This window comes from Muntiacus reevesi, chromosome 1, assembly GCF_963930625.1.
Source record: "Muntiacus reevesi chromosome 1, mMunRee1.1, whole genome shotgun sequence".
Classification (NCBI taxonomy): Eukaryota; Metazoa; Chordata; class Mammalia; order Artiodactyla; family Cervidae; genus Muntiacus; species Muntiacus reevesi.
In genome coordinates this window covers 47,933,652-48,448,712 of record NC_089249.1, presented here as the reverse complement: position 1 = coordinate 48,448,712, position 515,061 = coordinate 47,933,652, and the positions used below count along the sequence as shown (strand labels likewise).

Here is a 515,061-nt window from a genome sequence, read left to right as displayed (position 1 = left end):
CTCATTGGAAAAGACCCTGATGCTGGGAAAGATTGAAGGTGGGAGGAGAAGCGGATGACAGAGGAGGAGATGGTTGGATGGCATCACTGACTCAATGGACATGAGTTTGAGCAAGCTCCGAGAGTTGGTGATGGACAGGGAAGCCTGGCGTGCTGCAGTCCTTGGGGTTGCAAAGAGTCGGACAGAGCTGAGCAACTAAACTGAGCTGAAGGGAGAATGGATCAGGATGGAAGGCTCTGTTGCTGTTTAGTTATATAGATGGCCATGACGAGGTGGTGAATATTTCTGGGAGATAAGAAACTGAACAACATAGAATCATGATGTCATTTTCAGTGAAAGTTTCAGAGGCTCAGACGGTAAAAAATCTGCTTGCAATGTAGCAAACCCGGGTTGGATCCCTGGGTCAGGAAGATTCCCCTGGAGAAGGGAAGGGTAACCCACTCCAGTATTCTTGCCTGGAGAATTCATCGACTCAATGGACAGAGTTTGAGCAAATTCCAGGAGATAGTGAAGGACAGGGAAGCCTGACATGCTGCAGTCCATGGGGTCGCCAAGAGTTGGACACGACTGAACAACTGAACAACAACATTGTTCTTTTCAGTGCAAAGCTTTGCAATGTCATTATTGCATTGATTAAATGTTGGTGGGAGAGTTTGAGTTGGAAAAAAACAACATTTACATATAAATAAATAGAAACAAAACACAAGGCCAGGAACCAGGCTGTGTTTACGCTTCTTACATAAAGAACACCTTCTACTGTTGAGCATCTGTCCATCCATTCAAGTTCATGTTCATTCAACCAATGTTGATAGAGACCTATGATGTACCTGCTCTCCTTCTAGACATGGACCAGTGTAAAGGGGAAGGGAGGTTTGCACTTTAATGGAGCTTCTTGTCTAGAGGGTGTAACAGAAAGAAATAAGATAGAGATAAGCAAGTCTGCATGTAGAACTAACCATGCACAAGAAATCAATAGAAAACAGTGAAAAGATAGAGAAGGAATACATAGGGTAAACAGGAGGTTGAGAACAGGGTGGTGGGGATGAGATACTATATATTTTCATGATTAAAATGCTTGCTGCTTATGAAATTCAAGACGTGAAATGTCAGCATTCCTAAGGAAAGTCAGACACATGTTCGTATACTATGAGAGATGAATGGCCTAATTACCGCAGAGGATCTTAAAGCAACAATCTGATGTCAAGTTTTGGCAGTAGAAGCGCAAACAGGGCCCAGTCCGTGGACCATCCCTATGCTTTGTGAAGCTTTCTCTCGGGACCTCAGGCCCCTAGCTCCCTTAAGAGGTCAGCATTTTGCAATGTTGCTTCAGCAGCCTCCCCTTTCTAAGAAGGACCTTTCTCCTTGTCAAACCTGTTTCATTCCTGAGAAACCAGACTCCTCGCTCCTTCTGCCCCAGTCCCCCTCCAGATGCTAGAAGGCCTTGAGGGGGCAGCGGTGGGCAGGGCCACTGCCCGGAATTCCTGTGCCTCTGGCTTCTGCCTGACAGTTTCCCAGCCAGATCAGGTGGGGAGCTTTGTCTAACCCAAGGCTAGGTTTCTGGTTCTGGGACCTTAAGAGAGCCTTCTTTTCATCTAAGACACCCTTCAAGAAAACCACCCGAGTACCGTCACAGTGCTTTTCCTGGGACTCTAGTTGAGCCATTTGTACTCTAAAACTCTCAGTTTTCCATCTTGAAAAATGAGTCTAAAAGCATTCCTAGGGACTTCCTTGGTGGTCCAGTGGTTGGTACTTCAACTTTCAATTCAGAGGGTGTGAGTTAGATCCCTGGTTGGGGAACTAAGATCCCACATGCCTCACGGCCCAAAAAACCTCAAAACATAAAAGAGGCAATATTCTAATAAATTCAAAAAAGACTTTAAAAATGGTCCACATAGAAAAAATCTTAAAAAAAAAATCCCTAAACAGTTTCATAGTATCTGGGAGCAGACCCAGCCTACCTTGCAGATATGACAGAGGGTGCAGCCTTGAGACAGTATGGAAGGAGAGGCAAGCAGGGTGGTCTCTGAGAAGCTCCAGGAGGCCATTAGAACTGCTTCCCACTCTGAGGTACTAAAGTCAGCTAGACTCAGAGAGGTTAGGCAAACTAGCCTAGCCAACATCACACAGCAAAGATGTAGGACAGAAAGGGAGTGAGGACCAGATCTTCTGTCATTCAGACCAGAGCATCTTCCCTGACCCCACCCCACCTTCATAATCACGTGACCTGGTATCACTTGGGCAAGTTCCCTAATTACATTCTGTCTGGAGTTTCCTAAGAGCTTCCCTGGTGACTCAGACAGTTAAGAATCTATCTAAAACGCTGGAGACCTGGGTTCAGTCTCTGGGTCTGGAAGATTCCCCTGAAGAAGGGAATGGCAGCCCACTCCAGCACTTTTGCCTGGAGAATTCTATGGACAGAGGAGCTTGGCGGGCTACTGTCCATGGAGTCACAGAGACAGACGTGACTGAGCGACTAACACTTGAGTTTCCTATAAAATGAAGCTGATATTAGGACCTACTTCTCAGGGTGATAGTGAAAAATGTATGTAGCTGAAACAGGGAGCGTAGACCAGGGGAGAATGGTCAGCTGGTGCAGGGTTGTGGGTGCTTCTCTGGGCCTTCTTGAGAGTCTGAGCATATGGAGTTCCTGTGGACCCCCAGGAAAGGGGATGGTAGTGGGGCATCCCTGCAGGGCCTCGGACCACCACAGTCATTAGTAACTGGCACAGCCATCACCTGATATTTTAGCAAGAGCTCTGAGCCTGACACCCACTCTGCCCACCTCACTGGGTGTCATCAGGATGGAAGGCAGTCATGAAAGGCCCCGGGCAGTGCGGCTGACATCCCAAAAGCAGTCCTGAAACTGGTTCAGTCTCCCCTGAGAGGCGGGACCCAGCGAGCCGACCCCACCACACAGACGCACACGCCTGGCCGCTCATCGTGACTCTCATTCGAGCAAAGAGCCTCTTTTTCTTGCCCAAATCCCTCACGCTGCAGCCCAAGTCAGTCTCCTAGCGCTTTTGATTTTTAAGCACAGACCACATCTGGAAGCTTTCTAAAGTCCTAGGCTCTAAAAGCACAGTCCGGTGGGATGGGAAAGGAGGTCATGAAGTGGAGTCCTGAGGCCTCGCCCTTCCTCGGTAGATGCTCCAACAGACAGCGCCTCCGCAAGGCTCACTCCTGCCCCGGCTGCTGGCGAGCCACTGCCCCGCCCCGGTCCTTTCACTTCAGTAAGAGGCGAGAGAGATGGAGAGCAGAGTAATAGAGCCCAGGTGCCTGCCAGGACCTGCAAGCAGGAACCCCGGAGTCCTGGTCTCTGCTCTGCAGCTCAGAAGGGCCATGTCCACTTCCCTCCTGTCCTCTGCACCGGCTCCGCATTAGACCCCCACCTGGAGATGCAGCCTTAGCACAGTGTCCTGGAGAGATGAACCCAGACAGCTATGATGAATGTGACCAGGGTCCATGGCAGCTTATCATCGAACACAGATAGAGGGCTCTTTGGGCTTCCCTGGTAGGTCAGCTGGTAAAGAATCTGCCTGCAATGCAAGAGACTCTGGTTTGACTGCTGGGTCTGGAAGTTCCCCTGGAGAAGGGATAGGCTACCCACTCCAGTATTCTTGGGCTTCCCTGGTAGCTCAGATGGTACAGAATCCGCCTGCAATTCAGAAGACCTGGGTTCTATCCCTGGGTTGGGAAGATCCCCTGGAGGAGGGCATGGCAACCCACTCCAGTATTTTTGCCTGGAGAATCCCCGTGGACTGGAGCCCGCCAGGCTCCTCTGTCCGTGGGGTCTCAAAGAGTTGGACACAACTGGGCGACTAAGCATAGCACAGCACAGCAGAGGGGGCCCTTTGCCTCAAGCCAACTAATAGGTTTGTGCTGTTGGGATATAAAGATTGAAGACAGCAAGGGCAAATCATGGCAGCTCACCCCAGCATACTCAGGAGCTGGACTTAGCCTTATAGAAGAGGGGAGCCTGTATCCTGCGGGAGGTAGTCAGGAGAACGACCTCCACACTTGGGTCACCGTGGGCCCCAAGGCTTCATCTGTCAAGAAGGACTCTGAGCATCGCCTCTGTCCATCCACCCTCTGGTGCCCTGCTCCCCTGGACCACTTGCACTAGCTGCCCGCTGCATCTGGGAAGACCCAGGTTTGCCTGAAGTGGGAGGAACGATGTGGCCATCCCTGCGGTGGCCTCAGTGTAGACCCCAGGATGTTCTGTTACATCCTCTCTGGAGGATGGATTTAACTGTGAGTCACGCTGACAGGAGGACTTGAGGTTCAGGACATCCAGGCAGGTTGGGAGAAAGCAGATTCGAGACTCAGAACTTGGTGGGGCCCCTTAATCACTCATCTGGGCTTGACCCGTCCTTTGGCAGCACCCTGCCCACTCCCTGGTCCCCTTGGCCTGGTGAGAGGGAGGACCAGCTCTGGTCACTGCCCCTCTGGTTTCCTGCAGCTGGAAGTCCAGATGCCAGGTCTCGGGCCCAGGATCACGGCGCTATCCACCTGGCTTCCTCTCCTCTTCATCCTGTCATCCTTCTTCCTGAACTTTTGACACAACCCTGCTTCATGTCAGTGTGATTGTCAGCCCGGAGGTGTCAGCCTGCTTGGGATGGGCTCTGCAACCTCATTCCTTCTCTGGAACCCACATATAGGCCCTGTTGCGGGCTGGAGACCCCAGCTTCCCTTCTTACCCCAGGGTAGCTGGGCTGCAGAGGAGGCGGAGGAAGACAGAGAGCTGCTCCAGTGGCCTTGGGAACACGAGGCTCCTGGCAGCCCCGTGGCATGCCCTGTGCTGCGGGACAGTTGAGGCAGGGTCTCACCCCAGCCTGAGGAGCAGAACTGACTCTCCTCTGGGATCCAGCCTTGAAAGGAGCTGCCTGGGAGTATTCCCAGACAGGAATTGTCATCAAATGCCACTTTCCTCTGGTCTCACCCAGATGATTCCAGGATTCCCCATCATCCAGAATCCAAGCTTTTCTGTGTTTGGAAATAGGATCTTTAATCCAATCTGACCGGTGTCCTTATAAGAAGAGGAAGTTAAGAGAAGGGGGTGGGGGAGAGAGAACGGACCATATGAAGACACAGGAGAAGACAGCTGTCTACAAGCCAAGGAGAAAGGCCTGCAACAGATCATTCCCTCATGGCCCTTTGAAGAAATCAACCTAGCCAACACCTTGATCTTGGCCGTCTAGACTTCAGGATTGTAAAACAATATATTCCTTAAGTTGAACCCTCCAGGCTAGCCCTTCCTTATGGCAGCTCTAGCAAATGAATACAGATACTTTAAAAAGGAAAATGTGTGCTGTGGGCTAAGTCACTAAGTCATGTCCGACTCTTTGCGACCTCATGAACTGTAGTCTGCCAGGCTCCTCTGTCCATGGGATTCTCCAGGCAAGAATACTGGAGTGGGTTGCCATGTCCTTCTCCAGGGGATCTTTCCAACCCAGGGATCGAACCCAGGTCTCTTATGTCTCCTGCATTGGCAAGTAGGTTCTTTACCACTAGTGCCACCTGGAAATCACAGCAAATTATAAATGTTAAAAGCTTATAGTTACCATTTTGAAAAATCAGAAAATACAGAAAACCGAATACTAAGTTTCATTAACTGCCTGGCATGCCTCTATAATACTTTCCCATAGTTTTTGTCTACATATTCTTCATATCGAACAATGGTTTTATCAAATCATCTTCTATAGAGAGAATAGAAATAGAATTCAGTTTCTCCTGAAACATGACTGATCACATTTTGGTTTTTAACACTAATATTTCAGAAAAGTTCTTTGCAGGTTGCATCCTTGGTAATGACATGTACACTGTCAGAATCGTTACCAAATTTAGGAAAACCTCTAGTAGTTTCTTTTACGTATCAGCTGAAAAATATCAGAACGTGTCCATTTTTTTTAATGTAATGATTCATCTTAAATGCCTTGTTAACCAGCCTGCCATCATTGTTCTCACTGTAAGATTATGTTATCTTTATCAATGATAGCAGTTTCTGTTGATTCAGCAAAAGAAGGAAAATCCTTTTTCCAATATGAACCTGTAATTCATCCTTTTCCTTTAATTGGATTATATAACAATCTAAGAGCCTACACATCACTTCTATTGGGAATGTATCATTTCTATTGGAAATTTCTCTCTTCCTCTTAACGAATTAACACTTTAGTGTGATCTAAAATTTTTTCTTACAATTTGTTTCTAAAGATCAGAATAATTTTCATCTTACTTTTACAAGATTTTTGAAACCATGTAACACAGGAATATGTTGCTAAGGTTCCTCCCAGCCTTTGAAAGGGGTTGGAACAAATGAGAGAATTTGAAGCTTTTTAGCTTCCTGATGCTGGGAGGGATTGGGGGCAGGAGGAGAAGGGGACGACAGAGGATGAGATGGCTGGATGGCATCACTGACTCGATGGACATGAGTTTGAGTAAACTCTGGGAGTTGGTGATAGACAGGGAGGCCTGGCGTGCTGCGATTCATGGGGTCGCAAAGAGTCGGACACGACTGAGCGACTGAACTGAACTGAGCTTCCTGGTGGCTCAGAGTTAAAAAAGTCTGCCTGCTAATTCAGGAGACACAGGAGTCACGGGTTTGATCCCTGGGTCAGGAGGATCCCCTGGAGAAGGAAATGGCAACCACTCCAGTATTCTTACCTGGGAAATCCCATTGTCAGAGAAGCCTGGCGGGCTCCAGTCCATGAGGCGCAGAGTCAGACCCGACTTAGTGACAGCAACAGCAGCTTCCGGTCAGTCAGCCATGATCAAGGTTGAAGATGTGTCTCAGAACAACTGAACCATATACCCGTACTTCCAACCCCATTGCCCCATCTCACCTGCCCCAGCCAGCAACAATGGTCTTGAGACCATTGTTGTGGTCTCAGGCTGGAGCAAATTTCTGTGATCTTAGGATGGATTTATGTCCATTTTCAGTGTCTGTAGGTAAAGAAAGAAACAGTTTGCTGAACCCCAAATGAAGGTGGCTCCATGGACTTTGTCTACTCTGGTCGTCTGATCTACACAAACAAGATATTCTCTGGTTTCGCGTGTGAGGTTTTTCCCTCTCTGTCATTTTCAGCAGCCTTAAAGGGTTTGCTCTTTGTTATCCCTTCCAGGCAGAACCTCAGCATTTCCTGGGGGTGAGAGTTGTTGGAGGTGGGTGAGAGGAGTCCCATCGGTCCCCCTGTGTGGCCCAGGGCCCTTGTGACTGTCACAGTGGTTAAGCGTGGGCTCTGAAGCCAGGCATCTGGTGCTCTGACGTGAACTCCATCCTACAGTTGCCGTGTAACTCGGGGCAAACTGGTCCCTCCAATCGTGCCCTTGTCATCTATAAAATGGAGGGAACAGTATCCAATAACACGGGGATCGGTGTTACAGTGAGAGGTGAGAGTTGTTGCAGGTCAAGCACTTAACTTCGGGGACTGAGCACTTCCTAGGTGCCCACTGTGGGGTAGTCAGTGTTCTGATTAGGGGTGTGACCTGGAGAATCAGGGGGAAATGGCAGTGGGAATGGGACAGTCTCTGCTCCAGACAGGTTCAGGCTGCCGTGCCCAGGCCGTTTCTGTTCAGCAAAGCCCTGCAGCAAATCCTGACCCCTGGACATCAACCACCAGCAGGACAGGTCACACTGCTTCTTTCGAGAGGTCTTCCCAGATTGCATGCTCCTGCCTTAAACTCTGCCCATAACCTGTACCTGCTCTGAGTCTGGCTCAGCTTGTTCCAGTGTTATCTTTACTGTCATATCTAGTGTGGCTCTGAAATTGTGCACTAGAATCAAATATTCAAAAGCATAATCACAGACTTATGTGGCGTAGAGGTATACACTTATGTATGCTATTTATGTTTACTGCTTATGTATATGCTTAGGCTTACTACTAAGATGTGGTAAATCACTACGTCTTACCTTTCAGGCAATGGGCGTCCTGCAATGTAGGGTCTGCTGTGGCTGCCTCACCCTTCCGGGGGCACACCTGCGGACCCCTGTCTTCACCCCATTTATAGTGTTTCATGCTTTTTATCTCTGCTTCCCACTGCTTTGTTTTTATAAAGCAGTATGGACAAAATTACTTGGAGAAGGGCATGGCAATCCACTCCAGTATTCTTGCCTGGAGAATCCCATGGACAGAGGAACTTCGTGGGCTACAGTCCGTGGGGTCGCAAAGAGTTGGACACAACTGAAGTGACTTAACACGCATGCATTCATGGACAGTTACAGCAAATGGGTGAAATAACCAAACAAGCTCTGTGCCCATGCCCGGGGCAGCGGAGTCAGCTGTCACTGCATTGCTGCCTGTAGCCCCCATGTGGAAGCTTGTAATGTGTGGCCCCCAGCAAAGATGTTTCAGTCGGCACTTGAAAGGGAGTCCGGGGATATCAGCACACCTCGTCCAACGTGCATCTTTTTAAAATATCAATCTAATTCTTTTACTTGCTCTGTTGTATTTTTTTAAGATTGTTTTCTTAAGTGAACCATTGTTTTCAAGTCCATTTTGAATTTATCCCAATATGGCTTCTGTTTTATGAGGGGTTTATTTTTTTTTTGGCCTCGAGGCATGTGGGATCCCCAACCAGCAATCAAACCCTCACCGCCTGCATTGGAAGGCGAAGTCTTAGCCACTGGACAGCCAGGGACGTCCCCCATATGCATGTCAATTTCAAGGGAAATTGATGAAAGCCCAGGACTCGCCCAGGGTAGGGACCAGGAGGGCGGGAGGAATGTGGGTCCCTCCCCTTCTGGGAGCCAGTGAGGGCTTTCCTGTCCTCGACCCAGAGAGCAGACAGACTCCCTGGGGCAGCTGTGAGCCTGGGTGGGTGATGGGGACTCTGGGTGAGGTGTGGGGCCAAAGCGGGTGCCCTGCTGGAAGCCTTCTTGTCTTCCTGGCAAAGGTCCTCCTCCCGGTCCCTGGATCTGCGTGTGTTTTCACTCCGCCAGCATGCTCTGGGCTCGGACCATCTGAGGCACCCATGCTGCAGTTCCCAGAGGCTTAAGAGCAGGCTGGGGGACATGTGGGCGTCTGGGCTGGCGAGCCTGGGAATTGGGGAGGGGGTGTCTGCGCAGGGAAGCTGGCCCACCCCAGTCATAAATGCCATCCTCTTAGGGACCCGCAGGGGTATTTTATGGTTTCATTGAAAGCTGAGCCCCCCGCGCAGCTGTTCTGCCCAAGAATTCCAGGGGGCAGGGACGATGGGGCTGGAAGTGGGGAGAGGACCCCTTGTCAAGGAGCTGAGATCTTGTTACTGGGGTTGAGGGGAAATTGGATGCGGTCCCAGGGCCCAACCCTTTCTTGCCCCACACCCCAGGGCGCTGGCTCCCCTCACAGCCGTCAGGACACGGGGCCCAGTGTTTAATCCCCATCAGCCAGGGAAATGGTGTCAGGACCAACTCTGACAGTCTCTTTTCAAATGGGACAAAGTTTTAAAAAATCTTTTTAAAGCTCTTTGGAAAGCAAAACCTGTTCCGTGTTAGAGTTAACAGATTAGGCTCTGCTGTGGAAGGGAACATCCCCTCCTGTGTGTTAGGCAGGCTCTTGCTGCCTGGTCTACCCACCTGGAACCTCTCTCCTCGTGTTATCACGGGGCCATCTCCCTCCTGTCATTCAGATTGCAGCTTTCAAGGTCACCTCCCCAGGGGGCTTCCCTGACCACCCAGGTTCACCACCACCTCCCTGCTAGCCCCCCAATACCTTCTGCTGGTGACAAGGCAGGCACTTTGTGAGTAAGGATGATGTTTCTTCTCTTGGCTGCATTGTTAACCAGCATCTTAAAGACGGCCCGGCACATCACAGGTGTTGACTTAAAAAAATACCCCCAAGCTAAAAGTTGAGAGGTTTGTTCTAGGGCTTTTTAGGATTTCAAGTCCAGGAGACAGCATCTCAGTTGACCCTGAGAAAACTGCTCTGAGGAGGCAAGAGGAGGAGCCAGGTTATACAGAAGTTTTGCAACAAAGGGGAGGTAGTCTGAATGTCAAAAGATTATTGTTAATTAAAGAAAGCCAAATATCCCAAGTTAAGGAATGTCGTGCTTTTCTATATATGGGAAGATGCAAGAGTCTGGGCTCACTAAAATCATTCCTTTCATATGCATCTCAGCTGTCTTGGGCACAATATATTTTTTCACATCCTGAGGTCTCTTAGGGTTCAGTGTAGGGAGTGCCTGCAGTCTGATGGCTGCTAGCCAGCAGGTATTCCTCTCTTCCCTGTGTATCCTTAGGGCTCATCAGCTCACGATGGAGGGTTGCAATCACTGATAACGGTGCCATCCTCGTCTACCGATATGGCAGGAAATGTTCAATTTCTCACAGGCATTCCATAAATATATTTTATTATGTTGAACAAATGAGTGGTGCCTAACACCTAGGCTGTTCTTTTTCTTTAATGAAGAGATGGGGAAAATATAACAAGGGCAGCAGAGTAGGGATTAAGGAGATGGATCTGAATCAGGAAAGAAAAATAATGCCATTTTTTTCTTCCAGAATAACCTGCTCATAAACAAGCACTTTTTAAAAGTTAATTTCTACTGGAGAATACTTGCTTTGCAATGTTGTTGGTTTCTGCTGTGTGTATGCATGTATCCCTGCTTTCTTGGATTTCCTTCCCATCTAGGTCACTGTAGCTCCCCGTGCTCCACAGTACGGTTTTCATTAGTTATCTATTTTATACACAGTATCAATAGTGCATATAAGACAGCTCCAATCCCCCGGTTCCTCCCACCCACCCCTTCCCCCTTGGTGTCCATACATTTGTTCTCTAGGTCTGTGTCTCTGTTTGGCAAATCAGATCATCTACACCATTTTTCGAGATCCCACACATATGCATTCATATACAAGATTTGTTTTTCTCTTTCTGACTTACTTCACTTTGTATGTTAGGCTCTATGTAGGCTCTAGGTCCATCCACAGCTCTGCAAATGGCACAATTTTGTTTCTTTTTACGGCAAAGTAATATTCCATTGTATATATGTAGCACATCTAAAGAATCATTTTTTGAATTGCAATACATATTATACACACCATGCAGATGAACAGACATCCCCTCACAGTCTCAGGGGCAAGAGCTAATAGATGAAGGGGAAATCGGATACTCTTATGCTTGGGAAATGACCTCTCCAGGGGTGCAGATTTTCCAGGGCCCCCCCCAGCCCCCCCCCCCCGCCCCGTTTGTCTCTGCAGGGTGTCTGGAATTAAGCAGACCAAGGAAGGAAGAGCCCTAAGGCAAGTCCTCACCCACAGTTTTGCTGAGGACAGACTCTGTTTTTTGTGCAATTATTCCATTCCACTGGTCTTTTCAATCCAAATTGGTCAGAAGCCTATTACAAATGAAGCAGAGTCCTCAAGGAACTTACAATCTCATGGTCCCAAAGGTGCAGAAAACCCGTAGGAGTGTATCTCACTCATCATTAGGTTCAGATTTAGTTATTCCTTCTCGAAGTTTGCAGTTAAAGCTAAAATCAATGATCATCAGTTAAAGATCTCAATCAGAAAGATATTTACATTACGGAGGTGTTAACAATTCTCCAAATCTTACTCAAATTGTGTTTCTCTTTGCAAATACCACTACTATTCAAAGGCAAGTTTTTGATTCACAGCCATGTCCTAAAACCATCTCCCACCTCTGTAAATAATTCCTTTGTTCATGTAATGGCTCAGGTCAAAAGTACAGGCACATTGTGTAAAAGTAAACTAGAGAGGAACATACTTGGTGGTCCAGTGGCTAAGACTTCATGTTCCAAATGAAAGGGGGGCCCAGGTTCCATCCCTCATTGGAGAACTAGATCCTATGTGTTGCAACTGAAACTTCACATGCTACAACTAAAGATTCCTTACCCGATAAGGAACATCAAAGATCCTGTGTGCCATGACTAAAGCCTGTTACAGCCAAATTAATAGATAAACTAAAATTATATTTAAAAAGAAGGCCTTTAATTGCTTACAAAATGAACTATATATTTATATATAAAATGTATTATTATTCTTATGGTGTGATCACTCACCTAGAGCCAGACATTCTGGAATTAAAAGTCAAGTGGGCCTTAGAAAGCATCACTATGAGCAAAGTTAGTGGAGGTGATGGAATTCCAGTTGAGCTGTTTCAAATCCTGAAAGATGATGCTGTAAAAGTGCTGCACTCAATATGCCAGCAAATTTGGAAAACTCAGCAGTGGCCACAAGACTGGAAAATGTCAGTTTTCATTCCAATCCCAAAGAAAGGCAATGCCAAAGAATGCTCAAACTACCACACAATTGCACTCATCTCACACACTAGTAAAGTAATGCTCAAAATTCTCCAAGCCAGGATTCAGCAATATGTGAACTGTGAACTTCCAGATGTACAAGCTGGTTTTAGAAAAGGCAGAGGAACCAGAGATCAAATTGCCAACATCCATTGCATCATCAAAAAAGCAAGAGAGTTCCAGAAAAACATCTATTTCTGCTTTATTGACTACGCCAAAGCCTTTGACTATGTGGATCACAATAAACTGTGGAAAATTCTTAAAGAGATGGGAATACCAGACCACCTGACCTGTCTCTTGAGAAACCTGTATGCAGGTCAGGAAGCAACAGTTAGAATTGGACATGGAACAATAGACTGGTTCCAAATAGGAAAAGGAGTATGTCAAGGCTGTATATTGTCACCCTGCTTTTTTAACTTATATGCGGAGTACATCATGAGAAACGCTGGGCTGGAAGAAGCACAAGCTGGAATCAAGATTGCCGGGAGAAATATCAATAACCTCAGATATGCAGATGACACCACCCTTATGACAGAAAGTGAAGAGGAACTAAAAAGCCTCTTGATGAAAGTGAAGGAGGAGAGTGAAAAAGTTGGCTTAAAGCTCAATATTCAGAAAACTAAGATCATGGCATCTGCTCCCATCACTTCATTGGAAATAGATGGGGAAACAGTAGAAACAGTGTCAGACTTTATTTTGGGGGGCTCCAAAATCACTGCAGATGGTGATTGCAGCCATGAAATTAAAAGATGCTTACTCCCTGGAAGGAAAGTTATGACCAACCTGGATAGCATATTTAAAAGCAGAGACATTACTTTGCCAACAAAAGTCCATCTAGTCAAGGCTATGGTTTTTCCAGTAGTCATGTATGGATGTGAGAGTTGGATGGTGAAGAAAGCTGAGCACCAAAGAATTGATGCTTTTGAACTGTGGTGTTGGAGAAGACTCTTGAGAGTCCCTTGGACTACAAGAAGATCCAACCAGTCCATCCTAAAGGAGATCAGTCCTGGGTGCTCATTGGAAGGACTGATGCTGAAGCTGAAACTCCAATCCTTTGGCCACCTTACGCGAAGAGTTGACTCATTGGAAAAGACCCTAAGGCTAGGAAGGATTGGGGGCAGGAAGAGAAGGGGACAACAGAGGATGAGATGGCTGGATGGCATCACCGACTCGATGGACATGGGTTTGGGTAGACTCTGGGAGTTGGTGATGGACAGGGAGGCCTGGCATGCTGCGATTCATGGGGTTGCAAAGAGTTGGACATGACTGAGCGACTGAACTGAACTGATACTGTATCTATTATCTATGGAACTCTTATCTCTCCAATATATACAGAATCCAACCACTCTCCCCACCTCCATTACTGCCATCCTCACACAAACCACCCATACCTCTCACCTGGATTTTTCACAAAAAAATCTCATAACTGGTCATCCTACTCACATCCTTCTCCCCTATATGCTTTTCTAACCAGTGAGCAGAGAGATCCTGATGAAGCATAAGTCTGATTATGTTCATCCTCAGCTCAAAACCCTCCAATGACTTCCCGACCCACCTACAATCAACCTCAAACTTCTTATCAGAGCCTGCTGGACCCCAGATGACCTGGCCCTGACCACCTCTCTAACTGCATCTCCATCCCTTGCCCTTGCTCCCTTGGTAATCTGCTCTGGTCATAGACACTATTGCTTTTCCTTAATCTGTCAAACCTCCCTACCTCAGGGCCTTTGCACTTGCCACTTGCCTGGGACCCTCCTGACCCAGACTTTCTCATGGACCATTTTTTCATGACTTTTCAATCTCTACTCAATTCTACCTATTCGGAAATAAATTTCCTGGTCATCAGAGCTAAAAGGAGCACTATCACCACCATCCTTTCTCCTCCACAGCATCCTCTGCTCTCTCTGTTGTTGAACCTTGCTCATCACCACCTTCTATTTTATTAAGCATTTGTTTCTTTGCTGATCTGTTGCTGAATCTGAGATGCCTGAGAGCAGAGGTCTCAGATGCCCTGGGTGCCCACAGATTCTTAGAACCTAGGTCAGTAACCTTGCTCTTCCCAATCGTGAAATCAACTTTTATGGAATGAATGCTTGTGTGTTCACAATAATTCTCCTAATTGTTCTAAATGTTTCATTTTTAGGTAATTAATAAGGACCTACTGTATAGCACTGGGTGCTCTACTCAATACTCTGTAATAACCTATGTGGAAATAGAATCTAAAAAAGAGTGAATACCTGTATATATATATAGCTGATTCACTTTGCTATATGGCAGAACCGAATTCCAGTATTCTTGCCTAGAGAATCCCGTGGACAGGGGAGCCTGGTGGGCTGCTGTCCCTGGGGTCGCACAGAGTCGGACACGACTGAAGCGACTTAGCAAGCATGCATGCATGCAACACAACTTTGCAAATAGAGAATGAACTTATGGTTGCTGGTGAGGGAAGGATGGGAGGAAGGGATATTTAGGGAGTTTGGGGTGGACATGTAGACACTGCTATATTTAACATGGATAAACAACAAGGACCTGCTATATAGCAGATGGAACTCTGCTCAGTGTTATGTGGCATCCTGGATGGGACGGGAGTTTGGATGAGAACAGATACAAATATGTGTGTGGCTGAGTCCCTTTTCTGTCCACCTGAAACTATCACAACATTGTTAATCAGCTCTATCCCAATACCAAATAAAAAGTTTTTTAAAAAAAAGAAAGTACTGCAAAAGACCCTGATGCTGAGAAAGATTGAAGGTAGGAGGAGAAGGGGACGACAGAGAAGAAGATGTTTGGATTTTATCACTAACTCAATGGACATGAGTTTGTGCAAACTCTGGGAGGTGGTGAAGGCCAGGAAAGTCTGGAGTGCTGCAGTCCATGGGGTCACAAAGAGTCAGACACGACTTAGCAACTGAATGACAATAACCACTGCTAGAAGCAGAGCAGGGGGCTTACAGGTCAGAAGGGGGTGGATGGGGTCCTGAGGCCACATGGGACCAACATGGCAGGACTGACTCCAGGAGGAAGGCTCTAACTTCAGAGACACAGCAGGGGGACTAAAAGACCTCTATCCCTTTAAACCCAGCCTCAGTTTCCCTGTCCACACAGTCTGATGGCAATACAATGGTGCCCATCTTGCAGGATTTTGAGGGCAGAGAGAGATAGTGCATGTGAAAGTATTTTGTGAACTATGAAACGAGTTAATTTTCTACTTGGGGTGGGAGGGCTGGTAGGCATTTCATCCTCAAAACAGAAAACCACATGAAAGCTATGGGGACATATTGTCTTCTTTACTCTGAAATCGGATGCAGAAAGTATTTTCCCTTATTTTAGGATGCCATGGAAATCGTTCTTGTTGGACAGAATATTACCATCCAGAAGTAAGGAATTAAGAACTGTAGTAACCAACTTTCTCCTATTTTGCAGAGATATTTGAGATCCATGTCCCCCTTTATCTCTTTAACCTCCTTGGAATGTAATATTCAATAAAGTGCTTTACATTTTGGAGAAAAGAGACAGTTTACCTAGACAGTTCAAAATTTTGTCAGCCTGAATGACCTGTCCCAAGAAGAATATGCCCTCTACGGAAAAGTTTCCATGTAGAGAAGAATGTAGACACATTGAAGGGCTTCCCAGGTGGCTCAGTGGTAAAGAATCCGCCTGCCAATGCAGGAGACACAGGTTTGATCCCTGATCATGGAAGATCTCCTGGAGAAGGTAATGGCAACCCACTCCAGTACTCTTGCCTGGGAAATCCCATGGAAAGAGAAGCCTGATAGGCTACAGTCCATGGGGTTGCAAGGAGTCGGATATGACTGAATGAGCAAATGCGCGCACACACATACACACACACACACACACACACAGATACATCTAAAATGTTCAAAACATTGGAATGACACAGAGGACTATTTCCAACGGCCTATTCTCCTGGAGGCAATATTAGTTGGAAAGATCCTATCGTTGGATTCTCTGGGCAGAGCCCAGTCTCAGGCCATTTGGGCAGAATTAGTGGAAAGCAGAAACTGTAAATGCATCTGCATTTACAGATGAAAGACACTTGGAGCTGCAACATGACCTCAGGGCCCTAGCACTGGAGGCCACAGACACCCCTGTAAGAAAGCATAGGGCAACCTGGATCCACCTTGGGGGTCTACCCCGTCCTGCTCTGCTGGGCTCTGAACTTGAGTCAGCCACCCCACCCCTTGGCCTCCCCCTTCCCCTCACCTGGTGGTAAGGGGGCCGGGCCAGGCAACAATTTCACAGTATGGGTGTTTAGGAGAACAACCCAGAAGTTCTGGGTTTTTTTAAATCTAGTATCTTGGACTTTTGCCCTTAGAGGTTCCAAGTCAGTGGGCTTGGAGCACAACCCTGGAATCTGTATGTTTCACAAGCCCCTGCTGTGATTTTGAGGGGATGCCATGCTTGGGAGCCAGGAGTCTAAGTGTCTCCTGGGTTCTCTCAGCCCTGGCTCCAGCTCCCTCCTGCTCTGTGGGGACAAGCTCTAGAGACTATAGGTTTGGAGCAGGATTTCATAGATGGGCAGAGAGGGAGGGAGCCTTTCCAGCACAGGCATAGATGGTGTAGGAATAGCTGTGGTTGCTGCAAAGTACTGAATTTTCTGTTTTTAGCCTTTTCAGAGTCCTGGCTGGTTTTTATTTCTACCACCATCAGAATTCTGCACCGTCTTGACTGTTGCCATGCCTGAGATTCCATCATTTCTCATCTAACACTGTAAAAACCCAATCATAATTGATCACAAAGTTGTCATAATAACAACAACCAAAACATCGCGTGCACCCTCTCCATCTGCTGAGAGTCCCACGGGGGCCTGGAAGCAGCTTATGAGCCACTTGTGTGCAGCTGTGGCTTCTTGCTCAGATCGCTGTTTTGTAGAAACAAAGCAGGTGTCCCCAAGGGCTTCCCTGGTGGCTCAGATGGCAAAGAATCCACCTGCCAATGCAGGAGACACGGGTTTGATCCCTGGGTCGGGAAGATCTCCCGGAGGAGGAAATGACAACCCACTCCAGTATTCTCGCCTGGAGATTCCCATAGACAAAGGAGCCTTTTAGGCTACAGTCCATGGGGTCAGTGAGAATCAGACACGCCTGAGTGAATACACTACAGCAACAGCAAAGCTGCCTCCAAGGGTTGCATCTTTTCCTGAGGGGTGGTCCCTGGCCGAGGGGAGGCTGTCAGAGCTGGGATAGGAGGTGCCAACAGGGTCCATGGCAAAGGGACAAGCAACGGCCAAGGGAGTAGACATGGATGCTGGGGGCATGGCCTGCCCCTACCGGCAGGGCAGGTCAAGGACCAAAGTCAGGATGGGACAGGATCCTGCAAAGGGACCAGGATGAGAAGCAGCAGGCCTGAGGCACATATGGTAGTTGGGGTCCCTCCTAGAGAGAGGCAGGTGGACAGGGTCCGGCCACAGGCGGTGCCAGGGGGTCAGCACTCCCGAGAGTTCTACTCAGAGACTTGGGCAGAAGCTGGACACCAGGGTCCAGCCCCAGGGACGAGGCCTGACGTACCCCAGGCTCTAGGTTTGGGCAGGAGGATGGGGGAGGCAGTAAGAGAGGCACCCTTACCCGGTCCTTTCTTATGAGCTGCGATGCTGGGCCCCTTCACTCCTTATGGTGCCCTGAAGCCAGGCGATTCCCACTTAGAGGGGAAGAAGTCGGGGCATAGAGAGGCACCGGCCCACGGCTGCTGGGCGGCAGAGCTGGTGTTCAAACCCCCAGTCTGTGTGAGCACGCCTGGGCTCTGTCAAGGGCGGGAGGCTGGGCAGAAATCATTCTACACGATGTGCCCCAAGACTGGAGTTGATGGGGGAGGTGAGGACCACACGGGTGCCCCACAGATCCCCCAGCCTTCCAGACCCCCAGACCCGGGTCGTGCTGGTAACAGCGAGGCCCACGAGGCTGGGGGGAGGGGCAGAGGCAGCCCCCAGCTCTCCCCTCCTCTCTCCAGCAGGCTTGGTGGGTGGGCCTGGGAGTCGGAGCTGGAGGTGGTCAGGGCAGTGGTGAGGACAGCAGGATGACAGATTTGTCCAACTCCCACAGGTCAGAAAGCCCAGGTCAAGACCCGGCCGGGACCCCACCGGCATCAGTCACCATTCACAGTGTCCACGGGGACTTTACACCGAGGACAGGTGAAGCTGGAAAGAAGCTGGAAAAGAACCAGGGGGCTTATTGAAAAGAGTGGTCGAGATGATGCTGATGAGAGATGATTCAGGCTTGAAAGGTGGAAAAGGAAGCATCTGGCAAAGAGGGTGGGGTAGGACCACTCGGGGACCGGTTCAGAGGTGGTGGTGGGGAGAAAGGCCCAGCCTGGAGTCAGGCCAAGCGATGTTCAGGTCTCAGGCTGGTGACCGCAGGCCTATCCACAACTCACCCAAGCCTCTCTTGAAAAGTGAAAGTGTTAGTGGCCCAGTCGTGTCCAACTCTTTGCGACCCCATGGACTGTAGCCCGCCAGGCTCCTCTATCCATGGGATTTCCCAGGCAAGAATACTGGAATGGTTAGCCATTCCCTTCTTTAAGCATCTTCGTGACACAGGGATCGAATTCAGGTCTCCTGCATTGCAGGTGGATTCTTTACCACTGACTCACCGGGAAAGTCCAAGCCTCTCTTCATGTGTATAAAAGGCAAGAGTAATGCAAACCTATTGGGTTTTGTTTGAGGAATGATTGGAAAGCATGTGTACTCCAGACACAGAGCTGTGATTGAATAACGGCTGATGGCGCTGAGGGTCCCAGCGGCCAAGGTAGCAGGGAGAGAAGAGACCCAAAGACGCGGGTGGGAGTTGATACAATGTCACAGTGCAGGAGACCCTACACAACATCACAGGGGCAGGGAGGGAGCAGAGCCCAGGGCCTGCAGCCAGCTTTAAAATCCCGGAGCGAGGGGCTGACAGTATTGCCTGGGCTGGTGGCTGTTCCACGCCGAGGCTTTGGGGTACCCACCAGCCTGGGCTCCTTGGACAGTCTCCAGGATGCCAGCCAGCCAGACGTGAGGTCATGCATTTATGAGAGGAAGCCGTGCAGCTGGGATGTCGGGGAGGGGGCAGCTGAGGAGGGGCTGGGCCACATCTCGGTGCTCCGAGGGGCTCCCAGGAGGCCCCGAGGGACTTGACCAAGGCCCCCAGGCTGCCTTGGGTTTGGGTGAGAGGAAAGGTCCTGTCTCTGCCCTCGTCTCCTCCTCACTCTCCTGGACTGGGCACCCCCACCCCACCCCACTGCCAACAACCTTCCCGGAGCAAAGCTCCTGAGCTGGGGTGCGGGTGTCGGGGCAGGGGGCTGACAGGTCTGACGGCACCAACTTCAGTCCCCACGGGACACCTCGACACCTCGGGCCATTGAGACGCGGTCCCCGGCGGGGGAGGTGCCCCCGCCTGCAGACTCGGCCTCCGGGACCCAAGGGAGAGGCAGCAGACAGGGGAAAGGGGAAAGGCCACCCCGGGGGACGCGGTTACGGGGGAGGCGAACAAATGGCTCCAGAGGCGACACTTCACAAACGAGGGAACTGAGGCCAGAGACCGGAAGTACGCTTCTCCGCCGACAGGCGACGAGTTAGTGGATGTAGAGGCTGGAAATGCCCCTCCCCCGCCATGGGTAGCATTTCCATCATTATTTCTAACGCTTATTTTTCTTGTCTATCCTACTGTCAGCATGTCAGTGCTGTGTTGAAGACAAGTAGCCATCAGGAGCGTTTTCTTGTACTGAATCCCAGGTTAAATAGAATGAGTCTAAAATTTGTTTCTTGGGAATAATGCTCACTGTAGGAATCTGGTATCTATTCTTAATCAAATAGAAAGACTTCTATTCTTGGTTTTGTGAGAATTATTACTATTTTACTATTCTTCTAAAAAGGTGTTGAGATTTATTTAATGCCCTTTCATATCTATCAAGATAATCAGGTCATTTTATTCTCCTTTAGCCCTTTATTTTAGTGAATTATTTTGAAAGAATTTTTATACTGTGGCTCCCTGAAAATATTCACTTTGATCAGGATGTATTATTTTAAGTACACAGTTGGATCCAATTAGCAAATACTCCTTTTTCTTTGTTTGAAGAGTCATATATATGTCTAGAAATAAAATGAGTCTTTTGAATTGACATTTGCTGGCTTTGTAATCAAGGTTATAGGAGCCTCATAAAAAGTTGGACAGTTTTTTTTTCCTCTCTCTGCCTTTCTGAAATAGTATGCATCAGACAGATTTTATATATGTGTGTATATATGTGTATATATGTGTGCTTAATAGCACTCTCCTGTAAAACTATTTGAGTTTAGGGCTTTGTTGGCACACATGTGAATGGGGGGCAGGGGAGAGCATTTGATATTTAAACATTTAAAACAGCAATCAATTTATTCACATTTTTCCTTCTGTTGGTGTTGCCTTTTTCAGAATTTCTTTCATTATACTACTTCATGGTAGTTCTGTTATGTTTTAGAATCTCAGTTGTGTCAAGAGTTATTTCTTCACTCACTCTGTATTTTAAAATTTGTATCTTATCTCTGCTCTTTCTTTTTTTAATTTTTAATTTTTGGCTGCAGCACATGGCTTGCAGGATCTTAGTTCCCTGACCAGAGATTGAACCTGGACCAGGCCTTGGACAGCCAGGGAATTTCCTTGTCTCCTTTCTTAGAATTTTGATGTCTTTTCAGAAACATAAGAAGTATAAACTTTTTCACAACACCAGCCTTTAGTTTGGTTAATTTTTCTACCTTTTCTTTTGTTTCACCATTTTGTTGATTTCTGCCTTCATTTTAATTTTCTGTTTCCTACTTAGTTCTTTGGGCTTACACAATTGCTCTTTTTCTAACTTCTTGAGTTGAAAGCTTAGCTCATTTGTTTTTGTTCTTTCTGGCTTTGTGATAAATGTATTTAAAGCTATAAATTTCCCTCAAAGAAGTTGTACCCCACATATTTTGACATATGGTGCTTTCGTTTTGTTCAGTCTAAGTACTTCATAATTTTCCTCATGATTTCCTCTCTAACCAGAGTGTTATTGGTAGTATGCTTTTCAATTTCCAGGCATATGGGGTTTTTAAAAACCATTCTTTTGTTATTGAGTCCCAAATTTACCGCATGATGGTCAGGCTGTAGTTTGTGCGATGTGGGTTTCTTGGAATTTATTGAGGCTTCCTTTGTCACTCAAGTTTAATATTGGCTTTTGTGAATGTTCCAAGTGTTCTTGAAAAGATATGCATTCTATATTTATTAGGTGTGAAATGCATATGTATTAGCTCAGGCTTATTAATTGCATAGTTGTATAATTCAGATCTACCATATCTTTCCCTTTTTCTAGAAAAATGTTGGTCAGCTTGATTGGTTAGTTTCATGGAAGAATGTGTTAAAATTACCAACTACAATAAGTGATTTATCTGTTCAACAGTTATGTCTCAATTTTTTAACTTATATTCTTCATAGCTTTATATATTTTATATAAGAAATATATTTATTTATATATTTGAAACCAGTCAATCCTAAAGGAAATCAATCCTGAATATCCATTGGAAGGACTGAGGCTGAAGCTGAAGCTCCAATACTTTGGCCACCTGATGTGAAGAGCTGACTCATTGGGAAAGACCCTGATGCTGGGGAAGAGTGAGAGCAAAAGAAGAAGAGGGCAGGAGGGAATAGGGTTGGATGGCATCACTGACTCAATGGACGTGAATTTGAGCAGACTCCGGGGGATGGTGGAGGACAGGGAAGCCTGGTGTGCTGCAGTCCATGGGGTCAGAAGGAGTTAAACATGACTGAGGGACTGAAAAACACTAAAGGCGTTTCACATGACTGAGTCTTTCTTTTCATTTGGATCTGGAATTAAATATCACCTTTTTTGAAAGCTCAAGCCAAAGTTGCCCACCAAGGCTTGTATCTCATCAAACTGCTTCATTTTCTTCGTGATTCTTAACATGATCTGATTCTTTTGCTTATTGTTTTTAATATTTATTTTATTTGGCTGTGCTGGGTCTTAGTTGCAGGACAGAGGATCCTCGATTTTCATTGCAGCATGCAGGATCTTTACTTGCCTGACCAGGGATAGTACCCAGGTCGCCTGCATTAGAAGCCCAGAGTCTCAGCCACTGGACTGCCAGGAGTCCCTGCTTGTTATTCATCTGCCTCTTTTACATCATCTCACAAAGCCTGCCATCATGAAGAATTCAGTCACTTTGTGAAAGCAGGGAACTTATTTGTATCTTTCACTGCTGTTTCCCCAGCGCCTAGAACCATGCCTGCCACAAAATAGATGCTTAATATCTGTTCATCATGATAGAAGATAGTATTCTCTAAAATGTGTGTTGCTCTTCAGGGTTGGACCCTTTCTGATTGGTCTCCATGAGGCTCTTTCTTGTAGGAAGAGGATAGGTCTCCCCACCACAGACACCAGCTTGGACTATCTGACTCTTCTGACCACTGAGGGTATTTGACCTATGCAAGCTGAAGCCATCCATGCTGTTATGGGTCAGAAGCTTGAAGAATGAATGTCTGATTTCACTGTTTCTTTGTTCCTCTTCCACAAGACCCAGAAAAAGCACTCTCTCAGTCTCATCCGGTAATAAAAGTCTGGGTCCTTCTCGCCCTATTGAAGGACATATAGCCTGGTTGAGCAATAAACCTTTGCAAATGGAAGAGGCTGAGATTTGGGGAGTGGTTGTCACTGCAGCAAAATCTACGGAAAGCTAACACATTCATTGAGTTCATTGATAAGCCAAGAAATCATTTTTTGAATTAGTTTGAATTAGGTTTGTCTTTTGCAACCTAAAAGGTTATCATTAATCTACCCCTTTATGTTGTTCTCTTCTCATTGGTTACACTTCATCTTCCCCTCCAGAGGATGAGGAGAGTCATTCTCTTATTTATCGTTGTATCCTAAGGGCCAAGGAGAGCATCTGCTCATTGTTCTTGTTCTTGTTTAGTCACTAAGTGCTGTCCAGTTCTTCTGTGACCCCCTGGACTGTAGCCCGCCAGGCTCCTCTGTCCATGGGATTCTCCAGGCAAGAATACTGGAGTGTTTTGCCATTTCCTTCTCTAGAGAATCTTCTTGACCCAGGGATTGAACTCATGTCTCCTGCATTGGCAGGCGGGTTCTTCACCCATGAGCCATCTGCTCATTATACCTCTGAATTTTTATTTCTCGGTCCCTCTCTCTAGAGCCAAGTCAAAGACAGAAAAGGAGGGGAGGGAAATTCTTGGCCTTCAGTAGCTCCAAATTTGGGGTATTCTCAGTCAATTCTGAACATCCCACTCTGCCATCTTTTTCTCATGTCTTCACTGACCTTTTACCTGTCTCATTAAAATGAACAAACAGCAGGAACGTCCTTGGTGGTCTAGTGCTTAAGACTCTGAAGTTCCAATTCAGAGGGCGTGGGTTCAATTCCTGATTGGGGAGCTAATATCCAGTACACCATAGGATGCAATAAAATATATATATATATCAACAAACAGCAGAGATGGCTTCTCAGGTGGTTTTGGACCAAAGAGACTTGCCAATGTCACTAGAGAAGTTTTGGTGGAGACAGAGGACCCGGACGCTGACGTCAGCAGTTTCCTGAGCCCTACTGAAGCCCCCGTCTCTTTATATGAGGACTTGACAACTCACTAGTTCTCAGCCAAGGGTACCATGTCCTGTTTTTCTTAGTAGAATGAAGTTTGGGGATCTAAAAAGAAGTTCAGACCTTCTGTGAATAACAGATGGGGAAAGAGGAAACAGCTTAGGATGATTGTCAGTGCCAGTGGGGTCCTGGATGGATGGATGATGGCAGGGAAATGAGGCTCAGGAGTAAGCTGTCCATTGACCCAGACAGTCACCTTCATGAGAAGATGACTCCATGGTGATGGTAGAGGATGAGGTAGCTATTCCCCAGGTGGGTTGACTCCTGGCAACCTGGTTTTGGAACAGAAGGAAAGGATCCAAGTTTGACCTGAAGGAGGGAGTTCCTGAAATTATATTGATGGTTTATTCTGAGTTAGGAATGTTAACACATCCTTGTGTGAATGTGTTCCATGGACACACACACACACACACACACACACACACACACACGACATGGCACAACGCTCATCTGTCTCTTCCAGATGGTTTAGAGAAGGGTTCTGAGCCATAGATCACTCTGGCAGTCTGTTGAAATCAATAGACACTTCTCAGAGTGATGCTTTTAAAAAGCGAAGAATATAATGAAACACATAGGATTACAAATGAAACCAAAGATATTGAAACACAGTTATCAAGACAGGATGAAAAATAAGATAAACAAGGTCTTTAGTAATGCATTCAATAGCAATTGTAAACACTACCATTGTTTCAAAGTCATGATGAGCATGTTGATATTTTGTGACATTTGCAACAACTAGAGTGTGACATGAAACTGTGAACTCTGTTGGAGACAAAGTCACCGGTACAGAGTCACCACCAACAGTAATGTGGATTGTTGCCTGGACCTAAAATAGAAGAATGTGCTCCAATTCAGTTAGCAGTTCAGAAAAGAAAGATGCATTTTCCTCCTCCAAGCTCTTGAGTGAATTCTATCCAAACATACCTTGGGGGTCATAGAATCTTGGATGAACCCTTTGTTCAGAGACAGTCCACCTGAATTCCAAGAAAAGATGTAGTGTTTGGGATCCCACCCTGCTCCCTCAGTTCAGACCTAAACGACCCAGTTACTCCGTGCTTGACTCAAGAAGGCAAGCTGTTACCTGCTGGGTTGTTCTGCCCATTGTGCCAGAGAACCAGCCTGGGCTTTGAATATGCATGATCTGGGCTCGTGCTTGTCACTTCTCCCGGATCATCACAGAAGGCCTGGTGGCACAGATGGGGCCTGCTCTGTGCCCTTCAACTCCGCAAGCCTGGTTCCCACCCCTGCTCCCACCCCCATCTCCAGCTCCGGCCTGATTCCACACCCTCCCCACCTACCCTTGCATCCTTGAAGCTGTGTATCCAATCAGGGACCACCACGGGACTTCCCCAATAGCCCAGCAGGTAAAGAATCTACCTGCAATGCAGGATACACAGGAGATGTGGCTTCAATCCCTAGGTCAGGAAGATCCCCGGGAGGAGGGCATGTCAACCCACTCCAGTATTCTTTGCCTGAAACATTCCATGGACAGGGCCTTCCCTGGCGGCTCAGTGATAAAGAATCCATCTGCCAATGCAGGAGACACGGGTTTGATCCCTGGTCCAGGAAGATTCCACAAGCTGCGGAGCACCTAAGCCTGTGCGTCACAGCTATTGAGCCTGAGCTCAAGAGCCCTGGAGCCACAACTATTGAGCACGTTGCTGCAACTACTGAGTCTGCACACCCTAGGGCCTGTGCTCCACAACAGGAGAAGCCACGGCAATGAGATATCTGTGCACTGCAACTAGAGATAAGGCCCCACAGCAGCAAAGACCCAACACAGCCAAAAATAAATAAAATCACTAAAAATATTCCATGGACAGAGGAGCCTGGTGGGCTACAGTCTGTGGGCTCACAAAGAATCAGACATGACTGAAAGACTAAGCATGCATGAGGACCACTGCACCCTTGGAAGAATGAGAAGGAAGACAAGGGAACCACCCCTGTACACCTAATATATGTGGGATGCTATAATATGGGCTTAGCACACTCTGTCACCACAACCCTTTGTCATGGGTTATCAGCCCATCTTGCAGAAAGGAACACAGAGGCCCTAAGAGGTTAAGCTGCATCACTTGAAGCCCAGATGGATGGAGCCCGGAATTCCCAGTGTAATGCGCAGATTCCCCAAATGGGAAGCACTCCATAGCTTTGAAACTGCTCACTCCTCCAGTGGGTAGCTCCGACCCTCAAAAAGCTCTTTCTTATCCCGAGTTTAGCCTAGCATGAGGGATGGTTGGTACTGATGATTAGGTTTATTTAGTGAAAGAGTGATCTTTTATTTGTTCATTCAACCATTTCACTGAGCACCTCCTCTGGAGCGGGCACTGGACCTGCAGCAGAGGGAAAGGCAAAGCTCCTTCCCCCCAGAAACCAGATTCCAGTATAGAAGAGAGAAAATTAAAAGTAAGCAAGCGGACAGAAGGCAGAGAAGGTTGTTGAGAGATCTCTGGAAAATGATACTGACCAGGGACATGGAGGGGATGGGAATGCTCTGGTGGTTGTGGCAGGCTTCTCTGAGAAGTTGATATTTTTTTTTAAATTTATTTATATTCATTTATTTATTTATGTGGCTATGCTGGGACTTCACCGTTGTATGGTCTTTTCTCTAGTTGCATTGAGTGGGGGCTCCTCTCTAGTTGCGGTGCACGGGTGTCTTACTGCCGTGGCTTCTCTTGCTGTGGAGCACAGGCTCTGGAGCTTTCAGGCTTCAGTAGCTGCAGCCCGTGCCCTCAGTAGTTGTGGTTCCCAGGCTCTAGAGCACAGCCTCAGTAGTTGTGGTCCACAGGCTTAATTTCCCGTCAGCAGGTGTGATCTTCCCGGACCAGGGATCGAACTCATGTCACTTGCATTGGCAGGCGGATTCTTTACCACTTAGCCACCAGAGAAGCCCAGTAGTTGACATCTGAGCAGAGGTCTGCAAGACTCAGGAGAGAGCCCGTTGGAGAGGAGCATCCTTCACATGAATGCTGGGCATGTGGCAGGAAGGAGGCCAGTGAAAGAAAAAATGGGAACAGTAATGCTGATATTCAGCCCAACACAGGCTATATATAGGAGTACTGATCATTAAAACACTGAAAGCCTTCCAAACTGGTTGGTAAAGGGCCACTTTTCCAAGCTCTCCAATGCCACCCACCACGACCCCATTACAAAGCCCTCCCCCACTTGGAACGTCCATATCCAGCTGCTACTGGGGAATTCCTGACAGAGTAGGACACCTTCGGGTCCGAAGCCTGGTAGGCTGTTGTCATGACCTTGCAGGGGTGACAGTGGTTTAAAAGTGGCAGAGCTGGCCAGCAGGTTCTGGAAAGTAGAGCTGACAGTATTTGCTGATGGTGCAAATGTGGGTCATGAGAGAAAAAGCGAAGGTAAGGACGAGGCCAGAGTTTTTGATCTGAGCGACTGGCAAGATGGAGTTTCCATCAACAGGGATGAAGAAGGCTGTGGGTGGCCATTGAGTCTTCTCCTGGCATTTGGATGAAAGACAGACTCTTTGGACTGAAAAAGGCACTAGAGGGTTGAGACGAGGAAAGGTTTTTTTACCCAAGTGATTGGAGAGCAAGGTCACTATATGCTGTGATCAGAAGCCAGCAAGAGGAATCTGCTTTGGAAGATATGAAACTTGAGATAAAATTAGATATTCATATCATGCCCAGTGGGCAGTAAGATATAAATGTTTGGAGTTTGTATTTAAAAACCCTGACACTGGATGAGAAATAATGCCGTAAGGGGAGGGAGAGAAAAGAAAAGATTCAGGACTCCTCTGGTGGTCCAGGGTTAAGAATCTGCCTTCCAATCCCGGGGAGGTGAGTTTTATTCCTGGTTGGGGAACTAAGATTGCATGTGCTACGGGGTAACTAAGCCTGTGCACTGTAGCTAGAGGGCCAAGCACTGCAACAAAGACTCAGCACAGCCAAGAAATAATGAGTAAGGAAAAGAAAAGATCCAAGGAATAACCTGGGGTGAATGTAAACAATACACCCCAAACAAAAATGGAGGAAAGGGGATGAAGCAAGAGTCATCAGTGAAGAAGTGGAAAATTAAGAGAGCAGAATGCTCTGCACCCAGATAAAGAACACATAATAAGGAGGAGGAAGGGACGACCCATTGATGGTTCTGTTCATGAACTAAGATGAGGACTGATAACTGTCATTGGATGCAGCGACCTTGTCACGTAGTGAGGATAAGGGCCAGATGCTGAGAGCTCAAGAGAGAATGGGAGGAATTCTTCCCTTGGAGACAAGTAATATTTACAAATCTTTGGAGGGCTTTTACTCTAAAGGTGTTATGTACTCAGTCCTGTTAGACTGTTTGTGACCCCATGGGCTGTAGCCTGCCAGGCTCCTCTGTCTATGGGACTTCCCAGGCAAGAATACTGGAGTGGGTTCCCATTCCCTTCTCCAGGAGATTGTCCTGACCCAGGGATGGAAACTAAATCAACAACAGTTGGAGGGAGGAGTTTTTATTTTAAGATGGGAGGTGTTACACCTTGCTTGTGTGCTGATAGGAATGACTCAAGAGAGGAACACTGGTGATACAGGAGGTGCCGGCTGCCCACTTGAGCAGAGGACAGGCTGGCGTCTGGTGTGAAGGGGTATGGCCACCTGGGAGCGTGCTGGAGGCTGGAGGATGTGGGGTGGGTGTGGGGTGGAGGCTGACTTCCTATGGCTCCTGCCTTCTCAGTGAAGGAGACTGAGGACAAGGCAGCAGCCATTGAAGGTTTGAGGGGAGAAAAGAGATAAGGAAACGTTTACTCAGCCAAGTGGGAGAGTGGATGGAGCAGGAGAGTATGCCAGGCAGATGGCACTGCTTCCCTGCCCAGAATGGGGTGGTCCAAGCTTTTACACATCTGGTTCCTTTGGAGATGCGGTCAATTCTCATACAGAAGGAATAGGAGGTGAAGGGCAGGGCTTCCCATGTGGTGTCCAAAGCTTTAAGTCTACCATGGTGGAGTCTCCAGCCCCTCCCCAGGGCTGAGTGCAAGCCAGTGTCTGCTGTTCCATTGGTGACTGCTAGCCTGAAAGTTCCTCAGTTGCCCCCTGCCATTGAGCCTGCAATCCTACTATCAAAGCTTCCTTTTATCTTAAAAAATATATATATTTGTTTATTTGACTGCACTGGGTCTTCATTTCAGCATTTGGGATCTGAATCCCTGATCAAGGATTGAACCTAGGCCCCCTGCATTGGGAGCAGGGAGTCTTGGCCACTGGACCACCAGGGAAGCCCCAAAGCTTCCTTTTATCTTATTGAAAAAGTATAGTACATTCAATGTTTATACGATAATCCACCAAGGAAGTCCTATGCATACAATAAGGTACATAAACCTAAAGCACATGAAACCATCCCCTAGTTAGGGGCACAGAACATTCTGGACCCAAGGAGACACCTTCATGCTCTCAGAAGCATTCCTCCTGCCCTCCCAGCCAGTGATTTCCAAAAGCAGCCAGTACTCTTTGTTTTTCATAAAAATACTTTTTTTTTTTTTTACCATCTTTGAGGTCTTTATAAATGGAGTTACACTGTAAATATCTTGTACATCTGGCTAGTTTTGTTCAGTGTCACACCCAAGAGATTCATCCTTGTTGTTGGATGCAGCAAAGTCTGTATTTTTCTTTGCCATATAATATTCCATCAACGAATTGACCACAGTTTATTTATACATGTACTGACAATGGACATGAACTTTGTTTCCAGCTTGGGGTTATTATGAATCATGCTGGTATGAGTATTTTTTTTCTCTGTTTTTTGTTGTAAAAATATGTGAATATCTGTTTAGTGTATTCTGAAGAGTGGACTCTTATGAGTGGCCCCCAGGGAGTGTGTATTTTAGCTTTTGGACAAACAGCACACAATTTTCTGTTATATTTATATGTAAATATTTATAAATAAATCATATTTATTATTATTTATGTCATATTACCTTACATTGTTGAATTATATAGTAATTCCTTCTTTGGAGCCTTAATTATTTTTTCAGAATTCAGAAGACCCTTTATACATAAAGTTTTTCATCTTGAGAAAAGAAATAATTTAAGCCTGGAACACTTAGTATCATCACCTGGGACCTGGAAGAGGATATTATGGGCTCCAGGCGGCAGTGGTGAGGAACTGAATCAGGGTGTGGAGACCCAGGAGAGGGATGTTTGGAATGCAGAAAGGAAGGGTTCCGAGGCCATGCTGCCCCACTCTGCCAAGGCTGTCTGCATAGGGAGGCTCACAGACCTTCTGCCTGTGAGGTCTGGAGGGTCCTTCAAACCCGAGCACATACACTCCCTACTCACTCACCCACTCGAACCCTTTATTTCCCCTCTCCTCATGGTCCACTTCTGGTTCATTAATTATGAATAATTAGTAATAATTAATAATCATCTTCCATTCATTATGCCTTTCTGGGGAAATGATGCAAACGGTTTTCGGAAAGCTGTGTGGTACAAGTAGCAGCTTAAATTATGAAACTGTATTCAGTGTATTGATGACCCTGCGGCAAATGTATATAGATAATCTAGGATCTTCTAATAGTCAACAGGCAGCAAATAAAAGATCAGAGACTGTTCTTTTGTAATCGATCAGATTCTCCCATGAGAGGGTCTATGGGAATGTGTCATCTGTCTGGGTTATTCTGAGCTTTGAGGGGAAAGAGGTGGTTGGTTGGGAATGGGACTGGTGCCCTCCTGGGCAGACAAGAGGGAGCAGGAAAGAGTCAGAAAGCCCGGAGCAACAGATACAAACATTTCAACCTAAGCTCTGACTCTTCACGAACTTCTGATGTAAGCCCACTTGTGTGTCCTCAGTCCTGGATCAGGGTCCCAGAAGATGCCGCTAAAAGATTACCTGATCTCCTTGCAGGGGATGCCTAATGCAAAGAGCTAAGAAAGTACTTGCTACTCTAACAAAACAACTCTTAACACTTTGGTAACCAGACACAATAGAAGTGTACCTCTGACTTCCATCCAGTGAAGGCGCTCCTGGTTAGCAAGACTCCAACTCAGGGTCCCGTCTCCTACTGGTCACTCTGCATCCAAGTGGCAGATGGGAACAGCAGTGGAGAAGTCACACCCTCCTTGTAACACCTTGACCTGGGAGCACTCACAATAACCCACTAAGGAGAATCAGTTATTGATCCACCCCTGACTGCAAGGGGGAGCATGGTCTACCAGAGACATCTCCAGGCCAAGAGTCATGGCTTCCCATTTGATTTATGCAGATTTACTTCATTATGCCAAATGTCTTCTCCCATGATTCTACTTTTCATATCAGTTCTCAGCCTGTGTCATATACATTTCTACTGTGCTGTCTCAGTCATGTCTGACTCTTTGTGACTCTATGCACTGTAGCCCTCCAGATTTTCTGTCCAAGGGATTCTCCAGGCAAGAATACTGGAGTGGGTTGCCATTTCCTCCTCCAAAGGATCTTCCCCACCCAGGGATTGAACCTGGGTCTCCTGCATTGGTAGGCAGGTTCTTTATCACTACGCTGCCTGGGAAGCCCATACATTCTGAACCACCAGTAACTAGATCATGGTGGGAACTCCATATATGCTGATTGATTTGTTGATTGATTCATAGCCCTTTCCGAGAGATTTCTAGAGTTTTACAAAGCACCATGCCTTAATCCATATTTTATTCATTGTCTATCTACACGGCCCTCTCTGCCTCTGCAGTCACCACACCATCTAGCCCAGCAAGCTACTGCCTGGTCAACTGGAAACTTCCCACCACTTTTCCATTGGTAGAAAACCCAGTCACCCTCCTTGTCTCAGTTCAAATGGCAACAGTTACCCCTTCTTTGCCCACCAAGATTTTATTTGTTCACAGAGTTAGCACTGGGTGCTGCTTCCTGAGAATGCTATTTTCTCAAATACATCAGTCTAATTTCCCATCTAATTTCCAGGACCTTCATGCTCTGTATCCCGCTAACACTTTGTTCCAAACCATGCAGAGGGCAGAGGCTCAGTGCAGACGTGTCAACTAATAGATTAGAGTCTAACGCGAACAAAAAATATCCCCTGGACCAACAATCTCTTACACGCCTGCATCAGTAAGTAATGCAACACAAGAGGAATTCTTCTGACACATTCAGGCAGCACAGACAATGAGATTAGAAGGTACTTTCACCTCCCTCTTACTCCCTTATCTCCCACTTGTCATCACATGTACAACTCAGGAAAGAACATCTGAGCAGAGAGAAAATTTGGAAGAAGGCATTTATGATCCCCACGGCATGAGCTCGTGTGTGTGTGTGTGTGTGTGTGAAAATGGGAGAGGTCTGAGGGAATAGCACTCATGCTACACCCAATCTTAAGGGTCACAGAAGGTCTGCTGGCACCAGGATGAGTGGTGTCTGAGGTTAGTGAGAGGGCAAAGAGCATACACCAGGACTGACCCCCTTCTCCAGGGATCTTCTTAGCCAGTCAACAAGAGCCCTTTGTTGAACGCTATAGTGAAAAATCAAAGTGTTAGTCACTCAGTCGTGTCTCTTTGAACCCCATGGACTGTAGCCCACCAGGCTCCTCTGTCCATGGAATTTTCTAAGCAAGAATGCTGGAGTGGGTTGCCATTCCCTTCTCCAGGGCATCTTCTTGATCCAGGGATCGAACCCAGGTCTCCTGCATGGCAGGCAGATTCTTTACCATCTGAGCCACAGGGAAGCCCTGATGCTGTCGCCACTTGGCTAAGAGCATGAGCTGATGTGTTGGAGCGAGAAAATACTGGACGTGGTGGTCTAGGGGGCCAATTTCCCACTTACTAGAACGAGGTAAGTCTCTGCACCTCATCTGTAAGATAGAGATGATAACTGTCTGCCACCATGGCATCTGGAGAAGCAGAGAGGACAGCTTCCTGGATGCAATGCTCAGACTTGCCAGCAAGGGGCTTTATAACAATCCTAAGCATATTCCAAACCAATACCTGGCATTATTGTAACCTACTCTCCCCAAGCATCTTCAGCATCTTGGATGCACAGATTGTGGATGTCAGAAGGCAAACGAAAAGTCCATCTGGAACCACCTTCTCATTTTCTAGACAAGACTTGTCTCATTTCTAGACAAAGCTAGACAAGAGCACACAGCAGGCAGAGGGCCATTCTGTGTCACTGCCTGGGGAACTTAGGGCTGTTAGGAAAGACTTCCAGGAACCAAGCTTATGTGAGGACCCTAGGGTCACCTGGAAGAGATGGCAAAGTTCGGGGCCCACAAGCTCCTTTCCTGCATCTGTCCTTCCAGCAGTAGGCCATGTCACCAGGGCGTGCTCCCCCCAACTTCAGAGTCACTCCAGGAAGATGGTGACGGAAGGCCACTCTGAGGAAGTAACATTTGAGGTGAGACTCAAATAGCATCAGGGAACTAGGGATAGGAGAGCCTCAGGCAAAGGAACCTCAAGCACAAAGCCCTCAGGGGAGAAAAGATTAAAGCTGTGGGGCTATCCCTCACCCCCCAGGAACCTGATCCTCACAATTCCCACCAAAGCCACCCCCTGCTACTGGGACATCCTTCCTAGTAACTGTGCAATTTCACTGCCTACAACCACTTTGAATCAGATAAACACTGCATTAATTTCTCTATAATTAGTCCATGTTCTCTCACCCATGGTTCCTATACCAATCAACCATGACCAAGGCTGCAAAGATACTGGGCTGCAGCTGGCCACCTCTGGTCACAGGATATGTGGTGTCAGGAGGCTGGTCTGCATGATCCATCCCAATGGCCATTCTCTTTTTCCTGGAACATGGTTTTCTCTCATCTCAGACTGATGAACCCCAGGCCCCTGGCCCCTTTGCCCGTTTGGTCATGGGCATTTAGTCTGGGATGAGCTTGATATGGTTCCTGGCCTGGAGGCGGTGGGATGAGTGAGGTGACCTCCAGAGGGACTTGCAAGCCAAGGGGACTATCAGTGTGTCTCTGAGTCACATCAGCACCACCTGGGCCAGAGTTTGGTGCCTTTTTGCATCTCAAAGTCCTTTTTGAGCAGGGGGAGAGAGGAGATGGACTTGAATACACATAGGTGGGGAAAACAGCACTGTCCTTTCTCTCCTGCAAAGAAGTGTCACATGGAAAAGGTAGCAGGTGTTCATAAACATATGCTGGGCTCCTTGGAGCTTAAGTCCATCATATGTTGTTGAGAAAACATAAGGTCTCCAAACATTCCAAACATCAGAGTGATGAACATAATCAAGCTGGTGCAAATGATTTCAGTGCTTGATTTGGATGTGTTGACTACATTGGCTATCTCCCGAGTGGTATAATGTTGATTGTTTTCAATTAATGTCTCGATTGGATCCCTCTCAACTTCAACTGGTCTACCCAACCATACTGACGGGTCTTTGCAAGTGGGTCTTAGCCCCCATACTCTGAGTCAATGGGAAAGCCCCCAACTGGCTCAGAGTATATTCACTAAAACATAACAAAGGCAGAGGGTCTCCAGGGCTCTGGGGGTGTGGAAAAGGGCCGGCTGTGATTAGTACATACCCCCGGGATTAGATTAGGGATGATAATCTCCTCTTCCTTCGGGAAGAGACTAGGATTGAGGGGGTGGGGGCGGGGGAGGGAGAGGGGAACAGCACACCAGGAACTGGAGACACGCCCATCTTTGCCTTTCTGCAGACTCGTCAGGAAATCTGGAAGGTCCAAAAGTTTTTGATAAGATTTCACAGAGAAGCCAACTTGACAGACGCCAAAGCTTTTCCCATCTTGGATCTGGCTTGTGTTCTGGAATCCAGGCGAAGGTAGGCAGCTACCCAGCTTGTTTCCTTTGGCGTGGAGTCAGCCAATTGCTCTCGGTGTGTTTACATTGGCCGCCTGCAGTGGCTTAAGAGCCTTGAGACAAGAGGGGGCAACCCCGCTCACAGGCCCCGAGCAAATCCAAGGATTCTAAGCTGCCCGAAGGGGCGTCTCCGGGTGGGTAGGGTGGTGGGCAAGCAGGAACTGATGGGACTTCCAGGCTTAGGCGTCTGGGAAATGGTGCTTTTATGCAGACTCGGTTAAACACTTTACACTTGGTACAGCCTAGATGCTTATTGATTCCAAGGTCCCCAGGTCCCCTGCTGTGACAAGCATCCTTCTTTTATTCACTTCCAGGAGCATGGTGAAGACCAGAGGGCCTGGAGGAAGTATTGGGGTGGCCTGAGAATACTTTTGGTTGGGTGACTTGGGGGGAGCAGTGGTTATTTGTTATTGAGGACAAAATTATTTTAATATTACAGCACTCTACTCAGTATACTATACTCAGAACTATACTCAGAGAACTATACTCAGTATTTTGTAATAACCTATAAGGGAAAAGAATATGAAAAGAATATATATATGTGTGTGTGTGTATATATATATAATTGAATTACTTTGCTGTACATCTGAAACTAACATGACATAGTAAATCAACTATAATTCCATTTTTTAAAAAGCATTCAAAAAATAAAGCTGATTATATCACAGAATAAAAAAAGGTTTATACAAGAGTTTTAGCCACATTTTAAAACACTTTGCCCCGTTCCCATGCCCCAAGTTTGTTACGATTACCAGCAAAGCTGAGTTTATCCCTTTCTATGAATTGCCTGTTTGTATCTTTGGCCGCGATAGTTCTCCTGAGGAGAGAAATGCTACCGTCACTTGAGTTTCTTTTTCATTAAATGAACAAACAATAAAAAGTAATTTTCACTATTTTCGTCCCCGGCCTGGCTTTTTTTTTTTTCTTTCTTTTTTCTCTTTTTTGCCGTACAGCACTGGGGATGATCTTAGTTCCCCAACCAAGGATGGAACCCGTGCTTCCTGCAATGGGAGCACAGAGTCTAACCACTGGACCAGAGAAGTCCCAGCTCTGGTTCTCTGTGCTAAAGCTGAGGCAACTGAGGCAATGGGGTCTGGAGAGGGGAGGGCCGTGGCTGGTCACTCTCACTTTCTGATGAACGCCTCCTTGCTGACCCATCTTCTCACTAACCAGCAGGTGCATCGGCCTTCCCTCCCCATCCTCTCACCCCTGGTAGTGATGAGTCTGAGGCAGGGACTGTGTCAGGCTTTGGGTCCTGAGGCCTGGGGACGCATGTCCATTTCCCCTGAAGTCAAGCCCACGAGTGAGTGTGTGTACATTTCCGCGGGGTGAGTACTGGAACATTGGGCCTGCCAGTCACAGGCAGAGCTGCAGTGGCTCGGCGATGGAAGAGTGAAGACCCTGGGCTGAGAGAGGACTGGATCCATGAAATACAGTAGGAAGGGAAGGCTGGCTAGTCAAGGTGTGCGGCTGTGGGTGGGAACCAGAGATCAGGTGTAAGACCAAGGGGTTCCAGGCAGCAAACCAGAAATGAGCAACCAGATGTAGCAAAAGCCCGGAAAAGGAACACAGAAATACAGAAGAGATGATGATGAATAAGTTCAGCAAAACAGAGAGTTTATATAATTAAATAATTGGCGAGAAGACTTGGGGAAACAATCGATGGCAGTCTGGCATAGAATAGTATGACCTTCCGGACAGACCAGATTTCACCTTTGGCTCATGAGTGCACTCTGTGTCCTTGAACGGCTTGGAGAATGACTTAGTTAGAACACCAAGCTTCCTGCTGGAACATATCCCCTCAGCATCACATGAAAGATTCCATCCCCACAGGGCTGGCCCCAAACAGACAGCTGGGGGCTGTACCTTCTCTTTATCCATTGAGAGGTGGGGTCCCAGGCTCGGGGGCCAGGAGGTGCAGCCTCCTCCTTACTGAGGGGAGACAGAGCTTTTCCTAGCCCCACGCTCCTCTGTGTGACAGTGTTAGCCCCACAGCCCCATCCTTCCCACCAGCACTGCCCTCTGAGGTTAGAGCTCTGAGTTCAGGGAAGGCTGCACAGAGCTTTCCTTCTGGGTACCCACCCCAGAGACTGCCCAGAACAGAGGGAGTGTGGGAGCTTCTGCAGCTTGAGAGGTGAATGCTTTGATTCAGCTTGGTTTGGAGGAAGGAAGTGAATTGATTCTCCTTGACACTCAGAGATCTGCCCCCCAACTCATAATCCCAAGTCGATATCATGGACTATAGCCTGCCAGGCTCCTCCATCCATGGGATTCTCCAGGCAAGAATACCGGAGTGGGTTGCCACACTCTCCTCCAGGGAATCTTCCCAACCCAGGGATCGAACCCTGGTCTCTTGTGTTTCCTGTATTGGCAGGCAGATCCTTTACCACTAGTGCCAGAGGGAACTGGCTTCATGCAAAGACCTGGGAGTTCTGAGAAGGGCCTGAGTTTGATACTTGTGCGGTGAGCAAGAGGGCCCTGGGGGATAACCGTGGCACCCAAGTGTGGGATACAACTTTGCTGTAGTCAGAAATAGGTCGGGGACTTCCCTGGTGGTCCAGTGGTTGAGAATCTGTCTGCCAATGCAGAGGACACAGGTTCAATCCCTGGTCCGGGAAGATGCTGTGGAGCAACTAAGCCCATATGCCACAACTACTGAGCCCTTGACCTACAAGTGCTGAGCCCTTGAACTGCAGCTACTGAAGCCCTCGAGCCCTATAGCCCTGTTCCCCAACAAGAGAAGCTACCACAACGAGAAGCCTCTGCAGTATAACTAGAACATAGTCCTCACTCACCACAACTAGAGTAGTCCTCACTCACCGCAAATAGAAAAGGCCCACTAGAAGACCCAGTGTGTCAAAAATAAATAAATAAGAAGCCACTTCAGCAAGGGCACTGATGTTCAGTGGCACAAAAGACTCTCATGGCACAGTGTGACGCCAGCCAAAGAAGATGGCATACCCCCGTGGTCTTCTCAGGTGGTCTCCAGAAGGCCCCTTGGGATGAGTCGGTCCTGGGGAACCTGGAGGAACCCAAGGCAGGAGGAGACACCGATGGCCTCTTGGTTCAGCTTTACTAACAGTCATGTGGGCACTCAAGTGACTCACAGGAAAAAGAGGGCTTGCAATCTGAGCTGGTGGTATGGCTCCCACGGCTTCTGCGTGAGGTGGGAATCAAGTCACTTCCCAGGAGGTTGTGAGGATTAAAGACGGTGAAGAGTGTGCACCTCTTAGTGGAGGAACTGGCCCCCACTAATCTCTCTGTGAGTGGCAACAGTCCTCATGTCATTACTAGTCCGGTACGTCCCCTACATTCGAACTTGCAAGATGTGAACGCTTAAAGATGCAAACGTGCATCCCGTCAACGTCTGAAGTGAGTGAAATGGCAGCTTACCCTCCGTCTCCTGTCGCTGATGATCTTTCAGCTCTACCGTCTCCTAACTCCTCTCCTTCCTCCGGTCAGTAACTCTTGTCGCCTGGTCACTCGATGCCAGCCCCTGTGTGCCAGATGTTGTACTGTACTATCATACTTTTCATGGTACAGTACTATAAGATTTAAAATGTTTTCTTTACTTTCTGTGTTTGTTTTTTAAGTGAAAAGTATTATAACCCTATTACAGTGCAGTGTTATATAGCCAACTGTGTTAGTTGAGTACCTAGGCTAAATTTGTTGGACTTATGAAAAAAACTGGACTTACGAACACACTCTTGTTCATAGGTACGGGACTTTGTGTATTATCCGCATCACTGGCCTGACTCCATGGGCCTCCAGGAGAGCACCCAGGGGCAGTGAACCTCTAAGGGAGGTGTCATATCCAAGAAACAGAAGCCTGCACCCCAGCACTGGAGTCCTAACAGCTTGTGTGAACTCCATGTTTCAGTTGCAATGAATCTCAAAACAGGGCTGATGATGAAAGGTTCATGATAGTGAAGTCAGCGAAATCTTAGCTCCAAGGACCCTCCCAAGGGAGCCCAGTACAATAAGGATAGACAGAGCATAGAGGTCAATCTGCTTTCAAAATGTCTGAGACATTTTTTTCCAAACTTAGAGCTTATCTATGAAAAAAATTTGATAAATGCTTTCCCAAATTTGACCATCACCTTAAAATTCACAAGAAATGACCAACAATGAGTTGTGGAACTAAAACAAAATGTTTTAAGTGTCTATCTAAAATAAAAGGTTCAATGTAGATCAGACTTGCTAGAGGAAAAGACTGGATTCCTTTCTCTTCTCCTTATTGGAAATATTGGTGGTTGTTCAGTTGCTCAGTCATATCTGACTCTTTGCAACGCTATGGACTGCAACACTCCAGGTCTCCCTGTTCCTCACTGTCTCCCAGAGTTTGCTCAAATTCATGTCTATTGAGCCGGTGATGCTATCCAACCATCTCAACATCTGCTGCCTTCTTCTTTTGCCTTCAATCTTTCCCAGCATCAGTGGGTCATCAGCCAACTCATTGGAAAAGACCCTGATGCTGGGAACTATTGGTATGAAAAGACAATTAAAGAACCTTAAACCAACAGTGTGGAGGGACCAGGATTGTAATATTATAAGGACGAGTGAGTCCATTAATTAAAAAATGAAATTATTTGCTATGGCTTTTGTTGTGTTTCTGGAGTTAGCCTTAAAAAATGTGTATTTTGCTGCAATGTGCCTTTTCATACTAGATAAATATTCACCTTGGTAACTAATTTTATTTCTTAATTTGGGGTATTTTTTTCTTAAAGAGAGTTCCTAAAATCATAGAAGCTTTTAGCCCCATGAAGCTAGGATTGGTCAATGTTAATAACACCATCTACTTTTAAAAAAATTTATTTACTATCATTTCTATTGTTTTACTTATATTTATTTTTGGCTGCACTGGGTCTTCTTCGCCACAAGCAGGCATTCTCTAGTTGTGACGAGTGGGGGCTATTCCTTTAGTCACGGTGAGCAGGCTTCTCATTGCAGTGACTTCTCTTGGTGCAAAACATGGACTCTAGGGTGTTCAGGCTCAGTAGATGTGGCGCACAGGCTGAGTTGCCCTGGGACATGTGGGATCCTCCCAGACTGGAAATCGAACCCGTGTTCCCTGCATTGGCAAGCGGATACTTAACCACTGGACCACCAGGGAAATCCATCACCATCTACTTTCGACATAATGATCTGAAAAAGTACTCTACCTATGTTGCCCAGCTATGTGGAGAGGAGCTTCCGGGGGATTTCTGGAAGGAGACAGGGGCCACTGAGAAGACAGATAAAGCAGGAAAAGTCTCATGAAAAGACAGTGGGCAAGAAACTGCAGCAAGAAGCAAAGATTGGAAGGACGTAAGTGGAGTCAAGTCTGGGGTTGACAGCTGAGACAACCCAGTTTAAAGCTGAGAGATACACTGAGAAAAATTTCCGAGCACGCTGTGGGAAGGTGGGCCAGGGAAGAGGGTCAATGAGGCCTATGTAGGGGCCTCATCCGTTTCCCCGCTCAGACCAGGCAGATGTGGTTCCTGATAGAAGCTGACACACACTTCCCTGAGGAATTCGAGGCAGGCCAACCAGAGCTGGGGGAAACTCAGAGCAGCTTATGATATGGGATCCGAGTCAAAAGCCTGCCTGTTCCCCTTATGGTCTGCGGCTTCACCCCCCTAATTGAAGAAGACATCCGGGCTGGGAAGCCCCTGGCCTCTGTTAGAAAGTGAGAGAAAGAAGCTTCATGAAACACGAAGGTCCCTGAACTCATATGTAGAGCTGTCTTTTGGCATCCCCATCTGGCTTTCACCTTGCACTTCCTTTCTGCAGGGAGAGCTGCAAGAACCGCTGAGGCGGGAAGGGTCGGCGGGATCCGCAGTGTCTGGGTGAGAGTCTGTCTTCCCGACTGGTCCTGAAGGGAGGTGGCTCCGGGGTACTGCCATCCACTGCTTTGCAGGAGACAGGGCAGAGGAGGAAGAGGAGTCGGGGGTGGGGGGGGCAGGGCTGGGGGGAGCCAGGTGTGCAGACAGGGCTGCCTGGTGAAGAAGCATCTGCTCCGTTTTGCAGAAGTTGTGGCTCAACCTTGGAGGGTGGGCTCTGCTCTCTGGCGCCCTCTGCTGTGGTTGAGCCCAGCAGATACCCCCGTGGGAGGGGGCAGGAGTGGAAATTTCCCTGGAGAAGGAAATGGCAACCCACTCCAGTACTCTTGCCTAGAAAATGGCAAAGACACCAGACAGAGAAGCCTGGTGTCCATGTGTTCACAAAGAGTCAGACATGACTGAGCGACTTACTATCTATCTATCTACCTAGGATGAGGGTTTCTCCAATGGCTCAGTGGTAAAGAATCTGCCTGCAATGCAGGAGTTGCAGGAGACACTGGTTCGATCCCAGGGTTGGGAAGATCCCCTGGAGGGGAGCTAGGCAATCCACTCCAATATTCGTGCCTGGGAAATCCCATGGACAGAGCATCCTGGTGGGCTATCGTCCACAGAGTCGCAACAAGTCGGACATAATGGAAGCAACTTAGCACACACACATGCAGGTAGCTGGGCTGAGGACTTCCCAGGTGGCTCAGTGGTGAAGAATCCACCTACAATGCAGACATGTGTTCGATCCCTGGGTTGGGAAGATGCCCAGCAGCAGAAATTGACAACCCACTCCAGTAATCTTGCGGAAGATATCCCATGGGAAGAGGAGCCTGGAGGGCTGCAATCCTTGGGGTTGCTCAGGAGGACACAGATGAGCACTCATGTACCGTACCTGGATTTGAGAGAGCTAGGAGACCTGAGATGCAGCTGGCCAGGGTCGGGATGTAAAGGGTGAGTAGACTGGTTTCAAGGAAGGTAAGCTGAGTTATCCACACTGGTCCATACTCTTTATGAGTGCCATGCTATGGGGAGTCCGCAGAACTATACTTGTTAGGGTGGGAATGGATGTCAGCGGTACCCAGTTCAACCTCATTAACCAGCAAGACGGTATCGCAGAAAACACACACTTCAGCTCATAGACTTAGAGAACAAACTTATGGTTGCCAGGTGGGGAGGATCGGGGGAAGGCATGGCTAGGGAGTTTGGATGGGACATGTACACACTGCTATATTAAAAATGGATCCCCAGCAAGGACCTACTATACAGAACATGGAACTCTGCTCAATGTCATGTGGCAGCCTGGATGGGAGCGGTGTTGGGGGAGAATGGATACATATATAGTCCCTTTGCTGTCCATCTAAAACTATCACAACATTGTTAATCAGCTATACTCCACTATAAAATTAAAAGTTGAAGAAAAAACACACTGCAGGAAAAGGTCCAGCCTTCAGCGGCATAGGAACTGCAAGAGAGGAAGGTGACAGAGCGCTGGGGGAGTCTCCACCGCCTTCCAGATTATCCATGATAGATTCAGATAAGAGTTTAGACGCTGCTGGACTCCTGTGCTGTAGACTATAATTGGTGGAGAAGGAAATGGCGACCCACTCCGGTATTCTTGCCTAGAGAATCCTGTGGACGGAGGAGCCTGGTGGGCTGTTGTCTATAGGGTCGCACAGAGTCGGACACGACTGAAGCGACTTAGCAGCAGCAGCAGACTATAAATGGATGGAGGGGTGTGTGTCCAGGACCAACATGTTCCTAACGTATAGAGGACTTGGACAAGGAGATAAAATGTTGAAAAAAGATGGTGGGCGTGAAAATAAAAAACTGGAAAACCAATCTAAACCTTCGGCGTGTCAGAGTAACCAAAGCCTGCCAGGAGGGTGTGACCTTCCTGACAGCTCCCATTGTGACTGAGTTGGACGCCGGCCACGCTGACCTGCACGGAACTGGGGCCAGGCCCCCTGAGAGGAAGAGCACAATCGACTGTGGGCAGCTGGTGGGCAGAGGTGTGTGAGAGGCGATGGTCGGTGATGCTGGCCTTTGCTTCCAACTGCACTTGAAAATCTCCCAATAGCGTTAGCTGTGCAAGATGTTATCTCTGGACCTTTGTGGGTTCCTCGTTAATTCATACATAAAATGGCAAACCCCTCCTTCCGTGCCCTCCCTCCCTATTTCCTGTCTCCCTTGTTCTATTTTATGTTTCTTATTAAGTCTGAAACGCTGCACATACGTCAGCTCACTGTCTGTCTCTCCCAGAACGCGGCTCCATGCATTCTGTCTCTTCTCCTCTTCTGGATCGCTAGTCTGAGAACCATGTTTGCACACAGCAGGGGCTCCGTAAATACCAGTGCAGAGTAAGCGAGACAGAACCGAAGACAAGGAGATGCATCTTTATAAAGAATGTCTCAGTTTATTACTTTAAACTTGAACCTGCATAAAAGGATGGTTAGTTGCACTGAGCTCAAAGCATCCCCGGGACATGGGCTGGAGACAAGCCCAGAGCTGGACCTTGGCTCCTCAGTTGGGTCCAGAGGCCACAGCCATCAGCCCAGGAGCTTCAGCTGCATCCACTGAGGCTGTGGCGGTGACGCAGAGGGTTTTCTCGGGGTGATGCTGGGAAGGGAGGTGAGATCACTTATGATGGGGTGGAAACAGGGCCTGGACTGTGCTGCTCATAGCCCACGGCCACCAAAATGCGGGGAGGGGACCTGGGTGAGGGGCAGAGCATGGGGCAGGCTCAGGGTGCCTGGGACCCTGGGCTGGAAAGACCCCGTTCTTTCACTGATGGATGCAAAAGGGGGTACCAACCCCCCAAGGGATACAGTTCAAAAGAGGACCTAAAAGAAACCCAAGCTGAAGCTTCTGAGAAGCAGCATCATTCCCTTTCCTCTTGTGCACATCCTCCGCCTCCTCTCTCAAATCTCTGTCTTCATGACCCTGCGGAAGGACGGACACCCCGCCGTGTGGGCACACAGCCCCGTGCTGATCTCTGCTGCCCCCGCGCCCCGGCTCACACGCTGGTGTGCTGGGACCCGGAGGACACGCTGCTGCCTGGCTGGCTCCGGCCCGAGGGCGCTGGGCTGGCTGCTGGGCTCCTCCTGCTGTGGCGGCCGGTGCTCTGGCTCCTCTGGGCCGGCTCCTCCGTCAGCCTGAGCTTCTCGTGCTCCTCTTTCAGGAAGAAGTCCACAAACAGGCTCTTCTCCCTCTTGATCTGGTCGCTGATGTCTGTGGGGATGTCAGGGATCATCCAGTCCACGAGGACACTCAGGAACATCACCAGGTTCTGGGAGAGTTGGGGGAGGGGGTGAGAGGAGAGGCCCCAGCTGGAGGGTTCCGACCTGGGGTGGGTGGGCGGTGGTGATGACACAGACCCAGACCCGGGGGCAGGGGGCTCTAGGTTCCTCTGGCTCCTTGGCTGATCTCAGCCATCGGACGAGCATCATGGTCCCTCGGGGCCCGCAGGAGACGGTAGAGCAGTGACAGGGCCCCCCCTCCCATGCACGCCTGACAGCATCATGTGTGCAAAAGTCGCTCAGTCGTGTCTGACTGTTTGCGACCCCATGGACTATACAGTCCATGGAATTCTCCAGGCCAGAACACTGGAGTGGATAGCCTTTCCCTTCTTAGCCATGCCTCTCTGCCTCCTCCACTCTTCCTCTCACTGTCTGCCTCTCACCCCCCATGTCTTGTTCTTGCCTCCAGGCCTCCAGATCCAAAGCTTTTTTATAAAAAATTATTTACTTATTTTAATTGGAGGATAATTACTTTACAATATTGTGAAGGCCTCTGCCACACATCAACATGAATCGGCCATAGGCATACATGTGACCCATCCCTCCTGAACTCCTCAGGAAGTGGCCATAAGGCCTGACGGCCCCTCCAGGTCTCTCCCTGGACCAGTGGCCCCTCTCTTCCTCCCAGCTGGCCCTCTACCCCCCATATCAGAGGTGGACCCTGTTTAACCATCGCAGCATCTCTGGTCACAGCACCTGCCTGAACCCTGCCTCCCGCCCGCCTTCATGGGTTCTGAGGTTGTGTGCACACTTCTAACTGGCTCCTTTCTCCACTCGGGAGGCCATGTCCCCTCCCCTAAGGTAGGATAAGGCCCTTTCTCTCTTCCCGGGTGCATTTTCTACTTAAGAGGGTTGAATATTTCCGGTCGGCAGCTGTGGCGCACAGCCCAATTCAGGGCCTCTCCCCGGGTACTTGGGTTCCCAGTCCTCCACTGGCGCCCCCAACCTCCAGCTGTGGTCTCCTTCTCCACCTGCCCATATTACGCTCACATGCCCCCTCTTCTTAAACCCAAGGATGGTGACAGCACAGGAGACACCAGAGCCCTGCCCTCTGTCTTCCAGGCTCTAAATGTGCCCTCAGTTTGACCTGGAACCCAGAAGGGCCCAGGGAAGACTTGGGAACCAAGGTTGTCCCCAGGGGCCCCTGGGCATCTCAGGGCATCTGGAGTTGCTGAATCAAGTCCCACATTCGCCTCTTCAACCAAGTCCTCCCAGTGGAGTGGAAGTGATGCCTGACATGCGGTGGTAAAGCGAGGCGGCTCCTGGGGGCGGGGAGCAGCGGGGCACAGGTGAGGATTCTTAGCACACGCCCCCCCACCACCCCGCCATCCCCCGGAGCAAGAATGCTGCTTCTCCAGGTGAGACTAGCTGGGGGTCTTCCCCACTTCCTGGGCTGGGGGCTGGGTCAGGATACCTTAGAGCCCTCCAGGGACCCGCCTTTGGGGAATACAAAAGCCTGGGGTGGGGGTTATGTGTAAGGGATCTGGGCTGGTACCCCAGCTCTGCTCTAAGGCCGGCAGTGGGAGTGGGGGCCTCATGCAGAGAGAATCTTGGTGACACAACTGTAGCTTCAGTTAGTCTGGGAGACAGGAATAGCCAACTTGGGTTTGCTATTCAGCAGGGGTGCCAGGTGGGGCTCCGGCGGTCGTTCGCACCAGGAGTCTCAAACAACACAACAAAGAGGGGGCCGGTGGGAGCTGGAAGGAAGGAGCAGAACTGGAGCCCTTTCGTGAGCTCAGAGACCTGCGGGGGTCAGTGGGGTGGCTGCCTGTCTGCCTTTGGGTTGAGACTCTGCTCTCTCTGCTGTTCCCCACTTTCCAGTCTGAGGTTTACGTGGGAATCCTTCTCCACCCTGCATGTTACTCCACGTCTGCCTTGCAACCTGACTCTGTGACCTTTTCTCCTTCTGTGCATCCATCCGTTCATGGAAGCCCTCACCCAGCAGAGGGTCACAGAGCACCCTGAAAACCCGGGGGCAGGGCTGTCTGGATCCCTGAGCCTGGATCCTAACCAGCTGTGCCTAACTTAGCTGAACAACTCACCTGGAAGATTATGACAAAAGCCAGACGTGCAGACAGAACGGCCCAGTACTGCTTGGAAAACTCATACGGGTTCGGGGCCCACGGCGGCTCCCGGTAATCCTTAAACCTGCCCAGAGAGGAAGGCGATGTGAAGACTGGGAGGAGATGGAGGGAAGGAGGTACCTCTCTGGCTATCACCTCAAAAGTGAGAGCAGCAGGCAGGGCCTTGGCTCTTAGACTTAGGGAGTGGGGGCAGAGGTAAGGAACCCAGGGCCCAACCAACAACGTCCAAAAAAGCCCAAACTCCAAAAGAGCCAATGTCAGCCTCGAAGTATCTTTCTCACTCTCTCCAACATCTCCAGAAGTTTCCTTTGCATTCTCCTTCTAATGTGTGTGTGTGTGTGTGTGTGTGTGTGTGTGTATGTGTGTGTATATATGTGTGTGTGTGTGTGTGTGCGCATGCACAGGCATGTGTCTCTGTGTGTGCTCAGTCATGTCTCTTTTGTGACCCCATGGACTGTAGCTCATTGGGCTCCTCTGTTCACGGAATTTTCCAGGCAAGAATACTGGAATGGGTTGCCATGAGGGGTCCAAGAATCATAAGAGGAACTCAGGACAGGGGATCCATCTGGGGTCCACTAGCCTGTGGGCTCTGAGAGGGGCGGGGAACCCACAGATACCCAGCAGAGTACTCCGAGGCCCAGGACTCAGTGAAGATGCAGAGGCCAGCAGAGTTAAGGGGTCCTACCCAGCCTGGTCTGCTCTAGGACCCTGGCCATAAGAGGGGCTGGCCTCGCTTGACAGCTGATTCAGACCAAAGCTGAAGGCTGAGTGGATTTGGGGGAGCAGTGGTAATGGTCACAGTTGGGCAGTAGCCCCCTCTTTTAACTGCGCATCTTGATCATCTGCCCATGTTGTTGAAGGCTTCCCCAGTGACTCAGTGGTAAAGAATCCTCCTGCAATGCTGGAGATGCAAGAGACACGGGTTCAATGGCTGGGTTGGGAAGCTCCCCTGGAGGAGGAAATGGCAACCTACTCCAGTATTCTTGCCTGGAAAATTCCATGGACAGAGGAGCCTGGTGGGGTACAGTCCATGGGGTTGCAAGAGTCAAACACAACTGAGCAACTGCACACACACACACACACACACACACACACACACACACAGAGTTTGAAAAACAAAATGTCAGTGCCTGCCTCGAGCTCAGACCATGGAGAGGTCTAGGGCTTATCTGAGCTGTTGCCTTCCCCCCTCCCCCCGCTTCCCATCCTGAGATGACTCATGTTAAAAATGGCTTATTTTCTCAGAATCACTTTTTTTCTAAGCCTGGAAAAATGGCAAGAGCTGGTACAGAAGATTTATGCCCCTTCATGGAACTGTTTTCTCCATGGAATTCAACAAATCTTCAATGCTCAGTGAAAGCAAAACAAGCCCTGGGCTGAAGCATGAGGTGGGGTAGCATCAGGCCACCAGGGGGGTGCAGGGATGCCGAGGAAGGCGGGGAGGGTTGGGGGCACCCAGAAGGAAAAACAAGCATATACTGAATGTGTCCCCCTGACAAGGAACTTTTCTAAAGCTTCTTCACTTGAGAACAAGATCCGCGGGCAGGTATGGGTATCCCCGTGTAACCCAGAAGTGAACTGAGGCTCAGAAAAGTTCAATGCTTGGCCAGACAGGGGTGGATTCAAGGTGAGAATCCCAGTCTGCCTGAATCCAGGCTTTCCTCCATTGTTGGGAAGCTCCTGGCCACCAGCTGCGGTTTGGGGTGGGGGATTCTGCTGTGGGTGCTCTCTGAACCCTTCCCTGTCCTGAATGAACCCAGGGTTCTAAAAGATTCACACAGAAGCATGCGGGCTTTCAATGGTCCAAGAAGATATGACCCAAGAAGATCCCCTCCCAAGAGGGGAGAAGAGGAAAAAGGGAAGATGAAAAGAGATGCAGGCAAAAGGGCCGAAAAAGTCATAGCGGGAGAGTCAGCCACAGCAAGAGGCAAATGGAGAGGTGGAGGCTGAACGTCTGACTGGGGCTGGGCAAGAGGCCAGGAGCCGCTCCCTCCCACCCGCTCCCCTCTTCCGACAGCTGATCACAGCTGTTGCGGGCTTGGTTTGACATCCGGATGAGAAGCAAAGCTAACTGCAGCTCAGCAAAGCACCATGGGGTTCATCCTCACCATCCGTGGCTGAGGACAGAATCAACACCAGCTCCAGACCATGCCTACTCGTGGGAGAGGGCGAGGGTGTGGCCAAGGGAATAAGGTCATCTTGGGTGGGGAAAAAAACTCAGTCTTGCCCACCCTCCTGCTCTACCCCTTAAATCCCAGGCAGACAGGAATCTGTCTTGCTTTTCTCAAGACCCCTGGAAGAGGGCTGCTGTACACCCCTGCCCCCACCCCCACTTTTGACCATGGGGAAGATCCCCCCAGGTCCAGTCTGATCCTGCCACCACAATCAAAGTCACTCCCACTTGTTTTCTAGCTCCATCGATGAAGGAACAGCTGCTCACTGACCTCAATAAGACAGCCATCGCTCACCCCTCTCTTTTTCCAGTCTGCAAAGAATCCATAAATAATCTAATTCTGGTCCCACTTCTGCTACTAACTCACCACAGCGTTTGGAAATGTCACTTTACCCTCCCTGAGTGTCCAAAACATGTTTTGAATCTGGCAGGCACATCCATCTCATCAAGGGTCTGGGGAAAGATTAACACAGAGATCCGTCCAGAAAGCTCGATTCGCAGTCCCGCTGTGCCAGTGGACTAAGGGCGCTTTGTCAGGAACTACAGGGCCAGCACTGCCCAGAAAAGAGCAGCGCGCAATTTAATGATTTGTGCATCTGTTCACATTTCTCTTTGCAAAGCTAACTTTAAATAAAAACTGTGACCTGGAGTAAGCAATGCATTTTACATTCATGCACACATGCATATGTATCACAGAAATAAAAATCACACAGAACACACTCATCCTTGCTGTATCCCATGCTCTGATACTCTTTTATTCTCTGCTGTCCTCTTCTCTCCTAGTCTTTAAAATGCTGCTCATGATACATAAGCCATTTCCCAACTGATGAACCATGATTCACAGTTTGAAGAACACTGATTCCAGTAAGCCTCTGCCACCAGGTAAATGATTGCTCATTTACATTCCAATATAAGTTCAGATTTCAAAATTTAAAAATAATTCACCCTAAGAAGTCAAGTGGGTGCTGGAGAAGACTCTTGAGAGTCCCTTGGACTGCAAGGAGATCAAACCAGTCAATCTTAAGGGAAATCAATCCTGAATATTCATTAGAAGGACTGATGCTGAAGCTGAAACCAATACTTTGGCCATATGATGCGAAGAGCAGACTCACTGGAAAAGACCCTGATGCTGGGAAAGATTGAAGGCAAAAGGAGAAGAGGGTAGTAGAGGATGAGATGGTTGGATGGCATCACCGACTCAATGGACATGAGTTTGAGCGAACTCTGGGAGATAGTGAAGGACAGGGAAGCCTGGAGTGCTGCAGTCCGTGGGGTTGCAAAGAGTTAGACACGACTTAGCGACTGAACAACAATGACAAAAGTTCAGATTTAAAAAAAAAATTCATCCTAAGAATTCAAGTGTATTAAATGTTTTCACTGAGTAATCAGAAGACACTAATTAAACAAAGAGATCATTAGTTTTAAGACTAGACATGTCCAGAAAAGATAGAGTGGCTATTGAACTTACTTGTGGCCAACCCAGTGACAGAGGTCTGTTTCACTTCCAAGCCCAGTGCAGAGAACGGCATTGGCAAAAAGCATGGGGAGTCAGCAGATGAAGGCTTGATCCCACCCCCACTGTTTCACTTCTCTGTCCTCTAGCAAGTTACCTAAGGACCTGATGGCTGGGGTCCTCATCCATGAAACATGGACGTTCCATCTCACAAAGTTGGAATGAAGACCACTCAGCGCACTGCCAGACATATCAGAGGACCCAGTACATCGGAGCTGTTCTTTCTCCTTTACTTGAAGGTGACTTAAGAAGTATACCTCTTCTGTTAAAAGAGGATGGAGCAGGTACACTGCTGCTCCCAGTTCCTCCTGGCTTTCCAGGAAGATTTCTGAGCATAGCTCAGATGCCCTGAGTTTCCCATGATACTGAGATGAACCAAATAGAGCTGATGCCCAACTGCAGGGAGCTTCTCTCAGGTTCTCAGTCCACATAAAGGCACAATGCAGGCCAGCGTCAGGCTGATGGGCAGGAAAGCTTCTGTTCCATTCCCATCAACTCTGATGCTTCCCAAAGTCATCTCCTTTTCCCTGGTTTTGAGAGCTCTGGGTCTCCCAAAGTCCCACAGGGTGGCCCAGTGCTGGGTGAACCCCACACGTGCTCACTTCCTGCATCTTCTGGCCGGGGCTGAAGCTCTGGGTTATAATTTTAGGAACAGTTCCCAGATCTCACCCTCATCCGTTCAGTCTTCCTTTATTTTCTTTGAGCCTTAGCATTGAGTTTGAGAGTTCCCTGGAGTCCTGTAGTAAGGAGAGTCTTCCAATAATGAAACAACTAGAGTGTCTAAAACTGGACTGGAGCGACTGGGCCCCTTACTAATTTTAAGAACCCGAGAAAGTTTTTGCACATTGCTGGACCTCATCATTCTAACTTCATGGAGCCAACAAAATGTGCATCACTGGTACCTAGAAGGTGGACACGGGACAGCTTTCTCAACCCACCATGAACAAAGGAATGTGAGTATGCGTGTGTGTGTGTGTATTTACAGTGAATGTCAAAGGAAAACAGTGAGCAGTAAATGAGACGGCTCGTGTGAGTGTGATTTCTGGAGGCAGAAATAGACACAACAGGTTCTTCTGGGAGAGAATGACTGGGGTGGGGGCTGAGAAAAGAGTCTTTTCCTTTACATATATCTATACATACATATACATATATATGTGCATACATCTATAAAGAATGGCTTTTATCACAAAACAGTTCTTAATTGCAAAAGAAGGATGCAGGACTTCCTAGGGGGTCCAGTGGTTAGGAATCTGCCTGCCAATGCAGGGGACACAGGTTCGATCCCTGGTCCAGGAAGATTCCACACACTGCGGGGCAACTAAGCCCGTGCTCCACAACTTCTGAGCCTGTGCTTTAGAGTCAGGAGCTGCGATTACTGAGCCCACGCACCACAACTACTAAAGCCCACATACCCTAGAACCTGTGCTCCACAACAAGAGAAGCCACGGCAACGAGAAGCCTACGCACCACAGCTAGAGAGTAGCCCACGCTCGCTGCAACTAGAGAGCCTGCACAAAGCAATGAAGACCCAGCACAGTCAAAAATAAATAAAATATTTTTTAAAAAAGATCCAATTAATGGCAATATTCAGTGACCCAAATATATTTTCACATTGAGCTTCCAGGAGCCAAATCACAGTGTTAAGAGAAGCAAACTCACAAACATTAAGTGAAAGAGGTACAAAAATCAACACTAACTCTTCACTTTAAAAATGCATTCATATTTCACCTAGATTGTTCTAATGCTGTGAAATAATCACATTGAGTTGAATGTATACATGACCTAAAGAAATAAGGTTCCTATTAACTCAAAATATAGTTCATTATTAGAAAAAGAACCTGTGAAGTATCTTAAAAAGTTCTACAAATTCATTTTTATGTTAATACATGGGAAAATGACTGAGAAAGGGTCGAGCAAATGTGTCACCAGGGTTACAGTTGGAAAGATGCCCAGGGCTGGGCAGGGCTGTGTGGATGTGGGACAGAGTTGGAGAGGTTGCCTGTAATGTTTAGAACTTTCACAGGAATAAATTCATATATTACACATGTCACTCACTATTGATTTTTTGCACAGAGTAGAAAAGAACGTTTAGAGGTGATTTATTCCAAGTTCCCACTTTTACAGAAGGGGAAACTGAGGTGCAGGCAGGGAGGAGAGGTTCCTGGCTCAGATGCCCCCCTCCCAACCTCACTTGCAGGGTGACCTTGACAGTGACACCTGCCACAGGTCATCACAACACAGAATCGCTGCAGCTGCTGACATAATAAACCAAGGGGTTGGTCCTCGACATTCAGAAATGGCTTCTTTTTTGGGGGGAGCACTCCCTGTAGCATGTGGGCTCTTAACTTCTTGACGAGGGGTGGAAACCACTCCCCCTGCAGTGCAAGTGATGAGTCTTAACCACTGGACCACCAGGGAAGTCCTGGAAATGGCTTTTTAAAAAAATTATTTATTTTTAATGGAAGAATAACTGCTTTACAGTATTGGTTTGACATCTGCCATACATCAACGTGAATCAGCCATAGGTATACCTACATCCCCTCCCTCTTGAGCCTTCCTCCCACCTCCCATCCTATCCCACCCCTCTAGGTTGTTACAGAGCCCTGGTTTGAGTTCCCTGAGTCACACAGAAAATTCCCACTGGCTATCAATTTACATATCGTACTGTGTATGTTTCCACGCTGCTCTCTCCATTTGTCCCACCCTCTCCTTCCTCCCCACTGCCCTTGTCCATAAGTCTCCTGCTGCCCTCATCCATAAGTCTGTCCTCTATGTCTGATCTCCATTGCTGCCCTTACAGAATAGCTTCATCAATACCATCTTTCTACATTCCATATATATGCGAAACAGCTTTCTAAAATGATCTTTTAGTCATTATACATCAGTTAGTTAATGCATTTCTCAACCTCAAACAGTGGTATATAAAAATAAAATTTAATAGTCCCATTGGAAAGTAATGTTTTAATGCTGAACAAGATGGCACACAACATTTTCATACCACCCGAGCTGCTTACAAATGTCTTTAGAAATGTTCCCTTCAACAAGGGGAAAGAGTCTGGCCCACTAGGAACTAACCAGGCCCAAGTTGATCTAGTGGCTGATAAAGATAAGCAGAGGTACCCAGAAAGCTGGCTTTCCTTCTGGTGTTGGCCAGCAGCAGAGGAGAGGCAGCCAGGCCCCAGAAGGAACTTGCAGGACCCTGGGACAGGAGAGAACTTGAGTCCTACAGACAAACCCGCAGGCATCACCCAAGGATGCTGTTTCTGGATACTCAGCATCTCCAAACAGACCCAATGGGTTGCCCAAGCTCAGGTGGGTTCCTTGAGCTCTGAGACCCCAGTTCCTGCCCTGCTGACCTCTCTGCTCTCCTCCCACTGAGCCAGAAGCCTGAGCCACCATCCAACCTGAAGGACACAGGGGCCCCTCGGCCCTGTTAAATGGGCCACTAAGCATGCCCACAGACTGACGTCATGGGGCTGTTTATTGAGCAGCCCTGTGCAGTCAGTTAAATGGCCAAGGCAGACATGGCTCCAAAAATGCTGGGAACGCATCTTGAATGGGCAGTCGGAGACTTGTCCTAACTTTTACTGCTATTTTTAAGATACCTCTATCCTTGGCAAGGCTGGGCTGGAGCTCGAGACCTCAGTTTTATTTGACCACATTTATCTCCGGAGGTCATGAAAAACTAAGAATAAGAAGGGTCATTGAGTTCCCAATGCTATTTGCCAGAAAATCAGGGCAAATTTCATTTCCCACCATGGAAGCAGTTCTAAACGCTGGCTTCGGGGCTAGCTCTGACGTTGTCTGTGTTTCTGTGTTTCCTACTATCTCCCTAACTCTCCATCCTCTTATTTTTTCATTTCTCTTTCTGACAGCCACTGACAAATCCTAGCTCACAAGGACATCAGTAATTTATGTCTCTACTTCCTAAATTTCCAGAAACTTTGGCAAGCCAGCACAGTCCCCACGGCATGCGGTGAGCAGGACCCACCTGGGGTGGGTAGAGATTTCCATCAGCACTCCTCATCCTTCTAGAAAAGGCAGCCCACACGGTATACCCATTTGGGATGGTGTGTGTCTAGATGACACACTGACCCCCTCTCCAGACATCTGTTTTATACTTCAGAGCAGGGCGGCCCCTTATTTCCAATGTAACCTGCTGCTCTTCACAGCGCAGTCAGAGATGACACCAGTGAAAAGTCCCTTCGATCCCCGCAGTGGCTCCCAGTGCTATAAGAGGAGTCCACATACCTCCCGTGCCTGCCTGGTCTCTCTCCTAGTTCTACCCCCTTATTCCATCTCCGACCACTGAGCACAATCCAGCCCCTCTACGTAGGACACCTCGTCCTCCCTGGACCCCCTGCACCACCTGATAACCCCTTCCTGCCCATCACTGCTCCTCCCACCCTGCTCACCACCCAGGCCGCCTTGGTCCCTCCTGGGAGGGAGAAGATTCAACAGGATTCTCCCTCTGGCCACTCCTGCACTGGACACGGAGGTCCAGGTTAGGTGCATGGCCTCTTCCTTCAGGGTTAGGAGAGTGTCCTGCAGTCTCCCAATTGCAATCACAGAAGCTCGATTCTCATTGCCTACTCATCTCATTCATCTAGACTTCTTGAGGGAGGCACCGTCTTGTTCCCTATTATATGACCGATGCCAAGCCTATCATAAAGCCTCAAAAACAGATGCACAATGAGGACTTCCCTAGTGGTGTGGTAGTTAAGAATCCACCTGCCAATGCAAGGGACATGGATTTGAGCCCTGGTCCTGGAAGACCCCACTTGCTACTCGGCAACTAAGCCCATGTGCCACCATCATTGAGCCCACGTGCCACAGTGACTGAAGTCCGTGCATCTACAACCTGCGCCCCATAATGAAAAGTAGCGCCCACTCCCCGCAACTAGAGAAAGCCCATGTGCAGCAGTGAAGACCCAGCACAGCCAAAAACAAATGAAGTATTAAAAAATAGGTGCACAATGATCCTATGATCCCGGTTGGTACGGAGTAAGATCAAACCAAACTCTTTGAGTTCGATCTATTTTCTGCAGATACATTTTCTTGACAGAAATATAGAATACACTTCCTACACACACACCTAGTTTTAATTCCACAACTCTATGGACCACACACGAGCCATGGTCCCCTCTACTTTCATTGGAGAGAAGAGTTATCAGGGCTTTATGGCTTCCTGGAAAGTCCAGTGACTCTGACAGTGGACACAGCAAAGCTCAATGCCATTCAGGTGTGTTAATAATGCCTGGTCTCCCGGGAACCTGTTGTTCTGGCTGAGTTGCATCTGTTCATCGTGATTTCAGATCTCAGAGGAGGAGGGAATGACCCCCTACTCTGAGACCATGTACTTTAGATGGAGATCATTTCACCTCCCACTTCCAACCCCCAACAGCACCAAAGACCATGGAAAGCATCACATTCTTCTGGCTGCAGTGATTGGTTCTGGGTAGGAAGCATGTGCTGATCCCAACCAACAAGCTACAGCAAGACTTCTGCTGATATGGTTGGGAAAGAGGTAGAAGGCTTGTTTCCCACTGGATTTGGACCCAGTATAATATAGGTCAATAGTTTACTTGAAACTACAGTCACCATTGACTATAGTAGAGTTGGAAGATGGAGCAAGATTTGGTTTGGGCAGATTGAATCAAGTCTACTCAACTAGAATAGTACCCTCAACTTTCAATACGGAGGCATTAAAGTCCCTTTGTATTTAAGCCAGTTCAATCCACTGGAAAATATATTCAGAGGGTCACTGGAAGATCTGATGATCAAGGACAAGGTCCCTCTGGATAGACCTTCCAGACCAACTTCTAGAAGGTCTATATGTGCTTCTAGACCAACCAAAGGAACAGTGTTAGCCTTGGCTTCCCCAGGCAACAAGTCATACTTGTGTGCTGTTCACGGCTGCGAATAGGGATTGAGGCTTGCGTTCTTGAACAAATGTCTGTCTTATTTCAGGATCTGTCACTGGAAACCTCTCAGAAAGCTGAAGACTTTTCTAGGATCACAGAGGCTTCTGCTGGCTCCTCTGGTTGCCGAGCATGGGCTCTAGGGAGTGTGGGCTCCGTAGCTGGGGTTGTGGCTCACATGTTCTAGAGCACAGGCTCAGTAGCTGTGGCTTAGATGCCCCGTGGCATGCGGGATCTCAGCTCCTGAACCAGAGATCCAACCTGTGTCCTCCACACTGGCAGGTAGATTCTTAATCGCTGGACTACCAGGGAAGTCCCCGTGTTCTATTTGTTTACATACAAGAGGTATGATCTTGGATTGAGTCCTCCATGGACCATCACTTAACCAAGGTACAAAAGAGTTAGAGAATTTATTCCCCCTCTGCTTTCTTTTTTTCTCTTTCTTTGCCCTTCTCAGGTAAGTAGTGGAGAGTTCTCTGTTTCTTGGCTTCAGTGATCCCTGTGCTGACAGACTACAATCATGACTTTAACCTGGTCCTCTTGGGAATTCCAGCTACTCTCTCCAGGAGTTAGATGGAAATTCCCCCCTTAGATTTCTTACCGTCATTCAACATGCAACATGACTGGGACCAAGTTCATCACATGGACAGTAAAATCAGATTCTCTTAGCATCTTCCCCATCCCTATCAACAGACCCACAATTTCCCAGTCTTCTGAAATCAACCCAAACTTCAGAATCATCCTGACTCAGGCTGTCTCAGTCCTCTGGTCCCCAGCTTTGTAAGGTATGACATTAAGTAGCTCATCTTCCCCCTCACTCCAAATTTCTTCCACATTTCTGTTCCAGGCCTTTCATGGCTCATGTCTGAATGGTGTAGCACCTCAGCCACTCTCCTTGAGTTTCCTCAATTCTAACTCATCTTCCACTCTGAGACCAGATTAATTTTCCTAAGCCTACACTTTATCCTCTAACTATTTGGCCCTATAAAAGTCCATAACTTCCTACTGCATCACCCTAAAACTCTTGTAAGACTTCAAGGTTTCTCAGTATCTACTTCATCCTACCTATTCAAGTCCAACAACACTTTGGATTACACTACCCGAGGAGTTGTTCTATATATTGTATTTCCTATATTATTCCCTATGTTTACCTCCCAAACACTACTCGCTACTTACCAGCTAGCCCCTAAGCATTTATCAAATACCCCAGGTTCATCCACACCCCCATGACCTGGCTCGTGCTGACTCTATATCTATGATATGTTTTTTGCCCTACAACTCCTCATGGCTCCTCCAAGAAGCCTACCCTTTCCATTCCAGCCTCTACTGTCCTCCCTCTCCTCCAAACACCCATGAGGCTCATGGTCCATACTAGATATAATCACTGAACAATGTGCAATGTCCTAGAGAGTTCTGTTTTCTTCCCAAACAGATCATAAACCAGACCTTCCCTTGATGGTAAGAATGAACCTATATACCTTTTTGTCTGCCCCACAGTGTCTAGCAAAAGGCACTCAATAAATGTTGGTTGATTCATTTAGAGAACAAGCTTGTGGTTAACAGGGGGACAGATAGAGGGAAGGAATAGTCAGGGAGTTTGGGATGGACATGGACACACTGTTATATTTAAAATGGATCGCCAGCAAGGACCTACTGTATAGCACAAGGAACTCTGCACAATGTTATGTGGCAGCCTGGATGGGAAAGGAGTTTGGGGAGAATGGATATGTGTGTATGTTTGGCTGAGTCTCTCTGCCGTCCATCCGAAACTATCACAGCATTGTTAACCATCTGTACCCCAAAACAAAATTAAAAGTTTAAAAAAAATTAAGTGTTGAAACCTTCCAGTTAAAAAAATATTGGTTGATTCACTGAAATTGATTTTTTGGGATCTGGGGCTTGGGGGTAGGGGACACAGAGGCTAAGAAGAAGGATAATTCTAGGTCATCTAGATAATTCTAGAAGAAGATGCAATTCTAGGTCATCCGGAGAGTTGTTTGGACTTGCCGCTTCCAGTCCTCCACCGCCCTCCTGCTCGCGATCACCTTACCTGCAGAACTGAACCTCCTGTTCAAACTGGGAGTTCTCGGGCTGTGTTCCCTCCTTCAGCTGGCTGACGTTGAAAAAGGAGAGGGTGTGGTTGACAAAGCCATGCAGAGTCCCATTGTGACTGTAGGAGTACTGATACACCAGGCGGGGGATGAAGTCGGAGGTGACGGCGATGACAAAAGCCTGGGGGTAGAAGCAGAAGCACCTGAGGAACGGTCAGGACGGACACCGTCCAGGTGGCACAGGTCCATCTGGCTAAGAGACCGCCCCCCTCCTGGGCTCCCCATCCAGAGGTGCTGCTCTGACTAACAGAATCCTTGTCCCTGAGCTCATGGGGCCGACCTACCTGGCTTTTCCATCTTTGACACATGGAAGGAAACCACTGAATGTCAAGAGAGTGAATTACGACCACCGAAGCAAAGGATGCTAAGCCAGTTTGGACCATCTGGTGACAGAGGGCATAAACATCTCTGAGATATTTGAACTGATGCTGGCATTGGCCACACCAAAGAGGAGTGGATGGGGTTTCCCTGGTGGCTCAGTGGTAAAGAATCTGCCTGCCAATGCAGGAGACATGGATTCAATTCCTGGTCCAGGAAAATCCGACATGTCGCAGAGCAACTAACCCCATGCACCCCAACTACTAAGCCTGGGCTCTAGAGCCCGGGAGCTGCAACTACTGAGCCCGCATGCAGCAGCTACTGAAGCCTGAGTGCCCTAGAGCCTGTGCTCCGTGACAAGAGAAGTCACTACAATGAGAAGCCCATACACCACAACTAGAGAGTAGCCACCACTCGTTGCAACTACAGAAAAGTTCCACCGAAACAAAGACCCAGCACATTTGAAAATAAATAAATAAATAAAACTATTTTTTAAAAAAAGGAGTGGAAGACTTTCTGAGAAAATTACTAATCGTAATGAGTGTGTGCATGCTAAGTCACTCAGTTGTGTCTGACTCTTTGCGACCCTATGGACTGTAGTCCACCAGGCTCCTCTGTCCATGGGGATTCTCCAGGCAAGAATACTGGAGTGGGTTGCCATGCCCTCCTCCAGGGGATCTTCCCAACTCAGGGATCAAAAGTGTGTCTCTTACATCTCCTGCATTGGCAGGCGGGTTCTTTACCACTAGCGCCACCTGGGAAGTCCAGTGGGCCACTTAAATGTGATGGGCAAGGACATCGAATGGTACACTTGCCCCTGAGTGACACCAGAAAACCAGGAACACTACGGCTATGGTTCCACAGGGAACCTCAGTTTCACCACTCTCAGTGCCTTTCATCCTGTCATATGATGGAAGTCACTCTCATCCATTTTGCTTAGAAAAAGTAAGACACCAAGGGAGAGGAATAGGTCTTGCTGAATGAAACGCACACACCCGACCTCGCCCCGGGTGTATCCAAGTCCTCTATAAATGTCTGCGGAACAAGCCAAATGACAAATGAATGATTGCCTGTTTAAATGCAGGAGGACTTTCTGCAAAGAAAATCTTAAATCTTTTTGGCAGGTGTTTATACTGTCCCCGACACCAACAATTAAAGTTCTTTCAAAAAATGCAGTTTAGGCATTGTTTTCTAAATATATATGTGAGTGTGCGGGGCCACAGCCATATGTGACAGTGAGAAACATACTTCTAATAATCACAGCTGCAATTAACAGAGCATGGACCAGACATACCTTCATCATCTCTTTTGATTTCTAGAATGATATGATTTGGTGAGAATCTGATTCGCTCCCATTTTTTAAACAAATAAGAAGTAAGGGCAGGGAAGGAAAACTTCTATCTTTCTGTTGTGGAGCTGAAAAGTGCTTGGTACTCAAGGGCTTTTTTCCAGAAGCATGTGTGCTCAGTCATGTCTGACTCTTTGCAACCCCATGGAATGCAGCCTGCCAGGCTCCTCTGTCCATGGAATTCTCCAGGCAGGAATACTAGAGTGGGTTGCCATTCCCTTGTCCAAGAGATCTTTCCAACCCAGGGGTCGAACCTGCATCTCCTGCCTTAGCCGGCAGATTCTTTACCACTGAGCCACCTGGGAAGCCACTAGCACTAGCAACTGCTTCTTTTCTAGAAGCCTCAACTCCAAAGCAGCTATTGATCTATTTTACAAAAGGCACCTGATTTCTCAGCCTTGAGACCTGCACTTCCTACATCAAACATCTCATGTGTGACGGGCTGATCCTCTCTGCACACTTCATGTCACTTTATGTGTTCTTAGTGGGGAGCCTGGGCAGAGTCAGGGCTTCTCTCCCAAGAGAACAGGGGCCGTGACTTTCTTGCTGTGGGCTGAGCTGACTGATCTGGACTCGGGAGATGGAAGCAGAGGCCCTGCCTGGCCACCGTCTGTAAGGAACGCAGACGCAAAGGAGCTCTTGGCTTGGGTCCAGCAGGATTTCCTCTGAAAGCTGGACACGTCTGGCAAGGCAGTTAAGGAGGTCAGAGCAGGCAGGACCTCTCTTCTTCTATGTCCTATCTTAAGCAAGCAGGGCCAGAGTCCACAGGGATAATTAAGACTTCACACTGACAACTTGGAGGAACAGTAATTAGGAACTGCAGCCTGGGCGATGCTCCAGGTATTGTTCAGCTCCGGAGTAGAAAAAGAAAGGGAAGCGATGGATAGATATGGGGAATTCTTTCCTCGTGATTCTTGGCTCCGAAGAAAGATCTGATCTGGATTCTTAAGGCCGAGGTACGCATTCTGGCGGGTAATTACCTTTCTTTCTCTTAGCGAAATGAATGACAAAGCTGCAGGGCTCTGGCGACAGCCTAATGCGTAAGAAGGCATGTGCTCACTCTTAACCGGAGGGGCTAAATGGCAACCCACTTAAGTATTCTTGCCTGGGAAATCCCATGAAGAGAGGAACCTGGCAGGCTACAGTCCATGGAGTCACAAAGAGTCAGGCACGACTGAGCAAGTAAACAATAAGAACAACAACAACTGTATTAATTAGAGCTCCAAATGGAAGAAGCTGGGAGGTAAAAGAACTGGTTTCCTGCCCTGAAGACCTCAGCTTCCCTGGAACGCCCTTCCCACAGAGAAACGGTGTCAGGAACGCAAGCACTTACGTTGATGATAACAGAGAATTTGCCGATGCCGGAGAGGATATCAAACCAGATCCCTGTTAAGACAGAAAGAGAAGGGCGTCTGGCTCCCTCCCGCCCCCAGCCCAGTGATGACAAGGCCGCAGCCAGAGTGACGCTTTGCAGGCAAGTTACCAGTGGAGCTCTGCCGGGGCCCCCAGGGACGGGCTTGTCTGGAAAGGCTTAGGGGCAGCCCCGTCTGCAAACCCGGGGGCGTGTGTGTGTGTGTGTGAGTCATGTGACCTCCCAGCACCTGGGAAGAAGAGGATGAGGGGCTCAGGGGGGCTGATTAAGCAAGAGACGCCCCAGTATCCTGGATGCCTGACATGGCGGGAGGGGGGCGGCCTGGGAGACAGGGGGAGGGGCGGGGGGAGGGGATGGGGAGGAGCCGCGTGGCCTCTGGGCAGGGGACCTACCGATGTCCTTGGTCCTCACAGCATCTGGCCGTCTCAGCTCCGTAACGAACTTCTTCGCATCCAGGCGCACTTCAATGACGTTGTTGAGCAGGGCGAACACAGGTGCCAGAGGAAAGGAGGCCACGAAGAGGGTGACGAAGCCAAACTGGATGACTACGAGAGAGCGCGCCCGAGAGGTGCCGGGGGTGAGATGTATTTTGCCCGGCAGCCCTGGGCCCTGTCTTTTCTGACCCGATCTCTTGTCCCCCCTTGGGCTCAGGCTCCCTCTCTGACCTGCCCCACAGCGGGGCGTCTCTCTCACACTTGCAGGCCTAGCGGTCAGGGCCACCACTTGGGTGCAAAGCTCTGCTGAGGTGAGAAGACCTGAGGAAAGGAAAAATCTCGACTCCTTCCTTTCCATCACCTTCTACCTCCAGTCACTAATTCTGCTCACTGAACTCAGAAGTTAACAAGCTTCTTCAGCAAAGGTCTAGATAGTAAATGTTTTTTTTAAATGGAACCTTAGTTGATTTACAATATTGTGTTAGGTATACAGCAAAGGGATTCAGATATACATATATGTTGGCGGTAGTTTAGTGGCTCAGTCGTGTCCAACTCTTGCAACCCGGTGGACTGTAGCCCACCAGGCTCCTCTGTCCATGGGATTCTCCAGGCAAGAATATCGGAGAAGATCCTTCTCCAGAGGATCTTCCTAACCCAGGAATCAAGCCCAGGTCTCCTGCATTGCAGGCAGATTCTTTACTGACTGAGCTACGAGGGAAGCCCACACATATATATGTATATGTACATGTATTTATATATATATATACACACATATAATTTTTAAGATTCTTTTCCATTATAGGGTATTACAAAATGTTGAATAGAGTTCCCCATGCTCTACAAGAAGATCTTGTTAGTTATCTATTTTATATATAGCAGTTTGTATTTGCTATATACAATGCCAAACTCCTAATTTACCCCTCCCCTGACACTCTCTCCTTTGATAAGTTCCTATGTCTGAGAGTCTGTTTCTGTTTTTTAAATAAGCTCATTTGCAGCATTTATTTAAGTGTTTTTGATGTGGACCATTAAAAAAAATCTTTACTGAATTTGTTACAATATTGCTTCTGTTTTATGTTTTGGTTTTTTGACTGCAAGGCATGTGGGATCTTAAGCTTCCCCACCAGGGATCAAACCTCCACCCCCTGCATTGGAAGGTGAAGTTTTAACCACACTGGACTGCCAGGGGAGTCCCTGTATTACTTTTTAGATTTGACATATGAGATATATAATATTTGCTTTCTCTGGCTGATTCACTTCACTTAGTATGATCATCTCGAGGTCCATCTATGGTGCTGCCAATGGCAATATTTCATGCTTTTTTATGGCTGAGCAGATAGTAACTATTTTTGCATGGTCTGGTCATATGACTTAACTCTGCCTTTGCAGAGTGAAAACAGCTGGAGCCAAACATGGACCAACGGGCTTGGTTATATTCCAATAAAACTTTATTTACAAAAGCGGTAAATAAAGTGGGCTGGATTCATTTGCTGACCCTTGATGTAACTTGAAAACTATGTCCTACTGTAGCACAGGAAACTATATTCAATTTACTGTCATAAGCTATGATGGGAAAATATGAATATATATTATATTTTATTTACATATAAAACTGAATCACTGTGCTGTACAGCAGAAATTAAAACAAAATTATAAATCAACTACACTTCAATAAAGTAAACTTTTAAAAAAAATCTCCCAAAGTTGGCCACTTCTTGCCCTAACTGTAGTCACTGCCTTATTTAGAAAGTAGATTCATTCATGACACGTGTACCGAGAGCTCACTGAATGTCAGGCATGGTGACAAGTATTTAAGGAGATAAAGGTCTGGACCTGCCTTCAAGGAGCTCGGTGTGAAGCAGAAGACAGAAATGTACGAAGATGTGCAAGGAAACTCGATGTGCGCCAAGAGAGAAAGAAGAATGTACTAGACAAAGTGGAGACCAGAAGAAGAGAGCTCAAGCCTGCTCAGGGTGGGGACCGTGGGGAGTCTCCATATGGACACAGAAGCTTAGATTTGAAGGATGTGCTGTCCCTGCAGACAGAATGCATTAAAGACAGCAGTCCCCCTCCACTCCCTTCCAGAATCAGTGCGGCCAGAGGAGTGGAGGCAGCCTGTGCAAGTCAGATGGCTGTAAGGAGTCCAGGCCCCCATCACGTCTCCCTGGACAATTGCAACCACCTCCTCCTATCTGCTTTCCTTGTCACGGGAGACCCCGGTTCAATTCCTGGGTTGGGAAGATCCCTTGGAGAAGGGAATAGGTTACCCACTCCAGTATTCCTGGGCTTCCCTGGTGGCTTAGACGGTAAAGGATCTGCCTGCAATGTGGGAGACATGTGTTCGATCCCCAGCAAGGGAAGATTCCCTGGAGGAGGACATGGCAACCACTCCAGTCTTCTTGCCTGGAGAATCCCCATGGACAGAGGAGCCTGGCGGGCTATAGTCCACCGAGTCTCAAAGAGTCGGACACAACAGAGCGACTAAGCACACACACTACATCCGTCCAACCCCAAGTCTCCAGGAATCCAAGAACATCACCTAACCTACTCACAAGCCTTCCTGTTGACTCCTCTCTGTTACTGGATAGAATTCAGATTCCCTGTCTCAGGACATAGGTACTGGATTATCTTACCTCTCCAGCCAGCCTCCCAGCACTCCCACAGCCATGATGCTTCTGCCTTCCAGGACCCCGAGCTCCTCACCCCTGGATTTCCCCCTGAACCCCTCAGCATCTCCCTTCACTGGCACACAAGCACTCATTCTCCAGCTGGCAAAAGTCTATGCATCCCCAAGAACAGTCAAATGCTATCTCCTTGGAGAAGTCCGTCCCTCCTCTAACAAAGTGGTTGCTCTGTTATAGCTGCCACGGTGCGCTGCTGTGATTGATCTATCTGTGTGCCTTTATCTCCTGAAGGCAGAGCTCCATCCCTTGGAGGGGCTCAGTACAGATTTGCTGATGCAAAGTTAGACCTGAGTCTCAAGAAAGTCAGTCTAATAAGACCTCCCTAGGGCTTCCCTGGTGGCTCAGTGGTATAGAATCTGCCGTCAATGCAGAAGACAAGGGTTCAGTCCCTGGTCTGGGAAGATCCCACATGCCATGGAGCAACTAAGCTCACGCATAACTACTGAGCCTGTGCTCTAGAGCCCGAGAGCTGCAACTACTGAAGCCTAGAGCCCGTGCTCCCCATCAAGAGAAGCCCCAGTGAGAAGCCCATATACCGCAACTAGAGAGTAGCCCTTGCTCGCCGCAACTAGAGAAAAGCCACACAGCAATAAAGACCCAGCACAGACAAAAATATATAAAATTATTAAAAAAACACCTCCCTATTTAAAAAATATTTTATTTATTAATTTATTCAGCTGCACCAGGTTTTCATCACAACATGCAGGATCTTTAATTGAGGCATAGGAGCTCTTAGTTGCAGCTTCTGGAATCTAGTTCTCTGACTAAGAGTTGAACCTGGGCACACTACATTGGGAATGTGGAGTCTAGTCTTAGCCATTGGGCCACCAAGAGTTCCCTAATTATTAAGGCAAGTTATTAACCAGTTACAAATTGAGAATAATAAAAATACCCACCCAGTAGGTTGACAAGACGGTAAATAATATTGCATATATAAGTGCTCACAACAATGTCTGTCACTTAATAACTGTTCAGTGATACCTGTCCTGTGTATTGTTCATTATTACTGGAGTACAGATGGCTGCAATATATCCTGCATACGTGTACCTTAAACAGACACACATTTAAGGTACAAACACTGAACGACAGTCGGAGGCCTCACCTCCAGCCCTGGATGTATTTTTCACTAGCCCCAGGTCCTTAGGCAATCCTCCCTGTTTCATTGGGCTTCTGCATCTTCATGTTCAAATTGAAAAAACCACTTTAAATCCCCTTCAGTTCTGATTTTCTGTGGTGCTGTGATTCCCATTGTCTTGGAGAACCTTCAAGATTCCAGGATATCCACGAAAAGAAAGAAAAACCAGGGGCTTCCCTGGTGACTTGGCGGTAAAGAATCCTCCTGCCAGTGCAGGACATGGGTTCAATCCCTGATCCCGGAAGATCTCACATGCCTCAGAGCAACCAAGCCCATGTGCCACAATTACTGAGTCCCTTCTTGAGAGCCCAGGAGCTGCAGCTACCGAGCCTACAGGCCCCAGAGCCCGAATTCTGCAACTAGAAGCCACCGCAATGAGCGGCCTGAGCACCTCAATGAAAATTTAGCCCTCAGTTGCTGCAACTAGAGAAAAGCCCACGTAGCAATGCAGACCTGGCACAGCCAAAAGTAAATTAATGAATTTTTAAAAAAAGAAGGAAAATCAGGATCCAAACTTAAATCAACAAAATGAAATAAAACTGAAGCAGAAGGTTCGAGACAGACAGAATGCACAGAACTTCACCAGCACGTCTGTTTCGGTCTGGCAGTTTGCTTGGGCCACGGTCAAGGGCTGTGGCTCTCCATGAGCTGCTGTGCTACCCTAGCCATGGTCCATGACGCCCAGGGGATTCCCCGCAGGCCCTAGGAGACCACCAGCTGCCAGATGGTGGCAAGACATGCCAGAAGGCACAGATTTGTCCAGGTCAGGTCCTTGAGATGAACAACTGCCTGACTGGTTAACTGGCTAAAAGTGAAAGTGAAAGTGAAGTCGCTCAGTTGTGTCTGACTCTTTGTGACCCCATGAACTGTAGCCTGGCAGATTCCTTCATCCATGGGATTTTCAAGGCAAGAGTACTGGAGTGGGTTGCCATTTCCTCCTCCAGGAGAAGAAATCTTCCAAAGCAAGCTTTGGGAGCCAGCTTCAAATGCAGGGTCTATCATATCCTTTAACTCAGGCTTTGCTGAGGAATTCACTTTAGAGTCAGGGGTGGGGTGAGGGCAAGTAGAGAGTGAAGTGGGGTGGAATTAACAAGAAAAGCAAAACAGATGTCAGACTAGTTTTCCGAAGCCTGTAAAATGCATGTTTGTATTTAAGTATATAGATGAATCTGTCCTTATTCCTGGGGCTCTAAGTTGGTCTCCTTGGTTCTAATGAGCTCAGGTCTATAAACGTGATGTTTGTATGAGTGACTTCCTCTAACAGAACTGCTTAAACTCTGATGGGGAAGAGATGGGGTGGGTTACGCCTAAGAGACTATAAACTGATACAGGCTGTCCTCTCCACACTCATGCAAATGGCACTCAGAAATCCACTGTCCTTCCTTCCAGGATCTTAGGAAAAATTAGGGCTCTCAACTTCCTCGGCTTCCTCCCTCATGAATTCCCAAGGCAGACTTGAGCCCTCTCCTCTGAGGGGGCTGCCCTGATCTTTGCATCTTCCCTTTCAGCAGCTCTCCATCACAGGTAGTCTCAGTCCTAGATCTTGGGTCTCCTCAGTGCTAATAGTGCCCAGAAATGATCCCAACCCCACATTGGGTCTCTGCTCTTGCCTTTTCCAGGCATATCTGTGTGTTTTACACCGAACAACCTTAAGAAGGTGAACTCAGCAAAGGCCAGTGACGCCACCACCCTGTCCCTCCTCTAACGCTTCTCCAGGGTGTCCTGGGGCCAAGAGAAACCACACTCAGAATACGTTCCACGGCCACAGGTGTTACCGGCTTGGACCGGGTACACGGCCCATTTCCAGGAATCCACTTAGAGAGGCAGGAACAAAGAGGAAGCTTTGTTTCATCTTGGGGAGAGGAAAAAATGTATCAAACCATAAACCTCTGGCATACAAATGTCAATTCCAAGACTTGCTTTTTGTTGTCGGAGGTCTACATGCCATATCAGATGGGCGGCCTTCGGGGGTCACTTCAGAGGACACAGCATACCAGCCTTCACCAACACCAAGACTGGCTTCTAAAAATAGCCAGCCTCCACAAGGCTCAGAGCAGGGCCGGAAATCCTCAGCACTCTGCATAATAGAAGCCAGGCTGGCTCCACCAATAACAGATTAGACCTGGGCCAAGCCAATTAGGGAGGAATTCATAAGTTGATTTTCAACAAAATCTTTACAAAGCCTGCTGGCAAGTGCTCCAGAGACACCTAGCTGAAAGCAAAGAGACTGGAAAGCCTCCTAAGCACAAACCCCATTGGTTTTCTCTTCTCAATCCCCAGCAACCAGTCTCCTTTGAAAATATGCAGCTGCAGCCCTGTGCTGCCTGATGCAATTAAAATCTTGGCCTTGATTACCTGGGCTTAGGTTAAAATAACAAGGAGGAGTGGATTACACTCAACATTGTCCAGGAAGGACATTTCAGGACGATCAGCTTAAGGAATAAATAGTGTATCAAGTGGGATAGAGTGCACCGACCAGGACTGGTGGAAAAGCTCTTGATGGAACAAAAATTGTTTTTTATTTACTCAAAATTCTTCAGTGAACATATCTACCCTTCCATCACACATGCACACACACCCTCACACAGGATACAGCCCAGATCTTTGGTATGGCATTCAAGAGCTTTGAGATATGACCCTGAGTTAGTTTTGCAGATGCACATGCTCCCCACCCACGCTCTAAGCTGACACTGAGCCACTTGGCACTTGGAAACCAAATCTGCCAGCTTGCCAAGCCTTTCAAAACCATTCGGACTTCCCTACATTCACCACATTGCCCATATTCCTGAGCCTTGGTACGTGCCACGGCAGTCTATCATTTTCCTCCTCTTCCTGTCTGTTGGATGGATTACCATTTCTATTTCAGGTTCCACTGAACCTCCTCTGTGAAGGGTCTCCTCCGCTCCACTCCCCATCCCTCCTCCAGGCAGAACTGGGAGCCGGGGCCCCTCTCCTCCCCGTTCCCATGATGCTCTGCACAGGTCCCTCTCCCTGTTTATCTGACTTGCGCCGGAAGCACAAGGCAGATAATCTCCTTTGAGATTATGGACGTTTTTGACTCTTCCGCGGCCCGCCATTTTGTGTGGCGTCCTTCCCGTAGTAGATGTTGAGAGGTTATCTTGTTTCGTGACTATGAACTTAATGTCACCAGCTGTAAATACAAAACAAACACGAAAAGAAGCAGACGCCTGAAATGTGTGAATGGAAATCATTGTGTTTAGTGACGGGGAGGGAGAGGGGGCCACGAGGTTCTAACATGGCTCTGACACGTCCACACGGACAGCCTCAGCGCTGTCACGCACACGGAAGACTTTGAAGAAAGTCGGTTGTAAAAACCATCAGTTAGGAGAGTCTAATTCTAAAGGAAATAACTATAGCTTTCTAAAATTCTTTCTGTAATTTAGTAATTGTATGATATAGTCAGTTTAAAGGGATTAAAAGATGGAGGTTTAAGACTCTTCCCTGTTGAGATTTCACTGGAGGTCCACTAGTTAAGACGCTGTGTTTCCAATGCAGTGTCTGGTTCCATCCCTGGCAGAGGAACTAAGATCCCACATATGGTGAGGCTGGGGAAAAAAAAAAAATTCTCCCCGTCATGAGGCTCTAGTAAGCAATGGAAGGGAAGGACTCAGGAATATGTTGGCATGAGTCTGTCTTCTCACTCAGGAGGTGGTCACAGAAAAGATTCAGCTAGAAACAGCCCATGAATATAACACTTAGGTAAAAAATAAAGCATGGGACGGTCATCACTGTTTATTTCATCAGCCTGCATTTCCAGACAGTGTCCAGTGATCCCCTTCTCCTAAGAACAAGGGAAGACAACTGTGCTCGGCACTGTGTCTGGTGTGAAAAAGATTTGTAAGTGTTGATGAACCACATAAACAGGAAGAGTTAGGAGAAGGCACATGATTGGCTTTCTTGGAATTAACCTCTATTGCTTAGGAAAATAGTAAAAGTCTTGACAGTAGAAGCATAAGAAGGCGCTCAATGTCCATCATCCATTACTTACTCATTCATTCACTCATTCATCGAACAAGCATCTACTGGGCACAGTCTAGATACTGAGCACCATGCTCACTGCTAAGGAAGCAAAGATGAACAGATTACTGTGTCATGTCTGATTCTCTGCAACCCCATGGACTGCAGCACACCAGGCTACTCTGTCCTTTCAAGAGTTCACAGGATATAGTGGAGAAGATGGACATGTAAGCAAATCCTGGCTATGTCTTAGAGTCAGACTTTCAAGGGCAGCATTAACAGAGCACAGTACCAGGGCAGGAGTACCTAACCCTCCCCAGCAGGAATATGGAGAAACTCACAACCATTGGGTTTGACTTGAAGAACAAGCCAGAGACCTCTGAAGGTTTTCTGCATGTTTGGTTGATTAGTTGGTGTTACTTGCTCAGACGTGTCTGATTCTAGGCGACCCCATGGACTGCAGCCTGCCAGGTTCCTCTGTCCATGGGATTTTCCAGGTAAGAATATTGGAGAGGATTGTCATTCCCTTCTCCAGGGGATCTTCCAAACTTGGAGGTCAAGCCTGGGTATCCTGACTTGCAGGCAGATTCTTTACCATCTGAGCTGCCAGGGAAGCCCCTGGTGTGTTTGGTAATTGAGGTCTCTCTTGCCAATCCATTCATCAAATTCACAGACTACTGAGGAAATAAAGACAATAGGTCGAATTTCCTTTCAATCTCCAAAGGATCACCTGGGGTTTATATAAGGCTGTTGCTAAGCAAGTTCAGTCTCTCAGTCATGTCTGACTCTTTGCAACCCCATGACTGTAGCACACCAGGGCTACCATGTCCTTCACAATCTCCTGGAGTTTGCTCAAACTCATGTCCACTGAGTCAGCGAGGCCATCCAACAATCTCATCCTCTACTGCCCCCTTCTACTTTTGCCTTCAATCTTTCCCAGCATCAGTCTATACCAATGAATCAGCTCTTCACATCCGGTGACCAAAGTATTGGAGCTTCAGTTTCAGCAACAGTCCTTCCAATGAATATTCAGGGTTGATTTCCTTTAGTACTGACTGGTTTGATCTCTTTGCAGTCCAAGGGACTCTCAAGAGTCTTCTTCACCACAATTCAAAAGCATCAATTCTTTGGCACTCAGCCTTCTTTATGGTTCAGCTCTCATTATATATTTTATATATATATATATATATATATATATATATATATATATATTTCCATATATAATGGACTGAACTCAATTCAGAAACCCTGGAAGTTGTAACAGGAAAGACCAGCCTTGAAGTCATGGGTTAAGTATTAAGAGTCTATTGCGTACAAAACAGCACAGCACCAGGACAGATCAGTAAGGGCACGTTTTTTTCATTTCCTTGTGGTTAAGAGAGACTCAGTCCCCACTGTTCCTCATCCCTTGTGAATTGTGAAATAGTAATTCCTCTGGATGAAGGTAGAAGGACCAATGCCTTTCTGAGAGCTCTGCTCCTCAGGAACTCAGAGTCTGGGATAACAGTCAATCTCAGGATGATGGATACAGACTAGTCCGCAATCATCCCTCTTGGCTACCCCAGAAATAGAGCTTAGGGTCATGGGAGTCTTCAGATGTGAACTCCACTGATGGCTACAGAAAAAGGCAGGAAATTTTGGTTCTCAGCCACAGGGGGCTTAAAGGCCTGGAGACTACAGTCTTCTGGAAAAATCTTCCCATTTCTCCTATCTTCTATTAGAAAAACTCCAGACCCTCAGAGGTCATGGAGCTTCATCCAACAATTCCTAGACACCCACCATGTGCAGGCAGCTTGCTCTCCTGTTCACAAAATAATCTCTGGTATTAAGTATTATTATCTCCACTGTACAAGTGAGAAAACAGACTCAGAGAGGTGAAATAATTTTCCCAAGGCCACACACCTAGAAACTGATGAAGCTGGGAAACAAAGATAGTTTCTGATGCCAATGGAGTTCAAGGTCCTTTCACTGCACAGAAATGTAAATATTCAACCGTAAAGTTACAGCATTCTTCCCTCTGCACCCCCGCCTCGGTTACTCTCAAGCATCTTAGGTTTCCTTTTGGGGAGGTTCTCCAACCTGATTTCTAATCTTTTTGTCAGAGAATGAACTTTTATGAACACCAGAGCCCCCATCAGTCTGTACAGGTGCTTTCCCTTCCCAGGGTGACTTTGCCACATATGGGTGTCTTCTGGGCCGGGAGAGGGGGGGCACGCTGCAGCTGAACTTGACATTTTCTGTGCCATTGCTCCATCTGCCATGCATTTGTGGCACTGAAAAAAATCTTACATCAGCTTCTTAAAACTAGAGAGCATTGAGTTTCTGAACTCTTTCAATTCACTTCTGATTTTCAGAGAACCACTTGGTGCATTTCCAGCCAAAGTTTATTGAGTAAACAAATGAAAGGCTTGGCCAACTCGATCTTGTTTACTTTTTCCATCTCCAAAGTGGGATGTGAAGGCCAGTTACCCATGCATCCTTCCTCCACTCCCCCATCCATTTATCCATCATCTGTCTTCCCATCTACCCATCCAGGCAGGGGTGATGCAGTCAGTGAGGTAGAAAAGCAGTGAAAATAGTCAAGATGAAGAGAAATTCCCAAGCAACCAATCCCCGAGGACCTTTATTTGCTTTATCCCTTTGTCCTTACATCTTCTTAGAGGGTGAGGGCAAAGTCAATGAAAAGAACACATATGTAATGTAAGTGTATGGAGTTTTAGGAAAAAGGAAATAAGGAACAGACTAAGGAGAGAGACACAAATACACAACCTTTAAGGACCCACAACTGGGCTGTGGCTGAGCAACAAAGTGCACTCTTAGCTTGGCTGATGGCAAGGAGAGAAATGGGAACACAAGCAAGTTCTCCGTATCTTAACCTAAAACACTGTTTCCATCACTCCCTCCCTCCCTCATTCATTTCTCAAGCATGACTAGGCATCTCCTGTACGTCAGGAGCCTTCCAGGCATGGTATCCAAATATACCCTTGCCTTTTCTCTTAAGTCGTTGTGGGGAAAGGGGCTCCGAGCACAGAGCAATGTGTGCTTCAAAAGAAAAGGAGAGACATGACCTGTGACTCACCCTCCTTCCCAGAAATACTGGAATGAGACCCTGGATGCTGCCCGAACTCTGTTTAAATGGCATTTGGAGAAGATGGCAGGTACCTGATTATCCAGTGGGATGACTCAGTTTGTATAAACAGGATGACTCTGGGAAAGGGATTTCCTGGTTCTTGGAGCCACTGCAGCGCACATGCTTGGGGTTGTGTGACAGAATATGCAGGCTTCAGTGCTGATGTTGGGCAGATATTGTGGAAATTTTCATCGCTTACAGCTAAGGCAGCCTTGGGAGTTGTTTTCCATATCAGTCTCTCTTGGAAACTCGGGAATTACCCTGTATGGTCCCTACTGTCCATGACCAAACAATATGACTGTTGGAAAGAATCTTGGGTGCCACCTAAGTCATTGCTCTCTCTGAAGCCTCACTCCCTACCACACTTTATAAGTGGCCACGTTTACTTGATCATTTCCATGGTGGACTACTCCGTGATGCTTGGAGCCAGCTCTCTCCACTGTTCTTTATTCTCTGGCTCATCTGCAAGTCACTGGGACTCTAGGATATTCGTTATGAAGCATAGTCATATCAGGAGTTGACTATCTTTTGCCTGGCCTATCCAGATAATTTTATAAGTCCATCACTTGTATTGCTGGACAAGACCTGCCCTTAAGGGGATAAGATTCCCCTAATTAAGGACTTCCCTGGTAGCTCAGCAGGTAAAGAATCTGCCTGCAATGTAGAAGACTAGGATTTGATCCCTGGATCAGAAAGATCCTCTGGAGGATGAAATGGCAACCTACTCTAGTATTCTTGCCTAGAAAATCCCATGGACAAAAGAGCCTAATAGGCTACAGTCTATGGGGGCACAAAGAGTCGGACATGACTGAAGTGACTTAGCAGGCACAATGATAAGAATGGGCTTCCCTGATGGCTCAGCCGGTAAAGAATCTGCCTGCAGTGCAGAAGATACAAGAGAGCTAGGTTTGATCCCTGGGTCAGGAATATCCCCTGGAGGAGGAAATGGCAACCCACTCCAGTATTCTTACCTGAAAAATCTCATGGACAGAGATGTCTAGGGGCCTACAGTTCAAAGGGTGGATACGACTGAGCAACTAAGAATGCATGCATGCATCTCCTAATTAAAAGCACCTCAAAATAAGTAATCTTGGCCCCTGGGGGAAGGGGAAGAGGCAGACTGTTCCAGCTAAATCAATATAGCCAGGGTGTCTGGACAGCTTTGAAAAATGGTGATGTCTGGGAACTTCCTTAGTGGTCCAGTGGTTAAGACTCCGCCTTCCAATGCAGGGGGTGCAGCTAAGATCCCACATGCCTCACAGGCCCAAAAAATAGGATATAAACAACAGGAACTATATTGTAACAAATTTAATAAAGATTTAAACAAATGAAAAATGGTGACATCTGTAGAATCCAATTGTCACCTTGTCTTCAATTTCCTCAATATAAGATCATCTCTTTCATTCTTTATTCTTCTTCATCTTCATTTATTGAGCACCTACTGTATATCAGGTCCTGGTGACTAAGACACAAGTCTCACCCTCACATCACAATTTAGTGAGTAACATGAAGCTAGGCCATTGCCCTTCAACTGTGTCACTTACAATTCCATGGACAGAGGAGCCCGGCTGGCTACAGCCCACAGGGTTGCAAAGAATCAGACGTGACTTATCGGCAAAACAACAACAATTTTTTTGATATAACGATGGTGAGACTTTATCAAGAGGTTCTTTTGGAACGTGTCCCCAAACTCCTCTTAGAGGATTAAATTGCAGTCTGTGTTTTAATGCCAAATTTCCATGCTGTCGAAGTCGAAGGCTGCGAGTGTGCAGAGACTTTAGCTCGCTGCTCTGAAAGCAACGAAAGGATTTCCTTGCTCTGAAAGCAACGAAAGGATTTCCTCTCTCATCAGGGCCCTGGGGAAAACCCCACAACTGGGCTGGGAGAAGTGTGCAGCCAAGGAGCTTCGAAGCCCACGCCGGGGTTGGGGACAGGTTGGGGACTCTGATGATTAATGTCATGGCTACTCCTGGCCCCAGCATTCTAACCTCAGCTCTGAGCCAGGGAAGGGGAATTTACCTTGAAGTCCTTTCTAGTAAGCTCTTCAGGAAAAGGGTTTGATATTGGAGATTCCCTGGAAAGCCCGCCGCTCCCCTCACAGGTTTCTGCAGCCTAATCCCTCACTCTCGGGTTTCTCTTTGTCTGGAGCCAGCCCATCCCCACCACCAATCCCATGCCTGCCGCCCCCAGACTCCCGGCTTCCCCTTCACCTCGAGGCCCCTCCCCCAGGCCTGCTGGGCCACAGCTCCAGCTCCATTTAGAAAAAATACAAATATAATACATCTCTCCCGGCAGCCTCCCTGGATGATGACCTGCCTCGCCATTACAACCGGCAGGCCCTGAGTGGGCTCAGCATGCTTCCTGTCGGCATGGGTGGTCCCGGGGATCACTGGGGGAGGAAGCTGACAGCTGAGAGCGGGGCCAGGGATCACTGCGTTGGGCCGCGCCAGAAGCAGTGGGCAGCTTTGGTTTCACAGCTCTTGTTTCTGTTCAAAGCCCAAGTCAAGGGTCTTTCTGGGATTGGGGAGGTCTAGCCCATCAGGAAGGAAAGGGGAAACCCACTCTGCCCCCTGCCCTCTGCCCCCACTGCACCAAATGCCACGGTTCCTAATGGGACTCTTCTGTGGGATGGTCTAGAGATAGGCTTTAGCCTCAGTTTCACTAATGGGTCTTCAAGGTGACCTGAAGCCACGTGGAGCACTCTCTGGGCCTCTTGCTTTTGAGATGTAGTGTCCAACTGGTATGAATGGACTAGGATGTCAGCACCGGAAGGGACCTTGGGATGACTAGTCCAGATAAGGGGCCCTGGGGTGACCTGGTCCAGATAAGGGACCCTGGGGATGATCTAGCCCATGTAAGGGACCCTGGAGGTGACCTGGCCCAGGTAAGGGACCCTGGTAGGGTTACCTGGTGCAGATAAAGGACCACTGGGTGACCTCACCCAGGTAAGGTACCCTGGGGGTGTCCTGGCTAGAAAGTTTTAATTCTCATCATGACATTCAATGAAAGACTATTCTGCACATCACCCACTCCACTGGGGTAGCGAGGTTTTGTGCAGAAACCGCCCTCCTCTCTCACTCAGAACTAATCTAGAAGCATGAGAAGCCGAGGGTGATACTGGTCCTGTTTACCTTATGTTTTAAAAAAACATATTAGTAGTGGGGCACTACTGATGACACATTACACAACTGATTAGGACCACAGGCCAGTGGGCTGCACCTCTGCAAGGGAAAACTCATCATTTGGTCTAATCTCTTTGATATTGAGGAAGAAATGGGCCCAGAAAGATGCTGTGACATGTCCAAGGTCATCCCGCTGGATGTAGGAAGCCAGATTTACCCTCAAAACCCCTGGAAAGGTGGGAAGGAGAGCTGCTGCTCCCTTACCCTCCAGCGACCATCTGAAGAGCAACGGGCTTTGAGACAGGGTGCAGAGAAAGCAGAGGTCGTGGTGTGAGTCCTGTGATAGAGTCGCTGTGAGTTGCTCAGTCGTGTCTGACTCTTAGCAACCCCATGGACTGTAGCCCGCCAGGCTTCTCCATCCATGGAATTCTCCAGGCAAGAGTACTAGAGCAAGTTGCCATTCCCTTCTCCAGGGGATCTTCCCGACCCAGGGACTAAATCCCTGTCTCCCACATTGAAGCCAGATTCTTTACCGCCTGAACCACCAGGGAAACCCAAGACAGAAACCAGTGCCTCCAGTAAGGTTCTGACGTGTAGACTTGCGTCTTCTCTCCCACCAAGCTCTTTCCCAGCGCTGCTACCTGTGAGCAGTGTGGATGGGCTCGCTTTACTCCTTCTCCTCTTTGCTGACTTGCTCTCTGGAAAGGAGCTCATTAGAGGCCTGTGATGGGGGAGGGGAGAAGGCAGCCACGCAGAGGAGAGGGAGGAGGGACTATAGGAGGAGGAGGCGGAGGAAGAGAAAGAAGGATAACCACCACTCTTGATAACCCACTCGCTGGATTACCATCCTGGTAATAAATGAGATTGGATGCCAGCACTACTAGAAGTGAGATTGTTACAGCCTGGATCAGGAAAAGTCAGATAAATGATACCCTCAATGTATTCAGCTCCCCCTCTGCAGATTTATCCAAAAGGTTCTCAGAGCCCATGCAAGGCCCTGAAATTAGTTACCAACAGCCACGACTGTCTTAGGAGGCAGCTTGTCTGAAACTATGGGGGAGGGAGACTAAAATATTGTGCTGGTGTGGAGGGGGAGAAGGGTGGGTGCGGGGGGAGAAGGGTGGGTGCGGGGGGAGAAGGGTGGGTGGGAGGGCAAGGACCTTTCTAGGAGGAGGCGACATGGACCTGGTGCTGGCTGGCCGTGGGAGCAAGAAGGCACAGGAATTCCTTGACAAGGACAGCACATGCAGTCAGGCAGAAAAAGAGTGATGTGTGGGCTGTGGGTGGGGAGAGGTCGGTGTTCACTGTGATCGCACCAAGAGTGTGAACAAGAATCTAAGGGTAAATACAGTGAAAAGATGCCTCCCTGAAGCCTTGCTCAGGATGTGGGAGACCTGGAGGTTTTTGAACAATGGATGATAAGACCCACATGACCTTAGAAAGAATCCAGAGGGTGGCAGGGAGATGCTGGCCTTTGTGAGAGGTGGTGCTGAGGGTGTAGCTTGGGGAAGCACCGTGTTTGGGGGCAAAGAGGCTGAACCGAATGGAGGGAGCAGCCTCCAGAGATGCTACAGACAAAGACCAGCCCCGCAAGAAGGGAGGTGCAGAGACGGAACATGTGTGGCTGCACAGAGATGTCTGGAGAGTGGTGAGAGAACCCAGAACAGTCTCAGGACCAAGTCTCCCATCAGAAGGGCTCAGAAGTGTTTCCCCTGGATGCGGTCTCTTCCTGGTCTCAAGTGCGTGCATGCTAAGTCGCTTTAGTCGTATCTGACTTTTTACAACCCCATGCACTGTAGCTGGTCAGGCTCCTCTGACCTTAGAATTACCCAGGCAGGAATACTGGAGTGGGTTGCCATGCCCTCTTCCAGGGGATCTTCCCAACCCAGGAATCAAACCTGTGTCTCCTGTGACTCCTGCATTGGAAGGTGAATTCTTTACTACTAAGTCACCAGGGAAACCCGTGTGTGTGTGTATGTGAGTGTGTGTGTGTGTACCTGTGTGAATCTCCACTATGAAAAGGGAGGCCAGCCCAGATACCACAGGATACAGAGCCGGGAGGCCTCTGCTTCTCTGCTGTGGAAGGAAAGGGAGTCAGGGGGCCATCCATTCCAGAAGTAGTTTATAGGGCCCTTCCTGTGTTCCAGGAGCTGGGCTGAGCGTTGCAATGAGGACGAGGACTCAGTATTCCGTCCCTTAGAGCACTCTCCTTTCCTTCTGTGCCAGAGCAGGTATAGGAGAAGAGAGGAACTGAGGATGGGAGAGCCAAGCAATGCCTCTTGGAGATGCATTTGAGCCTGAACAACTCAGCAAGAACCTGCTGTGGCAGAGAGGCTAGCACATGCCGGTTTAGACCCCCCCAGATGAGCACATGTGGATATCCTTGGATGCTGCACCAGGGCATCTGAACTTTATCTGAAAGGGAGTTAGTCACTAATGTTGAAGGATTCTAGGCAGAAAAGGTAATATACTCTGGATCCCGTTTTTTTTCATTTATATTTTATAATTAATTTAGTTTTAATTGAAGGATGATTGCTCTACAATATTATGTTGATTTCTGCCAAACATCAGCCGCAGGTTTACCTACGCCCCCTCCATCTTGGACCTCCCTCCCACCTCCCACCGTTTCCATCCCTCTAAGTTGTTACAGAGCCTGTAACAACTTTCTGAGTTTCCTGAATCAGGAAGCAAATTGCCACAGGCTATCTATGTTACATATGGTGGTGTATATGTTTCTATGTTATTCCCTCCATACACTGTGTTTTTAAAAAGCTATTTTAAAAGCTGAGAAGGGGGACACATGTAAGCCTTGACTGATTCATGTTGATGTATGGCAAAAAACCATCACAAATTATAAAGTAATTATCTTCCAAATAAAATCAACAAATTTTTAAAAAGCTGAGAAAGGAAAGGGGAAGAATTAGTAGAAAACAAAGCAATTAGGATGTACCTGCTATTGTTCAAAGAGGGAAGGTTGAGGACTTACAAGGCAATACAAAATTCTTAGTAGAGACTGCGGACCAAGAAATTCACCTGCCAGTCAGCCAACAAAAGATATTAGGGCCATCAAGTCACCTGCCACTGCAGCCACCCTGACTGTGCAGCCTGAGGGGATTCAGGATGGAGAAAACAGGATCCTGGCCCCAGGTAGCTAAGGTGTATATCAAAGAGATGATTTCAGTGACCCCAGACTCTTGCATCTTCCCAGACATTTTGTTTTTATTGTTCAGTCGCTGAGTTGTGTCTGACTCTTTGCCACCTCATGGACTGCAGCAAGCCAGGCTCCTTTGTCTTCCACTATCTCCCAGAGTTGGCTCAAATTCATGTCCATTGAGTTGGTGATGCTATCTAACCATCTCCTCTGCTGCCCTCTTCTCCTTCTGCCTTCAGTCTTTTCCAGTATCAGAGTCTTTTCCAATCAGTTGGCTCTTCGAATCAGACGGCCAAAGTATTGGAGTTTCAGCTTCAGTATCAGTCCTTCCAATGAATAGTCTGGGTTAATTTCCTTTAGGATTGACTGGCTTTATCTCCTTGCAGGCCAAGGAACTCTCAAGAGTCTTCCCCAGCACCACAGTTTGAAAGCATCAATTCTTCGGCACTCAGCCATCTTTATGGTCCAACTCTCACATCCATACATGACTACTGGAAAAACCATAGCATGGACTATACACACCTTTGTTGGCGAAGTGATGTCTCTACTTTTTAATACACTGCCTAGGTTTGTCATAGCTTTCCTTCCCAGACATAGAAAAGTGCTACATTCATTAATTTGAGATGTCTGGTTGTTCTTTAATTAAGTAATCTTTTGATGTTATAACTACCTTTTTTGTTTTTTTGCAAAAACTTATGTATCCTGGCTCCTCCCTTACCTCTTTGGAATAGTCTTTCTCAACTATCCGAAAGCCTGTCTCCTAGGCTTAAGTCCTTAGCATGTCCGCCAAATAAAACATAATTCTCAACTTCTGCAGGTGCATGCACAGTCACTTAGATCATGTCCAATTCTTTGCAACCCCACCGACTGTAGCCTGCCAGGCTCCTCTGTCCATGGGATTCTCCAGGCAAGAATACTGGAGTGGGTTGCCAGGCCCTCCTCCAGGGAATCTATCCAACCCAGGGATTGAACCCGTATCTCTTTTGTCTCCTGCATTGGCAGGCGGGTTCTTTACCACTAACACCACCTGGATTTTTTTTTTTTCAGTCAACAGGCAAAGTCAGTGAGGTAAGGAGCCATGGATAAAAAAATAAAGTTCTGGATCATCCTGAACAGTGCTCTCGCCAGCTAGAGATGAGGCAGAGTCAGAAAGGAGTCACAGAGTATTCAAGGTCTACACCAAACCACGTGCCTCCTGCACCCTCAAGTTTCAATCTGCCATTTCATGAGACAACTTGGATGCAGCTGCAAGGTATGGATGCCCGAGTCTCTTGGTGGTGGGGCGAGAGAATGTGTCCCATGTGTTTCCATCAGCTGGGTAATTCTTACATGTCTCTGTGGGTGTATCTAGAGAGCAGGGGAGACTGACAGCTCTTGGTCTTTCAAAATAAGAATCTGGCACTTACTCCAAAATATGCAATCACCCATGCAACTCCTTTTTGATTTGACAGGGTCGTAAGCTCACTACTAAGAAAAATGAGGTCTCCTGTAATGACAATGTCAATGACAAGAAGAATTGTGGCTCATCACCCACATGAATAGCCTGAGGGCCCCAAAGCCTGGGCTGCATTTAAGAAACTAGAGGAGGCTTCACCGAGGGATAATTGAATTCCTGAGTCAGGAAGACAATAGCGATTATTTTTTGGATGACTAGAGGAACAAAAGTTTGCGGGTTTGAGATCAACAGATGATGGAAAAAGAGTCCATGTGAGATGCCAGACTTGACAAGCAAAGCCCTAAGGCCTCCGTGTTCTCTGGAAGGACAAGTATCTAAGAATGCTCATATCTCAGGTTTCCAGCGTGATTCTTAGATTTGCCTTGGAATCTTGTACTCTCAGTCTTTAAATCAATACCCGATCCTACGCTGATGGGATGGGAAAAACCTCCAGGGCTTACTGCATTCAGGGCCTCCAGATGGTTTTTAGTCAATTTCTAGATTCAAGAGAAAGAAACTAGACTCTCGACACTGACAGTGGCGGCTGATATTCATTGAAAGCGTATCAAGATGGCGGGCTGTTTGGTTTTATATTTGCCTGGCCATGCCACACGGCATGCAGGATCTTAATTCCTCAACTAGGAGTTGAACCCACACCCCATGCATTGGCAGTGCAAATTCTTAGCCACTGGACCACCAGGGGAGTTTCCCAAGTACTGATTGTTAACTACTCCAGATTCATCTCCTAGTTTTCAGAAGCATCCTACAAACTAGGTGCTATTTTCATCAAAGTTACTTCTCAGATGAGGAAATAGGGCCTGGCTGACTTAAAAGCATTAAGCTATGTAACCAGCCACAGCACGCCTAGGACTGAACACCAGAACACCCTCCAACCACATGTAGCCTACACAGCTAGATGAAGTCATCGTTGGGTAAAGTTTATCCTGTACCTCATCTGTGATCATACTGGGGGCAAACGGTCACGTAAAGGGTGAAGAGGATAACCCAGAGGTACTAGGAATGAAGGACATCTAAGTCAGAAACACTGCTCTTTCACTTATAATAAAATAATCATGTCTCTAAAATGACTGATAGCTTAGCAAAATGGCCTCAAGAGTTCTGTGAGTGAGTTTCGGGGGAACCCAGTATGGAAAGCCGCTGTGTGGTCCAGGCTTCCTCCCCACTCAAGGCTGAATCGGTATCAGCCTGGATTGTTGGAGAGATTGTCCTGGTCTCCAGACTTGTCTCCCTCCCTCCGCTGTTGTTCAGTCGCTCAGTCGTGTCTGATTTTCTGCAACCCCATGGACTGCAGCAGGCCAGGCTTCTGTGTCCTTCATCGTCTCCCGGAGTTTGCTCAAACTCATGTCCATAGAGTTGACGATGCCATCCAACCATCTCATCCCCTGGTGCCCCCTTCTCCTTTTGCCTTCAACCTTTTCTAGTATCAGGGTCTTTTCCAGTGAGTCAGCTCTTCACATCAGATGGCCAAAGTATTGAAGCTTCAGCTTCAGTATCAGTCTTTCCAATGAATATTCAGGGTTGATTTCCTTTAGGATGGACTGGTTTGATCTCCTTGCTGTCCAAGGGACACTCAGGAGTCTGCCTCCAGCACCACAATTCCTCCCCCTGGGTGCCTTATAAATATTTCATGGCTACAACTATCCTGTGACATTAGGGTCAGGGTCAGAATTAGGGTGAGGGTCAGGGTCGGGGTCAGGCCCAGGGTTAGGGCTAGGGTTAGCCGTTTTCCCAAAGCTGTCCAGTTAACTGGTGACAGAGCCAGTATTTGAACCCAGGGAGTATGACTCAAGCCTCTCTGCTCTTAATCACTCAAGAGAGGGAGCTCTGAAATAGCCAGCTCTGGAAAGGTAGGCAGACAGTTATGTAAACACCTACACAAATAATTGGGTGGTAGGGGAGGGACTTGAGTTGGGAGATGGAGGTTGAAAGACAGAGCTATAGGGATTCTGGAGTGAGGAGCAAGCCCCTCCCCCAATGGAAGCCTCAATCTGGCAAAGAATGCAATGCAGGAGACCTAGGTTTAATCCTTGGGTGGGGAAGATCCCCTGGAGAAGGAAATGGCAACCCACTCCGGTATTCTAGCCTGGAGAATCCCATGGACAGAGAAGCCTGGTGGGCTGCAGTCCATGGGGTCACAAAGAGCTGGACACGACTGAGCAGTCAACACATCTTTTTAGAGACCCCAGGGCTAGAACAGAATGCTGTTAGCCATCTAATCTAGACCTTGTCCACTGCTGTACCCTTAAAACACATGCATGTGCATGTGTGCATGCACACACACACATACACACTATGAAGAGACAGGATAAATATCAATTAGAAATAACAAGTGAGGTACCTGATACACAGAGGCAGGAGTGGCCCCTGTGAGGAGGGATTAACCAAAGGAGGCTGGAACCATTATGCAAACACAATGAGGGTCTATTGATAGAAAGTAGTGAGTGATTCTGTTGTGAGATCTCACTGATGCTTCTCCACACACTCTAGATTGAGTCAATATTTAGATGGTACATCTGCCCTCTTGGTCCTCTGTTTTTAATTCATTCGTTCCAAATCTTGGAAACAGGCTTCTCAAATATCCACCCCAGTGAGAGATCAGGATTATTCACAAGTGGCCAAGCATTTGAAGGCAGCTGGTCCAAGCTGGGACACTGCTCAAGATGGAGAGCGCATGGCTCCCCAACCACATCTGAGATGACCGTGTCTACCAGCCTGTGCTACACGCACTCCCGCTCTCGAGGCTCATCCAAGGGCACTCAGAGATTCTAACTAGAAATCCTCCTCTCACCGCCTACCCAAAACATCCTCACCACTTTTAGAGAAAAGCTCACATGTTTTGAGCCCTGCCTGAACAGAGGGAGGGACTCTCCTCTATTCTCCTTGTCAAGATGGATATTCTTTGTCCCAGATGTCAGGGGACTACTTTACTCTTCCTTAATGGAAAGAGCATTCTTAAATTTCAGACGTCTCAATTGCCTCTCATGATAGAAACCATGGGAAGGAACCTAGAGACAAAGCTTCTCATTAGATAGATGAGGAGAGGAGATGCAAAGAGAAGAGGGCTCCATGTGAGTATCAAATGGGTGATGAGGTACTTCAACTCAAGGCTCCTTCTGCCCCTTCCTTCTTAGCTTCCACGTGGCCCTGAAGGTGACATCGGGTAGCCATGAAACCTTCGAAGGAGCAGATACTGCCCTGGGGATTTTCCTAATCCTCCCCCTCACCCCCGACCCCTTATCTGAACCCATCTCCAGCAGAAGGAAAGTCCATAGGATCTTACTCATTTCCATATACTCTGGTGTCAGTCCAGTGTACGGTTCCAGGCTATAGTCTAAGTCCCACTGCTCTGGGTGCTTTGAATGGGCAGAGCCAGCTTCTTCAGATTCTGTCTCATCTTTCAGCTTCCGAAACAGCTTCTTTAGCTTCCTGGAAAAGAAAGGGACCAGTCACCAGAAGCCTCTAGAGGAGAGGGCATGTTCTGCAGGCAGAAAAGAGAAAAATGACTAAGTCTTGATATTGAAGCCACTCTGACCTAAGGACAGAGAGAGGAAGAACAAGGAAGCAATCTGAGGCAGTCCTCTGTCAGGATAGTAAAAGGATCCCCCACAAAGGATCAAGTTTCTTCAAATCCAAAGAAAATGGATTCTTTCTGCTGTTGGATAAGCAACAGAGAGGTGGCCCTACCTGTCAGATGCTCAACAGTCCTATTGTCTAATGGGTGATCTATCCACCCTCTTCATGGGGAAAGGGGAGTGTTTAGAAAGTACTAGAAAAGATGCTGTCTTACCAACTCAAACATTTTCAGGTCTTAATATATAAATAGCATATGTCCATTCTGTCAGTTCAGTCACTCAGTCATATTCGATGTCTCGCGACCCCATGGACTGCAGCACGCCAGACTTCCCTGTCCATCACCAACTCCTGGATCTTGCTCAACTCATATCCATCGAGTTGGTGATACCATCCAATCATCTCATCCTCCATCGTCCCCTTCTCCTCCTGCCTTCAGTTATGTCCATTAAAGCCAAGCTAAACATTGTCTAACCACCACCATGGGGTAAGCCGCACCCATTCCCCGCCCCCTAATTCGTATCTGTGAAGCTCTAAGTCCCAGTGTGACTATATATCAAGACAGGGCTTTTAGGAAGTCATTAAAGTTCAGTGGGGTCATAAAGACGGGTCCTCACCTAGAGGGTTGTTTGCCTTGTGAGAAAAGGAAGAGAGGGACATCCCTAGTGGTCCAGTGGCTAAGACTCTGTGCTCCCAATGTAGGTTCAATCCCTGGTCAGGGAACTAGATCTCACAACCCCAACTAAGAGCTCGTACGCTGCATCTAAAGACCCCACATGCTGCAAATAAGAAAAGGTCCGACACAGCCAAATAAATAAATACAACTAAAAATTTAACCTCTCTATCTCCACCATATGAGGTTACAGTGAGGAGACAGTGATCTGAAAGTCAGGAAGAAGCCCTCACTAGAAACCAAACCTGGCCGAGTAGATGAGTCAACTGCATTCACGTTTTTGGTCTAAAATAATAAGATAATAATGGCACAGCCTCTTGGGGTTGGTATGAAGTTGAAGACGCCATAAACTTTCATTTTCTTATCTATAAGATGAGAAATAAATATTAACTAGCCCATTGGGTCAGTTAAAGTAGAAAATCTACTTTATTAGAAAATCTACTTAGTAATGTGCTTAATTTAGGACTTGTTACACTCCAAGAGCTCCATAAATATATCTATCAGTGTCCTTCTCCTCCTTTTCATCACAGGAGGATGTAAAGAATGGTCGAGATCCACAGATGCAAAGTTAGATAAAATATTTCATAATAAGATAGCAAGCAATAATTCCGTGATCACAAGAAATTATGAGAAGCCAAAAGGAAGCCTAAACATTCTGAAGTCAAACAGTATGAATTTAGGAACTGGCTGAGACCCTGCCTGTGATTCAGGACACAGGGAGAGGATGAAGGAAAAAAAACATAAAGAAGAGAGAGACAAAAAAGGAAAGAAAAGAAGAGAAGGAGAGAGGGAAGGAGGAAGGGAAGGTCCAGGACCAGAACTCAAACTGAGACTTTCCCTCCAAGTGCCAGTAACCAGAAACTTGACCCAATCTTCACTAAAGAATATTAAATGGTTATAATTAATCATGGGAAATTAAACACACGAATATATCCCTATTCACTTCTGAACTGCTACTGTACTACTACACACGGCTGAATCACTTTGCCGTATACCTGAAACTAACACAATATTGTAAATCACTTATATTTTGATTTAAAAATGATAGAACAAAACCAAAACTACATAAGAAGTGAAAGACATTTGATGGGGACTTCCCTGAGATGGTCCAGTGGTTAAGAATCCGCTTTGCAATGCAGGGGATGTGAGTTTGATCCCTGTTTGGGAAACTAAGACCCTACATACCGCAGAAGAGCTAAGTCCTCTTGCTGCAACTGCTGACCCCACACACCACAACTAGAAGAGTCCATGAGCTGCAATGAAAGAGGCCACGTGCTACAACTACAACCTGATCAGTCAAATAAATAAATATTTTCTTAAAGGCATTTGATGTGTTTAATGAGGTAATTCAGCTGGGAAAGTGGACACTTAAACAAACGTCACTCATCCTGTGTAATGAGTAATAGAAAGGGAGAGATTTAGGAGACGATGGTCAACCCAACCTGCAAGTTTTTCACGGGGAAGAAATATATAAACCAATCAAATGACAAAAGATGAGCAAAGCAGCAGGAGAGAGAGAGAGTGCTGTGATGAGGAAAGGTGTGTGTTCTAGACACAGAGAATTATCTGCGCAACAGCCACAGACAGTGTGAGCACATCTCATTGCAGGACTAAAAGGAGTTCAAAATGTTTGGAACGTGGAGTAAGAGACAGAAAGTGATGAAAGATGACTTGAGAGGTAGCCCAAGTTCATGAAGATGGCCTTTTAAGCCACCTGGATGCAGGGGTGCCAGTGAGAGATCAGGGTCGCAGAGGCTAGGACGGTTGCCATGGACACAAAGGGAAGCAGATAGAAGGCAACATGCTTCAGAGATGGGGTTAAGCAAGTGGGGAACTGCAGTTGGGAAGGAAAGAGGGACCAAGGGTGATCTCTAGAGTCTTCAACCAGGTGTGTGGCTGGTGCCAGAGCTGGCTAAGCTGGGTGACACAAGAGAAGAGGGGGAGGAAGTGTTGTTGAGGTGGAGGGTCTCATGAGACAATGAAATAGGGAGGTTTAATAAGCCTTGCTATATGTGGTCTTGTTCTTGTTGTTTAGTTGCTCAGTCGTGTCCAACTCTTTGCAGCCCCATGGGCAATAGCCCGCCAGGCTCCTCTGTCCATGGGATTTCCCAGGCAAAAATACTGGAGCGGGTTGCCATGTCCTCCTCCAATATGTGGCCTGGAGCCCTGCAAACAGATCGAAGTTAGAGCTAGAGACCCAAGAACCATCACAGAGAGAACAACAGAAACCCTCACAATAAACATGTCTGTGGGCCGAATGGAGGGGAAGGAACCTTCCAAGGAGGAAAAACAGAAGGAAAGAGGAGTCACGGGAACAGATGCTCAACCATGAGACCCCACAGCAACCAAGGCTGGGCTGGAGGGCAGATGGAAGAAAGACAGGGTGGTCAGCCCTGCGCTGCGCCGTGGGCCAGTCCCAAAGTCCACAAAGTTCTTACAAACCCCCTCTTTCCCAGAAGCCTCCCTCCTGGAGATCCCAGTCCCCATTAAAAACATTAATAGAGGAAGTCCCTCCAGTGCAGGATTTAACAGGAATCCTGCACGTTGTATAATACACAGATGGGCCGTGTGGAAAGCCTCAGATGGTGATTCCGACCGTACGACGCACTCCCTTGTTAAAATAACTCCTTTGATGTTACCCTCATCTCCTTTTCATCTGCTCTTTCTCTGTCCCTTGTTAATGACAAGTTTCAGAAACTCTGTCCAGAACTCCGAGCTTTCCCCCTGTGTGTGCCCTACAAGCTCACCAGAAGACCACGGTGACCTTTGGTCACACCTTGCCTCCTCCCCTCGCCCCCAACCAGAGGAATCAGGACCCCAGGCAGTCTTCCAATGCCCCTGGCTCCACAGACCTCAAGCCTCGTGAAAGAAGGCAGAACTCAGCCTGGGATGGGGCACAAGAAGAGAAAAACATCAACCTCTGAATTGTATATTCCTCTTCTTGACATAGGACAGGATTCAAATTTGTTCCTAAAGCCTCTGATTCACGGCCAGATTCCACTGTACTGAGGGGAACACACACCTCCCTCTCCTGTGATGGCTTTAAAGAGAGACTGTTTTATGTCCTGAAATACAAGATATCACATTTATCAAAAAAAGAAGAAAGTTTACAAAATCTTCCTGGCTGTGTCCAGGGGTATGTTGCAGCTGTTTGGGGATGTGATCTGGTGCTTCTAGCAAGAATAGGGACCAGGAGACATTTTGACAGTGGACATATTAATCCATCTGCTCTGTCCATCTCAGACGTTACTCAGGAAAGAATCTGACACCTGAGGAAGACAGCATTTAGCCTTCTCTCTCTCTCTCTCTCTCTCTCTCTTTCACACACATACACACACACACACACACACACACACACACACACACACACACACACACACACACACATTCATCTCCATGAATGATAAAAGGCCATTTCCTATTTGCTTCATGGGATACTGGAGATGAATTTGAGATAAAATTATAGTGAGGAACTGGGATGTACTATGGTGTGTTTTGGGATCTGAAGTCCATTTTGCGCAAACACAGATGGGAAACGTGGTGGTGGTGTGTGTGTGTGTGTGTGTGTGTGTGTGTGTGTGTGTGGTGAGGGAGATGAGGACAGTCCCCATCAAAGGACTCAGGTAATAACTAGCACAAGATTGGATCCTGCCCTGACACCAGCCACATCTGAAGTCACATCAGAAGGAGCTGCCAATGAGCGTTATTCTGAGTCCCATTGTGTTGAAAACCACCTGCCTCCCCTCTGGAAAGCACGTGTCACAACTGTCAGGCCCGAGCAGTCTGGGGCTGCATGAGGGGGTAGAGCTCAAGGCCAGACCACACAACTTCAATTTCATTTATCATCATGTCCTCATTGGTTACAGAGTTGCCCTTGAATCACCTACTGTCCCCAGTTTTGCTGCCTTCATTGAAAGCACTTCATTTTTACACCTCCAGGGACATGCTTCTGTTTGGATAGTGCCGGGACAGAGCTAGCCTTTCATGGGAGCCCTGACTGGGGCCCCTACAAGATTTAGGGGTAACAAGGGAGAAGTCTGGAAGCTGAAGATGTTTATCTGAGGTCCCAAAGGGCAGGCGTACAGTATTCATGGACACACCTGGTATCTGTGCCAGCCTTGTGGAGATCCATGGGGTTAAGAGGTGAGAACATTGCTCTAAGCCAATGTCTCCCAAGCAAAGGATGAATTCCACTCACAGTCCATGGGATGTTCTTGGAAGGTCTCTAGACTTGGTCTTGGGCTTCCCTGATGGCTTAGAGGGTAAAGCGTCTGCCTGCAATGTGGGAGACCCGGGTTTGATCCCTGGGTTGGGAAGATCCTCTGGAGAAGGAAATGGCAATCCACTCCAGTATTCTTGCCTAGAAACTTCCATGGACTGAGGAGCCTGGTAGGCTGTAGTCCATGGGGTCACAAAAAGTCGGACACGACTGAGCGACTTCACTTTCACTTTCACTAGAGTTGGTCTTATATCTCCTTAGCGGACCTGGGAGAATTATTTCCTTTACTGTTCTCAGCCCATCCCTCTGATTGCATGTCTGGAGAAAACCCCAGTCCACCCCTGGTATGCTGTTAATAGCTCCAAGGCACTTGTGTGGCTTCCTTTTCAATAAAGAGAATGCAGATCTTACACTAAGATCAATGATTAATAATGGATCATTTTTATTGTATTTCTTTCTACTGTTGTTTGCTATTCAGGGTGACCGATAGGGTTAGTTTTCCATTTTCAGAAATGAGATGGACTTAAAAAGTGAATTGGTTTAGAGGAAATTAATATGCAATGGCTGTTTAGGTAAATGTGAGTGAAAGTCACTCAGTCATGCTCCACTCTTTGTGTCTAGATAAATAATGGAAAACAATTTAGAAGCTGCTGACAGTGAGTAAAGATTGGGAAACAATCTAATAAAGAAGGCTGCTGGGCTGGTCGACGTGAGAAGCCACCAGAATTGTAGCGGTGGTGCTTTTTACAATACACAAGCATGCACATATGCACACACAGGGAATCTAAGACGAACACTGCATCCTCAGAGTGGTAAGTTAGAGCCAAGTACCTGGCTTACTAACAAAGATCAGTTTGATAGTCATTAACATGTTAAAACTTTCTTTGGACGACTCGAGAAAATTGCTTTCAGAAGTAGACAATGAATGTAAAAGATGATCAATCTTATATGTATAATCATATTTTTTACCAAACATTCTTATTCAGTATGATCACCTACTCAACTCCTCAGACTTGCTTTTGTTTTTTAAAAATCAAGTCTGGCCTCTAAGTTTAATATTTATCTCCCTGAAGGAAACAAAAAAATTGGAGGCAGATATCTGAAGGTACCTAAGAGCCACCATGAGCCACAAGTCTTTGGTCCCAGAATAGAAGAGAAAAAAGTCATCCTGAGTCCTGACAAGGCCTCTTCCCTGGACTTAAAACACTCAGACAGCATCACTTATAAACATAAAAGCCAGTGACACTCAGGAACACCTTGGCTGCCTGTGACGCCCAAGAACGGCTCTTCCTTTCTCAGTTGCCCATGTTTTCTCTTTTCTAGAAAGCTGAGTATATAAGCAAGTATATAACCATGTATCTTACATAACCATGTATCTTTCTAGAATAGCTTCCCCAAGGTTTTACAGTGAGTATTTTATAATGTCTAGATTTAAACTCAGGTTTGTTGAAAAAAAATCTCTATCCTACAGAGATGCACTGCCTCCATCAAAGAATTAAAGACCATTAGATCCAGTTTTTATAATTTATAATATTCCTTCCTCATCATCAGGCTCAACTGTCATTTCTCTTTTGCCTGTTAAAAAGTGACAAAGTGAAGTGGCTCAGTCATGTCCGACTCTTTGTGACCCCATGGACTGTAGCCTATCAGGTTCCTCTGTCCATGGGATTTTCCAGAGAAGAGTACTGGACTGGGCTGCTATTTCCTGCTCCAGGGATCTTCCTGACCCAGGGATCAAACCTGGGTCTCCCACATTGTAGGCAGACGCTTTTACCACCTGAGCCACCAGGGAAGCCTATTAAAGACCCCATTTTTTTCTTGCTTACCTTATGTTTCTCAACTCTGTCATATATAAGGATACTGCCAGGGGCATGAGCTTTGGCTTGATGAGTCTAATCCACTGAGAGTGGGCTGTGAGGGGAGCGTGGAAGACCTATTAACCAAAATCACGGTGACTGAGCGAACAAAGGCAAGTCACAATCTGTAGAATTACTGAGAACTTTGCTTCCCTGTGGCTCAGCTGGTAAAGAATCCGCCTGCAATGCAGGAGACCTGCATTCGATCCCTGGGTTGGGAAGATCCCCGGGAGAAGAGAAAGGCTACCCACTCCAGTATTCTGGCCTGGAGAATTCCAAGGACTACAGTCCATGGGGTCGCAGAGTCAGAAACAACTGATCGACTTTTCCTTTCACTTTGAAGATAACAGACTGCAAGGCTTGGTGGAAGAACTTCTGTTCTACATCCCTGAATTCAACTACCCGATTAGGCTATATGTGTCCATTAACATACTAGAGATGATTAGATAGCATCAGCGACTCAACGGACATGAATCTGAGCAACTCTGGGAGGTAGTGAAGGATGAGGACCCTGGCGTGCTGCAGTCCATGGGGTCACAAACAGACACAGTCTAGGGACTGAGCAACAGACTAAGAACTAAAATGAGGAAAAAATCTTCTGAAATAGAAGTGACTTGTCTTGGAATCAACAGTGACCAGTTTATTGACTAGAGGAGAGGTTCATGGAATGCTAGAGCTGAAATGACAATACTTTAGAGATTATTACATTATTACATACTAAATATATATTACATTATATTCTGCTGCTGCTGCTGCTGCTGCTAAGTCGCCTCAGTCGTGTCCAACTCTTCGCGACCCCATGGACTGCAGCCTACTGGGCTCCTCCGTCCATGGGATTTTCCAGGCAAGAGTACTGGAGTGGGTCGCCATTGCCTTCTCCGTATATCCTGCTATATATTATGAATTATTAAATCCTTTTCATCAAGAGATGAGGACAGTGAGACATAGGAAGTGACTTGCTCACAGTTCTATGAATTAGTATGCAAATGCCACCAATTAAAGGGTGGCATATTAAGCACACATCAAGCATAAGGAAGAAAATTTAGTCTGCAAGGAAAACAGCCCGGTGTAGGTTTCATCTGTCATGGAGTTGATGGGATTGATGGTTGGGGAACATCCAACACACTGTCCAAACACATGACTGATTTCTTTCCTTTCTTATACTCTAAAAAGACTTCTGGGTGCAGAGTGGATGGGCTAAGTGGTAGAACAGATGCCCAGGAAAGAAAAAATGGGCATCTGACACCCACAAGCTGCATCTAATTCCATCTAGTGTACTGGAAAGACAGGTGTTTTCCCCAGATGTTTGGAGGGTATGGGCGACTATTCTTTGTAGCAGTGGTGGATGGGCTGGTCTCACAGCTTCAAAGGGGCACATCTTTCTCCAGTATGTATATGTCCTGGATGTTGGTCCATAACAAATGTGTTCTCTCTGAGATGCTAAGCTCCTAGACCACAGGCACCATGTGTCCCCCCAGCGTTACTTGATGACTATCACGGAATGACTGTCAATCAGAAAGCTGAGACCCAGGCATTATTTCAGAGGGTTGAGCTTCTCAAGACTGATGATTTCCTGACTGAGGACCAGAGGCTGGCTTAAGCAGACAGAGATGCTGATCAATGTTCTCCTCCATCTCCTCCAAGAAAGATCACCTGCCCAAGTGCCCCCTGAGGCTGTCACAGTGTGGGGACAGAAAACCAGCCTGACTGATGGTGGGTGATGGTGAGACCCAGTCTGAGCACTGGGACAGCAAAGTGTTCTGAGCGAATATGCAGGATTCTCATTAAAAAGGGTTTTCTTTCCAGACAACTTTGGTTTTCTCCATTATAATTTTAGCTCTCTGTGTTTCTGAGAAAGACAAAAGAATAGCTTCCTCTGGGGACCTTTCAGGCAGTTGCTGTTCCTATAGCAGTGACCAGGGTTGCTTTTCCTGGAGAAAGGAGTTGGAACATATTTATTTGCTAATTGTCCCAATCAGCTCAAGGAAGCTAGGGCTCAGCGACCTTAAGCAGACTGAGAGAGGTTCTGGCCTCCTGCTATGACCCTGGCATGCTGCAGGTCCCATCAGGGGACCACCACAACTTCTTTAAGCCACAAGCGAGTTAGGAAGTGTTCTGATAAATCTGTATGTTGTTTGTTTAGAGAAGATATCCACACCCAGGGGAAACTGTTTCTTTAAATGTCAGACCAACTGGTTACATATGACAGTGACAGCCTTCTCTCAAGACCTAGAGACAGTTGCCTGCTTATGAAGTCTTCCTTGATGGCTCTGAAATGCCTGGCCTTCACTTGTCTGAATTCTGACAGAGTCAAACCACAGAGAGAATGCCCAGTCACACACAGTCTATTTTGTCTCCCAAACTAAAAAAACTCATCTTTGAGAAGATAAGGACCATTGCATATATATTTTTATTACATACAAATTTTTTTTTAAAGACCGTAGATCTTCTTTTTAAAACATTTATTTGGCTGTGCTGGGTTTAGTTCCAGCATGCAGGATCTAGTTCCCTGACCAGGGATCAAACCCAGGCCCCCTGCATTGGGAGCATGAGGTCCCAGCCACTGGACCACCAGGGAAGTCTCAAACATTTTGTGTATAGGTTAAACCAAGAGGCTTGTGTTACAGACTGACTGAGTCCCCTCCAGAATCCATCAGATGAAGTCCTAACTGGCAATCTGAAGTGCAGGAGACCTGGGTTCAATCCCTGGGTCGGGAAGATCCCCTGGAGAATGTAATGGTTACCCACTCCAGTATTCTTGTCTGGAGAATCCCATGGACAGAGGAGCCTGGTGAACTGCAGTCCACGGGCTCACACAGAGACAGACATGACTAGCTAACAGCAACTAACACTTTCACTTACTCGGTTTTGATTAGGCCATGAGGGTGGGGTCCTATGATGGGATTAGTGCCCTTATATTGTAAAAAGAAGGTGCCGGAGCTCTTTCTCTCCATATACATACAGAGAATGGGTCACATGAGCTTACATGGGATGGCAGTCCTCATCAGAACCAAACATGCAGGCACCTTAATCTTGAACTTCATGGCCTCCAGGACTCAGAAATTAATGTCTGCACTAAGCCACCCAGTCAATGTTATTTTGTTACAGCAACTCAAGCTGATGAAGACAGCTGGGAAGGCTCAGACTGCAGTTTTTGTGGGTTTAGCTCTGTGATATCCAATTCTCATTTTTCACTCTGAGCCATCTGAGCTGAGAGATGGAGGCAGTAGCATTCCCTGCAAGCCCTCCTGTAGTGTGGACAGTGTTGTTCCTGGTCCTGCAGCTCAGAGCCTGGCTCTCTATCCCTCACATCATATTCTGTTCATATTGCTCTCAAATTCCTTTGCTGCTTACACTAGTCAGAGTGGACTCCAAGGTCTGCCACTGAGACCCCAGCTCAATGACATGAACAAATGTAGCCGGAAAGAAAGGGATTAAACCAGTTTCTTTACTGCAGGACTTCTCAGAACCATTCAAATAATATGCAGAGTAAATCTCCAAGAGGGAGACAGAACAAGTGGCAGTATCTTCACTTAACCTTATGGGGACTGTCTGGCGAATGCATCCCAGAATGGATATAATCTTGCAAGTTTGCAAAGTACTCCAAGTCTGGTATAAACGATCCAGTCCTCCTAAACAGGGTTGGCTCAGCCTATAAGAGTTACCCCAATTTTCTCTGTCATTTCCTGGCTCTCTGAGGCCAGGCTAGCTGAAAATATCCCCTGAAATAGACTTCTTTACACCAAAAAAAATAAATAAACAAAAAGCCATAAAAATGAAAGGCAGAGAGAGCCATATTTTCTCTGCCTGAAGGTAGATTTTCACTGGTTGCATACACTTTTGGGTCCAGTGGATGTGTGTCTGTGTTTAGTTTCATGACTATCTCAATGCAAAACCTAACCAAAGAAGGACTTGTATGAAATCTGTATAAAACCATGTGGGAGGGGAGGGGGGAGAATCCACAGGAAAATCCAGCCTGTGTTTCACCAGCTATGCATCCTTCCCCTCTTAAGACCATGTGTGCCACAGTTCCTTAGAGATTTTTCTAAATGATTACACTGGGGTTCAGTCTTTCATATTCACCCATTTACTATAGTTCTTTTTAATTTGGGGGAACTTAGTTCCCCAGCCAGGGATTGAACCTGAGCCTCTGTCAGTGGAAGCATGGAGTCTTAATCACTGGACCACCTGGGAAGTACCATCAACCATACTGAAAGGCTCTTTTACTTGCTCACTGGGAGGACACAGCATTAAAAGCATGATGCACTTTGAAGTCAGAGATATCTGACTCTCAGCTCTGTCACTTACTGTTATGGGTACTAATTGCTGTTGTTGTTTAGTGGCTCAATCATGTTCAACTCTTTACGATCCCATGGACTGTAGCCAGTCAGGCTCCTCTGTCCATGGGATTCTCCAGGCAAGAATACTGGAATGGGTTTCCTTCTCCAGGGGATCTTCCCAACCCAGGGATCAAATCCATGTCTCCTGCATTGCAGGCAGATTCTTTACCACTGAGTCATCAGGGAAGTAAGTGCTTAATCCTGCTGAGTCTCCATAATCCCAAATCAAATTGGCAAACAAAACATGCAGGAGGGGCACTACGTCATGGGGAAGCTATTGGAGAATGGACAGAGGAATGCTTCCTCAGTGGTAAAGAATCCACCTGCCAGTGCAGGAGATGCAAGACATGGGTTCAAACCTTGGGTCATGAAGATCCCCTCAAGTAGGAAATGGCAACCCACTCCAGTATTCTTGCCTGGGAAATCCCAGGGACAGAGGAGACTGGCAGAGCTACAGTCCATGGGATTGCAAAGAAGTTGGACACAACAGAGCAACTGAGCATGCATGGACAGAGGAGAGAACAGCCCTATCTTAGAAGAGCAGAAGCCTTGAGATCTTGCTGAAAGTCTGACTCTGCCAGGCTCAGCCCTAGCAGCCACGAACGGGGTGAGCAGAGCTCATTACTCACGGGACTCCGATCTCAAAGATGTTGTTCTGGATCAGCTGCTTCCCCAACATGATGATGCTGAGTTGGATGCACAGCTCCATGAGGCAGCCCCCGGGGGCACACTGCGGGAAGAGAAGATGCAAGAAGGGGCATCAGACAGGCAAGGGCGTGAGCTAAGCCAGGCTGCAGTGGGGATATAAGGATGGGGCTGGGGCGGGAGGGGCACCTACGAGCCACTAGCCAGGCAGGAAACACCAGCGGCTATACTTGCCTCTTCCATGCGGTAACCATCAAACACATAAACATAGCTTCCGGGTCTACCGACAAACCTGGAAGGGAGAAGTGTGGGAAGAGTTAGGGAAAGAGAGAGGAAGGCAGGGCTGCCCCGAGGGTGTGTCTTCCCAGTGGACCAGTCACTGCCCAATGTCCTCCTAGGAAGAACTGGCCAGGGCGGTGCTACTCCTCTGGGAAGGAGTTCACACCTGTTATCAGCTAACAATCACCTATAACACCAGGGGTCACCTTTGACTAGGTCACATCCCAGGGCAGAGGGGTTGAGGCCGGGTGTGGTCGTATGTGTGTGTGTGTGTGTGTGTGTGTGTGTGTGTGTGTGTGTGTGTGTGTGTGTGTGTGTGATCATTTCAGAGCCTAAACACAACGAAGTTTGGATTTTCTTAGCAGGTGCATGCATGCTAAGTCGATTCAGTCGTATTCAACTCTTTGTGACCCTGTGAACCACAGTTCACCAGGTTCCTCTGTCCACGGGATTTCCCAGCCAAGTGGGCTGCCATGCCCTCTTTGCCTTTAAGTGTACTGTCCTACAACTTCCTCCCTCAACTTGTGTCAAGAACTGAGTTCTATAACTAACTATCCATTGGGATGCACACGTACACACTGCTATATTTTAAATGGATAATCAACAGGAACATATTGTATAGCACAGGGAACTCTGCTCAATGTTATGTGGCAGTCTGGAGGAGAGGGGAGTTTGGGGGAGAATGGATACATGCATATGTATGGCTGAGTCCCCTCGCTGTCCACCTGAAGCTATCGCAACATTGCTCATTAATCAGCTATACTCCAATACAAAATAAAATGGATTTTTAAAAAAAGAATTGAGTTCTGACTGCAATTCCTCCACAAGGGCTTCTGATTTCCCAGGTAATGAAGGCCAAGATGCACTAAAACTGCAAGTGGAGATTCTTGAGACCAGAAACGAAAAATTCAGACTTCTTACTGAAAATACTCAAAGGAATGGAAGAAGCCTGTCTCATTCCTCCTCTAAGATCTAAGAGTTTAATTTATTAGGGAATAAGAAGATTGAGCAGATGGGGGAGGTGGAAAGGTACCAGCCAACCATGGAACCAGACAGGCCAATAGAAGAATCCTACTTTCTTGAAATGTTATTTGCTCACCCATATCCTGAAATCTTGCTCATCTGTTGGAGGCTCAGTTTGACTTCCCCTCCTGGTGCAGTCTTCCCGTCTCTGTTCATAATTAAAAGTTCCCCTAACACCTTCTTTCCACCTTTTCTTACAGCACTTACTGCAGACGGCAGTGTGCTGCTGCCAAGACTCTCCTCTCAGTACACTACAAGTTTATCTAAGGGTCAGAGCCCTACGATTTTTTTCCCCTGGAATATCATATGTATGCAAGTTTCTATTTATATTAAATCTAGACATAAATCACCAAAGAAGTATATAATCATTAATATGGAGACCCATTCTGCTACTATAATTTCACGAGCCTCAAGTGCAGAGGTCTTGAGGAGTAGTGGTTTGGGTCACAAACACATTTATAAGAAATTATAAAGTGTGGACGATGACAGTCTTGCTATCGCTGCCTGCTTGATGAGCTCTCGGTTCTAAGGAAGCTTCCTGACTTAGCTGATGCCTAAGGGGAAATCTTGGCGGTACCTAGTTGATCTGACCACAAATGATACTTATCAGAAGCGATTTATACCCAGGACTATTATATAATAAAGAATATGACTGGTCATTGTCCTTGGTTCCTGGGAAGAACCTCTAAATCCTTGGAATTTCCTGATAGGAGTGTCTTTGTTACTCATGGTGGTCCCCTGGGACTAGACCTAAGTTTATGCTAGTAAGGTAATTCTTTTTTTTTTTTTTAAGATTTTTTAGATTGGAGTATAATTGCTTTACAATGTTGTGTTAGTTTCTGCTGAACAACAGCATGAACCAGCTATATGTATACATATATCCCGTCCCTTTTGAGCCTTCCTCCCATCCGCAACCCACCATCCCACCCTCTAGGTCATCACAGAGCACTGAGCTAAGCTCCCTGTATTACACAGTGTCTTCCCACTAACTATTAAAACATATTTTACACGTGATAGTGTATATATGTCAATGCTACTCTCTCAATCCCTGCCCCATCCTCTCCTTCCTCTATCATGTCCACAAATCCTTTCTCTATATGTGCATCTCTATTCCTGACCTGCAAATAAGATCTGTACCATTTTTCTAGATTCCATACGTATGCATTAATATATCATATTTGTTTTTCTCTTCCTGACTTAACTTTACTCTGTATGACAGACTCTAGGCTCATCCACATCACTACAACTGATCTAATTTTGTTATTTTTTACGACTATTATTCCACTGTATATATGTACCACAATTCTTTTTCCATTCATTCAGAATCATGGAGGCCAATGCCAGAAAGACCAACCACGTGATTAGAGTTGGGGCTTTGAGCCAAGTAAAGGCAGCCTGACCTCAGGTGGGGGAGAGGGACTGGAGGGACTCAATTACATGAGCCATGATTCATTCAATGATGTCTGGATAATGGGACCCCAATAAAAACTCTGGACACTGAAGCCTGGATGAGCGGTTGGTGGTGCATGTTGATGTGCCAGGAAGCTGATATCCTGAGGACATGTAAGCTTCTTTCCAGGAGGCTCCTAGACCTTGCCTTATGTGTCTTTCCCATTTGCCAGTTCAGACTTGTAACCCTTTGCCGTAATAACACTGTAACTTTAGAGACAGCACATCCCAAGCTCTATTAGCTGCTCCAGTGAATTATCAAACCCTAGGGGGTCAGTGGTTATAGCCAGTTAGGCAGAACCATCAGTGACCTGAGAGTCCCAGAGCTTGCAGTAGTGTCTGAAGTGAGGGCAGTCTTGTGGGAGACTGTATCCTAATCTATGAAGTCCACATTGACCTGGGTAGATAGCATCAGATCTGCATTGCAAGACCCAAGAATCACTGGCTGGACATGAAGTTTTCTCCTGCCATGTCCTCAACTTGGGAGACACACATTCCTCTAGGATTAACCCTTCAGGGCCAGAGCCAAATAAGTGAAGAGTTCCCCATGTTATCAGAATCTGAAGATGCTAATCCAACATGATTAGTGCAGTCAGGTGGCAATAGGAGTGGGACACAGAGCTGAAGATGTAAGCTGACAATGGGGACAGGCTGACTCTAGTGGAGGACTGTCTTTGTGACCAATTGCCCTTCTGCATATGGCACCAAGATACTCACCTTCCCTTGAAAAAGGCCACATAGAAGATGGGTGAGTAGGCATTGACAAACTTCAGTAAGAAAGCTTTGAGGATCAGGCGCTCTTCAAATGTCTGCTCTGTTTTTGGAACCTCTGAAAGGGAAAATCAAAGCTGATCAGACAGATTTCTCACCTCCTTAGAGTGGTGAACCTGTGACATGAGCCATTATCTGTCTGTTTACTCCTCCAGAGTAGAAACCCAGAGATCCATTGCTCTGGGACATTAGAACTGACTTCTTCTGTGAGGTCCCAAATGGTTTACCAGGTACAGAAGGTCAAGAGTATATAGAATCAATACATGTCTCTTTTCACTTCCCTCCTCTGATCCATGAAAGTGACAGTTTTGCACTGTGCTCCTCAAAGAGAGGTCTGAGCAAGAAGAACAACCTCCCACAACTCCTGCTTCATCAAGAGGAATTCAGCTTTTACTGGCACAACTGTCACTTCTAGAAGATTTTACTAGAACAAACATCCCTGACAAAATGGTTTGTTGACCAGTGAACAGAAGTCAAGAAGCACCAAAGGCTTGGCTTGGGCACCAGGGCATTCATTGCTCCTCTTTTTCTCCTCCTTTGTCTTTAGCAGGAAAGCCCTCCCTGTATGTCCTTGGCACAGGTTGAGACATCTTGAGTTGATTCACTCAAATGATGGAGGCTCATCAGATAAGCAAGTGAAACAAACACAATCTGAGTCTAAGGTCTCTGCCTCGGGAGTCACAGCATCCATGGGTTCTATCAGGTCAAGGCAGGGAGTCAACCAATGTTCCCAGGAGACTGAGGAACACTGAGCAGAAACCTCACTGGTGCCTTCAGAAGACTGGAGACCCATGGAGCTCCATGGACAGCTGAGCAGAGAGCTCAGAGGGGTCCACGCAGACTGTGACAAAGAGCTTGGCAAACAGAAGAGGTTACTGGGCCATGCTCTTCAGGGACAGAGGGAAGGCACTAACCCCACATCAGGTGCATCAGTGATGACTACAGCCACCCTGGACTGTGCACCCTGAGGGGACTCAGGATGGAGAACACAGGGTCCTGGCCCCAGGTAGCCAAGGTGCCTGTCAAAGGGATGATTTCAATGAGCTCAGACATACGTAAAAAAGCACTAGCTTCATTAACTCCAGGTATCTGCTTTTCTTCAACTAACAATCATCTTTTGCTATTCTGACTACCCGGCTTTTGTTGCAGAATCTCCTATCTATCCTGGCTCCTCCCTCACCTCTTCAGAGCAATCTCGAAGAGCCAACTGAGAGGCTGCCTTCTGGGCTTAAGTCCTCAGAAAGACCACTGAATAAAACATACTTCTCAAATTTTAGGCTGCACATTTTTTTTCAGTCAACAAAAGGAAGCAAGGAAGGAGGGAAGAAAGGAAGAAGGGAGGGAGGGGGCATTTTCAACAGGAATTTGAGTCTTTGCTTCATGAACCTGAAGCGGTCAATTCAGCAATAACTTAACCACATCTTGTCTCTCACTTTTAAGTAATTTGGGGGTAAGAAAATGAAAACTGATGTCACCTGAAAAGTAATCAGGTGATATTACTTAAACAGGTCTGAGGATCTGAAAATCTGGAAAAGTCACCTTGTAAATGTGGCTAGAAGGGGATTAGGGATGAGGTCCAGAGAGGCACATGTCTTTGATTTTCTTTTATAATCGCCTTTGAACTCTTGGTACTTAGATCTCCCAATTCATACAGGAATTTCCTCCAAGCTCTCTGGAAGGAGAATCTGGTCCCTTCAGAGCATTTTGCTCCAACTGAAAATGAGTGGCTCCCTTCTTCCATCCTAATAAATCATGGGCCTGGTTATTATTCATTAGGATTATTTCTATAAACAGCCCGTGCCTATGCTTTTAGGGCCGTGAGCCACCATAAATAATGGGCATATCCAATAAACAATCCAAATCTGCTTGATAGTCCACTAAATCAGCTGGGGGCCCACGGCAGAGAAGCTATGAGGCAGGCCATGCCGGGTGCTCTGCTGAGGCTTCTGGGGAAGGGGGGCCCCCCGAGGGAACACAGCCCCAGGGGAGGGAGTAAGTGGGGGCCCAGGAGCTCCATGTGACTTTGGGTCTCTCTCTCTCTCTCTTGTAAAATTGAAGTACAGTGAGTTGATTTATAACATCATGCCTATCTTAGAATGGGTCTCTTTCAACAGCAAACACGAGGAGCCTCACCTGCCTGGGACGGTGAGATGGAACAGGTTTTGCAGGGTCCCCTCAGGGTGGGATGATGTCTACAGGACAACTAGGGCACTTCAGAACACTGGGCAGCATCCCCTGAGAGGACACAGAAGCCGGAGTGGTCCCCATCTGAGCCCATGAGAAAACAGCCCAGCCTTGTGTTAAATAAAACTTCAAATAAAAAGCCTTTAGACATCAACTGCTTCCCAGGTGGCACCGTGGTAAAGAACCCATCTGCCAAGCAGGAGGTATGGGCTCCATTCCTGGGTCGGGCAGATCCCCTGGAGGAGGGAATGGCAACCCACTCCAGTGTTCTTGCCTGTAGAATCCCATGGGCAGAGGAGCCTGGCAGGCTTTAGGCCATGGGGTCACAAAGATTTGGACACGACTGAGAAATTAAACAACAATAAGACGGATGGAGAGGAGCAGTCAACATGGAGACAGCGTGAGAAGGCAGAACTCAACCTCTCTCCACCTTCACAGGCTCCTGAAACCTCACCTCCCCCAGGAAGCCACCCCAGGTTGACTGGAGGCTATCTGGATTTCACCAGCTGGAGTGGATTTGGGACAGAGGGCAGACTTTAGGACCAGGAGGGACCATGAGATAGAATTCCTGCGCCTCGCCCTTACCCTTCTCTCTTTCTTTTAAGTGTTAAACCTCAGGTGCATTGTGTCATGAAAAAATATGAGTATAAATGACCCAGCTGTAAACTGCCTTGGAAAATAATTAGTATGAAAGCCCAAGTGAGTCCCAGGGGGCCAGCTCAGAATTCAAAGTCCCTGGAGCGCCATCTTTGTCATATGGAAACAGCATGACGAGCAAGGGGGTGTCGGCTGCGGAATCGGAAGTTTGGAAGAGCAACTCGTCCGAACTGGGTGTCCCCAGCGATCCAGCAGATACAGATCCATGGCGGCAACCAGACAAACTGAGGCGACTTCCAGGTGTGAATTTCAGCCACTTCCAGCCCTAACACCACTCTGGGGTGGAATGGAGGCTGAGTCAGAAAGCAAAGGTGCCGCTGGCTTCCCACCTCTCCCCCAGGGCAGATCCAGCTTTTGCAAATAGTACTGTTTCCTGACAGCCCAACCATCTGGTCTTCCCTCCATTTGTGTGTGTGCATGGGTTTGTATTTGTGTGTAGGGGGGTGCGGGTGGGGAGGGAGGCGGCCCAGCCTCCTGTGTGATGTTGCTGCCTTGTTTATGCCACAGGGAGGGAATCACCCTGGCAGAAGCCAGCCAGCTGGGTAACCAGGCAGCCAGTGCACTGCTCGAGGGCGAGATTATGGATGGGTGTTCCCGAGACACTCCTGGAGCCCTGGAGAGATTCCAGCAAAGGGGCCCCGCCCTTAGAGTCAGGAAGGTGACTGCGGGCCCCCCAGACAAAGGGACTGGAGACCTACTGTGCGCTCCCAGTCCAGCCCCAAGTGTCAGCCCCCTGGGGCATGTCTTTTCTTTTTCTGTTGGAGAACCACTGCTTTACAATGCTGTGTTAGTTTCTTCTGCACAAGGAAGAAAATCAGATATATGTATACATATATCAGAGATGCAGGAGACATGGGTTCAAACCCTGAGTCAGGAAGATCCCTCGGAGGAGGAAATGGCAACCCACTCCAATATTCTTGCCTGGAGAATCCCATGGAGCCTGGTGGGCTACAGTCCATAGCGTCGCCGAGTCAGACATGACTGAGCAACTGAGCACACAGCATTTATATATATATATCCCCTCCCTCTGGAGCCTCCCTCCCGCTGTCCCCCATCCCACCCCTCTAGATCATCACAGAGCACCAGGCTGAGCTCCCTGAGCTACACAGGTGCAGTCTGAAGTCACAAACATCTGCTGTCAGGAAGACAGTGTAACAGGCACTCTGTTAGACCTTTCATTTGTACGCGTGTTTCTCTTCTTTGGTGAAAGAAGCTCTAGGAAGTTACCCCAACATCTCTGACCAGCCCCCTTTCTTAGAGGGCTGGGGTGGCATCACTTAGGGTGATGAGGACCCCTGTCTTATAGTCACTGAGGGTCACCTCCCTCAAAGAGAGCTGGGATGAGGTATCATTCAACCTACTGTGTTTTGAAAGTTTATGAAGACAGGCTGTATACAGCTAGGGTGGGTTTCCGGGGAGAAGGGAATCTGGGTCTGTGTGACAGATGACGGTGTGGGGGTGGGGATACAGGTATTATATGTCTGAAAGCAGGGCACCCTCATAGCCGTAAACCCTCGATGGAGAGGACCATGCTTCCTTGAAGAGTTCAGTGGCCGGTCTGGCACCTGCAGTGAGGAAGGACCAGCTCAGCAGTGGTCCAGCCTTCCCTGGACCACTTCCCTGGACAGGCCAGCATCCAGCAGCAACGTGCTGTAGCAAGGAGACATGGGAGTGAAGGGCTGGTCACGCTCCAGGGATGTCCCTGTTTAAACATGGATGTTGGCCTGACCCGGTCTAAATGGTCAGCATCCCAGCGAGAAACAGAATTCAGAATTCACCCCAGAAGGTTCAGAGGAAGGGATGTTAATGAAGGCACAGTTTCACTAGAGGCGAGGGTGAATCAGGGAGAAATGGCCCCAATTCCATCTCCTCTACCCGCTAAGCTCCTTCCACTGCTTCCCATCGGCTGAACCCAGCCCACAGTCAGGCTTGGGGGCGCCCATGATACAATCTGCTGGGCCTCGGGGCACAGACCTCGGCAGAGAGGTGGGGAGAAGGGGCCTGGAGGGAAAACATGGTCAATAGAGCATGATCACCCTGACTCCCTTCCTTCTCACGGATGAAGGTGCTGGGTTCTTAGAAAACTCAAAAAAAGGGAGAGGAACGAATGGGCTTCTTGCTAAAAGGATAGATAAGTGCTCAGGGATTAACTGGAAAAATGAAAGAGATAATGTTCGTAGCTACAGCTCAAGTTTGGAAGGAATTCTTGCCAGTTATAAAAAACTATTATAAGTAGCAGTGTTACTAATAATAGTTCCATGTAACTGGAATGAATTGTTCTACAAACTTGGGCTACAGGCATGCTCACGTCGTTTGCATTATGAGCAGCAGCCCCCCACCATCTTTCAGCTTCCCAGACAAAATGTACAGTTCCTGCTCGCCTCATGGAGGGGGCCTCAGACAATGGCAGAATCAACTCTGACCACACCCTTCCCCTGGCCCCCCACATGCAATGGGCAGGAGGCCACCCAGGGAGTCAGGAGCTGGTGGCAGAGCAGGAAGACAACCCAGCAGATCTGACTCTTGGGCCAGATTTCAATTACCAGCACTGTAGTCTCCCCACCAGGAAGGCCTAGGTCCCAGCCCAGCCCATATGTGGCCACACGCATCCACACACATCCACATGCCTCCACATGTGTCCACATGTACCTACACACATCTTCACATATCCATGTTATCCACGTGTCCACATGCACCCACATGCATACACACATCCACATACATCTACACATATCCATATGCATCCATACATATCCAGACACATCCACCATATCTACATGTAACCACATGTATCCACACACATCCACACCGACCCACATACATCCACAGGTATCCACAAGTATCTACATGTATCCACATGCATACACACACACCAACACACATCCACAAGTATCCACACACATTCATACACATCTACATGTATCCATACACATCTACATGTATCCGTATGTATCCACACACACCCACCTGCCACCCATGTGCATCCACACATGTCCACATGTATTCACATGTACCCACGTGCATAATACACATCCACATGCATCCACACATGTCCTTGCTCTGCAAGTCCACTCCTGTGCAGACTCTAGCTGTGGGGAAGCCAGTTCCCCTTGCACTGGTGCCCGGAATCCATACAGGAGCCCTCCACCCTGCGCTCTGAAAACACACGTCGTCCACATCTGATGGGAAATTAGATCCATTCCTGTAAACCCAAAACATTCCTCTTTAAAGAATCTGTGGGGTCGGGGCGGCCTCTGGTACTGAGGTTCCCCCCGCCTCTTCCTTTCCTCCCCGTCTCCTCTCCTTAGCGGTCAGATACAGCCTGTGCAGAGGATGGCTTAGAGCTGGATGCACAATTCTAGACTCAGGACTTCCTGGTGGTACTTCAATTCTTAAAAAAAAAATTTTTTTTTTTCATTTAAAAAGCAAGTGGGACCCCAAAGTTGGTGAACCTGCAGAGGTCTGCTCCTGCCTGTGGGCCTGCATGGAGCGAGGAGCTTGCTCCCACTGTCTCCCCGCTAATCCCCAGAGACTGCCACCTGCCCCCCCACCCACAACCATGCCTTGCAACCCGCCATCCTCGTGGGTGGGTGCGTTGATTTTAAAATCCTCTGGAACCTCTGGTGTGTTTTATTCTCCTTTCCCTGCACTTTTAGAATTCCCCGAGGCAAAAGGACAGCTATGTATTACTGGTGAGTGGACTGCTGTGGTCTCAGCCAGGACACAGAAGCCTCACTGCTCAGTCAGAGGCCCCTGGGCCTGTGGGAGGGTTGAGACCACCACACACTCAGGGTTGTTCTGAGGATTCAACAAACTAACGTACATAACATGCTTAAAGCAGAACTCAGCACGGGTGTGTGTTTGTGTGTGTGTGTGTGTGTGTGTCTACACACACATGCCACTACTAACCATGGGCACTGATGAAGTTTCTAAACCTCTTCAGACTCCTCATAAATAAAATGAAAGGAACGGCCAAGTGCTATTGTGAAAACTGGATGAAACACTGTATGTACAATGCCTTCCAGGAACACGACGGGTGTCAGAAAATGAAGTCCTTTCTTCCCCTCTCCTCCTTCCGTCACTTCCCTGCCCCCAGGGTAGCGATCTTCAGGAGCAGGGTACTAGTGCTATTTAAACAAAGTCACAAATGCAGCCTCTTCCTAAGAACTGGAGGCTTTAATCTGACACAATAATTGTGTGTCAGGTACACACAGTGAGCCCACCCTGTAACTAGGAGAGGCTTGGTGAAGTGTAAGGAGGAATCTGTAGCCCCACACACAATCCAGAACTAGGCAGAGTTTTGGAAGGGAGAAGTGGAGGAGGAGGAAGAGGAGGAGAAGGAGGAGAAGGATCTGGAGGAGCTGGACTTAAGGAACCATGTTGACAATGACAAGCAGATGGCAGCTGGATCATTCAACCATGAAGCCTGGTGTCAGCCCTGCTCTCCTCACTCAGCCTGGAGCTAGAGGTCATCCCTGCAGCTAGAGGATGAACAGGGGTCCCTTCCAGGCTAAGCCAGATCCAGGCCCATGTGGGTCACGACAAGACCCTGGACATCCTGCTCCACAACACACAAGCTCAGAAGCTCGCCATTAAGGGCACAGTGCGCCCCATGCCCTGACCCACGGAGGAAGTTGCCATGGTCTGAATGTCTGTGTTCCCCTAAATTCACAAGTTGAACCCTAATCCCCCAGAGGTGATGGTATGAGGGGGTGGGGACTCTGGGAGGTGCTTAGGTCATGACGGTGGAGCCCTCAGGAATGGGATTGTGAAACTGGAAGCATTAATTGCTCAGTCATGTTCAACTCTTTGCAACCCCAGAGACTGTAGCCCACCAGGCTGCTCTGTCCATGGGATTCTCCAGGCAAGGATACTGGGGTGGGTTGCCATACCCTCCTCCAGGGGATCTTCCTGACCCAGGGATCGAACCTGCATCCCCTGCATTGCAGGCAGATTCTTTACCACTGAGCCACCAAGCAATGGGGTGAGTGCCCTTATAAAAGACCCCACAGCACTCCCAGCCCCCTTCCACCCCTTGAGGACACAGCGAGGAGATAGCCATCAGCATCCCGGAAGAGGCCCTTCACCAGGAGCCGTCCACACTGGTGCCCTCATCCTGGGCTCCAGAACCCTGAGGCATGAATTTCTGTTGTTTGCCAACCACCTGGTCCACCGTATTTTGTTATAGCAGCCAGAACAAACTCAGACAGATGCTCGCCTTGAGCTGATCTTCCTGCTGACCCTAGGGTCTTGCCTCAGACCCTGGCCTCCCAAGACGCCAAGCCCCCTCCTCTTGGCCTGGGTGGTCCTGCCCTGTTCTTGCTTCCTCCCTCCTCCAGGAACTGGATCCTCTCCCCGTGACACCATGTGACCCCTCCAGGAAAGAACACATCACTGGGGACTAAGACAGTCCTTGTCTTACCTGTTCACTGAGACTCTCACAAACGTCAGGGATTGATGCTTGCTGAACCAGGCCACACACTTAGCACAGTGTGCCTTGGCCAACAAGGTCTCAAAGCATCTCTGTTTCCCTAGCAACCCCGCCCGCCCCCCCACCATAGGCTTCTGCTCAGTCCTTCAACCACCAAGACCTTGTTGCCTCCAGATGATGGTGTGTCTTGCACCCGAACTCACGACTGCTGTTGTTCTGGTCACCAGGTAGACAATCTCTGTCTTTATCTACCACTGCGGAGTCCATCCATCACACTCAAGGTAGTTAACAAATTCTGTCTTTTGTTATAAATATTTGTGGCAAGATGGACCTCAGCTAGGCCTAGACCGGGGCCTGTCCAGGGACCTCCCAGGGAATGGGTCTTCCATCGCCCAGCTTTGCAAGAAACACTCAGGAACTCTTGGGGTTGTTTACCCCAGCTGTTTACACCTGGTGAGCAAAGCACATGGTCACCACCTCCTCACGCACCAGGAGATCAGGGGCAGGATGCCAGATGGGCATTAAACCCGGCGTGAGAAGGCAAAGGGAGCCCTTGTGCTTGGCAGGACCCTCATTCCATAAGGCACCTTATCCTCAGTTTCATGTTCCTTGCAGGCCTGGGGGCTCTGAAACCACACCTCTGCCGGCAGGTCAGCTGCTCACACCCTGCGGTGTGTGACTGTCACATTAGTGTGTGAACTCTGCCAGTAAGAACAATTCTAGTCTTTGGATCTCTTTGACACATCTTCCAGTCACCCCTCCATCATGGTAACTCTGTAAGAGAGAGGTTCATCCCTCTCTCTCTGTTTTTAATTTGGTGGCACCAGTTCTTAGATGGGACACATGGCACCTTAAGGTGTGACATGCAGGATCTTAGATGCAGCATGTGGGATCTAGTTCCCTCACCAGGGGTCCAACCCAGGCCCCCTGCTTTGGGAGGGTGGAGTCTTAGCCACTGGACCACCAGGGAAGTCCTTCCCTGGTTCATTTTCACATTTCCTCAAATCCTTTGTTCAGCAGGCAGGGTTGAAACCACGAATGCATAAAAGTTCGCTTTAGCCTTCCTGTGGCCTACAGAATGCCTTGACTGATGGTATTTCTTGAAAAAAAAATCTGAGCGCGTGAGTGAAGAGAGAGATGTATTTCACCCGTAAATGCACCGACAAGCATGGGCCAAGATCTACCAGGGAGCCAGTTGGGGAGGAGAGAACTGAGATGTCAGGCGGATGGGCAGTTCTCCAGGGCTGTGTGGCCTGGCTGGAGTGAGTGGCAGAGACCTTTCTTGGTCATGGAACATCCACGAGCTTCCACACGTTTCCAGCCTCTTCCTGATCAGGCCGTTTCTAGCCAGCATGCTGTGGGCAGAGGTGATGAACTGTCCACCGCTGTGACAGCCTCCACATGACCCTCCTGCACTCTCCGTCCCTAGCACGTGCCCACATGGCCTCCGTCGGTTTGGGTCCCCGGTGACTCTGTAAAGCAGAGACCCTGCCCTGCCGTGCTGCGTGAGCGAGAACCAACACACACCCTTGTAGTGTGCAACTGAGATTCTACAGCACAGCCTCATCTGGTCTAATACAGGCTTCCCAGGTGGCACTAGTGGTGAAGAACCCGCCTGCCAGTGTGGGAGTCGTAAGAGACGTGGGTTCAATTCCTGGGTCGGGAAGATCCCCTGGAGAAGGAAATGGCAACCCACTGCAGTATTCTTGCCTGGAGAATCCCATGGACAGAGGAGCCTGGTGGGCCCCAGTCCATTGGGTCACAAACAGTCGACATGACTGAAGCCAGTTTGCATGCAGGCACTGGTCTTATACTGGGAAAGATGGGGATGATGGCAGAGGGGATGGGACAGAATTCCTATGAGTGGAGCATACAGGGGGACACTCCCAGCATTTCCCCACGTGAGGAGAGTGTGATTAGCTAAGTCCCTGCCTTGTCGCTCTGCTTCACTCCTTCCTTCTCCTCTCGGATGGTTGGAGTGGAGGGTGACATGACACCCCTCGCCTGCCCCTCTGCTCTGCCCTTTAAGGGGAAGCAAAGGGCCTGCAGGAGGCAGGAGCTGTCCTGTGTCCACCCCTGCCATGGCCTAACACCTGCAGGGCCTCCCCCGCCCACCGCTGCCTGCCAGGGGACGCCACTCTGTCTGGAACCTGGAGTAGGAAGTCGGTTTAGTTCTCCTGCGAAGCTGCTTTCTCCCGTGCAGCCTTTTTCAGCTTTAAAGTTGAAACTTGGCTTTTGTCTACATCTGCCTTCACCTTATTTCTCAGCAGGTTCAGTAATCAGGCCAGGAGGATGGTACTTTTTAGTGGATGCCCCTTGTGTGTATGCTAACTCTTTGCAACCCCATGAACTGTAGCCCAACAGGCTCCTCTGTCCATGTAACATCCCAGGCAAGAATACTGGAGTGAGTCGCCATTTCTTACTCCAGGGGATCTTCCACTCCAGGGATCTAATCCAAGGTCTCCCACATTGGCAGGCAGGTTCTTTACCACTGCACCTCCACCCCGCCTTGAACTTGAGCAAATACTTTTCCATCATCAGTAGAGTTCTCAATTTGACATCCAAAGTCCTCCACCAAAATATCTGGGCTCAGCCAACTCTCCAGGCCTGGTGTCCCACCATTCTGTGCCCTGGGCAAGCCAGGACCTGGAGCACCACCACGTGGGCTCCCCTTAGAGTCCTGGACACACCTCCTGTTCTCTCCCATCTGCTGAGCTTTGCCCCTTCAACTCTCTCACATTTAAGTCCCCCAATTCTACCCATTGTACAAGCCCAGCCCATGTGCTACTTCCTGTCGAATCTCCCCTTCCTTGCCAGATTTCTTATCCTGATTCCTCTGCCAAGGACCTTCCTTTCCTCCCTCTTCACATGCCTAAGGTCCACGTCCACTGATCTCCAAGCTCTCCAACTGGATGCTCCCACGTGGAGCCTCCCCTGAGCCCCCAGGGGCATGGAAGGCTCATCCTAAGTGCTTCTATGGAATCACTGACAAACACACTGAAGTGGAATTCTCTGCCCACTTTTCTTAAGAAACATATGAAGGAACCCAGATAACACTTCTATATAAACACACACATGCCCAAAGACAGCAGAACGGCCAGACGGTAAATTGCCTACATTCCACACAGAAACCAAATTCATTGCCCACCAGGAGAAGTGGCCACACCAGAGAAGGCGCTGAAAGAGTCACTGCCGTTAGTGAAACCTTTCTGGAATTCTCTGCACCCCAGGAAAGGCTCCCTTGAAGAGGGGGTTTATCCGGTCAAGTGTCCATTTCCAACTTGATAGCACATTAAAAACATCCCTTCATGAATTTCACTCTCCTGAGGTTACTGAGAGGCTGAGACCACTAGTCCCTGGACTCAGCGAGGGAAAGAGATGCCTCCAGGCCACCCAGGATAAAGACAGTGAGGAGAGGGTCTCAGCTCCCTGCAGCGCCCTCCCTGCCCCGTCCCATCTAAGAAGTATAAGTGCCTGAAAGTGGTGCTCAAGCAAGAGCAGCTTATGGCTCAAATGACACGTCTGAATGCTGAGGCCACTGCATTTTTCTCACTGGCTGGGAGCTTGGGAAGCCCGATACACCCCTTTGAAGTCTGCTCAGAGCCTGGGGAATGCATGGATTTGTGGGGGCCTCTGACAGTATGGGGGCAGATAAGACTCTTTTGGGCTCAAGTATCAAGAGACTTTCCCAACTTTGTAAATGTTGCTGGGAAAATAAGGAGAATGAGAACTCTTGTTTTTTTTTTTTTTTTTTTAAGCAGGAAGTATTGAAGCCCTTTTGCTTCTAACTTAGGCTAAAAAGAATAGCATGCTCAGTGGCTAAGTTGTGTCTATCTCTTTTTGACCCCATGGACTGTAACCTGCCAGGCTCCTCTGTCCATGGGATTATCCCAGGCAAGAATACTGGAGTAGGTTGTCATTTCCTTCTCCAGGGGCTCTTCCCGACACAGGGATGGAACCCACATCTCCGGCACTGGCAGGTGGGTTCTTTACCACGGAACCACCAGGGAAGCAGAAAGAACAGACCCCATGACTGCTCTTGGGCGATAAAGAGGCCATCAATTTGGGCCAGAGGACTACTGATCGAGAATGTTCCAGGAAAGATTCCTGCCTGGGCAGAGACCCTCCAAGGACACACCTTGCTCCTTCTCCTTTCTCCACTTCAAGTGCTCTGGACTGCCTTTGTTTTATGCTGGGTCACGGCCACCAGAAACCTTGCACACACTGAACTGACCACACCCTATGAGGCTCGAGGGGAGCGTGAGAGGTGGCGACTCCATACCGATTTTGGTGAGCCACTTGGCCACGGCGCCGTAGATCTCATCCAGAATGAGAATGACCACCAGGTTGATGATGACCGCCGTGGCCGTCACCGTCACCCGGACGTTGGAGCGTGTGGCCTTGTTGAGGGACAGAGCAGCTGCAGTAGTGATGCGATAGACAATGACCCCAAAGACGATGGAGAAAGTCAAGGCGATCTGTTAGGGAAGACAGGGAGAGTCATAGGTCAGTGGACAGCCACTGCCTAACTACAGCTAGATGCTGTGCCGTGTTGGGCAGTATTAACTTGGGGGACAACAAGGCACTGCCAACCCCAGAAACTCATGCAAATTCCTACACGGGGGCATTTTCCAGGAGACAGTGTCTCTCCCTTTTTTTAGATTCGAAATGGCCTATAATACACACACACACACACACACACACACACAAAGTAAGGTTACCAGTCAGTGGGGGGCAGGGCAATATGGGTGGGGAAAAGAATAATTATGGAATTCTATTAAATCATGTGTGTAAAACTTCTGGAAATTGTAAAGCATCACAGAATTTAAAATTTTTTCATTCAATTACAAGAAATTGTAAAACCTGTTTGTTGTTTAGTTGCTAAGTCACGTCCAATTCCTTGTGACCCCATGGACTGCAGCACGCCAGGCTCCTCTGTCCGAGGGATTTCCCAGGCATTAATACCAGAGTAGGGAGTCCCTGATAGCTCAGTTGGTAAAGAAACCGCCTGCAATGCAGGAGACCCCGGTTCAATTCCTGGGTCGGGAAGAGCCACTGGAGAAGGGATAGGCTACCCACTCCAGTATTTGTGGGCTTCCCTTGTGTCTCAGCTGGTAAATAATCCACCTGCAATGCCGGAGACCTGGGTTAGATCCCTGCGTTGGGAAGATCCCCTGGAGAAGGAAAAGGCTACCCACTCCAGTATTCTGGCCTGGAGAATTCCATGGACTGTATATCCATGGTGTTACAAAGAGTCAGATACGACTGAGAGACTTTCATTTCACTTCTTCAATACTAGAGTGGGTTGTTATTTCCTTCTCCAGGGGATCTCCCCAACCCAGGGATCAAACCCACATCTCCTGTTTGGCAGGCAGATTCTTTATCACTGAGAAGTCTTATAAATAAAAGCTAATCTATAAAAATGTAAAAAAAGAAAAGAAACGAAGACAAACAGTGAATGCATGGTGTAGGACACAGGTGTTGTGATTCCTTTCATTAGGGAGCTTGCACTCTACTATGGGGGTAAGTTCAACCACAGTAAATAGTAAATAATAATTAGTGATGGAGTTGTATCAAAGGAACAATGTAGTTGTGAACACGACTGACAGCAGAGGAGCTAGGGAAGAGTTTGTGGAAGAAGGAGATTTAAAATGCCTGAAGGGCCAGCCCCATTTCCTTTTTCCAGAACCTAAGAACAAAGAGACTCCCTTGCCCCTCCCATCACAGTCAAGGAAGGGCTTCCATGAAGCGCAAGGATGTGAGGGGCAGTAGGTGGAGGGGATTGGCTAGGTGTGCAACTTCCTCAGGTCAACTCTCTAATTCCTTTCCATCAAGTGGAGTCTTCTTTCTTGAATTCTTTCTGCAAAAGGAGGCGGTTCAAGTCACATCCCCTCTGAGTTGTGAAGGAGGGGTAGGTGCTGACTTGAGGAGGATGAAATGGAAAACATGGGGAGAGAACGAACGGGCCAGGTGAAAGGTTCCTGTGAGAAAACACACTGCCCCGGACTGCGGAATCCCCTCCCTGGAAACCAGGGAGGAAGGGGGCAGGGGATGGCAGGGGTGAGGGGAGAGGAGGGCGCGGAGCCTCTGGCCTCTGCTGCCCGTGAATGACACCTGGGTGGGCTGCGCTGGGGAATGGGTTGCAGATGTGGCCACGTGTGGAAGTCCTGGGCCGCCGGGGGTGCCGGTGGCAGCCTCAGCCGTGTACTGCGCATCCTCCTGTGCTTTACAAACATGTCTGTGGACGATGGTGAGAAAAAGGGGCCCCTCCATAAGGAAAGCAGGATGGCAGCGGCCCTGGGGAGAGGGAGGCTCTGTGTGTGTGTGTGTGTGTGTGTGTGTGTGTGTGTGTGTGTGTGTGTGTGTGTGTGTGTGTGTGTGTGTGATGGTGGAGGAGAGGTTAGATGAGAAAACCACTCGGTGGGAGGCCCCTCCTCTGACGGGGTGGGGGCGGGGAGCAGAACCTCAGCCCCCAGGACCGGGGACGTGGGGAAACCGGGCCACGACATCACCGCCCACCAACAACAGAGACACCCCACCTCCCTCTCCTCCGGGATCGTCACCGCCAGACAGCAAGGGCCTGGAAAACGTGGTGTGAGATTCTTTTCCCTCAGAATCGCTTTTGCAGTGAAGGCCAGTGATGGAAGCATTGATGCAGCAAAGTGGAGAGGCCAGGGCATCGAAGAGTGAGTGAGTGTGTGTGTGCATGTGTGTGCGTGTGTGTGTGTGTGTGTGTGTCTGTGTGTGTGTGTGCACACGTGCGCATGCGCACCTGGGGCTAGGTGTGTGGGGAGGATGGGGGGAAACAACCATGGCAAAAACAACCCCTGCTTTGTGGTCCCGCGGATGGGGAGGAGATCAGCTTCTCCCTCCTTCTTTAAGAGGCCCCCCTGCCACCAAGCTGAGGAAAGAGCATGCTTCCTGGTCACTCAAAGTGTGGTTTGCACCCCGCTGTCTCACCTGTGAGCTTGAGAAACTGGCGAGTCACAAGGATGAATCTAGACCTACCGGCTCAGAATCCTCACTTCTTAACGAGATTCCTCTTCTTCTAGAGGCCCTGCTCCACTCACTCAGGGCACCCCTTTTCCCTACCCTCTTTTCTTCCTGGCTCCACCTCCATGCCCCTCCCAAGTCCCCGGATGCTGTGCCTCTGCACCCCAACTTCCCTGGTCTCAATTTTCCATCCCACTCTTCTGAACCTCTCCTTTGGTGTCTCCCACAAACACCTCGAGATTCACAGTTTTCAAGTGGGAAGAGCTTGGAGAGCACCGACCCCATCCCAGGACCAATTTGCAGGTGAGGAAACAGGTGTAGGAAGTGACTTGCTCAAGCTCACAAGGCACATACTACAAACCCAGCTCATAGATCACGGTAGAAACTAAGGAATTTCAGCCTTTAGAGATCATCCACAGCCAGCCTTTGATCTCACAGACAAGGAAAATGAGGACCAAGAAGCAGCAATGGGGCTGGTCCGAGTCCGCAAGATACATGGCAAAGCCATCACCATCATCAACAACAGTTGATCCATAGAGGGAGAATGGATACATGTACACGTATGACTGAGTCCCTTTGCTGTCCAACTGAAACTAGCACGACATTGTTCATCAGCTATACTCATAGTCAACAAAAAGAGTACAAAATGCAGCACTTGGAAACAGCAGAAGGATCTCTGTTCATTTCCAAGGCAAACTATTTAACATCACAGTAACCCAAGTCTATGCCTCAACCACTTCAAAGAAGCTGAACAATTCTATGAAGACCTACAAGATCTTCTAGAACTAATAGTAAAAAAAAGATGTGATTTTCATCATAGAGGATTGGAATGCAAAAGTAGGAAGTCAAGAGATACCCAGAATAATAAGCAAGGTTGGCCTTGGAGTACAAAGTGAAGCAAGGCAAAGGCTAACAGAGTTTTGTCAAGAGAACACCCTGATCATAGCAAACACCCTTTTCCAACAAACCAAGAGACAATCCTACACATAGACATCACCAGATGATCAATACCGAAATCACACTGATTATGTTCTTTGCAACCAAAGGTGGAGAAGCTCTATACAGTCAGTAACCACAAGACCTGGAGCTGACCGTGGCTCAGATTATGAGCTCCTATTGCAAAATTAAATTGAAGAAAGTAGGGAAAACCACTAGATCATTCACATATGTGCTAAATCAAATCCCTTATTATCACAGGGGAGGTGACAAATAGATTCAAGAGATTAGATCTGATAGATAGAATGCCTGAAGAACTATGGATGGAGATTCATAACACTACACAGGACACAGTGACCAAAACCATCCCAAAGAAGAGGAAATACAAAAATACTCCAATATAAAATAAAAAGTTTAGAAAACTCCAGTGTAACATAAAACATGTTCTAATCACTACATCTAATTATCAAGAAAACAAAGTAGCTCACATTAATTGCTTTAAACACGTCATAATGGGAAGAATCAATATTGTCAAAATGGCTATACTACCCAAAGCAATCTATAGATTCAATGCAATCCCTATCAAGCTACCAACAGTATTTTTCACAGATCTAGAACAAATAATTTCACACTTTGTATGGAAATACAAAAAACCTTGAATAGCCAAAGCAATCTTGAGAAAGAAGAATGGAACTGGAGGAATCAACCTGCCTGACTTCAGACTATACTACAAAGCCACAGTCATCAAGACAGTATGGTACTGGCACAAAGACAGAAATATAGATCAATGGAACAAAATAGAAAGCCCAGAGATAAATACATGAACCTATGGACACCTTATCTTCGACAAAGGAGGCAAGAATATACAATGGAAAAAAGACAATCTCTTTAACAAGCGGTGCTGGGAAAACTGGTCAACCACTTGTAAAAGAATGAAACTAGAACACTTTCTAACACCATACACAAAAATAAACTCAAAATGGATTAAAGATCTAAATGTAAGACCAGAGACTATAAAACTCCTAGAGGAGAACATAGGCAAAACACTCTCCGACATAAATCACAGCAGGATCCTCTATTACCCACCTCCCAGAATATTGGAAATAAAAGCAAAAATAAACAAATGGGACCTAATGAAACTTAAAAGCTTTTGCACAAAAAAGGAAACTATAAGCAAGGTGAAAAGATAGCCCTCAGATTGGGAGAAAATAATAGGAAACGAAGCAACAGACAAAGGATTAATCTCAAAAATATACAAGCAACTCCTGCAGCTCAATTCCAGAAAAATAAATGACCCAATCAAAAAATGGGCCAAAGAACTAAACAGACATTTCTCCAAAGAAGACATACAGATGGCTAACAAACACATGAAAAGATGCTCAACATCACTCATTATCAGAGAAATGCAAATCAAAACCACAATGAGGTACCATTACACGCCAGTCAGGATGGCTGCTATCCAAAAGTCTACAAGCAATAAATGCTGGAGAGGGTGTGGAGAAAAGGGAACCCTCTTACACTGTTGGTGGGAATGCAAACTAGTACAGTCACTATGGAGAACAGTGTAGAGATTTCTTAAAAAACTGGAATTAGAACTGCCATATGACCCAGCAATCCCACTTCTGGGCATACACATCAAGGAAACCAGATCTGAAAGAGACACGTGCACCCCAATGTTCATCGCAGCACTGTTTATAATAGCCAGGACATGGAAGCAACCTAGATGCCCATCAGCAGACGAATGGATAAGGAAGCTGTGGTACATATACACCATGGAATATTACTCAGCCATTAAAAAGAATTCATTTGAATCAGTTCTAATGAGATGGATGAAACTGGAGCCCATCATACAGAGTGAAGTAAGCCAGAAAGATAAAGACCAATACAGTATACTAACACATATATATGGAATTTAGAAAGATGGTAACGATAACCCTATATGCAAAACAGAAAAAGAGACACAGATGTACAGAACAGAATTTTGGACTCTGTGGGAGAAGGTGAGGGTGGGATGTTTCAAGAGAACAGCATTGAAACATGTATATTATCTAGGGTGAAACAGATCACCAGCCCAGGCTGGATGCATGAGACAAGTGCTTGGGCCTGGTGCACTGGGAAGACCCAGAGGAATCGGGTGGAGAGGGAGGTGGGAGGGGGGATTGGGATGGGGAATACATGTAAATTCATGGCTGATGCATGTCAAGGTATGACAAAAACTACTACAATATTGTAAAGTAATTAGCCTCCAACTAATAAAAATAAATGGAAAAATAAATAAATAAACACGTCATAATGAATAATCAAAAATTATAGAATAATATTTCAGTAATATTCTATCAAATAAGACAAAGGCCAACAAATGGTGACTTTATCTACCCACTGATTCTACCCACATTTCCCATGGTCATTTTGAAGAAAATGCCTCTCACTAGGTATCACTTGATTGAGGTGAAATATTATTAAACTTTAAGCTAATGCTTATAATAACTAAATTAATTGGATGTATTACATATTCATAAAATATCAGTATTAAAAAAAACAGCTAATCCATGTGTACCCTCCTGATTTCATTATTTCAGCCACAGCTACTTTAGCATGATTCCTTATAATAACCACACAAGCTACACCTTTGGTAGATGCAATTTAGTTCCATCCAGGATCTAAATTCTGCTCTATGGTTCCAAGATCAACCCAGGACTTTTGGCACCAAATCCAACACTCTTCTCATCACTTTGGCTGCATTATTAATTTTGTCTATGAAATTAAACGAGTGTTTTCTGACTACTTACTGCACTGTGTGAGGTGTATTTCATGTTTGTGATCAGGTCCCCCAACTGGACCAAAAGTGGAGATTGATCATGTTCTTCTTTCTATGCTTTGTGCAGCTACAGAGAGGTGCCTCCTGCTGGAACCTGTTTGGTAAAGATTTGCTCACCCTCAACTCTGGCAGTTTCCCTCTCCTGCATGTGGCCACCTATCATGGCCTCTGGATCTCTTGGTGGGTTTTTTAATACATTTTTTTTGGACCAGATCTCACAACATGCAAGATCTTAGTTCCCTGACCAGGGATCAAACCTTTGCTCCCTGCAGTGGATACTCAGAGCCCTAACCACTGGACCACCAGGGAAGCCTCTTTAACACAATGTTTAAACGTTATTTTCCATTTACGGTTATTACAAAATATTGGCTGTGTTCCCCAAGTTGCACAGTACATTCTTGTGGCTCTTGTGTTTGAATTCCATAATCTTACATCTGGACACAGCCAAAACACAGTGGAAGCCATGCTGTGGAGCCCAGAGTCTTAACTTCACATGATGAGAGAGACAGTGGGGACAGCCAATCTAGTCCTGACCCTCCAGGACTTGCATTGTGAATGGAAGCTGAGAAGACCATGGCACCCATACAATAAGGATGCTCCCCTTGGAGAGGGGAATGGCTACCCACTCCAGTATTCTTGCCTGGGAAATCCCATGGACAGAGGATTCTGGTGGGCTACAGTCCTTGGGGTTGCAAAGACTCAGACATGACTGAGTGACTAACACTTTCTTTTCACTTTCAGGAAAGGCATAGATGAGCAGGTGACATTTCAGCAAGGACCTAACGGAGGACATCGCAGGGCCAGGGGTCAAGGGGTGCTGGCAGAGGGTGGCTTTAGCAATGAGTGAGGGAGAGTTGGGGCGGAAGATGGGTGTTGGGGAGAACGAAGGTCTGTCCTAGTGTAAGAACGTCAGCTTCGATGTCTCGTGAGGTTGATGCCGAGCAGGATCTGTGGGGCTCCTGGGCACAAAGCCTTTCTGTGAAATAGCCTTCATTCAACCTCTATGACTTTCCCTGAGTTCCAATGTGCAGATTTGAATAGTCACTAATCAATGGAGGAGCAGTCACAAAGCCACCTGGGACAAGGCTAAAGGGACCAGAGAAGCTTACCAAGACTAGGGGACACCTGAGACCCTGCTTCCCAGGTGGTGCTAGTGGTAAAGAACACACTTGCCAATGCAGGAGACAAAAAAGACATGTCTTCGATCCCTGAGTTGGGAAAATCCTCTAGAGGAGGCTGTGGCAACCCACTCCAGTATTCTTGCCTGGAGAATCCCATGGACACAGGAGGCTGGCAGGCTACAGTCCACGGGGTTGCAAAGAGTAGACATGACTGAAGTGACTGAGCAGGCACATTGAGACCCTGCACACTCCCTAAATTGTCAGCATCACCACCCTTGGATCCAACCAAACCCAGTGTTGTGGCTGTTTTGAAACTTTGCAGAAGAAAGAAGAATGCAAAACTGTCACGACCTTGATCCTTACCACATACCCCTGACCATAGTCCTGACTATGAGACCTCTCCCTACTCCCCAGGGAAGGGGGTACAGTTCTTGAGGTGCAAGATTACCGTGCTCCCTCTTCGCCTGACAAAGGAATAAAGCCACTTTCTTCCTTCTTGGAAGGACAGATGCTGAAGCTGAAGTTCTAATACTTTGGCCACCTGATGTGAAGAACTGACTCATTAGAAAAGACCCTGATGCTGGGAAAGATTGAAAGCAGGAGGAGAAGGGAATGACAGAGGATGAGATGGTTGGATGGCATCACCAACTCAAAGGATATGAGTTTGGGTAAACTCCGGGAGACAGTGAAGAACAGGGAAGCCTGGCATGCTGCAGTCCATGGGGTCGCAAGGAGTCGGACACAATTGAGTGACTGAACTCCATATTTCTGTTCAGCATCTGTGAACAGAGAACTAAGATTTTGGCCTCAAGATGTGATGCCTTTAGAGAGTTTTGAGCAGAGGAGTAATGTGATGTGACCTAGATTTGGAAAAGATCAGCAGGCTGATGATCTGTTGGGGCCAGAATAACAGCAGGGAGCTGAGTTAGGAGGCCACTGTGATAATCCAAGTGATGGAGGAGGGTTTCTGATGACTGGTCTCTGATATACAAACATGAGTCAATGGTTATCTTGGGCGTGGGAGGAAAGCTTAGGCACCCTGCTCTAAAGGGAGGGAATTGCCTCTGATAATCCTCCCATAGAAAAAGGACACAAAATAGGATTCATTCAAAAAGGAAAGGAACATTATTAGCTCAACACTCTGGGCTGGAGAAGAAAGAGAAAATTCATCTTTGTCTACCCAGGCCTCTTCCATGGGTGAGGAAGATGAACACCACCACACTGGGCTTTTCTTGGCTCTCATCACTCCATGAAAAATATCCTCAATGGATGATAGACTGGCATCCCTAAAAGCTTCCTCATGGCCGTGGTCCTGGCATCTTCTGCCAAGGTTTAGTCACTACGGGTGGAGGAGGAAATGACACCGGATACTCAAGTTCATTGCCATAGGTGCCCTGGACTAACTCTGTAACCCCAAAAAAGCCACTCTTTTACAAACATCATCCTGACCCCTTTATTTCAAATTCCACACCTTGTTCTAGGGTAATGCCAGGCCCCATCTGGAGACTGGATTTTTTTTAAAAATGAAAAAAAAATGCAGCAAATAAGGATTTTTTAAAAAAACCAAATTGGTAGGGGGCTATATAATTTATTATCCAACTTGGAATACTTTTGTAATAATTTTAGTCATCTATTTATTTTGGCCCGTGCTGGGTCTTCGTTGCTACGCAGGCTTTTCTCCGGTCGTGGCGAGCCGGGGCTACTCTTCATTGCAGCGTGTGGCCTTCCATTGCAGTGGCTTCTCCTGTTGCGGAGCAGGGACTCTAGGCACAAGGGCTTCAGTAGCTGCAGCATTAGGCTCAGGGTCACACTTCCAAGGCTCTGAGCACCACGGGCTCAATAGTTGTGGTACACAGGCTTCCCGGCAGGTGGGATCTTCCTGGACTAGCGACTGAACCCCCGTCTCCTGCCCCTCTAGGAGGACCATGGGTTCATCTTCACTAGCCCCTCATCATCCCCACAGCATCACAGACTAACACCCCCAGCATCCGCACAGCAGGACCCACACGCATATGGCAGAACCAGGTGTTCCCACCAGGAAATTACCATGAACAAGATGGAGGCGAAGTTCATCAGGTAACCTGGGAAACGATCTTTCCAGGTCAGCTTATCTTCATCGTCCTGGGGAGAAACAGGAGAACAGTGACCATCAGATGCTGTAAGTAACAGATATAAAATGTCCCTCAGTTTTCCATAAATGTGTACATCATTCACCACTCTACTTAGAGATGTTTTTGGTCTCTGATGCCTCACCCTCCACATCGACAACAGCCCTCCTAATTCTGTGATTTCTAGATTTTGGAAAATCTGTGGTGAAAAGAGGACAATATTTGATTTCAGCCTCACACTGGGCTAAAGTTTCAGTTCAGCCGTTCTATCAGTTGTGTGAACTTTGCTGTGTCTCTTAACGTTTCTATTTCTTCATCTGCTAAATGGGCACAGTCATGACCCCCATCCTGACTCATGCACGGGATGGTTTTATTTGTTTTATTTTAATGAGAAACACACAAATGTGGTAAAGTGAGAGACAAATGACAGATACAAATGACCATGGGGCAGCATCCTAGAATAGATCATCATTTACATCAGACATTAGCCACTGACCTTAGATCCCGAGTGTGCAAATTACCCACAATTTTTGTTCTTCAAAGAACCTATACATGTTGTCATCTGTTCCCTCCAAAACAACTGTTCTCCCCTGGTCACAAAGGCCGACAACTCAGGGTGTAGGCTCAGCTGATGCCTTGCTGTCAGTCTGGCTGAGAACCAGACTCCATCCAGTTCACCCCTTGCTCTCTTGGGTCCTCCGTATCCCTGGCCACATCTGCCTTCCCCCCCCGCCAAGGACCCTCACCTGGCAGGGTGAAGCCCACCAGGTACAAGGGGTTAAACACCTCTGCCAATTAACTGCCACATAATTTTAGCCTGGGCACTGAATTTGATGCTTTCGAACTGTGGTGTTGGAGAAGACCCTTCAGGGTCCCAAGGAGATCAGATCAGTCAATCCTAAAGGAAGTCAACCCTAAATATTCATTGAAAGGACTGATACTGACACTGAAGCTCCAATACTTTGGCCACCTGATGAGAAGAGCTGACTCATTGGAAAAGACCTGATGCTGGGGAAGACTGAAGGTGGGAGGAGAAGGGGATGACAGAGGATAAGATGGTTGGATGTCATCGTCGACTTGATGGACATGAGTTTGAGCAAACTCCAGGAGAAGATGAAGGACAGGGAAACATGGTGTGCTTCAGTCCACGGGGTCATGAAGAGTTGGACACGACTGAGCGACTGAATGACAACAACTGGATTTCTTCGAGCTGCCATTCTTTACAATTAGAATGGATACAGTGCCCAGCAAGGTTGCCTCGAAGGCCAGCTGAAGCCATACTGGGGAGGATGCGGTGGAAACGGCAAAGCCCTCCGTGCTGGCGAGGTAGGGCCCCTGCATTTCTGCAGCCTGTCTGACTCTTAACTCCACAAGCCAGCGTTCCAGGCCCTGCTCTGCTTCTCTCACCCCTCCTCGCCAGATTTCAGAACACACCTGATCTGAGTCTAGCAACAGTGCCATCTAGGCTTTGAAAGCTTGTACTGTAGGCTCCCCCAGTGGCTCAGTGGTAAAGAATCTGCCTGCAGTGCAGGAGACTTGGATTCGACCCCTGTGTCAGGAAGATCCCCTAGAGGAGGAAATGACAACCCACTCCAATATTCTTGCCTGGAGAATCCCACGGAGGAGCCTGGCGGGCTACAGTCCATAGGGTCGCAAAGAGTCAGACATGACTGAGCAACTAAACCTCCATCACCACTCTAAGCGAAGGGCCTTCTTGGCCTGAAAATCTTCTTTCTGAAAGCCTCTGTGAGCCCACTGTGTGCAGACTTTGCGACCATGCACAGTGGGGAGACGGAGGACAGTGGACACAGTCACTGTCCCCAGGGGGCTCCCTGTTTAATGGGATGGAAGTGACAACCAGACACAAAAAGAGCTTCAGGAATCCCGTGCCAGTTCAGGAAAGTGGGTCATCCTGCGAGTAAGCCTTGGCAGGATTTGAGGAAAGGAACGGTGTATCCTTCTCAAGGCATGTCTGGAGCTGAGCACAGGGCTGAGGTGACTACAACGTGATGGAAATAAGCATTAACAGCTCGGTGGTCTGTAATGACCTAGAGGGGTCGGAGGGAGGTCCAAGAGGGAGGGGATAAATGTATAAAGTGAAGAGTTAGTCACTCAGTTGTGTCCAACTCTTCGAGACCCCATGGACTATAACCTGCCAGGCTCCTCTGTCTATGGAATTCTCCAGGCAAGAAACACTGGAGTGGGTAGCCATGCCCTTCTCCAAGGGATCTTATACTTTTAGCTGATTCACTTCATTCTACAACAGAAACAACACAACACTGTAAAGCAATTATATCTCAATTAAAAAAAAAAAAAGAGCATTAAGGCTGGAGTCATTCAGTGACCCACACTCTCATGTACCAACGACGTCAACAAGGGATGCTCGGTTTCTCGTAGGCCCCAATAGGATCAAGTCTCCAGACTCTGAGCCCAGCAGACTTTCCATCACACAGTGAGAACAAGGTCACTGCAGATCTTGACCATCGTGCACAGGTGGGACTATAAAAACCTATTTCTATTAGGACTGAGGCAAGTCCTCTAAATGAGGCCAGACATCAAAAGGGACTAGTATTTTTTTCTCTCTGCCTTCAGTATTCATTCTTTTTTATTTGTTTTCTTTTCAAAATTTATTTATTTGGCTGCGTCGGGTCTTAGTCGCAGCCCACAGGATCTTTGCTGTCATGTAGGATTTGTCGTTGCAGCACATGGACTCTCTGGCTGTGGCACAGTCTCAGCAGTTGTGGGCACACACACTTAGCTGTTTTGCAGGTGGGATCTTAGTTCCCTGACCAGGGATAAAACCCGCATCCCTTGCATTGCAACGTGGATTCTTAACCACTGGACCCCCAGGGAAGTATCCAGTATTCATTATTAATTTCACTCACACTAGTGGTATCTTGGCTTCCCAGAATCTGCCTGCCAATGCAGGAGAAGCAAGAGACTCAGGTTCAGTTCCTGGTTCGGGAAGATACCCTGGAGAAAGAAATCATAATGCACTCCAGTGTTCTTCCCTGGAGAATCCCATGAACGGAGGAGCCTGGTGGGCTACAGTCCATGGGATCACAAAGAGTAAGACATAATTGAGCACGGTGGTATCTTACTTTAAGATTCTGATTAGAAAGCTGAAGACGGGTGAGTAGATGATAACTCTGTAGGGATTATGAAAAGAAGTCTAGGGTTATGTGGGGCTCATCTGCAGGCCTCTCTCATTGTGATTATGGTCTGGATTATTCTCTGACTCTTTTCCTGCCTTCTGGCCTGGGGATGAGAGGTTCTGCCTTGAGAACCAGCAAGCCAGGTGTGGTCAGAAATGCCAGCGATGAGCAGGGAAGGGAAAGCTCCAGTTACAGGTTCTGCGTCTCCAGTTCCTCCCCGGTGAGGCTCCCTGAGTGGGGAGCAGAGCAAGGAGAGATAGAAAGACCTGTGCGTGGTCCATGAAATCAGGGGAAGGGGCAAGGAAGCAGTCAGTGAGGATGAGACCAGGCTCAGAATGGTCCTCAAGGACAAGATGGACAGTCTTGGAAGAAATGGGAAAAAAGGAAGTGCAAGCAGAGAAGTAGGAAACACAGCCCCAGATGAAAAAGGCTCTGAAATAAGTATAATTGTAGAGGATGACTAGCAAACCCAAGGGCAGGGCCAGGGGTCAGAGAGGGTTTTGACCAAGGTTCTTGCCAAGTGTTCCACCTTCTTAAGGCCAGAAACTGAGTGGGATGAGGTGCGTTCAGACCAGCCTCTATACACGCTAAGTCACTAAAGTTGAGTCAGACTCTTTGCGACTCAAAGAGCCTGCCAGGCTCCTCTGTCCCTGGGATTCTCCAGGCACCAACACTGGAGTGGGTTTCCATGCCCTCTTCCAGGGGATCTTCCTGACCCAGGGATTGAACGCCTGTCTCTTGCATCTCCTTAGTAGACAGGTGGATTCTTCATCACTAGCACCACCTGGGTGGGTGCTAATTAGAATCTCTGCTCACTGACACAGAAAAGATGTGAAGATTCATGGCCAAACACCATCCAGTTAACTACACTCCACGTAAAAGTCACACAACCAGCTTGTGGGATCGTAGAAGAACTTGGAACTTGAACTTCTGAGTTCAACTCTTGGCTCTGACACGAGTCAAGTGGCCTTGGGAAATTCCCAGAACCTCTGTTTCCTCATTTGTAAAGTAATTATATTCCTTATCTGTAAAATCCATAAACGGTAACATCTATTGTGCCAAATTATTATACCATGTATTTTATATTAATTAGCCAACCCATGGAGGGGCCAAGCCAGAGCACCTGCACACACAGGTAAGCGAGAGCTCTTAGAGTCTCCCTCTTTTTAACTCGGAGATGACAACACATCCCACTGAAGTGGCAGAAGTCATGCACAGATCACACAGCTGAACGCCTGGGAAGGCGCTCTGTCAGCTCTAAGTGTTACTCCCTCAGTTGTGTCCGACTCTTTGTGACCCCATGGACTATAGCCTGCCAGGCTCCTCTGTCCCTGGATTTTCCAGGCAAGAATATTGGAGTGGGTAGCCATTCCCTTCTCCAGGGGATCTTCCCCTCCCAGGGATTGAACTTGAGTTTCCTGCATTGCAGGTGGAGTCTTTACCACCTGAGCCACCAGGGAAGCCCCAACAAAAAGCCACACCAGGCGTCACACCAAAAGTAAGGTCAAGTCAGTGTCATGACTGTATCAGAAGCGGGTGGACAGGAAGGGCTCAGCTCATTCACCACTGTTAAGCCAGGAGCCTAGCCATTGTCTATGCTTGTGTCCTTGTCCCTAAACTATGGCTTTCACTTCCAAGTCTCCAAACAGGAAGTAGCGTGGTGATATCCACAACAGACCACAGCAGTGTCTTTTTGGCAGACTGAACAGCAGGAAATGCAGTCACTGCAAATGCAGCAGATGAGACTCTTGAAGCAAATCCTGGGAGGGCAACCTTAGAAAGTGGTCAATCATCCCTGAGTTTGTATTTATTTAAATTAACACATGATTAACATATAATAAAATTCACCTTATTAGCGTGCAGTTCTGTGAATTTTTGATAAATATGTACGTATCATGTGTAACCATGACCATAATCAAGAAGTAGAACCATCGTGCCCTCAATACTGCCCCACGTCTCTGTGTGGTCCATCACCTCCCTCAGTCTCCAGCTCCTGGCAAGACCTATTCTCTGTCCCTTTAGTGCTGCCTTTTCCAAAATGTCATAAAAGTAAATTCCTATAGCATGGCTCCTTTCCAGTCTGACTTGTCTCACTTAATGCACTGCATTTGGGATTCCCTCCAGCTACATTTTCAGAACTCTGTTTTCTCGTATCGCTGAGTAATATTTCACCGTATAGACCTGCCACACCTCCCTGAACCATCGCTGGTTGAGAGATGTCTAGATTGCTTTCAGTTGTTGGTAATTACGAGTAAAGCTGTTGGAAGTATTTGCACACTGGCTTTGGTGTCAGCATAGTGAAGTCGTTCAGTCGTGTCGGACTCTTTGCGACCCCGTGGATTGTAGCCTACCAGGATCCTCTCCGTTCATGGGATTCTCCAGGCAAGAATACTGGAGTGGGTTGCCATTTCCTTCTCCAGGGGATCTTTCTGACCCAGGGATCGAACCCAGGTCTCCCACATTGGAGGCAGACGCTTTAACCTCTGAGCCACCAGGGAAGCCCTAGGTAAATACCAAGTAGTGGAATTGCTGAGTCATGGGTTGTGTGTATCTTTGGTTTATAAGCAACTGCCAGACTGTTTTACAAAATGGCTGTGCTATTTTTGCATTTTCACCAGGAACATATGAGAATTCTTTCCTCTACTTTCTTTTCTTTAAATAAACTTAAAAAAAATTTTAGAATAGCTTTAGATTTACGAAAGCTTCAAAGATGGTACAATGTGTGTGTGTGCATGTGTGTACAAATACATATATATACACACAACTCTGCACCCAGGTTCCTTATTATCTTAGTATGGGTACATTTTTTGCAAGCAATGAACCAATATTGTACCTTATTATGTTTTTTTTTTTTTTTGGCCACTTTCAGCAGCATGCAGGATCATAGTTTCCAGACCAGGGATCGAACCCATGACGCCTGCTGTGGAAGCTCAAAGCCTTAACCTCTGGACTACCAGGGAAGTGCCTGTACCTTACCATTAACTAAAGCTCACATTTTATATGGATTTTCTTAGTTTTCACCTAAAATTCCTTTTCTGCTCCTCTTCTGCATCAAAGATTCCAGTTATTTTTAGCCATCACCTCTTCTTAGGCCCCTCTAAACTATGACAATGTCTCAGACTTTTCTTGTTGCTGATGACCTTGTCAGTTTTGAGGAGTAAGTAGTCGAGGATTTTGTACAATGTTGCTCAGAACAGGCTTCTCTGAAGTTTTTCTCATAATTAGGTTGAAGCTATGGGTTTGGAGGAGGAAGACCCCAGAGGTACAGCCAAACTTGCACCAGAGAAAGGTCATGGTCACTGTGTGGTGGTCTGCTGCCAGTCTGATCCACTACAGCTTTCTGAGTCCCAGCGAAACCATTACATCTGAGAAATATGCTCAGCAAATCGATGAGATGCATGAAAACTACAATGCCTACAGCTGGCATTGGTCAACAGAAAGGGCCCAATTCTTCTCCACGACAACGCTCGAATGCACATTGCACAACAAATTCTTCACTTTACAAGTTAAATGAATTGAGCTTCGAAGTTTTGCCTCATCCGCCATATTCACCTGACCTCTCCCCAACCGATTACCACTTCTTCAAGCATCTTGACAACTCTTTGCAGGGAAAATGCTTCTACAACCAGCAGGAGGCAGAAAATGCTTTCCAAGAGGTCATCTAATCCCGAAGCATGAATTTTTACACTACAGGAATAAGCAAACTTATTTCTTGTTGGCAAAAATGTCTTGATTGAAATGGTTCCTACTTTGATTAATAAAGATGTGCTTGAGCCTAGTTAAAATGATTTAAAATTCACAGTCTGAAACTGCAATTACTTTTGCACCAGTCTGACATCATGTTCATTTCATCACAGCAAAGGGACAGGCCATAATATGACCTGTCACTCATGATGCTTGTCAGGTTTCCCAGCTCTCCTGTAACCCTTTCCCCTCCTTTCATACTTTACCCGTTGGAAGGAAGTCACTACGAGCAGCCCACATTTGACGGATAGACAGTTATAGTCTGCCTCCTTGAGGGGATAGTATCTGTAGATTCCTTGAAGTTTCTAATTCAGATGTTTATAATGTTTTAGATTTACTTCAAGTATGGATTAAGAAAAGACCTGCTCAGTTATGCCAATGTTAAACCAATACAGACTGCTCTGAATTCAGTAAAGGAGAATAAAGATGATATTTGCCTACTGCTCAGGAAGCATCATGCCTGGAACAGAACTGGATTTTGGCTTCAAAGCAAGCCATCTGTGGTCCTCTTTCTTTGAAGAATTCTAAAGGGGCAGGAAATCAACCCCAAATATTCACTGGAAGGACTGATGTTGAAGCTGAAATTCCAATACTTTGGCCTCCTGATGCAAAGAGCCAACTCACTGGGAAAGACGCTGATGCTGGGAAAAATTGGAGGCATGAAGAGAAGGGAGCAACAAATAATGAGATGGTTGGATTGTATCACCCACTCAATGGACATGAGTTTGAGCAAACTCTGGGAGATGGTGAAGGACAGGGGAGCCTGGCGTGCGGCAAGTCCATGGGATCGCAAAGTCAGACACAACTGAGCAACTGAACAACAACAAAAGGGCAGGAAGTCAAGCACCATCATCATCACCTACCTCTCCCACTCCAGCTAACCACTGGAGGTTTGTGAATAGATTGGCTTTGGTTTCCATTAGAATGTTCACATACTGAGCCTCTGTTACTGAAAATATTTGTGTCAAGGGGACAATGTCAAGGAGAGGGAATAGTGAGGCATTTGGAAATACAAGACCTGGGCTTCATCCCTGTCTCTACCTCTTTATTAGCTGAGCAACTTTGGGAATATTGTCTAACATCTCTCTGACCTCATAGCATCAGCTTCAATTGGACAACTGGTAGACCTAACCTACTGAACCTCAATGAGTACATCATGCATGTGACAATATTGGAAAAATTCTAAGTTGGTATAACTGTGAGTTGTTACTAATCCTATTTCTATGCAGGAAGCTTTCACTGAACATCAAATGTGTATCCAGCATTGTTCTGGCACTGGACACTGCAGATATGGAGAAGCCACATTCTTTGCTCTTAGGGTGAGATGGTTGGACAGCATCACCCACTCAATAGACATGAGTTTGAGCAAACTCTAGGAGATACTGAAGGGCAGGGGAGCCTGGCGTGTTGCAGTCCGTGGGGCCTTAGGGGACGCTCCAACCACTAAAAGAAACTGAGAAACACAACACCTATTATGAGATGATATGACACATGTCATGGGAACACAGGGGAGGGAGCAATTGCCTGCCTTGGGAGAGAAGGAAGACATCAAAGATGAAGAGACATTTTACTTGTGACTAAAGAATGACAAGGGTTTTCCAGGTTGAAAATAGAGATGATCATATGACTTCAGGCATAACTTCTCTGCACCTCAGTTTCCTCATCTCTAAAAAAGAGATTAAGATGAGTGCCCTTCATACAAGATTGCTGCCGTGAAGATGAAATGAGGTGACACACGGGAACATGCACATGGAACTCTGCCTGACACAGAGCTGGAACCCAACACTTGTAACCTAACATCACTATCATCATTATTGTTTCAACCACCAGGGACCCTGGCCCTTATCAGGACACATTAGATGACATTTCCTTATCAAGTGACAAGGAAATCCCAAGTTCAATGTGGGCTCTGCTTCCTACAGTAGAGATCTGGGGGCCATTCTTCCAGTTCTGAAGTCACACAGCTGTTCTACGTGACCTGGTCCCACTTTGCCCTGACACAGTTGTTCAATGCCCCCTCTGCTGGTGAGTCTTCAAGACCCCTCACAAACAGTGTCTATTCCAGAAACAGATCCCACCAACTTCACCACCATCTCTCTCTTTCTCTCTGGTTTTCTCTCCTAAGATAGCTCCTCCTCCAGGAAGTCTTCATGGCCTGACCACAAAAGTAAGGCCAGCATTTGACTGCACACCTTTCCCTTCACTGACATTGGGCATCCCGCAGTTCCTATCACTATGACATTGGTCCCGGGCATGGTATTAGTCCCCACAGCCCAAGCACACACAGCCTCCTGGAGTGAGCCTCCAGGCCCCAGCCCTCAGCCCTGTGGGCTTGCCTGTAACTGATCCCCAGGGCCTTCTAGAGACAGAGACAGACTTTTGGGAAGAGCGCCAATCTAGGAGGGCAATCCTGACAAAGAGGCTGGAGGCAGTGACGTGGCATAGCACCCAAGGCAACAGGCATGGACGAAGTCTAGGGCAGAACACAGTGTGATTTGCGGCTCAGATGGAAAATATTCTGTTCCTCCCACTGCTTGGTGATTTCAGCAGACTCAGAAATACAGACTCTGGCTCCCTTCCTCCCCAACCTGAGGTCCAGCCTGCTTACTCTGCTCCTCTGCCCCAGACGGCTGTTGTTTCACTACCTCTATTTCCCAGCGGGCGGCCTTGACCTTCCTGGGTTCCAGGACTGGGCTGAGCATCTCTCCCTCCCTAACCCCAATCCCAATGATCCTATCCTGTGTCCTATCTGGAGTCGGACCACAGACAGCCCCTCCCCACTCACTCTCTAAAGGGGCGCCCCTTCTAGACTGTGGTGGTGGAAAAGGGGGGCTCAGGTGGGTTGCCCCTAACAATGTATGAGAGCCCAGGGCAGCCATGTCATCGTCCCTGTCCAGACTTCCTTGTCTGTAAAAGGAGGAGGCTGGGCTGAAGCCACCAGGGCCCCCCATGAGTATGATACACATGAATTCTTAATCTATAACCTTATCTAGAATATCACACAACGACCTAAGCAGAATGACCATGCACTCGATGGTCAGAATATATCTAAATCCAATGTCGAGCGGGGCCTCCGAGGATTGACATGATCTGGACTCTGGCCCCTCTTGAGCTTCAGTTCAGTGCTAAGCATTCAATCCCTTTGCATTCCATTCCAGCCACACTGGCTCCCTGCTTGTTCACTGACCATCACCAGCTCAAGACCTGAATGAGATTTCTCCTCTTCCATCTCTTTACCCACTTGGGTCCTCTGCTCACCCTTCCACTCTCAGTTCTAGCATCGTCCCTCCAGTGAGGCCTTTCCTAAGGCCCCAGCCCATCCTCTGACCCTTATTATCCTCTATCAAAACTATGACTATCTGAAGTTACCTCATGTCTTTATTTATCTCCTCTCTGCCTCCTTTAGGAGAGCAGAAGCTTTGTGAGGGCGGGCATCCTCTGTGTCTGGCTCCCCGCTGAACTCCAGCGCTAAGATCGGCCTGGCTCCAGGAGTGCACTTGCAGGCGGGGTTCAGTGGGTAAGGATCAGTTTGGAAACAATAGCCTAGCTCATCTTTGAACTGCCCAGTGCACAGAAGATTGGGATTGAGCACTTAGCCTCTGGTGGGTCGAAACTAACTTCACACAGAAGGAGCCCACAGTACAATTTTTTGTCCCTGCCTCAGGCTACAATGCCAAAACCTAAGGGGAAAATGAACAGACTTCTGGGTAACTTTAAGAATAATAATCAAGTGCATGTCCTATTCACAATAGCCAAAACATGGAAACAATCTAAATGTCTGTCCACAGATGAATGGATTAAAAAAAAATGTGGTACATATGCATGATGGAGTATTACTCAGCCATTAAAAAAATGAAATAATGCCATTTGCAACAACATGAATGCAACTAGAGATTATCATACTAAGTTAAGTAAGTCAGGCAGAGAAAGACAAATATCATATGATATTGCTTATACGTGTAGTCTAAAATATGACACAAATGAACCTAGCTATGAAACATAAGCAGAATAAGGGACATAGAGAATAGACTGGGGGTTGCCAAGGAGGAGGAGGATGGGAGAGGGATGGAGTGGGAGTTTGGTGCTAGCAGATGCAAACTGGTACATATAGGATGGATAAACAACAAGGTCGTACTGTAAAGCACAGAGAAATGTATGCAATGTACTGTGATAAACCATAATGGAAAGAATAAGAAAAAGAATATGTATATATGTATAACTGAGTCCCTCTGCAGTATAGCAGAAATTAACACAACACTGTAACTTAACTATACTCCAATAAAAACACAGTCAAGGGCATATCCCACGAGCATGTGCTGATAAGGACAGTTTTTTTTTTTTTTTTTTTTTTTTTTTTTTTTCACGTCAGACAGGTAATGTGCCGATGTCGTAACAAGGTTTAGAGGGAGGCACATGTCACGCAGCAGCGTGAACACCCAATCATCATGCTCATGAGGAGAACAACCCAGGGAGAAGAGTCAGCCTAAGTGACACCCAGCTGTGTTCCCACCTACCCCCTGCCTCTAGGCAAGGCGGCAACCACCATCCTGGACTCACTGTGAAGACTTTGAGATGGAGATCCTGAAGTCACTTAGCTCCTTCTAGTGTGTCTTAATCTTTTAGATCACACAGTACCTCTCAATTTAACCAACAAGCCTCCAGCTTCAGTTTGGGGCCTTTTCCTTACATCCTAACCCACAGAGTGGAAAACATATCTGTAGAATATTTGTTTACAATCCTGAAGTTGTTTGTGACATCCCCCCTTATTCCTGCCCACTTCAGAAGCAATATGGTTTTGTAACCCCTATTTTTTCCCCCAATATTTTCGAATTGTGGTGCTGGAGAAGACTCTTGAGAGCCTCTTGGACTGCAAGCAGATCAAACCAGCCAATCCTAAAAGAAATATCCTGATATTCCAATCCTGAATATTCATTGGAAGGACTGATCCTGAAGCTGAAGCTCCAATACTATGGTCACCTGATGCAAAGAGTTGACTCATTGACAAAGACCCTGATGTTGGGAAAGACTGAAGGCAAAAGGAGAAGGGGGCGACAGAGGATGAGATGGTGAGATAGCATCAGTGACTCAATGGACATGAATCTTAGCGAACTCTGGGAGATAGTGAAGGACAGAGAAGCCTGGTATGCTGCAGTCCATGGGGTCGCAAAGAGTGGGGAACGACTTAGTGACTGAACAACAATAACAAATAGATGTGGAAAAATATCCTTGCCCTGCATCCCTGTCTGCATCTATTCCCTCTGGACCATGACGATGCTCTAAGGAGGCACTGTGTTGGACGAGGGGATGGATGGATGAGAGGATGGCTGGATGAATGAGGGTACCATCCTTACAGAGTACCTATTAAGAGAGGCTCACTGTCCTCCACTTAAAAGCAGAGATGTGCAAAAAACGACATCAGGAGATATGCTGGTAATTTCTATTTAAAGATTAGGCAGGGAACCTGAGGAAGAAGCAGGACCTGAGTCCTGGAGGATGGGAAGAAAAGAGCTGATGGCCCAGCCCCCAGCAGAGGCTCAGACCGCAGAGAAGACAGAGTGCCACAGTGCAAGGGGAGGTTTTGGAATGGGACGCCCTGGGCACTGTCACCAACTCCCACGTTGGCTAATCATCATTTAGGAGACTTCTCAAAATAAGTCTCTCAACATACCTTGGCCCAATTCCAGATTGACTAAGTCAGAATCTTGGGGGTGACAGAATCTGCTTTTCAAAATGCTTCACAGGCGATGCTGCAGCTAAGCCCAATTAGGGAAGTCCTGTTCCTGGAGACGGGCTCCCTGCCTTGCTGCATTTGCTCCAGGGCCCGTATTCCTGTGGTTTGTCCTTCTGTGAACAGAGCCTCTGAAAGGCACTCACAGAGTGGAAACAAGCTTGGAGACAATTCCCTCATGCACGGTGTCAACACGGAATTCACATTGTCAGCGGCATTGCTGGTTCCCATCCATGCCCACCCCCGCCCCTCAACAATCTGCAAGCTGGCTGTAGGGCCAGAGCCACACCGATCACACCTGAGACCAGGGAGAACCTTCAGGTCCACTGTGGGTCCCGGCAGATCAAGGAGTCAGGAGGCAAGAACTAAGGGTGGGAGGCCCGCCTGCTCACCGGCCATGCATGGGACCAGCAGCCAAGGCACTTCTATCATCAAACCAATTGTTTGACACGCCACAGAAGCCTAGACAGCATCTCAGTATCTTACTTAATTTATGCAGCTACATCTCCTATTGTGAATTTATTGGACTTTAAAAGTCCCCACATAAAGAATCCTAAAAAGGGCCTGTAACTTAGTAAGCACAGGGTAAAAGATGGCTGGATGGCTGGCCTGATGAATTGTGGATGGATAAGGGTGAAAAGCAGTGAAAGTGTTAGTTGCTCAATCATGTCGATTCTTTGCAACCCCATGAACTGTTTGCCTTAGTCGTGTTCGACTCAGTGTGACCCCATGAACTGTAGTCTGCAGGCACCTCTGCCCATGGCATTCTCCAGACAAGAATACTGGAGTGGGTTGCCATTTCCTCCTCCAGGCGATCTTCCCAACCCAAGGACTGAACCTGCGTCTCTTATTATGTCTCCTGCACTGGCAGACAGGTTCTTTACCACTAGAACCACCTGGGAAGCCCAAATTGTAGCCGGCCAGGCTCCTCTGCCCATGGAATTCTCCAGGCAAGAATACTGGAGCGCTATCCACTCCCTTCTCCAAGGGATCTTCCTGACCCAGGGACTGAACCTGGGTTCCTGCATTTCAGGCAGATTCTTTACCATCTGAGCCACCAGGGCAGCCCATGAATGAGGGTATCATCCTTTAAAGGGTATCTATTAAGAGATGCTCACTGCCCCCCACTCAAAAGCAGAGATGTGCAAAAATAGACTTGGGAAAAGTACTGGTAAGTTCCATTTGGAAATCAGTATGCCCTTTGCAAGATTTCACTTGCAAATGAATAAATAATGAATCTCAACAACATCCATGTGTTTTGGTCAGAAGAGTAAGGACGCTTTGTCCGTGGTTCTGTAGCAGCATCAATTAGTTCTGGTGTAGCCCATGGTCACTGTTATACTATGGGTAGGCGGTTAGATGATACACATCTGAAACTGTTTATTTCTCACTGCATGAGAAACATATTTGCAGGGACTTGTAACAACAGTAAACTGGCAAGAAGACACTGTCATTAACTCTCCTCGGGGTGTTTGGCGATGCTGCACGCAGCCAGCAGGCAATGTTTGTTTTTTGGTTTGGTTTCAGATTTTGTTAACTAATAGAGAAGAGCGGGTTGTGGTTCTTCCTCTTCATTAACTAGAAGGACCAGGACCAATGGACAGGGAGCCCAGCAAGGAAAACTGGGTCCGACATGCAGAAGCACTTCCTGGTTCTTGCTCAAGCCTCGGGTCCCCAGATCAAGAGAGGTGGCCTCTACTGTCCTTCAAGAGTCATCTTCAAAGCTGGCCCTGGCTCTTCCTAGAGACACAGCCAGGGCCATGATAACACATGAAGTGAAAGTGATAGTCGCTCAGTGATGTCTGACTCTTTGCAACCCCTATGGACTGTAACCCTCCAGGCTCCTCTGTCCATGGGATTCTCCAGGCAAGAATACTGGAATGAGTGACCATTCTGAGTCACCACAAAAGCCCATGATAACACACATGATTCACTAATGTGTTCTAAAATTATTAAGTGAAATAATCCATGAAATGTGTCGCACCACCCACACATGCGGTAGGTGAAGGGAGATCAGCTCCAGTCACGCAGGCCTTTTCTTTAGGTCCAGAGCTCTCTGTGACTGGGAGTTGGCTCTGTCCTTCCAGGCTAAGGACATCCTGAATGCAGACACAGGATGACGACAGCGGCCATCCTGGGCATGCCCACGCTCAGCTTCAACTGGGTTCACCAGGCCCCGACAGAGAAAGGGATGTGGGGCCAGAGAGAGGAAGAAAAATCCAAAAACGGGAGGACTTGGAGGAGGACGATTGCTCTGTGGTTGGACGTGCAGGTAGTCTCTGCTGGCTTCCTCCGTGGTCGCCATCACCCTCTTGGGACCTGGGAAGAGGCTGGGCCCAGGAAGCGCTACTGAGCATGCTCAGCGCGTGCGGGTACCAGCCTGGGAGGGCGGGTCTGGCCCTCATGAACCTAGCTCAGGCCCCCAACAGCTGCCGCCTGTAACCACCCCGCCATGCCACCCGGCGAGGAAGGGAGGGACCCAGGGCCCAAAGCCCACAGCAGAAGCCCTGCCCTGCCGCACCTCTCAGAACTCATCCTTCCCCCTCTCCACACACAGAGCTGCCCGCAGCCCCTCCAGCTCCCTGGTCAGTGCGGAGTTCCGAGGGTGGAGTTCTGACCCTCAAGAAGGGTTAGGGTATATGAATAGGTGGGCTGAGGCGTCTCAGATGCCACTGGTGCAGTGGTCCTGCCTACCAGAACACTGAGAAGGGGCCCTGTGCCAGTGACTTTATACACACCAAGTCTGTTCGGGGACTGTGCTGTGACATTCCTGCCCCAGGACTCTCAGAGCCCAGGCCGAGATGAAAGGGTAAGCGGTCATGGTGCAGTGCAGCCACTGCTGGGACGGGACCATGCGGAAGATTGTGGGAGCCTGGTGGAGAAGCTCCCAACTGTGGTGTCTTCAGAAAAGACCCAGGAAAATGCACACATGAGCGCTTGTGTATAAGTGTGTGCATGCATGTACACATACACACAGACACACACACACACAATCATGCTTGGTGGTCTGGGTGTGCCCCAGATCAATGACTCTACCTAGCTGAGGTAATGGTCCAAAACTGATTGTTCTATCTGCCTCCTCATGCATCCACAATCCATCCATCTATCCATCTACTCCCTTATCCATCCAGTCCCTCATCCATCCATCCATCCATCCATCCATCCCCTTATCCATCCACTCCTTCATCCATCCATCCATCCATTTTTCATCCATCCATCCATCTTTTACTGTGTGCTGACTAAGCTACAGGCACTTTTCAGGATTCTTTATGCATCTGATCTCATTTATTGCTTCCAATAACTTTATCAGATAGGAGTTATTAGTGATAATTTAAACCCAAGAAGTTCAAGACCCAAGAAGCTTAGTTTCTTGGCCAGAGTGCCCTAATAAATGGCTGAGCTGTATTTTGATCTAGATCCAAATAATCCCAATCTAAAGTTCTTCTTAGCTCTCCCACATCCCCTACACTGTGTTCTTCAGAAAATTGGATTTTCCAGGTACTCACAGATGTTCCACACAGACAATCTCTCTCTTTTAAGAAATGTATTAATAACTGCCAACATATAGATCTCCTGGAGAAAGGAATGGCAACCCACTCCAGTATTCTTGCCTGGAGAGCAAAATGACGGAGGAGCCTGGTGGGCTACAGTCTACAGGGAGTTGGACACAACTGAATGACTAACACCTTCACACACACACACACACACAAACACACACACACCAGAGGCTCTAGTACATAATGCAGGACCTCTATCTAATCCAGCTTTCACAGACTCAATGGTCACTGAGCTTCTTTGGTAGTTAACAACTCAGTTCCAGGGCAGTTTGAGAAAAGCTGCTTGACCCCTTTACCTGAGCTAGGATCCCAACTGAGGACTCCTGCCCCCAGCAAGGTACTTTTTCCTTCTGCCAGAGAGTGACGACCTGACTTTAAGCTAATCAACAATCTATCCCCTTGCATCTCAGTGATTCTCTTCTTCCTTTGCCTCTGTTCTCTCCCTGCACGTCTGCATATCACCACCAAACACAGAGGGTAAAGGGCCCAGGAGACATCCCAGAAGTGACAGGTGTGGTCTGCAAGCCACTGGATTTGCAGTGTACACTGGACTCCCATCCCAGCTCTGGGCTCGGAGCCTTAAATGCCTACTGGTTCAATATGAGAGCCCGTCTTCCTGGTTGTTCTTGCCTCATCCCCTCACCGCACTCTTCTGTAGGGCTGTCCACACAACAGCCTTCCTTGCTTTCTATACTCCATCCCCAGCTCTGGCTTTGAGAGGATTTACTTGTAAAGTTTCTCTTTCTATCCTTCTTATAGTTATCTCTCTGGGAAAAAAAGAGACAGACAGGCAGGACCAACCCAATTATGAGCATCCCCAGGCTCAGAAAAGATTCTACTTGCTGCCCCAGAAAGAGAGACTGGGCCCTGCTTCTCCCCACCTGGAGCCGGGAGCTAAAGGCCAAGGGTGACTCGGCAGGATGTCCATGCAGGGGAACCCCCTCCCACTCTGCGGCTGCCCCAAATCCCCGCCTGCCACCCCCCAGGGAGTCAACACACATCATGCCCCTGGACTCCAGGCCCTGACTCACCGCAGTGCCGGGAAGTCACTGCCTGAGAATCTGCAGCCTCAGCGGCTCCAACCAGGCCCTCTGTTCTGCACCCCGGGGCCTGACCACCTCCCACTGCCAGCTAGGGGATGGTTTTTTCCAATGAACTCAAGTCATCCCGAATGTGTGATTCCCTGGAGGGGCTGGAGTTGGCCTCCTGAATATGGATGGGGAACTCCTCTGCCTAGTGAACAAAACGTACAGCTGAGCACAAGAACCTGTGCTCCCCTGGGTCTCACTAGCATCCATGGGTCCCCAGACCCCCCAGAAGAGAGCAGCCTGGGCACCATGGGACCCCACACGAACCAGATCAGAATTTAAGGATGAGGATTTACATATTGATTGCTTCTGACACAGACAGAACAGTGAGAACTGAGGCTCCCAAGGGGAAGGGAAATCTACTCCCCTGAAAATAGGCAACCTGAAAGAAAGGTGCTAGGACAACAAATGCCCAGTGGACACCAAGAGACCATTCTCCCCTCCTCTCTCTTCATGGCCCCTTCCATCCTTATCTACTATGTAGTTAATAAATTCTGATGGGAGAAAAGTCATGTGTGTGCGCGTGTATACTAAGTCACTTCCGTTGTATCCAACTCTTGCGACCCCATGGACTGTAGCCCACCAGGCTCCTCTGTCCATGGGATTCTCCAGGCAAGAATGTTGGAGCGGGTTGCCATTTCCTTCTCCAGGGGATCTTCCCAACCCAGGGACTGAACCCACATCACTTATTTCTCCTACAGTGACAGTCTGGTTCTTTATTACTAGCATCACCTGAGAAGACCCGGGAGAAAAGGAGGAAAGACAGAAGAGAGCTTCAAATTCTTGGTCTGCTTTCAAACTGTGGTGTTGGAGAAGACTCTTGAGAGTCCTTCAGACCGCAAGGAAATCAAATGATCCATCCTAAAGGAAATCAGTCCTGAATATTCACTGGAAGGACTGATGCTGAAGCTGAAACTCCAATACTTTGGCCATCTGCTGTGAAGAACTGACTCATTTGAAAAGACCCTGATGGTGGGAGAGATTGAAGGCAGGAGGAGAAGGGGACGACAGAGGATAAGATGGTTGGATGGCATCACCGACTGGATGGAAGTGAATTTGAGCAAGCTCCGGGAGTTGGTGATGAACAGGGAAGCCTGGCGTGCTGCAGTCCATGAGGTCACAAAGAGTCGGATACGACTGAGTGATTGAACTGAACTGACCTTTTTTACCACAAAGTTTCCAGTCCCCCCTCCAAACATAAAACAGAAGCAATATGGTAACAAATACAATAAAGACAAAAAATGGTCCACATTAAAAAAAAATCTTTAAAAGAGAAAGAAAGTGGGTAAGGAAGGATAAAGGTTCATTCTACTATTTCCTCTATTTTGGGACATGTTGGATCTGTTCCTCTCTCTGCTGTGCCCTTTTCTTCCTCCTTCTTGAGTCTGGGGAGGACGACATCAGGCAGTTACAACAGGGTTTCCTTGGAGTCTCAGGCCCACTGTCATCACTGGCTTCTGTTAAGGATGCACTCTGGAAGTGAGGTTCCAGCCCCAGCTCTACTTTGTGAACATTCATGAGACAGAAGGAAAAAAACATTAAGTTCCTCACTATCAAATTTTACTTTGGAAAGCAAGACGATTTTAATTTGTACATCTATCTCCTTGTTACCCCATCCCCCTACAGAGTTTCCAGTTACCCAACAAAGCTGGCCACTGGTACATTTTCAAATGAAGACTCTTTGGTGGTTATGAATTGACCCTGGGACTTCCCTGGTGCTCCAGTGGTTAAGAGTCCATCTGCTAGTTCAGGGAGCATGGAATCAATCCCTGGTCCAGGAAGATCCCCTGGAGAAATGAGTGGCTACCCACTCCAGTATTCTTGCCTAGAGAACCCCATGAACAGAGGAACCTGGCATGCTATAGTCCATGAGTGCTCAAAGAGTTAGACATGACTGAGCAACTGGACAATAAGTGGTACCTCCTCTGGTGGAGCCTGTCTTAACCTAGTGTGGTCTATTAAACAGATGCAATCAGAACTCCTCATTCCTGAAGAGATTATACAGATATCCTTACATCTAGTAGTCAACTTTCAGAATTGTGTAAAGGCAAGCAGCAATTGTCATGATGCCAGGGTTGTGATTTTCGGAAGCACTGATTATGTTTTATTGAAGGCAGCAACTAGGAGTCAGACAGAGTTCCTTCACATAGCACTTGGTTTGTGCTGCGGGCAGGTACTCATTGCTTTATACTTTTGATTATCTACGTGTCTTGTTGTACATGAGAAAAAGGGGAGCTCTCTGAGGGCAGTCGTTGTATCTAACTCATCTTCTACTTCCTGGAGGTCAAGGCACAGAATAATGCACGAAGCGTCTTATGAACTGAACTGGACTTGCTGATCTTTCCAAGACAGTAAGCCCTTGTGTCTGTGGATATGTAGTTATCACAGCTCCATAAACAGGTTCTCTCTAAACTGTAAGGTCACACAAAATTTTACAAGTCGCCTGTTCCTTCCTAAGAAGAAATCCAAAAGGGAAAATCAATAGCGGCAGGGGAGCACGGAGGCAAAGATCACATGTGGGGCTTGGGAGGTCCGGGTTCCAGTGACAGCCTCGGAGTCCATGGTGGCCAGAGGACCTTAGACAAGTCCCTTGACCTAAGACTATGTCTTCTCACCTGTGGGACAGTGAGAAATACCGTGCCCTCTGGCCACCCACAGATGTCAGGAGGTGATAACAAGTATAAAGCTCACACTATGACAAGTTCAGGGGTTTCCCTGGTGGTTCAGCAGTAAAGAATCTGCCTGCCAATGCAGGAGAGGCTGGTTCAGTCTCTAGGTTGGGAAGATCCCCTGGAGAAGGAAATGGCAGCCTACTTCAGTATTCTTGCCTGGAGAATCCCATGGACAGAGGAGCTTGGTGGGTTACAGTCCATGGGGTCGCAGAGTCAGACATTACTGAGCAACTAACATTTTCTTTTCCCACACCCTCATTGAGCTTGCCATCTCTGGGGAGATGACTGGCCTGTATGGCTGACACCTGCTCTCTCAGAACCACACTTGCCCTCAGAAAGGGAATTTGGAAGGCCTGGGTTCACTTCCAGGGGAGGTGGATCACTGCAAAAAAGTCAAGAGATGAGAGAAAACAATTTTCCACCTTTCTTTCCTGCACAACGGACCACTTTTCACACTTCACTGGAGAAATTCAAGGAATGTGGGGACTTCTCGAAGTCATTGTCATCTGTGAGTATCTACCAGTCCCAGGCAGGCATCCCTGGAGACGCCAAAGGCGTGTGCCACACAGGCGTGCCTCTCAGAGATGTCCTCAAATCTGCTTGTGATATATTTTAATTTATTAGCTGACCTTACAGACAACACATCATCACAATAGTCTTCACCCTCAAAAGGGTTCGCTCAGAAAGGAGAGGTCTTGTGGATCACTTCTGCATAGGAAGTGTGTGTGTGTGCATGTATGTATGTATGTATGTGCATGCATGTGTGTCTGTGCGCGTGTGTATGTATGTGTGTCTGTGTGTGCATGTATGTGTGTGTGCGTGCATGTGTGTATGTGTTTGTGATTGTGTGTGTGCATGTGTGTGTTTATGTGTGCGTGTATATGGGTGTGTGTGCACGAATATATGTGTTATGTGTGTATGTGTGTATGCATGCATGTGTGTGTATATATGTACATGTTTGTGTGTGTGTGCATAGATGTGATATGTGTATATTGTGTGTATATGTGTGTGCGCACGTATGTGTATATATGTGTGTATGGGTGCATATATGTGTGTATTATGCATATGTGTGTGTGTGTGTGTGTGTGTGTGCGCGCGCACACGTGTGTGTGTGTGTGAAGGCAGAGGGGCAGATGGAGCTGAGCACAAGGGAACACATTTTTCAAAGGCCACCCTCGGGACGTGCCCATCGGCAGCTGTGGGGCGGCTGCAGCTTGCATTTGTTTGGAAATTCAAGCCCGGGATGTATACAATTTTCCCCAAATAACCCCTTGAAGGGAAAAATGACAGTGTAAGCGACACCAAGAATACTCGAAAGCAGGGAGACACAGACAGCCATCTCCTTTACTCTGGTCATGTTGTGCCAAAGCCCACGTCCTGGAAACCTCTGTGCTCAAGGAGAATCACCAGTTGGGTTGTGCCTGGACATCCCACGTTTTAACTTTTGCTCAAGCTCTTGCAGCCACATGTTGGACGGCCTGACCAGAACATACCAGAGATCCTAAAAAACATTACCCGTCACCCTCTCCAACCTCAGAAACACCCCCGTCTCTGGTGCCGCTGTGTGACCAGTTGCTTCTACACACATCACACCGGGTGTCTCTCCCAGCTGGGGGTGGGAGGGATGGTCCCCACAAGTTCTCTCCATCCTCTCACCCTAAGTTCTACCTCGCCCTCTAAGTCTGTGAACTCTGAGCCATGCCCAGATCCCTCCCATGTCAAGCTCTCCGTGGCCTTGCCAAGGTGGTCAAGAACTAAAGGCCATCCACAGAGCAAGAGCTTAGCCTGTGACCAGGCTCACCATCCTCCAGTCCGAGGGTGTGTACAAACACTTCAACTTTAAGATGCTGGCGCCAAAGTCAAAGCCGAGCCCTTTAACCATGCTCCCTGACAAGGCAGGAGATGCTGTTGGTGCCCTGAGTGGTGGGGGCTGTTCATGCCCCAAGTGGGCAGGGACCGTGGATGATAGCTGAGGCCTGGGGCATTCTGGGTTCTGCCCTCTAATCACTCCAGGTGTATGGCAGAAACCAACACAATATTTTACAGTGATTATCCTCCAATTTAATTAATTAATTAATTAAAAATAAAACACTTTGCTAAAAAAAAAAGAAAAGAAAAGCAGAGGCCTTGGGTTGAAGAATTAATTCTTCCGAATCCATATTTCCTTAACCTGAATGCTTTCTTCCAGGTCAGGTTTGTGCCTTCTGTGGAGAACCCCTGATGTCAGCTACCTGGAGTAAGGGTGTCTGCTTTTTAAATTACTTATTAAAGTATGGTTGATTTATAATATTGTGCTGATCTCTGTGGTATAGCAAAAGGACTCAGGTATACATATATATACATTCTTCTAAAATATTCTTCCATTATGATTTATTCCAAGAGATTGAATATATGTTTCCTGTGCTATACAGGAAGAACATTTATCCATTTATCCATGTAGTAGTTTACACCTGTTAGCCCCAAACTCCCAGTCCATCCCTCCCCCACTCCATTCACCTCGGCAATCACAAGTCTGCCCTCTATGTCTGTGAGTCTATTTCTGTTTCATAGGTAGGCTGATTTGTGCCATATGTTAGATTCCACATGTAAGTGGTATCAGACAGTATTTGTCTTTCTCTTTCTGACTTACTTCACTTAGTATGATAATCTAAGTTGCATCAATGTTGCTGCAAATGGCATTATTTTGTTCTTTTTTATGGCTGTGTAGTATTCCATATCTGTGTGTGTGTGTGTGTGTGTGTGTGTACACACACACATATATACATATACATCACATCTTCTTATCCATCCATCCTTATATACATACATCTTATCCATCATATGTCATCATCTGTTATGACCTTATACGTTGTTTCCATGTCTTGGCTAGTGTTAATAGTGTTGCTATAACAGAGGGGTGCATGTCTCTTTTTGTGTTTGAGTTTTGTCTGGATATATGCCCAGGAGTGGGATTGTTGGATCATATGGTAGTTTTATTTTTAGTTTTCAAAGGAACCTCCATGCTGTTCTCCATAGTGGCTGCACCAACTTACATTCCCACCAACAGTGTAGAAGGGTTCCTTTCTCAGGAACTCAAGAGTTTATATATATGTGTTGGGTGGGTAGGGAGGGAGTGGGGAAGCATGCATCTGTGTGTGTGTGTGTGTGTATGCACTTGCACACGTTTGCAGGAATAAGGAAGCAGAGAAAGCAGCAGAGACTCAGAACATGGAAAATCTCTATCAGGAGACCTGACAGTAAAGAAGAATGTCCACCTCGGGCAGGAGTCAAGAAATTAATGAGTTAAAAGAGAGTGTGGGGAGGGCAGTTAGAGAGATTATGATCAGAAAGAGCCAACATGGGTGTCTTAGAACAGGTCATGCCAAGATTACTTCCCTACAGTTTTGAAGTTCTACATAGTATCATATTTGGATTTCAGGAAAGTTGTTATGAATTTAATTTTTAAATAGGTAACGTATCAAAGGGCTTCTCTGGTGGCTCAGTGGCAAAGAACCTAACCGCCAATGCAGGAGACACAGGAGGTGCGGGTTCGATCCCTGTATCAGGAAGATCCCTGGAGGAGGAAATGGCAACCCACTCCAGTATTCTTGTCTGGAGAATCCCCATGGACAGAGGAGCCTGGCGGGCTACAGTCCACGGGGTCACAAAGAGTCAGACATAACTGAGCGACTAAACAACAACATATCAGAATCCCAGTGCACCCCTGGGAGGCAGAGTCCTCCTTTGTGTTTCCTTGCCTGCCTTTCTGCTCCTCAACCACAACCACTATTATTCATTTCTCGATTGAGCTTACAGGATGTCTTCTGAGCACAGAAGCAAGTACAAGGGTGTGTGTGCATTTATTCATGTTTTCTCCGTTTCCTGCACAACAGGAAGTGCACGGCACACCTTGTTCAGTCCCTCTGCTGAGGCTTTGAAAGGGCCGGTCTGTCTTCGTGGTCCAGCTGGAGACCCCGTGCTGCAGCAGGGACATGGCGCAGAACCAGAATCTGTTGACTCTCTGGCCCAGGTCCCTCCCACCGCATCACCCATCCCTGGATCTGCTGTCCACCCACGCCAGGAAGCACTTCTGAAGTCCTGGCAGGCTGCTCAGAAGCAGTTTGTCCTCTTAAGTTGTTTAAGGTCCCCCTTGGCAACCTTGCACTCACCACTCATTTATCCAGCAGAACATTTCCTCATCCATCATGCAAAGGTAAACCTTAAGACCTCTGCTCTTTAAATGACTAAAGGACCTAAGCATGTGAAAGCCCCAGCCCAGGACTTGGCAAATAGTAGCCACTTCAAAAAAATAAATATTAGTTAAATCTGAATGACCACTAAATTCCAGTGAAATGGAACCCAGATTAGAGAATGAATCTTAAAGAGGAAGGGACCTGGCTTCCTTCTGAGCCAGCCCAGGATGAAGTCTTTCCCAGGCCAGGGGTCCCTTCCTCCTCTCCTGCCAGAGAAACAGAAATCACACTCCGTATTCAGTATTCATTTGGGGAGCACATGACTCTCATGATGACCTGCTGGCAATGATCGGGCCCACTGATGGAGCTGACCGGAAGGAGTGAGTGGATCAAGTGTGGATCACGTGGCAGAGCAAGGGGTGGGGAAGGGGTGGGGACCCTCTCCCAGGGCCACCATCACTACCCTTTCCCATTCTCCAGGGACACCCATGGTCACTGACGTGCTCTCACCAACCAGAGCATCTCTGGTTTGTGATCAGACTGCTCTGGGAAATCGTGTTTCTTCAACACCAGCTTTAGTCAGACGTAAAAGAGAGAGGCCGACCCCCCACTGGAGAAAAATAAATGACAGACATTCTAAAAGTGAAAGACTCTCTGGGAATGAATTGGAGGGAGGCCCCTGCCACTGACCATTCACCAGCGGAGATCTCTGTAAATCTGGTAGAGCTAATGGGCAAAAGAAAGAAAGGAAGACTGCCCTGGGCTGGTAACTTTCTGAATTAGTCTGCAAGGTACACATATGCCTTTTCCAGGCCCCCAGAGAATCTCAGTTCATGTCCCCAAAGAGTGACCTGCCACTGCGTATACACAAACACTACTCGTCCTTGGAAGACCAGCTCCTTCCAGTTTTCTTCCAGTTACAGCTCATCATTACCCTTCTTTCTCTATTGTGCTTCCACACCAGGCAAAGTCTCCACCACACTGCAGAATGCCTGATTAGACTCCCTGAGTGCAAGGCCACTTCTTAGTGGCTGGAATTCTTAGTCTTGTCTCAGCTTAAATCGGGCCCACTTCCTGGTTGACCGGCTTCTTTCGGGGAACAGATGCCAGCATCATCTCCACTAGGCCCTCAGATCCTCAAACCCTGAAGAGTCTCATGCTCCCAATGCAGGGGCCTGGGTTCAGTTCCTGGTCAGAAAATTAGATCCCACATGCTGCAACAAAGATCAAAGATCCTGTGTGTTACAACTAAGACCTGGCACAGCCAAATAAATAAATACATATAAATATAAAAAAATAAATAAAAGTTCCATGACCTTCACATTCTCCTCAGCCATGGCCATCTGTACAGCTCAGCTGTGCCCTCCTTGCTCAGAGTCATGGAGAACAGCACACACCCACTGCCAGCTGAACGGCCTTCCTAAGGTGTGGGGGCGGTCTGTCTTTTCCCACCCCCTCCCCACTTTCCCGGAGTCTGCACAGTGATTTCTCCCCAGACCTCCCCCAGACAGAGGGGTCCTAGATCTGGAGCTACATCACTTCTTCCAGGAGGCTCTCCTGGGTACCATTCCACTCCCCTTCCTCATCAGGGCCCCTCTTCCTGCCAGGGGCCAGATACACTGCTCCTCCTTGTCGCTGGGGGAAGGGGACCACAGGACAGCAGGCTTCTTAGCAAGAGCCACCAACTACCCCTTCGGAAGGGGAGGAAGCTCCCTGAGCATTCAGACACAATGGTAAGGAAGGTTCAGAAGGGTGTCGGCCACAAAAAGAAGCTCTCACAGATGAACGGGGAGAAATGGAAAGAATTCTCCATCTTGGCTTGGCCAAGCAACAAATGTGCTGGGCCATTGTCTAGAGTAGCCAGTGGAGGGACAAAAAGATAGTACTCTGTTTGGATTGAAGAGCATCACATCTAACAGTAAGAGGAAGCCTGGCTTCCCGTTCACAGTAGTTACTGGGTGAGAAAGTCAGGTCACAAAATACAGCCCATCTGATTTATCCAGCAGACCCACAAACACACACAGAGATTGGAAGGCCATCTGCCAGAAAGTTAACAGTGATCACATGAGGCATGATTCATTTTCGCTTTTAAAAAAACAGAAATTATCAGTAGTTTCGCATTTTTCGGCAGTTAAATAAGGACTGTTTCACAAAGAGGAAAAGTAGATAGTAAGTTATTTTTAAGTGCCCCTTGACCTAAGATTTGAAAAATAAAAATAAGAGGTTGGTCCCTATTCAAATGCATCACAAAGCCAACACCACACTGAAAATAAAGACACATCTGAGCTGCAAGCGCCGAAGAAGAGACAGGGCTTTTCAGGACGGAGGGATGCAAGGTGCAGGAACAGGAAGAGGCCCCAGGAGACAGGCAGGGAAAGGGGGTGGTGCTCGAAGGCCCCTGGCACCCACCAGAGAGGAGAACAGGGCATGAGGTGGAGGAGGGCAAATTCCCGTCCATGCAGAAGTCCATGCAGACCTACAGGAGACACATGGGCAATGCAACCAAAAGGCCTCAGAAAACAATAGGGCTAAGCCACTCAATACTCAGAATACTAGCAAAGGGAACGTTATTCTACCCCTGGAAGTCTGGAAATTCAAGCCTTTTTTAATTTACTGGTTAACTCTGTTATCTGCGTGGACCTGGCATCCTGCTCTGAGGAAGAAGACAGCTCACAGCATCCATCATCCATCCCTTTCCATCCCCCTTGGAAACAGGTGGTTTTGCAGACAGAAGGATGGACCTTTTGGTTCTGCTGAGCCCCTGGTCATGTGTGCCGGGTGCACCGGGGAACTTCTCTATGCTCCCCCCTCCTCTGAAGTGCAGAGATCACGGAGGTCCCACCCTACTGCCTCCCTTGGCACAACATCGCGTCACCCACATGATCCTTCCCGGGGTCCTCTCCTACCACTGGGAGCAGTGGAAGGCTCAGGTATACCACCCAAAAGCAAAGGCCACCAGTGAGGATTCACGCCTTTCCAAAGACCCCTCGTTCCTAGGAAAGAGAGAAGGAATGCTCATCCACCTTCTCTCCCACGGGAAGTAATCAGGTCCTCATCCCTGGAGCTCCCCTTTCCAAGGTGGTAGCAGTACACCTGGACGGTCTCTCCTTCTCCTGCGGCTCACACCCTCTTGGACTGTGGTGGGAGGGTGTGGGCAGTGAAGAGCAGACAGACATTTCAGAAAGAATGAAAGGTTGTGAAAAGAAGTCAGCAGGGCTTGTATAAGATGAGCAGGAGAGCCAATCAGAGAGAGGAAGGGGAGAAAACCCACCCCAGGTAAGAGCAAGAAGACAGAGACACTGCCTTCTTCCCCAGAGCCAGCACACCCCAGGAGCCCTGATGGAACCTGGCTCCTTGCCAAGAAGCCCCACTTTCCAGTCTCAGTTCAGAGACAGTAGTAGAAGTTGTTGTTGTTGAGTCACTCAGTCATGTTCAACTCTTTGCGATCCCATGGGCTGTAGCCTGCCAAGCTCCTCTGTCCATGGAATCTTCCAGGCAACAATAATGGAGTGCATTGCCATTTCCTTCTCCAGGGAATCTTTCCAACCCAGGGACCAAACCCAGGTCTCCTGCAATAGCAGACAGATTCTTTACCGTCTGACCCACCAGGGAAGCCCTCAGAGGTAGTGGTCCCTGGATTATAGAAGCTGGAGCATTTGCCATGTGTTTCCAGCGGGGTGGCCTTGAGGATGCTCTGATGCTAAAGTAGAGAGACTCTCAGGCTGGAACCCTGGCTGCACTGTTTGGTCCCTACCCCGCCTCTCCACCAGATGTGACAGAATCATTGATGTGACAAGCTCTTAAGTGCTGGCCAATCAGAGCCCTGAACTGGTGCCTGCAAGTTGGCTCCAATCCTGCCTATTCTTGAGCCAAGATCCTCAGGGCACCAGCTGTGTGGGGAGGGTATCTCTGGCCTGTGAGTTCGGAAGCCAAATCATCAGTCCCCTCTCTGCCAAAGGAAAGGCCAACACGCCTGGGACTGCAGTCTCTGAGGAAGGAGACAAAGCCAGGTAAACACTGGAGGTGGGGAATTAACGGAACACATCACTGGGGTGCACTGAACACCATCATCTATGTCAGTATCTTCTGTACTACACGAAATTAGATGGGTTTTTAACTGGTTGAGTAAAAACACCCAAGGAGTATTGATCAATAAACTAGAGAAGGAAGGTTCTTGATAGCATGCTCTGGTCCTTTATCTTTTCCTGGTCAATATATTTTTTTTTAGTGATTTGGATAAAGACAGAGGCAGCAAGCTTAAAATGTGCAAATAATACTGAACTGAAAAGAGCAGATAACACAGTAGTTGGCCAGAGTAGTGTCCATGAAGGTCTCAGTCACCTGGCACGAGTGGTTGAAATTAAGCTCTGGGTTTGACTCCAACAAGTGTAAGGAGCTATGTGTAGGTTCTGAAAAGCTTGTGGGTGAGGACAGCTCATGCCAAGGACTGCTCACATCAACAAGAGTTGGCAGGGTCACTGGGGGGGGGTTGGTGATCTGCTGAATCTGAGCTAGTTCGAGCCAACAGTGTAACGTGAGCTCTCGGACTTAGATTATGTTGACAGATGCGTAATATTTGAAACACTTCAGAGTCCAACTGTACTCACTTTGGGAGTCTTTCTCAGGCACGCTCTTCTCAAAAGGGACACAGACAAATAGAAGAGGGTGACCAGAATAGGAAAATCTCTGTAAACACTGTCATTCCTTAATGAATAACGTAAATGGAAATGCTCTGCTCTGGAATGGAAAACACTCGATGAGGCAGGCCAGCTGCCTTCCCACTTCCGATGGAAAATCCTGTGAGGATGGCTCTGCCTCTGCATGGACTCAGACAGCAATGCCAGGACCCACTGGTGGAAATCGTGGGATTCCTGATCAAAAGGGAGGAGTAGCTATATTATAAAGTAGTAAATTCTTCGTCCCTCAATGCAGGAGATGCAAGAGATCCCTGGGTTGGGAAAATCCCCTGGAGAGGAAAATGGCAACCCACCCCAGTATTCTTGCCTGGAGAATCCCATGGACAGAGGAACCTGGTGGGCTACAGTCCACGGCGTCACACAGACTGAGGGGCTGAGCATGCGCCCACAAGCATTCAAGCAGAGGCTACAGAAGCACCTGTCAGAGATGTGGTAGAAACACTGCTGGAATCCCTAAGCGGTCCCTTCAATCCAGGCTCTGTCAGACTGGGACCCTGCAGTGATGATAGGGAGGACCCCAGGGAGCGGTAAGCAGATGAGGGATACTGGTCACTGGTCACCAACCGAAACTCTCCTCTGTGGACTGATGGGAGGGACTCACAGGTGGTCTCGGGGTAAAGGAGTGGAACAGATTTATCTCCTATAAGGACCCGACTCTGGATGCCAGACGTGCTCTGCAGGGAAAGTGGAAAAGCTTTTTAACCCAGGTTCAAACAGAGACACACTCAGAATGAAGGAGGCATGCATGACTTGTCCAAGACCCTGATGTCACTGGCAGCAGCCACAGAATCTGTGCAAAGGGCTTAACCCCAGGGCATAGCCTGTGTTCCACATGGAAAGGTGCTTCCCAAGCAGGGAAGAGACCTCAGATAAACCCAGCATGACAGGCAGCACCCCCATCAATAGACCTGAGAGGCCAGGTAACTTCTAGGAAGCCACTCTCCCCATCTGCCCTCTTCTGTCAAGGAGGGTGGAGGTGGGGGGCTGGCCCCTTCTACTTCTCACATCTGCTATGCATTTTATGGATTTGGTGACTTTCACTCCAGTGACACCAAGGTCACGGCACAGAAGCTTCAGGGCAGAGTGCCGAGGTGCCATCAATTTCCTGCAATGATGAGGCCAGAGCAGGGTGTCTCTGGAGAAAAGTCTCTTAAGGACAGCTTTTGGGGTTGGAACCAGGCACAGAAGAGAATCAGTAGCTGAGAAGTCCTGACCTCATCCTCTTTCCCACTTACAGCCCTGGGAATGATGCCGAAAGGGCAAGTCTCACTGCAGGTTAATAAACAGTTCCCGCTGCCCTTGGGGTCACTTCCACCCCAGAGGAAATTCACTCTCCCCCTCTAACCTTTCCCTTCCTTATTCAGCCTCAGATCCTCTTCTTACTCCCTGATGCCCATTACTACTCAGAGGTCCCTGTGGCTATTTTCTTGAGGCTACTTATTCAGCTCTTACATCTCTTCCTTGACAGCCCTTCTTTCTCATTTCTCTGTGCAACTTACAAACCTACACTGACTTTGTCAGACCCCCAGGAAAGCAGAGGGTCAGTCCTGGGAAGTTTCTTTCATCAATCCAGAGGGTAAGAATAAACTGTGTTGCACTCCTATATCTGAAATGGATGATCAACAAGGATCTACTGTATAGCACAGGGAACTCTGCTCAATGCTATGCGGCAGCCTGGATGGGAGGGGAGTTTGGGGGAGAACGGATGCATGTCCACGTATGGCTGAATCCCTCTGCTGTTCACTTGGAGCTATCACAACATTGTTAATGAGTTACACTCCAATATAAAACAAAAAAAACTTTGTAAAAAGAATAAACTGCTGGAAAACATACGGGTAGGAGGCATAATCAGAGAAAATTTTTAGAAGAGGCCAATTGCTTTATTTAGTAAATTAACTTTTTAAAGGATATCCGTTCCTTCTCTTAAAGGAGTTTTCTTTTTTTTCCAAGGAAGAAGAGTAGAAACGGATATAGAGAAATAAGTTTAGATCGTGTGTGTGCGTGCTTAGTTGTATCCGACTCTATTGGGATCCCATGGACTGTAGCCTGCCAGTCTCCTCTATCCACGGAATTTTCCAGGCAAGAATACTGGAATGGGTTGCCACTTTCTTCTCCAAGGGATCTTCCCAACCGAGGGACAGAACCCACATTTCTTTAGATCAATGGCCTTTGACTTCTTTCTCCTAAGACCTGTGTCTCTTTCTAGGCTTCCCATCACACGGTTCGGAATTCTTAAAATTTTTCTGACTTCTAAACCAAACAGTGGGCTGTGAAATTCTGATCTCTTGAGATTTTAAGTGATAAATGAATATGCATATCAATTTTGTGGTTGTTGTTCAGTTGCTAAGTCGTGTCTAACTCTGTCACCCCCATGGACTGCAGTACGTCATGCGTATCAATACTAGAGCAATATTAATGCTGTTGATTGAATTACGAGCTGTGTTTTCACTCTCTATCTGAAGACAGGCAATGCGGAGGAATGTTGGAAGGTCGGTGAAGAGGATGAGGTCCTGGTGGGTTTGGGGTGAAGAGAACCGAGCTTCCAGTAGCCACAGACACACGCAGTTAAGAGGGTAAGCACCCTTGCAGGGTCTGCTGTTGGTTCCAAAGTCCTGGGACCCTGCTGTCCCCAGCTCAGGTCACATCCTGCAAGCCAGGAAAGATGGTTAGGCGCCAGAGGGCCCTGCAGTTCTAAAGGTGGCAACGTCGTGCAGCAGGCAATGCAGAAGGAGTGGTGGTCTCGTCCCCTGTGTGTTGAGGGTTCACTGAATTCCGTGGTGTATCTGCTGTAGGAGTGCTGGGAGATGACATGATGAACCACGGTCCTCCACCTTTGAGAACCAGACTGTCTGCCTGCTGTCCTCTGTGAGCACCCAAGAAAGAGACTCATCAGAGTGGAATGAGTGAAGTTTGGTCTTATGTGGAGGCAGAATGAAGGACAAGAAAACACCTGGTTTTTCTTTTCCACACAGAGATGTCTAAACACAAAGCAGAGGGCAGGGGAATGGGACCCTCGGGGCTCTGTGAGCATGGGGTGCGGGTCCCCTTGCGGCATCTCCTCCCTGTCGCGTTCTTAGACCTGTCTATCCTGTGGATTCTAAAGCACATCCCACTCCCGGACTGTGGGAGATGCTCTCTCTGCTCTCTGCCCTAGTTTCACCCTATAAGCCTTCTCATGTGTTTCTCTCCACTGAGCCCCACAATTAAAGAAGGAAAATACCACTCAGGCAAGATCCTAAATTATCTTCAATTCAGTTCAGTTCAGTCACTCAGTCGTGCCCAACTCTTTGTGATCCCATGGACTGCAGCACGCGGCTTCCCTGTCAATCATCAATTGTCCATCAAATTGGTGATGCCATCCAATCATTTCATCCTCTGTCAGCCCCTTCTCTTCCTGCCTTCAATCTCTTCTAGGATCAGGGTCTTTTCAAATGAGTCAGTTCTTCGCATCAGGTGGCTAAGTATTGGAGTTTCAGCTTCAGCATCAGTCCTTCCAATGAATATTCAGGACTGATCTCCTTTAGGATGGACTGGCTGGATCTCCTTACAGTCCAAGGGAGTCTCAAGAGTCTTCAACACTACAGTTTGAAAGCATCAATTCTTCGGCACTCCGCTTTCTTTATAGTCCAACTCTCACATCCATACATGACTACAAGAAAAATCATAGCTTTGACTAGACAGACTTTTGTTGGCAAAGTAATGTCTCTGCTTTTTAATATGCTGTCTAGATTGGTCATAGCTTTTCTTCCAAGGAGCAAGAGTCTTTTAATTTAATGGCTGCAGTCACCATCTGCAGTGATTTTGGAGCCCCCTGAAAATAAAGTCTGTCACTATTTCTATTTTTTCCCCATATATTTGCCATGAAGTGATGGGACCGGATGCCATTACCTTAGTTTTTTAAATGTTGAGTTTTAAGCCAACTCTTTCACTCTCCTCCTGCACTTTCATCAAGGGGCTCTTTAGTTCTTCTTCGCTTTCTGCCACAAGGGTGGTGTCATCTGCCTATCTGAGGTTTTTGATGTTTCTCCTGGCAATCTTGATTCCAATCTTGATTCTAAATTATATTATTTGGGGAGGGGGCAGTAAAGAAACAAAGGAAAGATTCTGAGCAGAGGAACTGTCAGAGACCTACAGGAGATCCCGAAAGACCAAGGGGAGGCCCATACACTCTCTCCCCTCAAGGGGCTGGAAGCCAGTGGAGGAGACGAGGCCCAGACAAGTGAGGACTCTAAAACAAACCAATCACAACAGATGCAGACTGGCAAATCAGACTCCGGGGGTGGGGGAGCCACAGAGTCACCGCGGTGCTGGCCAGACAGAGCAGATTTCTCTGGACAACTTCAACAAGAACCATGTACTGATTTTCCATTCAGAAAACAGTCACAAAAACTGTACACCCCAGGGACTTCCTTGGTGGTCCAGTGGCTAAGACTCTGCACTCTCAGCTCAGGGGCCTCAGGTTCCGTCCCTGGGCAGGGAACTAGAGATTCCACATGCTGCAACTAAAGATTCGGTGTGCCACAGCAAAGATCAAAGACCCAAGTGCCGCAACTAAGACCTGGCTCAGCCAAATAAATTAACAGATATTTTTTATTTTTTATTTATTTATTTATTTTTTTAATTTTATTTTTTTTAATTTATTTTTTTATTTTTCAGTGACAGATATTTTTTAAAAATAGCATGCCCCAGAGTCAAACAGATGACCCAGGTAAGAGAATTTCAGCAAGAGGAGGGAGCAAGGAGAGCTCAATGCCGACAGGCAGGAGAAGGCAGGGAGGGCTTCGGGGAGGAGGCCACACCAGGGGTACCCATCCTCCAAGTGGGTATACCAACCCACCTGGCTGTTCCGAGGCTCAGCCTACCACTGTCTGACCTCCTTCCCTAGCTTCATCTCTTTTGAACTTGCTCCACTTGGGTCCTCCTTCTGCCCCCACGTGGCACAGTGTCCCAACATCTGTAATTCACCGTGGCAGGTGCAAGGAGGGAGAGAGGAGATTGTAAACCACCCTCCCCCTCCATCACCCTGTCACACTCAAGCCCAGCCTTTGCCCAGGGCCTCCATGCCAGGTGTCCCACCCATACCCCCGCCAGGTCTTGGCGCTCCTGGGCTCTTGGCACCAGAGGTGGCAGTAGGCAGCTCCACCAGAAATGGCAGATGCTCTCGGGTTTGGAGCATCAGGGTCACAGCCAGGAGTGGTGCCACCATCCCTCCGAGGGACAAGAACACCAACTCACAAATGTGCATCGAGCGACTGCCTGCCTTGGGCCAGACACACAGCACGATGAAGAATCGGGAGTTGACAACTCACCAGGAACATGACTGAGTCCCACGAACTGGTGCATGGAGCCTGGGTACCCGCAGAGAGCGGCCTAGTGGGCTGGAAGGGAGCCAGCCTCCCACCTGGGAACAGTGCCCCTCTACAGAGGACAGTGTCTTCCAACAGCCACCCTTCAGCCTGGCTCCAAAACCTCACTTCTAGGAAACCCACCTTCACTACTCACAGTCCCTTCTAAATCCCCCTGCCCCTCTGAGCACATGGGACACTGCATGTCACACCAACCAGCAGAGACTGTGGGCACCTCCTTCCCGTGGGATTAGAGGGGTCTCCATCCTAACTGCGCCTCACTTGAGAATAAGGCCCATGGAATTTGTTCATATTCACTTCCCTCCAGAGGCCCTGGAGCGGCTAACCAGGTTGGTCAAAGCACAGGCTTCGGTGTCCTGGGCCCTCGTGGGTAATTCTAGCTACACCCACTTACGAGCCTAGAAGACTCAGCACATCACCTGCTTGATGAGAAACTACCCCCACACACACACAGTGTAGCTGATGAATCCACTCCAGAGATGACGTGGGGGGATTAAATAAGATAATATAGGGGAAAGGTCTGTCGGGCACACAGTCGGTCCTCAAGCAGCCAGGGTTCTCTGGGTGGCAACCCTGCACAGAGTGGACGCTCAGGGTGACCCAGAGACCGTCTGTGCCCGCCTGGGTGTGGTCCTGAGCGATAAGCCCTCTCCCCTCGGGAGTCAGGCACGAGGCTCTGCCTCTGAACCTGGCCCCTTAGAGAGGACTGGGAAAGGGCCGTAGGAATGCTGGGGGCTTACAGGGCACCAAGGAGACCCTGGATGGCCCCAGGAGTCTCTGCAAATGTGGAAAAAGATGGGAGGAGTCAGATCTGGGAACAGCCATCCCTTTCCCCCCCCCCGATCAGGCTCTTTCTGTCACCACCGCTCCCTCCCTTGTCATCCTGCTTCCACCAGCCAGGTCGGAGGAGACAGGCCTTAGGGGAGAGTCAAGGGCCACCCAGGATGGCTGCTCGTCCTTCTCAGGCCAGCCTGGCCTTAGAAACAGCTGCTCTGCCCATGGGGGAGGGAGTGTTCCCCGAGCCTTCAGCTGGAGCAGCACCCCCTCAAGTGGCAGGAGAGATCATGGACCACACCACCGAGACTGGCTTCTCCCAGCCAGAAAAGGCACAGTTTGGGGACTGGCTAGAGAGACAGGCTGCCTCCCCCCGCCACAAAGTGAGCTGACCTCTACAGAGCGAGCAGTGGGCAGACGCCTGCAGGGTCAGGCTCGGGGGCAGCTCGCTTCCCACTCCCCCCACCTCCCACCCCCAGAAAAGGGACAGCACATGTGTGCTTTCACGGGCCCTCAGCCAATTCCTCTGACCCTACAGAGCTACTACCCACACTGTCTGCATAAAAAAGCACCTTTACTAAAACACTCATCTCCTTATACATCTAGCTAGGTACCATGGATAAGAAATTCCAAAGCTGTCTTACTGATGTCAATCTAGAAAATTTTCATCTTCCTTATTTCCTTTCCAAACATGTATTAAGCACTTACTGTGTGCTGGATTAATGGAGAGATGAAGACAGATTAGACATACTTGCCCCCCCACTCCACCCTGCCCAAGGAGCATATGGTCTGGAAAGGGAAATAGATTTCCACCATTAGCAATGGCATAAGTACAGTCGGCTGTTACTGGTAATGAAACAGCAGTGTATTTAAGTCCCCTGCAAACACAAAGGAGGACCAGTTTATTCGGCTGAATGTCCAGGGGCATTTAAGGGAAGGCTGGGGGCTTTTATGACAGAGGGCCACCCATCCCTCCCAGGGGCCCTCTGGGATGCTAAAGTCAGGCAGCAAGTAGCCCAATCAAGGACACCAACTGCTCTGACGCCCAGGAGACTGGGTCACTGTCACTGGTGGGGACTCGATCTTCCTGGGGTTTTATAACCCCTATTCAAGAAATGTCCTTGAGTTCCCTCCTGTGCAGACCACAGAAACCCAAAGATCCCACCCTGTTACCTCCACCTCCTGGGCATCAACCACATCTCACCTAGTGTTTCTGGAAATCTGGATGTTTTGCAAAGGTATCCTTGGCAGCAAGGATGAAGGATCCAGTTCAAGAAAAGGAGGCTCAAAGAGTGTGTGGGTGAGCATGCACTCACCCTGGGATGGACAGAGGGAACAGGTGATGGAGTCACCACTGCAGGGAGGAGAAAGTGAAGGAAGAGAGAGAAGCCCCTGAGAAAGAGCTTAAAAACACTGTAAACAAGTGAGTTCAGCGCTTGGCATGCCTTAGACTAAGAAAGTTGGGAAACACTGTTGTCACCACCTGAGTTAAGCTGGGTTATAATATCTCCACCTGTCAGAATTCTGTACCATTCACGTTACAAGCTAATTACATGCCTTTTGCACCAGACCTTCAGCTCAGAGCATCTGTCCTGCCGAATCTGTGCCTGGCAGAGAAGAGAGTCTATATAAGGAAGGACCTTCAGTAATCTCACCCCATCGAACGTAGAACAAAAGGGAATAAGAGTCTGTGCAGCTCCGTGCAGGGAAGACGGCCTCCAAGCGAGGACATGTTTCCACTGAAGCACGTGCAGTGTCCCTGCTGAAGACACTCCCTGGATGGAGCTGGTGGCCAGCAGTCAGGGCTGGGCCGGCAGGGACCCGCACGGAGGCTGGGGACACCCGCTTCCCCTCGCAGGTTACGGATGCCGTGGCTCGTCGCCGAGCGTGAACAGCATCAAGGTGTCCCCTACAAGGGGCTGTGTTCTCCAAGAACTCGGAGTTCTGCCCGGACACTCGACATCTGTGAGTTTCCGCAGTGTCTTTCTCCTAGGAATTCCACACACTACAGACATGACCTCATTCATCCTCTCATCCCCTCCGAGGCAGGGAGGGGACAGGCAGGATGACCTCTGCAAAACACATGGGGGACCAGGCACAGAGAAGGAGAGAAACTTTCCTGAGGCTACACAGCCAACGCAGGCCTGCGGAGGAGGATCCCAGGGTGGAGGAGAGGGGTCTGGCCCCATGCCCCACATTGGTTCCCGCTCCTGCCTTGGCTTTAAATTTCCACTGAGAGTTACAAGCTTTAAGAAAATTCATGCAGAGGCTTGCCTGGTGGCTCAGTGATAAAGAATCTGCCTGCCACTGCAGGAGACACGGGTTTGATCCCTGAGTCGGGAAGATCCCTCATGCCACAGAGCAACTAAGCCTGGGTGCCATAACTACTGAGCCTGTACTCTAGAGCTCGGGAGCTGCAACCACTGAACCCAGGGGCCCTAGAGACCGTGCTCCTCAACAAGAGTGGCCACTGCAATGAGAAGCCCAAGCACTGCAACTAGAGAGTAGCCCCTACTCTCTGCAACTAGAGAAAAGACCATGCAGCAATGAAGACCCAGCACAGCCAAAAACAATAAATAAAAAAAAGAAAGTGCACGTACTATGAGGGCTGTTGTAATATTATGACCATGGATGTCCAGGAAACTCCGACAAGACCACTACAAATAGCAGGCATCATCACTCCAGGCTCACTGCTTCCATGTTCCTACTTCAATGATTAGGACCTTGGAGGGGAATGGGAAATGAAGAATAAAACAGAGGAACAACTGTGGTGGGGAAGATGCCAAAACTCGACCCATATGCTGTGGGCTGAGTTGTCAGTCCCCTCGGGGGGTGAGGAAGGCTGTGGAATTTGCAATGCTTGGAAATCAGCGAAGGAAAGGCAGACTGGTCTGAAATGGAGACCAAGAGGCAAAGGCCAGCTGAGTGCTCCAAGGGACCAGCAAGAACCTTCCTTCAGGACAAGACTGGCTACTTTCTCTGCTTAATTGGGGGCTCACTTAACAAGTCCAAAGTCCCGGCTGCCACCACCACCAAGGATTTACTTCCAGGCAATCCTTAAAGCCCCATCTCCAAACAACAGCTTGACTCCCCTCCTCCTGGTTGAAGGAGGCATGAAGTCTTAACTGTTCTAATCCCATTGGCACCTACTCAAGTCCTTGGGAAACTGAACATAACGGGCTGAGACCCGAGAGGTGAAAACCTCAGCTGCTTCCTCTAAACCTGGGGACAGTGGGACCCCACTTACTCAGATTTTCCTGCTGCTCTGCAGAACGGGTTAGAGCATCACAGGGCCTGGGGGGTACCGAGTTCCTCCATGGCTAGGATTCGGCTCAGCCTTTCTGGTTCCACTTCTCGTCACAAAGCTGGGAGCTCCCCTCCTTCATCATGCTTTTCAAGTGCCCGGGAGATCCTGACCAACATGTTTTGGATGATCAGCCACCAGCCTCCTAAGCTCTCTCTGGGGATCCAACACAAAACATGTAAGTCTCAAGGGGCTGAGGCTCCTAACCGTGATGTGAAGTGAAGATGCGGGGGGAGGGTGGAAGGAGGCAGTGAAAGTCTCACATGTGCCGATGGGGAAAGTCAGGATGATCTCTTGAATGACCAGTTCCGGAAGATTTGGGGAGGGAAGCTGCTAGTGGTAAAGAATGGCCTGCCAATGCAGGAGGTGTAAGAATCATGGGTTTGATCCCTGGGTTGGGGAGATCCCCTGGAGAAAGGAATGGTGACCCACTCCAGTATTCTTGCCTAGAGAATCCCATGAACAGGAGACTGGCGGGCTATGGTCCATGGGGTCACAAAGAGTCAGACATGACTGAAGCGACTGAGCATGCACGCAAATGACAAGGTTATTCATTTATTTTTGGCCATGCTGTGCAGCATGTGGAATCTTAGTTCCCCAACCGGTAATTGAACCCATGCCCCCTTTATTGGAAGCATGAAGTCTTAACCACTGGACCATGAGGGATGCCTGCAAATGGCCAGGTTAATAAAGGGCAAATGGGCTGTCAGGAAATCAAGGCAAGAATCTCAAGCAGAGTGGTGAGCAAGAAAAGGGGTCCTGTTGGCTTCCAGGACAAGGTGGCTGGCGGTGCTCTGTATCTGAGGGGGAATGAGGAGGAGAAGAAAATCGTTGGCTTGGTTTTGGAGAGAGGATGGAAAATATTGAGGCATTAGCAATTATAAATGTGAAAGAGAAAGAGTCAATACTGAGTAAAAGGACAGGGAGGTGAGAATTGACTTCATTTCGGCACCTTCTGGGTGGGGCCTGGAATCTGCTCTAAATGACCACCTGGCCTTCCAGCTCCTCACTAGGTGTGTGGCCTCCAGGGCCAGGCTCCCCGGCTCATCCAGAGTGACTGAGGTCCTATTCCTGAGTTCACCAGCTCTGGCTCACTCCTACTCCTGGCCCCTACCTGTCCTCCAAGCCCCCCTGCTCACCCCACCCCCCCACCTCTGAGACCTGCTCCCCTCCAACACCAGTGTAATTGACATGCAGCAGGTGAAGTCCAGCCTGCGAATCCAGTGTCTGGCACATAGGAAATGCTTAAGAAATCGTTGCTGAATGTAAGCCCATTCTGCATTCTTCCTTTCTCCTTCAAGTCCTCCACTGGGAAGTGATTTTTCCCAAGCAGCTAAAAGCTGCTTGTGTGAGATGCTGACATAAGACAGACTCCCCACGTGGGCAGTGTGTGAGCTTAGCCATGACAGGTTCACATCTCAGACTTACAGAAGCCAGCTCTCTGTGGGCCCTGTAGAATGGGACACAGCGGGGCAAAGTCAAGCTGAAAATCACTCAAGTAGATTTTCGCTCTGTGAATCACTGGACTGGCTAGACTTAAGGATGAAGTTAAGGGTGCCTCTTTATCACAGCCACCCCCAAGAGAACTAACCAGTGGGGGTGATGGCGACACAGAGGGGAAGGTGACAGGGCCCTCAAAATTCTCTGGATGTAGACTGCCTGATCCAGGATCAGAAGCAATGGCTTTGGAACCTCCCATCTCTGAGCCTCACTATATTCCCACTAAGGAGTCCCCTGAAACAACAAACTCCTTTCTTTTTTATTTTTGGATCATTCGAACAGTTTGTAATTCAGCATCTTACACAAAGTTATTGATCAGAATTCTGAGGCCAATAACAATGATCAAAAAAGGAAAACAGAAACTATTCATTTTATCTTAGGTAGCTGAATTAATGGAAACGTTTCCTCTTACAATGTAAAATAAGAAGCAACTCCCCACAATCTGAGTAATTTCTCTCCCCATCAGAATTTAGACACAAATTACAATGCTATTAGATATTAATAGCATTAATATCTAATATCTAATTAACCTAATACCAAACTTCTCAATGAGAGTTCTAAAGTGTTTACGTTCCATAACCCTAGATTCATTTTGAAACTTAACTATTTCCTACTTTAGCGACAAAGAATTTTTTTATTGCAAGCTGTTTAGTGATTATAGCTCAGCCATGTGTGGAACACACATGTACTGGGAAGACTATGTGTGTTTAGTCGCTTAGTCGTGTCCAACTCTTTGCAACCCCATGGACCCTCCAGTCTCCTCTATCCATGGGCTTTCCCAGGCAAGAATACTGGAGTGGGTTGCCACACCCTCCTCCAGGGGATCTTCCCAACCCAGGGATCGAACCTGCAACTCCTACATTGCAGGTGGATTCTTTACCACTGAGCCACTGGGAAAGCCCTAGGAAGACCATGTAACTCACTTGTTACTCACACACACTTGTCTATAAGTACATACACATACATATACATATCAATGCAACTTGCTGAGACAACAAACTCTTAAAAAAGAAGCCCAATAAAAATGAGTGCTTGAAACTAGGAAAACCACAGTTACTACTGACTCTGGATCTCAGGAGGAGAATGAGGCAGCCAAAGCTCTTGGCCCGCTTCATATTAATGTAACTTGGCCAGCTCTGTGGATTCCTGAAAGTCTGCATTCTCCGGGGGGTGAACCCCCCCCCCCACCCCTTGCTCTGTGCCTGGACTCATCCAGCTCCAACTGGGGCATCAGCCAAGTCACTCGGGGATGAGCATTCCAAAGCATGGCTGCCAAGGTCACCTCCTGTCCCAGGGAGACTCAGAGCATCCCAAGGACCACCTGGTCTCATGGCCCTGGTTGAAAGGACACACGGGAAGGGAAGTGGCTGTACCATCCCATGGCTCCTACCTTGGCAAGGAGGGTCCCTCACCCTAGACCTCAACTGGCTTAGAGGTTCAGGCAGAATCGCCGATTTTATTGTACTTGGAACAAGTCACCTCATCCTGGGTATAAAAAGAAAGCTGGAAACCTAATGAAAATCAGAAACTCGACCCAAAATTAATTTTGGCAGTCGAGACCGCCAATCAGTCGGCTGGCATTTATTGAACACCTGTGATGCTGTGTGCTGCTCCAGACATGGGGCACATGGCTGGACCAGGTCTGACAGACACCCCGTCTTCAGGGAGCTGACATATGGAGGTGACAGGCCATCAGAAATGAAGTAAGAAATAAACAAGCCATTTCTGGTCCTAATGGTTGCTGTGGGGAAAGTCACACAGGCTAAGGCAGAGCTGGGAAAGATCTCTGGGAGAGCGAAGAGCTGAGAGGAGGATGGGGAGGGCGAGCAGCCAAAGGGGACACTGAAGAAGAACCTTCCAGAAAAAGGAACAGGAAGTCAAAGTCCTGGGATGGATATGAACGACTGTAATTGAGGGATGGAAGCAAAGAGTGAACACAGCTCAAGAGTGATGAATGAGGTGAGATGGCAAGGGGGAGAGGGAGCCGCAGGCCAGGTCTTGTGGGTCTTACAGGCCTTGATGGGGAAGCCTCTGGCGGCTCTTACATGGGCAATGGACACAATCCGACCCCTCCTTTACAGACAAGATGACAAGGAACTGAGACCCCAGACAAAGCAGGCAGGTGGTTCCTGCAGGTGGTTCAGAAAAGAAGCGACAAGGGGTTGGATCATGTTTGCAGTGATGGGGAAGGTGAAGGTGTTCACACAAGTCATGGAGAGGCTAGAAGAAGATCAGAATTCAGTGTCCATGCAGTCTCCTGGGAAGGGATGAGCTGTCAGACCCATGAACAGGGGTGAACCAGGCTTCCCAAGGCAACATAGGGACCGTCAACTCCCCAGAGACCTCATACAGAGCTCACAGAAGGACAAGTCTCAGAAATCAGCCTGAATCAGCATATGCCATGAACTAGTGAGCAAATCCCTCTCCCCTTCCAGGCTGTTTCCCCATCTGTAAAATGAAAGAAATGGCCTGACAGTGGCTGTAAAACCTGGCTACCTTGAGAGTCCCTTGGACAGCAAGGAGATCAAACCAGTCTACCCTAAAGGAAATCAGCCATGAATATTCATTGGAAGGACTGATGCTGAAGTTGAAGCTCCAATACTTTGGCCACCTCACGTGAAAAGCCGATTTGGTGGAAAAGACCCTGATGCGGGGAAAGATCAAAGGCAAAAGGAAAACAGGGCCACAGAGGCTGAGATGGTTGTACAGCATCACCAACTCAATGGACATGAATTTGCGCCAACTGCAGGAGACAATGAAGGACAGGGAAGCCTGGCATGCTGCTGTCCATGGCGTCACAAAGAGTAGGACACGACTTAGTGACTGAACAATAACAACCTATGGGAATCAGCCTGGAAAGACATGAGGGGTGTGGCTTTTACATTTCACCCATGGAAGGATTTGGATATGTCTGTGGTGGGGTCAGGGGACCAGTATATTGAAGATGAGTCTAGCATCAAGTCTATATGGGAGGCAGTGCCTTGGCTCCTAGAGCAGAGACTGCAGAATTCAATCTTGACTATGTCACTGACCATGAGACCTCAGGACTGAACTCTCTCTGTCACCCAGTTTCCTTGCCAGAGGAATGAGGAGAATACTGAACTCCATAAGGCCTGGTAGGAAGATTAAGTGTGTTGGTATTTGCATAGAACTGGGAATAGCTGGTTGCTACACACTTGAGAGCTACCTAAGTGTCTGCAGAACATTGCCCAGGAGCCAGGCTGCTGCCATGGACACTCTCTAAAAGGTTCCTCTGGTTTTTATACACCTGATTTTCTGCCCATCGCTCCCTAGAAGAGAAAGGCACTAGCCCTCAGCCCTCATTCCACTCGTGTCTTAGAGCAGAAAGAGCACGCCAAGCCCAGCTCTTGACTCACTATTGAGTCAGACTCAATGGAAATTAGGCTCTTGTAATGACAGCTCTGATCAGCACTTCAGATCGGGCCAGTTATTGACCCTAACATGGAACCACCAAATTGCCAAGTTGAAAAGATCCTCAAGATCATCAGTCAGCATGCTTTCCAAGCACACATAGAACTTACAAAAAAAACACACACACAAACTCTGAGGCTGTGTAAGAACCTAGAGGGGTGGAATGGGGTGAGGCAGAGGTTGAAGAGAGAGGGGATATATGTATACCCCTGGCTAATTCAGGTCCATATAGTCAAAGCTATGGTTTTTCCAGTAGTCATGTATGGATGTGAGAACTGGACAATAAATAAATGTATGGATGTAAGAACTGAGTGCTGAAGAATGGATGCTTTTGAACTGTGGTGTTGGAGAAGACTCTGGAGAGTCCTTGGACTGCAAGGAGATCCAACAAGTCAATCCTAAAGGAATCAGTCCTGAATATTCATTGGAAGGACTGATGCTGAAGCTGAAGCTCCAATACTTTGGCCACCTGATGTGAAGAACTGACTCCTTGGAAAAGACCCTGATGCTGGGAAAGACTGAAGGCAGGAGGAGAAAGGGACAACAGAGGATGAGATGGTTGGATGGCATCACCGACTCTATGGACATGAGCTTGAGCAAGCTGTGGGAGTTGGTGATGGACAGGGAAGCCTGGCATGCTGCAATCCATGGGGTTGCAAAGAGCCAAACACGGCTGAGTGACTGAACTGAACTGATGGCTAATTCATATTGATGTATGGCAGAAACCAAAGCAATGTTGTAAAGCAATTATCCTTCATTTCAAAATGAATAAATTTTAAAAGGAAAAAAAAACCACATTCCAGGTCACAAAGCAAATCTCAAAAGTACCCCATAAAATCATATCATCTATGTCACATTCTCTAAACAAAATGCAAGGAAATGAGAAATAGACAAGACACAACCTCCCCACCCTTACATCAATGGAAATGTAAAACGCACTCCTAACGTATAATAACTCCTATGAGTTATTACTCATAGAATAATGGATTCAAATTAGAGTTTTTAAAATATGAGGGCAGGACTTTGGGGTGGTTTTATCCCCACTGAAGAATCCACAGCACCTAGGACAGTGCCTGGCATTCTGGCACAAAATACTTGTTGAATGAAGGAAAGTATAAATAAGCGGAATGTTAAATGATATGAAGTATACACACTCTTGTTAGAAAAGAAGTAAAACTGTGAATTAGTGAGCTAAGTATCCAACAACAAAGAACAGCAGAGTAAACCCAAAGAAAGAAGTAAGTAATAAGTAATAAACAGGAAAAAAACATACAATAGAAAACAAACAGCAGAACCTCATTTCATTTAAAACAGAAAGGGTAAATAAAACCAAAATCCTTTTTTAAGGATAATAAAATAAACAACTAACACACTGATCAGAAGTTTTAAAAGAGAGATAACAAAAACAATATTTGAAATCACAAAGGCAATATAATTGCAGATGCCACAAAGGTTAGTAATTTCAAAAGACAATCCTATGAAGAATCTCATGCCAATAAATTTGAAAACACATACAAAATGGACAATTTCCTAGGAAAATATAATTTAACAACATGGACTCAAGAAGAAAACAAAACCTGTATACAACAAAACCAGTAAAAAAAAAAAATCCAAAATAAAAAATCTACCCACAAAAACCCAACAGCTGGCCCAGACATTTTTAAAGTGAGTTTTACCAGACTTTGGAGAAACAAATGATCTTGTCCTTCTAAAATATATTGCGGAGAATAAAAAGAAGGAATACTCCAAACTTATGACATCCAGCTTTTACAACATCGGCACCAAAAGCAGACACACAGTACAAAAAAGGAAAACTCTAATCCAACATCACTAATAGGTGCAAAAATCCAAAATGAAATACAAGCAAAACAAATATAGCAATACACTAAAATAAGTACATAATGAGTTGTTCATTTTTACCAGGAATGCGTGTATAGTTTGAGAGCTCTACTAATGAAGTTCAGTACATTTCAAAGATTAAAGAACAAAAGCCACATTGATATTTGAATTGATAAAGAAAAAGCATTTGGTAATTTAAATTATCTCAGCAAGATGGAAACAGACAGAAACTTCTTTTAATCTGCTAAATGGTTATCAAAAAAAAAACCACAGTGAATATCCCATTTCAGTTCAGTCCAGTTCAGTCGCTCAGTCGTGTCCGACTCTTTGCGACCTCATGAACCTCAGCACACCAGGCCTCCCTGTCCATCACCAACTCCCAGAGTCCACCCAAACCCTTGCCCATTGAGTCGGTGATGCCATCCAATCATCTTATCCTCTGTCGTCCCCTTCTCCTCCTGCCCTCAATCTTTCCCAGCATCAGGGTCTTTTCAAATGAGTCAGTCCTTCGCATTAGGTGGCCAAAGTGTTGGAGTTTCAGCTTCAACATCAGTCCTTCCAGTGAACACCCAGGACTGATTTTCTTTAGGATGGACTTGCTGGATCTCCTTGCAGTCCAAGGGACTCTCAAGAGTCTTCTCCAACACCACAGTTCAAAAGCATCAATTATTCTGTGCTCAGTTTTCTTTATAGTCCAACTCTCACATCCATACATGACTACTGGAAAAACCATAGCCTTAACTAGACGGGCCTTTGTTGGCAAAGTAACATCTCTGCTTTTTAATATGTTGTCTAGGTTGGTCATAACTTTCCTTCCGAGGAGTAAGCGTCTTTTAATTTCATGGCTGCAATCACCATCTGCAGTGATTTTGGAGCCCAGAAAAATAAAGTCAGCCACTGTTTCCACTGTTTCCCCATTTATTTGCCATGAAGTGATGGGACCAGATACCATGATCTTAGTTTTCTGAATGTTGAGCTTTAAGCCAACTTTTTCACTCTCCTCTTTCACTTTCATCAAGAGGCTCTTTAGTTCTTCTTCACTTTCTGCCATAAGGGTGGTGTCATCCACATATCTGAGGTTATTGATATTTCTCCCGGCAATCTTGATTCCAGCTTGTGCTTCCTCGAGCCCAGCATTTCTCATGATGTACTCTGCATATAAGTTAAATAAGCAGGGTGACAATATACAGCCTTGACGTACTCCTTTCCCTATTTGGAGCCAGTCTGTTGTTCCATGTCCAGTTCTAACTGTTGCTTCCTGACCTGCATACAGGTGTCTCAAGAGGCAGGTCAGGTGGTCTGGTATTCCCATCTCTTTTGGAATTTTCCACAGTTTATTGTGATCCATACAGTCAAAGGCTTTGGCATAGTCAATAAAGCAGATACAGATAAAATATTAAAAGCATGCCATTGAAAATCAAAAATAAAACAAGGACACCCACTACCTATACTTTTATTTAAAATTATATAAAAGGCACTGGCCACAAAGCAGGGTAAGAAAAAAAATATTAATGTAAGAATTGGAAAGAGGGAAGAAAACCCAAATTGTCATTATTTGCAGAAGATGTGACTGTTTACACAGGAAATGTAAGGGGCATTTCTGGCACGAGTAGCAGAGAAGACCTCTTTCAAGTACAGAAGAAAACATACTGTTGCTGTTCAGTCGCTAAGTCGTGTCCAGCTTTTTGCAACGCCATGGACTGTAGCCCACCAGGCTCCTCTGTCCACGGAATTCTTCAGGCAAGACTACTGGTATGGGTAGCCATTCCCTTCTCCAGGGGATCTTCCAGACCTAGCGATCAAACCCCAGTCTCTCCATCTCTTGCATTGCAGACAGATTCTTTACTGTCTGAGCCACCAGGGAAGCCAAAACATTATGGTAAATCAAGCCACAGACTGGGAGAAGATATTTGCAAAGTATATGACTAACAAGGCTAGTATCCATGACATATAAAGAATTCCTATAAGTCAACAGGGAAAATATTCAACAGGAAAATGAGCAAAGTAAAAGAACGAATAATTCACATGACCAATAAACCAAGGAAAAGGTGCCCATTCTCACTAGTAACTCAGAAAGTGTAAAATAAAAACATCATGTAGAAAACCATGAAAACTGGTCCCTACTGCATGCTACACACAAAAAAATAAATTCTACTTGGTCCAAAGATTTGAGTGGAAAGCAGTATCTTAAAATTTTTAGGGGAAAAAAATAAAATATCTCTATGACCTCGTGGAATAGAGAAGGATTTCTTAAACAAAATATAAAGTATGTTTTACACAAAAAATACAAACCTAAATTTAAATTTAAAACTATAAAGAAACACCATATTGTAACTATTAATTGGCAAAAATTAAAATCTGCTTTCAGCAAGATCTGGTAGGGATGTATAAATTAGTGGGAGTATAAATTAGTTGTCATTTTAGAGAACAATTTGATTTTATCCTGTGAAGATGTGTGCTCTCTCAGAGTAAGTAATTCCATTCCTAGATAATTCTTACATGAATGCTCCCAAATGCAAGTGTAAGAAGATTCATAATTGCAGAGTTGGTAGCAGAAAACAAAGAATCAACCTCAGTGTGTAAAACAGGAAAATGGATAAGTGATGATGGTGTGCTGATCTAAGATATATGGTAATTCAGGTAAAAATGAATGCACTAGAGCTACATATATCAAAGTGAATCAACCTAAAATTAATGCTGAGCAAAATAACATCAACCAAATAACATGCACAGTGTGATACCATTCAGATAGAGCTTTAAAACATGCAAATAAAGTTATATAGTATTGATGTGCATGTATATATACTTCTACTAGGGCTTCCCTAGTGGCTCAGATGGTATAGAATCCACCTGCAATGCAGGAGACCTGGGTTTGCTCCCTGAGTTGGGAAGATTTCCCTGGAGAAGGGAACGGTTACCCACTCCAGTATTCTGGCCTGGAGAATCCCATGGACTGTATAGTCCATGGGGTCGCAAAGAGTCAGACACGACTGAGTGCGACTTTTATTTTCAGGAAGAGAAGCAGTAGGAGTGTAGAAAGAAGGACCATACAAATGCTTCACTTGCATCTGTCATGACATTTAAAAAAATAAATAAAAAAGATCTAAGGCAAATATGACAAAATGTCCTTTATGGCAAAACTGTGCCATAATGATAGGGGTATTCATTATTTATTCTTTAGACTTTTCTGTGTGCTCAAAGTATTTCACAACTTTAAAAGCATATTATCAATTTCCTCTAACCCCTCAGAGCAGACAGCCCTCATTTAATGTTTCTGGAAATATCCATTCACTTTCTGTTTGATTATGTCCAGAAGTGGGGAGCTCACTACCATGGGAGATTATTTATTCAGTGAGCCCAGGATCTAACCCCACAAGGATGCATGCTATTTTTGCAGTTTTTCAGTCTTACAGCCAAAAGAGCCAAAAGGTTGAAAGAAAAAAAATAAATGAGGGATTCAATTAAGTGTTTCAAAGCATTATCTACTTGCCGGAATACATAAATGTCTGAGATCCCTAGTGACTCCTATATTAGCAAGATTGCCATCACAGCCATGACAATCGGCACCCATCACCGGCCATGTGACTTCTGTGACATCCCCGACCAGTCACTCCCAGCTTGGCAAGCCACACTCATCACGTACCTCTGCCTCCTCTTTATAATAGCAGGGCTTTTTAACGGGCAGGCATAAAATCATGTTCTTTTTATAACAATCCTGTCATTGGAAGCTTCTGATATCTACAAAGTCCTCAGGGGAAGGGGGGAACAGCCTTGTACTGAACAGTGAGATGCAGTCAATCCTACTGGTGGGCAGATTTGACTGCTTAAAAAGTACTTCCCCAAGGAATCTGAAATCTGTCTTCTCTGAAACTTTTACTGCTTGGACCTGATTCTGCCTTTGGAAATCCCCAAAGTGAGCTTCTTCAGCAAGAAGTGCAGGAATGTGTATGTTGTGTGTGTGTGTGTGCGCGCATGCTTTATATATCCATTCTATATGTATTTCCTATGTGCATGCATGCATGCTAAGTTGCTTCAGTCCTGTCTGATTCTTTGCAATCCTATGGACTGTAGCCCGCCAAACTCCTCTATCCATGGGATTCTCCAGCCAAGAATATTGGAGGGGGTTGCCATTCTCTTCTCCAGGGGATCTTCCTGACCCAGGGATCAAACCTGCATCTCTTGTGTCTCTTGCTTTGGCAGGTGGTTTCTTTACCGCTGAGCCACCTGGGAAGCCCATTTATTTCTTATACATATTTTTAATTGTACCCCCATGTTTTCTGTGCTTTTAGAGGAAACCTTTCCATTTCTGAGTCTGCCAAGATTCAGATACGAGGGAACCGCAGGCAAAGAAATCTGAGATTATAACAAGCGTTATTTGAAAAATGCTGAGACATGAAGGTGCTTATGTTTTCAAAACTCACCGACTTCAAGTGATTGAAACAGGAGTATCAATGGCCTGTCACTTCTGGGAACATCGTACCTTTGGTTAAGAAGTGTAGTTTCACGAACAGGTTGCTCATCATTCTGGCTTTTATACAGTTGGAATCCAACAAAGTCTCATTGAAAAAAAATCATGACACTTTATTTTCTTGAAAGCTGGTGATTTGTGAGGGCCACTCAGTAGGCACAGAGGGCATATTTTATTGGGAGTGGAGATGCTTAGGTGATATTCTTTTAGGGGGTGAACTCTGGGTATGTGATAAGTAAATAGCTATTAATACAAACAAGTATAACTTTAATAGAGGGGAGGTCAACCCTTGGTTAATGTCCTTTTCTCAAGGCAAGAGAGGAGAAGGGATAGGAAAAAAAGGATAGAAAAGGAAAAAAAAAGGAAGGCAGAGTGAAAAGAGAGTAAACTCAATCCATCAAACAGCAAAGATTCGAGGTCACCAAAACTCCAACCCTGGGCTCCTGGGCCAAGAACCACAGTGCAACCTTCCCTCTTCACCCTCCTGGATCACGAGTCTGCCCACATAAGGGAAGAGGGGCCAGACAGAGCCTTCAGCCAGATCGGAGCTGGCCCTCGGAGAGGCGTGTAACACAAGGTCACTACTAAAGATCCCAATTTACCCACTCATACACCCACTTAATCCACGCCTAAGACTGTGTAAACAATGGCGCATTCCTGCAAATTCAGACTCTATTGTTTTTGGCCACTCTGTGGCTTCCTAAATAGATACTAAAACAATTCTCTAAAACCTGTCGTAACTGTTGGTTTTTCCTCTTAAGGCCTGATGGTTTAGCTTCTCAAGTCCAGCCCTGAGCAGAGGTCTGTGTTTAATTTAAGATGGTCTCTGCTATCCAGGCCCCAACTGCTTTGGGCAGTTTCAGCTCTGTTCTTTGTACCCATTTAAGATGGCAAAAACCCCATGGAGTTCCTTCCAAAGTCAAGTGTTGCCAGGTCTACAAGGCTGGGGAGAAGAGTCTTTGACTTTGCCCAAGGGTTCAACCTGGTCCCCAAGCTTTCTGAGATACAGTCAGGATCACAGAAAGAGGGGGTGCCCAGGGGGTCAGGGATTCCATCCTATCCCAGCTCTCTGACTGCCCAGACAGTCACAGGACCCTGGAAATATTCTTGAACCTAACTTCCCAGTTCATAAAGCAATTTCATATGCATTACCTTGTTTGTACCTCAAAAAAACTCTACCAATGGGACAAACATTATCACTTAAGTCTATTGTTGTGGCTGCACCGTGCAACAAATAGGACCTTAGTTCCCCGACCAGGGATCAAACCCATGTCCCCTGCACTGGAAGCTCGGAATCTTAACCACAGGACCACCAGGGAAGTCCCAAGTCTCTGTTTTAAAGCCCTGCCCATCTCACTCAGAAAGAAATCTGAGTTCTTGCTGTGGCCAGAGAAGCCCCATGAGATCCTGTCTCCAGCTGCCTCCCAGACCACAGCCCCCACACTCCCTTTTGCCCTCTCTGCTCCTGTCATACTGGCCTCCTGAGCTCTCCTTAAACAAACCAAAAAGATTCCGGCCCCAGGACCTTTGCACTTACTGCTTCCTCTGCCTGTAGGCTCTTTCCCCAGGTATCTGTGTCATTTGCTCTCTTACTTCATGAGCATGTCTGCTCAGATGTTACATTACCTGTCTACCTTCCTAAGAAATAACACCTCTCCCTCCACCGTCTTGCTCTGTTCCCTCATTCCACTTCATAGCACTCCCCACCCCCAGATACATAATACAGGTATTTGTTCATCTCTGCCAATGTCTGCCCTTCTGCCTCCAGAATGGAGTCTCCTTAAGAACAGACACTTTATTTTGCTCACTAGTGTGATCCCATGATATAGAACAGTGCCCAGCACACAGTAAACAATCAAAAACTCTTTTATATTGATATTTGAGTTGTCAGTGTTATCACCTAAGTCACATGTGCAGAAAATGAGACTCAGAGAGCTTAGGCAAATCACTCAAGGATATGGAGCTGGGAGGGCTTCCCAGGTGGCACAGCGGTAAAGAATTTGCCTGCCAATGCAGGAGACGCAAGAGATGCAGGTTCGATCCTTAGTCGGGAAGATCCCCTGGAGTAGGAAATGGCAATCCTCCCCAGTATTCTTGCCTGGAAAATGCTATGGACAGAGGAGCCTGGTGGGCTGCAGTCCATGGGGTCACAAAGAGTCGGACACGACTGAGCACGCACACACACACACATATCCACACGGAGCTGGGAAGCACAGAACACCGGGTCCCCTCTGAAAGCTGAAAGACCAGAGCTCTACTCCAAATGCCTGCTCTAGCCAGCCAGGGGACATTGGGAAAATGACTAGCCCTCTCTGGGTCTTGAATTTTATTTAACAATCCAGCTTTCCAAATTTGCCTAGCTTTACGATTTACAAAATTTACAAAATTCATCTGGGTCCGTATCTTGTTTGTTCTTGACAATCACACCACTCTGTGAGTGAGAGAGGACGGGTGTCAGTCCTGGTAGTTCAGAGAAGCCAAGTGCCTTCCCAAGGCGACCCAGTTAGGACGTAGCAGAAGCAGGTCTCCTGAAGTCTTCTCCAGACCTTACAAGTTCCCAAAAGATGCTCGATCACCTCTGTAGCACATTGGCCTGATGACCCGAAATCTGTGAGTCATCAGGACTTATCTTTGAAACATCTTTCAACACTCCCAGCCTTTCCAGCTTTCCACTGGTCTCTCCTTCCTCCCAGTGATGGCATATATGGAATATATACTATTTGACGCTGATAAACTGGCTTGTGTTCATTATGTTCTAGATAATATTTATAGACAGACAAGACACCCCAATATCATCCTCCTCCATGTGTACAATGCCATGTGAATATCAAATTTATATCTCTGACCCGAACTTTGCTTCTGAGCTAACCATAGATCCAGCTACCTAAATAACTTCACCTGTATGTTATAGAAACACCTTGAATCAATACGTCCAAAATTGAACTAGGATCTCTTCACTAACTATTTCTCCTCCAGTTCTCCCCATCTTAGCAAATAAAATCCTCACTTCCCAGCTGTTCACACAAGACACTTATGAATGGTTCTAATCCTTCTCCCCAACCAAATCTGACATACTCAACCTGTTAAATATCTTGAGTTGTATCTACACCTTCTTCTTTGTCCTAGAAGATACTGTCATCACTGAATAAAATTATAATATAAAGTCATTTCCTTGTTGAAAGTCTGTCTTCCCCACAGACTTTAAGTTTCATGAAGGCAGTGATCATGTCTCTCGTCTACCTTTGCATCCCCAGCTATTAGCACAATATCTGGTACACAGCAGGTGCTCAATAAATACTGAATAAATGATTTCACAAAATGACTTCACATTTTGCAAATCCCCTCTAGTTTGGCTCTTCCAAGAGCCTCCACAATTAACTAACTGTATGGTCACCTGCGAAGGTGACAGGTTGCAGATTGTTCCCCAAATCCATTCTCCCATCTCATGGTATCAGAGGTCCTGGGCTTAGCTGGGCCCATGGATGTCCAGGAGAAAAGATATACTCCCCAGCCTCTCTCCCCATTTGGAGGGGCCCTTGTTTAAGTTCTAACTAATAAAAAACGAGCAGACCTTAAACATGCAGATTCTAGGTTGTGCCTTTATGAGGGAAGAGGGTGCCTTTCCCGTCAAATGGTACTCCTCTCCCTGAGTGTATCCTTTGTCACATTATTTTACATTTCGACTCCTTCCAAGTACTTATACCTCCTCACTATAACAACCAGAAAGAGATAAGAAATAGTAAGGCTCAGATTCCATACAACCCAGGGTTTGGCAACCAACTAGAAGCCTCCAGGGGGCCTGGAACACCCCCACCCCCACCCAGGATCCTTGCCCATGAGCTTACCCCAATTTCTTTATTCACTTACATGGTTCTGCATTCATATACAACCATATACAGTCCCTTTGAGCATCTCTTGATATGTTCTGAAGCAACACTTTAGAGCAAATAGACTGAGTCCATTGCCATCACCACTGTCCTCCTTCCCTGTCTGCTCCATGCTATCAGTGTGATCCAACTGTGAGGAATTCTAGGGGTGCCCAAACCTCGATCAAGAGCTGAGGCAGCTCCAGTGCCCTTGGTGGTACCCAGAGTGTGTGCCCCAGCCCGAGGTCAAGAAGCATCTTAGGCTGGAGGTTATATGGATCACAGATGAAACTGCAGAAAAGAAGGGGTAGGGTGGGCTGAGGGTCTAAGGGGATCCAAAACAGTGTTGGGAATCAGAAAAACTGCCAAATGACAGTGGGAATGGAGCTCAAGAGCAGGAACATCTCTCATGCTGAGTATGCCGAGCTGGGCATCTGGGCTGGCAGATCCCATGGGGGAGGGATAACCACCAGGAGGTTGGTGGTAAGGCAGGGAGAGAAAGGCGGTGTTAAGAAGCGGGGAGAAGTTGGAAGTGATACTTGTGAGATTAAAAGTTTTCCTAAAGATGGGAAAGGGGCTTCCCTGGTGGCTTAGTGGTAAAGAATTCGCCTGCCAGTAAAAGAGACTCGGGTTTGATCCCTGGGTCAGGAAGATCCCCTGGAGAAGGAACAGCAACCCACTCCAGTATTCTTGCCTGGGAAATCCCATAGACAGAGGAACCTGGCAGGCTACAGTCCATAGGGTCGCAAAAGAGTCGGACATGACTAAACAACAACGAAGATGGGAAGAGCTCCATGAAAGCCTGAGAAAACAGAGGCTTTGCTTCCAGGATGCCGGGCCAGTGGGTAACGGATGATTGCAGGAGAGGACACGCCCAGCTCCTGTTGGCTACAGGGGATCTTCCGAGATGCTAATGGTGTTGTCCCTTCTGCAAACAGAAGGCAGCCTGGCACTCAGGACTCTTCTCCGTCAGGGACCAAGAGCAGAGATGACCTGGAACGCTTAAGCCTTTTGTAAACAGTTTACCCAGCATTATGAATACATTGCATTCTCCCTTTTCCAAATGAACAGTTGGATTTTATACGTTCTCTCATATAAACAGTCTCGTTAATGTGGGTCAGGAAAGGAGGCCTCAGAGAGAGATGACAGTCGTGAAACAGGAGCTAGCAGTCTCTTGCCAGATTCTTTTCACATCCACCTCACATAACCAAAAATGAAACCCTCTAAACCACAGAAGCTTCATGTTTCCAAAGGATTTGAGATAGTCAAAGACGACTGTATCTCTCCAGGCCTACAGAGAATATATAGCACATAGATGTTGCTACTCACTAAGTCATGTCCAACTCTTTTGCAACCCCATGGGCTGTAGCCTACCAGGCTCCTCCATCCATAAGACTTCCCAGACAAGAATACTAGAGTGGGTTGCCATTCCCTTCTCCAGGGGATCTTCCCAAGCCAGGGATTGAGCCCGAGTCTCCTGCATTGGCAGGCAGATTCTTTACCACTGAGCCACCAGGGAAGCCCGCGGCACATAGTAGGACCACTTTAATCATTTGTAGACTGATTAGCGAGTGGGATTTTGGGACTCAGAGGGCAAATTCTAACCACAAGCAGATAGAGAAAATTGGGAAGTCAAGAATTATGTTCTTATTCATCCTTTTTAAAGAAAAAAAAATTAACTGAGGCTTAGAGTATAAAAGTTGCAGGTCTCATAAATGCAGGGCACTTCATTTACTGACCAAGTTCTGCAAACGAGCCCCTCCCATGAAAGCCAAGCTCTCATCTGAAATCTGGGGAATGCAGGCAGTGCCCAGACATGCTCAGAAACATTCAACTGCTCCCTCTCCGCCATTCGGTAACTTTTAAAAAATGTGCACGTAATCATCATACTCGAGACCATATACATTAGAAGGCAGGTGAACGAGTCTGGGCTTCTCCCCGTGATCTGTCATACTCCAAGGCCTTCCTCTGGGGATTGCTTGAACTCAATTAGCCTAAAATTGTACTTCTAACCTGAACCAAACTGCAGAAACAGGTTCCTTCAGCTGGATGGGCTTCCCAGAGGTTGTCCAAGTTTCTGCCTCTAAACCTGCCTGTATCAGCTCGAGCCAAAGAAAATGACCTACCGACAGCCTGTAGGTAGTTATTTCTTAATGCTTTTTAAAGATATTTTTGATGTGGACCATTTTTAAAGTCTTTATTGAATTCTTTTTTTTTTTTTTACAGTATTGCTTCTGCTTTATGTTTTGACTTTTTGGCCTCCAGGCATGTGAGATCTCAGCTCCCTGACCAAGGATCAAACCCACTCCCTCTGCCTTGGAAGGCAAAGTCTTAACCACTGAAGCACCAGGGAAATCCCAGTTATTTCTTTTCTATTATTATTTTTACAATCTCGTGTTGGTTTCTGTCATACAACACTCATCAACCATAGTTATCCATTTAGCCTCTCCCTCCTGAGCCTTCCTCCCCTCCCCCTATCCCATCCCTCCAGGTCATCACATGGCACCAGACTGGGCCCGTTGTGCCATATAACAACTTCTCACCAGCTATCCATCTTACACCTGACAGTGTATTTATGTTGATGCTACAGGGTCATGCTGAGATGCAGCCAGGCTAGGCGCCAAAGACACAAGGTCCAAGAGAAGAGAAATCTCTGAGATTTCATCTTGAGAGGCAGGAATATCAATTAATGCTTATCACTGTCTCTGGGAAACTCCCTTCTAGGAGGGCATGTAGCAGATGTGACAGGGCTGCAGTGGGTGGAACTGGGCTCCCAAACCATACATCCAGGCCTTAACCCAGAACTTGCAAATGGGACTTGGCTTGGAAAAGGGTCTTCGCAGATGAAACTAAGTTAAGGCTCTTGCAATGAGCTCATCCTTGGATTAGTGTGGGGACCTAAGTCCAATGACCTGTGTCCTTCTAAGAGACACACGCAGGGGAGAAGGGCAAGTGAAGACACAGGCAGGGACTGGAGTGATGTGGCCACAAGCCCAGGACTGCCTGGCGCCACCAAAAGCTAGAAGAGGCAGGAAGGATTCTCCCTGAGATCCTTTGGGGGGAGTGTGGCCCTGCCGATACCTTAGTTTGGACTTCCAGCCTCTTGAACCAGGAGAAAATACACTTTGGCTGTTTTAAGCACCCCCCCCCCAATCCCCCAGGTTGTCCTCGTTTGGTACAGCGACCCTAAGATATGAATGGGGCTTGCCCAGTGTCTCAGTGGTAAAGGACCCACCTGCTAATGTAGGAGACCCGGGTTCAATCCCTGAGTCAGGAAGATCCTCTGGAGGAGGAAATGGCAACCCACTCCAGTATTCTTGCCTGGAGAATCCCATGGACAGAGGAGCCTGGAGGGCTACAGTCCATGGGGTGCAAAGAGTCAGACATGACTGAGTGACTGCAACAACTACCAACCACCAAGCCTTCTGGTTGAGACAGCTGAGTCTTTCAAAACTGGTGTCAATGACCAAGAGGAAAACATATGCACTTATTTTGTTTTACTTTTTAGCTTATTTTTGTAACCCAAAGATATAGGTAATAAATAAACATTGGTGTTTAAAGGTCTCTTTGGGTCTCAAAGCACTGTAACATTCCTTGCAGAAAGCAAGGCACCATTCGCATTTGGGGCATCTCTGGCAGGCGGTTAAGGGGATGTTCGATCCCTGGACCCCGAGCGCCAACATTAAAACCAATGCGGTGACAACGCACGAAACAAACAGCCGAAGGGGCCAGTGCAAAAAGGGAGGGTTTACGGACTTTCCTGGAAGAAAGATGGAAGATGACCCCCAGGGGCTCTGGGGGGACGGGATCCTGGCTTGTTTACAGAACTGTTGTTCCCACCTTCCCTCTGGGTGACTCACGCTAAAGCAGTCCAACCAACTTCCAGATTTCAAACTGCCAAACTCCTCTGCTGGATCCGAAACAAGGGTGATCAGACTGAATCGTTCTTCCACCATCCACGATACAGGCTGAAAAAGCCTGGGGGCCAGGGCCCCCCCACCACAACCCTTCTTATCAGGGCTCAGCGGACTCAGAGACATGGGTCTCGTTTTCCCAGGGACCCATCTCAGGCCCTCTGTCTGTCTGCCAGCTCCCAGCTTCTGCCAGAGACAGGAGACCAGGGGAGAGATGCTAAAGCCAGAAGAAATGAGATCTCATATTGGGATGTGGCCCAGAGCCTGCTGACTTTGAGGGACCTCCCTGCTTCTCGCAGGCTCGCCAAAGTTCTGGTCCTTTCTCTTCCCTTCCCCACGCAGTGCCTTATCCAGCACTCTACTGGATCATGCCAGAGTGACCCTGGATGGGTGAAGGCTTAAAAAACACAGCATCATTTTAGCCAAGTTCACACCAACCCCCAACCTCTGCTCATGTGTCCAAAGCTCTGAGTCCAAAGGGAAGTCAGAAAGGAACCTCAGACAAGGGCTCGCTCCACATCTTGCTGCTCAAACCTGTCCTTAGGAAAGGACAGAAAAAGCGAGGGGACTGACTCCAGGCCCTCCAAGCAAAGCTGAGGCCATGGCAGCTGGGGGCCCCAGGCCCGAGAAACAAGTGCCAGCCCCCAGGGCTGACCAGCTTGGTGCTACTGCCAGCTTTGTTTCCACCTGGGCCTCCAGAGACCTAGAAATATCCCCCCAAATCCATTTATAGGATTAAAACTAAAATATATGGAGAATGGGGTTATTTTTTTTCTTTCTTTCTGTTTTCCATGTCTTTTTTTTTTTTTTTTTTTATGGTGGCCACACCTCTCAGCTTGTGGGATCTTAGCTCCTCACCCAGGGATTGAACCCAGGCCCTCTGCAGTGGAAGCGGAGAGTACTAATCACTGTGCTGCCAGGGAATTCCTAAGAATGGGGTTATCATACAGTGCTCCCTGGTATCCATGTATGTATGTATGTATGTATGTGCTCAGCCATGTCTGACTCTTTGCACCTCTATGGACTGCCATTCATCAGGCTCCTCTGTTCATGGAATTTTGCAGGCAAGAATAACTGGAGTGTGGTGCCATTTTCCACTCCAGTGTATCTTCCCAACCCAGGGATCAAACCCACGTCTCTTATGTCTCCTGCATTAGCAGGTAGAGTCTTTACCACTAGCACCACTTGGGGAGACCTCTGTTATCCTTGAGTGGCACCTATGGTCTTTCCTCCTTCTCCTCCTTTCCCTCCTTTCCCTTCTTCTAGTCTAATGAGATCGATTTATTTTAATTCTGAATAAGAATTTACGTTTTTCAAGTGTCAAAGGAGACCAGTTGAGGAAGATGACAGCGTGAAGTCCCAGGAAGCCACTCTCCTACACTACATGTGGTTGGAAACACAAAGATAGGGCGGTCCACACCCAAAGAGCCCTGTCAGATCAGTGTGGGGGCTAATACTGCATCTCTGTGAGTCACTGAAAGGGTGTGAAAGTCCACCCTCAATATCACAGGGAGACGCCGTGACAGTTGATGGAAATGAAAAATGGCACAAAAGTGAAGAACATCGTGCTAAAGTATTTATCAAGTGCTCTTCTGTGGATTAACAGTATTTTCCATAGGTCAATGCTGTTTGTATGTACATGTTAGAAAGTTGGAAGAAAAAAAAAATCGTCATCTCACAAGAAGAAAACCTTTCCCTTTCTCGGAAGTCAGAGTGACCCTACTTGCCCTCTAAATTGCTTCCAGAAGTTCAAGTTATCAAAAGGAGTTTCATGCTTTTTTTTTTTTTTTTTGGTGGATCATTTACCAACCGGGACACATTTCCTCTTGGAGTTAAAACCGTAGCTTACAATTTGTCTCACTGATTCTCCTGCCAAAACCTGGCCTTAGTTCAACTGATGAAATATCTTCATCGCATAAGCCACTCATGATCCATCCATTGCTCCAGAATCATTTCTCCACCTTAGCGTCAGGGTCAGAATACGTGACCAGCTCCAGTGTTTGATAGAATGAATGCCCATCCATTCCCAGCATGTGAGGAACGGCTCCCTGAACAGAACCAGACCCCAGAGCCTATGCTCCAGAACATTTGCTCTCCCCACCACACATGCAAGAAGAACAGAGGCTTCCTGCTCTCCCAGAGGGGTACCTGACTGATGGGTGAGTTCTAGGATGTGAATTAAGTGACCTTCTCCAGCCTCATGCACAGTGAATGACTGAGCAGTTTTATGATAAAACTGCTTCTATGGTCATGTGCCAAGGGCAGCATCTATATTGCTTCCTCAGCCAGCACTAAAGCATGTGCAATTAGGAACCCGGGAGCAAAGATCCTGAACTTCCAGTAACATCTCTTACTGATAGAGCCTGCCTGAAATAACCCCAACCCTCCTCCTCCTGAAATAATAAGCACAAGTATGCCCACAATATGCTCAACCACAGGGTAAAGACTTAGGAAATCTTTAATATATTTATATGATGCATTAATTCTAATAATTCAAATTTCAGGGGGAAATTATAAGTGTGTTTATCCTATGTTAATTACCGTGTAAGGAAGGGCTAGGGCTTCCCAGGTCTCGCAGCGGTAAAGAATCTACCTGCCAATGAAGAAAACTCTGGAAACATGGGTTTGATCCCTGGGTCAGGAAGATCCTCTAGAGTACAAAATGGCAACCTGCTCCAGTATCCTTGCCTGGAAATCCTATGGATAGAAGAGCTTGGCAGGCTACAGTCCATGGGGTCGTAAAGAGTTAGACACGACTGGGCATAGTACAGTGGCAAGGAAGGGCTAAGAAAACTATAATGCATTTGTATAATGAAATCTATGCTCAGAACAGTATTCAATAAGCTTGAGACTTGTTCTCAGACCAAGTGACAAAAATAACACAAAATTAAATATACAGCCTGTATTTTTTTCAACCATGTGACAATACAAATTAAAAGGAGGTTATAAAAGTTTTTCTGGGAGATGAAAAACTGGATGAATTGTTTTTATTCTTTATACCCTCCTTCTTCGACTGTCTACATTTAGCATACACTACTTGTATATATTGAGAAAATAAAAGTTACTTAATTTGACCAAGAGATGGTTTGAGGGGGCTGGTGATGAAAGCACTGGAGGAAGAGGTGCTGAGGTGGAAGGTGACCAGGTATCCCTAGAGTTGCCATGCTCACAGCTGACCCCCGGCCCCCAGTCACGACACTTCAGGCACTGGGGGTTGGAAGGGTCCAAAGTGGTCTGACTCCACCCAGGACCCCCCAGTCCAAACCCTCTGGTTCTGAGCAAGATCTTTCATGACTCACTACAGGCCGCTGGGCTGGTCACTTGCCTTAAAATAATCCAGCTGGCAAAGCACACAGCGTGGTCGGGAGGATTAATTCATTCATGTTTATAGACAAGCTCTCTGAGATTCCTTGATGGGAGTTGCCCCACGCTAAGTAGTGTGAATATTCGGCTGAGTAGATTTCCAGGGCAAGCTTCCCACCACAAATTCTCTAAACTTGATGCAGATGCCCAAATTCAGAGTGAAATTTATGGAAATTGGCCGATAGACCGCGCACCATAATAATAAAAATGAATCGGAGGTCAACTGTCTACAGTGAACTGAACACCACCATATCTGGCCTTCCTGGGGGACCAGGAGGCTGGATCGAATGGGTCAGTGTTGAGCAAGCTCTGGGCCACTCATGAGCAGGATGTCTTGGCCCTGGGTGGGTATTAACCCTTCCAGGGTTATGTACTATGACTATACCACAGGGATGCAAATGGTCAAAATGTGCTGTGGAAATCCTTAGTACACGCCTACTGGCCCCAGACCCAATAAAAGTAAAATCATGATGCAGAAAAACCTAGATGTGGCATTGCTGGGAAAGCATGCGTATTTTTGAAGAAAATTCACAGCAGCGGCTCCCAGATGAGGAACTGACTTTGGACAACCTGTGGGTGAGGAATGTCTTGTAGGATGACCTGGCCCTTCACAAAAGCCAGCACTTAGTCCAAGCTGCTGCTGTGGCCAGCTTCCAACACTGGGAAAGACGCTGATCACTGTGAGGACCAGGAGGTAGCTGCAAGGAGGCCTAGCGGCCTGGGATACTCTTCTTCCTTCTCCCACCTCCGCCCAGTTGGAGGACAGATACTGCTCATTTGTCAGAGAAAACGGAAAGCCCAAGTTAGCCCAAAAGATATGGAACTGCATTTCAGAGGCTCTCTTCTGACCACACCTTTGGGATTTCAGCTGAAAGCCCAGAAATGAAAAAGGCCCAAAGGGAGGTGGTTCAGGGCCCCTCCCTTCAAAGAAGTTTGTTTTGCAGAGATTACAGGGATGGAAGGATAGTGAAGTCGTGGGTCACCTCCCTCCCCACGTCACTCTGCACCAGGCCTCTCAAAGACAGCATAAGCCGTCCAGATAAAATTAGCACCGTTTGCTTATCACTCCCATGAAAGGACCTATTTCCTTTGGCCTCTGAGTTGGCACCTTCACTGACTCCATTCCAATGTACACTGCACCTTGAACTCCAGATCCGGCCTGCTAGGGATTTGTTTTTGTTAGGTTGCTAAGTCGTGCGCGACTCTTTCTGTGACCCACCACATGCGCAGGAACACACCAGGCTTCCCTGTCCTCCACTATCTCACGGAGTTTGCTCAAATTCATGAGTCAGTGATGCTATCTAAACAACTCATCCTCTGTCGCCCCCTTCTCCTTTTGCCTTCAATCTTTTCCAGCATCAGAGTCTTTTCCAATGAGTCGGTTCTTTGCATCAGGTGGCTAAAGTAGTGGGATGTCATTCTCATAGCAAGTAGTAGCCTATGAATACTAAGTACACCTATCGATCTGACCTTAGATGTTTTTTTAAAAAAACAGAAATACAGACTACTATGTTCTTGGGCACATTATGGATTAAGTCAGATAACAAGTGACCCCAACTCAAAACCGGTAACCAAGGGAAGTGAGAACTAGCATCGGCTTTGCTCTGAACTTTCTGCACAATCAGTTCTGAAAATCTCAGTTGGGCTGCCCCATCTGAAATCACGTGGACATGTTTCTTCCCAGGAAGTTAGGAGAATGAATGAGGTATTGAACTGAAAGCATGAGTTCTCAGGGTGGGGGGAGAAGGGGGCAAGGTTAGCATCTATTCAGATTGCTCTTTCTAATAATTGTTGACATTTTGTTTTGTCAAACAGATAAAAGCCAACATGTCCAAATGGCAATAACTTGGGAGAGAAAAAAAAAAATGCAGCATGCTCCAGGTTCTAAAACATGTCCTTCAACATGTGAGGAGATCTACCTCACTGACACAGTGAAAACCTAACCTTAGCCAGCCTAAGGGAGAAGGAAACAGACAAAAGGGTGCTTTCTAGACGTGAAGCTTCCTGAGCAGATCAAAAGCACAGTGAGATGCCATTCACACTGACCTCCGTGGGGCTTCGTTACCTGTTCAGCTTGTCAGCAACCCTGACACCTTTCGAATTAACTTTCCCTGAATGATACACCCTCTACTGAATTCCTGGGCTTCTGATTTTCTGACTAGATCTTATCTGAGGCACTTTAGGACCTAGAACCCTGATACTGCGGCATCTGCTTCAAGTTTCTCTGAGCCTTACTATGGACTAGAGAGGTCCAACTTCAACTGCCAGCCTCTCGAGTGCTTTGTCTGAAGGCTTTTTTTGGTGGCCCGAGTCTTTTCTGCTCATGTGCGTTTTCAAAGCAGGCCAGAAGGGCAGGGGAATTTACATGTGTGTGTGTGCACGCACACACACACGGAGCATCCCTCAGCGGTGACTGATGGAACAAGCAGATCCCCAGCTTCTCATCCCTCAGCCAGTAGAACTATAAAGCGCAGGTTCCAGACCAGCTCCCAGAATTTCCCAGCTGCCCAGAGTGGTAAGTAACTTGGCTGATGCTGTGCCCTTCGTTGGGGGCCTTTTCTTCTCTGTCACTGTCCCACTCTGCTACCTGGGTCTTCCCACTTCCAAATAAATTTTTCATGTGAATCACTGTCTCAGGATCTGTATCTGAAGAAACCTAAATAAAGGGCCATTTTTCTTCTAAGTTCCTTTATCTTTGTGAAAGTTAAGAAAGTAACATCTAGAAGACCACTGCATCCGCTGGGTGATGGGGCAGGTGCTGTGTGGAGGCCCCTGCTAGCCAGCTGGAGCCTGGCTGCCAGGCCTGGATGGTGGAGAGAGAGGCAGACCCCTTCGACCTCACCAGCTCATGAGATTGTTGCAGCAAGAGCACAATCTGGAAGCCACTCCACCCACCAAAGAGCCCTCCCACCCGTTTTCTCTGAAAGCTTCTTTCTGGAACGCCTTGTCAAAGATTCGCAAAGGAGTCAAGACACCCTTGACTCTGGAAGAATTTATTAAACCGACACTTTTGATTTTTCTGGCACACGAAGGGAGGGAGAGAAAGAGAAGGAACCTGACGGGCTTGTGTGCGCTTCCAGTGAATTCTAGGGACGTGAAATAATGACCTTGGCCCGGGCAGCAGAAGACAAATTTAATTTACGTGCTTCAGGCCGTATATGGAAAAATCATTTAGATGAAAAAAGAAAACTCCAAACTGCAAGTCACTCGTGGCAAACATCACACATCCCAGTGGTATGCGCTGGCCCCCGTGAGTGACTCTGCTGTTCCAGCGCTCCCCAGCCTTGCACATATTTGGGCCTTGTGTTTTCCATGAAGGTCTGGTCTGAAATACCATCATGACTGTGCCCAGCCTTAGCTCCGAGGCAGACCCACTGCTCCTCCCCACCCCATGACCCGGCCCCCACTGGGCCCTCATTTCCCAGACGGCCTGTCTCTCTGCTGCTTCTTCTCCATAACCCAGGCCTCGGCACTCTCCTTATTTGTAACATCTTAATATAGATGCAAGCCAGCAGAAATGTATACACAGAGCAGAGACAAAGTCTTACTGCAGTCAGGGACTTCTGCTGTCAGTTGAAGGGGGCCAGAGCCCCCTGCATCCGATGGCCCGGGCCACCCGAGGAGTGTCTTGCTGGGATGGATAATTCACAGGCTCCACGAAGTGAGATGTTTATGAGCATGTTCTATGCTCCTCTGGCACACCGATCCATGAAGCCCGAGCCACCCAGAGACTGCTAAGTACAGCAAAGTCTTCCGGATAAGGAGTTGTTGGGTTTACCTTTAAATCTCATGGATTTTAAAGGCTGTCCAGTCAGAAACCGTCAGGCCCCTCCAAACCCAACCCACCACCCATACAGAACTACACACACAGGCACCTACATACACACGTATACACAGAGACAGATAGGAACAGAGTGAGATAGAGAGAGAGAAATAAAGTCACAGAGGGAAGATGCTGGGGTGCAGCCCCTCCGTGGCCCAGGAGAGGAGTAGGTGGGGAGCCCAGAAACAAGCCTGGAAGAAGCCAGCCTGCCAAGCATGACCTTTGCATACACTTTGTCACCGACTGCTGCCCCCCAGATAAATCCTTGCTTCCTTGAAATTCACCATTTATCTTTTTATGGGCATCCATGGTGGCTCAGTGGTAAAGAATTTACCAGCCAATGCTGGAGAACGTGGGTTTGAGCCCTGATCCGGGAAGATCTCCTGGAGAAAGAGACAGCAACCCACTCCAGTATTCTTGCTTAAGAAATCCCATGCACAGAGGAGCCTGATGGGCTACAGCCCATGGGGTTGCAGAGAGCCGGACATGAATGCACGCACACACTTAGTTATCTGTTTAAAACCCTCCGCCCTTGGTCATGTCCTCTACTCTCAAGCCTCTGTGGACGGGAAGCGCTTACCCACAAGGGTCCCCAAAAGTTCTCAGTTCCCTGAATCTTTCACAGCTCCATCATGTTTATAGGATGCTCCGCGGCTGAAAAAAAAAGACTTAAAGGTTGCATTTAATGAGGATTTAAGTCCCTTTAACTTAATTAGTATTTCTGTCCTAACAGCCTAGTAGCCATTTAGGAAAAAATACACAATAATTGAAAGAAAAACATTTTTATTTCTTTCTTCACCCTAATTATTTGCTAAAAGGATGCATCCACCTATGGGACACCCAGGCTCCTCCCTGCCAGGAATCCTGTTGGACCTGACACTTGCAGCTTCTGTTTCACAATAAATCTGTGCTGGAACTCTGCTGCCCTCACAGCAGACCCAGCTTCTCAAAGACCTGGTGACAGTGACCTGCATGTCTTTTGATTTAGCACTGATCCTGCTAGGGTAGCGGCCCCACTAGTGTCTGACAGATCCCAGGTATTGCTGGGCCGCCCTCAAAGATGTTTAAAAACGCCATGACTTCTGTGTGTTCCCTGTGGCATCCTGGGGTGCCCTGGGGAGCACAGTTTGGAAAACATAGTCTTCCTGCCTTAAGAAACTTTCTTGACGTAATGAAAAAACTTGTTCATGGCTCTCTCCTGAGACAGAGACAGAGAGAGTATGTGCGTGAATGTGTGTGTGTGTGTGTGCGCGCGCGCGTGCGTGTGTGCAATTAAATTGGTATTTCCAGAAACAGCCTGGGTTCCAGCCTCACCTCAGCTCCTTGCTATGTGACACTTCAGCCAACTGAGCCCCTTTCTGTTCCCAGAGTTTCCCTTCGCCAACCAGGAACCTCCATTTTTTTCTTTTTTTGGGTGACAATACAAAATATTTATTTTCAGCAAAAAAAAAAAAAATATATATATATATATAATGGTAAATATTGTTGACAAGGAAATGTATCTCATGAAGATTAACAATACTTAGCATTTTAATATTAATACCGCATAAACTAGTTCAGTTTTAAAAGTTCTAATCCCATGTACCCAACAAGGAATCTTCTTAATCCCTAAGACAAATCTGGGAGAACTGTGGGAGAGGTATTATGATGATTTTTTTGACCCGCCAACAGTCATTCGATATCTAGTGCCTTCAAAAGAGAGCCCGAGGGAACTCCGTTCCACAGGACGTTCTGGTAGACGCCTCTGGCCCCGAGTGAGAGCCCAGACGGGACCCCAGCTCTGACTGCTCCCGGCTTCCTCCTGCTGTCATCCCAGCCTCCCAGCCCAGGCCTTCAACAATGCATAATTTATTCCACATGTTTGTTTGTTGCGCTTGCCAGAGGCATCTGCCGTAAATGTTTCAATACTTCAACTTTAGATGAGCTTTCTTTTGAAATAATTGTCCCCAGGGTGGTGCGCTGAGCAGTAAATTAACACCCGTCCATCCATAGGCCTCCTCTTGGCGACTATGCCCCATAAAACATTCATTAAATGTCAGCGTCGCAGGCAGTGCCAGGCCGCGGCGAGCCAGGTACCCACACCCACCTTGGATAAACAGTTGGGTGACGACAAGTCCTGCGAGGTAAACTCCTGGGATGAGTTCAGTGGGGCTTTAAGATTCTCCTAGGGCCAGGTTTGTAGCAGGCTTTCACCACCTACCGTGCCATTTCCCCAGCTTGCCACATGCTCCCTGCTCCTTGACACAGAAATATTACATGTTTTTCCTTCCTCATGGAAGCCTTCAGGTCTGACCCCACCTGAGTCACTCTCATGGCACGGCCTCACACACACACAGACACACACTCACAGGTGCTCACACCACAGCCCACCCTCCCTGCTCACATGAATGTTCTCAACGGCCCGGGAACTGTCAGAGTCCCCAATGACTTGTGGATTCTTGCCTTAATGTCAGAGGTCAGAATTCTCATGCTTTCTGCCAAATTTTTATTTCTAGTCCCAACAGCCTCTCAATTCCCCAATAAGAGGACTTGGCTTAAGTGAGTGACCTATCAGCGGTTAGTAGGTCCCAAAGTGATGCCGACTTATGACTGGACCTCTGGGCCTGTCCTGTGCCACCTGACCCTCAGACCTACCCTCCAATGTCCCCTTCCTCTGCTCGCTGTTGCCGGGTGCTGAGCCCTAATTATCTCCCGGAGTAATCGATCACCTGATCTGTGGTTGTATTTGGCCAATACAGGGCACTGGCAGTCAACTCAGAGGCAGGCGGGGGACATTGTCTTCCTCTATCTGCATCTCCAGGAAGGGCTGCACCTCCTGCAAGGTGTCAGCACCCGCAGGGTTTGGTGAGACCACCTCCTTCCTGGCCCTTCCAGCCCTAAGAGTGGGAGCAGTCCCCTCCTGTTGTTAACCTCTGCTCTGCCTCACCAGCCCCTGCTTGCCTCAATTTCCACTATTCTAAAAGATCCGTAGAATCAGAGCTACAGTTTTTCCAATAGTATTGTACAGATGTGAGAATTAGACTGTAAAGAAGGTTGAGCACCGAAGAACTGATGCTTTCTAACTGTGGTGCTGGAGAAGACTCTTGAGAGTCCCTTGGACAGTAGGAAATTAAACGAGTCAATCCTAAGGACTGGTGCTGAAGCTGAAGCTCCAATACTTTGGACCCCTGATGCAAAGAGCCAACTCATTGGAAAAGACTCTGATGCTGGGAAAGACTGAGGGCAGGAGGAGAAGAGGGCGACCGAGGATGAGATGGTTGGATGGCATTACTGACTCAACAGACATGAGTTTGAGCAGACTCAAGGAGATAGTGAGGATAGGGAACCCTGGCATGCTACAGTTCATGGGGTTGCAAAAAGTTGGACATGACTTAAGGACTGAACAACAACAGCTCCTCCTTTATAATTAGTTCCTGGGATTATTTTCCCTCTTGAACTATGCAGCAGGCCTTCTGCTTTCTGATGGCATTCTCACTAGTAGGAAGTTTACTACAGGGCAGAAGGCGGGGCTGGGATGAGAAGGGTCAGGGGTGGGAGGCAGAGACCAGGACCGCCCCCCAATCCCAGCAGCCACAGTATTTCGCCAGCTTTCTCAAGTTAGAGCTTTATCATCTCGTGTGAACAGAGAAAAATCTTGCCCTGGAGGGAAACTTGAGGAAAACTGCAAATCTGTCCAGGATAGACTATCCCAGAAAACAGTCCAATAGTCCAAGAGAAAAAAAAATGAAGCAAGCTTTTTATGAGAAGTTCCAGCTCCATATTCTTCCTGGGAAACACAATATCTCTCTGAGTTTATAGTCATGAATCCTCTCCACTGTCGGTTGAACTTCTTGCTGAAAACGGAGCTAATTCTACCCCCTGTTGTCCTCAGTGGAAATACGGCATCAGTCCAGCAAAGCTGGCACAAAACCACAAAGGAAAAGCAGGGTCTCTGGTTGTCTTGTACTCATATTTCCAACAAACACCTCATTCCTTCCTGCCTTTAGAATAAGAAAGAAGAACCTCAAGCATGATTCTTCAGGAGTGTCTGAGGATCTGTTGAGAGCAAACGTTCTAAAGGCAGAGGAGCACAAGAATCAAAAGCATTATTCTTTTATTCTCATTACTCCAGGAGCTAGGTCAAAAAAGATCCTATACAATGAGGTATCAGTTCACACCAGTCAGAATGGCCATCATCAAAAAAAAATCTACAACCAAACAATAAATGCTGAGAGCGTGTGGAGAGAAGGGAACACTCCTACACTGTTGGTGACAATGGTAACTGATACAGCCACTATGTAGAACAGTATTATGGTGGTTCCTTAAAAAAACTAAAAATAGAACTACTATAAGTGAAGTCACTCAGTCATGTCTGACCCTTTGTGAACCCATGGACTATAGCCTACCAGGCTCCTCTGTCCGGCCATGGGATTTTCCAGGCAACAGGACTGGAGTGGGTTGCCATTTCCTTCTCCAGGGGATCTTCCCGACCCAGGGATCGATCCCTGGTCTCTTGCATTGTAGGCAGACGCTTTTACTGTTGAGCCACCAGGAAACTACTATATGACTCAGCAATTCCACTCCTGGGCATATACTCTGAGAAAAAGCATAACTCAAAAAGACACATGCACCCCAATGTTCGTTTTAGCACTATTTGCAACAGCTAGGACATGGAAGCAACCTAAATGTCTATCAACAGATGAATGGATAACGAAGATGTAGTATGTATAGACATCGGAATATTACTCAACTATTAAAAGGAATGAAATTGCATCATTTGTAGCGATGTGGATGGACCTAGACATGGTCACACAGAGTGAAGTAAGTCGAGAAAAATAAATATCATATATTAATGCACATACGTGAAATCAAGAAAAATGGTATAAATGAATCTATTTGTAGGGCAGGAGTAGAGAACAGATGGGGGAGAAGGAGACAGGGTGGGGAGTGGGATGAATTAGGAGATTGGGATTGACATGTATACACTGCCATGTTTGAACAACTGTAAAATAGACAGCTAGTGGGAAGCCACTGTACTGCATAGGGAAGTCAGCTGGGTACTCTGCAGTGACCTGGGTGGATGGGATGGAGGGTGGGTGGGATGGAGAATGGGAGGGAGGTCCAAGAGGGAAGGGATATATGTACACATATAGTTGATTCACTTCACTATACAGCAGAAAGTAACACAACATTATAAAGCAACTATATTTCAGTTTTTAAAAATAAGCATTGTTAAGTTAAACCATCTGGCCATATACAAGCTTTGAGCAATTTCCTTCTTTCTAGATAAATAAGCCTCAGTTTCCTCACATACAAAATTGGAAATAATAATGGCTTTGAGACTGAAATGAAATAAAACCCGTAAAGACTCGCACAGGGCAAGCACTCCATAAATATTACTTCTAAGCTCATCACTTTACCATCTTCACTATGCCCACACTCTTGAACATCATAACAGCAGATATTAAAATAGCCAAATTACTACCACCTAAAATGAGACAGTCTGCCCCCCACAGTTATGGGCTAATGACTGATATGATCTGTCATCAGCAGAAAAAAGCAGAGGCTACAATCCAATCTCCCCACGTGACAGCTGAGGCAGAAGAGACTGCAGATGGGCTTGGCCACCTGGTGATATGTTGTGAATTCTCCACAGGGAAGCCTACAGACAGAGTTAAAGAGCAGTGGCCACAGTTAACAGCATACTTAATGGTGAAAGGCTAAGTTCCAGAACGAGACGTTGACTCTCATCACTACTACTCAACATTGTACAAGAGACTCTTGTCAGGGCAATTATGGAGAAAAGAGGGGAGGGACAGAGGATGGAGAGAGAGACAAAATGTACCCAGGTTGGGAAAGAAAGAAGTAAAACTCTCTTTAAGATGACACGATCTTATAAGTTGAAAATCCTAAGGAATCCACTAAAAGCTACCAGAATTAACAAATGAGTTCCACAAAATTGGGGGATATAAAATCAATATACAAAGATCAACTGCAGTCCTATATACTAGCAATGAACAATGCAAAATTGAAGTTATTAAAGCAATTACATTTGCAATTGCATAGAAAACAATAATACTATTGTAAACAAATTTAACTAAAGATGTATAAGAACTGTACCCTGAAAATATAAAACATTTTTGAAAGAAAGATCTAAATAAATGAAAAGATATACCATGTTCATAGATTAGAAGATTTAGCATTGTTAAGATGGTACTACAGCCTGAATTAATCTACATACTCAACTCAATCCCTATCAAAAATTCAATCTAGCTTTTTTAGAAGAAATTGACAAGCTGGTAATAACACTAATATGGAAATTCAAGACACCCAGAATTGTCAAAAATTTTGAAAAAGAAGCATAGAGTCACATTTCCAATTTCAAAACTTATTACACAGGTGCAATAATTAATCGAGATAATGTGGTATTTGGCCTAAGGACAGACAAATAGGTTAATGAAATGGAACTGGGTGTCCAGAAATAAATGAACTCTTAGATTTATGGTCAATTGATTTTTGACGAGGATATGAAGATAGTTCAATGGAGAAAATAGTCTTTTCAACAAATAGTGCCAGAAAAACTGAATATTCATGCAAAAAAACTGAATTTGAACTCCTTACTTACATCATATACAAAAATTAATTCAAAGTGGATCAAAAACCTAAGTTTAAGAGCTAACACTGTAAAATTCTTAGAAGAATTGACAGTATATCTCTATGACACTGCATTAAGCAATGGTTTCTTAGATACAACACAAAAGCACAAGTGACAAAGACAAAACCAGACAAATTGAACTACATCAAAAACTTTCATGCAGCAAACTGCATCACTAATTAAATTTTTAAAAATCCACAGAAAGGGAGAAAATATTTGTAAATCATAGTATTTGATAAGGGACTTGTACTCAGATTATGTAAATAACTCTTAATACAATAATAAAAAGAAAATTTACCCAACTTTAAAAATGAGCAATGAATTTGAATAGAAATTTTTCCAAAGAATATATAAAAATTGCAAATAAGCACATGAAAAGATGTTCAACATCATTAGTCATTAGAGAAATGCTAATTCAAACCACAAGGAAACACCACTTCACACAAGTAGGATGGATAAAATAAAAAAGATGATAACAAGTGTTGGCGAGGATGTGGAGAATTAAGAGTCTTCATGCATTGCTGGTTGGCATGTGAAATGGTGCAACCACTTTGAAAAATATCACAGCAGTCCTTCAAAATGTTAAACCAGAGTTACCATATGATCCAATAATCCTACCAAAAAATGTGAAAACATATCCACACAAAACCTGGTACACAAATGTTCATAGCAGCATTGTTCATAATAGCCAAAAAGTGAAAAGCCATCTATATGTCCATCAGCTAATGGCTGGTATAAATAAAATTGGATATACCCAAAATATTGAATACTATTTAGCAATAAAAAATAAAAGAAGTACTAATATAGCTACAACATGGGTGAATAATAAAAATATTCTGCTAAGTAAAAGAACAGAAATTTTACATTTTTCATGATTTCATTTACACGTAAGTCCAGAATAGGCAAATGTGTTGAAACAAGAAGTAGAAAACTTGCTTCCCAGGGTATAGGGCTTCTTATTAAAATGATAAAAAAATACTTTAAACTGACATTGTGGGAATGACTTCACAAAACTGTGAACACACTGAAAACCACCGAACTATTTAATTCAAATGGATGAAGGTTATGGTCTGAGAATTATATTGCTATAAAGATGTTTTTAAAAAGGAACCTGACATCTTCAAAGAAAAAACTGAAACAACAGGCCTTGGAGATAAGATGGAGCTGAGTTTGACTATTAGCTCCCCCACAACTAGCTATGCGGTCTTCCATAATTTCCTCTACCATCTGAGCCTTGACAAATGGAAGGGTTTTTTTCTTTTTAAAAAAGTTTTTATTTTATGTTAGAGTATAGCTGATTAACAATGTTGAGATATTTTCAGGTGGACAGTGAAAGGACTCAGCCATACATATCCTTATATCCATTCTCCCCCAGACCCCCTCCCATTGAGGCTGGCATATAACATTGAGCAGAATTCCCTGTGCTTATATAGTAAATCTTCGGTTATCCATTTTAAATATAGCAGTGTGTACATGTCCATCCCAAGCTCCCTAAATATCCCTTCCCTTTCTATCCTCCCCCAACCTCCAGTAATCATAAGTTCATTCTCAAAGTCTGTGAATCTGTTTCTGTTTTGTAAATAAGTTCAGACAAATGGTAGCTTTCAGCATTCAGGAGGAAGGACTATAAGGAGAGATGGAACACGCAACCTCAGGGTTACAAAGTAGGCAGAGCCAAGGTGAGCCTCTAGGATGAAAGAAGTACATCCAAAACCATCATCTAGACTTTGACTCTTGGTCCCTGTCCATTTCCCAGAAGCACGTGCCTTTCCTAAGTATTATCCCCCATGACATGCCCCGAGAGTCCTATTTTGCCGTGGGTATTGACCTCCACTCTTCCCGGAGGCTAGAGAAACATCGCTCCCATCAGACAGCAACATGTGCTTCTCTCTTCATCTCCCAACTCTGGCTAGACTTACAGCATGAACAGAAGCACACTTCCGATAGTAACAGAACAGAGGGAACACAAGTAGGATGCTGACAATCAAATTCCCGGCCATTTTTAGCTTATACTGCTCGTTTGGAAAGGTCATTTCCCTTCCAGGGCCTATAAGGCATTAGAGGCTTTGAGCTTTGCATTCTCAACAGTGTAATGAAAATAAATGTTGAATGCTGAAACATAAACGTATATATCATTCATAATGCATTCAGATGTTTTTCAATTATTCATGGTTCCTGAAAGTTATTTCACCTATCATGTATATATATCCAAGTAGTGCTTAAGTCAGAACCGCAGTCTCAACGTACACAAATTCAGCTCCTCGGCATTCCCGTCTACGGAATTAAAATTAAATGAGTCAGTGGTCAATAAAAGTTACATGTGATTTCCATAAAATTACCCATTGTGTATCACCCTGGGGTTGAGAAAGGGGGGTGCATGAGATTGCCAGAGTCGACAGGATACAATATGCTCGCTTTCTGATGAAGCTGGTGGTGACGATTACTCTTCCCTAAGAGTGAACTCACTTTTCTCCCCAAATAATTGGTGGTCTTTGACTTACTGTTTTCTATGGAAAAATAATTCAGACAGGCCACCCCCTTTCTCTTCTAAGTCCTGTTTCTTTTTTAAAAAAAGAAAGAAAGAAAGAAAGCTAACATTCTGGGCTCAAAAACACCACATTCTTCTGTATTGGTGCTTGAATAAATTTGCATGTTAACATGAATGGTTCCAACTTAAAGAATGTAAAATTAAATAAAACTTGAATTCGAATCCAAAATGGAGAAAAGACACATGTAAAAACAACAGATTGTCTATCTCGTTGATTTTTTTTCAGGAACCAGATTAGGAAAGACATAAACACACATACACACACACACACACACACTCTCACACACACACACACACTTGGTTTCAAAACAGCGTGGCGTGTAGAGGAGACCGGCACTGCCAAGAGGAGTCTCCCCCGAACCCCCATCTCACAGGCACTGAGAATATTTATGGATCACAGTGTAGATTATGTGGCCCTGCTGCGATGTCTGAATGCCACCCAAAAACTCAGAAAATGACTCACAAGCCATGTTCACCATCGCCTCCCTACTTTAGGGGCCCATCCAGAGAAAATGAAATGTGAGGAATGGCGTATGAGCAGCTCAGGCAAACACAGGCTCGAGTGTGCCTCTGCCAGCCCTATGAGCCATGTCTCAATTCATCCTTGAATTGCAGTTAGATGCCCAGACTGTCAGACACAGGCCTGGGTTGGAATCCCTGATCCACACCCACCATTCACTGGCTGGGTGACCTACGGTCAGTGTCTTAATCTGTGCACATAACTTTTTTCATTAGCTTTCATTTACAGAAAAATTGTGCCAGCTTCATAAATTTATTGCAAGAATAAAATGTGCTGAGAACAGTGTCTGGCCCGTACGAGGGACTTGGGAAGGGTTAGCTGTCACTGAGATGGTTGGTCTGGCAGTGATTGCTATTGTTATTCACTGTATAGGTGATGAAGTCCAGAAGAACCAGGCCTGAAATGGCTTCTTGCTTTTCCAACAGGGTTTCCCATTTCATCCAGACACTACCACCCAGGAAAGAGATAAATCAAGTTGTGGCAGAAGCCTGCTGCCCACGAGCTCTGCCCTCGGGACAGTGAGGGATATTATCAAGCTTTCTTTCCATCCTGTCCCACCACTGTCAGCCCTTCTTGTCCACGAAGGCATTCCCAATGAAATGACAACAGGATCTTAAGAAATACACAGGATGGTGAGCACCAGGCGCCAGCATCTTACCTCATCCTCAGCCTCAGTCCCACTGGTTCCCAGTTTCTGGACCACTGACTTGTTGCTCTCCTTCAGCATTTTCTCGCGAACTTTCGTTTCATATTCAGGCCGGGAATGCTCCTAAAACCCAGAGTCAAAGAGTGGTTAGTACACAGGCAAGGGCAGCCTTGGCCTGCAGGGTAGACCCAGACACCACACGGACAGTGAGTCAGGACACGGGCCCGGATGCTACGGGTGGGACGAGATCTGCCCCGCCGCTCACAACCACCACACGGCACACAACCGCCACACGACACACAACCGCCACACGACACACAACCGCCACATGACACACAACCGCCACACGACACACAACCGCCACATGACACACAACCGCCACACGACACACAACCGCCACACGACACACAACTGCCACACCACACACAACTGCCACACCACACATGACCGCCACACCACACGCGACCGCCACACCACACAACCACCACACGACACACAACCGCCACATGACACACAACCGCCACACGACACACAACCGCCACACGACACACAACCGCCACACGACACACAACTGCCACACCACACACAACTGCCACACTATACACAACTGCCACACCACAGGACCGCCATACCACACACAACCACCACACGACACACAACCACCACAACACATACAACCGCCACACCACACGACTGCCATACCACACACAATCACCACACCACACACAACCACCACAACACATACAACCGCCACACTACACATGACTGCCACACCACACGACTGCCATACCACACGACTGCCACACCACACATGACTGCCACACCACACACGACCACCGCACCACACGTGACCGCCACACCACACACAACCACCACAACACATACAACCACCACACTACACATGACCATCACACCACACGACTGCCACACCACACACAACCGCCATACCTACCACATGCAACCACCACACCACACGACCACCATACCACATGCAACCACCACACCACACACAACCACCACACGACACACAATGGCCACACCACAGGACCGCCATACCACACACAACCACCACAAAACATACAACCGCCACACTACACATGACCGCCACACCACACGACCACCACACCACACACAACCACCACACCACACATGACCACCATACCACACGCGACCGCCACATCACACGACCACCACATCACACCGCCATGCCACACACAACCACCACACCACACACAACCACTGCACCACACGTGACCACCACACCACACAACCGCCATACCACACACAACTGCCACACCACACACAACCACCACAACACATACAACCGCCACACTACACATGACTGCCATACCACACACGACTGCCACACCACACACAACCGCCATACCTACCACATGCAACCACCACACCACACGACCACCATACCACATGCAACCACCACACCACACACAACCACCACACTACACATGACCGCCACACCACACGAGTGCCATACCACACGACTGCCATACCACACACAACCGCCATACCTACCACATGCAACCACCACACCACACACAACCACCACACCAATCACAACCACCACATCACACACAACTGCCATACCACACACAACCATGAGGAGTCTAGACCAGGAAAACCAGGAACCCAATGTGGCAGGAAAGGAGGACACATGACACTTGTTATCACACTGAAAACCAAACCTGAGCACGTTCCTGGGGGCAGTGCCGGGGTTGAGAAAAGAGAGAGGAAGCGTTAACAAGCAGCTGATACAGACAGCAGCCCTGAGCTGCACACAGCAGTGACCGGAGGCTGCCTCCAGTCACCCTACCATCTATCCTCAGCCTCCACTGTAAGTTTCAATAAGCCCAGTCCCAGCTGGAGAAACAGATGTGCCCCACAGCTGGATGTCAGGGCAAGGACCGAGTGTCTTCCTTGAGTCACTCTTCCACAAGCTAAAAATGGCGGCCAATAAGCATCAAAGCTAAAGGCAGCCACAGGGAATCTTTTTTGTTATTGTTGTTATTTCTTTCTTTTTTTTTTTTTTTTTGCTTTTTTTTTTAAAAATATTATTTTATTAGTTGGAGGCCAATCACTTCACAACATTTCAGTGGGTTTTGTCATACATTGACATGAATCAGCCATATAGTTACACGTATTCCCCATCCCAATCCCCCCTCCCACCTCCCTCTCCACCCGACTCCTCAGGGTCCTCCCAGTGCACCAGGCTTGAGCAATTGACTCATGCATCCCACCTGGGCTGGTGGTCTGTTTCACCATAGATAATATACATGCTGTTCTTTCAAAACATCCCACCCTCACGTTCTCCCCCAGAGTTCAAAAGTCTGTTCTGTACTTCTGTGTCTCTTTTTCTGTTTTGCATATAGGGTTATCGCTACCATCTATCTAAATTCCGTATATATGTGTTAGTATACTGTAATGTTCTTTATCTTTCTGGCTTACTTCACTCTGTATAATGGGCTCCAGTTTCATCCATCTCATTAGAACTGATTCAAATGAATTCTTTTTAATGGCTGAATAATATTCCATGGTGTATATGTACCACAGCTTCCTTATCCATTCATCTGCTGATGGGCATCTAGGTTGCTTCCATGTCCTGGCTATTATAAACAGTGCTGCGATGAACATTGGGGTGCATGTGTCTCTTTCAGATCTGGATTCCTCAGTGTGTATGCCCAGAAGTGGTATTGCTGGGTCATATGGCAGTTCTTATTCCAGTTTTTTAAGAAATCTCCACACTGTTTTCCATAGTGGCTGTACTAGTTTGCATTCCCACCAACAGTGTAAGAGGGTTCCCTTTTCTCCACACCCTCTCCAGCATTTATTGCTTGTAGACTTTTGGATAGCAGCCATCCTGACTGGCGTGTAATGGTACCTCATTGTGGTTTTGATTTGCATTTCTCTGATGATGAGTGATGTTGAGCATCTTTTCATGTGTTTGTTAGCTATCTGTATGTCTTCTTTGGAGAAATGTCTGTTTAGTTCTTTGGCCCATTTTTTGATTGGGTCGTTTATTTTTCTGGAATTGAGCTTCAGGAGTTGCTTGTATATTTTTGAGATTAATCCTTTGTCTGTTTCCTCATTTGTTATTATTTTCTCCCAATCTGAGGGTTTCACCTTACTTATAGTTTCCTTTGTTGTGCAAAAGCTTTTAATTTTCATTAGGTCCCATTTGTTTATTTTTGCTTTTATTTCCAATATTCTGGGAGGTGGGTCATAGAAGATCTTGCTGTGATTTATGTTGGAGAGTGTTTTGCCTATGTTCTCCTCTAGGAGTTTTATAGTTTCTGGTCTTACAATTAGATCTTTAATCCATTTTGAGTTTATTTTTGTGTATGGTGTTAGGAAGTGTTCTAGTTTCATTCTTTTACAAGTGGTTGACCAGTTTTCCCAGCACCACTTGTTAAAGAGATTGTCTTTTTTCCATTGTATATCCTTGCCTCCTTTGTCAAAGATAAGCTGTCCATAGGTTTGTGGATTTATCTCTGGGCTTTCTATTCTGTTCCATTGATCTATATTTCTGTCTTTGTGCCAGTACCATACTGTCTTGATGACTGTGGCTTTGTAGTAGAGTCTGAAGTCAGGCAGGTTGATTCCTCCAGTTCCATTCTTCTTTCTCAAGATTACTTTGGCTATTCGAGGTTTTTTGTATTTCCATACAAATTGTGAAATTATTTGTTCTAGTTCAGCCACAGGGAATCTTAACACTTACTGCCTGGACCTGTTTCCTGTTCAGTCTAGGTGAGTAACTCCCGGCAAGTACACTGGGGTTCAGGAGACATCCCCGGGGCCACTCAGCAACACAAACCTGAACAGTGAGTCGCCAGGCATGAGAAAGAGCACCTGGCTCGTCGGAAAGACCACAGTCCCAACAACTCAGAGGCTGGGGCAGAAAGATGCATGACTGACTTCAAAGAGAACTTAACGGTGTAAGTTAAGTGTCCTCCCTGCAGCTTTCAAGGACCAATATCCAGGATGCGAGGACTCCACATTCCTGCAACATGTACTGAGACCTCCCAGACAGGGATCCCGGAGCTGGTTCTCAGCAGACTCAGAGAACACACACTCCCTTATCACTGCTCATGCCTCAGAGATTCCGAAAGCCAAAAAGCTAGGCTCCCGACCTGTCTCTTACTTTCCTGGGAAATGCCATGATGCTGGAGAGGAGAAACTACACGTGTGACTTATAAGAATAACCAATATAAGAGAGAAGGAGCCATTCCAGAATTCTGAGGGCTTCCCATCATCAACCAGTCTCCAGGATGCAGTCCACCCTGAGAGGTGGGACCTTCTCTGCCTGCTGAACCACAGGTGGCGGAGCCTCCTTCCTCTCAATCACCTAGAGTTTTATAGCTTGTACGACATGTAGCTCTTGATCACATATTTTTCTTTTATTATGTCCTAGTTGTTCTGCATGTGAGAGTCTTTACATCCTAATAGAAGAATCTGCTACCTGGTCTATACTCTTTTTTGCTTCTCACAGTAATTAGCACCATAGGGAGCACACAGAAATCTCTAATTGCTTGTGAAGTTCACTCCGTTTGGTCTCTCCTCTTCATCCATCCTCCAACATAGCACTTCCTAATGTGTGTGCCAGGAGGGTTTGGGGTTAAAAAAGGATTCCAGGCTCGAACCGATTGGAAAACTCCATACAATGTGTCACCTGAGAGTCACAAGGAGCCTAATAAAAGCTCTGAAAAGGTTCTCCTGTAAAGACACCTGCTGAATATTCTTCAGCCCAGCAGGTCCCACAAAACTCCTTTCACTTCCAGCAGATAACATCCTGCAGAAATACTCTGAGAAACACAGTGTGATCTTTTCCTTCATGGCCTCTGAAATCTGGTTGCTTTTTTTCTGTATGATTGCTATGGAAGATTTTAAAATTTATTTTAAAAATAAAATGCTAGCTGGGTGTTTCTGTTGAGTGCCAGAATCTGGATTCCAAAGCCCTTCAAGCAAGACTTGCTTTCACCCTGTCACCCACTGCAGGGGAGCTTCAGGGCCTTCCCTTCTGATGAGAGGAGGCTCCTGACCAGTCCCTGATTTTCCAAAGATGTGACATCACATAGAGGCATGTCCCAGTTGTGGCTGTGGCCCCCCGCACCACACTCTGGGCCCCAGTTCAGACCCCCTTCATCTGTTTAGAAAAAACCATGAGCTCTTGGCACATAGACAGGAATCCAAGGCTCTGAAAGCAGAGTCTCAGGCTTCTCTGCTTTCCAACTGAAGCAATGTCAGACAAGGATTCCCCTGCTTATAGTCAAGAAGGTCAGGTTACAAGATTCCTCAAAGGCAGAGAACTGGACCAATGAGCTCCCAGCCAGAGTAGAATCTAGACCCCCATGAAGGGGGCTCTGACATATCCAGCCATGGGCAGGTCATCATTAAACATAGCCTCCCTGGATGGGTGGTCTGATGCCAAGTGACCACAAATACATAACCCTCCCACAAAGCTCTGGGAAATACTTCACAAAGCTGCTTCCATCTGGTTGATCCCTCAGGAGCTGGCCTGAAGAAAAGGCCTAGGCCAGCTCAGAACCAGTCTTTGCTGATTTATAGAAGTAAATCTGCAGATGCAATCAACAAAGTTCTCCATCCAAGAGCCATCAAGCATGTCCTGTGCTCTGAGCCCTTGGGAGCTCTTTCCAGGTTCTGAGGCTACATACAAGGTCCTTCTTCTCCAGAAGCTTATCCCCAAGTGAAGGAAGGTGACAGCAGGCAAACAAATCCACCAATAAGAAGCTGGTAGGTGGGGAATCAGAGCAGCAGGAGAAATGTCAGGTTGGCCACTTCAGAAGGGGGATTGAGGGAAGGTATGGATGTGAGAGTTGGACCATAAAGAAGGTTGAGCACCAAAGAGTTGATGCCTTCAAACTGTGGTGCTAGAGAAGACTCTTGAGAGCACCTTGGACTGCAAGGAGATCAAACCAGTCAATCTTAAAGGAAATCAATTCTGAATATTCATTGGAAGAACTGACGCTGAAGTTGAACCTCTAATACTATGATCACCTGATGCAAAGAGCTGACTCACTGGAAAAGACCTTGATGCTGGGAAAGATTTAGGGCAGAGGAAAAGGGGATGACAGAGGATGAGATGGTTGGATGGCATCACCAACTTTATGGACATGAGTTTGAGCAAACTCTGGAAGATAATGGAGGACAGGGAAGCCTGGCCTGCTGTAGTTCATGGGGTTGCAAAGCGTTGGACATGACTTAGAGACTGGACAACAGCAACAGCCACAGGAGGGTAATGTTGGGATGGAAAAGCCAAGAAAGAATTAGGTCAGGTGGAGACTGGCACCTTCTAGGCAGCAGAAAGAGCCAGTGCAAAGCCTGGAAGGAGCCATGGAGAGAAGGCAAATGCAGTAGGCTGGAATTTCTGGAGGAGGAGAAGGCTGCCATGAGCTGGGCTCAGAGGGGGTTGCGTCTTATGTGATGGGAAGCCATTAGGGACAGCCTGACATAGTAGATGTGGATGGGAGAAATGGAGGGGAGGACTCTATGACCAGATAAGGCCACTCTCTGAGGGATCCCAAGGACAACTGGGGCCTGAGGGCAGAAGGTAATTGGGCAAGAGAGGCGGCCAAGATGAAGACCATCCCGCCTCAGAGCAAAGACTTGTGAGGTCTGGCAGGAGGCTCCTTCAACAGGCTCCAAAGGAGTATCTCGGTACGTCTCCGCTGGTTCCACAAGGAGGCCCCTCGGCCTGGGGCAGCTGACCCAGGAGGTGGGTTCTCCAGCTTCCTTCCCCTTTCCCCTGCTCACTTCCATGGTGTCCCACGTGGAGGGGGCACCCCAAGGGGGAGGGACAGAGGGTGGATGTCTCTGGTCTCTGTGTGAGTTAGCACCCTCCCCTCCCGCATATTTCCTAATGAAGACCACAGGAAGGAAGGCTGTCTGGAGGCTCTGTCTGTACAGCTGCCTACAGGAGGATTCCTGAGACTTGGAGATCAGAGAAACAGCTCTAACAACCTTCAAGGACTCCTGCATCCCTCTCCCCAAAGCCCATGTAGTATCTGCCATTCTCTTGCTCCTCATTTGAACATGGGTTAGGGCTTTACTGGTGGCTCAGACGGTAAAGAATCTGCTCACAATGACAGAGACCAGAGTTTGACCCTTGGGTGGGGAAAAATCCCCTGGAGAAGGAAATGGAAACCCATTTCAGTATTCTTGTCTGGGAAATACTATGGACAGAAGAGCCTGGGGGGCTAGAGCTCATGAGGTCGCAAAGAGTTGGACACAACTGAGTAACTAACACTAAATCTGCCCCCGACACATATAAGTCCCAGGGAAGGTCACAAACACCTGCCAATCCTGCCCTCCGTGCCTCCTCATGACCTAAGGAGACAGAGCAGCAATCAAGACTCTCCCTGACCTGGCCACCAGCATGCATTTGCTGCTCTGCCCCCCACTGCAGCCCGATCCCTTTTCCCTGCAGCCAACGACACTTCCCAGGCATCTCACTACCTCTGAGCCACATCTGAGCTTACCCAGATCAACGGTCCTGTCGGCTGTTTCCTCCTATGGGTACCCATTCTTCCCTGTGCTGCTCATTAAAATTCAGCCAGTCTCCAAAACCTTGGTTTTGTGTTGTTGTTGTTTAGTTGTGATCTGATAGACTGAAGCTTCACTGTCTCCCAGAGTTTGCTCAAATTCATGTTCGTTGAGTCTGTGACACCATCTAACCATCTCGTCATCTGCCGCCCCCTTCTCCTTCTGCCTTCAATCTATTTTTTTTTAAGTATTCTTTTAGGCCAGAAGTAATTTCTCTCAAACTCACTGTTGTATTCTAAATATTCAGAGACCAGAGAGCCCCTTAACTGAATTCAGTCCTTTGAAGATGCTCGGAGACCATGTCTGTGGGAGTTCCACATCCCAAACCAGAACCTGGTCCATAGTAGTTGTTTGATGTGCATGTTCAGATTTAACTCAATTTGAAGTGTGTTTAATATCTGAGTCCAAAAATCTAAATACCTGGAAGGAAAGACACAGCTGTCCTCCCTTCTCCCAATCATGCCTGCCCCCAGTCTGGTGCACAGGGGCATATAAACAATGCTGCAGAACTGAACCACCCCCAGTAACCTCACACAGAGAGCCTGTCAGGACCAGCTCCTTGTGCCAGGGTGAACCCAGGCTTGGTCAGGCCCCTCTCAGCCTGCACAGGAGTTCCTAAAGTCAGGCCCCTCCCAAGACTTGACCATGGCTCATTGGTTAAACAGCAAACAGGAAATCTGGCTACAAGAAACAAAAATGGATTAACATCTCACTCCTGCCAGGGGCCCAGGACTGAGATTTTCAGGGCACCGAGTCCTGATAGATGCCTTTCTCCATGTGAATGTGTTTACACATCCTCTCTACAGAGAGACTTGCTGGCTTCCTCAGTGCTACTCGGAAGACACACTTGGCCTGTTTCTGGCCTCACACAGGCTTAGGTGCCAAGATGCTTCTTCTTCTTTTTCTTGGATACCTCAGAGTCCTGGCCTTAGGAGAAGGGAGCTATGCCCCACCCTCTCCCCACATCCAGCTACAGCCCTCTCCTCTCTCTTCTCCCCTCTCTCCCTCTCTGTCTCTGGAATGAAATGGAACAGGACAAAATAACCCACACAGTCCAACTCTGACAGCTCTTTCCGTTGGAAGCACAACTTTGGCCACTTTCCCCCAAGAAATGCAATTGTCTTCATTATTCTGCATTGCTTATCTTCTTAACTAATTTGTATCCACTCTGAAGGCAGAATCCATATGTACATTCTCTCATTTGCCACAGAATCTGCAATGCTATGAGTCCCCAGGCATACACTTAACGCAGAGGACTGGGGATAGAGTGAGCATGTGAACTCAATCCATGGTCATCAAATGCCCACTTGCTCAAAGGCAAGCTGAATACCTGGAGCTTTAAGGAGAGGGGAGGATGCCATATCACAGACCAGGGAGCCACATAGACTTGGGAGCAAGACTAAATTGGGGATTTCACTACCTTGGACCAAAGCGTCAGGGTCACAGAGCCAGGGGTCCCTAGGCTCCAAGGCAATAAGACACCAATAAGTGATGGAGAATACAGAAAAGGTCAGCTCTACATGAGGCTGCCATATGCTCGCAGCCAGCCAGTCCATGGTACTCAAAATACTGGGGGTGCCTCCTGGACCTCTGGACACTGTCCCACCACCTCATTGACAATGCCCACGGCATCGCGAGTGCCTAGCTAATATTCACTTTTGCTGTTTAGGCAATGGCAGCAAGTGGAAATAGGTAACTATGAGCAACTGTGCCCTTGCTGGTCATCATCAACTTGCCAATATCATCAGGGGCCCTAGTTCTCAAACGAGCCCCAAGGGCAGGTCAGTTACTTTCATCCTTTAAACAACATCTGTCCATAAAATTCGACTCTGAAAGAACCTACGCTTTCTCTTAGCTCATGTTCCAACGTCACACTTGCTGACAGGGTACTGGGTAAGTGGTTCTTCCCTTCTCCATACACATCAAAGGCACCTGGCACCCATGCCTCCATCTCACCCCCAGCAGGCTCCCAGGGGCATCCAGACACGTCCATATAACACGTCTGGGTCACAGCCTCTTGCTTCATGCTCTCAAGTACCAATGAGACAGGAGGTGGAAGAATGTTGAGTTGAACCTCAAACTACAGCAAGGCTTGCTTCTCGTGTCATTTTTTCCCACCAAGGGTCACAAGGACATCTGGCTACCCCTCAAGTCTGAGTTCTTACAGGTCAAGAGAAAAGAGAGGATTTCAACTCTTGGCCTCAGTGCCTATCAACCCTGGCTTAGCCCATGGAGCCGAGCTAGGAAAGGGGTCAGAGCAAGACTTGGCAGGTGACCAGCTGCCGTGAGAGCAAAGTTAAGTAGTTATTTCAATCAAGATGATTTCTTTTCAGGGACAAAGCAAAGCAGAGACCCAAAGAGAACTCACTTCTTCCTCTTCGATGCCAGTCAGGTCCCAGAAGTAGCCCAGTCGCATCTGTAATCGCTTCCAGTTTTCAAGAAACATGGTAGCTTGAAAAGAAAGAAAAAATTCTATTAATTTTGAAGAGTGGATTGCAAACACCCTTAGGGTTCACCCAATGGAGGATGCACACTGAATATTAGTTGCTCAGTCATGTCCAACTCTTTGTGACCTCACGGACAATAGCCTGACAGGCACCTCTGTCCATGGGATTTTCCAAGCAAGAATACTGGAGTGGGTGCCATTCCCTTCTCCAGGGGATCTTCTGGACCCAAGGATTGAACTCAGGTTTTCTGCATTGCAGGCAGATTCTTTAACATCTGAGCCACCAGGGAAGCCCCATTTCTAGGTTATAAGAAAAGCTTAAACACTGATCTCGAGAATAAAGGAAGAATGGAAGCATTAAAAAAAGTAAGAAATTGAAATGATGGCTTCTAGCCTTTTTATACAAACTTTGTCTTCCCTACATGTTCTCTCTTCCTGCACCTTCCTCTCACTTTTTTCTCCATCTTTCTGTCCCCAGCACAACTTCCCTTTCCTGGGCCTGAATCATCTCATCCTGAGATTACATCACATCTCCTAATAATTCTATCTGAGTCCAGGGTTTCAGACTTCCACTTCATCCTGCAGGCAGCTGGGAGACGCAGCTCCTGGAAGTGACATTCATTCATTCTTCAAGCAAATATCTGTTGAATGCCTACCATCCAGACACACCGGTCAGCTTGCCTGCTCCAACCACAGTCCTTGAAGGGCAGCCCAACATGCTCCAGAAAGAACCAATTCCCTCAGCCCTGAAGCCATGGCTTCTTTAGATCAGGATTGGACACCTTATCCTGCTGATGGGCCAATCAGATTCTCTCTTTTGAAAACTGAAACTAAGAGACACAAACAGAAGCAGAAATGGAAAAAACCATGCAGCATGTGAAAAAAGGAGAAAGGTTCCTTATAGTTCCTACTGCTCCAGTTCCCTACAGCGCCTGGCTGTATTTTATCTCCTGCATCCATGAGCTTGCTTCTTACTTTCTTATAATCCCTTGTTATTTGAGCGTGTTTGAACGGATTTCCTAGCCTGAAAAACCTGACCTAAGGTACCTGTGATATACAAAACACTGCTCAAGACATCGTGAGGAGCTTGGTGAATCTGATGTGGATTTTGCTCTCTACTGGTTTAGTCTATCAGGAGAGATTTTAAGTAACTGCGGTACAAAGTATAAAGTGATCAGGGACTTACAAATAGCGCAGATAAAGGGCTGTGGGCATGCAGAAGAGGGGGTGCCAGCTGCCAGAGTATCTGAGCTGAGCCTTGAAGAGTAATGGCATTCGGGCAGCACAGAGGGGCAGGGAAAAGGAGGATGCCAACAACCCATCAAACTTGCAGTGGGCCTCTATTGTCAAGATTCTTCCCTCTGGATACAGAGAATGTGTGTATCTGGCCCATCCTGTCTGTCCTGATCTATTCCCACCATCTGTCAGCATACAACTCACGTGTGCACTGCTGCTCAGGCGTCACCTCATTGCCCTCTTCATCCCCAGTTTGTGCAAACTGGTCCTGTCCCATCCACCCCCCAGAGCTGCCTCATTGTTTCCTGACCAGCTCAAGCACCATAAGATCAGATTCCCAGGCGCCCACTCCTCTGCACTCCTACAGCCCTTAGGTCTGGTGCACTGGAAAGGGAAAGGACATGACAGTCCCTGAGGCCACCCCTACCCCGCTACATCATCCCCAGTATCAGCCTGGGCGCCCTGCACTGCCTGCCACGCCAGACCATTGATTGCAACTCAGGTCTGCAGCGTAGAAATAGGACTGCAAACTCTTCTTCAGCTGGTACGTGTCTCTGTTCACCTGGGGCACTGCACAGGGCTGAGCCCAGCAAACACTGAGAGCCTGACCAAGCCTGTGGTTCCTTAAAGCTACATATGTTTCACTAGGTGCTACACCACGATGCCCGGATCTGTATCTCCCTGGTGGTCCAGGGGTTAAGGCTCTGCACTTCCAGTGCAGGGGGCACAGGTTCCCTGGTCAGGGAATTAAGATCCCACATGCCTCACAGTGTGGGGGCTGGGGGAAATCTGTATCTTTGGTTCCTGGAATCTGAGACCTTTTCCTTTTGTGTGTGTGCACCCTGACCTCTGGACCCCAGCCACGGCTTGGGGATGCTCTCCAAACTGGTGGGACGCCTCTTCTTTCCCTGGGCTGTTCCCAGTGCCCAAGGAGGGCTCTGCACACCAATTGTGGTCTCCATGAGAGAGAGAAGTCAGAACGGGAGCAGACGATGGGGTAAAAGAGTCCCTGAGACTTAAGAGAACGACATGGTTGCCAGGGGGCAAGAATGAGGCAAACGGATATTTAGGGAGTTTGGGATGGACACATACACACTGCTGTATTTTAAATAGGTAACCAACAAAGACCTGCTGCACAACACAGGGAACTCTGCTTAAGGTTGTATGGCAGCCTGGAGGGGAGGGGAGTCTGGGGGAGAACGGATCCATGTATATGTGTGGCTGAGTCCCTCCACTGTTCACCTGAAACTACCACAAAATTGTTAATCAGTTACACCCCAGTACAAAATCTTTAAAAGTCACATGTAAATCCATGGCTGATTCATGTCAATGTATGGCAAAAATCACTACAATACTGTAAAGTAATTAGCCTCCAACTAATAAAAATAAATGAAAAAAATAAAAAAATGTTTAAAAAGTCACTAAGGAGGACTCAGGGGGACACAAAGGACCCTCATGACAATGGAGAGAAGCTCCCAGCTCCCAGTGGGTATCACATGTCAGGTACGATGCCAACTGCCCTGCACACACATCTGGTTCACAGTTGTGAGAACACGACAGGGTAGGTATGACTTCACCCACTTAAGAGATGAGGATGGGGTGCTCCAAGGTTGAGGACCAGCCTCCGTCCAGGTTACTCAGCACCTTGGCTGAGAGGAGTGACTTCAGTGACACCGGGCAAGGCTCACGGTGATGGATACAGAGCGGGACTGAGACCCATGTTTAGGACTGCCTGACCCTGAAGTTGCTGTCCTTAACCTCCTCCCTTCACCTCTCCCTTCCCTACTTTCAATATGGCTTCACTGTCTTTCCAAAGTTCCCTGGAGCTTGAAGCCAGAACCCCAGAGGAGCTGGGCCTGATGCCTCCATCAGCTCTGGCTCTGGCTGACTCCTGCCCTCTGCACACTCAACCTCCCGACCTCAGCTCAGAGATCCCCACTCCTGCCCTCTGTACACCCCACTCCATGACTCCAGCTCAGTAACCCCCACTCCTGCCCTCTGTACACCCCACTCCCAAACCAGCTCAGAGATCCCCACTCCTGCCCTCTGTACACTCCACTCCCAACCCCAGCTCAGAGACCCCCACTCCTGCCCTCTGTACACCTGACCCCACAACCCAGCTCAGAGACCCCCACTCCTGCCCTCTGTACACCTGACCCCACAACCCAGCTCAGAGACCCCCACTCCTGCCCTCTGTACACCCCACCCCCAACCTCAGCTCAGAGACCCCCACTCGTGCCCTCTGTACACCCCACTCCCAACTCCAACTCAGTGACTCCACTCCCAACCCCAGCTCAGAGACCCCCACTCCTGCCCTCTGTACACCTGACCCCACAACCCAGCTCAGAGACCCCCACTCCTGCCCTCTGTACACCCCACTCCATGACTCCAGCTCAGTAACCCCCACTCCTGCCCTCTGTACACCCCACTCCCAACCCAGCTCAGAGATCCCCACTCCTGCCCTCTGTACACTCCACTCCCAACCCCAGCTCAGAGACCCCCACTCCTGCCCTCTGTACACCTGACCCCACAACCCAGCTCAGAGACCCCCACTCCTGCCCTCTGTACACCTGACCCCACAACCCAGCTCAGAGACCCCCACTCCTGCCCTCTGTACACCCCACCCCCAACCTCAGCTCAGAGACCCCCACTCGTGCCCTCTGTACACCCCACTCCCAACTCCAACTCAGTGACTCCACTCCCAACCCCAGCTCAGAGACCCCCACTCCTGCCCTCTGTACACCTGACCCCACAACCCAGCTCAGAGACCCCCACTCCTGCCCTCTGTACACCCCACCCCGCAACCCAGCTCAGTGACCCACCACTCCTGCCCTCTGTACACTCCGCCCCCAACCTCAGCTCAGAGACCCCCCACTCCTGCCCTCTGTATACCCAACGTCCCAATCCCAGCTCAGTGACCCCCCCCCACTGCTGCCCTCTGTACACCCCACTCCCAACCCCAGCTCAGTGACCCCCACTCGTGTCCGCTGTACACCCCACTCCCAACCCCAACTCAGTGACCCCTCCACTCCTGCCCTCTGTACACTCTACCCCCAACCTCAGCTCAGAGACCCCCCACTCCTGCCCTCTGTATACCCGACCTCCTGACCCCAACTCAGGAACCCCACTCCTGCCCTCTGTACACCCCACCGCCAACCCCAGCTCAGGGACCCCCCACTCCTGCCCCAGCCTCTCTCTCTGCAGAGAACCACTTCTCCCAGCCTCCTTCCCGGCAGCCTCGGGCCCTGGCCCAGGCCCACCCAGCACAGCACCACTGATCATAATAATCATGTAATGAGAGGCATAACTATTATTTTTAATTGCAATTTGTAGGCAGTCATGCCCACAGGCTCTTGGCTGCTGTAACCAAATACACAATCACATGAAACACAGCAAGGCTGTTAAAATAACAAAACCAAACCCTAAGCCCGGGAGCACTGACACAACCCCACTCGATTTGTTTTCCTGGTGCTGCTGCTACCACGCGAAGGGAAGAGAGAGGAGTCCGGGGGTGGGTGGGGGGCATGGGGGCATCATCGCAGAATTCAGGAGGGATGGAGGTATCTGCTCATCCACCGAGGAGAGAAAAGGGACAGCTGCTGGGGACTAAAAGTGGGAAGGGACAGCCCTGCCCCCATTTTAGGACCACGCAGAAATCGTGTGTCATAAGTTCTGGTTCAAAAACATTCTCCTTATTTGCAGCAAAATGAAGTATCTGGCATAGTAAGGAATTCAGAGACTGCCTTGTTTGAGAGTTTGGTGACAGAGCAACCTGGATGGGTCGGTGGGGAGGTCAGTGAGAGGTGGGTGATTCAGACAATGTCCTCCTGGCCTCTGCTTCCTTTTTTTTTTTTTTTTTTTTTTAATTTTTCTTTATTTTGGCTGTGTTGGGTCTTCATTGCAACACACAGGTTCTCTAGCTGCAGCATGCAGGCTTAGCTGCCTGAGGCTATGGGATCTTAGCTCCCCAACCAGGAATCGAACCAGCATCTCCTGCACAGCAAGGCAGATTCTTAACCACTGAACCACCAAGGAAGTCCCCACTTCTGAGAGGATGCAGGAACCCCAGATCTGCAAGGCCAGAGGTTCTCCATCTCTAATAGTCACAAAGCACAGCTTGGACCCCAGAATCTTATTTTTTTTTTCCAGCTCTGCCCACAAACTCATTTTCTTTACTGAGAAGTTCTCTTTTTTATTTCTTTGTGGTTTTATTTGTTTACAAATAAAAACATCCACCTGAGGGGGGAAAAAAAGAAAACAGGAAGTGGGAAGGTACAGCTGAAAACCAAGTCTCCTGGTGATAGGGAATCACACATCCCAGGAAAGGCCTTAAGGGATAGCAGACCAGAGTAATTAAGCTTTAGCTCCTCAGTCACGGTCATATCTCTAAGACAGACTCATGGGAATTAGGGCTGCAACATAGCAAAAGGTGAAAGGGCATTTCAGGCTCCAGTCAGTTCCATCATATTTGAGGTCATTCCAAGAGGCTGCTTTTTATTAATTTGTTATTCAGTAACTCAGTCATGTCCAACTCTTTGCCATTCCATGGACTGCAGCATGGCAGGCTTCCCCGGCCTTCACCATCTCCCAGAGCTTGCTCAAACTCAAGTCCATTGATTCAGTGATGCCATCCAACCATCTTATCCTCTGTCATCCCCTTCTCCTCCTGCCTTCAATCTTTCCCAGCATCTGGGTCTTTTCTAATGAGTTAGCTCTTTGCATCATAGGAATAAAAATTCCTAGTATTTTTATTAATACTAGGAATAAATCTGGGACTTACCTTGTAGCTCAGCTGGTAAAGAATCTGCCTGCAATGCAGGAGACCCCAGTTTAATTCCTGGGTCAGAAAGTTCCCCTGGGGAAGGGATAGGCTACCCACTCCGGTATTCTTGCTTGGAAAATCCCCATGGACAGAGGAGCCTAGCAGGATACAGTCCACAGGATTGCAAAGAGTTGGACACAACCGAGTGACTAAGCCCAGCACAGCCCACAGGAGTAAATCTCTCAGTGACCCAGCATTCCCACTACTGGGCACAGACTCTGAGAAAACCTCAATTCTACAAGCCACATGTACCCCAGTGTTCACTGCAGCACTGTAAACAAAAGCCAGGACATGGAAGCAACCTAAGTGTTCATGGACAGATGAACAGATAAAGAAGTTGTGGTACATTTATGCAATGGAATATTACTTGGCCATAGAAAGGAACACATTTGAGTCAGCTGTCATGGGGTGGATAAACCTAGAGCCTTTTACGCAGAATAAAGTAAAGTCAGAAAGAGAAAAACAAGTATCATATGTTAACACATACACATGGAATCTAGAAAAATGGTACAGATGAACCTAGTAGAGAATGGACTTGTGGACACAGTGGGGGAAGGTGAGGGTGGGACAAACCGAGAGAGTAGCACTAACATTTACACACTACCATGTGCAAAACAGATAGCTAGAGGGAAAGTGCGTGTAACAGGGAGCTCAGCTCAGCGCTCTGTGATGACCTGGAGCAGTGGGATCGGGCGTGGGGGTGGTTCGGAGGCTCAGGAGAGAAGGGAGATATATATATATATATATATGTATATATAATTATGACTGATTTGCATTGTTGTACAGCAGAAACCAACACAAATTTGCAAAGCAATTTTCCATCAATTAAAAAATAAAGAGAATTTTTTTAAAAAGTAACCCCCCAAAAGAGAAAAAACCCAAGATGCCGCTTTTGGACAAGAGGCACAGAGCTGCCTGAGACTGTGCAGGCCACAGCTACAACTTCACTCTGCCCCCCCTGACGCTTCCTGTGAACAATTCCAGGGCTACACGGCCACGAGCGCCATGTCCCCTGACACCCTGCCGCTGTTCTGTGGGCTGACGCTGCCACGTGGTCCTGGGCAGTGGCTGTTCTTCCTGGGACAATAGACGCTCCCCCGGATACCTTCCTGGTGGCTGGGTCGCAGGGGAATCTTTCCAGCCCAGTTCCATCTCCACCAACATAGAGAGACAGACGTCGCCGGGTCTGGGTCTAACAGCAGTTCTAGAAGAGACCTCCCTCTCCTGCACACAGTCCCAGGATGTGCGACTCACCGCCCCATCCTGGCAGGTCCTCCAAGCCCCCTGGAGTCAGCAGTAAACCTAACCGCTTCAGTTGCCGGTCTGTGACCCGAAAGATGAGGGCCCACTCTGTACGGATGAGACGATGGCAGATGGCTGCTCCCAACAGGCTGACACAGGGCCCCCTGGTCCCTTCTGTGATACCCATGGGTGTGTCTTCTTGGAAATGCTCAGTGACCACAGGGGTGGATATTCCAGTTTTTAAGAACAGAAGGGTGCATGTGTGCGTCTGTGTGTCTGTGTTTATGATCAGATGGCTGTGGCCCAGAGAAAGTTAATTACCCCAAGACTCTGGGCAAGGTGGTGCGGGAGAGAGGAGGAGGACATCGAAGGAACTATTTATTCCTTCCTTCAGAAATCCCTTTAGTGGGAAGATAGAAAACATCTCTTTGGCATTAAGTGAAATCTCTGCAGTCTACACTCGCGGTGTCCTGGAAATTGCAACTGAACGCAGATAGGAGACGAGTCTAGGCCCGCCTTTGTCCCCAGCTAACCCTGTGACCGTGGCAGTCACCCCTTGACCCCAGGTGTGACACCAAATGACATCTGGGACTTGCACATCTTAGGAGATGTACCTGGAGATGCCTATGAGTATATAAGGGGCTTTCAAAGCATGTATGGGTTCAATTTCCAAACAAATCCTATATGAGATTAATATAAGATTACTCCATCTCTTATATATATATATATATATATATATATATATATATATATATATATATATGTAAAATAAAGCTACGGAGGATATTCTTAGTTCTAGTCCCATGTATGAGTAAGGGAGAGAAATCTATTGTCCCTAAAATGCTTCTTAAAATATAAGGACTAGGGGCTTCCATAGTGGCTCAGTAATAAAAAATCTGCCTGCCAGAGCAGGGGACATGGGTTCAATCCCTGGTCTGAGAAGACCCCACATGCCACAGAGCAACTAGGTCCGTGCACCACAACTACTAACCCCGTGCTCTAGAGCCCAGTAGATGCAAGCCCACGAGCCTAAGAGCTCATGCTCCACAAGAAGAGAGTAACCCCCGCTCACCACAGCTAAAAAAAGCCCATGCAGCCACGAAGACCCAGAACAACCAAATAAATAAATAGAAATTGAACTAAAGATATAAGGATTAAATACTGAGGAAGTAAACCAAAGAATATTGGCTTTGGTCCCTGCGCCCATCTAACGGTGCCCTGCGTGGAAGCCAGCCCCATGGTGATGACTCACCCCACAGAGCCATGAAGATGGAGAAGAAGACGGTGGCAGGGTTGTCAAACAGGTGGCTGGCCCGCGCTGTCCCGCAGGCTGAGCTGAGGTTCCAGTAGTCACAGGACTTGTCACACAGCGGGCACATGGTGAAGGCGTTCTGCTGGTCACACATCTCTTTGCTGCAGAAGACAGAGGCTGTTGGGTCACGGGGGCTCCAAGCAGGACCCTCCCCAAGCCCACCGCCCCCAAAACACCTCCCACTTGGAAACCCCTGGCTGCCTCAGTAACTGCATCAACAAGGCATAGGAGAGCTGGGCTTGGATTCTTCCCCTTGGGAGTACTGTTTTTAATATCTTGTCTTTAAAAATGGGTGGGCAGATGAATGGATAAAGAAGATGTGGTACAGATGTACAATGGAATATTACTTGGCCATGAAAAGGAATAACATTAGGTCATTTGTAGTGATGTGGATGGACCTGGAGTCAAGCACACAGAGCGAAGTAAGTCAGAAAGGAAAAAACAAACGTCCTATATTAACTCATATATCTAGAATCTAGAAAAATGATACGGATGAACCTATTTGCAGGGAAAGAATGGAGACACAGACTTAGAGAATGGACTTGTGGACCCGGAGGGAAGGAGAGGATGGGGCAAATGGACAGAGCAGCACGGACACATAGACACCACCCTGTATGAAGGAGATAGCTAGTGGGAAGCTGCTGGATAGATGGGGAGCTCGGCTCCATGCTCTGTGATGACCTAGAGGGGTGGGATGGGGTGTGGGGGGTGGAAGGGAGAAGCTCAAGACGGAGGGGATATACGTCTACTAACACAATACGGTAAAAAATATTTCACAATACAGTGAAAAATATATTTAAAAACTGGATGGGCTACCTTTGGAGGTATGGAAGCCATCACTAGACGTGACTCAATGGAAAGTGAGTGACCACGTATCAGTTATGCTGTGCGTTGGATGGTGCCATATAAAAGAGTGAAAGTGCTAAATGCTCAGTCCTGTCCTGCTCTTTGCGACCCCGTGGACTGTAGCCCGTCAGGCTTCTCTATCCATGGGGTTCTCCAGACAAGAATACTAGAGTGGGTAGCTGTTCCCTTCTCCAGGGAATCTTCCCAATCCAGAAATTGAACTCAGGTCTCCCACATTGCAGGTGGATTCTTTACCATCTGAGCTACCAGGGAAGCCTGGTGCTATATAAAGTCCCATCCACATGTGCTATGGGGCTGATGGGAAGCATCAACAATTATGAATAAATCACCCACCAGAGGTCAGAGTTTATCGTCCTCATTCAAGCATGAGCTATCTCATTCGTGTATTAGGATGGTCACATGGAGGAATCAACATGAGCATACCATTAGACCAGCACAAGGTCTTCCTCCCAGAAAGAGAAGTCATGTAAAGCAGAATGGAGTCAGGAGGGAGGAAGCCCAACTTCTAAGTGAATCAGCCATGCAACTGTTTGGAGAAGACGGATTAGTAACCTCAACTTAATAACAATTATCCTAACCACAAAATGGGATGCGAGAGGCTAGAAGAATAAGATGTGTATTAATTGCTCAGTTGTGTCCGACTCTTTTCGATCTCATGGACCGCAGCCCTCCAGGTTCCTCTGGAATGGAACCTGGGCAAGAATTCTCCATGGAATTCTCCAGGCAAAATACTGGAGTGGACTGTGCCATTCCCTTCTCCAGGAGATCTTCCCAACCTAGGGATCGAATCCAGGTCTCCTGCATTGCAAGCAGATTCTTTACCATCTGAGCCACCAGGGAAGTCCAGGGAAACCACCAAGGAAGAATAAGGTAAATTCTCCCAAAGTCTAGATTCCAAGAATCCAAGAGAACAAAGCATGAGTCAAATAAACATCATCTCTATTCTCACTTATTTTCAGTATATTTCTCTTTACCAGACTCGTGCATATATTTGAAATTCCATTCACTTGTTAGGTGGATCAGCTGGACCCAATAACTTCAGGCTCATCGGGTGCTTGCAAATAAGAACCGAGGATTTCTCAGTCCCAACTGGTTTCCCCAATAACCCTCCACACTGCAGTCCGGTAGGAAAGTGAATGAACTCATCACTCTGGTGTGTGATATTTCCCCTCGGGGATGAGTAGATGGCTCAGCTCATCCCCTGGGGAAAAGGGTGGAGAACTAGAGATTTCACGAAAATGAAGCACTGGCCGTTCTCACAAAGCAGCTGGAGGCGACCAGACCCCATGATGGGGAGGCAGGGATCACAGGCTGAAACCACAGCTGGGTTTTCTCCGGAAAGAGGCAGCAGAGGGCGCTACCGAGCATGGGACAGCCGGCTGAGGGAGCTGGTACCCGGATGCCTGAGCCAAGGGCTTAGATGAAACCCAGAAGCCGGCTGGATGCTTGTGTCTAGCTCCCATCGCTAAGCAGTCAAAAGGTTTCACCGAGGGCTGTCGGCGTCTGTCAAGTCCCAGCTCTCAGGCTCGTTTTTAATGAGCCTCGGCAGGGAAGTCCTTCTGTGTGAGAGAATGGAAACTCTGGGTCTCAGGATAAATCCCAGCTCCTCCACGGACTTGCTGCTGCGCACTCCACTGGCAAGTGTCAAGATCGGTGACTCACTCACTACGACAATATTAAATAGTAATTTCTTAATAGTAAGTTCAGCCATGCTGACTTCACCTGGGCATGTGTTTATTGGTAACTGGAGAGCAGGACTGAAGTCTTCTGGGCCAGACACGTGATGGCTGCCTGGTAGAGGAGCTGGTGCTTTTAGGAGAAGGGTACCGATTAGAAAACAGATTCATACGGAAAACTTGTCAGTTTGCACAAAGTCCAGCAAACAGCTTTGCTTCTGAGCCGTATCTGTTCCGTCACTAAGTCGAGTCCGACTCTTTGTGACCCCATGGACTGCAGCATGCCAGGCTTCCCTATACTACACTACCTTCCAGAATTTGTTTGAATTCATCACCAACCAACCATCTCACCCTCTGTTGCTCCCTTCTCCCCCTGCCTCCACTCTTTCCCAGCATCAAGGTCTTTTCCAATGAGCTGGCTCTTCAAATTAGGTGGTCAATATAGTGGAGCTTCAGCTTCAGCATCAGTCCTTCCAATGAATATTCAGGGTTGATTTCTTTTAGGATTGACTGGCTTGATCTTGCTGTCCAAGGGACTCTCAAGAGTCTTCTCCATAACCACAGTTCAAAAACATCAACTCTTGGGTGTTCAGCCACCTTTATGGTCCAACTCACATCCATATACGACTACCGGAAAAACCATGGCAGTGGCAGTTTAGTCCCTAAATCATGTCTGACTCTTGTGACCCTATGGACTGTAGCCTGCTAGGCTCCTCTGTCCATGGGATTCTCCAGGCGGGAATACTGGAGAGAGTTGCCATTTCCTGCTCCAGGGGATCTTCCTGACCCAGGAATTAAACCCGAGTCTCCTGCATTGCAGGCAGATTCTTTATGGACTGAGCTATGAGGGAAGCCCTCAGGAAAAACCATAACTGCTACTATACAGACCTTTGTCTGCAAAGTGATATCTCTGCTTTTTAATACACTGTCTAGGTTTGTCACAATTTTTCTTCCAAGGAGCAAGTGTCTTTTATTTTCATGACTACAGTCATTATTACAGTGATTTTGGAGCTCAAGAAAATAAAATCTGCCACTGCTTCTCAAATTTTGTCATGGAGGAGATTTTTTACATATATACAAGGAGATGGATAATCCTAGAAAACCTAATCTCAATCAGAACTAGTCCATGCTAAAAGGTCAGGGGAAAAAAAAATATTAGCACCACCTTGGTACAGAGTACTTTGAAATGTGAATGCTGTGTACATAAATGGTTTTAAAATTAGAATACAGTCAACTGACAATCATTTGTACAAAATGGCAACCATGCTAGCATGGATAGTCCCACATCATTTAGGTTTGAAGTCAGAATGCTCTGTATGTATTGGGTTGGCGATTTTTTATTGCATCTTTTGAGTTTTTGATGCAAGCAACTGGAAGAAGATCCTGGAGAAATTCTACCTTAGGGTGACATTAAAGGACTTTGTAGTCTCTGAGACAAGCTGAAAGAGGGGGAGACGCCCCGAGAACTGAGGTCAGGTCTGGGTCATTCACTAAAGTCCGGTCTGGGTCATTCACTAGCTGCATCATCCACAGATTCTTAGTTAGAAGCCACAGTGGCTATAAATCCAATGACGTGTTTCTTCAATCTATCATGTTCTCTCAGACACAGAAGAAGGTTGATGAATGGCCTGACCATCAGATGAACCAAGACCCCGGAGTGGGTGGTGTTCTCAATGAGTGACCCACCGCTCACAAGTCCAGTGACATACAGGGCTCTACTAGCCACAAAGGGAGGCAATTATTCAAGAAATTCAGACAGAACATCTGCTATTAAGATCTCAGCTCTAAAGTAACCAGTTTTTTTTTAAATGTGGTTTAGATTAATCACCTTTAAAAAAAAAAAAAAAAGCTCCAGCCCTTCCCATGCATGTAAGCAAATGGAGAACAAACGGAACCAACCCCTTGCTAAGCAGACGAAGGTTCTCTAGACATATCGCGCACATATGGAAATACTATTTAGTGAAACACGTGACTCACATATCAAAGTTATTGGCGATAAAAGGTACATTTAAAGTTTCACGCAATGTAACTTTTCTGGTTTTGATGCTGGACTGTGGCTTTATAAGACATAATCATTGGGGGAAAGTGGATGAAGGGTACATCGGGCCCCTCTGCACTCTCTTTACTGCTTCCAGTGAATCTGTATGGTTTTCAAAACAAAACACCTTTTTAAAAAGTGATACACAGATACTAAATTCCAGGTCTGATGCCCAAAGTGGAGAGCTTTAAAATAATCCCAGGAAGGGTGAAAGTTTTTAATCGCTCAGGAGTGGCTGGGAGGACAGGGAAGCCTGGCGTCCTGCAGTTCATGGGTCCACAAAGAATCAGACATGATTTGGCAACTGAACAACAAAACAACAAGGAGTGACTGATAGACACAAACCCCCGAAGGGTACGAATTTGTCTGGATTCTGTATTGGGATTTACAGGCTGTTCTTTTATTGACAAGGAGTGGTATCGATTGTTTGTGAGTGTTCATCGGGCATGGAGCTTGGACTTTTGATAGATATACAATTATGACTGAGGAGGACTTCTCAAAAACTACTTCATAATATGCTTGACTTTTTCTGTTCACACCTTCCTGGTTGGCCATACCCTATTCTGAGTATGAAAAACTGAGAATCAAAATTTCAAATTTTATAGCAGCCAATTTTACACATTTTCATTCTGGAAAGTTAAAAAAGTTCAAAAAATTTTACAACAGACTCCACTATGCAAATATAGACATATTCTCTATCCATAAACACACTTATATCACTAAATTGAATGTCATGAAACAATTCTGATACTTCCTTCTCGTGATGAATACTAAAATTATATTTCATTCTACTCTATCTTATCTTATTCTTCATTGTTTGGCCACTCAGTCATATCTGGCGACTCTGTGACTCCAAAGACTATATCACACCAGGCTTCCCTGTCCCTCACTAACTCCCGGAGTTTGCCAAACTCATGTCCACTGAGTCGATGACGCCATCCAGCCATCTGATCCTCTGTCACCCCCTTCTCCTCCTGCTCTCAATCTTTCCCAGCATCAGGGTCTTTCTGGCGAATCAGTTCTTCACATCAGGTGGCCAACTTCCGCTTCAGCATCAGTCCTTCCAATGAATATTCAGGGTTGATTTCCTTTAGTCTTATTCTACTGCATTTTTAAAAATACTTATTTATTTACTTGGCTGCACCAGGTCACAGTGTGGCACACAGGATCTTTCAGTTGCCGTATGTGAACTCTCACTTGGAACATGTAAGATCTAGTTCCCAAATCAGGGATCAAATCCAGTCCCCCTGTATTGGGAGACTGGAGTCTTAGCCACTGGATCCCCAGGGAAGACCCTTATTCTAGTTCATTTAAAAGATAACCATTAAATTGATTCTATAATCCACTAATGGACTGCTATCCATAGTTTATAAAACATCACACACTCGACAGGCATTGTGATGTATCTGCAATGATGATGATCTCATTGTACAAGCATGTACACCTACACACATACGAGAGCCCACACGTGTGCACAGGTACACGCCTTTGCAGCATGTGTAGACCATGGTCCCTTCCAGTTGCCATGGCCACAATCACATGCATTCCCATGTGGGGAACCAGGGCACAAGTCCCAAGTCCTGATCAACCAGCACATGGACTCCCTACCCGCCGCACTGTTGGTCCTCAGTGCACGGGACGAGTCCTCCAGTTTGGATCAACCTGAGACCCCAGTCTCCAGCAATCATAATGGGGCAACAGAGCTATGTTCTCTGAGAAGGCACCAGGAAGGACCGTGGAGCTCCTGGGCTGCCAAGGAGGGTCAGAACCCTGGGGAAGATGCCACAGATTACTGGGGGAAGCAAAGGCTTTGGAGCAGGAGGCATGTGCCTGCATGGTCAGTTGCTTAATCATGTCCGACTCTTTTCAACCCCATGGATGGTAGCCCACCAGGCTCCTCTGTCCATGGGATTTCTCAGGCAAGAATACTGGAGTGTGTAACCATTTCCTACTCCAGGGGATCTTCTTGATCCAGAGATTGAAATTGCATTTCCTGAGTCTCCTGCATTGGCAGGCGGGTTCTTTACCACTGAGTCACCTGAAAAGCCAGGAGGCAACAGAGGTCAAATCTCAACCATGGTGGACTTCCCTGGCAGTTCAGTGGTTGAGACTCCACACTTCCACTACAGGGGCTGAGGGTTCGATCCCTGGTCAAGGAACTAAGATTCCACATGCCGAGGGGCATGGGTGAAAAATAAATAAATAAAACATCAGTGTGATTTCACTGATCTGGGTTAGAACCAGGGGCAAATTTTAAAAAATCCCAACCCTGACAACTATTATTTGCTGAAGCTGGAGAAGTTAGGTGACCCTGACTCTCCATGGAGACCATGTCTCCATCTCTCTGAGGTGAGAATAAGAATACCTATCGCTGTCAACATTGATCACTTCAAGATCGAAGACACAGCACATAAAAACCATCCAGCACTGGTACAACTCACATTAGGAATGCAGTGTGCATCCCTTCTTCCTTTGGACTCCCCAAGTGGTGCAGTGGTAAAGAATCTGCCTGCCAATGCAGGAGATATGGGTTTCATCCCTGGGTCAGAAAGATTCCCTGGAGTAGGAAATGGCAACCCACTCCAGTATTCTTGCCTGGAGAATTCCATGAACAGAGGAGTCTGCTGGGTTACAGTCCATGGGGTGGCAAAGAGTCAGATATGACTGAGCACGTGTGTGTGCACGCACACACACACCCCTTCTTCCTTTATGCTGTGGATGGCAGAGCCCTGAAAACGTAGCTCAAAGGTCCCAGAACTCCAGTCAAGAATCCTGGATGGATGATGAGAGGGTTCTATACACAAATATTCAAATCCTTGGGCTTATACCAAGGTATTTAGCTTTTTTCTAACTACATACATGTCATTGCCAGTTTCACTAATTCACAAGAGCTTTTCTACAGTGTGACAAAAGGCCAGAGCCACCTGGTTCTCACCACTTATCATGCTATCCTCAAACAGCCCAGCTCTCCCCGTTTCTTCAGGATCGCCCTGACTTCCCCATCACCACCCCCCACTGCAGTGGACACCTGCAGGCTTCCCAGTGCCCCCATCCCCCAGGCTATTGAAGGAGAATCCCCGCGACACGGTGTCACTCTGCCCCCCTCACCACCCACCCCCAGGCATGATCAGCTGGTCCACGGCCGCCACTTAGGCCAAAAGGAGTTGACAGGACTTTTTCACTTGGGATCAATCACACATAAAGCTCTTAAAATGTGACACCCCGTGAGCTACTAGCAGCAACATACACATCCTATGGAGAAACTCTGTAGTGAAACAAGAAATACTTGAAAGAATCAGAGACAGCCAGTAAACAGAAGGAATCCCTATTTCCACGGTCCTTTGGGCAAACCACTTGCCAGTCACTGGATCCACTGAGGCCTCCCCACCGAACCCCGAGGATAAATTCCCATTTTTGCTTAAGCTAGTTTCCATGCATTTCTATCACTTGCAACTGCAAGAGTATTAAAATACACAAATGATGCTTCAATTTGCCAGGACAGTTCTGGAGGTGCCAAGAGCTTTAAATTCTAAACATTGGCTAAGTGTCTATTCTGTCCCCTGTACTCTATTTCTGCCTATGTTGGTTCGCTCAAGAATTGTTTATGAATACTTTTCTGGGTGCCAGACACTGTCTCCTTTAATCCTCAGGATACCACCATGAGGCAGGTGTTAGTATTGCCATTTGACAGCCAAGGAAATGGAAAGTCAGGGAGCAAGGTACCCCGTTTCACAGCTAATACGTAAAACAGTCCACCCTAAAGGATGTTCATTTGTTGAATGTCTATTTTTTTGTCGGATCTCTATTCCTCATCAGGACCAGCCTTTGTTCCATCTCTTGGATCTTCAAGAGCCCCCTGTCACCTCCTGCAATCTCTGACTCCCAGAGCCAGGGCTGAGGTGTCCTCATCTCATAGCATTTTATCCCAGCAGTAGCTGACCACGTAGATGCCATCCCTACCCAATGCCACTCAACAGTTGGTATGTCTGGAAAATGAGAGAAAAATGCCACAAAGTTGAGGGGGAAAAAACTTTTCCCAGGCATAGTTTCTTTTCTTACCAATTATCTTCTACCTGCCCAATCAGACCCTGGTCCTGGAGAAGAGTTTGGCCAGGAAAGGAAGTGGCCACACTCAGCGTGACTCTGAGCCGTTCTCAGAATCCAATGCTCCCCGCTCTCTCAGGAGAGAAGGAAAGGAAGTGGGAAGGAGGACACAGGGTGGGGCTCTGGAAGGATACGTGTGAAATGTACGATGTCCTTGCAACTGGGATGACACTCTGAACAACTGACATGTGGGAACTGAGCCTTCGCCTTTAAAATCGGCTCACCTGGGAATATCTTCTTCGATGGTTGCACATCCATAAAGAAACACGATGATCCCAATGACAGACGACGGGATGAGGAAGGATGTATATAATCCCAGCCAGGCAAAATACAGTCCAATCTTTTCTCCAAAATACTTTCTGGAAAAAGAAGAAAATGAAACATACGTTAAGATCATAGACTTTCCTTCTCTCTGTTTGCTATAAACCTGACGATGGGTCGGCACAAATGGAAAGGAAGGGAAGTTATCTAGGGAAGGTGGGGGGACCTCACAGCACAAGGAATCAACAACTGGTGTTTTCTGAAATGAATCGCATTCCATTAGAATCACATAGGCACACCTGTTCATAGAAAGAAGTTTCAAGAAGGAATCCAGCCCTAACAGCAAACTGAGAATATGCCATAAATTTTGGCATCTTTACCAGACACATGTGAATAACATCTCAGCGTTTCATGAGTGCCATAGCACTCAACCCACAGAAAAACACACCGTTTTGAAACTATTTAAATAAAGCACACAAATTTGGGGGCATACACACTGATGTATATGGGCTTCCCTGGTGGTTCAGACGGTAAAGAATCTGCCTGCAATGAAGGAGACCTGGGTTCGATCCCTAGGTTGGGAAGATCCTCTGGAGAAGGGCATGGCAACCCACTCCAGTATTCTTGCCTGGAGAATTCCAAGGACGGAGGAGCCTAGTGGCCTTCAGTCCATGGGGGTCACAAAGAGTCAAACATGACTGAGCAACTAACACACACAAACACACACACACTGATGTATACAAACCAGTATAAATACAGTCATAGAAAAAGAACTAGAAGAAATTAGATAAAATACAGGTCATGGTTTCTTTAGCTGATGGGTGGTTTCTACTGCTTTATTTTTGATGTTTCTGCATTTTTCAACTCTATTTTTTCATGAATTCCTTTTTATAATAAAAAGTTGTTTCTTTTCAAAAGAAAAGGTACCATCCATATCTTTTTGTTCCCCAGATCATACAGTTAATAAATGACCACATTCAGTCTCTAAAGAGGGGTTTTCCCTGAGATGAATATTGATTATGGATGCTCGATGAGAAAAACACAATCCACAGAGGAGAAGTATATTTTATTTCTCAGGAGCCTCTGACATAAAACACAAGAGGGAAATAGGGGCTCAGCTCACCTTTTGATCTAAGGACTAGAGAGTTAGGAGAACAAATAAAACTTATTTATCGACCACCAGAGCACTGCTTCCACTTAGGATGTAGACAACTGCCAGGAAATGTAGGTTTCATCCTAACAATAAAAAAAAAGCTAGATAACCTGTGAATCAAAACTTTTCATGAGCCCATCAGACAGTAGAAGTTTCAAGGTAATCAGATGAGCCACACTTTTTTAAAATGACAAGCTCCTCCAAGGAAACATGGACTCACAACAGTTTTGTTGTGAGACAAAAAGGCAGTCACCATAAAAGTGAGTAAGAAGAAACAGCTAAAAATTTTTAAGACACTGGAAGCTGAGCAAAGGTCAGCATGACAGATTGAATAACTGGGCGCTCCAGACACAAGAGGAGGTTGTACTCATTCACAAGATCCTATGGGAAGACCAGCAGGCTTCTCATGAGGACTGTAGACAACGTAGGAGTCAGAGAGAGCACCCTTAAATGCAAACAGGCAAGAAAGCTCCCCCATCTCCCTGAACCACCTTTCTTTTAAACCAAAAGCCTCAAGCAGAGGGTAACAAAAATCAGCAGTCTGATGCTGGGGAAGGGCAGGCGAGAGACCCCTCCATGGGGCAAAGGGCTGAAAGGGAACCGTGAGGACCAATTTCCAGTGCCCTACAATAGATGTGAGAGTTGGAGCATAAAGAAGGCTGAGCGCCGAAGAACTGATGCTTTCAAACCGGGATGCCGGAGAAGACTCTTGAGAGTCCCTTGGACAGCAAGGAGATCCAACCAGTAAATCCTAAGGGAAATCAACCTTAACGATTTCATTAGAAGGGCTGATGCTGAAGTTCAAGCTCCAATACTCTGGCCACCTGATATGAAGAGCCAACCCATTGGAAAAGACCCGACTCGTGCTGAGAAAGATTGAGGGCAAGAGGAGAAGGGGGCGACAGAGGATGAGGTGGTTAGATAGCATCACTGACTCCATGGACATGAGTTGGAGCAAACTCAGGGAGATAGTGAAGGACAGGGAGGCTGGCATGCTGCAGTTCACGGGGTCGCAGACAGTCGGACACGACTTGGTGACTGAACACCGACAACAACCCCCAGGAAGCACAGTCACAGCATCCCACCACCAAGGAATCTGAAGTCCGTGGTGCACGAGTGATTCCAGCAGCAACGGCACCCAAAGCCACCTCCACCTCTGACTGGGCCGGCCCCGCTCCCCCACTAAAGGCCTGACAGAGAGGCAGAAGCCTGTTTCTGGGCATAAATACCATTTATTTAGTCTCTACTGTCCTCTCAAACACAGTGTTCGAAATTGAGAAAAAAAAAGTCTTGAGCAGGACTTCCCTGGTTGTCCTGCCATTAAGACTTCGCATTCCCAATGCAGAGGGCTTGGGTTCGACCCCTGGTCAGGGAACTAGAGCACACACGCTGCAGCTAAGAGCTGGCGCAGCCGAATAAATAAAAACAGATGAATGTTTAAAAAAAAAAAGCTTGAAAAACGTAAAAAATGAACTGTTAAGAAATGAGGCAATCAATAAAACCAAAGTTGATCTAGATGCCACAATTATCATACAGGGATTTCTCTCTCTCTCTCTCTTTTTTTTTTTTTTTTTTTTTTTTTTTTGATGTGAACCATTTTTAAAGTTTTACTGAATTTGTGACAATATTGCTCCTGTTGTATGCTTTGATTTTTTGGCCATGAGGCCTGTGGGATCTTAAGTCCCCAACCAGAGATTGAACCCACACCCCCTGCAATGAAAGGTGAACTCTTAACCACTGGATCACCAGGGATGTCCCATACAGGAACTTTAAAGTAATTACAATAATCCATTAAGGAAGAATCTAATACAAAAGAGAAAATTGGGAATTTCCACAGAGAGACAGAAACGCAAGAGTGTAACATGGAAATACTAGAGCAAAAATATTTTATCAGATATGAAAAATGTCTTCATTAGAATGTGTTAGCAGGTGACTGAATGCAGCTGAGGGAAGACTCAATAAACTTGCGTACAAGTCAATGAATACTATCCAAACTAAGATACAAAGAATAAAGAAAAAAAGAGAATCTGTTGATCAAGGGCTACAGGCAGTATCAAAGAAGGGATCATACATGTAACTGAAGTCCCAGAGGAGTAAGAGAAACAGGATAGAAGGAATATCTGCATGGATTATGATTAAGAATTTTCCAAAATTAATCAAAAATAACAAAACAGATCTAAGAATTCTAAGGAACCCCAAGCAGAACAGGTCAAAAAATAAAAATAAAATCTCACACACTTAGACACATCATAATCAACTTCCGAAAAGCAAAGATAGGAAGAAAGAAACCTTTAAGTTGGAGTGGTAGTGCATGCGTGCTAAGTTGCTTCAGTCATGTCCAACTCTTTGCGACCCTATAGATTGTAGCCCGCCAGGCTCCTCTGTCCATGGAGATTCTCCAGGCAAGAATACTGGAGTGGGTTGTCATGCCCTCCTCCAGGGGATCTTCCTGATCCAGGGATTGAACCCATGTATCCTGTGGCTCCTGCACTGCAGGCAGATTCTTTCCTGCTGAGCCACGAGGGAAGAATACTGGAGTGGTAGGGGTGGGAGGGACGAGGAAAGGAGGGTATTAGGTACAAAGGAACAAAGGTGAGATTTATACACAGTTTCTTGGCAGAAATTATGCAAGCCATAAGATAAGAAAGTGGCAACTTTAAAGTATGGAATGAAAAAAAAAACAGTCAATCCAGAATACTATACAGAAAGAAAGTGGCTTTCAAAAATAAGACAAAATGAAAACTATTTCAGCAAACAAAAGCTGAGGGTATTCACTGTCAACAGATCTGAACAACCAGAAATGTGAAAGGAAGTTCTTTAGTTAAAAATCTAGATATACAGATCTTTCATGTGAGAGTACCAGAAATAGTAAAAAAATAATTGTAAATATAAAGACATTTTTCTTATTTTTTATCTTTTTAAAAGGTAATTCACTGTCTAAAATATCATTCTCAATGGGGGCAAAACTGTCCCCAAGAGAACAAAATTGGTTCTTTGGAAGCCGAAAACTCTTAGTTATTACAGTTATTTTTAAGGCTTCCAGAAGGCCAAAGAACATAAACTGATATATGGTACATCTGTAGTATTTTAATTGTGAAAAGGAAATTCAGGAAAAAAAATAATGGCTACAAAGTGCCTTAGGAAAGAAACAATGGGGAAAAAAGTTTGAGAAACACTGGCATAGAACAAAACCAGTTAGAACATATTGTGGTGTTCACAATAGACATTAAAGTGAAATGTATGTAGAAGTAGCATAAAATATAGGAAGGAGGAAATTGAGGGCGGAAACTGAGGTATACTGTTGTAAGGTTCTTATGCTCTATGTGAAGCAGTATAATATTATTTGAAAGAAAAATATGATACGTTAATGTATTTTGTAAACCCTGGAGCAAGCACTAAGTTTTTTAAATGGCTGATACTGGAGATAAAGTGGAATGATAAGATTTCAAAAGAGGGCATGAGAAAACAGGAACAAAGAACAGACAGAGCAAGTAGAAACAAATAATGATATGGTAGATTTAAAATACAAATACATAAATTATTACATTAAATATAAATGTATAAGAAACCCACATGAAATATGGGCCTTTACAGAATAAAAGCAAAGGAATGGGAAAAGACATACCATGCCAATACTAATGAAAAGAAGTCTGAGGTGTAAAAGACTTTAATCATAAAGTGATCAATTCATCAAGAAGACCAAATAATCCTAAATATTGATGCATACAGTAAAATACCTATGTCAAATGCATACATCAAAATACACGCAATTAAAACTGATAGAACTAAGGATTTCCTTGGTGGTCCAGTGGTTAAGACTTCACCTTTCAATGCATGGGCTGCAGATTCAATCTTTGGTCAGGGAGCTAAGATTCCCTATGCCTCTCAGCCAAAAACCCAAAACAAAAAAACAGAAGCAATATTGTAACAAATTCCAGAACAACTTGAAAAATGGTCCATAATAACAAAAACTGAAGAACAAAAAAACTGATAGAATTGAACTAGAAGGATAAATACATATTTCCTCCTGTATAAATAAGGGGCTTCAACACTTCTTTTTAGTAGTTGACAGAACAAGCACAAAAAAAGCAATAAGGATACAACAGTCACTTCAAACCAACTTGACCAAATTGATATCTACGTAACACACCATCAAACAACAGAAAACACATTCTTTGTAACACATAGTCACCAAGATAGACCATGTTTTGAATTGTGAAGCGAATCTAACAGATTTTTAAAAAATGAAACAGTAAAAATGTTTTACCATGACCACAACTAAATTAAACAGCAGAAAGATGTCTGGGAAAATCCCCAAATATTTGGAAATTAAACAATATCTTTCTACGTAACCCAGGGGTCAAAGAAGCAATCACAAAGGAAATGAGAAAATATTTTTGACTGAGTGAAAATAAAAACACACATATCAAATTTGTGGGATGCCATTACACTTAGAATGCCAGTAATACTTAGAAATTTATAGTATTGAATATTTGGTGCTATAATAAAATAAGAAAGTTTTTTTTAAGTTCATCCAGAATTGTTTTTATTGAAGTATAGTTGATTTACAATGTTGTTTTAGTTTCAGGTGTATAGCAAAGTGATTCGAATATGTGTGTGAGTGTGTGTGTACGTGTGTGCTAAGTCGCTTCAGTTGTGTCTGACTCTTTGTGACCCTATGGGTTGTAGCCCGCCAGGCTCCTCTGTCCATGAGATTCTCCAGGCAAGAATACTGGAGTGGGTTGCCACTTCCTTCTCCAGGGGATCTTCCTGACCCAGGGATCGAACCAGCATCTCTTATGTCTCTGCATTGGCAGGTGGGTTCTTTACCACTAGCGCCACCTGGGAAGCCTGGCACTATTCATAACACCCACCAAACTGGGAATTACCCAGATGGCCCTAAGCAAGAGAATGGATAAATATGTTCTGACACATTTGCCCAAAAGAATATTATCCAACAAGGAGAATGGACAAAATATAAGAGCATATAACAACGGGGACAACACCACACACCCTCAGGTACACAAAAATTATTACACTGTATAACTCTATGTCTTTAAAGTTCAAAAGCAAAATAACTGTGTTACATACAGATGGTTATTAGCCCGAGGAAGGCAGCGACTACAGGGAAAATGGGTGAGGGTGGGGGGACTCCAGCTGTTAATACAGTAAGTTCCCTACGTACCAACAAGTTCTGTTCCAAGAGCACTTTTCCTAAGGCCAAAAATTTAGCCTAGGTACCCAACTAACACAATCAACTATAGAGCGCTGTACTGTAATAAGACTTATAATACTTTTCACACAAATAGCACATAAAAAAACAGACACAAAAAGTAAAGAAGACATTTTTACTCTCACGGTACAGTACCTCGAAAAGGACAACAGGACAGCACAACAGCAGGCACACAGGGGCTGGCATCGAGTGGCCAGGCAAGGAGAGTTACTGACCCGGAGAGGGAGAGGAGGTGGGAGGCGGTGGAGCCGAAGGCTCGTCAACAACAGGAGAGGGAGGGCAAGCTGCCAGCTGACTCACGCCTGATGATGATGGACGTGCGAAAGCACTTTGGCACGTTTGAGAGTTTGCATCTTGAAGGTTCATATGTAGGGAACTTATTGTAATGTTCTTCCGTGATCTGGGTGATGGGTGTAAGGGTGTATTCGGTTTTCAAAAATTCAAAGAGCTGTATATTTTTTGGTGCATACACCTTTCTGTCTATATAGTATGCTTTGGCTTTGAAATGGCTCAAGATATCACATGCCCTATAACCCACAAGCCAACAGACTCCCTGGAGGGCATCTTGCCCGCTCTCTTGCCTTTAAGCCAAACAAGTAACCCACATCAGGCAAGCATCATCATTCAGGCTCAGACTGACCAGCAGCCCTGAAAGGGGAGCTGTCATCTGAGGGCAGCTCGGAAGGCCAACCAAAGACAAGGCTTCCAGACCAAGGTAACCAGCCTGAGATCAAGGTCAGCATTCAGCAAGGTCCCCGAAGTGATGACCTAGGCCACATGATGATGGCACCATCCTCAGGAGATCAGACTGGGGCCAGAGATGGGTATCAGGGGGATGGGGGAAGGGGGTAGCCATGTAGCTGGAGAGGTAGTTTGCTGCTCTCAGCTCCTGCCAAGCCCACATCATCTGACACAGCGGCAGTGGGGCACTCTCCTTCCTGGTCTGACAGAAAGTGGTCAGGCTTTCCCTGCCCCTTGAGGTGGATTAAAGGCACACAGGTTCAGGTACCCTGAGCAGGATTATGGGCAGGTGCAGGGACTCCGGAAAGAATGTTCTGAGCCTTTAATTAAAGTTCACCACGGCTCTGGAAGTCAGCCTAGAATTTCTGACTACAGAAGCAGCCAGGCAGCCAGCAAAAGCCTCTCCCAGCTGAAACCCAGAGATGTGGCTGGCATAGTTTTGCCTCCTGAATTGCCAGCATCCTCTCCTATACCTCGGCCTGGAGATAATGTGACTGATAAGGAGTCAGGAGAGCAAGGGGAGGGACATTCACGTGTCGGGGACCACGGGTCAAGCCCTAAATTAAGTGTTTGACAGCATCTCATTTCATTCTCACAAAACCTTACAAGGTGAGTTAAAAATCAGTGTTAAGATTGGGTTCAGAGGTGCAAAACGGTTGAAGGTGTCGGGGTCCTTCCGGTCACTTTCTCTTTGGTTTAAATGGGGCTTCCCTGGTGGCTCAATGAAGGACACCCAAGTACAATCCCTGGGTTGGGAAGATCCCCCGGAGAAGGGAATAGCAACCCACTCCAGTATTCTTGTCTGGAGAATCCCATGGACAGAGGAGCCTGGCGGGCTACCGTCCAGGGGATCACAAAGAGTCAGACAAGACCAAGTGACTAACACTTGCACTTTCGCAGACATAGTTAATATTTATTTAAAACTGGTGTTGATGGGTTTCTTTGCTCAGGACTCCAAGCACGTGGCCCTTCTCTCCTGTGAGTACAGACATATCCATGAGAAAGGACCCTCCCTACCAGTCACAGGATGACAGGTTCCCCAGGACTCTCCCTCAACCTGCCTTCTCATCGTCAGCCTGAACCCAGCCCTGTGTGCGGGACCCCAGGTTGGGAAGAGCAGTCAGATCATCACCCTTCTGCCAAAGCCGACAGCAGGAGCCAGGCTGCCGACCCCTCTGCCAGGCACAGGCTGACAGACACCACGGCTGGCTCCTCTGATCAACAATCCGAGGCCAGAAGACTCAGTTCTTAGCCTTCCCAGGGAGGTCAAAGAAAGGGCCCCTTCTGGAAAGAAAATTTTGCTTATATGAGGGAAATCCAAAAAGTCCAGGGAAAAGGGGCTGGGCTCACGGTGGCTGAGAAAATGGGGCTTGGCTCCAATCCTGACATTAGGAGACAACACAGATGCCGGCCAACGGGATGGGAGCTGCCCAGAAGTCCCATCGGGGAAAAAGGACTTTGGGGAACCAGAGCGCCCGGGGTCTTTAATGCTCTCCTGAGCCACTTCTATCAAGTGCCTCCCTCTCCCTTGCTAAGTCCTCTCATTTAAAAGGTTTCCAAATAAAGAGCAGTCTACGGAGTGAGGGAAACTGTGGGGCCAGGACGGCAGGATGCAGGACCAAAGCTAGAATGGGCGGAGCTGACGCTGTCCATCACAGGCACGTAGCAGATGTGTTCAGAGGGGCAAATGGGACCAGAGACCCAAGAGGACCCGGGACCAGATGTGCAGGGCATCCAGTCCAGGGGCAGACAGAGAGGGGAGGTGCAAGTGGCAGGTGGAAAAGTCAGGCAGGGGACTTCCCTGGTGGTCCAGTGATTAAGACCCCACTTTCCAACGCAGGGGACTCAGGTTCCATCCCTAGTCAGGGAACTAAGATCCTACAAGCCACACAGCAACTAAGCCCACGCACCAAAACTAGAGAGTCTATGCACTGCAATAAAAGATGACCCAAGGAAGATCCCACGTGCTGCAACTAAGACCTAACACAGCTAACTAAGCCTGCATGCTGCACCAAGGGAAACCGGTGCCTTGTGGCCAAGAGCTGGAGTGCGGCGGTGAAGACTCAATGCAGGGAAACTAAAGTATAATAATTTTATAAAAGGGAAGTCAGGCAGAAGAGAAGTCAAAGCTGAGAAAGTTTAGTTGAAGCAAGAAAAACAAGGCAGGAACAAACCGAGCTTCCAGATACCAAAGCCTCGACAGGACCGTCTTCAGAATCCAGGAGAAATACTTAAGACATGTTTGAACCCTCATCTTCCTACTGCTTTGTGTATTTCCTCCAGGGGTGGGGGAGGGGTGGACCTCGATTAGCAGCCATGCCTCCCCATGCATGCATGATGAGACCCCAACTTGTTTACATGACCTACTAGGTCCTATGGGATCTGGTCACAGCCCCTGACCCCCTTGGAACAATTTTGTTTTCTCCTGCTGTTTCCCTTTTTCTTGGCTCTACCTCATTAGTCCTTACTGTCCCTCAAACACACCCCAATAGCTTGCACCTCAGGACCTTTGCTGCAGCTGGAACCCCATCCTCACATTTTCACATTCACACCATCGCTTCTTCTGTTTCTTCTCCAGTGTCAGTTCCTTAGAAAGGCCTCCTGGGTTCACCCCTCCCCAAAGGGCACCTGACCTCTGCCCTTGCTACACTGCTCTTCATAACACTTGACATTACTTAACAGCGTTTTCTAAACTGATTCGTGTTTTTGTCCATCTCCACCGATAGACTGTGCTTCCTAGGTGGCTCACTGGTAAAGAATCTGCCTGCCAATGCAGGAGACGCAGGAGATATGGGTTCGATCCCTCGGTTGGGAGAATCCCCTGGAGAAGGAAATGGTAACCCACTCCAGTGTTCTTGCCTAGAGAATCCCACGGACAGAGGAGCCTGGTGAGCTATAGTCCATGGAGTCGCAAAGAGACGGAAATGATGAGCATGCACGCACACGCTGCTAGAATGTAAGCTTCACGAGGGCAGACTTTTTCGGTCCTATTCACCATTGTTCCCTTAGTGCCTCGAATGAGTCTGGCATGTAGCTTAACAAGCATTTGTTTAACGGATGCTAAGTCCTGAGAGTAACCCCATGAGGTGGTTACTTGGCCCGCCTCTCTTCTTTGCATGAGCTGAGCACAGCTCAGAGAAATTGAGCAACTTGTGTAAGGTCACCCAGCTAACGAGAAAAGAATCCAGCGCCAGCTCAGAGCAGCCCAATTTCAAGCCTGCACTTTAACCCTGACATGTATTTCTTGGGTAACGCAGTAGAGGATAATGCAGACTTGAGCCTCCTAGTTTACAAAGTATTATGATTTATTTTCTAATATTTTACTAAAATTGTGAAAGGGACCCTAAGGATCAGCTAAAGCGGAATTCTCCATTCAATGGTTTACAAAACCCATTCACATCAAAAAAGGCAGTAACGGCCTCCGTTCCAATTTCCATTTGTAAAGAAGCAATCCATAAAATAATTATTTAGACATTTTCTATTTATTAATGAGCAGCCTGAAAGCTTCCAAGAACATGTCCCATGGTGACTAGAGACACATGCTCAGGCTCTGGCCCCCAGCCATTTATCACCTAGCAGTTCTGGCCATTTTACACTGTTTTCATTTTCATTCTTAAATAATGTTTATTTTTTTTAAACCACAACCAATCTTGAAAGAAAGATGGAAACCTAAGGAACACTGAAATATAGTGAAATATACCGAGTTAATGCAGAGCATAAAAACCGCAAGAAAGAATTCAGTACATTTGATATTGCATACAACTGATCAAGATTACTATGTGATACATACAGATATGGGCTTCCCTGGTGGCTCAGTGGTAAAGAATCTGCCTGTTAACGCAGAAGACATGAATTCAATCCCTGAGTCAGGAAGATCCCCTGGAGAATGAAATGGTAACCCACTCCAATATTCTCGCCTGAGAAATCCCAAGGAAATAAGAGCCTGACAGGCTATAGTCCATGGGATCACAAATAGTCAGACACGACTAAGCGACTAATAACAACACATAAAGATATGTTCATTACCAAAAGAAATGGAGCTAAAGGAAGGAGAGCTGTTTTATCCCATTATACCCCATTGGTTTTTCATTTATTGAGTTAGATTGTCAGATGGCATGGCCAAGATGACAGAGTAGGAAGATTCTGCGTTCACCTGCTCCCACGAGCACAATAAAACAGAGTTTTTTTACAATTCACAGAGCAGCTGCTGATGAGAAAGACCAGAACCTAGCAGGAAAGACCATCAACAACTAAACAGAGAAAGAAGGAACCAAACCAACATGGCTAGGAGAGGCAGAGACACTTAAGAGTCAAGTCCCACCCCCTGGGGAGGCAACCTACAAATGCGACACAACATAACAAAATGCCAACTCGCTCCGTCACGTCTGACTCTTAGCAGTTCCACGGACTGCAGCCTGCCGGGCTCCTCTGTCCAGGAAATTCTCCAGGCAAGAACACTGGAGTGGGTGGCCATTTCCTCCTCCAGGGGACATTTCCAACCCAGGGCTCTAACTCGGGTCTTCCACATGGCAGGCAGATTCTTTACCATCTGAGCAACCAGGGAAGCCAAAGAGGAGGATGATTACAACTGCAGAAGCTCCTCCTAAGGAGTGAGGGACCTGAGCCCCACATTAGGTTCTCCAGCCTGGGGGTCCTGCGTGGGGAAGACAAGCCCCCAGAATGTTTGGTTTTGAAGGTCAGCAGGGCCGGGCTACAGTCCATGGGGTGGCAAAGAGTCGGACACAGCTGAGCAACTAACACTTACACACTCAGGGCTGACTTCCAGGAGAACCAGAGAGCTGTGGGAAACAGAGGCTCCACTCTTATAGGATACACACAAAATCCCACCCACTCAGGGACCCAGGGCAGAAGCAGTCATTTGAAAGGAGCCTGGTCAAACCACCCCCTGATGATCTTGGAGAGCCTCCTGGAAAGGCAAGAGGTGATGGAGCTCATCCTGGGGACCCAGACACTGGCGGCAGCCAATTTGGGGAGTTCCTTGTATCACAAGCATCCTGGAGCTGGCAAGGGTATTCTGGAATCCCACCTCTGGTTCATTAGTGCCAGGACCTGGCTTCCAAACCAGTCTGCTGGCATCAGTACTGGGAGCCTCAGGCCAAGCCAAGCAACAAACTGAGCAGGGATGCTGCCCACCCACCAGCAAACTGGCTGCCTTAAGACCCCCTGAGACCTAGCCACCCCAGAACCTAGCTCTGCCTTATGGGTGTCCCCGGACCTAGTCCCACACACTAGCACATTGGTTCAGGCCCCAGGATCCCCAGGGCTATGCAGTCCCCAGGACCTGATTCTGCCCACCAGTGAGCTGGCACTGGCCTCGGGACCACCTGGGCTTTAGTCCCGCACATCAGTTACTTTATACCAGCTCCAGAACCCCTGGGCTCTGAGCCACCTACCAGCAGGCCAGAACCAGCCACAGGGACTAGCCTCACACCTTAGCTGTCCCACAGCAGTGCTGGGACCTCCAAGCCCCATGGCCAGAGACTACAGGACCTAAGTCCACGCACCAGTGGGCCAGCACTAGCCCCAGCATCTGGCTTCTCCAACCAGCCCCAGGACTACCACAGGCTGAAGCCCACCCTATCAGGACCCAGGCCACCCATCAGCAGACTGGCACCCAGCCCCAAGACCTCCTGGGCCCCAGCCCCCACCCACCAGCATGCCAACAGCTGCTCAGCAACACCTTGGGCCCCTCAGTCAGCCTGAGCTCCAGCCCCTGATCAGAGAGGCAAGACAAGCTTTGAATCACCCTGGACTCCATAGCCTGGTGTGTCAGGAACCAGTCCCATCACTAATCCTGCCCACCAATAGGCCAACACCAGCCCTGGGATTGCCAAGGCCCTGCAGCCAGAGAGCCCAAGACCTGACTCTGTTCACCGGAGGACCAACTCTAGTTTTGGGACACCTTGTGCCCTGGTCCCACCCACCAGCAGGTTGACATCAGCTCCAAGACACCTTGGACCCCTCAGCCAACAATCTCAAGACCCAGCGTCACTCACCAGCAGACCAACACCAGCTTTGGGACACCCCAGAACCTGCAGTCAGTCAGTTCTTCTGGGGTATCAAGAGCCAGCCTGATTAAAGGTAAAGATGCTTAGGCATACCCAGGCTCTATGGGAGACCATTAACAAATTCCTTCCCCAAGTCCAGCCCATCCCTCCAACCAAATCATTCCTTCCTTGGACTCTGCACCAGCCATGAGCACCGTGGGCAGATATATATCTTCATCCCTCATCTGTTACATCCTGTAACTGAGTTCCTCTGCACCATACCGAAACTTTGTAGTTATAATCAACAGTACTGAAAATCTGGGACTTCCCCGGTGGTCCAGTGGTTAAGAATCTGCCATCCAACGCAAGGGGTATGGGTTCCATCCCTGATCAGGGAATTAAGACTTTCACATATTTCAGAGCAACTAAGCCCATGTGCCACATCTAGAGTACATGCATAGCAATCAAAGATCTCACGTGCTACAATGAAGACACGATGCAGCCAAATACATAAATTAAAAACAAAAAATACTGAAAACCTGCACTGCGCTTTTGAGTATATAAAGTCCCTTCACATATCCCACCACATGCAATCCTGCCAACCACTCTTTGGACAAGACAGTGAAGGTCACAGATGGAAACAACTGGCCCAAAGCCAAACAGCCTGGAGGGGGCGATGCCTTCCGCCTCCACTGCTCTCTTATGATTTAAGGCTGGTATATTTTGTCCCCCTAGTCCAACTATAAGCACCTCCAGTACTTATACTGATGTATCTTTTCCTCTCCACCTGGGCCCGCCATTTCCCGGCACATGATAAGTCCCTGTTGAGCACATGAATGGTGAACACGGGACGCGAGCACCTCTGTGGGTCAAGTAATGACAAGAAGAAACCCCAGGCTTCAGGTGACTCGCGCAGAAGCGCTTTAGGAATCGGGGCATGCAGGGGCAGCACCAGACTCTCTGAGCAGATGGCTGGTTCCCTGAAGAATCTACGTGCAGGTAGACCTTGCCCCACCCTGACTCCATCCACATCTTTTAAGTTCAGGACTAGAGAATGAGGAGCTCCTTTGAGCTTCGATGCAATCTCGGTCCCAGTGCCTTCTTTTCATCGGCATACAAATGCAGAACCCTAGAAGGACTTGAGGCCTGAGTCAAAGGTTACATCAAGGGTCCCCAACCCTCGGGCCTTGAACCAGCACCAATCCATGGCCTGTTAGGAAGTTGACCACACGGCAGTAGGTGAGCAGCAAGCAAAGTTTCATCTGCCGCTTGCTGTCCTCTCCATCGCTTCTATTATCTCATGAATCTTTGAACACATTATTGCCTGAACCACCCCCTTCCCATCTGCCATTCATAGAAAAACTGGTCCCTGGTGCCAAAACTGGTCCCTGAAACTGGTCCCTGGTGCCAAAACCATAGCGGACCGCTGGGTTCCATGACTTCTGATCACTGGCAGAGCTCCTGAGCTATCTAAGTGGAGAACGATGCCTGGAGAACCACTTCAAAGTTCAAGAAGATGACTCCTGACCATGGCAAATGCCAAAGAGCCCAGCTTCTGGAGTTTAGGGAAAGCTCATGCCTCTGTCATCCAAACCTCACTCAATGCATAAAAATCTCTTTAAAATATATACCAAGAAAGTATTGAGGTGAAAGCGAGCTTAAAAATAATCAGAAATGTGGAAACCGACACCAGCCTGTAGAAAATTAAAAAGCCAGTGGAGTCAGGCATTCACGAGAGCCAAGGAGCTGGAGCTTGAGGCATCAGCATGAACCAAGGATCCTGAGTGCTGTGGATGATAAACAGAACTGTCTCTAGATGAGACAGAAGGTCATGGGTAGCAATAATCAGCTACAGCCTCACACAGGCTGCAGAGAAGGGAAGATTTGATCATCTGTCCTCACCTCCCGTTGAGGATACAGAGAAGGAGGCAAGGTCTGAGGGATGAAGACAGCAAGACAGGGGAGAGGAGGAGAGCACAGTGTCCCCACGTGAACTTGATCCTCTCAAACCCTGGCAGGGGGCAGAAACGAAGAGACCGACGCGGGGCTTGTAAAAGTGGCCCCATGTCATTCAGAGGTGCTCTCCCATCAATGCTTTCTTCTTCTTTCAGGGCAAATGCAGCGCAAGCATATGGATTTGATTGGATTTCCACACCCCATCTCCCTCTCCTCCAGCCAGGAAAACATGTACAGATTTCAAAATGAAAAGGGGGAAAAACACAGCCAGGCAGGGACCAAAATTTATAGCATGGCTTTAAGCAAGCTTGGCGCATGCCAGGGAAGTAGCTGGAGCTGGTCAACGCATTCAGATGGCAGTGGCAGCTGGTCGCATCAGTACCACTGACAGCCAGGAACGTACCCACCATCAGGTAGGAGCAGATATGCAGGTCTGCCAGAGGGCACTGGGAGAAATGGCCCTCACGTGCCGAGGCCCCCAGATGGCCACGGTGCCGTGTCATTTCCCTGCAGTTTCAAAAGTAGTGTGTAGGGCTGAGTCCACTTCTGTCCTCAGACTATATCAAAGGGGCGGTATCCAGCTGTGCTCCGTCTCCGCTGGAAACGGAACAGAAGGACTTCCATTAGAGCAATGGGAAGGCAATCAAGGCATCCAAAGGAATGACCAGTTGCAATGCTGTCTTATGACCAGGCATAGTAAGCATGTGCCTATAAATCAGTCTATTTACAAATATTTATTTGGTGCCTACTCTCATAGGAGTTGCACGATGTGTCAGAGAGTAAGCTGGATGATATTCAGATATTATTACCAGGCCTCCCACTCGAACTACAGGATGGGTATCATCAACCCCACTGTACAGATGAGGACTGAGACCACAGAGAAGTTAGGACTTTCCCCAGGTCCTAAAGCTAGGAAACGGTGAAAAAAGGATCTAACTCCTTTCTCCAATTCCTTTTTTTTTTCTTTATCTTCTTGAATTTCAACTCAGGGCTGAAACGATTCTCTGTACTTCCCCACCAAAAATAACTAACATCATTTATGTTGAGTAAATGCTGAATGAATGAATGAACCAGCACAAATTGTGGATTCTATCACCAGTGTTCCTAAACCCTATTTCATCAATTTAAATATTCACCTTTTTAAAGTATTCCATGAAATTTAAATGTGTATCTTACAATCAGCAGACTCTTAGAATTGATAACATACGATCACCTTGAAGCAGGACCAGTAATAGATGAAAGTGTAATGAACAGTATGAAAAAATGAATGTTCAAGCCAAATAAGGTAAGACAGACTATCTAAAAACAGTAAGATCAGTTTCAGGTTAAAGGACGAAAAAATTTTGAGGAGGGTGGGGAATGTTCCTTAAAGGAAGGGACCTCATCTTTCTTTTCTGCTCCCCAAGTTTGCAGTCCTGCATTGTGTAAGAAAGAATAGGGGTGTCTCCCCTCTGCAAGTATCACAAAAGAAAGAAGAGCCAAATTTATCTGACATTTCCAGTGATTCCTTCCCAGAGGCAAGGTTTGAATCAGAAGGTCTTTGGAGAACCCTCCAAGATCCAGGATTTTAAGACAGGAACCTGATGTTTTGCTCATCTGATTAATTACAGAAAGTTATGGTGCTCTAGGCTTCCTGAGTGGCACTAGTGATAAAGAACGCGCCTGCCAAAGCAGGAGACATATGTTCGACCCCAGGGTCGGGAAGATCCCCTGGAGGTGGGCATGGCAACCCATTCCAGTATTCTTGCCTGAAGAATCCCATGGACAGAGGAGCCAGGAGGGCTATGGTCCACAGGGTTGCAAAGAGTTGGATATGACTGAAGTGACTTAGCAAGCACTGGGCATTAACAGGATCAAATCAAGAGCTCAATCAACAAGGAGATTTTATTTGCTTCCTTTTCTCTAACCCAGCTTCCTTCTCCAATTTCCACATTTTTGCTCACTGGCCCTCTTTCCGAACACACACACACATACACACACATACATGAGTCATTTAAAATTAATCTCCCTTCTCTGATCTCAGTTTAGATAATCCAAAAAGCCTACGTTTTTCCAGAGTATACACCATTGGAACAGGAAAAGAACACAATCACTCACTAAGCAGAGCCTTTACTAAGAAGTCTGACCACTTCCTTTCCCTCAAAATGCTGCCCAATAGGTACAATACACCAAAAGCAATTCCTTCATGCTAAAAGTAATGGGAGAAAAATTTGACAAGGAACAGGATATTCACAGCATCTGAAAGACTCTCCACATAAGCTTCTCAATAATAATAATATATTCATATACAGAGAGAAAGAGAAAATGAGAGTACAAATGTGGCAAAATACGACCAGAGGAATCTGAGCTCTAACAACAGGGAGGAGTTCTTTGCATTCCTCTTGAAACTTTTCTCTAAGTGTGAAATCACCTCAAAATAAAAAGTAAAGGGGCTTCCCTGGTGGCTCAGTGGTAAAGAATCTGTCTGCCAACACAGGAGACATGGGTTCAATCCCTGATCTTGGAAGACCCTACATGTCACAGAGCAACTAAGCCCGTGTACCACAGTTATCGAGCCTGTGCTCCAGAGTCTACACACCGCAGCTACTGAAGCCCTTATGCCCTAGAGTCAGTGCTCCACAACAAGAGAATCCACTGCAATGAGAAGCCTGCACACCACAGCTAGAAAAAAGCCCCCAGGCTTCAAAATCAGAGAAAATACTGTATATCAACAAAGACCCAGCACAGCTAAAAATAAACAAAACTTTAAAAATTTTAAATAGTAAGAAACAAAACTAACCACTCCCCATTTTACAGGAGTCACTCGGCCTGTGTCCTGTCCTTTAAGAAGCAACGTCTCATTTCTTAGGCTCCAAAAGCCTTCAGGGAGAAAGATGGAGAAAAGTCTGTTAGTTCATCCCACCTCCCAGCACATCCCATCCATCCATCCTTCGACTTTGGTAGAGATGCCAAGTGAACAAAAGGATCATAGAAAATAATTATCTGAGCATAAAACAATTAGTGCGGCAACCACAGAGAGAAAGTTAATAGCCACATACATGGTGGCAGGGTGATTCTTCGCTTGTAAACACAACTGAGAGGGAAACGCAGCCAAAACCGCTCTCTGCCCTCAGGAATCGTGAGTCTTAAATCAAAGTCACAAGGCAGAGCCAGCAGCAGGGGCCCTGCACATTGTGAAGGAGGCTCTGAAAACAGGAATAAAGATGTTCCTGGCAGCAGTTTGGGGGAGGGGAAAAGGAAGCCTTGAAGAGTTTGAGATGTGTTGGAATAGGTCCCCGGGGGAGCCAGTGGGCACCCTTTCCTAGACATCTTTAAAAGAAGGGGACATTGTCTAATAAAGTGTTAGAAGGTGTAGGGACTTCCCTGCTGGTCCGGTGGTTAAGAATCCACCATCCAATGCAGGGGACATGGGTTCGATACTTGGTCTGGGAACTAAGATCCCTTAGGCAACGAAGTCCGTGCGCCTAAACTAGAAAGAAGTCCAAGCATCACAATAAAGAGCCAGCATGTCACGACTAAGCCAAAAATAAATATTTTTAAAATGTTACAATGTGTAGAATTTACTTTCAAATACCTCATCACACAAAGTGTGAGAGAATGTGAGTTACTGGACTGAAGCTGGGAGGCAGGTGCTGGCCAAGATAGCCCAGGTGTTCAGCAGGCGCTCTGTGCAGACAGCCGGAGCTCACAGGTGGCGTTTCTGCCTTCCTTACCTCTATCCGTGAGCAGAGCTTGGTTAATTAGCATATCAAGTGTCAGAAATGGATTTTCATGGGTAAAAATAAAGGCCTGTTGACTAGCATAACAAATGTTAGAAAAGGACTCTCCTTGGGTGAAATCAGAGGTATTCAAATGATGCAGATTAAACAGACATATTTCAGACATCCATCCATCCTTCCTTATAAATGTCCATGGAGGCCTGAATCCCTGGTCCTAGCAATGCTGCCTTAGGTTAGACTCCTAAATGGCCCAGGGCAGCTGAGTTTCTGGATTCTGTTTCCCTGACATTAACTATAAGTGCAACAAAGTTCTGTCTCCAATATTAAGGTTTTTTTGCCTTCAGTAAATCTTTCATGCAAGGAGATGGTCAGTGAATATAAAAGAATAGTTATATATATATATTATTAAATAAATATAAATATATAAAGAGTTGGGACTTCCTGAACAGGTTGCATGAACTTTATCTTTTTTCACACTTGTTAATGAACATCAGGCTTCCCTGATGGCTCAGACAGTAAAGAATCCACCTGCAAATGCAGAAGACCTGGGTTCTATCCCTGGGTTGGGAAGATCTTCTAGAGAAGGGCATGGCAACCCTCTCCAGTATTCTTGCCAGGAGAATCTCCATGGACAGAGGAGCCTGGTGGGCTACAGTCCATAGGGTCTCGAAGAGTCGGATATGACTCAGCGACGAAGCACAATGAATGTCACCTACTTCAAAACTTCTTCCGAGGCCCCAGTGTCTATCAAACAAGAACTGTGGGTGATGGTTCAGGCTTCAGTCGGCCTGCAGGAATTGAGGGAGGTGTGATCCTGCACACACAATGGACAGGAGACAGGAGGGGCTGCAGGGCGGCCTCTGCGTTAAGAATTCTATCTTAGGGGCTTCCCTAGTGGTCCAGTTGCTAAGAATCCGCCTTGCAATGAAAGAGACACAGGCTTAATCCCTGATGCAGGAAGAACCCACAGGCCTCTGAGCAACTAAGCCCGTGGACCACAACTCCTGGGCCCAATTTCTAGAGCCCTGAAGCTGCAACTGCTGAACCCACGAATAGAAACTACTAAAGCCCACATGTCTAGAGCCTGGGCTCTGCAACAAGAGAAGCCACCACAATGAGAGGCCCGTGCACCACAACAGAGAAATCCCCGCACAGCAACAAAGATCCAGAGCAGCCAAAAATAACTAAACAAACTGTTGTTGTTCAGCTGATAAGTCATGTCAGACTCTTTGCGATCCCATGAACTGCAGTACGCCAGCCTTCCCCAACCTCCACTATCTCCCAGCGTTTGTTCAAACTCATGTCCATTAAATAAATAAAAGTTAAAAAGAAAAGGTGCTCTGGATAACTATACCTTAATAAAGAAAGACTCTAACTTAAACCCACTATGGTTTAGGCGTATGTGCCACATGACCAATTCTTAAAAACCACTGGGACTTGTCTTCTGGGCTAGGATATGGTTTAGTTCAGTACATGGCCCATGCGCATTTGAAAATAATGCATTTCCTGCAGTTTGGGTACATTGCTCTATAAATATCCATTAAGAGAGCTGTATTCAGCACATTTTCCAAGTCTATATCCTCACCGATTGTCTACTTGCTCTATTAATTACTGAAAGAGTTGAAATACCATGGTGGGTCTGCGTCTTTCTTCTTTCTGTTTTGTCCATTTTTGTACCACGTATTTTGAAGCTGTTATCAGGAACACACAATCCTAAAAACAGCTGTTACATCTTCTTAATGAGTTGCTCTTTTATCAAATGAATATTATCCATATCTCTGAGAATGTTCCTTATCCTAAAGCCTGCTTTGTCTATATCAATATAGCCACTTCAGCTTTCTTTTGATCACTGTTAACACAGTATATCTCTTTTCACCCTTTTACTTTTAACCCGCCTGTTTCTTTACACGACACTTAAAGCGTGTTTCCAGTAGACAGCATATACTTTGGTAATGATTTTTTATCCAACTAACAATTTCTACCTCTTACTTTGGATATTGAAACTATTTGTACTAATATAATTACGAATGTGGTTGGATCTAAGTCAACAGTCTTGCTGTCTTATTTTGTCCTCGTTCAGAGGGACTGTCGCGCTAACCTCGTTCTTTTAGGGATTACCTGCCTGTGGTCTAATATCTGAAAACAGTTTTTACATATCTACTTAACAGCTTTCTACTTTCTGATGGCAGAAAAGCTAGTCCTGTAGCAGACACTCCACTCTTGGTCCACTGGAGACCCAGCCGAGCCCCGACTCCCATGAAGTCTTGCCTCATCCTGACTGTGACATAATGATGGGAAAAGTACATAGCTACAGGGCTTTTATCCATCAAACAACACGCTTCACTTCTGACCTCACCAGTACTTAAAGTTCTTCCACATCACTGGAGCTAAGTGGTTAAGGCTGATGACCAGATACCTGCCTCTCCTTCCCATCTGACATCTCCTCTACCTTCATAAGTACTCTTCCTTCCTTGTAAACTGGTACAGCCACGATGGAGAACAGTATGGGAGTTCCTTAAAAAACTAAAAACAGAGCTACCACATGACCCTGCAATCCCACTCCTGGGCATATATCTGGAGAAAAACATCATCCGAAAGGATCCATGCACCCCAGTGTTCACTGCAGCACTGTTTACAATAGCCAAGACATGGAAGCACTGCCACGTCTAAATGCCATCACCTAAATGCCATTGACAGAGGAAAGGATAAAGAAGCAGTGGTACATATTTACAATGGAATATTACTCAGTCATTAAAAAGAATGAAATCATGCCATTTGCAGCAACATGGACGGACCTAGAGATGGTCATACTGAGTAAAGTAAGTCAGAGAAGGAGAAATACCGTATGACATCCCTTAGATGAGGAATCTGAAAAGAAATGATATAAATGAACTTACTTAAACCAGAAAGAGACTCACAGACTCAAGAGAATGAACTTATGGTCGCCTAGGGGAAGGATAGAGGGAAGAGAGAGTTAGGGAGTTTGGGATGGACACATACACACTGCTATATTTAAAATGGATAATGAACAAGGGTCTATTGTATAGCACAGGGAACTCTGCTCCATGTTATGTGGCAGCCTGGATGGGAGGAGAGTTTGGGAGAGAATGGATACATGTATATGTATGGCTGAATCCCTTCGCTGCTCACCTGAAACTTATCACTACATTGTTAATGACTATACCCCCAACAAAAATTAGAAGTTTAAAAAATAAATAAGTGAATAAATATTCTTCATTCCAGCCACACTCAGCTTCTCGAAAGCCCCTGTAGGACAATGCTTTTCCCCACTTCCTGCCTCAATTCCTGCCAGCGTCCCCACTCAGGGTGCCCATCCCCTCCCCTACACTCATTTCACATCAAGTCATTATTCAAATCTCAGCTCTGTCCTTGCATCTTCCGGGAGGCCTCCCCTGACTAACTCGGAAGCCCCTCTTCTGTTCCTTGCAGAGCCTCCTGTACACGTTCACCAAGCATCTGGAACCATCCATGGGGTTATCTTTTCTCCAGGATGACTACAAGTTTCTTGCGGGCCAGGACGCTTCAGCACCTCTACCTGGATGGTTCCTGCCTCGGGTCTGGTGTTTGCTGAAGCACTGAGTCCTCTGAACGTCAAAGGAATGGATGAGTGAGCGGGTCACAGTCCCCACAGGAGGGGCCATCCTGCTGGTCAAGCTCAGGCATAGGCTCCTGGACTCCATGTCCCAGTGGGAGTCCCAGTGTCAGCCGTCGAGGGTGACACCCCAGGCCACACCTGCAGCTGTCCACCTTCTTCCCAAGACCTCTCTCTGAGCAGGACACGTTAAATAGAAAAAAGACTAGGACAACCCCTCTCCTCTATCCCCCCACAACCAAGGAGGAGCCTCACTCCCAGACACACTGCCCAAGAGGGATGCTCCAAAGCCTGGAATCCAGCCACTTGGGGAGCCTGGCCTCCCCCCTGCTTCAAGTTCACAGCCCGCTAGCTGTTTATGTTCCCAACCAAGTTCAGGGGCGTCGGCACTTTCATTCGAGCCATGGACAGACAGGGATGTTCTCTGCTAGACATGCAGGCGCATAAACAAGCTGCCAGGCTGAACTCCGAGGGGCGGGCCCCAGCACCACCCTTCCCGGGCCTCTAAACTCCTTCTATCCCTTTCCAAGAATACCTCCAGCAGACCCAGATGGCGGTGCCTTGTCCCCGGGTCTGGAAGACATCACTAGGATTGAATGGAGCTGGCAGAGCTGGGCAAGGAAAGGAGGTGGGAGGAAAAGGGATAAAGAAAATCCAAGGGTTATTGGGGGAGAAACGAAGAAAGTTCACGGGGACCACAGAGGCAGAAGGGGCTCAACACAGCTGTGAAGCTTGGAGATAAAAAAACTTAGGGGGTTTTTGGATTCTGTGGAAGAAGGCTAGGGTGGGATGATTTGAGAGAATAGCATTGAAACATGTATATTATCATATGTGAAATAGATCGCCAGTCCAGGTTGGATGCACAAGACAGGAGGCTCAGGGCTGGTGCACTGGGATGACCCTGAGGGATGGGAAGGGGAAGGAGGCGGGAGGGGGTTCAGGATGGGGAACACATGTACACCCATGGCTGATTCATGTCAATGTATGGCAAAAACCACCACAATATTGTAACGTAGTTAGCTTCCAATTAAAATTAAAAAAAAAAACTTAGAGGGGATAGGGGAGGACAGAGGAGACCACCTTGGGGGAACCGGGTGTCAGATTTCAAACAGAAGGTAATCAGAGTTGGCTGGGCATACCCGCCACCCAGAAAAGGGAGAAAGAGAAGAAAGGAGAGCAAGCGGGAGCTCAGTGTTGAGAATCACCCTTGTATAGTCTATCTCCACCTATCTTCCTCCACTACCACACTTCCTGCCGAGAGCATCTGTACCCACCTAGAATCATGGCCATTTCCTCCTGCCCATCCCTGGGATGCCAGGGATTAAAGGCCAACACCAAGCAGTGGGTAAAGAGACTTCTGATCTCAGGGACCTGGGGCAGGCACACTCCCAGCCCCTTCCCTCTGGAAAGCCTGCTTGGCATCTCATCCATCCTTGTGCACACTGGTCCAGCCAAGTGGCTTCCTGGAAATTATCATCACCTTTCACAGATGGAATCTGCCTGCCTTTCTGCCTCGTGGGGCATCCATCACGCACTGTTGATCTGGAGGGGACCACACTTGGTTTATGTTCCTGGACATGCAGATAAGAGCCCTGGTTACCATGGAGAGCACAGCACTGAAGGCAGCATCCCATGGCAACAGGGCGGAGGGGCCCTTCCGGGCCTTTATACAGACACGCACACAGGCACCAATCCACCAGGACGACTGAACCATTTGGAGCAGCAGGCCCCCAGCTGGGCCTCCAGGGCCTTCCAGAGAGTCCCCTGGCCCTCATACCAGGTCCTCTGCCACGCAGCTGCCACCCGCCCTCCAGGCCAGCAGCCCTCGAGATGCCAGGCAAACTTTTCCACTCAGCCAGGCTTCTTAAGTGCCCCTGATAGACACCATGTGTCCCAACAGGAAAACACACACTCATCAACTCTACAAAATGCTCCAGATGTGATCAAAGCCAGAGAGGCAAAAGAAACCAAAGATGGGTTGTTTGGAAGAGGGAGAGATTGAAGGACAGAAGAGAGGAACCCAAGGACATGGGCGAGGGGGTGCCCCTGGTGGGAGTAGGGGGGGGCGAGTCCAATGGACGGAGACCAAAACTGGGGTCCAGATTCCTGGGTTACAACCCCAAAGTTGACCTGGCCCCTGGGGAGACCCCTGCCCCCAGACCAATTTCAGGCTTGAGATGCTACCCCATCTGGCCTAGAAAGTTGGCCCCAGAAGGGACATTATGGATCAACTGACACAGCTCCCTTGTTAGGCAAGGAAGGCACCAGGTAATCAGCCTGCCTGGAGCATCATCACCACCCTTCAAGCACACATTCTTTTCTTTAGGATAAAGCCCCAAATCTTCAAATGGCCCATGACTAGACAGAGCTCTGGATCATCTTCAGCCATGTGGTACCAGCGAAAACCCGCCCTTTCTGGAGTCAGACAGGCCTGGATTTGAATCTCAGATGGGCTGACGTGTGGCTTTGGGAACTTCCAGCATCTAGTCTCTGCTGCACCCCAGCCTGGCCCCCCAAAACTCTCCCCATGGCAGACATAACGCCAGGCACCCCAGGCCCCCTCTGCCTGCCATGGGCAGTATATCCTATGGGGAAGAGAACCGACTCCAGCACCAGACTTACAAGTTCAAACCTCACCTCTTTCTTACTCACTAGCTCCGTGACAGCGGATGGCTTAACAACCTCTGCATCACAACTTCTCATCTATAAACTGGAGATAACAGTACATCTCACGGGGGTGATGTGAGTTGGCAAGTGCACAGGGCGTAAACAGTGCCAGCAGGCAGGAAGCACCATGTACCGTGAGCTGCCAACACTACTCTGCTCATCTCTGCTTGGCTCACTCATGAATGCATCAAACCTCTGTGTAAATGTCACCTCCTCAGCTGGCTGCCTCCAACAAGGCTGGACTGCCCTATAACTATACTTCCATTACACTCTACACCCCTAGTGCAACCCAGGTCACACTCACAATTAACACTACATTCTCGGAATAAATTGGGAGAGTGTGACATATACACAGTACTCTATAAAATTTGATAAATAACAAGGACCTACTGTATAGCACAAGGAACTCTACTCAATATCTTGTTATAAACTATAATATTAATAGAAATATATATATGTATGTATGCATAACTGAATCACTATGCTATACACTTGAAAGTAACAACACTGTTAATCAACTATACTTCGATAAAAACTTTTAAAAAATAAACTATACATGATCTGTCTTTTCTTGTTAGATCATAAATTCCATGAGATCAGACAAGTGTGAACCACAGGCCCTGGGATGGTCCTGGTTTATACCTGTTGTCTCAGTGGAGCAGGTTACACTGGATTTAGCAAATATTGACTCCTTTCCCCTTAAGAAAGGGTATAGTTTTCAGAAACATGGGGACTTGTGCTCAGCCATGTGACTGCTTCAGCCAGTGATGCACTATCAGATGTGAGGTCAGCAATGCTTTAAGAGAGACATTGTTGTGTCCCTTCCTTTCCTTGTGCCTTTGTGACTCAACGTGAGAGGAACACGCTCAGGCACCTTCTGATCCACTGAGAGCATGCAGACCTATGGAGACCTGATCGCGGTCTGAAGCCTGGAACCCAGCCCAGCCAACCCTCAGCCTGAAGCAGACCATTCAACCTACAGACACTTAAGCAAGAAAAATAAATGACTGCTATTGTAAGCTATTGATTTGGGATGGTTTGTTATGCAGCATTATTGTGACAGTAACTGACTAGTACACTCAGTGTAGCTATTAATAATGCTCCCTTTCACTCTCAAGAGGGTCCTAGGTTAGACGGTAAATTATCTAATCACTCACAGTCAGTCACATCTATCTTTTTTATCACGTTAGCACCTAAAACAATAATCACAAATAAACATAGCAATGATGCCCAATAAATTTGTTCAGTTTCTCAGTTCTGTCTGACTCTTTGTGACTCCACAGACTGCAGCACACCAGGCTGCCCTGTCCTTCACCATCTTGCAGAGTTTGCTCAAACTCATGTCCATTGAGTCGGTGATGCCATCTAAATATCTCATCCTCTGTTGCCTCTTTTTCCTCCCGACCTCAATCTTTCCCAGCATCAGGATCTTTTTCAGGCACTCAGCTCTTCATATCAGGTGGCCAAAGTATTGGAGCTTCAGCTTCAGCATTAGTCTTTCCAATGAATATCCAAGGTTTATTTCCTTTAGGATTGACTGGTTTGATCTCCTTGCAGTCCAAGGGACTCTCAAGAATCTTCTCCAGCACCACAGAATGGAACTGAATTATATATTCTCTTAAATCTCTTTCTCAAAACACAGAGTCTTCTTTCCAACTGGATGGTGAGAGGTTTGAGCTAGGGGACTCTACAATTTCTTTCATGATGGATCATCAGAAGCTTTAACCTTACCCCCAGAGTTAAACCTTCAGAGAGGGACTAGGATGGCCACAGCAGGTATGACCCCGCAGGATTAGACAGAAAGGGGAAACAGACCAAACCCGGAGGTGAGCATGGAGAATGAGTGACTTGCCTGCCTACCCAAAGTCTGAGGATTAGGCCACATGTCAGACTAAGGAAATAGTCATTTTGTCGGAACTAAAAACAGCTGGAAACTAAGCCACTGCCCCTACCCTCCTCCAGACTACAATTCCAAATAGAAAGTTCAAAATCCCAGTCCTCCAATCTCCTCTCTGTCTCTCCTGATTGTGTTCAGTCAACATGGATTTTATGAAAGAAACCGATGGGGCCAAGGCAACAACCCTGAATCCGGAGCCCTCAAGCAGGGATTCCTAAGGCCCTGAGATGGGTTGGGTGATGCAGGCTAAGGGTCACAACCTCTCCACTCTGGAGTCAGCCACTTGGCCAGGGCACATAGCCACCCCTGGCAGTTACCCAGGGACCTGTGTCTTTGGCTTTGTTATTGTTTAGTCACTAAGTTGTGTCTGACTCTTTGCGTAGCCCTCCAGGCTCCTTTGTCCATGGGATTTCCCAGGCAGGAATACCGGAGTGGGTTGCCGTTTCCTTCTCCAGGGGATCAGGGCTCAAACTCACATCTCCTGCAACACCTTTGGCTACCTTGTGATAACCCCAAGGAGGTACTGGAGGACAGCAGTCTGCCAGGCAGGGATCTTGAAGCTTTTTGTTTTGTTTTGTGCTTATGTCTGTGACTTTCAGACCCACAAAATGCTGCAGCTTTCCATTCCTGAAAACAGAGGCCTGTGCCTGTGTGAAGCATCTGGGCATGCCCAGCTGATTAAATGGAGCAATCTTGCGGTCGCGGCTGCAACGTGTGTTCCAAGGGTATTGTTCAATGTGTCAAGCTGCTTTCTGTTTATGTTGACTTCATACACATGTGGTGTGGGTGGAGAGCATCACTCAGGGGAGTGTCATTAGCGAGAATGGGGAGCTCAGGGTTTCCACAGACGTGTGCTGAAACGGCAGCTCCAGGGATCAAACAGTTGGGTGGTGTCCATGGTGACACATCCCCCGGCTGGTCCCCTCCTTCCTTCCAGGGCAAGATCAGCCCCCTCCGATCCACCTGAGGTCCTTGCCTCCCACAGACAGATGGTACCTGTCGTCACAGCCTGGAGGGTTTGTGAAGAAGATGCAAAGATTCCTCTCTCCATCTCAGCAAGAGGAAGTGCATCAGATCCGAAGGGCTGAATGATTTGTCCTAAAGTTTCCCAAGAGAGAGTGACTGAAAAACTGATTCCCAACAGGTCCATTCCCACCTCACGGCAAGAAGTGCTCAAGTCTTGAACCCTCGCAAGTCCTGTTGTGCCAACGACCTAAATCCTAGACAAACCGCTCATGTTTTTTTTGTTCTTTTGTTGCCTATCATCACGACCTCTCTCTCTAGGCTTTCTTGCCCCTACACACCCCAGGTTTCTCCCCCAACCACCTCCAATGGCTCCAGGGCTCTCTTCTCGGCTGTCATCAGCCTCAGCCCGTTCTTGAGCCTCTCCTTCAGTCAGTATCTCTGGACCTTCAGTCTAAATCTGGTAAATCCCCCAACCCTATTTCCTCTTTCCTTCAAATCTCTACTTTCTGCTCAAAACTCACATGTCCCATAAGTCTCATTTTTTCTCTTACTGGCCACACTAAAGCTGGTTATGAACCCCTTCAGAAGCTTTGGCCCACCCCTTGGCTACTACCTAGCCCCCAGCCCCTCTGCAGACAGCTCTATGCATGGGTTCCCAGTTGCGTACCACTTTACCTTAATGGCTTCCATCAGATTTACTGTGAATACCTGGGGTTCCATCACTATACTGCAAGCTTCCTACTTTGACACCACACCCAGGTCAAAGCTCAGCATCGAGTAGGCCCTTGATGCAGGATCCACTCCTGTGTCAATAGACACTGAGTTCTAAGAAGAGTCTCTGATGGTCTGGATTTCTTGTGACCTCCCAAAGCAAGCAAGAAGAACAAAATACAACTCTGCACAGCAGAGGCACCTGCCTTATCACATTGACTCTGGTCCCATCCTGGAAACACCATTTCACTCACTGGAAAACACCAAGAAGACAATTCCATGACAATGGTAGAGCCTCCCCAAATCCCACAGCAACCAGGAGGCAAACTCCTGGGCAGGTTGCCTAACAGGCTTACCGGTGCATAAGGCTGCCTGCTCGGGGGTCAGGTTACTACACCTGCAACGGAGACAGAGCAGCGAACCAGAGTCAGAAAGGAACCTACTCCACTGACAAACACCAGAAGTGACAGCTGACAGCCTGATGACATGAAGAAGTTAGGGGGAAAAGATTATGAGAAGCAGAAGGAGAAACCAAAACCGTAGCATTCTGGGGTCTCCTAACAAACCGTTCTGGCAAGTGACACATCACTCCTGCTGAAACAGGGACGTTGATGAGGTTGGCCCATCATCAGATAGAGCAGGGGGTGACCAGGTCAGTGAGCCCCTCTCCCCTCCCCAGACCACACCAGGTGTCCCTCAGAGGTTGCTAACTGGAAAGGTTAATTTGAGGAATCTGGAAGCCCAGATCGCCCAACATCTGGCTGGAGCTCTGGGTCACCTTCATCCGTGTGGTACGAGGGCAAGCATATAGTTTCTGGAGCCAGACAGGTCTGGGACTGAACCAAAGGTGGGCTGGCTTGTGGCTTCAGGAAGCTCCTGTCTCCTGAGTTCAGGGTCTCCCTCTGGAACACGAGGTAAGAGCAGCCACTTGGCAGGGTTGCTGGGAGGCGCAGAGCATACCATGCAAACTGCATGATTCCAGGGCACTGATTTACAATTTTAAAAAACCGCCTTATGATTATACAATGTTTGCCAAGACTCTTGAGCTTGAACAGTATCAAATTCTGCTAGTCTAGGGAATAGTATAATTTTTCCCGAGGGAGCAGATAAATAATAGATTTGCTTAACCAGACCTATACCCCTCACAAAGCTATTTGCACAACTATATCATAAGCCTCATCATACTGCTGTCGGGCATTTAGGACAGGTCTTTTGATGTTCATTTCATAGGCTGGAGCCAAGCTGAGTTCTTCTCATCATTAACCCACTGCTCTTGGTCCAGAGGAACATCCCTAGACAGGTGCCTTGGGGTCTGATAAGCACATGGACAGTCACTATCCATCTCATAATTTAGTAGACTCCGCTCCCTCTCCAGTTCTTCCTAGAATACGAACTCTTTAAGTCTGTCTTCATACAGCTGTCTCGCCCCATCTCTGAAAACGTTACCCTTCATTCCCTGAAATAGTTCTAGCCTGGCTGGGTTTTCTTTAGGCAGGATTACCTGACTTGCACACGTGAGGTTTCGCCACAACTTGGTAAATCCCTAAGTGATGTGATCCTAAAATGCTTTCTGAGGTTTTTTCATGGGTCTGTGGGTGCTCTCACGCATCAAAGGATGTTTCTGGAAAGTAAGAGTCACCACTGAAAATCTTTGCCCGAAGCACAGCTGACAGCGCTGAGCACCCCATCACACCCCATCACAGATGACTTGCTTGGGGGCCAGCTTCCCCCCAGGACCTTTTCTGTATAATGTTTTTCTACAGTCTCACAGTTACTTTTTGAAAATGTTCTCTATCTGTCCGTCCCTAGATTTCCCAGAAAAGCCGATTGAACATCTACAAGCTTTGAGATGTGACTTTGCACTTAAGCTCCTTGAGAATGGGGTCATGCTTAATTCATCTCCATCCTGCCAGCATCAATGTCAGACACACCACCACCACAAATGCGTGTTGGCTTAGCTACACCAGGTGAAGTGTGGGGCCGGAGGGCCCTGCTCTGACTTTGTCAGGACGGTGGGTCTCGAAGAGGACTGCAGTGAGGATAAAACTGTTTGAAGAGCCCGTGACACCGGAGGACGTGGAGCAGGGCCAGGTGTGTTTGCTTGCAGGAAAGAAGGCGTGAGAATTATTAGGGACATGAGGCTGGCCGGCTCAGCAGCAGGGCTGCCTGAGTAGCTCAGTGGTAAAGAATCCGCCTGCAATGCAGGAGGCTCAGGTTCGATCCCCGGGTGGGGAAGATCTCCTGGCGAAGGAAATGGCAAACCACTCCAACATTCTTGCCTGGGAAATCCCATGGACAGAGGAACCTGGCGGACTACAGTCCACGGGGTCGCCAAGAGTCGGCCACAACTGAGCAACTGAATGATAACAACCACCAGAACCCAACAGGAAGAAGCTCGCTTTCCATGGAGCTCCAGGGAGCAGAACTGAACTTAAACGGGGGAAATTGACAAGGTTCTGGCTCCATGACTATTTTGAGTGGCTAGAACAGACAAATACACTGCCCCCAAGGCCAGGCACGCTCAATCAGTATGCTGGGAGTGGAAATCTTCCATCCCCTATCCTATGTCCGGGCACTGAGGTCAGCCAGCCTCTAGGCTCCCCACCACTGTGATGTCATGGTTTGGTCCTGGGGTTCCAGATAAATGAGAGTTTACTGCACACAAGGGCCAAGGAGACAGGAATCCTACAACTTGTCATTTATTTCAGGCAAATACCAGCTTCTTTCCTCCTTGGGAAACAGAACCTGACATGAGGGGGTCAGGGAGGCAGGGAGCTAGTGAACCAGATGCTCACCCCCACCCACCTCTGGCCATGCAATCCTAGGAGGCCATGGGGAGTTCATGCAGCCTCCTGACGCAGTGGGAGCCACCAAGTACTGGTACTCCAGGAAGGAAGATTCCGTTTGATCTAAAACAGGAGCCACCAGCTAGGGAAGGCCAGGAGGCCACCCTCGCAGGACCAGAACGGCCTCACGGTGCAGTTGGGGGCACCTCATTCAACTCCTGGTCCACTGGCAGCCCCAGGCTGGCCCTTCCCCTCTGGAGGGTGCAGGACTGGAGGAACATGGCATCTGGGGAGGAGGAGGAGGGAGAGAAAGGAGAAGGGGGACAGGCCTCTTTCCCAGCTGCATCTCATAAACAGCCTGACTTATTTCCCTGCCTATAAAATGGACCAGAATACAACAGCACAGAACATTATTATCCATGTTTCTGCTGCAACCAGCTACTGCCTGCTCTTCTCTGTCAACCATGCTCCTACACCCTCAGAGGAAAAAGAAGTCTTCTTCAGGCCCATGAAATATGACCCCTTTTCAGCCTGCAAAGTGTTTGCTGGCTCAGTCTCAGTCTTCAAAGGCTGAGACCCGTGGAAAACAAGTGGCTGGCCTCACACATCACCTCTCCTCGGTTTCCTCTGTTGGGTCCAGCCTCATCTCCTTCTAACCCTGGATGCTCTGCTCACTTATAGGGGCAGAGCCAAGGACATGAGATAGGCCTGGCATAGAGTCCAGGCAGGTGAGCGAGGTCTGCAAGTCAAGTTCTTGACCGGATCATTGCCGATCGGCAGTCAGGAAGGACCTGGCTCTGGACAGCACTGTGATTGCTGGCTGACAATACCAGGCTCAACGAGTCCATATTTGGGGCGTATTTGGGGCGTATTTGGGGGTGACAATGAAGACGCATTCAAGACTTTTAACCCTTTAACTTCAGGCCTTCAGAAAGCAATGTTTCTAATTCAAGTGCCACCTCTTACAGGAAGTCTTCCCTTACTCTGCTGGTAGCAACTACTCTCCAACCACTGTCCCGTCCAATCACATTCATACTTACATGACAGTCCTTAAAGTCTTCACTCCATCCTGCCTTGCACACGTTTGGCTCCCTATATGACTGCTGGATCTTTAAGGACACAAACTGCACCCTATTCCTAGCCTTGCCTCCCTGCATTGAGGGCACACAGACTTGTTCACTGTGAGCATCAGTAAATGTTGATCGCATTGAGCTGAACTGCCTGTATGAATCCCAGTGAAGATCAAGAAGGAGGTAGCAGGCTCAGGAAATAATTCATCATGGATTGAGCAACGTTTTCTTCTTTCCTCTCCAGTCCCTCCCCCAAACCAGTTGTGGCCAGTCCTCCCTGAGCCTGGCGTGCTGAGAAGCCTCCTAAGAAAGAACGTGGCTTCCTCTGTCTCTCCCCTGGGGGTGCATTTCAGGAGGATGGAATAGGGGCTCAGAGACAGAGCTGGGTGGATCAACCTTCTAGTGGCCGTTCTGAGGAATTATGGCAAGGATCAGGGCCTCTGCCTTGTAACAGGAGGTGTGTGCATGCTCAGACACCTCAGTCGTGTCCAGCTCTTTGCAACCCCATGGACTGTAGCCAACCAAGCTCCTCTGTCCATGGGATTCTCCAGGCAAGAATCCTGGAGTGGGTTGCCGTGCCTTCCTCTGGGGGATCTTCCTGACCCAGGGACTGAACCTGCATCTCTTACATCTCCTGCATTGGCAGGTGGATTCTCTACCACTAGTGCCACTTGGGAAGCCCCTATATTAGGAGGAGGGAAAGCCAGTTCCTGAGATGCCAGTTCTAGACGGGCTCTCCACGGGCGGGGCTGGAGTGGGCTGAGAGTGTGGGATGGAAGAGATGGGTAGACAGGTGGGGGCAGAGCGCCACTCTTGCTGTCCACAGATGCCACCCAAAGGCTCCTGAAATCACTGAGGTCTTAGGAAGAGGGACTGAGGAAGCAGGACGTTGCTAAGAGGGCTCCAGCCCCGCCACAGGGATAGGTGCTACTCCCCCCCATGAAACGTCATCCCTGGAAAAGGAGGGAACAAGGAAGAGCCATTCACCCCTCCCCAGACGGTCGCCCCAAGTTGGCACAGTGGACATTGCCTATATACGATGCCCTTGGTATATCCCCCAAGGTCATCAGCTACCATCCCTGAGGTGAGTGGACTTCTGGTCCCCTCTCCTCCACATGCCATTGTAGTTAACTGGCAGCTGCTGCTGCTGCTGCTAAGTCGCTTCAGTCGTGTCCGACTCTGTGCGACCCCATAGACGGCAGCCCACCAAGCTCCCCCGTCCCTGGGATTCTCCAGGCAAGAACTCTGGAGTGGGGTGCCATTGCCTTCTCTGTAACTGGCACCAGATGCTTTCAAATACAGTTTTGTATATCAGCTTGTTAGTAGCTAAATCTAACTCAGATGTTTGAAGCCTATTGTTTTGTCTCATCCATAGCAAAACCTCCCAGCCAGGAAAAGCAGCCCATGAGTGGATATTCATTTTCATGAAAAGGCAAGGCAGGGTGCTGGCTAATATGGGATCAGCACTGTACACACCCCCAAGGCCCAGGCTCCTGGGTACCCCAAGAAATAAAAGTCATTCCCATCCTGGGACATCAGGGCGTGAACCTTGGGTGCTGAAGGCAGAAATCTACTCCTCTACCTGTGAGGATGCTCGTATGGCCCCAAGAGACTAGTAGAGCCACCTCCCTCCAGCCGGGACAGCATTTCCTCCACTGGCTCCATCGCAAACCTTGTTTCGGCCTGGACCCCAGTGCCGCAGGCTGGGAGTTCCCAGAAGAATCTACGTGGGGGAGTGGGAGATACCTGCTGGATACCTCCCTGGGGAACTTCCCAAGCAGCACTTACACACACACATACATGCACATACACATACACAAATACATGCACACACGTACACACACACACACCTGTGCGCGTGCACATATACACACATACACATGCACCAATAAACATGCATGAACATGCACACGTGTGTGCACATACACATGCGCACGTGTGAGTGCACATACACACTTATACTCATGCACACACATGTACACACACACACACACACACACACACACACACACACACACACACTCACACTCTGCTCAGGCCTGTAGGCCCTGAGGTTTCCAGAACAAAGGCAGGACCCAGGGTGCAGAGTCTGGCTGGGCTGAGACCCCCATTAGCATCCTCACCATGCAGCCTGCTGGACCCAGATGCCCGCAGCGGGAGGGAGGGGCTCACGGTGCAGATAAGGGCATCTAGTCTCCCCTCTGCTCACTTTCCACCCCTGGGAAAGGAGCTTCAAACCCCACATCTCCAGCTTAGACTTGAAGGGCTGCAGACAGGGAAGGATAGCTGGTCCCAGGGCTTTACATGCAAACAGACTGCCCAGACCCACTGGGCTCTCAGCTGCTGTGCTTTTGAATGTCCCAAACCACAGGCACAGGGGGAGGAATGGAGCTCAGTGTTGACAACGAGAGGCCAGGGGCCCGAGGGAACAGGCAGGAAAGACCCCGCCGGCCTTTGCAAGAGTCACCTCCAACTTGGACAGGACGCCCCTGCTTCAGCACAGAACACGTGGGTGCAGTTACCATGTAAGCCTGCAGGGGGCAGAGTTCACAGGTGTGCACTGCAATGGAACCACAGGGTCTGGGCAGCCTCCGACTGGATCCCGTGGACCACTAGGTCTCCAGAGGTGTAGGCAAGAAGGATGAAGAACAAGTAGCAAAAGAGAGAAATGGTGCTGAAGACACACTCACAGGAGCTGGTGTCAGACCGGGACTAGGACGTGGGAGGAGGAAGGTGACGTGGACACAGGAGTTTGGGTGGAGCCAGCAGAGTGCAGGAGCTGTTCCCCCGCCCTCCACCCCAGTTTCCTCTCCATGAGCCCCCAAGGTGCATGCTCATGGCATCCCTGTCTCCAAGACCTATCTGAACCCTCAAGGCCTCTGTCCCTTCCCTGTCTCCCCTTCACCTTTTCTCTCTCTCTCTCACTCTCTCTCTCTCCTCTTCTTTCTCCATGGTCACCTCTTCTCTCTCCAGCAGAGCAAATTCCTTACCCCATTGGGTGGACAACAATCCCCCACTCCTGCCCCCCACCACACACATTACCATTTCCTCCCCTCCAGCCAGTATCTGAGAGATGCTCCAGGCTCTAGGCATATCCAAGCTGCTGGCATCCTGCAGAGGTTGCAAGAGCCCCCAAGCTCCCAGATCTGAGCAGCAAGTGGACACTGTGACATGTTGTAGAAACTCTGATCCAAAGTGGACACTGGGACCCACAATGGACACTACCCAAAATGGACACTAGGACCCATAGCTTCAAGCTCTGCATCCTTGGAAACTGCCAGACCCCAGAGCAGGGCTTTGCAGCAAAGGTCACACTTCCCCTGCAGGTGAGGCCTCTTTGGTGGCCAAAATGGGGTGCACCCTAGAAATGCCATCGCCCACTTAGCTGGCAGCTGGTCACCTGAAGTTTCCAGAGAAAAGACGAGGCTCTCTGGTAGGGAGAATTTTTATTTTCTGGAATCATATTTTTAAAAAACGAGTTGGAGAAAACAGGCGACAGTGTGGGTGGCCACTGGAGAGGCCGAGAGGAAGATCAAAGGCTGCCAGGCATGGAGGAAGCAGCCCGGAGAACAATCTAGGTGGCCGCGCCTCACAAAAGCAGCCAGGGGACGGGAGGCGCTGGATGAGGGGCCTCGGTCACCCGCATCCGTGGCCCGGCTCCCCAACCCCAGTGCCTCGGCTAACAGCCTTCAGCTGGAACAAACACCTGCTGTCAAGAGACATCCAACTGAGCTCCCAGTTCCCCGGGAGGGCCGTCCCCTCTCTGCGTGGGAGGTGGGCCTGCCCAAACTCTGACTCCCAGCCTGCTGTCTTCTTCCAAGAAGGAGCTGGAATTGCTCCCACTGGATCCAATCCTTCTGGCGGCCGCCCCTCTCAAGGTCTCAGCCTGGGGCGAGCAGCCAGGAACACTCTCCGAGTTTGCCGGCTGATGAATTAGCTCATGAGAATAAGCCACGGGTGACCGAGGGGCAGCGAGTCCTCTATGTCAGGCGCCGAGGGTCCCCATCATTTCTAAATGAGTGTGCTGGACCAAATTTCCCCACAGAGCCCTCGGCTCAGCCTCCCAGTTTGGGGCCACCAGGATGCCCTGAATATTCATTGGAAGGACCAAGGCTGCAGCTGAAGCTCTAATACTTTGGCCACCTGATGCAAAGAGCCGACTCATTGGAAAAGACCCTGGTGCTGGGAAAGACTGAAGGCAGGAAGAGAAGGGGACGACAGAGGATGGGATGGTTGGATGGCATCACTGACTCAATGGACATGAGTTTGAGCAATGTCTCAAACTCACTGTCCCAATGTCTCATTATCTCAGTGTCTCTCACTCTGGGAGATGGTGAAGGACAGGGAAGCCCGGCATGCTGCAGTCCACGGGGTCGCAAAGAGTCAGGCACAACTGAGCGACTGAACAACAGGATGCCGAAGACCAAAGAAGGGCTGCGACTTGCCCAGAGAAGCAAGCGCCCCTAGTGGTTGGGTCTGGACAAGACTCCCGTCTCCGTAGTCTCAGCTCATTCCTCCCCCATTGCACAGGGTGACCCCCTAACACTTCACCTGAGAAAGACGTGGGGTTCTAACAACCCTCAACCATTTGAGGCTAGTCAGACCTATCAAATTCTAGAAAGTTCTTTCAGAAAGCTTGTCACCTCTGTTCTGTAACAAGCCTCACAAATTCCCAAGGCAACTGGGCAGTACTTTGGGGGCAGCACTAAGTGGGTGGGATTTAGGACCCAGGCTCTCCTCCCTTCCAATCATTCTTCATAAGCCATAAAAAGTCCACATATCCTCTCACACCAGTCGGTTTATTCCTTATATGATTTGTCAGGTCTTCCCTCCTCTTGTTCGGCACTGTGGCTTCTGGGGCATGACCCAAGGATCTGCTGCACCCAGATCCTTCTTGAGGCAAATCGGAGGGACGGTAATAAAAGAAGAACTCTACACACCCTTCTCCCCCAAGAGCAGAAAGGGGGGGACCACAGTGCTGATGACCCCAAGATGCAAGTCATGGGATATCTGTCTATATTATCTGCTGCCCCACGGCCACCACTGCCCTCCCTCGCCCAGGAGCTGGTTCCCCACCCGTAAGACACAGAGCAGAAGGGGAGGTCACAGTCTAGAATAGCCCTCTGCTTGGCCAATAGACCTCCAAGGGCCAAGAATGTCAGCAGAGATCTTTCAGGTCCTCCCGAGGGTCCCCTCCCACATCTTACCTGATGAGGTCAATGGGTTGAAACTTATAAAACACCCCATAGCGTGCCCATTCTTGATACAGCAGCTAAACAAGAAAAACAGGGAACCAGGTTAGAGGTGAAGTGGGCAACCAGTCACCTTTTGTATCCAGCTTAGCAAGTTAAAATTAGACACCTGCCAAGGCATGGTGGCACTAGTGGTAAAGAACCTGCCTGCCAATGCAGAAGACATAAATGATGCGGGTTGGATCCCTGGGTCAGGAAGATCCCCTGGAGGAGGGCATGGCAACCCACTCCAGTGTTCTTGCCTAGAGAATCCCACGGATGGAGGAACCTGGCAGGCTACAGTCCGTGAGGTCACAAAGAGTCGGACATGATAGAAGCAACTTAGCATGCATACGCGCACGCACACACATATAGTCCTGGGAACTTCACTCAATACTCTGTAATGACCTAGATGGGAAAAGAATCTAAAGAGTGGACATATGTATATGTATATGGACATATGTATATGTATAACTGATTCACTTTGCTGTACACTCAAAATTAACACAACATTGTAAATCAACTGTACTCAGATCAAAATTAATTTTAAAACAAAGTAATTATTGATAAAGTGAAGTCACTCAGTCGTGTCTGACTCTTTGCGACCCCATGGACTGTAGCCTACCAGGTTTCTCCATACATGGCATTTTCCAGGCAAGAATACTGGAGTGGGTTGCCATTTCCTTCTCCAGGGGGTCTTCCCAACCCAGGGATCCAACCCAGGTCTCCCGCATTGCAGGCAGACGCTCTACCCTCTGAGCCACCAGGGAATGTAAAAAAGGATAGCAGGAGAAGGGCTCTCTGAGGAGGTGACATTTGGGTTGAGACCTAGGAGATGGGGGTATGTTTCAGCTAGGAGAACACTCCTTCTGTGCCAAGGCCTTGAGGAAAGTGCATGTGACATGTCCTCACAGGAAGGCCAGGCTGAGCAAGGGGAGAATCTTGGGAGATAATGCTGTTCCACGTTTCCAAGTCTTCCACATCGCATCTTCTCACATATCACACAGAACTCATGCAATTCTAGCAAGGAGAAGTGACTCTAATCAGGTATTCTGGGTAGATGGCTGAACATGAGCCCTACAGGAAGTCTTCAAAGACACGATATCAAACTGAAATAAAATTGGCATTCCTACTTGGCGACTGTAGACTTTTTATTGTCACAATGTCCCCCAACAACTTCAGAAAAGAATCAGAAACTGCATGAACTCTGATAGTGCAAACTGTACCCGGAGTCCCACTTTCTAGAGACAGGATACCCCAACACAAAGGGGGTGACATGGTGCCTGGTGGGCAGGCGAAGATCTGAATCCATGAAGCCTGAGGCTGTGTTCCAGGCAGGTGGCTCCAACCTGATCACACCGTTATTACTCTCTCTCTTCCTCCCTGTCATCCTGGTGCTTCTACCGCTCTGGGTTTTTATTCCCTCTCCCCAGTGCCAACACTGGGCTCACCAGAACCTAGCTGTCACAGTGACATCACTGGGGGCCCACAGGGAGGCCAGCTTGCGTCAAGAGATACGGGCAAGGCCGCCCGGGAGAGCGGTGGGACGTCAGTGCTCCCTCTGAGGCCCTGACCTCCAGGGCACATTCCTCTCCGAGTCACCAAGTCCAACCCTGAAACCTGAGAACACCTGTCTGCACTGCCCTGAAGGGGAAAACTGAAAATGTTCCAGGAAGCCAGTGTGGCCCACTTGGCTCCAAACTGAGAGCTAGGCTCCCAGGCCTTGCCCCGGGCTGGCTCCCAGACGTGCTGGACGAAAGCTCCAGGAGTCCTTTCTCAAGGCCGCATCGATCGCTGGTAGATACAGGGCAGGCTGAGCTAAGAGAGCTGCCTGTATTCCATGGAGACAGGCCAGACAGACACTGCAGAGGACATCAGCAGGCATATCCCGCTGGAGCTGGAGCTCTAAGCTTCAAACCTGGGAGGTGATGTGACAGTGATGCCTGGATGCCCACACAGCTCTGCCCAGCAGGTTCATAGGGCCGCCAGGCAGGCGATGTAGGAGCTAGGTGGCAGGTGCTATAGACTGCTGGCTGTCTTTACAAATATTTAACCACACAGTTTCAAACCAGGTGGGTCATGCCCTGGTTACAGGGTCCCAGCACAGACCAGCGGTCAGGGTATAGTGAGGCAGGCCAGAGTCTCTGCCCCACAGGGATAAGCATGTGTCAGTCAAGTTCAGGAGGACAATCACGGTAACTTGCCACAGGACCTTCGAACTAGCTCCTAGCTTATTAGATCTTACTAAATCTGCTCTCTCCCTTAGTTACCTCATGCCCTCTTCACCAACTGGTCAAGCCTGCAAACAGAGCCAGAGAGTCTGCAGCTCCTTCTTGGGGGACAGAGCCTTATTTTGGAGGCCCCAGAGGTCATTCCATGCACGTGGGTCTGACCCCAAAACTTTACTGCAGGCAGAAACAAGCCACGGGGACCGCCCCGCTGATGGATCAGAGCACGCAGAAGACAGGTCGATCCCCAAGGGTCACAGCTGAGAGTGGGTCAGTGTAAGTGTTTCATGAGATTATAAAGGGCCCAACTGGTAAAAGCATCTTCAAGGTCAGAGGATGGCAGGATGTGTGAGACCCATGACCCTCACCGAGGTCCCAAGCTCCTAAGCTGGACCTGTGGCAGATACAGAGATGCCAGCTGCAGCGAGCTGAGAGGCACTGATGAGATGGGAGGACCAGGATGGGACAGGATGGAATTCTACCCCCTGGATCCTGCAATGACCTATTTGAGTTTTTGGCAGGTCACGTCTCCATTAATTCAATGGGACTTGTGCAAGAAGGGAAAACTAGACCGCAAGAGAAACCAAAAAGTAGCCTTCCCATCAGAAAGCAAGATGGACTCTCGCCATGAACCTTCTGGCGGGTCACTTTTTAACAGTCCACCAGAGAAGACAATCCTCTGAAAAAGCTGGAAGATCTAGAACCGAGGGTGTAAAAGCTGTTAAAGGAAGTCATCTTTTAAGGTTGGGCCCGGGATTCCCCGTAAGTGGCCAGGGAAGCCATGGGATGCTGGCGGGGCTCAAGCCGCCCTCAAAAGACAGTAACAGTCCCTTCTCTGGGATGCCTGAGAAAAGCAGGTGAGTCTGGCATATGTGGGCTGAGGTGGCTGCAGACCCCGCAGCCCTGCTTTCTCGAAAGGTGGGAAACCCCTGGTCTCCAGAGTGAGGGAACCTCTCACGAATCACCCTCCAGGAGGGGCTGAGTCATAGAGACTGCAGGCTGCCCTAGGCAGCGGCGGGTGGGGGTTGGGGGAGACAGCTCTCCACCTAAGAGGCAGATCACTGGAACAGCTACAAATCTCAGGGAAGAGAGGAGGCGAACCCCCGGTAGCAGCAGGATGGCCGGATCACCACTGAAGTCCCCCAGAGGAGTGATCTCTCATCTTTCTTTCAAGATACCTCTGAGGCTCCAGGAACAAAGCCAGCCCTGCAGTGAGAGGTCCCCCTGCCACACACAAGAGGTCATGTCCACCCGGCTGCAGAACCGGCTGGGATTTGAATGCCAGGGTCAGTCCTAACAGAACAATTATTTAATGCAGAGGTCCCCAGCCTTCAGGACCTAATCCCTGAGGATCTGAGGTGGAGCTGACTTAATAATAATAATTTGACCACCTGATAGAAAGAGCCAACTCATTGGAAAAGACCCTGATGCTGGGAAAGATTGAAAGCAAAAGGAGAGGGTAACAGAGGATAAGATGGTTAGACAGCATCACCGACTCAATGGACATGAACTTGAGCAAACTCCAGGAGATAGTGGAGGACAGGGAAGCCTGCCGTGCTGCAGCCCATGGGGTGGCAAAGAATCAGACACGACTTAGCAAATGAGGAATAACAAAGTGCACAAAAAATATGATGCACTTAAATCATCCTGAAACCATATCCTCGCCTGACCCGTGGAAAAATTGTCTTCCACGAAAACTGGTACCTGGTGCCAAAAAAGGTCAGGGATCACTGAATTAATCGACATGGGAATCGGTCTCCTGGCCTTGCTGAGTATCCATTTCCCAATCCAAATGGACAGGGAAAAAAGCTTTCAGTCTCATTCACAACTCCTCTTACCTCCCATCACAGTAAATTTTATTTCCCTAACCATGACCCAGGCAGAGGAAAAGAAGGAGGCCAGGAGTGGCTGGTGAACCTGAGAAAAGTCACAAGAAATGGGGTCCTTGGGGCCTCGCTGGTGGCTCAGTGGTGAAGAATCCACGTGCCAACGCAGGGCACACTGATCCAGGACGATCCCACATGTCACGGGGCAGCCGAGCCTGCGAGCTGCAACTACTGAAGCCCAAATGCTCGAGAGTTCCACAAGAGACTCACGGCAATGGGAAGCCTGCACACCCCAACCAGAGAGTGGCACCCGCTCGCTGCAGCCAGAGAAAAGCCTGTACAACAACGAAGACCCAGCACAGACAAATAAATAAATTATTTTGAAAAAAAAGAAAAGAAATGGGCTCTTTGTCTTCCAAAGACACTTGTCCATCCTCATGAGCATCACTTGACATCAGGTTTGGAAATTATCCACTGAGATGCAGATCTGCCCTGGAGGTCTGTCCCTGCCTGCCAGGTTCCATCCACTCCCCCGGCTGGGATGTGCACGGCCTTAAGTAAAACAATTCCTGGAGGACAACTTTCTGTTATGGGATTTTACTGTTAACAATAATGTAATATCATTCCAGGCAAAGGCACATAGATTTTTGATAGCCTACACATCACTTCTCTCTGCCTCTGTGAGGATAATAGGGGACTGGCTGATTTCTCCCAGGAGTTCTGTGTGTTCCTAGTCTCTGGAATGTTCCTGTAAGACGCCCTACCTTGACGGGCCGGGGGTCATCACCCACCCAGCAAGAGGTCTCTTAGGTGGGCAGTGGGGTGGTGATCAGCCTTTAAAGGGGAGGAACATGAAAGGAAAAAATAGGAGGACAGAAAATGGCCGAGACCAGCGAGGTGAGATGTGGGGAGAAAGGCTTCTCCTTGCCTTTAAATCTGATCCGGGACTTTTCAGGAAATTAAACCCCAAGACTATGAGCATCAGATAGAAAACAGATGAGGGTAAAACATCGAAAAACTACAGCAGATTCCCTGGGCAGGCAGAAAGGGGGACATGTGTAAGCAATCACGGCCGTATTTCTGGAAAAGACCTTTTTATGTTTTTAATACTTAACACTTCATAACAGGGACTAATAGGCAGGATAAAAAGAAGGCTGCTCAAAAGCAACATGGGGGATGAATGGTTTTCCAGACAGCAGAGTGGGGACAGGGAGGGTCTACCCCTCATCACGCCCACCCTCGCCCACCCTCCTCTACTCACCAGAGTCACTTAAGCCTGGGAACCTGGCTGGAGAATGGCATGAGAGGGGCGGTCAGATGGACAGCTCTGCTGAAGAGGCTGGGTGATGCTGAGAGCATCATCCCTGGAGTAGAGGGTGGTACCCAGGCTCCCAGGGTACCAGCACACAAAAGAAATGGGATCTACATGGACAGCTGGGGACAGAGCTGTCTAGGCAGGAGGTGTAACTGGCATAGGAGGGATTCTCCAATGGGACCCTTTTCCCTCCGCTAAATATAACCTCTAATTCCCAGCTGCCTGGAACACACAGTTGGTTTCTCAACTATAATTTGGGGGTTGCTGTACCCCACCTGTCTGCCTAGAGAATAAGAATAATAACTTAAAGATGTCCCTCCCCAAACAAGCCACAACGGTATAGATATTGGTATATGTTTAGCAGGAACATTCGATTTGAGGTCCCAGGGGTTTTAGCTCCTCTCGGTTGATCACGGCAGTGTTATCATGGACAAGGTGTACCATCATCCTGTGCCTCAGTTTCCCCATCTATAAATTAAGGCAGCGGTCTCCAACCTTTCTGGCACCAGGGACTGGTCTCATGGAAGACAATTTTTCCACAGACCAGGGTTGGGCTGGGGGTGGTTTCGGGATGATTCAAGCACATGACATTCATTGTGCACTTTATTTCTATTGGTGGCTCAGACAGTAAAGAATCAGCCTGCAATGCAGGAGATGCAGGTTCATTCCCTGGGTTGGGAAGATCCCCTGAAGAAGGGAATGGCTACCCACTCCAGTTATTCTTGCCTGGAGAATCCCAGGGACAGAGGAGCCTGGTGGCGACAGTCCATAGGGTTGCAAAGAGTCAGAGACGACTGAGTGACTAACACTTTCACTTTGTTTCTATTATTATTACACCAGCTCCGCCTCAGATCACCAGGCATTAGATCCCAGAGGTTGAATTAAGGGGCCTGATGCTCAGTGCTTCTCAGCTGAAGCTCTCTTGTCACCAGGGGTGGGCATGCTGCCTCTGTGTGCCACTGTTGGGCATATTTCAGGATGGTTGGCATCGCTGGTCCACCAAGCAAGGAAGGCCAGCCGTATCCCAATACACAGTCAGGTAAGTGACCAAAAATGGCCCTCAAATTTCCAAAGCCTGGGGCTGTGGAAAAACAGCTGATATAGATAAGCAGTAAGTAGAACACCCAGGATGTGTCTACGCAGCCCCACCCACACATGCAGCCCCCGAGCCCAGAGCCCTGGGCGCTGCATCAGGTCGGCTCACCTTTCTGTCATTCATATCGTCCCCTGGACTGTCATATTCACCCTGTGGGAGGAGAAAACAGAGAGAATGATCAAAAACAGAAAGAGGTTCCCTTTTAAACTTTCTAACGCCATCCCCTTCTTTCATTCCCACTTAAGGAAGGTCAAGGGCATGACCCGGAAGGAAACGCCGATCTGCTTCCCTGGTCACCAACACCTGTTGTGTGTCCTACGAGCCTTCTCTTACAGGGGGTATCTCCCCTCACAGGCCTCGGGGCCTCGTGCACCTGCTCACAGCAAATGCAACAGCAGAGTCCACCCTGGAATCAGGCTAGCCTGTCCAGGAAACCTCCCTTGCACCCCGTCTATACCCAGCAGAACCTCGTGTCACCTGTGCCCACGGCAAGGATGTCACTGAGGAGAAAAGGTCACCTGGGAAATCTCACCAGGCACTCAGGGTACCCGCCCCAGGGGTCTCATTTGGTACCACCATGCGGCAGATGCTAAAGTGACCGACAGGGCGGACAGGGCAGTCGGGGGGGGGGCACTGAGCTCACGGGCCAGTTAAGGTCCTTGTGAGTCACCTTGAAGAATATCACTGCATTGTGTTATGGGACGTTTATAACATTACTCCCAGCCAAGGAAAGCCATAATTAGTTTCTCTGTTTTCTTAACCACACAACAGTAGAAGGAATTTTGAGAGACCTCCTTAAAAAATATAAAGATAGAGATGTGGTATATATACACAATGGAATATTACTCAGCCATTAAAGAGAATGAAATAATGCCATCTGCAGCAACAATGGGCTTAGAGATTGTCATCCTAAGTGAAGTAAGTCAGACAGAGAAGGGAAAATATCATATGACATCCCTTATATATGGAATCTAAAAATGATATGTATGCACTCACTTACAAAATGGCAAGACACTCACAGACTGAGAGAACGAACTTGTGGTTGCCAGAGGGAAGGGACAGTTAGGGACTTTCGGAAGGTCATGGACACATTGCTATATTTAAAATGGATAACCAACAAGCATCTACGGTACAACACATGGAACTCTGCTCTATTATGTGCCACCCTGGATGGGAAGGGGGTCTGGGGGAGAATGGATCCATGTATATGTATGGCTGAGTCCCTTCGCTGCTCACCTAAAACTACCACAACACTGTTAATTGGCTATACCCCAATACAAAATGCTTTTGGTGTTAAAAAAAAAAAAAGTAAAAATTTAAATTAAAAAAAATAGTCAAGATAGAAAAAAAGACCTGAAACTGACACTTAATACACATTCCTATAGAGGATGAGGAGTTCTACATGTAAACAAAACTATCACATAAAAAATATCGCATATAATATATATCATATAACACTATCAAATAACTATCATATATAATATTACATACATAATATCACATATCACTCTCTGTCATGCGAGGGCCTAACGGTCCAGGCTGTGTATCATCACAGTCTGGGACTTGCCTCCCTGCATCCACCTTCCCCATCTCTCTTCTCACACTTTCCCCAAAATCAAGGCAGGGAGTGTAGAGGAGGATCAGACAAAAACATTCACTTTTCTTGAGACAGTTTGAGACAACTGGCAAATATCAAGCTGGGGATTACTGTCTTTCACACGTGATCGGGAACCAGCCAAGGTGGTTCAATGCCATGGTTCCCTCCTGCCTGTATATTTATTGCTGCGTTGCCTGCAGGACTCCACCTTTTGACTGGTGGAGGTGGTACTCACGTCGTGCAATGGGTAAGCAGCCTCATAGACATTATTTGCTATCAGAGAGTTAATACCTGCAGAAGAAGAAAGATGAAAACGGTCACTGTAGGGCAGGGTTTCTCACCTTGACCTTGGTCTTCTGATAAATAATAATGCACCCAAATCCACCTCTCAGTTGAGAACCAGCCCCCGCTTCCGGATTCTCCCAGGCAAGAAGTTTCTTCCACACTTTACTCTTAGTGTTAGAACAACAATTTTTTTCATTTCCCAAATGCAAGGGTATGATCAAATATCAGGCATTGTGTTGTCGTTCAGTCACTCAGTTGTGTCCAACTCTTTGTGACCCCATGGACTGCAGCACGCCAGGCTTCCCTGTCCTTCACTACCTTCCAGAGTTTGCTCAAGTTCATGTCCATTACGTCAGTGATGCCATCCAACCATCTCATCCTCTATCTCCCCTTTCTCCTTTTGCCTTCAATCTTTCCCAGCATCAGGGTCTTTTCCAATGACTCGGCTCTTTCCATCAGGAGGCCAAAGTATCGGAGCTTTGGCATCAGTCCTTCCAATGAATATTCAGGGTTGATTTCCTTTAGGATTGACTCTTCGATCTCCCTGCAGTGCAAGGGACTCTCAAGAGTCTTACCAGGTAGGCTCTCTCAAACGTCATGTCCGTCCTGTCCTCACACACTTGGATCCCTGCAGCCTCCAAACCACCTCCACGACCTCCTCCTTCTCCTGCTCAGCATCCAGAGCAGTGCAGGAGAACATCTGTGTTCAGTGTCAGTAAAGGGATGACCATGTGGATGGATCACTGTCATTACAACCAACATAAGTATGCATCAGTGCATCCCACCGCATTTTGCTTGAACTCATTTCTGGCTCCCTCCCTGTTCCTTTGCAGGACAGTACCTATTACTGCCTGTGACTGACCTGACTGTACCATTAGATCTCAGAGTGTGGTCTGTCCCCATGACCCTCTCAGGGGGGCTCCATAAGGTGAGGACTATTATTTTTAAATACTTATTTATTTGGTTGTGCTGAGCCTCAGTCGCTGCACACAGACTCTCTTGTTGAGACCCGAGAGCTCAGTAGTTGCTGCGGCATGCAAGCTTAGGTGCCCCTCAGCACATAGGATCTTAGTTCCCTGATCCGGGATTGGACAGGAGTCCCCTGCATTGTAAGGCTGAGCCTTAACCACTGAACCACCTGGGAAGTCCCTTGAATGATTTTCACAATAGCACTAAGATTTGCTTTTCCACTCCTGGTCTCTCAGGAGTCTACAGCGGAGTTTTGTGATCTGTGATGACGTCAACCCTGACTGCTCACGGAACAGGGCTTATGTATCCTTACGTTTTAAACTCTTCTCAGTTTTAACTCCTAATACAATAGATACTGATCAATACAACCCACCTAGATGAAAATGCTTTGGGTGCTCTCAATAATCTTTTCCAGTGCAAAATGAAGTTGCTCAGTCGTGTCCGACTCTTCGCAACTCCATGGACTGTAACCCACCAGGCTCCTTCGTCCATGGGAGTTTCAGGCAAGAATACTGGAGTGGGTTGCCACTTCCTTCTCCAGGAGATCTTCCCAACCCAGAGATTGAGCCCGCGTCTCCTGCATGCAGACAGACACTTTACCATCTGAACCACCAGGGAAACCTTTTCCAGTGCACAAAGGGCCACAAAGTTGGGAAACCACATAACAAGGGATCCATTTCTTTAAAATCCTGACTGTATTCTACAGCACTGGGCACACAGCAGGCCCTACTAAACAGATGTTACCTGAAGGAGTGGTCCCATCTCTGTAACTCCAAGGTGCTCTTCTACCATCCCCTCACTTCATTCATGGTGGGATTCAGAGACTATAAAGAGCCCCATAGGCTCTGTGACTCGGGACAGGCTGCCCCGGGTCGCTGGCTCCCAGATGGGAGGGATTCTATCTCGACAGCTCAAGGACTCTGCCATGTGGGACGTATATTTGGTGGGAGGCAGCCGGCGGGGGAGGCTCTCTGGTACATGCTGGTTTCCCTGGTCTCAAACACGCTTCTGCCCTGAACCATTCTTTCCAGATAGGTTGTAGACAGCAGAGTGATGAGGAGGCAATCAGTTCTGGAGGGAACTATGTATGATGTCCAGATGCAAAGTCATCTGCATTTGCACCACTCTGGAGAGAGGACATGGTTGGGTGGCGAAGTTCCACAACAGTGACTCATTAAAATTCATGGTTTTCCACCTCCTGGGCCCACTCGGTGCCCCACCACATGCTCGGAGCCTCAGAGGCTCTCAAACAATACTCCTCCCTCCACCAGCCTCCTCTTGCCCCAACCATGCTGCTCAGATTCCAGAGTCCAGCCAGGGCCCTCGTGGGAGCAGAGGCTGCAGGGGCACCCAGCAGGAGTGGCCCCTCTTTCAGTGCGCTGAGAGCTGGGATTTCAGTGCTGAAGCATCACCCAAGGACCAGTCCTTTCCTGATTTTATGCTTCCTCCTTGGCGTGCACAGAAAACATCAGAAATACCAGTGGGGGGTGGACTGCTGGAGGGTGGGGAAAGGGATTGTGGGTGGGGGAGGGGTGTCCAGGGTCTGAATGAGCTACAGATCTGTCTTCCTCTCGAGACTACAATTTCCCTCGGAGGATCATTAATCAGTTCAAGAGCCGTAACCACAGCCATAGGAAGCCACCCTACAGTCATCAAGGGAAGGGCTCCCAAGTCGGGAGGGGGCGGGGGGTGGTTCAAAGCGACAGAGGAGCTGTCAACATGGATAGAGGCTGAAGTATCACAGGCCGGCAGGGCTCCAGCCCGGCTGCAAACCTAGGCACTGGCCACTCAATCCTCGCAGCCACGCCCACCCTTTGGTTGCCATGGCAGCAGCATATACCCTGCAGACAATACCAGAACAGCATGGAAGCTTTCAGCAGGTGTGGAACTCCCCTGCTAATTCAAGGCTTTGTTCAGCACAGTCGCCCAGGGTCTGAGAGCACTGGACTGAAGACCTGAACTCCTGGGTCCTGCAGCCAGAGCCTCAAAAAAGACCTCAAACCATCAGAGGTCCAGAACTACGCACCCTACCTCCCAAGGGAAATAAAGCTCCTTGGCGCTGAATGCCAGGTTCACTTCTAGAATGTTGTTCATTGCCTCTTTGTTGTTTAGTCGCTAAGCTGTGTCCAACTCTGCTACCCCATGGACTGCAGCCCGCCAGGCTCCTCTGTCCCTGGGATTTCCCAGGCAAGAATACTGGAGTGGGTTCTCATTCTCCTTCTTTGGTAGCCCCTAAGGTCTGCGAGGTACCCGAGGCCCCGGAGCACGACCCGCTCACTGGAGTCTTCTGCAGTTCCCACCTCACTATGGGGAACACAGAAGGGGTCACGGTTGTTAGCTGGAAGAGGAAGCAGTCCTGTGGCAGGAGTGATCTCAGTATCTCCTCTCATTTATCACAGGCGTCCACCTTCCCGCTGTTGCAACGTTCTTCAGCAACCTGTCCCAGGCGACTCCGTGGTAAATGATCTGCCTGCCAAGCAGGAGACTTGGGTACCATCCCTGGGTCAGGAAGATCCCCTGAAGGATGAAATGGCAACCCACTCCAGTACTCTTACCTGGAGAATCCCATGGGCAGAGGAGCCTGGCGGGCTGCAGTCCACGGGGTCACAAAGAGTCAGACACAACTAAGCAAGTAAACAGCAGCAGCAGCTGATGAAAGGATCTTAAACCTTGGTTAACTAGTCTGCTTCCTAAGAGAGGAAGCCTAGATCTAGTGTTCTTTCCTTGGAGCCAAGATGATTCAGGTCATCAAACCAGAGCTCCATAATGCTGTAACAGACGAGGTCTGTGCCTGGCTGCTGTGGGTTTCCCCTTTCTCAGATGGTAACGTACAGGCACTCCCATCAGCGGCTGCTGGGCGGAGGGAGGGGATGGGAGCGAAAGGAGGAGGGATGAGGAGGGGACGAGGCATGTTGAAAAGTAACCATGTATCCACAATTTCACCCAAAAATGAGCATGGCTTCAGCCTCTCAACCACAGACTTCAGACACCAAGAATCTACCCCCAAACAACCATGGAAATCAGTTTGAAAGAAGAAAATAATCAAATGTTTTATTTAAAAAAAAAAAAAAGTCTCTCCTTTGAAAATTGAAATTCTGAATTTTTCCCTTTCTTTTCAGCTAATTGGTTCCATCGTACATCACCCATCTGGCCAGAAACAGCAAAGCTTTCTTCTTCAGGATGACATCCAAAGGCCTTCCTCCCTGCTTGGGACCCAGGGGGAGAGAGACGCCCTCTTCTGCCCTCTTACTCCCACAAGGGGGGCCCAGGCAGAAGGAGGGACATTTTCCATTCCCTCTCTCCCCAAAGAGAAGTGGCACCTCAGCTCACACAAAGCATGGCCCACCAAGGACCTTTTCACTGATCCCCAAAGTCCCTTCAAGTCACCAGATTCTTCATACCTGTTACTTAGAACCATAATCCCCCGGGAAAAGGCTCATGTTTTCTCTCTGTCCAGGACAGGCCCCGACTCTGCTGACCCAGTCAAGCCCACCAACACCACCCCTCTGCATCCACAGGGTCAGGATCAAGGACCAGAGTAGGGGGGACTCAAACCCTGGAGCTGATACCCAAAAACATGCTCATAATATAAAACCTGAGCTCTCGCATTTAGCTTCCAAGACATCTCTGGTTTCTTGGGCAGGAAGCTCAGTCTATGGTCTGCCTCCCAAAGTGAGGATCTCATGAAATCTACCAGTGCCACCGGGTGGCAGGGGGTCCTCTGCCCCCCAGCTCCATCCCCTCCAGGCATCAGGACAGGTAATCTGAGGGACGGTGCTCAGGTTCTGAAAACTCATTTGGTTTTGATTCCTTGCCCCCCAGAACCAGGCCCGTTCCCCCGGCCTTCCGCTTTCATCCCTGTATTCCAGCCGGACATAAATCTAAACCAGAGCCCCCCAGACGGTGCATTTAATGGAGACTATATTTACCCATCACCAAATTGTCTTGACGTGTGCTTAATTACTTAAATGCCTTTAATCCCAAGCCTTTTCTTCTAACAAAATATAAACCAGCTCAGCTGGATGAATGATAAACCAGATGTTTACAGCACACAACACAGCCTGGCTTCAGTCAAAATAATTGAGACATAGTCTCCCGAGCAGGGAGGGGAGATGCCCAAAGCATACATTTGTTTAAATGCTCTGACACCAGTATGTCTATGAATACGTAGCTCCATCAAGCTGCTATTTTCTCTCTGTGAAAAGGCAACGGTTTCCATATGAAGGAACAGAAAAGGTGTTGGTCAAGGAGGTGTGGGCTTCTTTCCATGGTAATGTACACTTGAAAGGCATTCCCAGGATGGGCTGAACTTGCACGGCCTTGACCCTGACCACTGATCTTATGCTATGTGGATTAGGTGGCACCACATTGGGCTGAGCTAAGTTTGTGATGACTCACAGCCAACAACAACTACGTTACAGTCAACCAGCACCCTGAGGAATCCAGACTCACAGGCACACCCAGGCTCTAGATGTGGTGGGTGCATCATCCCCCATCCCTCACTTCCCAAGTGACAAAGACACAAGGAGCGAGTCATCTTGGGAAGTTACAGGAGCGGTTGTTCAGTCGCTAAGGTGCATCTGACTCTTTGTGACCCCGTGGACTGCAGCACGGCAGGCAAAATGTTAGACCGTCACCAAATGCCCATCCCTTTTTGAAGGTCAGCTCCCCTCTCTTCTGCTTAGTTTTACCGTCTGCCCCTCCTTTCACTGAAAAATTTAAAAAAAAGAAAAAAAAAGAAGAAAGAAAATCCAAGAGACGGTACTGTCGGCTAAGACCCTGAAAGGGACTGAACACTGAATGCCCACGTAGCAACTATGAGAAAAAGTCACAAGAAAGGTTAAGCCATTCACAGAGAAGACTGGGCTTCGTTTGAAGCTAGGGTCTTCATTCACAGAAGCTAGAGTCAGATCCCCAGAAGGTGAGCACGTGGACCACTCTCCCCACTCCTGGACAGAGGCAGGGTAGGAAGCCTGTGGTAGCTCATGGGGCACTCATCCTGTCTACCTGTAGAGTCCCTAAGAGGCACCTGGGGAGCAGGTTAAAAACACAGTTTGTGCGCCTGGAGGAAAGTCAGTCCCTCTCCAGACCTGATTGGCTCCCGCAGAAAGAAGAGCATGTTGCTCCTTCCAATTAAAACCTAGGGAATATCAGCGCTTGAAAGAAACTTCAAGAACATGGAGGGGTCTCTCCTTGGGTTCAAAAGGGGAGAAACAGGCAAAGTGAAGGAACGTGACTTGACCAAAGTCTCGCAGTTTGTTGGTCCCACAGCTGGAACTGGTGCTTCCCCAGCCTCTCCTGCCTCTGTCTCCTTTAAAAAGGCACCCTTTCCCCTCTCTCTCTGACATCAGTGGGCTCCCAAGATCCACTGGTTTCTCCCGGGTCTGGGAGGTCAGAGGGAGGGAGGAGCCTCTTCCCCATACAGTCACCTGCTCCCGTCCTTGGCCCAGTTCTGTCCCTCTCACCACCAGGAACCCCTCTCCTGTCTCATGGGCCCAGAGATGGCAACAGCTCCCCTGTGGCTGATTCTAGGTCACCACACTGCCCTGGCACCCCCAACCCCCTGCCCACACCTCTGTAAATGGTCTCTCTGTTGATACTCCTGCCTTGAACAATGCTCGTTTGAGTGGGTTGTTCGTTCCTGGTGGGACCCTAACCTGATTCTCTGCAGTGGCTGGCTCCCTTTATGTCTTCTGTATCACTTGCTTTCCCTGCAGGCATCTCTCTTGTCAGACAGTCACATGGCTTATTCACTCTTCTCAAAGGTAAGCGCGATAGGGGCAGGGATCTGTCTCTGACCTATGCCGTACTCTAGTCCCCAGGTCTCAAACATGAATGATACGCAGCATATGAATAAATATTTGCTGAATGAATGGACGTCCAGAGGGAAAACCTAAACTTCCACTTTCACTGGAAAATCTTTCCCAATAACTTCATCCATTTATTAACTGATTAATTACAAGATCAGTGAAGAAGAGCTAAGAGACTTGGGGTTCAGTTGGTCTCCAGATCTCTCACCTTGGGCTGGAAGTTCATCTCTCTGTTGTGAAAATAGTTTATCCATTGAACCTATTCTGCATGGGAGTTTAGAGGATCAAATGAGATAAAGAGTGTGAAAGTGCTTTGCAAAACATACAATGACACATGTGCGAGGAATCCATACCTTGGTTATAGGGAGAAATTCTTCTGTGTACAGAGACCTCTGATCTGGTCATCTCAGCTCTCACAACAGAGAACCCAGGAGGAAACATTATCTAGGTCTCTCATGCAGTCCACCCCTCAAGGTCCTGCCCCTAACCACAGCAGAATCTTCCAGACCCTCTTTCAATGTCTTTTCCCTCTCTTTTCATCACCAGTCCTAATGAGCTGGTTTTTCTGTGCCCCATCAAGGCAAACCTTGAAAGAGCAAAACTCAAGGAGGGAGGTTACCTGAGTCCAGAATTCAAAAAAAATCAGATAGTGGGGACAAAACAACCCCAATAACACTTTGATAATCCACGAGGAAACATAAATAAACTTATGTTCTCAAGGACTATACTGAATCGTACATATATTTACATATGTCTTTATAGAGACTCTGTGTTTGTATCACCTGTATTAGAAAGCAGGGAATTATATGAGAGATTTTAGAAAAATTTCTATATAAAAAGATATTGCTGAGGACCTTAAGTGCTACATCACTGAATGTATTCCCCTCACTTAGGTTCAAGGTCAAATTTGCAACCCAACTGCAGAAACTAGAGGGCCATATGGTTTGAATATTTGTATTCTACTTTTTTTCCTCCTAGTTTCGACATTCTATTTTAATTTGTGTTTTTCCTGGTTCTTATTTTTTTATTTATTATTTATATTATGCTGCCTTATTGTTTTTCTTGTAAGCTACCTCTGAAATTTTGTGGAACAAGACAGGAATATAAATAAATCAATACGTACACCCTGCATACAGTATAATGCTCTACAAAAGTAGGCATTCAGAAAAATGTACTTTCTACAAAGAAGAAAGTGATAATACCAGATGAATGGAAGTATGTCTGAATTATTATTATCTTTAGTCTTATTTTCCATCTTCTAAGAATATTTCTGATCTTTATCATCTTTTCATCTCCTAATCTCTACTGCAATTGAGGACAACAGGGAAGGAATTAAAGCTTTGTAAACTGGCCACGAAGGTAATGGCAAATACCACATAAAGGGTAAATCTGAGACTGAAAGATCAATGAAAATACCTTGGAAAACAATTCCACGCATGATCCTACTCTTCCTTTTTTTTTAGTTTTATGAGGCAAACCTCCTCTGGAGGAAATCTAAGCCAGTTCTAGCCCATTTGCGTTTCTCTATAAAACCAGAGAGAAGGGCAATAAAATCAAAATTGACCCACGACTCAAAGGTCCGCATTATCCTGAGGACTCACAATGTTATCACATTCCCCTTTCTTTCTGAACTTCTAAGTAAGATGGTAAGTTGACCAAAAAGCCGAAAGGGTGCTGGATTTTCCCAGGCAGAAGTCAAAGAACCCGAGAATTGGCCTTCAGCATCCCCTTCTGCTGGGAAACACAGTTCAGTCACACGTCCCTTGTTAGAAGCTAATAAATCATCAGGAACTACCGTGGAAGCAGCAGCCTGTGAAGACTCAGCCCGACTCCATGCCTAGTTCTCTGTATCCGGATTGCTGCGGAGACAGGATCAGGGTGAGGGAACCCAAGTTCTCGTCCCAGTTCTGACAGTGTCTCAGTATGTGACCTTGAACAAGCCATCCATCCTGTGCCTTTGGTAACTAGAGATAATTCCTGACCCATCAGCTTTCCCAGGAACCATGAAACTAATACTAGACAATATTTTGGGGCCATGCCCCGCAGCATGTGGGATCTTAGTTCCCCAGGGACTGAACCCATACTCCGTGTATTGAAAAAACTCAGAATCTTAACCACTGGACCGCCAGGGAAGTCCTAACACTAGATAATTTATGATGATACTTTGATGCATCCATGGGAATTGGCTGTTCTGAGTCTGTGTGCCCTTCACTCTCTCTGTACAGTTCTAATATCATACCTACCTGATCATCTCCTAATTATCTGTTTACATGTTTGTCCTCATGGCTAAACCAAGAGCCCCACGAGGATAGAGATTAGGTCAAATTCATCTTGCCATGTCTCAGTTTCTATAACGTTATTTGACACTAAGCAGGCACTTAATAAATGGTTTCTAAATGTCAAAAAAGAAAGGAATTGTTGAAAACTACTCAACAACAAAATCCTTAAGACATCTGACTTTGTGGCATCACACACACACACCCTCAGATCCTCAAAGGGGGGAAATAAAAACTTGCTGTCTTAAAGTAGAAGGTCTCTAATGACCTTTCAACAATCTAGAGGCTGCCCACAAAACAAACTTCAGTTTTTAAGGACTTTCCAGTTTACAAAACAGTTTTCTATCCAGTCTTTACAAAAACTCTGCAAGACAGATCATTTTCACCCTGATTTACCTAAAAGGGAAAACTGAGTTGGAGAGAACTGAAGTCATTTGTCCACAAACACCCATCGTTGGGAACTCACCAGTTACTGCTGTGAAACCAGCTGACTCGGCACATCTAATTAGTTCAATAAAGCAAGTTAACTGAGTGGGACATGCAAGGCAGCCAGCCAGGGGCACTGGGGGATAAAAGATGACCCAGACACATCTCAGGGACTGTCTTGGGAGTCTAAGCCACAGAACGTAATCACCAAGAAAGACACAGAACTTGATGGGAGTTCCAAGCATAGAGCAAACAGGGAGAATCGGGGGACAGAGATATTTGGTCAAAGGGGTGGGCCCAGGTGAGACGTGGAGTAGGATATTCCAGCAAAGGGAACATCAAGAGTAAAACCAGAGAGTAGTCATGTTAACAGTCAGAGAAGCGAGAGAGACAGAGAGGGCAAAAGAGGAAAGAGATGGAAATGGGCATAGTGAGACACTGATTTCAAGTTTCCAGGAACACCTCAGCGGAGGTATCTAGCCAGTTGCTATAAAGATGGGTGTGGAATGGGAGAGAGGAGAAATAGGAATTCAAGGCTGTAAGAATTCTGTTCAGAGTGAGAATAAGGAGGCCAAGGAATGTGGAGAAGACAACCTTGAAAATGGGGGAGGAGGAAGAGGAAGCTGAGTGTGGTCCAGGAGGAAGAAACAGAAGGACAGCGATTAGTGGATCAGCGGCCCCTCCCTGGATCTCAACTGTCAGAAGATGGAGGTTCAGTGAACAGGTCTTCATTGAGTAAGATGCAGGACGATGAAGGAGGAGGAAGAAGCCATGAAATGCGGGCAGTTAAAAATCACTTGTGACACCTGAGGGAGCAGTTTTGGTCCAGCCAAGGAGGATATAAGGCAAATTAATGCAACTGAGGAGTGAACTCGGAGAATGCAATGGCAACCCACTCCAGTACTCTTGCCTGGAAAATCCCATGGACGGAGGAGCCTGGTAGGCTGCAATCCATGGGGTCGCTAAGAGTCGGGCATGACTGAGCGACTTCGGTTTCACTTTTCACTTCCATGCATTGGAGAAGGAAATGGCAACCCACTCCAGTGTTCTTGCCTGGAGAATCCCAGGGACAGGGGAGCCTAGGGGTCGCACAGAGTCGGACACGACTGAAGTGACTTAGCAGCAGCAGCAGAGGAGTGAACTGGATTTGCATTAGAAATTATGGCAAATTCCAGGACTTTGACAGTGCAAGTGGCTCAGTCGTGTCTGACTCTTTATGACCCCAGGGACTATACAGTCCATGGAATTCTCCCAGGCCAGAATACTGGAGTGGGTAGTCTTTCCCTTCTCCAGAGGATCTTCCCAACCCAGGGATCGAACCCAGGTCTCCCGCATTGCAGGTGGATTTTTTACCAGCTAAGCCACAAGGGAAGCCCAAGAATACTGGAGTGTAGCCTATCCCTTCTCCAGGGGATCTTCCCAAGCCAGGAATCGAACTGGTGTCTCCTGCATTGCAGGCGGATTCTTTATCAACTGAGCTAAATGATGGCAAATTCCAGGACTTTGACAGAGGCTACAAGAAGGCACAAAATACATCTTCAGACCTCTTGCTGCCTCTGGGGGTCCTCAGTTCTTGTCATTGTTCAGTTGCTAAATCGTGCTAAGTTACAAAGTCTCTGCAACATCATGGTCAGCAGCATGCCAAGCTTCCTTGTCCTCCACTGTCTCCCGGAGTTTGCTCAAACTCATGCCATCCAGCCATCTCATCCTCTGTTGTCCCCTTCTCCTCCTGCCCTCAGTCTTTCCCAGCATCAAGGTCTTTTCCAATGAGTCGGCTCTTTGCGTCAGGTGGCCAAAGTGTTGGAGCTTCAGTTTCAGCACCAGTCCTTCCAGCGAATATTCAAGGTTAGTTTCCTTTAGAATTGACTGGTTTGATCTGGCTGCCTACTTTATTATTCCCTAGACTGTTCTCTAAATGACTCTTTTCAACTCAAAGCTGCCTCAAAAGTGAAAGGTCTGCCACCTCAGAGTGACAGGTGTTCTGAGTGACAAGTAACAGTAGCCCCTTTGAAAAGAGTCTTCCACCTGCAGGGAGACGGTATGGGCAAGACACCTGAGCATGGATGTAAATGCGTGGTGTCACCCTGCATCACCTGCGTCCCGTCATCACCCACCAGTGTCCCAACCGCCTATCTGGTACCCAAATGCTGGGAGTCCTGTTTCAAACACAAACACCCCCAGATTCAAAAACCAAATCACAAGGCAAACAGGCTCAGTCAGACATGGTGACAAGAATGCTGAACTCAGAAGAGGCGTCTTCAGACTGATCCACCCTCACTGGTGGTCAGTGTCTTTAAACATCAAGGGAGATGCTTGGACTAAAAGGCCACTAAGATGTCTTTCTTCTTAAAAACAAATGAAGAAAAGCCAGCCATGATTTGGGCAGTTAGTAAAACATTTTGGAGATGGTGAAAAGAAAGCAGCTGAACTTGGGATCAAGTGGAAGGTGTCAGCATGGCTTCAGGGAAAGGAGAGGAAGGACAAAGACCTGGGGTGAAGGTTGGGGGGCAGCCTCAGCCCCACGAGAAATGGGACTCCCTCTATCCCCGGGGGCAGGTGGGGCGTCCCCTCCAAGTGGGTGTCTGTTCGTCTTGCTCTCGTCTGTTGAGAGGAGGCCCTGGCCCCCGTCAGCACGGCCCGCAGTGGGAGGGACCTTACCCATCGTGTTGTTGGCTCGAGAGCAGGGTGTGCGCTTCAGGATCTCATGCACCTAAAACAGAGAACAGCGAGGCTGTGAGCACCTGGGCCACGTGCTGCAGCCCCAGCCCGGGGTGTGTGGGGGTGGGTGGGGGGTACCCAGGCAGGTGCCAGCTCACAGACTGCAGGTCAAGCGCATACAGAGCATCTAACCCCCTCACACACACTCCACACCTTGCCCTGCCTCCCGAAAAATGAAGAAAATGTTGTATGTTGACTGAAGTTACAGGAGGGGAGGGGACCCCAGACCCACACCCTTCTGTGAGGGCTTGGGAGGACACTTGGGGATGGGGAGAGGCAAGGAGCAGGGGTGCCCTCCTCATCAGCCCCAACAGTGCCCTGCTGCTGAGGGGTCCTGGGCAAGCTCCGGGCGGGTCCTGAGGGCCCGTGGTCCCCTCTGTAATGGAGCTATCTCTCAAAGATGTTTGGAGGAACCAAGAAAGTGCTTTGGCAATTGGAAGAGGGTCCCCTACGTCTTGGTCACTGGGACTATTACTTCTCTGCTTTTTGCCTGAGCATCTTGCCTCCCCAGGCAGAGTAGGTCTCCCAGGTCCTCAAGACTCCACGTCTCAAAGACATGGAGAAATTTTGGGCACACAGCAGACAGCTGCCCGATGACCATAGCTCATCAGCAGATCAACAGCCCCTGAGTGGGGAGCTTGTACGGACCCTGTGAGGGCAGAGTGCTGAGAGCATCCAAACCAAGGAAGCCCAGGGGGGCAGCATAAACCTGCTGGCCAACTAGTGCCCTCCAACGGGTCCCAAGCAGACTTGGGCACAGATGCCCAGCTCTAAGGAGATGCCAGGGATGGAACTCTGTGCTGGGACATGTGACTGGGCTTCCCAGACAGTCACAGGGAAGAGAGCACAAGGACACGGGCCTAAGGAGATGCTGGCAAGGCCCTCAGACCAAAGTCTGGGGCAGAGCAGACCCCAAGACAAACCTCAAGCCTCTTTCTCCCCCTGTCACAGAGTGGGGTAGACTGGGGAATGTGCAGGAGGGGAAAGAAGAAGCCTCCAGGACAAGAAAAGATGTGTTACACCATCACCATTCACACTCCCACATTCCAGCCACAGAACAGAAGGAGTGGAAAATAAATGACTTACAGCAGAATGGGGCCCAAGAATGTTTAATTCGCTTATAACACGGTGCCGTATTCAACAGCAATAATAATTAGGAACAGCATTTTTATGGCAGTCCATTATTTTACAAGCACTTTGCAATTGTCGAGTAATTTCCACAACGCCCTATAACTTCCCCCCCAAGACGTGGGACCTGAGCCGTGGCGAGAGTTAAACTGCTTGTAACAGCATCAACCAGGACAATGGGAGGCTCATGCTTTTTTCCATAGGAAGATAAAAGAAATCATATGTCCGTTTTAAATCTTCCTAGAACACCAGGCCAAGAGAAGTGGAGTGTTTTCCTGCCCATTCTGCAGGCAGAGTCAAGGCTATGTTTTCAGCATGACTTAGAGTTGTTCTGTGGCTTCCTGCACTCCTCCGTCCCTGCTCACCCTGCTCATCACCCTACTGACATGGAAGTCCCTGTAAGTTGTTGCTGTCGTTCAATCCCTAAGTTGTATCCGACTCCTTGAGACTACAACACGCCAGGCTTCCCGGTCCTTCGCTATCTCCCTGAGTTTGCTCAAATTCATGTCCATTGAATTGGTGATACTATCTAACCATCTCATCTTCTGCCACCCTCTTCTCCTTTTGCCCTCAATTTTTCCCAGCCTCAGGATCTTTTCCAATGAGTTGGCTCTCTGCATCAGGTGACCAGAGTACTGGAGCTTCAGCTTCAGCATCAGTCCTTCCAGTGAATACTCTGGGTTGATTTTCTTTAGGATTGACTGGTTTGATCTCCTTGCTGTCCAAGGGAGTCTCAAGAGTCTTCTCCAGCACCACAGTTTGAAAGCATCAATTCTGCGGAGCTCAGTCTTCTTTATGATCCAGCTCCCACATCTGTACTTGACTACTAGAAAAACCACAGCTTTGACTAGATGGACCTTTGTTGGCAAAACGATGTCTCTGCTTTGTAATATGCTATCTAGGTCTGTTATAGCTTTTCTTCCAAGGAGCAAACATCTTTTAATTTTGTGGCTGCAGTTACCGTCTGCAGTGATTTTGGAACCCAAGAAATTAAAATCTGTCACTGTTTCCAATTTTTTCTCTATCTATGCCATGAAGTGATGGGACTGGATGCCAAGAGCTTCATTTTTTGAATGTTGAGTTTTAAGCCAGATTTTTCACTCTCCTCTTTCACCTTGATCAAGAGGCTCTTTAGTTCCTCTTTGCTTTCTGCCATTACAGTGGTATCACCTGCATATGTGAGGTTGTTAATATGTCTCCTGACAATCTTGATTCCAGCTTGTGATTCAATCAGCCTAGCATTATTTTGCATGATGTACTCTGCACATAAGTTAAATAAATAGGGTGGCAATATACAGTCTTGATATACTCCTTTCCCAGTTTTGAAAGTCAGTTGTTCAATACAAGGTTCATTCTTATTCCTCCTCTAAGTCCTTCTTATTCCTCCTCTAAGTCCTCTAAGTGCTGTGAGCAGTGCTCCTGGGGCCCATCTTTCTCTCTCCTCTTCTGTCCGTAGGCTGGATGCTCTCCAGGTGGGTAGAGGACAAACATATAGTACAGAGAGATGCCCTGCAGCTCAGACTGGGGCCGCAGGGTCCAGGCCCTAGGCAGATTTTCATTAGAATCAACCATCCTGCAAAATCCAGAATCCTGGCTTTGAAAAAAAGGAAAAAGACAGTAGGAGAAGACTGGAAAATGCATGGCATGCATGTCTCCCACCTTCCCTCTAGACCCTGTGCAAACACCCCAGCAGTTACCACGGCATCCAGCCTCACTGCCCTCAACACAGCTCAACAACTAGCCCCCATGATCATCTGTGCTATACTTATTTACCGTTTGGATTTATTATATTTCAATGGATAGACTAGAAAATTTCAGGAAAGCATCATTTTGCACAGAGGAAATAAATTAACTTCTGTTGTTTATTAACATTTCCTGGGGTTTTTGTTGGTTGGTTTGTTGGTTTTAGTTGCTACTGTGCAGTCTTGCCTGTCCTGTAGCTTCTGAGACTTTTAAAATATATATTTCAAATATTTAAATAGTTTAATAAAACAACAAAAAAGTAGAAGAACGGCCATCATCACGAATGTTGGCTTCTATTGAACAGGCTGGTAACTGTGTCCTTGGACAAACAGTCCAGTTCTAATATTCTCTGACACATCAATGCCCAGGACCCTTTGAGGATAAAAGAGTAACAGAGGCACAGCAGCGAGCACTCCTTTGGACACGAACAATATGCCTGAATTTTTTTAATTCATTACATCGTAGAGCCTCAGTTTCCTCAACTGTCAAGCAAGGGGGTCACCTGACTAGCTGAAAGTCCCTCCACCCCCGGCCCCGAGCTCTGATAGTCCCTGCTTTTATGATTCCAAGAAGGGCCCGGGTGGGACAACCATAAAGAGAAGACATCCTTCACAACCTGAGACTATGTCACTACTGAGATTGGGAAGCTCCTGGATGCTACTCCTGGTTGCTAGGCAACTCCTAGCAAAGGATGATGGGAGGCAGCAGGGATGGAGAGAGATGCCCTATCAAAGGGGATTCAGGCTTCCCCACCCTCTCCCGAGCCCACCACAACTGGTTGAGCACCTGGTTAGCTAGTTTACTTACAATGCGACTACGGGTGGCATTATCAAAGAAGGTGTCCTTGTCCTGGATGTTGTACCTGCAGACACCAAGAAAGCCTGTCAGTGCATTTCATTACTGTATCCTTGTCCTGGGACCACTTGTCACCCCAGGCCCAGGGCAAGCATCTAGAAAACAACATAGCTAGATGAGTAAGACACACACACACACACTCACACACACTTATGATGTTTACACTCTTTCCAACCCAGTAATTCTGAAAACTTTTCAGAGAAATTTATTATTAGGAAAACAAATGCAACAGAAGGAAAAAAGTTCCCTACATTAAAACGTTCCTTTCAAAGTTACTTGTAACAAAGATTATGGAGGGAATATGCAATTCCAAAACCTAAAGGATAGATTATCATGCAGCTACTTGAAATTATAATTAAGAAAATTTTACAAATACTGTAGAAACATTTAGACTATGAGAGGAAAATGTTACACAAGTTTTAAAAACAAAAGTAGGTAAAAAGGATTCCCATGTATGTACAAAGACAATTTTTTTTAAAAAACAACAAAGAAGAGTACAGTTTCTGGATGTTGGAGTTATAACTGTTTTTTAAATTTTCATTTGCTATTGTCCCTGTTGTTGCAAAAATCATAATACATACCAAACTCCTAATTATGTAAGACCTGTGTCTGTTCTAAACTTCAAATGTTGACCTTGCACTCAAACAAAAACAAAAGCCCACCTCTGTGGCTGTGCTTAGGGCATTGTGTTGGAGGGAACACAGATGCCTGAACCATGCCCCCACCCCGGGAGCCCAGGCATTGAGGTGTGTTTCCAAGTCATTAATGCAGAGTAGAACATGACCACTTATAGACCATCACTATGAAAACTCAGGAGATGGACAGTATGTTTTCATTGGGTGTTAAGAACTGGTCTTGAAGGAACCCAGAAGCTGAGTGATGGAGACGTGTGGGAGGCGGCAGGTCGGATGTCCAGGCAGATGTGGACGAAGGGCCCAGGGAAGGGAGGACACAGAGTGCAAAAGAACAGCCGGCCAGGAAGTCAACGTGTCAGTCCCAATTCAGCCATTTAAGGCAGCGTGACCTTGGACGGACCAGGAGCCTTGGCTTTCTCTCTATTATAGAAGGACAGTTATATCTGGATGGCCGCTTCACAACCCGACCCCCACAGCCCCTGCTACTCACAGGTACATTTTCTCCCTGGAGAACGGGTACGAGAGGTTCTTCATCCGGCTGTTACTGTGCTCGGGTACTCGGGGCTTCAGGGGCGCGCTCAGTTTGTGCAGGATCTTGTTGAACGTCTTTGCAATGCTGCCTTGTGACTTAATCTCGTACATCTGTGAAGGCAAAGCTACCAGTGAGAGGAGGAGAAGGCCACATCCAACTCTCAGAGGGGCAGGGCTTGCAGCCAGAGCTGCACGAGGCTCAGATCCCCCGTAAGGGACACTCGGGGGGGAGGACGAGCCAGGGAACCCAGGCAGAGTGTCCTGCCCTTGCTCCACTGCTCCCGCACAGAGGCCAACATCCTCAACTATTTGCACGAAAGGAGGTGACCTCTGCAGGGAAGGAGGAGTGCAGTGAGGGGTCCACACTTCCTATACGGCTTTGTTACATCGTCACAGGAGGCCTACTGTGTGATGTCATCGTGTGTGTGTGTGTGTGCAGATGTGTGTTCAGTTGCTCAGTTGTGTCTGACTCCTTGCGACCCTATGGACTATAGCCCATCAGACTCCTCTGTCCACAGGATTTCCCTGGCAAGAAAACTGGAGTGGGTTGCTATGCCCTCCTCCAGGGGATCTTCCTGACCCAAGCATAGAACCCGAGTCTCCTGCATCTCCTACATTGGCAGGTGGATTCTTTAGCACTAGTACCACCTAGGAAGCCCATGATGCCACCATACTAAGCACTTTACCCAAGCGAGCTCCAACACGCACTGTACCCAGCTGGGTAGATAATCTTACTCTCCGGTTATGATGAGGAAATCGTGTCAGAAAGGTGAGAAGAGTGAATAAAGGTCACACAGACGGTAACTGGGTGACTGTTTAGGTTTAACGCTTGTCAATCCAATCTCAAGTCTGTACCCTACAACTAGACCGCACCCCATATGAACATCAAGCATCACTTCTCCTGTGCTCCTCTTAGTAATGAGTCTGCTTTCAAAGTACTGAACATCTAATGAGGGCTTTACTCAAGCACCTTCTTGAGTAAAGCAGTACCTTTCTTGAGTAAAGCACAGCGTTAGCGCCAGGATAATCACCATAGAATCTATAGTATTTGTTGCTCAGTCATGTCCGACTCTTTGCGACCCCATGGACTGTAATCTGCCAGGTACCTCACTCCATGGAATTCTCCAGGCAAGAACACTGGAGTGGGTGGCCATTCCCTTCTCCAGGGGATCTTCGGGACCCAGGGATCGAACCTGGGTCTCCTGCTTGCAGGCAGATTCTTTACCATCTGAGCCACCAGGCAAGCCCATAGAACCTATAGTTTCTTATAATGCATAGAGCATACTTGCCTACAGTATAGCATCTGGTCTTTCTAATTCATAGATGCTATCACCAAGACACAGAGGCTGTACTCTTCATAGCAAAGCTTTGATGGATTAACATTAAACACACATTTTTTACACAAGCTCTCCTTCCAAGGGGGCTTCCCAGGTAGCACTAGTGGTAAAGCCAGATGCGGGTTCGATCTCTGGACTAAGCTGGACTGAATTTGTCCTGTTGCAGTGGATGACCAGAACAAGAGCCACACTCGGATCCTATGACATGAAAGGAAGCCAGTTGTCTTCTCTTTCATGATATCCTCAAGTTGCTTAAATCTCAAGAGGCAGTAAAACATGTATGAAGCACTTGTAAGATCAATGGAGACAAATGGCACAGAAGGGGCACAAAATGCTTCGAAGGTTCAAAGAGAGGAGACAGCAAGTCCAGTTGAGGGATCAGGAAAGTGCTTCATAGAGGGAGCAGCATTTCTGCTGGGCTTGAACAGAAAGGGCACCTTCCTTTTTCTTTTTGTTCTTTAATGAAATGATGATGATTTGGGGCAAGAAGAGAACCTCCTCAATCTAAAAACTAACATAAGCCCAGTTTATTTATTTCTTCTAACACCTTTTTCTATGTGTTTTAATTTCAATTACAAAATTAACACAGTTCAAGTAAACAAGGAAATCAAGATCAGGGTCTTCCTTGGTGGTCCAGGGGTTAAGAGTCTGCTCTTCCACTATAGCGGCACGGGTTCAATCCCAGGCCAGGGAACTAAGATTCCTCATACACTGAGGTGCAGTCAAGGAAAAAACAACAGAACAGAAAGAAAGGGGAAAAAAGAAACAAAAGCCATAAAGTGTATTAGCTAATGTCAACAGCTTCCTTTCACTTCCAACCTCACTCCAGAGGAAACTTCTATCAACAATTTGGAGTATGTTTTATATACTCTCTCTCTCTCATACTGAATCCCTTTCTAACACACCTGTGATGGCATTTCACGTATGATCCTACAATTTGCTTTTCATGTGCAGCAATGTATCTGAGACACATACCTTTCCAGGTCAGTCCATGTACAACCACCTTCGTGAAGGCACCGTATTAAACAGCAAACACATGTTTTAACTTGTTGAGTTCCTTCCCTAGGGATGGGCATTTATTGCAGCCTCTACACATGCTTTGACCAAACTTCTATTAACCTTACCTTACAAATACTTCTAATGAATAAGGCTTGAACAAATATTGGCAAAGACATTCCAAGCAAACACAAAAGCCAGGAAGTCCAAACTGGACTTAAGAAGGGTTAGAAACAGCCTAGGTCTTAGAAAAGACCCGGATGCTGGGAAAGCCTGAAGGCAAAAGGAAAAGGGGGTGGCAGAGGACAAGGTAATGGATGGCATCACCAACTCAGTGAGTCTGAGCAAACTCCAGGAGATAGTGAAGAACAGGGAAGCCTGGTGCGCTTCAGTCCATGGGGTCACAAAGAGTTGCACACCACTTAGCGACTGAACAACAATAAAACCAGTCTGGTTCTTGGGCCCTTGGGGTTCTGATGGAGGAATCGTGACTGTCACACAGGAAGGCACATGGAGACCAGTGTGTGGAGTGGAGGGTGCGGTGGGGCTGGAAGTGCCAAGAAGCTGTTAACCTTAGTAATACATCAACACTTTTATGGCTTCGGTTTCTTTGTTTACTAGAACTGTGTTAATTTTGTTGTTGGTCAGCTGCTAAGTCATGTCTGACTCTTTGAGACCCCATGGACTGCAGCATGCTAGGTTTCCCTGTCCTTCACCATCTCCCGGAGTTTGCTCAGATGCATGTCCAGTTGAGTCAATGATACTATCCAACCATCTCATCCAATGCTGCCCTCTTCTCCTTTTGCTTCGCTCTTGCAATAAAAACCAAAATTCTCACCACAGCCTGTGGGGCCCTGTGGAAGTCTTCACACTTTTTTTGCCCCACAGTTCAATGCTCACCGCACCCAGCCACTGGCCTCATGAAGTATTTTTAGCAATCTGCACCCTTTGTCTCCTCCCTCCCCATCACCAACTTCTGTTCACACTTGAGTTCTCACTCAATTGTCACTTCCTAGAGGAGGTCTTTCCTGGCTTCCAGACAAGGTCAAGTCCCATCTTCATAGCATTTTTGTGAGTCCAAATTCCTCTCTTTCACAGCACTTATCACAGTTGTGATTTTAAACTTATTTGAATGATTATTTGACTCATGTCCAGTCACCCCACCAAACAATCCTGATGAAGGCAAGACACTGTTCAAACCATCCCCCTGGTTAAATGAATGAACAAATGAATGATAAATCTCGAGGGACCCAGCATTGATGACAGCAGTGGCTGCCACTCAAGGGGCCCATCCTGGGGACAGGACAGTCATAAGGTAACAGGCCTTGGTAGGAAGAAATCAGGCTGGAGAATAAAGCCACAGCCCAAAGTCCCTGGCAGCCTGAAAGGTTACTCACCAGCTGCAAAGGCTCATGGGAGCCAAGCCTCAGCAGAGGCCAGGACAGCCTGTACTCGGGAATTAATAACCCAACACCTGCCCTAGGATTGTGTCCTGGTAGAAGGTTAGCTGAGCACCTCCAAGCTGGTCTTGACCTCCTCTTGGCAGTGAATCCAGAAGAGCTCCCTAGAGAATGGGGCTAAAGGAAATGTGGCCTGTGGCATGTCTTTGGAGGAACCAGGAATGGGTCCAGGATAAATTCTGCCTGTTCCTGGATGGGGAGATGGGTGCTTCGTGCATGCGTACTAAGTCACTCCAGTTGTGTCCAACTCTGCACGACCCCATGGACTATAGCCAGTCGGGTTCCTCTGTCCATGGGATTCTCCAGGCAAGAATACTAGAGTGGGCTGCCACGCCCTCCTCCAGGGGATCTTCCTGACCCAGGGATCAAACCTGCATCTCCTGCAGTTCATGCATTCGCAGGCAGGTTCTTTACCACTAGAACCATCTGGGAAGCCCCAATGGGTGTTCCAAATCCCTGCAAATAGCATCATCCACCTCCAAGAGAAATGTAAATGGTTTCGAAGGACAGAGTCAAGGCGACCTCCACCCCACAGCCCTGCTGCAGGCCCTACACACACGCCTGGGAAGGCCCACTTCCCAGACCGCAGAGATGCTCAGGGATGCAGCTTGGTACAGGCCCACAGTCAGACACAGCACGCAGCCCCATGCACGATACCATGGGTGCTAAGCTTGGAGGACAAAGCACCTGCTTCCTCCCCTCATGGCTTTGCATGTGTTGTCCCTGTTCCTGGAGTTCCTCCCCTCCTGCTCCACCTGGCCACCTTTCTTCTCCTTCTCCACCCAGCGCAAGTACCAGCTTTCTCAGGAAACCTTCTCTAGCATCCTATGAATGAATACTGCATTCTAATGTTGGCCACACTTCTCTCTAACTCATGGTTCACTCGTCTGTCCCCCCAACAGACTGTCGGTGTCTAAGGAGCATGCCCTGCATGCCTTGCACACAGGAGGAGCACAATAATGTCTACAGAGTGAATAACCAGGGTGCTGGCCATTGCTGACACTAACGAGCTGTGTGACTTTGGGCAAGGTGCTTTCCCTCCCAGACTCTTCATCTCTAAAGAGAGAATTGGGGAACTTCCACTTCCCACTATGATGGAGTAACAGGGTGCAGATTTACCTCAGCAGAGCCAACCAAAACACTCAGACCAAAAAACACAAAATAGAGGTTGCTATGGTTGGAATGTTTCTGTTCCCACAAAATTCCTATCCTGAGCCTTAATGCCCAGTGATGGTTAGTGGAAGGTGGGGCCTTTGGGAGGTGATTAGGTCATGAGGGTGGAGTCCTCATGAACTGGATTAGTACCCTTCTAAAACAGACCCCACAGAGCTCCCAGACCCTTCCTCCATGTGAGGACACAGCAAGGAGGTGTGAGCTATGAACCAGGTACCCTTCGTACCACCATGCTGGTACCCTGGTCTCAGAATTTCAGTCTGCAGAACTGGGTGAAGGAAAGTCTTATTGTTCATAAACCCCCCCAGTCTGTGATATTTTGGTGGTGGTTGTTCAGTTGCTCAGTCATGTCCAACTCTTTGTGATTCCACGGATGGCAGCACACCAGGCTTACCTGTCCTTCACTATCTCCCAGAGTTTGCTCCAACTCATATCCATTGAGTCAGTGATGCCATCCAACCATCTTATCATCTGTTGCCCCCTTTTTCTCCTGCCCTCCATCTCTCCCAGTATTAGGGTTTTTTCCAATGAGTTGGCTCTTCCCATCAGGTGGCCAAAGTATTGGCACATCAGCTTCAGCATCAGTCCTTTCAGTGAATATTCAGGGTTGATTTCCTTTAGGATTGACTGGTTTGATCCCCCTGGTATTTTGTTGGAGCAGCCCAAGAAGACTAAGACAGCAGTTTTGAAGATACCAGACCTTGGGCAGCAACGACTTCCTGAGAGAAGGAAACAAGATGAGTCCTGGGCTTGCTCCAGCTCACTGTCCAGAGAAAGGTCCAGGGTTGCAAGGCAGGAAGGGGAAACAGGTGGAGCCCAGCACACTTCCTGGGCTGAGGAGGCTAGGCAGTAGGTCAGGGAAGACCAGAGCAACCAGAGCTCTCAGGAGAGAGCAGCCAAGGGGAGAGAGCTTCATGAAGAATCCTGCAGACAGTCCTCCTGAGAAGTTGCCGGACACTAGAGAAAACCCATCTGCAAGGCTGGGAACAGCCCCTCTTCCCACCAGCCTGGATGGAAAGCTCACCATTCAAGGGGCATTGTGCAGAGTCCTGGGGTCCGCTCAACAGTGGGGATAATTAGCCCAAGGCTGAGAACCTCTCCTAATCCACTGCACAGATTATAAAAGACAGAACTTGACTAAATGGCTTTTAAAGTACTTCCAAGTCTAACCTTCTATGGCTCTAGACAGTTCATGAAAAGGAAACATTCATTCATAGAACACACACATCTGGGCATCTCCTGGGTACCAGGTGCTGAGTTTGGAGGTTGATTGCTCCAAGGGCTGAAGAAGCCCAGCAGTGAGGAGGACCCCTCCTCACCTCATACACAGAATGCTCAGCCATGCACCCAGCACTGGAATCCCACAGGCTCCATGTCAGCAGGGTCCACAAAGACTCTGCAAGCCAGTCCCACCAACTGCATTCACATCACTGTGTCACAGATGGGAAAACTGAGCCTCAGAGAAGTGAATTGCCAGCACCGGGGTGTGAACCCAGCCCTCAGGACCCAGGCTTCCTGACTTCCCCATCTAGGCTCTCTTTTCAAACCTCTGATCCTTGGAAAGGGTCTGTGGTCCCCAAGAAGGAAGCAAGCCAGAGCTCCCTCTCAGCCTCCCACCAAGCCCAGCAGCCCAGCTCTTTCCCAGTGTTCCACAGGATCCAGGAAAGGCGCCGCGATCCTCTTTAGTATTATTAATATGATCAGTGGCAGCATCATTATTACTGTTATTCTTGGACATAGGAGAATGAAGAACATCCTCAGAAATGGCAGGACACATGTTCTCCAGCTGGTCCCCATTATACCCTCCCCGGGTACATGATACGCCTTTCATGTGCTTAAAATCATAAATAATTTTTAAAGTATGTTGCTCTTATTTTTCATCCCAGGGCTCAAATGTGGTTCTCATAAAAGCTTGCTTTGGCCCCACTGTCACAGGCTAAGAGGTTTACTGAGATGCCTTCTTCTCTTACTTCTTCCCCTCCGCCCCCGCCCTGCTCGTCTCCCCCAGCCTCTCCCCTCCGGAGGGGCACGGTAGTGTGGTCTGAGGGCTAATTTGCTTCCTTCCTGCCTTGGAATCATGTTCCTTCCCGAGATGCAAGGAATCGAGGCTGCAGTGATTGTCTATCACCGACAGGACAGGCTGCTGTCCCCATTTCATCGGTAAAGAAACTGAGGCACAGAAAGTTTTACTAACATGCCCAATGTCACGCAAACATTAGGAGATCCAACGGCACCCAAAGATCAAGGGAAGGGTATAATCAACCATATGCTGCTACTGCTTAGTCACTCAGTTGTGTCTGACTCTCTGAGGCCCCGTGGACCTCTGCCAAGCTCCTCTGTCCACGGAATTCTCCAAGCCTCTTGCATCTCTTGCATTGGCGGGTGTTTCTTGCAACCCACATCTCTTGGGTCTCCTGCATTGGCAGGCAGATTCTTTACCACCAGCACCACCTGGGAGGGCTTCCCCAGTGGCTCAGTGGTAAGGAATCCACCTGCAATGCTGGAGACCCAGGCTCGATCCCTAGGTCAGGAAGATCCCCTGGATGAGGGCATGGCAACCCACTCCAGTATCCTACCCTGGAGAATCCCATGGACAGAGGAGCCTGGTGGGCTACAGTCCATAGGGTCACAAAGAGTCAGACATGACTGAAGCGACTGAGCACGCATGCACTCAGTGGGAAGCCCACAACCATATGAAACATAAACAGAATAATCTTGATTATCCACAAGTCCCTCATCTACACTGATCTAAGAGGGCCTCTCTCTGCAACTCGTAGGAAAAGCAGAAACTAGCCAAAAAGATGGAGAGTGAGCTCAGCTATGAGCACATGTCTGCTTATACCTGTGACCCCACAGACACTAGCCCAGACCATATTCCCCTTTCCATGTATCTGTATTTTCCTCTGTGCTCTGAAAATGATCACCTGCTCAACTTTCATTTCAAAAAGCTCAGACACACAGGGAAGCCAGAGAGTATGGAAGGTCGCCCCACAAACAGGACTGGGGTGGACGCTGCTGGACTAAAGAAGTTATGAAAAAGAGGGGCTCACAATGCAGCAGAACGCCTCCATGGTTCTCCTGTTCCACTGGTACCCGAGGGCACCGAGAGAGAGGGATGCAGGCAGACACGCGGGCACTGAACCCAGATCTGAGGGTGCACAGATCTGGTTACCTACTCCGTGCACAAGCCTAGTTACCTACTCAAGCAGACGCTAAACCGCCCATCAATCCAGATGCAAAGAGCACTGGGAGCCACTCTGCTCAGCTGCATGCTAGAGCCCAGAGGAGCCCCGTGCCCACCAAGAGCAGGGGCTCCCCAGTTCCTCCACCCCACCCTGTGCCCATAGCCAATGTCCTGTCCACAGCCTCGCCAAATGCAGACAGCGATGTATTTACAAAACGCACATTCTCTGAGGTCTAACTCTGGATTCACTTATGGTTTTTAATTACATTTTCAACGTCCTCTACACATGAATGAATGTTTGCTGACTTTAAAAATGTGGGCGAAAATCCAAACTACTTACATGACTGATGAGTCCCTTCCAGCCCCACCCCTGGCTCCCGCTGCAGCCTCAGTCCCCACCCACCCCACCCCCTCACCCCCTGTTCCCAGTCTGTGCTTCACACACACTGGCCTCCTCCCAGCTCCCTGCACAGGCCAGGGTCTTCTTATGTGGGGTGGGAAGACATGTCCTTCCCTCTCCCAGGAAGGTTCTCACCTGCCCTCCCTACCTGCAAACTCCTACCCAATCCTTGGGTCTCAGCTCAAATGGACGGACCCTTCTGGTACCTGCACACCCTCCCCCCATCTGAATTGGTCTCCTCCCATTAGCTCTCTGTCTACCCTGATCTTTGCTTCCAGTGCCTCCCAGCTCATCACCAGCTATTTACCTTCTGAATCCTCCCCACACCGAAGCCATATGGGGCCAAGACCAGCTGTAGTCACCACTGTATCACCAACCATCAGCAGAATATCTCAGACATAATGATAATTATTCACTGAGTGGATGGATGGATGGGTGAATGAATGAAAAACATGATCTTTCCAAGGTCTAGAGCTCCTTACACACAACCCAGCCCCGTTCCAGGTACAATTAGGCTATTTCTAAATGTTTTTTTGGTAACTGACGGGGCTACTGAGGACCCAGATCAGGGATGGCTGCTATGGTCCATGTACCACAATGTTGCCTCCCCCGCCCCCTCGCAGACCACCCTGAGGGACCACAGCATCCTTCCAATGCTCTTGAATGAAGACTCAGAACCCATCTCAGCATCACTCTGCAGTAAGCCAGGACCAATGAACCAGGCTGGTACATGAGATCCATCCTTTCATTCGTCATCAAATGTTGGTTTACTGCTTGCTCTGTACCCAGGCCTGTTCTAGGTGCTGCTGCTGACAGGAGGAAACAAAACCGGTGCCCTCCTAGAGCTTCCAGTGTAGTGAGGATAGAGACAATAAAACAGAGATACAAATACACTACTCAGCATCCAGCAGTCTGAGTATTAAACACACACACACACACACACACACACACACACACACACGAGAAGGGGATGGAGAGAAGAGAGACAGGGGCCCACTTCACACAGGGTAGTCGGATATGTCAGCCTGTGCAGAGACTCTGGTGGAGTGGGGGAGTGCCTCCTGGTATCTGGAGGGCCTCAGGCAGAGGGAAGTCAAGCAAAAGGCCCAGAGAGGGAAACAGGCTTGTATTCTGGACGATCTGTGCGGCTGGGGTGCAGTGAGCAGGTGGGCAGGAGGGGGAAGTTCCTTTCTGTATCAGAGGTGACTGATACGGCATCAACTCAGAGTCCCTGAAGAGACACGGTCACTCCCAGCTCCTCTCTGACCAACAGCCCTTTACTGTCCACAGCAGAGATCACATAGCACCCTCAGGTTCCAGCCTGCCCGCCCCCACCACCGGAGAGCGCTGGTCCACGGCGGCACTCTGTGCACTCCGTCCTCATTCTCAGGGCTCGGATCCGTGGTGCGCTGGGAAACGCTTACCAGCCACCTCCGTGTGTGGGGCTGGATGGCTAACATGTAGCTGTCACTGATTCCTATGGTGCAAATACGCCCACTATGGCCAATTTCAGTCAGCGGTATAATGACCAGCTTGCAAATTTTCTGAAAATGTATCAGACCTCAAGAGCCATTATAAACCAGCATATCTCTGATCCCAGTTCTTACTGAGTAAGAAGAGCTCTGCCCATGAGACCCACGTACCTGAGGCTGACCGCCCCCTCCTCTATCCCTGCTCCTCTCCTCCCCTGCCCCTCCCACCTACCCCTGGGCAGCCACGGCCCCTGCCCCCTTGTCTCCCATTGGGAAAGCGACCACATATCCCAGCTACTCAGTCTTGTTTTACTCTACTGGGCAAATTCTATCAAGTGCCCTCTGCTCTCAGCCCACCAGGATCCAGGGCCCTGCCCACCCATCTGGCACGTGCTGCCCCAGTTCAGTCGGATGTGAGGCTTTCAAAAAGGAAAACCACCACTTCTCTTTCAATTTTTTTCAATCACGAGCCTAAAAACAACTAAATTTTAAAAACTGCAAATTCACTTCCCATTCATGTTTTTGGCATCACTGTTTTTGAGCCCTGAGTCAGGTCTGTGGTCTTGCCAGGCCTGCATGCACATCCAGAAGGTGGCCCCAAGCCATCGCAGGTTCCACACGGAAACAACGGCATGGAGGTGGCATCAATTTGTTTTTTTCCGATTTTTAAAGATGAGAAGCATTACAGAAAACAAAACCGAATAAGTAAAAGTGTTCTGCACTCTTTCCAGCCTATTTAAATAGCAATCAAAGAGCATGCACCAGAGACCATAAAGATATCAAATACAAACCCAACCCCACATCACTATTAAAAACAAATGCTTGGGAATAGGCAGTGACAACAAGAAGAGGACCTCACCCACAACCCATCAGTATAAACAGCTATCCCTCTGGTTCATTCAAAAATCATCAAGATATTTGTAATAATCGAAAGAATCTGTCCTGAAAGGCATCATGAAGGCTGAGTAGTCAGTGGCCCTCCTCCAAGGATAAAGGATCTAGAATATCTCAATCTTCAGTAAATTTCATGGAGTTTCTGGTCACCAGGGAAGAATCACTAAACTATCAAAATAATCCCAAAGAGGAATTCAATCACTACTTGATGAAGGAAGAAGAGGGTCAAGGTGAGGAGGGGAAAGAATGTGATTCTGTTTCTTAATTTTGCATGGACAAATGACCACTGAGCCACGAGGAAAGCCCCCGATCTAGTCCATAGTAATGAAAAACTAAAAAATTTAATGCTTTGTCTCTCCAACTTAGGATTAATTTAATTAATTTAAATTAATTTACGGTTAATTTAATTTACTTAACCTAGGATGTAATTTCCCAGAGTACATTCTGCAGACGATTGGTTCTCCCAAAATATTAACAGACATTCAGTAGGAAAGCAATTGAACAAAACTGAACCATTTCCTCTACATCACGGCAGGAGGGGCTTTCCCGGCGGCTCAGACAGTAAAGAATCTGCCTGCAATGTAGGAGACCCGAGTTTGATCCCTGGGTTGGGAAGATCCCCTGGAAAAGAGAATGGCAACCCACTCCAGAATTCTTGCCTGGAGAACTCCATGGATAGAAGAGGATGATATATATATGTATGTATATATCAAATATATATACATAATATATGTACACACATATGGTTGGATGGCATCACTGATGCAATGGACATGATGTTGGGCAAACTTCGGGAGATGGTGAGGGACAGGGAGGCCTGGCATGCTGCAATCCATGAGGTTGCAAAGAGTCAGACACGACTGGGCAACTGAACAACAACAACCCTGTTAGTTCTGTTTCTCTAGAGAAACCTTACTAACCCAAGCCTCAAACCTGGATAACCGAGAAGGCAGAGGTTCTGGCCTGGCTGAGTGGGCATCAGGAACCTGGAGAGGGTCTTCCCTTGGAATTTTTACAGAAGTCACAGTTACCAAATCAGAATTTCTAAGAGCCTGCAATAAGTAATGGAGCACAACTTCCAATAATTTAGGAAGCTTAATGGAATTAATATTTTACTCCTAAGGGGCCACAGCTTAACTAAAATGCCACATTTCTTTGCTCTTAAACTGGAATTTTACTTAGTCCAGTGTGGTAACACTGATTTTCTCACTCTCATCAGAAAATTCTTAATGGCAATTCTATACGATTTCAGTTCATGAAAATGAGAAGATGGGGCTCCCCTGGTGGCCCAGTGGTTAAGATCTGTGCTGCAAGGCAGGGGACATGGGTTTGCTGCTGGATGAACCTGATGCATTAACACAAGAATGGACTCCGTCATCTCGTCTTCATCAGTTCCCGGGAGGTGGCTCGTGGGGGATAAGTGGACGTCAGGGGTGTGCGTGGCGGAGACGGGTGGCGGGTGCTCGTTCATATGTGTAAAAACGTGATGTATACCTATGGCTGGTTCACTTTGCTGCACACCAGAAAGTAACACCATATGGTAAAGCCACTCTCCCCCAATAAAATATTTTAAATAAGATAGGTGAGAAATAAACATAGATATTGACCACAATCTAGACAGGCCACCTGGGCAAAGAGCAGAGGTCAGAAAGCACGCACTGCAAACCTTCCCAGGCTGCTCGGGGCCAAAGGCCAGGCCTCCCGCCTCTTTCCTGTGCAGGGACCCTGAGTGTCCCTCACAAAATACTGGCTCCTCTGTTGTTGTTTTTGGAAAACAAACACTTCCTTCCAAGATTCCCCCTCCCGGTTAATATCTGTGCTCAGGACTCCGTGTCCCTGGACTCATTACTGTGGATTTGTCCAGGTTCGAGATCTCAATTTTGGGATTTCCTCCCCATCTTCCCGGTCTCTCTGGACCCTGCTGAGTTATGATCCGGCTTCCACCAGCCCGGAAGATGCTAAGTGACCCCACCCCATGCCTCAGTCTTCCTCTTTGCTCCCCCTGCCGCCAGGACACGGATCCTTGCAAACGTGGTTACTCTTTGGAGTCACTTCCCAAGCCCATTAAGAAGACAGGAGGGACTTCCCTGGTGGTCCAGTGGCTAAGACTCTGCACTCCCAATGCGGGGGACCCAGGTTCAATCCTTGGTCAGGAAACTAGATCCCAAATGCCACGACTAAAAATAAAATAAAATTTAATTTAATTTAAAAAAAGATCCCACATGCCACAACTAAGACTCAACACAGTCAAATAAATTTTTTTAAGAGAGGGAAAAACACCACTGGACCCAACACTAGGCCTGTGGAGGTCAGCCTCACCCCCATGCTCCTTTCTCACCCCAGAAACTGGGTTTAACTCCCACCCCCACTCCTAGACTTCGCTCTCAGACTCACTTTTGCAAGCAAATGCATGCCACCCAGCACACCATGCTGTCTCCCCCTCTCATGGTTATGGCATCCTCCTGGGATGTCAACTACTTGCCACTGCATTCTGTGAATAGGAAAATGGTCTGGAGCCCTGTGGCAGAAGGATGCCAGGGTGGCCCACCTGTGTGGGGTCTGGGGACTCACCACCACGGGGACAAGTTCCTTCTGTTACATCTGCAGCCTCATCAGGGCCACCCCCTGGCTTTGCTCTCCCAGACTCCTGGGACCAGCATTCTCCCAGACGGAAGCTGTGCCATGCTAATGGGCTGCTACCTGGCGCAGTATTTAATCTGATGGGCTTCCCAGGTGGGGCTAGTGGTAAAGAAACTGCCTGCCAACTCAGGAGATGGAAGAGATGTGAGTTCGATCTCTGGGTGGGGAAGATCCCCTGGAGGAGGGCATGGCAACCCATTCCAGTATTCTTTCCTGGAGAATACCCATGCACAGTGGAGCCTGATAGGCTACAGACCTATCGCGAAGAGTCGGACACAACTGAGCGATCTAGCACAGCGTGTCTGACTGTGGGCACTCCTCCTGTGGTGCACTTAACTGTGAACTCTGAGGGCTCAGACTGTCTCTGAGTCCCTCAGCGTCTCTCCACAGACCCCCTTCCGCCAGGAGCTCCATCGGTGTTGGCTGCCTACTGCATCAGGAGGGAAGGTGACTGGGGAACGAGGGATTGAGAACACACATAAAAACATTTGAGAACACAGACAATAGTAAACGTCTGCATTCCCACAGCAGCGGTTAAGACCTGGATCCTTACAACAGTCTTCTAGGAAAAACAGGGCAGGTGTTACTATGCCCACTTCACAGATGAGGAAAGTGAGGCTCTGCAAGATGAAGTGACATCCCCAAGTCACATAGCAAGTGGGTCCAGGACCAGAGCTGGAAGGCTGGTCTCTCAAGGACTTGTCTGATGCAGAGTCTACCAGGCTATGGCTCCAAACCAGGAAGGAAGGATGGGAGAGTCCGTCAATGGGTGAATGGATAAAGAAGACATATATATATATGTGTGTGTGTGTGCGTGTGTGTGTATAAAGACATACATATATTTTAAAATTTATATAATGCATTTTAATATATAACTATTATATAAATATATAATATAATACAGTATATATTATATAGATTACAATATATTATAATATATAATATATAAATCATAATATATTTATTTATATATACAAATACATAAAATCTTCTTTATCCATTCAATATCCATTATATCAGCGCTTCCCAGGTGGCGCTAGTGCTAAAGAATCCTCCTGCTAATGCAGTAGATGAGAGAGACATGGGTTCAGTCCCTGGGTTGGGAAGATTCCCTGGAGAAGGAACTAGGAACCCACTCCAGTATTCTCGCCTAGAAAATTCCATGGACAGAGGAGCCTGGTTGGCTACAGTCCATGGGGGTTGCAAAGAGTCAGGTGTGACTGAGCACACACACACACACACACACACATTATATATCTCTATCCATTGTTATATATATAAGATTTTATATATCCACACACAGATCCAATGGCATATGATGCAGTCATAAGAAAGAAGGAAATTCCACCATTTGCAACACCACGGATGGACCTGGAGCACATTATGCCCAGTGAGAGAAGTCAGAAAGAAAAATACTGTACGATATCACTTACATGTGAAATCTAAGAAGCCAAACTTGTTGAAACAAAGGGGTCCTTCCACAGACCCACTCCTTTGAGATCATGTCGAACTCTGACTCTGCCCAAACGAATTCACCTCCATTTTCAAATTTTGAGCAATCATGTTTTCAATGCATATATTGTATTTCTTAATAATATTATGACCAAGAAGTTTATCATACTAATTTTTCAGTGTAGTTTGTTGCTTAAAATAATATAATCATCCAAATATTATTACACTACTATTAACTAGGCTTCAATATATCAGTGTTGATTTCATTGTGTTAAATGTACACTTGTAATAAAATAGCTGCAAACCTTAAAAAAAATGGTGGCTACCAGGGGGTAGGGCTGGAGGGATAAGACATGATGTTTAAGGATACAAGCTTGCAACACATAGTGAACAGACCCTAGAGATCTAATGCACAGCACAGAGAATAATCCCAACAATATTGTATCATAACCATCAAACTTGTTAAAAGACTGGAACTTAAAGATTCCAGCCACTGAAAACAAAGCATAATTTTGTAACATGACAAAGATGCTAATTACCGCTACAATGGCAACCATATTACAATCTATACATGGACCAAATTAAGACAGTTGTACAACTTAAATTTACACAAGGTTATACTTCAAATGGGGCTCCCCTGGGAGCTCAGATGGTAAAAAATCTGCCTGCAATGCAAGAGACCTGGATTCAATCCCTGGGTCTGAAAAAACCCTCTGGCGAAGAGAATGGCAACCCACTCCAGTATTCTTACCTGGAGAATCCCATGGATAGAGGAGCCTGGTGGGCTACAGTCCACTGGGGTCACAGAGTCAGACACAACTGAGCAACTAACATTTCACTTTCACTTCATACATCAAATATATTTAAATTATAATTAAAAAAAAAAAAAAGAAACAGAAGGCAGCTCCAAGATAGCTTTATCATAATACATCCTTGTCCTAATCACCTTACCTGCAAATTCAAGTGCAGGCACATCCTACACGATGGATGGTAAGTTCCAACAGGCTGAGGATTTGGGGACACATAGGCTCTCAGGGCAGGCATGCCCTATAATGAGAACTATGCTCCAGCAGCTATGAGCTTGTGGAAGGACACGCAGAGACCAGAGGGGCCAGAGGCCAGCACTGCTTAGGGGCTGAGACCAGGAATGAGGAGGAGGAGGAAGTGATGGGTATGGATGGATGTTCAAGAACAGGGAGGGAGGTTAGGAAGAGGCACCAGTAACAAAGTGGGAGGGGGAAGAAGAAGGGACAGAAGAGCAGGCGGGGGAAGGAAGGATGGAAGACACTAGCAACGGAGAAGAGGCGAAGAGGGGAGAGGAGAAGCAGGACCCACACTTCTCCTGGGTCTCTACGTTTCCTGCTAAAAGGATCGTCCTGGGGAACAGAAGCACTAGCAAGGGCATCAGAGTTTGCTCACCTTCTGTCCAGGGATCAGCCAGCAGAGATAAAAACATAGGCAGCAAGATACAAATCGAAGAAATTAAGAGAACGTTAGCTATTCAGATAAGCCAGAGAAAGGAGAAGAAATATATATATTGAAGACAGAAGGAAGAGAAACAGAAGGTTAGTTAAGTGAGGACACCACCAGAGGGAAGTGGACGCCTCCACCCAAGGCTAACTTAGGTCGTGCGGCCAGCAGACCGGGAAAGCATCAGAGGAGCCAAGGTCCAGATTCAAGACGGCGCCTGCAGCTGAGGACGAGGGGTCAGGAGACAGAGGGCAGAGCAGTGCAGTTGAAGAAGAGAAGGTCACAGCATAGTTCTTGTGAAACGGAGATACTCGGGCGTGTGACCCCTAAACATGTACCTCTTATTGGCAAGACGTCTGTAGCTATATTTATGCCCATGTTTGTTCACTGTTCAGCAGTTATTTGTCCACTTTCCATGGATGTGCTATCCATCTTAGTAAGTCTATCAGAAAAGAACCCACAGGCTTCATCCTTCTTGAGTAAGGGGTGATAGGGCATCACACAACACGGTATGTGATGGATGATTTCTGATGGGGCCACAGATCTCTTGTAGTGAGGACGGTGTAAACACAGTCCACGATGCTAATCCAAATGTTTTGCTGACTCTGTCACTGATCGTGGAGAGGGTGACGAGAAGGCAGGTGATGACAGTGGTTGTACAGAGCGCAGCCAATAGGAATTTCTGTTAATGACGGGGAGGGTGGACATGATGATGACGAAGTTGTGATCTCTGCAAAGCTAGGTCAACACTTGTGAGATAAGATGTGTGTTTGTGTGTGTGTGTGTGTCTGTGTGTGTGTGTGTCTGTGTGTCTGTGTGTGGAAGAGAGGGAGAGGAACTGAGAAACAGAGATCGCCCACAGATCACTCCTGGTTAAACCAGAGAGTCGCCTGCCTTGGGGCCTTTCCTAGAAACACCTCAAATGTTCAAAGTCAATAACCATCTCTTTTCCCTAAAATACTTAATAAAAAAAAAGAAGAGCAAACCTGCAGAAATCTGTGGACACACTTCCTTTTTCTTTGGAGATATTTGCTGGATTTTCTTACGCAAGGAAGCTGTCACCCAGGAATTCTCCAGGAAATTTTTTAAATTATATATAGGCTCTAATGGCTGAAAAGGACCTCGAAAATCATCTAAACTGTGGGACTTTCCTGGGGATTTTTTTTTCCCCACAATACTGCTGCTAGAGCCTTGCTCCACGCCAGCCAACAAGATCACAGTCCCAGGTGGGCCAGGGCATGAACACTGCGATCAACTCACGTGAGAAAGAACCTTCTATTTTACAAAAGCCACGGTCACACTACACGTAGTGACAGTGTCATAAGCAGGAAAGGTGTCTTCACAGCAAGTCTGGCGAACCCACACCTCCCTGCATGCTCCCATCAGCAAGGCTTGCTGTCCACTCTCATTGCCGCATGTGTGCATGCTCAGTTGTGCCTGACTTTGCGACCCCATGGACTGCAGCCTTCCAGGCTCCTCTGTCCACGAGATTTTCCAGGCAAGAATACTGGGGTGGGTTGCCGTTTCCTACTCCAGGGACCTTCCAGACCCAGAGGTTGAATGCACATCTTCATCTCCTGCATTGGCAAGCAGATTTTTTTTACCACTGCGCACTCTAAAGAAAAGCCTGGGACCTTTCCCAGTGGTCCAGCGGTTAGGTTTCACCTTCCAATGCAGGGGACGGAGTTCAATCACTGGTCCGGGAGCTAAGACCTCACATGCCTCATTGCCAAAAAAAACAAAACATAAAACAGAAACAATATTGCAACAAATTCAATAAAGACTTTTTAAAAAAGATTACAGACCAGTGATCTGGAGTGGGGGGGGGGGACGGGGGGGGGGGGGGGGAAAGACATGTCTGGCTGGGCTGGAAGGAAGGGAGACGGGGGTTTAAGAAGTTGAAAAGCTGGACCACGGCAATGACCAGCTTCTTGCAGAGCTCATGTCAGCAATACTCTGAGGTGACACTGTCTCCCAAGTCCCTTCTGCCCAACCTTGGGGTCCCCAGGGAAGCAAGCGTGATTCAACTTCACAAGACCCACGTCCCACCCAGCCCCGTTCCCGACACTGCTCATATCCATCCAGCCCTCGAGAGACCCCAGAACCCGGGAGAAACATGCTCATACTTTCTTGGTGGGAACTTTGATCTTCAAGAATTCTGCCTCTCGGGCCAGCACCTGCCACGGGGCGTGGATCCGGACGAAGACGGAGCCCTGGCTTTTGCTCTGGAAGGGACAAAGAAGAAGAAACAGCAGCGTTTAGGAGGTCATAGCTTACATTCCGAGCTCTCCGAATCTTCCAAACAAGAAGCCCAGACGTGTTATTTCTTCCGTTTCTGGTTTTTGTTCTCTTTATACCTCACTGGGGGCCAGCCCCCTCCCACCATACCCCATTCATTGCTTCTGGCTCAGAAATGCTCTCACCCAGAGAGGGGAAGCATTCCCAAACAGTAGTCCCTGGAGGTCTGGGGACTTCAGAGAAAAAGAGGAATTAAAACAGTTGTGTTCACAGGTATAAAATGTAAGCCATTACAGTTTTCACAGAAATCCCATTAACTTTTCTTGGTTGAAGTGTTGTTGATTTATAATACTGTATTGGTTCAGGTGTTCAGCGTTGTGATTCAGTATTTTTGCAGATCATATTCCATCACCGGTTATTACAAGATAATGGGTATAATTCCCTGTACTGTACAGTAAACCTTCATCAGCTATTTTCTAACTGGGAGTTACTGCAGCTAGTTGGTTTACCCCTGCTGGCTTCAGTGAACAGTCTGGAACCTGCCTCCATACTGATATTTTCAGTAAATATTAATATTTTATATTATAATTAGTAATTTAATAAAACAGTATTAAATTTTTATTTTTGTTCTATGATTTTTCTGTGTCTCAGCCCAAATCACAAAGGGGTTCATCTAGCCTATAAGGGGCTCCCAGGGGGCTCAGCAGTAAAGAATCTGCCTGCAGTGCAGGAGACTCGGGTTTGATCCCCAGTTTAGGAAGGTCCCCTGGAGAGAGAAATAGCCACGCCAGTATTCTTGCCTGGAGAATTTCAAGGACAAGAGGAGCCTGGCTGGCTATAGTCTGTGGAGTCGCAAAGAATCAAACATTACTTAGCAACTAAACGACAACAACAAAAGCTAATGATAAAAATAATAAATGCAAATGGTACAACTCAATATAATATCATAAAAAATAAATCATGGCCAGGATTTTGTGTGAATATGGCTGTGAATTTAGGTCCCAGGACATATCATTCTCTGAGTGCACTGATTTCACTCAAAAAATGTAAAATAAGGAAAGGAGATGCAGTGATGAATATCTGAAAACTAGGTTTTATTGACTCAGCAGCTCATTTGGCCCCAGGCAGTGTCTGCTATAAAAATTGGTCCGATTACAACATGAAGCTATTAGTTTCTTCTCATCTACAAAGAAAACCTCAAATTTTTTTCAGAACAAGCACACAAAGGCGGGGGGGGGGGGGTGGGGAGACACTTTCTGACATTAATATAATTCATTTCATCACTAAAGAATAAAAAAAGGCCAAAACAAGTAGGAAACAAAGGGCAAAAGCCTCATCATTGGTGTGAAGCTTCTAAAACTACCTGCAAAATCAATTACAAACACTGTGTTCACAAAAAAAGCATCACAGGTCAATAGGGCAACTCCTCATCCAATGACTTCTGGGAATCCCAAAGCCCCGTGAGATGCTGGCCCATGTGCCACTGACAGTTAGGATAATGCAGCCAAGGGCAGAGCGAGGACCGGGTCCTGGCCACCGTCCTCTGCAAAGAGACGAGCTCGCAGCTTCTTGTCCCATTCTCACCCGCCCCCCACACACGTGGTACAGGGGAAAGCAGGCTTTGTTGGTTTCCTGAGCATCTCATGAAGCAGGATGCACAGAGACCAGGGCCAAAAAGGCACCAACATTGTGGGCAGCGAAAGGAATGCTCTCACAGAAAAGCAGCAACAGCCCTCTGCAAAGTCATCCTCATAGACCAGTTGGTGTTCGCCAATACAGGTCTCGGTTTAGCACTGAAGATGCCATTGAGGCAGCCACGCACACCATCCCAAGTGCCGGGCAGAGAACCAGGTGGCTGGGAGAAGACTGCCTTTCCCACCCAAATGACAGTCAGTTCACGGGCACGGGTTCACGGGTTTCTGAGATGATGAATAAGGCAAAAAGACACTTCATGATGCTCATAATGCAAGTGACGACTGTCTCTCTGATTCTTAATGGCACTCGATGATCCTTTCGATAATTAAGACATCCAGAAGCTACCTCCACCTTGGGGATGAAAGCTGCTGACTTCTAAGGAGGGAGAAGAAAGAAGAAAGCAGGATTTCACAAGAAGACGGAACCGTGGTCTGAAAGCCTTGGATGGTCTAAAGTTGACAAGTGCCTAAAAACAACACCCATCACCAAGATGCATCTTTATTGAGTAAATTGTGTGCCTAGATGGAGAGCAGAGGTTGTGTGCTTCGCTCACAGAATATGCACGGGGGACCATCACCTTCACCTCTACCTTACGGTTGAGCAGGGAAAATTCAAACAATTTGTCCAAAGTTACACAGATAGTAGGATTTTTAGAAAAAAGGATTCAAGGGACTTCACTGGCGGTTCACTGGTTGACTCTTCGAGCATCTATGCACGGGGCTTGTGTTTGATCCCTGACCTGGGAACTAAGATCCTGTATGCTACACAGCATGGCCAAAAATAAAGTTATATTTTTTAAAAAAAGGCCCCGAATTCAGGCAGGTTATGCTCCACCTGGTGGTTTTTAGAACATCTATTGCACATAGTTAAAAACCACATCCAAGGGCTGCAAGAGAACATAAAGACATGCCTTAGACTAATATTGAATCAAAGGATGAGAGGCATCAGAGAAGCAGTCCTAAGAAGAGATACAGAGTCTTTGAGACGCTAAGTGGACACAGTTCAGACAAAACCCTGGAAAGTGCCTTTCAGTGAGAAATCTCTGTCTGTCTATGACACAATACCGGGACTGCTAGACGGAGTCATCAATTACTTGCTGCTACTTCAAATGGTAATTTAAGCTTTTCTAATTTAGTGAAAAGCAAGAGGAAGACAGAAACCATCTGTGGAGCTGACCTGAAGCCCCAGAAATGACGTTTTCAGTGAAAGATGGCAAAGGGTGCCACCATCCTTCTCTCTAGGATGAAATCATGACTATTATTGATTTTAAAATATTTGGTTTCATCTTTGTTTTCAAATTGTGGCAAACCCCTTTTTCACCTTTATCTGGAAGTGGTGCCTCAAGTGTGCACCAAATGTCCAGTAAGCAGCTGCAGATGTTTGAGCAGGGTCAGGAGGGCCAGGGTCCACCTGTGGTCTTGGTGTCAGACTGCTAGCTGTCCCTGACAGCCATTCTTCTCTTCTCTATTCTTCTCTATTGGTTTGGCTGCACTGGGTCTTAATTGTGTCATGCAGGATCTTTCCTTGCAGTGCATGGACTCTAGTTGTGTACGCAGGCCTAGTTGCTCAGCAGAATGTGGGACCTTGTTCCCAAACTGGGGCTCAAACCCTCATCCCCTGGTGGATTCTTAACCACTGGACCATCAGGGAAGTCCCTCCTTTATTTTTTAACCAAGCACATGGCCTTCCAGAATGCAGACAGCATCCCCCTTGAAGTTAGGTGTAACCATAACACTAATTCCTAGCCAATGTGGTACAGGTCAGGGGTGGAGCAGCTCCTGGAAACTCCCTGCAAAGACACAAGTGGATGATTTCTGCCCCTTCATCCTCTTCCCTATCACTGAATCTACAGCCTGAAAGACAGATACAAGTGTCTTAGACCTCAAGGTCAAAGTCAAGGCCAGAAATAGCAAAGTATCAAGAGAAAAGTTGGATTCTGACTCTCTGGATTGTCCCAGCCAACCTGGGCTGCCTCTGGGATTTTGATGTGAAAGGTAAATCTCCACCTTGTTGAGCCCCTGTGGTTTTAGAGGCTCTATGAACTGCAGCCCAACCGTATATTAAATTATGAAAATTGTTTCCCAACATGGACGCCTTCGGCCCCTCTAACAAAGCAAGGTGCTTCTCCATTCTGCTCAAATGGAACCAGTTTCAAAGGAAAATAAAAGCTGGAATGCAGTTGCACTGGTGCTAACATCTAGTCATCATGTTTCTTTCATGCCATGCGACATTGTTACCTTCTCATAAAAAAAGCAACACCGAGCTGATGTGAAATATTAGCTGGTGTGACTGGCTATGTCTGCTGGAAAAAAAAAAAAGCAAAACATGAAAATCCCTCACAGAACCATCACCAAATGCAAAAGCTCTTTTTAACTAACCTAGGAATCAAAAGTTGGAGGTTAACATAGATTGAGCTAAAAAAAAACAAAAAAAGTTCCCTGTTCTCCAGGTCCAGCTGACTTCCATTCTGCCCTGGATTTGAATTCCTTTAGGGCAGCAATCCCCAACCTCCTTGGTACCAGGAACCAGTTTCATGGAAGAAAAATTTTCCACAGACCAGGTTAGGGGAGCAGGGGTGGTTTCAGGATGATTCAAGTGCATTACATTTATTGTGTGCTTTATTTCTACTGTCATTACATCAGCTCCACCTCAGATCATCGGGCTTTCAGCATAGGCGTGCATGCATGCTAAGTCACTTTAGCCGTGTCTGACTCTTTGCAAACCCTATGGACTATAGCCCACCAGGTTCCCCTGTCCACGGGATTCTCCATGCAAGAATACTGGAGTGGGTTGCCATGCCCTTCTCCAGGGCATCTTCCTGACCCAGGGGTCGAACCTGTGTCTCATAAGTCTCCTGCACTGGCAGGCAGGTTCTTAATCACGAGAGCCACCTGGGAAGCCCCTCTTCAGCATAGGATGGGAATAGAAAGAGCTTGGGCTTTGGATTCAAGTAGATTAGGACCTGGATCCTAGATTTTATAGCTGTAGGGCAAGTCACTTAACCAAGACAGCCACAGTTTCTTCCTGTGAACAAGGAAGAGGAGAAACACTGCAGAGCTACTAAGAGGAACCGAGGTACTGAACGTGAGATTCCTGCTGTGATGTCTGAATGTGGACCATTCACCAGGTGTCAGCCACTGAGAAGACTGAGGATCCACTCTTTCCAATCAAGGTGACAGCTTTTTGACTGCAGGGACAGGGTCTGACGCTTCACTTGTGCTCCCCAAGCACCTGGCACAGGCTGGACACAGAATAGGTCCTCTCAGAGCTCTTGCAAATGATAGAATAGACTGGTAGCTCAGACGGTAAAGAATCTGCCTGCAATGCGTGTTCGATCCCTGGGTCAGGAAGATCCCCTGGAGGAGGGCATGGCAATCCACTCCAGTGTTTTGCCTGGAGAATCCCATGGACAGAGGCGCCTGGTGGGCTACAGTCCGCTGGGTCATAAAGAGTCGGACATGACTAAAGTGACTTATGCGCTCCTATTGGATTAAAATCCTGGTTTGCTAATTGCCTTGAAGTTTTTGTGTGCTCAGTTACTCAGTCATGTCCGACTCTTTGAGGTTCATGGGCTGTAGCCCACCAGGCTCTTCCGTCCATGTAATTTTCCAGCAAAATACTGGAGTGGATTACCATCTCCTACTCTGGGGAATCTTCCCGACCCAGGATTGAACCCACATCTCTTGCATCTCCTGCACTGGCAGGTGGAGTCTTCATCACTAGTGCCACGTGGGAAGTTTGCTCAAAGTTTCCTTTGTCTACAAAGGATTTTCAAAATGTCCCATGGACCTACGGGAATCCGCTGGTTTAAAGTATTATTCACCTCCAGAATCTGAGGACATGGTCAGAAAGCATTACTTTGTGAAACCAACCTGAAATTTAACATTAAAGTATAAGAAATTAGGCATCAGAGCATATAATCCATCCCTAGAAGAGACTTCATAAATAAGTCATTACGGTGACTGGAGGGGATCCAGTCCTAAATCTCACCAGGCAACTAAAATTCAAGTTCATGTAAAATAAGCTGTAACATATAATTTGGTTGTGGTCATCAGAGAAAGGAGAACCAACTCACAAAAGTTTCTCTAAGAAAGACAAATGCATCCATCTCGGGGATGCACCTATCCCCGGGGTAACAAATGGGAACTGCATGACAAGGCAGGAACCTCCCTCCAGCTCAACTGAAAGGCCTCATAAAGCCATGCAGCTCCTTTCACTGTTACTCCATAAAAAAAAAAAAAACACTAAAAATTCTGTCTCTCCAGTTCTTGGGTTTCAGGAGGAAGCACCCAAGAGAAGGCTGTCAATGCTCTGGACAGAGGAAATGGACAGTCCTCAGCCGTCACCTGACTCTTAGCTCTTTCAGTCTCTCAATGTGTATTGTCAGCTGGTTTTCCTCACCTCTAAGTAAGGAGATCCAACCAGCCCATCCTAAAGGAGATCCTGGGTCTTCATCGGAAGGACTGATGCTGAAGTTGAAACTCTAATACTTTGGCCACCTCATGCGAAGAGCTGACTCACTGGAAAAGACCCTGATTCTGGGAGGGATTGGGGGCAGGAGGAGAAGGGGGTGATAGAGGATGAGATGGCTGGATGGCATCACCATGAGTTTGAGTAAACTCCGGGAGTTGGTAACAGACAGGGAGGCCTGGCGTGCTGCAATTCATGGGGTCACAAGGAGTCGGACACGACTGAGCGACTGATCTGAACTGAACTGAAGTAAACCAACAGAAACCTGAGTACATAGGAGGCAAAGTCAGGTCCCCATCTTGAACCTGTGCCCTAACTCATCTTTAAAGAAGATGTGATACATATATACAATGGAATATTCCTCAGCCATTAAAAAGAATGAAAGAATGACATTTGCTGCAACATGTATGGACCTAGAGAGTGTCATACTGAGTAAAGTAAGTCAAACAGAGAAGGAGAAATATCATATGACATCCCTTATATGTAGAATCTAAAAACAAAATACACAAATGAACTTACAAAACACAAATAGACTCACAGACTTAGAAAACAAACATGGTTACTAGGGGTAAGGGATAGTTAGAGACTTTGGGGAGGTCATGTCCACACTGCTGCATTTAAAATGGATAACTAACAAAGACCTATCGCATGGCACATGGAACTCTGCTCAATGTTATCTGCCAACCTGGGTGGGAGATGGGTTTGGGGAGGAGTGGATACATCTATGGACAGTGACTGCAGCCATGAAATTAAAAGACACTTGCTCCTTGGAAGAAAAGCTATGACAAACCTAAACAGCATATTGAAAAGCAAAGACATCACTTTCCCAACAAAAGTTTGTATAATCCAAGTTATGTTTTTTCCAGTAATCATGTACAGATGTGACAGTTGGACCATAAAGAAAGGTAGGTGCCAAACAATTGATGCCTTCAAATTGTGATGCTGAAGAAGACTCTTGAGAGTCTCCTGAACTGCAAGGAGATCAAACCAGTCCATCCTAAAGGAAATCAGTCCTGAATGTTCAAAGGAAGGACTGATGCTGAAGCTGAAGTTCCAATACTTTGGCCACCCGATGCGAAGAGCCAACTCACTGAAAAACACCCTGATGCTGGGAAAGACTGAGGGCGGGAGAAGGGGGTGACAGAGGATGAGATGGTTGGATGGTGTCATCGATTCAATGGACATGAATTTGAGCAAACTCTGGGAGACAGTGAAGGACAGGGAAGCCTGGCGTGCTGCAGTCCATGGGGTCACAAAAGAATCAGACACGACTGAGTGACTGAACAACACATGTAGGGCTGAGTCCCTTCACTGTTCACCTGAAACTACCTCAACATTGTTCATTGGCTAAACCCCAATACAAATAAAAAGCTTACAGTTAAAAACATTAAAGCAGATCCAACAGCAAGCAGACCTGATCACACATGTTCTGTCTAGTAGTCCTGGTATTGCTCAAAGTTTCCACCTTACCAGGAGCCCTTATACAGACCTCTTAGGAGGGCATCTTTGTTCCTCTCGGTAGCCCCAGGTCCTCACTGCATCTGCAGGTCACCACTCCCATCCCTAGAGGTCTACTGCATCGGCATGAGCATATCCTGATGCTCACAAAACACAGTGGAGCTGAACTGGAGCTGGAGGTTCCTGGAACCTCTGTGCCTTATAGGATTGTAAGGGTGTTGCTGCATTAAGGAAAAGAATAAGAGATGCTCTGATGAATAAAGGAAGTCTTGGGTCTCTCTACTTGCCAGCCATCAGACTTCCACATGCTATTCAACACCTCTGTACTGACGGCTCAAAGCAGGGCCAACTGACGGCCATGGTGCATTTCAGAAGATAGAACTGACTTGGCCTGAGGACTCTGGAGTTGGAGAGCCCTCCAGCAATGCTTTACATCTTTCTCAAGTAGCAAATGAAGACCCAGAGCTCAGGAGGCTGAGTTGTTGGGTTATGGACATACAGCTAGTAGCTGGGTCAGGAATGGAATCCAGGTCTCCCAGATCATGGTCCATCCCCTGGTGCTCATGACAGCAGCACATACCCAAGGGCTCTCAACCCATCCAGGGCAGTCCCGTGTCCCTCTCCCTTCATGAGAGGTTAGGTAGATAGGGGACAAGGGGCTGGGATGGGGGAAATCACGCCCCCAGCCACCTCTCTCTGGAGCTCCAGCCACCACTCAAAACCCTCGTTAGGGACCAGAGGTCATGCACTCCTGGTGAGGTTATCCATATTGTTTATATCTCATTGTTGTTTTCAAAGATTGCATGTGGCTGCACCAGACCATGTCCTCCCGCTGGAGAGACAGGAGTGAATGGGAGGCAGTCCCAGCCAAACGCTGGAAACCGATACTCCACAAGCCTCCTTTCCCTGCAGCCCGGCCAAGCCACCCCGACGCTAACCCCAGACGCCTGCGTGTGCTCCAGGCCCAGCCCTGCCGTGAGAACACCAGCTGCAGTGCATCGAGGCCCCAGATCGAGGCTACCAGGGTGGGCGGTGGGGAGACGATAAAGGAGGCCAAGGGGGGCAGACACCTCCCAGATGTCACCAACCCAGGTCACCTCAGATCTATGAGGACCGAGGAGGGTGAGACAACCCCCCTGCCAGGGGCTCCCATGTTCTCAGATCACCAAGGTTGATGTCCACGCAGCTGGACAAGTGACACCAGGTGGCCTGAAACTGTGGCCAGTGCAGCCATCATTCCAGAATAAGGAGAAGGGTGGGGTGCATGTAGAGCTGAGAGCAGAGAGTGCCTCATTCCCCCTGGAGGAACACCTGGTCTACCCATGTCATTATTAAGACCAAAGTCTTAACTTCCTGCAGGAACTTCCAACCCATGGTCTGGGGACAGGCTCCATCCAGATGTCCTGAAGACACAGTGGCTTGGAATTAAGTTCAGCGAAGAACTTCCTGACTGGCAGAAGAAAGGTGAAACCCTGCTTTCGTTGGAGGCCCGGGATGATTCTCCTCTCTAACCGTCTCCTCCCTGGGCCAATAGGAGAATGCATGCGTGATCGGCAAAGATGGAGGGCAGGACCAATTGCCCATGAACCCTGTCCCAGGGATCACCCCCCAAAATAGCAGCAGCATGACTGCTTTCATGGGAAAGGCTGCTCCTAGTCCCCAAGCAAAGACTGGGAACAGTCCAGCCAGAGTTCTGTAGAGATGGAAACCCAGCCACTCTTTTCACAATTTTGTCAAAGAGCCATCACCAGAAGTTCCTGGGAGTGGGAGGCAGCCTTCCGTGCTAGGTGGACCCCTTGGGTCGGGTACCAGAATGGACAGGCACCCAGAAGAGATGATCTCTGGACCTGGCCACACAGGATTTAATCTCTGCACAGAAACCACTGTGCTCCAGAGAGAAGCCACCTAGGAAACCTCTGTTCAAGTCCAGGTGAAGATGAATTGGGGAGGGGGGAAGCTGGAAAAAATTAAGGAGTCAGATCCTCTTTTACACCAAGGGCCAAGAAAGCCAGTTCCCCATCTAATCTTTTAGCTACAGGGTCCCCCAGGGCAACCCAGCACTCGGGAAGGACTGGGACCACATGAGGTGTCAGCAACAGAGTTGGATTAAGTGTTCCCTGGGCTTCTGTCCATCTCCAAAACCCACAGAAGCAGTGGGGGAAATCGTCACCATTGTCATGGTCATGGAAAGATCACGGGTACTAGGGTCTGAAGACTTACAGGGTCTTGGGCCCCACCTCTGTCACTTCCCAGCTGCATCATTTTGGGCTTTGTTTTTTGTTTTAAAGATTTTTTTTTTTTTATGTGGCTCATTTTTTAAAGTTTTATTGAATTTGTTACAATAAGGCTTCTCTTTTATGCTTTGGGTTTGGGGGCTGGGAAGCATCTTAGGGGAATCTTAGACCCCCAATCAGGGATCGAACCTGTATCTCCTGCGTTGGAAGGAGAAGTCTTAACCACGGGACCACCAGGGAAGTCGCTGCCACAACATTTTCAGCAAGTCACCAAAGCTCTTAAAACTCAGAGGCACCATTAAAATAATTGTGGTGGTGGTTTAGCCACTAAGTCGTGTCCGACTCTCGAGACCCCATGGACTGTAGCCCACCAGGCTCCTCTGTCCATGGGATTTTCCAGGCAAGATTACTAAAGTGGGTTGTCATTTCCTTCTCCAGGGGATCTTCCCAACCTATGGATAGGTCAACCTCAGGTCTCCTGCATTGCAGGCAGATTCTTTACCAACTGAGCCACCAGGGAAGCCCATTAAAATAATTGTAATGATTAATAATACTACCTGGAGGTAGTATTATTAGGTAGTCCTACCAGAAGGAAGGACTCTACAAGGGACTCATGGAATCTTTTGGGGGTAGTGGATACACTCATTACCTTGATTATGATGGTGGCTTCATGGGTTTGTACATATGCCCAAACTCAACAGATTAGATCATTTTAAATATGTACAGTTTATTATAATCAATTATGCCTCAATAAGGCTAGAAAAAAAGATATGCAAAAATGTAAAATAATGCCATGCTTTCTTACAATTTTTTTGCTTTGAAAAATATTATTTTTCATTAAGATATGCTATTTGTGTTTATTTATGCTAAATAAAAATATTATTTAAAATATGTTATATATAGCTGTTGTTGTTTAGTCGCTAAGTCATGTCTGACCCTTTGTGACCCCTTGGGCTGTAGTCTACCAGGCTCTGTCCATAGGATTTCCCAGGCAAGAATACTGGAATGAGTTGCCATTTCCATCTCCAGGAGATCTTCGATCCCTTCTCGACCCAAGGACCAAACCCAAGTCTTCCTGCATTGCAGGCAGATTCTTTACCACTGAGCCACCAGGGGGGCCCTATATATGGTTAGTTTTTAGTTAAGAAGTAGGCATTGGGCTTCCCAGGTGGCTCAGTGGTAAAGAATCTACCTGCCAATGCAGGAGATGCAAGAGATGAGGGTTTGATCTCTGGGTCCGAAGATCCCCTGGATGAGGAAATGGCGACCCACTCCAGTATTCTTGCCTGGGAAATCCCATGGACAGAGGAGCATGGCAGGCTCCAGTCCATGCAGTTGCAGGGTCAGAAACTATTGAGCACATACATATACAAAGTATTCAAAAGCTAGTACTGATTCTGTGATATCTCAGAATCAAATGAGATTATACGCAGAAAAGTGAAGTGTGTTGCAAACTCCAAAGTATGTATTAATATAAAAGGATTTTTAAAGAGAAAGTTCAGGGGTTCAGTTCAGTTCAGTCGCTCAGTCGTGTCTGACTCTTTGCCACCCCATGAATCGCAGCACACCAGGCCTCCCTGTCCATCACCAACTCCCGGAGTTTACTCAAACTCATATCCATCGAGTCGGTGATGCCATCCAGCCATCTCATCTTCTGTCGTCCCCTTTTCCTCCTCCCCCCAATCCCTCCCAGCATCAGGGTCTTTTCCAATGAGTCAACTCTTCGCATCAGGTGGCCAAAGTATTGGAGTTTCAGCCTCAGCATCAGTCCTTCCAATGAACACCCAGGACTGATCTCCTTTAGGATGGACTGGTTGGATCTCCTTGCAGTCCAAGGGACTCTCAAGAGTCTTCTCCAACACCACAGTTCAAAAGCATCAATTTTTCAGTGCTCAGCTTTCTTCACAGTCCAACTCTCACATCCATACATGACCACTGGAAAAACCACAGCCTTGATTAGACGGACCTTTGTTGGCAAAGTAATGTCTCTGCTTTTTAATATGCTGTCTAGGTTGGCCATTGCCAAATCTCTGCCACGGGACTCAAAGTGCAGAGCATCTCCTGCCCCTTGACTTCCACGGGATGCTCCCACGCTTCTTGGATCCCACTTGAGAGAAATCATATCTGAGCCCACCCACCAAGGCTATAGTTCCTGGCTTACCTGAACACCCCCGAGTGAAGTCAAAGAGTTTTCCCTGGGATTTTAGAACATGGGAATAACAGACAGAACAGAATCCAGGAGTCAGAGACCAAATTTCTACCCAAGAAGAGGATAAAACTCCAAACACCCAGAAGATGTTGGCAGAAAGGAGAGGGCCTCTCCCAAAACCGGGCTCCCGACACAGAGGCCCAGCCCCAAACAGAGGGGAAAAGGTCATGGATAAACCAGAGGAAAATACTGCCCTTTCTGATTCGTCACAGAACAATTTTGGACAGTCAACAGTCCCCAAGTGGAATCAGATGTTGCAGACGCCAGCTCTCAGCAACCCCTCACCCCGCCAGGATACTGAGAGCATGTCAAGGCCCAGAGAAATGGAAGGCAGCTGCCGGGCAGGGGGCTGGGTGGCGGATACTGATAGATACCTTGATCAAGGATGATTGACAGGTCCTGACTGGGCTGGGACAGTTCCAGGTTATTTCTTCTGCCCCACTGTTCTATCCAGTGTGACATCTTAGTTAATATCACCCAAAAAGTCCCAGATTGGCCAATGAATCATAGAGTCACCCTATGGATCACCAAGTTCAATAGCCATCATACTTTTGGGCAGGAAAACCCAGTATCTCCTTCCTGACCTGCATGTGATAAATGTCCCATGCAGAGAAAAGCATTTCCGGGCATTTAAAAGCCCATCATGTTACCTCTAAAAGTACCCATCTCTCTCATTGTTCCTCCTAACTCAAAACTTATGTCATTTGTTGATTTAGATGCTTGTCTTCCCTCTGAACACTTCTATAAAACCTTCAGACCATCAGTCATCAACTCCCCTCGCCTCCCTTCCAAAAGATGTGGCCTTGCTGTGTCTGGGCAGTGACGCACCCCTCCCTAAAGGAATAGCTCTACTGTTTCCTACGATTCAATCATCCTAGCATATTTCAATTCAACAAGTATTTATTAGGCAACAACCGTGTGATCAGCAATGTGCTAAGAGTTAAGGGCACACAGAAGAAATATAAACTGTCATACGGCTTCCAGTCTCCTTGGAAACCAGATAAATGATATCTAACACATGAGACAAATGAATAACATCAAGACTGGGGTGATTAATGCCCAAATGGGCAGGACAGCTAATGAACGCTCATTTGTTGGCCGTCTCCCCTTTCACTCATCAATAATTGCCAGGTTTTAAGCCCAGAGAAATATGCCTCCCGGTTCTCAGTTGCATGTTTGACTCCAACACCAATTCCAAAATCATCCCCCATCACAGCTATTGGTTCTGGAATATGTTTGTAATGCAATCGGAACCGATTAAGATATGAGGAAATGTTGGCTAGGGTTTCAGGACAAAGCTGCTTTCTCTTTCTGCCAAAACCCTGGGGAGAACAGTGGCCGTCAGGGGAAGGCCTGGGTCAGCCAAGGGACCACTGCGTAGGCAGAGGATGGAATGGACTCTGCAAAAGGTTGAGCAGAAAGGTAAAGAAATAGGGGGTCCTTGGGGACATCCTGTGAGTTGCTGGATCAATCCTCCTCAGACCTACTTTCTGATTACATGAGATTATAAATACCCCTTGTTTTGTTTTTTAAAGCAGTTGAGTTGGATTTTCCGTTAACAGAACCAAGAGTTCTCAATGATGTAAGAAACCAGTGGGAGAGCTGACTCTGGGCTGGAGAGGCCAGAAAGGAGGCCCTGAAGGACAAGGAACTGACTTCAAATATCATGACTGGATTTACATATGCAAAATGGTGTGGGTGGCATCAGTGAAGCTAGGGAGCCAAGGGCTGAGAAGCGGCACCATCCACTATGTTGCCGTTGCCCATGAACCTCACAACAGCGACCTTGATGGGTCAGCCCTGTGTGTTCCCCTGGATTCATTACATCTTCAACAAGATAAACAATAACAAGTTCTCCATCAGGGAACCCTGAGAGAATGCCTCCCTCCTTCTCCTTTTCAATGGAGCTGGGAACCGCTTCCTATTTTCCAGCGAGACTGGAAGTGCAGCAGACAGGCAGTGACTGTCCACCTCTCTGGGGTTGGGTCTTGGCCATGGTCCACAGAATGAAAGAGAAGCCTCCCAGGTGTGGCTGTGACCTCCTCCAGGTGAGAAGAGGCAGGCTTCTTGAAGGCATACTCCTGACTCTTCTAGGAATCACTAACCCTATGTAATAGAGGTCTTATACAGGGAGGCAGGCTTTGCACAAGTACAAAGAAGCTGTACAATCTTCTACAACTTAGTCACAAGCTTGATTCAGCCAAAGAATTATTTCTTCCAACCAAACATTGCATGGGGCTGCCCATATTGACCTCTGGAAGCCAGAGCTCCCCCTGCTCACCTGGACTTGGCCCTGAAATGTTCTCTGTGTCTCTGCTCTATAAACCACAGGAGTTGTACCACCCCCTTTGGAAATGGGTGGGGCTCTTCTGTCACAATGACTGAGAAGCATTGCTACCATTTAGTGAATGGAGGAAAAGGATGTCAAACATGCCTAAAGGGCCTTGGAAGTCCCACCCAAGAGGAAAAAAAAAAAATGATCCTTCCTGAAACTTGGGCTTCCCTGGTAACTCAGAAGGTAAAGTGTCTGCCTGCAATGCAGGAGACCTGGGTACGATTCCTGGGTTGGGAAGATCCCCTGGAGAAGGAAATGGCAACCCACTCCAGTACTCTTGCTTGGAAAATTCCATGGACAGAGGAGCCTGGTAGGCTACAGTTCATGGGATCACAGAGTCAGACATGACTGAGCAACTTCACTCACTCATTCACTCCTGAAACATAAAATGCTCCATCAAGAATCACTACCCTAGGGCTCAGAGAGACCTCGAAACCAAAGTGCTACCCACAGATCTTCAGACTTGACCTAAAAGCTGGAGTTAACAATGATGACACCATCCCACCTTCCCCACTCTACACCCATCCCACCAGACTCAGCCTTGAGAGATATTCAGGTAGAGCTTAGAGAAGTTGGTTTATGATTACAATGTGCTCAGTCACTCAGTCGTGTCTGACTCTTTGCAGCCCCATGGACTGTAGCTGGCCAGGCTCCTCCGTCCATGAGATTCTCCCTGCAAGAAAACTGGAGTGGGTTGCTATTTCTTTCTCCAGGGGATCGTCCCAACCCAGGGATCGAACCGGCGTCTCTTGCGTCTCCTGCATTGGCAGGCAGATTCTTTACCACTAGGGCCACCTGGGAGGCCCTGGTTTATGAGTAAAGGCTATTAAATTAACTAAAACCTAGATCTTGGCCTGACAGAGATGCACTGATCAGGGACACTCAGAAAAAGTGAGAAAAAGGAACAGAGAAGCTGATCATTCTGTGGACTTCCAAAAATATCCAGAATTAGCTCATCTGCCAAAGGGACCATGAAAATAATCCATCAGCCCAGAGTGGTTGGGAGGCCAGGGGATGAAGCAGATGGGGTACCTGAGAGCTGAGGGCATTAAAGGAAAAGCTCAGAGAGGCTCAGCTTCAACCCCTGGCTCTGCCACTGACTCCCTGTGTGACCACAGAGATGCGAGGCGGTCTCTCTGAGACTCAGTTTCCCTTTTGGTAAAATAGAAAAATAATAACCCAGAAGCGGCAATACCAGTGAGCCCATGGCATATTAGTGAAGATGAGCAAGAAAAAGAGAAAGGCCCTTCACACGCTGCCTGGCATGGGGCAAGCAGGTGCTCGAAACCGCTAGTAACTGGATTCTGCAGGCGGAGTCGCCCAGCCAGAGGAATTTGAATCGGGGGTTTGTGCAATCCGGCTTCCACTTTCCTCCCTTCTTTCCCAGAAAAACCTGGCTCCCGGGGCATTTTTTTTTTTTCCCTATATGAGGCGAGAGCCCTGTTTGGAACACGTCCCGCCTACACAGCCAAAACAGGCTTTTCCACGGTGCGTCTCTGCACACATACCTCGAGGAACTGGCCCTGCCAGAGGCCCCTCCCCACGGCCCCAGGTCTAGAAGAAAAGGGTCATCAACCACACTAATTAAATCTGCAGATGATAACAAACCGGGTGGTGCTGCGAACAACACCAGAGAGGATGAGGAAATAAACGAGGAGGGACCTGGGGAGTTTAGGAAATATGGGACAGGAAATAACAAAATGAGAGTCGGTGCTGAAGAATGCAAGCGACGCTAACTGGGGGGAATAATCAAAAACACGGACTCTGGCGGTAGTGGAGGGAGGGGGAGGCTGGGAAAAGGCTGAGAAGATGAAGTCTTGTGGGGGATGACAGGTGGCAAGTGGGAGAGTGGGGAACAAGGGGGGAGCTGCAGCGAGCTGGGCTCCAAGCCTGGAGGTGAGAGCTGACAGGGAGTGTGAGACCGCGGCAGACCCAGGCCCAGGGCCCACGTGGCAGGGCTGAGCCGAGCAGCACTCTCCAAAGCGGGCCTCCCTCCACACCTCCTCCAAGAAGCCCCCCGGACTGCTCACCTGTCACTCATCTGTGATAAGCAGCCCCACGTTTGACTGGTGGGCGTCTTTCCATGTCTGACTCCCAAACTGACACCAAGCTCTCAGCTCCCAGGAGCAATGCCCCAGCTCCCAAGTTCACTAGGTTCCTCCTCACATTACTGCATCACTATGCCTAGGGGAGGCTTTCAACAGAAAGGAGGGTGACACCATCTCAAACCACACGAGAAAGAACAGGATTTCTGTCTGCAGGCCCTTGTGGGTCAAGGTCACGTCTGAGGCTTCTCCGTCATCTCTACACCCTCGATGCTGATGCAACACTCAGGGCACAGTGCCCCTGAGCCACTGCAGGTCTGTTTAACCCATTTTCAGACAGAACCACAAACCCTAGGGTAGGTGCAAAAGGATGAAGGCCTTGTCTATGGAACATGATGTGTGTGACAGTGACTCTTCTGATGTCACCACGATGCCAGGATCCAGGATGCTCCAGCGGCCTCCCTGAGGCGCCCGCCCGCTCTCAGGTGAAGACTTAAAACCAATAACCACAGTCCGTAATTATCGGGAGAAGAAGGTCTAACACTGGCCCTGCAGGGAAACCTCACAGCCACCAGCACCACCCCTAGGTCAGGCTTCCATGGAAAGAAAAGAGCAGGAGCCCCTCTAAACCCAAGAATTCCACGAACACGTTCTCATCACACATGTGTGTCTTAAGGGAAGAAGGAAGCTAATACCAAGTATCAGCTTTGAAACTCTGTCTCCTCTGACATCAGGAGCAATAGGAGAAGAAGTGAATGCTAACCGTTCTGGAAAATCTCCCTGGAGAGGCTGGAATAGAGAGGTTTTTCAGGTGCCTTCTACACAAAGCAGGTTTCTTTCTCTTGCAGTGCAGGAGACCTGGGTTCGATCCCTGGCTTGGGAAGATTCCCTGGAGGAGGGAATGGCAACCTGTTCCAGTAATCTTGTCTGGAAAATTCCATGGACAGAGGAGCCTGGCGGGCTACGGTCCACGGGGTCACAAAGAGTTGGACAAGACTGAGTGACTAACACTTGCACTTTCACTTTTTTCAGGCATCCGCACAGTTCACTAGGACTGACGGGACCAATAGCGGAATGGCAGAAACCCACTGGAGGAGGGGCAAGACCCCAGGTCTCCTATAGTCCCCCCACCGGCAGCCCACTGGAAGCCCAGCATAGCCCACTTAGAATCCTTCACAGACCTCGCACACAGGACATGTCCAGGAAGCCTCATGAATGTTTCCAAGGTCAGAGAAATCTGGAGAGGGTGCATCCTCTAAGCTCCTTTATATCCATCCTACAACCCAGAGAATCAGAGAAGCAGCCCAGAAACTAGTCCCGAGGTATCCTATAACCAGGTCCAGGTAAGTAACATAACAGGAAAATGTGTTTTCAATCCTCCTCCTGGTGACCAGCTGTTTCTGAGAGCTCTCCACGGGCTCCTTCACGCATCTCTGGTCTTGCTCCAGAGGCTCTGTGCCCTGGGCATTCCTGTGGGCAGACCTACCTGTCACTGGACCCACATCCTTTCCAACGAACGGAGATCCTGGGATGTCCCCAGGAAGCTCACTCTGTTAGACTCAGGTCCCCTCACCCGGGGACTTCCAAGTGACAAATCTGTCCGTCTATGACGAGTGTGCCCTTCTGAGGCACTGGAGGCCGATGAAGGTCTGATTCCACCAGCTGAACTGAGATGGGGCTTTGAAGACTTAACCCCACCAGCGACTCACAGGAGACCTCAACCCATGGGTAGGCTGATGGGGGGACATGAGAGAGCCCCAGGGCATTTCTCAAGAGGCTCAAATCACACCACTTGGGTGGCGGCTGAACAACTCTGTAAGTACAGTCGAAACCACCCGGCTCCACACTTGGGAAGGATGGACTTGACGGTGCAGGGACTCTCTCTCAATTTTCCGAGAACCACGCTACCCAAACCTCCATTTCTGCTCACGAAGAGGGCTGTCCCTGCCAGGACTCTGGACAAGCTTCCTAAATAGTCTTGCTCTCAGGAAAAGGACGTGCCCCTGGTCCCCAGAGGAGGCTGCTATAATAACACAAAAGAACAAACAAAAAATACCAGGCTCCAGAACCTGACATATACGATCTCACATGACATCATTTGGTGGTTATTTCACCTCTCTGAGTGCTAATCCATGGAACGGAGGACAGGCCGCCCTTCCTGGGTGAGGAGGTGTGGGGACAGGGTCCACGGCACCCCCGTGGCAGGTGCATGCCACGTGTTCCCTTCAGTGACAAGATACTGTTTGCACCGGAGCCTTTTTTATTTCAATGTTTGGTGACCTGGGCTGGACAGTGAGGTTCCTACAAGTGACTTATTTCCATGCTACTGTAGATAAATGAGGCCAATGCCTGCATGCGTGTGTGCTCAGCTGTGTCCAACTCTTTGCCACCCTATGGACCATAGCCTGCCAGGCTCCTCTGTCCATGGCCTTCTCCATGCAAGGATACTGGAGTGGGTTGCCATTTCCTCCTCCAGGGGAATCTTCCCAACCCAGGGATCGAACCCACATCTCCTGCGTCTCCTGCATTGGCAGGCGGATTCTTTACCAGTGAGTGACCTGGGAAGCTCAAATGAGGCTAATAACTAGCTTTCCAGCCAGCCAGGAGTGAAAGGGAGGGGTGAGGGCTGGGTGGAGGTCCTGAAAGGTCAGAACTGGGTAACTGTGCCCAGAAGTGCCTGACACAGCCTCCTTTCTTTCTCGCCCTCAGGATACCTAGTGTCCTTGGCTCTTGAACTCTGGCCTCTGGCTCTCCTGCTGGACCTGCTAAGCCTCTTGACTCCAGACAGCACTGGGGTTGCCGTGCAGATGGCAAACACTGTCCGCCACTTGCTGGCCTCCGTGGGCAAATACTGTCCACCTCACTCTGCACCGAATGCCCCGGGCATTCCCTCCCTGTCCCCATCCTCACCAACCCACCTCTCTGGGGGATTAGGCCAGAGCCAGCCCAGCACCCGGGGGAGCCAGGGAGCCCCTGGAAGGATGAAGGAGGGGGAGGAGCATGTCCTGTGGACTGGGGAGAGGCTGAGCTGGAGCATCCTCACTGCTCTTCTGGCCTTTCCATCAACAGGTCGGGACAAACGAGGTGTTTCTGTCCATCACCGGAGATGCAGGGCATCCCAAATGACCCCTCCTCAAGCTTACAGGGGTGCGTGGGAGACACTTAAAGAAGCTCCTTGCTCGGGGCTGGTGGAGTGTTTCAGAAGAAAGCGCTACAGGTGGCCAGAGCGTGTGTGACAAACCACGCCAGGCGCAGTGAAGCCGACCGGGGCTCAGGGGCAGCCTTGACACCTGGCAACACCAGCTGTTACCAAGGAGCCGTGACCTGCCTGACCCCCGCCCCAGCCAAGGGAAAGGGGTGGGGCAAGGTCTCAGTGCGTCCCCACATCCATGGGGTCCCCAGTACAAACAAGGAGGGACTCATGGAGAGGAACCGGACATAGACTGGGAGACCCTACAAGACACTAGGAAATGCAGGTGGTGAAGTGGTAAAGAACCTGCCTGCAAATGTAGGAGACTAAGAGACCCGGGTTTGATCTCTGAGTCGGGAAGATCCCCTGGAGGAGGAAATGGCAACCCACTCCAATATTCTTGCCTGCAGAAACCCACAGACAGAGGAGACTGGCAGGCTACAGTCCATGGGTTTGCAAAGAGTCAGACACAACTCAAGCAACTTAGCACACACTCATGAGACACTAGGAAAAAAGACCGGGAGTTTAGGAGCTACAGAAGATTTAAAAGAAGGGGGCTGTCAGGGAGAAGCCACGCTGTCCAGCCCTTCCCCCTAAGAGCCAGGACATGGGGTCAGGATCCAGGGCTCAGCCCACCCCCAAGAGGAGGGCAGAGGATGCCACCTGGAGGAGCTCAGAGACCTGGCCTCCCTCCCCTCACTTCACTGATTCTCCAGGCAAGAGTACTGGAGTGGGTTGTCATTCCTTCCTCCACGGGATCTTCCCGACCCAGGGATGGAAGCCGTGTCTCCGGCATCTCCTGCTTTGCAAACAGTAGGTGTTCAATAGATGTGTCCTTTAGTGCTCTGATCTCAGGGCACATTTCACATCTCTTGACCAAGGAAGACTGTCACTAGGACAGACCACAAGTCAACAAGAGGCAGACGGGCCTCCACGGGAGGGGCCCAGACACACAAGTTCACACCGAATCGGCCAGAGAACACAGGGGAGGTGAAATGGCCCGCCAGCCGCAGCCCTACTCTTGGAAGGAGCTCCATTCTGCTACATCAAAGGGCACATCTCCTGATCAAAAGTTTGGACCAGACACTTCACCTCCTGGACCCATTCCTCCACCCCCTCCCACGCCAGCTATCCCCGCCTGACAGCCCTCCGGGGACTGGGATGGACCACGGAGGGCAGACGTCCGCGGGCGCCCAGACCCTTTCATCTGAACCTGCCGCAGACGCCCCGTCTCGACCCCAGTGCATCCCGCTGCTGCCAGTGAGAGAGCATTCAGACACATCAGGCCACAGGGCCCTCAACTCCCCTGAGATTATGTGAGATGATCCCCATCCTAAAGGGGATCAGAGAACATCAGAGCACTGTGACTCAAACTCACAGCAGTGAGAGGCAGAACCAGGCCTGGGGCTTTCAGCACAACTTGGCCTCCATGAGAAGCCTGTGGGACCTTGGCCATGTCTAGAACCACAGAGAGGAAATTTTCTCTCTTCTCTATTCTCACGGATGCATTTCAAGGGGGCCGACAAATCAGAGCCCAATCAGAGAAGAGAAGCAAGAAAAGAAAAGACCTCAAGACCACATGGGATGAGAAATGCAAGAAGGTGTTTGCTGAAGGGAAGCCCAGGGCCGAGGATGGTGGGGGTGTGAGGTTTCATGGCATCTGGCGCAGGCAGAGTCTGGGCTGACAAAGCTTCGACCATAGTCAGAGCTATGGTTTTTCTAACAGTCATGTACGGATGTAAGAGTTGGACTATAAAGACGGCTGAGTGCCAAAGAATTTGTGCTTCCAAACTGTGGTGCTAGGGAAGACTCTTGAGAGCCCCCTGGACTGCAAGAAGATCAAACCAGTCACTCCTAAAGGAAAGCAACCCTGAATATTCATTACAAGGACTAGGTCTGAATCTGAAGCTCCAATACTTCGGCCACCTGATGTGAAAAACCGATTCACTGGAAAAGACCCTGATGCTGGGAAAGATTGAGGGCAGGAGGAAAGGGGGGAAACAGAGGATGAAATGGTTGGATGGCATAATCGACTTAATGGACATGAGTTTGAGCAAACTTTGGGATGTGGTGAAGGACAGGGAAGCCTGGCATGCTGCAGTTCACAGGCTCACAAAGAGTCAGACATGACTGAGTTACCGAATAACAACAACAATAAACATTCTTTTTCTTTTTCTAGTCATACATGCAGATCTTAGCTCCCAGTCCAGGGATTGAGCCTGTGCCCCCAGCAGTGGAAGCACAGCGTCTTAACCACTGGACTGCCAAGGAAGTCACTGACCTTACTGGTTGCAGAACTAACCAGTTACGATGAGGTCACATGGATTACAGTGGGCCCTAAACCCAGTGACTGGTGTCCTTATAACAAGAGGGAAGGACACCCAGAAAAGCGTGTGGAGACAGAGGCAGAGATCAGAGTGATGTGGCCAAGAGCCAAGAAGCAGCACAACCTGGCATCATCAGAAGCCAAGAGACAGCCTCCAGGAATTATTAATACCACCCCTGCCAACACCTAGATTTTCAACTCTGGCCTCCAGAACTGTGAGAGATTACATCTCTGTTGTTTTCAGCCAGCAAGCTTGAGGTAATTATTTTATGGCAGCCTTAGAAAACAAATCTAGTTTTCATTTTCTAATACAATTACTCTATGTTTCTAATAATGAGACCTTATGAGATGAGTCATACAGAAAAACAGAGTGATATGTTAAGTGCTTGTAATACAAAGTTCAAATGCTTTTGAACTGTGGTGTTGGAGAAGACTCTTGAGAGTCCCTTGGACTGCAAGGAGATCCAACCAGTCCATCCTAAGGGAAATCAGTCCTGAACATCCATTGGAAGGACTGCTGCTGAAGCTGAAACTCCAATACTTTGGCCACCTGATGTGAAGAACTTACTCAATGGAAAACATCCTGATGCTGGGAAACATGGACGGCAGGAAGAGAAGAGGACAACAGAGAATGAGATGGTTGGATAGCATCACTGACTCAATGGACATGAGTTTGAGCAAGCTCCGGGAGTTGGTGAAGGACAAGGAAACCTGGCATGCTGCAGTCCACAGGGTCGCAAAGAGTCGGACACTACTGACCAACTGAACCAAATTGAATACAAAGTAAAACTGCCTGGGTTCAAATCCCCAGCCAAACATTCACCACGTGTGTGGCCACAGACTAGTTATTCGACTCTCCTGTGCCTCAGTTTTCCCTTCTACAAAATGATAAAACTGTTAACCTCAAAAGATTGCTATAAGGACTCAGTACGCCAACACATATGAGGTATTAGCAGCTGAGTCTGTATCAGCAGCGTCTGTATGCACTCTTAAATTTAACCACTCCGGTCAGCTATAGCAGACTGGAGAGTTTGGGTTTTGTCATTTGTTACCATCACTACTGTAATAGTGGACAGGGACTGTGTCTATCTATGAAGTGTAAGGGCTTCCCTGGTGGCTCAGCAGTAAAGAACCCGCTGGCCAGTGCAGGAGCTACAAGTTCAATCCCTGGATCAGGAAGATGTCCTGAAGAAGAAAATGGCTACCCTCTCCAGTACTCTTGCCTGGAGAATCCCATGGACAGAGGAGCCTGGAGGGCTATAGTTTGTGGGGTAGCAAAAGTGTCAAACACGACTGAGTAACAACAACAACAATGTGAAGTATAAGGCACTGTGGTAGCCAGATGAGGTGTGAGGGATTTCTGCTCTGATCTTCACAACAAGGGAAGTAGACTAATCCTTTTTAGATAAATAAACTGATGCTCAGAAAGGCTGAGTACCTTATTCAGGATCACACAAGAAGTGACGCGGTCCAGGCTTACACTTGGGTCTATGTGACCCGTTGTGCTTTTCTGTAATACCACGCTGCCCCCTCTAGGGCAGGGACCAACTCTGCTCCCCACTGTCTTACCAGCCCAAGCACAAGAGTGACTCAAATATTTGATGAGCTATTAATTCCCTGGATTCCCCAGGTGGCTTAGTGGTAAAGGATTCACCTGCAATGCAGGAAAGCCAGGTTCGATCCCTGGGTGGGGAAGATCCCCCGGAGAAGGGAATGGCAACCCACTCCAGGATTTTTGCCTGGAGAATCCCATGGACAGAGGAGCCTGGGGGGCTACTGTCCATGGGGTCGCAAAAGAGTTGCACACGACTGAGCAATAACTCTTTCACTTCACTCTCTCACTTAATTCCCTAACTATAAATGCCCTGGATATCAACATTACCAACTTTCTCTTATGCTCAGTCCACACAACATAGAAACAAATACCCAAGACCAACAAAGCTAGACCGCGATCCTTAAATGAGCCCACAGATTTACAGGGGCATCACATTTCCTCGCTGATTTTCGCAGCATCCTATGTGGACACATACACTTGTGGAGGGCCTGCAAGGAGACATCAGTGTTTCCTCATCCTCCCCCATTGGAAACACGTGGTCTGTCATTCTTCAGTCACTAAGTCATGTCCGACACTTAGACACCCCATGGACTGCAGCACGCCAGGCTCCTCTGTCCTTCACTATCTCCCAGAGTTTGTTCAAACTCATGTCTGTTGTGTCAACAATGCTATCTAACCATCTCATCTTCTGCTGCCCCCTCTCCTCCTGCCTTCATTCTTTCCCAGCATCTTTCCCAATGAGTCAGCTCTTCGCATCAGGTGGCAAAGTACTGGAGCTCCACCTTCGACATGACCCAATATTAAATCTGTCTGCATGCCCTGCTCCCAGGGAGGACGACGCGGGACAGAAGGATAGAAGCAGCACCAGGGTCAGAGCCGAGGATCCAAGCAAAGCCGAGTCTATTATTCATCACTGTGTCTTCAAATAATCAAAGCATCAGATGGAGCTGCAGGCAGATCAGTAAGAGATGACTGCATCCAAACAGTTAATTTCAGAACTCCTCATGTTTCCTAGTGGATTTCTCATGTGATAAGATAGAAGAGAAGGCCTAAGCTAACTAGTGATGAGGATCTGTAGCTCAGATACAGAGCAGAAGAGGAGAACTTATCTGAGGGGCTCTGGAGCCAGGAGCAGCTCCTAAGTACTTTCGAGGTCAAGGCTGGAGCACTAGGCTTACAGGGACGGAAGACCCCACCCCCGTCCCTACACCAGGAGCTCACTGTCTAGTGGGAACACAGACATGAAAGCAAAGTATTTCAGGACAGGTGTCGGGTGCAATGGAAGTGGAGGAGCCCAGGAGGTCAAGGAAGACTTCACAGTCGAGATGGCATTGGAGCTGAGACCACCAGCATGTCGCTGGAGGGAAGGGTGTTCCCAGTGGAGGGCAGGGTGTGGGCAAAGGTCCGGAGGCAGGGGCAGTCTGGCAGGTGGTTTGGATGACTGGAACCTCAGGTGGGCATCTGGGGCGCACCCTGAGGGTGGAGGTAAAGCAAAGATGCGGGGTTCATCATAGAAACCTGCTACAACATGCTTAAGAAGTGTGAAGTCTTCTTAGGTGCTTAGAAACCACTAAAGTTTGTTTGTTTGTTTGTTTGTTTTGTTTTTTTTAGTGGAGTGTAATTGCTTTACAATGTGTTAGTTTCTGCTGGACAACAACATGAATCAGCTATATGTAGACATATATCCCCTCCCTCTTGAGCCTCCCTCCCACCCCTCATCCCACCCCTCTGGGTCATCACAGCACCAAGCCGAGCTCCGTGTGGTCTACAGCAGCTTCCCACTAGCTCTCTACTTTACACATGGTGGCGTCTATATGTCAGTGCCAGTCTCTCCATTTTCCCTGTCCTCTCCTTCCCGGCTGGGTCCACATGTCTGTTCTGTACGTCTGCATCTCTATTCCTGCCCTGCAAATAAGGAATTAACTTCTTCAGATTTGCACCAACCTAACACAGCACACAGATGGTTGAAGGGGGCAGATGTTGGGTCCAGTTAAGAGATGCTGCAGTGATACAAGCAGGGACAGTGGGTGCTGAAGTTGCAATGGCAGTGATGGGGAAGGTGCGGTGGAAACAGGTGTGAGAACTGGGACCGACATGATTTAGCACCCATGGGTGTGAGCAGAAGGAGAACATCTACAGAGGCTTCCAGATCCTGGCATGGTTGAGAAGGAAAACTATCAGGACAACCCCCAAGACAGGGAATCCTGAAGGTACGGGTATGACAGAGAAGATGCCGAGTTTGTTTATGAGCACGTTGAGTTTGCGATGTTTCTGGACAACCAGGTATTTGTAAGAGACTTCCCAAGTAGCTCAGTGGCAAAGAACCCGCCTGCCAATGAAGAAGGCTCAGGTTCGATCCCTGGGTCAGGAAGAACCTTTGGAGTAGGAAATGGCAACCCACTCCAATATTCTTGCTGGGAAATTCCATGGACGGAGGAGCCTGGTAGGCTACAGTCTATGGGGTCTCAAGGAGTTGGACATGACTTAGCGACTAAACAACAACAGGTATCGGTGGTCAGGAGGTGATGTATAAGCAGGGAGCACATGACAGAAATGCAGATTAAATCAGAATATTTGAAGGTCATCATACACAGGTAGATCATAACTTAGACACAGTGACAGGGTCAACATTGCCCAGAAAGAGTGTTTAAAGAGTAGAAGGGGAAAAGAAAACTGAAAACAGAACTCTGAGAACACTGACACTCCAATGGTAGGTATGCAGCAAGGAACACATGGGCGAGAGCAAGAAGGAGCAGACATGCAAGGACAGTTCAGGTCACAACTCAGGAACTCTCAGCAAGAAAAACGTCTCGTAGGAAAAAGGGGTCAGCTGTGTCAAACGCAAAGAGAAAGCTCAAGTTAAAGAAAACAATGGAGGGATGTCCCTGGTGGTCCAGTGGTTAAGAATCCACCATCCACTGCAAGGGACACGGGTTCAATTCCTAGTCAGGGAACGAGGATCCCACATGCCTCGGGGCAACTAAGCCTGCACCACAGTTACTGAATCCACGCCCCCCAACTAGACAGAAGCCACAGGCCACAAGTAAGACTCAACACAACTAAGACCAAAAATAAAAACATACTAAAAAAAAAAGAACAAATTGGAATGGTCTTTTTTTTTCACTGAACAGAAGAAATAAATTAAATAATAAGGAGGTTACCATAGTTCCTATATTTTAACAGTTATTTGATAAATGACAGATGGATGGATGGCTGGATGGCTGGATAGATGGATGGATGGATATTGACTACCCCCAGTTGAACCCAGTGTTTGCATCAAACATTGCATTTGCAAAGGTTCTATCCAGACACAGGTAACCTCAAGTCATCCTTTGAGATTAAGTTATACAGCATTCTATCTATATCTCCAAAAAGGAAAAAAAAAAAAAAAAGAAAGAAAGACTTGTATGGTCCACTGAATAACAAACAAACAAACAAACAAAAAAACACCTCACAGCTCTTTTAACAAGTAGGGTCTTCCAAAGGTCATTGCATCTATCCCCCAGCCTCTGTCAAGAGCAATTTTTAAAACACACCATACGTCACACAAAGCAACCCACCTACGCATGCATCCAAATCAGCCTTTCCAGGAGGAGGGGAGGAGTGAGTTCGGTCTACCCTACCAGCTCCCGCATCTGGCCGCGGGAACGGAAAAACCCGTCATCGGCGTGGCTGCTGCCCCTGCAGCCAACAGCACAGCCGCTGAGCCAAGTCTCTGGGAAATACATCAGATCAAACTCAGTGATCAATAATAAAATCAACAGCCTTCTCCAAGCCAAAGGGGTTGAAATTCAGAAGGGGCAATCCTGTCATTTCTCTTGGGGCCATACAGCACACTCATTTTTGTGAGACTTACAGCTTTAACCAATTCTTCGAAGGAGGACAATGGGACAGAAGTCAAAGCTTTTGACTAGAGAAGAGGTCTGGGTGAGGAGAATAATAATTAAATCACTAGAGCGGCTCATGGACCCTTAGACAACACCTCTACCAGCTCCAACGAGAGAGAACAAACCACTTCCAAGGGTTAACCAATCAAACCAGAAAATCCAACTGCCATACAGTTCAGCTGGAGGAATGTTCCTTTATTAAACAATATGTCTGGAACACTTTCGGTCTCATTGTTCCATTCCAGGCCGGAGACTGAAGCTATGAAATAAATTAGCGATTTCAATAAGGTTCATCCTAGACTAACTCCACTGGCAATTAGAGACATCCTGGGGAGGGGGGAGCTGAGGATGAAATTAACTCTTTCAGGCTATGTTTGGGGGTGAGGATGGACTGGGGAAGGCAGAGAAAGATATTGAGAGGAAGACTGAATACATGGAAAGTTTCTTTCTTCAAGGACCTTTAAGAAAGGGAAGAAAAGTCACAGATAAAACCATCTGGAGGTTCACACGGGGATTTTATTACGGTCATCCTAGTCAACCCTGACCCTTATCAGGCGCTGTCACTGCAGCCCATCACCTGTAGAAACAACTCCCCCCTCCAACCTGAGCTTTGATCGAGGTCCCAGGTGTACCAGGAGGAGGCGGAGGTAAGCTTGCAGTCCACACTTTATAAAAAGGAAACTCAAATTTGGGGTGATCCCCCAGGACCACTTTACTTCAGGACCTTCTACACTGCTCTATCTTCTCCACTTCTCAGGGAAGGGAATTTGGAAAGCCGTGGCCTTTCATGACACCTTCAAACAGAAAGGCCAGGTTCTGCACGCCTCCTCACGGGCAGGGAGTCAGGACTGCGCCAGTTTCAGGTCCTGGCCTGCCGGCTGGACCGAAGACATTCACAGCTTGGTCAGACATCAGAGGGACTAGTGGCCAAAGGACCAGCGCCATGTGATGGGTCTTCTTTCCAAGGTTCAGAGGAAACCGACATCAAAGATGGGTCAGCCGTGAGCTGGGTGGTCTGAGCAAGCCATCTGGGAGGAGCAGACGAACGGAGGAGTGGAGAGCGCCTGGTCGCCCACATCCCCACACAGAGCCGCCTTTGTTATCCTGATTCAAAGCCCAGCAGCCGATGAAAGCCCCAAGAGACACAGGCTGGGTCAAGCCTTGCTCAGACCGGGGTCAAGGGCATTGCTGAGTGCTCTCTGGGGAGGGCTGTCTGCGGAGAGGTTCTGGGCAGGAGGAAAGGAGAAAAGACAAGAGACATCCCCAAGCGGAGGATGCGGCTGAGAGCTGGATGGGGACGCAGGAATGCCAACAGGTGCCCTGGACGGAGCCCCGTCACCAGGGAGGATGAGCCCCCATCACAGACCCTGCTGGAAACCCCTAAGGCCACTGAGCCACACAGTTTTTCTAGTCCTAAGTCTCAAAGAGGCTCAGCCTGCCCTCCCTGGCTTCCTGTCCCTTCCCACCTAGGGAAGGGGCTAGAAACTGAGGTCAGTTAGACACCTGAGGCTCAGGTACAGAGCCTACATTGAGCACAATAGAGCGAGGGTCACCCAAGGAGGAAGACGCCCGTCCCCCAGGGCAGGTCCAGCCACTCTGCTGCCCCAGACCTGAAACACCGCCTGCCCCAGGGCTGACTCGCAGATCCACAGCCACTCTGTACAAACACTACAGACGTGGCACTTAGCTGTCTGTCTAATACCCATCCTGAGGATTTTCTCTTGCTCGATCGCTCCACCCATCGACAGGAAACGCAGCACACACCCTCGGGCGGGTTTGTGCACGCGTGTGTGTTTGATGTCTGCTCAGCTGTCGGGTCCCCGTCTGTCCTGCAGGGCTCTCTCTCAGCTCCTAGGAGAGGCCCCGAAGGGGCACATCCGGAATGGGAAGTTAGACCTTCAAGCCCCTGCTCGCCCACTGCGTGGAATCCGGGTCTTGACCAGACGTGTCCTTCTAGGCCTTCCTTCTCTGTGAAATCCGGAGTCTGGATGACTTAACTGATATCATAGGTCATTTCTAGCTCTGACATTTTCTGGGGTAATTTAATGTACTTTAAACAGCGCCAGGCATGTATAATTACTAATTTGAATAGCTAATAGTTGACGGACTGTGGCCTTTCCCCCTAGCCAAAAGGTCTGAGTTCCCTAACATTGGGCCCCCACCCAGGGAGCTGGTTAAAGCTGTAAATCTCACAAAGATCGGTGCCCTGTGAAGGCCATGGGAGAAACAACAGGATGACACTCTCTGAATTTCAACCCCCAGGAGGCAGGCTCGTTGCTAACCCCTTCCCATGCATCCTCTGACGCAATCCCCAACCCCAGCCCTGGTAAGAAACTGAGAAAGAAACAGAGACACAGAAAAGCTTAAAATGTGGCCCAAGATCAGGAAGGTAGTAAAAAAAAATGGAGATGCGATACCTGGTCGCCCACCTCCCAGACCCTGACCTCTTAACTCTAACATCAGACAGCCCGGCTGGCAATAAATGAAGATAAGGGCACTTGCAAGCTGGGCCTGTCACCTGTCGAGGAGTCAAGCGATACCAGTTAAAGCCAGCTTGGGCAGTGATTCCCACTGCTGCCACAGGACCTTGTAAAATTCATGAGAGAAGAGGATGAAATGATTCCCATCCGCTCAGAGCGTATGGGTTTCAGACACGTCACCCTTGCCCACCCGACCAGCCTCATGTGCAGACTGTTTCCTTTCACCCCTGTCCAGCTACTGGAGCTACAAGCATCCCCCAATGAAAAGCACTTGCTGCAGTGGGGGGGTAGGGGGGATGCCAGGAGGGAGCAGATGGTGGCACAACGTGGCCTGAGAGCCAGCTCAGATCACCAGGGCCCAAGGCCATTTCTTTCCTGGCCCAGGACAGCCGGCACTTTCCGTACCACTCCACAGGCAGAAAGCAGACAAGAGCAGCTCCAACACCAGCAAATTGCTCCGGGGGCCCCGAAGAAGGTGTCCAGTCCCTCTTTCCGGAAGGTGCCTTGGAAGGAAACAGCAATTATTTAGGACCTTGTCAACAGCCCATGCTGAGGACAACATGCCGCCAGGCCCGCAGATTGCTCTCGATCATCTGGACAGAAAACAGACCAAACAGAAACGGCAGGAAGCCAGCAGGGAGGCCCACTCTCTCTCCCCAGCTTGGGAAAGAAAAGAAGCACTTGGGGCAGGGCTACCAGCGAGGAGCGGAGGGCACCCCGAGGCACGACCACCACCTCCCTATCCACCACTGTCAGAGCCATGTTCAAAAATCTGGTTCCGATTTGCTGCAGCCAGCCGTTGCCTGATTCCACCAAGAAAGAACTGCATTCTTGCTCCACTATTTCATCTCCCTCTGGTCCAGCCTGCTCTGGCCTGATGTCAGATTAATATTCTTATTCCGTGGAAGCCGGACAAAATTTCCTTTGGTGGGGTCGACCTCTCCAGTTGGCCCTGGCCGCCTGGAAGCTTACAAAGGCAGTGGCAGTCACCACCCGTTCCCCGCTCCTGGGGTCCGGAAGCGTAAACAGTCAGGGTGGCCCCTGACTCATATAGAAAGTTATTAGGAAGGAGTGAGGCTTTACAAGGTGTCAGAGCTTTCACCAAGCGTCCATGCTAGGCAAGCCGATCTCATGGTTTTGCAGAGAGTAACAGAATGGAAAACGCACAAAAGACACAGACGAGGCTCTGCCTGAGGTTCGTACTCACTGAGTCCTGACAAAGGGTAGATAAAGAGAACTGGCTGTAGGGATGAAAGTGGAGATGATAACAGCAGTAATTAATATTTAAGGAGGTAGCTCAGACAGTAAATAATCTGCCTGCAATGCAGGAACCTGAGTTCGATCCCTGGGTCTGGAAGATCCCCTGGAAAAGGAAATGGCAACCCACTCCAGTATTCTTGCCTGGAGAATCCCATGGACAGAGGAGCCTGGCGGGCTACAGTCCACGGGATCGCAAAGAGTCGGACAGGACTGAGTAACTAACACTTTCACTTTCTAACTACATCAGGCACTGTACTGAAGGATTTGAATATAAACTATCTCATTTAACTCTGCCAATGAACCCATCCAGTAGACATTATTCTCATTTCCATTTTAAGAGATTAAAAAAAAAAAAAAAGCAAGGCTAAGAAAGATCCGGTAACATGCCCAGGGCATAAATAAGTGATAGAGCTGAGACTTGGACCTAGGCAGTTGAAATCCAGAGTCCAAGTTCTTAACCACTGGGCAACACCACCAGCACCATCTGAGCTCTTCGGAACGTCCTTTGGAGCCATGCAGTCCTTAGCAAGTGGTAACAAGAATGACTGTGAGGACTGTTCACAGCTAGTTAACATCCCTGACTAGTTCAGTCCTGCCTTCAACTGTTTGACAGCCCCTGCCTTACACAAATCGACACATACTCAGGAAATGGAACACTCTTCCATCAAGGCTCATTCCATTCAAAGCCAAACCGAATTTCTTGCCTCTTTCTAGCAATCTGCACCACTGCCCCTCCCTCTCCACAGCAGGAAAAATCAGAAATAACTCTAGGGACTTCCCTGGTGGTCCAGTGGTTAAGACTCCACTCTTCCAATGCCAGGGACACAGGTTCGATTCCATGTCAGGGAACTAGGGTCCCACATACCATGTGGTGCAATCAGAAACAATGTGTTTTTTTTTAATGAAGTAACTGCAGATCGTGTAACCAGTGGTGCTCAGGAGAAACCTGAGGTGGGTCAAGAGGACTGAGAAGGGTTTGATCTGCGATTCGGGACATGCATTTTAGGAAAGGGGCCCCAAAACAGACAAGTCTTCTCAGGTCTTTCCCGACCGACACATCTACGTTGCCTTGACTCTCCAGTACGTATCAGCACTCCCATGTTCATAGTTGCATCACTCACGTGAGCTCAGAGTTTGCAACCCAACTGTCCACTGTCCATCATCAATGACAGAAGAATGGATAAAGAATGATATATGCACACAACAGTATATTTAGCCCTAGACACGGAAGGGAATTTTGACACATGCTACAACCCGGATGAACCCTGACAACATCATGCTAAGTGAAATAAAAGGACAGTCATGAAAGAACATATATGATATGATTCTACTTCTCTCAGATGCCCGGAGTAGTCAGGTTTATAGAGACAGAACGCAGAATGAGGGTTGGGAAAGAGGAGTGGCTGAGGAGCTAGTGTTTCACGGAGATAGAATTTCAGTTGAGGAAGATGAAAAAGTCCTGGAGATGGATGCACAAGAGTGTGAATGCACTTGATTCCATCCAACTGTACACTTAAAAACGGTTAGAATGGTGCATTTTAATGTGATTTAAAACTGCACGTATAGGGTTTCCCTGGTGGCTCAGTGGTAAAGAATCCACCTGCCAGTGCAGGAGACACAGGTTCCATCCCTGATCAAGGAAGAACCCCACACGCCATGGAGCAGCTAAGCTCCTGGGCATCACAACTACCAAGCCTGTGCCCTCGAGCCCACGCTCGGCCACAGGAGAAGCCACCACAATGAGAAGTCCACACACACCAACTGGAGAGTCACCGCTGCTCGCCACAACTAGTGAAAAGCCTGCATAGCAACGAAGACCCAGCACAGCCAAATGTAAATAATTTTTTTAATTGCACATATAATATGTGTGTCTATGTCATTCAAAATGTATTTTATTTATTTAACCATGATAAAACCCACAGTAAATGTATCTCTTCAATCTACTAATATTTAAGAATTAGGCTTGACTCCTGAAAAAATAAAGCAGAGAGGAGTAAGAAATCAATAAAATTCACAGATGGAAAAGAGCTGCAGTCACAAGCCTCAAACCCTGATGAAACATAATGACGGATTCACTGAAATATGGGAAAGTGAAAGCTAAATCTTCCAATATTAAATTATTTAAGTGAGAAACCCTGACAGAGCAGCCCACTCAGTAAAACATATAATTCAAGGCAGATCAGTAGGGGGGCCCCTGAGAAACCAATGCTTCCTGGACAGGGCTTGTGCCCCTGGGGGTCGGGTCCACTCCTCTGCAGACAGTGCCTGCCATGTCCAGGGGGATGGGGGCAACTATGCTGGGATGTCAATTAGCCATATCACTGAGCCTCAACTGGGTTTTCCTTCAGTCTCCTGTCTTAGTCATCCAACTGATAATTTATCTGCACCTTCTCTGTGCCAAGGGCTTCCCTTGTGGCTCAGCTGGTAAAGAATCCTCCTGCAATGTGGGAGACCTGAGTTCGATCCCTGCATTGGGAAGATCCCCTGGAGAAGGGAATGGCTACCCACTCCAGTATTTTGGCCTGGAGAATGCCATGGACTGTACTGTCCATGGGGTCGCAAAGAGTCGGACACGACTGAGCGACTTTCACTTTCACTTTTACTGTCTCTGTGCCAAGCGCTGTGTGAAGCTCTAGAGGGAAGGAAGGGGAGGCAGCAGAGGCAATGGAACTAGTTTTTTGAGCCCTCGCAGTCGGCCAGGCACAGTCGAAGCCCTTCTCGGGCCTCACCTCCTAGAACCTCACAGAAGCTCTGTGGTACAGGCACTGCTGTTGTATCCACTTTTTTTATCTTTATCATTCACTGAAAATGCTTAACAGAGAGAGAGAAAACAAGCGGCAGGTACTGAATCCAGGAAAGTGAATCCAGGTCTGTCTGGTCCCAAAGCACGAGAGAGATGGGCTCCTCAAGTGTGATCCCCGCCCTGGAAGCGTTTACACGTGGCTTGGGCAGTAGGAGAAACAAGCAGTCACATTCTAAGAAGAGACTTGCTAAGATCTGGGCTCAGGTACCAGCACCCGGAAGCCCAGGCGAGAGGACTCAGGACAGATTCACAAGACGCAAAAACTGTAAGATAAGTATCTCTCTTTTGTTATTTTTGGTTGGTGTTTTTTTTTTTTTTTTTAACTTTTTATTTTATATTAGGGTACAGCCGATTAACAATGTCGTGACAATTTCAAGTGCACAGCAAAGGGACTCGGCCATACATACACATGTAACCATTCTCTGCTAAACTCCCTGCCCATCAAGGCCGCCACATACCACCGAGCAGAGTTCCCTGTGCTGTACCGTGGTCCTTGTTGGTTATCCACTTTAAATATAACAGTGTGTACATGTCCCTCCCAAACTCCCCAACAGTCCCTTCCCCCATCTGCGTCTCTGTGACCCCCAGTCTCTGGCTCTCCTGGGAGCCAGGTCAATGTGCCCTCTTCCCTACACAGCCCTCTGAGCCACACTGAGAGGACTGCACGTGGCTGGGTATGCTGGCCATCAGATGGACAATCAACCCAGGAATGACAAAGTGGAGCTTCCAAGTAGAGGCAACTGAGGGAGATGTAAATTTCCCTTTAAAGAGGGCATTCTCTCTTTATAGCTTATAGAATTTCACTTTGCAGAGTGCCCCCTCCAAGGCTCTTTACTGCCTCCTGATGGCCAGGAGGACTCATGGCTTGTGTGCAAATAATTCAGGCTCTTAGGGAGAAGAGTTCAAAAATCAAAGACAATCAGAGGCAATGTGTCTATGGACAAGCAGCTGCTCAGACGGAAAATAAGGCTCATTGGGTGTATGCCTCCTCTTGTCTGTGTGGCCCCTGGGACTTAAAATTCCACTCTTTCTTTTTTTTTCTGCCCAGACCTGGGGCTTGGGGAAACCAGTTCTGCCCAGAGGTGACAATTCCCACCAGCCCTGAGTCCTGCATGGAAAATTCTCCCCAGGGGTCTAGGTAAGTGGCAAGGCCTCTTGTGGCTACAGAGCTCATTCCTCAAGTCTGGCAACTGCTCTGAGATGCTGACAGCCTCATGCCAGTCCACAGGTCAAAGCAAAATGCTCTCCAAGCTGGTCACTCTGGAAGCCTCGGGCAATGGAAGAAGACCCTATGAGAAGCTTTTGGGGCCCCACCAAAAGAGGACCTTCCCCCCACAGCCCAAGGCAGAGGTGCACATGTCAGAAGACCTAATCTGAAGTTCTTCTTGAGCAGCTCTGTTCTGAGACAAGCAGCATCAGCCTCACTTGGGGATATGTTAGGAATACAGATTCCCAGGCCCGACCTGAGACTCACTGAATCAGCAACTCTCAGGGTAGGAGCCAGAACTCTGTGTTTTCGACAAGCCTTCCAGGAGTTCTAGTTCCAGGCAAGATGAAGCAAGCACATGCCCTCTGTCTTTCCTTCTGAACGCAGCTACTAAACCTAAACAGATGGCATAGAGTAGCTATTTGAGAATTCTGAAGAGTAAACAGTAGTAAGCTTTTGGAGGAAGGAGAATGGAATTTCAACTAATATCAAACTGATGTGTCTTTTTTTCCCTCCAGCATCCCCCCATTTAGACCTAAGGCAGTTCAAATCCAGAAGTAAGGGTCATTAGAATGGACAGAAAGAGTCCCAACAAAAGGCTTCAAATTCTGGCTGGAGAAATAACAACAGTCTCTTAACACTCAGAGAGAACAGAAGCAAGCTTCCATTTTTTCGTTTCCTCCATTCTTTCGCAACCTATCCCACAAGTCCCTAAAATTCTAAGGGAAAAGAAACTTCTCCTCTGAGCAGAGGAGCTGGGTCCCCATGAGGGTGGAGCAAACTCCTATTTCTTTTTCTCCCTCTCTGTCCTCCCACCACTCAGCCCCATACACACCGGAGTAATTGTAAGGAGTATGCCACAGAGGAGAGTAAATGAGTCCAAGGTTGGTTAGAGGATGACAGAGGGGTCCCTAGCAAACTAGAAGGTTCTGTGAAGACCGTGGAGAGTGAGCTTAGCAAAGTGACTCCATAAAGTTGTTCACAAATCCTTGGCTACCCCTGAGCTGCACATGCACCGATCTGGCCCTCGACAGCACACTGCATTCTTTAAAACTCAACTCTGGTGGACCATTGCCCATGTCCCAAACTGGCCGCTCAGCAGCTTCTTCAGGACAAAGTCAAATAGCAGAAGGCTTTGAAAATGACTCTGATATTGAAACCACGACCCACAGAAGGCCGATCAGAACTTGCAGCCTAAACCCAAGCAGACCAATTGCCTGCTAAAACACAAACAGGATTCAAACAAGACCCAGAGTCTTAACACATTGAAAATATCCAGGATACAGTCTAAAACTGCTGAACATTCAAAGACCCAGGAAATCTCTTTAAGGGAAAAAACAATTCACATATGCCTACTTTGAGATGACAAAGATACTTGAAATAGCCAACAAATATTTTAAAATAGTTAGTATAAAAATGCCTCAAGAAATACAGGTCAAACACTCTTGAAATAAATAAAAGAGATAGAAATTCTCAGTCAAGAAACAGAATACATCAAATGAATCAAATAGGAACTTTAAAACTGAAAATTGAATATAATAACTGAAATTAAAAACCCACTGATAGACTCAATACAGTATGCAGGTGATAAAAGAGTCAGTGAACTCGAAGAAATCAACAGAAACTATCCAATCTGAACAACACAAATAAAGAAAGGTTGAGAATGACAAACTGAACCTCAAAAATCTGTGCAAAAGCATCTAACAGTGATGCATTACACCTCCAGAAAGACAGAAGACTTGGTACAGTGCAGGGGAAAAACTTGAGAATATAATAACTAAAAACTCCCTCCCAAATCCTGTGAAACATATAAACCTACAGATTCAATAAGTTAAGCAAATCCCAAATGAAATAAACCCAAAGATACATCAAAATCAAACTGTTGAAAACTAAAGACAGAAACAAAAACATCTTGAAAGCAGCCAAAAAGAAACAAAATCATGACTCGAATGAGTAAAGATTTCTTATCAGGAATCGCAGAGGCCAGAAGGTAGCAGAACAACATTTGAAAACGCTAAACGAAAGGAACTGTCAACCCAGAACTCCACATCTTGTGAAAATATCATTCGGGAATGAAGATAAAACAAAGGCTTTTCAGATGAAGGAAAACTAAGATAAGTTATCACCAACAGACTTTCTTTAAAAGAATTGCTAAAGGAAATTCTTCAGAGAGAGGGAAATGACACCAAAAGAAAGTTAGAACTTCAGAAATGAAGAGCGAACCACAAAAATGGTAAATATCTGGGTAAGAGTCCTTTGAAACATACTTGACAGTTAAAAGTAAAAACTGTAACGTTTCTGAGACCTTACTGATGGTCCACTGGTTAAGAATCCACCTTCCAACAAGGGACATGAGTTCCACTCCTGGTCAGAGAACTAAGATCGCGCGTGTGTGTGTGTGTGTGTGTGTGTGTGTGTGTGTGTGTGTCTGGGTGTCTGGGTGTGTGTGGGTGGGTTGGCAAGTATGCATGCATGTGCTCAGTCACATTCAGCTCTTTGTGACCCCGTGGACTCTACCCTGCCAGGCTCCTCTGTCCATGGGGTTTTCCAGGCAAGAATATTGGAGCTAGCTGCCATTTCCTCCTCAGGGCATCGTGCTGACCCAGTGATCGAATCCGAGTCTCCTGCATTGCCAGGCAGATTCTCTGCCACTAGCACCACCCGGGAAGCCCGAGACCCCACGTGCTGCAGGGCAACGAAGCCCACAGACAGCAACTAGAGAAAGCGAGCACGCCTCAGTGCAGACCCACCACAGCCAAAAAATACATAAATAAGCTTAAAGACTAGAACATTTCTGATGGCTTTTCAATTATGTAGCCATAACATCTAAGAAAACCAGGAAACAAAGTAGGAAGAGTGAAGGAATGCATATGGTGGGGGGATTTGTACAATCCATTTGAAGTGGTAAAATACTGATTCTAAGCCGACTGTGGGGACTTCCCTGGCAGTCCAGTGGCTAAGACTTTGCCTCCTGACGCAAGGGGTGCAGGTTCAATTCCGGGTTGGGGAGCTAAGATTCCCACATGCCTCTTGGCCAAAAAAACAAAAGTAAAACAGAAACAATATTCCAACAAATTCAATAAAGGCTTTAAAAACGATCCCATCAAAAACAAATCTTAAAAAATAAAATAAGTCAACTGTGAAAAAATAAGTACATCAACTGTAATTCTTAGAGCAGCCACTACTAAAACCATACAAGAAATACACCTGTAAACCAATTTTGTAGGTCACTCTGAGACCCACTGGACTAAAGAAGAACTTTACATTTAATTGAAATCCTGACTAGTATTCACTCACAATACTGAAGCTCCGACTTAAAGAGATATAGGGAATTAATCTGGCCTAGAAAAGATCTTAAGAGAGCATGAGAAGCTTCGGGGGAAGCAGAGGGCCTAAGAAATGAGCAAATAATTAGAATCACTCCTCAGTCCCACAGTAGAGTAAAAGGAAAGCTCAGTCCCTTTCCCAGACTCGTCATCAAGGCTAGAGACTGGAACTTGAACTTCTAGGGTTTTGAGGGTTTCACCAGTGTTCTTTGAGAAGAGACTGATGGAAAAAATCTAGGGGCCTACTGCTCACCAACTGTGGTGGGGAAAATTCACCTGTGCCTTCATTTCCCCCTTCTTTCAAGCCCCATCATCCTAAGGTCAGAATGAAGATGAACACAGGGAAACCAAAGATGAGAGGTAATTCACAGAAACCTACGAGGGTTGACAACTAACATTTTGTAGGGATGTTGGTGGTGGTGGTGTTTAGCTGCTCAGTAGTGTCTCTTTTGTGACTCCATGGCCCATAGCCCACCAGGCTCCTCTGCACCAGAATCCATGGGATTCTCCAGACAAGAATACTAGAGTAGATAGCCATTCCCTTCTCCAGGGGATCTTCCTGACCTATGGATAGAACCCAGGTCTCTTGTATTGCAGACAGATTCTTCACTGTCTGAGCCACCAGGGAAGCCCTTGTAGGATATTACCTCCCTCTAAAGAGAAAAGATGGTCAACACCGAAATCAGACTGATTATATTCTTTGCAGCCAAAGATGAAGAAGCTCTATACAGTCAGCAAAAACAAGACCAGGAGCTAACTATGGCTCAGATCATGAACTCCTTATTGCCAAATTCAGACATAAATTGAAGAAAGTAGGGAAAACAACTAGACCATTCAAGTATGACCTCATTCAAATTCCTAATGATTATACAGTGGAAGTGAGAAATAGATTTAAGGGACTAGATCTGATAGACAGAGTGCCTGATGAACTATGGATGGAGGTTCATGACAATAGGAGACAGGGATCAAGACCATCCCCAAGAAAAAGAAATGCAAAAAAGCAAAATCGCTGTCTGAGGAGGCCTTACAAATACCTGTGAAAAGAAGAGAAGTGAAAAGCAAAAGAGAAAAGGAAAGATATTCCCATTTGAATGCAGAGTTCCAAAGAAGAGCAAGCAGAGATAAGAAAGCCTTCCTCAGTAATCACTGCAAAGAAATAGAAGAAAACAATAGAATGGGAAAGACTAGAGATCTGTTCAAGAAAATTAAGATACATTTCATGCAAAGATGGGCTCAATCAAGGATAGAAATGGTATGAACCTAACAGAAGCAGAAGATATTAAGAAGAGGTGGCAAGAATACACAGAAGAACTATACAAAAAAGATCTTCATGACCCAGATAATCACAATGGTGTGATCACTCACCTAGAGGCAGACTTCCTGGAATGTGAAGTTGAGTGGGCCTCAGGAAGCATCACTACGAACAAAGCTAGTGGAGGTAATGGAATTCCAGTTGAGCTATTTCAAATCCTAAAAGATGCTGCTGTGAAAGTGCTGCACTCAATATGTCAGCAAATTTGGAAAACGCAGTAGTGGCCATAGGACTGGAAAAGGTCAGTTTTCATTCCAGTCCCTAAGAAAGGCAACACCAAAGAATGCTCAAACTACCACACAATTGCACTCATCTCACACACTAGTAAAGTTATGCTCAAAACTCTCCAAGCCAGGCTTCAACAATACATGAACCATGAACTTCCAGATGTTCAAGTTGGATTTAAAAAAGGCAGAGGAACCAGAGATCACATTGCCAACATCCACTGGATCATCGAAAAAGCAAGAGAATTTCAGAAAAACATCTATTTCTGCTTTACTGACTATGCCAAAGTCTTTGACTGTGTGGATCACAATAAACTGTGAAAAATTCTGAAAGAGATGGGAATACCAGACCACGTTACCTGCCTCTTGAGACACCTGTATGCATGTCAGGAAGCAACAGTTAGAACTGGACATGGAACAACAGACTGGTTCCAAATAGGAAAAGGAGTACATGAAGGCTATATATTGTCACCCTGCTTATTTAACTTATATGCAGAGTACATCATGAGAAACGCTGGGCTGGAAGAAGCACAAGCTGGAATCAAGATTGCAGGGAGAAACATCAATAACCTCAGATATGCAGATGACACCACCCTTATGGCAGAAAGTGAAGAAGAACTAAAGAGCCTCTTGATGAAAGTGAAAGAGGAGAGTGAAAAAGTTGGCTTAAAACTCAACATTCAGAAAATAAAGATCATGGCATCCGGTCCCATCACTTCATGGCAAATAGATGGGGAAACAGTGGAAACAGTGGCAGACTTCATTTTTTTGGGCTCCAAAATCACTGCAGATGGTGACTGCAGCCATGAAATTAAAAGACTTTTACTCCTTGGGAGAAAAGTTATGACCAACCTAGACAACATATTAAAAAGTAGAGACGTTACTTTGCCAACAAAGGTCTGTCTAGTCAAGGCTATGGTTTTTCCAATGTATGTATGTATTTCCAAACAATGTATGTATTTTCCAATCCAACATGTATGGCTGTGAGAGTTGGACTATAAAGAAAGATGAGCACTGAAGAACTGATGCTTTTGGACTGTGGTGTTGGAGAAGACTCTTGAGAGTCCCTTGGACTGCAAGGAGATCCAACCAGTCCATCCTAAAGGAGATCAGTCCCAAGTGTTCATTGGAAGGACTGATGTTGAAGCTGAAACTCTAATACTTTGGCCACCTGAGGCGAAGAACTGACTCATTTGAAAAGACCCTGATGCTGGGAAAGATTGAGGATGAGATGGTTGGATGACATCACTTACTCAATGGACATGAGTTTGAGTAAACTCTGGGAGTTGGTGATAGACAGGGAGGCCTGGCGTGCTGCAGTCCATGGGGTCGAAAGGAGTTGGATACAACTGAGTAACTGAACTGAACTGAACACTGCAGAGCAGTGAAGAAGTGTAGCTCTCTCAATAAATGATCATGGGTCACTTGGGAAAAAAATAATATTGACTCACACATCATGCCACATATACACAAAAAAAAGTCAGTCTTATGTGGGCAGCAGATGGAAATATGCAGAGTTAACCAATAAAGGTAACACTAGACAATGTGCCTGGGATAGGTGATGGTTTCATAAACAGAACACAAAAACCAATTAATGGAACTAAAATAAAATTAAGCGTCTCTGTCTACCAAAATAAATAATTAAAGAGTGAAAAGGAAAACAACAGAATGGAAGGAAGATATCTGTAGGACACATAATCAACAAGAGACTGATGCCAAGAATGTATGAAGAACTCTTTCAAACCAAGGAGGGAAAGGCAGATCACCCATCTTTCTAAAAAGTCAAAAGATACATAAAATACATAACTAATGAGAACCTACCGTGTAGCACAGGGAACTCTACTCAGGGCTCTGTGGTGACCTAAATGGGAAGGAAATTCAAAAAAGAGGGGATATGTGTATACATACAGCTGATTCACTTTGCTGTACAGAAGAGGCTAACACAGCATTGTAAAGCAAATATTGTTTGCTGGTTTTGTTCAGTCATTAAGTCACGTCTGACTCTTTGTCACCTCGTGGACTGTAGCCCACCAGGCTCCTCTGTCCAGTGGGATTTCCCAGGTAAGAATACTGGAGTGGGTTGCCATTTCCTTCTCCAGGGATCTTGCCAACCCAGGGATCAAACCTGTGTCTCCTATATAGGCAAGTGGATTCTTTACCACCAAGCTACAAGGAAGCCCAAAGTAACTATACTTCCAATTAAAAAAAAAAAAAAGTGGTCAAAAGACTTGAACGAGCACTTCAGAAAAGAGGACATCCAAATGACTGGGGTAAAAAAAAACATATGAAAAGGTTTTCATCTCATTCACCATCAAGGAATACAAATTAAAACCATAACAACCCACAGCATTGTAAAAGCAGCTATACTCCAATAGAAAATTAATCTTTTTAGAAAGATGATTTACCATTTAAAAAGAAAGCACTGAGAAAAACCATTATACATGTACCAGAAAGGCTAAAATCTAAATGACTGACTCTACCAGGTGTCGAGAAGTATGTGGAGAAACTAGAACTCTCATACACTAATGGGGATTATAAATTTGTACAAACTCTCTGCTAAAGCTAAACATATACACATTATTTATGACCAGCAGCTCTGCTCCTAAGTGTTTGCCCATCAGAAATGCATTCACCAAAAGACTTGTAAAAAAAGAAGTTCACAGCAACACTGTTCATAATAACCTAAAACAGGAAACAACCCTAATATCCATCCACCACAGAAAGGTACACTGAAGAAAACAAAATAGATACCACAGAGTAATAAACAAACTACCAGTGGGTAAAGAATCCGCCTGCAATGCAGGAGACACAGGAGACACAGGTTCAGTCCCTGAGTCGGAAAGATGCTCTGGAGAAGGAAATGGCAGCCCACTCCAGCATTCCTGCCTGGAGACTCCCATGGACAGAGGAGCCTGGCAGTCTACAGTCCACAGGGTCGCAAAGAGTCAGTGCAACTAAGTACGCAGACTGGCACAGAAAACATAGAGAAATTCCATACACTTAATGTTGAGCAAAAAAGCAAACACAAACTATATCCTGGGTGAGTCCATTTACATAAAGTTCAAACTCATGTGTGACACTAGAAGTCAGCACTGTCATGACCTCTGGATGCGGCTCCATGACTGGGCAGAGGCCCAAGGGGAATTTCTTGGGGCGGGGAGAGCTGGAAAGGTTCAAAGTCTTCATCTGGATGGCAGTCACATGAGTGTATCCACTTAGCGATACATCATCAAGTTGTACACTTACAGTGTGTGCATGTTTCTGATACACATTACACTTCGTAAAGAGCTCCACAAACCGGGAATGCAAAGATCCCTAGGATTCCAGACACACATTCCTAGGACCCAGCAGGCCCCGAGACCAACCTGTCTGCAGGACAGTGAGTCCCTTCCCCCTGCACGGTGGTCGCTGAGGTCATTCGTGTGTTTCTGTGTGGCTTGGGTGTGTGTGTCTTCCCTAGGTGGTGGCAGGGGGAATACCAAGCAGCACAAGGGTGTGTGTGTTTCAAGCTGCAGCTGTTTATTTCCCCAGATAAACTTTAAAGCCATCAGCATCTTCTGAAGAAGCCTCCTCACTAGCGACATGTTTGGGAAACTCCACAGCCTCGGCGGGGCGGGGAAGAAGATACTTGGGCAAGTGGCAGGTTGATGGAATTTCATTTTTAGTGGTCCTCTCTACCACTCAAGTTCTAAAGAGTTCTTGGGAGCAGCACCCAACTCACTCCCCATTCACACCCCCGTGTTTCAATTGATTGGTGGGAACCCAGAGCCCTGGGAGGCCAGAGAGGTATCAGACCCCCAATCTTGCCTTGGAGCTCTGGTTCCAGGTAGAGAGCGAGGGAAGACACAGGCAGAGAGGGCTGTGTGATACACATCCATCCCTGAGCCCCTCCTGGTCACAGGAGAATTCATTTCCCATGCCCAATACTCTGCACCCCTCTACAGGGCAGAGGGTGCGTGCGTGCTAAGTCGCATCTGACTCTGTGACCCTATGGACCGTAAACTGCCAGGCCCCTCTGCCCGTGGGATTCTCCAGGCACGAACACTGGAGCGGATAGCCATTTCTTTCTCCAGGGAATCGTCCCTACCCAGGGATCGAATTCAAGTCTCTTGTGTCTCCTGCATTTGTAGGCGGGTTCTTTACCACTAGTGCCTCCTGGGAAGCCCCTCCAGGGCAGAGAACGACTGGGAATGCTTTTGTGGAAATGAGAAAGCTCCTGAACGTCCGAGGGCCTCCTGTGAAATGAGATGAGCAGCAGAGGTAAAGAATCCACCTGCTAATGCAGGAGAAATGGGAAGATCCCATGGCCAGGGAGTAGTTAAGCCCACACAACACGACTGCTGAGCCTGTGCTCTGGAGCGCATGCTCCGTGCCGAGAAGCCACCTAAACAAGAAGCCCGTGCCCCGAAACCGGAGAGGATCCTCCACTCGCCACAAGAGAAAAGCCCGCATAGCAACGAAGACCCAGCACAGCCAAAAATAAATAAAAATAAGATTTGAAAAAAAGAAAGTGAGACTAGCAGGAGACTCTCGAAGGTCCCTTCCAACTCTTGACTTTCTGAGTCATCAGGGACGACGATAAAATCAGATAGAAAAATAAAGTAAAATAACTCTCCCTTTTCCAAAAGACGTGGGGGAGCATCCACGCTCACTCTGCATTTAACTTGTGGCCCCTGCCATCCTGGGTTGGCCCCCTCCCCGGACAGGAAATGGCCCCGATCCCCTCTTCTGGGGCTCGTTGCTTCCTCTGCTGAGTATTTAATTAGAACTGGCAATGGCTGTTTGGAAAGAGCCGAGGCCAAGAGGGCAGGAAGGCGTCTCCTTGTTCCTGGCCCAGGAGATGTGAGCCGGCGAACAGCTGGGACGGGCTTGGTCTCGGTCGCCCCCCTGCTGGTAGCGCCAGACGGCTTTCCGTGCTCATCAATTCAGATGTTCTCCTGGGGAGTCCCTGACTTCGCATTGGGTGGGGCCCCTCTCAGCAGGAGAACCGGCTCTCCCCACCCCACTCCCTTCAGAGTCTGCCTTCCTTAGGCTGGAAACCCGTGTCTCCAGGTCCAGCGAGCCTGCAGAAGCGGCTGCAAAAGGGACCTGGAGATGTTAGCAAAGCCGGGCAGGAAGTAACAACGAGCAGATTCAACCTGGAAAAATGCAGTCGTTGCATCTGGGGATAAATAACCAGAAACACAAATACTCAGGTGGGAGGGAGAAGCCTGGAACAGGAAGAGGCCAGACGGCACTTGGACAGGAGCTTGCAATGTGATCTAGTGACAAAGAAATTGCTGGGGGATTCATGGACTGGATGCATGGAGGTGCTACCCCAACAAGAACAAGGAAGGAACAGGGGCGGGACTAGGCAGCTGTTCTCTGCCTCCCTGGAGGCCAGAAGTGAGTGGACCACGGGGTGGAGCTGGCAGCAAGAGAGAGTCAAGTCAGACTCTAGAAAGAACCTTGCCGCTACGAAGGGTAGGGAGATATTATCCAAGGAAATGAAGAAATCCCTGGGAAGATGTTTGAAGCACTGGGACACAGGAAGCCTGTCCCAGAGGCAGAGGCATGGCCCAGATGACCTTCAGATACCCCCACACAGTTCACCAAGGAACACGTGATTCTGCAGAAAACAGAGAGTGGGCCTGCCTGTAGATGCTACAGGAGAAAGGAGATGGAGGAACCCAAAACAACTGAAAATACTGAAATTTCAGAGCTGGGGATAGTCACATGACCTGTCCTGAGTGTGACACCAAGCTGGGAGGAGAGCTGCAGGCAGACCAGAGTCTGCAGACGGCCAGACAACCTGTTCCTTGGGCTCACAGAACGGTGCTCTCCAATCCTCCACTGGCTCCACTGCTGAGGACGGGCCAGGCTCAAAACGAGGCCCCCGAGACAAGTCCCCACGCACTTCAGACGCAGCGGGGCCAATCAAATGTATGCCATCTGACCTGTTCCTTCACCAACTGACGGTTGCTCTGGAGGGAGCCGGGTTAGACCGCAAGAAGAATTTGCCTCCTGAGCTTTGAGATAACCGCACAAGCAAGTGAAAGAGGCGGTTTCTCGTCTCTCTTCCTCTGGTTGGATCATGGGCTAGATGGTGCTTCAGGATACACAGAGCATCGTACTTCTCATGGAAGCGCAGTGAGAAAGGCAGAGGTGTGTCATATTTCCATCAGACCAGAGAGGGGAAGTGCAGGTGTAGAAAGCAGATAAATTAGGCTGATTATCACTTTAAAAAGGGCTCTCCGCAACAAGCTACATTAACACACTTACAGTGTAATGAGAATTTTTACAACAGAGGTTCAGTGTAGCAGGCGAGACTTCTAGCTCAGACCAGGGCACACAGATGGATGACCTATCCATGCAAAGATCCATGCGATTCCAGGTTCTTCTTGGGGATGGTCAGCCTCCTGGTGAGGTATCTGATATCAGGTGTTAGCCTTTGGGGCTTCCCTGGTGGCTCAACAGTAAAGAATTCACCTTCAATGCAGGAATGGGGGTTCAGTCCCTAGGCCTGGAAGATCCCCTGGAGGAGGGCAAGGCAAAAGACTCCAGTATTCTTGCCTGGAGTATCCCATGGACAGGGAAGCCTGGTGGGCTACAGTCTGTGGGGTCACAAAGAGTCAGACATGACAAGCGATTTAGCATGCACGCACACATACATCAATCAGCCCTTGGGTGAGATTTCTGGAGACCCCAGAAAGAAGAAAAGAAAAAAGCTGGTTGGAGGAGGCTTCTCCAGGGCATCTGGACCATTGACAGGTGTTAGAGCCTAACAAGGGGTCCAAGAAGTCAGGTCACAAGAGGACTGAGAATAATTAGGATGGAAGAGTCTGGCTCATTTACAGACATGTCAGCCTGGAGGAAAAGATAGGAGTTTTGTGGGAATCTGGGGACCTGAGAGGCAGGAACTAGAAGAGCAGCTACGCTGAGCTTCTAACATGTCCCAAGCACTGCTCTAGACCCTTGAAGGAATGTTCCCTCATTTAATTATTCATTTCCTTGACAACTATCACGTACCCTTCGATGGACCACTCGTTTTCAAAACAACTCAAACAGATCAGACGAGAAAACCCAAGTCATAGGTGACATCATACGATCTGCCCAAGGTTGTGCATCACTTAGCGGCTGAGCTGGGATTCCAAGCTCACTTGACACCAGAACTTTCTCCTTCAAGAAACCTTCCAGCCCTGCCCCTCCTGGCTCCAGTCACTGTAGCAAGTCAGCTTGGCTGCATGTATTCACATATGTGTGGACAACAGAGTCTGTGCAGAATATGTACACCCAAACCAGTGGAGGTGGGCGGAGCACCAGTGAAACACAGCCCTTCGGTCCTGGAGGGAAGGATGCTGTGTTTGGGGAGTAAGACTCCAGCATCTTTGTGTGGTTCTGCTTGGCTCCAGTCAAGATGAATGACTGAATTCTCTTCCATTTCCTCAGCATCCTAACAACAGGAGGGAATGACCCAGTGTGTAAGGGGCGGTGAAGAGGTTATCCACCCGCCCATCACACGTGCCCGCACAAGGAAAACCTGCACAACCCTGAGGACTGTCTGCCTTCTGTGTCCTTCACCGAACACCCACCCCTTCCTGAGTGTGCTGACCGTGCAGACACTCTCCTCTTCATCTCACACCTCCATGCGCCCCAGAACACAAGGGACGCTCCATCCCAAACGCTGCCTGGCTGTGCGGGCATTAGGCACCAAAAACATAAGCAGCTTATGAAAGCAGGGATAAAGGAAAAAGGGGGGCCATGGTCCTTCAAAAAGGAAAGGGTCACCATAGCGTGATTTCCAGAGTCCTCCATCTGCCGGGGCCCAGTCTGCTACCATCACCTACAGCTTTGACCCTTATTAAAGACGCAGCTGCTGCAAAGCCTGGCTGTCCCGGGGGGTTTGAATGAAAGACCTGAGAGTGGACGTGAAGGCGGAAAGTGATACTCGAACCAGGTGGGAGAAGCCACAGAAGGCAGAGGCTGGGCACCCAAGACAAGCAGGTCCCGCCCTTATTCGTCCTGATGCCCACGGGCTGGCCACAGCAGGACACACCTGTAGGGGTCCTCCCAGCCCTGCGCCCAGGGGACTGACGCGCCACGTGGGCTCACTGTCCGAAGTGACTCCTGATGCCACGCTGCCCCGCCCTCCCTGGGGTTCCTGCAGAGTCAGCCCTCAGCCTCACTCTCCTGAAAACCCCTGCCACCGCTCACCCCATGTGCTGGTCCAGATCCACCCCGCTGTCTCAGGGGTAAGCCCCAAGCAGATTGATTCCTGCTGCAAACACAGTAATTAAAAGTACCTGCAGGGATCTGGCCATTCCCCATCTCATGATCTCCCACCTTGGCAGGTAAGAGGGGAGACAGATGAGGCAAAACAGGGACAGAGGAAAGGAGAGAACGCTCCCAAGTCCAGAGGCCCCCGGCTCTTCTCCTGAACCTGCTTTGGTGGCCGACAATCTCCATGGTGACAGCAAGGACTCCCCCTCCCCCATGCCAAGCTCAGAGGGCAGAAGCATCAGCCCCCCAGAAGTGGGACAGTGCAGTGATAGAGATGTAAACGAAGGATCTGAATCCTTCCCTGGTACTAAGCTCTTTGACCTTGACCAAGTAACCTGTTTTCTTATCTGAGAGGCAGTGAAACTTCATCTTTTACAGGGTCGTTACAAGGATTCAATGAGTGGTTCTTTGTGTCCCAGCACAGTAGAAGTATTTATCGTGACTCATATCTTCAAAAGCAACATTAAGATACTCAAGGAGAGGGCTTCTCTAAGTGGTTCAGACAGTAAAGAATCTGTCTGCAATGCAGAAGACCCAGGTTCGATCCCTGGGTCAGGAAGATCCCTTGGAGAAGGACATGGCAACCCACTCCAGTATTCTTGCCTGGGAAATCCCATGGACAGAGGAGCCTGGTGGGCTACAAAGAGTCACAATAGAGTGACTAAGCATGCATGCATATATTTGATCAAGTAGTATCTGACAAGGGTGCCAAGACCACTCAATGGGGAAAAGACAGTCTTTTCAACAAATGGTGTTAGAAAAACTGAATATCCACATGCTAAAAAATGAAGTTGAACCCTTACTTAACTATATGTAATAAAAGATATTCAGGGAGAGACTTCCCTGAGGGTCCAGTGGTTAAGACTCCACGCTCCCAATGCAGGGGGCCCAGGTTCCATCCTTGGCTGGGGAACTAGATCCCACATGCTACACAGTGCAGCCTAAAAAAATCAAAAAACAAAACAACAACAAGAACAAAAGACACTCAAGGAAGGAAGGGTCCAGATCCCTGTGGGCCCCATGGCAGGCAGGAGAGAACAGACAGTCCTGGCAACTCCAGGAAGGAAATCTCTTGTGACCAGACGAAAGCGAGGTCCTAGAGCCAGAGCAGCCTTGGGGACACGCAGGCTGATCACACAGACAGTTCCCGACGTACGGTCCATAAGAAACTGTGTCTCTGTGTGTTTCTGAAGGATTTCATAATCACATCATGGAGACGAGCCTGGCCTAAACACAAACATCAACAAGTCCACAGCAACGGTAATCATCCTGGGCTGTGGGATTTGCCCAAGTGCAGAGCTGGAGGGTGTTGAGAGGAAGAAAGAGGGAGGAACAGGGTGGGTGGGGGGAGACCCCCGGGGCTCAACCTCTTCCCCAGGCAGGAAGTCAAAACTTTCTAAACTGGGGACCTGAAGGGCAGCCTGGAAGGGCTCAGGTTTACTGTCTGTCTGTCTGTCTGGGCCTCTCTCCCCGGCCCCTGCTTCCTCTCACTCCCTCCTCCAGTGCCCTCCACCCTCCTCTCTGGGTCAGGGGCGCCGAGGGGAGATGCAGATGGCTATGGCATTTTCTTCCCCACAATAGCTACTGCAAAGAGGCAGGAAGGGGCTAGAGCTCAGGTGGGGAGCGGGGAGGGGAAATGCGGACAGGGTTCTGGGCTGCTGAGACCAGAGGCAGGGTTAGGGGAAACGGGGGGTCCCTCTTCTTGGGAAAGCCTCCCCTGACAACTCCAGCTCCTGGGAACTGCCCCCTCCCCTGAACAACTCTGCAATATGCTATCCTTGCAACGCACTATGCTTTGAATCAGTTCAGCACACTTGAGTCTCCACTGTGTGTCAGACACTGTGCAAATAAACACACAAAAAAAGAAATAAAACACAGTACTGGCTCTCGAAGTCTTCAATCTATCCGTGAACAAGTGAAGCTCCAGAGGGTGTGCTAAGTGTTTTGGTCACTCTGCCCAAGTGCAAGGAGCATTAGATTAAGGAAGATACAACAGAGCATCAAATAACAGTTTGAAATGCTGAGAACCTGAGTCCCTTTTCAATTATCCTGCAAAGTCTCCATTTGATGTCAGTATATCTTTAACTTATCTGATACTATATAAGCATCCTTCTTTCTTTTTTAACCTGATATCTCCCCTGGAGCTGTAGAAGACTCTTGAGAGTCCCCTGCACAGCAAGGAGATCAAACCAATCAATCCTAAAGGAAATCAACCTTGAATATTCACTGAAAGGACTGATGCTGAAGCTGAAGCTCCAATACTTTGGCCACCTGATGTGAAGAGCCGACTCACTGGAAAAGACCCTGATGCTGGGAAAGATCGAGGGCAAGAGGAGAAGGGGGCGACAGAGGATGAGATGGTTGGATGGCATCACTGACTCAATGGATGTGAGTTTGAGCAAGCTCAGGGAGACAGTGAAGGACAGGGAAGCCGGGTGTGCTGCAGTCCAAGGGGTCAGAGAGAGTCAGACGTGACTGAGCGATGGGACAACAAGAGCAGTCTCCCCTGGACAGAGGCCATCAGCCTACCCAACTCACCGTCCACTCACCCGATGCTTGTGCAGGACCAAAGACGGGCTTCTCAGCAGGATGCACCACGAGGAGCAGATACCCCCGGAGGACCCTTAGGAGCTGGGACAACACGCCAGGTCACAATGCTCTTGCAGAGCCCTCCACAAAAGTCCTTAAAATACTGACATGCCTAATTCCAACATTCAAACCAAGAACAATTTTCATGGAAGAATTCACAGGATAGGCAACAGAAGATCACCACCAAAACCAACTGCACTTCTTTTAATGGCAGCCAAAAAAAAAGAAATGAAATTAGGTCATTTGCAGAGATGCGGATGGATCCTAGAATCTGTCATACAGTGTGAAGTATTTCAGAAAGCAAAAAACACTGAGGTTTGATGAAAACAACAAAATTGTGTAAAGCAATTATCCTTCCATTAAAAAATAAGTTAATTTTAAAAAGAAAGAAAAATCAAATATGGTATATTAACATATACATGTGGAATCTAGAAACATAGTACAGATGAACCTATTTGCAGGGCTGCAGTTCATGGGGTCACCAAGAGTCAGACATGACTGAGCAGCTAAGCACAGCAAATAGCTAATACACTTCACTGTACAGCAGAAACTAACATAAGGCTGTAAAGCAGTTATACTCCAATAAAAAATAGCAAAAAAAAATCGTTATATTAAGCAGGACTGACCAATTCTACGTTCTCCCACTAACGTTCTTCTTCTCACCCATTCGCTGTGTCCTCACTGAGTACACACAGATAGCCAAGTGCTAACAGCTGCTAAAGGTTGAAGGGAAAAATATGTAAGAACGATTATAAATGGAGAAAACTGCCTTTATCGGTGCAATTTTTGAGTACATGGAGAAAACAGTCTCCATTTTTACTGCAGCCCAACTCTGTCCAAGTCCTAGAAAGCCAGTCCCTTCAGATCCAGCGTTGGAGGATCCCTGATTACGCTCTGTCTCCAGATCCAGAAAGAAGCCAGCTGGTGGCAGTGCAGGACCTAGAACCTGGGCTTGAGCCACTCAACCCTCTTTCCGCTCAGCTTTCTTCTTGGGTCCAATCGCGTTGTTAATCAAACCACTCGCTTCCAAACACAACTAGCAAGGAAGGGTCAGCTGACGTCACAGGTATGCTTGGCCCCACCCAGGCCCCCGATATCATGCCCTTGCCTCCAGACTCCTTGGGAACCTTCTCTGAGCCAGTCAGTCTCCAGGAAGCAGCCTATAAGCCTTCCCATCTGATTTCCCTTCACACAGCAGGCAGGCAAGACAGTCACTGTCTGTCTGAGCTTCTTCTAGGTTTGTGGAGTGATGTTCAGGGGTTCATAATCATTTTCTGGGTCTGAAGCCCCAGGACAGTCAGATGGAATCTATGAACCCCTTCTCAGAATGTTTCAGCGTGTAAAATAATCATACAGAATAAAGAGAAGACTCATCACATAGGAATCAAAATACTTAAATGCAAATGTCATACACTTACTGCTTTAAGTGAAAAAGTAAAAGTGTTAGTCGCTCAGCTGTGTCTGACTCTTGTGACTCCATGGACTGCAGACTGCCAGGCTCCTTTGTCCATGGAATTTTCCAGGCAAGAATACTGGAGTCGGTTGCCATGCCTTTCCTTCTCCAGGGGATGTTCCCAACCCAGGGATTGAACCTGGGTCTCCCACAGTGTAGGCAGATTCTTTATCATCTGAGCCTCTAGGGAAATGTATGATACAGTCATACACATACTGCTTAAACAATGCATCCGATAGCGAGCCTAGCAGCACATCTAAACCTTGTCATCATTTCAAACGAATGACGAGCCTCAGGGCTGACAGAGACTTGTGCAGCCATTATAAGGGGATATGAAGCTACATGTGACTTCCACTGGTGACAAACTCCCAGCTACTCACAGCAAAGTCAGTTTGTACCTATATCCTTACCTCAAGTAAATGCTATGTTTTGGGTAAATATTGGGGCTTCCCAGGTGGTGCTAGTGGTAAAGAACTTGCCTGCCAATGCAGAAGACGCCTGAGACAAGGGTTTGATCCCTGGGTCGGGAAGACTCCCTGGAGGAGGGCATGGCCACCCATTACAGTGTTCTTGCCTGGAGATTCCCCACAGACAGACGAGCCTGGCAGGCTACCATCCATGGGGTCGCAGAATCAGATGCAAATGAAGCAACTTAGCATGCACGCACCTAAATGTTGGTGAAAGTAAGTGCCATTTTCTACCATCCTAGTCACAAAACCTGCAAGGTTTAAGAACCCTTGATGCTGCCATGTAGCCCCAAGGGTCATCAGAGAGAAGCTATAGGGGCAGCATAAGGAGCTGACCAGGAGTAGCAGGGAGGCCCTGTCCACAGTGAGGACAAGGGGACACTTAAGGCTGGTGGCCCAGAACCATCCTCCCCATCCCTCAAGTCCCAGATACAACCACTGGGCTTCTCCAGACCTCAAAGGCTCAAAGAAGACTCCCACCACATACAACACCCACGTCTAAACTTGCAGCAGGGAGGCCCTGTCCACAGTGAGGACAAGGGGACACTTAAGGCTGGTGGCCCAGAACCATCCTCCCCATCCCTCAAGCCCCAGATACAACCACTGGGCTTCTCCAGACCTCAAAGGCTCAAAGAAGACTCCCACCACATACAACACCCACGTCTAAACTTGCACTGTCCTCCCCAACACTGCAGCTTGCAGGGGGGTGAATGCACACTGGAGATCTGATAAGAGTCGCAGACATAGCCCACTCAGGGGTGCTGGGCCCCAAGTATCTGGGAGTGAGGAGAAGGGAGGTGATTCCATCTAGAGCTTCCAGGCGGGCTTCTCCCATCACCAGACCACTGTTTATGCTCCCAGCACTCTCTCCCTACTCTGTAACTGCACATTCAGGCCTCATCCTGTGATTCTCTGTGGTCAGGGCTGCTTTTCACTACTAGACCAGAGGCCCTCGTGGCATCAGCTCCAGCTCAGGACATGACACCGCATCGGCAGTGTCTGCTGAAGGAGATGCAGGAGAGAGGCAGCCAGAGATGGAGCCAGAGACGGAGCCTGGTGGGTCTCCTCTGGTCTCTGCTTCCCTTTGGGGCGTCTTGACAGCTGGAGTGACTTACCCAAGCAGTCTCTGTTCATGAATGTTAGTTTTTAATTACAAACTCTGAAAAAGGAAATTGATGTTCACCCAAGTTTGGGGGACTTGACTTGCTCTCCTTGCTTCTCTCTGAATCCCCGCCCCCAGGCTGCTTGGGGTACTTCCCCCAGGAGATTCAGTCCACCCAGGCCTGCCCTGCTGCGCTCAGCTGTGTGGTCCCAGCGGGCAAGGGCTGCTCGGGCTGTTGAGTTTCCTGAAGCTCCCTTGGGGCAGGAAAGAGGCAGGTGAGACGCCCTGGGCTCTGGTATGTTGCTTCAGGGTGGGGGCGAGTGGAACAGGAACACATCCCAAAGCCAGGGGGAAATCAGTGCATGTTCCCCAGTCATTAGAGCAAGTCAACAGCCACGGGACCACTACCCACACCCATGAGAACACGACAGCATCACCAAGAAACAGAATGGCCTGGAGTGTCGTTAAATACCACGTTCATATCTTCCCTGCTCTCCCTCACAGGCCTTCTTAAGAATGAGAACCCCTATTCTATCCCTGAGAAGGAAACAGACTAATCTCACAGTGGTATCGATAAGGATGCGGGGACCCCCACCCCATAGAAATACACCACTCACTCAGGCCAGTGCCCGACAACCTGCCTGGGGCCTGGAGGCAGAGCGGTGGACAGGAAGACCTCCGGGTCATCCTAGAAAAGCAAGTGGCAAGGTTTTCCTGAGAATCAAGGAATCTCCTACACCCTATTTCTCCCAGCAAAGCAAAATGATACAGGTAAGAGAGAAGACAACGCAGGTCTGAGGGTCTCATCTGCAGGGCTGTGGACGGATACCACGTAAGGAGAAAAACAGCAATTTCATAATGTTGCCCCACCACTGTCCAAAAGCCTAGGAGGACAAGGGTTCCCATCAGTTATTTAATCAGATGTATAAAAACTTTTCCCGAAAAAGGTGGTAGTTTAGTCACTAAGTCGTGTGCAATTCTTGCAACCCAATGAACTGTAGCCTGCCAGGCTCTTCTGTCCATGAGAATTCCCAGCCAAGAATACTGGAGTGGGTTGCCATTTCCTTCTCCAGGGGATCTTCCTGACCCAGGGATCGAACCCAGGTCTCAAGCATTGCAGGCAGTCTCCTGCATTGCAAGCAGATTCTTCGTGCAAGAAAGGGATAATGACAGACGTTAGGTCACGAAACAGCAGCCTCCGGTTTGAAGAGAGTGAGGCAGCATTTGATTTTCCCAGCCTGCCAGCTTCTCCCCTAAATGAGCCCCACTGGGAGGTTCCCACATCCCGTACCCCAGAGGTCCCCTAGACGACTCCTTTTGACTTAGCACAATAATCTAGGTTGAATTGTCAGGCGTCAGGGCCATATGGTGAAGAGTCAGGTGTCAGAGACATCCTTTGTCTTGAGGGGAGGTGATCTCCTCTCCGTAGAGACAGAGGAGCTTGGTTATTCCTGGGTTCCCACCCGATAGCAGGTCAGAGAGAAGGGCTCTGCCTCCTGAGTGAACCTGCGAGTCTCCAGGGCTTCCAGGTTGGCACTCTGCCCCCCATGCCTGACACTGCCAAAAGCAGCCTGTAGACCTGCTAGAGAAGTCAGACCACGCGGTGCAAAGGCAGCTTCTGCTAGAGGTCCTAAGGGATGCCTTAATCCCAGGAAAGCCAGTGCCGAGCAAGGGGGCACCTGGTCTCCCTGTCCATGTCCCTTCTCCATTCCCAGTTGGGAAGATCCGCTGCCCACAGAGATGAAGTTTGGGGCATGCCTGCTGGAATTCCAGGGCCTGCAGTTTGGGAGAAAGTTTTTGCACTGCTGTGTAAACATGCCCTCCAGGCCCATCAAAGGCATCGTATGCTGTCCTGGCTCTGGGCTCAGCCACCACCTAGATGCCCCTTGGTGCCACCCAAGCATCCAAGTCTCTGCCTCTGTTCCTCTGGCTCTCTGGGTCAGGGCAGGAGGTCAGGGGAGGCCTGTTCAGCCCATCCGCTCTACAGTTCAGCCCATCCACTCTGAGTCTGGTGACTCAAGGCTGGGGACCCTTAACTGCTTGCACTCATTCGCCTCCCACTCGAATGCAGTGATTTTGATGCTTGACTCCAAAGGGGAGCCCACATTTATTGGAACTGGCAGTGAGGCTGCAGGGGTCTCTGTCACCCAGAGGCATCTCCAGCAAGGTCTTTAGATGAAATTCTAATCAAATGGCCAAACATAAGAAAATATAAAGTGAACCATGGCTTAGTCATCCAATAAATACTAAATAGTCTTTAAAATACAAATGTGGACCTTGTCAATACATGACAATATGTACACAAAATGAAAGGTGAAACGCCAAACAAGGGACACACTAGTTCTCCTCTGTCTGAAGCATGCCCAGGTATCAATTAGAGTTGAAAAGAAGTCCACGATACTCAATCCATTAGAGTCTGGTGGCCACAAAGTTCTTCTGATTTGTAAGGCTAAGTGCATATTTTTCATAGGTCTCCAATAGGAAACTCACTTCCTCTCCATTTGCCTTAAACTCAAAGTGAAGCTAGAGCCTAAGAGGCCATCCAGCCCAGGAGAGAGTTGACAGTCTAGAAGGCGGGGCCGCTGCACCTGCTCTCCAAACAGCCAACAGGTGCAGCTGAGCAGTGTCCCTGCCCCATGAGGGGCCAGTTCCAAGCTGCTGCTCAAGCCCAGAGGCTGGGCATCCTGATCCAGAGAGCAGTTCAGACCCCAACAAGCCTCCAGAAGGTTGTTCAGACCCTCATGGTCTCCACCTCTAACCAGGGTTTAGCACCAACTTGACCTAGGGGTGAGGGGAAGGAGTGGAGAAGAGCATGGGACATGAGCCCTGAAGGAGGTGACAATTCATTCACAACCTTATTGGGTGACAACCTGGGTGCCCATTATCATTAGGGGAGTGACTAGGTAAACAAGCGCTCATCTGTTAGAAGAAAGGAATTAGACACATGTGCACCGGGAAATACTTTGGCCACCTGATGCAAAGAGCTAGCGCACTGGAAAAGACCCTGATGCTGGGAAAGACTGAAGGCAGGAGGAGAAGGGGGTGACAGAGGATGAGATGTTTGGATGGCATCACCGACTCAGGGCACATGAGTTTGAGCAAACTCTGGGAGATGGTGGAAGACAAAGGAGCCTGGTGTGCTGCAGTCTGTGGGGTCACAAAGAGTCAACACGACCTGGCAACTGAACAACAACAACACTAATGAATGGTCTGAAAAATACACTGCTGAGACAAAAAGGAAGGGAACAGAACGGGTTTAAGACAGAGCGCCACTATGTAAATTAAAAATGCGTACAGTTCAGAGAAACTGTCACCACCAACAGGGTAGTGAGCCTAAGGAGATATGACAGTAAATACAATGTGGGATCTGGACTGGGATCCTGGAGGACAAAAAGGGGGAAGGGGACTCTGAACAGAGAAGGGATCTGAGTTAATGACAGGGTATCAATAGCGGCTCATTAACCGTGATAAATGTACCGTATCGATAATAGAGGAAACTAGTGTGTGGGATGGGGACCTCTCTGTCCAATTTTTGAGAAAATGTAAGACTCTTTTATATGCTATTGACACTAGTTATAAAATAGATGACTGATGAGAACCTAAAGTACAGCACAGGGAACTCTACCCAATGCTCTATGGTGACCTAAATGGAAAGGAAATTCAAAAAAGAGGGAACATATGTATATACATAGCTGATTTACTTTGTGTACAGCAGAAACTAACACAAAATTGTAAAGCAGCTATACTCCAATACAAATAAATTTTTAAAAAGCTGTTCTAAGCAATACTGTCTCTTTTTTAAAGAAAAAAAAATGCACAAAGCAAAAGCAACACTATATGTTTCCCAGAAACACCAAGTATTGGAATGACGGCCTTTGGGGGCAGCAGGCAGTGAACAGGGAAGGGTAAGGGGCCTAAAAGAAATCACAAGGAGCACAGGCACCAAGGTGGCTGCAGGCCTTGGATTCCAGGGCCAAGCCCCCAGGCCTGATGCAGGACTGCAATCAGGGAGAAGGTTGACATGAAAGCCCCTCCCCCGTCCCCAAGGGAGCAAGGAGATCCAACCAGTCAATCCTAAAGGAAATTAACCCTGAATATTCATTGGAAGAACTGATGCTGAAGCTGAAGCTCCAGTACTTTGGCCACCTGATGCAAAGAGCTGACTCATTGGAAAAGACCCTGATACTGGGAAAGATTGATGGCTGGAGGAGAAGGGGGCGACAGAGGATGAGATGACTGGATGGCATTACCAACTCAATGAACCTGAGTTTGAGCAAATTCCGTGAGATGGTGAAGGACAGGGAAGATGGTGAAGGACAGGGAAGTGCTGCAGTCCAGGGGGTCACAAAGAGTAGGACACGACTTAGCAACTGAACAACAACAACAATCCCTGTTCCCAGCAAGGGCAAAAAGGCAGTGGTGGTACCCCAATCCCATACACACACCTGTGAGGTCTCAGGAAAATTCCTCCTTCCTCTCAGCGTCTAGAATCAGGCTACTCAGAGGATCAGGGGCTCAAGACCAGGGTACCCCCTCCTCCAATGGCAGCTGTGGCAGGAATCCCTGTCTCTTGTGAGTCTGAGTGTCAGTGTTAAGACCATCGACTCCAGGTTTTATCTTTATATAAATAAATAAGTCACAAGAAGGAACTTTGCACATCAATGATAATAATGCGCCATGACTGAGAACTGTGATGAACTCAACTCTGCATCAGTGGTACCCAAATGCATAACTTTGGAAAAGAGGACGAGGGAAAAAAATAAAGCAAAACACTGCGAGAGAGTAAGTCAGGATGGCTACATGAGTGGTACAGGCTCTGATGACAGAAGGGACTTGGGGGAAGCTAAGTAGCTTGGAAAGGCCCCGAGAAAGAAGAGTTAACTAGACCTGAAGCCAGGGTAAGGGGCCAGGAGGGAAGCACTCTTGGCGAGTACACAGCAGGGACAACAGTCCAGGATACACTCCCCCTGACTCCACTCAAAGGCACCAAGCGGGCTCTGGGTTTCCAAAGGGGAAGGTCGGCACACCCACAGCAGGGGAGCCCCAAGCAGCCCCCACCAAACACTCATCAGTCCTAAGAGCTAGCTCTGGGCCCTCCTAATTCCCAGCTGAAGCTAGCAAAATCCAATAGCAATCAAAATAAAACATGCTGGGGGGCAGCAAAGATGGCAGCCCACTAGAAGCAGTGCAGTTACATTTGAATTTCAGATTAGCCACAAATAATGTTTGAGCAAAAGTATGTCCCTAATAGGGCTTGTCCAGTGGCTCAGTGGCAAAGAACCTGCCTGCCAGTGCCGGAGACACAGGCTCGACCCCTGGGTCAGGCAGACCCCCTGAGAAAGAAATGGCAATCCACTCCAGTATTCCTGCCTGGGAAACCCTATGGACAGAGGAGCCTGGCAAGCTACAGTCCATGGGGTCGCAAGAGAGTCAGACATAACTTAGCAATTAGACACAACAAATATCCTCAATATTGCATGGGACACACCTCTGCTAAAAAAAATTATTTGTTTTTAATCTGAATTCAAATTTAACTAGGTATCTTGAATCTTTATTTGTTAAATCTGGCAACTCTCAATAATAACAAGAGCAGTTAATACTGACTTGTTACACCTTCAGATACTTCTAGTAGTCAGGTTTCTTCTTCATCACAACCCAGTGAAGACTGTAGTGTTATTCCCTTTTTACAGACAAAGAAACTGGGATTCCAAAGGATCAAGCCACTTGCCCAAGGTCATGAGGCTGACAGATGCCTGGCCTGGGATATAGACATCTGTGTTCAGACTCCAGAGTCCAGCTCTGGGGCAGGCTGCCGTCTCCCAACTCAGCAGGGGCACAAGGCCCAGGCCTCCGCGGCCCAAGCCTCCCTGACTCCCTGACACACAGGGAAGGCACAGCCTCCCACAGCAGTGACGCCAAGAGCTCCTTGCCCAGCTCTCAAAACATGCCTCGAGAAACCTTCCAACCAGACCCCAGTCAGAGGCACCAAGCAAGTTCTGGGTTTCCCAAGGTGAAAGTCAGCATGCCCCACAGCTGGGGAGCCCAAAAGCAGCCTTCAAAGAGCACACGGGCCCTCCACTGGCGCAAAGAAAAATGCTAGAAGGGGTCCTGGTTTAAGAGTGGATAAGCAGCACGGGTCAGCACAGCCAGGGTCAGAGCCGGGTCACACGCCATCCTGCCTGGGGACAGCAAAATGGATGAATGACCTCTGGGGATGTCCCTTCCCCTTTGGGGATGGCGCTAATGTGAAACTTACAAAACAGGTATCTGATGAGAATGTCAGCCCATCCTTCAGCATGACACCCTTTTCTATAATCATGAGTATTTATTAAGCACCTACTGTGTACCAGACACTGGGCTAGAAGGTTTCATTGGCCCGTCTAACAATGGGGCACGTAAAACTACAATCCTGCAGAGTGTCTATTTGCAAATGAGGAAACTGAGACTTGGGGAAGTCATTTATTCAACTAGCGCTAGTTAAGTTCCTATATATGCCAGACTCTGTCCAAGGTGCTCAAGATACAGCAGTGAACCAAACAAGACCCCTGCCTTCATGGAGCTGGGAGGGGCAGAGATAAAAAATAAATCTACCATGCTATTTCAGGTGCTAAGTATGATGATGAAAAGTGAAGCAGGGTCAAGGTACAGAATGATAGGGGTGTGGGGAGGTACTTTATCTAAGACAGTCAGGGAAGATGTCTGAAGGAGGTAATATTCAAGCAGAGGTCTGAAGTGAGGGGCTGAGCATGCGCAGGTCTGAGGAAGGGAGACCAAAGCAGAGATGACAATCCATGCAAAGGCCCTGAGGTAAGAGTGATGAAGACACAACCGAGATAAGGCCAGTGGGCTGGAGCCAGCACCGGAGAGTGGGAGGGGTAGGAGGTGAGTTTGGAGGGGATGGCAAGGGCCAGTCATCTTTAAAGGATCATGTGGTATGAAGAAATGGATGGAGAAGTGAGTGAAGAAATGGATGGAAGGATGGATGAATGGACGGGTGGATGGAAGTATGAATAGGTGAATGGACGGACAGATGGAGAGATAAACGTGTAGATAAATGGATTTATTTGGTCAGAGGTCAGAATACAGATAGCTTACAAGCTGATAAAATATGTCTGATGTTCCATTCCCAAATAACCAACTCCCTGGGAGTCCCAGGCAAGGACTTTTCTTAATAATGAAAGTCTCCTAGACAGAAACTTCAATCCAAAGCACAACAGGCAAATCAGGTCTTCATTCCAAGGAAAGCAATACAAAGGCCACAGGATGGCGAGCCAGGAAGAAGTGCCTTGCCTTCAATCTCTAACCCGTCTTTATCTCTAAGCCAACTTCCAGATGGGCGCCCACCACCAGCACCACTGGCCCCACCAGCACCTGGGACCCCAGAACTCTTCCTCAAGTCTCTGAGCAAGAAAATCTGGTTTGCCCACCAGAAGGAAAGAAAAACAGCATGCCAGACGCCAGAACAGAGCCAAAGGCTTCCTGCATGTGGCCCGATGGCCAGGAACCCAGCCTAGCACGGTCATCGCACCCCAGACCTCGGCCGCCTGCCCAACCTCACCTCCAAGTCCTTCTCCAGCTCCAGCCCGGCCTCCATCAGGTTGTGCTCAAACTCCTCTCGCTGCTCCTTCCTCTCCTCCTCCAGGGCGTCGAGCGGCCCCAGCTCGATGTCACCGGGAGCCCCCGCCTGGGGGTCCTTGCCCGTCTCGCCATTGGAGACGATAGCCAGCGAGTGGCCCGGGGAGCCGTGGCCGGGGTGCGCCCCACGTTTCCGGTAGTGGTAGGCGAGCACGTAGTCCACCTTCCTCTGGTTGTCATGGAAGTGCATGCGGCTCACGCGGGCCTCCGAGGACACCAGCTCACTGGCCTCCAAGTAGTTGTTGATGACCTGGCCGGAGAAAAGGGGATGCGCAGTGGCGACATCCAGTGAGGGAGGGGCGAGAGGCGCGGGAGGCTGATCTGGCACTCTGGGACCCGGGAGGGGGATGAGGAGGCCAGGCCCTCACCGCGAAAGGACAGAGAGGCACGAGTTCATCGGCCACGGCTGCCACTCTTCCACCCCAGCCCTGGGTCTAGCCCCAGCCGACAGATGCGGCATACACACATGCTCACACACACACAGATACACACTCAGCGTGAACCCCGCGCATCCCACTGCCAGCCTCCCTCCGCGCACCAAGCCCCATTCCAGCACACGCACGCAGGCGGGCACTCGGCCTTATACCCACACACACTGTGCACACCTGCGTCACCCACGCACGCTCTGACACGCAGGTCCCCCCACACGCACCACGACACCCCTGCCTCCTCGCAGAGCTGCAGGCCAGCCTGCAAACACGCCGTACTCACCGGCAGGCTCTCTGGATCCATTGGAACAAAGGCCGGTTTCTAGCTGCCTGGCCCACCCCACTCCCACCCCACGGGGGATTCACTGTCCACTCTGCGCCTCACAGCGCCACATCCTCCTCTACCCGCTCTCCGTCCTCCCCAGCCACTGGCGAGGACCCTGCCAGAGAGGCTGCAGTCCACTCCAGTCTGCTCCGCAGGCGATGGGAGGTTGAGAAGAAGAGAAAGAACTAGGTGGAGCCAGGGGAGGGACCTGCCTCCCGCTTTGGGTGTTTCCCTGTTTATTACCGGTTTGATACCCAGCTGCCTCCGCAGCCACCTGAGAGGTCACCTGGGCAACCAGATGAAGCGCCAGGCACAGGGGAGAGCCTCAGAGGCACCCCAGCTGAGGCCTGGCTCCTCAGACCTGAGGGAGGGGGGCCGGGGAGACTGCAGGCCAAGGGGCAGGGCCACCGGGCCTCTTACATCACTGTCTTCCCCATCCTCCTCTGACCAGGGACCCAGTGCTACTGGGACAGCACGCCATCCCGTCTTGGAGAGACAGGGGATGAAGGGGGCCTAAAAGAAACCCCGCCCCCACACACAAACCCACAACACACACCCCGTGCCCGCAAGTGGAGGGCGCCCCACAGGCCCGCCCATCCACACGCCCCAGTACTCACGGAGCTGTTGGGGGCGCTCCCTCCACCAGACGCCCGGCCGGACCCTTGGGGGACACTGCTCTGCAGACGCTGGGCTGGGGAACCCGGCACCTGGAGGCATTGCTGTCCGTGTTTGGGGCCCTGACCCCCTCTGACCACGGCCCGCGGGCTCAGCCGGCGTGGGGAGCCAGGGAGCAGGGGGATGTCTGTGAAAGACAAGGACACAGAGGGACAGCAGCTTCAGGGGATGGGAAAGCATGGATACAGGCCCCAGAGCAGCTGAGGCGCTGAGCCTGGGACCCCAGGGCAGCCCTAAGAACACAACCACACCTCCCCACAGCTGCCCACCACATTCCCACCCCCAGCCAGTCCTCACAGGCTTAGCTAGCCAGGCTCACATTGGCCATAGGGGAGGGGGTGGGGTGTTCCCATCACACACACACACACACACACAGCCTAGAGCCACCAGCAGTAGCTCCCTCTGATGATGGCTGTCATAATCTCTTCTGGTTCCCAGACACGAGGAGGGCAGTTGCCTGGAGGCAGGGTGGGTGGGGCGCTGCTGGAGAGACACCCTGATTAATGCCAAAGGTTTAGTCTTTAGGGTCCTTCCCAGGGCAGCAAGAGAAGGGGGCACCCTGGCAGCCCCTACACCCCTGAAGAAGAGAGCCCGACAGACCAAAAGTGGGCTCGGGGCAGGGGTGACCTCTGACCCAAGGGTCACCTCCGGGGCCCTTGAGGGGTCTCCACACCCCTGCTGCCCCCACCGTGGCCTCAGAGCTGCCCTGTCTCTCCCTCTCCCCATGCCCCAGAGCAGTCCTTCAGGGCACCAGGGCTGACACCAAAAAAAATAAATAAAAAGTGGCTATGATCATTGGTCTTATTCTTTTCATTTTAAACTTCATGTGAGCAGAAAGCACACCTTATACATCCAGCCTGTAGCTCAGTCGGTAAAGAATCTGCCTGCAGCGCAGGATACCTGAACTCGTTCCCTGGGCCACGAAGATCCCCTGGAGATGGGAATGACAACCTACTCCAGTATTCTTGCCTGGAAAATCCTATGGCCAGAGGAGCCTGGTAGGCTGCAGCCTATGGGGTCACAAGAGTCGGACCCCATGGTCTGACTTAAAGACTAAATGGATGGACGGAGTTAAACATTAAATGTTAAACTTAACAAAGTTAACGACTAAACCACAACCTAGCCCTTAGCACCTGCTGAATGAAGGAATGAATGAATGGACCAAAGGCAGCTATTCCCAGTCACTTAGAGCTTCTGGTCAGTTACCGGGTTGAGGAGCAGCCCCGTACACGTGCCCAGGTCTCTGCTGGGCAGTTTCTCGAGGACTGGAACTTGGGTCCCTGCGCTTGAGAAATGTATCAATATCATCACTTTGTGAAGATATTGATGATGTGCAGAAACACAGTTAGAGCCAGCAAGTAAAGATTCCATAATCTGTTTCTAGACTGTGGACTTTGGTCTATATTGAGGGAACCAGAAAGGTGGAAAGTCAAAGTAGCTTCAGGAAAGATAACAAGCCCGAATCTGGGTCTTGAAGCATCTAGAAGGTAGGGGACAGAACACTGAGGGGCAGGAGTGGGCATGCATGCTGGTGGGGCGATGGAGGCCTCCAGTTTAGGATATCAGGGGAGGGGCTTCCTTCCTCCATCCCCAGTCTTGCTCATCCCTCTCCCCTTGTGCATTTCTGCCCAGATCAGAACTGAGAGCAAGACTGTACACCCCAGGGTGTGTATCTAAACACATCCTAAAAACCTCCATGTATGTCTAAACAACCAGAGATCATCCTGATGAATACCTGGGCAGGTGATACAGCGGACGCGCACTCAAGGTCCATCCTTCCTTGACAGCATTCAAGGAATGAATTCACACGAGTGACCCAGGTAGCTCAGACTAAGAGGCAGCCCAAAGCCTTAGTCACACCATCCCATAAAGGAGCCACAGGGATTTGAAGCTGGCCTCCAGGGCCCCACTGGCCACCCTGGCCACTCCCTCCACTGATATAGGGATCACCGCTGCCTGGAGCCCTGCTTTCATGCCCACCTTCTCCCATAATCAGTGATTAGAGAACAGCATGTAGTTCAGCTGTTTCAGCTCCAGAAACACATTCCAGGCAATAATGGCATTTTATAGACTCTCTTGGGCTTCCCTGGTGGCTGAGATAATAAAGAATCTCCCTGAAATGCAGGTTCAATCCCTGGGTGGGGAAGATTTCCTGGAGAGAAAATGGCAACCCACCACAGTATTCTTGCCTGGAGAATCCCATGGACAGAAGAGCCTTGCAGGCTACAGTCCATGGGGTCGCAAAGAGTTGGACACAGCTGAGCGACCAACACACACGCACAGAGCTCTCTTTGCAATACCGACTCCATTTTTATTTCCCTTCTTACACCATTCACTTGGCTCTTTGCACAAACGGCCTCGAATAGGAGATCCCTGGGTGTTTGTGACTTAGCCACCCTCCTGGGCTCTGGGGGTATGATACTGTGATTTATTGTAAAAACAGATAGTTTGGCCTTTGTTCTGTACGTGCTACAGAGCTCCTAAGACCCTCAGAACTTCCTAAGTATGGAGAGCAATCAAGGCATCTTTTGGGAAGCTCCCCACTAACCTAAGAATGGGACCTGGTTGCTAGGGGAACTAACCTTGTGATGACAGGGTGGGCCTTTCAGTCTCTCCTCCCCCTTCCTCCCCCTGCCCTCCTAGGAGGGTTCGGGGCTGGAGATTGAGCTTAGTCACCATTAGTGGCCGGAAACTTAATCATTTGTGCCTGTGTAATGAAGTGCCCCAAAAGGATGTATTATAATCAGTCATGCCCCCATAATGAAGCCCCCAAAAGGACGGAGTTCACTGAGCCTCCAGGTTGATGAACAAGTAGAGATGTGGGAAGAATAACACACCCAGAGGGCATGGGATTCCAGGTCCTTCCCATGTATCTTGTCCTCTGCATCTCATTCATCTGTCTGTTCCTGAGTTGTATCCTATCCTTTCATAATAAACCAGTGATCTAGTGAGTAATGCTTCCCAGCTGGCTCAGTGGTAAAGAACCCACCTGCCCATTCAGAAGACGCAAAAGATGTGGGTTCAATCCCTGGGTTGGGAAGATCCCCTAGAGGAGGGCATGGCAACCCACTCCAGTATTCTTGCCTGGAGAATCCCATGGACAGAGGAGCTTGGAGAGCTACAGTCCAAAGGGTCACAAAGAGCCAGACATGACTGAAGCAACTGAGCATGCATGCGTGTATATATGTATATGTGCAACGGAATATTACCCAGTCATAAGAAAGCATGAGACAATGCCAATAGCAGCGTCACGGATGGACCTAGAGATTACCATACTAAGCGAAGTAAATCAGACAAAGAAAGACAAACATCATGTGATGTCACTCATATGTAGAGTCTTCAGAAATGAGATAAATGAGCTTATCCACAAAATGGGCTTCCCAGGTGGCTCAGTAGGTAAAGAATCTCCCTGCAATGCAACAGACACAGAGACACGGGTTTGATCCCTGGGTCAGGAGAATAGAAGCAGACTCACAGACACAGAGAACAAACACAGGGCTACCAAAAGGGAAATGGGGTGGGGGAGGCTAAATTATCAGTTTGGGATTAGCAGGTGCATACTGCTGTATATAAAATAGATAACATGGTCCTACTATGAGCACAGGGAGCTATGTCCAATATTCTGTAATAAACCATAAGAGAGAAGAATACTAAAGAGAGCAGGTGTGTATACACATAACGGAATCACTCTGCCGTGCATCTGAAACCAGCACAACACTGTAAATCAACTATACTTCAAAAATAAAAAGACAGTAAGAAGCATTTGAATCTGTTGGCTAGTTACCATCACCTCCAGCTCACCATTCATTCATTCACACATTCAAAACCATTTAATAACCACATACCACACACTTTGTCCTGCCCTGGATGCTGAAACTTGAAGATCTCAGAGTCTACTTGGGGAGGCAAATGGTCTAAATCTGTAAATTTAATATATAATAAGGGTACTATATCACAGGAAACTTACCAGTTTTGATAGGCCCCTATGACAGAGACTTGGGCTTCCCTTGTTGCTCAGACAGTAAAGAATCCGCCTGCAATGGAGGAGACCCGGGTTCAATCCCTGGGTCAGGAAGATCCCCTGGAGGAGGAAATGGCAACCCACTCCAGTATTCTTGCCTGGAGAATTCCATGGACAGAAGAGCCTGGCGGGCTACAATCCATGGGGTCGCAAAGAGTCGGACACGACTGAGCAACTAACACTTCACTTCATGAAAGAGACTGCAAGCTGCTTACCAAAATCCATGCTCTCCGCTTCTGCCTGAACACACAGCTAGACCATATTCCCGAGCCTCCCTGATGTGGCCACGAGACTGAATTCCAGCCAGAGGAATGCGAGCAGAGTGTTATGTGCTATTTCTAGGTCTGACCCATCGAAACCTTCCATGCCTGCTCCTGCGCGCTCTTCCCCTGCTCCCTGATAACCGGGATGGCAACCCTCGGGGCCACCTCGGAAGTCACAGATGAAGTTGGCTGAGCCCCCATCACCCTGGGTCCCCGAAAAGCTTTTGGGAAAAGAGTCACCCTACCAACTTGTTCACCCACTCAGGCCTATCTCTTTAGCAAGCAGTACACTCTTGTTACGCTTTACTCCTTATTTTTTAGTCTATTCATTAGAGCAACTAGCTGGACATAAGGTGCCCTCCACTATCAGTGTGGATAACAATGAATAACTTCACTTACTAGGGCTTCCCTGGTGGTTCAGACGTTAAAGAATCTGTCTGCAATTCAAGAGACCCAGGTTCAATCCCTGGGTCGGGAATATCCCCTGGAGGAGGAAATGGCAACCCACTCCAGTATCCTTGCCTGGAGAATGCCATGGACAGAGGAGTCTGGTGGGCTATAATCCATGGGGTCACAAAGAGTTGGACAGGACTGAATGACTAACGCTTGCTTACACGGGCAGTAATTCAGCCCACAGAGATACCATCCACACTCGTACTACAGAGCCTTGTTCAAACTTCCCCCAACTTGACAGACAGCTCAACTGCCTCATACCTGCACACCCCAGGTGGGGAGAGATACTCAGAGGTAGGGACTGGATATCATCTTTGGCCCTCAATGCTGCCTGGCACATAGCAGGTGCTCAAGGAAAGACTGGATAAAAGATTGAGATGCAGAAAAGAGCAGAGAGGAATTTCTGGTCAGTCGTCTCTTCTGTGCTTTGTGGTGTGGAATTTTGGAGCTTTGGGAGGGTGAAAAAATTGAGAGGTTTTGTCACCAGCAGAATCTCATTTTAAGGAATGAAAAGAATGGATGTATGTGCATGTATAACCGATCCACTCTGCTATTCACCTGAAACTAAGGCAGCATTATAAATAACTCCACTCAAAAGAAAAATTTTAGTTAAAAAAAGAAATGCTAAAGGATGTTCTTCACAATGAAGGAAAGTGACAACAGACAGGTATTTGCATAAGAATTGCTCCTGATGGGAGAGTCTTGTATTCCTTTCTTACAAAGGCGAGGAAAAGAGATTGTAAGTCATTGGTCAAAATGGACTATTAGCCACTAAATTTTCTACATGCTACAAGCCACTGTGCATCGGCGCTTAGTCGCTCAGTCATGTCCAACCCTCTGTGACCATATGGACTGTAGCCCACCAGGCCCCTCTGTCCATGGGATTTTCCAGGCAAGAATACTGGAGTGGGTTGCCGTTTCCTATTCCAGAGGATCTTCCCAACCCAGGGATTGAACCTGCGTCTCCTGCATTGGCAGGTGGATTCTTTACCACTGAGCTACCTGGGAAGCCCATCAGTTCAGTTCGGTTCAGTTGCTCAGTCATGTCCGACTCTTTGAGTACGCCAGGCCTCCCTGTCCATCACCAACTCCCGGAGTTTACTCAAACTCTTGTCCATCGAGTCAGTGATGCCACCCAGTCATCTCATCCACTATTGTCCTCTTCTCCTCCTGTCCCCAATCCCTCCCAGCATCAGGGTCTTTTCTACTGAGTCAACTCTTCGCATCAGGTGGCCAAACTATTGGAGTTTCAGCTTCAGCATCAGTCCTTCCAATGAACACCCAGGACTGATCTCCTTTAGGATGGACTGTTTGGATCTCCTTGCAGTCCAAGGGACCCTCAAGAGTCTTCTCCAACACCACAGTTCAAAAGCATCAATTTTTCAGTGCTCAGCTTTCTTCACAGTCCAACTCTCACATCCATACATGATCACTGTAAAAACCATAGCCTTGACTAGATGGATCTTTGTTGGCGAAGTACCCATAGGCCACTATTTTTCAAGTTAGAGGTTGGTTATCTAATGATTTGAAAGATAGTTGGTTATCTAATGGTTTGAAAACAGCATTTTTTTTTTCAGTATAATAGAGTAGCATGGACCAGAAGAGTATAAAACAGAAACACCTCTTTTAAAAAAAGACAGACACAATAAAATAAGTGCCCACATGAAAAATAATACCCTTTCTAAAAATTTACTGATGAAACTACAGCTCATTATGCTGGGCAATGTCTTATATGTCACACAAATACCACTGTGACATTCTTCTTAAAGTTTAATGTTGATGAACTAGTCTCATTTTCTTAGGCAATGGGACCCACGTAACTTATTATCTCTTTTCTGATCTGCCTGTCAGGAGGTTCATAGGTAAGTTTTTGCTCAATTAAAGTATCTATTCTTATCTAGGTTTGGCTGATATAATAATATGTTCCCAATCTTTCATTCTTTGGCATTTGCTCATTTTTCCTTAAGTTTTTTGGTATCTAGGTTTTCCTTTCTTGTAACTTGTTTGAAGGTTAATAAATAAGAAATAGAAGTAGTTACTGATATAGGAAAAAAATAAAAATGAATTAAAAAGGAGTTAGGATCAAGAATAATCACCAAATATTAAAAACCAGTATATTTTTCTATTTAATTATTTTCGATGGGCACGTATCATTACTTTTAAACTCTTAAAGCTATTTTTAATTAGTTTATGATGAATAACAGGCATCAGTGATTGCTGGAAAGTGTGAGTTTTCCCATTTTTCTAGAAATCAGTGAACCAGTCAGAAGATTTGAGGGTGGGACTGCCCTGGGGGTCCAGTGGTTAAGACTCTGAATTTCCACTGCACAGGCACAGGTTCAGTGCCTGGTTGGGAGCATAGAATAAATAAAAATACTCTACGAAATAAAAGAAAGTTTTTTTTTTAAAAAAAGGAAATACAAGGGTGGCACGCTTTATATTTGTGTTTGCTACACAGTGAGGGGAGGATCTCACCCAGCTCCTTGAAAGAACTGTCACCTTTTTGTAGTTTCAGTGCAAGTTAACAGAGATGGAGAACTGTCAGCCAGATGGACTTATAAATTATTTGCTTAGAGTTTCTGGAGGGAGGGCAGGGTTATCCGTAGGAGCCAAAGAAAGACTTCTAGTACATCTTGAAATGTATTAATACTACGAAGTGTGAAAGTATTATTTGCTTCAGTCACGTCTGACTCTGTGCAACCCCATGGACTGTAGCCTGCCAGGCTCCTCTGTCTGGGATTTCCCAGGCAAGAATACTGGAGTGGGTTGCCATTCCCTCTGCCAGGGGATCTTCCCAACCCAGGGATCGAACCCACGTCTTCTGCATTGCAGGCGGATTCTTTACAGTCTGAGCCATCAGGCAGCCTATGAACTATGGATGTGGTTAATTTCATTGGTGTGGTCTGAACAAACCTGTTCTTGACCCCGCCTCCTCCTTTTCATGTCCAACAAGGAGTGGGGTGGTGACCTTAGAGTGTGAGGTCCTGACGGTCCCGGTTGTGCGTGCCCTGTTGGTCGCTGAAGCTCCAGCAACGAGCACTGACTCCACAAGTGTGCTCTGAACTGGTGTGCGCGGCCCCCACAGGGGCATGGTGTGCAAATCCATAGAAGTGATCGTGAGCTGGGATTAACAGAATCATCAGACACTGGGCAAGTCCTCTGCACGCAGTGGGTCAGTCTCCCACGTGCCTGTAAACCGTCAGTGTGGAATTCAGGCAACCTGTGCTCGCTAAAGCATGTACCCGGTGTGAACCACAGGGGCACGTTGTCATAGCAGTTCCGTGATGACAACTGGCCTTCTGAGGTTTGATCCCACTAAATAAACTAACCCTGATGACTCCAGACTGGAAGTCGTGTCAAGGCAAGCCTTGCCTGGAATATGACCACAGCATCACCTATCAGCCTTGCAAAATTAATATCTCCCTAAAGGCCCCACTTCCACCCACACTTCCACCCACCCCTTCCTTGCCAACATCTCCACTTCCTTCTTCTTCTGAAGAACAGAATGAGAGCAACCAGGTGAGGTGGAAGGGAAGTGAGTTGGAATTCCAACTTTATCCTTCACTGATGATTCACTGGTGAACCCCATGTAACAGGGGTATTTCCTAACCTCTCTGAACCTCAGGTTCCTCTTCAATGACATGGATTTCATATTGACCCCAAAGCTGTTGGGAAGTGAAGCGCGGTATCTGTATGCAGTGTTTAAATATGTCTCCCCTTTCTCTTTGAAAGTCAAAAGCATACAGCCTGAGCCCCAAGACTCCATGCGATCTGGCTCACCCTCTCCCTCACCCTCCAGGCACTGGGTTTCCCCCCTGACTTTGGGGACAGCCCAAGCACATTGCTGCCCCAGGGTCTTTCGTCTCTACTGCTGTTGCTTGAGGGGCTTCCCTGGTGGCTCGGCAATAAAGAATCTGCCTGCAATGCAGGAGCCGAAGGAGACATGGGTTCAACCCTGGGTCAGGAAGACCTCCTGGAGGAAGGCTTGGCAACTAACTCCAATATTCTTGCCCAAAGAATCCCAGGGACAGCAGAGCCTGGCAGGTTATGATCCATAAGGTCTCAAAGAGTCAGACATGACTGAAGCAACTTAGCACACGTGCATACCGTTGCTTGATCATTCTCCAGGTGTCCACATGGCTGGTTCCTTCTTTGAAGGCAATCTTTTTTCAAACTCCTCCTCCCCAGCAGCCTGATCACAAATATGGATGGATTCTACTTTGTAGCTAGAGGCCAGATTCTCATCTCTAGTGGTCGTTTCTGTTCTTCGTGCTCTAGGAATGCCAGGCTGCCCTCAGCCAGAAGAAGGGTCCACGAGATGGAAATCGGGTCCTCATTAGAGAAAATGAAACACAAGCTCCACTCTAGCCCTCAGGGTCTCTGGCCCCCGACCCCAGTCCTGCCCCACTGTGGAAGTGGGCAGAGAAGGGACAGACAAACTGGACCAGCAGAGCCTGAGGCTGGTGTTTGGAACCCATCCTCCCTGCTCACACAGCCGCCTCCATCAGCCAGCAAAGAGGCCCAGGGTCCACCTAGAAGCAACTCAGACAGCAGTCCAGGTGCCCAGAAAGGACCTGCTTAGGTTCCTGGTTCCCAAAATGATGGCGTGTGGCAGGTCACAGTGAGGGGGCGATCGGGCCCTGGGTGCCTAGCAGCGGGGGCAGACTTCTGATGTCCAATCCCGAGAGCAAAGCCCAGACAAGTTGTCTTGTCACCCTCTGGAGGAGCCCCCTCTTGTCTAAGATCCTCCCTCACCTGCCACCTGCCTTTGGGGGTGAGATTTAACCTTGCTCGGCAGGAACTTCTGCCCTAGACCAGCATTCACACGGTCCCGGAGTGTCTCTCCACACGTGCTCACGCAGTCCCAGATTCACACCTGCCTTCCAGTCCCCCGTGCCCACTGTTCATGCCAGTGAAGTGAGCACCTTCCCCGGCCCCTGCCACTCCACGCCTCTCTCACGAACCACTGGAAACAAGACTCCAGACAGAAACCCCTTCTAAGCAGGGTCAACCCCACCAAACACACGTGTGTATTCAATATCTCCTGAAGATGCAGAAGGGTCATGCCCTGCTCCCCTAAACGCTGCCTCAATTTGCTTTTCTTCTTAAATAACCCCCCCGGGGAAAGCCTGTGTTTCCCGCAGTGTAAATGCCCTTCCTGGGGTGGATAAGGGCTGGGAGAGACTTCCTGAAATTGTGAGGATGCTCCAAGAGGCTAAAGTCAAGTTGCAGGGGGTGACTCTGAACCTCTGTCGTCAGCAGACTGTTTCTGAATTAAACCTCAGTTGTTTGCTGATCGGTTCAGATGTGCTAAACACCCCCTGACTTGTAACAAGGAGAAGATAAAGAGATTGGAATTGGTAATTCATCAACAAAAAGCCACTGCACCAAGCCCCTGACTCTTGTCCTACCTCTTTTCTCCTTGACAGGACATGAGCGTCCAGGAAACCACTCGGGTGTCCCTCGCCGTCGGAGGGTGAGAGCCACCCAAGGGTGAGAAGTAGCTGATCTGGGTGCCCCAGCATCCGGGGGCACCCCCTGCTCCACAGACAAGCATGGGACCCCTGAGCTTGGAGCGCCGGGACAGAGCGGTCTTGAGCTGAACAAAGGGCTTTCATGTCAGGGATCATAGACTGAAATTATGTCTGCCTGTCTAGCCAGCAGCTGGATCCGCGTGAAGCCCCCTACAGGTTCACCGGGGGTCACCAATCTCAAGGGTAGGAATAGGGATGCCCGCTCCTTCATTCCCAGCCCCCTCTCCGTCCAACAAGATTCTAGATGCTCAGGACCAGGTCCATGCAAGGGAGACTCACCATGCAGCCCCGGGGTGGTGGCCATGGAGCGGGCGCACCAGACGCGAAACCCCGACTGTCCCGCGGCTGCGCTGGCGTCTGCACTGGCTTATTCAGCCGCCGGGCTAATTCCATCTCGGCTCAGCTCCGTCTGGACGTGCCCGCCCCTGCCTGCTGCTGCTGTCTCCTCCCCCATCCCTCGCTGGGGCCACCGGGCCTCCTCCGGCTGCTGCGCCCTGGGCGCACCGGCCGCTAGTCGCGCCACGTGGAGGAAGAAGCGCGTTCCCGCCGGCGGGTTGAGTCTGGGTCACGCTCGGGTTAATGAAGCTGAGGGGTCAGACCGTAAGACTGCGGCTCTCCCTGCCCCAGGCGCTGCCTCCTAACCTGGTTCGGGTGTGAGCGTTCAGCCGGATTATCTCTGGAACCGTCTGCCTGATTAGTCTCCAATCCCGCCCAGGAACCCTGCTTCCCGCCGCCCTGTGGCTGATCGCCTGGGTGGGGGCGGGTGATTCCCCGCACAGCCACCAGCTGTCCCCCACCTTTCTCTTTACTAAAAGGAGCAGAAGTGGAGGAATCTCGCCCCAGGGACAGGAAGAGGGGCTGCAAGTGGTAAGGGGAGGGGTAGGTTTTAGAATAGCTTCCCAGGAAGACTGTGGGACCAGTTGAGGAAGCAGATGTTGAAAGCTCCATCCTAGGAAAAAAGAGGAGGTCCATCTCTCTGGAATGGCTTTGGTACCTAGCCATGGGAAGGGGGATGGAAGAGAAGACCTCCAAAGAGCCATTCTGCATGATGAAATCTACAATTCCAAGATGCCCCCAAGGTAAGCGAGTGCATTAATACCAGGGACCCAGAAAATGAAAAGGTATTATGTTAACATATATGTCAAGTTGGCACTGTATGACCACAAACTTTCCCAACTCCCATGCTGATAAGGCGGACTGGTGGGACTGCTCTCCACTTTATGCATGAGTGTTCAGTCTTGAAGCCATGCCCGACTCTTTTGGAATCCCATGGACTGTAGCCCTTCAGGCTCCTTGGTCCATGGGATTTTTCAAGCAAGAATACTGGAGTGGGTTGCCATTTCCTCCTCCAGGGGATCTTCCTGACCCAGGGATCAAACCCATGTCTCCTTCACTGAAGGCGGATTCTTTCTTGCTGAGCTACTGAGGAAGCCCCTCCCCACTTTATACCTTGTATCAGTTGTGATGAACCTGAGACAGTAAAGGGAAGTCAGGAGCTGAGCAGAAGAAAACCAGAAACAGCATGTGCCCACCCTGGGCTGTGTCCTGGCCGCCAGGGGTAATCAAGGCTGGTATGGATACAGACATCCACTCCCTCCACACCCTTCTCAGAGCCTTTCCCAAAGGAATGAGTTCTAATAACCGTTCTATGTTTTACTGCCTGTGTACCCATTTCACAGATAAGGAGACTGCAGTGTAAAGGTCAGGCCCCATACCTCTGAGGGCTGAGCTCACTCCAGAGTCTGTGCTCTAACACTTGGATCCTGGCTCCTTTCTCTCCCAGACACACCCTTCTCCACCCTCTTCTGGGAACCCTTCCCTATGTGTTTCCAACGCCAAGAGGACTGGGAACATTTCCACCTTGGTTCATCTCCTCTCTCTCCATACTCCCCGAGACTCTTCCTAAGACTCACTTCAGGGTACTGTCCCATCTGGTCTGAGGAGGACAAAACAGAGAGTCCTGGGAGAAGACTCTTGAGAGTCCCTTGGACTACAAGATCAAACCAGTCAATCCTAAAGGAAATCAACCCTGAATATTCTTTGGATGGACTGATGCTGAAGCTGAAACTTCCAATACTGTGGCCACCTGATGCGGAGTCAACTCATTAGAAAAGACCCTGGTGCTGGGGAGGATTGGGGGCAGGAGGAGAAGGAGGTGACAGAGGATGAGATGGTTGGATAGCATCACCAGCTCAATGGACGTGAGTTTGAGCAAACTCTGGGAGATGGTGAAGGACAGGGAAGCCTGGCGGGCTGCAGTCCAAAGGGTCACAAAGAGTTGGACATGACTGAGCAACTGAATAGCAAGAGCTGGGACCAGAGGCAGACCCACCTTGGAATGCATGCAGAGTGGGAGAGCTCCCGGTTCACACCCCACTGCCTGTTTCTCCTTCAGCATCCTATTTACCCTGCTCCCTGCCGTTTTTTAAAATCAAAATGTACAATTTTTCAAGTTCAGCTTTTACCTTGGTAGTGAATCATCCTGTTAGTAAATACGAGGAGAACTTGGACTATGGGAGCACTGAGAAATTGACACCCTCTGTTGAAGAAGTAGCCTCCCACTGAATTTCTCGGAGCCCCACGCCACCAACAGCACCTCGTCCCGGGGTGGAGCATCAGGCGATCAGTCAGAAGAGAGACAGCTATTAATAATTCTCTGGCCCCGGAGCTGCTTTCCCACAGAGACCTTAGAGACTACTCAAAATTGGAGGTGGGGTGATGGATAGAGGGCGACAGCCTTTGAATTATTGAGTAGTTATATAAAACTTCTATCCATTCCTCCTTCCCTCTACCGGGCTAAAACTCCCCACCAACGCGACTCAACGCAACTCATGGCGTTTGCCTCCAATGTTATCTTCCCTGGAGGTTCTTCTCCAGCAGAAACAGAAAGGCCTAAAAATGCAGCCCTCCCTGGTTCCGGTGAGAACAAGGCTGAATGTCAGCACTAGATTCGTGTGGCTCTGGTGGACCAGCCCAAGAGTTCTTGCCCAGGTGTCCAGGTCCTCGGGTTCTGAGCCTGGCGTTGCCACCCAGTGACTGTGTGACCTTGGGCAAGTCACTCAAGCTCTCTGAGTTACTCTCATCCTCGGTGAAGGGGCAGGAGAGGGCAGTGGATGAGATGATGTCTAAATCCTTTCCAGGTTCATTGTCCAGTGCCTACTGAGTAGCGTCTGTCTCGGGGCTGAAAAGGATCTGGTGTAAAAGCCTGGGCTCCCTCTCCACTCCCCACCCCCCACCTCAGCACCCGGCTCAGAGCAGCCCAGTCATCTCAACCTGGATGAACCACCAGCCTTTGACGAGAAGATAGATTGGCCTTTATTGTGCATCCGGGAAGGTCCGGGAGCAGAGTGCGCATGCGCGCGGAGCAGGGGTGGCCGAGCCTAGCGGGAGGCAGCGGGAGTCCGCGGAGGGCGGGCAGCGCGTCACGGGCTGCATTTCCTGGGGGAGCACTTGCACTGCAGGGCGTTGAGGACCACGTGGTAGATGACGGAGCCGTTGATGCAGCGCAGGGGCACTCGCATGGGCTCCGTGCGCGTGGGCGAGCAGCAGGAACACTGGTCCGGCACATCCTCCGTGTCGATGGAGTACAGGGCTTTGCTGGTGCATCTTCCCTGCAGCGGGAAAGAGAGAGGCGGCAACGCGGGTGATGCAGAGTCGCAGGGTGGGGAGGGCTCCGGGGCAGCCCGCTTCCTGCACCTGCCCTCCTCCAGGCCTGGCCTCCGCCAGAGGAACCCAGGACAGCCAGGCAATGTGTCTGAAAGGCCTGCCCTAATGGAACTCTCACACCCAGCCCTATAGCTGCGATTTCTGTGCATGTTTGATGGATCTCAAGGGAACGCAGCTCCCACGGTCCATAAGTAACCCTCCATTCTCTTCAAAGGACGCTTTGAATCACTGCTGATTTTTTTATCTTCTGAGGTCAAAAGTTCTCAGTTACTTCAATAAAATATTTGCTTTCAAAAAAAAAAGGAAAAAGAAAGATCCTAGTTTCTTTCACATCTCCTCCTTGTGAACTTCCCAGATCTTTGCACAATGTATCTATACTCGATCTTAGCCAAAAGGCCGAGAAGCGATTGCACAATGTATCTAAAGAGAGGTGCTCAAATGAAGAGACCCGACCTCTGAACCGAGGACTCCTTACCTGGCAATAGTGAATGTCCACCTCCTCTTCAGATTTGCAATCTCCCACCTTGATGTGCTGCACCCTGGCCGTAATGTCCTTGCACTCGGGCTCCTCACCTACAGGGCAGGTGAGAGATGGGACCTGTTCTCCCATTCAACACTGTCCACTCCAGTTCCCTTAGTCACTGGACATAGGTCAATTTCACAGTAACCAGGTCACCACAGCCAGCTCCAGGGAGGGCAAGTCAGTGATCCTGGTTCCCCTCAGCTCCTCCTGCTGTCGCTTCCGTCGTATCCAACTCTTTGCAACCCCACAGCCTGCGGCTCACCAGGCTCCTCTGTCCATGTGATTTCCCAGGCAAGAATACCAGAGTGGGTTGTCATTCCCTTCTCCAGGGGATCTTCCCGACTCAAGGATCGAACCTGCATCTCCTGCATTGGCAGGCAGGTTCTTAACCACTAGCACCACCTGGGAAGACCAGCTTCTCCTGGCCCTTCATAATCAGAGATAAAGATATCACTGGGTTGAACTCACTTAACGGAACAATTCTAACTGCAAGAGGAGCCTAGATTCATCGTGCTTTGGTGATATCGATGGATAAGACTTACTTTTATACAATTGTAGACTCTAAAAGCCATAATGATCAGAGCAATCCTCTTGTGCTTAGAACTCTGCATGTGTGCGAGTTGCTCAGTTGTGTCCAACTCTGTGACCCCATGGACTGTAGCCTGCCAGGCTCCTCTGTTCATGGACTTTTCCAGGCAAAAATACTGGAGAGGGTTGCCAGTTTCTTCTCCAGGGGATCTTCCCCACCCAGGGATCAAACCTGCGTCTCCTCCATCTCCAGCATTGGAAGGCGGATTCTTTACCACTGCACCACCTGGAAAGCCTGCTTATACTATACCCAGAAGCAAACAAGCAATGAAGTATCCAATAAGTACAGTTAATATCTATTCATCCCTGCAAATGTCATTGTCTCCCTGGGGACCAAGAAGATCCTTGCAGCCCTTGTGGAATCTTTGCTTTGAGTAAAGTCGTCTCCTGGTCGCAGGTATGGGTTTCCTTACCACACAGGGGTTAACAGCATTCAGCTTTGAATCTCTGCTTGCCCCACTGATAATTCTAGGATTTAATGTCAGCTCACCGTTGCCTGTCCAAACACTGGGAGTTTTCCATTCCTGGATGACTCCAAATCTAATTCAACCTTAACTACATATTAGCCAGCCTCCCAATTTCCAAATAATTTCATTTTAAAGCAAAAGCCTGCCAACCACATTAAGAGGGTGAATGAGGAAAACATATTGAAGCCAACACACAGTAGATTTAAATCCCCGGGCCTGGCTTATTTTCCTTATGGAGGGTCCCCATCTCCTGAAACCACTGAAGCCCTGTTTGGCCTCCTTGCTAGTTTTGCAGATAACAGCCTCGGCCAGATTGCCCCCGCAGCACACCTAGAGGAAAATGCGTCTCTTCCTGGACGGTTTCCTGATCTCAGCCACGCAGACAGGAATCACAGAGAGAGATGCTCTCAGAGTGCGTCCCCTCCGTCTGCAGCTTGGTTACAGCAACTCCAGGGACAGTCAGAGTGAGCCATCAGGAGAAGAACAAATGACTGACCACTGAAGGTATTCGTGTTTTCACTCTTCCTTTCTTTTCCCCAGGGGCTTCCCTGGTGGCTCAGATGGTAAAGAATCCGCCTGCAATGCAGGAGACCAGGTTCGATCCCTGGGTCAGAAAGATCCCCTAGAGATGGGAATGGCTACCCACTCCAGTATTCTTGCTTGAAGAATTACATGGACAGTGGAGCCTGGTGGGCTATAGTCCATGGGGTTGCAAACAGTCAGACACAGCTGAGCAACTCTTTTCTTTCTCTACCTCCAAATAAACATGGAAACATGGACCCAGGAATCCAAAAGCAAACAAACAAACAAAAGCTAAGTAACTAAACTAAAAAAACAAAGAATATTAGTCCAGACAAGTAATTCTATACCCAGAGAATACAGCAAGAACTTTGGGATTCTGAAAGGTACATGTGCTCTTGGAAACAAAAATGCGTGGTGAGATGCTTTCTGATGAGCAGACTGGAGCTCCGTCTCCAAAGCTGCTGCAATAACTACTGGGGGACCAACCCGTGTAACACACGCGCAAGGTCAGGAAGAGCCAAGGACTTCCCTGGTGGCCCAGTGGCCAAGAATCTGCCTGCCAACACAGGGGATACAGGTTCGATCCCTAGTCCGGGAAGATCCCACATGCCTCGGGGCATCTAAGCCCATGCACCATGACTACGGAGCCAGCACGCTCTAGAGCCCGTGCTCAACAACAAGAGAAGCCACCACAATGAGAAGCTTGCACACAGCAAGTAAAGGTAGCCCCAGCTCTCCTCAACTAGAGAAAGCCTGGGCACAGCAGTGACGACACAGCACAGCCGAAAGTAAAGTTAATTAATTTAAAAAAAGAACAGGCGAAAGTGAAGGAGAGGAGGTTAATAAAACTGGTTAATGAGACCAGCCTATCAATCCTTGAGAAGACTGTGTTTCTCTGCAGCCCCACAGCTTGCCTCTCGCTTCCCCTTCTCTCTGGGATACCCAAAGAATAGAGGTGTATTGAGTGTCTCATCTGTTAAGATCATAAATCAAGGTGCCTTGTCTTCAAGGAGCTTCAAGGGCAGAGAGAACACATTCTCTTGTGATAGGACTGTGACCAACCCAAGACCCAGCGAGGAGAAAGGCAAGTAAGAGGCTAGTGATTGCCAGGAGTCTGGAAGAAGGAAGAAGATGCTGGTTTACAGGCATCTGAAAGGGGGCTTGAGGAGGGGGCAGTCCAAGGGCACGCGAGGCTGGAAGGCAGTCCCCTGCAGAATGGAATGCAATGACTGCGCTATCTTCCTAGAATAAAGTTCACTTCGAGGAACATCCCCTGGTCTGGATCTGATGGGTTTCAAGGGACAGTCTGTTGGTAACATACTTACATGTGTCACAGCACGTGCCAGGAATTTTCACGATTTTCCCCTAAGAAAATAGCAAAGTCCCAAGTTAGGCACAAATAGTACATAGTGGACACTTTCTGTCGCTCCAGGCGAAGTCCTGCCTCTGGACTCGCAGCCCAAGTCCCCTGAAGTGAACAGGCTGTCCCATCACAAAGGTGAGCAGACTGACCACCCTGCCCGGCCAGGCTGAAACGGTCCTGATTATTTCAAATTCTCTTCCAGTTGAGAGTCACCAGGACTGTCATTCCCAGGGGAGGCCATCAATCAATTTGGTCTCTCACTTCCCCATTCAAGGATCACAGATCCAGCCTCCCCCAAGGGGAGGTATTTTCTTAGAGCATCATGGAGAGAGTTTCTCCTCTCCATCACACTGTGATTTTGTAATTTTATTGATTTTTAAACTAGGTGGGGGTTCTCCTTGAACACTGGGAATCATGGCAGAGCTGGACTGCCATTCAGAAGAACCTTCTTTTTCAGTCAAAGATGGAGCCAGTTGAGAGGAAAGCAGGGCCTGGGCTGACGGCTCACCCCCTCAGCCAGACATTTCTGTTCGTTGAAGGGCGGGCAGCCCGTGACCCTCTTCTCCCAAATGAACTCTCCTCTCTTGTTGACTTTGCAGAAGTGACTGTCACAGCCATCCTGGAGTGTCTCATCACGCTGAAAGGAAAGAGAGGATGTGCGTTGAGCACATCTGAAGACAGCCCTTGGGTTTCAAAGCCACTTCGAACAGAGACCTTGACTCCCTGGAGTTGCTGAGACCGCATGGGGGACCAGAGAACAAGAATGAGGTAGGTGCAGTCCGGTTTTGCAACCTGTTTCCTGGCAATAGCGCTGTATGAAGGTAGGGAATCCCTAAACTCTTCTGACCACATAACAGCGTAAAGAATTAAGATGCAGTGGAGGTAAAGTGGCCCATCAATAGCTGAACTAGAGATGAGTGCCTCTGACCGAGAGATGAGTGAACGAGGCGCCTGCCTCAGCAACCCATCCTAACTTTCACAGATGGGCATCTCCGTCACCTGACTGCCTACCCAGTCTCAGAGATAATCGAGGCTGGAGAAAACCTTAGAGGTCAACCAGCTCTCAATCATGGGGGCCCACACCAACTATCCCCTTGTCGAGGAAAGTGACACAATAACTAAATCCTATACCTCCTAAAGGTTATCCATCTTTTCTTTACAAAAAAATCAGAAATAGGTATGAAAAGAAGTCAATATCGACCCAAACTTGGCCCCCTCTTTCTTGAAGAAAAGCTCCCCAAGCAAGGAAGCAGGCGGTGATTTGAGGGGACAGTCTTGACTTCCACTTGCTCCCACCTTCAGCATCAGGATCTGTCCTCCTCGCAGCTGAATGGTGCACGCCGTAGGCAGGCATCTCCCACAGCATTCGCCCTGGAGCTTCTCTTCCACATAACCCTGGAACCAGGAGAAAATGCAGCCTCTGTGAACCTTCCCCGAAGACTCCGTTCATAAGTAAGCCAAACTGTAAATGATTTCATCATACCCAGCCGCTCCAACCAGAAATCTGGGGGCCATCCTCGTCCCTGCTCTCTTTTTCTCATCCCCTGCCTCGCCCCTCACTCACTCATTACCAGATCTTGCCAAAAAATGCATCTTGAACTCATCCACTACTTGTCATTCCAGGGTCCTCTGTCATCATCGAGTCCACGCAATCATCATCTGCCACTGGACTTTGTCACGGTGGAAATTGCACCCTGCCTCCGTCCCTTCCCCTTCACGGTAGGGGAAAAGGCTGTAGCTTCCAGACCACAGGATTTCAAGGTTTTACAAAAACGCCCCCAAATCTGGGAGACCACACAGGGTAACCAACTTTTTATTTTTGCAAAGAATTTTCAAACATGCTAACTAAATAAGAACCAAAAAGCAATCATCAGTTGTCTCATCGTTGCATTAAAATTTAAGCTCTTTCATCTTTCCCCACCATGCCAAAAGGGACTTCCCTGGTGGCTCAGAGAGCAAAGAATCTGCCTGCCATGCGGGAGAACCAGGTCCCTGGATCAGGAAGATCCCCTGGAGAAGGGAATGGCAACCCACCCCAACAGTCTCGCCTGGAGAATTCCATGAACAGAGGAGCCTGGCGGGCTACAGTCCATGGGGTCGCAAAGAGTCAGACACAACTAAGCAACTAACACTTTCACACCATGCCAAAAGGAAAAAAAAAAAAAAAAAAAACAGGAAGAACAAAATTTAGTAAAATTTTAAAAGAATACATTTAGTTATGTGAAAGCCAACTACGGTGTCATTTTTTTCATTTTGCTACATTTAGTAATGACCACTTAGAGGTTCATTCCTTGGGGTCCTGAGGTTTTCCTCCTGTGAATCCCTAGCAGGTCAGTCTGGAGACCTGGGCAGAAGACCCGCTGTATCACAGGACTCCCGTATTGATTGCATCAAGACTGAAGCCGCCTAACCAGCAGCATGGTGAGGAGTCTGTGAGTGTGCACTGAGCCCCCCAGGGAGGCTGTAGAGAAAGCCAGTGAGGACTGAGCTTCCAGCAGAACAGGGCGACTGGATGGACCCTGGCTACACACACATGCTTGGAAGGACATCGCCAACATCTGAGGCCATGGGGTAAGCTTTAGCTGTGTTTTCAAAATCACACGATTCCTGAAGGTGTGGACCGTGATGGATGGGAGAGGAAGAGAGAGATGGGAAAAACAGCATGAATGCATGCAACTGGTTATTATCAGAATGAGGAAATAAAATGGGGTTGACATCAGACAGGATTTCATGGGAGCCTGGATGGGGGCATTTTCTAGTGAGTGCTAGAAGAGACTAGAAAATACCCTCTACTCAGCCCAAAATCTTTACAGGAGACACAAGGGGTGGGGGACAAATGGAGGAGGGGGTTGCAAAGTGAAGAGATGGGGCTATGGAAGCTCCATCCACACCCCAGAGGGGCCAAGGGCATGGTGAATTCAAGGACGAGGAAAGATGGGGGCGTCATGGGAGGGAAAGGGACTGGAGGAGGTGGAGGATGGGGTGGGAGGTGAGAGGAGGGGGCACTGATTTCAGCGGAGCAGTGGACTGGGGAAGGAGGGAGGGGAGGGGAGGGAGCAGGCTGACCTCACTCGCAGGAAAGAGAAGAGACCCTGAGAGGAGAGAACACAGCTGCGAGAATACAGGCGCACGGGTGACAGGCGTGTCTGAGCGCTGCTGGGCTTCCAGCCATGCTGACCAGACACCCACTGCACGGCCACCAGGTGAACCAGGAGGCAGGCAGGGCTGACCGGGCTTTCGCTGGAGCATCCACTCAGCAAGGGCCAGGCGTCCCGCCAACCACAGAACTCAGGTCAGAGCAGCCAACAAGCCCTGCTGCCCTGTCCAGGGATGCCCCCCAGGCTCTTCTCACAGGTGTCTCCCAGCCCTTTTCACAAACTGTGTTGGACCCCAGTCCTATCTCCCCACTGCCCTTACTCTTTTTTTCTTTTCTCACCTTCTTTTTAAACTTTTTCCTCTTGTGAATACATTTATTAACATCGGTCATATGCACGGTTTACAACTGATAATGAATAGTGAATATGGGCTTCCCAGGTGGCGCGAGTTGTAAAGAAAACCTGCCTGCCTATGCAGGAGACATAAGAGACACAGGTTCGATACCTGGGTCAGAAAGATCCCCTGAAGGAGGGCATGGCAACCCACTCCGGTATTCTTGCCTGGAGAATCCCATGGACAGAGGAGCCTGGAGAGTTACAGTCCATGGGGTCGCAAACAGTCAAATGCAACTGAAGCGACTTAGCACACACGCACAGTGATAATATTTTACACATTGCATTTGATTATTTTCAAATCTCTTTTGATATTGATTTCTAACATAATTCCACAGTGTTAAAAGAACAGAGTTTGTGTGATTTCAATACCTTTAGACCATGAAATTTTTGCACCTTGTTTTATGTCCCTGGATATGTTCCAGTGTCTCCTGGTTTATAGTCTATGGGAACTTGAATAGAATTTTGCATCCTGCTGTTGTGTGAAAATTGTACAAATCTTAATTATGTTGAATTGATTCATAGAGTTTTTCAGGTCTACTGTATCCTTCTACTTTTCTGTCTATTCATTCTAGTAATTCTTGAGAGTTTTATATTGAAACTCCAACTAAAAACCTTAATTTATCTACTTAAAAAAATAATTGCAATATCTAGTAGAACTATTTTTTTTAAAAGCCTTTAAAAAAGAGAATGTACTTTTTTTTTTCTTTTGGAAAACCACTGCCCTTACTCTTGCTGATCTGCCAGTCTGGCCCCATTCTGCCTCCTGGGAGGTCACTGCTCAAGGTCAGCCCAAGGTTATGCTCCTCCGGGAGGCCTTCTCCATGTTCCTGGTCAGGGTCATGTCTCTTCCCCTTGCTTTCCTTTGTCTCTACCAGCAAAAACCACCAGCACAGACCACCAGCTGCTGGGCTCCTTGAGGTATGAGCATCATCTCCCCTGGAGGAGACAGAGGGCCCATGTTTCTGGTGATGCTAACAGTTCCATCTGACATTTGCAGTTCAAACAGACTGACCTAAACTTGACCCAGCACAGCTCCCCATGTGCAGGAGGCCTCCCAGAGGTCCAGGGAAGAATGCTGAGCGACAGGAGGGCACGTGAGGCAGAGCTCAGCAAAGACTGAGAGACACACAGCGGAGCTAATCTCCGGGATCTCAAGGGGGAGGAAGTGAGTTCACTGCCCTGAGTGTGTGTGTGTGTGTGTGTGGTGTGCTGGTTGCTCAGTTGTGTCTGACTCTTTGCGACCCCATGGACTGTGGCCACCAGGCTCCTCTGTTCATGGGACTCTCCAGGCAAGAACACTGGAGTGGGCTGCCATTGCCTCCTCCAGGCGATCTTCCCCATCCAGGGATTGAAACCACTATCTCCTGCACTGGGAGGCGGATTCTTCCCATCTGAGCCATCAGGGAAGCCCACACTGCCCTGGGGAGATGCAATTTTGGAGAAGAGGAGGAATACACAGACCAAAGAGGGCTGTGGATTTAAAAATACTTAGAAACCTATGTCTAGAATGGATTCTAAAGCTGGGTACCTAAGAATGCAGAGGAGGTGGCTATACCATCCTCTGACCACCAGAGGGCGCCAGTAGAGAGTGTGCTCATATCTCTGACCCTTTCGGGCAGAACAGCGGGTGTGGACCTCTCTCTCCTGGCATTGATTGTAATTCCATGGGCATTCAGGTGAAGGGGTGCCACAGACTCCAGACAGCATCATTCCTTCCCATATCCAAGTCCAGATGTATCAGGGGAGTTGTCACACACACACACACACACACACACACACTCACTTGCACTGGAAATCCTAAAACAACTGGGATTTTAAATTAAAAAAAAAAAACAAAAACACACATTCCGCTCCCTTCTTCCAAACTGAGGCAGGGATGTTCTCCTTGAGCCATTCTATCAGAGACAGAATGTGTATCCTATAGATCCCTTCATTCCCCATGTATGTTATTAAGCCCCTCCTTAGAGCTTCACACATTGCACAAGTGCAGAACACACCCTGTCCTCAAGAGCATTGACTGCACCAGCTACAGCGCTCCTCATCCCTCCTCCCATCGCCCCTCCCCTCTGGCCACTGCATTGCTCCTCTGATGAGAGATTCCTCTCCAGGAACCGTCCAGCCCCCACCCACTGCTCCACCACCTAGAAGAGTGGTTACTATTACATATTCTGTGCATCCAGCTCACAAGAAACTCATCCAACCAACTGTATTTTCTAAGACAGCAGGAGCCCCAAATGCAGGGGGCAGCCTGCAGAAAAAGCCAAGGCGTCCTCCTCAGCATTGGGTGCAGCTCTGTGCAGGGTGGGGGGGGGGGTTGCTAAGAGTACTGATTAGACCAGTGAATGCATGCTCTCCTCTACTCCACTAGAAATGATGATCCAGATCCCAGATCCTACTCCACGTTCCAGATCCCACCTGTGGGATCAAAGCAAACACCATCATTGCAACCTAGCAAAAACAGGGTGAACTATTTTAGGTCACCCCAGTGTTCAATAGGGCTTCCCTGGTGGCTCAGTGGTAAAGTGTCTGCCTGCAATGCTAGAGATCTGGATTCAATCCCTGGGTCAGGAAGATCCCCCAGAAAAGGAAATGGCAATCCACTCCAGTATTCTTGCCTGGGAAATTCTACCGGACAGAGGAGCCTGGTGGGGTGCAGTCCATGGAGTCACAAAGAGTCGGACAACATTAATAAAAGTATACTTTGAGGCAGGTCCACTCCTGCCTCAGAGGATGTTGTGTAGAATTCTGCACATAGCAAGTTTCTGATAAATAATTGTGAGCTAACTAGTAACTGTCAGATAAATATTTGACTGATTTTTAATGTTTTCAAAGATCAGTAGTGATGTCAATTAAAATGTTGCCTAAAAGAAGAGTACAGAATTGTGAATGTGATCTCAGCATTGCAAATACAGGAAGAAAATGTTTAAAATGTACAAAACTAAGTTATAGTTATTTCTGAGAAATGCAATCTGGGTAGGTGACTTTTAGTCCCTTCCTGACAGTTGTCAGATATTTCCATAATCAGAAAATCACGAAAGCTTCTATTTAAAGATCCTGGTCCCATTACCCGGATCCTACAAGTACCCAGCTGACCCCCAGCACCCCCCAGCCACAGCCTCTCTTACCACAGGGCAGGCCTGGCAGGTGGTCTGCCTACACTCCAGCTTGAATCCGGAGATGACCCCTGCCTGCATTGTGCAGCGGCAGGTCATGCATTCGTCAACCATCACAGTCTTCCCGGGCTGGAACCAGGGGGAACCAGGGTCAGGCCTCCTGGCACCCCAGTCCCCCAATCCCCGACTGCCCTCAGCCCCATGAGCCATCTGTCCCAGGTGTGGGGCCTGGCTGCTCAAAGCTGCTAGGAGCCATCATCACCCCAATTCCCCTCCGGTCCCCAGAGGCCACTCCCTCCCCCACTGTCCCCCCTCAAGGATGGCAGTGGTGAGAGTGAGGGCTTTCTCTGGGGCAGAGGGAGAGGGGACAGACTGGCATCTCCCATGCCTGGGGCTGGGGGACCGGGAGGTGAGTGCTAGAAGGTGAAGGCGGGACCCAGGCCCTGGGGAGTTGGGGCTTCCACTCCAGGATGCCTGGGAAGCCTAGGAGCAAGGGAAGTGTGGGTGGAGCAGAGCACCCTGGGTCCTGTCATTTGCACTTTCCTTTTCAGATGCTGCCCACCCTCCACACAGCCCCTGTCCCTGCCCCCCTGGGGAGAAGGCATCAGCTCACCCCGATGATGGTGCCGTTGAGCATGCAGGCCTGCACGGGCTCTGGGGAGAGACAGGCGCAGGGCGTGAGTGATCAGAACACACCTGGTGGAGACCTGCAACCTGGCCGCTCCGCTGGGCTGGGCCTCCCTCCTCCACCTGCCAGTCCTTCCCCCCACCCCACGCCAGGCACTGTGGGTCCTCCCACCCACGTGGCCACACTGACCCCAGGCCCTCCAAGGATGGGCAGCTGCCTGCTCCCCACCCTCCAGCCCCCTGGAGCCCTGGAGGGGAGGGTGCTTGTTTAAGTGATTCACACTGGGTGCTGAGCTTGTGAAGGAATGAAAATCTGCTTTGGAAACTAATTCCCACGATAAAATCACACAAAGAATTCAGAGTAGGAGGTGGTGAGAGTTGTTTGTTGTTGCTGCTGCTATTGGTTATTTGGTTGGTTGTTTATTTGGTTGGTTGCTTGCTTGCTTGGTCGATGGTTGATTGGTTGTTTGGTTGATTAATTGGTTGGTTGGTTGGTTGGTTGGTTGGTTGGTGGGATTAGGAGATGGGCAGTTGGAATACCTTCTCCAGAAGAATGATGAAGAAGGCATTTCTAGAATCAGAGAAGCCTGGGTCCAATCCCACTGCTACCACTCAGGTGAGCAAATGGAGGTATCGTGGTACTCACTGTGATTGTCATGGGGTGACATGAGGCACATTGCAAAGCCAGCACTGAGTTTAGTGATGTCCTTCAGGAATTGTCCTACTTCTCTCCTCTCATTTGCTTCCTCCCCAAAACATTAGGAGTGGACAGGAAGATTTGATCCTGCCCATCTCCCTAAGCTGCTCCAAAGGCAAGGATTCGGGAGCCCTTCTGAGCCCTTTTGGAGGGTTGGGAGGCCTGGAGGCTGGCCTGGCAGCACGCCTTACCGCAGCGACAGGTGGGACAACAGCCCAAGGTCTGACAGCGCAGCTGGAAGCCCAGGGGGCAGACGGGGACGTTCAGCTGGGGGCAGGAGACGTTCCTCTGCTGCACAAAGACCTCCTCCTTGACTCGGACGCACTCATGGATGAGGCAGGGGTTCTCAGGGGAGGCCCAGTGAGAGCCCACCTGCGGGCAGAGCACCTGAGTGGGTCGGGGGATCCGAGGTCCTGCTGGGAGTGCGCGGTCCCCCCGGGAGCGGTGGTGGGCCCTGGAGGTGAGCCCTGCGCCACAGCTAAGCCCCACCCACAGGGGGAGGCCCCTGGAGGGAGTGACAGCTCATCCAGGTCCTTCGGTGAGTCTGGTTCAGAGTCCCCCCGACCAGGAGCCCAGCTCAGAGCCACGTATGCTCCCAAGACAGTCTTAAGCCACCAGAGGAAGCACCTGAGGACGCCTGAGGGTGCTCCCTCCACCCTCAGCCCGCCTGGGAACTGAGCAACCAGGAACAGCTGCATGGGGAGACAGCCGAGGGGAGACACGGGGATCGGGGAAACCCAGCCCATCACCCAGCCTCACACGGCCTCCCTCTGAGGATGGGATGCTGGCATCTGGCCCTCAGCCCTGCAATTTGTCCCCAGGACTCCAGGAGATGCGCATGACCAGGGCAGGACAGTTAACCCTTTGCCCTCCCTCTAAACAGAGTGTGTTTTGGTCTCCCTGGAGGACTGAGAAGGAGAAGGCCCCCAGGTGCACCTCACACCCACCCCAGCACCTGCCTCCTGAGGATCCCAGGGCTCAGCACCCCCACTTTACCCATATCAGCCAGAGCAAAAGGTCTATTCACATCCCAGCATCTGGGCCAAGACTCCCAGGAAGGGATCCTCTGCATTTCAGAAAACAGCTTGACGAGCATCCAGAGCCAATGTGAAGGCCTCTGGCCATAAAGGAGAAGCTAAGCTGCTCTGGTTCAGAGGGGGGATCTGGGGGTGGGGGGCCAGACAGGAGAAGAAAAGGGAGGGGGGAGGGGGGCTGCCAGCATCGTCAAGGGCCACAGCCAGAGCTGCAGAAGTAGCTTGCGGAGTCTGGGGACAGAAACACCGTTTGCTTCTCTGGATTGTAAATTTCTCCAATAGAAATCAGCGACAAGGTCAGAGGACCCTGCCTGGGCCATCACACAGACCTCCACCAACCATCAGGGTCCTCAGGTGAACAGGAGAACATAACCCCCACCCCCAGGAGCTCACAGAACTCACAGCGGGGGCACTGGGTTCCTCCCCAGATCTGGGGCAACCTTACCTAGTTTCCCAGCTGACATCTGGATAAACCAACAGCTACATTAAACTCGCCGTGGGGACAGCAAACAGTAGGGAATGAGCATCTACTTTATCGAAACCAAGGCCAGCCCTGGACCCCGGATGAAGTTGGCCTGGCCCCCAACCTCCTGCCCACCCACCCTGGCCCAGACCTACACTCTTCCACTGGGACAGGGTGTCCCCCCGTGGGGAGCCAGTCACCACCTCGCAGGCCGAAGGCAGGCACCTTCCACAGCACTCGCCCTCGTGGAGGACGTAGGTGAAGCCCTGAAAACACACAAAGGATGGAGTGTCAGGACAGCCAGCAGCAAAGATGCAGGCGTTCCGGTCCCCACGGAAGGTGTTCGGAGCTCCGGGGCTTGCAGAGGACAGCCGGCCCGGACGTCCTCATCGCTGCGCTCCTCCGGCCCCACAATCATGCTAAGTGGTCAGGAAGCATCACCTGCTGAATCACTACAGGTCTCACACCATCCATCCAGATACAGCCCTGCCCTCTGCAAGCATCCACTCCAGACCAGGAGCCCGTCCTTGTTGTTCAGTTGCTAAGTCATGTCTGACTATTTGAGAGGCTGTGGACATAGCCCACCAGGCTCCTCGGTCCATGGAATTCTCTAGGCAAGAATATTGGAGTGGGTAGCCATTTCCTTCTCCAGGGGATCTTCCTGGACCAGGGATCAAACCTGCGTCTCCTGCATTGGCAGGTGGATTCTTTACCACTGAGCTACCAGGGAAGCCCCAAGAGTCAGTCCATGGGGGTAATAAAGACGTTCAGAGTTCATGCAGCAGCCTCCAGCTGACCCAGCGCTTATCGTGGCCCAAGTCTAGAACCCTCTATTGACCAGGGGAGAACATTCAGGATGCCTGGAGTCTGGGCTCGGCCCTAACAGGGCGAGTTACCTCACCAGATGAGCGCCTTGACCCCGGACCTCTCAGTAACCTGCAGAGCTGGGCTTCCCCAGGTCACCACTTGACACTGACCTAGTAGTTTATAGGGCACCATGAGATGAGACCAACCATCCCCAGAGAGCCGGCCAGGGAGACCAGCATCCTGCAAGTCTGCCAACCCATCCTCCTCTTGGAGGTCCTCCAATCTGGCCAAAGCATGAGGACCTTGGATTGAAACTCTCAACCGAGAAGGCGGAAGCAATGTACAAAGAACAGACAAAAGTGTGATGTGCGAGGCTGTCCCAGGGGAGGAGGGGCCGGAACCCAGGACTGAGCGGCATCTCGGAGAGAAGGATGAACTGCAGGTGTTCGGGATGGGCGTGGGTACCACCCCCGCTCTGCTCCCCCTGCGCACTCACAAGCAGCACCAAGTCACAGGGTGTGCTCGACACTCAGCAACACCCCAGCTTCTGCCTCTCCCGGGGACCCGGGATCCCGAGGGCCATCTCCATGGGACCTGCCAACACCCAACCCGCGTCACAGCGGTGCTTGGCAAGCTGTTCTCAGTCTCAATAGCTGAGATCTCATTAGTTATCCTGCAGCTGGAGGTCAAACCAGTCAGTCCTAAAGGAAATCAAATCTGTTGCCAGCTATACCAGCCTACCAGAACAGCCCTAGGCTAGGAGTCAGGACTCGCCCCTGTCTCCTGGCTTCAGATGATCCGTAGCATGACATCCCTCTGCTTTCAGCCAACTTCAACCCCTCTGCTTTCTAACAAGTGGGAAGAACAGCCCTGCCTCTTCTTCCTTCTGGAGGAGAATCATGAGGATGAATAAGACCTAATGGCTTAGATTTCCCTGGCGGTACAGTGGTTGGGAATCCACTTGCCAATGCAGGGGACCCGGGTCCGATCCCTGGTCTGGGAAGGTTCTACATGCCGAGGGACAGCGAAGCCCATGAGTCACAACTCCTGAGCCCGCCGACTGCAACAACTGAAGCCCGTGTGCCCTAGAGCGCGTGCTCCACAACAAAAGAAGTCACCACAATGAGAAGTGCTGCAACAAACACCCATCACAGTCAAAACAAACAAACAAACAAACCTCCCTACCAAAACGCAAAACATACTGGGGACCAATTTTATAAAAACGACCTCCAAACAGCATTCTCTTCACCTGATGGCACATTATTCCCGCTGCCTCCCGTGGCCTGTGGGAGGAGATGGAGATGGATGGGCGCTCCCCAGAGGCACCCCTGGATCCCACAGCGTCATCCTCTCCCAGGGGCCTGGCAGGCCCACTCCTCCACAGCACCAGCAAAGCAGGGAGAGCCGTGGGGGAACAGAATGGACGTCCCCACTTCTGGATTCACTCTCAGGCCCTCCCCTCCATCAGCAAACCACACACACTTCTGAAAAAGCATCAAGAGCCTTCTCTTCGCTGCTATTGCAGGTATAGATCTGTCCTAGCTCCGCTTCTTTGATCAACATTCTCTACTGAAAATAAAGCAGTAATAATAATGTAACTGAGCAGGACCCCGTGGGGCCTTCTACAGATGGGCCTCCCCCACAGCCTCTGCTGTAGCTCCTCTCTGAAGTAGCTCCTCTCTGAAGTACCTGGGTAACAATAGTTGATGCACATTTTCTGAGTTGTTTTGCAAATGTGAAAACGCCCCACCAAACAGAAGAAGTTCACCACTTGCTGACCATGAGCACACCGTCCCAGGCCTCCTGGGGCCTACGGACTGGTCATGTTCACCTTTATGACACCACCTGCTCCTTCACTCAGCCCATCAGAGAACTGTGTGCAAGCTGATCACACACCTTGTGACCCCCTCCCTCACCTGGCTTTTAGAAATACTTTGCCAAAACCCTTAGGGGATCTTGGGGATTTTTAGGGCAAGAGCAACCTGTCTCCTTAGGTGGCCCTGCAATAAACCTTTCTCTGCCTCAAAATCTGATGTTTAGGTTTGTCTGGCCTCCCTGTGTGTCGGGCACATGAACTTGTGCTAACAATAATAGCTTTAAACCAGCAAGAAGAATTCAGCCCACAATTCCTCCAGCAGACTATGGTTCCCTTTCTCTAGAGTCTGATCAGTGTGCAATAAAGCATCCCCAAATACACAGGTGCCTTAGTGGGCAGGCTACCACAAAAAGAATTAAAAACTGAATTTCAGGGGAGGGGGGTTCAAACTCCCAGCTATACCTCAAACTATAAACACAGCTCAACTTCTGTACTTCAAATTATAAACCTGGTCTGAAAAATCACCAACCTATGTAGAAACACGATGGAACACTGACACAAGGACCATCTCAGAAAATTCAGAACACGTGTCTGGACTAGGTTTAGGCTAAGAAGATGCCTGAAAAGGGCAAAGACAGGGAAAAAAACCAAACCCTGTTTTCTAGGCTATTAAATCCACCTCTCTGCTTAAACCGACTCCCCCAGCCCTCTGGCCTCAAGACCACATGACAGAGATGACCATCAGCTGAGAACTGGTCATGGAAGGATGACAGAGTGATGCTCGATTCATGCTTCTTTCCATTACCCAGCCCCACTCTCCTCCTGGCCCCTCCCCTCTGGCCTTGAACCAGAGATTCCTAAAGGGGCTTTCTTGCCTGTTCCTGGGATCCCCATCCCTACTGCCCCCCATTGCTCCCCCTTACCGGCCGGCAGCTGTCTGCGCAGGGTTTCTGGGAACACTGGGCCACACGCAGGCCCATCACAGCATCCTCCAGATCCGTGCAGGTGCAGGTATCACAGCCCTCCTCCCAGAACTGGCCCACGGGGTAGATGGTGCCTCGGTGGACGCACACCTGTAGACGCAAGGTTTCCATGAGTGAATTCACTCGGTTCATCTCAGTAAGAGGTAAGTGGGCATCTGCTGGGATCTTCCCTGGTGGCTCACATGGCAAAGCGTCTGCCTGTAATGCCGGTAGACCCGGGTTCAATCCCTGGGTTGGGAAGATCCCCTGGAGAAGGAAATGGCAACCCACTCCAGTACTCTCGCCTGAAAAACCCCACGGATGGAGGATCTACGTGTTGGAAGCTACCCTAAGTGCTGAGACTACAGCAGTCAGTGAGACAGCATGGTCTCTGTCCACTCTAGAGTCTGGCCTCTTCCCACCCCTGCCCATCTAACTCAGGAAAGCCCAACCCTGGACTGGCCCCCTGTGACTCTTTCACGGCCCTCAGGTGGGGATGTAATACTCTGGCTGACCTGACCCACTATCACCGCTGCCTTCGCTGCACTGAACTCCTTGCTGTGTCCCTCGGAAAGCTGTACCCTACTTCTCAGGCCTAGTGATGTCCTTGGACTTGGAATCCACCCACAAATAGCCCTCTGTCCTATAGTCACTCACTGAGGAGTGACTGAAAGTGAGCGACAGCTGGGCAGGGGCTATGAATGAGTGCTCCCTTGAGGCCCGCAAGGGACAAGGAATGGATCAAACGAAGGCTCAGGCACAGAGTGTGGACTGTATTTGAGACACAAGGATCCTGTTTGGAGGAACTGTAGACTATGGAAGGAACGTGGGAAATCCCAGCGGCTGGTTAGGATTAGGACAGTAAAGCCTGGGGTGCATGTGATACACATGCTCAGACTTTATTTTCTTGGCATGAGATGCTCAAGGAAACTCTTTGATCATGAGGCTTAAAGACAGGTTTTAAATGATCCCAAGTGTGTCCTCCAAAGCTCCAAACAGGTGTCTATGTTCACTCACATCATAACAGTACAAATAGGTTAAAACCATTTTTCTATACCTGCTCTAAAGAATCTGCCTGCAATGCAGGATACCTGGGTTTGATCCCTGGGTCGCGAAAGATCCCATAGAGAAGGGAATAGCTACCCACTCCAGTATCCTTGCCTGGAGAATCCCATGGACAGAAGAGCCTGGCGGGCCACAGTAGTTCATGGGGTCACAAAGAGTCAGACGTGACTGAGCGACTAACACTTTCACTATACCCACTCGGTCTTCCAGCTTCTGTACCAGGAGCTCTTTACAGGTAGGACCGTATCTTACACCATGTTTATAACCTCAGCACGCAGCCATGCTGAGACATGGCAGTCTCTGAGTACCCGCTGAGCTAATGAGATTCAGGCTAAGAGAGAATGCTGATGCCCCCCACCAGGCCACACAGCGCTCATCTGGGCAGGAAGGCACGTCTTCCATGAGAAGCACGTGTCTGGCCATCACCCCAGCCAGAGCCGAGCAGCCCTACCTTGTCGGGGAGGCAGGTGGTGGTGGTACAGCCGCAGTCGTTGGTGACGGTGGAGGCCAGGTACCCCAGCGGGCAGCTCACCGTGGAGTTGGCACAGCTGCAAGCGCACTCGTACTCATCACAGCACCGAGTCTTCCGGAGGGCGGGCGTCCGATGCGGGGGGCAGGAGGGCGGGGACCCCTTCGGGCATTCCTCCTTCCTGCAGGCTGAGGGGCAGCACAAAGTGGTACCCCGGTCCTGCCACGCTGCGCCCTGCGTTCAGCCCGGGCTCCTCAGCAGTCAGCTAGGATGCCAGGTCCCTGGGAACTCTAGCCCCACTGAAGTCAGAAACACACGTGAGCCCCACTCAGGAGCCCTGGGACAGTCAGTCACACCGCAAAGCACTTAGTCTGCAGGAGAGTAAGGACACTAATCCAAAGGGAAAATGTGAGGTTATTTTAACAGAGAGGAAGAGAAGGCTGCTGGGTATCCAGTCCATCACCTTCCCAGGCACCTCTGGGAGGGGTGGGGTTCTTTCACCTGCAGATACTCAGAGAGGACAGATGCAGAATCTCTAAGACCCAGGTACCCCAGGCACACAGGTGCTGGTTAGCATTTTTACAAGCTGGTAGCTTATGAGATCTTATTCCCATCTCAGTACCTGGAATAATAAATACCCTACAGTTTTAGGTCCTCCAACAATGATGAATGAAAAATGACAGCAAATCCACAGTGGCATTTTATCAAGGCCAAATCCTACCCCATGTCTTTGCCTGTCCCCAGCTTCCTCCAGATATAAAGTGTTCTCTCATCCTTGAGGGTTTCCATCTATGAACTCAAGTGAGATTCCAAATCAACAGGACGGTAAGTAGGTATTGACTTTAGGTGGGTATACTCAGTAGCTTAACACAAAATGTGGTTTCTTAACATGTCCAGGACTTTCTTTAGTCCAATCCTAGGCTTAAATTGGTAGTACTTAGAATTTAAACAGATAAAAGTACAGGGAATGAAAAATCTATAAATTTATTTGGGAATAAGCTCCAATACTTTGACCACCTGATGCAAAGAGCCAACTCATTGGAAAAGACCCTGATACTAGGAAAGCTTGAACGCAGGAGGAGAAGGGGACAACAGAGGACGAGATGGTTTGACAGGATCACCAACTCAATAGACATGAATTTGAGCAAACTCTGGGAGGCAGAGGACAGAGGAGCCTGGCACGCTGCAGTCCTTGGAGTCACAAAGAGCCAGATGTGACAGCAACTGAACAACAAAGATCCAGTGATGAGGACAAGCCAAGGTACATTCCTTCCCCTCCATTGTTTACGGGAGGATGGGAGTAAATAAAAATGAGATATGGAGGCTTCTTCATCTCAGGTCCAACTGCCTCCTAATAAACCCAAGAGGGCGATGCCTGCAGCTGTGCCCACACCTGCTTCCCCGTCACAGCCTGTGGCTGGGAGGAGTCTTAGAGGAGTCAGTCCAGGTGTGACCTTGACCCTTCTGTTCCAGACACACCCCAAGCCCAGACTCAGCTCACTAGAATACAGGACACCTTTCCAGGTCAGGGGACAGTGACTGCACTGCCCCCTCCTCACCCCCAGAGGGAGGACTTACCACAGGTGAAGTTGGGTCTGCACTCGCCGGGGTTGGACAGCATCGGCTGGAGGCCATCTTCGCAGTGAGGCACCGGGGGCAGTTCACAGCTCACCAGGTCACAAACTGAGGGCCAGAAGAGGGATGAGCCCTCAGGGTCCGGGGGGGCTACTCTTGTGCTAGCGAGTGGCTCCCTACATTTCTACCCATGAGACCTCCACTGTTTACACACATAATGACAATGAGATAAAGGTGGAGCTAGGGACGGAGACAGAGGGAGAGCTGGAGATGAAGATGCAGGTGGAGATGGAGATGCAGGCGGAGTTGGAGATACAGGTAGAAATAGAGATGCAGGCAGAGTTGGAGATGCAGGTAGACTTGGAGATGCAGGTAGAGCTGGAGATGCAGGTAGAGATGGAGATGAAGGCAGAGAGTGGAGATGTAGGTAAAAATGAAGATGCAGGTAGCAATAGAGATGAAAGTAAAGATGGAGATAGAGGGACAAGGAGGGGGCAGGGGGGAATTGATGATAAATAAATATATACATAATAGACAGATGATCGATAGATAACAGATAGATAGATCTAAGCTACAGGACAAACTCATGTTAATTACTCTCATCATCTGCAGGGACTCCAGATCTAGGCCAAGTCTCTTGAACCCTCTAGACCTCAGGATCACCTTCTGTAAGGTGAGAAGTCCACCACACAGGGCCGGTCTAAGGCTGTCCTGAAATAATGGCGGAAAAGTGCCCGGCACCTTGACGAAGCTTTGTACCATCCATAAATGAAAGCCTTGAACTAAATGACCACCTGTTCCCTCTACTGCTAACAACCCAAGATGGTCGGGATGGGATCCCAACAGTCTACTAAACTGTTCTCCAGTCAGATCTCCTGACGGGGCTTCTGTTTGTCCTTGATAAATTTCATTAGCATAAAGCAAAGTCTCACGATTTCTTTTCGAGGTCCTCCCGCTGCCTTGACCTACCTGCTCTCCCTCAAAGATTTAGTTGCTGCAGACTTCACAAGCCTGTGTTTCATTTCTTTGCCTGTACAGCTAAAAAGTACCTCGGACAGGATGAGCACAGCGCACTAGAGATTTCCTGTCATGTTAACCAGAATTCCATCAGCTCTGGATTCATTTAATTACACTGTCATTCCACCAATTATTCACAATGTAGTTTGAAATCCTATAACAAAACACTCTGACAAATAACGTGCTGAAATCAAGGTGCCCGTCCGTGTGTGGGCTTCTCTACAGTTACTCTGGCATAACTGTGCCAGTTACTCTGGCATACTCACAATTTTTAAAGGTTACGCTCCACTTATAGTTATCATAAAATGCTGGCTATATTCCCAGTGCTGCATAACATGTCCTTGTAGCTTATCTACTGTACACACAGTAGTTTGTATCTCTTAATCCACCCCCCATTTTACCCCTCCCTGTCCCCTCTCCCCACTGGTAACCCCTAGCTTGCTCTCTATCTCTGTGAGTCTGTGTCTTTTTTGCTATATTCCCTAGTTGGTTGCAGTTTTTAGACTCCACGTATAAGAGGTATCATACAGTATCTGTCTTTCTCTGTCTGATACACTTCACTTAGCATCATGCCCTCTAGGTCTATCTGTGTTGTTGCAGGTGTCAAATTTTATTCTTTTTATGGCTGAGTAGTATTCCATGGCATGTATGTACCACATCTTTATGCATTCATCTGTTTCCTTTTTTTTTTTTTTTCTGTTTTTTTGGCCGCACGGCACATGGCATTTTAGTTCCCCGACCAAGGATTGAACCCGTGGCCCCTGCAGTGGAAGGATGGAGTCTTAACCACTGGACCACCAAGGAGGTCCCTATCCACTCATCTCTTGATGGGCACTTAGGTGGCTTCCATATCTTGGCTGCTGCAAAAAAGGCCTCTGTACCCTATTCTTTCTTAATGCTCTCAAACCTTACATTTGATAAGTCACTGCAGAATCTTTCTAGGCAGCAAATCCTCTTTTCCAGAGGCTACTCTTTCCAGGTTTTAGAAATCCACCCCCGGCCCCTCCCACTGTCCCCTTCAGCACCACCACCTCGCCCCCCGGGGCTGGGCTGCGGTTGGACCTGGAGAAAGGCCGCGGGGTGACACGTACCACACTCGTACTCGGGACAGCACTGCTGCGTGCTCTGCCGGAGCCGGGCCACCTCACAAGGACCGCACGTGGGCACTGGGGGACAAGACGCCACAGGGGTCAGAAGAGACAACGGTAGCCCCCAGCACACACCCCGCCCCCCGCAGACTCTGCGCCATGGCAACCAGCCGGCCGACAAATGAGTCTCCCTGGCACGTCCTGCCATCCCGCTCAGATGCACCTTCAGGACACCAGGGCTGAGAGTCAAGGTGGAACAGCAGGAGAGGCCTCCCCGGCCCTCCAACCCGAGAGCTCTACCCACGTGCAGAGAGGGGTCCAGCCCCGAGAGGCAAGGAGGGGGGCTGGCACAGGTAATCCGTGTATGCATCTGGCCCCCCGGCTCTAGAGACGGTGGGGGTGGGGGTGGGGGGTTGAGGGGGACCTCACCTCCGGCCGAAGGGCAGGGCTGTGTTGTGCAGTTGACCCTCCGGCCGCTGAGGCACGTGCAGATCTGGCAGGGCTGATGGTCCGGGACCCACGTTTCCAGGAGCTGAGGGAGAACAAGGTTCAGAGAGAGTCCAGGAGCTCATGAAAGTCGGGCGTCTCCACCCCTGGCTCTGTCTCCCCAGGTGGGGCCCCAGGGTCAGAGCCATGCAGATGAGCTGGGCGGACAGACAGATGCCAGGGGGTCCTGAGAAGGAGGCATGGGGCTGCCCACATCACTTTGCACACTCGGGGGAAGGGCAAACCACAGGTGTCAGGAAACATGGAGCTTTCACTGCAACCCTTCTGATGGTGATGCTAAAATGAAGCAAGGCAAGAAAACAGGGACTCTGGTGTCACCCCCCCGCCCTCCGCTGGCCACATCCCAAGCCAGAGAAGAAGCTGGGCTGCAGCCTGAGACAGGTTCCCTTTGTTTCTGGAACAGGCTTCAGACTATGCGGCAGGAAGAATGGAAGTGGGAACAGCAAAACTCAGAATTGCCACTTGTTTGGGTCTGGGAGTGACTTTGGAGACCAGGCTGCAGTTTCCAGATGAGGGGTCGCCTAGGGGCTAACGCAGCAACCTTAGGGCTGGAGGTACCCCTGCTGCACTAGGGCTTTGATTCAGGGGATCCCCCACTTCTACGTATGCTTCACCCCTGAGTAGCAATGCCTGGCTTCCTTCCCTGCAAGGTGAGGACCCCCCAGCCTGCCTCCCAGGACTGTGCAAGAAGTAGAGGGCTGTGAACAGCACAGACCACAGAGCCAGGAATGGCTCCCTTCAGACTCAGCCATGCAGGAAAATTCCAGTGAAATCGCCCCTGAATAAAATTCATTCTTATCCAGCAGCTAAAAGGCCGCTAAGAAGTTCCCAAGTCAGAAAAGTCTTACTTATCCCATCTGCTTCCATGGTCCATCAGCCACTGAGAGGAAGGACATGGCAGATCTCCAGGTGACCCCTCCCCCGGCTGCCTCCCTCCTGCGGGATTAAACCTCGGAGGCCTCCCCGGACGCCGTCTGCTCACTGCACACACGTAAGAGCCCACATCTGAGGGGCCAGTGCCACGTGGCACAGTTTAGGGCTTTATGTAAACTACTCACTTAATCCTCATTTAATCCTCACCGGAGCCCCACGGCCGGGACATCCTTACTGTCATCCCCACTCGTCCAAGGAGACAGCAGAGGCACCTGCCCGGGTCACATCGTCACAGCGTGGAGCTGGGATCTGGACCCAGAATCCACTTTTCAACCCTGTGCTCAGCTGCCTCCCAATAATGTGCGTGCATGCTCAGTCGCTCAGTTGTGTCCAATTCTGTGCGACCCTTTGGACTATAGCCTGCCAGGCTCCTCTATCTATGGGATTTTTCAGGCAAGAATACTGGGGTGGGCTGCCACTTCCTCTTCCAGGGGATCATCCCAACCCAGGGATCCAATCTGCATCTCTTACATCACCCACATTGCAGATAGATTCTTCACTGCTGAGACATTGGGGAAGGCCCCTTCCCAGGAACAAGTAGCATGAAACGTGTTCAAGATAATTCTCCAAAGGTTCCACACTGACTCACTGAATGCGCCTTCTGATAACCTTGTCTGGTGAGGATGACCACCGTCCACACTGACGGGGGTGAGGATGACCACCGTCCACACTGACCGTGGGCGAGGACGGCCACCGTCCACACCGACCAGGGGCGAGGGTGGCCACCGTCCACACCGACCAGGGGTGAGGGTGGCCACCGTCCACACTGACAGGGGTGACGATGACCATCGTCTACACTGACAGGGGAGAGGATGACCATCGTCCACACTGACCAGGGGCGAGGGTGGCCACCGTCCACACTGACGGGGGTGAGGACGACCACCGTCCACACTGACAGGGGCGAGGATGGCCACCGTCCACACTGACCAGGGGCGAGGATGGCCACCGTCCACACTGACCAGGGGTGAGGATGACCACCGTCCACATCGACCAGGGGCGAGGATGGCCACCGTCCACACTGACAGGGGCGAGGATGACCATCGTCTACGCTGACAGGGGTGACGATGACCATCGTCTACACTGACCAGGGGTGAGGATGACCACCGTCTACACTGACAGGGGCGAGGATGGCCATCGTCTACACTGACCAGGGGTGACACTGAGGCACAAACCAGGAGCTTGACCAGGTGAACTCAGCATCCGAGCCCTGGACACCACATGCTCTCTCCCCAGACCACAACCTCCAAGCTCAGCCGGCCCGCTGCAGGGCTGGGGGAGTGATGAGCACTAGATACTCTGTCCCAGCCCTCGAATGACTGACAGTCAAGTGAAGGAAATAGGACTTACCCATGAAAAGCTGAAAGAGATCCCTCAATTGTGATGCATTCACATCACAGAATCCTACTCAGCCATAAAAAGAAACAATGGAACATACAGCAGCATGGATGGATCTCAAGAATATTCTGCTGAGTGAAAGAAGCCAGGCAAAAGGGGAGTAAATACTGCATGAGTCCATTTATATAAAATTCCAGAAAATATCAACGAATCTACAGTGACAGAAAGCAGAGCAGTCCAGCGGTTTCCTGGGGATGAGAGGTGAGGGGTACGGGTGTATTAAAAAGGAGGCTCAGGAAACTTTTGGAGGTGGTGGGAATGTCATTATTTTGGTTATGATGACGGCTTTACAGGTGCAGGCACTTGTCAAAACTCATCACACCGTGCGTTTACCTTTGGTGCTGCTAACTGTCTGGGAACTCTCAATAGAGCTGATTTTTAAAATAAAAAGTCCAAGAGCCCCAGGAGTGCAGAAAAAAGAGTTCAGTAGGATTGGGGGCTCCAGAGAGGTCTCACCTCCTGGGGGTCTGTCCACTGTGGGAGACTCTGCTTACCTTGGAGGACAAGGTGCAGCCCTGAGGCTTTGTGAGCAGGTCCCGCCCCAAAGTTCAGCAGGGACCAGCTTGGAGCAGGCGCAGAGGGCAGGACGAGGACCAGGAAGCAGAACAGAGGCTGCAGCAGCCAAGTTCCAGCTCCTCCCTGGGGCTGTGAAGACCCGCTCAGGACACAGGATACGGGAAGCTAGGCAGAGTGGGAGGCGGGGAGGGGGACTCACGTCTCCCTGGGCATCTCTCTGTCCAGGCTCTTCCTGCTCTTTTACACTGATGGTGATGCCAAGAAAACCGTAAATTGAGGGATATTTAGAAATTTATGTAACAAAAGTGATAAGAAAGGAAATTATATAGAGTGATGATCTTATTTGCAAAACAGAGATGCAGACACAGATGTAGAGAGGAAATGTGTGGACACCAAAGGGGGAAAAGGGGTGGGATGAACTGGGAGACTGGGATTGACCTACATACACTACTATATGTAAAATAGATGTCCGGTGAGAACTACTATATAGCACAGGGAACTCTACTCAGTGCTCCCGAGTGGTGGTGGCCTAAATGGGAAGGAAACCCAAAAAACAGGGGGTTTTATATGCGCATGTACAGCTGATTCACTGTGCCGTATAGGAGAAAATGTGCTATGTTGGGCTTAGTTGCTCACTTGGGTCCGACTCTTTGCGACCCCGTGGACTATAGCCCGCCAGGCTCCTCTGTCCATGGGGATTCTCCAGGCAAGAAGACTGGAGAGGATTGCCATGCCCTCCTCCAAGGGACCTTCCCATTCCAAAGGATCGAACCCAGGTCTCCCACAATCCAGGTGGATTCTTTACCGTTTGAGCCACCAGGAAGCCCACAGTTGAAACTAACATGCAACACTGTAAAGCAACTTTTGTAGTTTAGTCGCCAAGTCATGTCTGACTCTTTGTGACCCAGTGGACTGTAGCCCGCCAGGCTCCTCTGTCCGTGGGATTTCCCAGGCAAGAATACTGGAGTGGGTAGCCATTCCCTTCTCCAGGGGATCTTCCCAACCCAGGGAGCGAACCCTGAGTCTCCTGCATAGGCAGGCGGATTCTTTACCACTGAGCCTCCAGGGAAGCCCACAAAATAAGCAACTATACTCCAATAAAAATTAATTAAAAATAAAAGGAAGGAGATAGATATTTACATATTAGTTTTTTTCTCTCTTTTTAAAAATGAACTCCAGACAGCTAAAATTTAAGAATGAGTAATACAACTTTCCAACTCTCCTGGGCGACATCACAATAGATGACCAAAATCGGTGTTAAACTGCTTTTCCAGGGATTTCTATTGTCCCAGGAAGCTCCTCAGGCTACAGAATCTTTGGCTCCTGAAAAAGCCCTTTTAGGCCTCAAAGGCTGAGCTTCGAAAAGGCCCTGGGGCCACACACCTGAAGGGTTATGCAGCCAACTGGCCAGCAGAGGGCACTCCTGCATCAGGACAAGCCAACTCCCGATGACTCAGGTAGCCTGCAGCCCTATCTCAGTCCCCAGGTTCCAGAGCTGGTATAGGACTGTTACCTGGACAGAACAGGTCAGCCAGATGGCTGGAGTTAAAGATTAAACAAAGATGACAGAAGAACGGCCTGCAGAGAGTACAGCAAGGGGAAACGGAAGTCTTTAGAACCCAGGGACTCAGCAAGTCACAAGCACTGTCCACCCTGGCCAGGATTTGAGGAAAGATGCAAATGAACTAACACCAGAGATCAGGGAGGGAACCGGGCCCAGAGCAGACCGACAAGGTGATGGAGGCAGTCCTAGAGGGGCTAGAGCTGTGCTTGCCCAGCACAGTGGGGTGGGGGGACCCCAAAACTGATGGGAGGACAGCCCATGTACGGGGGCTCTGCATTCCTCCAGCGTGTGTGTGTGTGTGTGTCTGTGCTCAGTCATGTCCGACTCTTTGCGACCCCACGGACTATAGCCCTCCAGGCTCCTCTGTCCACAGGATTCCTCCGGGGCCCGCTATACAGGCAGAGTGCGTTTGTAACATGAACAAGAGCTATGGAAACTGGTAAATATTTTGCCCTTCCAACATTAGCACGAGGGATTTCTACCCTGAATTATTTCCCCAAAGAAAAGTTTTCTAGGCTTTAGTTTTCAGTTTAAAGAAAATTCGTTTAATGGGAATGTCCTTCATATTAGATTTTTATTCTTTCTCTGCTATGAGAGTAATGAGATTGCAGGTGGCTGGATAATTTTTTTTATCCGTTTAAACTCTATTTTCCAAAATAACTAACACTGGCTGTGTTCCCTCCACAGTGTTTTATTAACTGATTTTATGTTGCTTGGTTTTAAAACATAAGACTGTTCCTTCATCAAAGTGCCACACTGTTTGAACTCCCTCTTCATATGACTTGGATACACATTCCAATGTGCTGGACTGAAGGGTCGGGAGCAGTGAAAAGGGGAAATAGGCTCAGAGTGAAGGAGCAGGGAAGGAGCTGGGGACCCTAAGATAAAACTCACAAGCTTCCTGCTTTCAGGATCCTACAGACATCTGACTCATGGAGCCAGAAAAACAAAGTTAACATTCCTTCCAATCCCAGGATGCCAAGGAAGGGAGTAGAGATCATTTCTGCCTCAGCAAAGCCAGCCTGAAATGACCACTGGATGTCAGCTCCCTCTGGCAACGGTACATGTCATCTGTGCCCAGTAGGAGCCTAGGACCATGCAAGTCAGGGAGAGCAATGTAAGGTTTTGTCAACTCTGGGGGAATATCCGGGAAGATCCCCTGGAGAAGAGAATGACAACCCACTCCAGTATTGCCTGGAGGACTCCATGGACAGAGGAGCCTGGTGGGCTACCATCCATGGGATCACAAAGAGTCAGACACGACTGAGCAATGAACACTTTCACTTATGGTACAGACAATTACTTAATTTAGTAAGTTGAAATATGGCAGTACAGAGTGGCTGGGCTTCCCTCTTGGTTTATCAACTACACTCTTGTTTATCAACTACAAAATGGGTTCAACTAGGATAAAATCCAACAACAAAACAGAGCCAATTGAACCATCCAAGTAATAGCCTAATGGGAACACGCGTACATGGACACCCAGTCAGCTCGGAGTTTAGCTCACAGTTCCAGTGAGATCTGTGGCAAGCCTAGGACATTAAGGATTGACCTGGTGTACTGAATAGGGTTTTTTTTAAATCATCACTTGCCATCTGAGCCACAGTTCCGTCATCCATTCAGTGAGATGTGTAATAATTACCCTATAGAGTTTTGGGGGAGAATCAAGTGAAACTAAATACAGTTAAGTCATCAGCCAGGTTCCCTTAGTGATGAAGATCTTCCCCGGTGATGATGGAGATGTTAGGCCTTGAGTGTGGCCCACAGTGATAGAACACATCCTCCTTCTCTAGAAGCCAAATGAGCTCCCCTCTAGCACGCTCTGTGGTATTGCTGCCAGAATGAAGGGCAGGACCAAACCCATGGCCACAGACACACACTGCCCCGGAGACTACAATATACACATGGGTAACTCTGGAGAGAAGTGACTGCCTTCCGAGGCCAAGGTGTTTGTAAATAGAGTTTGGTAAATAAATCACCTTTCAAAATAATGACTCCTAAAGGGCTAAAGGAACTGATGACTTGATGACTCAATGACTTCCAAGCAAATCAGCTTAAAGGAGACCTAGCCAAAGGGTAACTTCATATATTAGAAAGAGCAAGCTCTAGGGAGTCAGGCAGAGCGTCAGATATTGACTCCAGCTCCCAACCCATCACCTACAAACTGCATCCGTGGGTAGGGGACCAAGTTCACTAAACTTTCATTTTCTCAAAGAGGTTTCGTGAGTATTTATAAGATGATGTAAGATAGCGAAGTGTGTTCTGTGAGACCCTAGTCCAAGGGATGCTGTACACGCACACACTAGTCCAAGGGGATGCTACACACACACACACACACACACACACACACACACACTCCACCACACACATTGGATTAGCCAAAAAGTTTATTAGGTTTTTTTCATAACATCTTATGAAAAAACAGGAATGAACTTTTTGGCTAGCCCAATACAATTCCATGGTCTAGTAAGTCTGAGAAGCAAAACCTTGCAATGGACATCAGCACATCAAAAGCTCTAAAGAATCCAGCAATAAAGAAACAGTCTAACTTGCTTAACTAGTGTATTTCCGTCCCCTCCTGACCACAATAACTGTCAATACCCTCCCTGCAAAACACACCTTGGAATGTTTAAATATGATTACAGAGTGCTTAGTACAATGCAAGGCACATAATATATCTTAAAAATGGTGAAAAGTGAAAAAGTGTTAAGTCATGTCCAACTCTTTGTGACCCCATGGACTATAGCCCGCCAGGCTCCTCTGGCCATGGAATTCTCCAGGCAAGAATACTGGAGTGGATAGCCATTCCCTTCTCCAAGGGATCTTACTGACCCAGGGATCGAATCTGGGAGTCCTGCATTGGAGGCAGATTCTTTACCCTCTGAGCCATCAGGGAACCCCCTAATAATGGTAGACATCACTATATAAAATATTCTTTTCCCATCCCCTCCTAGGTTCCCAGCATTCTACTTATGTGAATATAATCATAAAAAATAGTGCTAATAGGAACTTCCCTAGTGGTCCAATGGTAAAGACTTTGCCTTCCAATGCAAGGAGTGCAGGTTCAATTCCTGGTCAAGAAACTAAGACCCCACATGCCTTGTGGCCAAAAAAACAAACAGTAATGCAACAAATTCAATAAAGACATCAAAAAATGTTTTTAAAAAAATAGTACTAGTAGTAATAATGGGTTGTTACACTTGGTGTTTGATCACACAGCCAACCCACAATAGACTGAGGTTTGAACCGAGGTACGTCCGACTCCGAGTCTTTATGCCATGCTGCTTCCCCATCCCTCGGGGATACCTGGAATAGCCGAGTCCTGCTGCCAAGGTTGGAAGGGGCCAATCATGGATCAATGCTTCCCCCACTGAGCCAGGGAGAAGCAGCCCCCTTGGGAGGTGGGGGGCTCCTACCTGGTGCCGGATGCCATCGTCACCAACGCACTGGGTGCAGGCCTCCTCGGGGACACAGCTGCCTTCCAGCATCACTTGGTGCGGGGGGCAGAAGCAGCCTTCCGAGGGGTGGTCTGCGCAGGAGCTCGAGTTGTGCTCACACTGCCGGGGGCAGCCACTCTCACAGTGGTTGTAGGCCAGGGAGGGCGGGCAGGACACAGCTGCAGAGAGAGAAGCGGGCGATTCTCAGGGCCCACAGCAACCGAGGGAAGCAGGTACTGCTGATTCAAGGCGGCTGATCACCCGACAAGTTTGCTGGGATGGGAACTAGCCAGTTTCCACCAATTTTCATTCTCTCCATCTTCCATAGAAACAAGACTTTCAAGCGGGGCACATGACCACCCAGAATAAAGACTACACTTCCCAGCATCCTTTGCAACTAAGTGTAGTCACCTGACAACGCTGTGACCAATGAACTGTCAGAGCAAGTGTAGACTCTTAGGCAGTTTCTGGGAAACTTTTTTTGAAAGACAGCTGTGCCTCTGGCCCTTCTCCTTCCTTCCCTTCATCCTGCTGCTTGGAACCTGGGTGTAACAGCCAGAGCTCCATCTTAAAGCACGAGGAAACAAGCGAACCCACGCGAGGACGGGGCAGAGAACTAGAACCCACTTTGAGACCCAGAAAGAGCTGAAGTCGCCCACCTCTGGTCAGCTGTGTGACAGAGAATTTTACTTCTTCCTCGCCTGCAGCCAAATTTAACCCCAACTGATGATGTGAACCTGTGATCCTTAGGAAGTTCTGTAGTTCTTTTTTGAATACAGGTATATTTAATGCTTTTAAAATTCTCTTCAACTTAAAAAAAAAAAGGAATCCACAGCTATGGAGCAATGCCCTGGAAGAGACGCAACCAAGTGACCCACTTCTCCCCTCCGGTCCTACCCAACCCCTTCTGCACATTGTCACTGTGCCAAGGCATGTGGTAGAGAAGATTCCAAGGATTTAGACTACCAAAGACTTTCCTCGAGCATGCGTGCTAAGTCGCTTCAGTTGTGTCCGATTCTTTGCAACCCCATGGACTGTAGCCTGCCAGGCTCCTCTGTCCGTGGGATTCGCCAGGTAAAATAGTGGAGTGGGTTGCCATGCCCTCCTCCAGGGCATCTTCCCCACACAGGGATCCAACCCGCATCTCTTGCATCTCCTGCATTGGCAGGCAGGCTCTTTATCATTAACACCACCTGGGAAGCCCAAATGCACAGCAAATTGCCAGGAGGTATGACAATTAATCGGAGAAGGCAATAGCACCCCACTCTAGTACTCTTGCCTGGAAAATCCCATGGACGGAGGAGCCTAGTAGGCTACAGTCCATGGGGTCGCAAAGAGTCGGACATGACTGAGTGACTTCACTTTCACTTTTCACTTTTATGCACTGGAGAAGGAAATGGCAACCCACTCCAGTGTTCCTGCCTGGAGAATCCCAGGGATGGGGTCGCACAGAGTCGGACACGACTGAAGTGACTTAGCAGCAGTAGCAGCATGACAATTAATAAATAGAGAATGTGCAATCAGTGACTCAGAAACTAACATTTTCTCCCTTGATCTGCAGGCAGGTTGAAAGGAGGCAGTATCAGCCAGAGGGACTCATAAAACCAGAGCCCCAACACACCTAGGGGTTTGATAGGGACAGTGTAAAGGAACAAAGTAGGTGATGAAATAGTTAATCCCACTAGAGGACTGAAAGTGGGGAAAATATCAAAGACCCCTATAAGTTAATGATGACTCAGAAAGCAGGTTTGCTTAACCACAAAACCAAGCAGGCTTGCTTAGCAACAAAACCATGAGACAGAAACATGAGACATGTCCCCAAATAATGAAACAGTGGTGGCATGAGCCCCACATCCTGCCCAGTGAATTCAGTAAGTTTATGATCTCTAGAACATGCTCTCTGCACACATAAAAAACAACTTGTGGACCCAGCTTGACCAGGTAGGGACAAGAAAATCCTGCTCAACCTGGAGGAGGAGCTGATGCTAGAAGCAGGACGTCTACTCAAAAAGACAGGGAAGGTCTTCCCCCACCCCGCCTCCCCTCTTCTCCTTTGATTATAAAACTAGAGCCCAGTAAGTTCTTGGGGGTGGGACATCCTCTTGCCCACTTGCTTGTAAAACCTCACACGTGTCCTGTTCTAATAAATGACTTCTTATCTATCACTTTGACTATCTATCACTAATGACTATCACTTTGCCTCTTGGTGAATTCCTTCTGTGCTGAGACATAGAGGACTTGGTATCGGAGCTCTTCGGCGCCACCCACGCCCCCCCCCCGCCCCCCCACAAATGACACCAAATCATTTCAAGTCATCTAGTCATCTAGTCCAACTATCATTTCAAGATGCAAAAGCTGAGGTCCAGAAAGACTAAGGAAACAGCTGATCACCCAGATCACCTAGCTGGGGCTAGGATGCCCGAGTCCTCCAGCCCCAATTAAAGCTGAGACAGCATAATCATAAACTCAGAGACTCTGAGATGCTTGGACACATTCATTTCCTTCAAAAAAAAAAAAAAAAAGTCAGGGATTACATTAGAAACTGAGGATGTTGAAATTCAGTGTTCTTATCAGTCCAGCACCCCCTGAGGGCAGGAGCCATATCTGATTCACTTTGGTATCCCCGACTTGTTAAATAATAAACATGTGCCAAGTCCAAGTAAGGAAGCTGATCATGCAGAAGTATCCACACTAGCAATCCCATGGTATCTCTAATGAAGAAGCTTCTTGGTATTTGAATGATAAAATTCCACTCACACTTCTAAATCCTGCTCAGGTGTGGCTTGCTCTGGGAGCCTTTGCTAAAGCCTGGTGCAAGTCCAAGTTCAAGGTGACTGCTTATTCTGTACTTTGCTGGCGCCTACATGTGTCTTATTGTTGTTCAGTCGCTAAGTTGTGTCCGACTCTTTGTGACCCCATGGACTGCAGCATGTCAGGCTTCCCTGTCCTTCACTCTCTCCTGGAGTTTGCTCAAACTCATGTCCATTGAGTCGGTGATGCCATCCAATGTGTCTAATACGTTAAAGTCACATGTGCAGGAACTGCAGAAATACTGATAGAAAGGACCATGCTTTCATTTACCTAGAAACTAATTACATAGAAATCCTATGTTCAAATTACCTGTACATCTACCATTTTACTTGACCCTGAATGGAATCCTAGGGAACAGGAAAGGCAGAGATTTTGATCTCCATGGCCCAGATTAAAAAAAATAAGAGGTTTCAGAGAGGCTGAGCAGGCTCCCCATTCATCATTCTTCACAGCATTTGGGGGAGATTGTGGAGACTCACCACAGAAATCGGGGGTCCTCCAGTCGACACACACCCCCTTGGTCCGGCAGAGGTGGGCATAAGAGGCAATGGCTTCACACACTTGCTCCTGGTGGCAACTGTCCTGCTGGCACATGGCGTGAAATGTGGCCGGAGCAAGGACCTTGTGGCACTCGGCAAACAGCTCAGAGAGGAGGACCTGGCAGCGGGAGCCCTGGGAGATGGGGCATGGCTCCTCAGGGCCCAGCGGGCACGTCTGCCCTGGCTGTTGCACTGTCCACTCCTGGACCAGTGTCTTCCAGTCCATGGTGACCGTGCCGTCCCTCAGCATGAAGTCGTTGGCCCCGTTCTCATCACAGAACCCTAGAGAAACCAGGAGAGGTATGGTTGAGAGCCCAAAGCCAGCTCCTGATGCTGGAGGCTTGGTCATTCTCCACCCCTGCCAGCATCTGAACCCACTACTGGACCCAGAAATGGCAGTAGCCAGGGGCCCTGAGATTAGAGCAAGGAGGGCGTACATCTCAGGGAAGAGGCAGACGACAGTCTTACCACAGAGACCGTACGTCTTTGAGGCAGAGATGTTGGGGCTCAGCTGCAGCTGGAACTCATTGTTTTGTGGGGTGAAGGCAAGGATGTGGCCCAGAAGCTTGAATCTGACCTCGAACATGATGGTACCATAGACTCTGACCTCCATATCCCCACCCAGGTAAGGAACAGAGACCAGTCTCCCATTCACCATCACCTGTCCAAAGAAGAAAGGCCCCATCAGTAGTCATGGCAACAAGGAATCCTAGGATATCACTCGTAGTGTCTTTTCACAGTTCATGACAGTCCCTACACATTCATCTCACTCAACTCCACTGTTATTCACAAACTTGGACACTGGCAGGCAGCTCTTCTCAGGTAAAGGGGTTCTGCAGAGCTTGGCAGGAGAGTGGACTCTTACAAAGCTAAACAGCCAGTCATGCATCTGGAACCCAAAAGCCCAGGGGTTAAGGGAAACCTTGAGTCCATCGGCACTCAACAGGGAAGACTGACTCCTCAAGACAGGCTGGGGAAGTTGCCATTTTGCCAACTCACTGGCGCCCTATCTCCAGGAGCATCTAATAGGAATACTTTAATGTTTATTTTATTTTGGTCACCAGATCTACGGAGGCCCCACAATATATCACATCAAACCTGTTAAAATATACTCACATCCCATGATGACTATAATTTTTGCTGTAAAAATTTTGGAAGGCTTTTTGTCCTTTTGAATTTTAAACATTTGGCTATGAGCTACTCATTTAATATATGACAAGCTGTGATTTTTTTTCAGCAATCACTGTGCGTGTTCAAGAAGTCTTGCAAGAGGAGAAGGTCTAACCCTTAAGTTGCTTTCACGTAATGAAATATGTATGATTTCCAAACGAACATGTAAAGAAGTTGCATGATACAACCTCTTGTAAACATGTAATCAAACATTTATTTTGATCAGTTTTGCAGTTTTCTTTTTGAGTTTCGGGGCCACACATTTTGCTTGGGCCCTAAATATTTTCAAAGGCTTTCATCTAGGCCCTAAATATTTTCCTTGAGAAGGTTGGCAGGCCCTAGCCTAGGTACGGGGCACAAAATGCCTGCTCAACAAACAGCCTGATGTAAACCCCAAACTTCTATTAGTGCAAAAAACTGGCACCCCATTGACAATATAGAAATTGTCTGAAATCATACCCTCTCTGGGACTTGCCTGGTGGTCCAGTGGCTAAGACTCCATGCCCCCAGTGCAGGGGGCCTAGGTTCAATCCCTGGTCAGGGAACTAAAATCCCACATGCCACAACTAAAGATTACTCATGCCACAACTAAGAGTTTGGCGAAGTCAGATAAAGAAAGATTTCTTAAAAAAAGAAAGAAAGAAAATGGACCCTTTCTTCTAAATCTGGGCCCAGAACAACAAGAAATCCCACCAGAAGGGAGATGCAATAAGACCCTCCTACAAAGAAGGCGCCCTGCTAATCAGGCAGAAGTCAAGTCTTCACACAGGAGCACCAGCTAAAACCAACTGCCACTGGGTCCATGTGGCTTCCCCAAGGGCCCTGCCTCAGGACCATGGAAAGCCCCTCTTACCTCCATGTTGCTGCGGAGCTCAACCGAGAGGCCGTTCTGCTTCACTTCCACAGCTTTCATGCAGGCCTGCCTCGCCCCGGCGCTGCAGAATCCATTATGGAGAATCACCTCCAAGTCCTGCTCCTTGTTGTGAAACAGAACATATGAGCAGTTGCCAGTCAGCTTGAAATTCCGTCCATCAAAGGTCACGATGTGCCGAGTGGAGCTGCCTGTACACACACCTGGGCAAGAAAGCAAAGGATGGGTGTGACCTGAGCGGACTCCCACCCAAGCAAAGAGGCAGCGTATGCAGATAACCAGAGCTGAGAGCTGAGTGGGCCTTCTGAAGCCATAAAGGCAAATTTCTTCCTTTTTACAGACTAGGAAACTGATTCTGAGAGGTAGAACAGCTTAGGTAACACTTACTTGACCATTAAATATATTCCTAGGGAAGGTTTAGAAGGACAAGGATTCCATTAAAATGTGGCAAATTATAGAGCCATACTTCCAAAAAATGTAAACGTGCAAAGTTAATGCTCTCCTCCATAAGGATGTCTTGGCCCAGGAAACAAAGTGAGGTTCCGGGGTGTTAGGACACGTTGAAACCACAACAAGCTAAGCAAACCATGAGCTCATGACCTCTCTGGAAAGGAAGTTCCCCTAAAGGCACATGTGTCTTTTCAGCTACCAGTGACTAATGGTACACATGGCCACGTTGACATGATCCCTTAAGAGACCCTGCAAGAGAAATATTCCTGAAGCCAAAACAAACGGTGGGGTCTCGACACAATCTCGTCTGCCACTCTTTCATCCACACCATCAGCAAACTCTCAGGGTTTCTACTAAAACACCACTTGGGAAGACTAATCATCTTACAACTATGTCAGGTGATTCCATAAAAATCTCCCCAATGGACCACAGTCCATGAATAAAGGAACTCAGTCCTGAATATTCATTGGAAGGACTGATGCTGAAGCTCCAATACTTTGGCCATCTGATACAAAGAACTGACTCACTGGAAAAGACCCTGCTCCTGGGAAAGACTGAAGGCAGGAGGAGACAGGGACGATAGAGGACGAGCTGGTTGGATGGCATCACCGACTCAATGGATGAGTTTGAGCAAGTTCTGGGAGCTGGTGATAGACAGGGAAGCCTGGCATGTTGCAGTCCATGAGGTCGCAAAGAGTCAGACACAACTGAGTGATTTAACTGAATTGATGGACCAGAGTCATACATGATCTGAAAACTAATCTCAGAATCCTCAGTAAAGTTGGAAATGAGCCTTCCAGACAAACCATGACTATGTCTATGGTGGTGGAGAAATGGAAATCAAGAACTGAGAGGCAGATCCAGGGGGTCAGCAAGGACTCACTTAGACCACCTTTGCTCTCCGCCAGGCCCAGGAGACCTCCACAGCAAGAGTGACCCGTATACCAAGGCAGCACAGACCCTGGTAAGTGATACACCATCGGTCAGGGCTGATCGGCTCCCAGATGCTCTTCTACTCGAAGTTCCCCACGTCCTGAGCAGCCGGTCACATCCAAGCGACAGTCCTGAATGCTACCACCCCACTGACATCCACGCTGTAAGTGTTCCCAGACACTCCAGCTGGGGTACCGTAAAGTCTTTTTTGAAAAGAAAGTATCTATCTGGTCTTAGCTGGCGCATGTAGAATCTTTCAGTTGTAGTATGTGGGATCTAGTTCCCCAATCAGGGATGGAACCCAGGGCCCCTGCATTGGGAATATGGAGCCTGGGTCAGTAGACCTCCAGGGAAGTCCCTGTGGCCAAGTCTTAAGCAGTCCAGCCCCAGCTGCCACAAGAACGTAGTAAGTCCCAAGGTAAAGCAATGGCATTAAGTTGGCAGGTTAGTGGGAGTGGCTTTGCCACCTAAATGACTTAACTTCTGTGATCCTCTCCTATTTGCTCTGCTCTCTTTAAACCAACAGGGCGACTTCTGGGCATATCTTTCTATAGACTTCTGGCACTGAGAACCATGTGAATGCCTCACACACAGGAGGCAAACAAATGGAATCAGCTAGGATGGTGGAGAGGAAAATTCAAGATGGAACACAAACAGGTACAAAATCAAATGAATGGTAATGAATAATGGGAGTACACAGCAGGAAAGGAGAAAACTAACCTAAACAATTTTGGTGAAATTTACTCTGTACCCAAAGTGAAAGTCGTTCAGGTATGTCTGACACTTTGCGACCCCATGGACTATGGAATTGTCCAGGCCAGAACACTGGATTGGGTAGCCTTTCCCTTCTCCAGGGGATCTTCCCAACCCAGGGATCAAATCCAGGTCTCCCACATTGCAGGTGGATTCTTTACCAGCTGAGCCACCAGGGAAGCCCAAGCATACTGGAGGGTGTAGCCTATCCCTTCTCCAGCGAATCTTTCCAACCCAGGAATCGAACTGGGGTCTCCTGCATTGCAGGCAGATTCTTTACCAGCTGAGCTACCCAGGAAGCCCTGCACAAATGTATACTCTAGTTAGGACATTCAGTTTCCATAAAGATATTGGTTAGCAATTCTGTTTTTGTGGGGTTTTGTTTTTTTTTTGTTTGTTTTGGTTTTTTTTTTGCTGCATGGCATGTGGGATTTTGATTCCCAAGCAGGGATCAAACCCACACCCCCTGCATTGGAAGCGTGGCATCTTAACCACTGGACTGCCAGGGAACTTCCTTGGCAGCAAATCTACTTTGTATGTATTTCATATATGGTCTACAAAAGAATGAAGGCCCAGGGTTGCTCTAAAAGTGCTCAAACTTCTATAAGGTAAGGAGGACACCTAAAGAGAGACAAAGAGAGAGCCTGTGTGAGGGGTTGAATGCAAAAACAAATAAATAAAAATAACAAAGCAAACCAGAAGGATGCCAGGATGAAGCAGCGGGCAGGCAAGGAACATAGAATACACAACTGATATCAAAGGAAAATTCGGGGCAGCTGGAAAGAAAAAGCAGCTGCCTTAAACACTTGTCAGGCCAGAACACAGGGCCCTCCCACAGAAGCACCAGTCATGTTAAGAACTTGAGAATCCACTTTCAGCCTCACTCTCCCCAGGCTCAAAACTGGAGGGAGGCTGCCCACACCCCCTCCCAGAGGCAGGCGGTCCATGCTGGGATCAGGGAGGCTTTTCAGCTCTAACTCAAGTTCAAAGTCTTATTTATTACCCAGGAGCAGGCATCTAACCAGTATTCTTGCCTGGAGAATCCCATGGACAGAGGAGCCTGGAAGGCCATGGTGCATGAGATTGCAAAGAGTCAGACACAACTGAGCGACTGAGCAAGAGGCTGAGTACTGACCTCAGAAAATCAATTCTTCCCTCTGGTTATGCATTACCTGGGGCTGTGTCCTCCAAAAGGCACAGGAAGGAGATAGGAAGCCCTGGACTGGAATGGAAACATGTCCCAGAGACAGGAAAGTGAGGGAACATGTGTGGTAGGGACAGGAGATGGCCTTCTGGTCTACCTCTTGGCACAGACAAGCAAAAGGCACCACCCCCTGAACACTGCCCAGGCTGAGGAAGCGAAGGACTCACAGGGACAGGCCCAGCGGCAGCCACAGGCTTCCTTCATCCTGATCGGGGTCTGGCCCTCGGGGCATGATGGCTGCGGCCCCTGATCACAGTTGACCCGGTGACTCTTCAGCAAGGTCTGGCCATCTGGCAGGCAAGTTACCGTGTGGCACGGATCCAGCAAGGTCCAGACATCCCCAGGCTGCAGAGAAAGAACCAAGTTCGGGCAGGGACTGGAGTGAGGCACTTCAACATCCACTAGGCAACTAACCCTCCCACACTCAGGAGACACAGAAACTACAGCTTGGGCCTGAATGGCAAGGAGACAGGATACAGAACATAAGAATTACAGGTGGATCCACTCCCATCCCCAACCAGAATTTTTTATTTATTTACTTAGGCTTTTATTATTATTTATTTCACCCCAGGTCTGTGCTGCTGCGTGGGCTTTCTCTAGTTGTGGTGAGTGGGGGACAGTCTAGTTGTGGTACATGGGTTTCTCATTGCAGTGACTTCTCCTGTTGTGGAGCACAGGCTCTAGGGTGTGCAGGCTTCAGTGGTTGCAGCTCCTGGGCTCTAGAGCACAGGCTCAATAGTTGTGGCCCATGGGCATGGTTGCTCCGCAGCATACGGGATCTGCCCGGACCAGGGATCGAACCTGTGTCTCCTGCCTTGGCAGGCAAATTCTTTACCACTGAGCCATAGGGGAAGCCTCCAATTAAAAAAAAAAAAAAAACTATTGGACCCAGACCAAAGGAGGAAAAGTTAACCAGGGGGTCGAGGACCCCAAATATACATTCCTGATCTTTCCTTCAAAGCCAACAGAAAGGAACTTACCCTCCTCTCATTCCCGTCCTCATCCACGCAAACACTGACGAACCCTGAAACAGACACAAGTCAGACCTCTGTCCCCACCCACCACCCAGAAATTCTGAGCCATTCGCTCAGCTACCTGGCTAGTCCTTGAAGCTGGATTAACTCTGAAAACAACGTGAGTGAAATGAGCAGTGAGGATTCAGGTACGGGAGATTAGAAGGCAGTCATCTTGTGGTTCTTCAGGCAAATGTTGTGGGATGCTTTTTTTTTTTTTTTTTGACTTTGCCTTATGGCTTGCACGATCTTAGTTCCCTGATCAGGGAGCGAGTTCATGCTCCCAGCAGTGGGAGCGTACGGTCCTAACCACTGGATCATCAGAGAATTCCATAAGCTCTGTGGTTGTTAGTAATTAAAGTGATACAACAGTAATAACATGGCAACAACTACAATCAATATCTTCTTGTCCTCTTTTCTATGTATTGATATTAATAGATCAGTGCCTAGTAAGAAGAGGGAAATGAGACAAGATCCTGAAACCGTAAAAGAAATTATCAAAATTCCTACTAATTCCTTCCTTGCTATCATTTAGCAAGACAGGGCAATAACTCCTAGTAGGTTTGGACTCACACCTAATTATATTAAAAAAAAACAAGAAAAATATCATGTATGGGGGAAAAAAGGAGATCAAACCAGTCAATCCTAAAGGAAATCAACCTGAATACTCATTGGAAGGACTGATGTTGAAGCTGAAGCTCCAAAACTTTGACCACCTGATGCAAAGAGCTGACTCATTGGAAAAGACCTTGATGCTGGGAAAGATTGAGGGCAGGAGGAAAAGGAGACAACGGAGGACGAGACGATTGGATGGCATCACGATTCAATGGACATGAACTTGAGCAAACTCCGGGAGATAGTGAAGGACAGGGAAACCTGACATGCTGCAGTCCATGGGGTCGCAGAGAGTCAGACACAACTTGGCGACTGAACAGCAATGGTAAAAACAAAAAGCTTCTAACCCTAAATCAACTTAAACTATGGTACTTTGATGTTAGATTCTATGTTACTGTATTTCTTTTTTTAATCTTTTCATTTTCTTTTTTATTGGAGAATAGTTGATTGACAATACTGTGTCAGTTTCAGGTATACCACAAAGGTATTATTATATTTTTTTAGATTATATTTCGTTATAGATTATTACAAGATCTTGATTGTAAATCTCCATGCTATACAGTAAATCTGTGTTGCTTTTCTAAAGCCTTTTACACCCTTGCTGAGGATGAGTGCAGGGCCTGGAGAAGAGGTCCATGACCTGTGGATATTGGGGTTCCCTGCCTCTGCCTTCCATTTCTTTGTCCAGAAGCCCCATCCATAGTGAGCAAGGACAGTAAGGAGGGAAGGAAGTAGATAGATAGAGAACTTTCTGGCAGCCCCTTGGAGGTTTGTCTTACAATCTCCCACAAGCAGAAATTTATAAATCATGGCCTACAAAGCAGTCTTAATTCAAGGCCAAATCTCTCGTATGGGAACCTTCTAGTGTCTAGATGGATTTCATTGCTTTTGCTTCTATTTTGAGGGGATAAGAGAGACATCACAAGACTCACCAGAGCATAGCTTCTGGAAGAAGGAGTTGCCAAGCGCAACCATGCTGGGGAGGTCTTCGATCCGCTGGAGCTCTGCCACATTGGAGCTGGCCCCCGGGCCTGCCAAGACCCTCAGCTGGGCTGCATCATACTGGTCCCCAATCCCGATGGGGAATACGGCCACTCCTGGGGTTGCAGAGGAACGAGAAAGGGTCTGTGCCTACCTTTGGTCAGGTGGGTTCAGAGTGGTCTGGCCTGAAGCTTCACCCAGGCACTTGCAGAGCCTCCATACTTTAAAGCAATTATCTTCCAATTAAAAATAAATTTTTAAAAAAACTGAAAAAAAAAGATGAGCTGTTCTCTAGGGAGCATAAGGAGATGCTACATCATTCCACTCATCCAGCAGTCCACGCCTCCTCCCCCGGGGCAACACTACCTGCCCCGACTCACAGTATGAGCTCTCACAAGACGTGCAGCCTGGGCATGCCTGCAGCCTTTGCCTTCCTAAAGCAGCACCCTTGGTCTCCCATCCATCCAGCATCCCCAGGCCCCTAGGCTGGTACCAGACAGGGGCCACAAATACAGGAAGATCCCTGATGGTTCTCTAGGCCCCAACACGAATCACTCAAGCCTCAGACACATGGGAGTGGAGAGAGGCCAGTGAGGCCATAGTTGCGGGGGTACGACCCGGCCCTGGACACAGAGGGCAAGTCAGGAGAAACTGAAGGTTACGGTCAAAGGAATGCAAAAGAAGGGTGCGTGCATGAATGCTAAGTCTCTCGGTTGTGTCCAACTCTTTGCGACGCTATGGACTGTAGCCTGCCAGGCTCCTCTGTCCACGGGTTTCTCCAGGCAAGAAAACTGGAGTGGGTTGCCAGGAACACGCATTTATCACCGCTTCACTTCCAAATAACACAGGGATTGGGCAATTTCCCACTGTTTGAAACCAGGCCACACGTGGGCATTAAGCATTCGAAATCAGTCAGGACATCGGAAAGTAACCACCACCCATTCTGTGCCCTTGAGCAGGTTGGGGGGTGGGGACAGGGGTGGTCTCAGGACTGAACCCTGGACACTCACGGTTGGATCTGGCAGCAGCGGCAGCCACCTCCACTGAGTCCATGGAGGAGCCTGTGACCAGGATCACCACCACCTTGGAGGCCCCGGGCCTGGCACCGTGGACTTGGGACATGATGTAGCGCACCGCGAAGGACAACGCCTCCCCTGGGAACAGACAGGGGCCCGCACAATCAGTCCTGACTCAGAGATGGTCCTGAGGCCAGCTGAGCACCCCGTCTCCTGATGGAGGCTCAGATCACGAGACGGAGTGACTCGGAGAGGCTCACACATGGGTGAGATGGGGAAGAGTGTCTTGGCCCTTGGTTTACAGGAAGGAAAACTAAGGCTAAGGAGCGAGGCGGCCAGCCGGGGTCACTCGGTCACTTGTGCCAGGAGTGGGGACTGCACATAGCATCCCCCGCCCCCAAGCCCGCACCCACATTACCGACTTGGCTGGGGCCTCCCTCGCGCTGCATGGGGTCCACAAGCCTCAGCAGGTGGTCTTTGTCCATGTGCACGTTCCAGGACACGTCGATGTTGGTGATGCTTCCGTACTGCAGGACTGACACCTGGGTGAGCTGAGGGCCTGGCAGGAGATGGGGCGCAGGAGTCACACTCTGGATCAGTGGGAAGCCCCCGTAACACCCCGCTTAGGGCGCCTCACTCACCTAGGTTGGCTTTTGAGATGAAAGCCTTGGCGAAACTCTTCATTTCATCAAAGTAAGAGGCTGGAGGGGTGGAGGAGCCGTCCAAGAGGAGGACTACATCCAGGGGCTGGCTGCAGTCTGCGGAGAGACAGGAGGGAGGAGCCAAGGGCAGCGGGGGACAGGGCTCAGGCTCCTGCGGCAGACATGCAGTGGAGGGTGTGTGCAGGGCGCTGGACCGGGAGGCGCCACATCAGGGAGGCGTGTCGCCCAGTCCTGCATGGGTGCGGCAGCTGGTGCCAGGTGGCAGGCAAGGGGGCTGCAAGACCCTGGGTGTGGAGACGTTGGGGGGATGCCAACACCACTCAAAGGCAGTTTAAACACCACAGGCAGCAGCAAGCGGCAGAGACACCCTGTCTCTCCATTTCGGGGGCTCTTCTGGAATCGAATGATAGACTGGAGCAGAAAACAGGTAGATGGCAAGGGAAACAGAGCAGCCCATCCCTGGAAGGTGGACTTGTGTGTCCGCGGGTCTCAGGCGGCACATAAGGAGCTAGAAGGTGATTCTATTACAAAGGCCTAAAGCTCATGTTGATGGTTGGGACCAGGGTTATGATCACCGTGAGGAAACAAACTCTGCCCCAAATGCCATTCTGAGATCGGATGAAGCTATTACGGAGAGATCACAAGAGTTTAGATAAACCGGTGGCCCAAATAAAAACCAAGAAACGAAGGCATAAACAACAAGCGGGAGGATCAAGAGATAATGAAAGAAGGCTAGTGATTCTGGAATGGTTCCAAACACTCCAAATAAAGATACTCTAGAACTAGGGATTGGGCTTCCCCGGGGACTCTGTGGTAAAGAGTCCGTCTGCCAGTGCAGGAGACACGGGTTTGCTCTCTCATCCGGGAAGATCCCACATGCTGTGGAGCAACTAAGCCCGTGCATTGCAACTGTTCAGCCTGCACTCTAGAGCTGGGGAACCACAACTACTGAAGCCCAAGTGCCCTAGAGCCCGTGTTCCACAACAAGAGAAACCACCACAGTGAGAAACCCTTGCACTACAACACAGAGTAGCCCCCGCTCACTACAACTAGAGAAAAGCCTGAGCGCAGCAACAAAGACCCAGCACAGCCAGAAATGAGTAAGTAAACAAATAAGGAAGAACTAGAAGCTGATTAGTCATTAGTATCAGCTAAGAAGGTAGTAATAACAGCAGGGGAGATAAACCATTTTTGAGTGCTTGCTATGTCCTAGGTACCGTTCTAAGCATTTACAAGTAAGCACAATTATTATCCACATCTTACAGATTCATGCATGCGGGGTCACTCAGCTGTGTCTGACTCCTTGCAACCCTATGGACTGTAGCCTGCCAGGCATCTCTGCTCAAGGGATTCTCCAGGCAAGAATACTGGAGTGGGTGTCCATGCTCCTCCTCTAGGGAATCTCCCCAACCCAGTGATCGAACCTGGGTCTGCAGAATCTTTACCATTTGAGCCACTGGGGAAGCCCATAAGAAAAGATCTTTCCCCCTCAAAAGACCACAGATGCCTCTCCCTGAAGGCAGGATGTGACAGAAAACAGAGCAGAGAAGCCAGACTGGAGTCTGAGAATGGCATCTCCACCAAGGCAGCCCCCAGCGCCACCCCCCCAAGTCCTCGCTCCCACACCAAGCGCCCACATACCTGGGTCAGGGATGAGGGTGGGGAGGTGAGGGCCGTCTTCAGAGCAGCACCGCTGCAGCACCAGATCCGGAGCTTCTCGGGGGAGCCTCTCGAAGTCCTGGATGAAGATGGGGGTCTGGGGCCAGCTGACCCTCTCCAGCTCCTGCACATCCACGCGGGGGCCCACGCCGATGGGCACCAGCTGGATGTCTCCGGGCATCCGCCGGATCTTGTCCGAGGCCGGGCTGCCCGTCACCATGTAGACCAGGTTGGGCGCCTGCTCCCGGTCCCCCTGGCTGGCAGAGAAGCTGTGCTCTGACAGGTACTGCAGGGCCAGCCCCGTGTTCGTCTGGTTGCCACCCCGGTAGCGGACTTCACGGAGCCTCTGCAGGACCAGCTCCTTGGACTGCGGCTCCCTGAAGGAGTGCTCCACGGTCACCACGTACGAATACTGCAGCACTGTGACATGGATGCCGTCCCGGCCCACGTCCATGCGCCGGATCACCTCCTTCACGAACTCCGCGCTCCTGTTGAAGTTGGCCTCGCCCACCTCGTCGGAGCCTTCCAGGAGGAATGCCACATCCAGGACCACGGAGCTCCTCTTGGGTCCCGACGGCGAAGGACCCAGGAACTGAGGCGCCACAGTGACCTGTGCGGCTAGGGGACGTCGCGTCGGGGTCGGGGCAGGCACCTCAGGGGCGAGGTCGCAGAGGTAGCCCACGATCTCGTCCATCCGCTGCTCCAGCTCGTGCACACCGCTTAGCACAAAGGCTTTGTTCTCGGACGCCTGCTTCTCGATGAGGCGGATCTGCTTGAGGCTGGCGTGGGGCCCGATGCCCACCGGGACCACAGAAACCTTCTTCTTCTTCAGGCCCTGGAGGTAGCGGACCAAGTTCCGGGCCAGCCTGGGGGGCTCCTGGCTGGCCATAAGTAGCAGGGCCACGCGAGAGGCCTCGGGTCGGTCAATCCTGCCGAAGATCTGGAAGAGCGTGTACTTCAAGACCTCACTGGTGGAAGCCACCTCGCTACCCGCGTACTTCACCTGCCCGGCGATGCGCCGCAGCTCGGACGGCCGTTTCCGGTCCTGCAGCGCGAGGTAGGCGTGGGAGCCGTCGTGGTACTCCACCACGGCCACGCGGATGCGTTTCTGGGAAATGTGCAGACGCTCCATCATGCCCACCACGAACGCCTTCAGCGTCTCGAAGTCGGCCTCGGACAGCTTGGAGGAGCCGTCCAGCAGGAAGACCAGGTCCAGGAGTTTGCTGCAGAAGAAGTCGTGCAGGGGCGGCTCCGGGGTGTCCTCCACGTATGGGGTTGTGGGGCTGACCGGGCCTTCGGTGGGGGGCATGGGCAGGCCTCCTGGCTCCCTGCAGGCTTCACAAGTGAGGCTGACACCATCACAGTGACTGCAGGAGGGGAGAGAAAATGGTTCAGGAAGAAGCTCTGGGCACTTCCCAGCCCACTGGACCTGAGCCCCCAAGGACTACTGCCCACTGGAAAGAGACACCATGCTTAACGTATGTCCCCAAGCAGCCCCCTACACACACACATGCACATACACACATGCACACACACATATATACACACATGTACGCATATACATGCATAAATATACACATATATACATACACATATGCACACACATATACACATACACACTTCCCTTGAGTTGTGATTCCTCTGAAAACCAAAGCTTCTACCCAACCTAGGACCAAAAAATGAATTTTCCTTCTTTCTCGGCAGTCCACACAGCCATTCAAAGTTGATTGATTTTCAACCTATGCCTCTAGCAACATAAATATTTAATTGTAATCCAAGCCTTCTCCCAAATATCTCCAAAGACAAACACTGCTCTGTAATGTTGACGCTAACCAGGACTTGTAAATGCTCTACTGAAGATATATGTTTTTCAGTATTTATTAAACAGAGTCTAAGCTGCGTAATTCCGTAGCATGTTTAACATGTTGGGCTTTAGAAAGAGAGGAAAACTGAAGTAAAATCATTTTGGAGAGATGAATAAAGATCTGAAATCCCAGTTTTATCTGGCAGAACAAAGTACTGGGAGTGGTATTCTCGGGTCTCCAAGATGCTAGATGGGGAACAACAGTAACTCATTCATTCTTTCCTGCAATGGACAGGTGGTTTACGCCCATCATGTGCCAGGATCTGGCTGTGCCCCATGCCCAGCCCCAAGCCCCCACACAACTTCTCACCCCACCATGCCAAGTTTCCGGTCCCCTGGTCACTTCTCTCCCTTTCACCAGGATTCTGGAAAGTGGCAGGGTCTGCCAGACCGTAGGAGAAGCTGCCTGCGGTGGAGACCCATTCAGGCTAGAACCTTGTCCTGCAGGCACTCTCAGCCGTTGTGGCCACTTGCTCTCAGCATCGCAGTAGGGTGAGGGGACAGCAGAACCCTGAGCCCCAGAGTAACCCTATGGAGTGCCTCCCAGCGGTGTCCCCAGCCTGCTCCAGGACCGCTCTCCACATAGGTTTGCAACCGCAGCGTGTACCCAGGTGACTGCCCTCCCCGTGTGCCTGCAGCTCAGAACCCCTACACCTCGGCACAGCCAGCAGGCAGGCAGGGTCTTAAAGGAAAGTCGATTCCTACTTCCTCATACTCCACGTGATTTAGGCCTCCATCCTTGGTTAATGGAGCGTGAGTGACGTACTCTCGAGTTTTCCTGTGTTTGCCAGAAAATTCACCCAGGATGAGCGCACTCGGAGTCTGACCCTGGCAGCTGTAGCCACGGCCCCTTTCTTCCTCAGCGAGTTTAAGTTCTCGAGTTTAGAATCCCATAAGGATTGGTGCTGAGCATATCAGCATTGGAACAGATATTCTCAACTTAGGAGCAGGGCTTCAGGGAGCTCAGAGCTCATCCCCCAACTCCTCCTCACCTCCCCAGAGTCAGCTGCCAGAAGCAATCGGGTAATGGGACAGTAGGGGGCCCCTACAATCGGTAGGGGGCAGGGACCCATGTCTACCTCCAGTTATGACAGCCTCATCCTGGAACCTTGGCGGTGGCCCGAGGTGTCTGAGCTCTGCTGCAGGGTCAGAGGCTCCACCTCACTTTTCCCCCACCTGCACCCCTACCTCCAGGAAACAAGAAATCTGCTTTCCATAGATGCCTGTCCCCAGACTAGATGCCACCTCCAGGGACAAGAAGAGGCCAGGCCCTTCCTTCAGCAGCAGGGATAAAAACCTAAATCTCCTGAGAGGTGTTTCCTGGGGAAGAAATCTAGTCTGTCTTCAAAGACAGAGAGGCAAACTGAACAAGAACAAGACGTCCTTCCCCAAACAGACACTTCCGAGCAGGCCCCCAGGTTTGACAGTAAGACTGACCATTCAGATAACTCGGGGAGGGGTGAGGGGTGCCGTGTTACCAGATCTGGCAATGCTCAGGGTCCCCAGGGTTCAGGGTCACTTTTTTCCCGGAGGCTAAGCGCCGGCCCTCCACCTGGCACACAGGGCAGTCCTCGGGGTTGACACAGGTCTGCAAAAGCTCGTCCAGGATTTTCCCTGCATGACAAGCCTCATGTTAGGAGCCAAAGTTCCACCCTGCCTGCAAGGAAGAGTCTCCTGGCACCAAAGGGCCTGTCCCAGCTCTGCCTGCCTCCCCCAAGGGTCACCACATCACTTAGGGAGCATCCTTTCACCTACAAAATTAGGAGAGGGGGTTCCTTCTCCCACCTCGCCTCCTCCAAATTCCAGGACAAAGCAGGTCTTATCACCAGGGGTCTTTTTGTTCCTCCACCAAAGAAAATATCTGATAACTCTCAACCTGTGCTACCCACCACTGTAGCCACTAACCACCAGTGGCTGGTTACATCTGAATGTAAATTAAGTAACATCAATAAAACTGAACATTCAATTCCTTAGACATAACGAGCCCACATCTGAGTTGAACTCTCCTGGCATTGCAGAAAGTTCTATCAGAAAGTGCTGCTCCAGATGATAAACCCATCAATGGACCCCCAGAAGCATCACACGGGAGCTCAGTTTGGCAAAAATCCCAGCTGGCCTGGCTTTGGTGGAAGGACACGGAAACAGGACCTAGGGTGATGGGGCTGGGGAGAAAGGCCCTTGGGCGAGGCTGAGATGAAGCAGGACGGGGCGGCACTTTCCTGAGGACTAGCCCCACCCTCCACGCCATCCCCACTGGGGGCCAGGGCCTCACCGGGTGGGCAGTGTGCATGGCAGCCCTCCACGCACTGCACGGGGCAGGCCAGGGGCTCCGGGTGCTGGCACGTGACCGGACAGGCGGGAGCACAGCTGTTGTAGCGCCACTCACATTGGTACCCGCTCTCCTTCAGATTCCGCTCCTCACAGTTCTGGGCTGTGCAGACCCCCAAACAGACAGGATGGTTATTAAGGCCCTGGGCAACCCCATGCAGCCCCGGACAGATAGCGGGAGACCCATGGGGGTGACGGCCCCGGGGAGGAGACGATGGTGCTGGGGAAATACACAGTCACCCACATCAGATCATCTGGGCTTTGAGAGCCCCCCAACCAGGAACCCAGTGGTTCTGAATCTGTTTTCCTTTTAAAAATGTTCAGTCGCTCAACACGGGAAGGAAGACGTAACATAAGTATCGAGCTGCTCGATCACGATGGTGTGAAATGTGCTTAGTGGGTCAGTCGAGTCCGACTCTTGCGACCCCATGGACCATAGCCCACCAGGCTTCTTTGTCCATGGGATTCTCCAGGCAAGAAGACTGGAGTGGGTTGTCATTCCCTTCTCCAGTGGAGCATCCCGACCTAGGGATTAAATCTAGGTATCCTGCACTGCAGGAGGATTCTTTACCATCAGAGCCACCTGGGAAGTGCTTACGATGGTAAATATGATCAAGTCTAATTACAGACATACTGACCTCTTTCTTCTCTTCCTCACTGCTCCCTCTTCTCCTTCTCCCAGAATTTGCTCTCCCTGTTGCTCTATTCAATCCTGACCCTCCTCATGCACACCTGTGTCCTGACCCCTCCACCTTGGCCGTCACCCTCACATGGGTCTTTCTCCCCCACCGAGGTGTCCACCCCCAGGGTCTCAAGGTCTAGATGTGTGAGGGGAGGGGGCGCGGCCAGGATCGTGAGGGACCCCAGGACTCACGGCAGAGCGTGGCTGTCCTCCAGGCCACCACCTCGCCGTGCTGGGCACACACGTGGGCGTAGGCAGCGATGGTGTCGCAGAAGCAGGCGCAGTCCCCGATGGACTCGCAGGAGCAGGTGTCGTAGATGCAAACATCCAGGTACGGCTCGGGGTTCACCTGCAAGGGAGGCGCGGGGGGCCGTGACCCGGGGCTGCACCTGGGGACGCTGGCCCTTGGCCAGGCAGGAACGTGCCATTGATCAGAGTAGGGACAGAGGCTCCAGGGCAGAAGGAGAGATGTGAGGCCACAGTGCCCAGGAGGGGGTGGGTAAAAAGGCAGAAATCCTATGTCCTCACTTGGATTCCAGAAAAGGTGGGGAAAGACAGGCTTGCCAGCCTCTCATAGATGAGATGTGCCTGAGAATTTTTCAGAAGAACATTCCTTTCAATCCGTCTGTTCCAGGCACCTGCTGAACCACCATCCATCCCCATAACCCACTCCCACCCTCACGGGAGTCTGGGTGCTTTACATAAACAAAACACACACACACACACACACACACACACACACACACACACACACACACACTCTTTCCTGGCCTTCACTCAGCAGAGAGACCAAAAAAACCGAAAACCCATCAGAACCATCCATACTGCCCCGCAAAGATGCTATAGGCTGACATGCTGGACCTCGGCTGGCCCAGTGCTCCTGGACTCTGACCCCAAACCTACCCAAGGGAAAGTCTACCTGCTGTCCACATTCAAGCTCAGTAACCACCTCCCGCCTTCATCTGCCCCACACCTGACCCCCACACACCAGCCTTGTTTGGGGGAGTAGTGGTTGGAATGAATCCAGACATTAAACAGGTCACTGGGCCCAACAGCCTTGGTTTCTTTGACCCTCTCACTGTTTCCCCACTTCCTGCTCAGGTGCCCGGGGTCTTCACCAAACCAGGGGGTCCTACGTATCCTTCCAGGTCCTGCAGGACTAAAAATCACTGGTTGGACAGGAAGAGGTGAAACACAGGTGCTAGCCACTCCCACGAGGGAGAAGCCGTGGAGCAACAGGCCTGTGCACCTGGCTGTGACTGCCCGTACACGTGTCCCTACATACACAGATACACACGTGCCCACAGATACACACGTGCGCATATATACATTCAGAGAGAGACAGAGAGAAAACTGCGCTGAGAGAAAATTTCTCCTTGTTTGGAGAAATTCTTCATCACCACGTGAGATAAAGACATCAAAAGAAGCCATAAAATGCGGGCTCAAAATCTGGCTTTAAGGGGACTTCCTGGTGATCCCTGGTGATCCCCGGATCCCCTGGTAGTTGGGATTCTGCACTCCCAATGCAGGGGGCACAGGTTCGATCCCTGGTCGGGGAACTAAGATCCCACATGCCACGCAGAGCAGCCAAAAAAATTTTTTTAAATCTGACTTTAAGACCAGAAGAGTTTCTATGAGGCAAGACCTGGGAGCCCAGGGCAGGGGTGGAACGCCTGGGGCCAGAGACATGGCAGGGGCAGGAGAAGGGAACCCCCCATTCTGAAGTTAGAGATAAGGTAACCTATGGGGGACAAACCCCAAGACAGAGGCCAGAAGAGCAGCTCTGGCAGGATGCACAGAGAGCCAAGCATTGCACAGAAGAAAAAGGTTTTGCCAAGCATTGCTTTCCTGTAAGCCATGGATTATTCTTTCTGTTTCTCAGACTGAAGCCATGAGAGGTGAGCAGCTACAGATCATTTCTAAAGCTCCTGGAAGCATCCACGGTTGGAAGTGCCTGCCCCCCGGCTCCCCCGCCACCCTCACCAGCCTGTTGCACTCCCGGAAAACATCACTGGTGAGGACCCTGCAGGAGGAATCCACCATGGTCTGCTTCATGACGTTGTCGTGGCAGGTGGCAGGGGCCGAGTCCAGCGGCACCTGGGGAGCCAAGAGGGAGAACGCAGGTGGGCCCAGAACAGTCCACCCGGAAGCACCTATGAGGCCCTCTCCCCGAGCCCGCCCCCTGCAGGCCACACCACCCACTTCACAAGCAGGGGGGACCCCGACCTACTTTCTGGGTGTCAGCGCACCGCGGGCTCACTTTCCAGGAATTCCCAAAGTCCACGGGGTCTTCCTCCACTTGGAGGCTGCTGCTGGTGAGGTCGTTGTTCTGGACGCCGTCAAAATTCCCACACAGGCCGCACACCCGCTCCTGGGGGACAAGTGGGGGGAGCATGAGCTTTGCAAACCTCGGAGCAACCTGGCTGAGTCAGGAGGAGGAGGGTTCCGGGCAGCAGGGGAGGCAGACTCGCCTGAGGATAAGGAGGAGGGAAGGGGATGGGAGGGCGGCCCAGAGGGAGACCAGGGTGGTCAGCAAAGCCTCGACCCTGCCAAGGCCTTTGGCCTGCTTCTGCACTGACCCCCATGCTGTGACTGTTCAGTCACTCAGTCATGTCCGACTCTGCAAACCCATGGATTGCAGCACAACCATCCTTCACCATCTCCCTGCATTTGCTCAAACTCATGTCCATTGAGTCAGTGATGCCATCCAACCATCTCATCCTCTGTCTCCCCCTTCTCAGTATGAATATAAATGACCCCATGTTAAGGTTAAGGAAACCAAGATTATTCACAGAGAGAAGTAGCCCATCCAGGTCCCTTGGAGGGCCAGTTAAGCAGCCTGCATCCTGATCCCTGCAGTATAAAGCATCAGCCGCCCCAGTAAGGGTCTGAGCAGAAGAGAAGCTGGTTTAATATTACATCAGTGAAAGTGTGAGAGGTCTGAGGAAGAAGCCCTCTAGTCCCGCTTGACTGTGGACAGGTTCTTGCCTTCCCTGGACAACTGCAGCCTGTTCAGAGCAGGCTGGCCAGGATTCTGTGTGTGTTAGTCACTCGGTCATGTCCGACTCTTTGTGACCCCATGGGCTATAGCCCACCAGGTTCCTCTGTCCATGGAATTCTCCAGGCAAGAATACTGGAGTGGGTTGCCATTTCCATCTCCAGGGGATCTTCCCGACCCAGGGATCTAACCCACGTCTCCTGCATTACAGGCAGATTCTTCACCATCTGAGCCACCAGGGAAGGCCAGGATTCTGCTGTATACTAAATGCTACCAGGGCTGACATAATATCTTACTTGTCTCCATGTTCACCTATCAGGGGGTGCAGTATACAACAAATCCTGACCAACTAATGAGTGAATAGATGGAAACCATCACGTCAGAACGACTGGACAAGGACTTCTCCGGAGGTCCAGTGGTTAAGACTCTGCCTTCCAATGAAGGGGGTGCAGGTTCGATTCCTGGTCAGGGAACTAAGGTGTCATAAGCCGTGAAGTGTGGCCAATTTTTTTTTTAATGGACAAAATCAGCCTGGAAAAGAAAAGGTGATGCTTTTAGAACCTTTCTGAAGTCCTGCCTTGAGACAAATAGAGGTGACTTATTCTGTTTTGCTAGGAAATATATAAGAAAAATGTTCTCACAGGTGGACAAAAGGACAAAGATATTTACGTGGCCTAACAGCCCCTGTTTATGGCCCCTGCCTGGTCCCTGTCCTTACTGACCACCAATTACCCCAAGCCCCTCCTCTCTAGCCACCCTGGTCTGCTTGTTCAAAACAAACACCGTCTACCTCAGGGCCTTGGCACCTGCTGTGCCATCTGCCTAAACTCTCAAGTCAGGATACTTACGTGACTCCCTTCCCTCTTCCCCAAAGACTCTACTCACGCCTTCTGAGACAAGTCTCATCAGACCAACCAATCTAAAATACCTAGGGGCCCAGTGGTTTAGAATCAGTCTTGCAACGCAAAAGGATGTGGGTTCAATCCCTGGTTAGGGAGCTAACATCCCACATACCACGGAGTAACTGAACCCAAACACCACTAGAGAGTCCCTGCTCTGCAATGGAAGATATCACATAATATGACTAAGATCCAACACAGTCAAATAAATAAATAATTTTTTTAAAGACATATAATAGGGACTTCCCTGGTGGTCCAGTGGCTAAGACTCCATGCTCCCAATGCAGGGGGCCTGGGTTTGATCCTTGGCCAGGGAACTAGATCCCACACGCTGCAACTAAGAGTTTACATGTGCAACTAAAGAGCCTGCACGCTGCAACTAAGACTCGGAGCAGCCAAAAAAATAAATAAAATATATTTTTAAAAATATAATCTTTAAAAAATGAAACACATAATATCCCCACTAGAATATGACCTCCATCAGGCTTCCCCGATGGCTCAGAGAGTAAGGAATCTGCCTGCAGTGCAGGAGATGCCGGTTCGATCCCTGGGTCAGGAAGATCCCCTGGAGGAGGGCATGGCAACCCACTCCAATATTCTTGCCTGGAGAATCCCATGGACAGAGGAGCCTGGTAGGCTACAGTCCATGAGGTCACAGAGTCAGACACAACTGAGCGATTAAGCAAGCAGGCAGGGTTGTGGTAGGCAAAACGATACCCGGCCCCAAAGATGTCCACGTCCTAATCCCCAGAACCAGGAATATGTCACCATACACGGCTAAGGGAACTTTGCAGGTGTGTAAGGTCAAAGATCTTGAGACAGGAAGATTGCCCTGGGTCATCTGGGTGAGCTCAGGGTAATCACTGGGTCCCATACAGCATGCAGGAGAAGTCAGAATGAGAAAGGCGATGTGACAGAGGGAAACAGAAAGCAGACGATGCTATGCTGCTGGCTTTGAAGATGGAGGATTGGACCACAGCCAAGGGATGCAGGCAGTCTCCTGAAGCTAGAAAAGTCAAGGACAGATTCTCCCCTCACTGTATCAATAGTTAGTTATTTCCCCACCCCCCCGTACCCAGAGTGCCTAGAACAGTGCTTGACACATAACAGGAGTTTAGTAAGCATCTGTTGAATAATGGAATGAGTGCATTGCTGATGCTCTCCAGAAATGTCCCAAGGAGCAGCTTCACTTGGGTACGAGCTGAGAATGAGCCATCAGAATGCTGGGAAAGTGGGTCCTGCCACCAGGGCAGACAGAGCACTCATCACATACATGCCTGTTAGAGGAGATGAAGTCCCAGCAAACCGTCAAGACCTGGACAGACACCACGAGCTTTCCCCCAAGCAGGTGATGAGCCGTCTCAACACAGCCCCTGGCAGGTGCTGGCCTGGGCTCCATGGGAGGCACACCCAGAATGTTCTGGGGTGTTATAGTCACATGGTGTGTGATGGGATTTGCTCCTTAGGTTAGGAAACCTTCAGAATACCTACTGCCAGTCAAGGGACTGTTTGCAGGGTCCAGGACCCTCATCCTGCCACGGGCAACTGTCTCGGGAAACAGCCGAGGCGAACTCTAATCCCTGAGTCTTATTTGTGTCGGGAGGAGGCTGAGTCCCCCTGAGACTGTGGGTGAGGATCCCAGACGCTGCTCAGGGAGCTGAAGATGCAAGCAGACAGAAGAGGGAGGAAGTGGAGAAAGGCCACCCACCTGGTACGTCCGCTTCAGGAACACAGAGACGGCCAGGTGCCCGTCCCAGACCACAGAGAGGGACGTGCCCAGGAGCACAGTGATGTACCGGCCGGACTCCACCACCTCGAAGTGCGTCTCATCCTTCATGGGCTTCTTCACGTTCACCTGAGCAAGACACCAGGACAGTAAGGGACAGTATACATGTGTATATATGTAATGTACGCTTGTATATGTGTATGCTGCTGCTGCTAAGTCGCTTCAGTCGTGTCCGACTCTGTGCGACCCCATAGACAGCAGCCCACCAGGCTCCTCTGTCCCTGGGATTCTCCAGGCAAGAATGCTGGAGTGGGTTGATATTTCCTTCTCCAATATATGTGTATATACCTGTACATATATGTGTATTATATATAATGTATGCTTGCATATGTGTGTATATATATTTGTGTGAATAATGAATGTATATATGTGTGTATTCATTTGTATATATAATACATATAAATGTGGGACTTAATATATATGTGTGTATAACACAATTACATGTATAACGTATGTGTATATACATGTGCAGATCTTTGTATATATTATATATAAATGTGGGTATATATGTATACGTGTGTGTATGTGTGTATACATTTGTACACATTATATACATGTGTGGGATACGATATGTGTACATATGTATATATGCGTATACATTTGTATGTATATCTGTATATACGTGTATATACATTATGTATACATTTGTATATATAATATATATGCACATGTGTGTATAATACATTTGTGTATATACTTATATGTGTTGCATACATTTGCATGTATAATACATATAACTGTGGGTATACAATATATGTATACATGTGTGTAAACGTGTGTATACATTTGTATATATAATACATACAGCTATGTATGTATATGTGTATACATGTGCATGTAATGTATATTTATATAATACATATGTGTACATGTGCGTATATAAAATACATATAGCTATGGGTACATAATACATATGCATATGTATGTGTGTATAGAATATATGTGTGTAATATATGTGTGTACATGTGTGTGTATATATATAATTCATATAACTGTGGTACATAATATATATGTATATGTGTGTACACTAGTGTGTGTGCTTGCATGTGTATAATGCATGTTTATACATACACGTGTCTACATGTGTATTGTAATAACAAGACTGTGGGCATATGACACAGGTGTGTGTGTGCATGTATTCCCATACGAAAGTCCTCCCGCCCTCCACTCCGCCCAGAGTCAGCCTGGCTCTTTCTACACTGGTGCAGATACAGTTACACACCCTCCTCCACACGTGCCCGCACCTTCTTTTACTAAAATCCATCACCATCTGCACCTGCCCCCTCGCAGGACGTGGTGAGGTCTCTCCACCAGCAGCATCGTGCTCCACCGCATGTGTCCTGAACGAACGCTGGGCACTGCTCCCCATCAGCTGACGGGGGGACTGAGGGTGGGGGACCTGCCCACACTCACCGCCCCATCAAACAGCTCGATCTCTCCTCCTTCCACCAGGATGGTGATGCGCTTCCTGCACTTCAGGGAGGGGACGCTGCACCCCTCATTCCCCACCAGGACCCGGAAGGTCCCAGGGTTACTACCGCAGTGGTCCTGGGGAAAGGAGTGGGTGTCAGGAGAGAAACACGATCCTTCCACCCCTCCCCAGACCGGCAGACCAGTGGCCGGTTCTGCCAGGCCTTTGGAGGAGTGTTACAAGAGGCTGCCATGACCACATGCATGTGTGTGTGCGCTTGTGTGTTCATGGCCAGACGACACTCACAGGTGTGCCATCCTCAGCCATCACCCACGAGCCAAGTGCCTACAGTCAGGCAGGGAGAAGGGCTGAGGGGCAGGAGGGAGGAAGAAGGGAGGCAGAGCGGGAGCGTGGACACATCAGCCTGCTGCTCCCCCGCACCCCCGGAGCCTGCTGGGCCAGCCTCAGCCAGGGACCTGTGCTATCAGGCCTGTGACACTTGGTAGATCCAAGCTCCGGTGGAGTCCCCTGGGTGGCTGGCCAGGACTGTAACCAAAGACCGCCAGACCCAGCAACACCAGCTGAGCTGCCACCTCTAGAAGGGAACAGAGGCTGAGTGGCGCTGGTCCTCGCTGGGCTCTCCACAGAAAAGAAGCAGAAAGGGACACGCTTCTGGGAAACACCTCCCATCGTGGCTGTCACTGCGGTGTGATGGGGAAAACCACTCAACTTAGAAAAGCTAGGTGCGGGCTTGCTTCTGCCATGTCTGGGATAACGTTGAGTAGGTCACTTACCTCTCTGAACCCCCCCACACACACACATATGAGCACACACACATACATGCACACGCAGCACACACATACAATACACACTTGCACACAGACATGCACATATACATAAACAGACACACATTCATAAACACACAAAGACACACATAACATACATACAATACACACTTTCGCACATTCACACGTGCATATATATACACATGCACACATACACATACACACATATAGGCATACATTCATATACACACAAATACACATATATGCACATATATAACACACAAAGTACACGTTCATACACAGCCGCACACATGCATATACACACAAGTGCGCACATATGCATACAAACACATATACAGACGCATGCATATACACACATACACCCACATGCACGTACATAGATGACACATGCAATACACGCTCTGCACATACATAGACACATACACTGACACACACACATACATACATACCACACACAGGACGTGCCCCTCTGTAAGATGGAACTAGCCAACCTAATGGGACTCGGGTTAAACGGGTTTGTCTCAGGCTAATGGGGTTGTCAGGTTAATGCGTTTGCGTTGGGTTCGTGGGATTGCCGGGTTAAACGGGTTAGTGCTGGGTTAACGGGATTGTGAAAGTTCTAAGAGGGGGCAGAGGAAGAAGCGCTGCGTCACCAGCGGAGATTGTTCTGAAGCAGAGCTTAGTCCTGAGAACACCTCCCAGAGGAGGAAGGGGGGCAGGGAGGAGGCCCAGGAAGAGCATCGAGGGGCCATCAGCACTGGCTGTGGGGCGGGACGAGTGGCCCCCCGAGGGGCACAGCCCCCTGGGGGCACGACCGCCCACCTGGGCAGCTTCACTGGGCAGGCAGAGCCAGGGCAGGGGGTCTGACCGGCTCCTCTCACTGCACTGAACTGTCGTGCTTTCTGGGTGCCCAGATCTGAACCTGACTGAGGGTGGAGCTCCAGAGCTGGGGTCACCCCTTCTTTTGCTACCGAGGCTGGAAGGCAACAGGTGACAAAGATGGGCTTCCACATACGACCTGTGGGGAAGCCCCAGAGGGCACCTGGGTGTGGGTAAAACCATTTCATGGGGTGCATGCCCGTGTGCCAGCATTGCCACCCGCCTCTCTGGGGCCAATCTGGGGCGGAGGACAGAGGCAGGGGGCTCATTCTCCCCACGCCGGGCAGGTATCATCCTCTGTCTCCCTCAGTGCCCAACTCCCTGCAGTTGTCTTTGGGGCTGAGGCTCCTGTGGGTCTGTGGTCCTCCCTCCAGACCACACCAAGCCCCTCCTCCCACTCGGGAGAGTGGAGATAAACAGACTTCAACTTGTTTAAGCTGCAGAATCCAGCCTCCTCGTTGTCATGAATAAAGAGCCCAGCCCTCCTTGCTCACCCACGTTGGTGTCAACCAGCAAGAGAAACGCCCAGGAGTCCACCCGGCGGGAGAGGGGGCCGAGCGGCCCTCAGTCCACAGCTAGGATCCCCGGGGCTGCTTCCCACCCTGCGGCCAGTAGGACCTGCTCTATCCCGCACCCCCTCCCCACTCTGAGCTGCACTAGGTTGGAAATGACAGTGGTGACTAGGATAGAACAGGATACGACAGGATAGAATACAATAGAAAAGAAGAGGAGCCCCCTACGTATGAACCTTCAAGTTTCGAACTTTCAAAGATGCAAACGTGCAACTTGTGTTCTAGCAAGGAACCGTCAACATCAGGCGTGAGTGAACGGGCAGCTTGCCCTCCGTCCCCCATTGCTGATGATCCTTCAGCTCCCCATCTGCCCCTCCTCTCCCACCTCCAGTCAATAACTCTTTTGCCTGGTCACTCGATGCCAGCCCCTGTGTGCCAGCTATTGTGCTGTTACATATACTTTTGTACTATTGTATTTTTGTAAAGTACTATTATACTTTTCGAGGTACTGCAGTGTCAGATTAAAAATATTTTCTTTACTTTCGTATTTGTTTTTTCATGTAGTATTTGTATAAAAAGTATTATAAACCTGTTACAGTACAGTACAAAATACAGACAACTGTGCTAGTTGGGTACCAAGGCTAACGTAGGTGGGTTTGTGAACAAACTGGACTTACGAACGTGCTCTCAGAATAGAACTCATTCGTATGTAGGAGACACGTTGCAGAAAAGAACAGAACAGAATAGATATGATGCAACAGAATCACAGGAAGGGAAGGAAACTCCAGGGGTCATTTCCACCATCCCCAGCGGGCTGTCCACCATACAAGGATGCTGGCAGAGAGGGTGCCGGGGCCAAAATCCAGCCCCAACTCCACTCGCCACGGTTGGTTCCCTGACCAAGCTGTGTCTGCCAGGGGGAAAGAACCCCTTCTCTCATTCCCTTGTGCTGGAATTGGGGTGATGGGAGTCTGCTCCACACCAAGGCCAGTTGACCAATGAGTTTCTGTCCATCCCTGGAGGCGTCCAGGTAGTTGGGGCAAGTCAGCAGTCACCAGGGTCTCGAGGTCCCGCCTCTCCAGGGACTGGGAAATCACTCCCTTAGAAACCAGGCCCCAGAACTGTTTCCACTAGCAGCTCTAGCCTGGGGCCCTCCTCCCCACTCCCCAGCTCTCACCTGCACCAGGACGTACTGGCACTCCCCCGGGAACAGGTACTTGAGCCCATCAAAGGTGAAGTAGTGAGCCAGGCCCAGGGCGGAGCACCTAGCGTCACACACGTGGTCCGTACAGTTCCACTTCCGGTCTTGACAGACACTGGGGACAGAAGACGGTGAGTGAGGTTGAGGCCCTTGGATATGGGGGCAGGTCCAGCATCAGGGCAGCCAGGACAGTCCACTGACCCCCAGGAGGCCTCGGGAAGTGGTGGGGGGCTTTGTGGCTTGAGGCTCGGACCTCACGGGGCTCTGCAGTCATGAACCCACATGTTTTTAGAGCACCAGGCCCAGGAGGACAGGGAAGCCACGCTACCCTCTCATCACAAGGGGGAAACAGGCAAAGTAGAGCCCCAGTTGTCCGAGGTGACCCAGGGACACTGTCACCACCTGCTCCGAACGTGCTGAAGCCCAGTCTCCCAGGACATTACCTGGAAAGGGCCACTGGGTCTCTACAGAACAGACCCCGAGGCCAAAAGGCCCTCTGAGGCTAAGGGAACACACAGGACAGAAGAGCAGGCAAGTTCTAAGTCAGAGAAGTGGTGACCAGCCGTGAACTTCTGGGTCTGACTCGCAGCAGTGTGTATAAACCCACAGGGACTTGCCCGCTGCCCACACCCCCGACTTCCCAGTTGGTACCAGAACCAACATCAGGAAGCCTGCTCTGGGGGTCAGCGGTGGGGCGCTCAGACCTCCAGCCCCAGACAGTGAGCCCCTCCCCGACTGGCCCCTTGGCCCGTCCCTAAAGCTCTGCACGGCCCCAAAGAAAGGTGGGGTGATGAGCAGTCAGGGGCTGGGTGAAGGACGGGCCCTTTCCAGGCAGACACCCTTGAAATATGCCTGGGGGAGGGGGACCAGGGTAAGGCCACAGAAGGACGCCAACCTGGTCCCCTGGGGCGGTTTGGTCACACGTGCAGTGATGAATACGGCCCTTATCTTTCCCAGGCCCCACTCCCTGCAGGGAAACACTGCTTTCCAGAGAGCATCCATCCAGGGTTGAGCCCAGGGGATGAAAAAGATTCTCCCATTTGACAGATGGAGAAACAGAAGCAAAGGGAAAAGGATAGGTGCAGCCACGTTCCCACGGGCAGGGAGCGGGCGAGTAACCAAACCCCTCCCCCGCCTGCCCCCAACGCCCCCGGAATCTCTCCCAGCCTCACCAGCTATTGCAGTCGACCATCACCCTGTCTCCGGGGGCATACTCTCTGCCCTGGTGGAAGCAGGGGCACCTTTCCAGGGCCACACACCTGTTCTCATGCCGGACCTGAGGGAAAGAGAATGGAAAGTCTTGGGGCTGCAGTGAGTGAACAGCCTCGGTTAGAGGCAAGCCGGGGAGCCCAGGCCCAGATCGGGGCTGGAGACCCAGCTCTCATCCACACTGGTCCTCCTGGCTCAGCTGGCGACACTCCAACCCCTCTGCCCTCACACACTGCTGTGGGCAGGAGCCCTGGGACCCAGTGGAGACTCCAGTAACACATGTCAAAAGCCCCTGACACATGCATCTCCTTAGACCCAGTAATTCTTCCAGGGGATTTCTCCAAAGGTAACAGAGTTATGGGCAAAGATTAATGTGCATTTATTTATCACTCCAAAGAAAGTGGGAGCAATTAAGTGTTCAACAATGAAAAAATGATTAAGCCCATTAAGGAATCTCCAGGTGATGTTGTCCAATGAAAATATTAAAATCTTAAAAGTTTTTAGAACTACTTATTCTGTTAATTTTTAAAACAAGAGATAAAAAACTGTATATACATATAGTCTCAATTATGAAAAAAATATACACATACACTTCAAAAACTGTCTGGAAGGGAATTTAGAAGTTGCCTCTGAGAGGCTGGGATAAGGGAGTTTAATTTTCTTTTTGTGGTTTTAAAATTTGTTTCTGATTGTCCTTCATTGAGCATTTATTATGTTCTATAATTGGAGAAACTGGACAATCGATTTATTGAAATGAAGTAATTAGTTAACAATGTACATAATGTCCTGGAGGTGAGAGCGAAATACTGGCCCCCGGCAGGGATGGACCAGCAGAGGCTGGGGGTTGTCAAGTCCCACGAGTCCCCTCCTGAGGGTCTGACACTGCCCTCCTCCCCGCTCCCACCAGCTGAGGAGTTACCATGAGACAAGTTAGACTCCTCAAGGATGCCGCCGAGGGGGCGGGGGAGAACTGAGAAGAGCCACTGGCCCCGGTGGGCTCAGGGAGAGCTGGCCGAGCCCCTCTGACCCCACACGGGGATCTGCTTCCATCCCGGCCCAGGAGGCCGCCCTGGACGCCCGCTCTGCATGACCCTGGGAGAAGGACCCACAGCACTCTGGTTCCAAAGCCACCCAAGGGTGAGAAGCTTCTGGTCTGGAGGTCCCAGCATCCACATGACCCCACTGCTCCACAGACAAGCCTGGGACCCCTGGGCTTGGAGCCCTGGGACAGGGCGGTCTTGGGCTGAGCATAGGGCTTTCACGTCAGGGATCAGAGACTGAAATCAGGTGTGTGAATATGTACATATGTGCATGCATGTGTGTGTATTTGTATGCACATGCTTGTGTATATGCATGCGTGTGTGTGTGCCTTGTGTATGCACGTGTGTATTTGTGTGTGTGAGTGCCTGTGTGTATGTGTGGGCACATGTGTGTGTGTGGGTGTGTGCCTGTGTGTATGTGGGTGTATGTGTGTGTTGATACATGTGAGTGCCCATGTGTCTATATTTGTGTGTGCCTGTGTGTATATGTGTGTGCCTATGTGTTTGTGTGGGTAGGCATATGTGTGTGTATGGCTGTGTGCCTGTGTGTGCCTATACCTGTGTATGCCTGTGTGTCTCTGTGTGTGCATGCATGTGTGTGTGTGGGTGCATGTGTGTACGTGCATGAGTGCATGCATGTGTGTTGATATACATGGGTGTACATATGTGTCTGTGTGTGTGTGCCTGTGTGTGTCTATATTTATATGTGCCTGTGTGTGTATGTGTGTGTATATGTGTGCCAACCTATGTGTCTGTGTGGGTAGGTGCATGTGTGTGTATGGGTGTGTGCCTGTATATATGTGTGTGCTTGTGTGTGTGTGCATATGTGTATATGTGTGTGCATATGTGGGTAGGTGCACGTGTGTGTATGGGTGTGTGCCTGTATATATGTGTGTGCCTGTGGGTATGTGTATATGTGTACTTGCCTCTGTGTGTATGTGTGTGTGTCTTGTGTATATGTGGGTGCCTGTGTGTGTTTACACATGTGAGTGTGTCTATATGCAAGTGTACCTCTGTGTGTATGTGTGTATATGTATGTGTGTGCCTATGTATATGTGAGGTACCGTTTCCCATCAGGAGGCTCTCAACTTTAACGCCACCAGACCAGCTGAATCACCCAGAGTCCTAAAGCATTAAAAAAAATCCACAGAGATAGAAAGATAAAGACACAGTGCAGGATGGGCGGGATGTAGACACGACGCGTGGGCCAGCACTGCAGCCCCCACGTGAATTTTGTGCAAGTCAGTCTCTTGGACATGTTTAAAAAGAAGAGACCTATCCCTGCCTAGGATCTGCCCCTTTGGAACATGAGAAGAATGATACGATAAAGCGATAAAGGTGGCGACTGTCCTTCAAGGACTTCAGAAGAGAACAGGCAGAAATAGTAGTCACATTTGTTCATCAACTCATGACATCTTGAGCAAGAAAGGTTTGTGCTGAGAACTTGGTCCTGGGTTTCAATCGGCCGCAAGAAAAATTATGAAGTAGAAAAAAATTGGTTTTGTCACTTTTCTCTGAAAAAAACCCCATCTTCACCCCTCCACACTGACCTATTCTCCAAAATCTTTCTTTTTTTTTTTGCCTTCCAACTGTGCTATGTCCTCCCTGCTAATATTTCCAACTCAATGCATGTTTGCTACCAGGAAAGAATCTGATGAACTAACTCTCACTAAAGTGTGAATGACTTCCTATGAGGATTTATAAGAGAAGTTTTTTTAAAGTTCTTTTTTGTTAACCAAACTAACTTCATACCTATCATAATTTAATAAACCTGATGATGTGACAAACCATAGGAAGTATAGGAGATATCTTTGAGACAGGAGGGCTTTCTGGAAGCTTTTAGGACTACATTTCATAGGATTTACAATGCCCTCCTGTGAGGCTCTCTGTGGATGGGCCCCTGAGCCCAAGCTCTAGCTTTCAAGAAGCAGCACCAACCAAGAGGGAAAGAGAGAGAAGAAATAAATCAGGAGATTGGGATTGACATATACACACGACTAAACATAAAATTGATAACTAATAAGAACCTACTATACAGCACAGAGAACTCTACTCAATACTCTGTAATGAGCTATATGGGAAAAGAATCTAAAAAAGAGTGCAAAAAAAATAAAGATAAAAAAGAGTGCACACATGTATAACTGATTCACTTTGATGTACAGCAGAAGCTAACACCACATTGTAAGTCCAAACACGCCAATAAAAATTAATTTAAAACAAAACCAAATAAAAAACAGTGCCAAAGTCTTTTCAGGCTTCCCAGTGGGCCAGCGAGAAAACCGGGCCTCAAAGCACCAGAGAGGTGAACACACTTCCCCTCTGTCAAGAAGTTCCCTGATGCCCCCAGAGCTGGGTACCAGTTTGGGAGATGTGACCACAAGACTTCAGAGGTAAGTGAGCATCTCACAGGCAGTGGTACAACACTGGGAATCAGGAGACCAGGATTTCCACTACATAGTTGTGTATCTTGAATGGTTCTGTGTCTTTTCTCTCCTTGGTCTCCTCCAGAGTGGTAGGAGGTGTTGAAAGCTTGTGTCTAGGCTCTGCCTGGAGACTGTGTCCAGCCCTGGCTGGAGGGCAAGAGACGGGCACTGGACTGTGCTTTGCTGCCACCTCGTGGTGGAAGCAGGTAATAGTCTGATTTAAACGCAGGTGGTCCATTCAAGAATTTTTGAACAAAAAGGCTTGGGAACTTTTCTAAAGCAATCCCCTCATTTTTGTTGATCCTTCACGGTAAAGAAAAAAAAAAAAAAAAATCTGGGCTCTCACCATGCCCCGGGGGCAGAGGCAGCCGGACACGCAGCCTGTGCTCACACATTCCAGGTCATAGTTCTGGCAGGTCTTGGTGCATTCGAGCCCTTCGGCCCTCGGGTTGTCAGCAGGGCACACCAGCTTGACCATGGGGGGTCGGCAGGACAGGCTCCTTTTGCCTTGGAGTCGGGAAAACCACAGATCAGCGGAGGGGAGAATAGGTCTGCCGTCTACCCTGCCCTTCGTCCCCTGCGTGCACTCACTCCACCCCAGAGGCTCAGGCTGTCCGCGCCCTGGGACACAGCACGGCCTGACCTCCAGCCGGGCCCTGGGCAGCAGCCTCATCTACGCATCTGACCTCTGACCTTTGCCCACACAGAAGGCATGTCTGCTGAGCTCAGCAACCCCTCTGATGGCCCGTGGTCCTCACCCCTCGACCCTGCTGTTGCCCACTACACTGAATCAGGACACACCACAGAAACGTCCAGAGCCAGGATTAGTCAGGTGCTAAAAAGGAACCTTTGCCCCAAAACAATCATTCCTAAAATTAGCTTAATCACAAAAACTTTAAAGGGGGCTTTGCTCACATGTCCTCCTCTGCCCGGCCCCCAACCGTCCCAGCCCCTCCATTTAAAGCTGGAACACTCCATCCCTGGACCTTCCTACCTGTCCCCCACTCCCGCTTTGTCACTCTCCACCTGATCGCCACCTGACATCACCATCTGATGCACCAGATGGGGGCGGGGTGCAATATCTGCCTTGTTCACTGATACATTTCCTGACAATTAGTATCACTGCATGATTGAATAAATGATGGCAGCAGATGACTGATACAGCGCCTGTCTTTCAAAAACCCTGATGCACTGGATTGCATTTGTATCTTACATATACAGTATTTACTACCACATATGGGTAGGAAAGTCAGAATTTCCAGCCTCATTTTTATATGGAAACGTCTGTAGGAAACTAAAACCCTAAGAGGTTAAATGATTTTTCCAAAGCATGTGAAATTCTAGGAGTTCCCTGACTTTGAAAAAAGATACCCTCCATTGGCTAGACAAGAAGACTCTGGGCAAGAGAGATATGAAAGACCTAAGAGGCAGAATGTAGCCCAGAAGGGTGAAGTAGTGGGGGAAATGCTTCAGTGATAGAGAGCAGGAGGAAGAAAGAGGCAGAGGGATGCAGTGACCTTGGGGTCCGCTATGGACTGAATGGTTGTGTCCCCCAAAATTCACATGCTGAAATCCTAACCTCCAAAGGTTGGGAGGTTAGAAGGCAAGGGTTGGGGAAGGAGATTGGTTATGAGGGTGGGTGACCAATCATCCCTCATGAAAGGGGTTAGCATCCTAAGGAAACACGCCATGGGGCTCCCTTGCCCCTTCCACCACGTGAGGACACAGTGAGGACCCAGAAGCAGGTTCTCACCTGACCACGTGGGTACCCTGCTCTCAAATCTCCACCCTCCAGGACTGTGAGAAGTGTCTGCTGTTTATAAGCCTCCAGTCTGCAGTATTTTGTTACGCAGCCCAAACAAAGACAAGGTCCTAAGTTCTGATAGCTGGTGAGCCGCCGCGTGTTTCGAATCCAGGCCAAGATGCTCGACAACCAGCCAGCCAAGCAGAGGGAGGGGGCAGGGTCCCCACCAGGGCCCTCGGAAAACAAACGCGGTCACAGAGCTTGGTCAGAGGGAGGCTCTCAGGCAAAGTGAGACACAGGAAGAAGAGGTTGAAAATAGCCCATATAAGACAGCGTATTAAAAAGCAGAAACATCAATCCACCAACAAGGGTCCTTCTAGTCAAAGCTGTGGTTTTTCCAGTAGTCATGTATGGATGTGAGAGTTAGACCATAAAGAAGGCTGAGCACCGAAGAATTGATGCTTTTGAACCGTGGTGCTGCAAAAGACTCTTGAGAGTCCCTTGGACAGCAAGGAGATCAAACTAGTCAATCCTAAAGGAAATCAGTCCTGAATATTCATTGGAGGAACTGATGCTGAAGGTGAAGCTCCAGTACATTTGGCCACATGATGCAAAGAGCAGACTCAATGGAAAATACCATGATGCTGGGAAAGATTGAGGGCAGGAAGAGAAGGGGGTGACAGAGGAGGAGATGGGTGGATGGCATGACTGACTCAATGGACAAGAATTGGAGCAAACTCCGGGAGATGGTGGAGGACAGAAGAACCTAGTGTGCTGCAGTCCATAGGGTAGCCAAGCGCCGAAACGACTTAGCAACCAAAGAACAATTTGCCTAAAGACATCGACATCCCACCTCCTCCTAGGGGGTCCTTTCTACACAAGGGTGACAATCTGCCTGGAATCCCACGAGGACCCTGCTCCATAAATGTGAACGTGGTCCCATGCCGGGAGCCAACACAGGAGACCCTACCCCTAAAAAGGCCATAGGGGAGAAAACCTGACGGGCAAGGCGAATCAGGTTTTCAGGGATTTTGGAAAGCTGCCCCCGGCTCTCACCTTAAAGATGATATCTGTCTTTCTGACGCCTGCCTCAATGGACTACTCCCTAATTTCTCTGACACAGGCAGGAAGGCCTTCCCCGATCTCTTCCCAAATAAGAATCAATTTAGAATTTTAATCAATAAGTTTCCCAGGTGGTGGTATTTTATGAGATTATTTAGGGTGAAAGGAGTGTTTTAATTTAAACTCCTTTGCTGGTATTTTAGTTTGTTTGGCAAATGCGTTTAGGTCCTTGGTACTAATATGCATGATTGCTTATAATATCCTAATCATAAAACACCATAAAGAACCTGATCACCTAAAGTCTTTAGTAGGCACAGAGCCCTGCGGGGGTGAGGAAGCCCTATGAGAGAACATAAAAATATTATTCTAAAAGTGGTTATAGTTAAAGATTTAGAAAAATAAGAGTTTAAATTTGTTAATTTTAACCAGGAATGCTAAACAGGGGCTGCCTCACCGGAGCTGCAGAGTCTTTGTGTGGTAAACCTTTTAGATAAATTTAACTGATAACTTCTGCAAAAGGACTGACCTTTGTGTTCATTAAAGAATAGATTACGGAAAACAGCTTTGCATTCACCTAGGTCATAAAATGTCAATAGGCCCCAAGGCCAGAAGATAATGTACAAGACCCTCATAAACAAAGAAGTATGCAGAAAACACCCTGGTTTCGTGAAGGACAAGCTGACGTAATGTTAAACTATCTTCCCCTTAGAAATGTACAAACTTAGGGTATAAAAGCTATGGTAAAAAATAAAGCATTGCCAGACTCTTCCAGACTCTCTGCACCCCTGTCTGGTCATTCTCTCTCTCTCTCTCTCTCTCTCTCTCTCTTTCTCTCTCTCTCCCTCGCAGACTTGGCCCTATCAATGCTAGTCTCACGTCTCTCTCTCTCTCTCTCTCGCCGACGCCGTTCATCCTGAGGGTACCCCCTGGATCCTGCCGAGGCTGAACCCCGGCAGTCCCACCAACCCCAGGTCAGGCTCTTCTCTCTCCTGGGTCTCAACCTTAAACAGCACAGCATCAATTACGACCTTCACACCAAAGCACCAGGTTCAAACTCCTCTCTCAAATCCCTCTGAGAAGCTTTCTAAAGAGGTGTCCTGGTCAGCATGTCCCTTGATAGAGAGGCCATCGGAGGAGGGCGGTGTTGACCACAATCAAAGTGGCCAGCACACCCACAGCTGCTCCCTGGGTTAAGGTTCCCGTGGGCGGAAGCAAGATCTCGCTGGCCCATCCTACAGGCAATTCAGTCTTTCCTCATCACAAAATTAAACTCCTCCTGCCTCGATACTTGGGATGTCCACATGCAAAGGCCTGGAGGTCACCCACCCAGACACATGCCCGAATGCAGCCAGCCCCCTCGCACACCCCGTCTGGGCAGAGGGAGTGGGGAGCTCGTGGCGAGCAGTACTCACTGCGATGGGACAGGGGGCTGCTAAGGACTGCTTCAGGCAGCAGGCTCCCCGGGGCTCCGCTCGTGGAGCAGTGCATGAAGCCGTCTTCGCAGTAGCTGCAGAAACAAAAGTCAGACCTCACTTAGAAGGACTCCCCGCCTCCCGCAAGGTGCTCTGTCCCCTCCAGCCCGGCTCCCATCCCATCATTCATCTGAAACGCAGCTGCTCACCCCACTACAAAACAGGAGGGCCACCAGGACCTTCTGATCACCAAACTCAACGGTCCCTTCTCCACGTACCACGGAGAGTTCAGGAGTCCCTGGGTTCCAGCCAGTTGCTGGGTGGCTTGGGAAAGCGATCATATCTCTAAGCCTCAAATTCCTACTGAAAAAGCCAGGCCTGCCTGCCTAACAGTGTTGTTGCAAGGTCCCAGAGAGAAAACGCCTTGAATATTACAGCCCAGTCATTCAGTCGTGTCTGACCCTTTGTGACCCCCATGAACTATAGGCCGCCAGGCTCCTCTGTCCATGGAATTCTCCAGGCAAGAATACTGGAGTGGGTTGCCATTTCCTCCTCCAGGGGATCTTCCCAACCCAGGGATCGAACCCTGGTCTCCTACACTGCAGGCAGATTCTTTACCATCTGAGCCACCAGGGAAGCCCAGAGAGTGAGTAAAGGATTGACTAAAAAAGGGCATGGAAGAATTTTGCAGAGTGATGAAAACATTCTGTTTCTTGAGTGTGACAGTAGTTACATGATGTACACATTTGTAAAAATCTATAGCTCTGTATACCAAAAAGGAGAAATTTTATTGTCTGTGAATTATATCTCAATAAACAAAATTTTTTTTTTAGTTTTTTAAAACTCAGAACAGCAAAGAGGTCATAATCAGGGAAGCCGAGACTAGATGCATTAGGGCTCCTGATACTATTCTCCCCACTCCAGTGTCTGAAATTTTCCATCACCAGGACATTTCAGCTGGTTTCCCTTGTAGACAGTCAGCTTCTTTGAGGCCCACTCTGTGTCCGGTTCATCTTTAGGTCACCATCTCTAGCCAAGGACCCAGGACAGAACCAGTGCCAAGGAGGTATTTATAAATGTTCTGTTACAAATTTCTTCTCCGACTGTGACTGCCCTGCTGACACTGACCATGCCCGAGGGCCTGGGTGAAGAACAGCAGGAAGTAGGTGTGATCTGAAGGGTTTTTGTTGTTGTTTTTTTTTTTCAAAAAAGCATGAAGCAAGTGGAGACCGTGATATGCTTGGGAGGCGATGCTAATACGTTCTATGTTCTTCTGACTTAAATGCTTTGGCCTGAAAACACTGACGGGAGGCTGAAGGGGAGGCTGGCAGGGAGCACTCTCATCTCCCATTCTAGAAAAGGGAAACTGACTAACGCGGGCAGTGGGGCTCCACGGGTGACAGCTGGCTTACTGCTCACGACTGACTCCCACTGCCAGCCTGAAGCTCACGTGCCGGGCACAGGAAGGCAGACAGAGGGCCTGGGTGATGTCCCAGCTTAGCTCCCGACTCGCTGTGCAATGCTGGGCCTCAGTGTACCCATCCATGAAATGGAGGACTCGGGGGACCACTTCCCAGCCCTGCCATTCCCGGAGTCCCCGGTCCCGCTGCTCAACTCACCACGTGGTGTGATGGTCTGAGAAGATGTCTTCGGGTTGGAAGATCTCACCGTCGTAGTAACAGGGGCACTGGGCCCTGGGCACGCAGGACCCCGTCTCGTCCAGGAAGAGCCCCGGCGGGCAGAAGCAGCCCTCCAGACAGACCTCGGTGCATTCCTCGTCCGGGTGGGAGAGTGAGCGGCAGGTGAGGTTGCAGGGGGTCCCACACTGCTGGTACACCTGGCCGTGTGGGCAGCTCAGCGCTGGGGGAGAGGGTGGGGCAAGGACAGACTCAGTGGAAACGTTAAGATGAGCAGGACTGTGGTTCTAGGACCAGCAGTCCCACCCGCTGCCTCTCAGACCCCCAATTATATCTGTATGGCCACCGCCTTCTCTTCCCACCAGGAGCAAAAGTGTGTTTTTCTGCTCACAGTTGTCTGTTCTTCTTTTTTCCTCTTTTTTAGCTGCATACAGGATCTTAGTTCCCTGATCAGAGATGGAACCCTCTTCAGTGGAAGTGGACAATCTTAACCACTGGACCGCCAGGAACCCCACAAATGACTTTGGGGAAGTACATGTACGGAAGTACATGCTTTCGCCTCTGCCTAACTAGGGAGACCCTGCTTTGGTCATCTCTGAATTCTCAGAGCCTGTGACAGAGTAGAAATTCCAGTAGATTTTAGGGCTGTAAATATCAACCCTGAATACTCATTGGAAGGACTGATGCTGAAGCTGCAATACTTTGGTCACCTGATATGAAGAGCTGGCTCATTAGAATAGACCCTGATGATGGGAAAGATTGAGGGCAGGAGGAGAAGGGGACGACAGAGGATGAGATGGTTGGACGGCATCACTGATTCGATGGACATGAGTTTGAGCAAACTCCAGGAGATGGTGAAGGACAGGGAAGCCTGGCCTGCTGCAATCCATGGGGTCGCAAAGAGCTGGACATGGCTGAGTGACTGAACAACAAATAATGAAAAAAGATCTGGCAGGGATGGGCAAGGGCATTTCTCCCTTGATGGTAAAAACAATGACAGCTCCCTTAACTGAGCACCTACTGGATACCCCGCTCTTCATGGAGGTTTTATGCCTTTGGTGCCTCTCAATAAGTGAGACCTCACAATCCCATCACCAGAGGTAAGAAACCTGAAACTTAAGCTGAGTGACCCATCAGGGACCTGCCTTCCAGGAAGAGGCCGAGGCAGGATTTTTTTTTTTTAATTTATTTGGCTGCATTGGGTCTTAGTTATAGTATATGGGATCTAGTTCCCAGACCAGGGATGGAATCCAGGCCCCCTGCATTGGGAGCGCTGAGTCTTAGCCACTGGACCACCAGGGAAGTCCTTGAGGCAGGATTTGAACCCAGCTCTCTGTGACATCCCCAAAGCTCATGCTCTTAACCATTACGCTCTAAAAGAAAACAGTCCCCTAGGAGCCAGGCTTTGGGGATGTGCCAGTCACACACAGCTGGGGCGCTCAAAGCAGGCAGCACCCACCTCCCCACAGCCATTGCCCTTCCTGGCCTCTCCCACATAGAAATGTAAAACAGCTAAGAGAGTGGGCGCTGAATACCAAGTTCCCGGGTTCAAGTCCCAGCCGTGCCTCTAGTCAGCAGTGTCCTCGCTGGAATATAAAAACAGCATCCATCTGGGTGGCTGTGACGGTTGAGGGAGTTTTGAGTCATGCCTGGCAGGTGGCGACTGTCTGCTGCTTTCCTGCCTTGCTGATAAAGGGGAAATGCAGCCCGAGCTCTGGAGGCTCCAGACCTAAGAGGACCCGGCACTCGAGGGTCGCAGCCAGGATTCAGCCCACTGTCTGAGCTCACGGCGCTCTCACAAGCTCCCCGATGATGGAATTCTGGTGGCGGGGGAGGGAGGTTGGTGTTGAGGGGCACTTGGCTCTTTCAAGATGCTTTCCTGCTGCTGATCAGCTATCATCCAAGAAATAAGAAGCTCACCCTGAGGACACCCCTCCCAGGACCACAGAACCCGTCGCTGCCTGCTAGAAGCCAGTTCTCCAGCAGAAACCTGCTGGCTGTGTCCCAGGGAAGCTCCAAAGGGAAAGCCTGGTCGTGAACCTCAGAAATGCCTAAGCCGGGGTGCCTCCCCACCGACATCTGCCCTGGGTGGGCCTGCTGTTTGAGGGAAGCTGGGAGGGGAGGGGCTTTAACCATGTGAGACACAGACCTTTTCCCAAACCAGCAGAGACACTGGGTCATCGGATGAATATTTAGAGCAAAGGTGGATTAAGACGGGACATGCGTACGTGATTCGCTCAGTCGTGTCCGACTCTTTGCAACTCCATGGACTACAGCCCGCCAGGCTCCTCTGTCCATGGGATTTCCCAGTCAAGAATACTGGAGTGGGTTGCCATTTCCTTCTCCAGGGGATCTTCCCAATCCAGGAATTGAACCTGCATCTCTTGTGTCTCCTGCATTGGCAGGTGGATTTTCTTACCGCTGTACCACCTGGGAAGCCCTAAGATGGGACAGGTTGGGTTCTAAAGATGGGCGTCCCAATCCACTGAACCTGTGGCTATAAGGGCACATTTCACCCAGTCAGAAGGAGCTAGGCTGAGAAGGCTTTTTCCTCTGAGAAGCCGGCTCAGCTGTATTAAATGTCTCCTTCTTCCCCAGAAGTAACATCATCTGTTTAACACGTATTGACCGTGTGTCCGTGGCAAGGGCCGTGGGAGGGGCTGTGCTAGGCTGGGGGATGCAGAGACGGTAAGACTTGGTCCCTGCCTGCCAGGAGCCTGGGGTCTTGTCTTTCCAAAGGAAACACAACCAATTTCCAAGGGGGGAAAAGTGGTTTTGCTTCTCAGGACTCTCCTGATATCACCTTGTAAAGTAGCTCCACATTCAGGTCTTGCTGTAAGAGAGTCCCCAGTGGGTGTGGCCTCTTCTTGGGGACAGAGTTAGTGGTTTAGAGATTCTGCTTATTTCTCAGGAAGGGAAAATGAGGTGCAGGATGGAGGAGGAACCCAGGCATCCTGCACCCTCCTTCCTCGGGCCTCAGAGAAACAACCCAGGAGGACCACCTGGCTGGTTTTCTCTGGTTCAGCTCATAAAGGCAGATCCCTCTTGTCCTTAAAAGTCTCCAGGGACAGGGTCTGCCGGTGGTCCAGTGGTTACAAATCTCAATGGTCCACTGAGCCCATGGGCCCCAACTGGAAAATCCATGCACCATGGTGAAAGATCCTGCCTGAGACAAAGAAGATCCCAAAGCAACCAAATAAATATTTTTTAAAAAGACTGACGTAGCCTAAATAAATAAATTTTTCTTTTTAAAGTCTCCAGGGACGGGGTCTTCCCACCACCTGCACTTCCTGCCATATCACGAAGCCTCGGGAGCCAGGAAACTCTAACCAAAGGTCAGCGCCTGCTGCTGTGGAGTTGGCCCATCCCCTTTTTGTTCTGTTCTGGGTGGGGGTTAAAACTGCCGCTCCTAAGACTATTTGGTTAAGCCCTCGGCATTCTGGGGGACTGTCCTAAAGGAGGAAATCCCTCGGGCGGTTCAGCACAGGGATAACGCGTGGTGTCTAACATCAGCAGACGATCAAGGTGACAGGGACAGTGAGGGACAGGGAGGTGATACAGTAGTTAATCCCACTAGGGGACTGTAGGTAGAAAAACATGGGAGACCCCTGTAAGTTAATGATGACTCAGAGGGCAGGTTTGCTTAACCACAGAACCAAGCAGGCTTGCTTAGCAACAAAACCATGAGACAGAAACAGGAAACAAGTTTCCAAACAATAAAACAATGCTGGCATGAAACCCACATCCTGCCCCGTGAGCTCAGCAAGTTAATGATCCCTAGGACATGCTATCTGCACCCACAACAATTTGTGGACCCAGCTTGACCATGTAGGGACAAGAAAACTCACCTGCTCAACCTGGAGGAGAAGCTGATGTCGGAAGCATGACGTCTACTCAAAAAAGACAGAGAAGGTCTTCTCCCCCTTCCCCACTTCTCCTTTGATTATACAGCTGTAGCCCTGTAAGTTCTCAGGACGTGGCATTTCTCACACACCCACTTGTACAACCTCACAAATGTCCTATTCTAATAAATCACTTCTTATCTACCACTTGGCCTCTCGCTGAATTCTTTTCTGCCCTGAGATATAAAGAACTGTGGTACTGGAGCTCTTTGGAGCTCACGAAAAGAACACCAAACTGTTTTAAAAGCATGCTCACAATCAGACACCACTTACTCCAGATCGTGTCTCCCAATGTCTAAACAGCAAACGCTGGTAAGGGTTTTGGAGGGTGAAGTGAAGGGCTCAAAGCAAGCTGCCAGTGAGGTCTCAGCCTCAGTTCTCCTGGCTGCTGGCCTGTGACACCCCAGGGATGGTGTGATGGGGGCACAACTGCACACATCTAAACACTTGTTCCTAAATACGTGTTCCTCATTTTGTCTCTGTTTCTCTCTTTCATAAGGTCGCTTAAAATCAAATCACACTTAAACTCATTCTTATAAGGTCGCTTAAACAATGATACTTCTAGAGCCCCTAAATCTAAACTTCTCTTCAAATATGTGTTATTAAGTCCTTTTACTGTGTTTTGTAGTTCCTATTTTCCTGTTTCTGTCAGAACCGCCAACATTTATGTCTCCAAATACATCTACTTCACCCTGTAAATCAGTGTCCACTAGACCGTATCCTCCTTCAATGTCTTCACTTCTACATCACTACTATTATTCCACCATCAGACACAACTTTTCTCCATCAAGAAAGTGCCTTTTTTAAAGCCTGGTCAAGCGCATGCGTGTGCATGCTAAGTCACTTCAGTCGTGTCCGATTCTTTGTGACCCCATGGACTGCAGCCCAGCAGGCTCTTCTGCCCATGGGATTCTCCAGGCATGAATACTGGAGTGGGTTTCCATGCCCTCCTTCAGGGGATCCTCCCCACCCAGGGACTGCTGATCAAGGGCACCACCTCCAGAAAGCCTTCCTTGGTTGCCCCCGCCTTAATCTAACTATGCTCTTGCTCAGTGTGAGCTCGGCGTGACACCTAGTAAGGGAGGCAGTTTCCACCTCAGCCTCAAACAGGAAGGTCCAGGCCCGACAGCACTGTGACTGCCTGCCCATGCAGGTCACTGGGCAAATGTTCCCAGAGCGACAGTAACAACCAACCAGGGACCAGGGTGCGGGGCACACACCAACTCAGATGCCAGGCCTTTAACAGCACCGGTGAGGCTCTCAGGTCGTCTGGACCTTATTCTACTTTACACGACTTCACACAGTGCCGGAGCTGTGGGCAGGGACTGCTCCGAGGTTTACCTGAAGTTGTAAGCAGAGGACGGGCTTCCTAGGTGGAGCTAGTGGTAGACCCCTCCTGCCAATGCAGGAGACATACGATGTGCAGGTTCGATCCCTGGGTCAAGATCCCCTGGAGGAGGAATTGGCAACCCACTCCAGCATCCTTGCCTGGAAAATTCCATGGACAGAGGAGCCTGGCCTATATAGTCCATAGGATCGCAAAGAGTTGGACATGACTGAGCACACACAAGGAGGAAGATCAAACAAGAATATATCCACAGTTATCTCAGAAAGTTATTAAAATACTCCTTTTCCCAGTTACTCATCTCTGAGGCCAGATATTCATGCAAAGAGCTGCAAAAAGTCAGACACAGCAGAAGCGACTTGAAGTTAAAGTGAAAGTTGCTCAGTTGCGTCCTACTCTTTCTACCCCATGGACTATACAGTCCATGGAATTCTCCAGACCAGAATATTGGAGTGCGTAGCCTTTCCCTTCTCCAGGGGATCTTCCCAACCCAGCGATCGAACCCAGAAGCGACTTAGCATGCACACATATAAGCAGAGGGCTGGTACCTGCCTCTCCCATTGCTTCATCAGACCCTCTAGGTATGCAGGAACGCATGGGCATCTGGGACCCACTCGCTCCTCACCCCCACCCTACGTGTATCCCACAGTAGGTAGCAGCAGCCTCAGAAATCTCTGCAGGCAGGAACCCCAGTCCCCACCGCCCTGTGCTTCCTGGAAATAGGAAGGGTAAGGGATGCGAGATGCCCTGGGCTCCTTTCCCAGGGCAGTAAACCAGACAGTGCTCGGAAGTGGACCAGAGCAGAGGGCAGGCATCCCAGCGGATCCCACTGGCTGCCCTGCAGGGCCAGCAGACGGGGAGGACACTCACCACAGAAGCTGGGCTCCCGCCACGCCACGTGCACGCCCCTCCGGGCGCAGGCCGCCGCGTAGCTGGCCACCGCCTCGCACAGGCAGTCTCTGCCGTCGGAGCAGGCGCACACGTCGTAGCGGCAGTTGCGCAGGTAAGGGAGCGGGCCCACGGCGCTGTGGCAGGCCTGGAACTTGGGGGACGTCAGGATCGCGCAGGCCTGGTCTGCGAACTTGGCTGCGGGGAAGGGAGGGGCGTGTCCGGGACCGCGCGCCGGCGCGCGCACCCGGACCCCAAGACCGAAATCCCCGACCTCGCCCCCCTCGGCTGAACCAAGAGCAAAAACAGCTTCTCTCCGGTCTGGGAACCGTGGCGATTTTTCTTCTGCAGCCCATATTCTTTCCTGATTGGCTTCAATACACAATCAACTGCATTTCCCAGGGAGAAAACTGTTCCCGGATGAGTTGAGAAAGAGCGCGCGGTTGATGTAGGCCCCAGATGCTGAGGCAGACCAGTCTGCGGATGGCCGCCCCCTGCATCTAATTTCCCGTAATGTAATTGCTGCTCAGACAGAGTGAGAAGGTCCAGGGGAAGAACTGTGGACTATTCTTTTCTTTCCCAGGGTGTGGCCCACGGAGGGTGCTCGATAAAGAGACTTTGAAGAATAAATGATCCAGATAATCAAATGCTGAGGATGAAAAGAAAGACCCACCGGCTCCAACCCCCACACCACGGGCGAACCATCCAGGAAACGCACTGGAACAAAGGGGATCCCAAGGATTTGGGGGCCCCCTCCCCCACAGTGGGCACCCCATCCCTGGAATGCACTGGAACTCGGGGATCTCGGGGCTCACGTACTCAGGCGCGGGTTGAGGCTGCAGGGGTCACTGGGCTGCTCCTGCAAGTCCTCGCAGTCTGCGCGCAACTTCCAGGAGTTTCCGAAGTGCTCCACCAGGGGCTCGACCAGGCCCGCGGGCGTCAGGAAGTCATCCCTCTGGTTGCCGTTGTAATTCCCGCACAGCCCACACATCCTGCCCGCGTAGACCGGGGACAGCTGCGGGGGACAGACCACGTGGAGCAGCCGCCCCAGCAGCCACAGCTTGCCTGCCCTCATGAGATGGTTTTCATCCAAAAAAGGTCCCCCAGAGAGGGGAATAAATATGAATTTAATACATCACAGCTAAGCTCTGGGCTGCAAAAGAAACTAAAAACCCGAAGCGTGGTATCCGTTAACCAGTTACCAGTAGTTCATCCCGCTCTTAAATCTTTAGAATCAAAGACCTGTCCCCTAGGAAGCAATTCAGAGATGATCCCCTCACTTAAAGACCAGACACTGAGACCCAGAGAGGAATAGCAACTCACCTGAGGTCACAGAGCTGGGCCCAGCCATGGGCGGAGCTCTGCCACCCTGGCCATCAGAGGACATGGCCAGGGGAACACAGTGCAAAGCTAGCCCCCTTTCTTGCACACTTATCTCTGTCACACGCGTGGGAGAAGCAGGCTGAGCGTTTATGGCCCAAGTTTTCTCAGAACATACACTGCATGACCAAAAATAAATACTCCTTCCTAGTGTCTAGATTTTGACTCAGTCACTGGGTATTTTTGAGGAAAAAAGGCCATGAGTCCAAGAGGACCCCAGGGGTTGCAGTCATGATCCAAAGAGGTGGGCGGTAGGGATCAGCAAGGACCCAGGGGCAGCCTGCAAGGGGATCAGGAGGGGTGCAGGCCACTGGCATGTGCTCATTCTCCATGCTTCTGAGCCTGGGGTGCACATTCAGGGGTGACGTGGGGGTCCATGGTACGGCTGGAGTCATCTGCCCATCTCTTTTGGGGGGGATCTTAGTTCAAACTGGAGCATAGGCCTGGACCCCCTGGTGGCCCTGACCCCTGCTCCGCAATTTGCCTGAATGCTAAGTCGTTTCAGTCGTGTCTGACTCTTTGCAACTCCATGGACTCTAGCCCGCCAGGCTTCTCTGACCATGGGATTCTTCAGGCAAAAATACTGGCGTGAGCTGCCATGCCCTCCTCCAGGGGATCTTCCCGACCCAGGGATCAAACCCGAGTCTCTTATGTCTCCTGCAATGGCAGGCGGGTTCTTTACCACCAAAGCCACCTGGGAAGCCCCAGAGTTCACTTGTGGCTTCCAGACCTCCCGTGTTCTGACACCCGGATGGGCAGGCTCTGCAGGGTCATCTCTTGGAGCCCCTTCCAGCTTCCATCTCCAACTCGACAAGACTCAGGATGAACAGTCTCATGAGGGTTTCGGACCCATACGTATGTACAATGGACCCAAGTTAATATCATTCATATAAAGGAACATGGAATAACGTTTCCTTGTTTGCTTGGCAAACAGCAAGTGTTGGCACGTCAGGCACCGCCCTTGCCTGAGCTCCCACTGAACATGTCGGTCCTCCCCACCTGGCATCCCCTGGTTCTCCCCTGCTGTATCTCTCCTCCCCCTGGATGTATCACCTCCTAACACGAGACACAGTTTCCTTGGTTCTGCTTATTGTCCGTTCGCCTCCATTAGAATTTAAACTAAACGAAGCCGGGACGCGGGTCTGTTCTGTGTCACTGCTGTAACCTCGGCGATGCGCTCGGTGAGTGAGTGGCTGGACAGTGTCTGGGCGGATTTGTGAGTGAGCCAGGCGCTCCTCTGGACGCCAGCCCCGGCGAAGCTGGGGAGGCGCCTGTCCCCTCGCCCACATCCCAGCACCATCCCTCTTCCCTCCTGGTTCTCAGGCCCCCAGGCCCTCAAGCTCCCCCTGTTCACCCACCAGGCCTGCCTTCTCCACCACCCCCGCTCTCTACGACTGCCCCCTTCCGTCCCTGGGACTCGTCCCGGAGGCTGGCTCAGCAAACGGTTAGGAGGGTGGACACGTCCGCGGAAGCCAGGCCTACGCTGTCCAGGATCGCGGACCTGGGGAGAACGCGCCGGCTGTTTGCTGTTTGGAATAAACCTCAGGGGCACTTCTGACCGAGTGAAAACTGTCAGAGCCCTTTCTCCTCTGCTCTAAGGCCGCCTCACAGCCGGCACGACCCCACTGCCTGGACGGCGGGATTTATACCTCACCCAGGGAGCCACTGGCAGCTCCTCTTCCACCCCACCTCATCCCACTGCCTTGGTGGGGGGCGGGGGTCCCCAGCTGCCACCAGCCGGTGTCCTCCACTCGGCGGTCAAACCCGGGGTCAGCATGGGAACGCGCCCCCTCACACACACCAAAACACCTAGGGCACTCCCCAGGCCCCGGGGTCCCCGGCCCTGTAGTCTTGACCAGTGAAGGCCTCTTCTCTTTAGTCAAATCCACCAAGCCGCAGAGATAACCCTGCACCCTCTCCCCACAGAAGCAAGTCCTCCTTCTCTCCTCAGAGGAGACAGAAGACAGAGGAGCTTTCGGGGAGGAGATCAGCCGCCCAAGACAAGATGCCATGGGCCTGCTGAAGCGGGGTGATGGGGCGCCTCACAGATCAAGAGCACCCTCCCTGTGCAGAGGGAGGTGCCTGAGAAAGTGGGGGAGCTAATGGGGGCACCTCCCTTGATGACCGGGGTGTGGGAGACCTGAGTTCTGCTCACTCTGTAACCAAATGACTGTGAGTCACTGTCCTGCTCCAGAAACGAGGGTATCTTTATTTCCAACTGTACCTGAGGGTTTAATAAGGTCTCCAAGATTTTCCTTTTCTCTTTCTTTTTTAAGTTGTTGGGTGAAGGCAACTTTTATTTTTTATTTATTTCTCTATGTGTGTGCTGTCACTCGATCATACCCGACTCTTGGTGACCCCATAGACTGTAGCCCGCCAGGCTCCTCTGTCCATGAGATTCTCCAGGCAAGAATACTGGAGTGGGTTGCCATTTCCTCCTCCAGAGGATCTTCCCGACCCAGGAATCGAACCACGCCTCTTGAGTCTCCTGTCCCGGCAGGCAGATTCTTTACCACTGAGCCACCATGGAAGCCCTTTACTGAATTTATTATTTATTTATTTGGCTGCTCCAGGTCTTATTTGTAGCACGTGGGATCTAGTTCCTTAACCAGGGATTGAACCTGGGCCTCCTGTATTGAGAGCACAGAGTTTTAGCCACGGAACCACCAGGGAAGTCTCAATATTTTCATGCTCTATAGTCTGTGGTCATAGCTTTATTTTTTTATAAATAAAAAATTGGGAGCTCTCTCAGGGACTTGAAGAAAAAGAATATGACATTACAAGGGTGGAGGGCACCAGGATGTCCTCAGGGACGCCCCAGATGCCCATCACGGGATCATACCAAGCCCTGGGGAACACTGGCCCCCCAGACGCCAAAGGGGACCCTCCAGGGATTTTAGTATATCCAGGGCAAGGGTTCTCCAAGTGTGGTCTTGGGACCTGTGGGACGGGGTGGTCTTGGAGGCCCTTTCAAGAGGTCCATGCGGCCAAAACTATTTTCCCATGACTTTTTCCCTCTCATTCTCTGTGAGTGTGAGTGGAGTTTTTCAGGGCCTATGTGATATGTAACACTGCAGAAGTCAACAGGATTCCAACTGTCTTCTGTCAAGACAGCCATTAAAGAAATGTGCAGACACATAAAACATTGGTATTCTCACTCCTTAACTTTGTTTTGGAAAACAGATTTTTTTAATCTTTACATTAATATGTAGTGACTTCACTATTGGTATTTTTTAACGAATTAACAAGGGTCTCTGATTTAATCTGGTAAATATCTAATCTGGTAAATATCACTAGATAAGTGAAAGTGTTAATTGTTCAGTCATGTCTGACTCTGCGACCCCATGGACTGCAGTTCACCAGGCTCCTCTATCCACAGGATTTCCCAGGCAAGAATACTGGAGTGGGCTGTCATTTCCTTCTCCAGGGGATCTTCCCAAACCAGGGATCGAACGCAGGTCTCTCACATTACAGACCGGTTCTTTACTTTGTAAGCCACCAGGGAAGCGATAGAATACATCAATAGATACAATCCCCATAGAAGGCTCAGCACCTTCGGTAAAATTTAAGAGTGCAAAGGCATCTAAAGACGTAAAAGTGAGAAGCACCGGTCTAGTGGTGGTGACCCTGCCCGGGGAGCTGATCGGGGTGTGCAGTCTTGGGCACTTCTCCTGGCCCCCATGAGTCTTGCTTGCTTTGTTTATGAAAAGGCAGTGACAGTACCTTCTGGGGAAATTTTCAGAGGAAAACATGGATCTGGAAGCCAGCCCTGTGAATTATACGGATCCCTATCCAAGAGTGACTCTAAGAACACAGAGAGCAGTTGGAAATGACCCCCAGGCTGCCAAGCCCCTGGATGGGGGTGAGGGGGTTTGGATCTGGCAGCTCCCAGAATAATCCTTCACAGGTAGTGGGTACATGACCCAGGTCTTCGCTGTGAGTCCCACAGCAGGCACCCTCGGGAACACCCTCTGATCATAGGCCTTGTTGCATTAGGAGCCTTAGCAGTAAACTGGCTGCCCGCACTCCCCCAAAACCCAGCCCTGCAGGAGCCAAATAAGGCTGGAAACCCTTGGAGGACCAGAGCCCTGCCCCCAGGAACTCCCGGGGTGGACAAGGGGCATCCAGACAGCACTCACCAGCCCCTCATACACAGAGAGGCCTGTTCCTCGCTCTGGGGGCTCAGGGCGGGTCGGGGGAGAAAGGAATTCCCCTCCCGCCCTCGAGCTCTCCCATCAGACCACAACGAGGGCTTTGTGCGGTCCGGTTGCCAGGAGGGCGCCTACCTTCAGCAGCAGCCTCCCGCGGCCGTCCCAGTCTATCTGCAGGTCCTCCCCGAAGCTGAGGAGCAGGGAGGCCGTCACAGTGTGCTGGATGCGGAGGTCACCTGGAACCAAGCGAAGTTAGGTTTCAGGCTTATGATACTGACAGGGCAGAGGGCCGCAGGCTGATGGGTTGTAGGGAGAGGTGGGGTATGTCACAAAGAACTGTAGCAATGAAAGTAGTGAATTATGGGGCAGCTGGGGGATGGCCATGAGGCTTACAGAGGGTCTCAGAGGAAAAGTGGATCAGGGTGGGTGGTGTGCAAACTGGGATCCAGAAGAAGGTGCCTCCGCATTGCTCCGGTAGCCTGCCATTCCCCATACTGCCACGAGGGGGCGGTAGAGACTCTTTAGCTTATGCACGTGCCCTGAGTGGGGATGGGTTTTCCATCGAACCGCTAACCCCTTGAGCATTCCCTGGACTGTGGCACACGCTTCCAGGCTAAGTGACCCAAGTCCTCACGGCTGAGCAATGCCGTGTGCAAATCTAAAACTGCAGTTTTCTCTGGGGACGACATGGAAGGCGCACCTCTTGTCCTAGGGAACATAGCATCTCATGGGAGACACGCAGCATTAAGCACACACGGACAAGCTGTGGGCCCAAGTTCACCCACTCTGTGCAATATGGGGAGGGGAGGGGTACGGGAGCCCCTTTGTGAGTGAAGGTTGGAATCATGCTGTGCGTAATGGTACACTGCCGCCTGGCAGTCACTGAGCAGGGAGATTTCCCCAGAGGTCACGGGGTCACTTGGCTTTGCCCCAAGATGTCTTGGGGTCTGACCCATCAGCAGACACCCCACCCTCAGTCAGCTCATCTTCCTCCTCCAGGAAGCCTTCCTTTCTTGCAGAATAAATTCAGGACACCAGCTTGTCCTCCAACAATTGCACTCCTTCACATTCTCACGGAAGAGGTGACAGTGAGGGGTGGGGGCGCCGAGAGCGAACTGGGTGGGGGGTTCCGGGGGAGGAGGGCGCCCACCTTGCAGGAGGGGAATCTGGACATCCTGGCCATCCAGGGCGACTCCACCCCCGTGCTTCAGCTTCAGGAGGCCGTGGTGCGGGCTGGGCAGGCGGACGGTGACAGAGCGGGTGCAGACCGCATCAGGGTCGTCGGCACACTGCCAGGAGGGGCGTGCAGAGGGGCGTCACCACCACCCCCAGCCCAGCCCCCAACCCATTCACTCAGGGAAAAACCCCAACCAGGCAGCCTCAGGTTCGCTCACTCGGAAGCACTCCCCTCTCAAGACTCTAGGCCCTGCTTGTCCTTGTTCCTTGGGCCTGTTGATCCAAAGGGAATCGGAAACTTGGATCCTCAAGGAGCCCCAGGCGCCCTGTCTGTCCTCCCCTTTGCTGGGTGGTCCAGAAGAAAGAAGTACACATGGGGTCTCCTTGGCCCTCATCCCCGTGGGCATCCCCGGGCTGCCAGGCGGGCTCACCTGGACAGTCTCTATGACGACGGAGAAGGAGTGGTCCTGGCAGTCCTGGGCCAGCAGGTACTGGCAGACCCCACTGAAGGTGAAGTGCCTGTCGTCAAAGCTCTTGAAGTGGGATTGTCCTGTGATAAGACACTCTCCTGGGGAGATGGGGGGAAAGGGAGAGGGGGTGTCCCAATGGATCCCCGGGGGACAGGGGAAAGGGAGAGGGGGTGTCCCAGCAAGACCCCTGGGGGGACAAGGGAGAGGAGAGTGGGTGTCCCAGTGGGTCCCCAGGGGGGACAGGGGGAAAGGGAGAGGGGGTGTCCCAGTGGGCCCCTTGGGGGGTGTCCCAGCGGGGGGCACTTCCTGGGTTTCTCCACACCACACCACGGTCTAGAAAGGAGCCCCACAGGAGGACTCTACTCAGGCCCCACCCCTCTGGCCCTGGGAGGTCAAGGCCCAGTGGGTCAGTCCTGAGCCTCAGGGAGTGAAGTCACACCCAGGGAGTGAAGTCACACCCAGAGAGTCACACCCAGGCACTGGGCTGCGGGGGGTGGTGACGCTGGGGGGTGGGGCTGGGTCAGAAGCCAGGGTTAGTTCCAGCTCTGGGCTCTGGGCTCACTGAGGCTCCCAGCCCTCCCCGCTGCCTCCCTGGGTTCTGCTCTGATGGGGTCAGAGACTTTCTCTGACCCCAGCATCATCATCATCATCGTCATCATCATCATCAAGGGGGCTCCCCCTCACCAGAAGAGTCCCTGAGGGCAAGAGGGCAGAAAGCCAGCCCAGAGCAGTGATGGGGCCAGCAGTCCAGGGGCCAGGATGCTGTCCTCACCCCCTGCCCAGCCGAGGGGCAGCTCTCAGGCCTCCTCTTGGGCAAACCCCTGCTGGGACTTCAGCGGGGCCAGTGGGGGCTCTGGGCACCATCTGCCCACTATCTCACCAATGCCTGAGCCGGCTCCCCAGCCAGGCTGACACAGCTGGGGGTGGCCGCGAGGACTTCCCAGCATCACCCTGCAGCCCCAGCCCTCGACTTGCCCTGGATCCAACCGCTACTCTGTCCTCCCCAGGCCCCAGAGCAGCCTGTGGTGCAGGCCCAACGCAGCCTGGCCCACAGCCCACCTGTGTGGGGGAGGGGGGCTCTGCCATCATCTCCAGTGATGCCCGCTGGCCCCGCCCCACTCAGGGCAACTCCATCTCGGGGCCCACAATGGCCCCACTGATGCCCAAGCGGTATCTGGAGTCTTCCCAGCCCCCGTCTCCGCGTCCCCTCTCCGCCTTCTCCTCTACAGAGAAATAACCAGACACATGCCATGGCTGTTCTTCCCGGCTCCATTACCCCCAGCCTGCAAACAGCAAAGACTCATTCTCCATGGCACGGGTCTGCTCTGCACCCCAGGTTCCCCCTAAGTGGGCCCTATAGCCAGTTCCATCTCCAGGGGATGATGCTGGGCCCTGTCACACAGTCAGGAGTCCCCAAAGGCCTACGGCGGTGGGGGGGAGGGAGGGTTCCAGCTGCCCACCTGTTAAAGCCCAGGCTTGTCAGCCCCTGACTGCCACCTCATGCCTATATCTGCACTGAAATGCATAGCGGGCATGGGCGGGACCCCAACTTGGGGTCCAGGTGTGGCCCCACCCTTGGAAGTCAGCGGCTGGGCAAGTAGCCCCCAAACCTCCATTAAAACCCTTAAATAAGGACTTCCCTGGCAGTCCTGTGGCTAAAACTCCACTCTCCCAGTACAGGGGGCCCGGGTTCCATTCCTGGTCGGGGACTAGATCCCACATGCCACAACTAAGACCCAGCACAGCCAAATAAATAAATATTTTTTAAAAAACCATAAACAGAGTTGGGAGGGCTTATCACCACTCAGGAGGTGGTGATCCCTGTTCCACGGGGAAAGAAGCTCCTGGGCTCAGGACCCTTCCAGAGCTTGCCCTGTGTCCCTCTTCATCAAGCATTTGTATCCCTCATATTTTTTTGTAATAAACCGGTAATAGTAAGTGTAGTGTTTGCCCAAGTTCTGTGAGCCATTCTAGCAGTTACCATGGCTGGCATCAGAAGTAAGGCCGCTTGCTCGCAGACCTTCACCTCTGGGGTCTGCACTAACGCCAGGTAGTCAGGCTCAGAAATGCAGTGAAGTGTAGGGCACCCAGGTGGTGTCCAGTAAGTCAGAGAACTGGCTGTTGTGGGGAAAACACAAACGCACAGTGCCAGAAGTGTGAGTAGAAACAGGTCATGACTTCCCACTGCACTGCTCCCCAAGAAGGGCATGAATAAGGGGTCACTCTTTGTGGAAATCAGAGCACAAGACACAATGATTAGGGGTAAGGGTGGGCAAGGGTCACCCCGGCTGATTGCAGCCAAGCTGGAATTCCAAATCCACAGGTGTCACGAGAAAGCCTTTTTTAAAAAGATACTTGTTTATTTGGCTTCATCGAGTCTTAGCTGTGGTGCGTGGCCTTAGTTGCTCCGAGGCATGTGGGAATCTAACTTCCTCGACCAGGGATCAAACACACATCCCCTTCATTGCAAGGCAGATTCCTAACCACCGGACCGCCAGGTAAGTCCCGAAAAAGCCTTTCTGAAAGGGATTTTTCAGATGCTGTCATCATTCTACAAAGTAACACAGCCCTGTGTATCACTGCTCTTGACCCCATCACAGGGAAATGGGTGGGAATGCTTCGCCCAGCCTCTCTCTGTTTTCTCAAGAGCGCTCTTATCTGAGTAAGAAATTGGACTTTCCTTATCTCTGACAATGCCCAGGAAAAGAAAGGTCAATGAGAGAATCTGCAAACAGTCAAAAGCAAAACCTTGGGGCCTGACTTTACTCCTCCGATCTGATTTCCTGCTCTGACCTCTCCTGATGGGCATCCTGAAGTTTCCCGGGAATCAGAAGTCTGAATATTGTATTTAGCTTATCTCCTTGGTACAACTGAGGGATGGGGCTGCCGCACAGGAAAGCCAGGAACACAGCCATGCTGGGGAGCCGTGAGCCGGCGGGGCTGGAGGAGGCGCCAAAAGGATGAGCTGCACAGTAACGCGCACCCAAGCCCTGCCCACAGGTCCCTGAGAAGACCACGTTCTGCCAAGAGGACGCTTAACATTCCCAGCCACTTGGTCAGCAAAAGGCAGCCGGACAAGCCACTCGCCACCACTGGACGCAGCAGGTGGGCAATAAAGGTTTGGGTCATCTCCTGCAACTTCCAATTAGCTTGATTTCATGGGGATCCAGGACACATGTGTGTATGTGTGTGTGTGTCTGTGTTAGTCACTCAGTCATGTCTGACTCTTTGCGACCCCATGGACTATATCCCACCAGGCTCCTCTGTCCATGGAATTCTCCAGGCAAGAATACTAGAGGAGGTTGCCATTGCCTTCTCCAGGGGATCTTCCCAATCCAGGGATCGAACCCGGGTCTCCTGCATTGCAGGCAAATTCATTACCGTTTGAGCCACTGGGGAAGCCAACTCATGTGGCAGGTACAAAATAGAGGTCAGGCAGTTGTGAGTTTGAGTTTGTGAGTTGTGAATTTGTCTCTATCTTATAGCAGCTGTGTGACTCCGGGTGAGTTACTTAACCTCTCTGAACTCGTTTCCTCTTTTGTAAAATGAGAATAAATTGCACCTGCCTCATAATGAATAGAAAATATCATGTAACTGACTGAAAAGGGAGATGTGTCAGGAGGAGAGCCAGGGTCATGGTGGGGGCAGCTGGAGGGGAGGAGGCAGAGGGAGATCTGAGTGGACAAAATTTGCCGTAGATGGAGTTGGGGCTAAACAGAGGAGGAAGTAAAAGGCAGAGACTGTATTGAAACTTTTCCTAAGTGGATTTTCCCTGGTGGAGACAGAATAGGAGAAGTCACTGGGTGGCCTGGTGCTTCTAGCTCTTGCAGTGCTGTGCCCAGGCGCACAAGCATGTCTGACTCTTTGCCACCCCATGGACTGTAGCCCACCAGGCTCCTCTGTCCGTGGGTTTCTCCAGGCAAGAATACTGGAGTGGGTTGCCATTTCCTCCTGCAAGGGAACTTCGCAACCCAGGGATCAAACCCAAGTCCCCTGCAGCTCCTGCATTGCAGGCAGATTCTTTACCGCTGAGACACCTGGGAAGCCCTTGGATCCTGCCAAGGTCTTTGGCTCAGGCATTCCGGAAAATTCCAGAAATTTCTCACTTCAACTTTAAAGAATTATCAAGCCCATCTTCCTCTTAATTTTCCAAGGAACCTGCGTCATCTTTTGTTTAGTCATCCTTGACCTTGCAGGTTTCACAGCTCACGCAACCGTAATCCTCTGAGCAAACAGGTGACGGGAAGCAGGGTGAAAGCTTTGCCCAGTTGCAGCCGCTCGTTTCACTGCTGGGGGCCTCCCCTGGCTGGCCGGAAGGGAGCAGTTTAGCACAGCTGGTTCTGCAGCTGTGAACGGGGGTTGCATCCAGCCTGCACGTCCAGGTGAGGAGAGGCTGCCTGGCTACGCGGCCCTCCCTGTTTGGAAGGGAGGCTGCACCTCTCCACTGGGAGGAGGGCAGGGGGTGTGGGGGGACGCTCCCTACCTGGACAGTTCTCGTTGCTGCAGACCCACTGACTGTTTCGGCAGATGCTGGTGGAGAGAGAAGAACGGGTTATGGGTGGGTCTGCAGAGGCAGGCATCCATGAATGGATTTGGAGAGGGCACCGCCACCCCACAGCCCCCCAGGAAGGGTATGGGAACAGAAAGGCACCCAAATCAGAGGGGGCTTTGGGAGGTGAAGGGGCTTCAGCCACAGGGGAATCATGGAGAGAATGCTGAGATAAGGGAGCAAAGCCTGACAGACAGACAGAAGAGGGAAACCAAGGGAGTCCACCCAGGCATGAAGCAGTTGAATTTCTACCCTCTCAACACACACACGCGTGCACAGATATACACACACACACATACACATATACATGCACACATGTACACACATACACAATACACACATACACACACAAACACATACGCATACCCATACACACATATATACACACAATACACACACATACACATATAAACACACATATACAAAATGCACACACATAGACACACATATTGCTGGTGGAAGACTGAAAGTGTGGGCTCTGACGGGGCAACGCCCTGACCCGTGCTGGGCAGCCCTGGAGACTCCTGGAAGACAGCCCGGGAAGGAAAGGCAGCCAGGGACAAGGTCTTGAGGTGTTCCCCTTGCCTGTGTGCAGGGGGGGACACCCAGAGGGGCTTCTGGAAGAAATAGCTTGAGAGAAACAAAGGCAACAGGGAGAGAGTCGCTTATTAAAGCATGGGTGGGGGTGCGGCTAGAGACGCTGTTTGCCCGTGAAGTGGCCTACCCCCAACCCCCCTCCTCCAGGCAGATCTGTATATAATCCTTGCTCCCCATCATCAACCTCCACAGCCTTTCCCAAACCACACCCAGCCCAGGCCTGGTCCTGCTCCACCTGCTGGTGCCCCGAACGCCCCTGCTGGCCCAGCGGCCCCTCCCCAGCCCCTGGCAGCTCCCCAAACCTGCACCACTCAGCCTCAGTTACCAGGTGTTGCAGTCTCGTGAGAGGGAGGCGCCTGGAGGGTAAGGCTTTCCAGCATGCACACAGGGGCACTCCGTACTCTCCACACAGCGGCCTTCATCCAGGAGCTGGCCCTCTGGGTCAAGGGCAACAAGACGAAGACTCAGCCTTGTCACCATCATGACCCACCTCCCAACCACAGGGGCCTCGGGGTGGTCATCTGCTCAAGGCTCCTTGCAGAAAGCTCAAAGGACTCATTCTACGATGCTGATCTTTCAGTTTGCAAAGTGAGGGGGTAGGGTGGGGGGGCTATTTATCGCCACTCTAGTGACGAAGTAATGGGGGAAAGTTTTGTTCAAGGCCTTCCAGAAAGGAAGCCATGAGTCTAGGCTGAAGGCTTCTCCCAGAAAGCTCAAAGAATTTCTCGTCTATCTTGCACAGAAGTGGGGGAAGATTGTTCGTCTCCATGCTATCAGATGAAGACATGGAGGCCAATGTTTCATTCAAAGCCCTCCAGTAGGCAAGTCACGATGGAAACACACAGGACTCACTCTCAGTAATTAGCCAGGACTTTTCACCAAAGCTCACGAGGTATCTCTTGGAAAAGACTCTTTTTCAGCTGAGCTTACATGGCCAACCCAGGACAGAGTTTAGACTGTCCTTCTCTCAGATCACTTCCTGATTCTTAACCGAGAAAACACTACAGGTCATATAGAGCCAGGAGCCACCCTCTACCCCGAACAAAATTACTACTGGAGCCCAGACCACCCTACTCCCCAGACACACATGTGCTTTCGTGGATATGGTACAACAGGAAAACATAAATTAAAAATAAATGCCAGTTTAATTCTGGCCACTCTGTACAAAGACTTTTTAAAAAGTAAATAAAGGTGAAGGAGTCTTTGGGGCCTAGAAAAGAGAACAATAGTCTCAAAGGCCCCTTGCTGAATCGTCTAATTTCGGAGAAAACAAAACAGAATTTTACTTCCACCCTGATGCTCCAGGCCGGTTGCATCTATCTGGGACTTATCAACCCCTGTCCAGAAACCTTGCACCCCCTACACCTGCCCAGAAGACTTATCACCCCCTGCCCAACTACAAATGTCATCTCAACAAAAGAATACTCAACATATCCCGCCTGATTAACGTTTCCCTTATCGCTTCCACAAGCCTCCCTATAAGTATGAAGCCTCCCCGATCCCTCTCGGCGCTCAGCCTGGTGGTTAGGCCGACTGTCACCCCTCCTTGCCTGAATAAAGGTAACCTACTTCTGTTGAGGTCATCTTTCCTTTTCTGCCTTGCCGGAACTATACCCTACAAAAGGGCCTCTGAATTCAGCGATGGGGAATAACACAAGCAGCCTTCACCTGGCTTCTCCGAGCAAAGGGCACTGGCGAGGGCTCAGGTTTGTAAATAAAGTGGGACATCTGTTACCAGGGCAGCCGCAGCCATCCACACACTGCTCCCGACACACTTCGGTGATACTCAGGCTCCGGCAGGTCCTGTGGCATGGGGACACACACTCCTTGTACTCCATGCCTGCGGGGCAGTCCGGTCCTGAAATGGAAAACCCGGGAGTCTCCCTGGAGCCAGTCCCCTCCAGGCAGCATCTCGCAGGCCCCAGGGTGCTCAGAGCCCTTAAGGCCCCTTTGTCTGGCCCCGCTGTCTTCAGGGCCCCAGGGGCCATCTCCACTTCAGTGGCACCCCAGTGGTAAACATCACCTCCCAGGCGATCCGCTGACCACTCCTGCCCCGAAGAGGCGGCTTCCACCTTGTGGGGCCTGGTTAAGACTCAGCAGGGTCACCTGGCACCACCATGCTCCCCCTCAGCCTCCTGATCCCCACGAACAACTGGCCACTTGTTTGCTTCTCTGCTCTGTCCTTTTCACCTAAACCCCTCTCCGGGGGATGCCAAATGCCTCCAGGCTGAAAATGCAAGGCCCCCGAGGCCACACAAGCCGGAAATGGTGTCTTCCATCCCATCTCTCCTCTGAGGGCTCCTCTTCCTCAAGAACTTGGGCTCGGGACTTCCCTGGTGTCCAGTGGTTAGGGCTTCGCCTTCCAATGCAGGGGTGTAGGTTTGATCCCTGGTCAGGGAGCTAAGATCTCACATGGCCAAAATAAAATAAAATAAAACAGAAGGAATATTGTAACAAATTCAATAAAGACTTTAAAAATGGTCTACATAAAAAAAAAAAAAAATTTTTTTTTAAGAAAGATATTGGGTTCAATCAGACACCCCAGCCAAAAATGGGCACACAGCATCTTCCAGGCTAGGGGACGGTCATTCCTATCTATGTCCACTGAGTACAGGACAGCCCTCGAAGCTCATCACCTAAGCCTCTGATCCCACTGGACCCAGCCCTCCATGGATAAGGACGCCTCTCCTTTCTCTCTCTACTGGCTGCTGACTGATGCTCAGGCGGAAGAACCAGAAGGACCGAGCATCCCAAACCGCCTCTCCTCCAAGGTACCTCAGTCATCTGCCCCTCCTACTTTCAAAGACCTGAAAAGACAGCCACTCCCCCTTCCAGAGGCGAACCCAGCTGTCAACAACCACCCTTCTCACACCCCCACAGCAAAGAAGAAAAGTTCTAACTTAGAAGCTGGAAACACACACACACGCGGAAAGGCGTGTGTGTGGTGTAAACATTCGGGCTGCCTGCCCTGCACCATCAGCCAGTGTGGTCTACAGGAAGCCTGCGGGGGGGAAGGGCGGGGGAAGGAGGAGAAGGTGGCCTGCAAGCTTCAGGATAATTTGGGAGTGGTGACAATCACGATGACCAGGGACCCAGTGAGATTAGACGACTGGGTGCGGGGGAGGGATGGAGAGTACCGGCCAGAGGAGAGCAGGGAGGCAATGACAGGCAGGGACTTGAGAAAAGCCTGCCAGGATGCCGAGATCACCGCCCTGCTCCTGGTCAGTTTCAGACTTGAACGGATGAGACCCCCGGCAGAACTGGGGAACAGCTTTTGAGTCCAGGGATGGATTTCTCACGAGGAATTGGGCAGGCCGGGCGTGATAACAAGAGGCAAGAGAAGCGATATGGGTACTTTGCTAGCGGGACCTTTCAAGCCGTTAGGGAGGGGACTCTCTCCGTGAGCAGGGGACAGGGGCGGGAACCCGGGCCTCGGTCAGCGGGGGCTAGCTGGGGTGGGACACCCGGGACGGGCCCCGCCCCCGCCCACCCCGCCGGGGTGTGGTCCCGCGCAGACTCACTGCAGGAGCTGTGGTCCGCCCAGCCGTCCAGCCGCATCCCCTGCTGCGCGCAGGCGCGGGCGTACTCTAGCAGCACAGGGCAGGGGCACCGCAGCCCCTGGGCGCAAGCGCACAGCATCCGCTCACACAGGGCCACGAAAGGCTCGGGGTCCACCAGGTCGTGGCAGCGGGCGAACACCGAGGCCATCTTCAGAAGCTGGCAGTGCTCCCACAGGCCCTGCGGGAAGGAGAGGCCACCTAGGAAGGCTGCCACCCACGCAGCCGGGTGTCCCCTGACCTCGGGGCTTGGAGACCCGCCACGCCCGGAAATCCAAGACCGCTCTCTCACACCCAGGAGCTATTTGTCCACATCTGTCAGACGAAATACTCCAGCAGTTCGTGGAACTCTGTCGGACCCCTGCTTGGTGGGGCGCCCAGAGGCCAGGGCGACCTTGTGGACTGAGCCCTGGAAATGCAGATGCCAGGGACCTAGCCTGCAGCGGCAGACAGTGTCCTCTGAAGGGCAAGGGCAAAAAGATTCTGTGAGTGAAAGGAGCTGAACTTGAAGTTCTTGTGGAAATCCACCAGAAGCTGTGGATCCGAGTGAGGAAGGCCAGGCATCTGATCCGCACCCACCTGGTCACCTCCCTTCCCTGAGTTTGGTCCCTCCATCAGAGATGAGGTTTACAAAGCAGACCCTCCAGGCTTCACCCCCAGAGACTTAAACTCCGTGTGTCAGGGATGAAGCTGAACAAACATTTGCAAGATGATTCCTGGGATGGACCAGACTGGACCAGTTCCCATCAGCAAAAACATGCCAGGACTCTACAGAGTGTCCCCGGGGTGCTGCCAGGTTAGGGATGTTCCTAGGTTTTATCACTTTGTTGACAACACAAGCAGGTTTGGAACTGTTCTCACTAATGACTCCTGGACACGTTAGTATAAACACCCTTATCTGAAAGTCATATTTGTGAGCATCTTTACATTCTGCGTTTTGGTAATTTTTCTCAATAACATGCGTGCCAAGTCTCTTCGGTCATGTCTGACTCTACGACCCTATGGACTACAGCCTGCTAGGCTCCACTGTCCATGGGATTCTCCTGGGAAGAATACTGGAGTGGGTTGCCATCTCCTCCTCCAGGGGATCTTCCTGACCTAGGGATCAAACCCACATCTCTTACGTCTACCTGCATTGATAAGCAAGTTCTTTACCACTAGTGCCATATCAGAGATGTTAAGTCATGAAAAAAAAAATGCGCTGGTAATTTTTAAACGCATTTTTTTCCCCACAATTTAACATTTCTGAAATCAGAGCACATATTAAAATCAATATCACACTCTGTCTTCAGTTTGACATGAGGCAGTATTGTTGCTATAACCGAGGCCCACTGGGTACACAATTTCCTTCCTGCACAGGCATGTTCCCAGAGTGAAGGGAAGCCATCTGTTAGTGGAAGGACTTCAGCTAAAATGAAGGGAGTAGAAGAAGAAAGAGCTGAGTTCTGGAGGGTCAATCAAAGCAAATCAGTTATCATAAAAGGGATGGTGAGAAAGAGCAAACAAGTGACCAATTTTCAGGAGCGAGAACTCCGATCTGCTCTAAGTGTACAAGGACGATCAGAGCAAGGCTGGTTACATCAAGAAATAGGAGCTAGCCGCGCGGTGTCTGGAGGAATAGAAATCTGACCCAGGGCTCCTTACCACCTGGGAGAGCCACCTGGGGAAGCCCCAGGGTCATGCGGTGGTCCCAGGGAAATGTGTGTCCTGTCCACGGTGCCGTGCCCGCAACCAGCCTGCAGAGTCTGTCATCAGAACCAGGTCCCCCATGGCCACCGGCCCCGGAGAGGACCCAGGGAGCTCCAGGGCCAGCTGGTCCAAGCAGTTGGGTGTAACTGGTTCCTTCTGCACCTGAGAAAAGCAGCAGTCACGTGGACTGCTAAATTGCAAAGCTGCAGCAGGCAAGCTGAGAACTTGCTGAGAGCTTGCTCTCTGCAAGCTGAGAGCTGCGGCTGAGAAGGAGGGAGGCTGAGCCTCCCTCCCTCCATGACCCCACCCTGCTGAGCTCTCCCCCGCACCCTCACATGGCAGAGAAAAAGCAGAGGCTGAAGTCCAGCTCTGCCCCAGCCTGGTGGTGGGGATGGGGACAAAGCTCAGTCTTCCATGGAAAAGGGCATCCTGGGGCAAAACGGTACACCAGCTGCAGACCCGGCCTCACAGGGGGACACGTGGAGCAAGCGGCTGATGAACAAAGACGGCCGCCTTGGGCCTGTGTTGCTGAGGTGATGACATGCGCCTTTCCTTTACCACCTGGGTGCTTCAGATGGGGGAAACTGAGGTTTCTGAAGAAAACACCAGCAAGAGCCCTGCCCTGATCTAATATGACATCACAGCCCCAGGCCCAGCTTCTGCCTCTTCCCTATGCTGGCTGTGTGACCCTAACTGCTTACCTAACCCCACCTGCTCTATGGAGGCGATAATAACAGTGCCTATTTGAAAAGACTGTGTCAGACTGTGACTGCACCAAACCATGACTTGGACCATGAAAAGACATAAATCAGAGCTATGTTTTTTTCCAATAGTCATGTACAGATGTGAGAGTTGGACCATACAGAAAGCTGAGAGCTGAGGAGTTGATGCTTTTGAGCTGTGGTGTTGGAGAAGACTCTTGAGAGTCCCTTGGACAGCAAGGAGATCAAAGCAGTCAATCCTAAAGGAAATCCATCCTGAATATTCATTGGAAGGACTGATGCTAAAGTTGAAGCTCCAATACTTTGGCCACCTGATGCAAAGAGCTGACTCATTAGAAAAGACCCTGACTCTGAGAAAGATTGAGGGCATGAGGAGAAGGGGCGACAGAAGATGAGATGGTTGGATGGCATCACCGACTCAATGGACAAGAGTTTGAGCAAGCTCTGGGAGATAGTGGAGGACAGGGGAGCCTGACGTGCTGCAGTCCATGGGGTCACAAAGAGTCAGACAGGACTTAGCGACTGAACAACAACAATCTGAAAAGACCAAAGTGAAGACTGGATGGAATAAAGCATCCCAAAGGTTTAGAAATGGTGACCCCGTATCACCATCATCATTGTCACTGACATGGATATCCTGGCCACCAGAGAGAGCCCTTCCACTGTCCTTACTGCCATCAGGCTTCTCTTCAGAATAGTGAACGGATCACCAGCAGGACGGAAGGATATCTTTGTCCCTTTTCCCGTCTCCATCTGCCTGGATTGTACAGGGGTGAATGGTTGCCAAGGCAACACTATCAATTCACTAGTATCTTGGGGGTTCCCTGGTCAACAGAGGGCTGCTCTTATCGATCTTTCCTTTGAGACAGCCCCAGTCCTCCAGAACAAGGTAGGTGTCTTTCCAGTGGGGGGTGGCTGGGGGAGGACCCCCCTCTTCTTTCTAGTAGACAGGTCTAAGAATCTCCATCCTCACTGGCACCTGAGACTCAGGGAAGGAGGCTGAGGCTTGTGTCTGTTTCTTTCCATCCTGTCCCACTGCCTGGCCCATCAGAAATGCCACTCAGGAACTTCCCTGGTGGTCCAGGGGTTAAGACTTCACCTTCCAAGGCAGGGGGTACAGGTTCCATCCCTGGTTGGGGAACTAAGTTCCTCTAAGCCTCACAGCCAAAACACCAAAACATAAAACAAGCAATATTGTGACAAATTCAATAAAGACTTTTTGTTTTTTTTAATGTGCTATGCTTTAGTCACTCAGTCGTGTATGACTCTTTGTGACCCCATGGACTGTAGCCTGCCAGGCTCCTCTGTCCACGGGGATACGCCAGACAGGAACACTGGAGTGGGTTGCCATGCCCTCCTCCAGGTGATCTTCCCCACCCAGGGATCAAACCCAGGTCTCCCGCATTGCAAGCAGATCCTTTATTGTTTGAGCCACCAGGGAAGCTTTTATAAAAAGGGTTCACAGGGACTTCCCTGCTGGCCCAGTGGTTAAGACTCTGAGCTCCCAATGCAGGGGGCCCAGGTTTGATCCCTGGTCAGGGAACTAGATCCCACATGCTGCAACCAAGACCTGGTGCAGCCAAATAAATGAATAAATATTTAAAAAAAAAAAAAAAAAAGGGTTCACATTTAAAAAAAAAATTGTGGAAGAGGTTACTGCTCTCTTACAGGGCAGTTGAGGGCACCCTTGGGGTAGGAGCAGGAGCTTGGGCACTTGGCTACCTCTTGCCACACACACAATTTGGAACCAAAGGAAAAGAACCAAAGGCAACTCCATGGGGTTTTTCTAGTGGTTGCTCCCATTGCCTGGGCTGTAGGACAGTGGCTTCAAGCAGTCCCTGCACCACATGACCAGCTCTCAGGCACAGGGACCAGGCCCCTCGGTGGACACAGAACCAGAGGAAGGGAGAAACCCAGGAGTCCAGGCACCCCCTCCCCCTTTCAGAGCCCAGAGTGGGGGAGCAGGGTCCAGTGTGGCTCGTCTCCAGCTGGCCCACCTTCATCCCTGCTCGAAGGAAAAGTGGGAACGGTACTCCAGCACATTTCCTGGGAGGTCCCTGGAGGTAGTAAATGGTTTTCAGAAAGCCTTAGCAAGAAGGGTGGGTTCTGATCACTTGCCTGCAGGAGGGAGTGGATTTCTGCAGAAATGGCCACCTCCCTTAGAACAGTTCCTGAGGCCTCGACCATCTGCATCTAAAACCTGCCTAGGTTTTCCTTCTCAGAGAAAAGGAAAAAGCTGTCCTCTGGTCAGCCCTGGCCTGAGCTTGATCATGAGAGTGACCACAGCGTGAAGGTCAGGGAGGATTTCCAGACGCCTGCCAGCCTTTAAAGCCCAGCTGGCCTTATCCCACGATGGTAGCACAGTGGCACGCCTGGCCTGCCATCTGCTCCTTCCAGGATCCCCTGATCCATCACCCCCATCCTGATTCGTCCCAGGGCACTCCATCCACTGTAGGGTTTGGTGAGCAGGCCCGGGTGTTCATGCCTATTACCACGTGCCCTCATGGAACCCAAGTTATCCGTGATGTAGGTGTGCTTTGCCTGTCTCCTTGTCCACGGGAGCTGGACATAGTCATGCCTGGCAGTGTTGGGTGGGTCAGGAGGACACAAGTTCCTGGGTAGCTGAGCACCCCTGCCAGGCCAGGCCAGGCGCAGGCAGGATACTTCCATGGCCACAAGTCCAAGATGGAGCTATCGTGTCCTCTGAGAGCCATGGAGAGACAGGAACCAGTAGGAAGTGACCATATGGTTGCTCAGCAAACATTGGCTGTGTGGTCAATAGAAAAGGCAAGTCTAAGTCCCACCCCCACTTGGAGGGCCGAGTCCCAGCGTATGAGGGAGGCAGGGAGGCCTGGCCTTCCATGGCCTGAGCGCAGCCTCCTTCTCTCGCTCCCCCTCCCCATGTCCTGCATTACTGATAGTTTCCTGAACACACCCCAATGGTGGGATAAGGCCAGCTGGGCTTTAAAGGCTGGCAGGCGTCTGGAAATCCTCCCCTGACCTTCACGCTGTGGTCACTCTCATGATCAAGCTCAGGTTCAATTTCTTGCACATCTACTATGTCCAGGCGCTGTGTCAGGCAAGGCCCACAATAGAAAGCTAATTAGATGCTCCCATAGGCCCCTGGGTGCATCTACTCTGGTCTCCATTTCTGGGGCCATCTCCCCATTTCCCTGCAGGCTTTTCGAAGACAGAAGCCATATTCCCAAGTCATGCATGAAAGTGAAAGTGTTAGTCAATCAATCGTGTCTGACTCTTGGCGACCCCACGGACTGTAGCCCACCAGGCTCCACTGTCCATGAGATTCTCCAGGCAAGAATACTGGAGTGGTTAGCCATTCCTTTCTTCAGGGGATCTTCCCAACCCAGGGATCGAACCCAGGTCTCCCACATTTCAGGCCGATTCTTTATCGTCTGAGCCACCAGGGAAGCCCAGGACATGCATACCAAGCTGTACGAAAGCGCTAAACCAACAGTCACGAAACAGCAATGAGAGAGTCATACCCTCCAGTTCTCAAGGAGTTTTCAATCTACCTGCACCAGGTATTTCCATGGGGAAGGTTTCTATAACAGCCTGAAGACCTGGTCTCAGTGTAAATGTGTCTTCCCAAGGGTGTGGCCAATCATAGCAAGAAGGAACCTGCTACTGAGACTCCAGGGAAGGAGGTACAGTCTGAACCAGGCTGTGGACTCTACACAGGACTTAGGTTTCAGGCCACGCCAGACAAGGCTGACGGCCAAATTCAGGCAGCAGGAGACAGGGTAATTACTGTTGAGCCAAACCCTGCGTTGCTAACAGACGCCCCAGGAAAGGCACAGCTGCCCCTGGGACGCTGCTCCGATAGGTCAGTGCCTCGGCTTCTCCTAGCTAATTCTGATCCTTGTCATGGTCCCAACCTCGTGGCCTCTCCTTGAATCGGCTTCTGTTTTCTCCCAAGCTGGTCCTCCAGACCTTCTCTTTGTTACTCCCCAAGTAAAGCACTAGGCGGTGTCTTTCTCTGATTTGTCCCAGGGCACTCCATCCACCGTAGAATTTGGTGAGCAGGCCTGGGTTCCCAAGCCTGTTGCCACGTGTCCTCATGGAACCCAAGCCGTTCGTGACATAGGTGTGTCTCCATGTGTCTCCTCGTCCGAGGGAGAGGACACAGTCATGCCCGGCAGTGTTGGGTGGGTCAGGGAGACGCATGGGGTGGGCAGCTTCCTCTGACTGCTCATCACTCGCCCAAGGCCACTGACCTATAGAGCCCCCAGCTGACGGCCCTGCAGTCTCCACCCTTCTCCCACTTTAAGGACAGACAGACCACACCCCTCTCCCCTCCATGGTGGTCTGCGCCCTCTGTAACCCAACAAATAAAGTTGTTTCAGAAACCAGCAGGTCACCCACTCCTACACAGAGGCCTGAAGACCCCTTCAAAGACCATAAACCTCAGGACTTCCCTGGTGGTCCAGAGGCTAAGACTCTACGCTCCCAATGCAGGGGCCCGAGTTTGACCCCTGGTCAGGGAACTAGATCCCACATGCCGCAACTGAGATCCAGCAATAAAAAACAAGTAAATATTTTTTAAATAAAGTTAAAAAAAGTTTTTTTTAAAGAACCCAAACCTCAGAGGCTGAATACATCCTTTCTGATTTAGAAACTGAGGCAGGAGAGAATAAAGAATTCAATAGGTCAGCAGTTCTCCAAGTGGGGTCCAGGGACCCCCAACAAACTCCCAAGATCCTTGCAGGAATCCTCAAGATCAAAACTAGTTTCGTAATGACACTAAGATGTCATCTGATCTTTATGCTCTCGCTCTTTTGCAAAAACACAGTGGAATTTTCCAGAGACTACATGATGTGTGGACTCACAACAGGCCGGCTGCAGACGCAGACGTAAGAACCAGCTGCTTTCTCTCAAGCCAGACAGTGAGACAACACCATCCTCCTCCCAACTTTTTTTTTTTTTTAGTTTGGAATTTATAGTCATTTTTATTAAAAAGATGGTATTCGTGTTAAATTTTAGAAGGAAATGGCAAGTCACTCCAGTCTCCTTGCCTGGGAAATCCCATGGATGGAGGAGCCTGGCAGGCTACAGTCCTTGGGGTCGCAAAGAGTCAGACATGACTTAGCAACTGAGCAAACACACATTCATGTTAAATATCGTCTTAGTTTTAAATAAATGTTTATGTTTACAATTTTTCTTTTTGATATCTAATAGGGTAAACATTGACAGGCATAAACCATATAAACACACACTCTGGGACTTCCCTAGTGGTCTAGCAGCTAAGACTCTGTGCTCCCAATGCAGGGGGCCTGGGTTCAATCCCTGGTTATGGAACTAGATCCCACATGCCACAACTAAGAGTTTAAATTCTGCAACTAAAGGCCCGATGCGCTGAAATGAAGATTGAAGATCCCACGTTCCACGACTAAAACCCAGCGCATCCAAATAAAAAATATGTATTATTTTTTAAAAAGCAGACTCTTTGGGATCCTCAATTATTTTTAACAGTATAAAGCAGTCCTCAGTCAATTTAATTTGCCAACAGTTATACTGGTGAAGGAGTCACTGAGCTGAACTCAAACCCCGATTTCACCCCATAGGCCAGGCACCTGCCACTTAGCCACGGTTCACCTGGTTTTCCACGACCCCGATGCCCCACCCTCCCCGCCTTGTTTCCTATCAGTCAGATTAGAAAACAGTGTAGTCCAGTGGATATAGCATAGGTTTTAGAAAAACCAACCCCATCGCTCACAAAATGTGTGACTTCAGGAAGATCATCTCCCCTCTTGGTACCTTTATTTCCTCACCCTTAAAAGAGGGAGATTGTGGAAGAGATGGAAAGTTGTCCAAATCTATTCCTCCCTTCTTTCTTAGTCAGAAAACCCCTGGGCACAGAGCCACTGAGAACAAAGATTTGATTTTTCAGCCTCCCTTGCAGCTGGGAGTGGTCATAAGACTTAGCTTTACTCCCCTCACCAACCCCAACATAAGCAGGAAGGTCGTGTGCGACTCCCAAGAAGCAGCCTCCAAAGGAAGGGGTGCTTTTTCAATCCTTCTCTTTCTATGACTGGAATGCTGTCTGGTGCTTAAGCTGCCATTTTGGGCCATGAGGCTGAGGACAACAGGGAAACGAGACCGAAGGACCCTTCACCCAACACCATGGCATCTGTACTGGACATCCCACTCCAAACCCCTTCTCAGTGAGACAGAAATACACTGCTCTACCGTGGAAACTGTTTCTACTTTAGCTATCCTGGCACAGGAGGACCTAGTCCTGAGATAGCAATGCCTGCCTTCAGCTTCCCTGCAAAATAAAACTAAATGACATGACACAGGGAGTGCAATGGACTGCTTGTAGCTATTGTCATTGCCTGCTGTCAGGACTAGCCAAAGAGCTCAAAGATGGCTTCTCTTCAGCTCTCTGCTAAACCATTCTGGCAGGGAGACTAAAGAGGGTCAGCTAATTCACTTCCAGCATCTCCCTGGCTCCGAAGCCCGGCATTAGCTACTTCTCTCTTCCTGCAGCTCTCGTCTGTGGTGCCAGAGGCTGGCGAGAGCGCGCCAGCCCCGGTCCATCAAGCCATGACCTCACCCTGCTGGGTGGGTGTGCAGACCCAATTGGAGTCCAACTTAATCACATTTTCAGTTCATTAAAAAGCACCAGGCCTTCTCCCTGGAGATGCCAAGCCAGTTGGAGAGAGAGGGAGAGAAAAGTCATCTCCCCAAGGGCAGATGGGGTGGGGGGGTGGGGATCGAGGAGATAAAAAACAGGAGCAGAGATCTGGAGCTTAGCTCTTGTGTAGGTTCTCAAACAGTTGACAAAGGAGCAAGGGTGGGGGGCATTCCTAGGTCTGGAGTGAACAAGGGGGAGACTAACAGATAAAGTGCAAGATTGTTCAGCCTAGCCCTGGAGTGGGTGTTCAGCGGCTGCCCCCTGGGGAGGTCTGGAGGCGCCTGGACCTGAAGTGGTCCAAAGCCGTGGGTTCAGGAATTCACCCCCAGGGAACGACCCAGTTTCTTATTGCTCAGCCTGCAAGGATGAGTGGGGGAGGGTTGCTGATTCTATTTATAACTTCTGCCTGGCTTGGGATTCCCTCCCACATTCCAAGATCTGGCTCAAAAGACCCCGGGAAACTGGCTGATAGATTTCCACTAAACGAATGCTTTCTGTGAAGCTGGAGATTCCTCTCTCTGAGATAGTCAGAATACAGCCCTCATGAGAAGTAGGGGAACTGGATATGTCCCTGAAGTCCCCAATGCCAAGGGAGATGGCTACAGAACCCTCCAAAGGACCCATCTCCCCCTCTGTGCTTCTGGGCAGCATCTGAGCAGGGGTCAGAGCAGGACCCATGAGCAGCTGGCCGGGAGGACAAGGGACTGGCATCAGCCCCGGGTTCCCAATTTGGGGTCTGTCCAAGCCCTGGGTCTGGAACTGCTCCACCCACCCTGCTCCCAGTCAGAAAGGGTCATCAGCTCTGTGATAAGAACCGTTGCACCACATGCCCCTTAACTAACTCCGGATGGCATTCACATGGTTCTCTTTCATGGCTGTTCACCATCTCCTATGTGTCTTGTCCCTGAGTGAGATTGCAAATACAACCTCAATAAAAAACATCTCAGTAAACACGTGCCATCAGGCACCTGCAGCTTCCTCTCCTTGCCAGGAGGGGAGGGAAGGAAAGAAAGCCACTTGGGGAAAGTCTCGGGAGTGTGTGTGTGTGTGTGTGTGTGTGTGTGTGTGTGTGTGTGTGTGTGTGCATATGTGTGTGCATGTATGTCTGTGTGTGTACATGTATGTGTGTATAAACGTGTGTGCATATGTGTGTGCATGTATGTCTGTGTGTACATGTATGTGTGTATAAACGTGCGCGCATATGTGTGCATGTGTGTCTTTGTGTGTGCGCGCATGTGTGTATGTGTGTGTGCGTGTATAAGCATGTGTGTGTTTGTGTGTGCGTGTGTACATGTATGTGTGCATGTGTGTAGCTGTGTTGTGTGTGTGCACACGCGTGCACACACACACCTATGTGTAAACTAAACAACGAAAGCATCCATTTAGTGGAAATCTATCAGCCGGTTTCATGGGGTCTTTCGAGCCAGATCTTGGAATGTGGGAGGGAATGTGCTGGGTTAGGGATGCATTTGCATCTGCTTAATTTAAGGGAAGCTTCCCTGGTGTGGCTCAGCGGTAAAGAATCCATCTGCGATGCAGAAGACTCAGCAGACTCAGGTTCAATCCCTGGCTAGGGAAGATCCCCAGGAGGAGGAAATGACAACCCACTCCAGTATTCTTGCCTGGGAAATTCCACGGACAGAAGAGCCTGGCGGGCTACAGTTCATGGGATCGCAGAAAGTCATACACGACTGAGCAACTGAACACACACACAATTTAAGGGAAAACTTGAAACCCAGCAGCAGCCCCTGAACTCTGCCATGAGGCTAGACCTCCAAAGGCAGAATGGCCGGGGTCACTGTGCCACCACCACAGCCTGCGGGCTCCCTGCCCTCCTGCCTCCCTGCTCTCAGACGGGTGAGGGGATTTGCTGGAAAGGGAAAGGGTGCTTATTCCTCAGTGGTCGGTATCGGGCAGAGCTTTGTTGGCCTTCAGAGGGGAGACTGAGCCGCAGAACAGGAGTGCAACTACGTTTGGACACAACAAAGCTCTAGAAACCACGGATTCTTGGATTTTGGCAAAGTCCCCAAAATAAATCCTCACTCCTTAACCTCTGGATGACTTGAGCAGTTCTCATACCACAGAAAGGGGAATGTGTGTGTGTGTGTGTGTACATGTGTGTATTCATATGCGTGTGTGTGTATGTGCATATGTGTGTGCATGCATGTGTATGTATGTGTGTTTATAGGCATGTATTGCATATGTATGTGTGTATATGTGTGTCTTTGTGTGTATTGCATATGTGTATGTATATATGTATTCGTGTGTATGTGTGTGTGCTGTATGTGTATATGCATGTGTATATATAGGTACCTATGTGTACTGTGTGTATATGTGTGTGTGTATGTGTATACGTGTGTATAAATAGGCGTATATATATGTGCACGCTGCTACTGCTGCTGCTAAGTCACTTCAGTCGTGTCTGACTCTGTGCGACCCCATAGACGGCAGCCCACTAGGCTCTGCCATCCCTGGGAGTCTCCAGGCAAGAACACTGGAGTGGGTTGCCACTTTGCTTCTCCAATGCATGAAAGTGAAAAGTGAAAGTGAAGCCGCTCAGTTGTGTCCGACTCTTCGCGACCCCATGGACTACAGCCTACCAGTCTCCTCCATCCATGGGATTTTCCAGGCAAGAGTACTGGAGTGGGTTGCCATTGCCTTCTCTGATATGTGTGCATACTTATGTTCAAAACCCAACTCAGACCTACTCATTGCTGGGACCCAGTGGGTGGGCCCCCTCTGCAAAGCCAGGTCAGGTCCCTGATAACTAATTCCTCCAGGGTTCCTGGGTTACAAGGATCTCTTCTTGAGATATACTGACCTTCCCTGAACCAGACTCTCTGGGCACAGTTGCTCTCTCTAAGAATCACAACTATTCTACCAAACAAACAAACAAACGTAACGAAATTCATCCCAATCTCCAAGAAAAGTCTATTCTAGGCCATGAATGCAGGAATCCAGGAGAGGAAGCCAGGAGTGGACGTGGCCAGTGAGCCCTCAGCTCTGCCAGGGCACTGAGTCCCTCCCCCACCAGGTCACCTCCCTCCAGGCCTGTGAGCTTTCTCGCAGGGCAGCTGTGGGCAGAAATAGGAGAAAGAGCTGGGTACGCACTTTGCAAATAAAAGGCGTGGGCAATGTTTCATGAGGATGTGAAGAGTGAATTGCATTGTTCCCAACAGAAGGGGTATTTTGTGTGCCTCTTTGTGCCATGGAGGGAACTGTTACAGTCATTCAAAGTAAACATGAGTGTTTACAAATGTTAGCTCCAGTGCAGACAGGTGACTTCTTAGGGGAAGAGGGTTTACAGGTGAACGCTGGGCTCTTGAGAGGAGGAGGCAAGGGGGAGAAGATGTGCAGACATGAACAGCAACAGAACAAAAGAAATAAGGATTGTGTTCACTCACACGCATACAAAACGCTAAAATCAGAACCAGAAGAAAACAGGCAATCTGGGACTGTTAGGTGACTGATAGGAGTACCACTGGACGTGAAGTCCTGAGTAAGATTTGGAGAAAGCAGACTGCAGGGATCTTTCTTCCCCAGTATTCAGCACCACTGAGGGGGCTTCCCTTGTGGCTCAGACGGTAAAGAATCTGCCTGCAATGCAGGAGACCCAGATTTGATCCCTGGGTCAGGAAGATCCCCTGGAGAAAAGAATGTCAACCCATTCCAGTATTCTTGCCTGGAGAATTCCATGGACAGATGATTCTGGCAGGCTACAGCCCATGGGTTCACAACGAGTTGGACATGACTAAGCGACTAACATTCCTTAAACTCCTTAAAACAGCACTTTCCCAGCAGGTGATGGCAAAGTGTCTCGAGAAAAGGGTGTCTTTTTCCAATTAGAAAGAACATCGCATGGACCAGCTACAGCGCCCCACCCCCAGCCTCCCGGAGCCCTGGGCTTCACACTGCAGACAGGACTGCAAGATAAAATCTAAGATCTCCGTGTAAGGTTCAACGCACGCTGACATTTCCTAGGCTGTCAGATTTTTTTTTTTTTTTAATTTTAAGTGACCTAAGGATCTTTCTCAAATGTTCACTGTGCAGCGGAGTTACCGCTGCAATGAACACCAATTATTTGAGCATCTATAGCTTGGCACTTTTTATTACTAGGTCTGCACGCTAAGCCCCAGATGCCAGCAGCCCTGCCCTCGGAGAAGCTGAATAGAACTGCAAATCTGTGTGCAATCAAACAAGCCATTATCCGTCCCAGTAGAGAGGCTCCGGTTTTGTTGGCATAACAAGGAAACATTCATTCCCCCAGGTATAAGTAATATGACCTGGTTCTCAACGAGCTGACTCCTTGCTGCCACCTCAGAAAGACAGAGAGCTCCTGATGGCTGGGTCAGCACCATCTCCCCCACCGAACACTTGGCCACCGAATATGGCTCTTGGAGCCACAGTGGCAGACTCTTGTAAAAGGATTTACCAGCCCCGACTTCTGACTGAACCCAGGGACCCAGCGAGACCCAACAGGCTGTGGACAATTCCAGAGATCACGGTTATCACCCTGGAGATGCCTTTGTGCTTCCCAGCCAATGAGGGCGCCCCGCTCGTGGACAAACACAGCCTGATTGGATGATGAAGCCCGGCCCCCTCTTCTCAGGTAAACAGCCTGAAACTGGAGTTAGGAGGAACTTGTGCCTTGGGAGTTGTGAGTGTTTGGGGGCCTTGGCCCAGCTCTGAGAACTTAGTAACCAGTTTCTTAAACTGCTCCCAGGACGCTGGTTAGTAAGAACCTTAACGCACCCAGGAGACAAAGTGAGTAGCGAGTGTACAGCTGGAGCCCCCAAAGGCCCAGGGGAGACAGGGCCTCTGTGGATTCTCTGCCCCCACCTCCCATTCCCCTCTGTCTCCAGGAGACAGAGTACCAGGCTCCCTCCTCCACTCGGGCCTCTGTATCAGGTTCCCCATTTGGAAATCCTGTCTTCACCTCCCACTTCTTAGGTGTAAACTAGAGTATTCCTTTGTAGTCCAGGGGTGGGAGCATTTATCTTGAGCTTACTCTGTGATGCCGGTGTTTTGCAAACTAAAGTGAAACAAAGCCCATGCCCTGGGTGTCAGAGGTGCCCATGAGCCGCCCACCTAACTTGCCAACTAACCCCCTCTTCCCCATCCTCACCTCTCTTCCCCCTACCCCCACCCCCCCTTAACACACCTCAATCCTACCTCTACCTAGAGAATACTGGAAAGGGTGTGGAAGACAGCTAACCACAACCATCGATGGAAGTGTCAGTTTGGAAACCAAAGGAAGAGATGATAAAATCCCTTCTCCTTTGCTCCTCGCTGCTCAGGGCTCCTGGAGTCCCCTCAGCCCCAAATTTCCCTGGGTCACAAGCAGCCCCAGAAGAAAAGCTGGTTTCTGCCTGTTCCCCACCCTCCATGTCCATGTGCCTCTGCACCTCACTCTCCTAACCCCACGCTGTGCTCAACTCCCCCAGAAAGAATGGCATTATAGCTAGGGGGAGAGGAGGGGAGAAAGAAGGAATTTTGAGCTTAACACTTCAAGTGCTGTGAGTGTTTGGCCTGCTTCCCCCACTCCTGCTCTCCAAGTGCAGCCACCCCAGGGGTAAATGCAGATTCAAAAATAAAATAACAACAATAACAGCTCAGCCAACTGAGCCCCACTGGGCTAAGCTTTCCACATGTATCCTTCTATCCTTACGGTGGCCCTGTAAGGATACGTGGAGCAGGCACTTGTTCTGTGTCTTTTACATATGTGGAAACTGAGGCTTGGAGAAGGCAAATGTCCTGCCCAGAGTTACCAAACTGGTAAATGGTCCAGGGATAGGAAAGCTGGAAGGCCTACAAGGGCAAGTGTCTGCTATTTCAAAGTTTTCCTGAAAAGAAGAGGGAACTACCCCCTTTCCCAAGACAATACCCTCTCCTCCCGGGGTTTGGAACTCAGTCTGTCTCTGTCAGCTGCCAGTACTGTGCTGTGTTCTAGGTGACAGAGATGTTTAGGAACTAGCTGGGAAAGCCTAGCACCACCGAAACTGGAAACCCAAGGAAAAGGGGCGTTAGGAATGGACTTGCTGATACATTAGTGATCGGGTTTACAGTCCAGGCAGCTGAATTGTGCGTGACCCAGAGCATTTTCCGGTGCCTGACATACTCCTTGGTTCAGAAGGTAAACTGTCCCTTGAAAGTGGAAAGACTGAGTAACTAATGATGAAGCTTTCTCATGCTAAGGTAAGGGTGTGTGTGTGTGTGTGTGCGGTGTGGTGTGTTTCATTTAGCTTCTGGAGTAGGAGTAGGCTAGAGTTTCTCCACTTACGTGCAGATTTGTTCTACAAATGAAGGATCCTTGGTTATGATTGTGGGGTGGCCCATTCCCTGGATAAATGGCCCCACCTAATTTGCATCCATCCATCCGTTGAATATTTACTGAGTGAAAGTGCTAGTCACTTCAGTTGTGTCCAACTCTTTGTGACCTCATGGACTGTAGCCCTCCAGGCTCCTCTGTCCATAGGGATTTCCCAGACAAGAACACTGGAGTGGGTTGCCATGCCCTCCTCCAGGAGATCTTCCTGTCCCAGGGATCAAACCCAGGTCTCCTGCATTGGAGGCATCTGAGCCACCAGGGAAGCTCTATTATCAACTCTCTCTTTAGCGCACTCCAGAGAAACACATGATCAAAGAGTTTTAGAGCTGAAGGGAGAAAGATTCATGGAGTCAGTCTCCTGAAGGAAAACATGTCTGGAATCATCACTCGGCTGGCCTGAGGTGGTACAGCCAGAACAGCAGAGGAGGGAGCAGGGCGGGGTGTGGAGTGTGACTCTGCAATGCTCGCTGGTGACTCAGGGCAGCTCCTTAATCGCACCCCCCTCCACCCTGCTCTGGTTTCCTCATCGCTCTGCACAACCACACAGTCCCAGAGGAGGGGCTTACTTGGCCTGTCAAGCCCCATCATGGCAGTGGTTCTGGGGATAAGCAGAGGTCACCCTCTCCCTGCCTGATGGTAGACTGGAACATCGTGCTCCCTGGATGGGAGGCAGGGAGGTGATTCTGTCAGGTAGCCAAGCTCTACAGGGGACGTTGGGTGCAGTGCAGACGCCCTTCGGAGCAGGACTCACTCACCAGAAGCTGAGAGTGTTGGCTGCTGGCGGCTCATGGGGGAGTCACTCTGCAGGCACCGCCCTCCGTCCAGGGGAGCCGTCCTGCCTCCTTGCCCAGAGGCAGCCTCCATGCAGTGACCGACTGGCCAGGGTGGACTCCCTTGCCCCATGGGGCCACCCAGCTCTCAGAACTCCTTGAAGGGTCAGTTGAAGCCTTGATTGTAACTACACAGCGTTCAGCTTCTCCCCCTGCCCAGCCCTGCCTCCCTCACACCCTGAGAGCCACTCCCTGCTCACAAATCTTCACTTTCTGGGAACCTGACTTAAAGGATCTCGTTCCCCAGACAGCGGCGGAGTCTCTGAGCACAGCCTGTTCTGGGCCCTGCGTGTTGACGAGGGCCCGGCCGCACCCCGGAGCCATGCTGCTCCCTCCTGCCTCAGCCCTGGCAGCCTGACCTCTGAGAAGAGGAGGTCCTCCATCGAGGGAGGTCTTTCCCCACCTAAAGCATCATCCTCCCAACACCCGCCACACAGAAGCCCAGAGACCGTCTTGTCCCCACCTACAGATGGCAGAGGCAGGGTGCGTCCTGCAGACCCCTCCCACCTGGACCCCTTCTCCCCAAGTGGGATCCTAAAGGGTAACCCTGAAGGGGAAGGAGCTGCTAAGAACTGGGGGAGGGATGGTCAGAGTCACCACCGGAGCTGAGACTCAGACGGAAGCAGTGGACAAGGAGGCCACGAGACCACAGAGGGAGCGAGTGAAGGGATGGGGCCACAAGCCAAGGAGCCCCGCGCCCAAAGAGCTGGAGGAGGCAAGGGGGGACTCTCCCCTAGACCTCCAGAGGGACCCAGCTCTGCGGACACCTTGAAACCAAATTCAGCCTTCTGGCCTCCAGAACTGTAAGAATACATATCCATAGCTGTAAGCCACTGGGTTTGAGACAGTCTGTCAGGAAACTCATACAACATCCAAGCTGGAGGCTGGCAGCAGGCCCTGCCCCTCCCCTCCCCCCAGCTTCTCCCCTCCTCCACCCAAATGGAAAGTAACCCCCTCCCTGCTGATTGCTAGTGAGACTTCAGGGCCTTGCCCCGGACTTGTGGTTTATAACAACCACTTATGGGGCCCTTAAAAAGATATGGTTTTCTAGACTTCCTTGGTGGCACAGTGGATAAGAATCCGCCTGCCAATGCAGGGGACGTGGGTTTGACTCCTGGTCGGAGCACCTAAGCCTGCGAGCCACAGCTACGGAAGCCTGCACACCCTAGAGCCCATGCTCCGCAACAAGAGGAACCACCACGATGAATAGGCCATGAACCGCAACCAGAAAAAGCCCATGCAAAGCAACGAAGACCCAGAGCACCCAAAAATAAATATTTTTTAAAAATGGTTTTCCACAGCAGAATTTCAGACAGGTAGCAGGTGACAATAAGGATATTTGGAGCTGAGGGGGCGTTGGAATGTAAAACGGGAAAGTATAGTAACTCGCTGTACCGACTCATTGGACCAGGCCCGTCTCTAGAGGTCCAGGCCCAGAACAGTATTACTAATAAGATTAGGGTCAGCCCAACTCGAACCTCAGTTGGTTTTCCGGAGGAAAGGGGTGCACAGGACACAGAGCAGCCAGAGGGACCCTCCAAGGTGGACCCCGTCCTCCCCAGGATGGAGGACCTAGGATGGGACCGCATTCTGCCTCTTGACTCCTGAAGCCCCGCACCACCCAGGTCACACCCAACCTGGGTGACCCACCTTCTGCAGCTCGGAGGAGACGTTGCAGGAGCTGCTGGGAGGGGACACCCGTGGGCACCGCTGCTCCTCACTGCTCAGGGCCCAGGAGTTAGCAAAGTCATAGGGGTCCGAGGTCAGGGTCCCTGTGGAGAAAGGTTCAGAGTTGGAGCCGTGGTCATGAAACCTGGGACTGCTGGGTGAAAACTCCGGGTCTGTAGGCACCTGAATCAACTTTGTTTAGATTTGAACATAGGCCTCTGCGGCAGGGGTTTTGATGTTATTTAGTCACTCAGTCATGTTCGACTCTTTGTGACCCCGTGGACTGTAGCCCGCCAGGCTCCTCTTGGGAATTTTCCAGGCAAGAATACTGGAGTGGGTTGCCAATTCCTCCTCCAGGGGATCTTCCCGATCCAGGGATCAAGCCCATGTCTCTTGAATTGGCCGGCAGGTTCTTTACCAGCAGAATTCTTTTCTGAGCCACCAGGGAAGTCCACATAAATTTTTTAGTAATTGAAATTTTCAGAAGAAAAATGAGGATTAGCAGTGGTTTTCACATAGTCCATATCATCATACTTCCTATTTCTCATGAACATAGACATGTGCACACACACACATACATATAAACTGGCCTTTTGGACAGTGGAGAGGACCACCTTTTATAGATTTCATGTGCGAAGTTCCATCACAGTGACTCAGGAGGACCTGTTCAGATCATCCAGCATTTATCAAACATCTACCAAGTGGGGAATTCAAAGTGAACCAAGTCAGGTCTGAGGATCCCCAAAATCTGATTTGAGGACAGATCTAGGCCTTGAGGTGGAAGGCTAAGAGATAAAGTTCATGAGATAAATTGAGGTGAAGACTCAGGGAAGGTAGAACAGGGGAGGAGTTCTAGTGTAGGTTGGTGAGCAGGGTAACACAACCACGTCCTCAGGGAATGCTGTTCCAGAAAATCTAACCTTCTTGAGTCCTGAAGTCATCTTCGGCGAAGATGTTAAAGTCACCGCACAGCCCACAGGTCTTGTTGAAGTGTCTTTCCAACAGCAGGATTTGGAAGTTCCCGCTGCCATCGATCCTGGCCACAAAGCCATAAGCCTCGCTGGACAGCTTGTGGTACCCAGCCTCGGTTTCCAGGTACAGCCCTCTGGTGGCATAGGGCATGGAGACGCTGGGGAGACAGGAGGAGCTCAGGAAGGGGCCATTTTCTGGGAGTCCCTCCACCCTTCAACCTGACCCTGCTCTGCAGGGTTCAGACTGCCATGCAGAGGCTGAGAGCCTGGTCTCAGAGTCAGGATTCCCCACTCTCACCCACCCTTCTCACCTCCTTTGGGCACATGTACTTTCTCTCTCTGGGCCCCACTCCTTTGTCTGAAAAAATGAGGGGAGTACAAGGGGGATTCTCAGGGCCTCTTATAATTTGAACTTTCTGGGCTCCGACTTACTGCTGGCCCCCCTGCAGCACAGTACCGTTGACAAACACATGGATGTCGAAAAATTCCCCGAGGTACACAGAGAGACCCACTCTTCTACCACCTTGGAAGTCCCCTGAAAAAGAAAAGAATTATTTAAACTGGGTAGCAATTATTACCCCAAAAGGTGAATACATTTATTTATAACCATCATCTCTGTAATCTTATCTCAGTGGGAAACTCCCCCCGAAGAGTTAACAAATGGGCAACAGAAATCTCCCCCAAAATCTCATATGCTCACTCATCTTTCCACACATCTGGAAATATTTACTGAGTGCCTTCTGTATACAAAGCCCTCTAATAGTCTATTTCTTTAAAGGAAAATGTAAAATCCTAACTCCTTCCTTCTGGGAGTTTACAATCAAAGTATAGAGATAAAATTAAGCATGAGTCAAATACACTGCAAAGCAGTGAATCAAAGCCACCATGTGAGTTATTGGTGACGTGAACTCTGGGATGTGTTATTTAAAATGATCTCTTAGAAAGGGAACCCTCCTACACTGTTGGTGGGATTGTAAATTGGTGCCACCGCTATGGAAAATAGTATGACAATTACTCAAAAAAACTCAAAATAGAGTTTCCATATGATCCAGTGATGCCACCCATAGGCATATATCCAGATAAAACTGTAATTCAAAAAGATACATGCACCCCTATGCTCACAACAGCACTATTCACAATAACCAAGACATGGAAATAACCTAAATGTCCACCAACAGAGGAGTGGGTAAAGAAGACGGGATGCACACACACAGTGGAACACTGCTGCTGCTGCTGCTCAGCCCTAAAAACGAATACAATGCCATTTCCCTCAACATGGATGGACCTAGAGATTATCATACTAAGTGAAATAAGTCTGGAAGAGAAAGATAAATACCATATGATCTCACTTATATGGGGAGTCTAAAATATGACACAAATGAACATACCTATGAAGCATAATCAAGGACATAGAGAACAGACTGGTGGTCAGCAAGGGGAAGGGGGTAGGAGAAGGTCGGATTGGAAGTTTGGGATTCCCAGATGCAAATTAGTATATATAGGATGAATAAACAACAAGGTCCTACTGTACAGCACGGGGAACTATATTCAATATCCTATGATAAACATAATGGAAAAGAATATGAAAAAGAATGTGTGTGTGTGTATATATGCATAAAATAAATTTTTAAAAAGTTTTTGCCCAGAAAATGGAGTAAAAACACCAATGACTTCATGATCCAGTGTACGCACACACACATTTCCCATGACATCCCTATCCTTACCAGAGCCATGAGCTCTGGTAATTTCTGATGTCTTCTTTTCTTTTTAAATTTCTTTGATGCTGGCAATAGCAATAACATTCATTTTATGACCCATAGTTTTTGACTCAGTTTGCAGAACATTGACCTAGACTGACTCCATTTTACAGATGGAGAGACTGAGGCCCAAGTGTACAACAGGTTTTCTCCACCTCGGCTCTGTTGACACTGGGGGCCAGATACTTCTTTGCTGTGGGGGCCACTCTGGGCATGTAGGTCATTAGCAACATCCCTGGCTTCTGCCTGTCAGATGCCACTAGCATCCACCCCCAGCTGTGACAACCCCAAATGCCTCCAGACTCCATGTCCTCTGGGGGGAAAATCACCCAGGTTGAGAACTACAAGTTGACACCACTAACTGCACCAGGCTTTCTGACTCCAAGTCCAAACCTCCCTTTGTCACACAAATTTCTTAATGGAGCATCTGAGCACTCAGGGTTGTGAACCATTAATGCAGAGGAGAACCCTCCATCAGCCCTGATCCTTATTTGCCTCCTACTCTCCCGGCAGAACTCGGGAAAGACCCTGATGATGGGCAGCCATTAGAATGACGAGCCATTAGAAACCGCCCAGTGCCAGGGGACACTCCCATGCCCTGCAGACCCTCAGGTCTGCACTTCCTGTGTCTGCCAGAGGATGGGCAAGGTGTCCATCTCAGGGGCGAGCCAGGGAAGCTCCCACTATACCCCATCTCCTTTCTGGACTCTTGAACTCAGGGACTGAGGATCTAAGTGAGGGAGCAAGACCTCCCCTGGGTGAGCGAGGAGCACCCCAGGAAGCCGAGTTCAACCCAAGTGCTGCCTCTGCCTTCCTAGTGTGGGGCTCACTGATCTGCATCTCTAACAAACACTCCGTCCTCCACCCTGTGACTCTGATGCAGGTGGACATGAGCCAAAAGCCGCACAACAGTGATCAGTGAGCAGTGACCTGGCCACGACGCCCTGATTAGAGACAGAGTCTCAGGCTGGGAGCTCACTCAGAACCTTGCAGGTTGTCCGTGACTCTTGGGGCTGCTATGGGAGCCAGGTCCCAGTGTGGGGGCCACCAGGACTCCCGAGGTCTCTCCCAGGTCCCCGTGCTGGCCGGCTAGGAGCCTTGACCTGAGTCCCTGAATGGAGCCTGCTGGCCAGGAGCCAGCACCAGGTCAAAGAGCCTCCCCTTTGCACAAGGTGGCCTTGCATGCTCAGACACAAACACTTTACCCAGGATGTGGACAAGGTCCGCAGGAGAGGAACGGGAATTCGTGATTTGGAAGTTAGGAAACAGGATGTCATTGGAGAACAATGGAGCCCCGGCATGGGGGAGGGCACCGCTGTGCCTGCAGGACTGAAGGGCAGCATCCACGGCTGCCAGCTTCCCTCCCCTGACCGGGCGACCCCCCTTCCCTGGAGCAGCCATGCCAGCCCACCCTACCCGGCCCAGTTCCTCAGATTGCCCGTGTCCTGCCAACACCCACCCTCCCCATCCAAAACAGACAAAGTAGCCGCCCATTTTCTCCAATGTTATCTAATAGCAGCACAATTTGGGGTGAGAATTAAACCAATCTACATTGAAAAGTGATTGATTCGTAGCCTGACTTAGGCCAATTACCCACCAGAAAATTGACACTTGACAAGAGCAAGTTGATAAAAGAAGAACAACACAGAGAGGGTATTCCACGGTGATGCTTTGAACATAGGCCTAATTCAGCCTGTCCATTCCTCCTGGCCCCTGAAACCCAAAGAAGGACGGCCAGAGAGGCCAGACTTCTGACACCACCCTGCATAGATGTACAGAGGGGAGGTCAGCGTCACCTTGACCTTGAGAGATGGGCCCCCAAGTGCTCACGGTGCATTTACGATAATGTGAGTGGAATTCAAGGGCACGGTACAAGTGAAATGTGGCAGATGGAGAAAGACAAAAGCTGTACAATCTCACATGTGGACACTTTAAAACAAAATAAGTGCACCGTGACTTTCAAGGTGGAGAAATCCACTAAGATAAACACTGGGACCACTTAAGGAGGAAGGACCTGGGCCTTCAGCTTCCTGGGGAAGGTGACTGGGTGCTTTTCTCTCTGCTGCTGCATCTGAACCAAGGTAGGTGCCCAGGGTTCAGAGTCCAGGATGACTTCCTCAATTCATCATGCCCTAGGGACGCCTCCAGTCCTTCTCACCAACTGCCTGGTGACCATGGCCAAGGCCACCCTGCTTCCTGCCCTCTCTCCCTTCCAGGACCATCTTGGCTAAGAACCGATTTCCTCCTGACCCTCCCTGCGGAGGCTCTGCACTAGCCCCTCATTGCCTGCTGAATCGAGAAACAAACTCCGCCATCAGCAAGTTCCACACCCATCAGCTCCCCCCACCCCACCTTTCACCCCCTCCTCCCCAGGCCTGTGTTTCTCAAAGTTGGGCACCAAACCCCCCAGGAGCAGCCGGGAACTTGCTAGAGGTGAATATCTCATGCCACACTCTGAATCCAGTGGCATAGACACCCTGGGCCAAGGCTGAGGGACCCCAATAATGTGTTGTGTTTTTTTTTCCAATAATGTGTTTTAACCAGCCTCCAGGTGAACCTGATGGGGCCCACAGCTCCCACCGCACTGATTCCCCCCAACTGGGGTGCACAGCACCAAATTTACCCCTTTCAGACTCTCGCCTTTATTCCTGCTGTCCCCACTACACGGGACACCTTCCTTTTCCTGTCTGCCCAAGCAACCCCCCTCCCCAAGGCCTTGCACGCCTTGCTGTTCGTGAAACCTGCTCTTGTATACAATAGAGAACCACGCTTTGTGCAACCCCCCCTTTGGCGTTGACAGAGACCGCAGGGAGCTAAGGAAACAAAGATGAGTGTGACGTGGTCCTTGCCCTTGAGAGATTCATGGAGCAGTAGGGAAAATGGCATTCCAGTGAAGTTCAGACCACTGAAGCCACACTGGGAAAGGTTTTCCAGCAGAGGCAGGGCCAGAAGGGAGCCGCGAGAGAAGCAGGAGAACCCAGGGGGCATCCCTGATGGTCCAGTGGCTGGGACTCTGCCCTTCCAATGCAGGGCCTGAGGGTTCGATCCCTGGCTGGGGAACTAGAATCCGTGTTGCTGTTTTTCAGTCACTAAGTCGTGTCCGATTCTTTGTGAGCCCATGGACTACAGCACACCAGGCTTCCCTGCCCTTCACTGTCCCCCAGAACTTGCTCAAACTCATGTCCATTGAGTCAGTGATGCCATCCAACCATCTCGTCCTCTATCAGCCTTTTCTTCTCCTTCCCTCAATCTTTCTCAGCATCAGGGTCTTTTCGAATGAGTTGGCTCTTGGCACCAGGTGGTCAAAGTATTGGAGTTCAGCTTCAGCATCAGTCCTCCCAATGAATATTCAGGGTTGATTTCCTTTAGGATTGATTTGTTTGATCTCCTTTCAGTCCAAAGGGCTCTCAAGAGTCTTCTTCAGCACCAGAGTTCAAAAGCATCCATTCTTTGGTGCTCAGCCTTCTTTAGGTCCAACTCTCACATCCATACATGACTACTGGAAAAGCCATAGCTTTCACTACATGGACTCTGGTCAACAAAGTGATGCCTCTGCTTTGTAATATACTGTCTAGGTTTGCCATAGCTTTCCTTCCAAGAAGTATCTTTTAATTTCATGGGTGCAGTCACCCTTCTCCAGGGGATCTTCCCAACCCAGGGATCAAACCTAGTCTCCTGCATGGCAGGCAGATTCTTTACCATCTGAACTGCCAGGGAAGCTCACATGCCTCCTGCGTAGTATAGCCAATAATTAATTAATTAATTTTTTTTATAAAATGAAGCAGGAGAGCCCAGAGCTAGGACCAGCTGTCAGTTCACTCAGCAGCCAAGCCAAGCCTCGCCCAATGCTGGCACACAGACATACTGAGGCTGTCGTCCCAACTTAGGGAGTTAACAACACAAGAGCCCTGAGCCTGCATCTCATGTTAGGTCTGTGTGTTGGCCAAGATGCTCTCCTTGATCAAGTCTCCTTGACCACACCTGCGTCAGGTTTTTCTGAGCCCTCTGCTTGGTTAGGTCCCCACCTAGACTCTATCCTTGGCCTGCAGTTTTAGCAAGAATCCTGTAGGTTCGTTTAGCAAGAATCCCCTGCCCTCAATATCCAATTATATTCCTCATAACCCACTCTGCACATCGCATCACCCTGGCCTGCCTTCAGCAAGAACCCTGTCAAGTTAGTTTAGACAGATTCCCCGTGACCCTTGATGTTTCCTCCTAGTAATTTCCCGTCCTGGGACTTCCCTGTTGGTCCTGTGGTTAAGAATCCACCTTCAAATGGAGGGGAAGTGGGTTCCATCCTTGATCAGGGAACTAAGGTTTCACATGCCATGGAGCAACTAAACTTAAGTGCCATAACTAGAGAGAAATCTGCACACCGCAATGAAGACCCTGCAGGCCACAACTAAGACCCAACGCAACTGAATAAATAAGTAATCTAAATAAATATTTTTTAAAATTTCTATCCAGCCACCCATACCTGGCTCCTTGGCTATAAATCCCCACTCGCACTTGTTATATTCTTTCCTCTATTGCAAAACCCCCATTGCAGTGGTCCCCCCCTGTGTAAAGTCTCCCTCACTGTCCTTATAACAATTGCCACAAAAATTTTGCTGTGACAGTGTGGGTCTGTCTATTGCCATTTCCCCTTCTACCTGGCCCTCCTCGCCATGGCTAAGGACTCCACCTTTGCTGGGTTTCACATGATCGCTCTCACTACCACACACATCTTGTGAACTGTTCGAGTGCGAAGCTCACCAAACGGCAATGTCCCATCGCTGCCTCCAGCCCCACTCCCAGCCCTGGACACTGCCTTAATACAGGAGCAAGGTCCTTCTTCCTGACACTCCCAGGATCAAAATCCAGCTCCTCCTTTCTTACCTGTCAGCCCTTGGGAAGATCATCGACCTCCTTGGGCTTCAACTCTTCACATGTGAAACTGGGGTGACTGTCTGCCCCCCACTCTCAGAGCTGCCTTGGGGGAGCAGAGATAACACAGGCAAGGTACCAGCCCTTTGCCAGGAACACAGGAGATGCTCCCCATCAGCTGATACTCTGACCTCCAGCAGGAAGCGGCAACCTTCCTTCCCTTTTCTACAGGCTTGGGCTGTTACAAACCACTTTCTGGGTCATCATTTCTCTTGATGCTTCAGGGCTTCCAGAGCATTGCCTGGACCCAGAGCAATGGACCCAAACACTGGAGAAGCACGAAGACTCTCTCTATCCACGAGGCTCCCATAGGAAGAGACCCAGGAGAAGTCAAGGGAATCTCTACGTCATGGAGAGGTCATTCCCCACCATGAACTTGGCTCAGCACTATCATAAGAATGGGAAGCCTCAACCCCCAACCTGACAGCCCCCACCTGCCAAGGCTGAGCTAGGCTGCCCCTACTCCTGCCCACCCCCTCGCTCTGAATTCCTCCCATTAGGGCAAGGACTCACCTACGATCGAGAAGGCGTGTGTCTTGCAGTCCCCTGCCAGGAGGTAACTGCAGTCTCCTGCGAAGCTGTACATGCTCTCATCAAAGGTGTTGATGAAGTCAGTTCCGAAGAGGCTGCACCGGGCCATCGATGACTTGCCCAGAGCCCCTTCTCCACAAAGGGCCCCTGGAGGGAAAGGCCACACGTGAGTACAGCAGGTACCAACAGCTCAAACCACTGCAGCCCGGGAGAAATGAGGCTGCAGTCGTCAGAAATCAGGCTACGAGGAAGGACTTTCAATCTTAAACGACACTAAAATTGTTGCTTTCAGCCCCCAAGAATTACCCAGGACTCCCCAATAATGGAAGAACTGCTTTTCAGGAAATCGATTCGCTTTAATGGTAGATGATTTGAAATGAATACTGCATGCTTCTTAGAGAAAATTTGGAAAATATTGAAGAAGAATAAGAAAGGACCTTAAAATCATCTCCAACCAACATTCAGTAGTAACTAGAGTTGACATTTTAGGCAAAGTGTTTGCCTTTTCTTTCTATCTTACTGTGTATAAACAATTACAGGGTTTTTTGCAAATTTGTCAGCAAACTGAGCAAACTGCTTATAACCTGTTTATTTCTCAATATATTATAAATAATTTACCATGCCCTACTTCCAAAACATGATTTTTGGTGGGCTGTATTGTACTTGCATTGAAATGAATTTGGTATGGGTTCTAACATTTTCCAGTTTTCTGATGTGTAAATAGACTGTAATGGGTGTCCTTTAATCTACTGGTATATCTTGAATATATTAAATTCTAAGTAGATCAATAGATCAGTGTGCTTGACCCATAGAACCTATGAAATGTTAACCCCTGCAAGATCATATGCTGACACTTGCCAACTTCACCTCACAGTGTATGTGCGTATGTGTGTGTCAGCAGGTAGGAAATCACATCAGCCAATCTCCAAGTTCTCTGCATCCTCTGGCCCAGGACCCTCCTACTAGGGTCAAGGTTACAGTTAACAGGAAGCTGCAGAGTGATAAAAGTACATCTGCCCCTGTGGGCAGCGGATCGGATGCTGCTGACCCAGTTATCTAAGTGGAGACGAGGGTGAGACCAGGATCAGGAAAGGGTCCCTTTTGCCATTTATAAACTCAGCATCTCAGTGAGGGAAGAAAGGCAGTGTCTACAGTGGAGGAGAGCTGGCCTGAGACCCGGAAGAACTGACCTCTGATCTTGGTTCTGTGTGACTTTAGAGCAGTCATTTTTCCTCTCTGATCCTCGGTCTCTTCATCGCTACTATGGGATGTACAGCTGCACAAATAAATGATCCCCACCATCCACTCAAAAACTAATAATCTACCCAAGTCTTGGGTTCCTTTTCCCCATCCTCCATCCCCATCCTAAAGGACTGTTCTGTGTGGCCCTCGTGCTTTTTAATTCCCCAATCAGAGAAGACACGTGCAGGTACCACCTCCTTGAGAAACACACATCAGGGGCGGTGGGCTCTGCAGAACCTTCATAAGAGAAATTAACCAGGTACCCAGTGACTCCACGGCCCCAACAGGAGCCGAACATAGGGCCGGACACACAGGTGTGCTCCAGACCTGCTGATCCTGGCAGGGGGTGGTTCCCAATGGCCCGAGGCAGCACCATGGGACCTACCTGGAAAAGTGAGGGCCACAGCAAGCAGCAGCCTTGCAAGCCTGGTGGGAAACATCTGCAGAGAAGTGGAAAAGGTGAGTGGCTACTGATCTGTGCTACTGGCCACACGTGAAGTGGGGAGAATTTTTTAAGCAAGAGAAAAGAATGACCCTCATTTCCCCCTTAAACATAGACTGTGATCAGTTGCTACTGTCATGTCCAACTCTTTGGGGCCCCATGGACTGTAGCTTGCCAGCTTCCTCTGTCCATGGAATTCTCCAGGCAAGAATACTGGAGTGGATAGCCATTTCCTCCTCCAGGGGATCTTCCCCACCCAGGGATCGAACCCACATCTCCTGCACTACAGGTGGGTTCTTTACCGCTGAGCCATTGGGAAGGACCTAAACATGGACTGCTGGTCCCCCCCAAAAAAAGCAGGCCCAAGAGTATTAATTACTGGGTCAGGACCCCAGACATCCTTCACCAAACAGGGGTCCCTGTGGCACACGGAGAGGAAAAGTCTGCCTTGCCCTCGCCTTGCCCCCCACCAGCCTGACCCCCATCATTCCCTGATCCTTCAGCAGCTCAGAGCAGGGAGCAGCTCATTCCCTCCTCCTCCTCATCCTTCCACACTTGGCAGCAAACTGGAGAAGAGGACATGACTGAAGTGACTTAGCACACACGTAGGCAATCCACAAGATACACGAACTCCCTCTCTCATCCTGCCCCAGCACCCAGCACAATGCCCAGCACCCAGGAGGTATTTAGGAAAAATCTGCTGAGTTGATCTGGTAAGTGGACAGGAGTCCAGCAGCCCTGGGTGGCGGGCAAGGTTCCCAGAGGTGTGACTCCCCCTCTCCAAGAAAGGGACCACTGACCTCGGCTGGCTGAGCACACCCTGAGTCCCTCAGGGCTCCAACCACATCTGTCTCCTCTAGAAAAGCAGCTAAATTAAGTGCAGGGTCTCCCATTTGGCCTTCTCTAATGGCTCAGACGGTGAAGAGTCTGCCTGCAATGTAGGAGACCTGGATTGGACCTCTGAGTCGGGAAGATCTTCTGGAGAAGGAAATGGCAACCCACTCTGGTATTCTTGACTGGACAATCCCGTGGAGAGAGAAGCCTGGCAGGCTGCAGTCCATGGGGTCACAGAGAGCTGGACACGATTGAGAGACTAACACTCTTCTGTCATCTGACATTCCCTGGGCAGGGGGTGGCGGGGTGGGGGGTGTCCTTTCCCACCCACTGTCCCAGCTGACCAAACAAAGGAGACGTAAACCCCATCCATATATAACTCTTCTGGGGAAGGAACACTCTGATGTCCCATACGGCCAAGCCTAGGTCTCAGCCATACACACAGGTACATCAGACTGCTTCTGGAAGGTACCCAGAGGTGAGGGTAGGGCTTGTCTCTTCCTGTCTGGTCAAGCATTACAAGCAGTAAAGCCCAGACAGGAGCAGAAGCAGTCACAGAACCCCCAGGGGCAGGTGGAGAAGACAGCATTAGGAGGGTCCTTGGCTGTGAATCACCCCTGCACCCTAGTCCCCGGAAGAAGAACCCCAGGTCCCCTGGGCGGGGGTTGGGGGGTCAGTCCTGCATCTCCTTCCAGTGAGCCAACCCTCCTCCCAAAGCCCGTACCTTCCCCTGCGGAAGGGGGTGCAGGTGTCTCCAAGGAAGCTCAGCCTCCACAGTCCTGCCGCCAGCCTAGGCCATGCTCTCCAGGAACTTCTGCGGCTTTGGACTGCCTTGCTGGTGAGTGATCCCCAGGCCGCGGACGCCCTGTGGCGAGGGGAGATAAAGCCCAAATCGTGACGTCTGCGGTCACACACACCCCCTTTTCCCACCACAGTAGCTGTGAGCAGCCACAACAGGAGACAGGCCTCCTCCTAATGACCCAGAGGAAACAATGGACGGAAATGGTACTAGAAACACCTCCAAGGCGATAAGGCTTTGAACAGTTTGGTGGGACGCCTCTTAGCCTCTGCCCCAATGAGCCTCCTGGCCCTCCAGGGCCCCCACACAGGCCCTGATCCTTCCATAGGCAGCGCCCCACAAACCGGAGGACCAGGGAGGCTGGCTGTCCCAGGCAGGCCGGCCCAGGCTGGGGAGGAACCTAGGCCAGAGCAACAGAGCTTCTGGATCCGGTCTCCAGGGCCAGACTCCAGGGGAGTTTGGAGAAACACCTCCACCTAAGCCAGCTGAGCAACCGTGTTTAGAGCAAGGAGGGAGCTGGTGCTTCCTGCCCCGCAAGGTGTGAGAGATCGGGTCCCGGCCCCCACAAGGGCCGCCAGGCTGGGTCCCGGCCAGAGAATGGGTGCGTTACAGGTAAGGGGCCTGGCCACTGGTCCTGGCCTTTCGGAGATGATGGGTGGATGGTTGGAGGCTGTCCTTCCCAAAGATGCTTCCAAACCCACCTGGTGCCCTGACTCCTTCCTGACCTTACACACACACATCACATACACACCATATGAACCACATACACAATATACGCACCACACACACATAACGTATACACACACACAACGTATATACACACACATATATACACTACATATACACACACTGTACATATATATACACACGACATATACACACAACTTACAAACCACACACATACACACCACAAACATACACAACATATACACCACATACGCACACTATATATATACCACACACACATATGCCACATACATATACATACACCACATACATACCATACACCATACACATACCACACATACACCTTCATATAGCACATACATACCACACACATACATAATACACACATCACATACACACGCACCACATACAGACATACACACCACATACACATCACACACGCCCCACACACATACTACATATGCACCACACACCCCATACACACATATCACATATACACACACACGCACCACACATACTCCACATACATACACATACACACCACATACATACCACATACAGACACATACCAGTTCTTCCCAAACTTCAATTCCCCTGAGCCTAGTTTTCAATCACCTGCTAAATTAATTCTTGCTAGAAGAGGGAGCCAATAAAACAGAGGAGCACGGGGCCTCTCATGCTGGGACCCCAGGCTCTGCAACAGCTAGCTTAAGAGGCATCTCAGTGAGGAAGCCCACCCACTGCTTCTCAGGCCACGGCACCTGCCCTAAGAGTCTGGGAAACCTTCTGTCTGCAACCTCCCCCTCCCACACGCACACCTCACACCCTACCACCCTCTTTACCTCCCCAGGAGAGGAAGATAAACGCTCCCACGGAAGAAATGGTCGAAGAGGCAGAATTAGCACAATACAGCAGAAAAGGCACCCAAGGAATTCCATTTCCAACTTGTTTTTAGCTAGATGACCTGAAAATCCACTCCCTACAAAACATCTTGAAATGTCGTGTTAGATACAACAAATATTCTTTAAATGCACAGCCAAATTGGGGGAAAGATGATGACTACCTCCAAGGATCAAAGAGGAAGAGGGACTCGAATCCACAGGAAGCAGCTCAAGTCCGCAAGGTTCGTGAGCCCGGGCACTTCAAGGCCGAGCCTCATGAGAACAGGAAATGAGGCTTCGGGTCTGGCTCAGGCAGAAAGCTGGAACAAGACCCATGCACATGGCTAAACCCTGGAAGGGAACCACCTTCCGAAGGGTACACAGGAAAAAAAAATCCAGCCACCAACATAAAAGATAAAGAATTCGTCTGTCTCCATCTGTCTTGGTTGGTGGTGGGAAAATTAAGTCTCTAGAATTTGTAGCCATGGGCCACAGTCCTGCAGATTTCAAGTTCAGACTGACATGATCACATGGTCCAGGAACTCCAGAACTGAGAAACTGACACATATGTGAGTCTTGGTAGAAACAAACATAAATGTATCTAAAAAGATAAACCTTCTTCTCGGGTCACATACAATACTCACAGATACAGCTCTCTAGAGGATGAGTTCAAAATCACAAATTTTACAACACATGGGAACACCGTCCGTCATGGGCAAGAAGAAGCCCTCACAATCAAAAGCAGGATTAGATCCCCAAGAACTTCAGATAATTAAATGATCAGGGAGAGAGGAAAAAATAAGAGTGTTTCAAATCATCATAAAGAGCAGGAACTGAAAACAGAAAAATAAGACACCATGAGAAAAAAGAAGGAAGACTTGATGAAGGACTTTTAGAAATGCAAATAGTCAATTAATTTAAAAAATCCAAACACAAACACCAGACATTTTGGAAGAAAAATTGGCTGAAACATAAAGTTGAAGAAATTGTTCAAAGAGATAAGGAGACAAAAAATGATAGGAGAAGATCCAAAGAGAAGTACTGAGGGACTTCTTTGGTGGTCCAAAGGCTAAGACTCCCTGCTCCTATTGCAGGGAGCGAAGGTTCAACCCCTGGTCAGGGAACTAGATCCCATGTGCTGCAACTAAGATTGGCGCAGCCAAATAAATAAATAAATTCTAAAGTGCTGAGAAAATATCCTTCAGTGTAGATTCCCAAGGGCAGTGCCTTAGCTTGAATGCCACCCCACCCACCCCACCCCACCCCAAAGCAGGCCCTGAGAATTTTAGTGGAGGCAAAGTATTTGGGAAAGCAGAAAACACTGCAGGCAAGTGGGAACTTGAGAAATGGAGAGAAGTCAATAAAAGATGTTTATTAAGCCAGTTACCACATGGGCAACTGAGCTTAATCCCTTGAGGAAAGTCTAGGACAAAGGGTAAGACACATACCTCAGAACTATCCCTTTCTTGGGTCAAGAAAATGAAGATATTTCTAAAATACCCCAGACTGGTTCTTAATTGTCGAGGGGCACATTACCTCTCCAATACTCCGGCTCCAGGGCATAAAGGTGCAGACCCTGGAGTCTAGAAGAAGCACATGAAAGTTAAGATTGGGGGGATATGAGAGAAGGTTAACTAGGCTGTTAAATTATCATTTGGAAGTTGGTAGAAAGTGAAGACTTCTTTTTCCAGAAAAATGGTAACATGTTTATTATTAACAGCCCTTTCTGAAAGAACTACTAAAAAAGGTACCTCAGGAAGAAGAAAATTAAACCCACAAAGAAAATACAAGACGAAAGGATAAAGAAATTTAAAAATATAGGACTTCCCTGGTAGCCCAGTGGGTAAGAATGCACCTGCCAGTGCAGGGAACATGGGTTCGGTCCAGGAAGATCCCACATGCCGCAGAGCAGCTAAGCCTGTGCCACAGCTCAGCCACACCTACTGAAGCCCCTGCGCCTGGAGACCGTGCTCTGCAGCAAGAAAAGCCACCGCAGTGAGAGGTCCAAGCATTGCAGCTGGAGAATAGCCCCCACTTGCCACAACTAGAGAAAGCCTGCATGCAGCAACAGAGACCCAACACAACCAAAAGGAAATAAATAAGTAAAATTTTATAAAACAAAATTGGTCAATATGGGAGTAATAGGAGCAGGCAGTGATTGCATAAAACGATAACAATAATAATGATAAACTGGAGAGTTCAAAAGTAAGAGGGAACCAAAACGCCAGACGGTAATAGCACCTAAGTGGGGAAGTGGGTGATGGCAGTGAAAGTGTAGAAAGGTCCTTGTATTGCTCAGAGGAAAGAAGTAATAACTGTAGACTTTGTGGAGGCTAGAATGCACAGTCAAATTTTAAGAGAGGATGCATAAAGAGTAGAATTGAATGTACATTTTCCAAACCAACATGGGAGAGGGGAACTGGAAATAAAGACAACTAGATCAACTCAGGAGAAAACATAGAAGCAGCAGAACAGATAGCATAAAATAAGACATCAAAAATCCAGACATTGGTCATCAGCAGTTAAATGAAACAGATAATGACACATAACTAACAATGTTCAAGAGCTAAGCCTGAAACACAAAGACTGCAAGAAAATAAAAAGGAAAATTCAAATGGTAACCAACAGAAAGTTGATGATACTACTATCAGACAAAACAGACCTTAAGAAAAAAGTCTGGTGAAGGAAATGGCAACCCACTCCAGTACTATTGCCTGGAAAATCCCACGAACAGACGAGCGTGATAGGCTACAGTTCATGGGGTTGCAAAGAGTCGGACACAACTGAGAGAAAAAAAAGAAAAAAGTCATTATTAGAGACAAAGAGGATACAAAGATGACACAAAGATGGATGTACCAAGAAGCTATAATTATGTGCACTTCATAATGTTTGCTCAAAATGTATGAAGAAAAAATTATTGAATTATAAGGCAAAGCAGAAAAAGCTTTGGGTAAAAATCAAAAAATCCTCTTAGGAAAACAAGCACACAAAAATCTTTGTAACCCACAAAAATAAGGGAGTATCCTTGTCCTGAGTATTAGAGCAAACCTCACAATTATGATAAAATATGAGCCACTTTCCTTTTAAAAATCGGAACAAGCCAAAAATATTCAATAACATCACTGCTAGCCAACATTGGATCAGGTGTCCACGTTGGTACAGAAAAAAATGAAAGAAAAGAAAATATAAGGCACATGGCTTCAAAAAGAAAAAATGAAATAGTTATTATTTAAAGATATGGCTGTGTACTTAGAAAAATTCCAGAAAATTCTACGTAAGAGAATTTTATCAGAGTTCAAAAGTTTACTAAAATAAGGTACGGATGTGAAAGTAGGACCATAAAGAAGGTTGAGCGCTGAAGAACTGATGCTTTTGAACTGTGGTGTTGGAGAAGACTTTTGAGAGTCCCTTGGACTGCAAGGAGATCAAACCAGTCAATTGTCAAGGAAATCAGTCCTGAATATTCATTGGAAGGACTGATGTTGAAGCTGAGGCTCCAATACTTTGGCCACCTGATGCAAAGAGTTGACTCATTGGGAAAGACCCTGATGCTGGGAAAGATTGAAGGCAGGAGGAAAAGGGGACAACTGAGGATGAGATGGTTGGATGGTTTTTCTATCAAAAAAATAGAAAATAGTAAGTGCTGATGAGGCAGTGGAGAAAAGGGATCTTGTGCACTGTTAGTAGGACTATAAACTGGTATAGCCACCATGGGAAACAGTATGGAAATTCCTCAAAAAAATTAAAATAGAACTACCGTATGAGCCAGCCATCCCAATTCCCTATATATATCTGAAAGAAATGAAATAACTATTTCAGAGAAATATCCACAGACTCAGGTTCATTACAGCATCATTGACAATAGCCACAATATGGAAACAATCCATGTATCCATGGATGTATGAATGGACATACAAAATGTGGTATTTATACAATGGAATATTATTCAGCCATAAAACGAAGGCAATCTTGCCATTTGCAACAGCATGAATGAAACTTGTGGGCATTATGCTAACAAATCAGAGAAAGACAGATACCAAATGATCTCATTTACATGTGAAATCTAAAACACAAACAACAAAACAAGAAACTCAGCTCATAGACACTGAGAAGAGATTGATGGTTGTCAGAGGCAGGGAGTAGGACATAGGCAACATGGGAAGGGAATGAAGGGAGTCAAAAAGCACAAACTTCCAGCTATAAAATACAAAAATCATGAGATGTGTTGTACAACATGGTGACTACAATTCAGTTCAGTTCAGTCGCTCAGTCGTATCTAATTTGTCTAACTTGTCTAATGCATCTATGAGCAATGCCATGTAGGGCCACCCAAGACGGACAGATCATAGTGGAGAATTCTGACAAAATGTGGTCCACTGGAGAAGGGGGTATTCTTGCCTTGAGAACCCCATGAATGGTATGAAAAGGCAAAAGGATATGACACTGAAAGACTATAGTTAATAATACTGTACTGCATATTTGAAAGTTGTTAAGAGACTGGATCTTAAAAGTTTTCATCGCAAGATAAAAAGTTGTGGTGATAGATGTTAACATGTTAACAAGACTGAGGTGATCATTTCATGATATATACAAATGTCAAATCATATATTGTACACTTGAAACCAATACAATGTTACATGGCAATTATATCCTTTGGGGCAGGGCACACATTGTGAAGCTTGTTAGCTTATCAAGGATTGAACTCAGGCTCTGGCAGTAAGAGCACTGAGTCCTAACTACTGTATTGCCAGGGAATTCCCTTTCTTTCTACTTTTTAAATTATATTAATATCTTAATTTTTTTAATGTAAGGTATGGACAAACTGACCAGTAGCAACAGATAAGAGATATTGAAAAGCAATTCACAGAAAAGGAAAAAAAAGCCCCTTTGGCCAGTAAACATATGAAAAATCACTCAACCCCAGTGGTCACCAGGGAAATCCAAAATAAAACCACATAGCTATCTTCCCATCAGATTGGCCAGGATGTGGGGCTATTGGAACTATTTGCTCTCTCTCGGACAACTGGTATATCACTTTGGAGGAAAATATGGAAACAGCTATTAACGATGCTCTTCCCGTGGCCCAGCACACGCACTCTTAGGCATATCCCCTGGAGAAACTTCCACCTACATGCACAAAGCAACTTGTACAGTGCTCACTGCAGCAATGAATGTAGTTCACAAGTGTATAAACAACTAAATACACTTCAACAGTATGAATAAATAAATGATAGTACATTTATACTAAACAACAGTCAAAAATAATCAAGGCTACATCAACCAACAAGAATAAATCCCCAAAATAATGCTGAGCAGAAAATAAAAGCAAGTGTTAGAGCATTTCTGCAGCTCAATAGCATTTCTGTAAAGCGAAATAAAGACCATGGAAAATAAGACAGTAGGAAAGTGTAGTCAGTCGGTCATATCTGACTCTTCACAATCCCATGGACTGTAGCCCACCAGGCTCCTCTATCCATGGGATTCTCCAGGCATGAATGCTGGAGTGTGTTATCATTCCCTTCTCCAGGGGATCTTTTCCACCCAGGGATCAAACCCCAGGTCTCTTGCACTGCAGGCAGATTCTTTACCATCTGAGCCACGAGGGAAGCCCCAAAACAGTATATTATTGCCTATAAATACATTTAATTGCAGGAAAAGTCAACATGTGTGGTGGAAGACCACTAAATTCATGGTAGTGACCACCTTTATGGAGGAAGACAGAAGATGGGATCCAGAGAGTGGTACATGATGGGCTATACCTCTCTGTATATGTTTTATTTGCTTAATAATTTTGAAAATACGAGACAAGTATGAAAACACATTAAGATGTCTGGAACATCCTGAGAAATGGATGCAAACTAAATTTCCATCAACATATGAATGGATAAGGAAGATGTGGTACATATATATAATAGAATACTACTCAGCCATAGAAAAGAACAAAATAATGGCATTTACAGCAACATGGATGCAACTAGAGATTATCATACTGAGCGAAATAAGTCAGGAAGAGACAAATGCCATATGATAATGTTTACATGTGGTGTGTGAACTATGACATAAATGAACATATGTATGAAACAAACAGAATCAAGGATATAGAGAATAGACTTGTGGTTGCCAAGGCGGTGGAAGGTGGGAGGTTGGATTGGGAATTTGGGATTAGCAGATGCAAACTGATAAACAGAATAGATAAACAACAAGGTCCTACTGTATAGCACAAGGAACTATATTCAATATCTTATGATAAACCATAATGAAAAAGAATTTATCACTTTGCCATACAGCAGTAATGAACATAGCATTGTAATTCAACTATACTTCAATAAAACATAAATTTTAAAAACAGATGGCTATAACATGGATATCTTTACATTAGCCTCTCTAGTTTTGGGGACAGTTGATATTTTCCCTTACAAGACAAAGCCCAGAAGCCAGTGACCTTGGCATGTTGGCTTTGCTGTCACAAACAGCAGAGGACCAGCATCCTTACATACCCATTTTCACATACAAGTTCTATTGCCTTAAAACAAATGCCAAGATGTGAAAGAAGTCACTAGGTTGAAGTCAAAAAAACTTGTTAAGACTTATATACATCCTGCCAAGAATTATATCAATTCACCCTTCCATGGCATTTTATTAGTTACGGACTGAAAGCTTGTATCTTCCCAAAATTCTTTGTTGAAGCCCTAACTCCCAATGCAGTAGTACAAGGAGTAGAGACCTTTCAAGGTTAATTAGGGTTAGATAAGGTTGTAAGGATGGGCCCCCATGATGGAATTAGTGCCTTTATAAGAAGGGTAAGTCACCAGAGTTTTCTCTATCTGTCAAGTGAGGACACAGGGAGAAGGCAGACATCCACAAGCCAGCAAGCAGGCCCTCACCAAGAATTGAGTCTGCCAGCACCTTGATCTTGGACTTCCAGCCTCCAGACCATCAAAATAAATGTCTGTTGTTTAAGTCATACAGTCTATGATATTTTGTCACAACAGCCTGAGCTAAGACAATTATTTTTTTTTATTATTACATGGTAATGTAACTGGCAAAAACTGGAAAGATTCTTCTTCTTCTTCTTTTTTTTTTTTTTTGTTCTACCACTTTATTGCTACCAACCCATCTCCCTCCACCCTCGTGCACACATGCTCAGTCATGTAATCCCATGGACTTCAGCCCGCCAGACTCCTCTGTCCATGGACTTTTCCAGGCAAGAATACTGGAGTGGGTTGCCATTTCCTTCTCCATGGAAAGATTATTCTTGAATATTCATCCCTTTGATTATTGGGGGATGTTTTCTAACGTTGCCCATTTGTGTTTCTTCTTTTGTGAATTTCCGGCTAGTGTCTTTAGCTCATTTTCAACAGAGATGTTTATCTTTTCCTATTGATTTGTAAAAGCTCTTCAGAAATTAGGATAATTTTCTTTCCTCACATAAATATGTGAACTTTTTTCTCAGTTCTTCATTTACCTTTGTTTATTATGGTGACTTTTTATGTTACAAGAGTTTGGGGGATTGTTTGATGTTCTGGGAACAGGGGAGTGTTAGCTATCACAGGTGCAGAGCAAAAGTACAAGCACAAAGTGTTTGAGGACTTCCCTGGTGGTCCAGGGGTTAAGATTCCATGCTTCCACTACAGGGGCATTAGTTCAATTCCTGGCAGGGTAAGTTCCACATGCCACCCAGTGTAGCAAAAAACACACAGTGTTTGAAAGGAAACACAGTGAAAAGTCAAATCTCCCTTCCAAGTGAGTGACCAACAGTCCCAGTTTGCCCTGAACAGAGGGACTCTGGGGACATGGAATTTCATTACTAAAACTGGGACAGTTCTCAGCAAACTGGGACAGTCGGTCACCCTACCAACATCCTAATTCTCTTCTCGGAGGCAATACTGTCTCCAGTATCTTCCTCCTTCTGGGCTATCCAGTATCTTGGATAGCCTCCAAAAAACATTACAAACGTTTTAAAGATTCACCTTCAAATCTGTCGTGTGGAATGTGAACCTTATCCACAAACTTGGGTTGGCAAGATGCATCACATCCCTTTAATTCCTTTAAGTCAGATACAATCTAACCTTCTTCACAATCAAGGTGACCCAAGAATGCAGGAGGATTATGGAGGGCTCAGAAAACACTGACCTCAAATCTTAAGTCCACCCCTCTCGCTGCTCCTTCCTTCCCAAGCCCACATGACTCCTTTAAAGACCAGTAGTCCAAGGACTTCCCCAGAAATCCAGTGGTTAAGGTTCTGTGCTTCCAAGACAGGGAATGTGGGTTCCACCCTTGGTCAGGGAACTAAGATCCCATATGCCTCACCAATTGGCCAAAAATCAATGAATAAAGGCAAGCAGTCCAGCAACTTCCAGGGCCTGTTGGCAGGACCTCTGGGTCTGGCAGCCACTGGCTCCCCAGGCCACAGCTTTAACTCCAACAAGAACAGGAAAACAGTGTTAGCCAGGTGGAGCAAGGCAGCAGGGTGGGCCCGGAGACCCCACCACTTGTTTTTCTATGGATCTTCCTCCTCCTGGGCCTCACGACCGACACACTTGACTGCCTCCTGGGCCCCCACGCACATCACCACCCGACCCCACTGTGCACCCCACTCACGGTCCACTGGCCTCCCTCCCCCAACACCTCCTGTACTCACTCACAGGACTCCACCAACCAGGGGGCCCTCTCTCGCGCCCCTCTCCTCCCTTCTGCTAATTACCCTTCCTCCGAAGAGCCGAGTCATTGAAAAAGACGTTGATGCTGGGAAAAATTGAGGGCAAGAGAAGAGAGCGGCAGAGGATCAGACGGTAGGATAGCATCACAGACTCAATGGATATAAGTGTGAGCAAATTCCAGGAGATAGTGAAGGACAGGGAAGTCTGGCAGGCTGCAGTCCATGGGGTGAGTTGGACATGACTTAGCAACTGAACAAAAGCATGCTTTCTATGCATTCTGTTACTCAGGCCTCCTATAGAGCTTCCTGGTGCTCCCGTAACAAGCTATCACAAACACAGCGGCTTCAAACACCAGAAATGTATTCGCTCAAAGTTCTGTAGGAATCTGAAATCAAGATGACAGTGGGGGACTTCCCTGGCAGTGCAGTGGTTAGGACACAGTGCTTCCAATACAGGGAGTGAGGGTTTGAACCCTGGTTGGGGAACTAAGATCCCACATGCTGCAAAGTGGCCAGAAAAAAAATATGACAATAAGGCCCAGCTCCTCCAATGGCTCTAAGACAGAGAAGGAGTTTCCTGTCTCTTCCGGCTTCCAGAGGCTCCAGACCTTTCTTGGCTTGTGGCTACATCGCTCCAGTCTCTGCCTCTGTCTTCACATGGCCTCTCCTTCTCACTCTGGGTCTCCCCTCTGTGTTTCTTAAAAGGACGCTTGTCACAAGAGCCTACATAGGTAATCTAAGGCACTCTCATCTTGATTTCCTTGAGTATATCTGAAAGGACTCTTTTTCCAAATAAGATCACACCCACAGGTCCTGGGGGTGAGAATGTGGATATATGTTTGGAGGAAGGGGCACCATTCAACCCTCTACACCTCCTAACAACCATTCATTCCAGAGACAAGAATGCTGAGGCTCAAATGGG

At 48.6% G+C, this 515,061-nt stretch overlaps 2 protein-coding genes and 1 non-coding gene across 3 annotated transcripts; all 3 read right to left on the bottom strand.

Moving 5' to 3' along the window:
- Positions 1-42,930: 42,930 nt before the first annotated feature.
- ANO2 (anoctamin 2) lies at positions 42,931-367,261 on the bottom strand. Its single transcript, XM_065923366.1, has 25 exons — positions 367,241-367,261; positions 366,453-366,779; positions 304,897-304,995; positions 286,252-286,403; positions 285,079-285,133; positions 281,341-281,392; positions 269,152-269,207; positions 267,428-267,469; positions 260,831-260,895; positions 223,067-223,201; positions 214,098-214,258; positions 205,468-205,550; positions 197,228-197,239; positions 195,537-195,647; positions 120,653-120,727; positions 111,021-111,216; positions 98,413-98,524; positions 95,179-95,236; positions 94,929-95,029; positions 82,922-83,067; positions 60,944-61,096; positions 60,513-60,565; positions 57,453-57,634; positions 45,754-45,859; positions 42,931-43,701 (listed from the first exon to the last, which is right to left on the bottom strand). The coding sequence occupies exons 1-25, from the start codon at positions 367,259-367,261 to the stop codon at positions 43,429-43,431; spliced, it is 2,826 nt and encodes a 941-aa protein (XP_065779438.1). The 3' UTR covers positions 42,931-43,428.
- LOC136156495 (small nucleolar RNA U13) lies at positions 131,977-132,086 on the bottom strand. The gene has a single exon (XR_010661037.1). It is a non-coding gene; the product is annotated as a small nucleolar RNA U13 (small nucleolar RNA).
- Positions 367,262-381,519: 14,258 nt separating the features above from the next.
- Positions 381,520-503,989, bottom strand: VWF (von Willebrand factor). Its single transcript, XM_065942479.1, has 52 exons — positions 503,838-503,989; positions 502,223-502,277; positions 500,578-500,742; positions 493,814-493,916; positions 493,331-493,539; positions 492,393-492,514; positions 474,483-474,699; positions 472,697-472,819; positions 471,287-471,398; positions 470,299-470,345; positions 465,777-465,913; positions 465,320-465,458; positions 464,305-464,405; positions 459,458-459,653; positions 458,621-458,836; positions 452,486-452,726; positions 450,867-450,961; positions 446,995-447,155; positions 443,149-443,252; positions 441,953-442,091; positions 438,581-438,715; positions 437,090-437,236; positions 433,715-433,855; positions 433,468-433,581; positions 431,677-431,833; positions 430,747-430,905; positions 429,953-430,088; positions 426,593-427,977; positions 424,931-425,047; positions 424,708-424,848; positions 424,284-424,427; positions 423,225-423,389; positions 421,645-421,688; positions 420,832-421,009; positions 417,307-417,527; positions 415,752-415,944; positions 415,224-415,565; positions 411,913-412,112; positions 404,011-404,113; positions 403,585-403,659; positions 401,480-401,584; positions 399,884-400,089; positions 398,329-398,478; positions 394,938-395,048; positions 393,477-393,657; positions 392,575-392,615; positions 391,974-392,090; positions 386,654-386,752; positions 385,866-385,994; positions 385,320-385,359; positions 382,370-382,467; positions 381,520-381,839 (listed from the first exon to the last, which is right to left on the bottom strand). Exons 2-52 carry the CDS (start codon positions 502,275-502,277, stop codon positions 381,651-381,653), a joined length of 8,445 nt encoding a protein of 2,814 aa, XP_065798551.1. The 5' UTR covers positions 503,838-503,989; the 3' UTR covers positions 381,520-381,650.
- Between the last annotated feature and the right edge of the window lie 11,072 nt (positions 503,990-515,061).

Coding starts and splice junctions, on each gene's coding strand:
- VWF (XM_065942479.1), bottom strand. CDS start 502,277: ATGTTTCCCACCAGGCTTGCAAGGCTGCTGCTTGCTGTGGCCCTCACT. Junction 458,837..459,457: donor CAGCCTCAACCCGCGCCTGA/GTACGTGAGCCC, acceptor CCTTCCCCGCAG/CCAAGTTCGCAGACCAGGCC. Junction 421,689..423,224: donor CTTCCAGAAGCTATGCTCTG/GTGAGTCTTGTG, acceptor TGTCTGTTTCAG/GGTTCGTCAGTGTTTGCGTG.
- ANO2 (XM_065923366.1), bottom strand. CDS start 367,261: ATGGATCCAGAGAGCCTGCCG. Junction 281,393..285,078: donor ATGCCACCCGTAGTCGCATT/GTAAGTAAACTA, acceptor TCTCTGTTTTAG/GTGCATGAGATCCTGAAGCG. Junction 223,202..260,830: donor CAACCCATTGACCTCATCAG/GTAAGATGTGGG, acceptor TTCTTTTTCCAG/AAAGTATTTTGGAGAAAAGA.